Genomic DNA, 576716 nt, shown 5'->3' on the forward strand with positions numbered 1-576716 from the left:
CCGCGCCCCCAGACCTCTTCTAACGCAGCCGGCTGGCGTGTATTTGATAAGCCCGTTCCGCTGAGCGCTCTTGCATTTGCAGTCCTATCATCTGTGATTCGGCAACGTCTCTTGGTGACTCATCCTACAGGGAAACATAAGCCATAGTCACGTGCCTGGATAAACATACAGCCTACTTTGCTTCTTGAGTACTTATTAAGCAGCCATACTAATTCATGTCGTTACTTGAAAAAGAAAAAAAAGTACAGCTGGGCGTGGTGGTTCATGCCTTTAATCCCAACACTCAGGAGGCAGATGTAGGAGGATCACTGTGAGTTCAAGGCCACCCTGAGACTACATAGTGAATTCCAGGTCAGCCTATGCCAAAGTGAAACCCTACCTCAAAAACAAAACAAAACAAAACAAAAAAATCTTGTAAAACTCAAACCTCAATCTAACTACTATTGATATAAAAGCACATAGAAAAGCAATACAATCATACCTGAGTGTATCAGAGCTGAAAGGAGGCAAAAACCAAACAGAAGTAGAGTTGAGAGGCTGGAGAAATGGCTTAGCGGATAAGGCACTTGCCTGAGAAGCCTAAGGATACAGGTTCAATACCCAAATACCCACATAAGCCAGATGCACAAAAAAAGTGGCACGGGTGTCTGGAGTTCATTTGCAGTGGCTGGAGGCCCTGGCATGCCCATTCTTTTTCTATCTATGTCTGCCTCTGACTCTATCATTGTAAGATAGATGATAGATAGATAGATAGATAGATAGATAGATAGATAGATAGATAGATAGATAGATAGATAGATAGATAGATAGATAGATGATAGATAAAAAGATAGATAGGTAGATAGATAAAAAGATAGATAGATAGATAGATAGATAGATAGATAGATAGATAGATAGATAGATAGACAGACAGACATATTGGTAGATAGACAGATAGAATAGATAGATGACAGGTAGGTAGATAGATAGATAGATGAAAAGATAGATAGATAGATAGGTAGATAGATAGATAGATAGATAGATAGATAGATAGATAGATAGATAGATAGATAGATAGATAGATAGATAGATAGATAGATAGATGATAGATAGACAGATTGATAGATAGACAGATAGGATAGATAGATGATAGATAGATAGATAGATGATGGATGGATAGATAGATAGATAGATAGATAGATAGATAGATAGATAAAATATTTTTAGAAATGGAGTTGAGTAAGGCAGGTGTGCATGAAACCAAAGGTTGCTGGGACAGGTAAGTTGTTATTGTTGTTGCTTCTTCTGTCCTCTTCTTCTTCCTTTTCCTCCTTCTTTTGCACTGGGAATTTAACCCAAGGCCTTGCTCATTCTAGGCAGGTACTCTGCCACTAAGCTATAGCCCCAGTCCCCAATTTCTTTTTGAGAACAAACTAATTCTACAAAACTCATATGCTAATGTTTCCAGCAATATACCTATGCTCACATTTATTTGTGCTATATTTTTTTAAATGTTTTTATGTTTATTTATTTATTTGACAGAGAAAGGGATGGAGGCAGGAAGAGAGAGAGAGAGAGAGAGAATGGGCACGCCAGGGCCTCCAGCCACTGCAAACAAACTCCTGATGTGTGTGTCCCCTTGGGCATCTGGCTAATGTGGGTCTGGGGAATTGAACCAGGGTCCTTTGGCTTTGAAGGCAAATGCTTTAACTGCTAAGCCATCCCTCCAGCCCATATTTGTGTTTTCTAACATGACAATTTCCTTTTTTACAATACACTAAGTTTTTGGCACGATATGCATAAAAACTCCAAGTTGCTAGGCACGGTGGCACACACCTTTAATCCTAGCACTTGGGAGGCAGAGGTAGTATGATCACTGTAAGTTCAAAGTCAGCCTGAGACTGCATTGTGAATTCCAGGTCAGCCTGGGCTAGAGTGAGACCCTACCATGAAAAAACAAACAAACAAACAACAAAATATTCAAGTTAACTAATGACTATATAATCACCTCCATGGAAATTTCAACATCTACAGCAAGGGATTAATATGATCTGACGACAGTCTATAAGACCCAACTATAGCAAAACACAAAGTTCCCTTTGCATTGTGGAGGTTCCAACATCCCAACTTCCTGCCATTCACTGAATTTATAAACTGACCACAATAAATCACTGATTGGATTCTTGGTCATTCCAGTTCTGCCACAATGACAGGAATCAGGATAAGTAGGAAACTGATCAATAATCTAGTAAATAAGACAACTGGAAACTCCACTCCAAAATCACTTTCTTGTACACAGGCATTCATTAATGTTTCTGCTGTGCCGTGAGGTGAGGTCAGCTATATGCTTCTAGCTTTACTTAGTTACTCTGAAGGCCTTTAATTCTTTATTTAGAAGTGTGTGTGTGGTGTGTGTTTTCTTGTGTGTGAAAGAGGTCATGTTATATGCCATGGTACACATGTGGAGGTCAGAGGACAACCTCCAGTGTCATTCCTTACATTCCATATTATTATTATTATTTTTTAAAAAAACCACTTAACCTTAGCAGTAATTTTATTTTTATTTATTTATTATATACAGAGAGAGGAGAAAGAGAGAGAATGGGCACACAAGGGTTTGTGGCCACTGCAAACAAACTCCAAACGTATATACCACCTTTTGCATCCAGCTTACGTGGGACCTGGAGAACTGAACCTGGGTCCTCAGGCTTTGCAGGCATGCACCTTAATTGCTAAGCCATCTCTCCAGCTCCTATCTTATTTTTGAGGCAGAGTCTCTCTTGTTCATAGCTATGTTTGTCAGGGTCACTAACTCATGAGTTTCAGCATGCATCTTTATCTGCCCCCCATTTCCCTGAGAAAATGAACACTTGTCCTACATGGTAGCATTCACATGGGTTCTGGGGATCCAAACTTGGATTGTAAGGCTTGGGCAGCAAGTGCCTTGCCCAGTGAGCCATCTTCCCTGCCCTTGATGACTTTAATTCTCTGAAAGTTATGTACAATAGTTAATGTCGAATCTTGCCTTGTTCAAAAAATTTTAAAAGAAAGGTTTCTTGCTTGGAAATGTAATGAAAAATAGTGTTGTAGGTTTTTTGTTAGGGTGAATAGTATGTGTGGTGTGTGCATGCATGCATTGTATGCATGTGTGTTCAGGTGTGCACACTCAGAGAATGTATGTTCACATGTACTCGAGCAAGATGTCAGGTGTCCTCTTCTTTTCTTAAAAAAAAATTACTTATTTATAGAAAGATAGAGAGAGAGAACACAGGCTCACCAGGGACTCCAGCCACTGCAAAAGAACTCCAGATGCATGTACCACCTTGTGCTTCTGGCTTACATGGGTGTTGGGGAATTGAACCTGGGTCCTTAAGCTTTGCAAGCAAGCACCTTAACCACTAAGCCATCTCCCCAGCCCCAGGTGTCCTCTTCTACTGCTCTTCTGCCTTGTTTCCCTGAGATAGGGTCTGCCACTGAACCTGGAGCTCCAGGTTTCTGTGTTGAACTAGCTGACCAGGGAACCCCAGTGACCCTCCTGTCCCGACCTCCCTCATCACCAGGGTACAGCATGGGTGGCCACATCTGGCTTCTTATGAGTTGAACTCAGGTTCCATGCATGCGCAATAAGCACCCTTACCCTCTGCGTCACCTAACCCAAAAAGTATTTTTTGTTTATTTTTATTTATTTATTTGAGAGCAACAGACAGAGAGAGACAGGCAGATAGAGAGAAAGAGAGAGCAAGAGAGAGAGAATGGGGGTGCCAGGCACTGCAAACAAACTCCAGATGTGTGCGCCCCCTTGGGCATCTGGCTATTGTGGGTCCTGGGGAATTGAGCCTCGAACCGGGGCCCTTAGGTTTCACAGACAAGCACTTAACCGCTAAGCCATCTCTCCAGCCCCCAAAAAGTATTTTTTAAGGATAAAACTTGTAGTCTTTGAATTGGCTTTTCCAAGCAAGAACCTAGGACATAAACTTCTAAAGTTAACCCATGTCTCTTCCATAGGGAGTCAGTTTTGATGTTACTGTATTCATGTCCAAAGCACAGTCTGTCGGCTTCAATATGTCAGCCCAGCGCTCAGCAGGACTCTCAACCCCATGACAGCATCTCACTGCTTTGTCAGCTCCTCACGAGTGATCTAACTATTTTTAAGTCCTTTGCAGCACTCCCTGAGACCTAATTTTCAACACGAGTTGAACTAGAAATATTTTATGTGGCCAAATTAACAAATCCAAGCAAGTAAACCAGACAAAAGGAAAGCCATTTTGGTATACTTTGGTGTCATATAGATATAATTCTAAACACAATAACTGAATTTTATTGTCTTCTAATATCTGTCAACCATGCTTCCAAGAGGAAGAAAGTATAGTTTGGCAAAAGGAGGCAAATGATGAGTGAGGACAGATACCATTACTTTAAGTGGTGCTTCTCAGAGACCATCAGCCCTGCCCTAGCTCCCGTTACTACAACCAAGTCACTTATGGTCACATACACCAGAGAGCAAATGTTTCCTTGTGACACGAGCAAGTAACAACTGTCCAGTACATTAATCAACTGCCAAGGCTCCTTCCACAACCATGATCTAAGTCAGCAAAAGGAGATGAGCACTGGGCATAGACTCTATTATATATATATATTACTTAAACCTCATAAATAAATCATATGTAAATTTAATTACAAATATAGATCTAATCATAAATTTTAAGTGAAGGACTGAAAGAAGTCTACCCAGGAGTCCATGATATATATTTTTATATACACAGGAAGAATTTTCCATAAGTAGCATTATATTTCAGTCATTACAAATCACTCTTTGCAACTGGGCATAGCAGTACATGACTTTAATCCCAGCACTTGGGAGACAAAGATAGGAGGATCGCCATGAGTCCAAGGCCACTCTGAGAGTACATAGTGAATTCAGACCAGCCTGAGCTAGAGTGAGACACTACCTTGAAAACCCAAAAATATAAAATAAAATAAAGAAATAAGGAAAGAAACATTTTAAAAAGTCACTCTTGGGAGCCTGAGGAGATGGCTGCATGGTTAAAGTCACTTTCTTGCAAAGCCTGCTGGCCTAGGTTCATGTAACTCCAGGTACACAAAGTGGCACATTGATCTGGAGTTTGTGTGCAGTGATAAGAGGCCCTGGCATGCCCATTGTCTCTCAAAAATAAGATGGAAGGGGTTTGCGGGATGGCTTAGCAGTTAAGGCATTTGCCTGCAAAGCCTAAGGACCCCGGTTCTATTCCTCAGGACCCACATTAGCCAGATGCACAAGGGGGCACGCACATCTGGAGTTCATCTGCAGTGGCTGGAGGACCTGGCGTGCCCATCCTCTCTCTCTCTCTCTCTTTCTGTCACATAAATAAATAAAATCAAATAAATAAGACGAAAGAAGATGGATACTACCCTCTGACTTGCACATGCACCCCATAGTATATATGCTCATCCCACATCTACAAATACAAAAGAATCACTCTTACTCTCTTACTCTAAATTTTCTCAATGCCTAAGCCCTTACATAATTGTCTCCCTATGAGTAACTGTCCCCTTGATATTTGGTCACATATTATTTTTGTACCATAACCAATTGTTACTAGTCTGTGCATCATCTTCATTCATCAAGAGCAAGAGCTCTTATCTTTTTTCTCATCCTTCAAACCTGTCTTCAAATCCCTAGAGGTAGAGTCACCCAATGGTATTTTATAAACAAAAAAGATCAACAATGGAAACACATTTTAGTTGCTTTTACTTCTTTTGTAATCTCTGAAATATCAATGTTCATATTCTATACATGGTTTCCTAACCATTAATACCTTCACATTACTGGGTGACATCTAGAAGAAATGTATAAGAAAATTCCAATATTTTTAAAATAAGAAAAATTTATTTTATCATTTCACAATTGTCAATTTTTGTACCCCAAAGGTGTACTTAAGGAAGTGAAATTTACTTCCAGTTCTCAAGAGAATGTCTGCTTGAATGATTAAAGTCTGGATGTCATCCATTAATAAGATTTCATCCCCATTATTAAATTTTCTACTAGGAGTCTTGCTCCCATAGTGTGCTGATTATCTCGTGTGTGCATGCCCTCTTCCTCCCAAGATACTGGATTCTTCAAGGACAAAACTCACAAGACTGGCAGACTAAATGTCTGTCAATGATTTGCTTTCTCTTGGAAACCATCCTGGACTAAAATTTACCTAAACAGGATCAAGTCATACATCCTTTCTATGAAGACTGCCACACCTTCTCTTCCAAAAATAGGAAGGTCAAGCTTTGCTATGAGGGCCATCATAACAGCAAGTAAAATACTTCCATATCCCTCTAATTGTGTGAAACTAATGGGCAGCATACTCGACTATAAGGTGACATTTTGCAGAATTACAAAATGCCTAAATGCATCCATAAAGAATTCATTCTCTGTATAGAGAAATGTACTTTTATATAAATATATTGCACACAACATGGCTCTTTGTTTGTTTTCTTTTTCATGGAGGCAAAATTTAGAAAACATAAAAATTACCCTCAATCAATTCAAAGTTCAGAATTCAGTGCCATCATCACTTACTAATATACTTTCTATCTTTCTAGAGTTACCTGTCACGGGTATTTAAAAATATTTATTTATTTATTTGACAGAGAAAAAGGAGGAGAGAGAGAAGGAGAAAATGGGCATACCAGGGCCTCTGGCCACTGCAAACAAACTCCAGATGCGTGCGGCCCCCTGTGCATCTGGCTAATGTGAGTCCTGGGGAATCGAACCTGGGTCCTTTGGCTTTGCAGACAAATGGCCTAACTGCTAAGCCATTCCTCCAGCGTGGATATTTTATTTTACTTTATTTTTTGATATTTTATTTATTTATTTGAGAGAGAGAGAGAGAGAGAGAGAGAGGGAGAACAGTCATGACAGTGCCTCCAGCCACAGCAAATGAACTCCAGATGCAGGCACCATCTTGTGCATCTGGCTTACATGGGTCCCAAAGAATCGAACTGGGCTCTTTTGGCTTTGCAGGCAAATGCCTTAACTGCTAAGCATTCCTCCAGCCTGGATATTTTATTTATTTATTTATTTATTTATTTATTTATTTATTTATTTATTTATTTGAGAGAGAGGGAGAACAGTCATGACAGGGCCTCCAGCCACTGCAAATGAACTCCAGATGCAGGCGCCACCTTGTCATCTGGCTTACATGGGTCCTGAAGAATCGAACTGGGCTCTTTTGGCTTTGCAGGCAAATGCCTTAACTGCTAAGCCATCTCTCCAGTCCCAGCCTGGATATTTTAAATAAATGAAATCTCTCTTTCGTTCTCTCTGCTTGTAAACAAACAATAATGATAATAATAATAAATTAAAATTTTACATCCTTAGAGATGGCTCAGTGCTTAAAGGTGCTTGCTTGCAAAGACTAATGGCCGGGGTTTGATTCTCCAATATCTACATAAAACAAGATGCACAAAGTGACATATGCATCTGGTGTTTGTTTGCAGTGGCAGGAGGCCCTGGCACACTCATTCTCTCTCTCTCCTCTCTTGTCTCTTTCTCCTCTCTCCTTATAAGTAAAATAATAATAATATTTTTTTAATTTTTATTTATTTATTTGAGAGTGACAGAGAGAGAAAGAGGCAGGGAGGGAGAGAAAGAATGGGCACACCAGGACTTCCAGCCACTGCAAAGGATCTCCAGACGCGTGTGCCCCCTTGTGCATCTGGCTAACGTGGGTCCTGGGGAATTGACCCTCAAACTGGGGTCCTTAGGCTTCACAGGCAAGTGCTTAACATCTAAGCCATCTCTCCAGCCCAATAATATATTTTAAATAAATGAAATCATACAATATTAAAAAAATTCCTTCACACCTTAAGCACCCTCTAGTCATGAGGCATCATTGAATATCAGTGTTCCAAACAGACGTGGCTTTAATTTCATTAATTACTGTTCATTGTGTCAGGAGGTTTTGACATTTTCAGGAATGTGAATTATTTGAAGTCAGGGTTTTGTTTTGGGTTTTTTTTTCCTTCCCCTTTTTTAGCAATGAAGATAAATTCTTTTAAGCAGCATTTTCCAGAAGAGAAAGGGGAGGAGGAAGAGTCTAAAAGCATTATAAGAATCTAAGAGAATTCCTCTCTGCCTCTAGCTACTAAGTCTCCATTACCCCCAAATAGACAAACTGATCTGAGAAAGTCCAGGCCATACAGTGATAGTGTACAAACGGAAAGGACTTTGAACTAATAAAAGGGATACAAATGAATTGTCTTAAACATCAAGGATATTAATAATTGAGCTAAAGCACTTACTGGCCTATGTCCAAACAGGGTGGGGTCCTTATTACCTTCTTCTGGAACCCACAGTGGGATGAGCTGCAATGAACACCCTCGGTGGATGAATGGCTTCTGGTAGTCAGAACCAGAGACCTGCTTGTTCCCGGGTTTAATAAAATATGTGCCCAGTGAGCCCTCAAGATATGGGGGTTTGCAAGCCACTTCTGTGCTTTGCTCTGGAATCTCTCACTGGCCAATAGGCAAAGCTGGAAAGTACCCAGCTCTACTGTCCAGGACAGGGAAGCCAGGTTTCAGCACTGTGCAGATTTAGAAAGAAGGCAAAAGGGAAACTTTGACTAACTTCAGAGAGTTTTATTTATTTATTTATTTTTCACTGGAAAAAGTCTTGGATATCAGCCTTGGGAAAAATTTACGAAATGATGCCATGTTTTTGATCCTCTGTTTCTTTGGTATTCTCCCTGGCCTTGCTCAGAGGCAGTCCTTCCACGACTCTGGGCCCTCGTTTGCTGATTGGAAGTGGGTCCCCTTAATTTATTCCCAGGAAGTAATCTATCAACAACTGTGCTCTACTTGTCAATAGCCTGGCATATTTCTCCTAGGGAATCCTGCCTTCATCATGCAAGATTATGGAATCCTTTTCTGCCCTTCTCAACCAGCAGGAGCCAATCTGATAATGTGCTTCTCTCTGGAAGTCCTGTTCATGTGAATGTAACACTCCAGGAGTCAGACATATCACCTCACCTCAAGCAGAGATCAAATGAGTACTAGGAGAGTCTCCCCATTGACTTGCAAATGAACACAGTGTTGGAGGAACACTGAAACCGTTATGCCACATGCTACCTTGCTGTGGGTTTTTGTTGGTCTTTCTTATTTTTCTTTCTATACATCAGATTCAATTTTGCAAGACCCAACAAATATCCCCAAGGTATATCATGCTTCTATAGTTGACATTTTCCTGCTTACAAAGATGTTCTTTTGCCCTTAGAAAGCAGTCTAATAGAATTTCACTGCCATCTACAAACAGCTCTGCCAAGGGTATATTTTTAGTCTCTGCTAGTGAATTCAGTACACTTCCTGTAACAGAACCACCAAATTCTTAAAGAGATGAGGTGCACAGTTTGAGAAGTAATAGTAGTTTTCAACAAGATGCAAATTATGTAAATGCTTCTGCTACTATACATAGATAACATGAGGATCCATGACATATGAGTTCATAGAAAATTCCATTTGGAAAACAATTTCTATAATATAAATAGCACCATCTTCCCTAGAGCTATTAATGTAGCAATGGGCATAGACCTGAGGTTGCCTTTCCAAGCCACAGGAAGAGGTTCATTATACAGGCAGGTTATTTAGGAGGATGGTGTGTCTACGGTGGCACACACAGCAATTGTTGCTATTTCTACCAGCACTAGGGAGGCTATTTTAAAACCACAACTGGGGAAAGATAAAGGCATAAATGGCAATCACTGTGGCTGTTGCTTGTCATTTTAGATCTGTCTTTTGTCGGTTGCCACTAGCAACAAGAAAATTAAGCTAAAGGAATTTTAATCAAATCACCACTGCCTTGTACCTACTGATCATATATAGCCTGATGTGTTGCAAAGTGGATACATTCAATGGAAATCAAGAATCAGACATATGAGTTCTCTGGAACTTATAGAAATTGTAAAACAACCATCACCAGTCATGAGGATCTGATTGTTAGAACCATAAAAAATAACACCTACTTAGCTCATGAGCATGGCTCTGTTCTGTAAGCATGTGAAGTAGTGAGATTTCCTTTCCTGGAATTCATAAACATGGGCAGAAATGAAATTAAATATCTAGTCTTTGAACCAGAAAGTGATCTGAGCTCCAGCAATGCCAACTGTAATCCTGGTGGCTTTGATCATGTGAACACATGTCTCCCTGTAGCCCAGGCTGACCTAGAATTCACTATGTAGACTCAGGCTGGCCTGGAACTCACAGAAATCCTTCTACCTCTGCCTTCTGAGTGCTGGGATGAAAAGCATGCACTACCACTCCCAGCTTGGATGTTTTTGACCTTGTAAATAAAATCTTAATTAAAAAAAAATCTTAAATGTCAGGCACAGTGGCATATGCTAGTAATTTTCACATTTGGAGAAGTGGAAACAGAGGGATCTCCAGGGTTTTCTGGCCAGCTAGTCTCACCTATTTGGCAAGTCCCAAGCCAGTGAGAGACCCTGTGTCAAAATAAAGGTAGAGGCCCCTTAGGAGTTGTCATATAGACACACACACACGCACAGTCTTGGCAGCATGATCATGATATAACTGAAGCCTAATTGCACGTCTACTTTCCTGGGAAGTGGGCGCGTGTTTACATCTCATTATTCATTTTGTCCTCATGGGCCTGTGGATGTGACTGATTATCAATCTCCCCTCCACATGTCAGGAAACAGAACCTCCAAGGGACTAAGTAATTGGCCCAAAGTCGAAACACCACTGCATGGCAAGGCAGAGTGGAGGCTGATTTTGTAAAATTTTAAAGACTTTGCTCTCTTCATTCTACCACAGTGATTCTTTTAAAAAAAAAAAATGTAGAAAGTGGTTAATCATTGGGTTTCTGTCATTGTAGGATCCAAGAAGGCCTCCTACATGCCAGGCACTTTACTTCCATAATCTCTTCAGAAGCATGGCACACTGCAGCATGCTGTCGCCTTATAAAGCAGGAATTTAGAATATTGACATGTAAGCCCATTAGGGGATTTAATCAAGATTACAGAAATACTAGGTGCCACAGCTGGCATTTGAAACCAGATCTGCCTGACTCAAACACATGTTGTTTCTGCTCCCCCTTCCCAGCTCCTACACCACGGGAGCCTTCATAATGCTAAGATCTGTGGGGAAGTTTTTCTAACTGAATGTGGTTGGGTTTCACAAATTAACACTTAAACTAAGATGTAAAACATGTATACATCACAGTCTGCTGCATAACAAAGCTCTCCTGCATTTTCTGGGTTTTTTTTTTTTTTATTTTTTGCTTTAAAAACAAATCTCCCTTGGGGCTGGAGAGATGGCTTAGCGGTTAAGCGCTTGCCTGTGAAGCCTAAGGACCCCGGTTCGAGGCTTGATTCCCCAGGACCCACGTTAGCCAGATGTACAAGGGGGCACATGCATCTGGAGTTAGTCTGCACTTGCTGGAAACCCTGGCGTGCCCATTCTCTCTCTCTGTCTCTGCCTCTTTCTCTGTCTGTCACTCTCAGATAAATAAAAATAAACCAAAAAAAATTTAAAAACAAATCTCCCTATGACAATATTTTTACCTTTTATTTGCATAGAAAGGAAAAAAACCACAAAATCCAACAAAAAAATACTATGGTCAAATTGCATCAGATAAAACGTTACTCACATTTGTAACCTATCTAAAATTTTATTGCGTTCAAATGGAAAACAACACCAAAAACTTCATTGATCAAACTGTCATTTTGTATATATGAATTTATAATATATTTGTTTTCTAGCTTTACTAAGAGATAGATAACAAATAATTATCTATATTTAAAGGATGCAATCTGATGTTTTGTATTATGTATATTTTTAAACGGTTATCATAATCAAACTAGTTAAAATATTCATTACCTCATATAATTATCATTTTTCATGTGTATGATAACAATAAGGCTGAAGAAAATTTCGAGCATGAGGTATTATAGTCATTGTGCTACCGTCAGATCTCCAGAACTTATCCATTTGGCACAACTGAAACTTTGTACCTTCTGACCAGCATTCTACAAAATACCTGCTGTTCTCAAATTTCAACAGCATGCTAATCCAAAGGGAAAACAGATTGCTGGGCCTAGTGGTGCAGGCCTGTTATCCTACGTACTTGGGAAGCTGAGGCAAAGGGATGCAAGTTCAAGGCCTGCCTGGGCTGCAGAATGAGTTCAAGACCAGCCTAGGCAATAAAAATGCGAAAGGTGGGCAGGGGATATAGCTCAGTGGTAGGATACTTGCCTAGCCTGTGCAAGAGCCTGGGTTCTATCCCCGGAAAGAAAGAAGAGGGAGAGAGTGAGGGACGGAGGGTATTCGTTGTAGACAAGTTGCAGAAGCGAAGGCGTTATGGATGTCATGTACACGGATGTGAAGTATTTAGAGTTATATGATCTTTGTTTCTGGCACAGTATTCTTATTTTTTTTAACACGTTTTTATTTGAGAGGGAGAGAGTGAGAGAAAAAGGCATAAAGAAAGAGAATGGATGCACCAGAGCCTCCAACCACTACAAACAAACTCCAGAAGCATGCCTTGTGCATCTGGCTTATAGGGGTCCTGAGGATTCGAACCAGGGTCCTTTGGCTTTGGAGCCAAGTACCATCTCTCCAGCCCTCTGGCATAGAATTCTTAAAACCCTTGGACTTAGTTGGGTGATAAATGCTTTGTGTTTGTTTCATTAGGTTTTGTACGTTAAGATAACGCAAAGGGAGGAGGGGTCCTTTAAAATGGGAATTGGTCCCCAGAGGTCTAAGGAAACTGACTTTATATCTTACTGTGAAGTATATATAGTTATTGGGGCAATCCCACTTGCAAGTAGTGAGAGAAATGGGGGCAGCCTTGTAGGGCTGAGCTTTTTCACCCATGGGATCTTGTCCCTAATGACACAGATAATGTAATAATAGGTATTGCTTAGTTGGTATGAAGAATTAGACAGTTGGCATTAAAAAGACCACACAATAGGTGTGCTATTTTGATTATTTTCTATTCTGTGCTCCACTTGAACAATGTCTCCTGATCTCTTTCCAAGCTGTCTGATGCTATCTTGTGTTAAGTGAGCTCAAACCTCAAGCACACTCCATTCCTCTCCTCCAACATTTGGAAGTATGTTCAAGATTCAGTTCAGTGATATTTTTTTTTTTAATTCTTCAAAGAACTTCCTGGATTCCCATAGATGGACCTGATCATTTCCTCTTTTGTTCTCCTTGCTACATTTTAGACATCTTCTTTCCTCCTGGTAACCTCATTATTAAATTAGAGCCTGTCTCTTCCTCCCGCTTAATTCCCCCTTGATCTATCCCTCCTACACACTTCACATGGTGACCTGCTCTCCTAATATTCTGATGGATATTTTTCTTTGATGATCTTTTTTTGTTTGGTTGGGATTTTTTTGCTTTTTTGCTTTTTGAGGTAGGTTCTTATTCCAGCCCAGTCTGCCCTGGAACTCATAATCCCAGACTGGCCTTGAACTCACAGTGATCCTCCTACTTCTGCCTCCTGAGCACTAGGACTAAAGGCAAGAGTCCTGACTGATAATCTTTTTTTCTTAAAAAATATATTGTATCCATTTACTTATTTACAAGGGAGGAGAGAGAGAGAGACTGGGTATGCCAGGGCCATTTGCCACTGCAAATGAACTCCAGACACATGTACCATTCTGTGCAGCTGGCTTTACATGCATACTGGGAAATCAAACCCAGGCCCTCAGGCTTTGCAAGCTAGAGTTTTAAACCCTGAGCCACCTCTCCAGCCCTAATCTTTTTGTCAATCTCATGAAAAAAAAAATCCATTGAAAAGAAAATCAGTGCCAAGAGTAAAACTTTCTCTCTCCCTGAACTAGACAGATGTTAATAATTCTATTCTGAAAATTCATCTAACTGAACAGTTATGAGAGAATTCCTTTTGGAAATGACCCCTAACAACAGCACATTGGTGCCTTGTTGCTGTTACACTGAATTGAAATCCACATCACTGGAACTAATTCAATCAGCTAAAGGGCCTTTGAATTCCAGCAAAGACTCCAAGAGTTTCTGTTTACTAGATGTGTGGCCCTGAAGATACCTCTTCAGCAACATTACTGTTGTATCTACAAAATATGAATAGTGGTACTTAATTTGTACCTTTATTATACTTCATGTACTTACAGCACTTAGCAAATAAAATTTGCATCAAACAAGTAGAAGCCATTAATATGTCTGCTTCCAGAAGCGTCGTCATTACTAGGTGTTTTATTTATAGCATGCATCTAACCAAGGTCATTGGAAACTACTTAGGGTGTATTAAAGCTGAATTGTGAAATATCCCTGAAAATATTGCCCAAATTTAAATGCCTTTAAGATTTCATCTAGTATGCTGGTTCTTTGTTTAATCTAGAACTTTTAGATCAACATATGAAAATGGAGTTTCAGAGTAAGACAATTTCTGGGACCATATCTCCACAGTAAGTAAAGAAGTAAGTAAAAAAGGTGCTTCCCATATATTAGCTATCCCTCACAATAGTCATTTAAGGTAGGAGCTATTTCAAAAGAAGAAAGAAGAAAAGGCATGTGAGAATTTGCCCATGCTCATGAACAGAGTACAAGTCTAGATTTAAAGACCCATCTCTTGTTCTCTAGTCCTCCCCCTAGCTTGCCTGAATGCCAGTCCAGCAGGTGCATCTCTGAATGGCAAAGCTAACATAAATCAGAAGAGCAAGTACGTTGGTATCTGGAGTTCACATCATTTTGAAGATGGTACAAATAAAATGTTCTCGTAAACAGGAGACAGCCAACAGCAGCAGGCCTTCACACTCCTGAGACTGATTAACTTTTTGTCCAAATGCTTTGCAGGGCCTTTCCTGACGAGATGGGCCTGCTACTCTATACCAACAGAGAGAGGAGAGCCAGCCCCTGTCCACAGACCTCGCCCACACATGATGAATCATCCTCAGAATGAGGGGAGGGACAAGGTCTCTGCCTCATCATCACATTTCTTCCCATTTGGTTGCTTCTGTTTCATGGGTGAGAGACTTCAGGAATAAAGGGAACGGCACATTCTGACAGCCATCTCGGAGGTCACATTTTTAAATGCATTTGGGGACGAGAAGTTAGTGTTTTAACCTGAGGCCTTCTGAATGGAACTAAAACATTTCTTTCTCCATGAAATGACTTAGAAGTTTTTAAAGTGACCTGTGGTCTTTATTAAAAACCAGGACAAACAGCACTTCTACAAGTCATTCGGTAGCAGAGCTATGATCAGTGCAATAATATCATCATTGGTTTTGTGTTTGATCGGGAAAGTATGCTGGCTTCAGTCCGGAATTATTGGAGTATGTGTGTGCCTAGATGATATAAGATGGAGTCTTAGGGTGTAAGCTGTACTAAACCCTTCCTGAGATATTATTACCACCCTTCTTGAAGAAAATTACTAGAATAATCAATTCCAATTAGTTGGAGCTATTTGTAGAGCAACTAATTCTGACAGAATTCCTACATCTCAAGTAGATATGGTAGCACACACCTTTAATCCCAGCACCCAGCAGGCAGATGTAGAAGGATCGCTGTGAGTTCAAAGCCAGCCTGCAACTACACAGTGAATCCCAGGCCATCCTGGGATAAAGTGAGACCCTATCTTGAAAACCACCACCACAACACAAAATTTCCTACATCTCTAGATAAGTTCCTAAACAGCACAGAAAATCAGTGCGTGTATTGGTGTGTTCTTCTGTGCATATGATGTATATATACACATGTTTAGGCATGCACATGTGTACATATCTAGTAAGGATGTGAATGAGAAATAGAATCCAAACTTATTTAGATAGTAAATTTAGCTTTTTTTTCTAGTGTCTCACTGAACAAAAAAGAAAAAAAAATCAGTACAAAATTCACAGAATTTTTCAAAGAGTAAAATGTGCAGATTCAAAGTTTGATATTTTGGTCCTTCAAAAATTGAAAAGATCATATAGAAATTATATATAGATTATAATAGAAGGGGAAAAGAACTAATCACTTTAATGCACTGCCCTTGATAAAGACTGATATGGGTAGTGAGTAAGATATAAATCAATAGAATGCAATTATTTTCCATCATTTTAAGCTAGACTGAAATGGCACTTTCCTAGGTAAGACAAAAGAACATTAGCCTCTATTGCACATACACACACACCAAAACCAGCAAAAAAAATCACAGGAGGACAATGAGGTTAACCAGACCACCATCTACATTCTATGTTTTGTATACAGTTCAAATAGGCCTGACCAAGGGGGAAAGTGGGTCTGAAAGTTCAATGTTTTTCAAACTTGCATTCCTTCTACCTCAACCTACAAGAACTGAGATTACATGAATGTTATACCATACCCAGCTTAGAACCCTAATGTGTTTTCTTAGCTAAATTCCAGGGCTGTGTGGTACAGGGCTGTGTTGAGAGAATTCACCTAAATTATCTACCTACAAAGAACATATTTTCTGATGTATCTGAAGCTCTGTATGGGCTGACTATGGCCTGATGCAAGGACCTCATTCCTCATGATGTGCATTCCATTCTTTAGTTGTCTGTAAAAATGACTTATAATTAATTTCTTATAGGCTTCATTTGCTCTGCTAGCATTTACTGAGTAATTGGCTAGGCCAGACTTTGAAACAACCAGGAACAGAATGCAACACCTCACCTCAGATTTTCATCTAGAGAATGTGAAGACAGAACCCGAATAGTTAATTTTAGCCTTTTGTTGGGCTCTGTTCCTACCAAATGCCATCTTGTCAAAATTGGAGCTGGCAAAATTCAGAGGGGCCTCTGGAAGGATTTGCTTCTCACAATGATCCAGATTGTCTCATGTGAAAAACTGCCCTGACAAGGAATACTCTTTCTCCAGGAACTTAATTCAATTATTCAAAGACATTGTTACAAATATGGGATCCAACAAACTGTAGAGATTCCACAATTAGTCTCTCAGGATCTAATAAACCTCTTATTAGTATATGATATACCACGGGTTATATACCTCAGGTTTTCTTTTGTTGAGTATGGAGTCTCTTCATTTATAAATCTATCTCACTCATAAACCTATTTCTTTCTGGTATTTTTATTTTTTGGTAGTTTTGAAACAGGGTGTCATGTAGTCAAGGCTGGACTTCAACTCCTGATCCTCCTGCTTCTGCCTTCCAAGTGCTTAATAAGCTTATTTCTTAAAATTACTATAGAAAGTGAATGAAATAATACAAATAAAGTACCTGGCCTGATTTATACATGCTAGTCATTACTAATGTGGATCTGGTTTTATTTTAGTTCATTTAAAAAAATTTTTATTAGTTATGGACATACTCAGTATGTAAACAGCACATGTTGGTACTCTCCTTGCCCTCATCCCTGTCCTCCCCTCCAAAGGGACCCTCCTCATTGGGGATGCCAGCTATCCCCATGGGGATTAAAGGTCATACATTGTAGCCATCAGTTACAGGGAAGAGGCAATGTCTCTGTGCATAATGTCCCAACCTGTGGCTCTAACAATCTTTCTGCCCCCTCTTCTGTGAATTTCCCTGAGCCATGTTGGGTTCACTTTAGGTCTACTTCAGTGATGAGCTCTTAGGATCCTCTGTGTCTGGATCTCTGATTTGGTAGGCGTTGAGTGTTCTCTTTGTCTCTCTCCTTCACCCTTGTGCTGATATCAGGTTCACCAAGGAAGCTGCACTCTTGCTCATTTCCCCAATTACTCTATGATTTCAGCTGGGGCCCTGGTGAAATGTAATGGGATGATTCTCTCCTAAGGTCCTGCGTCCATCTGAAAAAGAGAAGCAGGCTTCCAGTTAAGATGGTGGTGTAGGTGCCACGCCAAAGCAGCCTAGCAGGGGAAAAGACCAAAAAAAAAAAACCAGCAAAACACACACTTTTACTAAAAAACGAGGTGTATAGGAAATTGGAATGGCAGTGGAGAAGTAGAAGAGATCCAGAGCATCCAGAGCCCATAAGGCCAGCAAAAGCAGCCCCAGCAGGGCCGCCAGACCGCGGCGGCGGCGTACCAGAAAGCCACCAGGATCAGCTTGAGCTGCAGGAAAAGCCAGGTGAGGGGAGCTTCTGCTCACACCGGAGCTCTCCGCAAACTCTAGAAATGTGAAGGGAGGGTGGCAGTGAACAACAGAGGAGCAGATCACAAGGTAGAAGAACACATGGAACAGTGAGAGAACTAGAACAGCATCAGCCTTCCCCTCCCCCACTGCCTATGCCCAGCTCCAGAGAACAGAGCAGCAGTCCTGGGACCCAGTCACACCAACTTGAGCCAACAGCAGGACCCAAGCAGGAGCAGAGTCCAGCAGCAACATCAGCGGATCTGGCACCAGCAACAGCGGCCCCAGCAGCTGCGGATCCAGCAGCAGCAGCTTCAGTAGAAACAGCAGCGGATCCACCAGTAGCAGCTTTAGCAGTGGCGGTGATAGATCCAGCAGCGGCAGCTTCAGGAGTAGCTGTAGCGATTCCAGCAACAGGAGTGCCGACCTGCAGGGTCACAGTTTCCAGGCTCAGTTTGCCCCGCAGGAAAAGCCAGTGCCAAGCTGCAGAAATCAGAACAGCGACCCAGCATCCCAGACAGCAACTTGACTGAGACCAAAATCATCCAAAAAGGTAACTGGGATTGCACCAGGGAAGGGTCTCACTTGGTCACAAGCTGACTTGGAACCCTTGACAGACCAGAAATCTTACCCTTTTTGTTGATAGAGGATCTGGTTGTTATAATACCTACTCTTACATCGATACTCAGTGCTGTTTTTGATTGAATGTGTACAGTGTTTAGTTAAATTCTAGAATCGACCTATATTTTTTTTATTCCACTCAGCCTACTTGAATACTCCCATAGCAGGCAAACTCAACCCCTAGGAACACCTTTGTAGATACTCTGAGAGTCTTAAGAGCCACACCTAACACCTTAAGCTCCTACCCTGAAGATATATAACATCAGATCAATTGATGCAGCTAAGAATACCCAGATAGCTAGAAAATCCAAGCATTAACTTAATCCAAGATGCAAAAATATATACATTATAACACAAGAAACACTAAAAAGCAAGACAATATAAATTCACCTAAAAGTATTGATGTACCAGAAATGACCTCTAGTGAGAACGAATTAGAGGAAATGCCTGAGAAAGATTTCAAAAGAATGATTATAAAGATGTTCAAAGAAGTCAAAGAACAAATCAAAGGAGTCAAAGAGGAAATCAAAGGAATCAAAGAAGACACAGGACACCAATTTAATGAAATAAAGAAGGCAATACAAGCCATAAATAAGGAAATAGAAATAATAAAGTAAAACCAGTCAGGATTATTAGCAATGAAGAACACAGTTAATGAAATAAAAAAACTCTTTAGAAAATCTCACCAGTGGAATGGATGAAGGAGAAGACAGAATATCTAATCTAGAAGACCAGGTGGCAGATCTAATACAGTCCAACAAAGAGAAAGACAAACTAATAGAAAAGTATGAATGGGAATTTCAAGATATTCGGACACTATGAAAAAATCAAACATAAGAATTCAGGGCAGGGCTGGAGAGATGGCTTAGCGGTTAAACGCTTGTCTGAGAAGCCTAAGGACCCCGGTTCAAGGCTCGGTTCCCCAGGTCCCATGTTAGCCAGATGCACAAGGGGGCGCACGCGTCTGGAGTTCGTTTGCAGAGGCTGGAAGCCCTGGCGCTCCCATTCTGTCTCTCTGCCTCTATCTGTCTTTCTCTCTGTGTCTGTCGCTCTCAAATAAATAAATAAATAAAGAAAGAAAGAAAGAAAGAAAGAAAGAATTCAGGGCATAGTAGAAGGAGAAGAATTTTACTCCAAAGGCATAGTAGGCATCCTCAACAAAATCATAGAAGAAAACTTCCCCCAAATTGGGAAAGAGGTGCCAATGCAGATAGAGGAAGCCTTTAGAACCACCGTCAGACAAAACCTGGAAAGAACCTCTCCTTGCCATATTAAAATCAAACTACCAACACACAAACCAAATAAAAAATATTGAAAGCAGTTAGAGAGAAAAATCAAGTTACCTACAAAGGCAAGACCATCAGGATTACAGCAGATTATTCACCACGAACTTTAAAAGTCAGAAGGGCTTGGAGTGATGTATTCCAAGTTCTGAAAGATAACAACTGAAAAAGAGAAGCAGATTCTCCAACAGAGATGAAGTCAGCACAGGCTAAATAGGATAACCATTGTTAGTTTAGAGAGAATGTAATAGGTGTAGGCTCTCCTGTAGCCCAAGATTGGTGGGAGCTTGATATTGGAGAGTGTACATGTTATTTGGATATTATTCTGACTTTTTTTTCCAGTTCCAGCTATGGGTTCCTTTCTACTGAGTAGATCTGTTAGCCAATCCATGAGCAGTTGGTTACCCACCATGGCTGTGTGCCACTATTGCACTTGGGTGAACATCACATTAGGTTGTTTGCATTTGAGTAGCTTAGACATAGAGTTGCCTAGAAAGATGTTTGCCATTTGCCCCCAGTAGCTCATGGAGTACCTTCTGGCACTAGGCAAGCTAACTGTTTGGGGACTGGTTCTCCTCCAGACTCCAGCCAGGTAACTCTATGTTCCATCTCGACATATATGGTGTTTTTGGCAGTAGTGACTTACCATTAACCTTTGGTGGGTAATCAAGTGCTCTGAGAGAAGTTGGTCTTCTTTTGGGAAACCTTTTGGGTCTCTATGATCAAGAGCTCATTGTGGATGTTAGCAACATCATGGTACTGGTAGTTATAGGCCAGCACCAATGGAAAAGGAGGAAGAAAAAGATAAAATATGAAAGAGAAAGAGAGAGAGAGAGAGAGAGAGACATAAACATGAGAAAATTAAGGTTAAGCTTCATCTCACCCTCTCTAGGGTCCTTTGATTCAGGTGCTCTTCCTAAGGTCCTGATGAGGGTTCAACCTTTTAGTCTGTCTTACATGACATAGGATTTTATGATACCAGTTCCATTTGCATCCAGTTTTGTACCCCCCTTACCCTCCCCTCCACCCCTACCCTCCCTATTGTCTGGTCCTTAAGATGTCTATTAGGTATGTTAGCATCCTGGGCTGATCCAGGTTAGGATCCACAGATGAGTAAGACCATGTGACAGTTGTCTTTCTGTGACTGGGTGAGTTTGCTGAGAATGGTCTGTTCCAAGTTCAACCATTTTTCTACAAAGTTCATTATGTCATTTTTTTCTAAGTGCTGAGTAGCATTCCATCATGTAGATATACCACATCTTGGTTATATGTGTATCTGTTTTTACACTGAGAGATTTAATGATAAATAGGTCTCTGTAGTAAACTGTAAACCAATCCAGAATGGTCTATGGTAAGGAGTCATTATTACTCCCTTTTGGGTTTTTTGTTTTTTGGGTTTTTTTTGGAGTTTTTATTGTTTTGTTGTTGTTGTTTTGAGGTAGGGTCTTGATGACCCAGAATAATTCACTATGTAATCTCAGGCTGTCCTCCAACTCACAACGATCCTCCAACCTCAGCTTCCAAAGTGCAGGGATTAAAGGTGTGCACCCCCGTGCCAGGATAATACTACCTTTTTAAAGAGAAATGCATTATAAGATTACACAGCTCAAAATTTGGCATTCAAATAATTACAAGGGACTGCTTTCCTATGATGGCATTTTAAAATTCACAGATTGACTCCTGGACCCTCAGTGGAAATTATCCTTAAGAAAGTGACCTTTTGACTGACACTGACGAGCAGGTAAGCACAGGGAAATGATACTTGCAAGTCCTGAAGGCGAGAAAGAGCACAGTGTGGTAGAAGCTAAGTGGTGTGGCTAATCAAGGTTTACCATTATACTACTTGTTCTGTTTTTATGACAAAATATCTAAGAAAAGCAAAACAAGGGGGGAAACATTTATTGTGCATCATAGGTCTTAGTCCAAGGTTGGTTGGTTTCCTAGCTCTTGGGCCTTTGATAAGGCAGAACATCATGACAGAAAGTATGTCTGTATCGATGGTGTTTGTACCTGTGCTAATGTAAATGTAAAAAAATTCCCATAGGCTCTCATGTTTGCAGTCTTAATACCTGGCTGCTGGTGTTGCTCAAGAAGGCTATGGGCCAGTTAGGAGATAAAGCCTTGCTGGAGGAAGAATGTCACTGGGGGTTGGGCCTCGAGTTTTATATCCTACTCCCCTCTCTATCTCTCTCTCTTTCCCATGCTGACGGGATTATGTCATCCCTGCTTTCTACTACCACCATGTTCTCCCTGGCTTGAAATTGTAAAGCAAAACTTAAACCCTTTCCTTTTGTAAGCTGCTTCTAGTCATGTGTCTTGTCCCAGCAATGAGAAAGTAACTGATACAACATTATGACCAAATACCTGATAGAAACAGTGTATGGGAGAAATGATTTATTTTGGCTCATGGTTTCTGAGGGACTTCAGTCCAGCATGGTGGAGAAGGCAGGGTAGAGTGGATCAATCTGTGAAGGCAGGAGAGTGAGGTGGAGCAGTTGTTCACACTGTGGCAGCTGACCAGCAAGTAGAGAGCCAAACTGGAATCTATAGTGAACTACTTCCAACAACCAGGCCTCACCTCCTAAAAGTTCCTGTCCCTTCAAAATAAACCTACAAATCAGGGATGTAGAATTAAAAATATAAACCTGTGAGGGACATTTCAGAATTAACAATAATACTATAATGGGATGGTCCTTGCTTCATGGTGGCCAGGAAGCAGACAGAGAAAGAGAGAGAGAAAAGAAGAGGCCAGAGACAAGACAGGATCCAAGTGACATACTTCATCCATCCAGTCTTGTCCTCCTAGTTCCTATCATTTCTCAATAATGCCATTGAAGTATGAATTCATCTACCAGTGAGGTAGAACTGACATGACTTAATAAGTTCCCAAAAGCTCACTTATTTACACTGCACTGGGAAACCAAGCCTTCAACACATACGCCTTTTGTTTGGGGATGTTTCATATAAAAACTATGAAAACCATACTTACAGAACATTTTCACATATGAATGTAAGTGATGAATCTACTCCTCTTTGGGGAAATCATTCTTAAATTGCATAGCTTTAGACTCTTAAATAATTTAGAAATCAAATTAAACTCTCCTTTTGAGATAGGCAGAGAAAATTCTGTAGTTAAATCAAAACGAAGAGGGAGACAAAGAGAGTAGCTGACAAATGGGCACTGACTACAGATCATATGACCTCATACACATGTGTGTGAAGAAAGAGCCAGAATTCGAATGTAGATCTACAACCCTCTAGAACCTAGGATCATTTTCACTATACTCCTGTAGGACTGTTATAGATTAACTCACATAAGAGATTATATCCATAATAGTATTGAAAGAATTCATTTTTGTGTTTATTTCTGCACTGTGCTATAAACCTTGGGGAGTCTCTTTTTCTTGTTGCAAGCACATCTTCTAGCAAAAAGATGAATCCAAGAAGATATAAAATGGATGGATGGATAGATGCATGTATGGATGCATGGCTATTTGAGAGGTGACTTGAAAGGATTTTTCTGAGGGTCCATCTAATTATCTTTTAAGAGAATTATGATACTATAAAATGTGTTTCCAAGTCTAATTACCTACATTCCACAAGGTGAAAAATCTACTGTAATTTTAAATAAAAGTGCAAAATTGAATGGCTCTGAATAAAATGATAAATAGCAAAGCCAGGAATAGAAGCCCTCATTACAAGACTTCTGTGCAGGTATAGTCAGTCCATGGCCAATTCCTTCACTTATTCTTAATATCTGCCTCTAAACAAATTTAGCATGCATATATGGAAAGTCTAATCCTTTGGCACTTTGATCAGAGTCATGTGTGGTTGGTCTTTTAAAGGCAGAATATAGGGGCTGGAGAGATGGCTTAGCAGTTAAGTGTTTACCTGTGAAGCCTAAGGACCCCTGTTTGAGGTTTGATTCTCCAGGACCCACATAACCCAGATGCACAAGGGGGCACATGCATCTGGAGTTTGTTTGCAGTGGCTGGAGGCCCTGGTACACCCATTCTCTCTCTATCTATCTACCTCTTTCTCTCTCTCTCTCAAATAAATAAAAATAAACAAAACAATTTAAAGGTAGAATATAAGTCCAATTCTAAAATTAACAACTTTCTAGTCAGCAAATCATTTTAGTCTCATCTTTAGAGGAAGAGAAAAGCCAGTGCTTTATGACAGAAAGAATCTTTAGCTGTTGTCTTCATACTCAAGTTCCAATGATGCTATCATATGTCAAATTAAATTGTGCTTATGAGGTAGAATGGAATAGAAAATATCTAATCACTGATACATACAGGCCACAGCTTCTCAAAACAGATACCATGGCACACTAGAAGAATGCCACAAAACATCAGAACAGACATCACTGCAAATAACCAGTCCAATGGACTCTTTAAGACATTAACATCAGCCATCCTCATAGGTCTTTTAGACATAAGGAACAGACATGTGTTGGGAGACCACAGAAAATCTTTTATGATGAAAGAAGACTATGAAACTCAGCCATAATGGTAGAATTTGATTTTAGAAAGAAGATAGCTTCTAGAATTAAACCACATCATCTGTGTCAATCTTTAACGAGACCCAGGAGTTCCTTAAAAATACAGAGCACAGATCCATTTTGTATATATGGGGCTGGATATTCTGAGTATGAGCCTAACAACAGCAGAACTAGTACAACAATTTTGATAAAACTGAACCCCTGGTTTGGACAGGGGTGCTAGGTTTAACAATGAGGAAAGTAGGCCATATTCTGACCTCAAGAAGAATAGCAAATGCTATCACCAGGGCCAGCCTCCAGTTTCATTTTTTCCTTTTCTTTCTTTTCTATCTGAATGAGTTAGAGTCAATCCTGGTTGAAGTCAGAGAGTAACTGATAGATAAAACACTGCTTTCTTCTGGTCACAATATCCATATTCATTTTATCTGATCTCAGTAGGTCATCAAGCAACTGATTGCTTACTTTCTGTCTCTGCAGATGTTGGCACAGGGTGGGGATGTTCTAAATATTTTAATGCAAAATGAAGGAGAATTATTTTCAGCAATCTGCTTAGTAGACTTTCCCTCTTTTGACTTCCTACCTCCACTCAGCACATGGAAGAGGCCATGACTGTTGCCAAATTGTAACCTTATCCTTTTCTATAGCCCATTCCTCAGTTTGTACTTCCTTTTCTCCCAGAAGTGGCCTTTCTCACTACCATCTCTTTCTGCAGAAAACACACTTTTCAGCTCTGGGAAGCCTTCTCTATTCCCCAAGATAGAACTAATCACCCCACATCTGTGATCCCTGGCAATGCCCCTGCTGTTAGAACAGTGCCTCTGTATGCCTTGAACTGCAGGTAACTGGTTCTCCAAATAAATCATCATGAGTTACCCAGGGTTAGAATAAATATATGTCATAAGCATAAAGATGACTATGTGAGTATTATATATTAAGATATTTATTTTGACCTAATAGTTCTACTTTTTCTTCCCATTTCAAAAGAAATTAAAACATTTTTGTGGAAACCTACGAACAAGATGGGCCCTTGGCACTGTGCCTGCTCTGCCTGAGGAGTAAGTTGGCCCCATAGGCATTGGCTTTCCTTTATACATTTTATCATTTATATAATGCACAGCATAAAGGAGCTTTTCTAGAGGAAGGCAATTGTTTCTAAGATCTGGTGATAAGACAAGGGTTATATAACTCAGCTTTAAGGGGGTTTAAAATGGGCTTATTTTTCCCAGTTGAATAATTTCAAATATGCTATGATTTTAAACAAAATTCAAAACACATTGATAATTTGCTACTTAAATAGAACCAAACTTTCATAGGCATTAACAGTCATCTGCTTTGCTGGACCATATTCCAAGTTGAGTTAACCTGAAATAAAATGACTCTATCTTGTATATTGCTTTACAATTTACAATGCACTTTCACATATATTATTAATATAATCTGCTCACTGAACCTGAAAAGTTGTTATCATTTAGCTTTCACTTTAGAGTCAAAAACAACAAGCCTTAGACAGATTACATGACTTACTCAAGGTCATATGGTTAGAAGTGCAGTCTGGGATTCATGCCCTGTGCTGCTCATTGAAGAACCTCATATTCTTTTTCACGACATCATTCTGCCCACAGAAGGAGAGCATCCATGTAAACACATGCCTAAAATGCTGAGTTCATTCTCTAAGTAGATTGATGCTCATTTAGAAAACCTAATCACATTTCTGGAGACATAATTTTGTTGTGGGTTTAGATCTAAAACATTTTTAATGAGGAGATGGCTGACAAAATTTATTTTCAATGGAAGTCAGAACTAACTGAATGAGAAGTTAAATTAATATTTTCTAAGGATCACAAACTTTGTTTAAAATTATGGTGACTATGTCAGAAATGTAAAGCTGTGCATATCTTTTAAATTTCGAGTTCTAAATCTTTGTTCTTTGAGTTGTTAGATCTCCTTCTTTCTTTCTCCTCCTAGCTTCTAAAGCCTACCCTCTCTGAACAAACAATCTAAAATAAATATACTGAGTGTTTTCTTTTATCAACTCTTTTGCTCCTGGAACAGCTAATTTCCTCACAAAAGAAACAAAGGGAAGGAAGGAAATGGCATTGAACAAGTCTGATCTTGAAAAAGACAAAATTCTGCAGTGTATGAAAAATAAATCATACATTATACAGAAAAAAATATGAAGGCTGATTAAAATTAGTCAGCAAGGCTCTTTACTCTTAAGAAAAAAACTGGGCAAAAAAGAGTGAGACTTCAGGAATTTCAAAAGAGCATGTGACACAATGCCAGACAGTGTGCAAATAGACTATGTCGGGCACAAACGTGATACTACTTTTCACTATGAGCTAGTCTGACCAAAAAAAATTATATTAAGCTAAATTTTTAAGGCCAGGAAGTAAGTAATTGGACAATTGAATTTGTACCTGTCACCTTAGTTCAACTTCATTTTGATTACTCATAGAAGAAGGGTTGGAGAATATTTATAAGGCTTTTTGGCATGTGTGTCTGAAATTTTAATATATCTATGTAATATTTAAAAGTTAAATTCATTTAGTATTGAAATGTCTTGTTTTTTACATCATTTATAACTTTATTTGACATACACATACAATTACAACCTTGTGTTTTCTAATATACATAGATGCACATTCCATATACAACTTTGATGTCTGCATCACAAAAGTCAAAGACATATTTCAAGTGTGGCCCCCTAAAGCTAGACTGGATTATGTGTAGCCAGCATCTAGACCAGAAATTCAGCAGTTGAAGCCATACTGCCTTACAACCTATCTCACCACACCAGTGAGGCACTTGGAGCAGTGTTTACACAAAATGTATGCCTTCTACCCATGTGATTGGTTGCTATAGCAGTGTGTTTCACTCGAAAAATCCAAGGGCAATATTTGCACCCCATCTTTTACTGTTTGGCATATGAAATGGCCCCAACATTAGATTGCAGAAGAAGCAATGATTGCAGATGGGGGTGTTAAGCATGCATGGACTTGGAGAGATGTTTAACAAGGATTTGTGGAAGGTGTAAAATGGGCCAGGTATGTGCTAACTACTAGAGCCATCTCCATGATGAAGATCTATGCCCAGGCTTCAAAGAGACCATCACTGCCACACTTCTGAAATCTAGCTCACTAATAGGCACATAATAGAAACCAAATAAATATGAATCTATGGAGGGCCTGCTTATTGCTGCAAAAAGGACAGGCGCAGAAGCTTCAAACCACAGGGCCAGGGTAAATAATAAAAGGATCAAGCTTGATTGGAATGTGAGAGTAATAAAAAGTGTGGCACCATTTAGTATGGAAAAATCTTCCTGCAGTGAAAGATTTCAGTGAATTTATCAGACAGGAAAAGAAATTAATGAAAATACCAGAAATTTGGAAATTTTATATTTACTTTCAAAGTGAAATTTTGTCAACCTAAGAGTATAAACATTTAAGACAAATTTTGTACTTTAATTATGACCCGCCATATACAAAATCATTGGTGTTTTAAAATTGCCATTTTCCAACCACCCAAATTTCTCTGATGAATAAGGATACATTATTCAAACACTGTTTCCACAGCATCTTCTTGAATAGTTTCTGAAATTAGTGTAACTTAGAGAAAGAATGGTGTGCTACATATACAGCAGTGGAAATTACCAAAACCAAAATTAAGAGTGTATCTTAAAAAAAGAAAGATATCTCATGCAGTTTCTGACTATCCCAGAACATTCTTCACTGAATTAAAAAAATTTTAATAACATTATAAGAAAACAGCAAGCGATAGTTTACATAAAGCATACTGAAAATGCTTTCTTTCATCTTCCCAGCAAACTTCCCATCCACTTGGTTTAATAGAGTTGGAATGAAAAATACAAGCAAGTCATGATTTTGACTTAGCTGTTGAAGTCTGCCAAGGTTGGGGAAGCAATTGTTGGCAAACCAGACAAAGTAAAGAATACAAAAATATATTTCAGATCCCCTTGACATTTTGGCTATGGGGGATTTTTAAATTGGAAAGCATGATAAATATTAAAGAGACAACTTATGTCTAGACTTTATGAGAAACAGCCATCTGAAAAAACATGTTAACGTGGTTCTTGCAAAGGTTTTTTTTTTTTTTTCATTTTTGTTGCTAAAATGTAGATGGCTATCAAACTACCAAAGATAGTTCATTGTCTCTGACATCAGTGATTTCTTTAAAAACCTGCAAATGTTCAAAACCTCGTAAAAGAAAGGCCCAGCTGGGCATGGCTGCACATACCTCTAATCCTAGAACTCAAGTAACAGAGGTAAGAGGATCACTGTGAGTTCGAGGCCAGCCTGGGACTATGGAGTAAATTACAGGTCAGCCTGGGCTACAGTGACACCCTACCTCAAAAAAAAAAAAAAAAAACAACACCATAAAGAAACAAACCAAAAATGTCCAGTCTTCCCAATATAACCTATTTGTGTTTTCTTATCCATTAAAATAATACAATAATAACAACCCTTCCCCCAAAGACAGAATAATAAATGCATTTCTTTCATTTTAAACTTTTTCATCTATAAGAAAGCTTCTGAATTACAAAAAGAGAATCTGGGGGCTGGCGAGATGGCTTAGCAGTTAAGCCACTTGCCTTCGAAGCCTGAGGTTTAATTCCCCAGTACCCACATAAGCCAGATGCACAATGTGGCTAGAGTTTGTTTACAATGGCTAGAGGCCCTGATGCACCCATTTTCTTTTCCTCTCTCTTTCTTAAATAAAACACTGAATTTGACCTTTCAAGGACATTGTTAAGAATGAATGTGAATGTCCACATCTTATTTGATAATATATAATTTTGTTTACAACTACTTAGCCACTACTTAGCTGAGGCTCATAATGTCACATGCAATTTACAGAATATTATATTACTGATAATGATTATTTGAATATAATACAGATTTTCTTTAAATATTTGGAACCTAGGCAGGCATGGTGTCGCACACCTTTAATTCCAGCACTCAGGAGGCAGAGGTAGGAGGATTGCCGTGAGTTTGAGGCTATCCTGGGACTACATAGTGAATTCCAGATCAGCCTGAGCTAGAATGAGACCCTACCTCGAAAACAAAACAAAACAAAAAAAATTGGAACTTATCCTAGTCTTGTGAAAGCTTCTGATAAATGAAAACATGTGTATTATATATGCCAGTGGTGTAATAGCTCAGCCAGACCTATCAGTGAGAAACTCTTAACAAATTTGATTCGATTCATTATAAATTATTTTTTAAAATGTAATGACAGCTATTAAAATATTGAAACTTCCTATACCTACCATGCCTTTTACAGTATGTGGATGCCAAGGTTCCCCCAGGGTTGCATTAATTTGCTTTACTCTGTTTAAGAAAAATAGATATCAACATATATCAATTCATTCTGGAAATACAGAGATGAATTTTATTAGGACCCAGAAGATCAAACCCTGGAGCATAGAACTTTCCAATGGAAGAAAAGCATCTGCTGTTCTCCAAAATCCTAAATGGGAGAACCGAGAGGACAATGTTCTAAAGGGGCCCAGCGACATGTAACCAACAGAAAATAACCTGCAGGAAGTGAACAAGAGGTCCAGGAAGTTTGAAAGGAGCATATAAAAATAGGATGGAAGTGATGTTGCAGTCAGGTTTGCATTGCTGGTAGACCAAGAGTAGCTTGTGGGAATAAAAGAGGTTTATTTTGGCTTACAGGCTCGAGAGAGAAGCTCCATGTTGGCAGGGGAAAATGATGCCATAATCAGAAGGTGGACATCACCCCCCGGCCAACATCAGGTAGACAATAACAACAGAAGAGTGTTCCAAACACTGGCAAGGGGACACTGTCTATAATACCCATAAGCCCACCCCCAACAATACACTGCCTCCAGGGGGAATTAATTCCCAAATCTCCATCAGCTGGGAGTCTAGAATTCAGAACACCTAAACTTATGGAGGACACCTGAATCAAACCACCATAGGTGGGTGTGGCTCAGAAGAGGGAACAAGATACAAGATGCATAATTGTCAAACCAAGGTAACTAGAAAAGACCTAAGTGAAAAATTTCTCTGTCTTAGGTATATATTGAACCCTCTATTTATGTTTTACTTGAACTTTCTAGCAAGAAAATAAATCTTTTTGCTGCTGTGGTAAGTTCGTATGCATAAGCCTAAAGATATACTGTTGTTAAATTATACCTAGAAAAGAATCATATGGCTCTACATAGCCAATATTGGTTCTTGGAAAATAAAATAAAATTTATAAACCTGTAATGTAATTCATTAAGACAGAAAAAGTCACAAATGATCAATTCAGGAATGAAAGTGGAAACATGATGCAAAGTGTAGAGTTATTAAAAATAATGAGATTATTAACAATATTTTGTTCATTTGAAAATTTAGATGGAATGGTCAAATCCTAGTGAAACATAGTATAACAAAACTGATTCAAGAAGAAGTAAAATAAAACTAGTCCTACATGTACCTATTGCAGTTGCCTTTGCATGGCTGGAACAAAACAATGCTACCATCTGAAAACCAACCAAAAGCAGCTGATGAAGAGGAAGGGCTTTTATTTTGGCTTATAGTCTTGAAAGGAAGCTTCATGATGACAGGGGAAAGCATGGCATGAGCAGAGATTGGACATCACTTATGCCACAGCAGGTGGAAAACAGCAGCAAGGAGGTGAGCTGAGCTCTGGCAAGGGGGAGCTGCCTATAATATCCCGAAGCACATCCCCAGCAACGCACTTCCTTCAGCAGAGCTCCACCTCCTAAACTGCCACGTGCTGGGAACCAGTCATTCCAAACACACAAGTTTAGGGGGACATCTGACTCAAACCACCACAGTACCAAATAAATGGCATATAAAACTAAAAATCCCCCCCCAAACAAAACATAAAATTACCTCCAATCCCAAATAAGCTCACTAGTATAGTTAAGAAAAAAAAAAAACACCATCAATCTTAACATCAACTGTTCCATCAAATATAACAGAGGACATTTTGCAACTCACCTATAGATCCATCATAGCTTCTATGTCAACATATGATAAGGACACTGTAAGAAAGAAAACCGTATGCCAGTGTCTCTAAAAAACAAAGATGTAAATGTCAGATCCAATATTAAAAAATATCAAGCAATATATAAAATGCATGCATCTTGGTGAAGTACATATTTGCTAGGATCCAAAGGTAGCTTTCTATTTGAAAGTCCAGTAGTATAATTTACTATATTTTTAAATAAAAAGACAGATAATACAATAATAGATGCAAGAGGGACATTAACATTTGTGATTTTTATAATTTTTTTAAAGCAAAAATAGGATACATTATAGCTTAAGGATGACCGCCCATTATTTGCTATTCCTTCAGTTGAAGGTAGAGTCTAGTTCTCTCCTTGAATCTGGGCTGGTCTTAAGGATGTTTTTGACCAGAAGAAGTTAGGAGTGACATTCTGGGACTCCAAGGATTAGTCATAAGAAGGCTTACTGCTTCTTGCAACACTTCCTTTGGGAGCCTTAAGCTGCCATCGGAAAACCACCTGCTCCAAGACTACCATGCTGAGGCACCATGGAGAACAGCCCCAGCTGAGCCAGTCTTCCAACAGGGCATACCCCACGCCTAAACACCTAAAAGTGACCTTTGTCAATATCACATGAACCAGAAGCTCTCCTGGGGTTACGTTTATTACCATTATCATTGGCAACTGGTAAAAAGTCAAGGACATCTTGCATTAATGGTAGAGGCTAACAAATATTACCAATTACTTTCTCATTAACTGAGGACCTAAAAGACCAGAAATGACTAAAAGTATACAGAACATCTTCCATGTGTGGCACACTGGAATAAGTGCTGGAAAGTGTTTTATATAAAGTCCCGAATGCTGTTTGTTTAGGCAAGCTAAGGCCAGAGGCAAACAACAGTAACAGGACATACACATTGTACTTATAACGAGAGGAAACACGTTTCCACAATTACTTTCATGGAAAGTATTCCAATTTAATAGCTGCAACAATGGAGTATAGCTTTTGTCCCATGGGTCCACTAATGATTGTTTTGGTGGTAATAATTCTTATTTCAGTGGAAGCTCAGATTAATGTTCCCTGTCTTCTGATAGATTGTAAGCATTCACCTATAAAAGCCATTCTAATTTTATACAAAAATGGGCAGTGGGCCAAATGTGGCCCACAAGCTAGTTGCCTAATTCCTCTACTGTCATATGAAAAGTCTGTAAATGGTATAGGTGGAAGCTCCTCTTCCATGACGGGGACACATAAAGTTAGTATTACTATTTGTTTAGTATTAGTATTTGTTTCATATAATATTGAAAGGGCAGGGCAAATCCACGAACATTTACTGGGAGCTTTCATGGGATGTCTGAGGCACACTGCTAAGGAAATGAGAAACTGGGGAACCTTTACCTTTCAAGTTCCCCTTTTCTTTTCCTTACATAGCTGGACTTCACTTACAATCCCATTTAGAGAGCTTCCTAGATCAGGGCCTGGGGAGATGTCTTAGTGGTTGGTGCTTGGTCAGTGAGTCTGCCAACTGGAGTTCAGATCCAAAGCACTCATGTAAAAAGCTGTGGCTGGCAGTGGCCCCCACGTCTGTGATCCCAACTGCCTGTAGCAACAGGAGACAGAGTCAAGAGAGTCTCAAAGCTCACAGGCTAGCTAGTCTTACCTTCCCAGTGACAAACGACCCAAGGACTCTTGTCTCAAACAAGGTGGAAGGAAAGAAAAATGCCTCAAGTTGTCCACATGCATACACATACACACACACATACACACACCAATAATAAAAATAAAGCTTTCTTCTCTGTTATAAAATCGTAGAGTTGGTTCTATTCCCCTAAAAATCTTGATCTTGAGACTCTGGGTGACTCAGGCCCTGTTTTCTCTATCTAAGTGTAGGTAGCTTTACTTTCAAAACCAATTTTTTTTCCAACCTCATTTAAGTGATGATTATGAAAATGGAAGAGGCAACATTGGGAGTGGGGGGGTACAGCAAGGACAGGTAATGGGCATATGGAAGAGTGATGGATCAACCAAAACTGGGTATGCTTAATAATGCCATAATTAAGCTGGGCGTAGTGGCGCACACCTTTAATCCCAGCACTCAGGAGGCAAGTGGTAGGAGGATCACCATGAGTTCGAGGCCACCCTTAGACTACAGTGAATTCCAGGTCAGCCTGAGCTAGAGTGAGACCTTACATTGAAAAACCAAAGAAATAAAATAAAATAAAAAGCCACAATTAAAATTTTAAAAAAGAAAACAAAATGCTTTGTATATAATTAAAAAAGAAACTCAGGCTGGAGAGTGAGCTTAGTGGTTAAGGAGCTTACCTGCAAAGCCAAAATACCCAGGTTTGATTCCCCAGGACCCACATAAGCCGGATGTACAAGGTGGCTCAAGCATCTGGAGTTCGTTTAGAGTGCAAGGACCCAGTGCACCCATTCTCTCTCTCTCTCTCTGTCTTTATTTTTCTCAAATAAATAAGTAAAAATAAAATATTTTTAAAAGAGTAAAAAACAATCAATAAAAGGGAATCCAGTCGCTTCCCCAGAAGTAGCATGTCTGTTCCCTAGAGAGAGCTGCATCTCATCTCTATGAGAAACTTCGCTGAGTCCAGGAAGTATGTTGATCAGAAGCACATTGCTGTGCTTGATCTAAGACAGCCAGTGACACTATCAGTGAAAACAGTTGTGTGGTGTAATTGTTTCCTATCTGTGATTAGCTATGAGGCTGTTGTTAAAACCCAACACACTGTATGTGGAAAACAATGTGATTGGAGGTGAATCAACATTCATAGCAAAATTCCAATAACTTCTGCTAAAATCTGTGCACTGCCATTAAGTACATTCACATGCTGCTAACAAATAAATGCTCTTCAGACAATTGTATTCAATTACCCCTCAATTGAAACAATACTGTGTTCGAAAACCAGCATTTTAAACGTTACTGGGTGTTTTCCTATTTTATTTTTGTGTAAAAACATTCATTTTCTACGTCTAATTTTGGAATTTGGGGACTTAATTATAATCAACTTTCCCTAGTAGCACAATTTGTCAGAAATGACAGGGGATAGCAAAAACACGTATAAGGCACATAATTAACAAATATTTGTGCAAGCAAATGGATGACCTAGAATTTCTTTATTATATTTTTTGTGCCTAGAACTTGAAAGGAATGCATCTCCATCATCAGACTCTTACATGGTGTCTCATTATGTATATTTTACATTATATTAGGTAATTCATCTCGTCTGCACATCTTATCTTTCCTGTGGGGGACTTTCTCAGCCCCTTGTCTACATATTGCATCTACAGCACAATGCCAGGCCAAAGTAGGTTGATAAATTTCCCAGGCTTATCTAATGAGTTTCCACCAACTTGAGCAGTTTTATCTTCACTGATAAGGAAATTAAAGGATTAGTGGGAATATTGCTTGTTTTATACCAGGATTATATATCTTACCCTCTCTTGATTGGTCCTTTTTTCTGGAATGTATTAATTAGGACCCTAAGGAATATAGTATATTTTGCTTACTACCATGTTAAATATACATCATGTTCTTTCTACTGCAATAGGTTCTAAGAGAATAAGGGTTTTTTTGTTTGGTTGGTTTTGGTTTTGGTTTTTGCTGTTGTTGTTGTTGTTGTTTGGTCTCAGCTAAGAGACAGTAAAACAGTGAGACAGTTTCCAGAAGCACAGCAAAGTTCATGGCAGCAAAATGTCACTTGAGAGGGTCAGGTTCACCCGAGACTCCTTAGCTGCTGGCTTTGTTTGCTGCCTGGGAATGGGACAGAGGAATCCTACCAAAGTTTCTCTTCAGGCAACTCCATGTGTATTTCCTCAAGGGTCATAAATGTGGTCCATTATTATGTGGAATTGTAGAATCAAACCTGTGCACTTAGACTTTGCAGACAAGTACCTTAACCACTAAGCAATCTCTCCAGCCCTAAAATATTTTTTTAAATTATAGAAAGAGCATAGATTTACCTATGTATATGCATTGTCAAATGCATTTTTAATGTTAATTTTTAAAATTTATTTGTTTAAGAGAGAGAATGGGCACACCAGGACCTCTACCCACTGCAAATGAATTCCAGTTGCATGCACCACTTATGCATCTGGCTTATGTGCATTCTGGAGAGTTGAACATGGGTCTTTAGGCTTCGTGGACAAGTGTCTTAACCACCACTAAGCCATCTCTCCAGCCCTTGAATGTTAATTTTTAAGCACAATACTAATGATTAAAGCTTAAAAGTACTACTGTGAATAGTATGCTCTTAAGAGAGCTTTAATATATAATTATGTTAGTTCTCATTGCTGCCACAACTATACCACAAATATACTGGCCAAAAAGAACTATTACAGTTCTGGAAATTAGAGATCAAAAACTGAGGGCTGGAAAGAGAGCTCAGTGGTTAAAGCACCTACCTGCAAAGCAAATGACCAGAGTTTGATTACTCAGTAACCACATAAGGCCAGATACCCAAAGTGACACATGCATTTGAGTTCCTTTGCAACAGCAGCTAGAAGCTATTCTCTCCCTCCCTCCCTCTCTCTCTCTCTCTCTCTCTCTCTCTCTCTCTCTCTCTCTCTCTGCTATGGTGTTCCATGCCTTTAATTCCCCTTTAATCCCAGCCCTCAGGAGGCCAAGGTAGGAGGATTCCTGTGAGTTCAGGGCCAAGCTGAGAGTAAAAATTGAATTCCAGGTCATCCTGGAAAAACAAAACAAAACAAAACCAAAAAACATAAAACAGGAAAAAGAAAAAAGAAAAGAAAAAGAAATCAAAACCAGAGACGTTAGTTGGGCTTGTGGCACAAGCCTTTAATCTCAGCTCTTAGGAGGCAGAAGTAGGAAGATCACTGTGAGTTCAAGGCCAGCCTAGGACTACAAAGTCAGCCTGAGCAAGAGTGAGACACTACCTCAAAAAAATAACAGCAGCAACACAAATCAAGGTGTTATTAAGCCATCCTTCTCCTAGCAGCTTTAGGGAAGAACATTTCCCTCCCTGTCAAGTAAAAGAGGCAATTTTCATTCTGCCATTTCTGGCCTCTTCTTCCATCTTCCAAGAACATCCATTCAACATCTCCTTTTTCTGACTTGTCCTACTGCCTCCCTCTACAAAGACCCTTGTGAGGACACTGGGCTCCCTTAATCACAAACTCGTGTGACTATGGGGGACATTTTGCTTTCAAACCACCAAAGACTCTCATCACATAATCTTAATGACTCCTGCCAATTCCCTTCCACTAAATAAGATCATGTATTAACGGGGTCCAGGGAGCTTGATATCTTTGAGAGACCCCATTCCTCAGTGGACTTACCGCCAGCTTGGGCAGGCTATGAGTTAGGAATGCTGAAACAGTAGAAAGTGAGCGACTAAGCAAGCCAGAGAACTGTGGAAAGAAGGAAGTGGTGAAGGGTCCTGTCCAAGGTCAGCATAGGGAAGAAAGCTGGGCTGCTGAGGGGCAGTGCTTACCAGGCATGTGGAGCTCAGGAGGGGTTCAAACATGTGCAAGTAAAAGTTGCTCCCACATTTTATCAAGCCCTCCCTCCACCACAGACAATTAATTTTTAACATGTAGTGGGATGGAGAGATGGAAAAATTTTAATTTCATTCAGTCCAGAGCTCTGGCAACCATTCCAGACCCATGCCCTAATAAGTACTTAAACTTTACAGATATGCTACATTAAGACACAATCTGATGTCGCTTAATCACCTTAATAGAGCTGCTGAGAAAATGACACCATTAAATCTCAGAGATCTGTATATCATGATTGAATCTATGAGTATAAAAGTTATTAACTTATTCAGATTATGACAAGTAGGCACACTAGGCAAGAATTTTATACAAATACAAAATAAATATCAATAAACAGAAAACTTTTAGTTTTAGAAATGAATGGTGACCTTTGTTTCATTGGGGCTTTTTTTTTTTGGCCAGAACTTTCCAAATCTAATGTATACCTTTTCTACTTAAATTTAACCTTACAAGCCAGGCATGGTGGTGCACACCTTTAATCCCAGCACTCGGGAGGCAGAGGTAGGAGGATTGCTGAGCGTTCAAGGCCACCCTGAGAATACATAATGAATTCTGGGTCAGCCTGAGCTAGAGTGAGACCCTACCTCAGAAAACCAAAAAAAAAAAAAAAAAAATTTAAACTTACAGCCACATGAAGTAAATATACTTTATGAAACCCTTTATATACCCATGCGCATTTACTTGTGATAGAGCTTTAAGAGTCTTCTTAAATGCAAAACTGAACCATATGCTTCTGACTCTGGGAATGCTAAACCCACTTAAACTTACCAAAAGCTTCACACACCCACACACCCAAACTTACACGCTTTCGTCATATTATGAAAACATTCAGAACATACAAAGGAATCTGAATAAATTTTAAACCCTTAAAATATAACATGTATACTAAACATCTCCAGAACGTTTTTTCAAACAGTTGCTATAATTTGTGGATCTCTCTGAGTAAACAGGACTCTCAGTGTACTGTATCACTGGGTAAACTAGCAAACTCTTCCTGCAGTTTTTGTTCTTGCTAGCCGTGCAACTTTAGGTAAGTCATGTAAGTTTTCAGACCCTCCGTTTCTACTGGAAAAATGAGAGTGTTAAATTCAAGATGGCATAGATTGTTTCCAATTTTCAGAGCCTATGACTTTTAAGTCTGAATTATTATTTACATAGTGAACCCTCATCATGAGAAGTCTCATACAAACATTACAATTTTTAGTCAAGACAAAATGCTAGGAAGGAAATAATCAGTGCTGCGATTCACATCTTGTCGCTACAGAACTGAGATGAAACAGCCAGAGACAACTTACATGAAAAGACAACATTGGAGTGAACCCATTAATTAAAAGGAAAGAGCACAGTTTCCTTCTATTCTAGTCCACCTTCCTACACACTCCTAGATACTGCCTGTGAGATCCTACTGTTGTGCGTTTTCTGCAAATTCAGTGTATTTTCCAGGAGGCATTGTTGAAATACTACTAAGGCAAGAAAACAGAAACAGAAGAGTCCCTGACCTCCTTTGCATAAGAATCACAGAACTCTGGAGAGATGGCTTAACAGTTAAAGCACTAGCCTGAGAAGCCTAAGTACCCACATTCAACTCTCTAGGTTCCAGGTAAGCCAGATGCATAATGTGACACAAACATGCAAGTTCACACATACACACAAGGTGGCGCACGTTTTACAGTGTCTTGAGGCCCTGATATGCCAATTCTCTTTCTTTCTCTCTCTCTCTCTCTCTCTCTCACACACACACACACACATAAAAACAAAAAGAAAAAGTTAAAAGAAATTAATTCACAGAAGTCTATACTGGTGTGATCTACTGACAATTCAAACAGTACACAAATAAGCTATTATATTTATATATTATTATTATTATTATTTTATTTTTGGTTTTTCCAGGTAGGGTTTCACTCTTACCCAGGCTGACCTGGAATTCACTATGTAGTCTCAGGGTGGCCTCGAACTCATGGCAATCTTCCTACCTCTGCCTCCTGAGTGCTGGGATTAAAGGCATGCGCCACCATGCCCAGTCAAATAAGCTATTTTAAATTCTACCACAGACCAAGGAAAGAATATTTATAAAGGCATCATAGGGTAGAGCCAGCAAAGGACTGTGAGCCACTGGCAGAAGCAGAGAAATCTTTTGTTCCAGCACACTCTTCTCTGTCATATTTTCTTATCAATACATGTGTAGCCATGAATGTTACCTCACTTGATTTGAGGGCTTCCCACCTGCAGTGATGACTCAAGTTCCCACTGGCTGTGTATAGAAAAAGCCAAGACATGTTTACAGAGAACAGATGGGTTCATCTGACTGTAGGCAGTTCTGTCTTCCCAGAATTACCAGCCTGTTCTAGCAGAAGGGTTTGGAAAATGAAATGAATGAAGCACTCACTCTGTTCAGTCAAAGCAAAAAAAAAAAAAAAGCCACCTTTTCCCCCTTTGCCTGATTAAGTAGAAACTGCATGGGATAGTCTTGTTGATGAAAAATGTCAGTAGATGAGTTTCTACAGTGATCTGGAATCAGTTGAGAAAAACTTTCATTGGATTTTGCATATGGTTGCTGTACTGAATTGTTAAGTGTTGGGCCAAAAATTTATATCTTTTATCACACACACACATACACACACACACACACACACACACACACACAAAACAAAAAAGTTTTGATCAGGATTACGACAAAAATATATCCAAACCCAAAATATCCCATGACCATGAGTCAATGCTTTATTATGAAAATATGTGGAGCCTAGCTATAGATGATTGGACTCTGTGTGAGTAGGAAAAAAACTCAGTACCAGGGCTGGAGAGACTGCTTAGTGGTTAAGCTCTTGCATGTGAAGCCTAAGAACCCCGGTTCAAGGCTCGATTCCCCAGGAGCCACGTTAGCCAGATGTACAAGGGGGCACACGTGTCTGGAGTGCGTTTTCAATGGCTGGAGGCTCTGGCACACCCATTCTCTCTTTCTCTCTATCTGCCTCTTTCTCTCTCTGTCTGTTGCTCTCAAATAAATAAATAATAACAAACAAAAAAAAATTAAAACAAGCTCAGTATCACAGGCTAGGAAGATAGGAGATAGAAAGTGAATAGAAAGGAAGGGAGGGAGTACTTAACAGGATGGTATTGTATATATGTAAGTAGAAAAATAGATTAATTGGGGTAAAAAGGCCTAAGTGAGGTCAGGGGAAGAGATTGAGTAAAGGAAAGATGGAGGGAAGCTAATCAAAATCTAAGAGGATATAAATAAATCATATGGAAACCTACTTTTTTGGACAATGGAATACACAGGAGTCATAGATTGCTACTAGAATATTTTCAGTGCCAGAGATGAGATACCTCCCAGTGAGTTGTTGGCTAGGGAGGTCCCTGATGCCCGCAAAACATTATAGGCCATTGCCGAGGCCCTTGGTTTCCCACCAGAAAGAGATGGTAAGACCCTATTGCTCAAGACTACACATACTTGGGCTGCAAGATCACTGAGAAATCCTGCTGGAACTGAGCTGAAAACCTCCTCCATGTAAGACCAGCTGACCGAAGCTGGAAAAACCCACACAGCATGTAGCTCAATGGGAGAGAGAAAAAACACCAGTGAATTCCACAGTGAACACTATAAGCCTTATATTTGTCCAGCTAGGCCAAATGAGCCAATGGGTACAATAGTGGCATGTCTGTTTGGGGGAAACCAATTGCCCTCTAATTTGACTGGAGGCCCACTCCATGGGAGGGAATACATCCCTAATACTGAAAACCTACAACAGAAGTAGCCATGAGCCCTAGGAGCATAATATCTGCTGTTGTCTGGCTAAATGTATGTACTATGCTCATCAAACTGCCCAGAAAGCACTTCTCTCAATATTCATACCCAAATATTAATGCTACTCTCACTTTTTCATTAGAGAACTTTCTCTTTTCAGGTGGTAGTGACCTTCCTTGGGATGACTCAGAAGGCATCATGGTGCTGAGAAGAAGTGACAGAGGAGTGCTCAGCACTGCAATATCTCTATCACACCTTCGAAGGCTCAGAGACCATTGCAGAAGAGGTGGCAGAAAGAATGTAAGAGCCAAAGGAAGGATAGAACTCCTTACAAAGTGCTCCTCCGGACACAAAATGGCCTGGATATCCATGACCTCACAGCACCTGATACTATCTACACAAGACCATCATAGTAGAAGGAAAAGATGATAACATCAAAATAAAAGAGAGACTGATTGAGAGGGGGTAGGGATATGATGGAGAGTGGAGTTTCAAAGGGGAAAGTGCAGGGAGGGAGGGAATTACCATGGGATATTGTTTACAATCATGGAAGCTGTTAATTATAAAAAATAAAAAACAATTTTTTAAGGTTAAAAAAAGAAAGGCTGGAGAGATGCCTTAGCGGTTAAGGCTTACCTGAGAAGCCTAAGGACCCAGGTTCAATTCTCCAGGTCCCATGTAAGCCAGATGTACATGGTGGCACTTGCATCTGGAGTTCGTTTTCAGCTTTATTACTCAGCACTTTAAGGCTTAACCCCCTGACAAGGCAGGTCCATTTACATTACCAGTGGATGGAGGTCCTCCTTTGGATCTATTGTGTCAATCACAGAAATGTCTAGAGAAGATAACCCCAAAGATCTTAGGGAGAGTATCCTGAGTTCTGGTAAGATGTCCAAGTTCTCTCAACACTTCCAGCTTTGCCAAAGCACAAGGTGTTAGACCTGGAAGACCAGGAAAACACCCTCATGTCAGGGAGCAGTCAAAGCAGACACTGGAAGCTCAAGATAGAGTGCTCCCGGCACCCCAGTGTGACGCTACTGTACACATACCTATGGGTGTCTAATGTTCCTACCAGTGACTCTTAGTCCTTTGGGAACATGAGCTATACACACTTACAACCTTTGTTCCTCCACATGGAGCATCTGAAAGTGACCTGAACAGCCTCAAGCCTAAAGTTTTGGGTAGGAAAAGTCTGTCTTGACTATGTGTCTACCTAATGGCAGATCAATAAGCTTTTATCAACTGAAACCAATGATACACACACACACACACACACTTGTGCTAGAGATAAACTAGGACAAGGTCACTGGACATCTGTGTAGAATAAGTAATAAAGCAATGTGGAGGTCAGTCCTGAAGTGGCCAGTGTTGGTGGTGGTAACATGATGTTGGTGGTATATACATGTGTTTTACTTCATTCTGGTTTTGTGTGTTTATGCATGTGTGTATATGGTATGACAGTTGAAGCAGACTCAACCCAGAAAAAGTAACAGGTTGAATTGGATATAATTTCTTTATTCCCAAACTGTTCTATAGGATACATAAGCAAATAAACAATTCCACTAAAACTCGTTAGCTATTCAGATCAAGGAAGGATATTGTCAGAATTTAACTGGATTTGCACTTGTAACCCGCTTATGGTTCAAAAAGCTACCAGTAAATCATTTCCGTTATCTCAAATGCAAAATGATCAAAGTCTCAAGTTGCAATTTACCAGTTCCTTCTACAGATAAGTTCTTAGGCAACAACATCCACAAATTGTCTGCTGCTAAAAGACTGAATTATATTTTCTTCCATGTGACACTAAATAGAAATCATCATGCAGACTCAAAATAAGACAGCTCTGGGAGGTAACGAGATTATCTTAATTGTATAAGCCAAATGCTTTTATATTGCATTATAGAAACAAAACAGCTGGCCTTTGCATGTGATAGGGCAGCAAGAAGCTCCTTCAAGATGTTGATGTAGGCTTGTAAAGTCAGAAAAGTTCTCCAATCTCACTGGAGTGGAAAAAAAGGGGAGGCCAGTATACTGATCATTTTTTCTACCATACCAATTCAACTTTCTTTGTGTTTGTTTCAGTTGTTTCCATAAAAGTTTTACATGGAGCATTCTCTATAATAAAGTCTTACAATGAAAAAAGATTCAAAGCAATGCTAATAAGCTTTAAAGCCTCAACTAGCCAAAGTTTATTGCCAACTAAGTACAGGAAAGCTTTTGTTGACATTTGACTTTCAGTCTTAGAAATACTATAAAAAAATATTCCATTTCCTCCTTTTTCACATACAATTTGCTTCTATTTTGGTAAACATCAGCTTTCCTCCCAGTTATGCTGCTAAAGGAAAGGTTCAATTTAAGAGAAAAAAAAAATTCATAGTACTTAAGCAGATGTTTATACATCTGTTTCTGAGTGAACAAATAAAGAAAGGCCCCTAATGAAATGAGTGTCCATTGCGCGGCATTTGTTTATCCTGTGTGGGGCAGTTGGTTACACAAATTGGAAGGAGAGCCCCAGGGCCCTGGAAGGAGCTCAGTGGTGAGACAACGGGTTCACAATGATGGCCTCAGGGCAGTGATGATACTGGCTTTAGAGCAGACTTCATGTGTGTTCAGACTCAAGTTTATATAAGCAAGTCTTAGTGAAAACAGGAACCAAGAGATTTGCCCAAGGGCTGTGCAGTCTGCAGGCAACAGCCGGCTTTCCAGCTGAGCGAAGGAAGGCATTCTGGCTTCCCTGGAAACAGCAAGACACTGCTTGCCAGTCCCCAGGGAGGAGGCTGATGTAATGGCGCCATCACCTTCAGGTCACCAAGCTGCAAACTATGGCCCACAGGGCCCTTGGGAGGGATGGCGCTGCCTTCACCAGCTCTCGTGTAAGTGAGTAAGTGTCCCCTGTAAGTGGGAAATCAGAATTCAGACTCCCACCTGCACAGGAACACAGGTCCCTTCCTCCGTCACTCATGTTCTTTCTAACCACTTGCAGTCTCCCAGATTGCCTTCCTGTCTCCAGTCCCTCATCTTTTTAATCTCTCCTTCAAGAGATATCTTTTCAAGGTTATATCATTTTTTGTTCAATACAAAAGTAAAACACATCTCTAATAATAAAAAAAAAAACATGTTAAATAGAAAACTGTCCAAATCACTCTTCAGTTGTTAATGTTTTGGCACCAGCAGCCCCTAGTTCCTGACCTCAGCTCCAGATGTAGCTAACATCAACAAATTGTCTTCTTCTGTTCATTCTGTTTTTGTTTGTTTGTTTGTTTTTGTTTTTGTTTTTGAGGTAGGGTCTCACTCTAGCCCAGGCTGGCCTGGAATTCACTCTGTAGTCTCAAGGTGGCCTTGAACTCATGGCACTCCTCCTACCTCTGCCTCCCAAGAGCTGGGATTAAAGGTGTGAGCCACCACACCCACCTTTTTTTTTTTAAAGATTTTATTTTCATTGATTCTGTTCATTCTATGCTCACAAGAACATATTGTTGCCTGGTGTTCACCCAACACACACACACACACACACACGAAAACAGAAGCAGGGAATGAGTATGGTTTTACAAAGTGGTTTTACAAAGTGCTTTTGTTTCATGTATAACAAATTGTTTTCCAAATCAGCACATATGAATCCGCTGCTTTCTTCTTAACTGGTTTATAATTTGCTTTTTCGCAAATATCCTGTAGTTTTGACTCTACCATTTTCCTACTGAAAGTTTGCCATCAGTTTTTGGATACTAAACAATACTGCCATGAACATCCATGGACGTGTATGCTTTATGTTTTATACAATTAAGCAGCCTTGGAATTTCTAGTGAAACTGGTGCGTCAATAGTCATGCATGTTTGGATATTGATGGAGAAGTTGAATTTTTATCTAATCAAGTTATGTCTATATTCACTCCAGTAAACACAGCATGAGAATAGCCACTTTGCCTCATCAAGACTGGAGGTTATTGTCTAGGATGTTTGAGATTAAGCTTCCCATTTAACCCCCAGCCAATGGAGAGTATGAGAGGTGGAGCCTGGCTAGAGGAGGCATTTCTGGAGTGGGCTTGAGTTTGAGGAGTGTAACCCACTGTGTGTTCAGAGGCCACTTGTGCTTGCTGTTCTCTCTGTGCTGCAGATGTGTGATGATGTGAGCCGGTGGCTTTTCTCCACCATGACGAGATGGCTGCTTAAAACTGTAAGCCTGAAATGTATCCTTTCCTCCCATGAGCTGTTTTTGGCTGGGTATTTTTCCAAGCAACAAGAAGCTAACTATTACATCAGCCTATTGAAATGCTGACAGTCAGGTTATTGCAATTGTTGAATTTTCACTTTTCTTTTTTTAAATTTTATTTATTTTTATTTATTTGAGAGACAGAGAGAGAGATTGAGAGAGAGAAAATGGGTGTGCCAGGGTCTCCAGCAACTGCAAATGAACTCCAGACACATGTGCCACCATGGGCATCTGGCTTATCCAGGTGCTGGGGAATTGAACCTGGTCCTCAGGCTTCATAAGCAAGTGCTTTAACTGCTAAGCCATCTCTCCAGCCCTTCATTTTTCCTTAAGCTTACTGAACATTATATCCTCTCATCCCTGAACTTCCAGTTTATAGTATTTATCAATGTTCTATTTGGTTGATTGTCATTTGCAGTTTTATTAGCAGATTCTTAATAAATGTTCTAGGTTTTACTCTATAGATTTTCTCTTAGTCTCTCACTTGTCTTTCAACATTATTTATTCCTTTTAAATGAAAGATATTTTTAATAGGTTGATATCTCCTATGATTTCTGGGTTTCCAATTGCACTGAGAAAAATCTTTTCTGATCTTAAAGTCATAAGGATATGTTTCATTTTGTAATGACTGATTTTTATTATTGATTGGATTAAGAAGCACCTAGGGTGTTTTTACCCTCTCCTGGCTTCTCTTGGGCAGGAGCTCTCTGTACTTTCTCTTCTTTCCAATGAAGTCTCTCTAAAAATTAGCACCTAGGGCATTAATAAGGCACACCTTTGGGTGCGTCTGTGAAGACTTTCCCAAACATTGAGGAGGAAAGCTCCATCCTGAATGTGGGTGGTACCATCCCAGGAGCTAGGGTCACAGACTAAATAAGAAAGGGAAAAGGTAAAGTCAGATGCCTGCAGCATTCATCCCTCTCTCTTTCCTGGTCCATCAAGATGTGAGCAAGCAGCAGCAGGCTCCTGTTGCCAAAACCCATTCCTGCTGCCATGTATTTCCCACCATGATGGACTAAATAATCAAATGGTGATCCAAAAAAAAAAAAAAAAATCCTTCCTCCCTTGACTTACTTTTGGTCAGGTATTTATTTGGCCATAGCAAAGAGAAAAGTCATCAATATGTATTTTTTCCAGCATTTTTTTAATGGGCACACCAGGGCCTCTAGCCACTGCAAACACACTCTAGATGCATGTGCCACCTTGTACATCTGGCTTACATGAGTACTGGGTAATCAAACCTGGGTCTTTAGGCTTTTCAGGGAAGTGCCTTAACCGCTAAGCCATCTTTCCAGCCCATCTTCTAGCATTTTTATAGTGTCAATGTTAAGAACTTTAATCAATTTAAAATTTATGTTTGGGCTAGAGAAATGGCTTAGCGGTTAAGGCACTGGCCTGCGAAGCCTAAGGACCCAGATTCAATTCCCCAGTACCTACATAAGCCAGATGCACAAGGGGGTGCATGTGTCTGGAGTTTATTTGCAGTGGTTAGAGGCTCTGGTGTGTCCATCGTCTCACTGTCTCTCCTCTCTCTCTCTCTCTCTCTCTCTCTCTCTCTCTCTCTCTCTCTCTCTCTCTCTCCTCACAAATAAATAAAGAAAAGAAAATTAGGCCCGGATTGGTGGCGCACGCCTTTAATCCTAGTATTCAGGAGGCAGAGGTATGAGGATCACCTTGAGTTCAAGGTCACCCTGAGATCACACATAGTGAATTCCAGGTCAGGCTGGGCTAGAGTGAGACCCTATCTCAAAAAATGAAGAAAAAAAACTAAAATTTAAAATTTATGTTGTATAAGGTGGATATAGAGATTAAAATTAGATTATTTATTGTCATAATATCATTTCAAATGATCCTTTTGACCATATTTCTGAAATTCCACAATTGACATTTAGAAAATCACCAAATTTGCTAATCTGTATGTTTAGTATAGACAACCTTTGTACACTTACTGCATATATACATATGCTTCAATATTCTTTTAAGCAAGGTGGCTATACCACCAATTTTATCCTAAAAGCAGTATAATATCTCAGCATAAAGGACATTCAATGATATAAGATTATGTGAAGGTAACTCTGATTTATTTGCAAATGGTACCACATACAACCATCCATAAGATGTTTTTAATTAGTTTTATTAAATATTGAAAAATATATAGTATAAATTAATGTAAAAAAAGCATCATAGGAAAATAATCCTTTTAACATTATTTCCCAGTGTGGTTGAAGAAATGTGTCTTGTAAAAGCAGACAATTTTCTGTCATTTCTTTAAACAGTGAAAATAAATTATTGCTATTACATTTTTTAGAACATGTCATGACATCGCTTCAATTAGGAAATCACTTATTTTTGCCCAGTAAGACTGAATAAGTGGCTTGTAGTGGCAGTCCATCTTGCAATTTCCAGGACTCTAGTCCAAGAGAAATATTTTTTCACAAATGGGTGTTCCCAAGAGACCTAATCTTTAAAATCTTCCTTCACAGAATCTGAACTTTTAAAAATCTTTCTTTCAACACAGAGGAAACAATTTTATACTAAGCCATATTCTAACTAATACCAGAGTATAGAAACAAACAACAAAAAACAAACCTAGACAAAGATAGCACAGAGGTTGTCATCAGTGAGGGTCATATAGATCCTAATAATCCTACCACTTCTTTTTTTTTTTTTTGGTTTTGGTTTTGGTTTTTCGAAGTAGGGTTTCACTCTAGCCCAAGCTGACCTAGAATTCACTATGTAGTCTCAGGGTGGCCTTGTCCTCACAGCGATCCTCCTACCTCTGCCTCCCGAGTGCTGGGATTAAAGGTGTGCGCCACCACGACCAGATCTCCTACCGCTTCTTAAAAACAAATGTTTCTTGCTCGCCTCTAATCCTAGCACTCAGGAGGCAGAGGTAGGAGGATTGCCATGAGTTCTAGGCCACCCTGAGACTCCATAGTGTATTCCAGGTCAGCCTGAGCTAGAGTGAGACCCTATCTTGAAAAACAAAACAAAACAAACAAACAAACAAAAATGTTTACTGCTGATGCAGGTCACGGATACTGGATACTCTAGAAAGAAAAGGGGTGTGAGGGCCCAGGGTCAAGGGTGAGCCTCTCTACCCGGTGACATCAAGATGCAGGGCAGACAGCTTCACAGAGAGAATGAATGGAAATGCATACAAACCCCTGAATTATTAATGTTCTTCACAAGGGGAAGCTAAATGACGAAATGTTTCCCAAATTAGCTTAACATGAAGATGTGGGCTTTGTCATCCATGAGGCTATCATTGTGAACTGCTGCCGATCTCGCGGGCAGAGGTCCGATACAACCGAATACAGTTTGGAAAGCGGTCCGCCACATCGTGCTGAATGAATAGATCGGCTGGCTTCAGGGAGCACCGCCTGCCCTCCCCCATCAGAAGACATGCGCAGATCAAGTGCTCCCACGGGGGCACTAGCATCTGCCTGCGCACCTGAGCGTCTGCTCCTTCAAACTGACAGAGACAATTAAGCCATGCGCAATTTCTGTCTGGGGTATGTAAATTTTCTTTGTCTTAGTCGGGAGCCAAGGTGACGTCATCATGATTAAAGCTGCGTTCTTGTGCTTTAAAACTTGCATAAGCTACTATGCTCCGGGCCCACGTGTGACGCAGGCCACACTAGAGGCTACAACTGCGCTTTGCCCATGGTTATGTCACTTTTATAACTCCTACGCATTTTTTTTTTTCCCATCCCTTGCAGAATTTGCCATAGTGCTATGCACTACATATGACACAATGTGCTTCAGGTTTATAAGCCAGTCTATGAAATGGACATCAGGTTTTTCTACATTTTTCTTTTTTTAAAAAAAAAAAATTTTTTTTTAATTTATTTGAGAGCGACAGACACAGAGAGAAAGACATAGAGGGAGAGAGAGAGAGAATGGGCACGCCAGGGCTTCCAGCCTCTGCAAACGAACTCCAGACGCGTGCGCCTCCTTTGCATCTGGCTAACGTGGGACCTGGGGAACCGAGCCTCGAACCGGGATCCTTAGGCTTCACAGGCAAGCGCTTAACCGCTAAGCCATCTCTCCAGCCCTCTACATTTTTCTTTTTGAGGTTGGTCTAGCCATATAGCGTTGGATAGCCTGGAACTCACTATGTAAAACAAGCAGAGGGCTGGAGAGATGGCATAGTGGTTAAGCGCTTGCCTGTGAAGCCTAAGGACCCCGGTTCGAGGCTCGGTTCCCCAGGTCCCACGTTAGCCAGATGCACAAGGGGGCGCACGCGTCTGGAGTTCGTTTGCAGTGGCTGGAAGCCCTGGCGCGCCCATTCTCTCTCTCTCCCTCTATCTGTCTTTCTCTCTGTGTCTGTCGCTCTCAATTAAATAAAATAAAAAAATAAAAATTAAAAAAAAAAAACAAGCAGAGATCTGCCTGTTTCTAATTCCTCAGTGATGGGATGGCAGGTAGGCATCACTTCGTTCAGGTCAGGAATTATTTTCCCATGAGCTAATTCATTTATGTACACATACCACTTTTTATATTTCATGTAATAAAAAAATACATAGAAAATGGAAAGGCAGATAGCACCTGTATGTCCTCTACAATAGCCCTTTACCAGCCCACGAAAGCTTAGACAGTTGAGCCAGAACGTGAACATAATCTTCTTTCAAAGTGTTTTGTGAAAGCACATTAGAAAAACTTGTTGCATAATCTTATTTCTGCTTACCATCGCAATCTTTTTTTTTTAAATTTTTTTAAAATTTTTTATTTATTTATTTGAGAGTGACAGACACAGAGAGAAAGACAGATAGAGGGAGAGAGAGAGAGAGAGAGAATGGGCACGCCAGGGCTTCCAGCCTCTGCAAACGAACTCCAGACACGTGCGCCCCCTTGTGCATCTGGCTAACATGGGATCTGGGGAACCGAGCCTCGAACCGGGGTCCTTAGGCTTCACAGGCAAGCGCTTAACCGCTAAGCCATCTCTCCAGCCCACCATCGCAATCTTATTTGCCAACACTCAATAACATGAGCCCACCGTTGCAGTCAGGTTCACATTGCTGGTAGAAATCACCCAACCAAAAGCAGCTTGAGGGGAAAAAAGAGATTTATATTGGTTTGCAGGCTGCAGGGGAAGTGTCACGATGGCAGGGGAACCAAAGGCATGAGCAGAGGGTGGACATCACCCCCAGCCAACATAAGGTGGACCATAGCAACAGGAGAGTGTGCCAAACACTGGCAAGAGGAAGCTGGCTATAACACCCATAAGCCTGCCCCCAACAATACACTCCCTGCAGGAGGTGTTAATTCCCAAATCTCCATTAGCTGGGAACCTAGCATTCAGAACACCTAAGTTTATGGGGACACCTGAATCAAGCCACCACACCCACCAAACAGATTTATCTCCCAAACAAGTCTCCTGCTTTCTTATCATATACCTGTTATTATCTATGCTATTTCTCCAACCCTGCCCTGTATCATATACCCTCATTACCAAAGCATTTCCCATCCATTAAGGCCAGTTCAATTCCATGTCTCTCCTGAGTGCTTTTCCATTCAGTCCAACTTGAAATTACTGCTCACTCCTCTGAACTCTCAGGGTGCTCCTTTAACCTGTATATCACTTGTGTGATTAATATTTTCCTATTTGTATAATTAACTCTTTGAGAAGGCAGAGATTGTACCTTACCACCTTTGAATCCCTGTTGTGCATTAAACTACTCAGGAAAGATTTATTGAACTGAACTTAAAGTTAGAGGCTTTGCCTTACAGTATGTATCTCTGTATCTCCCTGGCTCTAGTGCAGACCTTGAGTTTAGGCCATCCCAAAGGATACACAGCTAGCTTTGATAAGTAGAGTAAAAGTATTTGTTCATTTTCTTTCATATTTTTCAAAAAAGCACTATATTTATATAATTAGAAAACTTTACTTAAGGCAGGTGTGATGGTTGAATGCCTTTAATCTCAGCACTCAGGAAGCAGAGGTAAGAGGACCTCTGTGAGTTCTAGGCCACCTTGAGACTACATAGTGAATTCCAGGACAGCCTGACCTAGCGTGAGGCCCTGCCTCAAAACAAAACAAAACAAAACTTTATTTTTTATTTTTTATTTTTTTAATTTTTTTTTTTATTTATTTATTTGAGAGCGACAGACACAGAGAGAAAGACAGATAGAGGTAGAGAGAGAATGGGCGCGCCAGGGCTTCCAGCCTCTGCAAACGAACTCCAGACGTGTGCGCCCCCTTGTGCATCTGGCTAACGTGGGACCTGGGGAACCGAGCCTCGAACCGGGGTCCTTAGGCTTCACAGGCAAGCGCTTAACCACTAAGCCACCTCTCCAGCCCCAAAACTTTATTTGAAGTGGAATTAGACCAAAACTACAAATTACAAATTTCAGTCTCCCCAGTAGTCACTGCCATCTGAAAAGAGAAACTTCTCTAACCAAAAGGGAGAGAAGCACTAGTACATAAATACTTATAAAAATGTAAATAGTGGGCTGGAGAGATGGCTTAGCAGTTAAGGCACTTGCCTGCCAAGCCCAAGGACTCACGTTCAATTCTCCAGGTCCCACATAAGCCAGATGCACAAGATGACATATGTTGGACTACAGTAGCTGGAGGCCCTGGCATGCCAATTCCCTCTCTCTCTCTCTCTCTCTCTCTCTCTCTCTCATTATCTCACATGAAACAGAAAAGGCCAGCCTGTTGGGCATGTTTCAAAACAATTTTTTTTTAATTTTTATTTATTTATTTATTTGAGAGCGACAGACACAGAGAGAAAGACAGATAGAGGGAGAGAGAGAGAATGGGCGCGCCAGGGCTTCCAGCCTCTGCAAACGAACTCCAGACGTGTGCGTCCCCTTGTGCATCTGGCTAACGTGGGACCTGGGGAACCGAGCCTCGAACCGGGGTCCTTAGGCTTCACAGGCAAGCACTTAACCGCTAAGCCATCTCTCCAGCCCACAATTTTTTTTTAAATGTAAGTATCTGGAGGTCCATTTGTTGAGCATAGTATGTCCATGAAACTAAACAACAGAAGTAACTTCTCCCCTAGGACTTATGACCTTCCCAGCCATAGCCTTTTGACAAGGGGTTCAGTATCAGGCATTAGTCCCCTCCTGTGAAGTAGGTCTCAAGTCTAGTCTGAGAGCAGTTGGTTATCACCATAACAGACATGCCTCTGTTGCACTAGGGCATGCATCTTGCCTCTGTGGCCAGTTGTATGCTCGTAGGGTCCATTGCTGGTTAAGACTGCCAGTGACCTCCCCTCCCCTGTTCCCCAGCAGGCTACATATCATTTCATACTTATGACTGTTAGGCAGCAGGGAAAAGGCTTTCAGGTCAGTTCTAGCTTGATTTCTCAATGTTCCACAACCAAAATGTATGTCTTCAAGTACAGAGTCCAACCACCTAGTTATGGTGGGCAACTAATAGTCTTGGCAGTACCCTGCATCGTTTGTGGGATATCTCCCTAACCAACAACTCACTGGAAGATTTCTTAACCCTGGAACTGAAACCTATGGCTTCGGGCCACAGGATTTATACCCCACAGGGTACTTTTGTCAAATCTCTCTCTCTCTATCTCTCTCTCTCTCTCTCTCTCTCTTTTCAACAGATATGTATTAATTGGGATAACATAGATAATCCATAACCTTATTCATAATTTCTTTAGTTGTCACTAACTTTTCTCCCACTCTCCCTACTTCCATCCACCTCCAGAGACCCCATTTAGATCATTCCACTCCCAGTACAAAATATAGTATTTTAAATTAATTTAACCAAAATTGGTTGTGACTGTTTCACAATATAACACCTGAGGAAACTGAGGGACATCGATAATAACAATTTGATAACTCTGCTGTTTTTGTACCCTCCAATTAAAAATCTGGGATTCTCCAGATGCTTTCAAAAATATCCCCAGTTCTACCTTGGAGTGTCCAGAGGCAAAGCTATTTTGCTTCTACTACCTAAAAAGGAACACGCATGGTGACTTTTAGCTGCAGGAGGCAGCGCCTTTGACGCTGAATTCCCATAACGCTAAATGTAATGAACTCTCCAGAAACTTCAGTGTGCTAAAGTCATCTTGCATGCCACCCCTCTCTGTCTTCCAGTGCGGGGCTCCTTCCCGCACAGGTAGTGCTGAGGGAAGGACCAGGCCTGCTGGTTCCTCCCTAGGGGTTGAGGGGATGATGAGCGTCGGACGACTCAGAAACCTCTCCTGGCCACCGGAGACAAACCACACTGAGTCGGGAGTCTTTGCAATGCAGGAACAACTCGCTTTATTACTCTGAGCAGTTGCCTATATCATGTTGGGGACAAAGGCGGGGATTTTAGGGTGGGAGAAGAGGTAAGGGCCAATAGTAAACTTTAACTATTGAAATGGTAATTATAATTACCAAGAGGAAGTAGCAGGCCAGAAGCCCTTAGGCATCCTGCTGAGTCCTAGCTGGCCAGAGACAGGTCGCCAAACTGTAGCTAGGCTCAGGAAGTTCCACTAGGCCTCACGCCTGGGCCTTTCAGGGCCCAACATTCCAGAAAGAGAAACTGTGATTCTTTCTTCTTTGCATTATGCCCAGAGAGGAAAGTAGAGACGTGTAGTGTTCCCATGACTTCAGTGCTGTGTGTTACTCCCTGCCCAGCCCTCCCTCTCCCCCAAAACAGGGAGAATGTTTCTTCCTTCAGGGCTTTGAGTCTAACGACCAAAGTAGAAATGCTTGGCATTCCTATGTCTTCAAGAGAGATGAGAGTGTCTGTGGTCACGCTGTCTTCAACTCTTATTCCCTGTGAGGCCAGGGACAGCTAAGAAACTAGCACAGTGCCAAGCATAAAATCAGCATAAAAATCAATGTTGCCATTACAGCCTGGAACATCTGTTAGGGCAAGCTTTCTGGCCTGACTCTCTCTCTCAAAGCATGAGTTCTTTCCCAGGGGTCTTCATTTAGTCATGCAAATTGACCACTGGCATCCCAGTCTGCAGCCAGACAGACATGTTTAGATCTTGGCAGGAAATATAGCTTTGATTCCAATGGGAATCCCCTAGTATGCTCAAAAAAACAGATAGTGTGATAAAGTTGGTAGTCATCCTTAATTACAATTCTATACCCAGGGGACATAAAAGACTACACATAGGCTGATGGATAGAGTGGAGAGACAAAGGAAGGTTTTCACGATAGTCTAGAGAAGGATTTTGATATGAAGATGAAGAACTTGATGAATAGTGAAGAATAGACATTCCAAAAGTGAACACCAGCATAGATCGATAGATACTTGGACACTTTTAATGGATTCTCAGGCAATTCTATAAGGAAGGATACTATTACAAATCCATGATGCCAAAGTAGTTGGATGCTAATATGCAAAACATAATCCTTATATAATACACATATTAATTTTTAAATATCAAAATAATGAAATTAAATACAAAAATATTAACTCTTAGGGAATAAACACATAGAAATCATTTGTGACCTTGAGTTAGGCAAGGAGGTCTTTGCTATGCCACCAAAAGCAAAATCTCAAATTGATATATTGGTGTTATGGTTTGAATGTTTATGTCCTTTCACAGTTTAAATGCTGAAATTCTAACCTGGAAGGTGATGATATTAGAAGTGGGGGGCTTTGGTAGTGAAGTATGTCTTGAGGGCAGACCTCCCATGAGCAAGGACAGTTTCCTCATAAACTCACACCAGAGGGCTACTTGCCTCTTCTACCATGCAAGGAGATAGCAAGGAGGCACAATCTACCTCTAAAAGGTTCTCACCAGATACCACATCTGCTAGTGACTTAATCTTGTACTCTTCCGCCTCCGAAACTATAAGAAATTAATTTCTGCTCTTTATGAGCTACTGACTTACAGTATTTTGTTATAGCAGCCTATATTAGTCATGTAGTTCAAGTAAAGTAAGGGAATGGGGTTTTTTCAAATCTTAAAAATTCTCTTGAGACTACCCTTCTGGGCTGGGGAGATGGCTTAGCAGCTAAGGAACTTGCCTACAAACCTAAATGACTCAGGTTTGATTCCCCAGTACCCATGTAAAGCCAGATGTGAAAGATGATGCACACATCCGTAGTTCATTTGAAGTGGCTAGAGGCCCTGGTGTGCCTATTGCCGCTCTCTATCTGATTCTTTCTCTTTCTCTCTCTCTCTCTTAAATAAATAAATTTATTTTTTAATTGATAGCTTCCATAATTGTAAACAATATCCTATGGCAATTCCCTCCCTCCCCCAATCTCCCCCTTTGAAACTACACTCTCCATCATATCCCCTCCCCCTCTCAATCAGTCTTTCTTTTATTTTGATGTCATCATATTTTCCTCCTATTATGATGGTCTTGTGTAGGTAGTGTCAGGCACTGTGAGGTCATGGATATCCAAAGCATTATGTGTCTGGAGGAGCACATTGTAAGGAGTCCTACCCTTCCTTTGGTTCTTACATTCTTTCTTCCACATCTTCTGCAATGGATCCTGAGCCTTGGAAGGTGTGATAGAGATGTTTCACTGCTGAGCACTCCTCTGTCACTTCTTCTCAGCACCGTAATGCCTTCTGAGTCATCCCAAGGTCACTGCCATCTGAAGAGAAAGTTCTCTAACCAAAAGTGAGAGTAGCATTAATATATGGATATGAACATTAAGAGAAGGGCTTACTGGGCAGTTTGGTGAGGATAGTACATACATTTAGACAGACAGAAGCAGACATTAAACTCCTAGGGCTCATGACTACCCCTGTTGTAGGTTTTCAGTATCAGGGAAGTATTCCCTCCCATGGAGTAGGGCTCCAGTCAAATTAGAGGGCAGTTGGTTTCCCCCAAACAGACATGCTACTATTGCACCCATTGGCTCATTTGGCCTGGCTAGACAAATATAAGGCTTGCAGTATCCACTGTTGGGTATCTTCACTGGTGATTTCTCTCTCACACATTGAACTTTATGCAGCATTCCTTTTTCCAGCTTTCTGTCTTCTGGTCTACATGGAGGAGGTTTTCAGCTCAGCTCCAGCAGGGTTTCTCAGTGACCTTGCAGTCCAAGTATGTGGAGTCTTCAGCAGTAGGGTCTTACCATCTATTCCTTATGGGAAATCAAGGGCCTCATCAATGGTCTTTAATGTTTTGGGGGCATCAGGGACCTCCTGGTCAACAACTCACTGGAAATAAATTTAAAAAGACACTTTTAAGAGAGAAAAATAGAAGAAAGCCATGTAATTAGAGAAAATATAAAGAATATATTTATGTACATACATATGCATGTCTTACTAAATTGTATACTTTATATATGTGCAGTTTATTTCATGCTATCTACCATATACTTAGGAACACAAAACATTTCCCCCAGGCCATCAAATGACAAATATCATTTGAAATTTCAAATTTATCAATAAAAATCAATAATTATCAGGCTGGAGGGATGGCTTAGTGTTTAAGGTGCTTGCCTGCCAAACCTAAGGACTCACATTCGACTCTACAGTTCCACATAAGCCAGACACACAAGGTGACTCAAGTGCATAATGTCATGCATGCATACAAGATGGCACATGCATCTGGAGTTCAATAGCAGTGGCTAGAGTCCTTGGCACACCAATTCTCTCTGCTCTCTCTCTCTCTCTCGCATAAAAAAGACCAATCTGCTGGGCTTGCCTCAAAAAAAAAAATCAATAATTATCAACATTCATCTTAACTTTCTAATTTTAAACAGTCTGCAAAGCCTAAAATAAATTAAGATTTGTAATTACAAGATGCTAAATTACTAATAGCCTTATTTTTCAACTTAGTTCAATAGAAAAAAGGTTAAATTATCACTGTTTATAAAATAGTAAAATATAGCTGGGCATGGTGGTGCATGCCTTTAATCCCAGCACCTGGGAGGCAGAGGTAGGAGGATTGCCATGAGTTTGAGGTCACCCTGAGACTCTATAGTGACTTCCAGGTCAGCTTGGGCCAGAGTGAGACCCTACCTTGAAAAAAAAAAAAAAGTAAAATATTAAATTAGTACTTTTCAACATGAAAGCCTTATAACAATCTGTAAAAGAATATACAGGTTAACATCTAACAAACATGAAATTTGACATGGTCTAAAATCAGAAACTTTGTGAATGATGGCATAATATCACAAACAGAAAACACCTGGCTTCACATGGTAAGTCACAGGAAAAACTTAGCTGTACTAAAAATAACACATAAGCTTATCTTTAGGCTAGACATGTGTAGCAGACAGCTTCAGGTTCACTGAGATGAACTTTCAGACCAGACAGTTATGGAGGAAGGAATATTTATTGAAGCTCACAGATCCAGGAGAAGTTCTATAAATGGACTGTCTTCTCAGGTCCAAGCAGAGAGAGAGAAGCACAAGCCTAAAGCCAAAAGCCACAGCACACTTCAGAAACTCCTGCTAGGCACACTTTGCATATCTTTAGATTGAAATCTGAAACCCACCATCACACCTTAAGATCCACCCAGTGACACTGCCTCCAACCGGGTGGCTGCAGATGCAAATTACAAACAAATAAACAACTGAATATATTGGGGGGCATCTATTCAAACCACCACAGCATAGAAAGCATAGATGAAACATAAATGAATTTTATTTATAGGCTGGTTTAAGCCCCAAGATATCTCATAATGTATAATAAAACATTTAAAACTCCAGAATCTGGCCAGGCGTGGTGACACACGTCTTTAATTACAGCACTCGGGAGGCAGAGGTAGGAGGATCACCATGAGTTCAAGGCCACCCTGAGACTCTATAGTGAATTCCAGGTCAACTTGGGCTACAAGTGAGACCCTACCTCAAAAAACCAAAAAAATAAAAAATAAAATAAAATAAAACTCCAGAATCCAAAACACATCTCATCCCAAGCATAGGTGACCTGAAAAGGGATACTGGTATAGCAGATCACTCTGTGAACTTTTAGCTTCAATGTATAGAACACAATGCAGATCAGCAATCTGTACTAGCAACCCCAACCTTCCAAATGTATTAACAGGATATTGGCATTTGATAGGTCAAGAATTTTATTTGAATTAACAATAAATGATAGCACCTTAATTTCATCTGTGTATGTTGAATATAAAAAAGTTATTGGAAGGCTGGAGAGATGGCTTAGCAGTTAAGCGCTTGCCTTTGAAGCCTAAGGACCCCGTTCGAGGATCAATTCCCCAGGACTCATGTAAGCCAGATACACAAGGTGGCGCATGCATTTGGAGTTCGTTTGCAGTGGCTGGAGGCCCTGGTGTGCCCATTACTCACTCTCTCTCTCTCTCTCTCTCTCTCTCTCTCTCTCTCTCTCTCCCTCTCTGTCTGTCACTCTCAAATAAGTAAAAATAAACAAAAAAGTCATCGGGGCTGGAGCAATGGCTTAGCAGATAAGGTACTTGCCTGTGAAACCTAGGGACTGAGGTTTGATCCCTAGTACACCACGTAAGCCAGATGCACAAGGTGGCACATGCATCTGGAGTTCATTTTCAATGGCTGAAGGCCCATTATTTCCCTCTGTCTGCCTCTCTCTCTCTCTCTCAAATAAATAGAAATATTTTTTTAAGTTATTAAAAGACTAGGGATATAGTATTTTTTTAACATGCTTGCCCTAGCTGGTGGCAATATGTTCACAAGTTCATCTGTAATGACATAGAAAGTTTTAGGCCAGCCTGGGAAAAATAAGATCCTATCTCAAAAAAAAAAAATTAAAAGTCTTGAATAAAGTTTCTGCCCTGAGAACTCATAGTTTAACATTGCCTTCATGTCAACATACAGTGGTATTGTGTCATGAATGTAATTTAGCAGACATATTGGTAACTTATATTTACAATGTGGTAATGTCACAAATATGATTCAACAATATTTTTCTATAAGTCTATAATTACAGAAATAATTATTTTGAAATTTATAAGAATTATTGCTTTATAATTAAGGAAGAATACATTTTACTCTGAGACTATGATTTTCATTTGTGAATACCCTGTGAATTAGACATTTCAATCCGAAAGAGAGAAAGCCCAATGCATAGACAGAAGAAGCAAAGGAGGAAAGTTTGACAGTCACTGCAGTGACTTTTCTGAAATAACGGATACAAGATACTTATAAAAAAGGAGGTTTATATGCTTACAGTTTGGGGATTTGCAACCCAAATGGCACAGTGTAGGCTCTATGCCAAGCCCTTGGCTGCCTCACCTGCTGGAGCAAGCCATCACATCTCAAGTCTGGAAGGATCAAGAGGGTCAACAAGAAGCTCAGCTTGCTTCTTTTATAACGACCCCCTCTTGCAAGAACTTAGTGGTTCACATAACAACTAACATGGTGTTCCAGGAGTAATACCTAAGGACCCCCACCACTAGACCCCATCTCTTAAAGTTTTTACTACCTGACCCTGACACCCTGGAAAGCCAGCTAAACCTCTGAGGGGCCAAAATAAAACCATACCCAAACCACAGCAAAGCCCACACAACATTTGCAGTTGAATGTATTTTTGTCCAATGTAAAGACTGCTATTTCCACATATCTCTTCTTTTGACATCTGTGGAACACTTACAGGTTGACTCTCTAGAGACTTTTACAAACCCTATTGCTAGACTTTCTATGCAAATTCCAGAACCAAGATCATTTTCCTGTGCATTCATTTCTCAAACAATATTTTGTATTATTCACCTACATGTGTCCCAGCAAGTTTAAGTTTAAAAAGTTTAAGTTTAAATATGACCAGCAAGTTTAAGTTTAAAAAAAATAGTGGCTATAATACAAGGATAATGAGTGTACCTGGATAGACTCTTCCCTGTGATTATTTTTCGATCTTTCACAATGGCCCTCATTCCCATTAACATATCGTTATGTTTTCTGCACTTAACCAGGCTAGAGAAACTTGGCTTCAATCCTAAATACATTGGCTGTGTCAACATACTACCGAGACATGAAAATCTGGGTAAATTAAGCTGGATTCAGTAAATCTAAATTAGTCAAGTGTAAAATGTTGACCTATAAGCTAAATAGTCAGTAATAAATTTGTCTCCTATAAACACGAAACACAACTCTTTATTTATTGTGTTAGCTTGAGATAACTGCACATTATATCTCTGGCTGATATGCCCATGTTTAATTACAGGGTTCTGGGGAAAGACAATGAGGTATTTCCAATCACTCAACAGCTTCAAATTTTCCATAAAATAAGTGAAAATAAAGTACAATAGAAAAATTAGGGGTAGGGGGGTGAATGAGAACAAAGTATAATGACATATGTATATAAAGATGACATGATGAATTCAATTATTTTGCATGCTACCATAAAAAATTAAAAATTAGGAAAAATTATATTCTGAGTCTAATTCATGCAAGACAGGATATTATTTTGCAAACCAGGATTGGTTGGACAAGCAATTCAGGCTACAATGCTAGAGAAGTTTGTTTTACTTCTCTCTCACTCTTTTTAGTCAAGAGTGGTCACAGCAAACCCAATGATACTGTAGAAATGTAGAAATCAAGACCTGTATTATCCAGATCAAGTTGACAACAACTTAACCATCACAAGAAACAAAGTTAAACTGATACCAACTTATTGGGTTTACAGGTAATACATTCTCAGTATAAACAGCTTTCTACTTGTTATCCTATTCCCAACCTGCTAATACAGAGTGCACCTTGCTGTTTTATGAATTATTGCAATATCATTATAATGTAATGTGGTGGTTTGATTCAAGTGTCCCCATAAACAGGTATTCTGAATGCTAGTCTCCCCAGCTGATGACAATTGGAAATTAAAGCCTCCTGGAAGCGGTGTATTTTGGGGGGTTGGCTTATGGGTATTATAGCCGGTTTCCCCTTGCCAGTGTTTGGCACACTCTCCTGTTCCTGCTGTCCATCTTATGTTGGCCAGGGGGTGATGTCCACCCTGTGCTCATGCCATCATTTTCTCCTACCATCATGCAGCTTCCCCTCGAGTCTGTAAGCCAAAATAAACTCTTTTTTAAAAATTTCCCAAAAGCTGCTTTGGGTCTGGTGATTTCTTCCAGCAAGGTGAACCTAGCTGCAACACATAATGAAACAAATTTAATAATATTAAATGAATGAAAATAATCAAAATATAAGCCTCCTTTGGTAATTTCTGGAATATGCTTTCTAATATCAGCAAGAGAAATGAAAGTAAAATCTAATTTTCATGACTCTGATCTCTCTTTAGGCAGTCTACTTCTAAAAGTGAGATGAAATGTTCTAAACAGAAAGTGACCTATGCAGGGATTTTTTTTCTCCTCCAGTGTTCCCTGTCCCCCTAATTACATACTTGAATTGTACACATGGCATGTCTTTTGGGAATTTTCCAATAACTGTTCAATCTGTCCATTAGGATCTTTTCCTTGATATGTTAAGCTCATGCTCTCATTTTCTGTCTTTCCCTCTATTAGTACTAGTTAGGTCCTGTTGACTTGGGAAGAATAATGCTATTCCATCTTGGTGCCCCCTCTCAATCTGCAGACATAATGCCCAGCTTTGTTCACTGCACATTGAACATGTTAACAGTGTCCCAAATAGTTGTGTGAAATTATAATTGTCATTTCTCCCTTCTCTGAGAGTTCTTAAACTATTTGATCTTTTCAGAATAACAAATGTAAAATATGTCACAATATACAATATTATAACAAAATCCATATAGACTTCCATACCAATAGTTTTTAAAAATATTTGTATTGGGCTGGGGAGATGGTTTAGCTAAAGGATCCCAGTTCAACTGTCCAGGACCCACTAAGCCAGATGCACAAGGGGGCACATGCATCTGGAGTTCGTCTGTAGTGGCTAGAGGCCCTGGTGTGCCTCTATTCTCTGTCTCTCTCGGTCTCTCTCTCTCTGTCTCTCTCTCTCTCTGCCTCTTTCTCTCTCAAATAAAATATATATTTAAAATTTTATTTATTTATTTGCAAGCAGAGAGAGAGAGAGAAGAGGGAAGATAGACAGAGAGAACGGATGCTCCAGAGCCTGGAGCCACTGCAAACTAACTCGAGATACATGTGCCACTTTGTTCATCTGGCTTTACATGGGTACTGGGGAATCAAATCTGGGTCATTAAGCCTTGAAGGCAAGAGCCTTAACCACTTAGCCATCTCTCCAGCTTCAATGATTTTTTTTTTAATTTTAGAGAGAGAGAGAGAAAGAGAATTGGCATGGCAGGGCCTCAGCCACTGAAGTCGACCTGCAGACACTTCTGCCACCTAGTAGGCATGTGCGGCCTTACACTTACCTCACCTTTGTGTGTCTGGCTTGCATGGGATCTGGAGAGTCAAACATGGGTCCTTGGGCTTTGCAGGCAAGCACCTTAACCTCTAAGCCACCTCTCCAGCCCCTAAATTCAGTTTTATACTAATTATAAAAAGCCATTTTTGAAACAGGAGTCAATTGGTTCACTATTATGATTTAGAGTTTGAATGTTTCCAAAGGCCCATGGGTTTAAGGCATTGATACAAAAGTGGTATTGTTGGGTGGGGATTTAGAAGTAGGGACCTCCTTAGAGGTTCTGAGATCACTGAATACATAAACCCTAAGGGGACCATGGGCCCCAGCCTCTTATTTTTCATTTTTCTTTTTTTTTTCTTTAATGCTTTTTAGACACTTTTTTTTTTAATTTGAGAGAGAGAGAAAAAAGAGGGAGAAAGAAAGAGAGAAAATGGGTGTGCCAGTGCCTCCTGCTACTGCAAACAAACTCCAAAAGCATGTGCCACCTTGTGTATCTGGCTTACATGGGTTATGGGGAATCAGAATCAAGCCTAGGCTTCACAGGAAAGCACCATAACTGCTAAGCCATCTTTCCAGAACTTTCTCTCTTTTTCTTTTGGACATGGGGTTAGAATTTTCATGTACCATATGTTCCCTCTGCCATACCCACTGGTGACTCAGTATAATAGGTATCCTAGTCTGGAAGGGGGACCTCGAAAGCTGTGAACCAAAATATAACTTTTCTCTTTGTATAAGTAAAACATGAGGTGCTTTGTTGCAGTGATAAACTACTACTATAATTATAGGTTAGGTATCATAGGATATGAAGATTACTGCCAATTTTTAAGGTATGATAATGGTACTGTGGTTACATAATAAAATTTATGTAATACTTAGCGATGTATCCTGAGTTAGTTATGAGTGAAATTAAATGCTACCTGGTATTTATGGTGTTATTGGCTGTATTTGATTTTCTCTCTCTCAAAGAAAAAATTAAAATATTTCAAGAAGAGAAATTAAAGTACTTTAAGAAAAAGAAGAAATTAGAAATACTTCCTCCAAATAAGAAAGAATAAAACTAACAGCTGACATTTTATTATAATTTATGAGAGGAGATAAAGCTATTTCTATACCAGGGAGGGAGGAGACATCGAAGTGATGAGCGGGAGAAGATTTGCAAGATGGAAAGGTCTGGAGACTTGTTCCACCACGATGTGAGCACATGTAGTACTGCTAGCTTGTGCACCTTTCATCATCAAGATGGTAAAATTTTTTGTTGTGTGTTGCTGAAGTTTCCTTTTAAATTTTTTTTGTTCATTTTTATGTATTTATTTGATAGCGACAGACAGAGAGAGAAAGAGGCAGAGAGAGAGAGAGAGAATGGGCGCGCCAGGGCTTCCAGCCACTGCAAACGAACTCCAGACGCGTGAGCCCCCCTTGTGCATCTGGCTAATGTGGGTCCTGGGGAATTGAGCCTCGAACCGGGCTCCTTAGACTTCACAGGCAAGTGCTTAACCGCTAAGCCATCTCTCCAGCCCTGAAGTTTCCTTTTAAATGGAAGAAAGAACTAAAAATAAAGTGAAAGTGATAGTAAAATAGACAAGTATATAAAGGTGTATGCGTGTGCATGTTTTGTTGTAGAGTTTCTTTTTGTTTGTTTGTTTTGCGGCAGGGTTTCACTCTAGCCCAGGCTGGTCTGGGACTCAAGGCAATCCTTCCACCTCAGCATCTTCCTCCAGCCCTCCCCCACTCCCACCCCCACCCCAAGTGCTGGAACTAAAGGCATGTGTCACCACAGCCTGTCTAAAGTTGTTTTTGAAAAGGTGAAGAAGATTAAATAATTAAATAAGATGGCTCAGCAGTTAAGTGTGCTTAAAGGCCTGGAGGAGTTCAAATCTCCAGATCCCATGTAAAATAGCTTGGCATGTACATGAGCCTGAAACACCAGTCCTCAGGGGAGCAGAGACCCTAGAATCTGCAGAGTCCCACACGTGTTGAAATTAGTAAAAAGAGACTCCTCCCCAAAGCAAGAGCAGATGGAAGAACTACATTCCCCCGAAGTTCCACTCCGGCCTCACAAGGTAACAACTAGCAACTCCCCTCCACGGGCTAGTTAGTGTATCAGTGGTCTTGAGGGCATATATAGTCATACATACCACACCACACACACGCAAGCAAAAATGAAAAAAAAAAAAAAGAATTAAAAACCCAAAATGGGAGATTTCACAGCTGGGCATGTGGCACACACCTTTGATCCCAGCACTAGGGAGGCAGTTGTAGAAGGATTGCTGTAAGTTCAAGGCCACTCTGAGATATAGAGTGAATTCCAGGTCAGCCTGGGCCACAGCAAGACCCTACCTCAGAAAACAAAACAATAAAACCAGAATGGGGGAGGGAGGAGATTTCATTCTTAGCAAATCAGCATTCAGAGGAATATTAAAAATAGCTCTTCAAGCAGAAAGAAAACACAACCAAGTATAAATATAAAAATGCAAGGTAGAATTAAGAACAACAAAAAGAAGTTAAAACTGAAGAAAATAGCAATATTCTTAAAAGATGGGTGCTAACATATGCATATTTATAAGTTTAAGTGAATACTCTTATTTGTACATATGAAAATAAAGGGGAAAATATCAGGGCATCAAAGTGGCATAATATCTTGATACTGTTCAAAAAGCAATGAAAGGCCTTAGTTTTCAGATTCTTTTAAGCCAAGGATGTTTGTTATAATGTTGATCATAAGTATCAAAAAAACAGGTATAATCAAGTATTAATAGAACATATGTTATGACAAATGATACATAACTATTTTTAAAAGACAAGAAAGGGAAGAAATTTTAAGGCAGAATGACAAATTGGGAAATAAATGATAACTTTAACAAATATTTCTGAAATTTGGATGGAATTTCCTACTTAAAGAAAACTATTAGGGCTGGAGAGATGGCTTAGCAGTTAAGGTGCTTGCCTGGAAAACCTAAGGACCCAGGTTTGATTCCTCACTACCCACATAAAGCCAGATGCACAAAGTGATGTGAACATCTGGAGTTCATTTGTAGTGGCTGGAGGCCCTGGCATGCCCAGTTTCTTTCTCTCATTCTCTCTCTCTCTCTCTCTCTCTCTCTGCTTTCAAATAAATAAGTGAATAAATACCATCCTTAGAATTGAAAAAAATTAAAATTCAATACTGCTTATAAAAGACACACCTTAAACATCAGGGCACAGAAGTGTTAAAAACACTGGCAAAGCACACAATGCAGAAACAACTTATTCTAGCTATATTAACATCAGAAAAAAAAAGCATTACTAAACACAGAAACAATTTCATGTTAATATATTTTATATCAAAGATCAATCTACTAAGTGAATTTAGTGACTATTACAAGTTGGATACCTCTTGCAACACAGTTTAAACAAAAGTTGATAAAACTGAAGGATAAATGGTTCATTCCAATTAGTTTTAGAGATTCTAACATATTTATTTCAGTAAAGACTGAACAAAGAAAAACATAGGATTTAAATTTTATCATGATTGACGAGCCTCATTTAATTGCTGTCTATAAAACTGCAGAATAACTTTTCAAGTACACATAAGCCATTTGCCAAAATTGATGAAGTGCTGGATCATAAATCAGGTCTCAGTGAAGCTCAAAGCATTGAGATCATTAATCTTAGGAAGTTAGGCTAGAAATCAATAGTACAAATAACTAGGAAAAGCCCAAAATGTTTGAGTTAAAGCAGCACACTTACACATAATCCATTGATTGAAGAACCACTCCAATGTAGAAGTCCAGACTGCCCGGTGACATAAAATACAACATTTCAAAAAGTGTGAGACATAATTAAACATGGACTTAGAGTAAAACTTAAGAGTCTGAAATGCCAAGATGAGGGAAAAGAAAAGCTGCAGTTCAACGATTTTAGTATCCATCTCAGTCAATAAACCCTCACGTTGCCTCTTAGGAGTTGCTTTATTTTTAAACGGAAGCATATTTTTGCATATGTCTGTACGTGAGCGTGGAAGCCAGAGGACAATCCCAGGTGTGATTCCCAAGGGGCCGTCTTTTCGAGACAGGGTCTCATCATTGGCCTGGAGCTGGACAAGTAGGCCAGATTAGCTGGTCAGAGATCCCCATCTCTCCAGGCCTGGAATTCCACACACTCAATGCCAGCATGCTCAGCGAATTACACAAAGAGTTCTGGGGATCAAACTCAGGTCTTCATTCTTACAAGGCAGGCACGTTAGCACCTGAGCCTGAGCCATTTCCACAGCCAAAAAAGAAACTTTTTTTTTTTTTAAGCAAAAGAAGGTCCATGAGATCCAGTCTCAAGGTCTGCAAGTGGTGAATGGATCTCAGACTGAAGACATGTGCTTCAAAACCCAGTGGATTGTCACCCGCACTGCATTGTTTGACTCCTGTGCACACCATAGTCTCCCGGGAGGTTTTGTTTGCTGTTTCTGTTTGTTTTTTTTTTTTAATTTCTAAAATCAGATTATTCTTTTCATAATCATTCTGAAACAGAAAAGAATACCTGAACACTGGGTGGCTCAGGCTCACTCTTCCAAAAAACAGGCAGACACAAGCCTCTGACCCAACAGAACAAACCAGTTACTCTCATCTTACCACACCCAGACTCCAAGAAAGATCTGTGCAACATATGCATTATCACTTTGGCCTCAAAACAAGATATTGGCTAAGATGAAATTACATAGGCAATATCTTTTTCTGTTTGTTTGTTTTGTTTTTCAAGGTAGGGTTTCACTCTAGCCCAGGCGGACATGGAATTCACTATGTAGTCTCAGGGTGGCCTCAAACTCACAGTGATCCTTCTACCTCTGCCTCCCAAGTGCTGGGATTAAAGGCATGTGCCACCACACCTGCAGCAATACCTTTTTAAAAAAAGTTTCTGACCTCCTTTCACAGCATAATAAAATGCGATAAATCCAATAAGTTGCATATTTTAGATTATGGAACAGTAGGTAACTTAATACTGCAATCTACTTTTTTTTTTTCAATTGCTCTCCACTTTCTTTTTCTTTTTTTTTTTTAATTTTTATTAACATTTTTCATGATTATAAAATATATCCCATGGTAATTCCCTCCCTCCCCACCCCCACACTTTCCCATTTGAAATTCCATTCTCCATCATATTGCAATCTACTTTTTTAATTTTTTTGTTAATTTTTATTTATTTATTTGAGAATGGCAGACAAAGAGAGAAAGAGGCAGAGAGAGAGAGAGAGAAAGAACGGGCGTGCCAGGGCCTCCAGCCACTGCAAACGAACTCCAGACGCATATGCCACCTTGTGCATCTGGCCTACATGGGTCCTGGGGAATCGAGCCTCAAACCAGGGTCCTTAAGCTTCACAGGCAAGCACTTAACTGTTAAGCCATCTATCCAGCCCCTGCAGTCTACTTTATAAAAATATTTTATTTATTTATTTATTTATTTATTTATTTATTTATTTATTTATTTATTTGAGAGAGAGAAAGGCAGAGAGAGAGAGAGAACAGACACGCCAGGACCTTCAGCCACTGCAAATGAACTCCAGACACATGTACCACCTTGTTCATCTATCTGGCTTATGTGGGTCCTGGGGAATCAAACCTGGGTGCTTTGGCTTTGCAGGCAAGTGTCTTAACCCTAAGCCATCTCTCCAGCCCACAGCAGTCTACTTTAATAAACCCTACCACAATAAATGTTATTATTGTACCTAATTCATGAAACTAAACATTGGTTTGAGAAACAATGTTTTTATTATTCAGCAGTTAAGTTTAGGAATGGAGTGATCAATGTAACTGAAAGAAAAAAAATTCATAATGTTCTGATGAATTTTTGTTTAAAACAGTCTTTTATATGATGGAGAATGGAATTTCAAAGGAGAAAGTGGGGGGAGGGAATTAATATGGGATATTTTTTATAATCATGGAAAATGCTAATAAAAATTTTTTTAAAAGTAAAAAAAAAGCAGTCTTTTGGGTAAGTGTAAATTAGTAAAAGGTATTCAAATCAATCTCCCCCTATAAATTAAATTGAATTATCTGTGAGCATTAATTAGAAAGACTTATTCGAAAACATTTGATGAGCATATCATCAATATGATGGAACTCTCAACCACATTAAATATTCAATAGCTTTGAAATTTTTTTCTTTTGCAACACTGACATTGACCCATTTATATAGTTAGGCTAAATAAGAATAGAAAAAGTGCTCTGTGGAAGCACATATTCTCTTACAAAAGTTTGAAAACAATGCTCTTGAGAAATCAAGAGCCCAGTGTTTCCATTCACTATAAGCAATCAATTTGCGTAAACATAGCGCAGTAAAGAAATTTGATCTCACTGGGTCCCTAGGTTTCCAGGGGGAGGAGGTAGCCTTGATAAGGAAGAAAATCAGTCTCCCTCCAGCCAGGACAGAAAACTCAGAACACAAAACTAATCTCTCAAGCAAGTAGAACCCCCACCCCCACCCCAAGCACACAGGCACACACACACACACACACACACACACACACACACACACACACACTTATCAAACAACAACAACAGAAAAATGGAAACAAAAATTCTAGCCATGTCTTGTACATTCCCAACTCCTGAATCCATGTCCTGCTGCTCTGCAAAGTGAGCCTAGAGGAGGATATTCCCTCACAGACATGCGTAAAGGAATTCCCTGTGGAAGCCTGCAATAGACTGGAAGCAGGAAGGATGATGGGACGGAAGCTTGGAGCAGATATTTAATCCTAGAAACTGGCAATTGTCAAGCGGGGAGAGTATCTGTGCCCTTCTGCAATATGTGTGCACCAGACACCACCCTTTGTTGAAAGCTAATCAGCCCTTTGCAGACCTGTCTCCACCCTCATCCGTGTCCATATTCTCTCTCACCTCCCTGACTCATTGTAACTCTCAGGACAGGCATTCTGTGCACACCTACTGCTTTTACCATTTTTGAATTCTTTCTATCTGCATTCTGCTTGTATTTTTTTTCAAAGACCTTTCAGAATTTACCAAGACGTTTCTCTCTTGTCAAAGCCAAATTACCTTTCGAAGCAAATGCTAACTTACAAAAGCTTCCTTACTTGCATTTCAGCACCAGAGCCTTCTAAATCATGTGGCTAACATAGCATTCTGGTACTTTCCCTCTTTGAGCATTTGTAGCAACTCAAATATTCCCGGCAATGATCCATCACCATAGATAATAATATCTGTGTGGCACTTAAGAAAAAGGGACACTTTCATTTTCTGTAGCGACTTGAAAACGGAAAGATGCTAAATATAAATTCAGCTACAGAGCTATAAGAACTAACATATCCTCCAGAGAGGAAAAGCCCACAGCTTGTTATAAGGGCATGTTCCAGAATCTGCTATTGACTTGAACAGGTATGGGTCTACACCATCTGAAGGGAAGGGCTTAAGGAAAGAATCATTACAAGTTTCAAGGTATTTCATGCAAGCTTGTGATGTCATACCATAGGCCCCTGTGGGAGCAGGGCTAGAATCTCAGAGCAGATGTCCAGGTGAAAGAGTAATTTATACTCTCCTTCTACTGAAGAGAGAGCTTGCTCTGTGTTTCAAAGTACGAATACAGAAATTCTAATATGGGTAAGCTTGCCCAGGGAAGAGCCTAAAGATGATTAAGAGAACCACCCATAGGGAGGTGTGGGAGCACACACCTGTAATCCCAATACCTGGGAGACTGACACAAGAGGAAGCAGCTTTAAGGTCTGCCTACCACAGCTCATGGCCAAAGCTGGTCGGGAAATAGAAGACATGTTATAAGATGCTTAGATATGTGTGTGTATGCATATATTACTTACCTAAGATACATATAAGATGCTTCTTATGTTGCTCTAGCTAATAACTCTGTGAAGCTCTCTGAATTCTCTATCAAGTCACAAGATTTGAAAAAAATAAAAGTTTAGAATATTCTACAATTACTTGTGTAACTCCAATTCAACCTTTTTTTTTTTTAACACAGATCAGTGGTGATCACCACATCTATTTTTCACAATCTCTGCCTCTTACCACCACCTTGCATGATTTGCTATAGCTCTCCATGCTCACACTTATCGCCTCTTTTGATCATTCTCAGCATATCTAGTTTGCCTGTAAGACTAAATACTGTGGAGGTCAGAGGCTAGCCCTACCATAGAACTTCCAAGTAATATGGACAGGAAGAGAATGGGGGAAAAGAGGAAGGAAGTGAGGGAGGGAAGGAAGGAAAGAGAGGAAGCAGGAAAGAAATGAGGAAGGGAGAGCTGGCATGATCCTGACCACATACAAGAACATCTGGCCAGGCGTGGTGGCCCATGCCTTTAATCCTAGCACTCAGGAGGCAGAGGTAGGAGGATTGCCATGAGTTTGAGGCCACCCTGAGACTACATAGTAAATTCCATGTCAGCCTTGACTAGAGTGAGACCCTACCTCAAAAACCAACCCCCCTCCCCCCAAAATTAACTTCTGGCACTTCCCGGTTGAATGACTAGATTTACCTTTTATCTCTATTCTTGCTGATATTGTTCCTCAATTTGGATCTAAGCTTTGTCCAATCCATGTGTGATGTTTAGTTATTTACTTATTTTATTTTATTTTTTAAATAAAAAATATATTTGTATATGTATTGAAATTAATATATATATATATATATATATATATATATATATATATATATAGAGAGAGAGAGAGAGAGAGAGAGAGAGAGAGAGAGAGAAAGAAAGAAAGAAAGAAAGAAAGAAAGAAAGAAAGAAAGGCAGAAAGAGATTGACAATGGGCAATCCAGGGCCTCTAGCTGCTCCAAATGAACTCCAGATGCATGAACCACCTTGTGCATTTGGCTTTTGTAGGTCCTGGAGAACTGAACCTGGGTCCTTTGGTGTTGTAGACAAGTGCCTTAGCTGTTAAGCTATCTCTCCAACCCCTTATTATTTATTTATTTATTTGAGTGATTGAGAGAGAAAACACATTCACAGGTGCCCCAGGGCTTCTTGTATTTGCAAATGAACTCCAGACCCATATATGTTGTTGGGCATTTGGCTTTACATGGATACTGGCGAGTTGAATCTGGACTGTAAGGCTTTGCAAGCAAGTGCCTTGAATTGCTGAGGAAGTTTCCAAATGAGACTAATTAAGGGGAAGATACACCATAACTATGGGTGGCGCCATGGGCTGGAGTCCAGACTTGGGCTGAGTACTGGTATTCATCTGTGCTTCCTGATTGTGGATGCAATGTGACCAGCCATCACTTGTGCCTTACCCTGCCATGATAGACTGTATTCTCTGGAACTGCAAACCAAAACCAATCCCACTTGACCTCAAGCTGATTTTTAAAATATAATTTTTTATTGGGAACTTTAATATCTGAACATACTCTAAATTGGCTGTATTCCCATCAAGTTGTCCTCCCTCTCCTAACCCTATTTGGAGGGTCCTCCTCAGGGGGGCTATTGGTTGTCACTATAGAGTCATGAATGCACCAGTCATTTCCTATGGGGAGGATCATGCCTCACAGCATACCTTCCCATCCTGTGGCTCTTACATTCTTTCCATCCCCTCCTCCCACAGTATTCTTAAAGTCTTGGAGGGTGGATTATAAATCTACTTTAGTCTCTCAGCAGCCTCCTATTTCCTGCTTTGATAAGTTTTTTTTTTAAATTTTTAATAGTTTTGTACTCAGTGAATACAGTCAAATTGGTACCATTGTTAGCCTTCTCCCTGACCTCCTCCCTTTGCAGGGACCCTCCTTGTTGGGGAATATGGGCTGTGCATTGTCTAATTAGCCCTCAATTAGGAGTAGGAGGAAATGTTTCTGTGTATCATGACACAACGTGTGGCTCTGACATTCTTTCCGCCCCCTCTTCCGCAAATTTCCCTGACTCGCATTGGGTTCATTTTAGGTCTGCCTCAGTGATGAGGTCTTGGGAGTCTGTGTCTCTGGATATCTGATTTGGTAGGGTTTGATTTTTCTCTGTGTCAATCTCCTTTACCCTTGTGCTGGTTCTAGGTTCACCAAGAAAATAGCACTCTTGCTTGTTTTGCCAATTATTCTTAGTTTCAGCTGGGGCCCTTTTAAAGTATGATGGGGTAGTTCTGTCCTTAGGATCTGCGTCCCTCTGAGAAAGAGAAGCAGATTCTCTGATGGAAAGTAAAGTTAGCACCAGATAGATGGGATAACCATTACTTTTTTAGAGAGAATCTAATAGGTTTAGGCCCTCTTGTAACCCACAATTGGTGGTAGCTTTATAATGGGGAGCAGGCTCATTTTTGGATATGGTTCTGACTTGTTTTCTAGCTCCAGCTATGGGTTCCATTCCTCAGTGTCTACCGCCATCTCCCCAGAGAAGGTTCTCTGGCTGGAAGTGACACCAGGACTCATGTTTAATCTACCACTGTCTCCGTAATGTTTCCTGGGCCATGTGGCAGGTGTCATAGGGGTGATTCATCCAATGTCAGGCATTCATCTTTCTTTCCCTGTTATTTTGAAGGGTCTTCAGTCTCCCTGGTATTCACCACTGTCTGCAAGAAGCAGTTTCTGTAAGAGTGAGAGAAGCATTCATCAAATGGAATAAATATATACATTTAAAGGTTGTGGGTTTTTTTGATGGGCATGACCTCTCCAATTAATCAAAGAGCAGTGTAAGTGTCCCTCTTGGGTCTATGATCTTCTAAGCCATAAGCTTCTGACTTGGTTCTCAGCACCAAAATGAATCCCCTCCCCCACCCCCAGCCACTGAGCAGGCCTCATATCCAATCAGAGAGGAACTGATTATCCCCATAACTTGTATGTGCAGCAGTGCTTATATGCACGGATGCACAGGTAGGCACATTCTTCCTGGATGGTTGATTTTGTAGCTTGCAGGATCCATTGCTTGTTCCCACTGTTGATGACTTATGTCCCACACTAGTTCAAACAGCACTATGACAGCTAGCCAGCAGGGAGCTGGCTTCCATTTCAGTTCTAGCTTGATCACTAAGTGTCTTTTGATCACAACCTGTGGTATCTTCAGCAGTAAGGTCTTACCATCTAGTGGGTAACCAAGTGCTTTGGCAATGGCCTGAATTTTGGGGGTCTTCATGGTTTTCCCTACCCAACATCTCACCGTGGAAGGCTACTGAATTCTGGCACTGAGATTTATGAACAACAGCATATGATTTTTTCTCGGGCTCCAATAGGCTACTTCTGCCCAAACTATCTCACTTTCGCTCTACTTCTCTCTCTTTTCAAGAGAGTAATATCTTTCAAATAGCTAATGGAGAAATAGGTTATGTTACTAATTCATGCCACTTTTCATTTTGTGTACCCCTCCTCCTCTCCCTCCCTTCTCCTGCCTGCTCTAGACTCTTCCATACCCTGTACCGCGTTCGTCTTCCTCTTGCCTGTCTGCTACCCCTTGCTTTACCCCCTGTCCGCGTCTCTTTTCTCCAAGCTTCCTGACCGGTACTGCTGATGCACCTTAAACTGCTTCTTGTCAGGCATTTGGTCACAGCAAAGAAGGGAGGAATCCTACATGTCAGGTCATTGTTGTCTTCCAACCAAAGAAGCCAACACAAGTAGCCCCATTCTTGTACCAGTTGCATCATAGCCATCACCAGGCATTGTCCCACCCAACCCCGTGACAAGCTGGATAATCATTGAGAAGGTCACTAATAGCTCCCTCTCCTCTAGTTTACTCAGTTAAAATAGGCCAGTCACTCACTGGTGTGTAATTTTGTCAGGGATCTTTCCCACTCTGAGCTGCCAACTTGCTTGAGTAACTTCTGCCAGTATTCATTTCCCCTGTCTCTCTTGCTGTGAAACTAAACTTTTCTTTTGCTTTCTTTCTCAGGCTCATCAAGTGTCCCTCCCCACTGACAAACTGTCCTTGGAAACTAATGTAGTTCCAAATTCCCAATTCCACTTCATTCTGATTGCTTCTCTCCCACTCCTCACTAACTCTTCCCTTTGATTTTCATGCCTCCTTCTTGAACTTGGTGTAGGACAGCCAGTTCTGCCCTGAACTAAGAACTAGTGTTCTGCTTGAGTGTCTTAGTTTTTGCTTACAAGCACTCAGGTTTGCCTTTTTTAATTTCAATTTTAACTTTCAGAACTACGTGCTCTGCTACAGATAAGAATAATCAAACTGAAGCACAATGCATGACATTAAACGTTCCTGGGATAAACTGTACTTAAATGTTCTCCTTAAAGTCATTAAAGCTATTGTTTGGGGAAACCTGCCAATCACATCGATGGGGGAGTTGATCAACCATGTAGAAGGACATCGAAAATCAGGCAAAATGAACAGCCTTAAAGAGCCTCCAAGGTGCCTCTATAAACTCCCATGTGATCATAGCATAGCCTTAGCCTTTCACGGCATATCCGTTTTTATAAATCTATTTATGAGCACAAAGAGGCAGCTACCACTGCCTCTGACTTGCCAGCATGGACTGACCGCTGCTATTTTAACCACATTCCCCTTTAGAAAGAGCACAGCCAACACTGTCAAGATTCCTGAGGGATCCATAACTGTTTGTGGAATGACACATCCTTTGGAAATTTGTTGCTATTTAAACCACTGTTAACTTGTGGTTTTTGTTTGTTTGGTTGGTTGGTGGTTTTGGGGTTTTTTTTTTCCAGATTGAACCCTTAGGACCCGGAATTCCAGACCTTCCCCACCCCCACCTGCAATGGTAACTGGTGCCAGGAGTGAAAAGCTATCCTGGAGAACAGACTAGCTACTCAGACACCAAGAACCAGCACCCTCCGAACGGGAGTCTCAGGGTTCATCTGATGTTCCCATTAGGCCAAGAACATCACTTTCCTTTAAACCTTGTAAGTGTAAAAGGTGATGGCAGTGTCAGGACTCAGGACCAGATCAACTCCACCACTCGTCTAAAGGGCAGTTTTAGTGGAAAGTTCAATCTGTACAAGTAAAACAGAATTAAGGGTTACTTTCTGCTAACCTCGTTCTGGGAAATGAGCCATCCAACCACAGAGGGCCACCCATTCTCTCAGGACCTCTTTGAAAGTAGTGTGGTGGCTGATAATATCAGATCATCTTGGCCCGATAGTATCTCTCCCTTGCCTCAGGCTAGCACTGCTCTTTTCTTCATATTGTATCTAAGCCCTCCCAGGGCATCTAGCAATCAGCTCATACCAGGAGCCCTGAACCAAGACAAGCTTGATGACGCTCAAGATAAAGCCTGATGAAGGGGTGGGGGATGAAGGGCTGGAGAGATAGCTCAGCAGTTAGGGGCACTTCCTGTAGGAGCATGGGGGCTGAGGAGGCCTGAGAGACTTGTCATGTTCAACCATCAGAACCCACATACAAAGCTAAGGTTGGCCACACATATCCATAACCCTAGTCTTGTGGGGAGCAAAGACCAAGGAATCACCAGGGCTCTCAAAATAAATAAATAAATTAAATAAACATAAATAAATAAAATAAAGCAAAGGCAAGCTCTGGGGTCAGTAAGACCCTAGCTTGCTATACCCAGTTCTCGGCACCCCCAGTGACCACCAAAGAGAACCAAACATGTATACAAAGGCAAGGAGCTTTATTTCGGGCTTAAGCTGGGACTCTTGACTTCACCAATGCAGTGGATCCGTACAAGAGCCCTGAGTAGCAGGAGGACAGGGTTTTTATACGGATTTGAACAAAGAAATAGGGGGAAGTTACATGATTGGTTGGTTTAAACAGTAACTGTATTTGTACTCTTTTTGATTGGCTGGGGCAGAGAGGCAGAAGGGACAAGTCTTGGGCAAGTCTTGGGGCATGCCTGGACATGTCTAGGGGCTGATTCAGGTCCTCTGCCTAAGCGGGAATTTGAAACTTAGGCCTAGCTGGGGCAGCGCCTTGCTGAAGCCCTCCATTGCTTGCCAGTCTGGTTTCCGGGTCTTTCAAGTTCAAATAGGAACAGGAGGAAGGTTGATGGAGGACACCCTACATATCCCTTACAGCCACTGCAGATGAGGGCATTGGGTGGCATATGGACACATACAGCACATATAACACACGTACAGATACACACGCAAAAAAAAAAAAATCCCTGTGTGAAGAACTATTACAACAGAGATGTTACCAAGATGCACAAGGTATTAACTTGCTATAGCTTCTTGGCTACTTGTGGAGCACTTGAGAGACAGAGAACTTTAGGGTACACCCAGCACCCTGAGCTATGTGCTCATAGTGGATGATCCTCTCATCTCTGGATCCCACAGAACTTACAGGGAGCAGCCTACGTAGACTCTGCTCACACAATGACTTTGGGCTGAAAGAACCTGAATCGAGAACACTTCATTTATTATGAAAAACTGGGCTGGAAGAAAACCTACCCAAACTTTGTTTCAGAAGAAGAAATATGGGTTTTACTGAATAGACAGCACACTAATTTGCTCCAGAAGTTAATATCCAGAGGGAGGCACTTTAACTTTTGTTTACTCATCAGACATCTTTGAAAAATTGGTCCAAGGAAAGGAGCTGTGAAACTGAGAAATCCTTTTTTTTTTTTTTTGTCATCAACATGAAAGTTAGTGGCCACATGCATAAGTGGCAAAATTTATGGACATCTTAGAAAAACTAGTGATTAGCACACAGTACCAATCATGATACCAAATCTGTGAGTTCTGGGCTCATGAGGAGCCCTGTCTCAATTGACAAGTCAGCAAGCAACTGAGACACCTGTCACTGACCTCTGGCCTCCATACACATGTACACACACACACACACACACACACAAAGAGAGAGACAACATTTCCCAGACCAGTACCACCATGCAAAATTTTTGATCTCATATGTTTTAAATAAAGGGATGCTAGAGTTCTATAGAACCCAGAAAAACTCTGTGACACAATCCAGTCCAGATGTGAAATAGGAGAGCAAAGTCATTGAGATAGCTGAGTGTTTTGTTAAGGGTGCTGAATTATATGTTATTTGAAGTTTAATATATAGGCATTGAGGAAACAGCCCTTAGACATTCTTTTGGTTTATTTGGTATGTTTTCATGTAGTTATTTCAGTCAGAAACTTACTTAACAATTCTAGAAACGTTCTGTTTAGTAACAGGGTACTCTGAAGAAGTCTATAGGAAAGAATTACCTTTGCAAGCAACACACAACTTCAAATCTTAACAGCATTCACTGCTAAGGAAATCTCCTTGATGTTGTGTAAGAACCCCAAAACGAGGACCCCATGCTCTGCCCGGATATGGCGACACCCCAAATCACTCACGAGAAGCGGTCTTGATGTAAACTGTAAGAGGATTTTATTCCAAGCGCGCTGGGGCCCACAGTCATACACCGCACAGGGGTAGAGGACTGCAGAGCCCCGAATGCAGGAACGGGACAGTTTTTATAGGGTTTCTAACAAAGCCTGTGCATTAGACCAATCATTTTTTTAATATCAGGAGCCTGCGGGGTGCGAGCCAGTCAGTTTGTGCCACCCCATAGTTTCTAAGCCAATTAGTTTAATTTGTTCAAGCCCCTTGTGGACCAATCAGTCTCTTATGACCTTGGTGGTCAGTATTTGCGCAGGTCCTTGGGTGGGGGTAGCAGAGTGTGGTATCAGTCTCCTATGACCTTGGTGGTCTGAGGCAGGCTGCTACAGCTTATGGTGCAGGCTACTAAGGCTTACAGTGTGGGCTATTAAGGCTTATGGTGCAGGCTATTTACAGAAACCAAATAAGTGTTTTACTTTTTTACTCGTTTCCCATCCTTGAGGGCTATCTCATGCCATTTTTACCTAGCTTTATATGAGGAGCTGGCTCTGATATAATGAGGAGAGGGATTCTTTACTTGCTTTCAACAGAGAGTAAAGCCTGGAGTTTGAGGTATGCAGGGGCCCGCTTAAGCTCCCTTTGGAGAGTGATAGTATTTCTGGGCTTCTGAATTTTTGGGCCTTTCAGTTGAAGACTCCCTAGTTTGTATTTTTATTCTATTCTGTGTTCTTGCTTTTCCTCTTCTGTGAATTTCAGCTATAGAACTTAATCTTGCAGCATAGGTGAGCTGAGGTACCATGTCCATTCATGGATAACCCCCATATAGAAAAACTAATTTTTCAAGCTTTATTAGTGAAGCTGATTTTCCAAAGTTGGACCATCTTTACAACTGCCTTAGGCACTCTAATCAAATTTTTGTTCTATCATTAAGTGCTGAGGTAAATAAAAGGAGTTATACAGGGCTGGATAGATGGCTCAGTAGTTAAGATGCTTGCCTGCAAAATCTAATGACCAAGATTTGATTCTCCAATACCCACCTAAAGTCAGATGAACAAAATGGTGTATGTGTCTGGCATTTATTTTCAGTGACTACAGGCCCTGGCATACCCATCCTCTCTCTCTCTCTCTCTCTTTCTCTCTCTTTACCATGAAACATATAAAATATTTAAGAAATATTTTATTTTTTAATTTAAAATATATTATCTCCATAACACATTAGTGTTATTGTTAATGTTTTGCTTTAAGATCAAATTTCTTTCAAACTCTGATTTATGGAGTTAGCAAGGGCCAAGCATATAAAGAACCACTCAGTCTATTAGTCACTGTACATTTATATAGGCTTATAATAAACCCAATATCATAGTAGGTATTGGGGATACAGCAATGAGCAAGTGACATTTCCATGACAGCTCCATGGCTTCTGATTTAGGTGTTTTTATATCACAGCCTCCAAGATAGGAACCAAATCATTGCAGATGAATAAACGTAGATTTAGTGTACACGTTCCCTACCACAGAATGCCCCACTGCAAGTAGACACTATGCCAGGATTTAGCCAGTAGTTCAAATAAATAGTCTATAAATTATTAGCATAATTAGTCTGTGGCTAAGAACATAAAGTGAATTATACAGACATATGATCCCTTACCACTCATCTGGCCTTTTGTAAGCCAGTCTCCAAGCCAAGCATATGTGCTTTAATGAGTATAATAATCTGTAACCACAAAACTCAGGAGATTTGCTATCTATATGCTAAAATAGACAAAAAGGACTCTTTTCATCCAATGCAGTGAAAAAAAAAATACCCAAATAAAACAGTGGGTGGTAAGAGAAAACATAAAGGATTTATGTGGCTTTTAATTACAGCTCCCATTCCCCTCAGCCCCACTCCCACCAAATGGATATTATTATTATTTACACTTTTTTTCTTAAGATTTACAAGTTTCCAGGCACTTCAGTCACACATGAGAAATCTACCTGTTCAGTAAGGAATATATGTACGAGAAAACTAAGTGTATAAAAGTGAAAGTCAGGAGAGTGTGCCAAACACTGGCAAGGGGACACTGGCCATAATACCCATAAACTCATCCCCTACAATGCACTGCCTCCAAGAGCTGTTAATTTCCAATTGCCATCAGCTGGGGGGACTAGCCTTCAGAAGACCTAAATTTACGGGGAACACTTAATTAAACAAGGGCCAAGTGCATGCTCCTTCATTCTTTTAAAATAAATGCATTGTGTGTCTGCTGAATGCAGGATACTATGCTAAGCAGTGAGTAAAAAGAGAATATGAGATAGTCTTTTTTTTTTTTAATTTATTTCTTTTTTTATTTTTTTAAATTTTTTATTTATTTATTTGAGAGTGACAGACACAGAGAGAAAGACAGATAGAGGGAGAGAGAGAGAATGGGCGCACCAGGGCTTCCAGCCTCTGCAAACGAACTCCAGATGCGTGCGCCCCCTTGTGCATCTGGCTAACGTGGGATCTGGGGAACCGAGCCTCGAACCGGGGTCCTTAGGCTTCACAGGCAAGTGCTTAACCGCTAAGCCATCTCTCCAGCCCTGAGATAGTCTTTGACCACAGAAAATTTACCCAACTCACTAAGCAATAATAACAGAAAAAGAAAAAAAAAAAAGAATCTAGTGTGGATGATAAAGAAAGCTAGTAGGTATAGTGGAAATAACAATGGGAACCTTAGAATCAGACTCAACTAAGTTTCTCTCTTTTATTTATTTATTCATTTGACAGAGAAAGAGGAGGGCGGGGGAGGGGGCACCAGGGCCTGCAGCCACTGCCAAAGAACTCCAGACACATGAGCACCCTTGTGCATCTGGCTAACATGGGTCCTAGGGAATTGAACCTGCATCCTTTGGCTTTGCAGGCAAATATTTTAACCTCTAAGCCATCCCTCCAGCCCTCAATTAAGCTTCTTGTCATTTCAAACCATTACCTGAGCTGGGTGTGGTGGTGCAGGCCTTTGATTCCAGCACTTGGGAGGCTGAGGTAGGAGGATGGCTGTGAGTTGGAGGCCACCCTGAAACTGCATAGTGAATTCCAGGTCAGCCTGGGCCAGAGCAAGACCCTGCCTTGAAAAATAAACATAAATAAATTTAAAAATGAAATAAAATGATTACCTGGCCCAAACTATGTAGCTTCTCAGAGCTTCAAGTTCCTCCTCTGTTATGGTCTGAATGTTGAAGGCTGCCACAGGCTTGTATATTGAGTGCAAGGTGCCTAGCTGATGGCTTGTGTACTTGAGCGCAGGGTCCCTAGCTGATGGAGGGCAGAGCCATCACAGTGAGGAGAAAGGGAACTAATACTCCATCTACAAAATGGAAGTCAAATGTCTACTTTGTTCTATAGTTCTAAGAAGTATGAAAAATTTGTGGCTATGAAAACACTTTTTATCTTTTGGTTGTTTTTTTTTTTTCAAGGTCGAGTCTCGTGCTAGCCCAGGCTGACCTGTATCTTAGTCTGTAGTTCCAGGCTAGCCTCGAACTCAGTGATCCTTCTACCTCTGACTCCCAAGTGCTGGGATTAAAGGTATGTCCCACCATGGGCATCTTATATAAATGCTTTTAAAAACACATTACTATAGACATTTCAATAGAATTGACAGATGATCAAGGAACACTAACTCTGATAATTTTGTATTCTGATGAACCTCAAAAACTATAGTACTAATCTCTGTCCCAAAAGAAGCTGAGAGTTCAAGTAGAATTTGAGGAAGGGACTCTTTATAGTGGTGAGGATAGCATTAGGAGACCCCAGATGGTATATTGAGTTACCTAGGAGCCAAGAATTAAAAAACTTAATACCACACCCAGTAAAAGCTAGAGTCTCCATAAGTCACCCTCTCTACAAACAAATCTATCACAAAACTCAACCTATTTAAGAGCCTTTTGTCATCAAAGATAACCATTACCCTCACTCAATAATCAGCTCATTCATTTTTTTTCTTTTATATATTCTGCAAAAACAATGGCTGGCTATTGAACATAAATGTTTATATGCAGCTCATTGAAAAACAATAAATTAGAGGTTTATGGAAAGTATTCAGATGATCAAATAACCCAATATTTTCATATTGATATTACTACATATTATATTTATACTGATATTACTATTGAAAATATAGGCTAAAGCCAGCAAAATCTGGTAACATTTTTGTCATTCTGCTTCTTTTATATGTGACCTACTTGGTCACCAAACAGCCTGCAATTAAAATTCCTAGTTTTTTGAACTTGTGTATATATAATAAGGTATGCTTTAAAAACATTTTATTAACATGTATTTTTTTAATATTTTTTATTTACTCATTTATTTGTCAGAAAAAGAGATAGAGAATGGGCACACCATGGCCCTCCAGCCACTGCAAATGAACTACACAAAAGCTACAAAACATGTGTGCCCACTTATGCATCTGGCTAATGTGGGTCCTGGGGAATCAAACCTGGGTCCTTTGGCTTTGCAGGCAAGCCAAACAAAGTAAAAATAATTTCTTAAGGTTGAGATTTTGGTATACACTCAGCTCCATAAGACTTGTTGCCTATTGTCAAAGAACTTAGAAGTTAGAAGGAAGGGGCTGGGGAGATGGCTTAGCGGTTAAGCGCTTGCGTGTGAAGCCTGAGGACCCCGGTTCGAGGCTCGATTCCCCAGGTCCCACGTTAGCCAGATGCACAAGGGGGTGCACGCGTCTGGAGTTCGTTTGCAGAGGCTGGAAGCCCTGGTGCGCCCATTCTCTCTCTCTCCCTCTATCTGTCTTTCTCTCTGTGTCTGTCGCTCTCAAATAAATAAATATAAATAAATAAATAAATTTATATAAAGAAATTAGAAGGAAGGCTAAGATCTTTGTTTAAATAACCAAAAAAAAAAAAAGACAGCTGGACATGGTGGCACATGCCTTTAATTCCCAGCAATTGGGAGGCAGAGGTAGGAAGATCACTATGAGTTCAAGGCCAGCCTGGAACTACAGAGTGAGACTCAGGTTCAGCCTGGGCTAGAGTGAGACCCTGACTTGAACACACTCCCCAAAATTGCAGAGACAAAGTATCTTGAGATAATAAGGGGAAGACACCCAAACACACTCCATACTGTGATAGAACTGATTGACTTTATTAAGCCATTTCAAAAGTATCTAGAAAATTTCCCCTTGTTCATCCATTTGCCTTGTTTTCAGAAGTTTTATCATTATACCTTCTTGTTATGGTGACAGATTTCCTCATTAAGCCAAGAATGCAGTGACTCTACAAGAAATCTTTTAAATAATAGAAATTTTTTCTTATATTCTTCAAAAGTATACATTTTCTTTTTTTCTTATTTTTCCCCCCTTTTTTGTCAGCTTCCATACTTATAGATAATAAACCATAACTCCCTCTCCTCTCCCACTTTCCCCTTCACAAATATACACTCCATAATATTCCCTCCCTCTCTCCATTACTATCTTTTGTTTTGATGTCATCATCATTTCCTCCTGTTATGAGGGTCTTGTGAAGATAATACCAGGCACTGTGAGGTCATGGATTTCAAGGCCAATTTCTATCTGGTTGATTGCACTGTAAGCAGTCCTACTCTTCCTTAGGCTCTTACATTCTTTCCACCACCTCTTCCTCAATGGACCTTGAGCCTTGGAAGGTGTGGTAGAGATGTTTCGGTGCTGAACATTCTTCTGTCATTTCTTCATCACATCTTCTCAGCACCATGGTGCCTGTTGGGTCATCCCTGTGATCACTGACATCTGAAAAGAGAAGCTTCTCTAGCCAAAAGTGACAGTAGCATTAATATATGGGTATGAACATTAAGTAAAGTGCTTACAGGGCAGTTTGGTGAGCATAATATATGCACTTAGCCAGACAAGAGCAGGCATTATACTCCTAATGCTCATGACCTCCCCCACCACAGACTTGATTATATTTTCAGTATCAGGTGTGTATTCTGCCCAATAGAGTGTGTCTCCAGTCCAATTACAGAACAGTTGTTTTTCCCCATAATAGACATGCCACTATTGCACCCATTGTCTCATTTGGCCTGTCTGGCCAAACTTGAGGCTTGCAGTGTCCACTGTTTTCACCACTGATAGCTTCTGTCTCCAATAAGGCTGCATGTAGTGCAGCTTTTTCCAGCTTTCTGTCATCTGGTCTACTGGGAAAAAGTTTTGAGCTCAGTCCCAGTTTAATTTCTTGGTGACCTTGTAGCCCAGGCATGTGGAGTCTTCAGCAATAGGGTCTTATCATCTAGTCCTGGTGGAAAACTAAGAGCCTTGGCAATAGCCTGTAATGTTTTGGAGGCATCAGGGACCTTCCTGGCCAACAACTGATTGGATGGTATCCCATCACTGGCACTGAAGCTTTTCTAGTAATAATCTGTGGCTTCTGGGTGTGCCATTATCCAAAAAAGTAGGTTATCATGTGGCTTATTCACAATATCCTGAATTTTGATTACCCCCCACCACACACACACACTCCTTTTACTCAATATCTTCCCGTGACCTCATTTAGACCATTCCACTGGCAGTAATCTGTCCATCTAGTTACATATATACAGTACCATCCCCTTAAATCCATCCCCTCTGCCATTTCTTATAGTCCTTTTCTAGTTTACTGGCCTCTGCTACCCATTTTTACTCCAACTCATACAAGTCTGAACATTTGTAACTAGGATCCACATACAAGAGAAAAAATGTGACATTTGGCTTTTTGGGCCTGGGTTACCTCACTTAGTATAATCCTTTCCAGACCCATGCATTTCCCTGCAAATTTCATAATTTAATTTATTTTTACTGCTGAATAGAATCCCATTCTATAAATGTACCACATCTTTATTATCCATTCATCTATTGAAGGACATCTAGGCTGGTTCCATTTCTAGCTATTATGAACAGAGCAGCAATAAACATGGTTATGCAAGGAAGTGAGAAGAGTCATTAGGATATATGCCTAGGAGTGCTATGGCTGGATCATATGGTAAATCTATGTCTAGTTGTCTCAAGAACCTCCACACTGATTTCCATAATGGCTGTACCAGATTACACTCCCACCAATAGTGTAGAAAGGTTTCCCTCTTTCTGCATCCTCACCAGCATTTATTGTCATTTTTGTTTGTTTGTTTTTTGTTTTTTTGAGGTAAGGTCTCACTTTAGCCCAGGCTGACCTGGAATTCACTATGGAGTCTCAGGGTGGCCTTGAACTCACAGCAATCCTCCTACCTCTGCCTCCCGAGTGCTGGGATTAAAGGCGTGCGCTACCACGCCCGGCTCGTCATTTGTTTTCTTTTTTTTTTTTTAATTAATTTATTTATTTATTTGAGAGCAACAGACACAGAGAGAAAGATAGATAGAGGGAGAGAGAGAGAATGGGCGCGCCAGGGCTTCCAGCCTCTGCAAACGAACTCCAGACGCGTGCGCCCCCTTGTGCATCTGGCTAACGTGGGACCTGGGGAACTGAGCCTCGAACAGGGGTCCTTAGGCTTCATAGGCAAGCGCTTAATCACTAAGCCATCTCTCCAGCCCATCGTCATTTGTTTTCTTGATGGTAGCCATTCTGACAGGAGTGAGAAGGAATCTCAAAGTAGTTTTAATTTGCATTTCATTAATTTGCATTTCCCGGATGCCTAAGGATGTTTTTAGATGTATATATGGCATCTGTATTTTTCCCTTTGAGAACTTTCTATCTAGTTCCATAGCCCATTTTTTTAATGGGGTTGTTTGATTTCTTATTATTTTGTTTTTTGAGTTCTTTATATATTCTGGATATTACTTCTCTGTCAGATGTATAACTGGCAAAGATTTTCTTCCATTCTGTAGGCTGTCTTTTTGCTCTGTTCACAGTGACTTACTGTGTTTTTCAGCGCTAGTATTTCTGCCTGGTTTTTCTTCTGCATTTCTATTTCCTTATTCATGTCTTATAATGATCTCTTTATTTTATTAAGCTGGTTTTCTGTGTTCTCCTTCAGGAGTTTATTTTCTTCTTTAATTCCTTTGGTTTCTTTGAATTTAGATAAAATCATTTTTTAAAAGTCTTTGTCAGGCATTTCATCTGAAACAATCTCAATGGGGTCATTTCTGATGGATTTATAATTTTTGGTGGGATTGTATCATCTCAATTCTTTGTGTTTCTTCTATTATAATGTAGTGATTTTTTTTTTTTTCATCCTGAGTTGATTTGATGCTTGGGTTTTCTAATTATCTACAGTGTTCTTAGACGTGAAAATCCAACTTTATATATCTTCAGGGTAGGAGTTTAAGGTGCCAGTTGCAGCTCTTGTACTCCAATCCAACTGCAGAAGTAATCCTAGGTGTTGAGTTTGCCTGCTATTCAAGTATTCTAGTGGGCTGGGTGGAACAATTTACTGGCAGGTTCTAAAATTCAACAGAGCAATATATACATTCAATAAAAACCAGCACAGAATATGCAAGTATGGGGATTAAGACAAACAGATAACCTTATAAAGGCAAAATCCCTAAGGGAGTGTGCTCTTCCACACCCTTAAGCTTGTCAGCTGGGAGGTTGAGATTGCCTGCATTTGTGTTCTAACCAGCTGTGCTGGATGCCTTGCCACAGGGGCTGAATGAGTGCTCCAGTGGTTCTTGGTTCTAATAGTTGTTTGGGGGGTGGGAGAGTACAGGAAGCCCGAAGTTGTATGGAACTGCTCAGTGGGTCCCACCTGTATCCCCATCAGCAGCTCCTCAGCTCATCTCTGCTGTCTCCCCTTCAGGTTTCTTGACAATGCAAGGAGGCTGATAAGGTGGTGAGACCCCCTTGCTTGGTCTCTGCTCCTGCAGCTTGGCACTTGGCTGGGTGGGCACGCAGATCCATGCATATCAGGGCCACAAGTGCCACAGTGGGATTCTGGCTGTTTTCCTCAGTTCTGGTAGATATTGATCTCTCCTGCTTCTCCCTGTGGAAGATAATCACCTATACACCTTCACTGTTCTGAAGAAGAGGGTATTTTGCTATGGTTTTTGCTTAAATCCCGTGAAAGGCTGGTTTGGTGTGACTCCTATGCCACCATCTTACCCAGATGTCTGTACATTTTCCTATTAACAATTAGAAAATAATTGTAAAGAAAAACCCTAAAAATTATTGTAAAATTACACTGCTGTCAACTTAGCTAGTTCTGTCACTTTCAGAAGCATGAAGATCATGCATCTTAACATAAAATATCTGGTGAGTTACTGTCATTTCTGAGAATTCTTCTTTAAAAATCATAATAGCAGTGATATTTTAAAATAGTCTATTCTTCTAAAAAGCTGAAGTTATCTAAAGATGACATACTTTCACCATCTCTAATAATATAGTCATCTTGCTTACACAATACTCTATCAGTACTGGGAAAAAAAGAAAAACATGGAGCCAATGTAACTGTGATTTGTTATTCACACATTTAGTTCACACCCTCATTTACATAAAGGCTAAAACGGTCAAAAAGTTTCCTGAGCAAGTTTTATCTTCTATGCGAGCAGAGTCAATTAAGCTCCTAACACAATGCCATTGCTTCACAGCAGCTCATAAGATCATTGTGTAGTAAACATCTTTGTTGCATAAACAATGTTTAAAAAGCTAAGACATTTGGATTAGACCATTGAATGTCATAATTAATTTTTTTTTTTTTTTTTTTTTTTTTACTTTTCTTAAGTGGGAAGGTTGTTTGAGACAGGGTCTCATGTAGCTGAGACTGGCCTTAAACTATCTATCCTCTTGTTTCCATCTCCCAAGCTCTGGTATTACAGTTAGGGTGATCACCATGTCTGCTAAATGTCATACTTTAAGATTACATGGAGTTTCCTTAAAGTATCATCTCAGAAGTTAACATATTTGCTTTTCCTTAGACCTAAATACAATAACTTATGCTTTTGCTTTAGAGTCAGAATAACAAAACAAAATGCTAATTCCTATTGACAGCAGTACACAAAATGTTATATCCATCACCAGACACTTAGAACTCTAGCAGGACATACAAGAGTATAAAGAAGGCTAAGCTAGATGTGGTGGAGCATGCCTTTAATCCTGGCACTCAGGAGGCAGGGTGAGTTCAATTGAGGTCACTGTGAGTTCAAGGCCACCCTGAGATTACATAGTGAATTCCAGGCTAGCCTGAGCTAGAGTAAGAATCTATCTTGAAAAACCAAGAGAGAGAGAGAGAGAGAGAGAGAGAGCTTAATGGAGATAAGATCTGAAAAGGTATAAGCATGGCTAAGGAAAAATAGCTAACAAATTTTAGTGAGGTACCCCAAAGCTAAACTAATAGAGAATCATTACCAGTTCTAGATCTGAAGGTAAGGAGGGTATGTGTAGGCAGCTGCTGGAAACTAAAGAGTGTACCTGTAGATAAAGGACAAAGATTCTCAGGAAGACATGTGGGTAAAGTCCTGATGCCTTGCAGAGACTGGGCTTTGGGAATAAATATCCTAAATGTAGAAACAAAAGGGCCCAAAATAAAACATTAAATTCCTCACTCTCTTGAACTGCTTAGAGCTTGACTCAGTGACTTGAGTTGTCCCATACAAACAGAGCCTATTTCCTAATGGCCCCTGGTATATCACATTGAATGGCCAGTTCCAGTATATCACATTGAATGGCCAGTCTCAGGGAGGACAAGTGGTACCATAAAATTTACTGCCTCAAGGCGTTCATGAGCTGCCCTCTTAAAGTCTATTCAAATTCCAACCCACACATAAGGCCCAGGAGGCAAAGCCAGGTAAATTTTCTTGCTGCCATAATAGACCCTTAAAACCTATCAAGGGTATGATCCCTTCTCTGAGAATTCTCCTGCTATGTTTCTGTGTACAGTGTGTGCAGGCATACACACACATGTGTCATGACATGAATGTGGAGATCAGAAGACTTTGAGTTTCAGTTCTTGACTTTCACATGAGGCAAAGTCTCTCATGGTTCATTGCTGGGTTCATCAAGCTAGCTAGTCCATTAGCTTTGAAGAGATTCTCCCATCTCTGCTTCCCACCTCACTCTAGGCACACTGGGATTATAGATGCTTGCACTTCTGTGTCTGGGTTTACATGGGTTCTGGGGATGTGAACTCAGGAACTCACACTTGCACAGCAAGCACTTTATTCCATTCCCTGTGACTATTCTCTTTTTATTTATTTATTTTCAAGAAGAGAGAGAGAAAGAGAAAAAGAGAGAGAGAATGGGCATGCCAGTCCCTCTAGCCACTGCAAACAAACTCCAGACGCATGCGCTATTTTGTGTGTCTGGCTTTATGTGGGTACAGGGAGTCAAATATGAGTCCTTAGGCTTAGCAGATAAGCACCTTATCTGCTGAGTCATTTATCTAACCCTGTGTATTCTTTATTAAAACTTTTATGTCAGGGTTGGGGAGATGGCTCAGTGGTTAAAGGCACTTGCTTGTAAGCCAACCAGCCTAAGTTCAATTCCCCAGCACTGAGGTAAAGCTGAACTTAATGTGTGTATGATCCCAACTTGCCTGTAGCCACAGGCCGCTGAGCCAGCAGATTCCAGAAGCTCATGGGACAGCCAGACTGATGCACATGCAGTGGCAAAAGCAGCAAGGTTTTTTTTTTTTTTTTTCTCCAAAATAAGGCAGAAGAACAGAGTGTGGTGTCGCACGCCTTTAATCACAGCACTCGGGAGGCAGAGGTAGGAGGATTGCTGTGAGTTTGAGGCCACCCTGAGATGACATAGTGAATTCCAGGTCGGCCTGGGCTAGAGTGAGACCCTACCTCGAAAAACTAAATAAAATAAAATAAAAATAAATAAGGCAGAGGAAGAGGACAGACATCCCTAGGTTGGACTCTGTATGCACACACACACACACACACACACACACACACACACACACACACACACACACACAAAACCATACACATAATAATAACAAAACCTTTTATGTTAATTCAGCCTGGTTAATAATTTGTCTGGCCTGGGGCTCACTGCTCCTGGTATGAAACTTACCTGGTGTTTCTGTCACTGGGATTTCCTTCCAGCAGCTGGCTGAACTCCACTGGAGGCCAGGAGGCAAAGGGGTGAGCGGACACCTTCCGCAAAGGTAAGCCGGAGTAGCATGCAGAACACAGGGTGCATTCAAAGGTCTGTGGGGTAGATCCAACATACACCCAACTCTGCTACCACTCGAGCTTGACTAGCAGTTTATCTCCTTGCTGATCAAATGAGAGAAACAATCTGATTGCTTTCCATATTGCAGCATTATAGTAAGTGCTCATAGAAAACATGAAGAAATCTAAGACATGGACTCTACCCTTAAGCGTTTTGAATTAGTTGGAAGGTAACATAAATACAAACGGATGAGATAATATATTATGGAAGTTATGAACCAAATAGCAGGGACTGAAAATTTGACTTCATGCAAGACCATGTGTAAACTTCTCAGGCATTTTAAGGAAGGGTTTGTATATAAGTTGCAGTTTTCTGAATTTTTATAGATAATGTAGGAAGAGAAAAACGTCAGCACAAAACTTTTTCTTTGGAGTGACAGTAACCTAGCATCCTTTGAAACACTGTAGTTATAAGCTGAAAACCTATGCAGCCTATTTTGTGGGATGATTTGTTCTAAAAGTAAAAAAGAAGTTCTATGTTTTCATCACATGTACATTTCCCTAAGGAGCAAAGAGCCATAGTCACAATAGTAGCTGTTTTCAACACTGCAAGGCAGTCACATAAAAGCCAAACCCAGCATCCACCGGAGGAGGAAGCCTCACACTAGCGATGACTCCACGACCTCTTCACCATCAGAACTTAGACTTAGCTCTTCAAGACGTCACACAAGCATGTTACCGAATATTCCTCCCTTGCACTTTACCCTACAAAAGGAACTTACAAGGATTGCTTTACAACTTAACCTGGTTCGTAGAACTCCTTTGAAGAAACAATGTGAATCTCTCTTCTTTGACTACTTCATTCCAATATAAAAATTGCATAAACATATAACATACACACATTTACATGTTTCACTTCATTAAGATCTAAAGCATTAGTCAAAGAGCTCTTTCCATAGAGAATGACAGCCTCTAAAGGAAGAAACTGGCAATAATTATGGTACCTTCTGAGACAACTCTAAATTTGAACATATGAAAACTCTAATAAAATAGCAATGAAAATTAAAACCAGATTCCATTAACTATCTCACCTTTTGTTGAATAAAATCTATTATTCATCTGTCATTCATTTATCTTTTATAGATTTTTCTGAAGCAATAATTAAGATAGTAATTTTGTTGTTGCTGTTTTCTAAACATACCAGTGAGATCTAATGACATCATAGTCTCACAAATCACTATTGAGCCTGGCTGATTTTGAAAGCAAGAGCAGAGGCAGCTACAGAGATAGGGACAATAAGTAAATTTTTGTTAAAGGTAATTATGACAAAACTGGGGACAATATGTTTCGAACTTCAGAGAGCAAATAATCTACCTGGGATAAATAGCTACATAAAATGGGCATAAATTCGAAGAAGCCATATTTTTTCTTATAAATATATTTTTTCTTTTTTTTAAGTATTTTTATTCATTTATTTGAGAATGACAGACACAGAGAGAAAGACAGATAGAGGGAGAGAGAGAGAATGGGCGCGCCAGGGCTTCCAGCCTCTGCAAATGAACTCCAGACGCGTGCGCCCCCTTGTGCATCTGGCTAACGTGGGACCTGGGGAACCGAGCCTCGAACCGGGGTCCTTAGGCTTCACAGGCAAGCGCTTAACCACTAAGCCATCTCTCCATCCCAGAAGCCATATTTTTATTAGCAATTTTAATACATGAATTTACTGTGAATTTTATCATACTCCTGTCATATTATCTTCTTTTGTCCCTTTCTCCCAGCCCTATTCTACTGAACTCTCTCCTTTTCCCAAATAGTCCTTTTTCTGCTTTGATGTCTCATTCTTTTCATCCTCCTCCCTCCTCTAGGTCAAAATGATGATGGGCCGGGAATTGTGCAGGTTTTGTGGGGGTAACAACATCCCTGTGAGGTCATCAATGCATCTGCAGATGGCGGTGAATACTGGGGAGATCCCAGACTCATCAAGGGGATGAGAAGAAGAGAAGATGGTCCAGTGGCTGTCACTGGACAAGGCACCTCTATTACACCCGCCAAGGCACAGAGAACATTGTAGAGGCGATTATAGAAAGAATACTATGCATCTAACCACAGGCACCTCTGAGGAAGTCACAGGGCTTAGAGTGGACAGAGTGAAAAAGGGCCGTGGGGCGCCACTCCCAGGAGAGTTGAATGTGGAGGAGCACGGGGAGGAGTGGCTGGTTCTGTGCAGTAGTGCCAGGTCCGAGCTCACAAAGAAAAAGAAAATGGCCAAGCGAAGAAGAGTAATGGAACACCTTGGAAAGGAAAAAGCAGCTTAGGGACAAACACTTAAAAATATGGTTCACGGGCTGGAGAGATGGCCCATGCATGGAATTCGTTTGCAGTGGCTGGTGGCCCTGGAGTGCCCATTCTCATACTCTCTCTCTCTCTCCGCCCTTTTTTCTCTCAAATATAATAAAAAATATTTTTTTAAATGGTCCATTTGAGGAATGTTGGGGAGACTAATCTCTGTGGCTAATGAAAACCACTAAGTGGTGAACAGCATCTCTGGGAAGTAAAATTGGGTCAATCTGTAAAAATGTAAGAGGCCTGGTCAGCCATGCTAACTAGCAACAGGATGGTACCTATGCACTCAAATTTGGAGTCCAGCATTAGCAAATGTTAAAAATAAAATGATTCCGTTTTGATTTTCTTTTCTTTTTACACTGGTGAGTTTCATACCGTGGATTTCTTTGTCATGGGACCCTGAAAAATTAGACACAGAGTTTGTGAGCTACTGCTGGCTATGGGCAACAGGCTTTGGGCATTATGTCATTAAGAGGATAACTATTCCTCCTGCTTCCTTAGCACCTCTGTAGGTGAGGTGTGGTTTCTGGGCCAGGTGATGGACAGGTTTAGCTGGATTAACCCTTAGGGGAAGGGACCATCATCTTATGTTTTGGGTAGTTTAGAATATCATGTCCCCACTCAGGGCCAGAGGTAAAACTCAATTTTTTTCTTTTCCTCAACAAAATCTCTTCCTCAACAAAAATCTCTAATGTTTCCATCCTCCTTTCTTTCATATTGTAAATCCTATGCAGGAGCAATCCTGATGGTTCTTTTTTGTCCCCTAATTTTATTTTTCATACTTGCACATAATGTAATTTCATCATAATCCCCTCCCAATACTTTCTTTTGTCCCCTTCCTCTCCTTCCTTCCAATGAATTCCTTCTTCTTTTTAATTAATAAACTTGTTTATTTATATGAGATAAAAAGAGGGAAAGAGAGAGAGGGAGGGAGAATGGGTGCATCAGGACCTCAAACCACTGCAAATAAACTCCATACACATGCGCCACCATGTGCATCTGGCTTATGTGGGTCCTGGGGACTCAAACCTGAGTCCTTTGGCTTCTTAGGCAAATACCTTAGCTGCTAAGCCATCTCTCCAGCCTCCAGCCTCTTCTACTTTAAGGACTTTTTTTTCCTACCTTCCTCTATCCTCCATGTCAACATGTTGATGAGCTCAATATTGTGGAGGTCTTGTGAAGGTAATGACAGCTGTTGTGAGGTCATGAAGTAATGGACACAAACTAGAAGACAGTGTCCCGAATTATTCCTCTCTGTCCTCTGGTTCTTACATTCTTTCTGGCATCTGCAATATTTTCTGATCCTTGGAGGGAGTGATAAAGATGTGCCACCTAGCACTGAGCACTCAAGGACCACATCCTGTCAGCGTGTCGATAATAATAATAAGTCCCATCACTATGGCACGAGTGGGCACGTTTTGCCTAGCTAGTCGGTGGTGTCGTATTCAGGGTGGATCCATAATTGGGGATGCCGTTGATGACTCTTGTCTCCTAGGAGGCTGCATAGTACTGTCCAGCATTATAATCGCGAAGTAGGAGGGAGGACGCTTCCAGCTTTGATCCAGCTTGACTTTTCAGTGACTTCCCACTGACACTTGTGGTAATAGAATCTTACTGGTGTGCAACCAAGAGCCTTACCAATAATTGGTATTGTTTTTTTTGGGGGGGTACTCTGAGTTCTCTGTGATAGAAAACTACACATTGTGAGATAGCCCATCCTCATCACTGATGTTTTCCTATAACAATCCATGGCTTCTATAGTCAGCATTGTCTACTCCCTTAGGGAGTTTCTGCCAAACTTACTTTTTTCTTAATTACATTTTTAATTGTTTAATAAAGAAGTGAGATTCCTTGTAGATTTTTCATACTATCTTTACTTTTTGTTATTCCTTCTCCCATTCGTCTCTCCTCCATTCGTCTCTCCTGAACCCACTTTAACTTTTCCACGCCCGATAGAACTTCAAAATAGTTTTAATTTACATTTTCCTGAGAGCTAAAATATTGGGCATTTTTATTGGCCATATGTATTTCTTGTTTTGAACAGAGCCGAAAGTAGAGAACATTTGGTAGAAAACTCATTGATGGACTAGGGCAGGAGCTGAGGAGAACGGAGGTAGCAGAGAAAAGCCAATGCCTAAACTCACCAATTGTGGACCAGAGGCTGCCTGGACAACAAGGAAGGTGTGGGAGAATTGGTACCTGAGCCCATCAATGGCTAACCCACGTTAGCCTGTGGGTCGCCGGCAGGGTGCGGGAGAAACACCGGAACCTGAACTCACTGTGGCAAATTGGCAGGAGCAAGAGGGCAGGTTCTGGCTAAAAGCCAGGCGGGAACTCTTAACACCCCACCCTCAGGAGCAGGAGAGGGCACCATAGGAAGGGCTGACCCCTGAACTCATCAACGGTCAAACCACTAGATCATGGGAGGAACAGAGTCGGAGAAGGAAAAAGTCTTGACCTGAACTGCAGAAGCCTGGGAAACAGAGATGGTGTGGAGAAACGCCAGACCCAGCTTAGCTGTGACTCACACTGTGAACGTGGCAAACAGAGATTGCAGGAGGTGGGCAACGGAATCTCAGGAATGGCAGATGTGTGCAGGGGTGGCTGATGTTACCAAGAGGTTGGGTCTGTCCTTCTATGCCCTCCAAACCTAACATCTTCCTAGCTACCTACTAATATAACCTATAGAAACCAAACTCTTCTATTTTTTAAAGTTTTTTTTTTAATTATTTATTTATTGAGAGTGAGAGAGGCACTGCAAACAAACTCCAGATGCATGTGCCGCCTTGTGCATCTGGCTCATGTGGGTACTGGGGAATCGAACCTGGGTCCTTTGGCTTTGTAGGCAAGGGCCTTAACCACTAAGTCATCTCTCCAGCCCCCAAACTCTTCTTTTACTCAACTTTTTTTAAAAAAATTTATTTATTTACTTATTTATTTGTGTGTGACAGACAGAGCAAGAAAGAGGCAGAGAGGGAGAGAGAGAGAGAATGGGCGCGCCAGGGCCTCCAGCCACTGCAAACGAACTCCAGACACGTACACCCCCTCGTGCATCTGGCTAACGAGGGTCCTGAGGAATCAAGCCTTGAACTGGGGTCCTTAGGCTTCACAGGCAAGTGCTTAACCGCTGAGCCATCTCTCCAGCCCCCAAACTCTTCTTTTAAAGAAAACACATGCCATGTTTTTCTGGTGCCAAGAGTTGTTGTTATGTAAATTGCTGTTTATGCTTTTGTTAATTGTGGTTCTTAGTAAAAGAGGAGGAAGATTTTTCTTTAAAAATAGAAATTAAACCAATTTTAAAATACACAGTGACACTTACTAAAAGTGCAAAATGTTCCTTCCTATAATTATTACTTTTCAGTGACGCCCTTCCTTTTCTTCTATGTTGTCAGTATACAGTTTCCACAGTTTGCATGGTTTTGTTTTGTTTTGCTATTTGGTAATATTTTGTCTTCCAAGCAGTGACTATCTCATCACTGGTTAAAAATATGTCCCAAGCTGGGCGTGGTGGCACACACCTTTAATTCCAGCACTTGGGAGGCAGAGGTAGGAGGATAGCCATGAGTTCGAGGCCACCCTGAGACTAAATAGTGAATTCCAAGTCAGCCAGGGCTACAGTGAGACCCTACCTCGAAAAACAAACAAACAAAAAAGTGTCCCAAAAGCAAACACAAGCCCATGTGCCTGATAAATAAGTATTTAACACTTTTAGAAATTGCTCTCAAGCTGATATGTAAGGCTGAGATCAAAAACCAAACTCCTAGTATATTTGTTCGAGAGTTAATCTTATAGCCTAAGCTCAATGCTTAGTATAGACTTTGATGTTGGGAATTCCAAACCCCTCAAGCTGAAGCATTTCCCCTGCGTGCAATGATAACATCTCATTTCCGTGGCTGGTCTTCTGTCCCACTAGCAAAACCTGTAGAGAGAACTCTCACTGGTTCTCAGGCCCTTGATCCATAACCCATTTGTTGTCCCTCAAGAGTTTACTTCCTTTTCACCAATGTATGGAAGCACCTCTCCCTCCTCTCCTTATTCCACCTAACTAGACTGGGAAACACAAACTCATCAGGCACAGGGTGCGTTAATGTCACCAAAGTCAAAGTGCCACCCGTCTGTGTTTCACTTGGGAAAAATCTCCTCAGATCTTGAAGACATGCCATCCTCAGGCTGGGGGAATAGCTCAGTGGCAGACCTTCCCAACACATTAAAAACAAATAAATGGTAAAAAGCCAGCCTCACGACTACCAAAAATTAAGTGATCTCAGACCATTTCAGTGACCAGATGAAGTGCCTGCACTTTTCTCTGTTGGCAGGCAGTCGAAATCTCTCACGATCAGTGTTATCTCTTTTCCCTGACTCCCTTTCCTTTCCATGAAAACGTGTGCATGAGAGGCCATACTCCATGTACCATGTATTTCTATAACCATGAGGACAGAAGTCTCCTTCGGTATCAGTTGGACATTGGGATATCCACTGGAAACAGAGGCTGTGTATGGAATCTGTACCTGCTAGAACTGGGGCCATGATATTCTTGCTGGCCCCTCCACAAATGGAGTAGGAATATTTGTAAAGTTCTGTCCCACACCTAATAGGTCTTTTTAAACCATGAATGCCACTTCTAGCTAGAATGTTTCAGTATTGTTAAGTGCCAAGATAGTGCTATTGTTATGTTCATAAAGAAATGTTATCTTCCAACTCAGCTCTCAATCACTCTCTGTGATAGTTCAAGTGTATGGCCGCACAAACTGTGGTGTTTTATTAAAATTGAGCTTGCAACTTGAGCCTCTAGAAGGCAGGTCCCTGCTATATGGTGCATGTCACTGGGGGCAGCTCTTGGAGTCCAGCCACAAGATGTGTTTGGGAGGAAGATTTTGAGTCCAGCTTCGAGGTCTGTGGAGAGCAGTGTGGAGCTCTGGCTGTTCATGTTTGCTGGGTGTTGGTACACACTGGCTGTTTGATGTTTCTCTCTGCTATGCATCTTTGGGCGTAAGCCAACTTCTTTTGCCATTGGTGGTGCTTATCCTGGACTCTGTAAGCTTGAACTAAAACCTTTCCTCCTATAAGCTGCTCTGGTCAGGTGTTTGTCCAGCAGTGTAACACTCTCCATCTGGACTCTCTTTCTTTTCAATGGCAGTTACTCCAAGATTGCAGCCAATGTCCTAGATGACTGGTCACTGACTATATTACTCTAGACAAAAAGTAAAAACTAGAGAGGAAAGATTGCTTAGTGGTTAAAGTACTTGCCTACAAAGCCTAAGAACCTACGTTTGATTCCCCAGTACCCACATAAAGCCAGATGCACAAGGGGCACATGCATCTGGAGTTTGTTTGCAGTGGCTAGAGGTGTTAGCATGCCCATTCTCTCTATATATATCTGCCTCCCTCCCTCCCTCCCTCTCTCTCTCTGTCTTTCAAATAAATAAATAAATTATAAAAAGCTTTTAAAAATAAAAATGTATGGATTTTATGTCAATGACAATGTACAGTCATAATCACTATATAATTCCAGAAAACCTCATTCAATCAAAAAACAAATCTGTATTACAGAGTTAGCTGCTAGTCTCATCCTTTCTTTTTTCAACCTTTGGCAATCAATCACTAATCTTTCTGTTTCCATGGGTTTTCCTTTACTCAAAATCTAATATAAATGGGATTAAAAAAATTTGCCTTTTCTGCTTAACCTCTTTCATTTAGCATAATGTTAACATGGTTCATCCATACTGTCACATGAACCAGTTAGTATTTACTGCATTTTTATGGCAGAGGTTAGTATTTCATATTCCACTGTGTGGGTATACAACATTCATTCATTCACCTATCAATTCTTAGGCTTCAGGTTTGTTTCCACTTTCGAGCCATTATGAATAATTGCTCTCTGAAAATTTGTGTAGCACTCTTTTTGTAAATATGTGATTTTGATTCTCTTAGGCATATATTTAGTAACAGAATTTGTGGTACTTGTGGTACTTAACAAACTTTTTGAGGAATACAAAACTATTTTCAAATGGCTAGCTGAAATTTCTCAGCTGTCTGTCAAAATAAAGCAGAGATGTCAAGAATAGACAAAAGGACAGAAGGCCTGGTCACTATGGCAGCATGGAAGCTTAGTTCTCTGGTACCCACATAAAACCAGATGCACAAAGTGATACATGCATCCAGAGTTTGTTTGTAATGTCAAGAGGCCCTGGCATGCCTATTCACACTCACTCTCTCTCTCTCTCTCCTTACAAATAGATAAATTTTTTTTTTAATTTAGATTCTCACTGAGAATTGTGGTGCATGCACACAACATTAGCAGCAGTCAGGAGCTTGAGGCAGAAGAATCTCCAATTTGACGCCAACCTGTGATGCATAGTGAGAGACTTTGTATTAAAAAAATAGGGCCTGGAGGGATAGCTTAGCAGTTAAGGCATTTGCCTGCAAAGCCAAAGGACCCAGGTTTGATTCCCCATGACCCATGTAAGCCAGATGCACAAGGTAGTACATGTCTGGAGTTCGTTTGCAGTGGCTGGAGGTCCTGGCATGCCATCTTCTCTCTATATATCTCAACTAAATAAATAAAAATATTTTTTTAAAAAAATGGCCAAGGGTATAACTCAGGGATAGAGCTCTTGTCTGTCATGCTCAGGGCCCTGTGTTCAATTCCCAGAACCATGAAAATAAATAATAAATAAATAAGAATCTTGTAGCTTAATTTTAAAGTCATTTGGCAGGATCAACAGACACAAACTAATTTTATTTTATTTTATTTCTTCAAGGCCAGGGCTCATTCTAGTCCAGGCAGAACTTGAACTCACTCTGTAGCCCCAAACTGGCTTTGAACTCAAAGAGATTCTGCTATGTTAGCCTCCCAATACCTGGGATTTAAGATGTGTACCACCATGCCAAGCTCACAACTGAACTTTTATTTTTACAGCGTAAAAGAGAAAATATGGGAAGATCAAATAAGTGATTTGCTCTTCTGTCAGCATTTTTGTAAGTTTAATATAGAACTGGAACTAATGAGGCCACACTTATTACATCAGAGATCATAGAGATTAAGTCAACTTGACTGTTGTTTGATCACATATCCCTCATTAGGACACAGAGGATGTGCGTCGTCTCAGGGTAAAGGACATCTGGATCAATGTGGCTATTAAGGTCACATCCTCAGTACATTCAGTAAATATACCCCATTGTTTTACTGACTAAGAAATAAAATTCCATTTATTTCACGAAATTTGAGTTGGCACTTACTTTCTTGCTACTCAGTACTCAGTAGAGGAAAAGCAACATTTCCCTTCATTAGGTTCACAAAATGACTTCACGGAAAAGGCACCATATTGGACAAAGCTCTGCTGCCTGCTTACTTGCCCCCCCCCCGCTGACCTGCACCCCAAAACTCTGTGGGGTAATTAGACCTTTACTGATTTCTTTCATATTCTAAATTTGCTCCTGTTTTCATGATTTTCTTGACCTTTGGATTCCATAAGTGTACAAATGACAACCCTGTGAAAGTAATTATGCCACAGGCAGAACATTCATAAAGTTTTACATGGCAACTTCAAGGAAGTTCATTATAGACGGACATACATAATTGAATTTGGCATAAGAATGAGTAAAGGACTATTTATTTATGTGTCCCTAATAAAAACACATAGAAGGCTTAATAGGAACTGATATTCTTTAGAGGATGGAAAGGGTTTCTATATAAATACAAGAAAATAATTCTCCTTGCCACATGCTATACAGAAATTACAGCAGGAAAGATTGAAACTAGGCCTTCTAAGATTGTAACATTGCCACTGGATTTTAAGAGTCTGTTTACAAAAGTAGAATGACTATCTAGGGAGTTGTCTCAGTGGTTGAAAGTGTTTGCTGTGCAAGCTTGATGACGAGAGCTCAAATCCCCAGAACCCACAGGTAAAGTCAGACGAAAGCAGTCACGGGTCTGGAATCTCAACATATTTGCTATGGCAATGGGAGCCAGAGCCAGGGGAATCCTGAAGTTCATAGATCCAGCAAGTCTGGTGTTCACAGCAGCAAAATAACAAGAGATGCCCTGTGTCAAACAAGGTGGAAGGCAAGGACTGACACCCCAAGGTTATAATTTGGCCTCCACATAGGTGTATCAATCAATACATATGCATCACACACACACACACACACACACACACACACACACACACACACACACTGGGGGTGGGGGGAGAAAGAGAGAGAGAGAAAGAGAATGACATTGAAGACTCTTCATAGAGATGAAGTGATAAATAATGCACATTTCAGTTCTCTGAGAGTTATGATACACGAAGGAGCCTGAGCCAAATAGAACAAAAAGTACAAAATAAAGCAAAATGTACCTGACAAAGATGAAAGCAAACCCCTCAGTTCCTGCAAGTCATGCCAGAGCGTTGGCCATGACCAAATTGCAATTCAGATGTGCAACCCTTAGAGCCATGACTGATCCTCAAAGTGGAGTTGCACAATGATTGTCCATAAGAGTAACTCCCTACAGAATATTTTTTAAAAAGCTGTGGGCTGGAGGAATGGCTTAGCGGTTAAGGCATTTTGCCTGCAAAGCTAAAGGACCCAGGTTCGATTCCCCAGGACCCACATTAGCCACATGCATGCATCTGGAGTTTGTTTGCAGTGGTCGGAAGCCCTGGTGCTCCCATTCTCTCTTCCCGGCTCCCTCTCTCCCTCTTTCTCTGTCAAATAAATAAATATAAAATATTTTTTAAAAAGAAGCTGCCAGTTTGCAAGGTTGCATGATAATGCTATTTAACCCAACTGTTGACCAGAGTGGGACATTACTCCTTTGTTCATGTTTTCACTGAGGAAGTAATGAGAGGTTTCAAGTTAGCAAAACCTGAAGAAAATGGACAAAGAAGAAATGAAGAAAATAGGTGGAGGGAAAAAATAAATTTAAAAATTCCAATTTCAAAATATGCCTAGAAGACTTATAATCAAGAAATTTCTATGTCATGCTCATGTACTCATAACTGGTACTCAATAGCAAGACTATATCAAAAATACCATTAGGAAGTATTTTCAAATGATTCAAATAGCTATGGAAGTCATTTTTAAACTTGCTCTATGTTTGTGACATTTAGGCAGAAAATATATTCACATGCATTTCTAAAAAATTTACTGAAGGGCCGGAGAGATGGCTTAGCGGTTAAGCGCTTGCCTGTGAAGCCTAAGGATCCCGGTTCGAGGCTCGATTCCCCAGGACCCACGTTAGCCAGATGCACAAGGGAGTGCACACGTCTGGAGTTCGTTTGCAGTGGCTGGAGGCCCTGGCGTGCCCATTCTCTCCCTCTCTCTCTCCCTCCCTTCCTCTCTCTCTCTCTCTCTCTCTCTCTCTCTGTCTGTTGCTCTCAAATAAAGAAATAAAAATAAACAAAAAAAATTTACTGAAGTCAAATGTGCTTAGAACTGACATTGATTTAAATTACACACACTTAAACATCCTGATTCTCATTAATATGTGCTAGAAAAAAAAGACAAGATATACAGAAACATTTTTGTATAGTTTTTATTGTTCCTTTAACTTGACAGTACCACAAAAAAATAATAAAATAGCATCCATGCAGTCAAAATGTAAAAAGTTATTTTTACTAAAATATAAGCTGTCTTGTAGTCACTGAGTATTCATTATTGGGAAAATGATAAAACTGTCAAAGAAAAATTGAAAGACATGACCAAAACAATGTCTAGGAAAAGTAGAAAAGCCTAAATAATATGAAAGATATAAACACAGAATTATAGATAAAGCATTTTCCTATTATATTCACAAAACTTTTTTTTTCTTTTAGTTTTTTGAGGTAAGGTCTCACTCTAGCTCAGTCTGACCTGGAATTCACTATGTAGTCTCAAGGTGGCCTTGAACTCACAGCGATTCTCCTACCTCTGCCTCCCAAGTGCTAGGATTAAAGGTATGTGCCACCACACCAGGTTCACAAAACATTTTTAACTATAATGATTATCATTGCAAATAGCTAGTACAAAGAAAACAGTATACCTTTTTGAGAAACTACAAGCAATTCAGATCATAAGCATTTAAGAAAGATGGCTCACTCACAATGGGAAAGTATACTGTGAGGCATTCCCTCCCCCACCACCCCAGAGACTGGTGTAATCATGACTCCACAGTAATTACTGATGACCCCACTAAGGAGGGCCCTCATTGGAATAGGAACAAGGGAGAAGAGATAAAAGAGTATAACCTGGGGCTCGAGAGATGGCTTAGCAGTTAAGCACTTGCCTGTGAACCCTAAGGACCCAGGTTCATGGCTCGATTTCCCAGGACCCACGTTAGCCAGATGCACAAGGGGACACATGCATCTGGAGTTCATTTGCAGTAGCTGGAGGCCCTGGCATGCCCATTTTCTCTCTTTCTTTCCCTCTTTCTCTTTCTCTCTCTGTCTGTCACTCTCAAATAAATAAATAAATAAATAAATAAATAAATTTTTAAGAAGAGTATAACCTGAGGAATATGACCAATTTGCAATATGTTTGTATATTAAAGTTCTCAATATAAAAAAGTTTGCTCAGTGGGTAAGTGCACTTGCCATGCAAGCATGAGGACTTGAGTTCAGTCCCCAGTACCCACATAAGAAAACAAGCATGGCCTATGACCTAAGTCCTGGAGTGGCAGGAACAGGTTCAGTGAGAGACTGTGTCTCAAGGAAATGAGAAGGAAACAAAGTAGAAAGTCTATAGAAACAGACTCGGTTTTTGACTGTGACCTCTGCACACGTACTCATTGGGCATAAGCATTGCATACATGTGCATACACTGTACACATACCACACAGACACCAAAGACAAAAAATGAAAGCTTGTGATTATGACCGAGTACATAGCTAAGACAAGAAAAAAAAATAGGGGCTCAGTTATAGTTAGACAGAAGCAAGAAGTTTTAGTGTGCCATTGCAAAGCACAGTGACTTTAAGTATTGATGATGCTTACTGGATTTCAAAACAGATCTCATTGTACATTATCATATTTCTCATTTCCTCGCACTCCTTGTTGGTCTACTTGCCTCCTTCCAAGTGGCCCCTCCTCTGCTTTCATGATATATAGAGGTGAGTGTGTGTGTGTGTGTGTGTGTGTGTGTGTGTGTGTAGTTAGGTTTAGATTTTTCATGAAATAAAACTTATATTTTGTCTTTCTTCCCTGCCCCCATTGACATCTTTTGTTCTTACCCTTCCCTCTCAAGCTTTTCCTCTCCCTCCCAGTCCCCATCTAATTAACATCATACAAATCTATGCAAATATACATATATTTAAATCTAGATTTTACACGAGAGAAAACATGAGTCTGGCTTATTTTGCTTAACATGATGATCTGCAATTCCATTGTTCATCAAAAGACATGCCTTCCTCCTTCTTCAGGCTGAATAAAAATCCATTATGTACACATACCACTTTTCATCCATTCATTTATTGAGCACTGAGGCTGGGGTCAAATCTTGGTTAACATGAACAATGCAGCAATAAGCATGGCTGCGCAAGACTCTGTGATATGCTGGTTTAAATTCCTTTGAGTAAATACCCAGGACTAGTATAGCTTGATCATGTGGTAGATTTATTATTATTATTATTATTATTATTATTATTATTATTATTCATAGTTTTTGAGGAACCTCCATACTGGTTTCCATAGTGGTTATGCTGGTTTACATTCCCACCAGACAGATATGCAACCTTGCCAGAATTTGTTGTTGTTTAGTTTCTGAATGATAGTTATTCTGGTTAATGTAATATGGACTCTCAATACCATTTTAATTTGCATTTTCTTGGTGGCTCAGATTGTTGGAAATTTAAAAAAATATTTATGCTACATTTTAATTTCCACTTGTGAGAGCTATCAGTTCACTTGCCCATTTTTTCTTGGTTGGATGATTTGCCTTTTGGTGTTTAATTTTTGAGTTGTTTTATCATTTTTAGATTCTAGGTATTAATCCCTAGTTTGGTGTATAGTTGGCAGAGACCTCTACTTCTTCACTTTAATGACTGTCTCCTTGCATGCAATCCCATCTGTCAATTTGTGGAACCACTTCCTATGCAGAGTCCTTTTAAGAAAGTCATTTATGTCTGTTTCTTGAAGGATTTTCCATGGGTTTACCTCCAGTAGTTTTAGAATGTCAGGTCCTATGTCAGGTCTTAGATGCGTTGTGAATTAATATTTTGTATAAAAATAGTCATGAATCTAGTTTCCTTCTCATAAATGGATATTTTGCAGAAAGCTAGATTTTTCTCAAAATATGTTTTTGACATCTTTGTCAAAAATTCAGTGGCTGTAGTTGTATGGGTCTATTTCTGGATCCTGTATCACATTCCATTGGACAACACATCTCCTTTTATGCCAGACCATATTATTTTTGACACAATAGCTCCAAAATATATCTTACCAGAATACTATGTAAAGGTAGATCCTTTCAGAGATATTAAGCACAGTGTAACGTCAGAAGTGAACGTCTTTATGCCAGTCTTAACCTTCCTGTGGATACACACACACATTTGTCTCAGCCAGGATCAGTCCATGAAAGCATTCTTTGGGATACAATGCTCCCTTTATATAAAAAAGAAACGCATTTTGCAAAAGAAATGCAGCTTGCAGCTAGCACCACCCGAAGAACCTGTTCTGACACTGCTCTCAGTTATTTCACTGATGTAGTGAAGTTTGCTGGTAATACAGAAGTGAAACTGGGTTCTCTAGCCTGAGAATCAGTTAGGTTGGAATCAAGTATGCCTGTCAGTAGACTGAGATTTTAGGATTTTAGTTAATAAGATAAGAAGTTTAATTAATAAGGTCATAAGCTAATCAAGAAAAAAGAAGGAGTTCTAGTTAGTAAATAAGATTAATTGAGCAAAATGCTGAGTGGTTAAGGCAACGAGGCAAGAAAGGAAAACAGAACAAGAGGGAGACTGAAATGAGTCAATGTGTAGAATGCTGTTAAAGAGGAAATGATGAAAGGAAGTGGTTTATAGAGTAAGGGATCTGGTATGTTAACGTTAGATTTTTTGCTGTTGTTTTTGAGGGACGGTCTCACCCTTGCCCAGGCTGACCTGGAATTCATTCCATAGGCCAGGTTCAACTTGAACTCACAACAATCCTCCTACATCAGCCTCCTGAGTGGTAGGCATGCACCACCACTCCTGGCTTAGCTTTAGAGTTAAAAAAAATTTCCACTGACAGGAAAAATAGCCATTACCTTTTAAAAAAAAAAAAAAAAGCTAATACATTAGAAAAAAAGCTTTTAAAGTATGAGATAATTGTAATTTTCATGTGAGTCAGATTTCTACTGTGTACTGCATGCTGTCTGTCTTGTGGTTTGATTTTAAAGAGGGATAATAGAATATTGCTGTTACCATACTCTATTATGTGCTAGATTCTCTTATTCTCATTTAATGTTTACCAAAAAAAAAAAAAAAATCCTTGAAAATAAGGTACCCTCTCAATTTCAAGACTGAGCTCCTTAGGGCTTAGATAAGTATGGATACATATCACAGAACAAGTAAGGGGAAAAATAAGTTGGAATGTAGCTGTCTTTGGTTGCAATGTCATGCTGTTTACTGTCTCGAAAACAACCTTCATGCCCTGCTTTTGAGCTCTTGATAAACGTAAGATTAGATAAGTTGGCTACTAGTCTGAAAAATAAAACTTACTAGAAGGAGCTTTTAAAACCACTGGGATAAAGTGCTTACCTAGTATGCAACAGCTAACATGCATGAGGCCCTGGGTTCAAATCTAGGTAGGAGAAGACAAGTGGTTAGAAAACAAAAGAACAATCAGCTCCCAGAGATAAGGATCTCTCTCTCTCTCTCATACACACACACAGGTATACTCACATACATACTTTAACTATGTATTATTAAACACCAGCTAAAAAACAAAACAGAAAGTGACAAAAACATCAGAAAAACAGTATGTCTTCTGTTTTGCCTTTAAACTTGCTGATTTGTCTCTATGGTGGTAAGGGAGCTAGGCTGTGTGTACTTCCACCATTGGGATTTAAGATAGAATTCATCTTCTGTGAAGGCAGTATATGGCATGAGAACACCCTGACAGTAAGGCCTGCTCACTTAGCGTTTCTGTATCTAGCAGGCACTTCAACAGAATCATATTTGGAAGTCATGTTGGATTTTATGGAGGACAAAGCACATCGTCATATTACTTAAAGAGGTGAAAGAATGAAAGCAATTGAACCACCAATGGGGAAATCATTTAATAAATTATCTTACATATGTTGCTTATTATATAGTAGTTAAATTTGCTTTTCAGATAATTGTATAAAATAATTACATAATTTTGAGTGGAAAAATACATCAACACAGGCACACAGAATGATCTTGGAATATCTTTAGGAAAACGCACAAAAAAGAGAAGAAATATTAGATGAAAACAAATCAAAATATTAACAGATGTTATTTCTAAGGTATGGAATAACAGATGAGCTTTTTTAAAAAATTAATGAGCACATATAAATTTATAATAAAAAGATATGACCATAATTTTATTTATTTTTAAAAATATTCATTCATTTGAGAGAGAGAGAAAAAGAGAATGAGAGAGTGGGGGACAGATAGAGAAAGAAAGGCAAGGGCCTCCGGACACTGCGAACAAACTCCAAATGCATGTGCCACTTTGTGCATGTTGGTTTACCTGAGTCCTGGGGCTTTGCAAACAGCTCCTCAGCCCATAACCATAATTTCAAATGATAAGGTTTAGTCATCCTTTCTTGCTGTAGTGGTAATACCCCCTGTGAAAGGATATAATGTCGATGCTTGGATTCATTTATTTCTCAATTTGTTTGCATTTGGGGTGGGAGGGTCTAAATTTTAGGGACAAATAAATATCATCTTCCTTAAATACTGACTGGTCAACTAAACTGAAACAATGAGCCTAGTTTACCAGGCAGCTGGTTTTTAAAGAGTTAGAATTGTGCAGCATAAATATAAAATAGCATTGCTTTCCTCACCCAGTCATGCTCTGTTAACAAGCTGCTCAGTGGATTCCAGATTCTGGAAGGGTCTCTCTTCTCTGTCTCTTCCTTTTCCTTCCATCAGTTCAGACTGAACCTGTGGGTAAAGAGTGAAATGTCAAGAGGGACACAGTCTTCTCACTCACCTCCTATCCCCCTTTCTCTTCAAAGTACCAGTTTTACAGGGTTCAGGAGTAGGAAAGTGCTTTTAAGGGAAACTTCACAGGTCAGGGGATGTCCCTCCCTGCCCAAGTTTTCATATGTGAACTAGTCACCGTCTGTCCCACGCGTCCAAAATGCTGGCTTTCTCACCAGAGCACATGTGAGTTCTTTTGCAACCACTAAGGGCTTCCCACCTACACAGTTGCCCAAGCGGTGGGAAACCTGGCTCCGGTTCTTCCCTATTCCCGAGTTCTCATCCATCATCTGTGGGATACTCACATTCTCCAGCTATTGCAATCCTCTTTTCTGGAAGGTTGTAATCCTAAGTAGTACTCCATCCCACTCACTGGACCTACAGAAAATCCTTGTCTTGGGTTGGCGAGATGGCTTAGCAGTTAAGTGCTTGCCTGTGAAGCCTAAGAAGCCCGGTTCGAGGCTCGATTCCTCAGGACCCACGTTAGCCAGAAGCACAAGGGGTTGCACAGGTCTGGAGTTTGTTTGCAGTGGCTGGAGGCCCTGGCGCACCCATTCTTTCTCTCTCTATCTCTCTCTCCCTCTCTCTCCCTCCCTCCCTCTCTCTCTCTCTCTCTCTCTCTCTCTCTCTCTCTCTCTCTCTCTCTCTCTTTCTCCGTCACTTTCAAATAAATAAAAACAAACAACAACAAAAAGAAAATCCTTGTCTTATTGGAAGGACAATTGGCCTGTGTCCTTTGTCCTATTGCATTACAAGCCTCAGTACTTTACCCTCCTTATACCCATCCCCTTTAACATGACAGCATACTTTCATCAAACATGAAGTTTATTTCCTAATTCCTTGAATCTGGATTTGTCAAGGGATTTTGTTGTCTCAACATAGATCTATTTTCTTTAGTCAATGCTGTTTCTGGGTTGGGAGATTTCTTTGTCCAGTGGTTTATTAACAAATGTGGCACAAGTAGGTACTTGTAAATGATGATGAGATCTGGCTTGTATGCTCTTGCTCACTGCCATCACAACAGAAGGACAAGTTTGGTTTTTTGTTTTTTTTTTTAATTTATTTATTTGAGAGCGACAGACACAGAGAGAAAGACAGATAGAGGGAGAGAGAGAGAATGGGCACGCCAGGGCTTCCAGCCTCTGCAAACAAACTCCAGACGCGTGCGCCCCCTTGTGCATCTGGCTAACGTGGGACCTGGGGAACCGAGCCTCGAACCGGGGTCCTTAGGCTTCACAGGCAAGCGCTTAACTGCTAAGCCATCTCTCCAGCCCAGGAGGCCAAGTTTTTGTTGACCCACTCGTCCCAACATGAGAAGTGCCAAGACATTCCAGTTGAAGATACCTGTAGCAGACAGCTTCAGGTTCACTGAGATGAACTTCCAGACCAGGCCCAGTGATGGAGGAAGGGATGCTTATAGAAGCTTATAGATGCAGGGGAAGTTCCATAATGGCAGAAGAATCTGGCCTGCCTTCACAGGTCCAAACAGAGAGAGAGAAGTCAAAAGTAAGAAGTCAAAAGTAAAAGCACGAAGCACATGTCAGGAACTCCAGGAGGAGCTCAGGCACTTTAGATTAGATTTTGATTTAGGTTAGTTCTTTAGATTGGAATGTCAAATCCACCACCACACCTTAGGTCTGGATGGCCTATGACACCTCCTCCAACCAGGTGGCTGGAAATCCAAGAAGTTTTAATAAACTCTTGAATCTATTGGGGGACATTTATTTAAACTATCACAATACCCTAAGTGACAACCCTCAGAAAAATGAGTGACTTACTCTCAGATCATCTGAAACCCTCATTTTTGAGTGAAATACATGTTTGTTGTTGCCCCTGAAATTTCGCTGTTATTTGTTATGTTACATTATTGAGGCATAAGGCAATTTGTATGCCCAATCCAATGGAAATCATGCAAGTTGATTCACTGAATTTTTTTTTCTGTCCAGCTATCTTTCTGATTCCCAATTTTTATGCTCAGATAAGCACAGAGAAATACACAGCATCTGCTGTCTAAGAAGACTGCAGGAAGCTAGGAAGAGTCTGCAAGTTTACCTTAAGGAGTTAGCCTACCAGAGCTTGACAATTTTAAGACCAACTGTGTGTATACTCTTTGCTCTAGCACAAAATACCTGTCGTGTACTATCCAGCAAACATTCCTATCCCTCAATCTGAAAGTATATTAGTCCCTTTTCTTAACAAGCTTCCTTAACAAAACATTTTAGGCTAGGTATTCCATAAACAAATAAAGAATTTTATAAAGCTCATAGTTTTAAAGGCTGAAACTCTAAATAGCATGGTGCCAGTTCTGTCAAGCACCCCTCCCAGCCACCTGAAAAATCATGGTGGATGGCATCATGGTTGAAGTATACTTGGGAGAAATCCCATGAAAAGACAGGCAGCTAGAGAACAGGGAGGGGCAAGCTAGTTTGTGTTTAACATTTTCACAAGTGTTAACTGGGATTACACATGACTTAATTCCTTCCAAGACTGATGTCCCCAGTGACATCCAGCACCAGGTTTCCCTCTAAGATCTTACTGTTTCTTAACATCATCACACTAGTAACCAAGTTTCAAAAATATGAGTCCTTGGGGTACAAATCACATCCAAACCGTAATAGCAAGGATACACTATATCTCTTAACTTACAAGGATCTTTGCATAGAAAAAGGAGTGATCCACATCTCACTTACAAGATAATGAAATAATCCATACATGAAGAATTTTCTCCTAATACAGATAGGTACCTGCTAGGGAATGGAATGGCAGTCTCTTCTTCTAGTCAGTCTTTTTTTTTTTTTTTAAGAGACAGAATATAATGTAGTCCCATATGTTCTTAAACTCACTATTTCAGATCCTCCTCTGGCCTCTACTTCTCCAGCACTGGGATTACAGGCCTGTGCCACTACAATGAGATTATGCAATGTTAAAGATTTAACCCAGACTTTCCTGTATGCTAGGCAAGCACTCTACCAACTGAGATACATTCCAATCCTATTAGCAGGTAGGAGAGATTGCTTAGTGTTTAAGGCACCTGAATGCAAAACCAAAGGACCCATATTCAATTTCCCAGTGCCCATGTAAAGCCAGATGTACAAAGTCCAATATGTGTCTGGAATTTGTTTGCAGTGGCTACAAGCCCTGGCATGCCCATTCTCTCTCTCTCTCTCTCTAATAAATAAAATAAAATAAAAAAGAAACCAATACCCAACACCTATTAGCAATTTGTCGAAAATATTGTCTGGAGCTGGAGAGAGGGATTAGCAGTTAAAGTACTTGCCTACAAAGCCTAAAGAAATATATTCAACTTCTCAGATCCCACATAAGCCAGACACACAAGGTGATGCCATATTGTGATGTGAAATGCATTCAATCTGACTTCAATAGTGCCCCAACTCTTCAAAAATCCAAAATCTCCAAAGGTTTCTTCTTAAAGTAGTCTTTTAACTGTGAGCCCTATAAAATCAAAATACAAGTTATATCATATTTCCAACTCATAATGGCACAGAACAAATATTACCATTCAAAAAAGGGAGAATGTGGCACAGCAAAAAGATTGGACCAAAGAAAGATCAAAATCCAGCAGGGAAAACACCAAGTTCTGCAACTCCATGTCTGGTATCTAAGCCTCACAAGGAAGTTGTGTGAGCTCCAAAAGGCTTGTAGTTCTGTCTCTCCACCTCTCCTGCCCATCGTTTACACAGCCTCTCTTGTGGGCCAGCTCCACTCTGAGCCAACATTTTTCCTTGTTCAATGTCCCATGCTTCTCCTAGCTCCAACATACTGCATTCTCCAGTGCAACTTAGGGTTCATCTTCATCGCTCCTTACAGGGGCCTCTCAGAACCTCTTTCCAGGGATTCTGATTCTGCCATTCTAATTGCCTGGAGTCAGTGGCGGTCTGGAACCATGGTAAAATACTTCATGACTCCCTCAAACTTGCATTTTTCATGCCTCCAAAACTAGTACTACATGAACAATTTGGGCTGGTTCTGCTGCCAGTTCAGGATGAAGCTTGGCCTTGGACTGTTGTAATTGTAGCCTCCATATGCTGACTGTGGAAAACAGAACTTCCTTTAGCATTCTCCTTTCAGGCTTTTAAAAAATTTATTGATTTATTATTTTTTATCTGATTATTATTATTATTATTTATTATTAGTTTTTCGAGGTAGTGTCTCCTCTGGCCCAGGCTGACCTGGAATTCACTATGTAGTCTCAGGGTGGCCTCAAACTCACAGTGATCTTCCAACCTCTGCCTCCCAAGTGCTGGGATTAAAGGCATGCACCACTATGCCTGGCTTAAAATTTATTTTTATTTGAGAGAAAGAGACAAAGAAGCAGAAAAAAATATATACATATATATATAGAGAGAGAGAGCATGAGCAATCCAGGGCCTTAAGGTGCTGCAGTAGTTCCTGTATTATTGAGTGGCCCCCAGCCACTGCAAATGAACTCCAGGTGTATGTACTGCTTCGTGCATCTGGCTTACATGGGTGTCCTGGGGAATCAAACCTGGGTCCTTTGGCTTCACAGGCAAATCCCTTAACCACTAAGTCATCTCTCCAGCCCTTTTCAGGCTTTTCCCTCAAAATATTTGCAGCATTACCAGCTAGAGCTTTCAATGGTTTGGTCTTTCCATCAGGGTACCTTTTCTATTGTCATTAGGTTTCTCTTTAAAATGGTTAATTTCTATTACAGCCAGGTGAGCTTGCCTAGAATTTTACGTTTTCTCATATTTCTTCCCTTAAAAGCTTCATACTTTTAATGTTCTGCATTTTTCTCTATTTCATTGTAAACTGGGATAAAAAATGTCAACATAAGCCAGGCCACAGACTCAATGTTATTCTCGCTTAAAATTTCCTCCACCAGGGCTGGAGAGGTGGCTTAGCGGTTAAGCGCTTGCCTGTGAAGCCTAAGGACCCCGGCTCGAGGCTCGGTTCCCCAGGTCCCACATTAGCCAGATGCACAAGGGGGCGCACACATCTGGAGTTCGTTTGCAGAGGCTGGAAGCCCTGGCGCGCCCATTCTCTCTCTCTCCCTCTATCTGTCTTTCTCTCTGTGTCTGTCGCTCTCAAATAAATAAATAAAAAATTTAAAAAAAAATTTCCTCCACCAAAACAGTAGTCCATTATTTTTAAACTAAACCTCACTCAAGTTCTCAAGACATAGGCAGAGAACAGCTTCTTGCCCAGTTTTCAGTAGCATCTGTGTTCTCTTCTGAAATCTCATAAGCCGAGCCTCTATTGTTTATGTTTCTTCCAGCATTCTGGTCTTCCAAACTTCTAGCAGAATGACTCATGAAGCTCTGCTTTCAGCATCTTTCAACAATGTAGGACTTCTCTAGCAAATTTTGACACTTTTCCATATTCTCCTGACAAACCTGTTCCAAATGTCTCTGAATCACATGGTCAAGTTTATCACAGCAACAGTCCCACTTGTTGGTATCAATTTTCTTTATCAGCTACGTTCTCATTGCGGGTAACAAATACCTCACCAGAAGCACCTTATGAGAGGAAAGGGTTTATTTGGATTTGGTGTATTGCTTCAAGTTTTATAGTAGAGAAGACACAGTGATAGGAGTCAGTAGTGACCATCACATTGGCAGGCAGAAAGCAAGCAGAGGATGAACAATCAATGTGTTCAGGCTACAGAACTTCAAGGCCCTCCACAAGTGACCCACTTCCTTTGGCAAGGCTGTATGTGTTAAAGGTTTCATAATGTTCCCCAACTTTAGCAAGGCTCAAACCAAGTATCCAGGTACAGGAGTCTATAGCCACCATTTTACATTTAAACCACAATGTATGGTTATGGCAGATGTTACGTCATGACTCATGGAAGCTGAGCTACATGTTTGTGAGTAGTTCCTGTATTATTGAGCAATTTTTCTGTGAGTCAAAATTCATTTAAAAGAAGATAAGACACAAGAATTAATTTCCGTAGGAAGCTGAAATTTGGTAAAAACTCAAGACACAAATTCCTGTGTGTAGTATAAACGCACAGTACTAGAAGTTGGTCAGCCAGATGATATATAAACAAGTCTTGCAGCACTCTTAAAATTTCATTTTAGAGCCTACCACATTCCACATTATATGCAGGCTTAAGACAAAAGAGACTTATAACTGAATCTAGCAAATTGCAAATAATTATATTGTGAGTGGCATCCCAAAGTCAACAAGCAAGATACAGATATTTGTGATGCTACAGCCAACTAGTCCTTTAGCATAAATCCATGAAGGAATAACACTTAAAATATGTAAGAGAGTCTTTCATGCTTATGAGAAAACATGGGACTTATGGTGGCCATGGATATACATTACTCAGATCTCCCTTTAAGAGAAATGGATGCGGGCTGGAGCAATGGCTTAGCAGTTAAGGTGTTTGTCTGAAAGTGAAAGGACCCAGGTTCAATTCCCCAGGACCCACAATAACCATATGCACAAGGAGGCACATGCATCTGGAGTTTGTTTGCAGTGGCTGGAGCCCTGGCATACCTATTCTCTCTCTGTGTGTATCTCTCTCCATTTCTTTCTCCCTCTTTCCCTCTGTCAAATAAATAAATAAAAATATAAATATAAAATATTTTTTTAAAAGGGAGAAATGGATGCAAGGTGGAGAGTCAGCAGATAATTACAATACATATGGAGCCACTGCTGTGTTCATACCAAGGCCATATTCTCTAGGTGGGCTCCAAGCAAATGGCCACACACTGCAGAGGTCCTAGGACCTGACCACTCCTACTTAAAGCAGATCTACTCTGACAGGCATTCCCTACTTTAATCCTCTACTTGGACCTAGTTAAGATATTCACAGAGTTCAGTTTCAGTGAGAGACATATATCCAGTCTCTCCTTTTTCCTTCTCTCCTTTTGAGGATTTGGCAGTGTTCCTTATCTATGCTCAATCACTTTTCTTCTTCATAAGCACTTTCCCAAGCAATATCAATGGACAAACCCATCTTGTCATCTGCTTAATAGAGAATCCACATTCCACAGGAACACAACCAAAAAACTGCAAAATATGTGCACAGGCAAATCATGTTTTAAAAGGGTGGGGAGACTGGAGAGATGGCTTATCAGTTGAGCAAAGCCAAAGGACCTAGTTTCACTTCCCCAGTACCCACATAAGCCAGATGCACAAGGTGGCACATGTGTCTGGAGTTCATTTGTGAGAGCTGAATGGCCTGGTGCACCCATTCTATCTCTGTCTCTGTCTCTTTGCTTCTATTTCTCTCCTTCTAAAATAAAGTAAATAAAAATTTTAAAAGATGCTGTTGGGCTGGAGATGGTCCAGAAGTTAAGGAGTTTGCTTGCAAGGCCTAATGGCCCAGATTCAGTTCCCTAGTACCTATGTAAAATTAGATACACAGAGTGGTACATGCATCTGGAGTTTAGCTGCAGTGGTGGGAGGCCCTGATGATGTGGATGTTTCTCTCTCTCTTCCTCTCTCTGTCTGCCTCTCTCTACTCTTGCAAATAAAAAAAAATTTAAACAAAGATGCTGTAGTGAATTCATTTAGGTATCCCCCATAAATGCATGAGTTTTAAATGCTTGGTTCCCAGCTGACGGCAATTTTGGAGGTGGAGCCTTGCTGGAGGAGGTATGTTGGTGGTGGGCTTAGGGATGTGAGATCCAGCTCCCTCAGCTCCCTGTGTCAGAGTTCAGTTCACATGCCTACTGTTGTTTTCTACTTGCTGTGGCAGAGGTGATGCTCAGCCTCTGCTCGTGCCATGCTTTCCTCCTCCATCATGAAGCTTCCCCTCAAAACTATAAGCTAGAATAGAGTACATTCCTCTCATTAGCTGCTTTTGGTCAGATGTTTTGTTCCAGCAACAAGAATGTAACTGCAGCATATGCCATAACATATGTATGTAGGATACACATGAATAAATAAAATAGATTGCAGAAAAATATCTATAATACATGTAACTGAAGGCCTATTGGAAGAAAGGGAATTGAATAAGAATTCAGAACAGCCCCCATAAAAATAAGTATATTTATTTATAGACAAAAGATCATAAAAGTGAATAGTATTAGGAGTCCTGATGGACAATATTTTCTGAGATCTTTTTATGTACTATGAAAGCATCCTGTTATGAGTTCCTATGGGGCTGGAGAGATGGCTTAGTGGTTAAGGTGTTTGCCTGTGAAGCCTGAGGACCCCTGTTCAACTCTCCAGATCCCATGTTAGCCAGACACACAAAGGTGAGGTAAGCACAAGATCACACATGCCCACTAGGTGGCGGAAGCGTATGGCGTTCTGGCATTTGATTGCAATGGATGAGGCCCTGGCATGCCAATTCTCTTTCTGTCTGTCTCTCACTCTAAAAGTTTAAAAAAAAATTTTTTTTAAAGAATTATTATGAATTATGAATTAGCTATGAATTAGCTAATTAACAATCCTGTAAGGCAGGTACATCTTAGAGACAATAGCATTGAGTAACATGGAGATTAAGTAATATGCCTAAATTGCTTTGAAAGAATTCACTCAATTTCTGTTTAAATGGGTATGCACACACATTGTTTAGAGATTATTCTAAAAATCATTTTAAAATATAATGGAAAATGAAATACAACACTCAATCAGATTTTAATTTTGTGACATTGGACATATTTTAAAGCCTTTATGAACATAGTTTTATTTTCTAGAATATTAAAATGGTACTTTAATTATTTAGTTATGTTTTCTAAATTATGTTTAAAATTGTGGCTCTCTATTTTTCTTATATTTTTACTTATTTTCAAGCATAGAGACACACAGAGCAAGGTAGGGGAGAGAGACTGAGAGAGAGAGAGAGAATATATGCACCAGGGCCTCCAGTGTGCATTTCACTTTTTGTGGATACTCAAATCTGTTTTTGTTTTTGTTTTTTTTTTTTTTTTTTTTTTTTTTCTTGCAGGCAAGTGCTTTAATCACTGAATCATCTCTTTAGCGCCCCTGTAGCATTCTACATGTGATAATGACGTCAGGCTGTGAAGATGGCTCAGCAGGTCAGAGTGCTTGCCTTGCAAAACTGAGGGCTTGAGGGAATCCCGAGTTTGATTCTCCAGCATCCATGTAAATGGCTCAGTGTGGTCATGCGTGACTGTAACGTAGTCCTGTGGGGAGCTGAGGCCAGAGAATCCCTGGGGCTTGGTCAGGTAGTCTGACCAAAAATGGCAGATCTGGATTCAGCAAGAGAATCTGTCTCAAGGAAACACACAGATGTATGATATTGGAAGACACCCAACATTCTGTGGCTTCTTACACATAAGCACACAGTGTGCATGGATCCGCATACACACCACACCACACATTCACATACTATACCACAATACTACACACACACACATACACACACACACACACACACACACACAAATATTGTCAGATTGTCATAAAGAAAATAAAATGGATTTTAAGGGAGCCACGACATACTTTATAAAATACTAACTATGGGGCTGAAGAGATTGCTTAGTGGTTAAAGCACTTGCCTGCTACGCCTAAGGACCCAGGTTCAATTCACCAGTACCCACATAAGCCAGATGCACAAGGTGGTGCATGTGTCTGGAGTTTGTTTGCAGTAGCTAGAGGACCTGGTATGCCCACGCTTTCCCCCCACTCTCTCTGCCTCTCTATCTATCTCTCTTAAATAAATAAAAATAAATAAAATATTTTTTAAAATCCAAACACTGAAGGATGCAGTAAGGGCAAATGTGAGCTGAAATCCTATTTTTGCCAATTACTTTCCTTCCTCCTCAGTTATTATTCGTGCATTCATAAATATTTCTGAAGATCTGAAGTAGGCATGTATTTTCCAAGAGATGGTAGTAAGTAACAAAGTTTAAATGTCACCCCATTCTAAGTTTATTCTTTGAGGAAAGGAACAGTAACAATGAATCAGCTGGCTGAGGTTCATTAAGACCAATACTCTACCCATAATCACAGAGCAAAGATCCCACAGTGACGATTTCCACGGAGAATTGACTAGGAAAGGTGAGAATGCAGTGTTTTCATTGATCCTGCAAAATTCTGCTAAGCCTGTAGGTACTTTAATGATCTTTTCTCTCACACTGTCTGTCTTCAATCCAATTATTTCCCTTTATAAATGAAGGCTGTTTTCTTTCTGAATACTAGCTGGGCTGAAATGGACAAAGGAGACAGTACAATGACCCTATAAGTGCAATGACTTTATCAGTAATATTGCATTATAATACTATATGCCCACATCCATGTTATAAAGGGCACACTGCTTTTAGTAGTAGTACATGATGGCATTATTCTGTCATTGGTGATAGAATGCACTGGACCACTGCAGTGATGTTTGCAGTTCATAATCATATAGTCAACATGATTTGTGTAATCACAAAACATGACTCAAGGGCTGGAGAGATGGCTTAGCAGTTAAGCGCTTGCCTGTGAATCCTAAGGACCCCGGTTCGAGGCTCGGTTCCCCAGGTCCCACGTTAGCCAGATGCACAAGGGGGCACATGTGTCTGGAGTTCGTTTGCAGTGGCTGGAAGCCCTGGCTCGCCCATTCTCTCTCTCTCCCTCTATCTGTCTTTCTCTCTGTCTGTCACTCTCAAATAAATAAATAAATAATTAACAAAAAATATTAAAAAAAAATGACTCAAAATAAATTCAAATCCATAAAAGATGAAAATGTATACAGTAGATTTTTTTATATTTTTATTTATTTATTTGCAAGGAGTGAGAAAGAGAAAGAGAGAGAATGAGAATATGGGCATGTCAGGGCCTCCTGCTGCTACAAACAAGCTCCAGTAGCATATGCCACTTTGGGCATCTGGCTTTACATGGGTACTGGGGAATCAATCCCAGGCCAGCAGGCTTTGCAAGCAAGCGTCTTAACTACTGATCCATTTCTCCAGCCCCATAATAGAATTTTAGTGATATTAATTATTTGTTTTTATTTTTATTTTTTATTCATTTACTTTATCTGAGAAAGAGAGAGAGAAAGAGAGAGGGAGGGAGGAGAGAATGGTCATGCCAGGTCCTTCAACAGCTGCAAATGAACTCCAGACGCATGTGCCACCTTGTGCATCTGGTTTACATGGGTACTAGGGAACTGAACCTGGGTCCTTTGACTTTAAAGTCAAATGTCTTAACTACTAAGCCATCTTGCCATCCCTAATTTAGAGGATGTGATTTTTAGGGGGGTGGGTTGGACAAGATAGGAAGCTAATTCTTTTGTCTATTTTTTTTTTTTTTTTTGTCAGAGTAGAGAGAAAGTTTCAGGATTGCTAGAAAAGGAATTGAGAAACAAGCTATTGCACATGCAAACACATACAAGCACTGAATCAATACTTCTGAGTCAAAATTATTTTCCTTATATTCTACAAAAGTCCTTAGGACAGTGCAGTTTGATTCAGGTGTGCCCCAGAAACTTAGGTGTTCTGAATGCTAGGTTCCCAGCTGATGGAACTAATGCCTCCTGGAGGGAGTGTATTGTTGGGGGTGGGCTTATGAATGTTTTGCCAATTTCCCCATGCCAGTGTTTGGCACATTCTCCTGTTGCTTTTGTCCACCTTATGTTGGTTAGGGGGTGATGTCCACCCTCTGCTCATGCCATTGCTTTCCCCTGCCATCTTGGAGCTCCCCCTGTGAGCCTGTAAGCCAATATAAAACTCTTTTTTCCCACAAGCTGCTCCTGGTTGGGTGATTTCTACCAGCAATGTGAACCTGGCTGCAACTGTAAAGTGGTAAGAAGAAGTGGAGTTGCTGCTAGACACCTCACTGTGTGGCTTTGGCCTTTTGGAGCTGATTTTCAAGAGGAATGTGGAAGGATTTGAAACCTTGGTCTAAAAGATGTTTATCCTGTGCCATTATGGTTTTTTGGGGGTATGTTTTGGTATTATGGCTCAATTAAAAGGTCTTGGACTATAGGGATGTTTGGGCATCATTGGAATTGATAAAAACTATGGGGACTTTCAAAGTTGGGTGAATACATTGCATTTTACATCATGTATGGTTATCAGTTTATGGGGACCAGGGGCAGAATGTAGTGGCTTAATTCAGGTGTCCCCCATAAACATAGGTATTCTGAATGCTAGGTTACCAGCTGATGGATATTTGGGAATTAATGTCTCCTGGAAGGAGTGTATTGTTGGGGACAGGCTTATGGGTGTTATAGCTAGTGTCCCCTTGCCAATGTTTGGCACACTCTCCTGTTGCTATTGTCTACCTTATGTTGGCTGGGGGTGGGGGGCAGTGCTGTTTATCCTCTGCTCATGCTATTGTTTTTCCTGCCATCATGGAGCTTCCCCTCAAGCCTACAAGCCAAAATAAGCCTCTTTTTCTCACAAGCTTCTCTTGGTCAGGTGATTTCTACCAGCAATGCGAACCTGACTGCAACAGACAGGCAAATGTTCATTTTAGAATTCTTACATTGTTTTTAAATAAGAAAAAATGAAGAACTCAAAAATCTAAACAGTAAGAAGTCAAACACCCTACTCACAGAATGGGGCAAAGAGCTGAACAGGCAGTTCACAGAGGAAGAAATACAAATGGCAAACATACACTTAATAAAATGTTCATCATCCCTAATCATTAGAGAAATGCAAATTAAAACAACTATGAGATTCTACCTTACCCCAATAAGGATAGCAAACATCAAAAAATCAAATGAAAATAAATGCTGATGAGGATGTGGAGAAGTAGGAACACTCTTCCACTGTTGGTGAGAATGTAGGATGGTACAGCCACTTTGGAAAGCAATATGGAGACTCTGGAAAAAGATGACTATAGAGATACCAACAGACCCAGGTATTCCCTTACTGGGCATCTACCCTAAAACCTTCAAACCACAGGCCAGAGAGATTTGCTCAACCATGTTTGTAGTGGCTCAATTCATAATGGTGAAGAGCTGGAATCAACCCAGATGTCCATCACTAGAAGAATGGATAACTAAGATGTGGTATATCTACACAATGGAATTCTATACAGCAGTAAGAAAAAATGACACAATGAAATTTGAGGAAAAATGGTTGAACCTGGAATAGATCATTCTCAGTGAATTTACCCAATCATAGAAAAAAAAAAAAATCACCACATAGTCTCATCTACAGCACCTAACCGGAATCTACCCAAGATACCTTACATACTCAGCAAGCATCTCATGGACTAGACACTAGGATAGATGGGGAGGGAGGGGAGGGGATCAAAGGGGTGGGAAACACAAATCTAGACCCAAACAGCAATGGTATCTTAAAATTCTACTTCCTAAAAGGCAGACCAAATGGCTGAACCTTCACCAGGCCCTTACAGGGAACACCTGAACCACAAGACACTGGAGAGGGTATGATGAAGACTAACCTTAATCTTCTACATCTTCCCTCCCTCCCTCCCCCCCCTCTCTCTCTTCTCTCTAACTCTTGTATATTAGTTATCTTTTTTTTCTCCCTTTCTTAGTAGGCAGTGACCTGTAACTCCCAGTACCAGCATGTGGCTATCATCTACAATGAGCTTTTGATCAGAGAGACCTACAAGGTTTCCTAAAAGAAAGAAAGATTTCTGTCAGAGTACCTGATGATCCACCAAAGGTTAGTGGTAAGACCCTACTACTGAAGACACCTTACGTGGTTGACATGTAAAAGGGAATGGCATGGCTGGAAGCCAGGAGAGAGTCAGTCCCCAGGCAGTCAGTGCATCTAGTACCAGAAGGTGCTACATGGGTGACTGGGGGAAAATGACCAATATCTGTCCAAGCAACTCAAAGTCTAACCTACTTAGCAGCAAATAACCTGTTGTGATGCCCACACAAGTGCAATAGTGGCACACAGCCATGGTGGGGAACCAATTGCTCTTGATTTGGCTAACTAACCCCCTCAGTGGTATGGGACCCATAGCTGGAGCTGGGAAACAAGTCAGAACCATATCCAAACATAAGCCCACTCTCCATTATCAAGCCACCATCAGTCATGGGTTACAAGAGGGCCTAAATTCTCTATAAAAAAAGTAAGGGTTATCTCATTTGTCCTGGTGCTAACTTACTCTCCGTTGGAGAATCTGCTTATCTTTTTCAGATAGATGTAGATCCTAAGGAGAGAACCACCCCATCATACCTCACAAGTGCCCTGGTTGAAACTAAGAAAAATTGGTGAAGCAAGCAAGGGTGCTGTTTTCCTGATGAACCCAATACCAGCACAAGGGGGAAAGAGATCAACACAGAGAAAAATAACTCCTACCAAATCGGAGAGCCAGACCCCCAGAGGCACCCAACACCTCATCACTGAAGCAGACCAAAAATGAACCCAACATGGCTCAGGGAAATTTTGCGGAAGAAGGGGCAGAAAGAATGTCAGAGCCACATGTTGGGTCATGATATGCAGAGACATTTATCTTACCCATAACTGTGGGCTAACTCCACAATGCATGACCCATATACCTCAACAAGAAGGGGTCAAGGGGAGGAGGTAGGTCACAGATGAGCCTAATAATGGTACCAAACTGACTGTATTTGCTGAATACAAAACTAATTAATTAAAAAAAAGTTATTTTCTCTTAGGTAAAATTCCAAAGGTAAAATCAATTTTATTAGCTGAAGAAGAATCTGCTTGGAAATATACTATGTATTAAATTAAAATTTTAAATTATTTTGAAAAAAAAAGAAAGAAAGAAAGAATGAGCTGGGTTTGGTGGCACATGCCTTTAGTCCCAGAACTTGGCATGCAGAGGCAGGAGAATCACCATGAGTTTGAGGCCACTCTGAGACTACATAGTAAATTCTAGGCCAGCCTGAGCTAAAGTGAGACCCTACCTCAAAACAAAAACAAAAAAAGGAATATTAAAGACATTGTGGTGGTTTGAGTCAGGTGTCCCCCATAAACTTAGGTGTTCTGAATGCTAGGTTCCCAGCTGATGGATATTTGGGAATTACCGCCTCCTGGAGCGAGTGTATTGTTGGGGGCGGGCTTATGGGAATTAAAGCCAGTTTCCCCTTGCCAGTGTTTGGCACACCCTCCTGTTGCTGTGTCCCACCTTATGTTGGCCAGGGGGTGATGTCCACCCTCTGCTCATGCCATCATTTTCCCCTGCCATCGTGGAGCTTCCCCTCAAGCCTGTAAGCCAAAATAAATCTCATTTTCCCAGAAGCTGCTCTTGGTTGGGTGATTTCTAACAGCAATGTGAACCAGACTGCAACAGATATTAACTCAAAAATATTATGAAACAACGTGACAACCAATACTGATGGGTTGACTTCTAGAATTAACTTCCATCTAGTTTTTTAATATTTTTTGTTATAAAACTAAAATTTTTAACACATTGAGGAAAGACTACAACTTTTGTGGGAAGAGAAAAGATTGAAAAAGATGAGTGTGTAAAAAAATTATAATATGATATATCCTAGTTATTTTCCAAAATTTATTTACAAAAAATATTATTAATGACCCAAAACAGCTGATGAGAGGACCACTTTTATTTTGGCTTACTGTCTCAGTGGGAAGCTTCATGGTACAAGCAGAAACTAGACCATACTCCTGGCCACAGCAAGTTGAAGACAGCAGCAAAAGTGGGCTGACCTCTGGCAATGGAGAGCTGGCTATTAACAGCACTAAGCTCACCTCCAGCAGCACACCTTCCCCAGCACGGCTCCACCTCCCACATTGCCACTAGCTGGGAACCAAGCATTCAGAACACACGAGTTTATGGGCTCATCCAATTCAAACCACTAGAACTTCGATGTTGTATGTTTCAGGTGTCATAAATATTAATGATTAACTTAGTAACTATTTTCACTTTAATAGCAAGACCGGTTTTTCTCTCGCTGCTCTAAAAATAAATGAAGGCAACCTCATTTCTAAAAGGAAAACTGGAGAAAGACATAGTGCATGGCTTTGATGGGGATTTTTTTTTTCTCTGTGTTCAAATTTTCAGGATTTCCCACACCCATGTTTAGTTGTATAAAACATATAAAGACTGAGGCAAAACTGCACTCCTCTTGCCCTCCTTGAAGGAGCTTAGGAAGGAGAATAGGTAATTGTACCTGAACCTGTTGTGGTAACAGTAGCTAAGTAATTACACCTCGTACATCCTTTTCCATGATGTACTTCTCAGCAGCTCTTGATCCCTTACACCAGTGGTAACACACACAGAATTAGCTGCTGCTGGCTGAGTAGAAACTGCAGGCTGATTTACGGGACTGCTTTCACGTGAGACATTGCCTTTCCACTGTACTTCCAGACTGGAAGTGTATCCTCTGTCTATCAAAGCAAAAGAACATCTGTCCACTTGACCAGGAATGTGCAATCTACCTGGTAGAGAAGGGGAGTGCTAAGCATTTACCAAAGCAGGAGTGCAGCGTCTATCAAGCAGCCCAGGAACAAACACCTGTCTCCCAGACCAGGAGTCCAAAAGAACCAAAGGTCAACATCTATCTCCCAACAAGGAAGGTGGCTTTTGTCTACTAGTATAGCAGACAGCTTCATGTTCACTGAGATGAACTTTCAGACCAGACACAGTTATGGAGGAAGGGATATTTTTTGAAGCCTACAGATCCAGAGGAAGTTCCATAAATGGCAGAAGAAGCTGGAGGAGAGAGAGAAGTACAAGCCAAAAGCCAAAAAGCCACACAGCACAGCACACTTTAGCAACTCCAGCTAGGTACGCTTTGCATATCTATAGATTGAAATCTGAACCCCACCACCAAACCTTAAGATCCACCGAGTGACACTGCCTCCAGCCAGGTGGCTAAAGATGAAAACTACAAACAAATAAACAACTGAATACATTGGGGGCCATCTATTCTATTCAAATCACCACAACTAGAAACAGGGAAGCAATGTGTTTTAGAGACCATATGCCAGATGGCAAAGTTCTAAGACTCAAAAGAGCTATCTGGCCTGCATTATACCGTGAAATGCATGTGGAGTAAATATGTATTAAGTCACTGGGATTGGAGATAGAATGGTCAGAATTCTGCCAGGAAACAAGCTTTTCTAGATGGTTCAAATAACTTGACTTTATGAAGGAACTTCTTTCAGAGACATTGAAAGGAAGAAACCTAGGAGGCAGGAAGCTATCATCATGTCCAAGGCTATTGAAGCAAAGAGTAGAAACAGAGTTATCAGAGCCCTGGGATTGTCACACAGGAGAAGCTATCCCACAGGAGCCCTCGGAAGGAAAGGGCACAGCCACACCACAGGCCCCAAACAGGGGAAGAGCTGGAAAGAAATACCTTGACATGCCTCTTCTATCCTTCAGTCCCCAGAGAAAGAGCCTCATTAGCTAAGCCCAATCACCAGGCAGCCTCTAAGGAGCGCACCTAATGCAGTTGATAGGAGCCACCCTCCCAGGGAATAAGGCAGGTCAGCAAAAGGACAAGAGCAGGACTGGGAAGTATAACTAAGGCTCATCTGTTGTGGCAACTTGCTTTAATTATCTAATAAAAAAATCGTGGAGGTATTTCAATCCTCTTATTAATAAAAGAAGTTGTTTTTCTTTTCCTTTTTAAGTATTGACACTAAAGTCTTGGGCTGTGGAGATGGCTCAGTTTTGCCTTGAAAGCATAATTTTTTTTGTTGTTGTTTTTTTTTCGAGGTAGGGTCTCACTCTGGTCCACGCTGACCTGGAATTAACTCTGTAATCTCAGGGTGGCCTTGAACTCATGGCAATCCTCCTACCTCTGCCTCCCGAGTGCTGGAATTAAAGGTGTGCGCCACCACACCGGGCTACAAAAGCATAATTTTAAAAAATATTTTATTTTTATTTTTATTTATTTAATTGAAAGAGAGAAAGAGAGAGAGAGAATGAGCATGCCAAGGTCTTCAGCTGCTGCAAAGAAACTCTAGATTCATGTGCCACCTTGTCTATCTGGCTTATGTGGGTCCTGGGGAATTGAACCTGGGTCCTTTGACTTTGCAGGCAAGTGCCTTAACTACTAAGCCATCTCTCTGGCCCTTGAAAACATAAATTTGATTACCAGAACCTACATTTGAAAATGGAACCTACAAAAAAATGGGTCTAGTGACATGCTTATAATCCTGTGTTGGAAGGTGGAGACAGGAGAATCTGTGGGGTTCACCAGGCAGTTATTCTAGCCAAGTTGATGAGCTCTGGGCCAATGGTAGACCCTTCTTCAGAAAAATAAAAATAAAAATTTTCCAGAGGATGATACCCAAGATTGTCCTCTGACTTCCACATGCACACACATGTATATGAACATACATAAATATGCAAGCACACATACATGCACGTAAAAATAAAAATAAATCCAGAGTTTCATGAATGGTAGGCAAGTGCTCTACCAATGAGCTGCATCTCAACCCTAAGATAAGAGCTTTCAAAATATAACCCAATAACACAAAATTCCTCTTATTGATGTGAATAATTCAGTGGCTTTTAGTACCTCCACACAGTTGTACAATCATAACTTTAGAACATTTTTATAGCTTTACCCACTTACCTACCAATCAGCACTTAATGAAGTACTTATGAAGTACCCATGAAGTACTTAATGCCCATCCTTTTCTTCCCCACATGGAAACACATTGTGCCTGGCTTCTTTGCCTTAGAATGTTTTCAAGACTCATCTGTGATGTAGCACACATGCAGTATTTCATTCCTTCTTATTACCAAGTAATGTACTTTCAAAAGATCACAACCGAATAGGGTGCAGTGAGTTAACATCACTGGCTGAGGTATGTATGTATGTAAGTGGGGAAGTGGTTGTATTCGCCAAGGACCGTTTTCTCAAATTCTTTCCTAGCAAACAAACTAGAGGAGGTACACAACACTCCCCCTCTCCCACGGGGAAGCCTTTTATCTGAGCTTCTCCTCTCAATAATGTCATTTTCTCCCTAAATCTTAATCACACTATGATCTTCCCTTTTCCTTGCCTTCCCCATTATATTGCTCACTTTGCCTGGTAGCTTGAATGTGATAGTTTAAATGCATGATCCCCCTAGATTCAGCTGTTTTATTAAAACTGAGCTTAAAACTTCAGCCCTTAGCAGGCAGACCCCCGGGGGCAGATCTTGGAGTCCAGCCCTAAGGTGTGTTTGCAGGCGGACCTGAGTACAGCCCTACTAGGTGTGCTCAGAGAAGTCAGAGCTCTGGTAGTCTGTGCTGGCTGGTGGTGCGGGCTGTGTGGTGATGCCTTTCTGCTTGGATTTATGGAAACTAGTCAGCTCCTTCTACCATTTATGGTGTCCCCTTGGATTTTATAAGCCTGAAACAAACTCCTTCATCCCACAAGCTGTGTCCACTTGGATATTTGTCCCAAATACAAGACGCTGACTTCAACTTGTCATGAGCATCTGACCTCTTGAAGGGTCCTCTCTTCTCATTGTGACCACAATAGTTGAGGCTGTGGGTGGGTCATAGTGAACTATGGTAGCAAGTCCACCTGACTGTGGTTCTCAGCTATATTCTATCATAAGGGGAACAACAATGACAAGATGGATGGATAGGGAAGTGCAGTGATTTTCTCATTGTTAGGAAGGGAATTCAGGCATCTATGCCTTAGCTCCTTTTGTCTTCAACCAAGAAGTTATTAGGTGGCTTCAGGAAGCATGCACTCATAGGGAGGACTGCTCTACCAGTACTAAAGTGCATGGATGGACATACTTGCTAATCTAGTGGAGTTTCTTTTTTAAATTTTTTTATATTTTATTTATTTATTTGAGAGAGAGAGAGAGAGAGAGAAAGAGAGAAGGAGAGGATGGGCGCACCAGGGCCTCCAGCCACTGCAAACGAACTCCAGATGCATGCGCCTCCTTGTGCATCTGGCTTACATGGGTCCTGGAGAATTGAACCAGGATCCTCTCATCTGGCTTTGCAGGCAAATGCCTTAACCACTAAGCCATCTCTCCAATCCCCGCAGTGGAGTTTCATAACTTTTGCACTGGACACTATCCTCCCTGCTTAACTAATACTGTAATAAGTGATATTTTTGTCTGTATTTCCTATAAAATTCATCATAGTTTTCCTGGAACTTATGGAAGGACTATCATTAAATTAAAATTTTCTTATTTTTCAGTATTCAGATGTAAAAGAAACCGTGTTACATATTTTTTATTAATATAACAAAAACTGGAAAGCGGTCCCCAGTGGCACAAACCCCACCTCCACCTGAACTCAGTCTTCAAGACGTACAGTAGATCTCCCCAGCCTTAGGCCTGCAGCTGCTGGTGTCAGAAAGCTCTGCTATCATGTGTGCTTATCCCTTGGAACCTGGTGACCTATACATGACCTGCAGATCCCCGAGCTACAAGACCAGCATCATCTGCAGACGCCATAGGACCCAAGGGAAGTCTGCATTGCAGTCTGTGGCTTTAGACCACCATTGCTGTAGCTAAAAGCACCAGCATCACCCATGCACATCTTTTGGGACCTGAAGAAAGTCTTATCTGGGTCCCGTTGTGTCAAGGAAGTGGCTACTCAGTCACAGACTCCAGCAACAACCACAACCACTGCTAGGAAAGGTTCTCTTTACATTACATTGAGGTACAACCTCAAGTCCATGGTTACCAATATCACCAACTGCAGCATCACCTGCACTTATCCCTGGGGAATGTCTTCTTTCATCCTGTGCTTGGTACCATGAGCCCAGGCATCTCCTGGATAAGGTTCTGAACATGGCCGCCAATGCCACAGACTGGTGACACATGTGCTTGCCCACAGGATCTGGGGAGAATTCTTTCCATGTCCTGTACCACTGAGGCCACCACAGCTACCATTACAAGCTCTAGTACCACCAGGAATGGACTCTGTGGAACCCAAGAACAGACACACTTTTAAAATCTGGCATCCAGGGCTGGAGAGATGGTTTAGTGGTTAAGGCACTTGCCTGCAAAACCTAAGGACCCTGGTTTGATTTCTCAGTACCTGTGTAAGCCAGATACACAAGGTGGTGCATGCATCTGGAGTTCATTTGCAGTAGCTAGAGGCCCTGGTACACCCATTCTCTCCCTCCCTCTCTCTCAAATAATAAATAAATAAAATATTCAAAGAAAAGAAATCTTGCATCCAGTGGCTAGAGAGCCTGCTCACTGGTTAAATCACTTGCCTGCAAAGCCTAATAACCTGGATTCAATTCCCCTGTACCCATGTAAAGACAGATGCACAAAGTGGCGCATGTGTCTGGAGTTCATCTGCTAGAGGCCCCGGCACTCTGCCGCCCCAGCAACCACCTCCACCCCCTGCTTACAAATAAATAAATTTAAAAATGCCTAAAGCCCTGCATCCAGTGTAAAGCTTTACAACTAATTCCATGAACCGTAGCCGTCTCAACTCCATAGGTGCTTGTAGACCCTGCTCACACCAGAGCCAGCCCGTGAAATCGCACAAAAGCTGTAGTGCAAGGGAGCTTCTGACACAAAACAAAGAACCTACTCAGCTGACACTCTACATCCCATCTAATCAACAATTGTTTTTTTAAATTATTTATTAGCTGGGCGTGGTGGTGCACACTTTAATCCCAGCACTAGGGAGGTAGAGGTAGGAAGATCGCCATGAGTTCAAGGCTACCCTGAGACTCCATAGTAAATTCCAGGCCAGCCTGGGCTAGAGTGAAACCCACCTTGAAAACTAATATATATATATATGTTCTGGAAAGAGAGAATGGGCACATCAGGGCCTCTAGCCAGTGCACACAAACTCTAGACACATGTGCCATCTTGTGCATCTGGATTACGTGGGTACTGGGGACTCAAACCTGGGTGTTTGCGCTTTTTAGTCAAGTGCCTTAACTACTTAGCCATCTCTCTAGCCCCTCTACATACCATCTAAATGAAAAGTCTTTCCCTACCAAAGCTATTCCATAAAATTGGAAGGGTTACTATTGCGCCAAATTTGTACACATCACTGAAAGGGAAAAAGAAATCTGAAAGGGGCCAGGCGTGGTGGCACATGCCTTTAATCCTAGCACTGAGGAAACAGAGGTAGAAGGATCATCTAGAGTTCGAGGCCAGCCTGGGACTACATAGTGAATTCCAGGTCAACCTGGGCTAGAGTGAGGCACTATCTTAAAAAAGAAAAAAAAAAAAAAAAAAAGGAACCCCTACAAAAAAACATAGTAATTTTCCAGAATAAAATCATAATTTGAAGGAAATTCATATAACTCCTAAAATAAATTTAAAATAATGATTCTAAGGAATGCTATTGAGTTGCAAAAGGACTCACATATTTACATGCAAAGAAATTTTTAAATCCAGCATATTTATGAATGAGAAATTCCCCAAAGTGGTAGGAATCATTTTTCAAACATATTTTATTTATTTACTTACTTGAGAAAGAAAGAGAGAAAAAGACAGATATATATATAGAGAGAATGGGCACACCCTGGCCTCCAGCCACTATAAACAAGCTCCTGACACATGGGCCACCCTGTCTGTCTGGCATATGTAGGTACTGGGAAATTGAACGTGGGTCCTTAGGCTTGACACCACTGAGCCATCTCTCCAGCCTGGAATCATTTTTGTTCTTTTTAAAGAGCTGATCAGACATCTTAGAATAAAAATTTTCAGCCAATGGGCTGGAGAGATGGCTTAGCGGTTAAGCGCTTGCCTGTGAAGCCTAAGGACTCTGGTTCGAGGCTCGGTTCCCCAGGTCCCACGTTAGCCAGATGCACAAGGGGGCACACGCATCTGGAGTTCGTTTGCAGAGGCTGGAAGCCCTGGCGCGCCCATTCTCTCTCTCTCCCTCTACCTGTCTTTCTCTCTGTGTCTGTCGCTCTCAAATAAATAAATAAATAAATAAATAAATAAATAAATTTTTTCAGCCAATAAAATTAAAAAAGATTGAGAATTTCTCTCACAAGGTAAAATAAGCAGAAGGGATTTTGAACTTGGAAATAATCTATTGAATTAATTTAGCCATATCAAAACAAAATAAAAGTTAAAAATAGAAAAAGAATGAAGAAAGCCAATTGTCATATGTGACATGATTCAGTGAAAAGAATTGACATTGTGGGAATTATAAAAAGTGAATGAAAGGAAAAAGACACTGAAATTTTACTTCATGAAATGATGGCCATAAATTTCCCATACCACAAAAATACTTATAACCCTGAAACTATGAACCTGCCATGAGAAACATAGAAGAGACATTTCAAAATATTGGAACAGGAAATGATTTTTTTTAGATAATATCCCAAAGGCACAGGCAATGAAGATTTAAAAAAATGGACAATAGGATTGCACACAACTAAAAAAAAATTTCTCCACATTATAGGAATAATCAGAGTTAAGAGATAAGCTACCTGATGGGAGAAAATACTTGCCAGTTACTCATTTGACAAGAGATTAATATCCAGAATAAATAAGAAACTCACAAAACTGAGCACCAGAAAGACACCTCAAAATCAGTCATACACAGAGGTGACAGAAAGAATGTAACAGCCAAATGAAAGGGATGAGTGTTTTCAATACTAGTTTTCAGGCACAGAGTCTCCATGGTATTTATGACCTCACAGTGGCCAATGCTACCTGCAGAAGAACTGAATAATAGGAGGGAGAAAATGATGACATCAAAATAGAAGAGAGATCAGTTGGAAATAAGAGATCCAAAAGCTCGAGAGATGGCTCCGTAATTAAAGGCACTTGCTTGCAAAGCCTGACTGCCCAGGTTCAATTCCCCAGTTCCCTTACAAATCCAAATGCCCAGAGTGGTTCATGCATCTCAAATTCACTTACAGTGACAAGAGGCCCTAAGGGCTCCATTCTCTCTCTCTCTCTCTCTCTCTCTCTCTCTCTCTCTGCTTATAAATAGATAGATAGATAGATAGATAGATAGATAGATAGATAGATAGATAGATAGATAGATAAAGGATTTCACTCATTGGAGGGGGAATTTGCGAAGTGGAAAAGAGAAGGTAATGGGAGGGGATTACTATCATGGTATATTGTCTCTATATATGGAAATTGTCAATAAAAAGTTAAAAGGGGCAGGAGAAATTGCTTAGTGGTTAAGGCATTTGCTGGCAAAGCCAAAGGACCCAGGTTCGATTCCCTAGTACCCACATAAATCCAGATGCACAAGGTGGCACATGCATCTGGAGTTCATTTTCAGTGGCTAGAGGCCCTAGCATATCCATTTTATCTGCATCCCCAACCCGCCGTCAAATAAATAAATTAAATTAATATATTTTTTAAAAATTAAAATCATATAAATTCCTAACAGGTATATGAAAAAAGTTCAATGCCACTAATCATCAGGGAATTACAAATCATATTGATATATCTTGTCCAAATTACAATGGCTATGTATCAAGATGACAAAAAAATATGTTGAGAATATAACACTCAGCTAGCATGTGGAAGGCCCTGAATTTGAACCCTAGCACCAACATTTAAAAATGTTTTAGGGTTGGGGATTTAGCTCAGTGGATGAGTGCTTACCTAGCAAGCGCAAGGCCCTGGGTTCGGTCCTCAGCACCAAAAAAAAAAAAAAAGACAAAAAATGTTTTAAATGACTGGGTGTGGTGGCATATGCCTTTAATCTCAGGAGGCTAAAGTAGGAGGATCCCAGTGAGTTGGAGGCCAGCTAGAGACTACATAGAGTTCCAGGTCAGCCCGGGCTAGAGCATGACCCTACCTTGAAAAACAAAACAAAGCAAAGAAATTAAAAATTAAGGTAACACACACACACACAAATACTGATTAGGATGAGAAATAGAATTCACATACCACTGATGGGAATGTAAATTAGTGTACCTACTATAGAAAATAGTATGGTGATTCCTTAAGCTAAAAATAAAACTTCCCTATGATCCAGCAATCCTACTACTGGGCATATAGTCACAGAAAATGAAAACATTCTGACGTTATAATGAAGAGTTACTTGTATTCTCAGGTTTACTGCAGCGCTGTTTACAATAGCTAAGATAGGGAATCAACCTGGGTGCCTATTAGTGTATGGATGGGTAAGGAATATGTGGTGCATACATATGATGAAATATTACTCAACTATTAAAAGAACAAAGTCCTGTTCTTTGCTGCAATATGAATGGACCAATAGGTCATTAAGTGAACTATGACAGATGACACAGAAAGATAAATGCCAAATGTTCTTATTTGTGGAAACTAAGAAGCCTATCTTACAAAAATAATGGAGTGGAATAGTAGTTGTAATTGAGTAGATAGGGCAGAAAGAAAGGGAAATGGAAAGAAGTTAAATAAGGGCACCAAAAAGAAAAGAGGAATTAATTAGTTCTGATTTTGTATAGCACAGTATGGTAATGATTGGCTAAGACAATGTATGATGTACTTTTAAATGACTAGGTGAATAAACTGCTTCTAGGCATATAAAAATGACTAATATATAGACAGAATTATTTGTTGCCTAGATTTGATTATTGTTGTATGCATATATTGAATTATAATATACCTCATTTATTTATGTGAATGTTATGTTTTGCAAAAACAAAAAAAAAAAGAAACAAATTAAAAGTAAAATCAGGGCTGGAGAGATGGCTTAGCGGTTAAGCGCTCGCCTGTGAAGTCTATGGACCCCAGTTCGAGGCTCGGTTCCCCAGGTCCCACGTTGGCCAGATGCACAAGGGGGCACACACGTCTGGAGTTCATTTGCAGTGGCTGGAAGCCCTGGCATGCCCATTCTCTCTCTCTCTCCCTCTATCTGTCTCTCTCTCTGTGTCTGTCGCTCTCAAATTAAAAAAAAAAAAAAAAGTAAAATCAGTTGGGCTTGGTGGCACATGCCTTTATCTCAGCACTTAAGAAGCAGAGGTAGGAGAATCGCTGTGAGTTGGAGGCCACCCTGAGCCTACATAGTGAATTCCAAGTCAGCCTGGGCTAGAGTGAGACCCTACCTTGAAAAACAAAAAACAACAAGAAAAAAATCATAAATATTTAAACCACATGAAAATATTTGGCAATAGGAATAATAGCAAGTAGTTTTATCATGTTTACTGCACAAAAATACTTGTGAGGTCATTAGATAATGATGTTGGTCTGTGGGTACCCTGGGTATGTGAATTTCACCCAAGTTGGATCACTACCCATTCCAGGGTAGGATGTAATTAGTTCTCCAGCAAGTGGATGACTGGACTCTGGGGGATCATGTTAAGAGCTCAGTGCTGTTCTTTTGCTAGCAGACTGCATGTTTGGCCATCGCAGTGACTATCCCAACACTGTTGAGTGACAGCTGTTGCTGTAAGTTCCATGAATAGCTTCCATCTTCATCACCAAGCAGGGCCGCCAATTCTGCATCGCAGCTACTCCTACACCATCCACATGCCTTTTTAACTACGGTTGGGTGGGCAAGAACAGAGACTGGTGAAAACCAACTGGCAGAATCATCTTGTGTGGTTGTTTTTTCTTCTTTCTTTGCAGTGGGATGCTCTCTGATGAGCATTACCCTGTGAATCAAAGACATTCATACTTCATGGCCACTCCTATCCATTCGAATATCTCTTTCACAGATGTCCTTATGACCAATCTATTGGGAGGAGAGCCCTGAGCAAACAGGCAAACTATGTGTCATGACTCATGAATATTATGTAGTCTTCCCTCAGGTGCATTTCTTCATCTGAAAATTCATGATCATGTGCTCTACATGATTAGAACCACTGGGGAGGATTTTTCCTTGTCACCATCTATCAGAATCATAGTGCAATAGCAGCCCCATTTCATCTCGTACCCACTTACTCTGTCTGCTATGTTATCCATGAACCAAGCTCAGCCTCCTTCCTTCTTACCCGACAGTCCAAAGAACTGACTGGCATCATCACACGTTGGAGCTTCGTGATAGCACTAATAGTGAATTAATAGTGAACTAATGAATAACATGGGAGTCTGGTCAAATGTTCATGCTACTTACTCCCCTCTGGCCCTGCTCATACTCAATTCTGAGTATATCACGTCCGTTTTGTCATAGGTTGATACCGAGCCCACTGAATCCTATGCATTCATCCCACCTCTTGATGGAGAATTGTAAGCCTCTCATAAGTGGTCACTTGATGTGGTTTGAATCCCCCATAAACTCATGTACTTTTCAATACTTGGCCCCCAGCTGGTAGCAACTTCAGAAGTGGAGCCTTGCTGGAGGAGGTGTGTCACTGGTGGGGGTGGGCCTTGAGGTTTATTAGGCCCCAGGATGCCAGTGTTAGTTCAGCTCACTTTCTTGCTGCTGCTTTCACCTGCTGTGGCAGACGTGATGACCAGCCTCTGTTCTACCATCTTTTACTTGCCATCATGAAGATTTCCCTCTAGACTGTAAGCAAAAATAAACTCTTTATCAGCTGCTTTTGTTCAAGTGTTTTGTTTCAGCAACATGAAGGTTATTATAGCACTTGATTACTACATAGTGAGTTACTCTGTTTCTATCATAGCCCAAATAGTATATCAAGTGCCAGTGTTCCAAATAGTGTCTAGTTGTTCTCGTTGTAAAAATAAGCCTTGTTCTAGAACCTTTAGGCACTTATGCTTTCCATGTTAAAATAATGGTCCTCTACATTAGGCTGGAGAAATGGCTTAGTGGTTAAGCACTTGCCTGTGAAGCCTAAGGACCTCTGTTCGTAGCTGGATTCCCCAGGACCCATGTTAGCCAGATGCACAAGGGGGTGCACACATATGGAGTTTGTTTGCATTTCCTGGAGGCGCTGGCCTGCCCATTCTCTGTCTGTCTCTCTATCTACCTCTTTCTCTTTCTGTCTGTCACTCTCAAGTAAATAAATAAAATTGAACAAAAAATATCTTTAAAAAAATGTTCATTCCTAGGGCTGGAGAGAAGTTCAGCAGTTAATGCATTTGCCTGCAAAATCCTAACCACTTGCTTAGATTCCCTACTTTCATAAAGCCAAATGCATGAAGTGGTACATGCATATGGAGTTCATTTGCCATGGCTAGAGGCCCTGGCATGCCTAGTCTCTCTGTCTCTCTGTCTTCTCTCTCTTGCTCTCTGCTCGCAAATAAATAATTTTTTAATTAAAAAAATGTCCATTCCTTACACAGCATCTTTTCTGGCCATTGGTATATCTAATTTCCTGTTCTCTGACATATTGGATAGTCTAAGAGCTATGATTTTTCTGCCTCACAGCCTAGAGATGATACAGAGCCATGTTCTGTTTTGGGTATCACTTAAAGCTCACAATTATTCATCTACATCTTTCAGGAAATGTGTCAGAGTACCAGTCTCAAGTATATACCGTGCCTTCATGTGGTGGCCTGAATATAAAATGTCCTCCATAGCCTCATGAGTCTGAGATTAAGCCTCATTCATACTTAATCCTCAGATTGTGGAACTTTTGGCATGTGGAGCCTTTCTGTAGGAAGTGTGTTTCTGGGAGATGGCCTTGGAGTGTCATAGCCCAGCCACACAAAGCTACATTAAGTGAGCTTACACTATCTACTTCCTTCAGGCTGCTGTGGAGATGTGATGCCCAGCTGTCTACTCCTGCCATGGTTTCCCTGCCATGATAATGAAACTCCCCCACAAAACCATAAGCTGTAAGCCAAAATGAACTCTTTCCTTCCATACACTGATTATAGTCAGATATTTTGTCCTAGCAATGAGAAGGTAACTGCTACACTTCAGAACCCAAAGAAATCTATCAAATTTTTTCCACCCTTCTTTGCTGTAGGAAGCATAAGAGAGAGCTGATAGGCCTCAGATCACTGGACTCTAACTCTCAGTTCTTCACTTTCTTCAGTGCATTTGTGACACTCAGCAAGAGTGACATAGGACCAATGTCTTTATAATGAACAGTCTCTTTGAACCTTGAGCTATCTTGTATGGACAAGTACATTCTCACCTTCTGGGAACGTGTCCAGGTTAAACTCCAGCGAAAGTGTCAGTAATTGCACAATTGTCTCTCCCACATGTCAGGGCTTATGAACCCTCATCACTGACGGTTTATTAGTTTTCTACTGCTGTGTAACATTGGCACCACAAACTTCATTATCTTGCAGATTCTGCATATTGAGGAGTCGAGGCATAACTTGGCTCTGACCCCTTTAAGACTTGTCATCAAGATGTCATGTCAGCTGGGCCTGCAGTCTCTCCTAACAATCAACGGAACTGAGCAGCTTCCAAACTCTTAATGCCTTTTCAGAGTTTCATGCCTTGCATGCATCCGGATTGAGGGTCTTAGATCCTTGTTAGGTGTTGGGCAGAAGCTACTATAAGGTCTTTATCAAGTGGACATCTCCATAGGGTGGCTTGCAACATTGTAGCTTGCATCTTCAAAGCCAGCGGGGAACAGAGGGCCTTAGCACAACTCAATCGTGTAAGTATAACTATGCACATCCTGATATCTCTGCTATATTTTGTTGTTGAGAGAGATTTGTAGGTTCTATCCATGCAACATATGAAGTACTTAGAAAGGTCATAGATATTTGGATTTGAAAACCAAGGGGATTAACATAGACTGTCAACTACATATCCCTGGGTTCCTATTGCCCACCAGAATGATTGATAATCCAACTCCCCAATCCCATTTTAGAATGTTCCTTTCTCTCCTATTTGCTAAGTTTATTTTATTCTGTGAAATGTACCAGGGATTAAAACTAGGGCCTTGTGCTTGCCAGGTAAGTGCTTTACCATTGAGCTACCTACCCAATCCCAGAATCTGTTTAGCACAATTCTCTTGCAAGGAAACCAGGTCTCTTGTGAGGACTGTTTAGCACAACTCTCAAACCAACTGACCATAGTTGGTTTCCACAAAAAATGGACTCAGAGAAGGAGAAGATTTATAGTGGAGTGCTTTCAACAGTAGGAGCTATGGATGAGTGAGGAAAACTAAGAGGAATGGGGAAAAGACAGATGGATTGAGCAGTAATGCAACAGAGGCCTTAGCTAATTCCAGTTCCAGGAGTGGGGATGATTCTTCACACTCATCCTGAATCATCTCCAAGTGCCAGATCTTAGTTCACCACATTGACACAGAACTTTGGGTGAGACAGTTCTCTGAGATCAAGAGCAGTTTATTCAAGGGGCTTATCCATGAGCAGACAGAACTCAACATTCCTAGAAGCTGGGAAGTAAGTGTGTTGGATTGGGAAGTGGTGTCTGGGAGGTATACTGCAATAATAGCAATCAGAAGGATTTTTTTTCCTTTATCTTCATGCATAAGAATAATGTGGTAGTTTGAATGGATGTCCCTCCAATAGATTCAGAAATTTTATCCAAGTTGTAACTTGGATTTCCAGCTGCCTGGCTGGAGGAGATACCACTGTGGGCAGATCCTAGGGTCCAGCCCTAGGATATGTTTGTTGGTGGATCTGGAATTCTAGCCTCAGGTATGCAGAGAGCAGTCTGAGTTCTACCTGGGGTTCCAAGAGTGTGCTTGCCTGTGGTGTTACTGGTGGTTTTTCTCTGTGCATGGAACCATAACCTTCAAATAAACCCTTTCTCCTACAAACTGTGTCTGGTTTGAAGGGTCATCTCAGCACTGTGGCGCTGACTATGACAAATAAGTTTGAAAGGTTGTTCTATAGTTTTACATTGTCAAGATCAATGTGAGAAATGCACCTGATCCTTATTCGTCTCTTGTTTCATGGTTACGGGCATCAGCCCTCCTGTTCATCTTCAAGGAGAAAAGAAAGGGATAAAGAGAAAAATTAGTAACAATAGATTTTACCTCCTCTTGCTGGCCTGAATTGTGCCATAAAGGCAACAGTAGATGCAGGAAAGGCTCAGAATACACTTAAAGCATCTACAATGGAAATAGGTAAGGAAAAGGAAGATTGAAGATAGGTTGGGTAGCTGGGTGTGGTGGTTCATGGCTACAGTCCCAGTACTTGGGAAGCTGAGACATAGTTCTCTAGTTTGAGACTAGTTTGGGCTTTTTTTTTTTTTTCCTTTCTCAAAAGAAAGCATAATAGAATGGTTACAGGCAAGTCAACCTATACTATTTTCAAGCCAAGTTTCTGTTTGGGTGATTGAAGTCAGATCCACAAGTGTTAAAGACCAGATGAAAGATGATAACATGTCATTAATTGCCTGAAAAGCCAAGTCTGGTTTAATGTCTGGATGGAAGACTACTTGTATCATTCAGGGTTCAGTTAGGAAAACAGATAAGTGCCTGCTAGGTCATTAAGATCGAGAAGTGGATAGAAGAGCTAACTGTAGTGGTACTGAAGGAATGAAAAGGTCAAATCAGGGGCAGAGACATCTGAGGGATTACTGTCACAGAGAAGCCATTACAATCCCTAGGGCTGGAGAGACCTAGGCAAGAATGGTGGTTCTGCAGCAAGAAGTTACCTGGTTGGAGCTAGACACTGGAAAAGCTGTGCTGCAGAAGCTCAAAACACAAGGAAGATGAGAAGATTCTGCTTAAAACAGGAGAGAGAGAGAGAGAGAGAGAGAGAGAGAGAGAGAGAGAGGGATTTTCCTCTACCTACTTGCCAATCACACACTCCAGGCTTACCTAACTTGAACCTAGCTGGCAGGGGAGGCCTGGAAAGTGTAATTTGCAGAGGTCATTCAGCTTTACAAGCAGGAAGAAGGGAATGTAAAGGAATGAACTCAAAAGCGAACAACAAATTACTGGCACCGTTACACGGGCACATAGGTGTGTCTATAGGGAAGTATAGGAAGCTTTTTCTCTGCTTGCAGAATTAATTACTAATTCTGTTAGCAACATTTATCATCACATAGATAAAATCTTACCAAAACCAAAAATAATCTTTTATATACCACAAATTAATTTAGGAGAAGTATGAAATAGTTTCCAGAATTACATATTTAAAAACTTTTTTCAGTAGCTTCTGGCCTCGGTTGAAGATAAACCAAACACAGTATCAAAAAAGAGGAAAATAATCTTTAAGAGAATTATATAGAAAGAACTAGTAAATTAACTCTTCTTTAGCTTCAAAGTATAAATTTAAGAATACCTGCTGGGTATGGTGGCACACACCTTTAATCCCAGCACTCAGGAGTCAGAGGTGGGAGGATTGCTGCGAGTTCAAGGCCAGCCTGAGACTACATAGTGAATTCCAGGTCAGCCTGGGCTAGAGCAAGACCTTACCTTGAAAAACAAAAACAAAAACAGAAAAAGTACCCAAAACAGAATGGTAAACTAGCTTCAGCTAATATTTTGGTCTTAAATAGTTACAGATTAATTAAGAGAAAATGTGAACTATGAACAAGTGATAATTTTTTTTTGTTTCTCATTAAGCTTTTATTTTTACCTTGGTTTTACAATAAACAGAAAAGTTGATCATTAAAAAAATACCATAGCTGTCAATTTAAAATGAGATTCTTGTTTTAAAGCATTACCATTATACCCTATAATTGCAATCTTTTATATAGAAGAACTGTGTGCAAAGTGCTTTGCATATTATAAAAGATGACTTTGGAATAATATATAAATGATTATCCTTAGAATCAGTTATCTTTGACTACTTGTAATGAGTCACAATTGTTAACATTCTTAATTTTCACTTCATTTCTATAAAGAGAAAAAGCCATCATTGTCTGAAACCAAGTTTACATCTTGATGTTTAAAAATAACTATGATCCACAGATCTAAACTTTATTTCTACATATACTTCAGCTTATTTTTCTTCTAAATCAATGAAGGACATTTTTGTAAAGCAATTATTAATAGATCCTTTTAGGCATTTTAATAAGATGCAATACAAAAAATTTAAAAGTTACATTAATGAAAAGGAAGTTTGGGGAAAGCAAGCTGTATTCTAACTTCTTTATCAAAGAGCCACACTATGTACTAGGCACAGACTGAGGTTTTTTTTTTTTTCTCTTATTTAAAACCCTCCAAACACTAGATGCTAAACCCAACATATTTATATAGCAACAACGCTTAAAAATTACTTGACACACAAAGCTGGGCATGGAAGCACATGCTTGTGATCCCAGCAGTTTGGGAGGTGGAGGCAGGAGCTTCAGGAGTTCAAAGTCATCCTTAGCTACAGAGCAAGTTTGAGGCCATCAGGGGTACTCTGAGTCTCTGTCTCAAAAAAAAATTTTTTTTTGGTATAAAGCCTTTAAGTTAAATCTTTACAGCACAAAGAATATCTAAGTGAGCAACAGTTTGGGGAAGTGTACAATACAAATGATTTCCCAGGATCAAAATTAGTCTCTTCATCTAAAGGTGAGAAGTGGGATTGTGGGAGTTCAGATTCCATTCATTAGGCATGCTTTCATTACACCAATGGACACATGGTCTGTTAGCTCTCACATTCTGCCAGTACCCACAGTTAAGCTCTAACCATATATTATACCCCAAAGAAAAACAGGAGGCACCAGAAGGTTAAGAATTCAAACTGTTGTTTACCACTTGCAGAAAAGGATTTTCATGTTTTCCTTTTCAGCTTCACAAAAAGTCAACTTTGATTTTATGTTACAAAGCACCCTATGAAGCAGCCACTAGATCCACACTTGAGAAATGATTACCAAGGAATAAATACAAATGATGTAATTCTCAGAATTACATTGAAACCCACATTAGACCCGTTCTTTATCATCTCCATCAGCACATTTTGTGTGTTCCATGAATCTTCTGTGAGCACTAACCTAGAACATGAACTCTAGTTTTCTGGAATGATGCCTGAACACTGACTGAGTTGTGAGGACCCAACAATTGATAATTTTTGAATCTACGCATATGTCATAGTTAGAAGCAATTTGAGAAGAAATTATAATCTGTTTTGACTATCAGATATCAAAATGTCATCAGTTAAAATTTGAAAACCTCACTGAATTTATAAAAAGGAGCAATGGTTTTGCGAATTAACATCCAAAAGCAGGTATGTCAGGGAAATAAGTATCTTCAGATATATTCTTAGGCAAAGACAAAATACATCTGTATTTGTAGATAGGCTTCTTCGTTAAAACAAAACAAACTTTATCACAGCACCAACAACTTGTAGTAACTTTTACTTCTTGGAACACATATCAAATAAACAGTCATTATCATATACTCATATAATACTACTACTAAGTAGTATTGCCTACCAACAGTGTGCCCAGCAAGTAGTACATACATGTCACTTATTTTTAATCCTTAAAAATCTGTATGGGGGCTGGAGAAATGGCTCAGTGGTTAAGGGCTGGCTAGACAAACTTAAGAACCCAACTCTGATTCCCCAGTACCCACCTAACACCAGGGGTACAAGGTGGTACATGTGGCTGGAGTTCATTTGCAGTGGTTAGAGGCCCTGGTGTGCCCATTCTCTTTCTTTTTATCTGCCTCTTTCTCTAGCCCTCTCTCTCAAATAAAATAGTTTAACTGTATGAAATAGGTGTCATTATTATCCTCCTTATTGATAAATACCTTGAGAAGTTCAATGTCTTTATAAAACAAACAATAAACCAAAAATAACAATGCCTACTACAATCATATCAGAGCCATTTAGATATTTGATATATGGGTTTACCAACAACCTTACTAAACATATTTCAATAATACTTTGATATACATATTACTATTCTCTATAAAAATTCCAGTACTCTGTTAGTGTTTAAGAATATACAATCTGGGCTGGAGAGATGGCTTAGCGGTTAAGCGCTTGCCTGTGAAGCCTAAGGACCCCGGTTCCAGGCTCGGTTCCCTAGGACCCACGTTAGCCAGATGCACAAGGGGGCGCACGCGTCTGGAGTTCATTTGCAGAGGCTGGAAGCCCTGGCGTGCCCATTCTCTCTCTCTCCTTCTATCTGTCTTTCTCTCTGTGTCTGTTGCTCTCAAATAAATAACTAAAAAATTTAAAAAAAAAGAATATACAATCTAAGCTATTTAATTTTAGTAATAAAGATGAACCTAATATTTATTTATAACTATAGTGAAGTTTTTGTTTTTCTTTATTTTAAGACAAGTTCTCACTCTGTAGCCTAGGCTGGTCTGGTTCACTGTATAGTCCATGCTGCCATCAAACTCTTGACAATCTTTCTGCCTCAGCTTCCCAAGTGTTAGTATTACAGGCATGAGTCACCACACCTGGCTTTATAGTAAAGTTTTCAAAGTTGAAGTGACATGGGTTGATTAACTTCTTTCCTTAGAAGAGTTATGCTTTCTCAATTTCTTTTATTTCTAAACAGATTTTTATCTATTTGCAAGCAGGGGGTGGGGAGAGAATGGGCATGCCAGGACCTCTAGCCATTGCAAACAAACTCCAGATGCATGCGCCCCCATGTGAGCTAGCATACATGGGTACTGGAGAATTAAGCCTGGGTCCTTATGCTCCACAGGCAAGTGCCTTAACCACTAAGCCATCTCTCCAGGCCTGCTTTGTAAATTTCTTTATCAATCACAAAAGCTATTCCGTTGCAAATACATCACCCACAAATGTGATTTGCACCCATACATATTATGAAATTCACATACTTCAAGTAGTATTTTAAAAATAATTTTTCAAGAATCAAAATGTCCAAATATAATTCAGACCTCCTGGAACCTAAATTGGTTACTTGTAGAAATATTTGAACATATACTTTGAATCTTTTGAAACTAATACACAAAAGGAAAAGGCATTAATTATTCATGCTTACAGGCTAAGGCATAGGGGGTGGGGAATTACAGTTTGTTATTTATACTTAAAAGAAATTCAAGCCTAGGCTAGTGACTCTCACCTGTACTCCCAGCTACTCATGAGGCTGAAACAAGAGGATAGTTTGAGTCCAGGGGGTTGGGGGCCCGATTAGGCAACATCTTATTTCTTAAAAATAAACCAATAAAAATCAAAGATATCAAAATGTCATGCAGCATTTTTATCTTTAGTTTGGAGTTATCAATGTGCTATCTGAAATATATTTTAAGTTGTAATATCAAATTTGTTAGGAATACAGAGTCCTGTGACCCTTAAAATGTGGACGTCACTGAAGACTCTCTTCACTCTTGAACCTTGGGCCATTCCTCCCCTAAATGGTCCTCCCAAGATTGTTTGTTTTAAAACTTTTTATTTATTTCACACACGTGCCATGCATCTGTCTTCACGTGGCTACTCAGGATTCAAACCGTTTTGACCGTTTTTGCAAGCAAGTATCTCTAACAGCTGAACCATCTCCCCAGTCCCCCAAGCTCTTTTATTTTTTAAATTATTTATTTATTTATTTATTTATTTGAGAGCGACAGACAGAGAGAGGAAGAGACAGACACAGAGAGAGAATGGGCGGGCCAGGGCCTCCAGCCACTGCAAACAAACTCCAGACATGTGCGGGGGTCCTTAGGCTTCACAGGCGAGTGTTTAAACACTAAGCCATCTCTCCAGCCCCCAAGCTCTTTCTAAAATGCGTTTAGATGTCAATTTTGTTTTTAAATGCTCTTTTATGTTATTGTAGCCATGCAAGAAATGGACTTTTGACCCACGTTTTCTGTTTTCTTTTTTTCTGAGTGGGGATTTACTAAACTGTGGGCAACATATCAGTGGATACTTCACTAAAGACTGTTCCTCTCCCAGCAACTATTGTCAACAGCTTCTCTGGCAAGAGTGCTATCCCCACATTTTCAACAGTCTTGTTGTGAATGATAATATTGCTTTTACTTTTTATTTTATAAAAAAAAAAAAAACAAATTGCTTTTGAGATGTTTCATTCTGTAGCCTAGGCAGATCTCCTGCATCAGTCTCCCAAGTGCTGGGATTATAGGTTTAAGCCGCCATAAATGGCTAGTATATTGACCTTTTAAGTGAAGCACATTATTAACAACAATTTTTCACTTGTGTACAGATAATGGCCCCTGTTCTGTAATTTACAACACTAGTAAAGGTAGTAGCTACTTTTAATTTTGTTTTTTACTGCTTTTTCTTTTTATTAACTAGAAACTTTGTATGGCCACATTGTATGTTGGTACCATCCTCCCCTCCCACTCCACTGAAGGCTGTCTTTATTGGGATTGCTGGTATTCACCATCTAGGTTGTCTTTGAATATTCCTTCCCACACTGTTCTTCACATTTTTTTTTTTAAAAGTCTTTATTTATTTATTTATTTGACAGAGAAGGAGGGAGAGAAAGAGAGAAGAGAGAGAGAGAGAGAATGGAGGTGCCAGAGCCTCCAGCCACTGCAAAGGAACTCCAAATGCGTGGGTCCCCTTGTGCATCTGGCTAACGTGGGTCCTGGGTAATGGAACCTGGGTCCTTTGGTTTTGCAGGCAAACGCCTTAGCCGCTAATCCATCCCTCCACCCTTGTTCTTCACATTTTTTTAAAAAGATATAAAATAGAAAAAAAAAATACACTTATTTGAGAGAGAGAGAGAGAGAGACAGAGAGACAGAGACAGAGAGAGAATGGGTGTGCCAGGGCCTCCAGCCACTGCAAAAGAACTCCAGATGCGTGTGCTACTTCATGCATATGGTTTACGTGGGTCCTTTGGTTTTGCAGGCAAACGCTTAACCTCTAAGCCATCTCTCCAGCCCCCAAACAGAAAACAAAATTTAAAAAAGTTCAAACATAACAGTGGTCCCGATTTTCAATGCCAAGTGGAAAAGAATGGTTAAAAACCAAAGATCCCGAGTAGAAGACGTAGCTATGGTCTCATTACACGGATGACAGACCAGAGTCTTGAGAAATATGCACGCGAGCCAGAGATTGGGAAATAACTACGCCCTTAATAAAACGGGCCAAGGCAAGCTGTGTCCTGGTTGCTGGCTATTCTTTGAAGGTGACTGCGTCACGCGTGCACGAGGTCCGCCTGCCTCCCTCCCGCAGCCTCCTGCTGAGTGCACACCTCCAGCAGACCCCGCTAAGATGGCAGCGCCCAAAGCTGCCCTGGGGGGAGGGGGGGCTGCACCAGTAAAAGCTGGTCCCTCTCCATCCTTTCGTTCTGAGCTTCCTTCGGTGGCAAGAGAGCCTCCTGCACCGTAGAGCGCTCTCTGTCCGGGAGCAGTGAGGGCAGGGCACGCCGGCTTCCTTGTGCTACACACCCGTAGCGTGGCGTGCCCATCTGCAGTGTGGCGTGCCCATGTACAGCAGCAGCTGGCCCTGGGGACCACCCACCCTTTCGTCCTCTTCACCGAGAATAAGCAACCCCCCCACCACCCCCCGCCTTCTTGGAAGGAGCCCTGTTCCCCGTGCAATTCCCGCGGAGTCTTCCAGCTGCCTGGGCAGGGGCATGGCAAGCGCCGTGACACCCACAGAGGCGAGGCAGGAAGGGGAGGAGGAAGGGAGGAGGAGAAAGCCCTCCTGCCTTGGCTATCAATTTGGAGTAGAGCAGCAGCTGCCAACCGCAGCAGAAACGCCACCCTCACGCAGATGCTTAAGTGGGACGACTGGGACTCGGCGACACACCCCGCTTCTGAGAAAATGATGATCCAGTTGCCAGGTTTCGTGTGTAGCCAGGAGGCTCAGAAAGGGGCTTGTCCAGTCCTGTAAAGTACAAAAGGACTGAATGGAAATTAAGGAAGAGGTGGGAGGAACCCTGAGAGACCAAGGGCTGCCACCGGGGTCAGTGTCCTCTAGAAAGTCTCACTAGGCAATGGCTGCTGACATTCACTCATTAAACCAATGCCCACCCTGTTGGGGGCTAGGAATCTTCTAGGAACTGGGAATGCAATCTGTAGACGGACACTTCTGCTACCGGCGTGCGAGAGTCTAGTGCATATTGCTCAGTGTGTTTTACTATATGTGAAAAGACAGCCGATGTGGTAGACTTCCTAGCTGCTGTATGTCTTCCCTCAGCTTCTTGTATATTACTTCCACCATTCTTCAAAGAAGGAACAAACCTTACCCAGAGATACGACAGTATGAAGAAGTGGTCAGGATTCAAACCCAAGCTGTCTGATTTCAGATGCTCCTAAGCATCCCGCTGGCTCCTGCAACAGTAATGCACCCTTGCTCTGTCTACCTGTCAGGATCTAGATGCTTCTGCACACTGTCTTGGCTCTTTCACTCCAGATCAGTGGTGGGATAGGGGGCTTCCTGTCTAATACTGAGGTCTGTAACTGTTTTTACCTTGAAGCATCAGGTTACGAATTGAATTTAACAAATAAGGCATGCTTACGATGTGTAAAGTTCCAGCCTAGGGGTTGAGAAAGACACACCACCATCCAAGAAGTTCTAAGAGAATTTCTAAGATAATTAAGGAAACAAGATGAGCACAACATGTCCATAACGTCTACTAAAATAATGATCCTTGTGTCTGTCCTTGGTTTCTGTGTTTTTGTTATCACATATCTAAGCTATATGTTCATTAACTTAAATAACATGTATTAATTCAAATCTATCATTTAAGCTTCTAATAAAAGAAATATTATCAAAGTTCCATTATGTATTAAAATATTTTTTATTTATTTATGAGAGAGAGACAGAGAGAGGGAGGGAGGGAGGGAGGTTTTGGGCACACCAGGGTCTCTGTTCATTGCTGCTGTAAATGTACTCCAGGCTTCTGCACCAGTTTGTGCATCTGCCTTTACCTGGGTGCTTGGGAATTAAACCTGGGCCAGAAGGCTATGTAAGCAAGCCCCACTCTTTGTATTTTCAAACATGAAACAGGAATTTTTGTCATTCTTTTCTTTTTATTTATTTATTGAAAGAGAGAGACTGCAGGGGAGGAAGGAGGGAGGGAGGAAGGGAGATAATTGGTATGCCAGGGCCTTTAACCACTGCAAACAAACTCCACACTCATGCCACCAAATGCATTTGGCTTATGTGGATTCTAGGGAATTGAATCTGGGTCCTTAGGCTTTACAGGCAAATGCTTTAATCGCTAAACCATCTCTCCAGCCCCAAGGACTTTTTTTTTTTTTTTTTAAATTAAAGCTAAAACGAAAGAGGTTGAGATGTAAAAGCTAGTCAGTACATGAAGGGTAAGAGTCTGGAGTGATAGGACTCAAATGATTTTTTAGGACTATCAATAAGGTATAGTCTCAGATTGGGATTCAAAAAGTAGAAAAAAATAGGAATCTCTACATTGGGACATGTTTCTAGATCAGTTACTTACACAAGGTTAGAATATTTTGAACTAGCAACTATAGCAAAGTTTGGACTAGCAAATTTCACATTTTGCAGGAAATAGTGATAAGTTCATTGTTAGATCTGACCTAGATATTGTACAGTGTTAGTCATAACTATAATGTCAAGTTATATTAAATGTCAAGTTATATTTCTGCCTGGGCAGAAAAAAGAAGAAGACAAGTCATTGTGTAAGTACTATCATACTAACAGTCCACCCTTAAGGGAAATGTGTCAATATAGGAGTATTTAAAGAATATTTAGGAACAATATTGCATGGAGATTTGTCTCTGAATCAAATGGTGAGGACAAGAATTGGTGAACAGGGTCTGGAAAAAGGGCTTAGCAAGTTAAAGGCCCTTGGTTGCAAAGCCTCATGGCCTGGGTTCGATTTCCCAGGATCCAATTAAAGCCAGACACACAAAGTGGTGCATGCTTCTGGATTTCATTTGCAGTGGCAGGAAGCCCTGGCATGTCCACACTCCCTTTGTCTCAAATTAATAGATAAAATACAAATATTGAAAAAAAGAACTGAGCTGGAGAAATGGTTTAGTGGTTGAGGCGCTTGCCTGTGAAGCCAAAGAATGCAGGTTCAATTCCCTAGGACCCACATAAGCAAGCCAGGTGTACAAGGTGGCGCATGCCTCTGGAATTCCTTTGCAGTGGCTAGAGGCACGGTTGCACCCACTCCTCCTTCCCTCTCTAATAAATATATAAATAAAAAAAGAACTGACAAATACGTGGTTTGCGACTACGTCTGTTAATTATATTTTCACAGAAAAAAAGAATATTAACAGTGTGCCATTCTGTAGCCCAGTCTGGCCTGGAACTTACCATGTAGTACAGACTGGCCTTGAACTTGTGAATGATCAAACTGCCTCAGCCTCCCACACGCTGGGACTACAAGCATGAGCCACTCCACCAAGCAACCAAATTATTTTTTTTTTAAGAGACTCCAAACATAATAACAACGAAAGAAATCCGTTATAAAATTGCCAGAGGGAGGCTGGGAGAGATGGCTTAGCTGTTAAGGAGTTTGCCTGAAAAGCCTTACGACCCAGGCTCGATTCCCCAGAACCCAAGTAAGCCAGATGCACAAGGTGGCACATGTGTGTGGACTTCGTTTGCAGTGGCTGGAGCCCCAGGCGCGCCCATTCTCTCTCTGCCTCAAATAAAATAAATAATTTTATTTTCTCAAAAACTGCCAAAGGGACTTCTAACTTGGATAGGCTTCTCTGCCTTGAATTCTGACCTAAGCAGCCCCCTTGCCCATCCATGTTCACGTGGGCATCACGGGCTGGGGGGGGGGGGGCAAGAGGAGGGAGGATGTCAGATGCGCGCAGCGCCTGGGGTCCTCAGGCTCCGTCTGTGTTGGGGGTTCCTGTTCTGGCACCCCAAGGGACCTCCTTTTTACCTGAGGTGGAACGCTGGGGCAGCTGACAGCTTTTCCCAACACATTCCTTCCTCTTCCTCATGCTGCTAGTAAAACCCGGAGTCCTGGATTTCTTTCTTTTTTTTTTTTTTTTTCTTCCTCGCAGACTCGGCCCTACGCTGACTGGCCCTGGAAGGCCCGGGGGAGCGCTGTCAGCGCGGGCGGGCGGGCGGGGCGGGGCCGATTTGCAGCGACGACTGAGCATGCGCGAAGCGTGTGCGCATGCTCCGTGCGGCCCAGCCGCTTCCCATTGCTGGTAGAGCTCCGGCGGCGGCGGCGGCGGCAGCGGCAGCAGCAGCGGCAGCGGCGGTACCGCCTCCTCCTCACAGTCCCCGGGTGGCGGGGTTAGATGAGCGGCCCCGGCGGCGACGGCGAGGGCGGCGCGGGGGTGAGGAGGAGGAGACGGAGAAGGAGGAGGAGGAGGTCGCTGTCTTTGTAGTCACCCCGCCGCGAGAGCCCCAGAGGCCGCCGTCCTCGGCGCGGGGAGCGCACGCGCGCGCGCGGGGTGCGTGTGCGCGCGTGTGCGTGTCTGCCCGCCCGGCCGGCCGGCCCGCGGGGACGAGGCGGAGGATGATGATGTGCGCGGCGACTGCCTCCTCCTCCGCCGCCGCCGCCGCCGCCGCCTCGTCCTCGTCGGGGCCCGGCGGGGACGGATTCTTCGCAGCCGCCACCATCTCTTCCTCCCCGGCGCCGGGGGCGCTGTTCATGCCGGTTCCGGAGGGTTCGGTGGTGGCCGCCGCGGCACTGGGGCTGGGGCTGCCGGCCTCGGACTCCCGGGGTCACTATCAGCTGCTGCTGTCAGGTCGGGCCTTGGCCGATCGCTACCGGAGGATTTACACCGCGGCGCTCAGTGACAGGGACCAGGGAGGCAGCAGCGCTGGACACCCGGCCTCCAGGTGAGGGGCTCTCCCCGGTGCCCTTCTCCTTGCGCCACATGCCGCGTGTGCATTCGGTGTGCCTGTGCGCGTGCATCCGGGCGTGTGTGTGTGTGTGTGTGTGTGTGTGTGTGCGTGCGCGCGTACTTAGCTGCCGAGCTGTCTTGCAGCAAGCGCTTGATGGTGGTGCACATCCCGAGATTGCAAGAGGGTGTGGTGGCGACCGCAGATTCTGCACCGTGTGTGTGTGTGTGTGTGTGTGTGTGTGTGTGTGTGTGTAGCGGGTGACGCTAGAAAAGGTGGTGCTGGTTGGTCATGACACGTGTGTGTATTGTTGAGAAAGGAGGAGGCATGGGTGGAGGTTATAAGAGAATTTGCAGAGTGGTTGAAGGGGAAGTGGCATCCTTGGTGTCTCTGTGGCAATTGTTGTTTGCACGCCCCCTTCCCCATCACATTCCATCCTCTCCTCACTGTACTCCATAAAAGCAATCCAATCTGCCTTTCACTGAGGGCAGCCAGTGGGGTGGGTTAAAGACAGTGTCGTTTTTGTAGGATGAGTTGCAGGTATGTATGGTCAAGCTAGAGGATTTGTGCTAAGAGATTTATGCATAAAGGATACAGATGGAAATTTCTGTAGGTGTGAAACGTGTGTGGTAGAGATTTTGTATAGCTTTGATTTGCTTACAGGGCCTTTTGGCCTTTTAGAAATGTGCTTGCAGCTGCACGGGTGTTCTGATGTCCCATTCTGCCATTTCTGTTCATCTTCTGTTTCCTCTGTCACATACAGACGTGAGAGTAGAACGGGGTTTTGTAGGGGAAAAGGAAAAGTGAAGAACTTCACATTATGACAGGTCTGGGTAGTGTTGAGCTGCCACTGGTTAGGAAATGTGAGTTGCTTTTAGATCTCTCTCCAGTTAGGCTGGCTGTACCTTCAGCTTCCTTGATAGGCATGCCAAATCACTTTCATTTTCCTTTTCTTAAAATGTGGGTGCCTTCTTTGGTTAAAGGGCTCTTCTGTTGTTTTCTCTGCCATGCCTTTACATGCCACATACCCTCAAGAATGGTGATGGACTTGTTTCACCAGCTTTGACAATGATAATTGGGAGTTGCCTCCATCTCTTGTAGTTTCTGAAGACAGACAGCATAGTAGGATTTTTGTGAGACAAGTTAATGAGTTTTCAGTTTTTACTGAATCAGTGTGGCTTATTAAGCAATAACCACATGTCTGTTTTTCTGTTTTGAAAGGGGGTAGTCCAGTTTATCATCAATGTTTTTTTTTTTTTTTTTTTTGGCTTATCCATTTGGGGAGAGTTGTTAGAGATGGAGCTTTGTTCATACTTTTTGTAACTTTTTTTTTTTTTTGTGGGGAGGATAGGGTAAACCAGTCTTTTTGCCTATGGTTGTGCACTGAATTGGGCACATTAGTAGTTTAATCATGTGAAATATAAGTACACTTTGCTAATCAAAAATAAAAGGCCAGAATGGCATATGTGTGTTTCTTGCTAATGTTTTTGAAGGGAGCACAAAACCACATCAGAGTTTGCTCTGATAGTGAGGTATAATTTTGAATGGTATGTGTCAAAAGTTTTTGCACTGTGGGTGCATCTCACAAACTTTTTAAAGATTTAAGCTTTTTGTGTGTGTTGTTTCCACACCTGTGCAACAATTTCTGACTGGTGTATTCCTGCTTGACTTTCTACTTCAGTGTCACATATATGCCTTCTGTGTTAGAATTTTATTAAGGAGTATTTTACACAGTTAACATATATAGATTAAGTGCATACCTAAAATTTGTGACACTTAGTTTGATCCTTTTTAAAAAACTTTGTAACGCTTACTTTGATCCTTTTTTTTTTTTGCAAGCTATGAATGAAAAGTAAGGAAATGATTCAAAGCCTTCAAGCAACACTCAAAGAAATCAGCCATACCTTGTTTGATATTCCCTACTAGTGTTTGTTTTCAACATTCTTTTATTTTAAAGATTTATTTATTAGAGATAGACGGAGGGAGGGAGAGAGAGTGAGATTGTTTATTGCAATTCACATTTTCTTTGTTTTAGTTTAACTAAGAATTGGATTAAATTTTACTAAAAGATGATGAGGAAAGAAGATTTGGGTTGTGGGTTCTGAGCATTACTCATGAAGGGTATTGCCTTGGAGGAGATTACAGAATGGAATTGGATAGAGGGTGGTGTTCTAGTGAGCATCAAGTTTATAAGGGTATTAGAAAAAAGAGACAGTGAAGGAAACTGAGTAAGATTAGAGAATTAAGAGAACCATGAGGGGCTGGAGAGATGGCTTAGCGGTTAAGCGCTTGCCTGTGAAGCCTAAGGACCCTGGTTTGAGGCTCGACTCCCCAGGACCCACGTTAGCCAGATGCACAAGGGGGCACAGGCATCTGGAGTTCGTTTGCAGTGGCTGGAAACCCTGGCGTGCTCATTCTCCTCCCTCCCCCATCTTTCTCTCTGTGTCTGTCACTCTCAAATAAATAAACAAAGAAATTTAAAAGAATAATAAAAAAAAAGAGAACCGTGAGACAGTAGCACTATGAGTTTAGGAAGTAGTGATCTTTTTCAAAAATGTCAAGTGCTACTTCTAGGTTCTTGATAAACTTTAGAACAACTGGTTATAGTTGAGATGTGTAAAGGAGTGAATAGAAAGTTGGGGTAACCAGGGTGGATTTACAGGAAGGTTATTCAAGTGTGGGAGGGCAAGTGGAGTATCCAAATGTGGGAATATACGTGGACAGGAAGATAGTGAGGACTTGACAGGGGCATAGTTGATAAAAATAGGTCAGTGAAGGCAGGCTTATGACAGGGAGGTTAGCCATTGATAAAAGTTAGGAGTTGGTCTTCCTTTAATGTAGAAAAGGGGGGAGGTTAAGTATTTGTAAATATACAGTCTGAGAGTTCTGAATGTGATCAGTAACTATGAAGTACATATAACCAACTTCATGTGACTGAGCATTTGTAGTTAGGCCACTAATTTAGGTGATATGGTCAGGAAAGTTCTCTTGCGGACTTTGCATTTAAGCTGATAGGAAAGGAAGAGGAAGATGGAGAAGAGTATTTTAAGAAATTATAAAGGCCTTGTGATGGGAACAGCTTGTTGTGTTCAGGGAACAAAACATGATAAATGAACTATCAACCAGTGTTAATGAGTGAATTGTAGATTATGCTCAAGTCAAAGGGAGTATCTAGCACTTCCGTGGGATTCTAACAAAGTGGCTATGAGCTTGGGCTCTAACAGTAGACTGGTTTTAAATCCTGACTGTCACTTGTTGGTTGTGTAACCTTGAGTACATTATGTAACTGCCATGCCATAGTTTTCTTATACGTAGACCAGAGATGATAATGTGAGGTGTTTTTTTGTTGTTGTTATTGTTGTTGATTAAATGGACAAATATGTGTAAAGTGTCTGGCTCACTAAATGTGATTAAACACTAGGTTTGTGTCTTTACTGCAAGAACTTGGGGAGAAGTCTTGTCTTACTTCTCTTGTCTCAATGACTGTTGATTGTGGGAAATGTTGATTTTTTTTTTTCGGTGACTGAATTAACATGTTTTTCAATGAATGAAACTGGTCAAGATTGTGACACTCTCTTGGGGTAAGGGGTTGGCCTTGCAAGCCAGGAAAGGTCTGTGGAATTAGTTTTGTCTGTGAATGGAGGGGTAGCCTTGCACTTGGGAAGCAACACAGTTCGGTGGTGGAACGTTATAACTTGTAGACAACCTTAGTTCATATTCCAGGTTTACATTTTTTTAATGTGTTCAGTTGGACTTTTTGGTGGTTTTGTTTGTTTATTTTGCTGTGTAGAATTGTAAGGGATTAAGTAGCCAGTCCTATACTTGGAATCCTTTTGTCTTAGCCTCCAGAGTACCAGGTTCTGCCAAATCCAGCTATAATACTCTGTTCTGTGGTTTTTGAGAGAGGATTTCATATAGTCCAGGGTTGCCTCAAACTCCCTATGTAGCCCAAAATGGCCTCAAATAGGCAGCAGCCCTCCTGTGTCAGCCTTCCGAGTGTGAAATTTCAGTGTGTGCCACCACGCCCAGCTATCTGTTTCTGTACTTGTAACTTTTTAGGATTATCCCAAGGACACTTTGTCTGCACATGATAAGGGTCCTTTACTTGTTAGCTGCTGCTGTTAACTGTTATTAAAATCACATTTTAAATCCTAGTCAACCTATTATCATAAACTTTGCTGCCTAAAAGAGAAATGAGAAAACTTTTAATTGACTCCAGGTTAACATGTGACTAGAGGTCAAAGAAAAATGGAAAATGAAGGCTTCGGGTGACAGTGGTTGATTGTCCAATGATTAGGAGGTGAAGAGCACTCAGGACTTCTGGGTCTTACAGTGGCAGAAGAAGAGTATTAGTAGAAAATAGAGGAAATGATGGCAAAATGGGGATTTGCTTTTCTTCTGACAGCTACACCCACTTAGTTTCTTTGGCTGCTTTATTTCCTTGTTAGAAATGGCATTTGATGGGACTGGTGGGGACACTCCAATAATGCCAGCCCCAGGAAGGTAGAGGTAGGGAGATCAGAAGTTCAAGTCCAGCAAGTTCAGGGCCAATCTGAACTGTATGATAACCTGTCTCAGGACGGAACCTAAAAATGCACGTGGTTTTGACTATAAGAGATTAAGTAGTCAGTCCTGCAAATGTTCAGTGTGTTGCTTTCCATCAGAAGCTGCCAGTTTTTCTCACTGTCTAGTGCTGCAAAGTCTGATTACCTGGGTAACAATGGACCCACTAGAGCACTCTCCTATAATTCTCTGTTTTTCCTTTTGTAATGGGTAATGTCTTTGGCACAGTGCTTATCTTTCACTTGAAGGTTTTAGCATCTTTTGATAATCTTTGCTTGAATCAGTAATTCTGTAAAGGTTTCAGAATGGTGAATGCTTTCTCTTGCAGGTCTGTTATTCCTTCTTTCTTTATTTTTTAATATAATTTAAGCTTTTATTTATTTAATTTATTTATTTGAGAGATAGAGGCAGAAAGAGAGAGAGAATGGGTGCTCCAGGGCCTTCCGCCACTGCAGACAAACTCCAGATGCATGTGCCATCTTGTATATGTGGCTTATGTGGGTAGTGGGGACTTGAATCTGGGTCCTTTGGCTTTGCAGGCAAGTGCCTTAACCACTAAGCCACTCTCCAGCCCTCCTTCATTTATTAAGTGGCGCTCTTTGGTGTCCCTAGCCATCCATCCCCCGCCCCCCCCCCCCTTCAAGCACCTGCTACTCCAGCCTTTGGGAACATTGATAGTTAAGACAACTGATGGTAGCTGAGTTCTTCCCCCAGGCATGCTCTGAGGCAACAGAGCTGCCTCCCTCCAAGGCATGGCTCTTGTTCTGGACAGCCTGCATCCAGTGTTTGTTCTATGTAGGTATATAAGTGAGTGCATGGCGCTTTTGCCTTAAGGCAAGACACTTTTGAAGTCTCAGCCCAATTCCTGAGCCCCTGTACCCCACCGCCCCCAGGTACTGGCTGAGGCCTTCCCATGGCTGCATTGCAGCTCTGCTGCTACTTCTGCCATCCTCCTTCCTTCCCTTGCTCACAGCTGCTGATCCCAAGTCTCTCCACTGTAAGTTCAGTTGTGCATTGATACTTTTTCCTGGAGAACCCTGACCAGGACAGTGGTCTTAGGAAGCTGACTGCAGGGTGCACTGTGGAGCAGGGCCGTCTACTGCTGGGAAGGGGGATCCCATTGCAGTCAGTAGTGAAGAATGCTGCTGCTGGCCCTGAGCATGCACCACAGCAGTGTAACTGTTACAGCTGTCACCAGGGGCCATGTAGGATGCACTTCCTGCAGAAGGGAATGTGCTAGTGGCTGCAGTATCTTGAAAGGTTCACAAATGTTACTTATCGTAAGGACAGCATAATAAGCTGGCTGTTGGTGAGACATTGATGGAGTGGAGAGACAAAAGGAAAGGCTGAAGATAATTAGGGGCAAAAATGTAAAAGGAAAAACATCCTTGGTTTAATTAAAAAAAATTTTTTTTAATAAAGCAGCATGTAAGGGACATCTGCTTCAGGACATAGGAAGCTAAGAAATAAACTGAAGACTTAATTTTAGGTGTAGTAGAACTTCAGGTCAGGTTGAAGTCACATCACAGTCTGCCACACAGTTGTCAGTGTTGTGACTGGGAAGATGTGAAACCCAAACCACTAGAATAGGAACTCTGAAGTGATGCACTTATAAACCTTGGACTCAAAATTTTCCTGAGCTTGAACCAGATACCAGACCTACCAAGGCAGAAAGTGAGTGTAAATAGGACACACATGCACAGTGCTTCCTAACCTGTACCCAGCCAGATACTTCAGAGCACCACCTCAGACACGCAGGAATACGATGGGATGTTACAGAATTGAAACAGCAGTGTCGTTACAGACTACTAGCTTGAAATAGTGCATGGTTTTGCGATTAGCTCTTACTACATTTCTTTTGATGTTGTCCTATTTTTTTTAAATACTATTAGTCTTTGGGTGTCTATTGTGAAACAAACCAAGACTTTCTTGTGCTGAAATGTGGAACAGCAACGGAGAGTGTCCTGTTAACCTGACCCTATGTTTGAGAACTGTTACAGTACCCAAGTTGCAATGTCCTATGATTAAATACTTGTCATTATTTCAATATGGAGTAAGCATGTTCCTTCCTGCTTATGTATATTCTAATGATTACTAAGTTGTTAGGAAATAAATTCATACTAGTTATTTGGATCTAATTAGTACTATTGTTAAGGAATTATTTGGCCTGTCAAGCCAGGAAAAATTAGGATAGCTGTACTTGGGATCATAGAGGACTTAATGTTTGTCCATGCTGTTCTGGAAACTTCTGTCTGACAACAGCAGAGATCAACTATCCTTCAAGGAGATCAGTTTTTATGTCCTGGTAAATACCTGGGGTCCATTTAGGATGGATATGACACATGTTACAGGTATACTTTGCTTTCTAGCTTGCAGAGGCTAATTACCATGAGCTGATTTCTTCAGAAATACGCGATACCCCCTCCTTGAGATCATTTCAGACTAGAGATCTGCTTTATAGCGTAGGAGGATGTGTGGGCTGCATTTGTCTCATATGCTGTGTCAGCCAAAAGCTGCTGAGCTGAGAGTGTGGTACCAGTCTTTTGGTGGCAGTACTGATTCCCTGGAGCTTGGACCACTATACCTTGTAAGGTAGTGTTCTCAAGAACTCAGAAAAGTAGGAGTGGTTCTACTTAGCATCACTGTCATTGGTGTACCTGGGGATTTTATACATCCTATCTATGTGGACTAAACAGTACGATTTAAGATATACTGGTTTTCACAAGAGAACTATTTCTAAAAGAAGTTACTGCAAAAATCTTACTATATTTCAAGCTACAGCAACCACTGGGGCTCAAGGCTTCTCCCCCTCCCCCCGTTATTTATTCATTTATTTATTTCAGACATACTTAGTATGGATACAGCATGTGTTGGTATCATCTTTTCCCTCTTTTCTGCCCTTATTCTGCTGGGGACCCTCCTTAGCATATTCCCCATAGGTTTATGGGTTATGTGTTGTGGGAGCAGCAGTCAGTTATTGGGGGGAGGCAATGCCTCTAGGCATGATGTCCCAACCTGTGGCTCTTACAGTCTTTCTGCCCCCTCTTCTACAAAATTCTCTAAGCTCTGGTGGGTATATTTTAAGTCTGCTTCAGTGATGAGCTCTTAGGAGCCTTTGGATCTCTGCTTTGATAGGTGTGGAGTATCCTCAGAGTTTGTCTCCTTCACCATGTCACTGATTGTCAGGCTTACCATGGAAGCTGTCAAGGTTCCTTTTGTACAGGAAGAAGTCATTGGTTGGGGCTAATGGCTTTATCTCTAACAGTAGGTCTGTTAACACAACAGAGATGGGTATTTGGCACATAAGTGATCTGTTGGGTGCCCATCACATTTTAGTAGTACAGTTATCTTGATAAAACGAATCGGATAATAATTGCTTTTTCTTTATTTAACAACTGCAGAATATTTATTTCTTACTTGGTTTCTTTCATCAGAATTTTAGTGTTTTCCATATATTTCTTATGATTTATGCAAATGTATTTCATTTTTGGAGAGTGGTAATATAAATGTTATTTTTCTTAATTTCAGATACTGTTTGGTTGTTGGTATGTAAGAAAACAATTGACTTTGTATATTATATGGGTATTGGGGAGTTGAACCTGGGTCCTTTGGCTTTGCAGGCAAGTGCCTTAACCACTAAGCAATCTCTCTAGCCCCCTCACCTCCATGATTTCTGATAAGAAGTCTTTAATAGTTTTAAGTTGATTGCCCTCTATGCATTGGATTAATTAATTTTTATTTTTTATTAGTTATATGCAGTGTGCATATAGTCATGTCAGTACCATTGTTAGCCTCCTCTCTGTTCTCCTCCTTCCGCAGGGACCCTCCTCATTGGGGAATGTGGTCGTGCATTGTGGGGCTAGTCATCAGTTATGGGGAGGAGGCAATGTCTCTGTGCATAATGTCCCAACTTGTGGCTCTAACAATCTTTCTGCCCCTTTTTCCATGAATTTCTCTGAGCCATGTTGGGTTTGTTTTGGGTCTAGTTCAGTGATGAGGTCTTGCAGCCTCTGTGTCTCTAGATGTCAAGTTTTGTAGGAGTTTAGTGTTCTCTCTGTCTATCTCCTTCCCTGTTGTGCTGGTACCAGGTTCACCAAGAAAGAGGTACTCTTGTCCATTTCCCCAATTAACTGTGTGCCTGGTGAGGTGTGATGGGCTGATTCTTCTCAGGTTCTGTGTCCATCTGAAAAAGAGAAGCACATTCTCCAACAGAGTGAAGTCAGCACTGGATAAATGGGATAACCATTATTATTTTAGAGAGAACTTGATATGTGTAGGCCCTCTTGTAGCCCAGGATTTGTAGGTGAGCTTGATATTGGAGACGGTACTCGTTATTTGGATATGGTTCTGACTTGTCTCCCAGTTCTAGCTATGGGTTCCATTCCATGAGCAGATCCATTAGCCAGATCAAGAGCACTTGGTTACCCACCATGGCTGTGTGCCACTATTGCACTTGGGTGAGCATCACGTCAGGTTGTTTGCTGCTGAGTAGCTTAGACCACGAGTTGCTTGGACAGATGTTGGTCATTTTCTCCCAGTTGCTCATGTAGCACCTTCAGGCACTAGACGAGCTGACTATCTGGGGACTGGCTCTCTTTCAGATTCCTGCCAGGTCTCTCCATGTTCCATACCAACAGCATCTGATGTCTTCTGCCATTGGGTCTTACCACTAACCTTTGGTGGGTCATCAAGTACTCTGACAGAAATTTGTCTACTTTTTGGAAACCTTGCAGGTCTCTCTGATCAAGAGCTCATTGTGGATGTTAACCACATGCTGGTACTGGGAGTTATAGTCCAGCATCAAGGAAAAGAAGGAAGAAAAAGATAGGTAATATAAAAGAAAAAGAGAGAAGAGAGAGAAGGGGTAGTGGTGGAGAGAGAGACAGGAGAAGATTAAGGTTAGTTTTATCATACCCTCTCCAGGGGTGTTGGATTAATTTAATTTTTTAAACTTAGCTTGCAAAATGACAAGTCTTATTTTGGCATTTTCATACACACCTTGTTTGGTTGATCTCCTCTCCTGTCCTCTATCATCTCTCCATCTGTCTTTGCACTATTTTGTCTCCAGTAGTCCCTTTCCATTTTCTATCACATGTATTTTGTTGACCTTCACATCCCCCTTACTTGCAACTTTTTTAAAAACATTCTTCTGATACCCTTTCTGGTTTCTTGTCCTATACCCCCCTCACTCAACAAACTTAGAAACACACACATGTAACCATTAGACATTAGGACCTGTTAGGAGAACATGCAGTGTTTGTCTCTGTGAGCATGGGTTATATAAAACTTAGTATTATTTCCAAATCCATCCATTTTCCTACACATTTACGAATTTCAGTTTTCTTTGTAAATGAATAAGATTCTATTTTGTACATGTACTGCATTTTCATGAACTGTTCATCAGTTGCTGGACTCTAGGCTGATTCCTGGTTTTCTGTTGTGCATAAAGCAGCAATGAACATGGAAGTGCAAGTACCTCTGTGGTAGGATATAGAATCCTTTGGGTATGTGTCCAGAAGGGGTATAACTGGGTCATATAATAATTCTCTTTTTTGCTTTTTTTTTTTTTTTTTGAGAAATCTCCACACTGACTTCCATAATGGCTGCACCAGGTTACACTCCAACCATACATCATTGCCAACATTTGTTGTTGTTTGTTTTCTTGTTGATAGTACTCTGATAGAGTACAGTGGAATCTCAAAGCAATTTTAGTTGATTGATTTTTTTTTTTTTCTTTTGTGAAGTAGGTTCTTGCTCTAGCCCAAGCTGATCTGGAATCCACTGTATAGTCTTAGGCTGGTCTGGAACTCATGTTGATTGTCCTACCTCTGCCTCCCAAGTGCTGGGTTTAAAGGCAAGTGATTTTATTATTATTATTTTGTTTTACTTATTTATTTGAGAGAGAGAATATGAATAAATGGATAGATATATATATATATGTGCATAAATATATGTATATATATATATATACATATATATGTATATATATATATATATATGTATTTATTTATTTAGGAGAGTCAGAGAGAAAGAGGCAGAGAGAGAATGGGCCCATCAGGGCCTCTAGCCACTGCAAAGAAATTCCAGACACATGTGCTACCACCTTGTGATTCTGGATTTACATGGGTACTGGGGAATGGATCTTGGGTCCTTTGGCTTTGCAGGCAAGCACCTTAACCACTAAGTCATCTCTCCAGCCTAGCTTGGATAATTTTCAAGTTTAGACTTCTGATGTCTTATTTATTTATTTATTTATGAGACAGGGAGTCAGAAAGAGAGACAGTGGAGGAGGTAGAGAGAAAGAGGCAGATAGAGAGGATGGGTGCCCCAAGGCCTCTAGCCACTGTAATTGAACTCTAGACACATGTGCCACATTGTGCATCTGGCTTATGTGGATACTGGGGAATTGACCCGGGGTCCTTGGGCTTCACAGGCAAGCACATTAATTACTAAGCCATCTGTCTAGCCTGTGAAGCCTGGGGTTTCAATTATCTTACTGAGTCATTTAATGAATTTTTAAATTTGCATATTGTTCATTTTAATATTTTTACTTATTTGAAAGTAGAGAGGGGCAGACAGACAGAAAGAAAATGGGAGTTCCAGGGCCTTTGTCTGCTGCATATGAACTCCAGATGCAGGCACAACTGTGTATCTGGCTTTCTGTTGGTACTGGAATCGAACCCAGGTCTTTGGGCTTCACAGGCTGTCACCTTAACCACTGAACCAATCTAGCCCACAATTTAATTTTTAAAAATATATTTATTTATTGATTTCAGAGAGAGAAAGAGGCAGATAGAGAGAATGGGTGATCCAGGACCTCCAGCCATTGCAAATGAACTCCAGACGAATGTTGCATCTTTTGCATCTGGCTTTTACATGGGTCCTGGGGAATTGAACCTGGGTGCTTTGGCTTTGCAGGCAAGTGCCTTAACCATTAAGCCATCTCTCCAGCCCTCAATTTAATTTTTAATGGAACAATTCTCTTTACTGAAAACTTTTTCCCATGCATTTCAGTCCATCTGTTCTTCCTTCCTTCCTGTTTTTTCTTTCTCTCTTGCTCTCTCTCTTTTTTTTAAGTGCCTTCAGCCACTGTGAGCGAACTCTGCATGCATGCGCCCCCTTGTGCACATATGTGACATTGCATGCTTTCATCACTGTGTGTCTGACTTACATGGGACCTGGAGATTCAAACATGAGTTCTTAGGCTTCACAGGCAAGTGCCTTAACTGCTAAGCCATCTCTCTAGCCCTGTTTTCTTTTATTTTTTAAATTTTTTTTTGTTTATTTTTATTTACTTATTTCAAAGTGACAGACAGAGAAAGAGGTAGGTAGAGAGAGAGAGAGAATTGGCACGCGCCAGGGCCTCCAGCCACTGCAAACGAACTCCAGACGCATGTGCCCCCTTGTGCATCTGGCTAATGTGGGTCCTGGGGAATCGAGCCTCAAACTGGGGTCCTTAGGCTTCACAGGCAGATGCTTAACCACTAAGCCATCTCTCCAGCCCTGTTTTCTTTTCTTGATGGCACATATTTATAGTATGTGTATAATACTCCTTAAAGCCTTTTTTATGTAATTATAGTACCTACATAATCTGTTTTAAGGTTATCTCTTCTCTTGAAATTCATCATATTTTTCTTATTTTTTTTCCACATGAGAATTCTGGTTTGTATCTTGGACATTGCAGGTGCTATGCTTCATAATCTCTAGGGTTTATTGTCATTGCTGTGGAGTTGATTTCTGTTGCTTCATTTAGCAGACTGTCAGTTCATTTTGGTCTAGACAGGAAATTAATTCTTGCCTTCTGTATTAGTAGTTAAATCTGAATTCAGTTTTCATTACTTTGCTGCACTGGCATGGTTAGACTCTTACCTTTGTGACTCCAGAATAAGCCTTCATGCATTATGGACAGATTAGGGTGTTCCTTGTTTGTGTCTTTCTCCCTGTTAGGATTTCCTTCACATTCTCTAGCATATAGAAGTATATTTTGCTAATTCCTCTGGCTAGTTAGATAGGGCTTCTCTTAGATTTTTAAAAATCATTTATTTATTTGGCAGTGTGTGTGAGAGAGAGAATGGGTATGCCAGGGCCTCTAGCCACTGCATGCGAACTTCAGATGCATGCACCCCCTTGTGTATCTGGACCAATATGTGGGTCCTGGGGAATCGAGCTAGGGTCTTTAGGCTTCACAGACAAACACCTTAGCCATTAAGCCATTTTCCCAGACCTTCTCTTGGATTTTTATCTTGTGGCCTATTGCCCTGGAGTGCCTACTGAAGTAGTTGCTCCCTGGTCTACAGCGAAGTGATTGCTCCCCGTCTATAACAAAGCTGCTAAAAAAGGAGAAATACAAACAAGCTAGAAAATCCAGACTTCCGTGGGCCACTTTTCTAAGTTGTGATTCCTGTTCACAATCTGCTTTTTCTTTCTTTTCTCAGAGTCCTCCATTCCCTCAATTTCCCTCATAACCAATGTGTAAAAGAGCACAACTATATTCTGATTTAACTTTATATACAGAACTACCACTGCCCATGTATTAGATGTGGTTTTGTGGAAATACAAATGAGACTAGATATTTTAGTCTAGAGTAATAATGAATAAAGTTGGTTTAGCACTTACTAGAGATCTTTATTTCCACTGCAAATGTTTCTTTAAAGGTAGACCTGTTTAGGAAACTTGCTCCTTTCCTCTTATCATTTTCAGTGCTATAAGAGATCTGTTGGTTGTCTTTCTCTTATCTATTTCTGTTATTATCACTGTGTGTGTGTACATGTGTCCTTAGCTCTCATTGCCCTTGGGGTATTTCTCTGAAGCTTGTTATGAATAAATGACAGTTACTTCATGGTTTGTGTGCTCCGTACTCTCATCTTTCAGAAGTTTCTCTGTTTATCCTTCCCTCTTCAACATTCAGTCTCCCTGATTTTTTTTTTTTCTCTGCTGTTTTGGCCACTGCCAGCTTCTCTTTGCAGCCCTCCCCTCATGTGAAGACTTGTAAATAAGATAGAGAGACTAGACTGCAGGTATAAATAGGGTATGTTTGCATTTCCCCAAACCAACCTGAACTATTAAAATCCCTTTTCTTACTACTAATTAGCATGGGTTAAGTTAATAAAAGTTTTCTGCTTAGTGATTTGACTACCATTTCTCCCTCATTCAGTGATGCTCAAACATGGTGATGGTAGTATCCTTACATTAGTTGCACTAGCATATCTTCAGCTTATATGGTGTTTTGTAGATTGGCTGGTTTTTGAAAATTGGCTGTATCTAGAGATATTGATAATGCAGGTATAAGTCCTTTGAGGATTATATTACACTTTTAAGAAATACAATTGTTTTCTACAAATGAAAGTGTTTTACTTTTTACTTTTAAACTGTTAGGACTTTTTCTTTTGCTTATGTACTGATCTTCAATACAGTTAAGTAGAAGTGTGATAGTAAAAATCCTTGCATTTTCACATACTCGGTGAAAGAATTTCATTTTCCACCACCAAATAGAATTAAACATATCAGTAAGTACAGGTTTTTAAGTACCTTTTAAAAACCTTTAGCAGATTAAGTAAATTCTTATTTATTTATTTGAGAGAGAGGCAGAGTGAGGCAGAGAGAGAGAAACAGACATAGAGAATGGATGCACCACTGCAAACAAACTCCAGATGCATGCACCACCATGTGCATCTGGATAAGTGGGTTCTGGGAGTTGAACCTAGGATCTTAGGCTTTGCAGGCAAGCTATCTCTATAGCTCATTAGTTGTTTTTAATGACTGCTTTCCTAAGGAGTGTTCCATCATGAATGGTTTTGTGTTTTTCAAAATACATATATTTTTTTTTTGCTTTGTGGAAATAGTCATGTTTTGTTTTGTTTGTTATTCATTGAATTATACTGATTGAATTTTATATTTTATTTGTCACTTTTCACAGATGTTACTAGATACCCATGGTTTTTTTTTTTTTAGATAAATCTTTTATTTTTTTTCAGGTTTGTTGGTTTTTAAAGTCTTTATTTACTTGAGAGAGAGAAAAGAAAAAGAGCAAGTATGAGAGTGCCAGGGCCTCCCACTGCAAATGAACTCCAGCTACATGCACCACTTTGTGCGTCCGTTTACTTGCGTACTGGGGAACTGAACCCAGGCTAGAAGGCTTTGCAAGCAAGTGTCTTTAACCAGTGAGTAATCAATCTCCCCAACCCTTTATGCTTCTTTTTTAAAGGTCAGATCCTGCACTAGCCCAGGCTGACCTGTAGTTCACTCTGTAGTCTCAGCCTGGCCTCCAGCTCTTTGTCATCTTCCTAACTTGGCCTCCTGAGTGCTGGAATTAAAGGTGACATGCACCACTATGCTTGGTCCATTTATACTTTTTTTGAAAGATAATTCACATGCCATAAAGTTTATTCTTCAAACAACAACTTAAAGCAACTAAATGGTTTTTAGTATATTATAGGTTGTGCAACTAGAACATTTCTCTCACCCTGACAGAGACTTCGTGGCTGTTGACAATCACTCTCCAATCTCCTTTCTGACAACTGCAGAAAGCTAGCTACTAATCAAGTTCTTAGTTTTGTATAGCCTATGTAGACACATAAATGAATTATGCAATTTGTGATTTTTTGTGGTATTCATTTCTTTCACATTGCATAATTTTTGGCTACTTCCATCTCATATATCCTGAGTCAGTACTCATTTCTCTTAAGTGCCATTTTTTTTTGTCTATTCATCAGTGAACATTTAAATTTCTTACACATTTGGCTGCTAAGAATGGTTTGTTCTATGTTTGTTGAAAAGATATTATTGTAAAATTTTTATATTTAGGAATTTTCTTTTTGAATTTGTGTATTGGAGTTATGCTGATCTTATAAAATAAATTGGGACATGTTTTTTCTTTTTTAATTCCTGGAAGAGTTAACCTGATAATTTTCTTCTTTTTATAATCTCTGGAGGAATTAGCCTAAGATTATATTGTTTGCATGAATGTACCAGGGAATTCCTTGATCAGTGAAGCCATGTGTCTTAGAGTTTTCTTCGTGAGAAAACTTAGTTTTTAAATATATCCCTCTCTTCCTCCATCCTTCCTTTTACTCCTTTCCCATTCTTCTTTTATTCCTGGCCATAGGGTCTTGCTATATTATATAGCTCTGGCCAGCCCAGAACCTGGCCTCTAATTTGTGGCCACTTTCTTACTTCTGCCTCCTGAATGCTGTGTTATAGGTATGTACTTCTCTCCCTCCATCCCTTCAGAAAGAGTGCTACATTCTTTCTACAAATTTTGATGTCATTTCATTCTCATGTAACTGGAAGTATATATATTTTTGCTTGCCAAACTTCTGAGAATTTATTCTCTCTCTCTTTTTGTTTTGTTTTATTTTGTTTTTTGTTTTTCAAGGTAGGGTCTCACTAGCTCAGGCTGACCTGGAATTCACTATGTAATCTCAGGGTGGCCTCGAACTCACGGTGATCCTCCTACCTTTGCCTCGCGGGTGCTGGGTTCTGGTATTAAAGGCATGTACCACCCCACCTGGCTACCCTTTTTGTTGTTGATTTCTAGTTTAACTTTGGTGAATACATTACCTTTTGTACTTAGCTGTGTAAGGCAGGGGCATAGCAAGTTGAGGCCAGTTTGAACTATAGAATTATTTCCAGGCTATATAGTGAGATCCTAGATTGTATTCCAACAACAATAGAAAGGAATTAGTGACTCACTTAAATTGTTGAGGCTTGCTCTGTGCTCCAGCACATCACCATTTCTGATTGTGTTCTGTGTGCATTTGAAGAGAATGTGTGTTGTGCAGTTGCTAATGTGGTTTTCTGTGTATAGTAACTAAGTCAAGTTGATTAATCTTGTCTTCTTTTAAAATTTTCCTGTATCTGTTTTCATCATTTGTTTAGAAAGTTATGTTAAAATCTTCTCTTTTTGGTTGTAGACTTATATCATTTCCTTTAATTTCATTTCTGTCATTTTTGATTATATTATTCAAAATTATGTTATTAGATGCATTGTATTTTAGGATTGTTTTGCTGTTGAATTGACCTTCTTAGCATTATATGAAATGTTTGCTTATCCCTTACAATATAATAGCATTAATAGTTACTTTGTCCAATGTTGATTTAGTCACACCAACCAAACAGCCCAGAGAGTATCTTTAAGCTATCTTTTTCTTTTTGTTTCAACTTTAAATCTTCCCCTTTATTTAAAACTTTCATGCAGAAGTTATTAAAGAATGACTTTCCTTTAGTATTTTATATAATAAATGGTTTATTGACTGAACTTTACCATCTTTTATGGTCTAAAAGCATCTTTTATTTGTCTTCATTGAAGGATATATGTATTGTTTTTATATTTTTGAGGTAGGGTCTCACACTAGCCCAGGGTCTCACACTAGCTCATGCTGACCTGGAATTCCATATGTAGTTTCAGGCTGGCCTCACACTCACAGCGATCCTCCTACCTCTACCTTCCACGTTCTGGTATTAAAGGTGTGTACCACCATGCCTGGCACTGAAGGGTATTTTCAATGGGTACATAATTCTAGGTTCCTAGTCCTCCATCTTCCATGTTATAGTTACTATCTTTTTGTTGGCACAAAGCACCCAACCAAAAGTAGCTGATGAGAGGAAAGTTACTTATTTTGGTTTGCAATATCAAGGGGAAGCTCATGGTGGTAGGGGAAAACATGGCATGAACAGAGGCTAGATATTACCTCTGCCACAGCAGATGGAAAAAAGGAGCTGGAGAGTGAACTAAGATAACATTGGCAAGGCCAAGCTGGCTGTGATACTCATAAACCTGTCCCTGGCAGCACACCTCTTCCAGCAAAACTCCAGTTCCAAAATTTCAATCAGCTGGGAACCAAGCATCAAAAACACAAGAGTTTATGAAGGATACCTGATTCAAACCCCGACATTTCACCACTGGTGCCCATAAACTGATGACCATCTGTGACGTAACATGCAGTACATTCAGTTCAACTTTAAAAGTTCCATCAATCCCAACACTGTTTAAATATCCCCATAGTCCAAGGAATCTTAACTGTGAGCAGTAAGACCAAAAACACGGAATGTCCCAGAGTAAATATTTACACTGTAAAATATGGCACTGCAAGGAACGATTGAACCATTATAAGATCTAAAAGAGGGCAAGCATCAAATTGTGTAGCTGTAAGTCTGACACCTGTAACTAGTGATGAAGTCTCTGGGGTTCCAATTCTGCTCCTGCAGCTGAGCTGCTTACAGCCCAGAGAAAACTCCATTCTGAGCTTGCAGCTCTTCTTGGCAGCTGTTCTATAGTCCTGGCATGGGTTATTGTCTATATTGTCTCCAGTGCAACCCATGGTTCATCCTTATGGCTCCATCAGGCCTCCACATAGGAACTCTAGCAACCCTGCCTCACATCGCTCAGTAGCCATTTCTAGAAACTCATGGTGCACATCCAGTGACCCATTCTTTTCAGCATTTTTTTAAACTCCAGATGAGCCGTCAGTTTTGTTAATGGAGGGAAGAATAAAGCCAACTTGAAAAGCGGGGAAAAAAAAAACCCTTCTTCCTTCAGACCCCTTACTTTTAAGAGTCATCATTTTTCCTGCTGTCCCTCTGTTGAAAAGCTGGCCAAATTTCAATGGTGGCAATTTCTCAAACACCTAAAGCTAAAGTGGGCTGCTATCTCCTGCCTAAAAGTTTCTTTGTGCCATATGCTTCTGCTTACTTGTAAACTCAGCCCTGCACAAGTTCTCAGGACACAGACAGAATGCAGCTAGCCTCTCATACTTCTAACCCAGTCTGGACAAAGTTCTTTCTTCCCTTCTTAAGCTGACTTTGTACAGTCCATAGTTCTTTATGCATTTTGGTCTCTCAAACTCTGACCAGAATGGTCTATCATACTTTGCTTATAGTACTGCAAGGTGCTTTTTAGGCCAAAGTTTCAAGAGCTTCCACATTTTTGCAAATCAGTTCCAAAAGAACAAAAGCCACATAGTCAGGTTTCTAGAAACAACGACCCCATTTCAGTGGTACCAATTTTCTGTTGTAATTAACCTTCACATTGTTTGAACAAAACACCCAACCAAAACAGCTCATAGGAGTGTTTTTTTTTTCCCCCCCTTCAAGGTAGGACCTCTGTAGCCCAGGTTGATCTAGAATTCACTCTGTAGTCTCAGAGGTGACCTTGTACTCACAGTGAACCTCTTCCCTCTGCTTCCCAAGTGTTGGAGTTGAAGGTATATGCCACCACACTTGGCTCAGGAGTAAAGTTGTTAATCTGGTTTACAGTCTTAAGAGGAAGCTTCATTGTATTAGGTAAAAGCATGGCATGAGCAGAGGCTGGGCGTCACCTCCTTGCCACAGCAGTTACAAATCAGCAGGAGAGTAGCTAATCTCTAGCAAGGGAGAGCCGGCCATAAAACCCCAAACCCACCCCCATAAGCACACCTTTTCCAGCAAGGCCATCAACTATTTATAGGGGACATCTGATTGAAACTAACATAACCCTCTTTCACTGTCTATGGTAATATGATGATGAGCCCAGTATGGCTCAGGTACAGTCAGTGAGGTCATGAATGCAACAGCCATCTTGTGTCTTTAATACAATATTCCAAAGCACTCCGCTCCATCCTTTGGGACTGAAATTCTTTCTGCCACTTTTTGGCTACTTTTAAGGTTTTCTCTTTAACTTTTGTTTTAGCAATTTGACTATGGCATGTGTACATGTAGTTTGTTTTGTATGTTTCTGCTGAAAGTTCCCTGGGCTTCAGTAACTTTCATTTTGGAAAATTGCCAGTAACGATCTCTTTTTATATAGGCATATTGCTTTTTCCATTATTTTTCCTTTCTTTCTGGGATTCCAGTTATATGATTATTAGACTATTTAACTGTGTGACTCATGGTTCATACCCTTATTTACCTCATTTTTGTTTATCTGATCAAATTTGGATGTTTGTCTTTTGGGCTGTGGAAGTTCATGAAACCTATTTTTTTGTGTGTGTGTCTTAGTTTGCTATTAAAGCTTTCTGACAACTTCATAATTTCAGATACAATAACAAGTTCTTCCTCAGTTTTGCTTTTTGCAGTGTCAGTTATGTATGGTCAGTTGTGTTAAAAAATATCAAATGGGTATTTAATACAATAAAAAGAAAAATGGGAAAATTCCAGATAAAAATATTCACAATTTTTAAATTACATGCTGTTCTGAGTAGCACACAGTCTAGCTCCATTCTGCCTGGGATGTGAAGTATTCCTGTGTTATCGAGTATCCACATTGAGTATGTTCCCTGCTCATTGGAAACCTAGCTGTCTGGGTTAAGAGATTGATTATTATGCTGTCATAGTACTGGTGTTCCAGTAACACAGAGGGCTTCATGCTGCCCAGTTGTTCAGGCATCAACTGGGGTTATTGGAATGTATTTCCCATTGATAAGGGTGGGAACTACTCCACCGTTTGCTTCATGAGTGTCTACTTGTTTTCCTTTTTGCATAAGTTATGTTGAAAGTTGCATCATTTCATCTATTTTTATCCCTATATTCATTTTAAATTTGTAGTAATGTATGGCCTGTGAGCTAAGTTTAATATATGGATTATCTATGAATCTACCTAATTTTCTTTTTTTCTTCTTTATGCCACATTACTTTTCTGCTTTGGATGTCTCTTTGTTGTTTGTTTTCTAACCTCAAACGAAACTCTATGAAATAGTGTGTAAAAAAATTTTTTTTCTCTTTTGATGTTTGCTCTTTGCTGTGTTAGACAGCATGAGTTGTTATCTTAGTCTTATCACGAGTAATTAGATTCCTCATCTAAGAAACAGTAGGAAATTTGCTCTACTTTTAGCCTACTTTCCCTGTCCTTCTTGTAGTGCCCATATCTGAGAAGATATCTTGCTGGGAAAACTGACCATGTATCTGGGACTTGTCTAAATTCTAGTTGTAGTTCTGGATTGTGCAGTGTTGAAGGAGCAGCAATGACTTACTTTAGGGAAGTGGAAGCCAGTAGTTCTTTATAGACAGTTAATTTTCAGAGTGCTTGTTTGTATAAGCATAGTGCTATTTTGAATAATTTAATTTCTGTTGGACACATATATTTTTATTATGAATTCGTACATAATATTTAATGAAAATATACCCAAATGAAGGCTTCATAAACTTTTGAGATTTATGATGTTTTTGTCCAAGAAACTTTTTAAAAATTAAAAAAACTTTTTATTGACAACTTCCATAATTATAGACAATAACCCATGGTAATTCCCTCCCTCTCCCCACTTTCCCCTTTGAAACTCCACTCGCCATCATACCCTTTCCTCCTCCCACAATCAGTCTCTCTTATTTTGATCATCCTCTTTTCTTCCTATTATGATGGTCTTGTGTAGGTAGTGTCATGCACTGTGAGGTTATCCCGGTCATTTTGTCTCTGGAGGAGCATGTTGTAAGGAGTCCTACCCTTCCTTTGCCTCTTACATTCTTTCCACCACCTCTTCCACAATGGACTCTGAGCCTTGGAAGGAGTGATAGAGATATTGCAGTGCTGAGCACTCCTCTGTCACTTCATCTCAGCACTATGGTACCTCTACGTCACCTCAAGTTAATCACCATCTGAAAAGAGAAGCTTCTCTAACCAAAAGTGAAAGTAGCATTACTATGAGTATGAACATTAAGAGAAGTACTTACCGGGTAGTTTGGTGAGTATGGTATATACATTTAGCCAGACAGCAGCCGACATTGCACCTGTAGGGCTCATGACTATCCTGACATAGGTTTTCAGTATTAGGCATGTATTCCCTCCCATGGAGTGGGCCTCTAGTTCAATTAGAGAGCAGTTGATTTTACCCATAAAAGACATGCCACTATTGCACCCATTGGCTCATTTGGCCTGGTTGACCAAATTTAAGGCTTGCAGTGTCCACTGTTGAGTATCTTCACTGGTGATTTCTCTCCCATTGAGCGTAGCTTTTTCCAGCTTTCTGTCAGCTGGTCTACACAGAGGAGCTTTTCAGCTTAGCTCCAGCAGGATTTTTCAGTGACCTTGCAGCCCAAGTATGTGAAGTCTTCAACAATAGGGTCTTACCACGGTAGGAAACCAAGGGCCTCAGCAATGGCTATAATGTTTTGGGGGCATCAAAGACCTACCTAGCCAACAACTCATTGGTAGGTATCCCATCTCTGGCACTGTAAATTTTTCTAACAATCCATGGCTTCTGGGTGTTCTATTGTTCAAAAAAGTAGGTTTCCATATGACTTGTTCATACCCTGTTTGTCTAAGAAAATTTGTGTGTCCCCCAGGTACACAAATTTATAAGATAGATGTACAAAACAAAAACTTACTTGTTATAAATCAAAGAAATTTATTTTAAAACTATTGTTCAGAATACCCATGATTTTGGCATTTACTAAAGATGAAAATGCTAATGAAATGTGCTTATTTATTTTTACATGAAGAATGAAATCCTGACTGAATGTGATACTGCAGAATATAGAACATCTTCAGTACTCCTCAGAGTTGATCAACATTTTGATTTTATAATTGTTAGTTCTGAGAATCCTGCTCATAAATATTTAATATAAAATAGCAAAAATATTTTAGGTAATTTCAGAAATTATTGAAAATTCTAGCTTAATCCCAACTCAAAATTTATGAAATGATTTGTTTTTAAAATGAAACTGAAGTCAGCAACTCAAGTAGCAATTTTAAAAATTAAACAATACTATACAAATCCAAAATATACTAAGTTGATACCCATATGCTGAGAAATGATGGCAGATACTAAGTTTTCATTTTCTGTAATAAAAACATGTTTCTCTAAAAGCAAAAATTTTGTGTACATTAAAAATGCTGAATGTGATATAAAAGTGTAAAAGCTTAGCTGAGGTGTTTCACACTGTTCTTTGGTGTGTGGTGTGATTCATGTGAAGTTGTCAGGTGCAGAGTACTTGCGCTGTCTGTCCAGAAGCAAGGCTGCAGCGAAGTCACCTAATACAACACGGGCAAGTGCTGCCAGAAATGCCTCAGATTCAGCACACATTTGAGAAATGCCTCAAATCCATTGCACATTTGGTTTTGAACTAAGTTTTGGTTATTGTGCACTGAGAAACTTTTTAGTATTACCACTTTTTTTTTTTTTTTTTCAGCCCTCACATTCAGTTTGATGATCCATTGTTTTAAGATGCTGCTCCCTTGACCAAGGGTCAGTGAACAATAACTCGGGCACCAAACCTGATCTAATTCCTATTTTTGTGTGACCTGTAAGCCAAGACTAGTACATTTTTTAAATGCTTAAAAGGAAAAGAAGAATGCTGTGTGATACATGGAATTATATGAGGTATAAATTTCAGTACTAGGAAATAAAGTTTCAATGTAGTAGCCGCACTGGTTGTGTGCTGTGTATGGATGTGCTCATATACACTCGGCACAGAGACTCTATGGTCCAAGAAGAGTCCATTGTTGACTCTGCGCCCTTACAGAAAAATACAGCCTATTCTTCCTTTAGATTGTAGGCTTAACAATTTTTTTTTAAAGTTTTTGTTACTAAATAAAGGATTAAAAAATCTTTTAGTCCCAAATGTTATGTAAATTTGGGTTTATCAAAACCCTGGCATTTGTATTAGAAGAAACTTTAAAGAAATTGCCTCTCATGTACTTATTTGACAAAAAAGGAAGATTGGAGTGAGAGAGCTTTTATTTTAAATTGTGATTAAATTTTGTTTTCTTAGGAAACAATTCTAGTAATAATAAGCTATAGAGAAACTAATGACTTGTATTACTAAACAACTTGCAAATTTGGTTTGTTCCTTTTTAAAAAAGAAAAAATCTATTAGTTGCAAGCAAAATGAGAGAATGACAGACAGACAGAATGGGCATGCCAGGGTCTCTAGCCACTGCAAACAAACTCCAGATGCATGTGCCACTTGTGCATATGGCTTTGCATGGGTCCTGGGGACTCAAACCGGGGTTGTTAGGCTATGCAGGCAAGTGCCCTAACTGCTGAGCCATTTCTCCAGGCCTTGGTTTGTTGTTGTATAGCAGAAATAATTACTTTTCCTTAATGTAACTGTTAAATTTTCCTCATAATTTTAAGATAATACTTAAGCCACTTTAACAGCATTTTACCTTTTTTTTTTTTTTTTTTTTTTTTTTTCAAGGTAGAGTCTCACTCTAGCCCAGGCTGGCCTGGAATTCACTCTGTATTCTCATGGTGGCCTCAAAGTCATAGCAATTCTTCTGCCTCTGCCTCTGCCCCTATCTCCACAGTGCGGGGATTAAAGGCATGCACCACCACACCTGGCTACATTTTATGTTTTCTTATTTGCCCCTATTTCTTTTATATCTCAAGAGTATGTAGATTTTATATAGTTTCATGAGAAAACTAAGTCTTTTGAGGACCAATTGTAAACATTGTTCATTAAGGTTTTGTTAATTTAGGATCAGATATTCCAAGGTAAATCATTAATTTGTAAGACTGGTTTCTGGAGTTTTATCTACCCATTTTCAGATACCATAAAAAATCTATTTGTTCCCAAAATATTGCCAAAATATAATAGAACATTATATTACTAGCAAATAACATTTCATTTTAGATACATATTTTATTCATATAATTTCTCCCTAATTACTGGCTCTTTTGGATAGCCTCATCCTCTAAAGCCAAAGTAACAAAAGCACAGTAGAAGTTTTGGGAAATCTAATTGCTCACATAAGTATTCAAAAATCACTGGGTTCAGTTTGTTTAGAATTGCTGTGACCATGTTGCACTAAGCTCATATGAACAGATTGTGTATATGGGGGTATTTTCTTCATGTTTTGTATTCAACACCTGTACTCAGTCATACTTTGCCTTTACTTTTGTCATATACTGCCTGGGAAAGTGTCATCCACATATGTGGTTCTCATTACCTCCCTTGCATAAAGATTTGTATAAAATACACTCGTGGGTGTCTCCTTAGTGGACATTTCTGGCTTAGGTATCTTGTAAGTATCTGGTGTCTGTGACTATTGGTCCTCTGATAATTTTACCCTCTGAGTATAGCATGTAGATTATACCTTTGAATTTCGTTTGTTCTCTTTTCTCTCTCCTGGCCCGTTCTTTGTTCTCAAAATATTCTTGAACCCTGTATTTCAGGCACTTTTTCAGCACAAGGAAAATAGATCAAAGAGGGCTGGAGAAAGGCTCAGAGGTTAATGCACTTGCCTGCAATGCCTAACAACCTGGATTTGATTCTCCAGTACCCACATAAAGCCAGATGCACAGTGGTGCGTGCATCTGGAGTTGATTTGCAGGGCTGGAGACCCTGGTGTGCCCATTCTCTCTCTGTCTCTGTTCTATCTCACTCAGCTTACAAATAAATAAATAAAAACATTTTAAAATGTTAAAAAAAAGAAAATAGATCAGAGAATAAGACTGTATGTACATCCTCCGCATTGTTTTAGAGCTCATAAGTTGTGAGAGGAATAAAACATTGAAACATAATTTCATCCATAATTGTAATTATGAGTTATGAAATGAAAGTCATTTAAGCAAGGCATGAGTTGAGGTATTGTGCATTATGGAAACTTACCAGTAGGAATGAAGACGACTTTTCTGACCAAGTGTATAGGACTTCAGAAGTGAAAAATAGGCAATAGATTGTTTTGAGGGGGAGAGGGGATTTTAGGCAAGGGAGAAGCTTTCGTGAAGCTCTCTGTAGGTTCAGACAGTGTAGGAATGTCTGTGAGGCAGAGGAACACACATTGAAGAAAGAGAGGGTGGCTGTGGTCAGACATTGGAAGAGGATCTTTCATGTCAGTGTGTTTAGACTTTATCTTAGGAGAATTGAGACGATACTATGTTTTGAGTGGGAGAATTGCCCACTTAAATTAGTGTCTTAGAATGGTGACCTGAGTTCTTATGTGAAGAATGGATTGTAGGTGAACCGGGAATATGCAGAATTGAGTTAAGAAACTTTGGCAGTGGCAAGCAAGAACTAATGGTACTTATTAACATAGTAGCAGCGGTGGAATGCTGTGGGTAGAATCAAGAACTGTTATCAAATGTAATTGTCAAGATTTTGTGATTCTTTAAGTTGGAGGAGTGAAGCCTTAGGAAGTGTCAAAGATCACATTTTCATGTGCTGATAGTTCATGTCCACTTCATTTACATTTTAGTGTCTTGAAATGGAACCATAGTTCCTCTTTAGTAAGTTAACTTTTCAACCTTACTTCCCTGTTTTAGTGGCTAGCCTTCCTGCTTCCAAATGACCTAATTTTAAAACATTTTTCTTTCGTCACTGTTTCAACCAAAGTTGTTACCAATTCTTTAGGACTTGACCTCAACATCTAGGATCGTCATCAGGATTATCATTATCTCCTCCTTATTTTCCATTCCCTCAGCTTCTCTTCCCTCCCCTTTATGGGTTGGTTGATTGGTTATTTTTTTATTTATTACTTTCAGATAGGTCAATATGTAGCACAGGATAGTCTCAAAATTCTGATTCCCTTTCCTTGGCCTTCTGGGGCTATGAGTGCTAGGGTTACAGGCAGTGGACCCCATCATGCAGGCTCCTTTTTGTCTTTAATACAGCAGTGGCATTCTGTTGTTATATCATTAAACTGTGGTTCCCATTCAAGCCTCTGAGCTCTTCCAAAGCAAGAGTGGTTTTGTTAATTTTGCACCTTTACTACATAGCAGTATACTTCTCAGCATGGTAAACAGAAAAAATGTTGACATGAAATTAAAATAAAATATTTGCCTTGTCTCTTTTTTTTCTCAGACTGTCACTCTTATTCTTTTCTCTTTTTATTTCCTGGTCTCAAAGATATTAGGGGGCCTGGAGAGATAGCTCAGCGGTTAAGACCCTTGCTTCTGGAGCTTAACAACCCTGATTCTATTCTCTGGTACCCATTTAAAGCCAGATGCACATATAGGTGCATGCATTTGGAGTTTGTTTGCAGTGGATGGAAATCCTAGAATGCCTATTCTCTCTCTCTCTCTCTCTCTCTCTCTCCTTGCAAATAAATATTAAAATTACTAAAAAGTGTGAAAAGATAGAAAAAAACTGTCAGATAAGAAAAATTGAAAAGCAGAACAGGAGAAGAAAAATAATGAAAAGGGGACAGAACAGAAAAAAAGATATTAGGGGCTTTCTTTTTCTTAATATTAAATTCTAGGTGCTGAAAACTAGTTGCTGGATATGCCAAAGGTATGAATGTGAGGTGTTCAGTGTTCAGTGACTAGGGGAGGATTAATCACCTAGTGGGAAAATCAGGGATATGACTTGCACTTACTAGCCCCCCCCCTCCCCCAGGGAAAACGTTGTTTTCTTTTTTAAAACTTCTTTCATACCTTAGATGTTTGACTTAAGAAAGTTTATGTGGATTTCAGTTTTTCTTTTTTAAATTATTTATTTTTATTTTTTTATTGACAACTATACTTACAATAAACCATGATATTTCCCTCCCCTCCCCCACTTTCCCTTTCACAACTCTGCTCTCCGTCCTATCCTCCCCCTCTCTCTGTTAGTTTCTTTCATTTTGTTGTCATTGTCTTTTTCTCTTATTATGAGGGTCTTACAAAGGTGTTCCTAGTGCTTCTTGTTTTCCATTTACTCATTTGTTTTAACTGTTATTTGAGTATGGTGTATTTTTTTTTTTAATTTCCTCATGTTTTGCTTTCTCTTCAGTGTGAAGGATTTTCTGTAGAGATAGCTTAGTTGTCATAAATTCCTTTAGACTGTTTTTGTTGTGGAATGTCCTTATTTCTCCATCAATTTGGATAGATAGCTTTGCAGGATCAAATAATCTTGGTTGACAGTTGTTATCTTTCAGAACTTGGAATACATCATTCCAACCCCTTCTGGTTTTTAAAGTTTGTGTTGAGTGATCTGCTTTTCAGTATATTTTCTTTTGTCTGTGTGTTTAGTAGTTTAATTATAACATAGTGTGTAGAGGTTATTTCCAGGTTTTGTGTGTTTGGTGTTCTAAAAGCTTCCTGTATCTACATTGGCATTTTCCAAGTTTGGAGAAATTTTTCTTCCTATAATTTGGTTGAAAATGTCTGCTATGCCTTTGGAGTGAAATTCTTCTGGTATTGTACCTTTATTCTTATGTTTGATCTTTTCTTAGTGTCCTGGATATCTTGAAATTCCCATTCATACCTTCCTTTAGCTTGTCTTTCTCTTTGTTGGACTGTATTAGGTCTGCCACCTAGTCTTCTAGTTTAGAGATTTTGTTCTCTCCTTCATTCATTCTACTGGTAAGACTCTCCACAGAGTTTTTCACTTGACTGACTATGTTTTTTCACTGCTATAACTTCTGCCTGATTTTTCTTCAGTATTTCTATTTCCTTACTCATGTGTTATAATGATCTCCTTATTTCATTAAGTGGTTTCCTCTGTTTGTTTTTTCTTTTTTCAGAAATTTTTCTTCTTTAATTCCTTTGCTTTCTTTGAATATAAGAAAAATCATTTCTTTGAAATCTTTGTCAGGCATTTCATCTAAGACAGTCTCATTGGGGTTATTTCTGATGGATTTCTAATTTTTGATGGGGTTGTATTGTCTTGATTCTTTGTGTTTCTTTTTTTTTAAAGTTTATTTATTTATTTATTTTTAATTTTTATTAACATTTTCCATGATTATAAAATATATCCCATGGTAATTCCCTCCCTCCCCACCCCCACACTTTCCCGTTTGAAATTCCATTCTCCATTATAGTACCTCCCCATTACAATCATTGTAATTACATATATACAATATCAACCTATTAAGTATCCTCCTCCCTTCCTTTCTCCACCCTTTATGTCTCCTTTTCAACTTACTGGCCTCTGCTACTAAGTATTTTCATTCTCACGCAGAAGCCCAGTCATCTGTAGCTAGGATCCACATATGAGAGAGAACATGTGGCGCTTGGCTTTCTGGGCCTGGGTTACCTGACTTAGTATAATACTTTCCAGGTCCATCCATTTTTCTGCAAATTTCATAACTTCATTTTTCTTTACCGCTGAGTAGAACTCCATTGTATAAATGTACCACATCTTCATTATCCACTCATCTGTTGAGGGACATCTAGGCTGGTTCCATTTCCCAGCTATTATAAATTGAGCAGCAATAAACATGGTTGAGCATGTACTTCTAAGGAAATGAGATGAGTCCTTTGGATATATGCCTAGGAGCGCTATAGCTGGGTCATATGGTAGATCAATCTCTAGCTGCTTTAGGAACCTCCACACTGTTTTCCACAATGGCTGGACCAGATTGCATTCCCACCAGCAGTGCAGAAGGGTTCCTTTTTTTCCACATCCCCGCCAACATTTATGATCATTTGTTTTCATGATGGTGGCCAATCTGACAGGAGTGAGATGGAATCTCAATGTAGTTTTAATCTGCATTTCCCTGATGACTAGTGACGTAGAACATTTTTTTAGATGCTTATATGCCATTCGTATTTCTTCCTTTGAGAACTCTCTATTTAGCTCCATAGCCCATTTTTTGATTGGCTTGTTTGATTCCTTATTATTTAACTTTTTGAGTTCTTTGTATATCCTAGATATTAATCCTCTATCAGATATATAGCTGGCGAAGATTTTTTCCCATTCTGTAGGTTGCCTCTTTGCTTTTTTCACTGTGTCCTTTGCGGTGCAAAATCTTTGTAATTTCATTAGGTCCCAGTGGTTAATCTGTGGTTTTATTGCCTGAGCAATTGGGGTTGTATTCAGAAAGTCTTTGCCAAGACCAATATGTTGAAGGGTTTCCCCTACTTTTTCCTCTAGCAGTTTCAAAGTTTCCGGTCTGATGTTAAGGTCTTTAATCCATTTGGACTTAATTCTTGTGCATGGCGAGAGAGAAGAATCTATTTTCATCCTTCTGCAGATATTTATCCAGTTTTCAAAACACCATTTGCTGAAGAGGCTGTCTCTTCTCCAATGAGTATTTTGGGCATTTTTATCGAATATCAGGTGGCTATAGCTACTTGGGCTTACATCTGGGTCCTCTATTCTGTTCCACTGATCTACATGTCTGTTTTTGTGCCAGTACCATGCTGTTTTTGTTACTATGGCTCTGTAGTATAGGGTAAAATCAGGTATGGTGATACCACCAGCCTCTTTTTTGTTGCTCAGTATTATTTTAGATATTCGAGGTTTTTTGTGATTCCAAATGAATTTTTGGATTGTTTTTTCTATTTCCATGAAGAAAGCCTTTGGAATTTTGATAGGGATCGCATTAAATGTGTAGATTGCTTTAGGTAAGATTGCCATTTTCACGATATTGATTCTTCCAATCCAGGAACAAGCGATGTTTCTCCACTTTCTAGTGTCTTCTGCAATTTCTTGCTTGAGTGTTTTAAAGTTCTCATTGTATAGATTCTTTACTTCCTTGGTTAGGTTTATTCCAAGGTATTTTATTTTTTTGGATGCAATTGTGAACGGGAGTGATTCTCTGATTTCATCCTCTGTGTGTTTGTTGTTAGCATATATGAAGGCTACTGATTTCTGTGTATTTATTTTGTATCCTGCTACATTGCTGTAGGTTTTGATCAGCTCTAACAGCTTGCTAGTAGACTCTTTAGGGTCCTTTATGTATAGAATCATGTCATCTGCAAATAATGATAACTTGATTTCTTCCTTTCCAATTTGTATCCCTTTTATGTGTGTCTCTTGCCTTATTGCTATGGCTAAGACTTCCAAAACTATATTAAATAAAAGTGGGGAGAGTGGACACCCTTGTCTTGTTCCTGATTTTAGTGGAAAAGCTTCCAGTTTTTCCCCATTTAGTAATATGTTGGCTGTAGGCTTGTCATAAATAGCCTTTATTATATTGAGATATGTTCCTTCTATTCCCAGTCTCTGTAGGACTTTTATCATGAAGGGATGTTGGATTTTGTCAAATGCTTTCTATGCATCTAATGAGATGATCATGTGATTTTTGTCCTTCAACCCGTTTATATAATGTATTACATTTATAGATTTGTGTATGTTGAACCATCCCTGCATCTCTGGGATAAAGCCTACTTGGTCAGGGTGAATGATCTTTTTGATATACTCTTGTATTCTGTTTGCCAATATTTTGTTGAGAATTTTTGCATCTATGTTCATGAGGGAGATTGGTCTGTAATTTTCTTTTTTTGTTCTATCTTTGCCTGGTTTTGGTATCAGGGTGATGCTGGCCTCATAGAAGGAGTTTGGTAGAATTCCTTCTTTTTCTATTTCCTGGAAAAGCTTAAGAAGCAATGGTGTTAGCTCTTCCTTAAAAGTCAGGTAAAATTCAGCAGTGAATCCATCTGGGCCTGGGCTTTTTTTAGTTGGGAGATTATTGATAACTGTTCGGATCTCCATGTTTGTTATAGGTCTATTTAAGTGATTAATCTCATTTTGATTTAATTTAGGTAGGTCATATAGATCAAGGAAATCATCCATTTCTTTCAGATTTTCATACTTTGTGGAGTATATGCTTTTATAGTATGTCCCTATGATTTTTTGAATTTCTCTGGAATCTGTTGTGATGTTACCTTGTTCATCTCTGATTTTATTAATTTGTGTCTCTTCTCTCTTTCTTTTGGTCAGATTTGCTAAGGGTTTATCAATCTTGTTTATCCTTTCAAAGAACCAACTCTTTGTTTCATCAATTCTTTGGATTGTTCTTTTTGTTTCTATTTCATTAATTTCTGCCCTAATCTTTATTATTTCTTCCCGTCTACTGATTTTTGGTTTGCCTTGTTCTTCTTTTTCCAAGGCTTTAAGGCAAAGCATTAGGTCGTTTACTTGCGACCTTTCTAATTTCTTAATATAGGCACTTAAGGCTATAAATTTACCTCTTAGAACTGCCTTCATTGTGTCCCAGAGATTTTGGTATGTTGCGTTCTCATTATCATTTGACTCTATAAATTTTTGATTTCCTTTTTGATTTCTTCATTGACCCACTCATCATTTAGTGTTGTATTGTTTAGTTTCCATGATTTTGTGTATGCTCTATAGCCTTTCTTGCTACTGATTTGTAGTTTAATTCCATTGTGGTCAGATAGAATGCAAGGAATTATTTCAATTTTCCTGAATTTGTTAAGATTTGCTTTGTGTCCTAATATATGGTCTATTTTAGAGAATGTTCCATGTGCTGCTGAAAAGAATGTATATGCTGCAGCCTTTGGATGAAATGTCCTGTATATATCTGTTAGGTCCATTCCTTCTATGACCTCATTTAGTCCAGATGCCTCTCTGTTTATTCTTTCCCTGGATGACCTGTCAAATTGATGAGAGTGGGGTGTTAAAGTCACCCACCACCACTGTGTTTGGTGTTATCTGTGACCTTAGTTCTAATAGTGTTTGTTTGACGAATTTGGGAGCCCCCATGTTAGGTGCATATGTTTAGGATTGTAATGTCCTCCTGTTGTAGTGTGCCCTTAATCAATATAAAGTGACCTTCCTTATCTTTTTTGACTAACGTCGGACTAAAGTCCACCCTGTCTGATATTAGGATAGCAACCCCTGCTTGTTTTCTAGGCCCATTTGCTTGAAACACCGTCTTCCAACCTTTCACCCTAAGATAATGTCTATCCTTTGTAGAAAGGTGAGTTTCTTGGAGACAACAAATTGTAGGATCCTGCTTTTTAACCCAGTCTGCAAATCTATGTCTTTTCGTTGGGGCATTGAGACCGTTGATATTAAGAGATATTATTGAAAGGTGTGTATATATGTTTGCCATTTGTGTGTGTGTGTGTGTGTGTTACTTGTTCTACCTGTGCTCTCTTCTGTTAACTGGTATTTGAGTATAGCTTGTTTTTTCTAGGTTCCTTATATGTGTGCTTTTCCTTTTGTTCAGCATGGAGGATTCTATCAAGTATTTTCTGTAGAGCTGGTTTTGTCTTCAAATACTCCTTTAACCTGCGTTTGTCATGGAATGTCTTTATTTCTCCATCTATTTGAATGGATAACTTTGCAGGATAAAGTAACCTTGGTTGACAGTTGTTATCTTTCAGAACTTGGAATATATCACTCCAAGCCCTTCTGGCTTTAAAAGTTTGTGTTGAATAATCTGCTGTAATCCTGATGGGCTTGCTTTTGTAGGTAACTTGATTTTTCTCTCTAACTGCTTTCAATATTTTTTCTTTGGTGTGTGTGTTTGGAAGTTTGATTATAATATGGCGAGGAGAGGTTCTTTCTGGGTTTTGTCTGGCTGGGGTTCTAAAGGCTTCCTGTATCTGTATTTGCACCTTTTTCCCAATTTGGGGGAAATTTTCCTCTATGATTTTGTTGAAGATGCCTACTATGCCTCTGGAATGGAGTTCTTCTCCTTCTACTATGCCCTGAATTCTTATATTGGATCTTTTCATAGTGTCCCGAATATCTTGAAATTCCCACTCATACTTTTCTATAAGTTTGTCTTTCTCTTTGTTGGACTGCATTAGGTCTGCCACCTGGTCTTCTAGCTTAGATATTCTGTCCTTTCCCTCATCCATCCTACTGGTGAGATTTTCTACAGAGTTTTTTATTTCATTAACTGTGTTCTTCATTGCTAGTAATTCTGACTGGTTTTTCTTTATTATTTCTATTTCCCTATTTATGTCTTGTATTGCCTTCTTTATTTCATTAAATTGGTGTCCTGCCTCTTCTTTGATTCCTTTGATTTCCTCTTTGATTTCTTCTTTGATTGTTTTCATGTGTTCTTTGACCTCTTTGAACATATTTATAATTATTCTTTTGAACTCTTTCTCAGGCATTTCCTCTAACTCTTTCTCACTGGAGGACATTTCTGATGCATTAATACTTTTAGGTGGATTTATATCATCTTGCTTTTTAGTGTTTCTTGTGTTATAATGTATATATTTTTGCATCTTGGATTAAGTTAATGCTTGGATTTCCTAGCTAGCTGTGTATTCTTAGCTGTATCAATTGATTTGATGTAATATATTTTCAGGGTAGGACCTTAAGGTATTAGGTGTGGCTCTTAAGACTCTCAGAGTATCTACAAAGATGTTCTTAGGGGTTGAGTTTCCCTGCTATAGGAGTATTCAAGCAGGCTGAGTGGAATAAAATACAGGTAGATTCTAAAATTTAACTAAACACTGTACACATTCAATCAAAAACAGCCCCGAGTGTGTATGCAAGAGTAGTTATTATAATGACCAGATCTTCTATCAACAAAGAGGTTTAGATTTCTGGTCTGTTGAGGGATCCAAGTCAGCTTGTGACCAAGTGAGACCCTTCCCTGGTGCAATCCCAGTTACCTTGGGTGATTTTGGTCTCAGTCAAGTTGCTGCCTGGGTCGTCGGGCTGCTGTTCTGATTTCTGGAGCTGGGCACTTGCTTTTCCTACGGTGCAAACCGAGCCGCTGCCGCTGCCTCTGCTGCTGCCGTAGCTGCCACCACCGGAGCCACCACCGCTGCTGAAGCTGCCGCTGCCGTGTCCACCGCCGTTGCTCCCCCCGAAGCCGCTGCTGCGGGATCTGCCGCCGCTGCCGCTCCTGGGTCCGCTGCTGCTGGGGCTGCTGGTACTGGTGCTGGATCCGCTGAAGTTGCTGCCGAACTCTGCTCCTGCCTGGGTCCCGCTATCAGCCCAAGTTGGCGTGGCCGGGTCCCGGGCCGCTGCTGTGCTGCTGTGTTCGCTGGAGCTGGGCTCAGGAGGTGGGGGAGGGGAGGGAGCCGCGGCTGCTCTGGTTGTCTCGCTGCTCCACGTGTTCTTCTACCTCGTGGTCTGCTCCTCCGCTGCTCGCTGCCGCTCTCCCCTCACGTTTCCGAGTTGCGGAGAGCGCGGTGTGAGGGGAAAATCCCGCACCTGGCTTTTCCTGTGGCTCGAGCCGAGAGTCTGGCGGCTTTCTGCTGCGCCGCGGTTGCGGCGGTTGGCCGAGCTGCCGGAGCCGCTTTTCCCGCCTGTGCAGGCTCTGGATGCTCTATAACTCTTCTACTTCTCCGCTGCCGCCTCAATTTCCTATACACCTCACTTTTTAGTAAAAGTGTGTATTATGCTGAGTTTTTTTGGTCTTTTTCCCCCCTAGGCTGCTTTGGCGTGGTACCTACGCCGCCATCTTAACCGGAAGTCCTCTTTGTGTTTCTTGTATTACAATGTAGCGACTTTTGCATCCTGAGTTGATTTGATTCTTGGGTTTTTACTTATCTACAGTGTTCTTAGATGTAGAAATCCTACTTTATAAAGCTTCAGGATATGAGTTTAAGGTGCCAAGTGTAGCTCTCGTACCCCAATCTAACCACAGAACTAATCCTAGGTATTGAGTTTGCCTGCTATTCATGTATTGTAGTAGGTGGGGTAGAAAAATTTACTGGCAAATTCTAAACTTCAATTGAACAATATACACATTCAATAAAAACCAGCATACTTTTTAACCACAGCAAGTGTGTGGTTAAAACAAACAGGTATCCTTACGAAGCCAAAATCCCTACAGGTGTGTGTGGCTCTACACCCTTAATCCTGTCAGGTGGGAGGTTGAGAATTCTGTTTTGAATTGGGTTCCAGGTCAGCCTGGATCTGAATCAAGCCCTTTCCCCAATAATAACAGAAGAAAAAGACAAAGGCCCCATAAATCAAAAATCATCAAAGGCAACAATAGTCAACCTTTAAATACAGCTTAATTGAGAATGGTAAAGCCAATTCAGAATATGTAACCCATAATCTGTCTTTACATGGAAAAATTAGCACTTCCAGTACAGGCCTATGTACCTGCTTAAATGTCAGTGAGCCTCGTTACCTTTTGGGGTGGCTACCAATATCACCAATGCTGAGTGCCCACCTCCATCCCTCTGTGTTGTGCTGTGGATCAGGTGTGATCAGCTGTCCTGGATGCTCTGCCTCCTAGGGCTGAATGCATTCTTTGGAGGTTTGCGGTTCTGATGGTTGGTGAATGGCAGAGTGTAGGAAGCCTGGAGTTGTATGGGAACTGCTTAGCTGGTCCTGCCTGTGTCCAGCTGTCTCTCTTTCAGATTTCTTGACTTTGCATTGAGGCAGATGTGGTTGGAAAATCCCCTCATTTGGTCTCTGCTCCTGCAGCTTGGTGCCTGGTGGGCAGCGCCAGTTGGGTATGTGGATGAGGCCACAAGTGCCTCAGTGAGATTCTGGCCGTTTTCCTCCTTTCTGGTGGATCTTGGTCTCTCCTGCTTCTCTAATGTGGCTAATAAAAACCTATACACCTCCACTTTTCAGAAGTAAAGTGTATTTTGCTGTGGTTTTGCTTAAATCCCTCAGTAGGCTGATTTGGCATGGCTCCTATGCCACCATCTTATCGGGAAGCCCCCTCAATTTTTATATTTATTCATTGTTTTATATGTATATCCTAGGTCTATAATGTTGGGGTTTTTTTTTGTTTGTTTGTTTGTTTTGGTTTTTTGAGGTAGGTTCTCACTCTAGCCCAGGCTGACCTAGAATTCATTATGTAATCTCAGGGTAGCCTCGAACTCATGGCAATCCTCTTACCTCTGCCTCCCTAGTGCTGAGAATAAAGGTATTCGCCACCACACCCGGCTTTTTAATTCTTTTTTTTTTTATTTTTGGTATAATGCTATTTTAAGTAGCTATTTTATCTTAGCATTTTTATATCTATCATCATTTATATTTTTTTCCATTTAATTTTTAGGAATAAGAAAATTTTAAATAAGAAGAAATTGAAAAGAAAACAGAAGAGCAAATCAAAAGTGAAGACAAGAAGCAAGGTAAAGTTACTAGTGTCTCATAAGAAATACAGACATTTCTGCACAGAAATCGACTAAAAATGATTTTTAAAGCCATGAATATAATTAACAAGCCACTTTGTCCTGTGCTGTAAATTTTAGGAAAGCCTCTTATTGGTTCTGCTTTTAGTTTTGTCATTACTTGAGATGTTTTTTGACTATTCTGAAAGTTACTGTCTAGGTATTGAAAACTGCTTCTTATTTATCCTTTATCTGCTCATTTCTTTACAGGAACATATCCATCACTTTTCCCTTTCTCATTCTATTTGTGCTAGAAACCTTAAAATTGGCTCGTGCATTGGGTCGTGGGTTTGAGTCATTATACCCTTTCTTGATGATCAAGAGACTCTTGTTGTCCTGCTCTGAGCTTCTTTTGATGATTTGTAGCTGTGTTAAAGAAGAGGTAATGGAGAAAGGTTAGCTGGGAGACCTTAGAGATCAGGGTCTCTTATTCCTCCTAATGAGGAAGTCTTGTCCATAAAGTCTAGGTAGTATTTTCTCAAACATTTGCAGTGACCAGAGCCAAGTTTCTGGAATGGAACCTTGTCCATTGATTGTGTTTTCTCCTCCCGTACCTCTCTGTTGTTAGGTCTCCATCCAACTAGCCTGTTCCTTGCTTTAACTTTGTGGTTATATTGGCTCACTCAGACCATTACAATTTCTCTGTTGGAAAAATAAGATCTTAATTTACTCAGAGTTGCATAGTTTCTTTTGCTATGTAAAAGAATTGTATTTTCTGGTTCTGGAGTAAGGTATAGATACTTCGGAGGCCATTCTTTATTTTATCATATCCTTGTTATGTATTTATTGTATGTATCTGTTACAGTCAGGGTTACATTGCTGATAGAAATCACGCAACCAAGAGCTGCTTGTGGGAAAAAAAAAGAGGTTTATTTTGGCTTACAGGCTCAAGGGGAAGCTCCATGATGGCAGGGAAAAACGATGGCATGAGCAGAGGGTCGACATCCTCTCCTAGCCCACGTAAGGTGACAACAGGAACAGGAGACTGTGCCAAACACTAGCAAGAGGGAGCTGACTGTAACACCAATATGCCTGCCCCCAACAATACACTCCCTCCAGTAGGTGTTAATTCCCAAATCTCCATCAGCTGGGAACCTAGCATTCAGAATACCTAACTTTATGGGGACACCTGAATCAAATCACCACATTCTGCCCGTGGCCCCCATAAACTGTTAGCTATCTATAATGTAAAATGTAATGCATTCAGTCCAACTTTAAAAGTCCCCATAGTTTTTAATCAATCCTAATGATCAAACCCCATAATCCAAGATTTTTGATTGAGCCACAATACCAAAAAATCCCCCCAAAACGCATAATGGCACAGAATAACTATTCATACTGTAAAAGATAGCATTGGGCATAGCAAAGAAATATTCAGCCAATACAAGATTTAAAACAAACAGGGCAAACATCAAACTCTGTAGCTTCAAGTTCAACAACTCTAGTCAATGACAAATCTCCCAAGTCCAATGACTCTAACCAGCAACAAGTTTTTGGAGTTCCACTTCCACCCCTCCAGCTAGAATACTCACAGTCTTGGAAAACCTTCATTCAGGGCTGGCAGCTCTCCTTGGCAGCCATCTTGTGGTCCCGGCATCTCCACTGGGTCTCCACTGCAATTCACAGTTCATCCTCATGGCCCCATGGGGTCTCCATGGCAGACATCCAGCAAACCTGCTTCACATTGCCCATGGCCATTTCCAAAACACAAGACCATGTTGCAAACTCAATGTCCCTCTTTTTCCTGTATTTCTTGTACTCTGTAATACCAGGTAGGGTACCAGTTTGTTAATCCAGGAGGTAATAAAGCAGTCTTTGAAGAACAGGACTCTCCTTGAGCAATCAGGCCCCTTCAAAAGAGTCTACGTCTTCCTGTTGCCCCAGTGCAGGTCAGCTGGCCCAATCTCAAACATTGTAATCTCTCAATTGCAGCTGTACGGGCAGCAGTTCACCCAAAGATTTTTTTTTTTTTTCTGTGCATATTCCTCTGCTCACACCATTTCATTTCATGACAAAACAACCCTGCACAAATTCTCAGGACATGGGCATAACAGCATGCTTTTCATACAAACTGCCTCGAGCCCAGTCTAAGCAAAGCTCTTTCTCACACTCATTAGCCAAACCTCACAGTCCATAGTTCTTATTGCATTAAGGTCTTTCAACTCTGACCAGAATAGTCCATCAAGCTGTACTTATAGCACTGCAAGGCATCTTTTAGGCCAAGGTTTCAAATCCTTCCACATTCCTCTTGAAAAATCAGCTCCAAAAGGCCAAAACCACACAGTGAGGTGTCCAGCAGCAATCCTACTCCTTGGTACAACTTTACTGTTGCAGTCAGGTTCATATGGCTGGTAGAAATCAACCAACCAAGAGTAGCTTCTGGGAAAAGAGGTGAGGTATGATGGGCTGATTCTCTCCAAAGGTTCTGTGTCCGTCTGAAAAAGAGAAGCAGATTCTCCAACAGAGAGTGAATTCAGCACTGGATAAATGGTATAACCATTGTAAGTTTAGAGGGAATTTAATAGGTATAGGCCCTCTTGTAGCCTAGGATTGGTGGGAGCTTGATATTGGAGTGGGAACTCATTATTTGGATATGGTTCTGACTTGTTTTCTAGTTCCCGTTATGGGTTCTTTTCTGCTGAATGGACCAGTTAGCCAATTCAAGAGCAGTTGGTTACCCACCATGGCCGTGTGCCACTATAGCACTTGTGTGAGCATCGTGTCAGGTTGTTTGCTAGCATCTTAGACCACGAGTTGCTTGGACAGATGTTGGCCATTTCTTCCTAGTCATTCATGTAGTACCTCTGGCACTAGATGAGCTAACTGTCTGGGACTGTCTGTCTTCCAAATTCCTGCCAGGTCTTTCCATGTTTCATACCAACAGCATATGGTATCTTTGGCAGTAGGGATTTACCACTAACTTTTGGTGGGTAATCAAGTGCTCTGACAGAAGTCTGTCCTCTTTTGAGAAACCCTGTAGGTCTCTGATCAGCAGCTAATTGTGGATGTTAACTGCGTCCTGGTACTGGGAGTTACAGGCCAGCGCCAAGGGAAAAGAAGGATGAAAAAAATAGGTAATATAAAAGATGAAGAGAGAGAGAAAGCAAAGGTGGGGGGTAGGGAAGGAGGGAAGAAGGGAAGGAGGGAGGGAGAAACAGGAGAAAATTAAGGATACTCTTTATTGTACCCTGTCCAGATCCCTTTGATTAAGGTATTCACTCTAAGGACCAGATGAAGGTTCAACCTTTTAATCTGTCTTTCTGGATATAGGATTTTTATGGTACCAGTTCCATTTGCGTCTAGTTTTGTGTCCCCCACACCTTTGCCCACCCCTCTAGTCCCACTGACCCCCTTGTCTGGTTCTTGAGGTGCCTATTAGGTATGTCAGCATCTTGAGCTGATCCAGGTTAGGAGCCACAAATGAGTGAGACCATGCAATGATACAGAACAAGAATCAGAATAAAGGAAGTCCTCATGGCCTCTACAGAGTCAGAATGCAAGCTTCCTTGTTCTTCCTTGTCTGTACCCACAGGATGTACTTTTGCTTTGGCAGTGAACTTTAGGGAAACTTTAGGAGTATCTGCCCAGGTAATCTTAGAGACTGAGACTTTAAAAAAATATTTTATGCTGGGTGTGGTGGCACATGCCTTTAATCCCAGCACTTGGGAGGCAGAGGTAGGAGGATCACCGTGAGTTTGAGGCCAACCTGAGACTACATAGTGAAAAAAAAAATATTTTTATACTTATTTATTTGACAGAGAAAGAGAGAGAGAGCGAGAGGGAGAGAGAGAGAGAGAAAATGGATGCTCCAGGGCCTCCAGCTACTGCAAACAAATTCCAGATACATGCATCCCCTTGTGCATCTGGCTAGCATGGGTCCTGTCTGGGGAATTGAACCTGGGTCTTTTGGCTTTGAAGGCAAACGCCTTAACCACTAAGCCATCTCCTAGTCCCGACTGAGACATTTTGTGGGTGTGGTCACTTAGACCTACTCTGCACACATCCAGCCATTGTAAGTGAAATTTAAGTGTATGTCAGTCTTCACACTTGTATAAAGCAATCTGACAAGGAGTCATGGTCCATCCATTGCTCTAGATGTTTTATCACAAAAAAATCATTCATTAATATAAAAAAAAGAAGAAACAAACACAAATGCCTAAATTCTCAACCATTGTCCAACAGTCAGTCAATTCTTTTGGAAAAATGCAAGGAATAAGTGATTGTGTCTAGTGGTGTTGTGAATGTATGTATAGCTTTATTTTAAATTTCCTTTTCATTTTTAAAAAGTATTTTTATTTGTTTATTTGCAAGGAGAGAGAGATAGAAGAGAGAAAGAGAAATTGGGCATGCCAAGGCTTCTAGCCACAGCAAATCAACTCCAGACTCGTGTGACCTTTTGTGCATTTGGCTTTATTTGGGCACTGGGAAGTCGAACCCAGCAAGCGCCTTAGCTGCTAAACCATCTGCTTAGCCCATGTTTCATTTGTGTTAAAGTTTAAATTATTTATTTATTTACTTGAGAGAGAGAGAGGGAGGGAGAGAGGAAGGAAAAGAGGAAACGCGCAAGGGCCAGGGGGCAGATAGAATGGGCACGCCAGGGCCTCTAGCCTCTGCAAACAAACTCCAGATGCATGCTCCACCTTGTGCATCTGGCTTCCATAGGTCATGGGGAATTGAGCGGGTTCTTAACCTCTAAGGCATCTCTCCTGCCCCCATGCTTAGCTTTTTATGAAACTGAAAATTCTCTGCCAAGTGGTTGCTCATTTTATACTCCTATCAGCAATATATGATGAATCCAATTGCTTTGCATATTTTCAAACACATGGTATTAGTTTTTTTAGTTTTAGTCACTGGAATTGGTTGCCTGGAGCATTTGGCTGTGCAGTGATGACTACTGATGAGAGTGACTTTTTATGTGCCTTTGGCTGTTCATATTCACATAGTACAATGTCTGCTCAGATTTGGCCACCTCTTTTTATAACTGTCTTCTTCTTATTTAGTTTTCAGTGTTTCTCTATTTTAGGTAAAGACCCATTGTCAGATACCTGTACTTCAAAGATTTTATCCTGTTCTGTGGCTTTCTTTTTAATTTTCATGTATTACTTTAGAAGAGTGAGTTTTGTAGTGTGTTTCTTTATATGATTCATATATTTTGTCAAATGCTCTTTCTCTGTTGTTGTGCAATATCTTATTCTTTTACTCTATTAGTTTTGTTCTCATGGGGAGTGACACTGATTGTTTTCCAGTGTTGTATCAACACTGCTTCTGGGTTAAATGCCACTTGGTCATTATGTGTTCCTTTTTAATATGTTGTTAAACTTTGGGTTGCTAATAGTTGGATATTTTTAATGCTTCTTGAATGTCTGTCCACAAGTTACCTGGCTATTCAATACACTTCTTATTTTATTATGTATTCTCCTTATCATCCCCAATTTTTTTAAGCTATATACATTTGGTACTGAAGGTATCATTTTACTTATCTTAAACTACTTTTTTGTTACTTATGTTAGTTATGTAAGTCAATATAACATGTCTATACTTTTTATTTAAAATGGAAATTAATGATTAAAGAGAATGTGAAATTGAAATACTCTGTTTTGTATTTTAGTCTGAAAACTTGGACAATACAGTAATCATACCAGACATCAAACTACATAGCAATCCTTCTGCTTTCAATATTTACTGTAATGTACGGCATTGCGTTCTGGAATGGCAGAAAAAGGAAACATCATTGGCAGCTGCATCCAAGAATTCCGTACAGAGTGGAGAATCAGACAGTGATGAAGAGGAGGAGTCCAAAGAGCCCCCAATCAAGCTGCCAAAAGTAAACCACTGAATTCTGTTTTTATACATAATCAACAAGTTATGGCCATATATAATACATATTACTAAAATACCTTGCTTTTATTAAAATTGTTCATTAAAAATAACATGGTATTTGGATAAAAATAGGTTTGAATCCAGCCAGAAAGCCCTGTTGGACCTTGTAACTAGAACACCAACAAAGTCAGTAATTGTTGACACGGTGGGGAGTAGTACTTAGAAAGCACAGGCAGGGAGATCAGTGGCCTCTAGTCTTATTACCGGCCTGTTACAAGTGCACAAAGCAGAGTGGAAATGCGTCATGGAGGCAGAAAGCAGTTCCAGATGGAAGTAGAGCTCTGAGATGGTGGTCTGCCAGTGAAATGAGCACAAGACAAAGTGTATCTGCCACAAGCCATGAGCCAGAGAGCTAAGGGGTGGCCTTGCCCCATCAGGGAACAGTCCTTGGGTGCTGGTATAAATTATAATTTTTCTTGAGCTAGAAGTAGAAATCTTCCTAGCCAAGCAGCAGCAGAGACAGAAACATTTTCCTTTTCTGCCTAACCTTGTAATTGTCCTCTTACCTTCTGGGTCACCTGGCCTAGTTAAAGAAAAAAAAAAAATGACATGTTAAGCAATATAACACTCATATCATTCTGATATCACTCTCTGTTACCAGAAGCATACAAGCTAATTAGTATCACAATAGAACAAACTAGTATTAATGTACTTTACCTAAGTATTGGTATATTTCATAACTAAGCTTATATGTAAAATATATTTTTAATTACAGTAGGTGCAATTTGTATGTCTCCTTTTCTTTGTCCTTCTTTCCCTCCCTCCCTCCTCCCCTTCCTCCCTCCATTCTTTTTTTGACAGTACCAAGGTTCACCAAGGTCTTCATACATATAAGACAAGTTTTATAAGTGAGCTATGCCCTCAGCCCTATAGGTAGTATTTCTACCAAAAAAAAAAAAAAATGAGGAGAGAATAAAACATGTTTAAATTTTTACCTTTATGCAGTGCTTGTTGTTTATTATTTTTGTGTGTGATTGTGTGCATGCATACATGCTTATATGTGAGGGTGCACTTTGTGTGTGGGTATATGTACATATGTATGTGCTTGTGTGTGAAAGCTATAGGTCAACCTTAGGTACCTTTCCTGTGGTGCTGTCCAGGTATTTTGAGACAGGGTCTCACGGAGCCCAGAACTTAACCATGCAGGCTAGACTGGTTGGCCAGTGAGCCCCAGAGAAGTGTTTGTCTGCCTCCATAGCACTGGGATTACAAGCGCATGCTCATACCCTCAGCTGTTTTGTTTGTATCTGTAATGTAGGTTCTAAGGATTGGACTCAGGTCGTCATGCTTGCAAAGCAAATACTTTACTGACTGATCTATCTCACCAGTCAACCCTTTGACGTGATTTCTTCTTCATCATAAATGATTCATTTTCACTACTTTTTTTTGTTTTTGATTTTCCAAGGTAGGGTCTCACTCTAGCCCAGGCTGACCTGGAATTCACTATGGAGTCTCAGGGTAGCCTCGAACTCATGAAGATCCTCCTACCTCTGCCTCCCGAGTGCTGGGATTAAAGGTGTGTGCCACCATGCCCGGCTTCATTTTCACTACTTTTTAATTAAACTTATACCTTAATACTATGCCTTCAACACCTATTTATACTCCTGTCTCCACCAACACATATGTATATTAAGAAATTATATATACCTGTGTATACATATATAATTTTTTAAATGTTGTATCCATGAGATGTGATGTACCTTATAAATACCTCATGTTTTTGCTTGGAATCCTTACTTCACTTAGAATTAGGACAGATGTATCCATGTTTCTGGGATGATTTTCCTTGTATGTTTCATGGCCATTGTTTGTTCTTAATCACACTTTTGGATTCTTCACACCTTAATCTCAGCAAATAACTCATTTAAAAAAATATTTATTGATTATGAGAGAGAAAGAGACAGACAGTGAGAGAGGATGGGCACACCAGGGCCTCTAGCCACTGCATACAAACTCCAGACACATGTGGCCCCTTGTGCATCTAGCTTATGTGGGTCCTGAGGAATCTTACCCGGGCCCTTAGGCTTCACAGGCAAATACCATAAGCTCTAAGCCATTTTCCCCAGTCCAAGTAACCAATTTTTTTTATTGCATAGTATAAGGAAGGTTTTGTGAATTTCTTCACTGTCTTGTCAGCCATCTTAGGATGTTTATATCCTTCCCATTTGCTTCTCTTCAGTGTCGTAACTGTACCTTCTTTTGTAGCCTCTTCTTTTACTCTCAAGTGGACATGCTTATCTCTTTCCTATCAGTCCTTCTAGGTGTAATTTCTCATGCTGAACTAGGAGAAGTTGAAGGAAAAAAATTAGGATGTAAGCCCTGAGGACTTGTGTAATATACTTTTGGTAAGAGTAGTATTCTTTGTGGGGAAGGTTGCAGTGTACCATGCTTAAATGCAATGTGCAGTGGAGGTAGCAGAAGCTTAGAGAAAATTTTCATACAAGAATGCAGATGTGAATAATAAACGGTGGTCCAGATTAGATAATAATAAATTGTTAGGATAAATGAACAGTAAAAAAAGTACCAGACAATCTTATCATTTTTCAGCATGATTAACAGGCACTAAGGGGAATCTTTCAAAAAAAACTAAAAGAAACATGCTTAATACTCTGCTGAGTTTTCCACCATGTAGTTTGCCTGGAAACAGTACGTCATTTTTATGTAGAAAACTGCTTTGGTTGAAGCACTCACAGTTAAAATTACTAGCTATACGGACTTCATCATCTATAAACTGAGGTTGTTATCTACCTCATAGGACTGTAGTGAAGGTTAAATGAGTTAACAGATGTTGAGTGCTTGAAAGACATTTACCTGGTACATAGCAAGATCTCAGTAAGTGGTAGCTGTAATTACAAATGTCAGGCTCGGGCCAAGCAAAAGAACAGATAGCTGCACCTGAATATCAGTTCCTTACCAGTGTATCCTGTAATTTATAAGAAATGCTTTGTACAAAGAATTGGAGTGTCCAGAAGAATCAGTGTGATCATCTGATAAAAGAAATATGAAGTGAGAGGAAGAAGTAGTAAGGTACTGATGTGTAGTTACAAGCACGTTGTTGCAGTGATGGCAGTGTAGGGAGGAGTGAACATTTTTGGTGATTTTTTGCAGCCTTTTGCATCACATGCACAACAACTGACACAAAGGAAGGGAACTGGAGGTAATTGGAATTCAAAGGTGGATTTTCATTTTTCCCTCTTTGGGCCATCTCTTTCGTTTCCTCTGGATTGTTGCTGTCTTGCCTCTCCTGTGTGTGCCTTTCCTTTTTCCTTCTCTCCTAAGGTTTCTCTCTCCCCTGTGCCTTCACATGGTGAAGGCAGGGTATTTTTTTTTTTAAAGTTGAAATATCGCTGTATTGGTTTAATTGCCTCTATTTATTTTTATTCATTCATTTATTTTTCATTTTTATTGTTTATTTGCAAGGGGAGGGAGAGAGTATGTATGTCTTAGGGCCCTTTGCCACTGCAAATGAACTCGAGACATATGTACTACTTTGTGCATCTAGCTTTATGTGGATACTGGGGAGCTGAGCCCAGGCCATCAGGCTTTGTAAGCAAGCACCTTTAACCACTAAACCATTTCTCCACTCTACGTCCTCCTTTTAAAAGTTAGTTAAATTAGGGGCTGGAGAGATGGCTTAGCGGTTAAGCGCTTGCCTGTGAAGCCTAAGGACCCTGGTTTGAGGCTCCATTCCCCAGGACCCACATTAGCCAGATGCACAAGGGGGCACACGCATCTGGAGTTCGTTTGCAGTGGCTGGAGGCCCTGGCGCGCCCATTCTGTCTGTCTCTTTCTCTCTCTCTATGCCTTTCTCTCTCCATCTGTCGCTCTCAAATAAAAATAAACAAAATTAAAAAAAAAATAAAAGTTAGTTAAATTAGATTTTGATTTTCACATATTTTTCTTTTTGTTTTTTGTTAGTTTGTTTTATGAATCAATAATGATTGCTGATGAGGAAGAGCTTTCTTTCTCTCGCTGTACTACTTCTGTATTGTTTCTAATCACCTCATACTCTCTGTCAAGATTCAGATAAGCATTCCACATTTCATAACTACTTAATTTTCTAGTGTGACACATACTTCCCACCTTAACATACTTGAAACTGGTCTTGTCACATATTTTATTAAAAGATACTGGCTTACATACACATTTATTTAGTTCTTAACTAATTTTTTTTTTTTGAAGTTGAAGTCAGCATTGCATTAGACTCTGAGAATAAAAGATAACACATAGGTCTCCTCTCAAGAAAGCATCATCTAGTTGGGACAATAAACAGGTCAACAAATAACTGTTGTCTAGTGTCTTAAATATAAACATGGAATGTTAGGTACAGTGAGACCCATGTGGGTGAAGTAGGACCAGAGTTAGCCAGAGTGTAGTCATGAAGGGCTTCCTATGTCACATATAGATTCAGTTAGTGTCTTGTGAATAGAAAATGTTAGGAGTTTTGAGCAAAAGCATACAATCACTCTTGTACTTCAACAAAGTTACTTATGTGCAATAAGGCATCTCCTGTAAAGGCTGGTGGGATAAGGCAGAGGGACCAGTTAGGTATTTACTGCTTTTGTCTAAGAAATACTAATGAGGGCTGGACTTACTGTGGGTCCCCACCACAGCATGGATGGTATGCTTCCTCTCTCTCCTTATTTCTTTCATCACATGGATCACATGGATTTTCTGGTAGCTTCATTGTAAAGCAAGCAAATAAATTACAGTAAATTACAGAATACTGTATGCCCTGATTAAAATTACCTGATTACCATGTTGAGATTACTTTGTGCCTTGATTGTAAGAAAAGTTAAGAGAATAGTATTGATAAGGCTTGATTTATTAACTTCCACATAGTTGTGACAAAGCCTAAGGAAACAACGTAGAGAAGAAAGAGTTTATATTATCTCATGGTTTCAGAGGTTTCAGTTCATGGTTGCTTGGCCCCATGCATTTGGGAAGAGCAGCCTGTGGGAGTTTGTAAAGGACAGAGCTATTCACCCTATAGCAAATGTAGAAAGAGAGGGCAACAGGAAGAGGCTAGGGACAAGACACCTCCCAAAGCCCTTCTTCCAGTGACCTAATTCCCCTAGCTAGTCACCGCTTTGCAAAATGTCTTGTCGCTTCCCAATATATTTCCACAAGCTGGCAACCTAGGCTTTAACATAAACCCAAGGGTAACATTTCATATTCAAACCATAACATTTGGCAGTTAGTTGACTGTAGAAGGCTGAAAGATGTTGGAATGGGAATGTGTTCTCAGTGTGTCTGGTGGTAATACCGTGTATTGGAAAGGGAGGACTGGAGGTGGAGCAGGGCCCAGTAAGGATGATAAGGAAGCTTAACTCTAGCATCCTGGTTTTAAGGCAAATGTGTAGCATCCACTGTGTACTTTGTGAAGCTGATGTTCAAAGGTTAGACATCAGTTAGAAGTGTAGGTTTGAGAAGTATCTCTGTAGGTACAAAGTGAAACAGAGTTCTACAAGAATTGTGTGGGGGGGGGCGGGGGTAAGATCAAGAACATTGTTTTAGATCTGGGGAGATGGCTCAGTGGGTGTGTACAAGCACAAGGACCTGAGTTTGATCCATAGCACCCATATGAAAAGACATACAGGGACACACATGCCTGTAACAACCCCAGTGCTAATGTGGCAAACACAGGAGAATCCCTGGGATTCACTGGTCAGCCATTCTGACCAAAAATGGAAGCTCCAGCTTCAACAAGAGACAACATTCAGGAAATATGGTAGTAGAACAATATAGGACAGTGCTCTACTTTCTCCTCTGGCCTGCGTAGAGGACATCCACATTTATATCCACATGTACATGTGCACACACCACACATGCAGACCATTGTGTGAAAGAATAGATTGGCTTTGAAAAGTTGAAGAACACTGCAGGTGTGAAGAGAAGGGATGATGGTGGGTGTATTATGGGTAGGATTGAAGACCTTCACACTCCTGAGGCACAGAACGCTTCCTTTCCCTCCCTACTTCCTCTTTCCTGTTCCTGCCTTGCCCCCTCCTCCCTCCTCTCTCTTTGGATTTTATTTTTCATTATTTGGATGTAATATTGCTAGTATTTTGATTTATGGGAACATTTTTAAGAGGTAATTACTTCACCCTGTAGTGACATATAAGTCTACTTTGGAGATTTAAAAAAAAATCTATTCTGTAATTATTACAACTGAAATAAGACTTTTAATTAAAATAAGATATAATTTATAGTGGCAAACAGTTAAAAAGAGTTAAATGTTATTAAATCAGATGTGATATAATTAAACTTTTACATGCTTCCTGTTGGAATAATAAAGTAACCTTTGGAAATTTATGATTTGACAAGAGCAAAATAAAACCTTAAAAGATTTACTGTGTCATTTTTTTTTCTAGCATTGGCATCAGATTGGCTGCATTAGTCAGGGGGTTATTTATGCTCTGTGTTTCTTTATTTTGCAAGTATAATAGAGGGCCATAAGAGTTTATTTGTTTGAAAGCAATAGGAAAAGGCAAAATTAAGTAAATTTACAAAACAAATTATTTTTTGAAGAGATGTGCAAAGCCATTTGTTAGATAGGTAGTTACAGTTTATCATTGTATGTACTAAAGCCTAGTATATCTTATGTTAATCAATTTGAAGGTTATATATTATTTTTTGCTATTATAAAAAGTAGTATATAATCAATGTATGTAACTTGAAAATTGCAGAACATTTTATATGAAGAAGACAGAAATGAGAGGTAATTTCTGAAATCCCATTACCTTAAAATTTTTTCTACATATACATTAAGATATAGCTATTTCTATACAAATGAAATCATATAGTAGCTGAAATATTGTTTTTTTCTTAGTACTATTCAGGGAACAGTAAGTGTAATACATTTTCAATGATTAGGACAGGCAGTCTTTGAAGTACAAAATTCGACTTTAAAATTCATATTTTATTCTAAAAAGTTCATACTTTAAAAAATAAAGTGAAATACTATCTACTCAGCCAAATTGAAGCAGAAAATGACTTATTTAAGAGTGTGTTTGATACCTCTGCTCAATAATTCATAGCTAAATATTAATCTTTAATGATTGGAAAGCCCAAGGTTGATGTTTTTGTGTTGTCATATATTGATTACTTAGCACTGGTGGTTTTCTTATTTACTAAAAAAATAATGTCTTCAGTGCACCGCCTTAAAGGATAATTATTGAGAAGCCACAGCATCTAACCCAGACAGATGGAGAGTTTTCAGTTGTGATCATTGTGACTGAAGTTTTATGAGTAGATCCTATAGTACTCTGTTCCTAGACAGCCTGCCTGTGTCATGCTTTGTCATACCTTTACTTTTGCATCTTAAACTTAGCCAAAGACACCTCAGGAACCTATTCATTAAGCTGCCTTGCTATTGCTGGTAAGGTTCAGGAATTGCACTATAACATCAATAAACGTCTATCAATGATACCTAAAAATGTCAACTGGGAAGAATTTTTGACTTGTGTCAAGTCACGGTTGTTAGTGAAAGCCTGAAAACACAGCGGACTGTCTAGTCTCTCATTGCTTGAGAATAGATGCCCACATTGTATGCTTAAGAATTCTGTTTCCTCTAAGTAAAAAGCAGATATCTTAACCAGAAGGTTTTCATGTCTAGTCAATTCCAAGAAAATAAAATAAATATGGTGAAAATGTTAGCAATTAGAGTATTTAATCAATTGAAGTTCTATCCATAAACTTGTTTATTCTTACCTGTAATTAAGACTAGGATTTTATATAACTCTCTAAAGGTAGTCCTAGTAATTAATTTTGACTACTTGTTTGTATTTGTATTTCTTCGAACCTTACAAATGATAATCAGAACTGTAGTTCATTTGCTGCAACCAGTTTGTTGCTTTTGTGAAAAATTATTTCTGTAGGGTTTTTTGGTTTGTTTGTTTTGTTTTTCAAGGTAGGGTCTCACTCTGGCACAGGCTGACCTGGAATTCACTATGTAGTCTAAGGGTGTCCTCAAACACACAGCAATCCTCCTACCTCTGCCTCCTGAGTGCTGGGATCAAAGGTGTGTACCACCACACCCAGCTATTTCTGTACTTTTTAGCACACAAATGAGCACATAGTTAGACTAATAATAATTGGGTCCCCACCATGTGCCAGACACTGGGCTCAGCCTGGAAGATGTTCCTTTTCCAGATAGGGACACAGCTTAGCTAGGTAATGGAAACAAATAGTCAGCTACACTGCCATGTAACAGTTCCTTCATAGGAATACTGACTGGGTAAGGGTGACATGTGTGTTCATTTGCCTTCTTAGATTGTATAAACTCTTAGAGGACAGGGTTCATTACACCTTCCTATCCCCCCTAGAGAGTTGTACAGAGCAAGTACACAGGGTGTATTTGTGTACTGTGGATTATTACAGAATTTTCACCAAAAGAATATTCTTCATGATTTTGTCCAGTAGAATTAGTGACTTGAGACATTTCTCCTAATTAGTTTAGCTTTAAGTACTATTGTTACGTCTGCATATGCTTCACCTTAATTCATCTAGAAGGTAAATCTGCTTCTGAGAATGCTGGTATTGGTTCAGAAATGGACTTGCATTGTCTAATGTTTTTTCATTAGTCTTCCAAAGTCGTATCATTATACTATTTTATTATAATTTTCTTTCATAGTCTTTATCTATTTATCTTTTACTATGTAGAGTCTTGTTTTTTGTGGTTGCAAGTATAAATAATATAATTAAAGATAAAGTATCTGATGTTTTTGCTGAGCAGTCTTCAGTTCTTTTTATGATCATCTTATAGGATGAGGGACACCATTATAAAGAATAATATGGTGATTATACCATCATAGAAAGGGCTAAGATTATAGTTCCTCTAGAACTGTTTCTTCTTGCTTTGTGCAGTGTGTTGTCTTTATTTATTGTAATAACTAAATATTAACATTACTGTTAGCAAAAATTTTGTATTTGACTTGACTGCAACCAAATGAAGTTTGTCCGTTATTAGAGGTTATTTCTTCTGAGCGAGTAAAGCCTACTCTATAGCTTAGTGTTCTGTTTTCATAATACCTACTGTTTAATGGTCCATGGTACTTGTGATTTCATTGTACCAAAAGTGTTTGTTAAATAAATAATACCACCAGTTCTCAGCCTTCCATGGAGCTGTGGTTTTCAAAGTCTCAGGCACTGTGTTTCACATCTGTAAGCTTAGCCTTTGGGAGGCTGAAGTAGGAACATTGCTATAAATTTTAGGTCAGCCTGAGCTAGAATGAGATCATGCTTCAAGCCCCTCTTCTCTCCCAAAAATCTCTTCATATGATACTCTTTAAAAAAAATAGTGTTGTTTTTGCTCTGTCTTCTAAGTATTGTACTAGTATATTATTTATTGCTGCAATAACCTGAACCAACTAGGCTTGGGGGGTTATTAGCTGATATGTTATAAAGTATCAGATTTTTTTTTTCATCTTAAACAGATTATTGAGGTTGGACTTTGTGAAGTTTTTGAATTGATCAAGGAGACGCGGTTTTCTCATCCATCCCTCTGTCTGCGGAGCCTCCAAGCGTTGCTGAACGTGCTTCAGGGGCAGCAGCCAGAAGGCCTTCAGTCAGAGCCACCCGAGGTCCTAGGTAAGAGCTCATTCATGGAGCAAAGCACTTAACAGTGAACATCTCTTTATGACACAGCCTGAAAGGAACCTGCCTTTGACCAGTACTAAAAGAGCAGGGATTTAAATTCCCAGTTGTTTCCCCATGTTTTACCGGGGTTAGGATTTAGGAGTTATGGTTCATGGAGAGAGACATTTCTTGACTGTTGGGACAATAGGGCAAAAGCAAAACATAGATCCTTGAAACTGGACATAACTGCATATTCTAAAATCACCAATAACTTAGCATTCTTATTGCCCCCATGGTCAAAATAGCAAATATGTTCTCTACCTTTATTTGTTACTGTGGGTCATTTAAAAAGAAAAAGAGAATAAATGCCACAAACCCAAGACATACATTAGTTTCTAAAGAGGAAAAGCATTTGTTTTGTATTCATCATAAATAAAAAAGGTCTTTGTGTTATGGAGGAAGTTTATTTCTTGCAGCACGTAAAACTGTTGGCTCTCCCTAAAGTGTATTTAAATTTAACATTGTTTCATGATAGGAATGTAGGCTGAGCATGTAACATTATAAAATAGATGAAAACTTTGTCTTCAAGGATGGAAATACAGGTGGAAGCATAAGTTTTATTTGTCTTGTTGTTCTTCTCTGATGCTAGCCATGTCTGTCCAGACAGCCTAGAATTTTCTGGGTCCTTTTCTCAGTACAGAGAAATCTGGAGAAGTAGTAGTCTGGTTCTTGAACATTAGCAAGTATGGGAGTCTTTTGGGACCCAGCAGGAAGCACTTAGAAGCATGGAGGAATTCATTCAGTGGATTTGGGCCGGCCTCCAGGATGTGCGTTTGGGATCAGTGTCTGGGTGATGCTGATGCTGCAGGTCTGGGAATGCTGTCTGGGTTTGAGTTTGGTTCCTTTTTCCCTCCCCAGATGTTTGCCTTCTGCTCTGCTCTGCAGTGCTTCCATTTTCTATCTGTTGGCTTGTTTGTTTGTTTGTTTGTTTGTTTGTTTATTTATTTATTTATTTATTTATTTATTTATTTATTTATTGTTGGTTTGTTTGAGACAAGGTCTTGGAGTGTAGCCCAGGCTGGCTTTGTACTTGCAATTCCCCTGTTTTCTTGGCTTCACCAGTACTGAGATTTTATGTTTGTACCACCATTCCCTGACCACCTGTTTGGATGCTGAGAACCTAATTATAGGAACCTATCAGATCTTCCTTTTTTGGGACATACATAGGAATTTACTTTTGGGGTTTGACTTTTTTTCATTTTATTTTTGTTTTTGACAGAGAGAGAGAAAGAAAGAGAGAATTAGCCTGCAAGGGCCTCGGCCACTGCAATTGAACACTAGACACCTGTGCTACCTAGTGGACATGTGTAATCTTGTGCTTGTCTCAACTTTGTGTGTCTGGCTTATGTGGGATGTGGAGAGTCAAACTTGGAACCTTAGGCCTCTCAAACAAGCGCCTTAACTGCTAAGCCATCTCTCCAGCCTGACTTTTTAAAAAAATTTAATGGAAGAGGGGAATTCTGAGGGTTTTTAAAATCAGAACTGCCTGCAGAAAAATGGATAGATCGGGAAAGGATTATACTAAGTGAGGTAACCCAGGCCCAGAAAGCCAAGCGCCACATGTTCTCCCTCATATGTGGATCCTAGCTACAGATGATTGGGCTTCTGCGTGAGAAGGAAAATACTTAGTTGCAGAGGCCATTAAGTTAAAAAGGAGATATAAAGGGAAGAGAAAGGAAGGGAGGAGTGTACTTAATAGGTTGGTATTGTATATATGTAAGTAGAATGATTGAGATGGGGCGGTAATATGATGGAGAATGGAACTTCAAAGGGGAAAGTGCGGGGGGGGGTATTACCATGGGCTATTTTTTTAAATTTTTATTTATTTATTTGAGAGCAACAGACAGAGAGAGAAAGAGGGAGAGAGAGAAAGAGAGAGAATGGGCATGCTAGGGCTTCCAGCCACTGCAAACAAACTCCAGATGTGTGCTCCCCCTTGTGCATCTGGCTAACCTGGGTCCTAGGGAATCGAGCCTCGCTCGAGCCGAGGTCCTTAGGCTTCATAGGCAAGCGCTTAACCACTAAGCCATCTCTCCAGCCCTCCATGGGATATTTTTTATAATCATGGAAAATGTTAATAAAAATTGTGAAAAGATAAAAAATAAAATAAAACAACAACAACAAAATAATTAAAAAAAAAAGAAAAACAAAAAAACAGAACTGCCCCCAACTGCTCAGCTGCTGTTAGATAAAAGTTGTTATAGTTTAAGGATTAGGAACTTTGTGTGTTATTTTTGCAGAAATCTTACTAATATTGTGGTCTCCTACTCAACAACAATATTCAAATTTTGTTAATTTATTTTATAGGGATATTCTGGTTTTCTTAGTTTAGGTGCATTCATTACCAAATAAAGAAATACTATAAAATTCGCATATCCTATTTTTTTATTTTGACACTTTGCTAATCATTTTTCTCTTAGGTTCACTACCATCCTATGATCGCTTAGTATACTTCCTTTTGTATCCTTTCTTTACACAAATACTGTCTTGCCTTTATACTTTTTAAAATATTTTATTCATTTATTTGAGAGAGAGAGAGGGAGGGAGAGAGTGGGCATGCCAGGGCCTCTAGCCACTCCAAATGAACTCCAGAAACATGTGCCAATGGCTTACATGGGTACTGGAGAATTGAACCTGGGTCCGTAGGCTTCTCAGGCAAGTACCTTAACCACTAGGCCATCACTCCATCCCTCCTTTATACTTTTTTGTTGTTGTTGTTTTTGTTTGAGGTAAGGTCTCACTGTAGCCCAGGCTGATCTGGAATTCACTATGGAGTCTCAGGGTGGCCTCAAACTCACTGTGATCCTCCTACCTCTGCCTCCTGAGTGCTGGGATTAAAGGCGTGCACCACCACGCCCGGCTCCTTTATACTTTTTAAAATAGGTTTTATTCTCAATACTAGCTTTTGAAATTACAATGTACATTTTTACCTAATTGTCTTATATCCGAACTTTGATTTTATGCACCTGTTCATTATTACTTTTTTTGTTTGAGTTTCAAGGTTGGGTCTTGCTCTAGCCCTGGCTGACCTGGAATTCACTGTGTAGTCTCAGGCTGGCCTTGAACTCACAGCTATCCTCCTACCTGTACTTCCCGAGTGTTCAGATTAAAGGCGTGCACCACCATGCCTGGCTCCATTATTACTTTGTAGGTAGAAGCTTCAGATGCTTCTCTTATATTGTCTCTCTCCCACCTTTTTAAATACTTCCCTCCAGCATCTTCACTCTTTTGACTTGTTTTTCTCTGTAAAGGATTTTCCATCAGTTCATATTTCAGTTTTGTTTAGTTAGCTCAAAGAAGTAAATGGTAATTTGGTTCTTTAGTGCTAAACTTACATTGAGACTTTCCTGTACTTTTTTCTTTTGCTTTAATATATTCCATTATTTACCACTTCCCATCAGTTTAGTTAGGTTTCATGTCATTCATGAAAATATATGCATGCATAAATGATACTCTTAGGGTAATTTAATGACTACACTACACTACTATTTGGGAATTTTTTTTAATTTTTAGGTTACATAAAATTATTTTCTTACATCTTTTTTCTGCACAATTTAATGTTAGTTTATATGTTGCCAGGTATTAACTTATTATAGACCTTAAGGTCAGGTGATGGGACACATGTGTATAAATAGCATATAGGATAGTAGAGTTATGAAACTGATTAATAGGCTTCTGTGAGATGTGACATTTGTGATTTGAAGAATGAATAGCAAAGAATGATCCAGATTATAAGTATCCCAGGCAGAAAGGACAGAGTGCAAGAAAGCTCTGTAACAGGAAGGAGAATGAATAAAGAAAGATTCATAAGGCTACAGTGTGGCCAACTGAGGGACAAGAGGGAAGGCCTTGCAGTAGATGAGGAAGTAAGCCTGGACAGATGGAGTTTTACAGACACAATAAGATTAATTTTGTGCTAGGAAGAATGAAAAATCATTGTTTACCTCATTACTCACTTGCAAATATTTATCTTATGACACTTACTTTCTGAAATTATTAAATTGTTGACTCTTTCCTTCCACTTGAATCCAACATTTGAAGACAGAGATATGCTTTGTCTTATTTGCCAGCATACCTTATTTTGCAAGATAATTCAGCATATATTGGTGAATAACTAAAAGATAGAATAGCTGATGGATAATGATGAGAAAGAGGATGGTCAAAGAGGGAAGAAGACTAAAGAGTAGAGGAAAAGAATGATACTTGAAAGGAAAGCTAGAGGGAATGGTTGATGAGAAAAGATGCAATAGGTGAAAAGAAACCAGAAAGGAGAAGAGTCAGGAGGAATTAACAAGGAGGTGAGTAGACTTAAAGTACAAAACTGGAGTTTTGATTTGAAAATTCTCTGGCTACAGTTGGGAAAAGTGAATGGAAGGAGATAATTTATGGATCTTTTTTTGTAGTTCAGTTAGAAGATGTTCATAGCTGGGTGTGGTGGCACACATCTTTAATTCCAGCATTCAAAAGGCAGAGAGGTAGGAGGATTGCCATGGATTCAAGGCCACCCTGAGAGTACAGGGCAAATTCCAGGTCAGCCTGGGCTAGTGGGAAACCCTACCTTGAAAAATGAAAACTGAAAACAAAACAAAGAAAAATCATGGTAGTATATAGCACGGATTGTGAAGATGGCAATGAGCTAGGGAAGAAAAATTACTTAGGATGAAAATATTCAGGGCACAATTTGGGGTCAGTTGGGGAAAATGAGGGCTTGGTAGACAATTATGCCTAAGTTCTGTGAGTTACTAAGTAGCTCACAATGACCTTTCAGTTTTCAGAGAATTGTAATGCACTCATTCTCTTTCATCCATTCTCCTCTTGTGCGCCACTTCTTTCTCTTCATCTATCTAAGGTTTTCTATTATTTTGACTCTTTCTCACTCCCTCTGATTAATTACTCTAAGAATTTTCAGGTCCCCTTTATCCGTGCATGGAAGAAAGTACGCAGAGGTCTACTGATGGAGTTGTGAATGGAATTGTTCAGGGAATTTGGTTTAGAACAATCATATCTTCTTTTTCCATCTTTGCCATTTGAATGGCTTTACATTTCAGGGAAAAATCTTTTAACTTATCCACATTTCATTTTCGTTTCCCAGGGAAACATTCATCTTGTGACCTTAAAGGTTTTTCTAGGTTATGAGTAAATTTTAAAATTTCCTCTTATTATTTTGAGCTGTTTCATGTTAATGCTAACATTTAAACAAATTACTTATTTGAGAGAAAGAGAGAGAGAGAGAGAGGGAGAAAGAAAATGGGCATGCCAGGGTCTCTAGCCACTGCAAATGTACTCTAGAGGCGTGTATTACTTTATCTCACTGGCTTGCATGGGTACTGGGGAATCAAATCTGGGTCCTTAGGCTTCACAGTTGTTACAGTCCAGTTCACATTGCTGGTAGAAATCACCCAACCAAGAGCAGATTGTGGAGAAAATAATAATTTTTTAAAAAGGTTTATTTTGGCTTACAGGCTTGAGAGGGAAGCTTGATAGCATGGGGAAACGATGGCATGAGCAGAGGGTGGACATCACCCCCTGGCCAACATAAGATGGACCATAGCAACAGGAGAGTGTGCCAAACACTGGCAAGGGGAAACTGGCTTACAACACCCATAAGCCCATCCCCAACAATACTCCCTCCAGGAAGCATTAATTCCCAAATCTCCACCAGCTGGGAACTTAGCATTCAGAACACTTAAGTTTATGGGGGACACCTAAATCAAACCTCCAGGGTCTCTAGCCACTGCAGATGAACTCCAGATGCATGTGTCACCTTGTCTAACGGCTTGCATGGGTACTATGGAATCAAACCTGGGTCCTTAGGCTTCACAGGTAAATGACTTAACTGCTAAGCCATGTCTCCAGCCTGTTTTTTTTTAATTTTTAAAATTTTAAATCATTTTTATTTATTTATTTGAGAGTGACAGACAGAGAAAGAGGCAGATAGAAAGAAAGAGAGAGAATGGGTGCGCCAGGGCCTCCAGCCACTGCAAACCAACTCCAGACACGTGCGCCCCTTTGTGCATCTGGCTAACGTGGGTCCTGGGGAATTGAGCCTCAAACTGGGGTCCTTAGGCTTCACAGGCAAGCATTTAACCGCTAAGCTATCTCTCCAGTCCCAGCCTGTTGTTTTTTAAAAAATATTTTTTATTTACAAGAGAGAGAGATATAAAGGGGCAGGGAGAGTATGAGCACACCAGGATCTCTCATTGCTGTAAATGAATTCCTGATGCATGCATGAGATTGTGATCTGGCTTTACATGGTTAATGGAGAATTGAACTCCAGGCCAGCAGGCTTTGCATGCAAACACCTTTAACTTCTGAGCCATCTCTGCCCCTTTATCTCTCTCTCTTGTAAATAAAAAAAAATATGCTTTGTATGTCTGAGTATAATAGAATTCTGTTTTTTCCACAGAGTCTCTCTTCCAGCTCCTGTTAGAAATCACTGTTCGGAGTACTGGGATGAACGATAGCACGGGACAGTCCCTGACAGCACTTTCCTGTGCTTGCCTCTTTAGTCTGGTGGCTTCCTGGGGAGAAACGGGACGGACACTTCAGGCCATCTCTGCAATCCTAACAAACAATGGTAGCCATGCTTGCCAGACTATCCAGGTATTCCGTATTATAGCTTCTTAGAAATTTAGAAGACATCAAGTTGCACTTTTATTCAGTCTCTATCAGTAGAATATTATTTGAATAGTGTTCATTTGACTTGTCCAGTAAGGTCTAGTATAGGAATAAGCTGTAGATATGTTTAACTTTGTCTCAGTCAAGATAATAAGATGAGTTTTGGCAAAAATTCTAAATCTTTAAACCTGGTTATTGTGTTAACACCACAGCTTTCTCATGCTCTCTGCCCCTTCCTCTCTTCTGTTTTGCCCTGAATTTCAAGTAAGAAATTCCTTTATATTTTAAATGTTTCTCTTGAAAGATAACATGGTGTAGTTTATATTTATATTTGACCAGTGTGTTATATTTTTTGACTGACTTATTAGGTTTTTCATGAGCTGATTTTTTTCTAAGTTACTTCAGCTATACCTCTTGATTGGAGTCCCCTAGTCCCTTTTGCTGGAATTCCTCTATTGTAGTGCTTTTACAGTTCCATGTTTTAGGCTTGCTTTGACGGTGGTGTTCCAATGTAAAGATAAATAGTTAAGATATATAAGTACTTCCTAAATTGTAATAAAATTGCAGAAACATTCAACCATCACACATTAAAATGGAATGGGATACTGCCCACAAATGTAAGTCTTTGTTAGGATTGTATGTGATTAAGTTTTGCAGATGGAGGAGTGATACTAAGAGCTCATATCAGTAGTAGCCTCTCAGAGGACAAGAAGTGAGATCAAAGTTTATATGTTAAAATTAAGCCTTCCAATGGAAAGAACTATAGATGTTGGCCACATGGAGAGATGATGTTCTGTGTATCTCCATGCTAACTTATGTAGTTGACAAAAAAGTGGAGTATTTAATAAGGCCTAAAAGTTTAGTACAGTTAATAGTTTATAGAGAGCTGAAAAGTAACAGACACAGGCTTGAGTGCCTATCTGCCTGACTTACTAAAAAATATATTTTATTTATTTATCACGATGAAGAGCTTGTAGAAACAAACAGCTTCAATCATGACATGTCTTAAGATACTGAAATCATTTGCTATATATAGATACGGTTAAAATAATAACATAAAATATCTAAGCTATGGTTAAGGAATGAAAATACAAAGAGTAATAACCATTAAAAATTCAGTTGGGCCAGGCATGGTGGTACACTCCTTTAATCCCAGCACTTGGGAGGCAGAGATAGGAGGATCACTGTGTCTTTGAGGCCAGCCTGAGACTACATAGTGAATTTCAGGTTCACTTGTGCTAGAGCGAGATCCTACCTCCAAAAACAAAACAAAATTAATTGAACCTCTAGAAATAAAAAAAATCAAATAATTACAACTAGAAAATTACAAGACGGGTTCAACAATGGGTAATATAATACAAGACAGAAATAGTAAACTGAATGTAAAAGAGGAAGCACTTATATCTAGGGGGCATCACCAAGCAATGGATAAAATATAAAAAATAAAATAAGAATCAAATCATGGATACGGAATAAGAAAGCCTCATATATAAATGCATTTTGAGTTCCATAAGGTAATGGTGGGTTTTTGAAGACAGAACTTGAAGTAATAGCAAAGATTTTACAGAAATTGGTGAATGATAGGCACGCCTCAGATTTTAGAGAAGCCTGGTTTGCTTGAGATTTACTTCTAGATGAATTTTCATTGGGTACTTTTGTTTGTTTGCCAAGCATGATCACTGAATAATTTATTTTCTTAGAAATGATGCATTATGGAAACAACTGTTTTTACCTTGTCTGTGTTTGGACATTTAAAGTGTCTTTTCATTTCTTTCTTCTCTTTTGAATAGGTGCCAACAATACTAAATTCACTACAGAGAAGTGTACAGGCAGTTTTGGTAGGAAAAATTCAAATCCAGGACTGGTTTAGCAATGGCATTAAGAAAGCAGCCTTAATGCACAAGTGGCCATTAAAAGAAATATCTGTTGATGAAGATGACCAGTGTTTGCTTCAGAATGATGGATTTTTTCTTTATCTGTTATGCAAGGATGGATTGTACAAAATAGGCTCTGGATACAGTGGAACAGTTAGGGTAATGTGATTCCTTACAGTTCTTTTAAAAGCATTTTCATGTATTGATATGAGAGAGAGAGTTTGGGCATCTTGGGGTCTTCTGCCACTGCAAATGAACTCCAAACACATGTGCCATGTTTATCTGGCTTTCCATGGGTACTGGAGAATCAAACCCAGGATGGCAGACTTTGCAAGTAAGCATCTTAAACAGCTGAGCCATCTCTCTAGCCCTTCCTTACAATTCTTAATCATAGCAAAATAATAATTGTAGCTTGATAATTGAGCTTCATTTAGTTTCATTTTTATACTATTAATATTTATGTAAGCTTTTCTTTACAAGTTATAATTAAATGCATTTATTTGCATTATTTTTACTGATTACTAATTATTAATCTGTTCATAGATCAACTTTTGTTATTTTGCAGGGCCATATATATAATTCTACATCCCGTATCAGAAACAGGAAAGAGAACAAGTCTTGGTTAGGGTATGCTCAGGTAGGAGAATTTCTTATCAGCCAAGTTTTTTTACCTTTTAAAACATGTGGCTCATGCTTATTAAATAAATAAATACATACATACATATTACTCCTTTCATTTGAACAGAAATGGTTTATTGATGAAATGATAACATTTGTACAGAATGGTAGAAAACCTGTTGTTTCAAAATTTTAAAGTATTCCTTCAGTTTCAGATTTTTCCCTGCTTCTTAGTAGCTGTGTGTTTAGGGAACTTGGTTGATTTATTTGTCCTCTTACTTATGTTTTTTTTTTTAAATAAAATATACATTCTTTGGATCTCTTATTTCAACAAGGTTGGGGAGAAGACTCACAGGCCACCTCCATCATTAGCAAGGCTGAATTAGGAATGAATACATGACCTGAGGCCAAATTAGGGCTTCCTATTTTTCTTTTTGTCTTTTCTTTGTGTGTGTGTGTGTACACACAGGTGCGTGCACACCACAGGTTTGCCAGTGGAGGATGTCAGATGTCCTCCTCTGTCACTTCTACCCTATTTTCTTGAGACAATTTTGTGCTGAACCTGGAACTTGCTGTCTCTGGATTGGTGGAACAGTAAGCCCTGGTGTCTCCGCCTGCCTCAGTGGGATTGTAGGCATAAGTAGCACACCTGACTTTAATGTGGGTGATGTGCATCAAACTCACGTCCTTAAGCTTGTGCACAGTGCTCTTGCCCACTAGGCCATTTCCCAGCCTCAGGGCTCACCACCCACTATTCCATACTAAGTCTGGATCCATGCCGCCTAAAGAACACTGTTTGGCTAGCTGATTGGACAGTCACCTGCATGAGAAACGTAAAGGATTATAAAAGAAGGAAAATAAGCTAGGCTCTTGGTGCCTTCTGAGTGCTGTGGTCTTACCTGTGACCAACATAGCCAGATGGGTATCATACTTACTCTTAGTAGGTCAGTGGTTAGGTACAGTAAAGAAAAATTAGGAAAGATGAACAGAAATGGTCAGGAATATTTATTTCTTTAGTATTCCTGCCTGTGAAAAAAGGTTTAAGTTCCACTTTTAAAAGGATAAATATTTCTCCATACTTTCTGCTTCCTGAGCTAATGATGTCAGCATGAAGTGATAAAATATACCCTAAAATTTTTTTAAAACTAAAGAAATCATCATATGATGAACCGTTACATTATTTCAATTATTGGGGTTATTTTGAAAATAAAATTTAATATTAGCTCCAAAACCTCAACTTGGTTCAAAATATCTCAACAATTTTTACTGACATTTTACTAGGAAAATGTTATGGGGAATATATTACTGTAGGAGCATGGTCAGTGGTATTTCACTAGATGTAAAGTCACTACTCTTCATTATGAAATATCATCCTAAGTGTTCAGTTATATCTCATTAAATTTTTTTACTTTGCAAATGATACAGCCATTTTGAACAAAATTACTCTTTTGTTTCTATTTGGAATACTTTACATATGTATGTGAGATTTAATGTTTGGATTCCCAATAATGTACATTTCCTCTTTTGATTAAAGTATACTCATATTTTTATATTTTAATCTTTTAGACAACAATATTGATTTATTCTACATTAAAATTATAATATGGAACCATATATTTTATTTTTCTCTGAAGTTGTTATGGAAAACTATTTTAACACAGTAAAATTTTTATCATTCAGGGTTATTTATTATATCGAGATGTGAATAACCACAGTATGACAGCCATAAGAATAAGCCCTGAAACACTGGAACAAGATGGTACTGTAATGTTACCAGGTATGTTTTGACTAGTATTTTTCTTTTCATGTGGTTTTTTAAAAATGTGCATGATAGGTTATATGGACATAAAAAGGCTTAGAAAAAAATAGTGCTTACTTAGAAATGTTCAAATCTCAACATGCAGAGCATTTTATCATGTCATAAATGTAATCCACATGAGGACACTACACATCAGACACAAGATACAATGTGGTTTAATATTTGTTTTCATATTTTTACTCATCTATGTGGCCTAGTCTCCTTCCTTTACCCACCATGACTGTTTCAGATGCTCCGTTACTGAGGGTAATGTTCTTTTATTCTCTCACTACACCATACCTTTACCTCTCACATTACCTGGTACAGAGAACCTTCTGGTGTTTTATTGCTATGCCAGTGTATTTGGGATTTCCTCTTTTAAAGAACTTCCAATGATGACATTTAGGGTGGCCAAGAACTTTTAGAAATTCCATTATTTTTACTTTTAAATAATGCTTTGATTTAAAGACTTTTTGCACTGTTCATTTTGCCATTGTGCATACATGTGTACCCTCAAATCACTGCTGTCTCAGTTCTGAGGAAGTGGGTCTGAAGTTTTGTGAAAGTATTTTCCATTGTTAAGCCTTTAAGTTTGCTTTTACTATTGATGGTTTCTGAAGTTGCTTAGACTAAAATTTGTTCCTGCCTGTGATTTTATGGTAAGCACCAATATTACTTCTGGGTGCTTGACCACCTAAATAAAAAACAAGAGCTGCTCTGAAAGAACACATTGAGAAATTTAATTGCTCCTTGATTGCTTGTTAATTTAAAATTTTTCTTAAAACTTGACAAGACCACTATCTGAACTCTGCTAGCTCTGCATTTTTTGAAAGTAGTGTATGGGAGCCATCATAAAGCACATGAAATGTTTCTGGCCTGTGTCGTGATAGCAGCTCTGGGAAGCAGATGGTTAGCAGAATCATTTTGTAACTTCTCCTTTCACATGTATACAGCTTCTTTCTTTTTTTTTTATCATAAGTCTTAGTAATAATTTTAAGATTTTAAATGAATTTTTGTTAGCATAATATATTTATTGCACAATATAGTGGGTTTCATGATGACATTTTCATATATGTATATCTTGTGGTTTGTATTATTACCCTTGGCTTCCCTGTCTTGTCTTCCCTTCCCCTTCCCACTCCTCATACAAACACTCATATGCAGGTGTAAAACAGTCCTGTTCATTAGGTAAAACTCATATGAGCAGATATACCTAGTTACAAAACAAACTAATCAGTTGGGTGTGATGGCACACATATTTAATCCCAGCACTCTGGAGGCAGAGGTAGGAGGGTCACTGTGAGCCCAAGGCCACCCTGAGACCACATAGTGCATTCCACAATTCCAGGTCAGCCTGGCCTAGAGGGAAACCCTACCTTCAAAAAACAAAACAATACAAAACAAAACAAAAAAAAACCTGATCCTATGCCAAATACTGCTTTTTTTAAAAGATGTTTTGTTTGATATTCCGAATGTATTTCTAGATCTTTAGTCTTTTACAACATCACTATGATATTATAAAATGTTCCATTAATTAATACATCAAAATGGAACACTTTCATTTTCTTTGCTTTATCAGTTACTCTGTGCTGAACATCCTTACTGCTTTTTGTGTCAGTCATTTAGGGTAATATCATAGAACAAAAACTTTAAAGCAATAAATCTCATTCTACCAAACACATAACTGTTGTTCATAGAAACTAACTGAGAGGACTAGTGGAAAATAATCTGTGTAAATGACTTCTTAATATCCTCATTCAGTTTAAATCCCTCTGCATCATTTAACTTAAAAAATGCAACTTTTAACAATGCAAGTGTGGCTTTCTGTGTCTCATAAATCTGTGCTGTATTCATGGTGAAGAGCCAACCAAACATTGGGAGCATAGTCCCATGTTGTGTGTCTTCCGAGCTTGCAGATGTTGCTTGATGCATTCCTGAAGATACTGTTACAGTATAACACGATGGATAAAGAAAGGATCAAGAGAAAATCTTGACATCATGTGGCAGGAAGACTCAGCTCTCAAGCCTGAAGAAGCCTGTTGTAACTTGTTCCTTTCTTTGACCTGGACTACATTTTCTTCAAGAAACCCTTTTGCTGTCCCCATGAAGGGACAACTCTGCTCTGTGGCTTTCCCAAGAAGAACAGGAATAAGTTGTCAGATTTATAGGTAGTTGTGAGTACCATGTTTGTAAAAGACATGTCAGTAATTCATTTAGATTCATGTTTCAACTTGTCTTATAGTCAAGTATTCTAAAGTTATTTTGACCTAGTGTAGATGAACATAAACCATACACTTCCCCTAATAATTGTCATTTTATTATTTATGTGTCCTATGTCATTACTGTCCATGTCTGGTGACAGGCTGCCTCAGACCATGAGGCTGTGTGCTCCTCTTCTTGCGCCGCTTCAGTCCTCGCCCCTGCGTTTATCTGAAATTATAATGAGTTTTTCTTCTTTGCTTTTTAGTTTAAAATCTTACTGCTTAGAGCTTGAGAAGCATCTTTCTTGCGCCTCTTTGTATTCTGTACAGTGGACTAGGAACTCTTTCTTTCGATTTCTCCTCTCTTTGATTACCAAGTCTCTTGGGCTACCAGTGGGCCTTGTCTCCCAGTTTCTATTTCCAGTTTGTGATCACTGAATTCTCTATTTGGTAAGGGTATGCCTGTGTTTTGCATATTTATTATAAGGAAATATGCTAGTATGAAGCTCCTGGGCAAAGATATATAGTAATGTAGCTTATTTGGGTGGGCTTTATTACTATAGTCAAAAAAATAAAAATAAAAAACCCAGCAGAAGTTATGCTTTGTTGATTCAGGTGCATCTAGAAGTGATTTTTTTTTTTTTTTTGCATTGTGATTAATGGAGAGATTCATCCTAGTTCTCTACAGTTACTTTAGGAAGTGTGTGTGCTCTGATAATTGCTTGCTGAATATTTGCTTTTTGCGAAAGTATACAATTTATACATAGAAACTGGTTTTGCTTGTAGTTTTGTGTTATTCAGTAGCAATCACTAACACATGTCTCAGTGTCCTTCTGTAATACTGGTATCCCTTGTTATACAGTTGATCTCTGGTGTTACATTGATCAAAGTATACAGTGCACTGCTCTGCAGCTATATGTACAGTAGTGACAGAATGTGGTATGATAGCCAGTACATTTGACCATTTTGAAACAAAAAAATGAATATAGTTTTGTCTTCCCTTGGAGGACAAATGTTTAGAGAGGCTAAAGGCATTATAATACTTGAATATGCTAGGGATACACATTGACTTTCTCAGTTGGAAATGTGACACTTGTTTTGAATGTCACCTGTTTCATAAAGCAAGGGATATCTGTAGTTGGACACCATAGACTTCAAATACAGAAGCTTTAGGTCTATCTGTATTTCTCTGTGACACTAATGACTGTGATGTATGTCCAATGGTAATGTTACCTACCTTGCATGTGACTGTATTGAAATGATTATAACCAACATTGTAGTTCATCATGGTGCATGTTCAACTTCAGACTGTATCCAGTACTAATTCATTTTCAAATTAAGTAGGCTCTCAGATCTTGGTCATGCAAGGTTGATAAATGTAAGCACAAAGTATGATCAATACTACTAGTTGAATTATTTAGCTGTTACTAATTTGTTATTATTAAAAAGAAAACTCTTTAAGTCTACTGTTACTCTGTGGAAAGCTCTCATTCTGACTTCAGCAGAGGAGCACAGTCATATTGAGTTGCTTAATTATCTAGTAATATAATTACTATTTCACTTTCACAGATTGTCACACTGAAGGTCAAAATATTTTATTCACTGATGGAGAGTATATTAACCAGATTGCTGCTTCAAGAGATGTAAGTATTTTGAATCCCAGTAGTTGTAAATGAAACCTTTCTCTTAAGTTATGTGGTTTTCATCAAATGGGAAAGGAATGGTACATGCAGTGTAAAACTGGATTTATTGATTGATTGATTGATTGATTTTTATTGTAGGATGGCTTTGTTGTCAGAATATTTGCCACAAGCACTGAACCTGTCCTACAACAAGAATTACAACTTAAACTGGCCAGAAAGTGCTTGCATGCCTGTGGGATTTCACTATTTGATCTGGAAAAGGATTTGCACATTATAAGTAAGGCAGCTAAATAAACCTTTTCCCCATATTTTAATTACAGATCCTTTATTCCTTTAAAAACTATCATTGTGTTTTTCACTGAATTGAGTTTTAGGTTACATTTTAAATATTTTATTTTTATTTATTTATTTGACAGAGAAAGAGGGGGAGGTAGAGAGAGAATGGGCCACGCCAGGGCCTCCAGCCACTGCAGATAAATTCTGGCGTGTGTGCGCATCCTACTAACGTGGGTCCTGGGGAATCGAACCTGGATCCTTTGGCTTTGCAGGCAAACACCTTAACCACTAAGCCATCCCACCAGCCCTTAGGTTATATTTTAGTGCCAAATTTATATCTAGTATTGTAACAAAAAACTAGCGGAAGGTCATGTTAAGAAAGCAGTTAATGCTAATATTTTTCAATTATTGTTTTGAATAGAACAGAAGAAAATAAAGTAACATTCAGTTAGAATTGTAGATGGATGCTCCTGGATGTATTAGTTTATGTTCTTTTTTCAATAAATTTGAAAAGTTCTCATAAATGCTACGACAGCATGTATATCATTCTCTTATTAAAACCTTTAAGATTTTTTTGATCAGATTTTCAACATCTACATAGAATAACTGTATAGATTTTAAAATTAGTAATCAAGCTACAAAGCAGATCAGTAATCTTTTATCTGGATATAAAAATTCAGAGACAACAGCATGCTTTTCTTGGGCTTAATGTACATATAACTGCAGTGATGTATAAATAATAGGAATTTCTAGTTCCCATAAAGATTTCCAAGCTGCTCAAGGTTTATTAATGTAGTTCTTTAACTTAGAGAATTTTTTCAAGACCTACCTTTCTTGATTGTTATCCTATGAAATTTAATACATTACATAAGTATTTTCTACATCTTCCATAGGAAAATATATTGAATTGAGCTAAAGAAAATTCTATTTTAAAAGTTCATAAATTGAGGGTTTGTATGACTAAGCCAAATAAAAATGTGCTGTTGATAAAATTATTAGAATCTAAAATATGAATATATATTTATATCTATACATGTATGTGTATCCTATTTATATACATACTTATATGTATCCACATTCATTAAGAAGATCTCTTTCAGTCGAAAACATGGGTCAGAGTGTGTGAAATTCTTTGATCCAAATGTCTGTGGAACTAAGCTTTAGATTTGCTAATTTGGACACTGGTCAGTATAATTGTGAGGATCAAACAGGATAAAAGTTTATAAAGTCTATGATGCTTAATTCTTCATTTGTACACAATAATTCATTTTTCATTTTTACCTTGGTTTAAGGAATACTGTTTACATTGATGATTTAATTTTTTGCCATATATTTAAATTATTTCTTGGTAATTTGGAACATGTTAAGATTATAACTATCTTTCCCTTGGAGAAGTATACCTACTATTATATCTTAAATTTTAGCATGTGAATATCATTATTTGTGTTGTGAGGCAGGGTCTTCCTAGGTAGCTCAGCATAAACTGAAACATAGTCCTCCAGCCTCTGTTTCCCAGATGCTGGGACTGCCATCATGCACCATCATGTCAAGCTCATGCCTTTTGCATGCTGTTAATTGAATTTTCAAGTTACTTGAGAGTGTGCATGTTGGACTCAGAAACATTCATATCAGAAGTGCAGAAGCGTTCATGAGTGTGTTATATTGAAGGTACAGGATACGATGAAGAGTCAGCAGTCCTTGGTGCAGGACGAGAGTTTGCATTAATGAAAACAGCAAATGGAAAGGTAAGTTGCACTCTGCTGAAAATTAACTTTCCAAACTTGAAGAATGTATAATCAGTTACTTTTTATAATTACATGTTTAAATATAATTCCTTTTTAACATAGTAAAAGTTTGTTCATGTCAAAAGTAGTACTTTGAAATAGTAGTGATAGTTAAGACTAAAACTTAATATACTTTGTACAATGCTACAACTTTGAAACTACTTAATTTTAATTTTGGAACTTATTTTTTAAGTTAGTGTAGAGTTTTTTCTTTTTTTATGAGAAAGCAAGAGAAAGAGAGATTGAGAATTGATGCACTAGCGCCTCCAGCTGCTACAGTTGAATTCCAGAAGCACATGTGCACATGTGCGACCTTGTGCGCTTGCATTATCTTGTACGTCTGGCTTATATGGGATCTAGAGAGTCGAACATGGGTCCTTAGGCTTTGCCGGCAAGTGCCTTAACCACTCAGCCATCTTTCCAACCCCTGTAAGTTTTTATATTTTGTCAGTGTGAAAAATGAGTGGAGTATAAGTTAGAGGAAGTAGAAGCATAAAAAACTATTATAGGTTATAGAGATTAATTTATATGCATAACTTTTGATCCAGTAAATGTGAAGATAAAGGTAATGAAAGGTATTCTAAGAATATAAAATATTAATAAGATGCACTTAAATATGGCTTATTATAGCTGGAGCAAGTGAATTAAGAAATTTATGAATTTACTACTGCTGTGAGTTTGAATTTTGTTTATAAAAGCATGAATATGAAACATTGTACATACACAAAATACATATGATTAAAAGGGCTCAAATTTTGTGTCTCAATTTCTATCTTGTCTGGACATGAAATTTGAATAGTATTAAAAATAGCCTGGGTTCTTGGCATTATTGTGTTTCAATAAAGTACAGAAGCTTCTTGAAACGTGGTACACTACTCCAAAAGGTACTGTAATTCCTTTTTCTTTCTTAACATATAAGATCTATTACACTGGCAAATACCAGAGTCTTGGAATCAAACAAGGTGGTCCTTCAGCAGGAAAATGGGTTGAGTTACCGATTACAAAGTCTCCAAAGATAGTGCACTTCTCAGTTGGACATGACGGATCCCACGCCCTTTTAGTTGCAGAAGATGGGAGCATATTCTTTACAGGATCTGCTAGTAAAGGAGAGGATGGAGAGTCAAGTAAGTTGAATGATTAATGGGACAATTATTAAAGAGTAGTGTAAAGCTTGTCAATTTTAATAACACTAACCTTATTAAGTGAATTTAGGAGTTTATACTGAGGCATGTTCAGGAATTGATGGTGATTAAAGAAGTGTGATTGCTGATTTTGTTCTGGAGTTTTTATTCTTGATTTCACTTTGTGAATGCATGGTGATTCCTCTGATATTATGTACTTATTCTGTTATATCTGTTGATTTTACATTAATGTTATTTATTCTAGTAGATTACTATAGAAAATGCAAAACCCTTGAAGGAATATATATTTCATAATGAAGATGATAAAACTTGAAACCTTGTTTATGAGTGTTAGTTATGTATTATTGTTCTTAATCATCTTTATGATAAAATTACTGCACAACAATGAAAAGTTAGATAATTTTATTTTTTATATTCTATTTTCTCATTCAGACTTCTTCAAAGTGCAATTTTTCTTTATAGTTTTTAATATACTTTTTGTATGTTAAAAAGTATCATTTTACACAGATTAGATTTCATATAATGTAAAAATAAAACTTACCCTTGGGGCTGGAGAGATTGCTTAAAGGTTAAGGAACTTGCCAGCAAAGCCAAAGGACCTAGGTTCCCCACTACCCACGTGAATCCTGATGCACAAGGTGGTGCGTATGTCGAGTTTGTTTCCAGTGGCTAGGAGTCCCTGGCACTCCCATTCTCTCTCTCTGTATATACCTGCCTTTGCCTCTTTCTTTCCCCCTTTCCCTCTCAAATGAATAAACAAAATATTTTTTATTATATATATTGTTATTGATAACTTCTATACTTACAGACAACAAACCATGTCATTTCCTTCCCCTCCCCTCCCCCAGTTTCTCCTTCATAGCTCTGCTCTCTGTCATATCCCCTCCCTCTGTCCATTATTCTGTCTTTTAATTTGATGTCATCTTTTATTCCTATTATGAGGGTCTTGTGTGGGTAGTGCTAGGCACTGTGAGGTCTTGGATATCAAGTCCAAATTCTGTCTGGACAGTTGTATGTAAGGAGTGGTACCCTTCCTTTGGCTCCTACATTCTTTCCGCCACCTCTTCCGCAGTGGATCCTGAGCCTTGGAGGGTGTGTGATGTTTCAGTGCTGGACACTCCTTCGTCCCTTCTTCTCAGCACTATGTTGCCTTTTGGGCCATCCCAGTGGTCATTGCCATCTGAAAAGAGAAGCTTCTCTAACCAGAACTGAGAGTAGCATTAATATATGAGTATGAACATTAAGTGTAGTGATTTCAGGGTAATTTGGTGAGAGTAATATATGCATTTATACAGACGAGCAGGTTTTATGGCTCATGACCTCTTCTGCCGTAGGCTTTTGATTAGGTTTTCAGTACCAGGCACATATGCCTTCCCATAGAGTGGACAGTTGGTTTTCCCCAGAGCAGACATGGTACTATTGCACTCGTTCCAACATTTGACCTGACGAGACATTTGGCCTTTCTGGCCAAACTTGAGGTTTCCATTGTCTACTCTTTTCACTGCTGATGACTTCTGTCTCCCATAAGACTACATGCAGTGCAGCTTTTTCCAGCTTTCAGTTGGTGGGGCTACAGGAAGAAGGCTTTCTGTTCATCACCACCTTGATTTCTCAGTGACGTTGCTGCTCAGGCATGTGATGTCTTCAGCAATAGGGTCTTACCATCTCTTTCTCATGGGGAACCAAGGGCCTTGGCAGTAGCCTGTAATGTTTTGGAGGCAACATAGTCCTCCCTGGCCAATGACTCACTGGGAGGTATCCTATCCCAGGCACTGAAATTTTTCTAGTAACAATCTATGTCTTCTGGATGTGCCATTATTCAAAAAAGTAGATTTTCATGTATCTTATTCAAAATATCTTGAATTTTGATTGACCCCCCCCATCTTTCTTTTATACGATCTCTTCCCCTGACCTTGCTTAGGCCTTTCCCCTCCCTGTAATCTATTCTTCTTACATATTTACAATACCATCCTCTTAAGACCTTCCCTCTCCTCCCTCCTTTATAGCCTTTTTCTAGCTTATGGGCCTCTTCTACTGATTATTGGCTCCAGATCACACACAAGTCTATACATTTGTAGCTAGGATCCACATATAAGATAGAACATGTGACATTTGGCTTTCTGGTATAATCCTTTCCAGATCCATCCATTTCCCTGAAAATTTCATAATTTCATTTTAATTTATTGCTGAATAGAACTCCATTGTGTAGATGTACCACAACTTTATTATCCATTCATCTGTGGATGGACATCTAGGCTGGTTCCATTTCCTAGCTATTGTGAATAGAACAGCAGTAAACATGGTTGTGCAGTATCTCTAAGATAGTGAGAAAAAGTCATTAGGATATATGAGTAGGAATGCTATAGCTGGATCATATAGCAAATCTATTTTTAGTTGTCTCAAGAACCTCCACACTGATTTGCACAATGGCTCTACCAGATTACATTCTCATCTACAGTGCAGAAGGGTTCCCCTTTTACCACAACCTCACCAACATTTATTGTCATTTGTTTTCTTAATGGTAGCCATTCTGATGGGAGAGAGATGGGATCTTAAGGTAGTTTTAATTTGCATTTCCGTGATGGCTAAGGATGCAGAACGATTTTTTAGATGTTTATATGCCATCTGCAAAGATTTTTTCCCTTTCTGTAGGTTGTCTTTTTACTCTACTCACAGTATCCTTTGCTGTACAAAAGCTTTGTAATTTCATGAGATAACAGTAGTGGATTAGCGGTTTTATTTTCTGAGCAATTGGGAGTTATATTCAGAAAGTCATTACCTAAGCCAATATGATAAAGGACTTCCCCTTCCTTTTCCTCTAGCAATTTTAGAGTTTTAAGTCTGATATTAAGGTCCCTGATCCACTTGGATTTGATTCTTGTACATAGGGAAAGGCAAGGATCTATTTTCATCTTTCTACATATAGATACCCAGTTTTCTCAGCACTACTTGTTGAAAAGGCTGTCTTTTCTCCAATGAATATTTTTGGCATTTTTGTCAAAAATCAGATGGCTGTAGCTGCCTGGATTAACATCTGGGTTCTTTATTCTGTCCCATTGATCTATATGTCTGTCTTTGTGCCAATACAATGCTGTTTTTGTTACAATTGTATTATAGCTTAAAATTGGGTATGGCCTTATTTTTGTTGCTCAAAATTGTTTTGGCTATTTGAGGGCTTTTTTTTTTTTTTCCAAATGAAATTTTGGATTTTTTTTCTATTGTGAAGAATGCCATTGGAACTTTAATGTGGATTGCATTAAATTTATAGATTGCTTTTGGTAAGATTGACATTTTCACAATATTGATTTTTCCAATCCAAGAACATGGGGTATCTTTCCATTTCCTTGTGTCTTCTGCAAATTCTTGCTTGAGTGTTTTAAAGTTCTCACTGTAGAGATCCTTCACTTCCTTAGTTAAGTTTAAAAAAAGTTATCTAGAAAAGTACATACAGTAGCCAGAGTATATAACTATCTCTTAGAAACTTTATCACAGGGTTTTTTCTTGCTTGAGCCACCAGGTAAAGTAGTATTGTACACATTACATACTCATGGCATATGAAAATAACATGGTTATTCTGAAAGGCTTGCTAGAAATGAATTAATAAATGAACACCCTTTGATGTTTCCCGTTACCTTCTTATTTCAAGGACATAGATTTTACAGTAGTAGCTTCTTGAATCACCCACATTTAAGTTTATTTCTTCTTTTTCATAAATGTATCTCTGTTCCTTATAATCTCTCCTTGACCTCTATGGCTATTTAATAAATCTATATTGATTGAATGAGAAATTCATTTTAGTTTCCAGGATCTAGTATTAAGTACAGCCTGAGAAAAGAAAGTACATATTATAGAGAAATAGCGTGGATAGTGTAAAAGCCAGTCTAACCAGAGTTTGGTGGAAATAAATGCTTTCTATTGAGACTGCATTGTGATGACAGTGAAAGCCTAAACCTTGATTGGTCTGAGGAGATTGGCAAAGTTGACTCATTTTAATTGATATGTGGGTAAGCCCAGGCCTTTGTGGAAAGTGTATCATAGATATAAATAAGATGCTCTTTTCCTTTGTGCTTTATATATGAATTAGGATTTTTATGTATACATAGGTAACTTACATTAATTTTACTTGTTTTTCTTTAAGCTAAGAGCAGACGACAGTCAAAACCATATAAACCTAAAAAGATAATTAAAATGGAAGGAAAGATTGTGGTGTATACAGCCTGCAACAATGGAAGTAGTTCTGTTATTTCTAAAGATGGAGAACTGTACATGTTTGGAAAGGATGCTATTTATTCTGATAGTTCAAGTAAGTTTAAAAAGCACCTGAAAATCATTTCACTTTTATGCAAAAAAGATTCCAGCATGAACCATTAGTTTTACAAAGCTGTTTGTAGAAAACTATTATTTATTTGTAGCATGCTTTCTCTGTTCATTTCATTTTCTTCCAAACATGAAGCATTTGGGAAGAAGCTTTCTATTGTATCTTGTCACGAGGAGCTCTGACCTTAGTTTCACACAGATCTAGAGCTTGGTGAATGAAACTCTACCTTAGCTCTGACTTTCTCAGGAAGGCTTCTCCTAAGCACTCAAATACTGTATGACATGTCATTGCATGAGTGGTAGTGAATTTTAGGAAATATTTTCAAAACAGAGCTGATTTACAGTCATTGCACTGTTTCCTCTCCTAGGTCATTGGTGTGGGATCATTATCTCTTACTAACTGCTCTATTATATCCACAATGCTTGTGCATGGTCTGGCACATGGTAGGCTCTCAAGAATTGTCAAGTTACCAGATGACTGAGAATCTTAAAACTTAAGAAGTGGATATGAGAGATGGAAGTAGCTAAAACCTTGTTTATTTAAAAACTCTGATTTCGAGAACTCTTTGTGTTTGCATGCTAAATGTTCTTTCCATTAACTAAAAGTGAGTGTAATGAACAAGTCATTCCATTTGGATAGACTTTAAATGTGTTAGCTATATAATATCTTGGAATTTGTAGCCATAATAAATGAAGTTAATGACTAGAAGTTTAAAGGATAGTCCCAAGGATGGTAAATGACACACATGGAACTTTATAGCAAATAATGATTAACTTGATTCATGTGATATGGGAACTGGCTCAATGCATCACATTCATATTCTAGGTTGCTCAGTTAGCTACAACTGTCACAGTGAATCAGACCTTTGAGTTATCATACATGTAATTTTAAAATAATGTTCAGTATAACTGTTGCCTGCTAAAATGTTGATGGAAATTGATATATCTATTCAGTATTTGTTTTTGTGCTCTTACAGTATTTAAGGGTTTGGAGGTTGTTGCAGTTTGGTTCACATTGCTGGTAGAAATCACCCAACTAAGAGCAGCTTCTGGGAAAAAGAGATTTATTTTGGCTTACAGGTTCGAGGGGAAGCTCCACTATGGCAGGGGAAAACAATGGCATGAGCAGAGGGTGCACATCACCCTCTGGCCAACATAAGGTGGACCACAGCAACAGGAGGGTGTGCCAAACACTGGCATGGGGAAACTGGCTATAAGCCCACCCCCAATAATACACTCCCTCCAGGAGGCATTAATTCCCAAATATCCATCAGCTGGGAACCTAGCATTCACAACACCCAAGTTTATGGGGGACACCTGAATCAACCCACCACAGAGGTTGTGACAATGTTGTATAGCTATCTTTTTTTGAGGAGGTGAGGGAAAGTTGATCATGACAGACTTTGATGTAAATGCTGTTGAGTGGATAAAGACAGTCAGATAATTGCACCAAAATTTTAGTTGGCAAAAGTTTATTTAAGAACATTCTTGTTGTTTTCCCCTTAAAAGGGACTAATAGCACCTGCTTCCTATGGTTGTTTTGAAGACTATAGGAGATAATGCTTATGAAATGCTTTGCACCAGGCTTGGAGTATGCAAGAGTCCAGGATATACCAGTTCTTTTCCAGTGGTCTCTGGGTGTTTGTTTTGAGGTTCTTGGTGCTTTATTGGAAATAACTGAAGGAAAAAAAAAAAGAGCTCACAATTACTAAAGTAGCAATAAATTTTTTTAAGTGCAAAACAAGCAAGATGAAAGGCTTGAATACACTGCCAAGTGGGCATCGGGCCACTCAAGTGGACCCCAGTGATTGCCCAGGGCTTCATTTTAAGGAGTTCACAAAAAGAGAGCCAGTTGCTAGAGGTCTAGTTAAGGAGGTGCTCTGGTTGAATTTCAGATTTATATAATCTTTATTGTAAATATCCCTGCTCACGATGCATCTGATTTTAATCTTATATATGTTCTGTTATGCCTAGGCAAAAGATTGTAAGTAGGGGGTTTGCCTCATTCCACATGTACCCAAAACCAGCCCTGGCTGGCTGGCCTCCTGCAGTTTCTAGATCTCTCTAAGAATATATTGAATAGAAACTGTTTACAAACAGTAAACAGTAAGGGAGGAGAAACCTATTTCATTGTTTGGAATGAAGTACATGCAGGTGGGTACAAGTAGGGTTCCAGGTTGCTCAAGTAGATTTGAGAAGAAAGGGAGGAGTATGTCTACTGTCTAAGCATGCACCATCCCAGGGTTGCTGAATTGTTTTTCTGCACGTATGTGACTCGGCTGGTACTATTCATCAGAAGTTCTCCTGACACATGCATGCATGCATGCATACATTCATCATACATACAAATGATGCATATGTCTTCAAGGGTGCTACATACTGAAATTGGGAATTTTTAAAGTGTACTTAACAAAATGACCTAAACTAGTGTAAGGGAAAAGGGATGACAGCATTAAAGAAATTACATATCAAAATCAATTCTATAGTTTTCCCAGTTTGTTCATAAAATAAGTACCTTCATTTTAAAAAGTTTTTAATATATTCTAGAAAAATATTTAACAAGTGATAATATTTAGTTTTTACTATTAAAACTTCTTAAGGTTAAACATACGTGTATTAATTTAAACTTGATACAAAAAATAGTAAATAGAGAATATGAGTAGCACTTGGATGTGACAAATACAATGAAAATAGCATGTGAATAAGGGAGTGTAAGTAATGACAGGTGAGTTGTGTAAGAAATTATTGCAGATTGAAAATACTGTTTTAACAATCTCCCTCGTTTCTGTAAAAGTACTATCACTTCATTTCAGTGTTGCAGGTGCAAGCCAGTCCAGGCTTCTGGGCTCCTTGGTGCCTGTGTAGATGTTTGGGAGCCGCTGGCTCTTCAGGACTGTTCGCAGGAGTTGGCAGAGCAGGCAGGAGACACTCACTCGAGATAATGTAACAGTGTAGATTTGGTCCAAGTCTCAATGTCACTCGGTAAAATTCGTTGAAACTACATTAAAATTAAAAAAACAATTTGGTGATACTCTGTTGGTGTTTTGACTCCTCATTTTCCATTTAGGGAAATTGTTGTGCCCGACAAATTAATTTTTTTAAATTAAGTTTCTGTCTCTATTTTAGGTTTGGTGAGTGATTTGAAAGGCCACTTTGTAACTCAGGTAGCTATGGGCAAAGCTCACACTTGTGTTTTAATGAAAAATGGAGAAGTTTGGACATTTGGTGTGAATAATAAAGGGCAGTGTGGACGAGACACTGGTGCTATGAACCAAGGAGGGAAAGGTAGGCATTTAATCTTCGTATATTAAAATTTATAATATTTGTATTAGTCTTGGGGAGAAACATAGTGAAGAGCCTCACTTTTCAAAAATGAATGGATCTTTGATTTCTTACTTATAAATTAGGAAAAACCCTGTGTATCTTTGTTTATTAGTAAATTGTCTTCACCAGAAAAACCATATCTGCTTTAATGTTTTAGCTTTTTAGCCAATGATCTGCCTATTTAATGTTTTTAAGTTCTATATAAATAATGGGACGTCTTTGATTTAGCATTTGGTAGGCTAAATTCAGTACTCAAAGAGAACAAATTTTCCAAACTGTTTGATGTCTTTATACTCCATCTTCAAGTTTAGCTAAATTTGATAGCAGTCTGTCTGCTAAATATTACCTTTGTACCTAATAGCATGTGCTGCTGTAGCTTATTTAATGTGTCTTATTAGATCAGAATGGTTCTTCTGAGTCCTTTTCTGCATGTCAGGAAGGGGTGGAATTGTAAATACCCTTCTTGGGTGTCTTGTCCCAACACTCAGGCTGATGAAGGGAAATGGGGTTTTGTAGTTATTGTTATGCTTTTTTTAAATAATATGTCTAGATTCTTGCTCTCAAGTCTAACTGCCGACTGCTGCCCTTTACTTCACTTCTGGCCCTGTTTCCAATTTTTTATTGGCTGGAGAAAAACAAAACAGAATAGTATGTCCATATCACTAGACCTAGGTATCTGTTGTAGTGAAGCTCATTGTCATATTTTACTGCCTATATCAAAGGTGTGTAAATTTTAATTTTATGTTTTATATGCTAAATAGAAATGTAAAGAGTTAAAAGTGTAGTGTAGAGCCTATATTATTTATACTCCTCTTCTTTGCACATTGATTCCTGTTTGATAAAAAGGAATCTCTGGAACATATTTAGCATTCAACTAAAAAAAAAATAACCTTGAACAAATTATAACACAATTTAGACAGTTGCAGTTTTTCTGTAATAGATACCTTCTCATTGCTGGGGCATAATAGCAGACCATATGCAATTTATGGAAGGAAAGGTTTATTTCAAATTATAGTTTCCAGGGAAAGTTTCATCATGGCAGGAAAACTGGGAAGAACAGACAACTGTCACATCTTGTCACAGTAGCAGGAAGAACGTAGTGAGGTAATCTCTGAACACCCAGTGGGCTGAATTAATAAAGCTCAAGATCTGTACCAGTGGCACACCTCCTCCAATAGGCTTGCCTAGCCTCCCAAAGATTCCACTGCTTTCACTTAGTGCTGCTAGCTGTGGACCAGGCATTCAACACACACCAGCCTATAAGGGACAGTTTACATTCAGGCTACGACAAGGTAGTTGGGGAGGTAGTGACCAGTTCCCTGAAAAAAGTAGTAAGTACTTTCAGGAGAAATGACCTCTGAGTTGACCTCTTAAGGTTGAAAGGCTTTTCTCTGGTAGTTGAGGTAGGAGAAGCATCTTGTGAATAAGGAAGGGTGGAACAGAGGAAGCAAGATCGAGCAAGTCAAAGGACCCAAGATGTTTAAAAAGCAGAAGGAAGTTAAATTCAGGTGGAATGTGGTTTTTGTGAAGAAATGAGGTTAGACAAAATAAGGGTTCATGCTGCTGATCTCTGTCTCCTGTTTGGCTCAGAAATGTTGTTCTTCTCAAAGCCTTGGAAGGACGTTGGGGATTTGTGAATTGTGATTTCACACAATCAGATCTGTGTTAGAGCGCTGGTTGATGACAGTATGGTGAGTGCTGTCCAGTGCGGAGCTCGAGGCTTACCGTACAGTTGTCTCTCTCTGGTTTTGGAATGAACCTGCTGGTAGTGATGATGGAAAATAGGGTCTAAACAGAGAAGATTTAAAAGTATGATTGACAGTGAAGAGATGTGTTTGATAGTCCCCTCCCCTACCTCCTTTTGCCTTGCTTGTATAATCACTTGGATTAACAAGATTTCATATATTTTTAAAATTGGAAAATAACAGTTTCAATATGGAAACAATTCATACAAAATTATCAATCAATCTGCCAAATAGGTTTTGGTGTTGAAAATATGGCAACAGCAATGGATGAAGACTTGGAAGAAGAACTAGATGAGAAAGATGAGAAGTCTATGATGTGCCCTCCGGGCATGCATAAGTGGAAGCTGGAGCAGTGTATGGTGTGCACCGTTTGCGGAGACTGCACGGGCTATGGTGCCAGCTGTGTCAGCAGTGGGCGTCCAGACAGAGTCCCTGGAGGGTAAGACACAGACTCCCACTAAAGAACGCATGCAGAATCCACTTCCTTTCTCATATCCTCAGAGTAAGACCTCTTGTGTTCTTTCTCAAGTGCATAGTAGACATATTTATGAATTTTTTTCTTTTGCTAATTAGTGATCAAACTCAGGTTGAAACATAATAGGCAAGTGCTCTACTATTGAGCTACACACTAGGCCCTATACTAATAATCATTTTCTGTTACACGAATTTCAAATTTAGCATCATCTTAAGTTTTCTTTTCTTTTACTTGATTCATCAAAGCCATTATTTAAAAGTAAGGCTAAAATTATTTATAAGTCTGAGGTAGTAGCTTTATTTGTATTCTTTTTTCTGAGTCTATTTAATATCAAATATTTATTAATTTTTCTTGACCATAATTCTTTTCCAAGTAGAATTTTCAACTTATAAGATGCTTGGTTAGACATATGACATTTTATTTGTTTTTATTTTATTTATTTATTTATTTAACAGAAAATACTCTTCTATTCCTTCTCCTCTGTTTCTGTTTCCCTGGGGCCCTCCTCTCTGGGGTTATGGGACGGGGCCACTTTCCTTTTTATTAAATCATGTATTTGTAATTTAAAAGATTTTCAATAATCTAAATATGAAATTGCAGCAAACCTCTTATATTTATTTTGAGTGTATATATCCTACTACTAAGCCATCTCTTTTCAAGGTTCTGTATAGGTCAGTTTAATGCTGGCATGTGAATTTTATATGATAACAATACAGACTTCTTCCTAGACTGTTAGAAGAATTTCAAGTCCAACTTTTATTGGCAGTATAACACACAGTAGATGCCCTTTATATAATTAAGTTTCTGATAGTAGAGGAAATGTTCGAAGAGAAGCCTGAAGCGAGCAGAGGCACATCCGCATCACTAACCTGCCTATTTGGCAGATCTTCGGTAGTCAGGAGTTTCTTCCGCTGCCACCTGGGTTGCATATTTCTAGGTTTTTGCCTGGACACTTGTAAGTACAGAGATTATGCATGGCACGCCTCTTCTTTTAGGCTGTTGAAATACTGTTTATTGTTGTGTTTGTTCTGCTTTTTAAGATGTGATCTCCAGTTGCTCAAACTGGCCAAAAACTCCTGGGTCACTCGAATCCTCTTGCTTTTACCTTTGTATGTGGCTGCAATTACCGACTGAACCACTGTACCACCTGATTTACTTTTAAAATAAAGTTTCTGTACACTATTACATTATTGTAATATGTAAAAATCTTTTTATTCTAACAATTGATAATGTTTTACAGAACTTTTGTGCTTGACTCCATTTTCTATATATATATTTCAATGAACTTTCTTTTTTTAACTTTTTAAAAAAATTTTTGTTAACATTTTCCATGATTACAAAATATATCCCATGGTAATTCCCTCCCTCCCCACCCCCACACTTTCCCATTTGAATTTCCATTCTCCATCATATTACCTCCCCATTACAATCATTGTAATTACATATATACAATATCAACCTATTAAGTATCCTCCTCCCTTCCTTTCTCTTCCCTTTATGTCTCCTTTTCAACTTACTGGCCTCTGCCACCAAGTATTTTCATTCATTGAACTTTTATTGTAGCATCAGTTTTATTTGCATGCAGAGAGAGAGAAAATAAGAGAGACGGGGTAGAGGGGGAGAGAATGGGTGCATCAGATCAGGGCCTCCAGCCACTGCTGACGAACTCCAGATGCATGTGCAAAACTGTAACTGTGTTTATTAAAGCATAATTCCCTATTTTCCCTGTCTTACTCTCTCTTGACCATCATTCCTTCCTGTTAGTGATTGGGCAATACTCTATTGAGTGTACATGCCACATTTGCTTAACCTTTTATCAATTTAAAGATCGATTCCTCCCTCTCTCCCTCCCTCCCTCCCTCCCTCCCTCCCTCCCTCCCTCCCTCCCTCCCTCCCTCCCTCCCTTCTTCCTTCCTCCTCCCTCCCTTCCTTCCTTCCTTCCTTCCTTCCTTCCTTCCTTCCTTCCTTCCTTCCTTCCTTCCTTCCTTCCTTCCTTCCTTCCTTCCTTCCTTCCTTCCTTCCTTCTTTGTGTTTTTTATGAGGGGGGGGAGAGATGGAGAGAGAGAGAGAGAGAGAATTGGCATGCCAGGGCCTCCAGCCACTTGAATCAAACTCTAGATGTGAGTGCCACCTTATGCACATGTGCTACTTTGCTTTTGAGTCACCTTGTGTGTCTGGCTTATGTGGAACCTGCAGAGTTGAACATAGGTTCGCAGGCATCTTTCTATTCCTAAATACATACATACATATATTTGTATGAGAAAATGAACCAGAGCCTCTTGTAACTGCAAACAAACTCCAGATGCATGCACCACTTGGTGCATTTGGGTTTATGTAGGTACTGGGGAATTGAGCCCAGGCTGTCAGGCTTTGCAAGCAAGTGCCTTTAACTGCTGATCCATCTTTCCATTTTTTACATTAATTTTAGCTATTTTCAATTATGCTACTGGGAACTTTTGTGTGCATATATAACTAATACCCTACTGGGTATTAGTTATAAACCCAGAAATGGAGCTTTTAGGTTATGTGGGATAATAATACTTTTACTCTTTTGAGAAACTCTCATCCCATTTTTTTCACAATGACTGCCACTTCCAATATATTCCAGTTTTCCCATGTCCTCACTTGTACTGTTTTTTTGGACTGTTACTTTGGATCAGTAGCTACCTTGAGGTGTGTAATGTAATTCCTCCTGGCTTTGATTTGAATTTCCCTAATGAGTAAGCATTTTTTTTCGCTTGTTTCTTGGTCATTTGTGGCTCTTCTTTGGAGAACTGTTAGTTCATTTAAGACTTTTACTCATTTTTGAATTGGGTTGTTTATTTTTGTTGCTTTTGAGTTTTAAGATTTGTCAAATCCAGATATTAATCCCTTGTCACATTAATTAAATGAAACAAAGTGTGGTTTTGGTTGCATTTTAACTCTGTTGGTAACACCTTGTAATTCAAAATGAAGTTTCTGATTTTCCTAAAGTCTAGTTTGGTGCTATAATTGCTGCCTATGTCTTTGGTATCTCAGTGTCATGTCCAGGAAAGTATGCCTAAGTCATGAGTTGTTTTCTTCTGGGAATGTTTAGCTTTACGTCTTACATTTGGATCTTAGATCTATATTGAGTTAATATTTGTACTGTATGTTAGATAAAGATCCAGTTTCATCATGTTACATGTAATATAACTGCTCAGTGTTCCCAAAAGGTTTGTTGAAAAAAACTGTCATTTTCTCATTTAATGGACTTGACACTATTGTCAAAAAGTTATTTGAACATTTATGTGAGCATTTGTTTCTGGACTGCTTATTGCACTCCCTAGGCCAATGAGAGCTTCTTTTCACCAGCATCATATTTTAGATTTTGGTGGTTTTGTATATAAGTTTTCAAATTAGGAAGCAAGCTTATTTATCTTTATCAAGATTGTCTTTCTATTTAAGGTCAGTAGCAATTCTATATTAATTTTATAATACATTTTTCTGCTTCTATAAGAAGTATCATTGGAATTTTGATAAGAATTTGTAAATTGCTTTGGATGGTATTCACATCTTAAAAATAGTAAGTCTTGCCAGGCATGGTGGTGTACACCTTTAATCCCAGCACTTGGGAGGTAGAGGTGGGAGGATCGCTGTGAGTTCCAGGCCACCCAGAGACTACACAGTGAATTCCAGGTTAGCCTGGGTTAGAAGTAGACTCTACCTCAAAAAAAAAAATTGTCTTTTCATCCTTGAATTTAGGGTGTGTTTCCATTTTTTTTCCTGTCTTTAATTTCTTTCAATTGTTTGTGGTTTAATACTTTTTTTTTAAAAATTTAATTTATTAGTTTTCTTTTCAGCAAATACAGGCAGTTTGGTACCATTGTTTAGGCTCATCTATGATCTACCCCCTCCCATTGGATCCTCCTTGTTGATGTAAATGGGTTGTGCATTGTGGAGTTAGCCCACAGTTATTGGCATGGTAAATGTCAGCAAATCATGACCCAACATGTGACTCTGACATTCTTTCCGCCCCCTCTTCCGCAAAATTTCCCTGAGCCATGTTGGGTTCATTTTTGGTCTGCTTCAGTGCTGAGGTTTTGGGGGCCTCTGAGGCTCTGGCTCTCTGATTTGGTAGGAGTTGATTTTTCTCTGTGTTGGTCTCCTTCCCCTTTGTGCTGGTATCCGGTTCACAGGAAAACATCACCCTTGCTTGTTTCGCCAATTGTCCTTTCAGTTGGGCCCCCTTTGAGGTATGTTGGGGCAGCTCTCTCCTTAGGATCTGCATCTATCTGAAAAAGAGAAGCAGATTCTCCAACGGAGAGTAAGTTAGCACCCGGAAAATTGAGATAACACTTACTTTTTTGATAGACAGTATGGTAGGTTTAGGCCCTCTTTTACCCCGTGATTAATGGTAGCTTGATATTGGAGAGTGGGCTTGTGTTTGGGTATGGTTCTGACTTGTTTCCTAGCTCCAGCTATGGGTCTAGTACCACTGAGGGGATCAGTTAGCCAAATCAAGAGTAGTTGGTTTCCCACCATGGCTGTGTGCCACTATTGCACTTGTGTGGGCATCACATCAGGTTATTTGTTGCTAATTAGGTTAGACAATGAGTTGCTTGGACAGATATTGGTCATTTCCCCCAGTCGCCCATGTAGCACCTTCTGGCACTAAACACGCTGACTGTCTGGGGACTGACTCTCTCCTGGCTTCCATCCATGCCATTCCATTTTACGTGTCAGCTGCGTATGGAGTCTTCAGCAATAGGGTCTTACCACTGGCCTTTGGTGGGTCATCAAGTACTCTGACAGAAGTCTGTCATTGTTTGGGAAACCTTGTAGGTTTCTCTGATCAAAAGCTCATTATGGATGGTAGCCCCAAGCTGGAAGTGGGGGTTACAGGTCAGTGCCCAGTAAGAAATTGAGGAAAAACATAACTAATATACAAGAGATAGAGAGGAGAGAGATAGAGGGGAGTGGGGGAGAGGGAGGGAGGGAAGATGTAGAAGATTTAGGTTAGTCTTGATCCTACCCTCTCCAGTGTCTTGTGGTTCAGGTGTTTCCTGTAAGGGTCTAGTGAAGGTTCAGCCATTTGGTCTTTAATTTCTTTCAATTGTTTGTGGTTTAATACTTTACCTCTTCAGTTAGGTTTAATAATAAAAATTTTATTCTTTTTGATGCTGCTATAAATGGATTATTTAAATTTCCTTTACAAATTATTCATTGCCAGTGCTATACATTGCTGCCTCACTGAATTATTTATTAGTTCTATCATTTTTAGGAGCAATGTGTGCAATCTTTAGTTTCTCTAAATATGAAATCATATGTGAACAGGGGTAGTTGTACTTCCTTTCAAGTTTCTAAGCCTTTTATTTCTTTTTCTTGCCTAATTACTGTGGCTAGACATTTGTTATTATAAAGAATAGCATTATAGTAGGTGTCCTTGTCTTCATGATGTTAGAAGTTGTCAATATTTCTTCATCGATAATAATTTTATTGTGTCATTCTTATTTGGCTTTTACTGTATTCAGAAAGTTTCCTTCTTGGTACATTAGTTTCTAATATGATGTTTAACTCAGATTGTTAGTATTTAGTCGAGTATTAATATATCAGTATTATGATGGATGTTGCTCTTTATGGTGTTGTGTTTTGTTTACTCCTTCCAGTATCTTTGTCTGAGTTAGATATCAGAATAATTCTGTTCTCATAAATGAGTTAGGAAGTATTCTGACTTGCATATTTTTGAAAGTTTGAAAAGAATCAGTATTTTGAATGTTCTTTTTAAAATAATGTCCATGAAACTGGGGAGATAGCTCAGCAGCTATAGGCATGTGCTTGCAAAGCCTACCAGTCTGGGTTCAGTTCCCCTGAACCCATGTAACGCCAGATGCAAGAACTGGCGTACACAACTGCTATTAGTTTGCAGTGGCAAGAGACCAATGGCATGTGCATGCACACACACACACACACACACACACACACAGATAAAAATACACAAAAAAATGAGATGGCTTAGCAGTTAAGGTGCCTGCCTGTAAAGCCAATGGACTCAGGTTCTATTCTCCAATACCCACATAAGCCAGATGTACCAGGGGCACACACATCTGGAGTTCCTTGGCAGTGGCCATAGGCTCTGGCATGCTCATTCTCATCCTCTCTCTGTGTATCTTTCTTTCTTTAAAGAAATAAATAAATATTTTTTAAAAAATAAAAGCTGAGGTATGTCCGCGCTTCTCTCACGCAGCCCCGGGTGGGAGGGTTGTGCAGCCCACGGAAGGGAGGATGTGCTTCTCTCCCCAGTACTACCATCAAGTTCCACTTCCCAGGAACCTGCTGCTGCCACCTCAGGGGTCAGGCTTTCTTCCTTGGCTCCCTCTCTTCCTCCCCCTCCACCTCCTTCTGGTGTCCAGGCTGAGGGACGCCCTGGCTCATGACAGGCAGCTGGCTCCCTGCGACAGGTGCTGCCTTGTGTACAGTGCAGTGGTGGCTGCTGTGTGGTCCTCTTCCGTGGATGGTCCCCAGCCAAGGCCCTGGGGCAGGGGTGGCAGCTGCGGTGAGCCCTGAAGCCCCTGGGGGTAGGCTCTTAAAAGGGAGTGATGGCAGTCCAGCCTTACCTGGAGGGACAAAGGTGGCCAGCCCAGGAAGCCAGTTGATATCAACAGGTGGAAATGATTGCCAGCAGCTCAATGTCTTTTTTGTTCATACTGTGCCTACCTCCCCACCCCCAATACACACAGCTTAAGAGGCAAAGTGGCCAGGTTGTGGCAGGACACTAAATAAATAAATAAATAAATGCATTTCTTTTATGGCTGGCAAAGCATAAGGATGAGCTGAATTTACAGATTAAAGAAAATTAACTTGCATTCCATGGGGAAAATGCTCATGGACAAATCAGTGCAGCATATTATATTCTGTTCTTTACTTGTGTTAGTATGTGATCCCCCAAATTGTCAAATGCTTGTTTTTAAAAACTGGATGTTTCTCAGAATACCTACCCATGCCATTTAAATGGTCGCAAGATAAATTTTTTTTAATTTTTATTTTATTTATTTGAGAGTGACAAACACAGAGAGAAAGACAGATAGAGGGAGAGAGAGAGAATGGGCGCGCCAGGGCTTCCAGCCTCTGCAAACGAACTCCAGACGCGTGCGCCCCCTTGTGCATCTGGCTAACGTGGGACCTGGGGGACCGAGCCTCAAACCAGCGTCCTTAGGCTTCACAGGCAAGCGCTTAACCGCTAAGCCATCTCTCCAGCCCGCAAGATAAATTTTGTTCCTGTATAAAGCCAGGCAACCATGAGCTTGACAAGGCTGTTAAAAGTAAATAATGTTAGTGCTGTGGCTTCTATGTCTACAAAGCAGGTCGCCAACAAGCTAGTCCTTCACTGACCTTCTCACCAACTTCCAGGAATGTTGTCATCTTCCTTTTGTGACAAATACCTGCTGTGTGCTTTATAATTTATATGAAACTTACAAAGAAGAGGGAGGATCAGAAAATAAGAGATGATGGCATATCAAGAGTGGGGAGGGGCGATGTCATGTATGACCCTGGGAAACTGCCTTACCTTGTTAAAGGCTGCCAGCATCCTTCAGCATTCCCACAGACACCATAGCTGCTTCATTGTCAGCTGCCTGCCTCCAGCCAACAGAAAACTCATAGAAGTGTATTGTTCATAGTGGTAAAGACAATACCAGAATCCATTTGTATTTCTTGTAGAAATATACTAGTTACGTCCATTAGGAAGAACATAAGCACTTGTTTTTAGTTACTTACTTATTCACACCTTTTTAAAATTAATGTAATCTCAGAAATGTGGAAGAGAAGTTAAATGAATATTAAAAAAAGATTAGAAGAGTTTCAGGTAAGCCTTTTTCATTGTTTGTTTTAAATAGGATCTGTGGTTGTGGTTCTGGAGAGTCTGGCTGTGCAGTTTGTGGTTGTTGCAAGGCTTGTGCCAGAGAGCTGGATGGTCAGGAAGCAAGACAAAGAGGCATTCTTGATGCAGTGAAAGAAATGATACCTTTAGATCTCCTCTTAGGTAAGCTGATTTATTATTATTGAGTGCCTTGTCCACAACCCAACAATTCCAATACTTTAAGCAATTTCTATTAGACACGTATTAAAAATAAGATAATATTTAATATATGTAGTATTGCTATTTTGCTAACTGTCATGACAAGTGATGGAATTCTTTTTTCCTTGTTGGTTAAGAATTCTTATAATGAAATAATTTCTGTTTCAAATTATGTTTTTGTCAATTTTTACTTTCTTGGTTTTTATGTAGATTATATATATTATTTGCATATGCCATATAATAACATATGTTGTTTTATTATCTTGTCTACTTTCCTAGCTGTCCCAGTACCTGGTGTCAATATTGAAGAGCACCTTCAATTACGACAAGAAGAAAAACGGCAACGTGTAATCAGAAGACACAGGTTAGAAGAAGGAAGAGGTAAGATGTGGTTATAGAAAAGAAGTATAGTTTTGCCATGTGCAGAGAACACTGAAAAAAATTAATAAATTTGGAGCTTTGTCTTTACAGTTTTGTGCCATTGATCTTTCAGATGGCAATTTTCTTTGTATGTTTTAGATATCACTAGTATTCATTTATATTTCGGTGGTGTATTGTGATAATTTGCAGTGTTTTTAGATTACCTGGACTTAATTGATACAGGAATCCTCTTGGCTTGACTCTGAATAAGGTGCTTGCTCAGTGGAATTCTGACATAGAACTCAGGCATCAGAACGAATTTTCTCCATATTCCTCTTAGCACTCTACTGTAAGGAAAACTAAATGCCAATAATGTTGGCTACTTGTCCTTTCTTTTTCCCATCAGTGTTAATCCAGTTTCATAATTGTGAACAGTAGGTGGGGTAAGGTCATGTACAGTATGCAGGGGGACAGTCCTGTTTTATACTGTATAAGTATAATTTTCCATAGTGCCTTGCCACTTTCAATATTGTCTCAAATGCTAGCCTTCATCTTCATGTACAGACTAAGGTCATGGCTTCTGGCATTTGCCTTAGGGTTCCCTCCTGGCTCCTTTTATACCAGCTGTATATGATATTGGGAATTTAACTGCCCTGAACCTCATTTTCCTTGCCTATTTGTCTAAGAGTGTTAATGTGGATTGGTAATATGTGTAAAAATGCCTAGCATCAGCCAGCTGTGGTGGTGCACGCCTTTAATCCCAGCACTCGGGAGGCAGAGGTAGAAGGATTGCTGAGTTTGAGGCCACCCTGAGACTCCATAGTGAATTCCAGGCCAGCCTGAGCTAGAGTAAGACCCTATCTCGAAAAACAAAAACAACAACAAAAAAAGCAGAAACAAAAAAACCCTAGCATGTAATAAGCCATCAATAAGTATTATATGAGGATGCCAGTAGGCTGCTTAATAGTCTCTGTTTTAAGATTCATTCTTTTGTAGTCCTAACCTTACCATCATTGTTTTTGTTAATAACACTTTGATTCCTATTAAGGAAAATTCACAACAAATTCTCTAGAATGAAGCAGATTACATTTTGATACAAAAAAGTCTGTTTACTATTGTTACAAATTAGGATACAAAATTAAATGTGTTGTTGTCTACAATTCCAAACTGACTGTGTTAATGTTGCTACTAAGTTTTAAGTCTCTATATCCATTGTTTTCTTGATTTGACACATCATGAATGAAATAAACTCATACTCAATGCTACATAAGTCTTTTAAAAGTAAATTTTTATATGGAGCATTTATAAAATAAAAGTTTAAAAAAATCAATATAATTTTTCATGAAAAATAAAGCAGTAGAATTTTTATATAATTAAAAAAATATACATGATTTCCTTAGTTATTTGATATGATTTCATGCTACAGTACACATTGGTGTCTTTTTTCCTCCTAATAATATATCATAATTTTTTGATGTTTTATTGTATATATAGTAATGGATATAATGTAAGAATGTAAATCATAGATGTTCCTCAAACCTACCTTTTGATTCAGTTACTGGTATTACTTATGCCATTGTCATCTTCTAATCAAATTTTATTCACTTCTTATGTCACTGACTGAATTTTGTTTCATATATTTACTCTTTGTTATAAACATTTTTATATTTTGCTAGGGTATTTTTCTGTTTTCTCATCTCCCCCACAATGCTTAATAGGGGCCAGTTAATAGTAAATAGGATCTGCCATGTTTTACATAATAATTACATAGTATTTCATAATACACTGATTCCACATTTTAGTCAACTATTGTTTTTCAGTGGCCATTTTAGATTTTTATGAGGTATGCAATGATAAATGTTCTGAATTTACAGCTATGCGTAATGCTACTGTTATTTCTATGGTAGTGTTTCCCAGAAATAGAGTAGTACATATTATAAGTTTTAGCAGACATTTCACATTTTCTCAAAAACATTACAAGAATTGATGTTTTCCTTCAATACCAGTTGGATTAATCTTTTTAGTTCTTGCAAAAGAGTGATGGACAGTAGTTTTTACTGTTAATGTAATATTTTTATTTATTTATTTGCAAATAGAGAGAAAGAATGAGAACGTACATACCATGGCCTGGTGCCGCTGCAGACGAATTCCAGGCACATGTGCCATATTGTGTATCTGGATTTATATGGGTATTGGGGAATTGCACCCAGGCTGTCAGGCTTTGCAATGAAGTACCTTTTAAACCACTGAGTGATCTCCCCAGATCCTGTTTATTGTTAAATTCTACAAAACAGTTGTTTCTGCGTACATGGTTTCATGAGCTTTAATTTAGAGGCCAAATATTCTTCTGTGGAGTGATTATTCTCTTACTTGGGTTATTTTAACTTTTTGTTATAGTTAATAAGGTATAAAATTAATAAACAACTTGGGCTGGAGAGATGGCTTAGTGGTTAAGCGCTTGCCTGTGAAGCCTAAGGAGCCCGGTTCGAGGCTCGGTTCCCCAGGTCCCACGTTAGCCAGATGCACAAGGGGGCGCTCGCGTCTGGAGTTCGTTTGCAGAGGCTGGAAGCCCTGGCGCGCCCATTCTCTCTCTCTTCCTCTATCTGTCTTTCTCTCTGTGTCTGTCACTCTCAAATAAATAAATAAAAATAAATTAATAAACAACTTGAAGCTGAAATTTTTAAAATATTTTTAGGAATTTTCTTAAGATAACTGTTACATGATCAAGATACAGTCCTAGGTCAGAAAGATTTTTAAGTTCTTGGAATGTATCACCAATAGATTCCCGTAAGGCTTGTCTTATTTAATGCTGCCCAATATTCCACTCTTTTTCTTTGCCTATGCTGTGGATGGGCCCTGACTAGTCCCAGTTTCTACACGTGAAGAGTGAGAGCTGCTAGGTAAATTTAGGTAACTAAATGTCTGTCATTTCAAGCCCATTTCATCTACTATCTTTCCACTGATTTCAATAAGACAAATTGTGCTTATTCAGACTTCTTAATTCTTGAATAGAGTTTGAATAATTCACCTTTTATAACCCCTTTGCTGTATTCTTAGGTCAGGTTACTTCTCTTTGTGCCAGAGTTGTAGCATAAAGCCTTTTTCACCTGGTTTCCTCCAGTCGTGTCTCTTTTTGAGGTATTACTCGTTTTTTCTGGAATAATTTTTCTGCAGTGCAGTTCTGAGTAGTAGCACTTCTGTGTTTCAAATCAGAAGACACTTCATTGGGTCTGAAGACATAGCTCAGTGGGTAAAAGTGCTTGCTGCATAAGTGTGACAACCTGAAATCCAATATTCAGAGCCTATGTAAAGCTGGTCACAGTAGCACTTCTGCAATCTCAGCATACCTACAGCATGATACTAGATGGAGGCAGGGGCCAGCGAGCCTGACAAGTAGTGTGAATAAGAGGAGACCCTGCTTCAAACACAGTGGAAGGCAAAGATTGACATTCAAAGTTGTCCTCTGACTTACACCCCACAGCATGGCACATGTACACCTCTACTGCCACACATGAACACACGCACACACACGCGATGAAAGAAAAAGAAAGGGTTGCATATTATCCTTTGAATGAATTCTCATTCTTTTGTCTTCAGCCTTATTTCTCTTGTTTCTTTGTTCTCTTTTCACTTTTCCTCCCTTCCTCTTTAAAATAGTAGAAATAGAGACAGTTTATTAAGAAACAGAAGTTCATGGGTGTGGGAGGGACTGGGGAAATGTCTCAGTTGTTAGAAGTGCTTATTTATAAAGCCCAACAGCCTGGGTTCAATTTCCCCAGTACCCATAAGGCCAGATGCACAGAGTGGTGCATGTGTCTGGAGTTTGAGTGGCAAGAATCCCTGGAAAAGACATACACCCCCAAACCCCTCACCTTCCCCCTTTCTTATCTCTGAATCTTTGTAAGCCTTTTTTCTTTTTATAAGGTCTTTGTGTATGTGTTTTCTAGCACCCCTGAACTCCCTGCATTCCCACTCTTAGTTTTGCTGGCTACTCCTTTAATGCGCTTCCTTTTATACCAGCCTCATCATTTATTTGGTTGTGTGTTAACCCTCCCTCTCCCACTTAGATTGTGTGGGCTTGTGTTCCCAGTACCTAGCATGGTGCCCAAATTGGAAAGTTTTCATTGGCCAATTGCAAACAGTTCAATGTCTAGTATGAAATATTTTGATATCACAGAGGGATCTTTTGTTTGTTTGTTTTGTTTTTGTTGCAGGGTCTCAATATATATTATAAGCTGACCAGGAGCTCATGGTCCTCTCTAGTGTTGGGATTATAGATGTTTACAACATGCAGGCACAAAATTACCTGTTTATTGTACCTCCCCAAACTAATTTCAGACGAGTCTGTAACTTGTTTTCTATTTTGACAATAACATTTTAATGACAGTTACATCTTTATAGTTTTCTAAGTCTTCTTTCTGCCTTTTAACCAGAATGTTTTGCCTTCCTTCTCTCTATCTGGGTAAGCCCCACATTATTTAAAATTTCTTTGATTCAACCAAATTGAACAAACCACTTTTCTACCTTAATGATACATGACTTCCTTTATGGCATTTATCACAATTTACTGCAGTTTTTGTCTGATTTCTGTTTTCTCAGTAAATCCTGTGCCTCTATTACTGCATCTGTGATGCCTACTGTCTGCTACATAAAAGATAGCAGAACAAGTGTGGGAGGATAAATGAATGATTCGAGTATATATATAAGAAAAACTATTTTGGTTCATAGGATACAGTAGTATTTTAGATGTTTTTAGGCATGAGTGCCATGAACATTCTAGGTTTGTACATCAAAAGATCTTAAAACATTGAATTTAGTGAGAAACCAATAAATGAATATCATGGTTACATTTTTTTTGTAGATAAGTAATATCTCAGTTTGATTCATAAAATCAGAAATGGATTTTATATATAATATATTCTTTTGTTTTATTTTTGGTGTTTTTAGGTAGGGTCTTGCCCTAGCTCAGGCTGACCTGGAATTCACTGTGTAGTCTCAGGCTGGCCTTGAACTTACAACAGACCTCCTACCTCTGCATGTGCCTCCACACCCAGATGATAATTTATTATTTTTATTTAAATATTTACAATTCATTTCTGTAGTTGGAAATTAACTTTTTAGAGTAATGTATACTTTGTACTTTAGTAAATCAACTCAAAATAATGCATAGTGAGGAAATACAACATTTTGTTGTATGGGACATATAAACTTCTTTTGGAAATAGAGTTCAGTTTATATAAATTTTACTAGCATTAAGTTAACATGATTCTCTCTTGGATTTTTGTTGTATTGGTACTACTTGTCTTTCCTTAAATTTGTGTGTATGTGTGTGCAGTACTGGTAGTAGTATGTTGTGTGGCACATGCACATGTGTGTGCAGTTACATATACCCCGTGTACATGTGTGCAGAGGCCAGACAACATTGGTTGTCATCCCTCTATCACGCTCTGACACTGTTTCCTTGAGATTAATCTCACAGTGAACCTGGAGATGTGGTTTTTTAGTTAGTCTGGCTGACCAGTGAGCCCCCAAAATTCTTTTGTCTCAAATCCATCTCTCAGAAATAGAGTTACAAGAATGTGTGACCATGTCTAGCTTTTTATGTAGTTGCTGGGGATTGAACTTAGGTCCTCATGCTTCTGCAGCAAGAGATCATATCTGCGAACCATCCCCCCAGCCGTATTACCTGTGCTTTTATGTCTATGAGAGAACATTATATATGTCATCTGTTATCTGTCAAATTTATTATAGGATCATAGTTTCAATTTGTCTAATTTTTAGAAAAATGATCAAAATGAGGATCAGCAGAGAGTATGGAAAAAACCTTGCTTTATTTTAAATGTTTTGTGATTATGTGTTATCATAATTATCTTCAAATACTGGTGACTTAATTAACTCTCAAATGTAGAATGTTTAAAAATTTTGAAGATTTTGTTGAAGTTGCTAAAATTTGAGGAAATTATACTTCTGTTCTATAAATAAAAGGCTGAAAACTTCATGTATAAATCAAATTTGTTTCTTTTCAAGATAAATGTTCACAAAAAATAATAATTTTTACAGTTTACAAAAATTAATGTGACTTGGTTGTTTTGCTTAGGGACTGTATCAGTGACAGTAGCTAATGTATGGTGAGGTTACATGTATATGCTGATGCATAGTGATGCTTCAGAAAGACATGACTTGATGAATGATAGTTATTATCTCTAAAGTGTTAGCTATTCTTTTCCACCCATTAGTGTGCAGCTCAGCTCAGCTCTTTACCCTTGTCTGCATATGCATATGTACACACATACACGTGCACATATGTATAACGAATATTTGGGTTTTACTTTTTAGCATCTAGGTTTCAACTTCATTCACATCATGTAGAAAAGTCAGTAACATCTTTATCTTGATACAGACCTGAATACATCTGGAAGGTCTTGTTATTCATTTAAAAATTAGCTGGGTATAGGCATTTTGAAAGGAAACATCCTTGTCTTCAATGAATGCATGGTTTTTAAATTTTAATATGTGGTATTAAAATATGATAACTTATTGTAATGGAATTTTTTGATTATCTATTTGACAATAACTAAGTGTCCAATAATTTTGTCATCCTTAAAGATGGGATTTTTTACTTTATAAACTGTATATGTAGATGATGGTTGGGATAGAGCTTCGAGTAGAGGAATTGGGAAAAAGGTATAATGTCCAAAATAGTTAAATAATTTTCTCATGCATTTTAGCTTGAATTACTTTTGTTCATTATAGTGTTTTCATTTTGTGAGCTTCTCTATGCACATACGAAATGTTTCTCCTCAGGCCCCCTTGTATTTGCTGGTCCTATTTTTATGAACCACCGAGAACAGGCTCTAGCCAGACTCAGATCCCATCCAGCTCAGCTAAAGCATAAACGGGACAAGCACAAAGGTATTTGGTCTTCATTATCACTTAGGTGGGATGCTTTCCCAATCTCTTCCACTCATTTGAATTTTGTCTCTTGGAAAATGCACAAACTTGACTCTTCTGCTTTGCTTCTGTCATGGTACAGCCTGAGGAGAAAGGATGCTGCAAGCGCTGCTGTGTGTCGTGTCTGTCATGCTCCCCCCTCTTTTGTTTGTGTTAACTCTCTTAACAAAGGAGACATCTTATGGTATATCTTTCCCATGTATCTTCAAATCTCATAAAATAGAAAGAAGGTGGAAACAGTATCATTGCCTTCTTTTTTATCCTTTATCTCTTCTTTGGTGACTGTGATGAAGCATTTCAGTCCTTTTTTAATACTGTTTAGTATGGGTTAGCATTAACAAAAGGATTTAGCACGGTAAAGTGATAAGACTGCCACTACATATTTCTAAGTATACAAATACTTGATATGATGAGGGCCAAGTAGAGATAGATGCAAGCAAAGAGTGAGTCATGTAGATGTGCTGTATTTCTTAGGAAAGGTAAAAGTTACCAACTGTGTAATTTGTTAGGAAGCTGTTCTGCATTATCCTTTGGACTCAAAGTTCTATGTTAATTGAAAATAGTTTTAGGGCATTCATTTGTTTTAAACAACTGATTAATAAGTAATAATATCAGAAAAGACTTAATACAGAAAATTTTGCATTTATATATAAATTGTAATGATTTTTTGCATAATGAAAAAGGTCTCTTTAAAGCTTAAGGTGCTTGCCTTTGAAGCCTAAGAACCCAGGTAGGATTCCCCAGTGACCATGTAAGCCAGATGCGTAAGGTGGCACTCACATCTGTAGTTCATTTTCAGTGGCCAATTCCTAGTGTTCCTGTTTTCTCTATCTGCCTCTCTCTCCCTCTTCCTAATAAATAAGTAAAACAAAGTATTTAAAAATATATAACTTGGGGCTGGAGTGATGGCTTAGTGGTTAAGGTGCTTGCCTACAAAGCCTAAGGATCCATGTTCGATCTCTCTCCAGATCCCATGTAAGCCAGATGCACAAAGGTGAGGCACACACAAGGTTGCAAATGCCCACTAGGTGGTGCAAATGTCTGGAGTTCGATTGCAGTGGCTGAGGCCCTGGCATGCCAATTTGCTCTTGCTCTCTCTCACTCTAAAAAGATAAAACAATAAAAACAAAATTAAAAAAATTAAAAATTGTATATCTTGACTGCACAGGTTACCATATTACTTAAATTTTTTTCTTCAAGAAACTTGCAGTCTAATTTAAAAAGTTTCATATGCATTATAGTAAAATCAGTTTTATTATTTGCCCTTCTTAACCTGTCATTTCATTATTCAAAAGCAAAGACAAGCCAAAACAGACAAAACGTGTATTTTTAGGAAGAACACAAATAGCTCAAAACATAGTATATATGCAGTAGAAATAAAATTTACAGTTTACCGTTTAATGTAATTAGTATTGTTTCATTTCCTGAGTAACAGTGTCATAAATAGTTACATCTATAGAGAAGTATTTGGACTAAACTAATGCAAAAATAAAAATAAAATAAGGTAGAGTCAGAATCTCTAGTATCTTGTACCATTATTAGAAGAGATGTTCTCAGTCAGTTTTCCCTTCGAATATATGAAAGTACAATTTTTGTAAGACTTTACCTGAAATAAAATATTCTCATTTTATAAAATAGTTATAAATGAATTAGTAAATGAAGCTCTAGGTTTAATCATTCTTCTGTCCGCTTTTGCATATTAATGGGCTGTGGAAGCTCTAAACAACAGCTCATCTGACAGCCCTTTTGCTGCCATGCTGGTACTCTTTGTATAGTTTTAGCAGTCTCTTTAGAAGGATGTACTTTATAGTTTTAGAGCATAGTTTAGCTGTTCGTGTATATGTCCATTCATCTTATCTTACGTTTTTGTAGGATGAGACAGTTTCATCTTGTTACTTCCAAATTGAATATATAATGTTTACTTAATTGGTTTGTGCCCAATTTATGTGAACTATTCACCACTTCCTAATTCCTATCTGCCCAGTCATTCTTTATGTTCACTGCTTGAATATTCCTTTTCCTTTCTAGTCATTGCTTTTATATTTTTGTGTTAATTTTTTCCCTTTATTTATTTTTAAATTATTTGCCTTTTATTATATCACTGAGTTCTAAACTCTTATTGTTTAAAATTAAGTTTAATTATATTGTTGGTACAAATTGCAGGAGAACAGTGAGGATTTTCTACATTGTGGCCTTTAGATAAGAGCTGTGGATTTTACTGTTAACAAGTGATTTCAAAGAAGGTCAGAGAAGGCCAGGGAGTGGCAAGTGTTGACTAGAGGAAAACCAGAATAAATAAGGCTGAATCAATAAGTATAATTCCATATAACATGATGAGTAATTTTAAAATATGATCATAAACTATAGTTCAACAGGTGCTTGGACTAATTTTTGTTAGGAACATTTGAATCATTCCAGAAATAGTCTTGAAATCTATTTAGAGTGACTGATGTGTCATTCTGAAAGCATGCTGTAAACATCTGGGTTTATTTTATACCTCTTTTCTGTTTGGAAGTGGTATGGTAAAGTGAAAATACGGCTTTTGTAACTAGAACTTAGTTTTCAGTCTAAATTTTTCATCTACTCAAACTATATGGTTGCTCATAAGTTTACTAGTCTCTCTATGTAAAATGTATCAGTATAAAGATTAAGATGTAGCGCACATATATACACACATGCGTACATCTACACACATATATGTATAGCCTTCACATAAAAAGCTTCTGTGAATACTAATTCCATTATTTTACTAGAACTCTTTTGCTTCTCTTTTAGAATCTTTCCCATTTCATTAAATATGTAGTTATCTTATATTTGCCGAAGATTTATGAAGTCAGTGATTTGATGATAAAAATTTGAAAGAACCTATGTATAAATTTAAATTTTGTTGTACCATTTGTGACTTTGTACTGGTTACTTGGTTTAATCACTCAACTCCTTCTTGGTAAAATGGTACAATAATACCTATCATTGGATTTCCATATTGATCCAAGCAGGTAACAATGGAAAGGATTGAACATTTTTCATACATGATTTTTCTTATTCATAAGAATTTGTGGAGTATATACTGTTGTTGCTATTTTATGTCTGAGAAGCTAGGACAGAAGGTCCAGTGTTCAGTTATCATGCCACTTGGCACTGGCAGAGCCAGGACTCCAGTCCAAACCCTTTGGCTGCAGTGCAAACAATCTCTTATCCGCTGTGGTATTAGAATGTTTACACTATTTAGCACAGATCAAGTGCTTACTTTGTATCAGGTGCAACCGTTTTTACTGGTTTGGTTTATTGATTTTGTTCAAAGTGTCTACTGTGTTCTGTGTGACTAATATTACCTGAAAAAGGACAGCTTAATTTAAGAATAGAGTCCTTTAGATACCTAGTTTTTTTCCTTCTGTATGCATATACAAATATGTATACATAAGGTATATATATTATTTTAGATACATATCTGGCAAAATATCTTAGCTGTTTTGATTTTATTACTATATTAGTACATAGGAGTATACATTAGGGAAATATAGATATACTTAAAGGGCCATTATGAAGATTGAGACCAGACTTTTTTGTTTCTACAAACTGAGATTACTTTTTCTTTGTGGTTCATTAATAATCTTCTGAATAATTAGCTTGAATAGAATTAATCTTGCTGAATTATGCTGGCTCTTGATTTGCATTAAATTATTGGCTGCTTAAGTACTTTTTCTTTATTTTACAAACTTTTATAAATATCCAAATTATTGGGATTTAGAGACTTTTTTACACCATGTGTTTGTTTATACACTTAATACATTTTTTAATTCTGTCAGTGCTGAAGAACTGCTTGCTTACTTTTCACATGTATTACGTTTTCACAATATATAATAATTGAGGTGCAGCTTTATATAGATCTGGAGTATTTAGATCAACTCTTTAAAAGTATTTTTAGTAGGAAGTCTACCTCTACATATTGGCTACTGTTCTTTTTGCTATTATGAGTTATTCAGTACATATTAGGCTTTTAAAAATTCCCTTTCTCTGATGCTGTGTCTGTGTTGTGGGGTTTGTATCTGTGATTAATCTCCAAGTCAATGGAGTGGACAAAACACTGATTCAAAGGTAAAATTTTCTAACCTAGATATCATTATATTTATATAAAATGGGAAGGTATTTGAAATATCTTAATCTAGAAATTTTAATATGTGAACATATCTTGTTTTTTATATTAAGCCACACTTAGTTTTAATGATATTTTTACCAATTGAGAGAAAGTTGTAAAATATCTTTACATCTGATATTGTATTTAAATAGTTTCTGGAAAACAGGTATTGCTTTTTGTGTACACCCTTGCTTGGATTTAGACACTCAGCTGCCTGTCCAAGATGAAAAGGCTTAAAACCAAGCATGTATTTCCTCTACAATGAAAGTAAATGTTGATATTTGTCTAGTTAGGTTTTTTTTTTCTTGGTCTAATTAGCAAACCCACGTTAGAAAATTTAGCAGAAGAGGAATCATTCTTTGGCCTATTATAGTAAAACCACTCACTAATTCAGAATTTATGATACTTCAGATGTAGTCATTGTGATCTTTTTTAAGTAAAAATTTCAAAATAATTTCTTCCTCTGAATTTTCAGGGTCAAACTTTTAAGGGGAAACCTGTCTAAAAACACTAGCTTTTCAAACCAAGGGCTCAAGAAATGAAGGATTCCTTCAGCGTGCTTTCAGCCTCTGGGTCCAGCAGTTAATTCTTGTATGTTAAAGGACATTCATGTTTATGGTACATTTTAATGTAACATTGGCCTATTTTGAAGTCTAATGTAGGTGAACAAATTTCATTTATTGTAGCACTTAATCTGTAATCTGTACTGCTTGAAAATAACAAAACTGAACTTTTACTTAAATCTTCTATAATTAATACTTTTTCAGTAAGTTACATAGGCCTACCCATTCTTTTATTCCGAATTAGTGCGGTTTTACTGTCCTTGTATATAAAGAGCCTAAAGCTTTTTGAAATGATAGTCATTTACATATGGAACAGGAAGCCATAATTTAGGTCAAGTTTTATTATGTAGATATTACTGATAATTAAATAAAGAGAAATAGATGGAATGGAAATTAAATGACTATGTTATTCCATTTAATATTCTAAAATGGGCAATCAAATACAGAATTAAAAGTGGTTCTATAGATTCAAAAGTATATCTGTATGTTATTATACTTGTTTAGACTTAATACACCACAGGAGAATGGTTCATATTAGTTGGTACTTGAAATTCCTGCCATTTTCATTTATTCTGTGTCCAAAGAATTTGGATTTTGATGATATAAAGGTAATGTTTTGTGCTATGGTGTATAGCATTTGACTCAAAAAAAGCAAATTGTCTGTCTTACAACTTCCAGAATTCAAGTTTTTATACTCTGGAATGTGGGTGTTATGGTTAGAATGCCAGAAATTCAAAATCGAATGCAGAAAGCAGTGATGAAAAGACACAATGTGAGCTTAGACAAAGAAATTATAAACAGGAAGAAAGAGAAATGAAAGCACAAAGATGTGTATAGATGTACCATTTGTGGGCAAGAAGAAGGTCACAAAACAGAATAGTTGTGGTGTAAGGTAGAACAGGAGACATGATTGAGAATTGGCCGTTATACTACAATATATTTTAAAGTTCAGTTGAGTTCTATCATGGTTGATGGACAGTGTAGCCTTTCTGAGATCTGTTTGAAACATATGTCACTTGTGAGTCTACTAGGAATTTTTTTATGCTAAGCACTAACAGTATCACTAAGTAAAAATAATTGTTAAATGACTTTGCATGTAAACATTTTTATGTAAACTAAATTTTCACATATAAGATTTAAATTTTGCATTTAAAACTTGATTTCCATAACTTAATTGTCCATTTTCATTACACAGCTGATTAGCTTCATAGGTTTTATCCATCTCTAGATAGTCTTCCTTTTTATTGATTCAGTGACATGCAAACAGAAGTAAGTGCACTGTTGAGCTGCGCAGATTTACTTCTCTGCAGGTAGCTTCTTGATCTTTCCCTCTAACAACAGATTCTTCCTGCTTGTTCTTTTTAACATTTTCTCTTTTCTTCCATAGTAAACATTTTGAAGATTTTAACTTGAAAATGAGTAATGGCATAATTATAAATTATACCATTTGCAGATGGAAGTGGAGATAGAGGAGAAAAGGATGCAAGCAAAATCACAACATATCCTCCGGGTTCTGTGCGATTTGACTGTGAGCTCCGAGCAATACAAGTCAGCTGTGGATTTCACCATTCAGGTAGCAGCCCAGACAATAGGGCACAACTGCCATTTTTACAATTGCAGTTTGTTTTTATAGCTATACTAGGTAACTTGTTCAGTTTTGATGAGCCTAGCTATGCGCCAGAGTGCAATATCTCTTGAATCTGTAAGAGCTTCATCTTTTAAACACCGTGGTATGATGAAACAAGAACTATACTTGTCCATCTGTCTGCTGATGGACTTACTTTGTGATTCAAGAAAGTTCCTAAAAATAAAATAATTCCAGAAATCTCTTTCAACATTGAATTGCTGTGATTTTTATACAATGGTCTCATATATTGTTAATGTTTACTGAGAAATATGTATCATCAATTTTACTATCTTAAAATATATGAAATAATTAAATTCTTAGTAAAATATTGACAATCAATTTAAATAGCTTATACTATTCAAACTTTTATAAAAGTTGAAATTTGAGGCAATATTCTTTCATATTTGATACAGCTTTGACAGACATTAAGTCCTCATTGATGTACATCGCTGTGGAGAACAGTCAATTCATCTGTTGTCTATAAACAGGTTATTTATTAAGGAACAGTATTTTATATATACTTAGCCATTATAAAGATTTTGCAACTAACCTGAACAAATGTTTTATTAAATATTAATGTACTCAGTAGTATTTATGAATGTTTAAAAGTATGTATTATGAAAAGCATGCAATTTTATGAGTTATAGAATATTTTTCCAGAAATTGAAATTACATTGATTTCTCATTCATTGTAGATTTTTCTAGGATTCTACTACCTATTTTTAATAACTATAAATTTTAGATAGTGAAAAAACATTGATTTCTCATTCAATATAGATTTTTCTAGGATTTTACTAACTATTTTTAATAACTATAAATTTTAGATAGTGAAAAATAATACTGTTTCAGTATAGTTATGTTGGAATTGTGAAATGTATATAATGAAAATACAAAATTCTGTGTTTTGATTTCAGTGGTTTTGATGGAAAATGGAGATGTATATACATTTGGATATGGGCAGCATGGGCAGTTAGGACATGGAGATGTCAATTCCAGGTACTGGCCGAATTTTCTTTTGGATTGTCTTAAATACTAGACTAGTTTTCATACACCCCCACCCTTCTTTTTTTTTTCTTTTTGTCTTTACATACTTATTTGTAGAATTTTATGCATATATAAAATCTCTCATATAAATCATATATTAACTATGTATACTTGTAGAACTTTATAAATAACTCTTCAGTCTAACGCTCTCCCAACTGAGCTATTTCGGCTGATAAATAACTCTTAATATATATACAGAACTAAAATACTATGATGCTGCTTAGTAAATTATGATGCATGAATTATTTGGTTTCTGTCTTGTGATCAGGTGCTTCTGTGGATAATATTGTAGCTTAAGAAAAGTCAGTGTACATCTTCTGAAGTTTAAATATGAGTGATTGTGACTGTCACAAAAATACCACTATATTATCACAATTCTGTTTTAAAGCTACACAAAACAATAGAGAAGACAGTGAATATCTCCAAAGTGTATTTTTCAAAAATCTTCAGTGTGTCTTGGTTATAACTCAGGAGCACAGTTCACTCATTGGAAGGCACTGGTTTAATCCTCAGCTTTGCACATAAGCACACAAAATGAACAAAAATAAAACTCACAGAAAGTTTATTTATTTTCCCTGGTAGTATTGTTTTGAAATATTTGTTTAATAATAATGCAATGTCATTGAAACTTGAATAATTTTGAAATGGAAACTGTTGGTCTGATGGACTATTTTGTCTCTTCTGAGTAGTGAATAATTGTTAGAGACCACTAGTAGTCATTTCCCAATAGCTGTTCATCATTATTTCAGTTGGTGGAAGAGTTTCAGTTGGTGACATAGCCATGCAGCTAGAGACTTGCTTTTCTCAGCCTTTACAGCAGCAGGGTGTGACTGTGAAGCAAGGTGATATGTACACCTTGGGAATTGTGTTGTTGAAAGGAGGGGGCATGCTTTCCTACTGTCCTCCTCTCTTCACAGTGTACTAGTTGAAAGCATGCTTGCTAGAAGAACTGGACATGTCGTAAGAACTCATCAGTGGAAAGCTATATATTGAGAACGATGATGGTACAAGTTTTTGGTCCCTGCACCATAAATTGCCATCAAAGGGGCATCTGTACTTCCTCATTTATATTCATTTGAAGAAAGAAGATCTCTTCTCCTTTCCACTAAAATCCAGTTTTCCTTGTTTTGCCTTGAACTCACCACATTGCTGTGCCATTTTTATGATAGAGGCTAGTGAAGTATATGTAAGACAGGCAGCTCTTAAGACTGTTTCTCGTGAAGACTGTGGCAGGGAAGAAAAAGGTTTTTTGTTGGTTTTCTCATTACCATTATTGTTACTGTCTTTGGCTGGTGATTATTTTTGAGTCATAACTGGAAAAGAGGCATTGTTGTTACATATGGTGGAGCTCAGTCATATGTGCAGTGGACAAGGGCACTGCCTCACACAGAATCGTGGTAGACAACTAAATATTCCAGTCTTAACTACATGGAAAAGGAAATAGTGCAAGCTCCAACTATACTAAAATTCCATCCTTCACATTATTTTTGTCTTACTGTGAACTGTGTGCAGCTGATACCCTGCCACGCCACATTTGGCTTCAATGCCCATTGAAAGGAAGGTTTTCAAATGAAGAGACTTTGTAAAGATGTTGCCTATTGTTCTTGAGTCTACCAGGGGGTGCTGTGAGTTCTTGCAAAATCACAGCATTATGATCAGGATTTGGAATAGCTGAAGTTTGTCATTTCTTGAAATATGCTAACTTTCAATGTTGAAACAAAGTATTATTTTTAAAAAATATATACATTCTGGGCTGGAGAGATGGCTTAACAGTTAAGGTGTTTGCCTGCAGAGCCAAAGGACCCAGGTTCAATTCCCCAGGACCCATGTTAGCCAGATGCTCAAGGGGGCACATGCATCTGGAGTTCGTTCACAGTGGCCTAAAGCACTGACATGCCCATTCTCTCTCTACCTCTTTCTCTCTCTCTCCCCACCCCCACTTAAAATAAATAAATAAATAAGAGGAACAGCCAAGAAAAGCTCTTGTGAGATCTTCAGCTGCTTAGATTTGTTATTTTCGGACCAAAAAGTTTCACTCCTGCGTTAATTATAATTAAAAGACTAGTGCTGGACAGATCACTTAGCAGTTAAGGTACATGCCTGTGAAGCCTAAGGCCTAGATTTGATTCTCCAGGTCCTACATAAGCCAGATGCACATGGTGGCATGTGCATCTGGAGTTCGTTTGCAATGGCTGGAGGCCCTGGCATACCCACTCTCTCTCTCTCTGACTCTGTCTCTCTCTGACTCTCCCTTTCTCTGAATAAAAAATAAAAAATCTTTTTTAAAAAGTTAAAAGACTGTACACGTGGTTAGGGCAGAGCTGAATGGGGTGAGAGTGTAGTTTGCCTGCATACCATTCCCAGTGGATTACCATTTCAAGACTGCTTCTGCCTTAAACACAATACTTATCCTGTCAGTCTAAATTTGTGTGTTACTTGCATGGTAAAGGCCTTTGCTCTATTATTAATTTGGAAAGGAGTTTATCGCTTAATTTGGAAGAATAATTTCAGAAGAAACAAAGCACACATTAATTACCACAAAACAATAGAGAAGACCACTATCTCCAAATTGTATTGCATATATCTAGATATAATGATCCTACTGCCTCAAGCTTCTCAAGTGCTGGAAATTTAGGCATGTTCCAACATAACTAGCCACTATAGCTACTTTAATTTAAAAAAAAATTATGGGATGGAGTGGTGGCTTAGCAGTTAAGCGCTTGCTTGTGAATCCTAAGGACCCTGGTTTGAAGCTCAGTTCCCCAGGATCCAGATGCACAAGGGGGCGCATGCATCTGGAGTTCTTTTGCAGTAACTGGAGGCCCTGGCACACCCATTCTCTCCCTCCCTCCCTCCCTCCCTCCCTCCTTCCCTCTCCCTCTCTCTCTCTCTCTCTCTCTCTCCCTATTTCTCTCTGTGTCACTCTCAACTAAATAAATAAAAAAATGAACAAAAAATTTTATTAGAGAGACAGAATGGGCACTCCAGGACCTCTAGCCACTGAAAACGAACTCCAGATATATGCAACACCTTGTGCATCTGGCTTATGTGGGTACTGGGGAATAGAATCTGGTTCCTTAGGTTTTGTGGACAAGTGCCTTAACCTCTGTGCCAACTCTCCTGCACTATTTAAAATTTTTAAAAAATTATTTATGTAGCTGCTATTTAAAGTCAAATATCAAATAGATTTCATACACCATTTCAAGATATGGGTCAATCCTTCTATGGTTTATTTTGTTGTTCACTATGCTTCAGAATTTCTGAGTTCCAAATTATTTTACCATTTTGTCATAAATGAAGACCTTTACTGTGAGGAAGAAAGTGTAACTTTTTGAATTGAATAATATGCCTAAATTTCAATTTTTTCCTTTTCTCCTGTCCTTATACACTAATATGCTACATTATCACTCTGTTTACATATAGACAACTTTCATATCTTTGATTAACCACTTCCTATTACTTACATTAAGCAGTTTTTGTATACTGTAGTTTTCAGATCCAGTCACATGGATATACAATCACTATATCTAACCAGCACACTTGCACATATATATAATTTTTTATTGTTTTTCCTTTGCATTCTAAATAGTTTAATAAGTAGACTCAGTTGACATAGAAACAGTTCAAAGACCTGAATTTGGAGATGAGTAACCAACCAACTTTTGGGGAAATCTTTTAAGTTCTTTAGATCTACCTGTAGATGTTTTTAAAGATATTTTATTTTTATTTATTTATGATAGAGAAAGAAGGAGAGAGAGAGAGAATGAGAGTAGATATGCCAGGGCCTCCAGGCACTGCAAACAAACTCCAGATGGGTACGCCCCCTTGTGCATCTTGCTAACATGGGTCCTGGGGAATTGAACCTGGGTCCTTTGGCTTTGCAGTCAAATGCTTTAACCGCTAAGCCAGCCCTTCAGTCCTCTACCTGTAGATTTATTTTGATAATCAGTAACAGCATTTTATGTGAAAGTATTCTTTAACCTGCATACAAGGAAAGTATTTTGCATTCTCCCTTCAATCTGTTTGGCTTGAACTTGGATGTGTCCATGAAGACTTTGGTTCACCATGCAGCCCTCTGGAGTGACAGTTGTTTGTTTGCCAAAGCTCTCTGCCATAGTATTGAGGCATGCATACCCTTTTCATTGCTCTTCCCACCCATATTCCTCCATCTTCAGGGAGGGGGTGCTGCCACTTTTTTGAGGAATGGCCATTATGTTCTACTTTCCTTTTATTGTTTGCTTCCCTGTTAGTTTATGAGTCACTTTTCCTCATTGATAATTTTGTGTGACTCACAATGTTGTTGTTTTTTAAACATTGGGTCTTATAACTGCTATATCATGCTAATGGTCTCATTTAGTTTTCTTATCTTGACACTCTTACAGTATTGAATTTTATTTCTACCTTCATGGAAATCCTTCTCAATAACCCCAAACTAGATTTGCACAGTTCCTTTCTGAATCCTTAAGTTTAAACATCTGTAATGCAATGACAGTTTCTTCTTGGCTTATGACCTTACTTTATTTGATGTAATCAATACTGTAGTCTCCCATCCAAGTATTAAGTACTAGCCAAGCCTAATCCTACCTAATCAGACCAGATGGGGCACATTCAAGGTGGTTTGGCCATAGGCACAATATTATATTCCCTACAGCCTTCTAGTTGTGTTTTTTTTTTTTATTTTTTAAAATCCTTTTTACTTTATTCCTTCTCAAATTATAGGTTCTTTTAAAAAATTTTTTTGGCCGGGTGTGGGGACGCACGCCTATAATCCCAGCACTCGGGAGGCAGAGGTAGGAGGATTGCCATGAGTTCAAGGCCACCCTGAGATGACAGAGTTAATTCCAGTTCAGCCTGGACCAGAGTGAGACCCTACCTCGAAAAACCAAAAAAAAAAAAAAAAAAAATTTTTTTTGTTCATTTTTATTTACTTATTTGAGAATGACAGAGAGAGAAAGAGGCAGAGAGAGAGAGAGAATGGGTGCGCCAGGGCCTCCAGCCGCTACAAAGGAACTCCAGACGCATGTACCCTCTTGTGCATCTGGCTAACGTGGGTCCTGGGAACTGAGCCTCGAACCAGGCTCCTTAGGCTTCACAGGCAAGTGCTTAACCACTAATCCGTTTCTCCAGCCCAAATTATAGGTTCTTTAATCTCTTCACTTCTGCTCTTGCCAGTATCCTGCATGAATCAGGTTGTATATTTTCAGTAGCTCTACTTTCAGACATCTGGAAAGAAATAAATCACCATACCTGTATAATTTCACATAATTCCCAGATTCACTCAGTTCCTTCACCATGGGCAATTATCCTACTGTTTTGTAGTTTTGAACTGTATGTCTTAGAATCTGTTGAAACATGATGAAAGATATTGGCTCTCTTTAGAGGAAAAAATATGGATAATTTTTATAATGTCCATAGAGCTAATGATCTGAATGTTTTCTTGAAAACTTGGGGGTCTGCAGTTATTCTGAAGCTCAGTCATGGCCTTCTTAGAAATCTTTGGCTTTAGCTTGAAAACCAGTTCTGGGGCTAGAGGGAAGGCTCAGTATTTAAGGCTCTTCCCTGCAAAGCCTAATGACCCATGTTTGATTCATAGGTACCCGCATAAAGCGTAGGTACCCGCATAAAGCCAGATGCACAAAGTAGTAGATGCATCTGGAGTTCCTTTGCAGTGGCTAGAGGCACTGGCATGCCTGTCTTCTTATATTTTCTCTTCCCTCTCTGCAAATAAATGATTTTTTTAATTTTTACTTTTTTTTCCTGATCTAGATGTTTATCTGTACCTGTCACCAACAACTGAATAGATGATGTAATCTAGAATGTCTTTGTTCAACATTCGTTCTCTCAGCACAGCATCTGCCTATTAACAATCACAATAATCACAACAGAAATTAAAAAGTATTAGAGGGCTGGAGAGATGGTTTAGCTTGCCTGTGAAGCCTAAGGACTCAGGTTTGATTCTCCAGGTCCCACATAAGCCAGATGTACATGGTGGCACATGCGTCTAGAGTTCGTTTGCAGTGGCTAGAAGCCCTGGTGTGTTCATCCTCTCTTTATCTATCTGCCTCTTTCTCTGTCTGTCTGTTGCTCTCAAATAAATAAATAAAAATAAACAAAGAAAATTAGAGAGGAACTTTTTCAGCCCACCAAACTCATATTGTACCTGTATCATTTCCACACTCTCTTACTTTTGCCACAGCAAGAGAGAGGTGTGCTTTCTTTTACCCCAGAATCTTCTGCTTTTTCTTTTGGGGTCAGTATTTCCCTTAGGGCTATAGTTCTTTTTCTATTCTTCTGACCTCCTTAGCTCTTGATTTTTATTGGTGCCTTTAAACTTCCTTAAGTCTCTGTATTCTGAATAACAGCCTCTTCTTCAACTTCGTTTTTTTGTTTTGTTTTGTTTTGTTTTGTTTTTGTTGTTGTTGTTTTTTTTTCTTCCTGAGATAGAGTCTCACTGTAGCTCAGGCTGACCTGGAATTCACTGTGTAGTCTCAGGGTGGTCTCTAACTCAGGGCGATTCTCACACCTCTGCCACCCGAGTGCTGGGATTAAAGATGTGCACCACCACACCCGGCTTCATTTTTGCTTTTCACTGTTGGGTTTCCTTTCTTTTTCTCTTTACTGCAAGATTACCTTAAGGAGTTTTGCCTGTTCTACAACCTTACCTATAACACCATGTCTGCTACAATGTGGTGCCTGCTGCTACCATATACACCTTTCTGCTGCTAAATGGAGTGGCTGCACCCGTCCCATTAGAGCATTTGCCTTGTGCCTCACTTTTCCATCTCAAAGCCTTCTTTTTAGATAACTCTCCTAATGCCACATTTTCCAGGAATTTTTTTCTTCACTGGTATTTCCTGGTTGTCTTCTCCTCTCCATACCAAAAATGTTAGAAAAGACTCTTGAAGACTAGCACTCTTTTCTCTCTTTAGTAATCTGCCTAGATCATAGAGCCTATTCTTCATGGTAATAAGTGAATGATTCTACCATCCACCTCACTGCATAAAGTACAAAACTTCCTTGCCCAACATTTGGTCATTTCCCAAGGCTAGCTAGTTCTGTGCTTTAAGTAGCTATTAAACCCTTATATTTCACAGTGTTGCTAGTGCACTAGTTCATCATAAGTTACCCACATTTAAATATTTCCAGTTGTTCTCTTTCCCCTTTCCTTTTTATTCTTTTGTTGCACTCTGATTTTTTAAAACATACATTTTAGAATCTAGAATATTGTAATTGCAGTGTTTCAAATACAAAGCTATCCTTTGGTATGTGTTCTGTTTATATAGCGGTTATCATACTAATACATGTAAGAGTTACTAAAATAATTAAAAGATAATTAATAAGAGTAGGAAAGGACAGTAGGGTGCTATTTATTATAACAGTTTCCATTTAAGTGTTTTCTCTATGCCAGACACTATCCAAACACTTCTTTATTGTATCTAGGAGCCATGTGGGATAGATAGTTTCTTATTATTCTTCAAGTTATAGAATAGAAAATCAAAACACAGTTAAGTCAGAGTGACTTGTTCAGAGTTGTGGTCTCACTGCCATGAATGGAGTAGGAGTCAGTCCGGGACCATCTACCTCTGTGGCTATAAGCTACTGCTGTTATGCCTCTTAGTCTGCATGTTCTGCATCCTCTCCTGCTTTGTTAACATAAGAATGTAGCATAGTCATAAAAGTTAGCAAAAAAAGACTGTAAAATTAATTATTTCATCTAGTTTTTGGACTGAGTTTCTCTTAAGGCATCACATGGCTTTTATTTTGTCCAACAAATGTGTAACTGATCCCTAAAATGACATTTAGTGTACAAGGTTAGCATATTTTTTCCTTTTAATATAAAGGAATCACCGGTATTTATGTGTCTTTTTGATATCTTCCTCAGCATTAGTGCCTGTATCATTTTCATCCTTGTTTACCTAGCACAGGGTTAGGCATGTAAATAAGTGATAACTGAATGTTTCTCACAGTGCCTTTTACCTTTTCTATTCCCTATTTTACCGTTGATTCATTGTTTTATATTCCAGTTTAATCTTGTAAAAAATTGAACTTTTTTTTTTTATACCTAGGGGATGTCCCACTCTTGTTCAAGCCTTGCCAGGCCCTAGTACACAAGTCACTGCCGGCAGCAACCACACGGCAGTCCTTTTACTGGATGGACAGGTCTTCACATTTGGAAGTTTTTCTGTAAGGAATGTTTTAACCATTAATAATACTGTGTTGTGCCATTGTCTTGTACTTTGTCTACATTAGCTACTTTCTCTGGTTCCAGTGAAATTCTTGTGTTATGATAATTGCATGTGCTTATTTCTTGACTCTACCCTAAACGCATGAAACATGAATGACAGTCTTTCAAATAATCTCTACTTCAGCATTAGAATTAATAGAATTTTAATACCTGTGTTAGAATTGGGCATGTTTATTCCAGATCAAAACCCTTTGAGCATTTAATGGAGCTAATTCTGTTATATTCTCATCTAATTTGTAAACAATAATTCTTCTTCATAACTATTTCTATAATGGAACTTTCTCAAAACTTAGTTTTTATTTAATATCATCCTTTACTTTTTTCTTTCCCTGTTTCTTTCTCTCTTTCTCTTTACCAAAGCTTGAAAGGTGTGAAAATGCTCTGAGAGTTTTGTGTAGTTTGGCACAGTGAATGTCAAGGAAAATCCCCCTAAGACCACACTAATAAACCTTCTGCTATCTCTGATATGGGTAACTGCTCAAATGTTTACAACTCTTACGAAGCATAACTGTGAACTTTAAAACTATGTTTTATTTGGAAACAGTTTTAGAAACTTAAATAATACCCGTGTCTAGAGAGTGACCATATATACGTTTAACCAGATTCACTGTTGCTAGTAGCATGTTGTACACATTCTCTTAACTCTGCACATATGCAAACCACTTTCCCTCTGAGTCTTTTAAGAATAAATTGCGGCTGGAGAGATGGCTTAGCAGTCAAGCACTTGCCTGTGAAGCCTGAGGATCCTGGTTCGAGGCTCTATTCCCCAGGACCCATGTTAGCCAGATGCACAAGGGGGCGCACGCATCTGGAGTTCATTTGCAGTGGCTGGAAGCCCTGGTGTGCCCATTTTCTCTCTCTCTGCCTCTTTCTTTCTATCTGTTGCTCTCAAATAAATAAATAAAAATAAACCAAATAGTAAAAAAAAAAGTTGTCACCACCTTAAAAAAAAGAATAAATTGTATCCACTCTAGACATTTACTCATGAATCCCTTAGTTCATGCATTGTAGTTGGCTTAGTAATTGTTTTTTGGAGTCTCTGCCCTCTCCTTCTAGGTTCAGGCACTGTCTTTGCTGTGGCATCTCTTTAATATTTATCAGCTCCTCAGCATGCCTTGGGTACTATAACATTGACATTTTTGAAAAATATGGCATGTTTAAGCAATTAGGTTCTTTAATTTTGTGTCTCTGATATGGTACAAAAATAATGAACTCAGAAAAGTACATCCCCTTCCATTTCTTTGGCGTCCCTGATTTTCCATATCCTTCCCTGAATGTTTGTAGATACTGAACACATTGTACTCCAGTTACCCTTCTTGTGATTCATCTCTAGAGAGAAGTAGATGTGCACACGTGGATACATGTGCCACTTCCACCCAGTATAGACACGTGGATAAGTTTATGTATGTGCATATGCGTGCATGCCTACATATTGTAGGTGTATTGTACATAGTCATTGCCCCATCCTAACTTTTCAGAAGATAGTATCCTATTTATGCATGCGTACTTTCCTGTTTTCATGTAATGTACCTCTTAGGAATTTCTCCATGTCACTTCATACAGATCTTCCTTATCCTTTTGATCTCTGTGCAATTCTCTATTGTGTGTATATATTGCATCTTATTCAGTCAGTTTCTTAGACTTAGACATTTCAGTACTTTTCAACACTTTGCAGTGATAGTGCATATCTTCAGGGATCTGTTTTGAGGTAAATTCCATGAAGTGTGAATGCTGGGTCAAAGGTCAATATCTGGGTAGGTTTGTCAGTTTTCACAATCTCCCTATATTTTGCATTCAAAAATAAGAGTGCCACTCTCCCCACATCATTGCTAAGAGAGGAGTGTGCTGTCATACCTTTTAATTTGTACCAATTTGACAGATAAAAAGGATACTGCTCACTTTAAAACCCTTTTCCTGTAGCTGTTGCTTTGAACTGTCAAATCCTGGCCCATTTGAAAATCTGGCATTAAGAGTGGGAGTTGGTCTCTTGGAGGGTCTTGTCCTGTCTGCTCTGTTTTGCTTTGCCTCACTCGACACTCAATATCCACAGGCCTGTGGGGAGTGGCTTTCTGCCTCTCGTTATACTTGTTGACAGACTATGAGTTCTGCTGCTTCCTAGAACTGCTGAGGGTTTGAGTTGTGTGTGGGTTTATTTTCTCAGTGTGTTGGCCTTGTATCTGTTGGTGGGGAATGTGTCACAATATGAAGTCAGTTCATCATTGTTCTCTACATTCAAAAATTCTAGTTGCAGACTTCTTTGAAATTCGTGTGCTAGCCTTTCTCCACCCCTGTGGGACAGTTTAGGCATCTTACAGTTTAGCTGCTTTTCTTCACATTAGTTGGATGGTACAAAGGGAATGCTTATTTATTTCAGTTAGTCAAGATATCTTCTTTTTTCTCCCAAAGTGGAATTTATCCTTAAATATTATTTTTCTTTGTCTAAAAACACACACTGAAAAGAGGTACCAATAAACATGAACTATTAGGTTACTTCTATCTGTCATGTGCTTGTCACTTTCCATCCCTTTGCTTTCTGCTGAGGACTGGAGCTATATAGTTGCTTTTGCAATCAGTTTGTCATTTTCTAGCTGGGATATTGAAGGAATTTTAAAAAATAATAGAAAATTGATAGTTGAAATAGTTGAATGAGAAATGAACAAGAATGTTTTCAGTACTCTATGTACCTTTGATCATAAGGTTGTTCTTGTTGTTTTGTTTTTGCTGCACTTAGTTGCTCATTCTCATTGGTGACATAGCTTTAAGGATCCCGGTAGCCTTGATAGAGGTTTCTGGAGGGGCAGTAATATGGGGAAGAGAGCTCCTGAGTAAATTGCCTGATCTAGCTTTTAACATTCTTTTATTACACACACTGGCTTAATTATGAGAAAATTTCTATTTTGTTTTTAAAATTTTTTTGGTTTGTACAAGCCAGGGTCTTACTAGCCCATGCTGACCTAGAGCTTACTTTGTAGTCCCAGTAAGTAAAGTTCTTCCCAAACCAGCAACTATAGATACCCAAAAAGCCATAATTTTTTATTTTATTAATTTACTTACTTGAGGGGGGATGGGTATAGCCAGGGCCTCTAGCTACTGCAAATGAACTCCAGACACATGCACCACCTTGTGCATCAGGCTTACATAGGTACTGCAGAATTGAACCTGGGTCCTTAGACTTCACAGGCAAGCACCGTAACTACTAAGCCATCTCTTCAGCCCATAAAGCCATGATTTTTATGTGAGTTAACATACATTTAAATCATCACACCTTGGGCTGGAGAAATAGCTTAGTGGTTAAGCATTTGCCTGTGAAGCCTAAGGACCCCGGTTTGAGGCTCGATTCCCCAGGACCCACGTTAGCCAGATGCACAAGGGGGCATACACATCTGGAGTTCGCTTGCAGTGGCTGGAAGCCCTGGCACACCCTCTCTCTCTCTCTCCACCTCTTTCTCTCTCTGCCTCTTTTTCTCCCTGTCATTCTCAAATAAATAAATAAAAATGAACAAAAAAATCACACCTTATCATAAATTTTTCCTCTTTGTCTTAAAACATGAATGAGTCCAGTGTGCGGATGCTTACCTTTAATCTCAGCACTGGGGAGGCAGAGTTAGAAGGATTCGTGTGAATTCAAGGCTAGCCTGGGGTGTGAATTCCAAGTCAGCCTGGACTACAGTGAGAAGACCCTACCTTGGAAAAACAAACCAACAATATATATATATAAATTAGATAATTTACTAATACTTTATGTAAGAGTTGCAGCAAACATTTTGTACTAGAATTCAGTTTGTTTTTTGTTTTTGTTTTGACTGCTACCCAGTATATGAGTTTAAAGATTGCTTCTTTTATAATGTCAACTTAAAAAATCATGGTGAATTTTCTTTCTTTTCTTTTTTTTTTGTCCAGATAGTCTCACTCTAACCCAGGCTGAACTGGATTTCACTATGTAGTCTCAGGGTGTCCTTGAACTCACAGCAATCCTCCTACCTCTGCCTCCCAAGTGTTGGGATTAAAGGCGTGTGCCACCATGCCCGGCTTCAAGGTAATTTTTAAATGAAACATTTGTAATATAATCTTTAAGCATTATTTACTTTAATACTGTAGTTTTTTAAATTTTACTTATTTATTTGAGAGAAAGAAAAGAGACAGCAAGAAAGAATGGTCATTTGAGGACCTCCAGCTGCTATAAACAAATTCCAGACACATGTGTCACCTTGTGCGTATGGCTTATGTGGGTCTTAAGGAGTCAAACCTGGGTTCTTTGGCTTTGTAGGCAAGTGCATTAACCACTAATCTATTTCTGCAGTCCAATAGTATTCTTTTAAATGTAGGTCAATTAAAAATAGTTTGGGCCGGGCGTGGTGACACATGCCTTTAATCCCAGCACTTGGGAGGCAGAAGTAGGATAATTGCTGTGAGTTCGAGGCTACCCTGAAACTCCATAGTGAATTCCAGGTCAGCCTGGGCTAGAGTAAGACCCTACCTCAAGAAACCAGAAAAAAATTTCTGTATATTTTTTGCATTAAAAGAAATTATTGGGGTGGAGAGATGGATTAGCAGTTAAGGCACTGGCCTGTGAAACCTAATGACTCAGATTCATTACTATGTAAGCCAGATACACAAGGTGGCACATACATCTGGAGTTCATTTGTCGTGGCTGGATGCCCTGGAGCACCCATTATGTCTGCCTGTTCTTCTCCCTCCCCCACCTCTACTAAATAAAAGAAAACAAAATTTCAAACTTAATTTTTTTTTTTTTTTTGCTTTGCTAGAGACTGCCCAGGAATAATAGAAGTTATCATATCATGGGACTATAAAGTGAGTTCCAGGCCAGTCTGGGCAAGAGTGAGACCATATCTGGGAAAAAAAAAAAAAAGAACATTTAGCCAGGTACAGTGGTGTACGCCTTTAATCCCAGCACTTGAAAGGCAGAGGTAGGAGGATCACCATGAGTTCAAGATCAGTCTGGAACAAGAGAGTGAGTTCCAGGTAGGCTGGACTAGAGTAAGATCCTACCTCAAAAAAAAAGAAAGAAAAGAAAAGAAAGTACTAAAACGATATAAGAATAAGATTACATGTAGCTATTTTATCTATTTTTCTTAGCATTATAAAACTTATTATTATTTATCCAACAATATTTTCAGTTTTATTTATTTAAATTTTCAGAAAGGACAGCTTGGCCGACCCATTTTGGATGTACCATATTGGAATGCAAAGCCAGCCTCCATGCCCAATATTGGATCAAAATATGGAAGAAAAGCCACTTGGATAGGTGCAAGTGGGGACCAGACTTTCTTACGAATTGATGAAGCACTCATTAATTCTCATGTGCTTGCTACCTCGGAAATTTTTGCTAGCAAACACATAATAGGTAAATGGTTTGTCTTTAACTATAGGCATACAGTCTAATAGATTTTTCTATGCTTATGTGCTGGAAAAAGTAAGATCTCTAAACTAGAATATTCTTAAGATAGTGATAGAAATGTGAGTTAGATTAGAGAAATATTTGGTTTAAGTAAATAATTGAAATTGATTTTTGTGAGAGGTTATAATGATCAAACTTTAAAATTGCATTAAAGAGGTATAGCATAAGGAGTAGGAACATTCATTATGGATCTAGACAGCCTGATTTTTATATTTTTATCTTTTTGTTTTTCAGGGTAGGGTTTCACTCTAGCCCAGGCTGACCTGAAATTCCCTATGTAGTCTTGGGGTGTGCGCCACCACACCCAGATGGTTTTTGTTTTTGTTTTTGGGGTTTTGTTTGTTTTTCAAAATAGGGTGTTTCTTTAGCACAGGCTGACCTGGAATTCACTGTGGAGTCTCAGGGTGGCCTGGAACACATGGTGGTCCTGCCACCTTTGCCTCCTGAGTGCCAGGATTAAAGGTGTGTGCCACCACACCCGGCACGGCTGTTTAATTCCTAATTCTTCCACTTAAAAAGATCTTTTACTTAAATCGTTTAAGTATATTTGAGTTTTTTCATGTGTGAAATGGTGATACTACTACTTTCCTTTTGGGCTTGGGGAAATAAGGAAAAGTAAAAAATATGTGAAATGATAGGCAAATGTTTTTCCATTAGGTTTGGTACCTGCTTCTATATCAGAACCTCCTCCATTCAAATGTCTTCTGATAAATAAAGTGGACGGGAGTTGTAAAACTTTCAATGACTCTGAACAAGAGGATCTGCAAGGATTTGGTGTGTGTCTTGATCCTGTGTATGATGTAATTTGGAGGTATGCATATGAATTCATAAAATAAAATGGTGTCAGCAAAACAAATATAAAATTTAACAGTATGGAATTTGTTTCTGAATGCACTCAGTATGTAACGTGAAATCATTCCAACAGGAAAAACTTACACTAGATTCAGTTCATTATATCAAGCTAGTTGGACCTTGTCCTTTTCACATGTGGTGAAAGCAGTGAATGGAATAGATGATCCTATGTGCTTCCCAGTCCTTTATCTTGTTCTCCAGTGTTCTGGAAGCAGCAGTGAAGACAATCTCCTCCTCTGTTTTTGTAAAAAAGCTGGAGAGTTATTTTCCTTTATGTTTGGATAAAAGTTTGTTCCTGTTATCTTGACTTGGCAGCTCTGAGTTCTTGGTTTTCCTCCGTGAGGCCCATGGTTGTCCAGGGTCACGGAGTCACAGAGCCATGCCAGCTCATCTCAACTGAGCTTCTTGTCCACATCTGCTTCCCTTGCTAATTCTTCAGGAGCTACTTCTGAATAATTAATAACCTGTGTATGTAAGAAGCAGATTAACTGTTAAGGAAGCCAATTTTATTTTCCAGTCTAAATTTACACAAATTATACATTTGTGTTTTTTTTACACTAAAGAGAAGCACATGTAGGATAAAGCATAACCATCCTTTTGATCTTTTCCTTTCCCCATAATAATACTACTTTCTGTATTGATCAAAAGTGTTATGGTTTACATTATTTGACATACTTTTAAATGCATGTATTTAATTCTGTGTAAGAGTGTAATTATTTAAAAAACTAAAATTTTCCTCAGTAGTAATTTAGAGATATTTTCTAGTTATTAAAGAACTACTTGGTTATTTAAACTGTATAGATTTCTTTAGATAGGATAAATTACATATACTTAACTGCTTGCCCATTAGTGGACATTTTAGATTGCTTTTTAGTCATGACTTTACCTGTGATGCCCCACAGAACACATACGAACATAGTCACTCAGAGTTTTAGATAGTGTTTCAAAAAGTAGGTTGCTGAGTAGGCTCTTTAGGGCTGGAGAAATGACTTAGTGGTGAGACACTTGCCTGTAGAGCCAAAGGACCCAGGTTCAAATACCTGAGACCGAAATAAGCCATATGCATTAGGTGGCACATGTGTCTTGAGTTCGTTTGCAGTGACTGTAGACCCTAACACACCTTTTCTTCTCCCCCCACATAAATGAATAAAATAAAATACTTAAAAAGTGGCCTCTTCAATAATGCGTGGTGGCACACGCCTTGAATCTCAGCACTTGGGAGGGAGAGGTAGGAGGATTGCCATGAGTTTGAGGCCTCCATGAGACTACAAAGTGAATTCCAGATCCATTTCCCCAAACTGTCAGCAGCAGTAAGCAGTACTATTATTGTTTTCTATATTTACCATTTTGATTACTCTATTTTTAATTTATATAATTTATTTGAGAGAGAGAGAGAGAGAATGGGTGCACCAGGGCCTCCAGCCACTGCAAATGAACTCCAGACACATGTGCCACCTTGTGCGTTTGGTTTACATGGGTTCTGGGGAATTGAATCTGGGTCCTTTGGCTTTTCAGGCAAGCATATTAACCACTAAGCCATCTCTCCAGCCCCTTGATTACCTTATTTAATAGATCTCTGTTGACTGTTGAACGTATGCTTTTAGGCTTGGAGACTTGGTTAGGTTTTTGAACAAAAAGCACACACACACAAGGACAGTTTCCTGGTTTCACTTCCCTCTGTTTTTTCCTCCCTCCTCCTATCTTTCTTCTGTCTTACTTTTGTTTCCTCCCCCTGCCTTCCTTCTTCAATTCATACTGAGATCAGTTAGAGTAAACTCCGCCATTGAACTGAAAGATACAGCAAAGAGCATTAGTCATAATGACACAGAGACACAAGAATATGAAAATATGAAAGCTTAGACATTTGAGGACATTTAATGAGAAATTTAATAGGCATTCAGTAAGAAACAGATAAAAGATCATAATGTACATAGGTAGGCAGTATTGTAATGGTAATGCCTGGGAATTTTCCAACCAAAAAATTTAGATGCTTGGATATTAGAAATTAATTACATGTTTCTACTATCTACAAACAAATGATATTACATTGATGCTATAGAACACTAAGATCAAAACATGATCTTTAGAGCAACCAGAAAGAAAATAATTATTATTTGCCAAGGAAAAATGTTACTAATAATATTGTATTATTAATAATGAAAATATTACTAAAATTATTAATATTACTAAGACTTTTCAAAAGTAAAATGCAATATTACTGTTACTAATTTCAGAATTTCTATCATAAAATTTGTATTGTGTAAAGTTCTATTTTCAGTTTTTTTTATTCTTTAAAAAAAACTTGAGTCTATGTTTTTTTTAATTTTTTTTAACACTTTTTTTTTCAAATTTATTTATTTGAGAGCGACAGACACAGAGAGAAGGACAGATAGAGGGAGAGAGAGAGAATGGGCGCGCCAGGGCTTCCAGCCTCTGCAAACGAACTCTAGACGCATGCGCCCCCTTGTGCATCTGGCTAACGTGGGACCTGGGGAACCGAGCCTTGAACCGGGCTCCTTAGGCTTCACAGGCAAGCGCTTAACCGCTAAGCCATCTCTCCAGCCCAAGCCTATGTTTTTAATTAACTTATTTATTTGCAAGCAGAGAGGGAGATAGAGATTGGGCATGCCAGGGCCTCCAGCCACTGTGAAGGAACTCAAGATGCATGTGCTGCCTTGTGCATCTGGCTTACATGGGTCCTAGGGAATTGAACCTAGGTCCTTTGCCTTTGCAGGCAAACACTTGAACATTTTAACATTTAACACATTAAGCCATCTCTCCAGCCCTTGTTTTATTTTATTTTATTTTATTTTTGGTTTTCCAATATAGGTTTTCACTCTAGCTCAGGCTGTCCTGGAATTAGTCTCAGGGTGGCCTCGAACTCATGGTGTTCCTTCTACCTCTGCCTCACAAGCACTGGGATTAAAGGCATGCGTCACCACATCTGGCATTTAAATGCTTTCTAAAAAATATTTTTTTTTATTTGTGAGAAAGAGTGAGAGAGAACGGGTGCTCCAGGGCCTCTAGCTACTGCAAACGAACTCTAGATGCATGTGCCACCATAGGCACCTGGCTTACATGGTTCTGGGGAATTGAACATGGGTCATTAGGCTTCTCAGGCTAGTATCTTAACCACTATGCCATTTCTCCAGCTCTCAAATGCATTTTTAAATTTTATTTATTTATTTACTTATTAGAGAGAGAAAAAAATGGGTGCACCAAGATCTCTAACCATTACAAATGAACTCCAGGTGCATGCACTACCTTGTGCATCTGGCTTACCTGGGTCCTAGGGAATTGAAACTGGGCCCTTTGACTTTGCAGGCAAGTGCCCTAATTGCTAAACCATCTCTTCAGGCCTCTTAAATGGTTTTGTAAAGAGTTTGCATTTTTAAAATTTATTTATGTTGTAAGAAGAGATAGAGAATGGGTGCACCTGAGCTTCTAGCCACTGCAAACAAACTCCAAATACACATGTTACTTTGTGCATCTGTCTTTATTTGGGCATTGCAGAACTAAATCCAGGTTGGTAGGCTTTGCAGACAAGCACCTTAACTGCTTAGCCATCTATCCAGCCCCTTATATGGTTTTAAAAATAAGTATGGATAATAAATGTAACAAAATTTGCCATTAACTTATATGTAGACATTCTGTGTTGTCAAATATATTCACATTATTATGCAGAGATTGCTAGTACTTCTTTATCTTGCTAAATGGAAACTTAACAGCTATCCATTTACCCTTCCCCTAACCTCTAAAGACCAGGAAATGGAGATAGCGTTTAGATTTTTTTTTTTTTAATGAACGAGATAAGTTCTCTTAGGAGAACTTTGTGACTTGACTTTCTTATATTTTTGTTGGTGTTTTACTATTTACTAGAAAAAGCATATCCACTCAGAGTCATCTGTATCCATTTTACTTGTTTATTTTTAAGAATAGCAGTCCATAACCTTTGCTCATTTTTCTATCGGTTTGATGGTTTCTTATTGTTAAGGGTTCTTACACAATATGGGTATCATTGTTTTATATCACATGTATGTTTCATATGTTTTCATTCAATTATCCTTTGTCTTTATGAACTTTAATGGGTATTTTGTTGAAAAAAATCTTTGTGTTTATATATGTGTGCATCAAATTTTAAGTTTATAAGTGCTATATTTTTCACAAAGTATTATAATTTGCAGTACTATTGTTTAGGTCAAAAATATTTTTATTTATTTATTTATTTACTTGCAAGCAGAAAGAGAGAAGAGAGAAGAGAAGAGAGAGACAGACAGAGAATGGGCATGCCAGGGCCTGTAGCCACTGTAAACAAACTACAGATGCATGCGCCCCTTCTGCATCTGGCTTAGGTGGGTCCTGGGGAATCGAACCTGGGTCCTTTGGCTTCACAGGCAAATGCCTTATGTTTAGGTTATTTTTAACTATTTTATTTTATTTTATTTTTTTGAGGTTCGGTCTTACTCTGGCCCAGGCTGACCTGGAATTACCTATATAGTCTCAGGGTGGCCTTGAACTCATGGCAATCTTCCTGCCTCTACCTCTCAAGTGCTGGGATTAAAGGTGTGTGCCACCATGCCCAGCTTCTAGGTTATGTTTTTACTTATAGAGATTCTTTTAGTTACATATTTAGTTTAGATATGGAAAATAAGGAGCAACATATTTCTTGATTAAGCTAACTATGTCATTTATTATTGTGTTATTAATTATAATTTATAATTTTTGGAAATAAGTAACATGTGAGGTGCTATAATTATTACCTTTCTTGAAAGGTTTCGACCAAATACCAGAGAACTGTGGTGTTACAATGCTGTGGTTGCTGATGCTAGACTTCCCTCTGCAGCAGACATGCAGTCCAGATGTAGTATTCTGAGTCCTGAACTTGCCCTACCAACAGGATCTAGGGCTCTTACAACCCGATCTCATGCAGCCTTGCACATTCTAGGTAGGTTGCTATTTAATACACAGCTAATTTGCCTTAATGTATGCTGTGTTAAAGTGAGTTTTTTGTAGAATATTTAAATTTGTCTGTCATTCTGTCATGTTTGTTAAACATGATAGCATGTACATGCAAAACAGATTTTTTAAAAATATATTTTATTTACTTATGAGAGAGAAAATGGGCATTCCAGGGCTTCCAGCCACAGGAAATGAATTCCAGATGCATGCACCCTCTTGTGCATCTGGCTTCCATGGGTCCTAGAGAGTTGAACGGGGATCCCTTGGCTTTGCAGGCAAAGGCCTTAACCTCTAAGCCATCTCTCCAGCCCTATTTTTAAATATATTTTATTTAAAACAAATTTAATTACCTAAGAAACTTATCCTCCATGAAATGATATATGAGACCCCCCTCTGTCCACACCATGAAAGAGCAATTGATCTATGCCTAAATATAAAGGGCTCCTGAATATAACTTGATTAATAGGAAGCTATGTAACATTCGTGTTCAGCTTGCTTACATAAATTTTTAGAGATATGGATTGAATAATTTAAATCTGTAGCTATAATGTTTAATTTCTTTGCATTATTTTAAATAAATTTTATAAAAAGGTTTTCTGTTTTTTCTTTTCTAATAAAGTTTTCTGCAGTACAACTTCATTCCCATTTGAGATATAGTGCTTTTAAGTACACATATATACATACATTTGCTGGAGTTTTCATACCAACCCACATAGCTACATATTGTAATCCTTTTAAAATCAATTCTTACAATACTCATTAATTCAACTGTAAAATCATATTCCTGAGCATAATTAGTTGGTCATGTAATTCCATGATTCTTTTTTCCTCAATATCACTGGTAATCATTGTAATAGTCATCCAGAGCTAACATTAAAGTTATTTCAGACCAGTATATCTACCTCAGAAAACACTGTTAGAATCAAACTAATTCAGAAAATTCCATAAAAGGAAGTTTAGTGTTTTGGAGATTTAGTTTGTGAAAAATGCTATCATATAGCATGTGGCTAAATATGACTATCAGTGCTAGGGAGAATTTTGACTGTTTGTCCATGAAATATTTAAAGTTTAGAATACATTTATTGTACACATTCAGAATTTACTTACTCATTTTAATTTATCCTGTGTAGTAGTTAATATCAACAGTAATATAGGAAATCTTAATTCCAAAGATTTGAATTTTACTTTTTTTGCTGTTTTAGGTTGTCTTGATACCTTGGCTGCTATGCAAGACTTAAAAATGGGCATTGCTTGTACAGAGGAGGAAACGCAAGCAGTAATGAAAGTTTATTCCAAGGAGGATTATAGTGTAGTGAACAGATTTGAAAGTATGTATGTTTGGACTTAGGAAATACTGCTTTTTAACTGAAATATATGCATATTTCAAAACACATTACTCTTCATATCTTCCAGGTCATGGAGGTGGCTGGGGTTATTCTGCCCATTCAGTTGAGGCCATACGTTTCAGTGCTGACACAGATATTTTACTTGGGGGTCTTGGTCTGTTTGGAGGAAGAGGAGAATATACTGCTAAAATCAAGGTAAAGTTCATTCACACTGGTGCTCTCTTGTGTTCGAAGATGTTTGTTTTGATTTAGTTTATTATATTAGCATTACTTCCTTTTTTCTTTTGCATTTTATCCATTTGTGGTTGCTAATGCCTCCTTTAGAGCTAGAGGAACATTGCTAAAATTTTTCTTTTACAAAATTATGAAATCAGAGACTCATTAGAAAAAATTACAGGGCATGGTGGCACATGCCTTTAATCCCAACACTCTGGAGGCAGAGGTGAGGTCAAGGCCAGCCTGAGACTACTTAGGGAATTCCAGATCAGCCTGGACTAGAGCAAGACCCTACTCAAAAGACCCCCCCCAAAAAAAGTCAGTATAGGAGTGGAGAGATGGCTTAGCAGTTAAGCGTTTGCCTGTGTAGCCTAAAGACCCCAGTTCATTCCCCAGGACCCACATAAGCCAGATGCACAAGGTGGCAATATTCCTCTAGCTCTAAAGGAGCTCTCATCACTTCCTACATGCCTTACTTCCTCATCACTTCTGGACCTCACTCTCTGGTGAGACGGTCCAAACCTGGAAATCCTGATCACTGCATCAAACTTACATTTTACAACCCTCTTTTCTTTCTGTTTGCATTGTTTACTTCTGTATTTCCAGTCCTACAACTATTACAAATAAACAGTATGTGTTCAAAAATATTTGATGAATACCAACAGAGAAGCCAAATAGGGGTCAAATCATTAAGAAGCTGTGCATAACGCTACACAAAAAAAAGGCAAACAGTGAAGAATTTCATGCTAAAGTCTTCTGATTAGATTCTCATTTTTAAGAGTACTAAGAGGACTGAGCATGTAACTCAGTGTAATAATACTTGCTTAGTGTGTGTGAGACCCTGAATTCAGTCAAGATTACCACCACAAAGAAAAAAAAGAAAAAGATCCCTAAGGGCCACTAAATAAAAGGAAAATACCCTGAATTTTTTGGATCTTGTATTAAAAGGAGAGAAGGGAGCTACAACTCTGTAGTTGTTACTGAAACACTCCAATAAAAACTAGGAAATAGAGTTGAACTGACAATCTTTGGTGCCAAAAATAGAGTAGATATAGTAACAGCAGAGAAATATCGACAAACTGTTATCATAAGTTTTCTTTTGGGATGAGGAATTAAACGAATCTGCCATCTTTCAGAGCAAGGAAAAATTGCATTATTTTGAAACAAAAAAGATCCAGCATTCAGTGACTATTAAGAATTAGATCTGAGCAGGGCATGGTGGTGCACGCCTTTAACCCCTGCACTTGGGAGGCAGAGGTAGGAGGATTGCCATGAGTTCAAGGCCACCCTAAGATGACAGATCTAATTCCATGTCAGCCTGGACCAGAGTGAGACCCTACCTCGAAAAGCCAAAAAAAAAAAAAAAAAAAAAAAAAGAATTAGACCTGGGGTTAGAGAAATGGCTTAGCATTCATGGCACTTGCCTGCGAAGCCTAAGGACCCATGTTTGATATCTCTCTGGATCCCATGTAAACCATACACACAAAGGTACACAAGTACAAGGTCACACTAGATGGCATACACATCTGGAGTTCAGTTTCAGTGGCTGAGGTCCTGGCATGCCAGTTCTAACTCACTTTCTCTCTCTCTCTCAAAAAAAAAAAAAAAAAAAAAAAAGGATTTAGATCTGGCCTGGAGACAGATTTCCAAGCCACAGCTTATAATTGAACATTTTAGACTTCCAGTATAGTGCTCACTCAGTAAAGTTAAATGCATAGTGATATTTTATCTGTTTTTAAAATATTTTTTATATTTTTATTTATTTATTTGAGGGGAGAGAGAGAGAAAGAGGCAGATAGAGAGTGGCTTTGCCAGGGCCTGTAGCTACCACATAAAATCCAGACACATTCACCACCTTGGGCATCTGTGTACTAGAGAATTGAACCTGGATCCTTAAGCTTCGCAAGCAAGATCCTTAACTGCTAAACTGTCTCTCTAGCCCTTTTATCTGTTTTTGTTGTACTTCACCTGCTATAATTCTGTGGGAAAAAATATATTTTTACATTATGTTAATTAGTCTACTTTAAAAAAGGACATCCTTCCTAATTCATTCTTCCTTACCTGGACTGTGCCTTCCTTTTATTTTTTAATTATTATTATTATTATTATTATTATTATTATTATTATTATTTGTTTTTTTGAGGTAGGGTTTCACTCTACTCCAGGCTGACCTGTAGTTCACTATGTAGTCTCAGGGTGGCCTTGAACTCACTGTGATCCTCCTACCTCTGCCTCCTGAGTGCTGGGACTAAAGGTGTGTGCCACCACGCCCGGCCATCTCTGCCTTCCTTGTTCTGTATTTTATATTTCATGTTCTTCATCATTCCTTTTTTCATGCTCTATTTACTTTGAACTATCTTGTTTTTTTATTTTATTTTTTTTATTTTTGGAGAGCTTTTTTTGACTTCTCTCTTTCTCCATAGCTAATATTTTTGAAGCCTTTTTTGGTTAGGTATTTTTCTTAAATGTTATATATGCCATTTCATTTAGTTTTCATGGTAACTGTGAGTTAGCCACCATCAGTATCCATCTTGTTTTACAGATGAGGAAATAAGATGCCAGGTTCTTACTGCTATTAAGTATAGCACAAGAAATTTTGATAAAATCTTTTCTTTGAGTTTTATAATCTCCTTTGTGTATTTGCAATTCCTGCTTTATTACATCAAGTACAAGATTTCTAGTTTAAAAAAATTCTAGTTTGGAGCTGTATATATAACATTTAATATGATAGATAAGTTAGGAAAGCCAAAATTAATACAGCCATCAACCATTATATATTCTCTGTGTTGAATGTATGTTTATATATTTCACTTAATTATTCACATTTTTAAAGAATAGATATTCTCAATACTTCGGTGTTGAACAGTGCATGAATTAGAAACACGTAATTCAAGACGTGCACAACTGAATGATTGAAGAAAATGATTTTCCTTTTTCTCTAGCTGTTTGAATTGGGTCCTGATGGAGGAGATCATGAAACTGATGGAGACCTTCTTGCAGAGACTGATGTCTTGGCTTATGACTGTGCTGCGAGGTAAATGTTTTGCTCTTTGCATACTGAAAATCAAAGTCATTGTAAATGAATAAATAGAAGTCAACAAGGGTGCTGCCCACCGTACAGCATAGGCACTGAGCAGTACATGTGCTTTGGGGTCTACCAAGATGCTGTGCTTAACAACATGTTAGGGAGGCAGTACTGGTTTTTTTAAAAATACTTTTGTGCATGTGCACATGTGTGGCTGCACCAGGGCCACTTGCCACTACAAACAAGCTTTACAAGGTATGCACCACTTTTTACATCTAGTTGTACGTGGGCATGTGGGATTGAAGTCCAGCCGGCAGGCTTTGTAAGTTAAGAGCTTTTAACCACTGAGTCATCTCTCAGCCCCAGTTATTCTAGCTTTGCTGAAGGCTCTTGGGACTTACTATGATCAGTGCATTGGTGAAAGTTCATTGGTAAAAAAAATGAAAATTTTATGAGACCTTCTGCCTCAATACTGCTATGACAAATTAGTGTTTTGTACCAGAGAATGATGGGAAACATAAACCACACTTCTAATAATAATAATAATACACTCTACTTCCTGACAGTAATTATGTTGAGAAAAATCTAATAGGCTGCGTAAACGACATTTGGTGGTTAAAAAAAAAGTATATTTTCTGAAATAAAGTTGATAGTTAAGCACTGATTTTGCTTTTACCAGAAACATGTTTTTGGGAACCTAAGAGTAAATATAACAAAAATCTTTACTATTTCATTACTTTAAGCATTAACCTATGTCATGAGATTTTTTTTCTTAGTAACTTTCAATGTCATATACAAGATAACCAAGCCTTAATATACCATTGCTATTTATAGCTTTTGAGCAGAGGATTTTTGAGTCAGAAATACAAAGTATGATTTCATGTGTAGATTTTCTTCATTAACCTACAACTTGCCCTAGACATTTAAAGGTAGCATTGTGTCCTTTTTTTTTTTTTTTTTTTTGACATTCACCCTCCTCTATCATTAACAGAGTCAACAGAGGTTGACTTTGGGTGTCAAAAGCATTCCATCTTATTTTTTGAGACAGGGCCTCCCCCTGGACCTGGAGCTCATTCATTGGGCTAGATTAGTTAGCCAGCTAATCCTTGAGATCCTTCCTGTCTCTTCCTCCCAGTGCTAGAATTACATGCATGCACTGCCTTTGCTCAGCTTTTACATAGATACTGAAGAGCCAAGCTAAGGTCTTCATGCTTTATGTGACAAGCACTTTAGTGACAGAGCTATCTCTTTAGCCAGAGTACTCCTGTTTTCATAAAAATGTCTTTATTCAATTAGTAAACATTTTTTTTTTTAGTAGTTACTGTGTGATAGAACCAGCTCTAAACAATTTTTATGAACCAGTTTAATTCACAGAACAATTCAGTGAACTAGATGTTATTTTCACCCATTTTCCAAGGGAGGGAAAGGATTTACAAATGGTTGTAGAAACTCACCTAAACTCTCCAAACTACCAGCAGGTCACAAAGGCAGGACTTCACTTCATGACACTTGTCTCTAGAACTGTTTTCCTAAGGTGCTACCTCTCAAAACACATTGAATACCAATAACTCCACTGAGGAGAGCCCTCAGTGAAAATAGTGGGTTGAGGGGATATGAGTATGACTTTTTAATAACATATAATTATTTGACAGGTAGGGGGTAGAGAGAGAGAATTGGATTCACCAGGGCATTTGGACACTGCAGACAAACTCTATACACATACACTACTTTGTGCATCTAGCCTACATGGGTACTGGAGAATCAAACCTGGGTCCTTAGGCTTTGCAGGCAAGCACCATAACCAGTGAGCCATCTTTCTAGCCCTCAATATAACCTTTAAAAAAAATGAGTTTAGTTTAAAATTTGGTTGTATTTTAATTGTGTTCTTTTTGTGTAATTATTATATCACTTTATTCATGCAATCTTTTTTTCTATAATTTCTTCATATATTTTAAAAGAAAAAAAAAGGTAAAGGAAGGTTATTAACTATGGTCTTTCTCACACTTAAACTGTGTCATTTTGCATGAGTTACTTCAGCAGTGACCCAGCATACTCCATAGGTAATCTAATCCAGCTCCTTCTCACTGGTAGGTATAATCTTTGAAGGAAGGAAAATACATAAATAGATTAATAAAATGGCATATGTAACAATTTCATGGAAATAAATGATGCTTTGAACTTCTACAACACATTGTAATAAAAGTATTGACTTAATACAAGGAAACACTTTAGCTGAGTAAAAACTTTAAAACTTCAAATTTTCATTTTATGAAGAATTTTAGGGCTGGAGAGATGGCTTAGCGGGTAAGCACTTGCCTGTGAAGCCTAAGGACCCCGGTTCGAGGCTCGATTCCCCAGGACCCACGTTAGCCAGATGCATAAGGGGGCACATGCATCTGGAGTTCGTTTGCAGTGGTTGGAAGCCCTGGTGCGCCCATTCTCTCTCTTTCTCTCTCTCTCTCTCTCTTTCTCACTCTTTCTCTGTCTGTCACTCTCAAATAAATAAATAATAAACAAAAAATTTAAAAAAAAGAATTTTAATGTTTTTGTTATAGTGAATATAAGTGTATTTTTCTACATGTATAAATATATTTACAATGATAACTATAATAAATGTATGTGACAGGCAAAGGAAAAGGCATTATCTTTGACTCACTGATTTCTCTCAGGGAAAAGTATGCAATGATGTTTGATGAACCAGTTCTCCTTCAAGCCGGGTGGTGGTATGTAGCATGGGCTCGAGTGTCAGGACCCAGCAGTGACTGTGGCTCTCATGGACAAGCTTCCATTACCACTGATGATGGGTAAGCAGCATGCTTTTCTTATGGAACTGTTACTTTTGTTCTGAATGAAAACTCAGTAGACTTTAATATAATTCCTAAAAGTTAAATTTCTGTAACCTTATGTGCCATATAATCAAATCTGCCAAGCTAAGATTTAGACAGCAGGGAGAAGAGACTATTGTTCTTGTCAGATGACGTTAGAATGTATTTCTGTGTATAATTTAGAAGATTTATTGCAAATTAGAAATTACATAGAGGAATGGGACAAGGATAGTGAGAAATTTTGAACCACAAAAAGTTCCTTATCTATCTATACACAATTAAGTTTAATAGTGCATATGCAAACAGGTTATAAATTGAAAAGTTTCTGGATACAATATGGTATTAATAAAATGTAGAGAAAAATTTACCATTTAAAATGTGTCATATACACATGTATGCACAGAGAGAAAATCTGTGTTGTTTTCCACTTATAAACATTTTCAAATGCATTATCTCGTTTGATGGCCCCAGTAACTTTTGAAGCAACTATTAGCCCCATGTCTCTTCTCAGGGGAATAGAGAAACAAAGTAGTGAGATGATTTGTTTATAATCATATTGTTATCACATGCATAAACTACATATGGTCCTGGAGTCTGTTGTTGCCCAGCCTAATTTAAACATTTTTATTCTCATTCATATGCTTAAAAGGACTATCATTTGTAAGGCAGAATAAGTTTATTTTTGTTACTATTGAGCACAAACAATTGAAATGTTTACAAGTTACATAATAGTATGTTTCAAATTAATTCACCTTATATCAGCTGATCAAGAGACTCATTTATGAGGTGAATTCTGTATTGCTGATTATTCAAGAAAAATGAAATCAGCCAGGCATGGTGGTACATACCTTTAATCTCAGCACTCAGGAGGGAGGCAGAGGTAGGATCACCGTTAGTTGGAGGTCACCCTGAGACTACATAGTGAATTCCAGGTCAACCTAGACTAGAGTGAAACTCTATCTCAAAAGAAAAATAAGAAAAGAAAAATTAAATCGATCATTGCATGTATCTGAACTGCATTCACCCTGGGCTGTGTGGCTCCCAAATAGCATTCAGCAAACTTGAAATACAGCATTTTAAAGCTAAAGAGTCTTCTATGCCTAGTCAAGTAGGTTTTTAGACTTTGCAAGTATAAATTTCTGTTAAAAGTTTGATTACTGTGGTGAAAGCTGAGCTGAAGTATTGAACAGGAGCAAGAGAGCTCCTCGCCTAGAAATTACCCAACGTGTTCAATTCTTCAGTGTCACTCATTATCCATTCAGAGTTAAGGCCAAGAAATTATAGTTAGGCTTTTGTGGCATTTTCCTTAAAATATGAATAATTTTCATTACTATGAGTTTTGAAAACAATTGTTAAATTCCTTATTCTTTTCATGAATCTTAGAGCTTGCCATTATTTATATCATGTTATTGTTTTCTCTTTTTAGAGTTGTTTTCCAGTTTAAGAGTTCAAAGAAATCAAATAATGGTACAGATGTTAATGCTGGTCAGATACCTCAACTGTTATACAGGTATTAAACATTTATAATCAGTTAATATAATTTATTCTTTTACTATACTGAGTATATTCATTATAAAATAGGTAGCATAATAGAGAAATTAAACATTAAGCAAATTATTCTAGTAGAAATAGAGGTAATTACACAAGCATTTATATAAGATAGCATTTAATATATTTTATTTCTATTTTTGCTTGTGTATAATGTGCTGTGCCTATGGTATGGTATGGTGTAGTGTATGCATATGTATGTGCCCTAGCAGACTCCCCATGGATTTGCCTGTGGGGTTGGGGTGCTTGCCTGTGGAGTTTGTTGTAGAATGTCAGGTGATCCTCTCCTTTACTCTCCCACCCTTTCTTACTTGAGCTAGAGTCTCCTACTGATAACCCCTGCGTGCTATTTTTCATAAGCCCCTTGTTTCTGCTCTTCTTTGTGGGACTGGGATTGTAGGCCCATGTATGCCCAGCTGTTTATATGGAATCTAGAGATTCAAAGTCAGTCAGTTTCATGCTACCTCAGGTTCTCTTTCTTGAACAGGAAGTACACCTAACTGCTGAGCCATCTCCATAGCCCTATGTCTACTTTTTTTTACATTACAGAAATGTATTAAGAACAAATATTTCTTGTCATGAAATGCTTCTTTATAATACCAAAATTTCTTCAGTTTTACTAAAATTCAGCTAGAATATAGCTAAATGTTTTTAATTTTAAGCAGATTAGAACTATTTTTAACTTTATAGTATATATACATACATATATATATATATGTATATATATATAATTTGGAATATGTTTTGTTGACATGTTTTATACATCTATATAATGTATTTTGATCATAATTTCCATTACCCTCCCCATCTATTTTCTCCTCAACCAATACTTCTTCCCAGTTAGTCCCCCTTCTACTTTGGGGTGTGTGTGTGTGTGTGTGTGTGTGTGTAGGTGGGTATAACCCTCTGATTTAATAAATTATTGTTGTTTATGGTACTGGCAGTTGAACCCCAGCCCTCATACATACTAGGCATTATACAACCACTCAACGATATCCCTAACTTTTTAAAATATATTTTTATTTATTTATTGAGAGAGAGAATGGGCACACTAGGGCCTCTAGCCACTACAAACAAACTCCAGGTGCAAGTGCCACCATGTGCATCTGGCTTAACATGGGTTCCAGGGAATAGAACCTGGGTCCTTAAGTTGCATAGGCAAGTACCTTAACCACTAAGCAATCTCCCCATCCCCATCCCCAACTTTTAATATACTTTTAAACATTTTCTACATTACACTTAATTTTGCACTTTCATAATGACTCAAATTATATATATTATGACAATAGTAATAATTTAATCACCTATATTTAACACATTGATTTTCTAAACAGTTTCAGGATGGTATAATCAAACAAAATTTGTCTTAAAGAAATTAAATTAAAATGGGAAATGTGAGAATACAAGATGTAGAACTTATCAATTTATTAGCATGTGTGTGTGTGGTGCTGGAATCAAACCTAGGACCTCAGACACACTACATGTGCACTCTACCATTAAGCTATAGTTCCAGCTCTGTAGTCTCATATTGCTAATTCACCTTATGAGGTAGAATAAATTTGAAAATCCCTTACCATTAATAAATTTATATCTTAAATTGAAAGATCAACTTGTTCATACTGTATTAATTACATTATTAACATTAAGAATTTTTTTTTAATTTAATTTATTAGTTTTCTTTTCAGTAAATACAGGCAGTTTGGTACCATTATTTAGGCTCATCTGTGATCTACCCCCTCCCATTGGACCCTCCTTGTTATTGAAAATGGGTCGTGCATTGTAGAGTTAGCCCCCAGTTATTAGTATGATAAATGTCTCTGCAAATCATGACCCAACATGTGAGTCTGACATTCTTTCCGCCCCCTCTTCCGCAAGATTTCCCTGAGCCATGTTGGGTTCATTTTTGGTCTGCTTCAGTGCTGAGGTGTTGGGGGCCTCTGAGGCTCTGGTTCTCTGATTTGGTAGGAGTTGATTTTTCTCTGCATTGATCTCCTTCCCCTTTGTGCTGGTATCCAGTTCACAGGAAAACATCACCCTTGCTTATTTCGCCAGTTGTCCTTAGTTTCAGTTGGGCCCCTTCTGAGGTATGTTGGGGCAGCTCTCTTCTTAGGATCTGCATCTATCTGGAAAAGAGAAGCAAATTCTCCAACGGAGAGTAAGTTAGCACCCAGAAAATTGAGATAACACTTACTTTTTTGATAGACAGTTTGATAGGTGTAGGCCCTCTTATACCCCGTGATTGATGGTAGCTTGATATTGGAGAGTGGGCTTGTGTTTGGGTATGGTTCTGACTTGTTTCCCAGCTCCAGCTAAGGGTCTAGTACCACTGAGGGGATCAGTTAGCCAAATCAAGAGCAATTGATTCCTCACCATGGCTGTGTACCACTATTGCACTTGTGTGGGTATCACATCTGGTTAATTGTTGCTACTTAGGTTAAACAATGTGTTGCTTGGACAGATCTTGGTCACTTCCCCCAGTCGCCTATGTAGCGCCTTCTGGCACTAGACACGCTGACTGTCTGGGGACTGACTCTCTCCTGGCTTCCAGCCATGTCATTCCATTTTACTTGTCAGCTGCGTATGGAGTCTTCAGCAATAGGGTCTTACCACTGGCCTTTGGTGGGTCATCAATTACTCTGACAGAAGTCTGTCATTGTTTTGGGAAACCTTGTAGGTTTCTCTGATCAAAAGCTCATTGTGGATTGTAGGCCCAAGCTGGAAGTGGGGGTTGCAGGTCAGTGTCCACTAAGAAATTGAGGAAAAAGATAACTAATATACAAAAGTTTGAGAGGGGAGAGGGGGAGAGGGAGGGAAAGAAGATGTAGGAGATTTAGGTCAGTCTTGATCCTACCCTCTCCAGTGTCTTGTGGTTCAGGTGTTTCCTGTAAGGGACTAGTGAAGGTTCAGTCATTTGGTCTGTCTTTTAGGAAGTAGAATTTTATGGTACCATTGCCGTTTGGGTCCGGATTACTGTTTTAAGAATTTTAATCAGTTCACAGTAATTCAGACATGTATGGAAGCATGCCAATGTATTTGTTTACTTACTTCTAGATTACAATATTAGAATAAAGAATTCAAATTAATAAAACCTCATTAAAAACTACATTTTGGGGCTGAAGAGATGGCTTAGCAGTTAAGTGCTTGCCTGTAAAGCCTAAGGACCCAGGATTTGAGGCTCAATTTCCCAGAACCCACGTTACCCAGATGCCCTGGCACACCCATTCTCTCTCTCTTTCTGCCTCTCTCTCTTTCTGTCTGTCGCTCTCAAATAAATAAAACTAAAAAAATCATTTTGGGACTGGAGGGATGGCTTAGTGGTTAAGACATTTGCCTGCAAAGGCAAAGGACCCTGTTTCAATTCTCCAGGACCCACATAAGCCAGATGCACAAGGTGGCACATGTGTCTGGAGTTCGTTTGTAGTGGCTGGAGGCCCTTGTGCGCCCATATTCTCCCTCCCTCTCTCTCTCTCTTTCTCTGTCTGACTCTCAATTTAATTAAAAAAAAAAAAACAAACTACATTTTTGGAGCCAGATAGCTCCATTGTTTAGGTGCTTGCCTACAAACCCTAATGACCTGGGTTCGATTCCCCAGTACCAATGTAAGGCCAGATACACAGTATTGCATGCATCTGCAGTTCCTTTGCAGTGGCTGCAGGCCCTGGTGCCCCCATTCTTTCTCTGTCTCTCTCTCTCTCTCCCTGCTTGCAAATAAATAAATAAAAATATTTTAAAAAACAAATAAAAATTAAAATATATTGTTCTATAAAGTAGAACTCAAAAAGTAGATAAAAGTAGTTATCTTTCATATTTTTCTTTCAACTGACCACTAAAATAACTTGAATGTGCAAATTTTATTTTACCCTTGAAGGGATTTTTGGTTTTAATGTTATCCATTATATCCATTGTTTCTAATAAGTAGCTCTTTGAACATAACAAAGTCCATTGAACTTCTTCTAAATCTTGGCTAAGTAACTGTAGTCCTAGAGAACATAGCTTTGTTAGGTTCTTTTGTGGAGATTATAATGTTCCCCAGTAAGAGGAGACAGCCTCTATCAAACGTTCTTTAAAAATGAGGCTTAAAAAAAGTACACACAATAATATTTTGTTAATGTTAGAAAATGTCTCAAGGAATCCTGTATTGGCATTTTTTTCTGGCAAAATATTCAATTAAAATTGTCTTTGCTATTGTAAAATGTGTATTTTTAAAAGAACCTCTGCCTTAGTGTTGGAACTAACATACATTGCATCTGTAGACTTCCCACCAGTGATGGCAGTGCTTCCAAAGGCAAGCAGCAGACCAGTGAGCCCGTGCATATTTTAAAGAGGTCTTTTGCAAGAACTGTCTCTGTGGTAAGCCATCTTGATGTTCTTTTCCTTTTAGTGCTAGGTTTCACTGGTCACATTCATGGTCACTGGTCACATCTCATCACAACTCCTTAAACTCAGATTTGTTTTTGTTTTTGTATTTTTATCCTAGCCAGAGATAGTATGTGTGTTACATACTAGGAAAGTGACAGTGGGAAACTTCCCATGATTTCACATGTATAGCAGAGTTGGCCTTAGACTTCAGATGAAATAGCTGGTGCTTTTCTTTTAAATTTTTTTTTGTTTTTATTTTTATTTATTTGAGAGCAATAGACAGAGAGAGAAAGAGGCAGACAGAGAATGGGTGCATCAGGGCCTCCAGCCACTGCAAACGAACTCCAGATGCATGCACCACCTTGTGCATCTAGCTTACATGGATCCTGAGGAATTGAGCATCGAACCAGGGTCCTTAGGCTCCACAGGCAAGTGCTTAACCACTACACCATCTCTAGCTGGTGCTTTTTTTTTAATAGGCCACATCCACTGGTAAAAGATGAACTTGGTATCTTATGATTCAGAAAAGATATTTGACTATTTCAGTAATCTGTTGTATTTATGTACAAATTAAAGTAAGTTATTTAATAATCATTTTTTTAGTTCAATTCAAAAATTCTAAATTTTGATATTATTATCAGTAGCTGACTGGGATTTGGTGAGGATAAAGGAAGCAAAATATACCACTTGAAAATTCTGTAATATGTAACATCTGTTCAACATAAGCATGAGAAACCTCCAGACCCACTAGATCTGAAAAAAAGTGTATCTCTAAGCCCATAGTTAGGAAATTTAAAAATCTAAATAGTGGGCTGGAGAGATGGCTTAGCGGTTAAGCGCTTGCCTGTGAAGCCTAAGGACCCCGGTTCGAGGCTCAGTTCCCCAGGTCCCACGTTAGCCAGATGCACAAGGGGGCGCATGCGTCTGTAGTTCGTTTGCAGAGGCTAGAAGCCCTGGCGTGCCCATTCTCTCTCTCCCTCTATCTGTCTTTCTCTCTGTGTCTGTCGCTCTCAAATAAATAAATAAGTAAAAATTAAAAAAAATCTAAATAGCAATTTTTAAATTATCTTTAAGTGCATTTATTTTGTCTTCTATTAATTTATCAAAATTTGGCTCTACTTTTTATTATAATTTTAATATGTAGACATAATTTAATTGCTTTACCACATCTATTTTTCTTTTCAAATAAACATTTAATTATGAGTAGTTAGTATTTTTCATTGGTTATATGATAACCTAGATAGGCTGCTTGAAAAGCAACAAATACTGTTTTTATAAATTTCTACCTACTTTATCTTTTGGTCAAAATTCAACGATAATTTTTTTTTTAATTTTTATTTATTTATTTATTTGAGAGTGACAGACACAGAGAGGACAGATAGAGGGAGAGAGAGAATGGGCGCGCCAGGGCTTCCAGCCTCTGCAAACGAACTCCAGACGCGTGCGCCCCCTTGTGCATCTGGCTAACGTGGGACCTGGGGAACTGAGCCTCGAACCGGGGTCCTTAGGCTTCACAAGCAAGCGTTTAACCGCTAAGCCATCTCTCCAGCCCTCAACGATAATTTTTAAAACTATTTTCATTTAATATTTTATTAATTTTAGAGAGTAAGAAAGGTTAAGTTAGAGAGAGATAGTATGGGCACACTGCAGATTCCTGCAGACACATACATTACTTTTTGCATTTGGCTTCATATAGGTACTGTGGATTCAAACCCAGGCAGTCAGGCTTTGCATAAAAGCACATTTAACCATTAAGCCTTGCCCCAGTCCTCAAAGATTCTTTTAGTGGTAAGGCACAAAATGAAGTATGAGTATTATTGCATTTACCAAAACTCAGTCCAAAATTCTAGTAGTTTGATGTTGCATGCCATCATTTTCCTGTTGAATTCAAGCTGTGGTAGCACTGGAACTAATTGTCTATTTTCCTCTTTGGGGTTAGGAGTGTTTTGAGTCATTGCTGAGCATTCTTCACTGGAGTTGGACTACCTTAGTCTTAGGAGTTGAAGAACTTCGAGGACTAAAAGGATTCCAGTTCACAGCAACACTTCTAGACTTAGAGAGACTGCGCTTTGTGGGGACCTGTTGTCTGAGGTTATTGCGTGTCTATACGTGTGAGATTTACCCAGTATCAGGTATGGTAATTTTTAAAATGATTTTGAGAATAAAACGGTTGCAACATTGATATGGTTTATATAAAAATAGCCATAGGTTCAATTAAGATGCTAGGATACCTTTGCTGCTAAAATGGGATGGATTCTAGGATGTCTTTAAGGTATGACTAAAATGCGATTCTAGGATTTATTTAAGGTACTGCTAGAATGAGATTCTAGGATGTTTTTAAGGTACCCACATAAGCCAGATGCACAAAGTGGTACATATGTCTAGAGTTCGTTTGTGGTGGCTAGAGGCCCTGGCATGCCCATTCTCTCTCTGTCTGCCCCTCCCTCTCTCCTCTCAAATAAATAAATAATTTTGAAGTATATTTAACCTTTAAGTTGTTTCACATGTAGGTTATCAGCATTTGAGTCTATATGGTAAATGACTGTTTTACCTTGTTTTCACATCTTTAGTGCTTAATGAACTATTTTCTTTTTTTCAAAGCTACAGGAAAAGCAGTTGTTGAAGAAACCAGCAAACTCGCAGAGTGTATTGGCAAAACCAGAACTTTACTAAGAAAAATTTTATCAGAAGGAGTTGACCACTGCATGGTGAAGTTGGATAATGACCCTCAAGGATACCTTAGCCAGCCCTTGAGCCTCCTAGAGGCTGTCCTTCAGGAGTGTCATAACACATTCACAGCCTGCTTCCACTCTTTCTACCCAACTCCTGCCTTGCAGTGGGCTTGCCTCTGTGATCTGCTGAATTGTTTGGATCAGGTAATGGAAGTTTATAACACATTGCTAGAAAATCTAATATACTGCTTAATATACTTCAAGAAAATTGAACTTGCTACTCTCTCTAACTTTTTGAAAGGTAAGTTGGGAAGTTAGTCTGGTATTCATATTATGTAATTGAAAATTTGCTTTGTTCTGTTTATCCTCTTTTTATTATAAAATTGGTAGTTTTTTTTTTTTAAGGTAACTGCTTATTTTTTCTTTCAGTTTATATGTGAGATGAGAGAGTGTTACAGTTATCTTTCTGTGGCTCAGACAAAAACCCAAACAAAAGCAGTATGTGGAGGAAAAAGTTTATTTATTTCAGGCTTATTTCTCAAGGAAAAGTTTCATCATGACTGGACTTTAAAAGCATGGCTTGGGCTATAATACCCCAAGGTCTACCTCAAGAGAGACACCTCCTCCAGGAAAGTTTCACCTCCCAAATTGCCACCAGCAGGAGATTGAGTATGAGGCTGTGGAGGACATTTCTTATCAGACCAGTTCAGAGAGATGGAGTGCAAAACATGGAGCGTGTGAGAACAAGGACAGCACCAGATGGCCCTGGTTGTCCATTTCTACAGGAACAGGAAAGAGGAGTAAGGGAAAGAATCTGATACCATCGTTTATGAGTTGCCAGACAGCTGGAGCAAATATTTAGCTGAAATATATGGAAGAAAGAGACAAGTTCACATTAATGCTTGGAGACTTCTGTCACTCCTCTTTGAATAAGTAATGAAAGAATTACACAAAAAAGATCCAGAATAGAAACAATTTGAGCAAAGATCTAACTGACAGGAATAAACTAGAATGTGTGATGACAGATTGCATATTCTTTTCAAATATACAGGGAATTAAAAAAATAAAAACCTTAAAGAATTTAAGTTTAGGTTATAAGAAAAAAAAAATAAGACAACAATAAGATACATTGAGAAAAGCACCATGTAATCAGAAAATAAATGATACTTTTAAGTAACCAGTGGTTCAGTGAAAAAATAATAAATAAATTTTAAAATATTTCTACTTGGGCTGGAGACATGGCTTAGTGGCTAAGTCACTTGCCTGTGAAGCCTAAGGATCCAGGTTCAATTCCCCAAAACCCACATAAGCCAGATGCACAAAGTGGTACATATGTCTAGAGTTCGTTTGTGGTGGCTAGAGGCCCTGGCATGCCCATTCTCTCTCTGTCTGCCCCTCCCTCTCTCCTCTCAAATAAATAAATAAGTTCATAAATAAATAAACTAGTTTTAAGAATAAAATATTTCTACTTTAGAGATAAAAATTCTAGTATCAGTTTGTAAGATGTAGCTAAAATGTTATGCAATGTCCTTACATGTTTATATTTGCAAAAGAGAAGAAACATTTATACATACTGTTTATAGTTCCACCTGATAAACCAGAAGGAAAAGCAAGTCAAATGAAAGAAAATAATTTATACCAGAAAACAGTGAGCTAGACAACAAAGAAAACTAAAGCTAGACATGGGTTCTTTGAAAAAGAAATTAGTAAGCTCAAGAATGAGTAAGCAACTCCATGTTAAATAAGAAAGAGCATAATAATGATGGAGCAGAACCCCTGACATTGATGCCGCAGGCGAGCACTTGGGGCACAAACATAGGCATACTCCACACATATATCACCACCCACACACACCACCCTACCATATTTACCACAAGTAAAAAAAGATACCTAAGAAAAATCTGGAGCAAACTTTCTAATTAATAGTGAAATATTGAGTGTTCCTTGATTTGGAAGCAAAGTAATTGTTTTCTCTATTTGTATTTAATATTGTAATGGAAATTGTAGACCCAAGACTCTCCCCTGGCATCACTTTACCCTCTACCCCTACCACGCCCTAATTCATAATCATCAGGGCACCCTAGACAATAAGTTGATTTGCTAGAGCAAGAACATTGTCAGGACTACTGGGTAAACAAGTGACCACAGCAGTCTCCCCTTGCTACTCAAAAGCAGTCATTGTTGCAATGATTCCATATATGTGTGGACTTGCTTTCACACTTGACTTGTAACCAGTGTTCGTAGAACACATGATTGTGATGAATTAGGATTCCCTACATTGATATTTATTGTTTTGTTTCAAAATTATATAACTGTGCTATTGAGATTTTGGGATAAATTGTGTAATATGCTAACAATGTAATTGACAAAAATATCTTTGGTACTTATTGGAAGTAGCTTTTGGTAGATTCTAATGGAGACCTTTTTGCCATCTCACATTGAAAAATAGTATTAGAGGGGCTGGAGAGATAGCTCAGCAGTTAAGTTGCTTTCCTTTGTAAAGCCAGTTGCATAAAGTGGCACATGCATCTGTTTGCAGGGGCTACAGACACTGGTGTGCCCATTTTCTCTCTCTCAAATAAATAAATATTTTTTTATTAAAAAAAGATAAATAGCTAGGTGTGGTCATGCACACCTTTAATCCCAGCACTCGGGAAGCAGAGATAGGGGATTGCCATGAGTTCGAGGCCACCCTGAGACTCCATAGTATATTCCAGGTTTGCCTCAAAAAACAAAAAAAAAAAAAAAAAAAGAGAACTTGTGACTATTAAAATCTAGAAACCTAAAGTTATATTTGCTATAGGAATGGAAATAGGTTTTTCTTGTCTGCAGTTTTGTCCTCCATCTACTGTACAGTAACTCATATAATGGTTTTTTAAAGTATTGATGTGATGTTACAACAAAATAATTTAAATGATTGATAGGTACTTTTGATATGAGTTAGAAAGCTTTCTGTGGATCACACAACTTTGATTATATTGATGCTTATTTCTTTGGGGGACGTTTTCTAAAAGGATATCCAGGAGGCAAACTTTAAGACTTCAAGCAGCCGACTCCTTGCAGCTGTCATGTCAGCCCTGTGTCATACTTCTGTTAAGCTGACCTCAATTTTCCCAATTGCATATGATGGAGAGGTGTTACTGCGATCAATCGTCAAACAAGTCAGCACAGAGAATGATTCAACACTAGCGCATCGTTTTCCACTATTAGTCGGACATATGGAAAAGCTCAGCCAGGTGGGTCTCTTCTGAATTTTTCAATGGAACAGTAAATCTATAGGTGAAAGAATAATTAGGTTGGTCCCTGTTCTTCTGTATTGGCAATTTAATAAATATCTCTTTTATAATAAAGACCAAATTTAAGTTGTTGTTTTTACTTATAATGCAGCAACATAATGTTTTATTTTGAAAAATCACCTATACAGTGAATACCTTTTTTATATTTTATTTTTCCCTGTCATTTGAAAGTAAGTTGTTTGCTGATACCATAAGTAGTATTTTATGTTCTGGAGTAATATTTTAAGTTTCTAACATGAAACCAAGAAAAAATGAAAAACTTTTAAATCATCTATAAAGAACACTATAACCCAGGAAACATTATTTGGTAACTACTACTGGTTTATTGGAAAGTTCTATAGAGGGAAAATAATTGAAAGATACCCAGGAAGGAAATATTGACTATCCATGATGCTGGCAAATCTGTGAAATAAAGTGAAAGGGAGATCAGTCTCTGGCCCTGAGATTGCTCTTCCCACATGCTTGGGACTTTCCCTCATTTTTTCCTTTATAAATGTATTTTTACTTCCAAACCAAAGTGGGAATTGGAGAGATGGCTCAGTGATTAAGGTGCTTACCTGCAAAGCCTAACAACCTGGATCAATTGCCATATATCTATATAAAGCCAGATGCACAGTAGCACGTGTATCTGGAGTTGTTTGCAGCCATGGCACATCCATTCTCTCTATATCTCTGACTCTCTTCTCTCTCTCGCTCTCTCTTGCTTTCAAATAAATAAGTAAAAAATTTTTAAGTGAAGTAGAAAATAGAGTAGTTTTTATCCTAATTTTTATGCAGTAACAATTTTATGTTAATAAAAATTATGAAGAAATATTTAATATGTAGAAATAAGATATGCTTGTATAGCAGAGTTTGCAGTTAATATAATACCTTTTATGAGTCATAGTAGAAATTTAAAAAAATAAATATAAGAACCAACATGCTATATCAGCCCTACTGCCAACTAAGTGAATGAAAGTAATATTGAGATACTAGTTTTTATAAAATCAGGAAAAATTAAGTTCTTTCTTTTATAAAGTCTTAGTCTGATAAGATTACAAAGAGACATACTAAACTTACAAATCACTCATGGAAGTCTAAATTAGTCCAAATTGTCCCCCCCCCCTTTTTTTTTAGCTTTTTGGTAAGTATTAATTGTATACTTATTATTTACTGGAGTTTTAATTAGGTACTAGCTGAGCCACAAGTGAAAAAATACAGCCTTTTGAGTTGTAAACTAGTAGTTAATGTTAAATGATAAGTTGTCAGTTTACTCTTGTGTGTTGAGTGATTTCACACCAACCAAGTAGATAATTAGAATATTTAAGCTGTATGTGTTTAATTAAAACAAAAGTTTAGAGACCTTAATTAGATCCTTAAATGTTCATTATTAAATGAAATGTCTGAACTGGATATGTGTAGCAGACAGTTTCAAGCACAGACCAGGCACAGTTATGGAAGAGATTTATTGAACAGGACTCCAGTAACACATACAAAAAAAGGCTCCAAGAATGAAAAAAATGGGACTACATGAAATAAAAGTTTCTGCATAGCAAAACAGCCATTAATGAATAGACAACTTAAAGAATGACCAAAATTATTTGCCACCTATACATCTGACTCAGGGCTAGTAACCAAAATTTAAAAGAACTGCAAAACTTAAACAACAATATATATATATCTGGCTACCACCAAGCGGGCTAATCAACAGAGAGTTTACAAAAGAAGCAACACATTAACCTAGTAAGTTCTTTTAAAAGTATCCCATTCCTAGCTGTTAGAGCAAAGCAAAACAACCTTAAGAATACTATTGTGCCCCGTTCAGAATAGCTGTCATCAAGGAAGCAGTGGGTGCTGCGAATAGAGGAACCCTCATCCCCTGCTGGTGGGAGTGCTAACTTCCACCACCATTGTGGAACTCAAAATGGTGATCAGTCAGACACTCAGAAATGGAATTCCCATACAACCCAGCTATAGAACTGGAAATATTCCCTAAGGACTCTACACTCTACTACAAATACTTGCATATCCATGTTTATTGTGTCTATATTTACAAATAAGTATTAGAATCAATGTAGATGTAAATAGATGGATGATGACCATGTGGAACATATACACAATGGAATTCTATGCAACAGTATTGAAAAACAAAATTTTCAGGAAAATGGATGGACTGGGAAAGAATCATATTAAGTGATGTGATCCAAACTCAGGAAGACCAAAGCCACATGTTCTGACTGATATATGTGTCTTAGCTTGTAATGTGGGCATATTGGGGGCAAGTGTTGACCATATATATATATATATATATATATATATATATATATATATATATATATGTATATGTATATGTATATGTATATGTATATGTATATATGTGTGTGTGTGTGTGTGTGTGTATATATATATATATATATATATGTATGTATGTATGTATCTTTTTTTTTTTGAGTTAGTGTCTCACTCTAGCTCAGGCTGACCTATGGAGTCTCAGGGTGGCCTCAAACTCACAGCGATCCTCCTACCTCTGCCTCCTGAGAGCTGGGATTAAAGGCGTGCACCACCATGCCCAGCATAAAGTATTGTTTTAATTGGAACTAGATCCAGAATTTTTTCATTCCTTAGTCTATAGTAGAACTGAAAGACCAATTGTTTACTGTAGCCTCCTCTTAAAACTGAATGCATTTGACTTTCTATTTGCAATGAGTTAAAGAACATAAGAGCATAATAAAGGAGGCAGTGAATTTGTATATTGCCTACCAGCTAAATTAACAATCTTTTCAATATTTTTCTGGGAAATATTTTTCCTTTGGGTTTTAAAGAAATTTAATTTATCCTATAATTTTCCAGTAAAATTCCAGGGGTTGAAATTTTATCTGTTTTCATAAACTAAATATACAAGTAATTATAAAACTGTCTATGGATTACATAAATGCTTAAAAGAATTGATTTTCATAGACTACTGAGAGTTGGCTTTACTTCTATGTTTTCTAGAAATTATCTTACATTGAAACATCCTATAATGCAAAAATGGTTTTAAATGGTTTGAATAGTTTCCTATATGCTATTCAGTGTTATAACTGGGAAATTAAATAAGAAAATACATGAAAATAATACAAAGCTAATAAAAATATACAAGTGTAGGGCTACTATTTATGAGTCAAAGAAATAATTCAGGTCTGGATTTAGAGGGTGTCATATAGAAAGACTAATTCTGTAACAGAAGTATTAGAACAGTAACCTTGGCACTTCCTCTTCTCATGTATCATAGAGTGAAGAGAATATCTCAGGGATGACCAGCTTCCGTGAAGTTCTGGAAAAAATGTTGGTTATTGTTGTGCTTCCGGTCAGGAATAGCCTGAGGAGAGAGAATGAGCTCTTCTCCTCCCACCTGGTCTCTAACACCTGTGGACTACTGGCCAGCATCGTCAGTGAACTGACAGCATCGGCACTAGGATCCGAGGTAAGGAGTTCTGTTTTAAGACTAGGTAAGGAAGCACTATTTTAGGCATGGTGACAGGAGGACTGCCAGTCTGCGCTATGTAGCAAGACCCGGTCTCAAGCAATAAATGAAAAAACAATGAAAAGTTACACATATTCAAATTTTCCACACTATTTCTTTATTCATACATTTTGGCTTTTTAGAAAGTAATTTCCATGAGTGAGGAGTACATTTTCTCTTAAAAAATATTTTTCTGTTTTTCCATTCTGTGTACCGCTAATCTGCTCCTGTCTGATTCCTCTCCCTTATTAGTTTACCCTACATGTCACAGTGTTACAAAGCATATCTTTTCCTCTTAGACTAGTTTCTCATTTTATATCTTTCAGAACTCCACCAACATGTACCAATAAAAATGAAAGTGGTTCCCATTGCTAGATTATAAGCATTGTTAAAAAGTCATAGGGAGAATAGACATGTTGTGTGGAAAAAGCAGAGAGCTACAAATCTTTGCTCTGTCCAGACAGTTAACCTGAGACAACTACATATGGAAAATTAAAATGAGTATTTTCTTTTTATCTCACCTGTATCATAGTCTTTTGTAAACACTTTATCATTCTAATCATTTTCTGTGTACAGTCTCTGGTGATTGCAAGTACACTTACCTTGTTATGTACCCATTGTCACAAAGTTATAGATGTATCAGTTGTCTCCTTACTTCTTTTTGTAACTAACCTGAAAGTTTTGATTGAATTTGATGTATCTGTTATTCATTTACTTTTCCCAAAAAGCAGATTGCAACTTGGTTTTAAAAATTGAGGCTTACTGTGAAATATGTTATATCATTCAAATGAATGTTACCAACATGTAGACAATAACCTGGCTGGTGGTCACATTGCTTGCCAACGAATTTCTTCTCTATTTTATTGGTATAATTCCAAGTCCTTGTTTTTGTGTAACTTTTTTTCTTTGTTGTTTTTTTTTATTTATTTTAGACCTTACTGTGAATGAATCCATGTGATCTACCCTTACTACTCGTTCATAGTGACAGTTTAGTCTGTAGAACTCTGAAATGATAACATGATCTTGAGAAAAGGTTAATATCTTACCATTGGAAGGGTTTTCTACATTTCTTAGCTTTGGCCAAGGACTAAAAACATGCTACCTTTGGCAAAAAAATGCTCTGTCTTTTTTTATGTATATATACATTCAGTCCATCTACAATGCATTTTCCTCTTAAAGTGTAGAAGCTGCAGGAAAGCCTGTGACAGATAACCCCCCTCCAAATATTGCTGGAGAGTTAACTTTGCTTAAGGAAAACAAATACTTAAATTTCAGGGTACTATAATATTCAACCTTGTTTGATCCCAAAGGTCCTGGCATTAGATGTTCATGTTCCTTTCTTTCTGAGAGCACTTTGTAAATATTACTAGTATTATAAATTTCAGCTATGTCTTTCTTAAAATTCCAGACTATCTCCAACTTATATTACAAGCAGGTCTTATTTAAAAGAAATTTCAAATCAGGTAAACTTAAAGAGATTCTAGGATATAAGGACAAGTGCAGGGCTCCCAATGTTCTGCTTCAGCAAGCGTATCCCACTACTATCAAGCACATAAGTTGCTGCATGGGCACATACATGCACCCCCCCCCCTCTCTCTCTCACGCGCACACACACACATACACACCCTCACACATATAAACAAGCAAAAAAAAAAAAACCCTATTATATGTTAATATTATTCAAACTTGGAAAATCAAGTTTTCTTCAAGTAAAATCTTAATTGGAAACAAGATAACTTGGGTGTAGATGATGTGGATGAATCTGTCTTTTTATACTCCTAGAGCTCTGTGGAGAAGAGTTTGAAAAATACTGATCCATAAAATGTAGACTAAATTTTTGGCATCCCTTTCCCAAGTAACCATTCCTTCATATGCCTATAATGACAAACATTTATAAATCTGAAATAAGTGAAATATATGATGAAATGAAGAAAGTACTGTTAAAGTAACATTGGTTTTTGGCTTTTGAATGATAAAGTTTGGTTTTATTCATGGGTTATCTTAATATAGTTTACTTTTGGTAAAGTTTAATTCACTTACTAAGTGAAAGTAATTTTATTAGACTTCATAGAAACCTTTGGATTGTTTCCTTGCAGGTGTTATTAGTAATATTCAGGTAAAAAAAAAAAAAGTACTGAGGTAATTGTGTGTGCTGTTCACAGGTTGATGGACTTAATTCTCTTCACTCTGTAAAAGCCAGTGCAAACCGATTCACAAAAACGAGCCAGGGAAGAAGTTGGAACACTGGGAATGGATCCCCTGATGCAATCTGTTTTTCAGTAGACAAACCTGGAATAGTTGTGGTTGGTTTCTCTGTCTATGGAGGAGGAGGGATACATGAATATGAATTAGAGGTGTTGGTTGATGATGTAAGTATCACCCATTGAGCATTGTCCTGTGGTCTGTGTTTATGTGTCAGACTTACGGTTTTCATAGTATAATTTGACTAGACCTTACAGAGTTCAGAAGATCACACTCACATTGACATCATTAAACCAAGAGAGTTACTTTACCTGATTATTTAACTGCTATTTTAGTTCACTACCTTTTTTTTTTTTTTTTTGCACTGTCAGAAAGGGAGATATTTTAAATGAAATTGAAAACTAGCAAATACATAGCTAAGTTTCTGATTACAAGTGTTTGCTTGTTTTGTTCTTCTGTGGTCATGTTTAATGATGCAAGAACAGTGTTTAAGTAGATATAGAATTTTGTCAGTGGTTAAACAGTTTTCTTGGAGAGAGGATGGAGGATTGTTGCCGTGTGGTTCACATTGCTGTTAGAAATCACACAACCAACAGCAGCTTGTGGGACAAAAGGTTTATTTTGACTTACAGACTCAGAGAGAAGCTTCATGATAGCCAAGGAAAACAATGGCATGAGCAGAGGGTGTACATCACCCCCTGGCCAACATCAGGTGGACAACAGCAACAGGAGAACATGCCACATACTGGTGTGGGGAAACTGGCTATAACACCCATAAGCCCACCCCCAACAATACACTGCTTCCAGGAGGTGTTAATTCCCAAATCTCCATCAGCTGGGAGCCTAGCATGCTGAACATCTAAGTTTATGGGGTCACCTGAATCAAACCAATACATTCTGCCCCTGGACTCGATAAACTAATAGCCACATAGGATATAAAATGTGATGTATACATCCAACTTTAAAAGTTCCCATAGTTTTTACTCAATCCCAATGATATTCAAACATTGGTACAATCTGAGATCTTTTAACTGAACCATAATAACAAAAACAAAAGACAAATAAAAAGCCATAATGGCAGAGAATAAACATTCACACTGCAAAAGATGGCATTGGGCATAGCAAAGAAATATTCAACCAGTACAAAATGTAAACAGGGTAAATATCAAACTCTTAGCTCCAAGTCCAACAACTCTAGGCAGTGACAAGTTTCCAAGTCTGATAATTCTAATCAGCAACAAGTCTCTGTAGTAATTCCACCCCTCCAGCTAGGCTACTCACAATACCGGAAGACTTCATCTGGGGCTGGCAATGCTCCTTAGCAGCCTTTTTGTGGTCCTGGCATCTCCACTGAGTCTCCACTGCAACCTACAATTCATCCTCACAGCTCCATCGGATCTCCATTCAGGCAGTCCTGCTTCACACTGCTGATGGACATTTTCAAAACACAAGAACGTATTGCAAATTCAATGACCCTGTCTTTATTGCATTTCTATACTGCATAATAACATGTGGGGGTACCCATATTTTAATCCAAGGGAGAAATAAAGCAGACTTTGAAGAATAGGATATTCTTTTAGCATTCAAGCCCCTTCAAAGAACTGCATTGCAGATCACCGAGAGTTTGAGGCCACTCTGAGACTACATAGTTAATTCCAGGTCAGCCTGGACCAGAGTGAGACCCTACCTCTAAACTAAATAATTAAATAAATAAATAAATAAATAACTGTGTTCTTTCTATTGTCCCAGTACAGGCCTGCTGGCCCAATGTCAATGGTTGTAATCTCTCATATAATTGCAACTGAATTGGCAGCAGTTTTGGCCCAAAGATTTCAATTTCTTTTCTGTGCCATATCCCTCTGTTCATACCAGTCCATTTCTGTGCAAAGCAACCTGGCACATGTGCTCAGGACACAGGCATAACAGCAAGTCTCTTACAAAAACTGCTTTTCACCCAGTCTAGGCAAAGTTCTTCCTCACCCTCACAAACCAAACCTCATAGTCCATAGTTTTTATTGCATTCAGTTCTTTCTTATCTGACCAGAATAGTCTATGATATTTAAAGAACTGCAAGGCATCTCTTAGGCCAAGGTTTCAAATTTTTCCACGTTCTTTCCTCAAAAATCAGCTCCAAATGGCCAAAAGCTACTCATTCAGGTACCTAGGAGCAATGACCCCATTCTCTGTATCAACTTCATTGTTGTAGTCATGATCACATTGCTGGCAGAAATCACATGACCAACAGCAGCTTGTGGAAAAAAAAGAGATTTATTTTGGCTTACAGACATAGGGGAAGCTCCATGATGGTAGGAGAAAATGTTGGCATGAGCCGAGGTTGGACATCAGCTCCTGCCAACATCAGGTGACAACAGCAACAGGAGAGTGTGCCACACACTGGCAAGGGGACACTGACTGTAATACCCATAAGCCCACCCCAACAGTATAATCCTTGCAGGCGTTAATTTGCAAATCTCCATCAGCTGGGAACCTAGCATTCAGAGCATCTTAAGTTTATGGGGCCCCCTGAATCAAATTCTTATTAAAGGCAGTGTTTATTATTTGGATTAGCTATGTTTTTCTGTATTCTTTAAATTATTTTAAATGTCTTAGATTTTACAAGGTTTCATTAATATGAGACAGTATGAAAATTATTTCCTAATGACAATCTGTTTAATGTTTTGAGCAACTAATTTGAATTAATTCTACACTCCATTAGGCTCTATAAGCAGTCTTCCCATGAAGTTAGAATACTGTTAGCCCTAAGGTGAAAACAGTCCATTTATGTTACATTTTAAGAAATAATATAAAAGTGAATTAAGTAGTAAAGCCATCCTTCAGTATGTTGAAGGAAATACTAATGACTTTTTTATTAATAAATTTTTATTTATTTATTTATTATTCACATCTATGTGTATAATATCTTTTCATATCCAAGGAAATAAACTACATAAGGTTTGTAATTAGTTTTAAATCAGAATTGTTCTGACAATACCATTAAGAGTTTGTTGGATGTTGTCTTTGTTAGAGTGAACATGCAGGAGATTCAACTCATTCCCACAGATGGACATCTCTAGAGCTAGTCAAAGGAACATACACAACAGATGATTCACCCAGTGACATAGCGGAAATCAGACTTGACAAAGTTGTTCCTTTAAAGGTAATTGCATCCATATGTGTCTTTTGTTATTAATAAGTAGTTGAAATTGTGGAAAGTATTGCATGAATTCCCAGTGCTATTCATTATGTGCTGCTTCAAATATTAATGCCCTTACTCACTATTGGGATAATATTCCTGATATTAAACTGTGTTATACTTCATTTTTGTGTATAATCTTTTCAGTCCTAGTATAGCATGAAGAATTGTTAGGTTTTAAAGTCACACTGACTTATCTTAAGGAACCTACTCTCCCACATCAGATTTATGATACTGGAATGTCATCATTGTACATTATAAACCTGATCTTTAGGTGGGAAGGAATAGTGTCTGCATTATGATGATGTGCAGATTAAATTAAACAATAAATGTAGCGTACCTGCTTCTATGATATTGTAGTTATTTTCTCATTGCTGGGACAAAGCATTCCCCCCCCAAAAAAAAACCAGCCCAACCTTAAAAGACCCCATAGTTTTTGTTTGTTTGTTTTTAACAATCAAACGCTGTTTAAACATCCCCAAAGTCCAGTCTCTTAACTATGAGCCTGTAAAACCAAAAACACATACTGGCACATAATAAACATTCATATTGCAAAAGGTATCATTGAAAGAAAAGATTGAATCAATGCAAGATCTGTAACAAACAGGGCAAATTGAATTCTATGGCTCCAAGTCCAACATCTGTAACCAATGATGTTTCTTGGCTTTGAATTTCTACCCTTCTAGGTTGGCTTCTGATAGCCTAGCAAAAACTTGATTCAGAGAAAGTAGCTCTCCTTAGCAGCCATTGTCCAATCCTAGTATCTCAAAATTTCTGGGGTGAGGGCTGGAGAGATGGCTTAACAGTTAAGGCTCTTGCCAATGGACCCAGGTTCAATTCCCAAGGACCCACATAAGCTAGTGAACAGGTTGGTACATATGTCTTGAGTTTGTTTGCAGCAGCTGGATGGAGATCCTGGTATGCCCATTCTCTATCTCAGCCTCTGTCCATCTCCATCTTTCTCTCTCTCTCAAGTAAATAATTTTTTTTTTTTTAATTCTTGGATGAGCCAGGCGTGGTGGTGTGTGCCTTTAATTCCGGCACTCTGTAGGCAGCAGTAGGAGGATTGCTGTGAACCCGAGGCTACCCAGTGAATTCCAGGTCAGCCTGGGCTAGAAAGGATGTTACCTTGAAAAAAAAAAAAAATCATGGGGTTTCCACTGCAATCCATAGTTCATTATCCTGGTTCCACTGGTCCACTTTGTAGGGATTCCAACAGCCCTGCCTCACATTGCCCAGTGACCATTTCCAAAACACAGTGTTGCAAATCCAATGACCCTTTCTTTCCAGGTTTGTTCTACTCCCTCAGTACCAGTTGGGCTGTGAAATTTGTTAATCTAAGGGGCAATACAATACAGACAACTTGAAAGCAGCAAAATGTCTTCAGTATTCTTTCTTCATACTCCTTGCTTTCAAAAAAGTCTGCTGTCTTCCTTCTGTTCCAGTTAAGAACCACTGGCCCAATCTCAGTGGTGGTAATCTCTCAAATAATTGCAGCTGAAACCAGCAGCTGTCTCTTGCCCAACTTTCATTTCTGTACCTTATCTGCTCATACTAGTCCAATCCTTATAAGTTCAGTCCTGCTCTAGTTCTCATGTGAGAGAAAGCCTCTCATACAAACTGTGTCTCTCCAGGCCAGTCTGGACAAAGCTCTTCCCCCTCATAAGCCAAGTTGCACATTCCATAGTTCTGTATGCCTTTATGTCTTTCAACTCTGACCAGAATGGTCCATCAAGCTCTACTTATAGCACTGCAAGGCATCTTTTAGGTCCAAGGTTTCAGAACCTTCCATATTTTTCCTACAAATCCATTGCAAAAGCTAAAAGTCACACAATCAGATTTCTAGCAGCAGCCACCCACTCTACTGGTACCAAATTTCTGTTGTTTTTTCTTATTATTTGGATAGAGCATACACTTAAAAACAACTGACAGGAGGAAAGTTTTTTGTTGTTTGTTTGTTTTGCTTTGCTTACAGTCTTGAGGAGAAGATTCTGGATGGCTGGGGAAAGCATGGCATGAGCAGAGGTTGAACATCACCCCTGCAACAGCAGGTGGAAAACAGCAGCACGAGAGTGAGCCAAGTTCTGGCAAGGGGTAGCTGGCTATACCATCCTTAAGCCTGACCCCAATAATACAACTTCTCCAGCAAGCTACTACCTCCCAAATTGTCACCAGTTGGGTACCAAGCAGTCAGATCACATGAATTTATGGGAGATATCTGAAACCATACAACACACATGCCTAGTACAGTATTTATTCTAAGTAGTAGATATTATTCTTCAACTTTACTTGTCATATATTACCAAAAATGCTTTAAAAAACAATTGGGCTGGGGAAAGGGCTCACAGTTAAAGCTGTTTGCTTATAGAGCCTGCGAACCTGGCTCAATTCCTCAGCACCAATATACAGCCAGACCCAAAGTGACACAAGCCTCTGGCATTTCCTTGAAGCAACAAGAGGCCCTGCTGCACTCATATATACAATACACATGCAAATAAATGCATACATAGTTAAAGGAATAATAAGACACCCTGACACACTCATATGCACATACACATGCAAGTAACTACATCCATACATAGGCAAATAAATAACAAGATACCCTGCAGCACTCGTACACACATACACATGCAGATGCATATATACATACATAACAAGACACCTTCCATACTCACACACACACGCATGCAAATAAATACATATATACACAGGTAAATAGCAGGACACCTTGCTGCACTCATGCGCCCATACACATACCAATAAATACATACCTAGGTAAATAAATAAATTAGTCGAAATGGTCTGAAGGGTTCTTTTTAACTATTAAGAATATTACTTTATATAACTTAATTTTTAAAGTATTCATTCAAATAAATTTTATTATATTAAAACAATTAGTAATGTTGAACCAGAAATAATTCAGTGCTGTTATAGTATTAAAAAACTTCCATTTCAGAGCAGAAGTTAAGATAAAGTTAGTCTTGTTAGAGACTTGGTCATTTATGGTTCTAATTTCAAAACATTTTTCATGAGGTTTGTATCCTGGAGCATGAAACCTGCATGTCTGTGTCTGTATTGCATCATGTTCTGGATATCTTCTTAGAGAGATTTTTTTCTTCCTGTGACTTTCTGCCTGTTTCTCCCAAACTAAAATGGAATAGATTCACAAGTCTTATTGTTTTCACACTTAATTTTAAATTAATCATAGAAAAAAAATACTAGTTTATATTCTTAAAATAGTTTATTTGAGGGCTGGAGAGATGTCTGAGTGCCTAAGGATTGGGTTCGATGTCCTAATACCCACATAAAGTTAGATGTACAAGAGGGGTTCATGCATCTGGAGCTCCTTTGCAGTGGCTAGAGTTCCTGGCCTGCCCATTCTCTCCCTATATCTGCCTCTTTCTCTTACTTTCTCTCAAATAAATAAATAAATGAAGCATTTTTTAAAAATAATGTATTTTAGCTAATATTATAGCAGGATAATCAGAAGAATTAGCTGTACATTCTGGTGTGCAAATATAAGGTCCATGACTTAGTACCTGTGTTACTTTGGACCTCAGATTCCTCACCCATGTAATAGTGTACTTTTCTGGTAACATTTTAAAGATTGGTTAAGTTAACTCAGATAAAGTATTCAGGATAGATTATTACTCAAAAAGTCATTCAGTAAGTGCTAGCTATTTGAGTTACTAAAAACTCATGTAGTGGTCTATAAAGATGGAAAATATTCAATATATGTGCATAGTTTACTGGCAGAGTTCTTTTTATATACTGCTGTACATTTTGAGTAAATATAAAGATATTTTCTATCTTTACCATGAAGGAAAATATTAAGTATGCTGTGCGCTTGAGGAACTATGGAAGCCGTACAGCGAATGGAGATGGAGGGATGACTACAGTGCAGTGTCCTGATGGCGTGACCTTTACCTTCAGCACGTGCAGCTTGAGCAGTAATGGCACAAACCAAACCCGAGGACAGATTCCACAGATACTGTACTACCGGTGGGTGTGTCTAGAGGTCAGAGTGATACTTGTTCTTGATCTAGCATAAGGTTTACTGCTATGGAAAACATGCTAAATGATCACTGTAGTTAAATGATGTGGTTTGTCTTCTGAGCACATACTTGTGCTAATTTGTAGAAAGAATCCTCATTTTAAAGTAGAAATTCATTGTTTACTGTAAAGATGAGCACTTCAGTTTTTCTTCTTTTTAAAAATATCATTGAAGGTTTTACACTGGGCATATATGCTTTTTTTTCTTTTAGTTTCAGACTTGATTGTAAAGGGTGAAAATGAGAATGAGGCAAGAGGAAGAGATAGAGAGTGAGAGAAGAGACCAGGTGGATGTATGTACCTGGGAAGGAGCTGAAGAGAATGAGAGAGATGGGAGAAAGAGGAAGATAGGAAAAGAAAGAGGGGGACCCACCATGAAATAGGAATGCCAAAGAACACACATGTGTTTTTAATGTCACTTCATGGTTCCTAGACTACCAGTTAAAATGCAAATGTAATTCATTCATTTCTGTTTATAATTAACTAAAATGAGTGATTAGACTGACTCAGCCTGTTACTGATGTTGAGTTGGTGCTGGATCTAGCCTATAGAATATTCTGTTATTAAAAATCTTTTCCCAGCACTTGGAAGGCAGAGGTAGGAGGATCGCCGTGAGTTCAAGGCCACCTTGAGACTCCATAGTGAATTCCAGGTCAGCCTGGGCTAGAGTGAGACCCTACCTCAAAATCCCCCCCCACAAAATCTTTTATCTGCCTAGGTATCTCATGGGCCTCTATAATATAACATTTTTAATATTATTATTATTAACAACATATTTTGTATGGATACATTATGTGTTGCTACCCTCTTTTTCCATGTCCCTGTCTCCATTCCTCTGTGGTCCCTCCTCAGTGGGGTTTCAGATAATGTAATCAAAAACTATTTAGTAGGTAAACGATAATCTTTGAGCTAAAAAATCTTTCAAGTATACATTTCTCCCTGGATTTGAGTTTTTTGTGATGTACTTATTTGGACTCTTAAGCACCATTGACCACATTTAACCTCAGCCTAACTTTAATTCAAATCACTACTGTTTCATACAACTTGCAGAGGCTTTTTGCATCCTCACTTTTCTTCATAAGTACTCTGAAATACTGCTTAAATAGTCAGAGTAGAAAATAATTCTCTAAATTTTCTGCTTTCTTCCTCTACATGTAATAGAAGAAGCAGGCAGTAAACATCTGTGTAGCACATTTACTGCTGAGATATTGTGTGTGTGTGTGTGTGTGTGTGTGTGTGTGTGTGTGTGTGTGTATGTGTGTGTCTTTTTACCACATTCACCAAATAAATTCTGTTCAGTAAACACTATAGTAAGTAAATAGCACATTATTCTCATTCTCAGTCAGATTCAAAGCTGTAACATTTACAATAGGAAATTATAGAATCATTAACAGCATATGCTATATCAGCTTTTATGTATGTTTATATTTGCCTGCAAGTTATAAATACCCTTACCTTTAAAAATATAGTTAAAAACAGATTAGTCTCAAATTGGAGTGATAGCTTAGTGGTTAAGGCACTTGCCTTTGAAGCCTAAGGACTCATGTTCAACTCTCCAGGTCTCACGTAAGCCAGGTGCACAAGTTCACACATGCACACAAGGTGGTATACACATCTGGAATTTAATTGTTGCGGCTGGAGGCCCTGGCATTCTAATTCTCTGTCTCTCTCATTAAAAAACAAACAACAACAACAAAAAAAACATGAGAGCCATGTGTGGTGGCGCATGCCTTTAATCCCAGCGCTCAGTAGGCAGAGGTGGGAGGATCACTGCGAGTTTGAGGCCAGCCTGAGACTCCATAGTGAATTGCAGGTTAGCCTGAACTAGAGTGAGACCCTACCTAAAAAAAACAACAAAAAAAAAAAAGAGAAAAAAAAAAAAAGATTGGTCTCAGCTTTAAACACTGTTTTATTCATGGCTCCAAAATTCACCTCTGTAGCCTGTATATCCTCTTAAATCTAGACTGAATAATCAAGCCCCTCTTCAGCATCTTTGTTTGGATGATAGCAGTGGAGATGACACTGGTTAATTCGTACTGAGCACTTACATTGAGTGTCAGGCTGCTCTTCGATGCTTACCTGTGGTTGCCTTGGCTAGTCATGAGGTAGGCACTTTTACTGTCCCTACTTCACAAAGGAAGGAACTGAGGCACTGAGTGATTAAACATCTTGCCCAAATCACATTTGTAGTAAATTATGGTACCAGAATTTTTCTTTTTTTAAATATTTTATTTTTATTTGCAAGCAGAGGGACAGAGAGAGAAAGAGAAAGAGTGTGTGTGTGTGAGAGAGAGAGAGAGAATGGGTGCACCAGGGTTCTTGCCACTGCAAATAAACTCCAGACACATGTTCTGCTTTGTGCATCTATCTTTACATGGGTACAGGTGAATCAAACCTGTGCTTTCTGGCTTTATAAGTAAGTGCCTTTAACCACTGAACCATTTCTCCAGTCCAGTAAGTAGGAAAGTGGATTCCAAGTGACACATTGTTGAATCATCATACTACATATCCTCTTGAAGGAGGCTTTTTTTTAAGTTGTCTGATAGATATCTTAGAATATCAATAGTACCCACTTTTTACCCATAGTTATAGCCAGAATGCTGGTCATTGTATCTCTTTTCCTCTATCTAGTTCAACAAGTTCTGGCAGCTGTACTTTCTGAATGTTCTAAGTCTAACCTTTTTTCCCTCTATATTCTAACTAGGTCCAACCCTGCTCAGTTTTTATGGGCAGATGAGATTGGGTGTATGGTATGGCTCTATACCTAATTCTGGCCTTTTCTGTCATTTTCATGATCCACAGTCCCATTCAAGCCACCATTCCTTCTACCTGAAAACTGGAGAGTTTCTAAAGGAGTCTCCCTCCCTTCTCCCATGATCAGTTATCCTAGTGCAGCCAGAATGATGTGATGAAAAGTTAAATCACAACCAAGGTTGCCCCTGCTCAAAGCACAGGGCCTTCTCTTCTCATTCCTGTATGAAATGTGAAGTTATCACTTTGGCCTCTAAAACCCACAAGACTTGATTACTGTTTTACACTTCCTTTCAGTCTTTCTTTCACTGTAGCAATAGTTCTTTTTATTCTGTTCCTTGAGTTCAGTACTCTGTTCCCTTTCTTCTCACTCTTTCCCTCAGAGCTTTCATGGCTCCTTTTGTTGGTTTTTAAACACAGTTCAGGCCAGGTGTGGTGGCATACATCTTTAATCCCAGCACTTGGGAGGCAGAAGTGGGAGGATTGCAGTTAGTTCAAGGGCAGTCTGAGATTACATAGTAAATTCCAGGTCAGACGGGGCTAGAATGAGATCCTACTTTGAAAAACAAAACAAAAACAAATAGAAAACCCCACAAACCAGACTGTAAATCTCAATTCAACAAAAGAAAATTTGACCTCATTTCAAATAGTACTATTTTTAAAAAATACTTTTATTTATTTATTTGCAGAGAGAGAGAGGGGGAAAAATATGGGCATGTCAGCACCTCCTGCACTACACATAAATTCCAGATGCACCCGTGTTCTACTTTGTCCATCTGGCTTTACATGGCCACTAGGGAATCAGCCCCAAGCAGTCAGGCTTGTAAGCAAGCACTTTAACCACTGAGCCATCTCCCCAGGCTCCCAAAATAGCACTCTTTATTTTCTTATTTTCTTTGAGAGCCTTTATCATTTCCTGAACTGGCATATTCCACATTTATTATCTTAACTGTAACTGTTCTTACCCCAAGTTTGTGAAACTCTGATCTGAATGTAATTATCATGTTCTGTTACCTATGCAACCTACTCTCATGTTTACTCATGTCACAGGAGTGAATTTGATGGAGACTTACAATCCCAACTTCTGAGTAAAGCCAATGAAGAAGATAAAAACTGTAGCAGAGCTCTCTCTGTGGTAAGCACTGTTGTTCGAGCAGCTAAGGACCTGTTGCACAGAGCTCTTGCTGTGGATGGTAAGACTGTCCTATTTCCTTCTTAATAGTCGTAACTAGATGCTATAATTCTTCACTGTGCACAGAGGTACAGAAGAGGAATGGAAGTGTCAACTAATTACTGATTTATATATACATTGACTTTGGATCACTCCTTTTCTCCATACTCTGATGTAAATTTTTTACACTGATCAAAAGTATTTACCAGATACTCTGATTTTCTTACCTAATCCAGTAAGAGAAGAATTCTGTCTAAACTGAGTCTTTGCTCTGTTACATTTTAGTACTCAAAGCTTTTTCTTCTGTGCATCTCGTTTTCATTAAGTATCCACCATCCACCCAACGATAACAATAGCCCTACCATCTCTTCAGATTTCACTTGTCTGAATTAACTTCTGTGAGTGCTTCCACTGGAAACTCATCACTTACTATTCTCCTCTTTCTCTGTTTTCCCAGTACCTAGTCCATGGGCCACAGTAAAACTCATGTCCTCTTTTCCACAGATAGTTAATAAACTGATAACCTCACTACCTCTTTCTCCCACATCCATCTAGTCATGTAGGTATCCTCTATACTGGCAGGAGTTATCAGTGTAAAATATTCACTGTTAGTCGCACTCCTTATTATTGATTCCTAAACATACCTGCCTATCAGAATTACCTAGGATGCTTGCTAAAAATAAGGAATATTTGGTGTGCCCCAGGGATTTAGACTAGATTAAGGAATTATTCTCTGAATAAATGTACATCTTGTTCTGATGCAACAGATCTAGTAACTATGGTTTGGAAGAATTATTGTCTTATGACAGAAATGTCTGTAGAAGCTAGACTTAGCTCATCTTCCCAGCATCATGATCTTGGATAAATGACTAAAATGTCCATTAGTAATATTCTTTCCTTGGGAAAATAGAAAGCAATGTAGCTCAATAATGTCAAATATTTTTAGAATGCTTTATATGTGTAGAACAATGATCTTCAAGGCATCCAGTGAGGAAATACTACCAGTATCCTATTTTGCAGATTAAATGATTTGGCTAGTGTCACTCATACAGCCATGTTTCAAATCATGGCTGTTTACCCTAGGCTCGATTCCTGGCTCTAACATTTTATAAGTATACTTAAGACACATTGCATATTTGGTGTGTGATCCCTGTGTACCTTAGTTTCCCCTTACAAAATGTGGAGATAACAAAAGTCAGTCATGAGCATTAATTGAGATAACTCATATAAGTAGAGCCCTTAAAATAAGTAGTATCAGGTCCTTTAGTTATAATTTTCTTGAGATAACCAGGGCATACATTAGTATAGGGTGGATAAGAATACATCAGAGTACCCTCTAACTATAGTTTTAACGCCTTTTTTAGCTGATGACATTCCAGAACTGCTTAGTTCTTCCAGTCTGTTTTCCATGCTGCTTCCCCTTATTATAGCCTACATTGGACCAGTAGCTGCTGCTGTTCCCAAGGTGTGTAACATAATTTTATAACTTATCTCTTACAGTATGTATCAGTTTTTAGAAGTTGTATCTTTCCTATAAAGATACTCCTATCTTAGAAGTTCCAGGTATACAGGTAACAGGGAGAGATAAAACACATGAACTAATCGAAATCTCTGTTGAACATCTCTGTTCATAGTATTGTTTACTGAATTCATATGCTTACATATCAGTGTGGTTTTACATTTGAAGACTTTGGGAAAGGGAAATATATTTTATAAATATGACATATAAGGAAAGAATAAGTTAAATGAGTTTTGTTTGAAAGCATGATGCCAAATCCTTTTTAAATAACAATAGCAATGGGAAATGATAGGAATTTTTATAGTAGTGAAATATCTTAAGATATGGTAGAAATAATCATAAACTATTGATTGATCAGCATAATTCTGTATAGAGAAAACAATATTTACTGTGGGCCGCAGAACAGCAAAAGTGTTGTAAAATGCATTTTATTTTGATATAACATCCAAGGTCAACTTTCTGTCCATTTAAAACACATTTTTCTAATTATAAAAAAAAAAACCTTGTAGAAACTCTGGATATAAATTGGTAAATTGATAAGGGTTGCCAGTGATTATAGTATATGGTAGTTGATCAGTTATTTTCTCCTTTAAGCATTTGTATTATTTCTGTCTGCTAGGTTGCTGTGGAAGTCTTTGGCCTTGTCCAACAGTTGCTTCCCTCAGTTGCCATTTTGAATCAGAAGTATGCACCCCCTGCCTTCAACCCCAATCAGTCCACAGATAGCACCACAGGAAACCAGCCTGAGCAAGGGCTCTCGGCATGTACCACTTCGAATCACTATGCGGTCATTGAGAGTGAGCACCCATATAAGCCTGCCTGTGTGATGCATTACAAGGTCGGTGCCCATTCTGAGTGAGAGGTTAATTTAAAATTGGGTATGAGATTTGCTAATGATATCTGAAATCTCTGCCTGTTGCTATAATTACTTTCTTGTTGCTGGGATAAAGCACTCAACCAAAAGCAGCTGAGAGAGGAAAGTTTTTTTTGTTTGTTTGTTTTTAGCCTACAGTCTAGAGGGTAAATAAATGTTATGATGGCCGGGAAATATGGTAGAGCAGAGGTGGTGGCACACGCCTTTAATCCCAGCACGTGGGAGACAGAGGTAGGAGGATCACTGTGAGTTCAAGGCCACCCTGAGACTACATAGTGAATTCCAGGCCATACTGAGTTAGAGCAGGACTCTGCCTTGAAAAACCAAAAGAAAAAAAAAAAAGTTGTGGGAGGAAATACTTCAATCTCCTATAATGTATCAGCATCCCCTGCTCTTAATGACACTGGGAATATTAAAATTAAGGTTATTTAATTATTGGTTTTATGCTAAGGGTAGATGTAATGCCCTTTAAATATCTCAAGTACAATTTCAAATTACTTTTTAAAATGTAAATTAAAATTACTTAATTTTGAAGTAATTTGTATACTGCTTGTATTCTGATTCATGTTTTTCATTTTATTTAAAGTTGTTAGGGATAAGTTTAAATTTGGAGTTTGTTTTTTATTTATGATTTATTTATTTTATTTATTTATATTATTTTATAATTTTGTTTATAATTACATATTCCAAAATCAAATTATACAGCAAATTTAGCTTGCATCTTTGTACCTTCATTCTGTTCCCTTCTTTTTCTGCATTGTAATGTGCTTTTGTTTTATCATTTTGTTCAAGTATGTGCATGTGCATTCATGTTCTTTTGCCTATTGCCAGGTGACATTCCCAGAATGTGTTAGGTGGATGACAGTCGAATTTGACCCTCAGTGTGGTACTGCACAGTCAGAAGATGTCCTTCGTTTGTTGATTCCTGTCAGAACTTTTCAGAATTCAGGATATGGACCAAAATTGGCATCTGTTCATGAAAATCTTAATTCATGGATAGAATTAAAGAAATTTTCCGGATCCTCTGGTTGGCCTTCTATGGTATTAGTGTTGCCAGGTGAGTGTTTTCTGTTGAATAGAATGAAATGGGTACATGTGTACATTCAGCATGCAGTAGTGAAGAGTGTTTATTTGTAAATTATTAAAGAAGGATATATCTGGATTACAGTTGAGGAGTACATAAGAAGTGATGGTTACAGGGCATGATCTGAATTTTGGAGGAGAAATTGTTTTGAGGATTTTATTTGGTGAAAAACTGTTAATACTGAGGAGTAGCTTTTTGGGTAGTTGGGGCCAAAGTATGGAAAAAATAGAATACATATTGGATCATTTATTTTCCCAGTTAGTATTAAATTTTGAGAATTTTCAAATCTAAGAACCCAACTCACTAAGAAGAGAAAATGTGTATATTTGGGCCGGGCATGGTGGCTCACACCTTTAATTCCAGCAGAGGTAGGAGGATCACCGTGAGTTCAAGGCCACCCTGAGACTACATAGTGAATTCCAGGTCAGCTTAGGGTAGAGTGAGACCCTACCTCAAACCGCCCCCCCAAAAAGAAAAGACAATATGTGTAGTTGTGTGAGTGTGTATGAGAGAGAAAGAATAAGTATATGGACTTATTTCTAAAATTCACGTCTTCTTTTAAAGGGTAGTTGTTTTGAAAACTCTTATCTCTACAGTGTCTTTTTTATTATTATTAATTAGTTTTGTACTCAGTGAATATAGTCAAGTTGGTACCATTGTTAGCCTCCTCCATGTCCTAACCCTTCCCCTTGGCCCCTCGTTGTTGAGGTATATGGGTCTTGCATTCTGGAGTTAGCCCACAGTTACAGGTAGGAGAAAATGTCTCTGCATATCATGACCCAATGTGTGGCTCTGACATTCTTTCCACCCCCTCTTCCTCAAAATTTCCCTAAGCCATGTTGGGTTCATTTGGGGTCTGCTTCAGTGATGAGGTGTTGGGAGCCTCTGTGTCTCTGGATATCTAATTTGGTAGGAGTTGATTTTTCTCTGTCTATCTCTTTCACCTTTGTGCTGGTTCCAGGTTCACCAAGAAAATAGCACCCTTGCTTGTTTCGCCAATTATTCTTAGTTTCAGCTGGGGCCCTTTTGGGGTATGATGGGGTGGTTCTCTCCTTAGGATCTGCATCTGTCTGAAAAAGAGAAGCAGATTCTCCAATGGAGAGTAAAGTTAGCACCAGATAAATGGGATAACTCTTATTTTTTTTTAATAGAGAATTTAATAGGTGTAGGCCCTGTTGTAGCCCATGATTGGTGGTAGCTTGATAGTGGAGAGCAGGCTCATGTTTGGATATGGTTCCAACATGCTTCCCAGCTCCAGCTATGGGGTCCCATTCCACTGAGCGGATCAGTTAGCCAAATCAAGAGCAGTTGGTTTCCCACCATGGCTGTGCACCACTATTGCACTTGTGTGAGCATCACAACAGGTTATTTGCTGTTAAGTAGGTGAGACCATGAGTTTTTTGGACAGATATTGGTCATCACAAATCTAGACCCAAATGGCAATGGTACCATAAAATTCTACATCCTAAAAGGCAGACCAAATGGTTGAACCTTCACCAGGCCCTTAGAGGGAACACCTGAGTCACAAGGCACTGAAGAAGATATCATGAAGTGTCTTTTGTTTTTTAACAAATCTATCATGGTTACTTTTTTTATCCTTTAAATTAATTTCCTTAAAAAATTCAGACCCTTGGGCTGGAGAGATGGCTTAGCAGTTAAGCACTTGCCTGTGAAACCTAAGGACCCCGGTTCAAGGCTCTATTCTCCAGGACCCATGTTAGCCAGATGCACAAGGGGGCACACGCGTCTGGAGTTCGTTTGCAGTGGCCAGAGGCCCTGGCGTGCCCATTCTGTCTCTCTCTCTGCCTCTTTCTCTCTCTGTCCATCACTTTCAAATAAATAAAAATAAACAAAAAAAATTAAAAAAAACATTCAGACCCTTCTTTGACTGTGACCTTGATTTGATTGATGGATTGGTTCGTTGGTTGATCACTAAAGATCAGAAGAAAAACAAATGCCAATGTAGATTATCTAATTTGAAACAGAAAAGACTAGGTCACCTCAGTAATTGACATCGATAAATGCATATATATAACTTAAAAATAGGATATTTGATTAAGGAGGGGAATTTGATTATAATGAAAAATAAGAACCATTTACTAGGGATGATTCTTTTGTTGTTAGTATTAATTTTAGCATGGTTTGCTCAAGTAAACAGAGAACTTTCCCTAAAAAAGACTTATTTGGTGTTTTGTATCTGAATTTTTAATAGATTTTTTAAGAAACTAGAATTATTTTTTCTATACCTATCTTACCATTAAGCATCTCATATTTATATATAATATATATGTAATATATATATAATATATATGTAATATATATATAATATACACATACACATATATATATAATATGAATATATATATAAGAGTATATATGTTTGGTTCTTTGAGGTAGGGTCTCACTCTAGGTCAGGCTAACCTGGAATTCACGATGTAATCTCAGGGAGGCCTCAAACTCATAGTAATTCTCCTACCCCTGCTTCCTGAGTGCTGGGATTAAAGGTTATGCCACCATGCCCAGCTAAAAATATTTTATTTATGTACAAGCAGAGAGATACATACAGAGAGATGAAGGAGAGTATGAATGCATCAGGGCCTCTGCCACTTGGGCAAACAAACTCCCCACACATGAGCCACTTTGTGTATTTGGCTTATATAGGTACTAGGGAACCAAGCCCAAGTCACCTAGGCTTTGCAGGCAAGTGTCTTAACTGCTGAGCCATCTCTCCAGCTCCCTGTTTTGTTTTTTTAAATATATATATATTTTTTTATGTGGGAGAGAGAATGGGCATGTCAGGGCCTCTTGCTCTTGCAAACAAACTTCAGATATATATGTCACTGTAGTATCTGGCTTTATATGGGCACTGGGTATTGAAACCTGGCTGTTAGGTTTTGCAAGCAAGCACCTTTAATGAGTTAGCCAACTCCCTAGCCATTATTAGTATCAGATTTTTATAGTTACATGTTGATATGATACACATTGATAAAATGATTATTAAACCAGATGTGGTGGTACATATCTTTAATCCCAGCACTCCGGAGGCAGGGGTAGGAGGATCACTAATTGGAGGTCAGTCTGGAACTACAGAGTTCCACGTCAGCCCCTAGACTACAGTGAGACCCTACTTTGAAGAAATAAACAACCTAAAAATAAAAATAATATTTTAATTATTCTTTCAGATTTTTACCTTAATGCTGTGTGTGTGTGTGTTTATGTATGTATATATAATTTGTTTTGTTTACAGGAAATGAGGCCCTTTTTTCATTAGAAACTGCTTCAGATTATGTTAAAGATGACAAAGCTTCCTTTTATGGCTTTAAGTGTTTTGCAATTGGTTATGAATTTAGTCCTGGACCTGATGAGGTAAGAATAAATTATCTTTTCATTCTGTTAAGGAAAATTGTGCATTTAAAGGCTCCTATTGACATACATTGCCTTGTTACTCATACTTAAGTTGTTAATTCCTTTTAATATTGGGTTTATAATTTAAAATACTTTGTTGTTATCTGTGTGCAGCAATCATTTGCTACTTTTAATACATGAATAAAATTCATGTTATATACAACATGAGCAAGTATAAAAGCATAATTGTGAAATATAACTATGTCATCCCTGAACCTGCTCAAATGGCTATATCTTCCTGAGTATATTGAACTTGAGATTTTATAAAGGGACTGACTTCATAGATTTAATTTTTTTAAATCATACACTAAAATAAAACCATGACCATATGCTTTCTAAATATGAAATATTGTTTTGGTAATAAATCTGTAAACCTAAATTTTCTGGCCAGCATATGGTATAACTTTAAATCTCTTTCACTCTCAAGAATTTTCTGATGCATGCTTCTTTCTAGTTTCAAAGATGATCTATTCAAACATTTTTTAAAGTAAATTTTATATAATTCTATAGGGAGTTATTCAGTTGGAAAAAGAATTAGCCAATCTTGGTGGGGTTTGTGCAGCAGCTTTGATGAAAAAGGACCTAGCACTTCCTATTGGTAAGTCTGCTTAAATGCTAGATATTGCTGATGATTCAGAAGGAATTTTGAGATAAAATACGTTTATTACAGAATATAAGAAAATAGGTTTTAAAGATGAATTATATATGCTCATGAGCAATAACTGTTTACTATACCAATGGTCTTTTTGTTTAAATGGAGACTGAAGAGTACCCTAAAACTTTTTGTATTTACTCAAACCCATGCATGTGCCTATCACCCGTATGCCAAACATTAGGCTAAACCCTGGGTATTCATTATTGAATTAAAAGTTTGAGCCATATCTAGATATCCTAAGGTAAATATTACATAGACAATTGATTGTCTGAAGATAAAGGGACAAGACAATTAAAACACCATTTCTACATAGATGTTATTTTACAATAGCCCAGGATTATAACTAGAACTGGACCATTTCAAAGGCAAGCAGCACCAGAAGAAGAGTGATGAGGTGAGCAGCAGTAAGGAGGAGAACGACTGGGATGCAGGCATTCATGGCACTTTTGTATGCTGCTGTGACGTTAACTGTAGTCTATGGATGCATTTAATTAATTATGTACCTAATAAATTAGAAAATGCAAGAAGATAATGCCTGTCAAATAGACTGAGAGAGAGTGGAAAGTGAGGAGGAGAGGCCAGGTTGAATATAGATAGCTCTCTAGATGCATTTTCATGTAGTGAAGAGGCAGTGACAGAATGTACTTCAATACAGAGCAAATTTATGTCATGTAAAAATTATAATCAAGAGGGTAACAGTGTAAACTTTAGAAATGCTTAATAATCTAATTCTATTATGTTTATACAGTGTTTACCATTGTATTTTCACAGTATTTTGGATTAAAAGATACTATTATATTCTTCTAATTATTACCCTATAAGTCTATATTTCCTCTGGTGACAGTCTTCTCATTCCATCCTTTATTTATTTCTACTTTTTCTGGTTCTTTTTCTTTCTTACTTCCCCCTCTCAGTTGGCCCCTTTGTGTTCTCCATCACCTTGACCCTTCTTAGTAGTAGTATATTTGTGTGACAGCATTCTGTTCTGTCATCCTCTGTTTATGTGATGAAAATTGTCAGTGCTTCCTTTGGTGGAACTTTGGTAATAGATATTAAAAGTTTACATGTTTATATCTTTTGCAATATGTTTTAATATATGCACAGCTGTTTAAAAATATATGTTGAATAAAGGATTTTGATATAGTAGTGATATGGATTGCAAAACCCAGCAACAACCAAAGTGTCCTTTGAGGCCTTGTTAGACAAGCAGTTACATATCCATACACTGGGAATCTATATGACCTGACAAATGATATTAAATGAGAAAAGCAAGTTACAGAATAAGGCACTGTTTAATGTATTACATTATTTATGTACAAGTGAATGCATGTTTACTTGTGTGTATGTTGACCTTTATACAGAGTTAGGACTTGCATGTGGTTTCTAGAGGTATAATACATAAGAAACTACTGAATGAATTGGGAGAGATGTGTTAATTGAAAAGAGGTTGAATTATTTTTCTACATTTTAAATTTTATTTGAATATTTTCCCAGAACTTCATTAACACTTTATAACTTAAACTGTCAAAGAAAAAGTCATTGTCTAAAATGGTTTGTTTCAATATGAAGAAGCAAGCAAATACCTAAGGGATGAAGTCATTACCTTATGTTCTTATCTGAGTCATTGAACATACTGTATATTTTAAAGTGTAAAATATTGGTATTTATACAGAATGATAAACCTTTTGACTCTATAGTAGCAAAATTATGAAAGAAAAATGTAATGAATGCAAATACAAGAAAAGTTATTAATATATTTCATTGAAACGTTTCACTTGCATAATAGGTAATGAATTGGAGGAAGATCTTGAAATTCTTGAAGAGGCTGCATTGCAGGTATTGTCCCAAACTTTGTTCACTAGTCTAAAGGCAGTATTTTCATAACATCAACCTTATTTGTCACAAATGCAAGGTTTAGTTTTTAAGTGCCTCATTCTATTCACCTGAAGGGATAGAGTCACAAAGCTCAGCTAGATGTCTGCTGGGTTCTGATTCTGGAGCTAGATTTTTTTAAAAAAAGTCCTGTGGTAGGAAGAAGAGCAAGATTGCAAGGGACATACTTCAGAGCTGTGGATATTTCAGTTGTTCCTTGAAAGAATCTTTAAAAATACTAGCCAGGCATGGTGGCATACACCTTTAATCCCAGCCCTCGGGAGGCAGAGGTAGGAGGATCACCTTGAGTTGCAGGCCACCCTGAGACTACATAGTGAATTCCAGGTCAGCCTGAGCTAGAATGAAACCCCTACCTCATAAAAAAACATATATACATATTATTTATTTTGGGCTGGGAATGGTAGTGCACGCCTTTAATCCCAGCATTCAGGGGGCAAAGGTAGGAGGATTGCTGTGATTCAAGGCCATCCTGAGAATACGTAGTGAGTTCCAGGTCAGCCTGGGCTAGTGTGAAACCCTACCTAAAAAAAAAAAAAAAAATTATTTATTGTATTTGAGAGAGAGATGTAGAAAGAGAAATTGAGAATGGGTGCTCCAGGGCTTCCTGCCACTGCAGATAAATTCCAGATGTATGCACCACAGTGTGCATCTGCCTTTACTTGGGTACTGGGTCATTGAACCCATATCCTAAGGCTTTGCAAGCAAGTACTTCAGTCACTCAAGCACCTATCTAGCCCAATTTAAAGAAGTTTATCTTGCCACTAGCAGAAGGAAAAAGGCATTTCACAATCAAACCTAGAAGTATATGGTTATATTATAAATGCAAATAAATATATATTAACATTATATATTCGTGTATACAGCTGGCAAGTTCAGACTATTATAGACCTATATTTCATAGTGTTGTAGAGCCAACTTGCTGTAAGAAATTGGAGCCATCAATTTGTTGCTGCTTTTTGTTTATGTAGACATTAGTTAAGTACCTTTGACATTGGAATGGAAATGCATGAATATTGTATTTCAGTTAAAGTTCTGATTTGGATTTGTCATGACAATATATAATCTTTTATTACTTAAGATTACTAATAGTCTGCTACATTCTTCTCTTAGCTTGAAAAATCTGAATTTAGCTAGCTAGCAGTAACTAATAGGATGGGAGGAGCATCAGGCTCTGTAACCAGCAAATAATAATATCTACTTTGAATGCAGTAATTCAATATCAGTCTAAGGGCTTGGGTTTTACATTGAGTTCCTGAAGGGAGTTGTTTCATTTTAAGTTGTCACGCATTACTTTAAATGTTGCACTTATCTTCACCTTATTTAATTGCCGAAGATTCTCTCTACTGTAAAGAAAATTGAAGCACTGAGTACATAGATAACTACCCAAGATCACAGAGTTGGAATTCAACCTCTGGCATTTTGCTGACAAAGTCCATGATTTTGACCACTTTGCTCCAATCATAGATAGCCATGGTATTTTCACCATTATAAAAAAAAAAAAAAAAAAAAAAAAAAAAAAACTTAGAGGGCTGGAGAGATGGCTTAGAGGTTTAGGCACTTGCCTGCAAAGCCAAATGACCTCGATTTCTTTCCCCAGCACCCATGTAAGCCAGGTGCACTCGGTGGCACATGCATCTGGAATTCATTTGCAGTGGCTGGAAGCCCTGTCACACCCATTCTTTCTCTCCCCACCTCTTTTCCTCTCTCAAATAAATAAATAAAAATATTTTTTAAAATACCTTTGGGATTTTACAAACATACCAACTTGTGTGTATGCGTGTGTTTGTTTGTGTGTATGTTCAATATTCTTTGGTCTTCAGAATACAAAAATAATAAACATTTCATAAACATTATGTCAGACAGTATTCACATTTGGTGTAGCCTCATACATTATCATCATTTCAAAGATTTAGGCTAGTTAAAAAGAAATCATTATTAGCTACTATTCAAGGAAAACTATTGTCATAAATTTACTATCATTTTAGTATATAGTTGTTGTGACATAACAGATATAAATGCCTTGTATTTGTCAAACAGTGTAGCAAATGTTTTATGAATGTTTTTTAACTTAAAACTTTATAGTGAACAAGTAAAAGAGGTATTATTTGATCACCAATCAGAACATTTTGCTGATTCAGGGATGGTAGGTTGTTAGTTCACAAACTTAACAGCAATATAATTATCTCAGAGCTAGGATTTGCACTCAAATCTGTTTGGCCCTTAAGAGGATATTTTTGTGGTTTTGCATGGCTTATTGAATTCATAAGGTACTATTGTATATTTATAGCCTTGGAAAGTATAACATTTTTTAGGAAAGGTTCAATTTTTTTCCTGGAGTTTTAGCATCTTGAGCAGTTTTTCAAAAACAAGGTTTGGGCAGGAGAGGTGGCTTAGTGGTTAAGGCACTTGCTTGTAAAGCCAAAGGACCCAGGTGCAACTCCCCATGACTCACTTCAGTCAGATGCACAAGGGGGCACATGTGTCTAAAGTTTGTTTGCAGTGACTTGGAGGCCCTGGTGCATCCATTCTCTCTCTTTATTTCTACCTGCCTCTCTCTCTGAAATAAATACATAAGGTTTGCCTAACAGATAAGTAAAAACTAAGATTTCCTTTAATAAGATTCTGTATAGACATAGTCTTCCAGCCACTTTGATTCCAGTAGAGAGCTACCCAAGATAGCAGGCTTGAATTACCAGTGCTCATAGCCAAGAAGGTACACTCAAAAATCAGATTTCCACTGCTGACAAAGGAGAGCATAGGAGGAAGCATACCATTTCATCTAATATGAAAATCTCTGATAGGTGGATGGTTTTTAAGGAGAACAAAAAGATGAACTATTATTTGTGTTTCCCTCCTAGGATTTATACTTTATGGGCTAAAGAAAAGGAAAAGGAACACTGATGCATGGGAGAAAATAATTTCACTAAGGCATACCAAAAAGATATGCATGGGTAGATATATGTGTGTGTGTGTGTGTGTGTGTGTGTGTGTGTGTGTGTGTGTGTGTGCGCGCGCGCGCGCGCGCGCATGAATGATATAAAAAAGAGGCATAGGCAGGAAGTCAACCTGGACAACATAGTAAACTGAGTAAGTGATTAAGTGAAATACATAAATTCACCTTTTTTTAAACCCAACAGGTGTGCAAAACACACTCTGGTATTCTTGGAAAGGGATTGGCTCTTTCCCACTCACCAACTATATTAGAGGCACTTGAAGGAAACTTACCACTTCAAATCCAAAGCAACGAGCAGTCCTTTCTGGATGACTTCATTGCTTGTGTCCCAGGATCAAGTGGGGGAAGACTGGCAAGGTACCTTTAATACTGCCATTGCCTGCTTATAAGGGCACGCTTGTAGGAGAAGTGAAACAAGAAAGGCCCATTGTGCTGGTAATGCTGCCTCCAGTAATTTGGCTGATGATATTGACAGTTGCTAAGTAATTCTAGTTTGTTCCATTTGCTATTTTAGAATGGAAATGAAAATATGCTAGCTTGTGTTATTTTACTAATGAAAAATAAAAATTTGGGCTGGAGAGATGGCTTAGCGGTTAAGCGCTTGCCTGTGAAGCCTAAGGACCCCGGTTCGAGGCTCGGTTCCCCAGGTCCCACGTTAGCCAGATGCACAAGGGGGCACACGTGTCTGGAGTTCGTTTGCAGAGGCTGGAAGCCCTGGCGTGCCCATTCTCTCTCTCTCTCCCTCTATCTGTCGTTCTCTCTGTGTCTGTTGCTCTCAAATAAATAAGTAAATTAAATTAAAAAAAATTAAACTTACTGATTTTAATTTTAGACTTTTAGAGTTTGCTGCTTAGTATTTAAAGTTGAGTAGAATAATAGATCTTAACTGCTAGGTTTGTAGTTACCTGTATAGTGTATGATAGAATTTCTTATGACTCGTCTCATAGGACAACTTGAATGTGAGTTGTGGAATGAATTCAGGAATTGATATCACAAACATTTACAGGGAAGCACTAAGGGAGAAGCTGTATAAGGAAAGGACAGACTTATGTAGCTGTCCTGCTTTTGTACCGCAGCTGTTCTTCTCAAGGCTCTCAGATTGATGAGGAAAGCGAGGCTCTCTTAGCAAGAACGGAAGGCCTTACGGCTTCAAATTAGCCATAACCTGAATTTATTTTAGGGGTATTATAAGGTGAAATATCCAGTTTTCTGAATTTAAAATTGTTTTGTATTGTACATAAACATCAAAAGTTTCAGGGGTTTTTGTTTTAATGAATTTTTCAGTAACTGTTTCCAAGGAAACACTTGTGATTATCACTGAGTCATGAGTAAAGATATTGATTTACTATTTTGTTCAATACAAGTTTTGAATATTTGGCTTTATTCTATGTTACATTGAAAAAGCTGGTGAATATTTGCTTTTGTTTTGTATTATTTTCCACTACATGTAGATGGCTGCAGCCAGATTCCTATGCTGATCCTCAGAAAACATCACTGATCTTAAATAAGGATGATATTCGGTGTGGGTGGCCTACGATAATAACTGTTCAGACAAAAGACCAGTATGGAGACGTGGTACATGTTCCCAATATGAAGGTAATCCTGTCTGAATTAAGTTATGAGATGTCTGTACATTGATGCTATAAGTGGTAAGAGTTTAGGGAAGACAAGAGCTCAGAGCCCACTTGCTCTTTCTTCTTTGTCTATAATGGAAGACAATGAAAAGTTGTTTAAATGATTGGTTTATATTAATCTCTAGTGTCCAAGTCATATACTAAATGCTACAAAGATCTCAAAGGAAGTATAAGAAAGTGTCTGTATAGAGTTACTAGGCAAAAGAATAGACCTTAGTAGATTGGAATTCAGCTAGCAAGTGAAAGAACACAGTTTTAATTATTGTGTATGTATATTAAGAGACCCAAGTAAATTCTTTATTTGATATTACTGAAATCATATTCTTAAAAGAATATTGATACTTATGAAATGAATTAGAAAAATACGGCTTTGGGTTATAAAAGGATGAGGAAGGGGTCTGGAGAAATGGCTTAGCAATTAAGTGTGCTTCCTGGGCAAGCAAAAATGCTTGAGAGGCCCACACAAAACATCTGGATATGGCCACATACTTGTGACCCCCCCCATCCCACGGCTGCAGGAAAGCAGAGACCTGAGAATCTTGGAGTCCCCCAAGCACAGATAAAGCAATTTGGTTCTCTGGATATTATGCTTTTATCTCCTACCCCCTCCCCCCACCACTGAGGCAAAAGTATTGGGCTCATCAAGGGCAATATACCATACATACACACACACACACACACACACACACACACACACACACTCCTCACATTACACACACATGAGCAAAAATTTAAGGATGTAGTTGTATGCCATATTGATTCTTTATATATACAGCTTATATGAGGCATGAGCTAATAAGGCTATTCATATCATAATGCATATAATACATTTCTTAGTGATATCTATTGATAACAAATATCTCATTTGAACTATTTAAACCATATTTTGTATTTCTGAAAAAGTAGATTTTGAATGAAAATTTGCATAGACATTCCCTAACTTTTTTCCCTCCAAAGTTGAATTATAAGATGATTTGGCTTTTTGGTGCTTAGAGTATCTTAAAATAAATTATCCCTTTTTGCACAGAGTGGCTAAATTTTCTTTAATATTATCATGATAAAATCATTAATGTAGCATGAGTAAGAAAAATGCCAGTGTAAGCTCTTTGAGTCAGGAAAAAGTGGGTAAAAACACAATTGTTCAGACCAGGTAAGGTCAAATAATTAAAGTGTATAGAAAACCATTTAACCAACCTGTCTTTCCAGTGTCTTTTAAATTTTCACTGACTCACAATTAAAACTAGTATCACTAGGATGGAGAAATGACTTAGATGTTCATGCACTTGCCTGCAAAGCCTGACAACCTGAGTTTGATTCCTCAGTACCAATGTAAAGCCAGATACACAAAGTGGCCCATGTATCTAGAGTCCACTTGCAGTGGCTTGAGGCCCTGTCTTCTGTCTCTCTGCTTAAAAATAAATAAGTAATGAATTAATATTATGACCTGAGCAAATGATGAAATACTATAGTCAAATGTATACATATATTACACAGTACACACATACAGACACTTTGATATGTTCTCATCTTTTTTATTGTTGTTGTTTATTTTATTTATTTATTTGAGAGTGACAGAAAAAAGCAGAGAGAGAGAGAATGGGCGTGCCAGGGCTTCCAGCCACTGCAAACCAACTGCAGACATGCGCCCCCTTGTGCATCTGGCTAACATAGGTCCTGGGGAATTGAACCTTGAACCCAGGTCCTTAGGCTTCACAGGCAGCACTTAACCACTAAGCCATCTCTCAGCCCTCATCTTTATTTACTTATTTATTTATTTTTATGTGACAGGGTCTTCTTAGGTTACCCAGGCTGACTGGCACTGAACTTGTGACCCTGTTCTGTTGCCCTAGCCTCCCAAATGTGTATTATACATCTGTACCATCATCCCTGCCTCTTCTCTTCTACTTTTTAAAACCCCCACCAACAGTTTTCCACTCGAAATTACTCTACAAAACATGAACACTTCAAAAATTATAAAATAAAATGCTAAACATAGTGACTTAAGTTTATAATCTTAGTAATTGGGAGGCTGAGGCAAAAGGAGCACCATGAGTTCTAGGCCAGCCTGGACTACTTAGCAAGTGTCAGTCCAACCAGGAACTTATCCCAAGTGAAGCAATAATAAGAGGAAAAAAAAAAAGTTGAATGGAGAATACAGTGATCCTAAGAATGTGAAAAATAAATAGCTAGATCACTCTACCTAAGGGCAGAATTTTGATCAGTATAGTAGACAGTACTATATTGAGAGGCTTTGCATATTATGCATTTCTCACTTGAGGGTCTGCAGTTATTAAATCCAGTTTCTATGTTCCTTAAGTGACAGCACTATAATACTGTTTTCCAGGTTAATAGAGCGTTCAACTTATTTTTAATATTCACATTTGTGCTTATAGTATTTCTTCAGCTATGTTTTCTTTCTTGTTCATTCGTTCTTTTCACTTTGATCTGATATGTGGGTTGTTTTATGTTGTGTATTGTCTGAAGGGAATGGTCAAGCAGACCAGTGGCAACCAAACTGACATTGAGTTTAAAATTAGAAGTTGGTTCTTTGAATGTGTCAACAATAATTATGTAATAATATTTGCTTTTTATAATACCATTATTAGGTGGAAGTGAAAGCTGTACCTGTATCTCAGAAAAAAACATCTTTACAGCAAGAGCAAGTAAAGAAATCTCAAAGGATTCCCAGCAGTCCTTCAGTCACAGCAGCGTCTCCTAATACCGACATGACCTTTGGCGGGCTGGCATCACCAAAGCTGGATGTTTCATATGAACCCATGATTGTGAAGGAGGCTCGATATATTGCCATAACAATGATGAAGGTGACTTATTTCTGTGATGATGAGTCTAGACAGATTTTAAACTTGTAACATATTTTTTAAGATGATAACTTTTTAAAGTTCCTTAATCCAGAAGGGTTTTTCATTGGAGAAATTTAAATTGCTTTTTACATATATGTATGTGTGTGCTATATTGGTATGTAGTGCACATGCACGTGTATATGAATAGTATGTGTGTGTGCATATGTGTATGTGTGTATGCATATGCATGTGTAGGCCAGAAGTCGACAACAGGTATATTCCTTAACAGCTCTCCACCCTATTTCTTGAGCCCAGGTCTCTGGCTGAGCCTAGAACTCTGCTATCTGGCTAAGCAGTGAACCTCAGGAATTCCTTCTCTTCGCCTCCCCAGTGCTGTGATTACAAGTGCACATCACCATGCCTAGTACTTCATGTGGGTGCTAGAGATCTGAACTCAGGTCCCCATGCTTGTGTGGCAAGCACCTTACCCACCTAGTGGTCTCCAGCCCCAAATTTAAATTTTTAATTTCCCCAAAAGATATTATGAGTGGTCTTTAGGATATCTAGAATTTATTTTTGTAAACAGTCTTGCCATTTTCCTTTTATTCTTATATGGAGAAACAGTTACTTCAGCACCATTATTGGTTGTTTTATCATTCTACTAACTGAGAATGTTTATAATCATGTTTTGATTGTTCCTATTCTCTTTCTTAAAGGTATATGAAAATTACTCCTTTGAAGAACTGCGTTTTGCGTCACCAACCCCTAAAAGGTAAGGATAATTATTTCAAAGCATAGCTAAATATGTGTTGTGAAGTATTTGAACTAAAATCATCCTGAATTCCATAGTACATGCAACATAGATAAACAAGTTGTGGGATGTTCATATAAGGAAATACTGTTTGGCCATGAAAAATGATGAAACGTTGATACATAGTATCCATGTATAAATTCTGGGATAAACCTTGAAAACATTATAATTTAAAGAGGACAGACATGGAGGGCCTTGCTTTATATAATATCATTGTATGAGGTATCAACAATAGGTAAATCCATGGGAAAATAAAGTAGAATAACTCATTGACAGAATCTAAGGGAGGAAACAGATTTCCTTCTGAGTTGATGAAAATGTTCTAGAACTAAATAGTAGTATTAATTGGACACCTAAGCGACTACTCAGAAAACCATGGAATTGTATATCTTAAACAAAGGAACTTTGTGCTTTATGGCATGTCAATTATATCTTGTTTTTAAAAATTGCTAATAACTTTTCTCATAAGCAAATAGTTTTGAGTTATATTTTATTTGTAGTTATTATTTTTTCTGTTTGAGTTTATTTTGTTTTATTTTTGAAACATGGTGTTGTCATATAGCCCAGGTTGATCTTGAACTCATGATCCCCTGCTACAGCCTCTCAAAACAAGTACTTGGACAAAATAGTTGCATACTTTTGAGAGATTACTTTCATAGGTTTTATCAAAGGTTTGAAATTGAATCTGGGCAACGTTTGTTGCAAATCACAAAACCTTACTAGAAAATGAAGTTTGCTTTGACTTTATTCTGGCTTATATAGAAATCAGTTAAAATGTACAATCTAGGAAGTTTTATGTCAAATTTACAAAGTATTGAAAATGTGTCTTTGGGAATAAGAAAGTAGCATTTTGTTTTTGGTGTAATTGCAGACCCTCCAGTATAGTAGAAGCATTTAGCATTACTAAATAAAAGTAGCCAGTATAAATGTATAGCATGATGAGTAACAACAAGTCACCCAGTGTGATGGACACACCTGTATAGCACTCGGGAAGGTGAAGCAGTAGGATCGCATAGATAGTTACAGGAGTTCAGGTGACTTGTCCTGGGTTCTGGACAGACCACACCATAATAGCACTATCTCCTCCAGCCTCAGATTCATGGAAAGTCCACAGGTAGCCTAGGCTACATAGTAAGACCCTGTCTCAAAAAACAAAGAGAGAAAGGGTAAAATAGAGACAAAGTAGAAAGGAGGAAGAGAGGGATGAAGGGAGAGAAAATAAAGGAAGGGAAACATTTGCTAACAAATAGATATTCATATTTGTTAGGCATCTTACACCTAATTGAAATAGTATCTTGTCTAAGCAGATTAGTATATTCATTAACAATCATTGACCAGTTGTAATGTGGATGGTATTATTAGAAATCATAGGTACACTTTCAAAGAGACATAGTGCTGATTTTCATAGTACTTAAATTACTATGGAGAAACAAACTATAAACAAAATAGTAATAATATGTAGAGTTATTTAGTAAAGTCATGTTAGAAATGAGACAGATTTCCAAAGTAGTTTGGATTGGAAGTGGTTATTTGAGGAACATTAGTGAACTGGATAGAAGATTTGGAGAAGTTCATTCTAGGCTTGATGTCCTTGAGAAACAGAGCCATGGTAGGTCTGGAGAGGAGTGAGCCAGAGGAAAACCCACCAGAGATGAGGTCTGAGAGCTAGACGAGGTTGGTTTTATGTGAGGTAAACTTTTCTGAACAAAGTCATTGACTTAAGCTTTGTACTGACGTATGTGGAGTATTAGAGTGCAGCTTTGCTCATTGGCTCCTTTCTATCTACAGCTGCCCTTAAACTACAGGGTTATAATTAGTAGTTGTGACAAAGGTTTTTGGCCTAATAGACAAAACCATTGATAAATAAAGTATTTCTGGCCCTGATTGTCATAATTTTTAGGAGGCTCATGAAGTCCTAGGCTTTAGCAGATTTTCTGCACTGCATTGTTTTGTGAATTATGTGGGTGAGTGAGAAATACGGTTTTTCCTTAGATATATTGAAGTTGAGAATTCAAATTGCCTCTTGAGTATTTAAGTAGAGATATAACTGGAAATAGTTTGAACCTCTTGGTTAATTTGGAAGTCACTTATATAGAAATGCTCCTTAACACTAAGAGAGACAAATGATCAACTGCAAAGATGCCTTGGGAAAATGAATCCTGTGCCCAAATCTTGGGGAATTTAATAAATTAAAGGGCAATCAGATTAGGAAGAGCAAACCAAACAATAAAACAGAATAGGGGCCAGGAAGGTGGCTCAGTGGTTAAAGATGATTGTGCAAAGAATGCCCAGTAAAATAAAAGCAAAACCAGAAGAAAGCCATAGAAAGAAGCTGACAAACTTTCAAGAAAGTAAGACTTGCCAATTATCAAGTGCTACTGAAAGATTGCTGAGGAGAATTGGCCAGTATATTTGAGGATGCAATGATCATTGATAACCCTACATCAAAAATTACTGTGAATTTGGGGGTAAAAGACTTATTGGAGTTAGTTGAGAAGTGAAATAGAATGAAAAGTATGGAAAGAATGAGTGGGCAGTTCATTAGATAAGTTTTGGTGCAAAAGAGAGAAGAAATATAAGACCTCATTGGAGGGAATTATACTATTAGAGATGACTATAATATTAAGGGTTAAGATAGCACATGCTAGCCGGGCGTGGTGGTGTACGCCTTTAATCCCAGCACATGAGGGAGGCAGAGGTAGGAGGATCTCTGAGAGTTCAAGGCCACCCTGAGACTACATAGTGAATTCCAGGTCAGCCTGAGCCAGTGTGAGACCCTACCTCAAAAACAGCAAGCAAACAAACAAACAAACAAACAAAAGATAGCACATGCTAAAGTTTGTGTGCTACTGGAAATGGTCCAGTAAAGTGGGAGAAGTGAGAAGTGATATATGTATGAGACAGTGATGTGAGCAAGAACTGAAGTGTTGAGGGACTCAGATTCACAGCTGAAATGGAAAATGGTTCTGGATAAAACCTCACCCTGTCACTGTAATAAGAAAGAAGGTAGAGAAGAGTAGGCTTAGCAGTCTGGTTATAACATGGAGGCTATGTCTGCTTGTTTCTATTTCTTCAATGAAGAAAAAAGAAGAAAGTATGATCCTCTGAGAGTTAGAAGAAGTGGCGGTGTTCTGTGGTGAAAGAGAACCGAAATTCAGTTGTTACAAAGTAGAAAAGTACCCTATGACAGGAACAGGAGTACCAGACAGTAGTATAATACAAACTAATCATATATTTGGTGAAATATAATTATCTTAGCTGCTTAATCAAAAATAGATTTTCCAATATTCATCTATTTCTTCCCAGGCCCAGTGAAAATATGCTGATCCGTGTCAACAATGATGGGACTTACTGTGCCAACTGGACTCCAGGGGCTATCGGACTCTATACTATTCATGTGACTATTGATGGCATTGAAATAGGTATATGTGATTTGAAGTAATGTATCTGCAAAGAAGTAGAATCAAAATCATCCTTCTGTTGTAGTTTTGCCCCCTGTGTTATACACAAGGATAGGTTTCACAACTTCATTTTGGCTTCATTATGTCCTTAGTAATGAATATTTAGTACATTGTTAATTCTTAGTGTCTGCTCATGCCTTATAAGTATCATGAGTTCTTCCTTCCATTTCTCAATGTGCCACTCATTGTGATGTCCCCCTTACTGTCTCTAGTACCCTGTGCATGCCCCCCACCTTTCCTCTCTTCCAACTAGGATTAGAGACCATATTACTCATCTCCGTGACCTCCCTGCTAGGCCTGGCATAGAGGGTCTGCTCAAATTCCTTTGTCTCCCATTAAATTTGAAAATATGTTGCTTACATTTTAAGTGGTAATTCTTTTCCTTATTTATAAAATATGTGTAATAGGATAACATGACACGATCCCTTCATAATACATCTCAAGAAATGAAATGTCTCTGATCATGTATTTAGAAAACCGCAAATATACTCTCAGATTAAACATTTATGAAGTGTACATTAACATTTTAAGGATTTTGATAGATTCCGTCTTTAGGAATCTTGCTTTTAATTAAACCTTATTATGAGACATAGCAGGTAGACATCCTGGTAGTCATCCAGGTGATCAGTTCTATATCCAAGGATTTAATCAATTACTGACCAAAAATTAAAAAACAAACAAACAAAAGACATGCGTCTTGGCTGGAGAGATGATACAGAAGTTAAGGTGCTTTCCCACAAAGCCTAATGGCCCAGGATCGATTCCCCAGTACCCACATAAAGCCAGATGCACAAGGTGGTGCATGCATCTGGAGTTTGTTTGCAGTGGCTAGAAGCCCTGACATGCCCATTCTCTTTCTCTCTCTCTCTCTCTCTCTCTCTCTCTCTCTCTCTCTCAAATAACTTTTTTTAAAGTGGTTCTGTAGTAAACAAGCATAGACTATTTCTCTTGCCATGGTTCCCTTAAAAATACTAGTGTATTTACTACTATTAGTTAGTAGAGACGATTTAAAGTACATAAGAAGTTGCAAGTAGATAAAATGCAAACACTGTGCTGTTTTATATAAGAAATTGCTCCTAGAACCAGACCCCCTCATTAACCAAGGGGTTCTGTAATATTGATTAACATTCCGCCATAATATACTAGGACAAAATGTTAAGTTTTAAATGCATTATTATTGTAGTAGATATACAGAGATTCTTTACATTTTGATAGAGTATGTAATTATACAATCAATAAATGAAATTACATCACAGACTTTTTTTTTTTTTATATCTTTTTCCAAAGTAGGGTCTCACTCTAGCCCAGGCTGACCTGGAATTCACTATGGAGCCTCAGGCTGGCCTCAAACTCACGTCAATCCTCCTACCTCTGCCTCCCTAGTGCTGGGATTAAAGGTGTGTGCCACCACACCCGGCCTATATCACAGACTTTTATTTGCCGCCTTGTCATAATCATAGAACCTTTAGATAAGCAAATTTTTATTTGATTCTGACCAAAAACTGTTTGAGGTAAGACAGTTTTCTAAAGGATTGAAAATTATGATTATTGCTGAGATAAAACAGCCAAACAAAGGTCATTTGAAATATACATAGTGGCAGACAAGACGTACAATTACAGCAGGAATCTAAAAGCGCTGGTAGCCAAGTGTGACTTTTGGAATATTTAATCATCCAGTCATAAAGGGAACAGAATTGGTGTGTCTTTTGGATCTAAGCTAAAGGAAGGATATAAGTATGTGTTTACTTAGGATTAACTTTATCCCTCTTCTTCATACTAACTTGACTTTCAACTGCACGACACTTACCCATAGACAAGGGCAGATAATCATTAGATTGAAGGTAATAAAAATAGCAGATATTTATTGAACATTTAATACATGCATGTGGTTCTGCATATACTTTATGTTTGCGATATCATTTCCTTCTCTTAAGGGCTCAGGGAAGCAGTACTGTGATCATTCCCATCTCAGGCATGGAAACAGTAAGGCAAGGAGTTAACATCTTTAATGACAGATTGCAAGATCTTCCTCCTCTTTTTTTTTTAATTGGTCTAATATCATAATTCTCTGACTTTTCTTACAGATGCTGGCCTGGAAGTAAAAGTAAAAGACCCACCAAAAGGAATGATTCCTCCAGGGACTCAGCTTGTCAAACCAAAGGCTGAACCTCAGCCAAATAAGGTCAGGATAGAATGAAGTCAGAACTTGAATTGAAGAAAGATGTTTACATTTTTGCATTTGCACTTAAAAATGGCCATCAATCATCCAATAATTTTTCTAGATTAATTTTGGTATTTGGGTTCTAAATATTCCTGAATCAATTGAGAGGATTTTTTTTTAATATTTTTTGTTCATTTTTTATTTATTTATTTGAGAGTGACAGACAGAGAGAGAGAGACAGATAGAGGGAGAGAGAGAGAATGGGCGAGCCAGGGCTTCCAGCCACTGCAAACGAACTCCAGACGCGTGCGCCCCCTTGTGCATCTGGCTAACGTGGGACCTGGGGAACCGAGCCTCGAACCGGGGTCCTTAGGCTTCACAGGCAAGCACTTAACCACTAAGCCATCTCTCCAGCCCTTGAGAGGATATTTTATAGGCATTTTAGTCATTTCAAGTTATGCATCCTATACTTTTGGGGTTCTTTTTGTGAGTATGTATTAATTTATAGGTGTGTACTTTCTCTTGTTCAAAGTTAGTAATTCACTTTAAAGTCTGTTGAAATTAAATGAAAAAATATTCAAGATAAAATATTGTGTTCCATTAAAATAAAAATCAATTTCCCAACATCTGAACATTAATTACAGGGATATTAGTAGTCTTATTTTTTTAAACAGGTTAGGCCATTGCTTATGTATTTATTTATTTATTTGAGAGAGAGAGGTAGATAGAGAATGGGCACACCAGGTACTCTAGCCACTGCAAAAGAACTCCAGAGGCATGCACCACATGGTGCATCTGGCTTACATGGGTACTGGGGAATCGAACCGGGATCCCTAAGCTTCTCAGGCAAGCACATTAACTACTAAACCATTTCTCCAGCCCTAAACTTCTTATTAAAAAGAAAACAATGAAAATAAACTTTTTCATGCCTTTTTATAGACTACCTTATATCTTTTTGTCATATCTTCAAATTTTAGAAAGAAAGAAACTATAGGTATTTTTTTCTTTTCTCCAGTATACTTTAATATTTAGAAAAAATTTGAAGCCAGGTGTTGTGGTGCACTCCTTTAATCCCAACACTCAGGAGGCAGAGATAGCAGGATCACCATGAGTTCAAGGTCACCCTGAGACTACATAGTATATCCCAGGTCAGCCTGAGCTAGAGTGAAACTGTACCTCAAAAAACCAAACAAATAAAAATTTTGTTTTTAAGATTGTTATAAATATAAATAGTTATTTGCAGAGGGAGACCAGCTAGAAATGATTTTAGAAGGTTTCTTAGAACTGTGGTGCTTTCAGATCTGTTTGGTTTTGTTACTTATTCCTTATGAGATTTGTTACGTATGTTTTCATTTTCTTTGCCATTCTCAGGTTCGAAAATTTGTTGCCAAGGACAGTGCTGGCCTCCGTATCAGGAGTCATCCTTCCCTTCAGAGTGAGCAGATAGGCATAGTTAAAGTCAATGGAACTATCACATTCATTGATGAGGTAATATATAAAGAAACTTGGTAATGTACTTTGAACATAAATTCTTTGTATTGTTTACCCAGTAATAATAACTATAATTATTACCATGTTTTAAAATTACTAGGTTTTAAGCAGTTTGGGAAATGTTTTGAAAATTACTTAACAGGATTTCTTCATGGAGTTTCAGATATTTCTTTTCCTTCAGCAATAAATCTTGAAAAAAAATGTACTTTGCATATCAAGAAAATTCAGTTAAACATGATAATCAGATCCTATAGAAATAGTTATTGAAATTGGGCATATTTGCTTTAAAGAAATTCTTTAAATGTATTTATTTATTTTGTGCTTTAACTTTGGACAGCTCATAGTGTATTTTTATAGTAATAACCAAATAGTTTTTGATTATTAAACTTAAATTTAGGGGAAGGAATACTTGTATTCTTTTGAGAAACATCTAGTTTTACTGTTTAAGCCATTTATATTAAGTGTGATTTCTCTGTACTGTTAAGTCCTAACAGAAATTGTTAGCTACATTCTCATCCTGTGAATTACCATATTGCTTATATTGCTTTGGCATTATTCCTTGCTGCATTTTTGCTTAGAGATTCTATCAAAATTACTTTCTCCCAAACCTAGATACTTAATTACCATTCCCACCATTATTTGTCTGCTTTGTCAGTTTTAACCCTCACCGACCCCATGGGAGTTACAGGAGGACAAGGCTTGTGTTTGCTTGTTTCTTCCTTCAGATCCACAATGATGATGGCGTGTGGCTGAGACTGAATGACGAGACAATAAAGAAGTACGTGCCCAACATGAATGGTCACACTGAAGCCTGGTGCCTGTCTTTTAATCAGCATCTTGGCAAGAGCCTTCTGGTCCCTGTTGATGTAAGTAAAAGCTGGCTTCAGAAAGCGTCATGATTTCACTTGGTCTTCATTGTAGGGCTTTATTTAATTAAGGCTTTTCAGATCTGACATAGCCCACATCTAAGTCACTTTTTAAGTGCTGTGTGATGAGTGGAATTTGGCAAATTTAAAGCCCTTAAATGCTTATTTTGATAAGTCACCAGCAGGAGGTAGTAAATTGAAACAATGGAATGAGAGCAGCTACAATTTTTCTTTTCTCATTTGTACTACTATTTAGAATGCATTCCAAACTAAAATTTAAGAATCACTATGCAGTTAGAAACATAGGTAAATGTTTGTAATGTTGATATTTTGAAGTTAAGTCTCTGTTTTGTCTAAGTCTAAACTTTTTCTGTCTTGCCTTATGTTAATAGAAAATTGGATTTTTAGATTTACATATCTATATAACATTCTATTGATACTAAATCCTACTCTGAGGAAATTTTTTTGGTTTCCGTGATATTGCATTAGTGGCTAGAGCCTATATTTACTGAGTCACTATATAATGAAATGTGGTAGTAACCACATCTCTTTTTAAATTTAACAACCAGGTATCATTTTCTTTCTTTTATTCTCTATGTATGCCTTATGCTCTGCTAATACATAGCACTGCTAAAATTAAAAACCACAAAAACAACCTTTAACTAGTTAACAGTTGACTTTCTTTAAAATTCAGGTATAAAGTTAGCTTATTATATCATACCATTTCCTATGTTGTATTTGTTTTTCTCCTTGCTAGTTAAGAATAATATTCTATAAAACAGTAGATATATAAGATGATGCTTTGGGAAAGAAAAGATTAGGACTTTATATTCTTTTATATATGTTTTATAATAGCTCAGCACAGATATATATACTGATAGGTGTAACAGCAAAAATATTTGATCTGGGTCTGGTGGCACAGGCCTACAATTACAGCTGCTCAAGAGCCAAAGCAGGAGTATTACAAGTTTAAACATGATTAAGCTCCAGAGCTAGTTCAAGGCCAGCCTGGGCAATTCAGGGAGACCTGTCTCAAAATAAAAAGTTTATAAAATGGCTTGTGGTTGGTTACCTCAGTAGTAGAGCACTTGCCTAGCAGCCATGAGGCCTGTGGTTCAGTCCCTAGACTCTTACAAAGAAAAGAAGCAACACTGGAAATGTTGGCCTAGTGTTTACTGAACTTAGGTTCAACAGACAAATCTGCAATCACAATATTAAATTTTAAATCAGATCTTGAATTTACCTTAGACTTGTAAGTATAGTTTAAGATCAGAATTTCGACCCTCTGAAAAAGTGATAAAAATGATTCATTAGGGCTAGAGTTAAAGCACTTGCCTGTGAAGCCTTAGGACCCAGGTTTGATTCCCCAGTACCCACGTAAGCCAGATGTACAGGGCAGTACATGTGTCTGGAGTTTGTTTGTAGAAGCCCTGGCAGGCCCTCCCCTTTCTCTCTCCCTTCTCCCTTCCTCCCTTTCTTTCATAAGTAAGTGAATAAATAAATACAAACTTTTTTTAAAAAAGGATTCATTATAATAGTTGGTAAAATGTCTTAAGTAGCTAGAAACCATTTTCTATTACTATAACCATATATTCTTCTGAATTATGAAATGTAGGGATATTCATTTTGCCTCCTGGGGACACTTTGGACAAAGAAGTAGACCTGTTCCCATTTTTTTCTTTTTCTTTTGTTTGAGACAGGGTCTCATATATCTCAGGCTAGTCACAAAATCACTATGTAGCCAGAAATAACCGTGAACTTCTGATCATCCTGCCTTCACCTCCTGAGTGCTCAGAGAAGCAAGTTAGATACCTAAAAATGTCCATGCATTTACACAAATCACTTTCTATTTAGGCTAAATAGTGTTCATCTTTAAAAAAAAAAAAAAAGAGGCAAGTAGTGGGAATAAAGAAGGGGGGGGAAGGAAAACAGAAAACAAAATTTGTTTGGAAAACACCTGATGAAACCTAATTCATTCATTGTATTCTAATAAAAATAATTTTTAAAAAATGTATGCTGAGGGCTGGAGGTTAAGGTGCTTGCCTGCAAAGCCAAAGGATTGAAGTTCAGTTCCTCAGTGCCAATGAAAGCCAGAAGCACAGGGTGGCACATGCATCTGGAATTCATTTGCAGCAGCTAGAAGCCCTGCCATGCCCATATTCTCTCACTCGCTCTCTATCTCTATCTATTTATCTATCTCTATCTTTCTTTCCCTCTTTCTTGTTCCTTCTCAAATAAGTAAATAAAATATTTTAAAATATGATGATGTTTCTAAATTAGGAACATTAAATATTTGGGCATTAGATGTAAAGGGAAAATGTCATCTTGTGGTGTCACCAAGGATAATTGGTACAATTAGTAAATGTTTCTTCTGTTTGATGGACATTCTTTTGAAACGCCTGATACTTTGCTTAGCAGTACATTGTTACCATACTTTAGGTTTCCTGGTTTTACTTTGCTAATACTTTGCACATATGTTCAAAGCCTGCTTTTAATCTTAATGTCATTAAGTTTTTGCTTAATACAGCAATAGGAAAATTTATCCTTGGATTATTGTACGATGTTTCATTTTATTCTTTACTGTTTCAGTTTCTTAATCAGATTGAAAATAAGAGACAAATTAAAACTAGATTAGTTTATATATATGCTATATTTAATTTTCCCATGCTATAGAGTTTTGCTTTAAAATTGAAAACTCTGCTCTGTGGTTTTCTGTGATTGAAGGGTATTTGATATATGTAGTCATATATTTTCACTATGATAATTATTCATTTATTTAGTGTCTTCTGACATGAGAAACTTATCACCTTAGAATTTTAATTTATTGCCTGTTAATTTAGTTAGATTTTTGATTTCTTTAATTTTGTAATTATCCTTATGTGAGTTTTTGCCTTTAAAATAGTATTTATAAATAAAATGATTTAAACTATTAAACATGTCTCTGTGTGGTAACATAATAATCTATAAAATTATACAATATGAAAGCCAACTCATATGATGTAATAATAAAAATAAAGACCTCAGAGAAATTAATAGTTTCATGAACGTTCAAATCATTAGGCTAAAACATGCCTAAATTTTCCAAAGAAAACTAAGTATTTTTTTTTTATTTCACGTTTCTATTTTGATGAATTTTTGGTACTTGATAAAACTGATTGTAAACTAATATTGCCTAAGAATTTTCTACAGCTATAAGAACTAGAGTAAAAGTATAAAATTTCTATTCATATATAATTAACAGGCAAAATTGATTTTATTGGTAACATTATTACCATAGCTAGTAGTTATGTCAGTTTTGAGTTTAGCTTTCTATTATTGATTCATCAGCCACTTAAATATACACATTGAAATTAAAGATAGGTATAATTTAGTCACCACATTACTTTTTCAGTGCTAAATTCATATGCATTATTTTAATAGTTGCTTTTAATATTCAAATAATGTATGAAAAAATAGAAGCCACTAAGAAAACAAGAGAATCTTAGTGATGTTTTAAGTCAAAGCTCTGCATTATTTTTTGTGTGTGTGTGTGTGAGGGAGCACAACTGTGAACAAACCCTGCAGAAATTGTTGCCTGTGTTGATGAGCCTGTCAGGAAATTGTTTTCCTCCAGAGGAACATCTCAGTACAGTTGGCAAAGTTTCCACTTTACATAAAACCTACCCATTTTTACTTATTGATTTTTAATTTCTTATTTCTATTTATTTATTTATTTATTTATTTATTTATTTATTTATTTATTAGAGGGAGAGACAGAGACAGACAGACAATGGGTATGCCAGGGCATCCAGCTGCTGCAAACAAACTTCAGATGCATGTGCCACTTTGTGCTTACATACATCCTGGGGAATCAAACCTGGGTCCTTTAACTTTGCAGGCAGGTACCTTAACCACTAAGCCATCCCTCCAGGCGACCTACCCGTTTTTAAATTATAGGGTAGTGGCATTGGTTTTAGTTTTATTTGGCATTACTGGGAATTTAGCGTTTTATGTGTTTCATATTTTGCAGTTCATAAATACATGTATTTACCTGGATATATATATATATGTATACATATCTATATACTATACATATGCATATATATATGTTTGTGTTTATGTATATGTATTTATATATTCATTCATCCATATGTAAAGAAAATAAAGAGCTACTGAGGAGGAATATATTCTCATTGTCTAAAAGGAGCTATAAATTCATATAGATGAATATGAGTGTTAGGGTTTCTTTCACTAAAGTCTAGGTTATGATATTTTTCACTAACATTTGAATGTTCCTCTCCTTTGGGTCACACAAAGAATCATTCATCACCATATTTACATTAGTGATCAAATGTTCAATTGCTCACTGAAAAAACTTTAATTTCAGGTGATATAAATATAGATTGTTGGCATATACTTATGTAAAATATGTATCATGTAAACTGTCATAAAGATGTTCTATGAAAATATTTTTTCTAGAATTGTGCTGCTGAGAACTGACTGTTCTTTAACAATATTTGGGGGCTTGAACATAGAGATCTTGAATGTTTTATATTTCCTAAACTTTGAATAGACTTATAAGAATAGGCTTGTCTTTTGAGGAAATACTCAGAATTTGTCATTCTTTATGCTGTTCTCAACAAATATGCTAATAACTTTTAGAAACATTTCTAAATGGGGAAAAATTTCAAAAATGATATTTTTGTTGGGTTTAACTTTTCACTGTTTAATTTTTTATATTGTGAAAGTGTTTGTTAGCATGCCATTATCACTTACAATAATAGTTTCATTTTCTATGCAGTCTCCATTGTTCACAAATTCTTTATTAAACAGAAGACTGTTTCCTCTCAAAAAATAAATCTGCCATGTACTAGAAAGTATACATCCACCTTTCAAGAGTTTTCAGTTTTCCTTCATGTATTGACTGTCGTAAGCTTTATAACAATGTCTGGCTCTGGATGCTAGCAAATGGCATGACACACTATATCCATGGAGAGCTTTTGACTAAAACTTGTTCAGAACTTCTTGGGAGTGTGGTTTAGTACAATACTATTTCCATGTTGGTGCTAGGCTACAGAAAGTAAACTGTGAACGCATCTTCTGCAGATGAAATTCTGTTCCTTTTCTTTGTTGATATTTTTCTTTCTTAAACTTTGTCGCTCAGAATATCTTTAATGCTAGCCAAGGAGTCAGGGATTTGGACGTATTTTCATGGACTTCCAAACCTTTTTTCCCCCAGGTGAGTTAACTGTAAGGAACAGTCATATGTTATCCAGGTATTTCAGCATGTTCAGCAAATTTTATATTCTATATTTTCAGCTTTGGCTTAGGATGCATAAAATAAAATTATCTTACATAAACTAATCTATACAAAGTACTGAAATTGAGATTTTTCTCCTTTGTTTTTACCAAAGAGTGAGTTGAGATGCAATGAAACTTGTCCATGACTCCACAGGTGAGAGTTTTCTGACTAGCTTCCATCGCCGTGTCAGCTCACGCCCCATTCAGAGCCAAGTGAGCGGCAGTGGTGCAGCTTGTGCCTGCTCTGTGTTCTGTTGCTATTCGCCCGTGCCCATCAGTAGTCACGGGAATGGAAGAAGACAGTGGCAATGACATTGACGGTCACCAGTTTCTACGCTGGGGTCATGTCTCCCATTTCTGTCATTAAACAGTAGGGACACTTTGGAATTGCTTGAAAATTACATACACAGTTCTAAGATTATCTGTGTTCCAGTTGCTTTGTTACTGCTCAGTACAAACTAAACTTTCTGTATTTGACAAAGATTAACTCTTTTTTTCAGTTTATCTTATAAACCTTCATTGATATTGAATACAATATTGACTGTCTTAATAAAAAAAAGCTCTCATATTGGGTTTCAGTGAAATGATTATAAGTTTTACCAACATTTACCTTCCAGTGTTATCCTGAAGTTACAATTACTGTTATGGCTAATTAAATTATATAGAAATATCTTCAACTAACACTGAAATTGCCTTTCTTCTAAGTCATGTGTAGTTTGGGTTACTTTTAATATCATCATGTATTTTTAAAAATCACTAAACAAGACTAAAACCTGCCTCTCCCAACTCTGCAGTGGTACATTGTGTTCCTGCAATGGATCCTTCACAAAGAGGAGTGAGATGTCCACTAGATCTTGTGACTATACTAGTACTATTCACAAAAAGGAATATGATACTGACTATGCCTTTTGACTATACTGGCACTGTTCACAAGAAATGTGAGATGCTCACCTAGTCTTGTGGCTATACAAACATTATTCAAAGTCCACATCACACACCTTATTTTTACTGTTCTCTTTATATTCACATAGTTGTGTACTTACATGTAAATACCTGTTATAAGTTTATTTTTACTTATAAGTCTAGTATATTTTCTGAGTCATTACAATTCTTACTCTTATAAATTTCCAATATATAAATAAAGAATATTGAGTACATGCAGTATGATAACTATAATGTACATAAGTGGCTGTCTATAGGGTATATTTGAGAAGAGATTTTTATTTATTACCACCGTGAGATTTATACAATATTTTGTAAGCCTGTAATCCTAGCACTTGGGAGGCTGAGACAGGAATACCATTAGTTGATGGCCAAAATATGGTACATAGCAACACCTTGTAAAGCTGGACACACTTAGCGCACGTGTCTGTTATTCCATCATACCCACAGCAATGGGAGGAAGAGCCAGGAGATTCTATAGCTCACAGGCCTGCTAGTCTGGCCTTCTCAGCAGCAGGAGAGAGAGAAAGAGGAAGAGGAGGAGACAAAGAAGGGAGTCCCTATCCCAAGGTTAGAAGGCCAGGACCTACATCTCAAGGTTGTCCTCTGATCTTCATACATTCATTCCTATTTATATATACACAGGGAGACACAAAAAAGTATATATGTAAGACAACTAGTCATGGAGTTTAAATTTTGTTTGACCAACTATATATTAAGTTAACAACGTATATAAAAATTTTTTGATATACATAAGTTTAAACATAAACTTAGTTTTAATATTCTGTTATATATCTGAACATGTGTTTTCTAATATGAAAGTACTTGTAGGAATAAACTGTTCTATAAAAATGTTACCTTGTAATGTTAGGTTATTTATATTTATAACAAAATATTTTAAGGTAGTTTAGTATGAGTATTTTATTATGGTTATCTTTTTTTAATATAATTTATAAATGTTGTACTACCATATTGTAAAATGCCATTTTAAATTTGTTTTAAAGTTATGGTAATAATAAGCAGAGGTGGTAGTTCAGTGGCACAGTACTCACTTAACATACTCAGGGCTATGGGTTCAATCCCCAGCACCCTCCGTGTAAAACTTTGATTTACATTTAGTTGGGATAAAGACAAAATAAGTCTAGATTAATATTTCCTTATTGTAGGAAATGGAAACAGTTTATTATGGCATTGAAATCCAACAGAGAATATAGATCAGGCTCTTTGCATTTAGAAGTGAGTTTTTAATATATAAATTCAAGTACATTTCACTTATATCAAAATGCACCTTTAATGCTAATCTCTCCTCTCTAGTAAAACAATCTTTTTTTTTCTGTTAAAAACATTATTGTGTTACTTAGTAATACGGATCTAGCTAATACAAAAAGATATTTTCATTTTTAGTATATTAAAACTTTGAAGGCTAAACTTTTGTGTGCATTTTATTTTCATTCATAACAATCAAATTTTGAGATGTGCTATATTTTACCTATATTTTCTGTCATTATTATCTCCATTTATAAATGTATTCAGAATCATCATATATATTTATTTTCTCTATTTACAAATAATTGCTACAAAGTGGAAACAAACATCGAGACATTTTGCCCTCACCAATATGCAATAATAATTCAAAGTATTCGTTTGAAGTTTACAGAATGCTTCTCCTTTTACATATTACACTAAAGAATAAAAGAAAAACAATCATTGACAGTAGTACTGGATTCATTTGCTCTCCTGCTTATTTTTTCTCTTCATATTTATTTTAATAGGATCCAATGTTTTAAAAAACTGAAAGATTCTTTAGTAGTGGTATTCATATTTCAGCTGTATATTCTCTGTTTTAATTGCCAATATGAAAACAATAGAAGGATTTTCAAAGTGATAGTAGATTATTTTTGTTTATTTTTCTTTTCCTATTCAAATTTTCAGGAGCCTAAAACTAATGCTGATGACTTTTTCAAAGACATAAACTCCTGCTGTCCACAGGAAGCAACAATGCAAGAACAAGACATGCCATTCTTAAGAGGAGGGCCAGGCATGTACAAGGTAGTGAAGACAGGACCTTCAGGTCACAACATCAGAAGCTGCCCTAACCTTAGAGGTATCCCAATTGGAATGTTAGTTCTGGGAAACAAAGTCAAAGCAGTGGGAGAGGTATGGATTCTTGTAGCTTCATGACTTTTATGATGTTCGTTTAATGTAATTTAACCAAGCAGTGCTCTTTTCCAGAGATTGCTGTTTTCATCCTGGGCTCTTAACTGTTCATATTCTTGATCTTTACTTGTATTAGAAATGTTAACATGGTTTTTTGCTTTTTTTTCAAAAAAAAAGACTTATTCTTATAATTACCTGGTAAAGTCAATATTTCTATTGTTTATATTATTTTAACAAGTAATTTGGACTCTATGAATAATTGTTCAGTATTTGCATATATTTTTATTAATATATATACATATACTACTTGGGATTTATCAGCACTTCACTATTTTATGTAAATCAGTATGGAAATGTGATCATATACAAGGTTTTACTTCTTTGTTCCCATTCACAGGTCTCCCTAAAGTCCTGAGCAAATAACATTATTATTTATGTCACTGTGGCATTTGCCTCAGCTGATAAGCTTCAATGAAGATGTAGTGTGTCATGCTATTTTTCAGGGTCAGGGTCATTTTCAAATTACATTGTGGGTATTGTCAATCAAAACAATAATGAATATGCTGTTAAAATATTTTAGATGAGACATGTGTTTTAGGTAGGTAACACAAAATCACTTAGGGATGATCTCTGTACTTTAAAAATATTTTAACTAAAGGCTTAAGTACTTTTTAATTAATTTTCATCTTAACCTCAAGCTGTGGTCTTAATTTCAGAAATGAAAATCACAGTAGAAATGTGTGGAAATGATTACACTGCTCAAAAACACTTAAGATTTTTGCTGGTTTTCAGCTCAGAGGCCTGAAAGCATCAAGCCAATCAATCATGCCTTTTGTTATGTACCAGGTGACCAATTCTGAAGGTACGTGGGTGCAGCTGGATAAGAACAGCATGGTAGAGTTCTGTGAGAGTGATGAAGGAGAGGCATGGTCCTTAGCTAGAGACAGAGGCGGAAACCAGTACCTCCGGCATGAAGATGGCAAGTTGGCTTCAATTTGTGATTTATTTTGATTAACCTTTGAAATACATAAGTTTCATGTTTATTGCATTATTTTTATCCTAAAGAGGCTTTTGTGTGTGAGTTTCTAATAGAAAAACTAAAGGTGTAAAGACCTTGCAATTGTCTATTTGGTTTGTAAAATATGTGATCTATGAAAGAAGAAAATTACAAGAAAATTTAAAACAGAGATATCTGTCTATATTTAAAAAAAAAAAAAAAGGCTGGGTGTGGTGGCGCACCCCTTTAATCCCAACACTCAGGAGGCTGAGGTAGGAGGATCATGAATTCCAGACCACCCTGAAACTACATAGTGAATTCCAGGTCAGCTTGAGCTAGAGTGAAACCCTACCTCAAAACAAAACAAAACAAAACAAAACAAAACAAAACAAAAAAATGCTTCTTACTTACGCTAGCATGAATTTGTATGCCTTATTCTGTGCAAGTCCAAGACTGGATTTTTCCCCTTCTGTCCTGAGTTGGAAGTTCATTTCAAACCCTTAGTGCACTAGTACTTGTGACGGTGGGTGACATTTCATCTCAGGAGACGACGTCACATTTGTGGATGTTTACTGTTTTGCTATTAGACTTTAGCTTTCAGCTTTATTTTTCAAATTGATCTCACTAAGATTTCCCTTCCCCCCTTTTGTTTATTCTTCTAGTGGCAAAACTTTATTTTTCAAAGTTTGACAGTGTCATCACTTGATGAAGCTTTAATGTATCCTCACAATGCCAAGAATGTCCTGTATTCCCAAAGAACTGTAGTTACTGTTAGAAAAAAAACCCAGTTATACTAAAGCTAATTTCTGATTTTTAAAAAAATTCTTGGCATTTTATTTTTATTTTTTAATTTTTTTATTTTTTAAATTTTTATTAGCATTTTCCATGATTATAAAAAAAAATCCCATGTTAATTCCCTCCCCCCCACACTTTCTCCTTTGAAATTCCATTCTCCATCATATTACCTCCCCATCACAATCATTGTACTTACATATATACAATATCAACCTATTAAGTACCCTCCTCCCTTCCTTTCTCTTCCCTTTATGTCTCCTTTTTAACTTACTGGCCTCTGCTACTAAGTATTTTCATTCTCAAGCAGAAGCCCAGTCATCTGTAGCTAGGATCCACATATGAGAAAGAACATGTGGTGCTTGGCTTTCTGGGCCTAGGTTACCTCACTTAGTATAATCCTTTCCAGGTGCATCCATTTTTCTGCAAATTTCGTAACTTCATTTTTCTTTACCGCTGAGTAGAACTCCATTGTATAAATGTGCGACATCTTCATTATCCACTCATCATTTGAGGGACATCTAGGCTGGTTCCATTTCCCAGCTATTATGAATTTGAGCTCTGATTTTTTTTTTATACCTAGATTGTATCTTGTGAACAGACATAAGGGCTTTTTATCTTTTTTTTCATTCCTACTTTTTTTTTTCATTCCTAGTTTTTAAACAATTCTGATACATACTAACTAGTATTGATTACAAAGTTTAAAGAAATGCAAGTAGAGTTACAGCTATCAGAGCTAAGATATCAAAGTAAGTAGATAAATAAGCATCAGACTTTCCTATCAATCAAATCCAAAGTTTACAGGATAAGATTGATAAGTAAGACAAATAATTCTAATTTAAAATATGTTACAAGTGAAAATTATTCCTAAACTGGACACTTAGAACTTTTGAAGACTTTTTTTTCTATTTGAGTAAACATACACAAAATTATTTTGACATTCAGTTTTGTTTTATAAAATTCTCCTTATATAAATCAGATTTACTCATCTATCAAGGCCACCCTGAGATGACAGAGTTAATTCCAGGTCAGCCTTGACCAGAGTGAGACCTTACCTTGAAAAACCAAAAAAAAAAAAAAAAAAAAATTACTCATCTAGAAATATTAGTATATATTCAGTAGTATAGCCTGCATAAGTAAAATGACTATTAAGAACATATGTCCAGTTTCTAAAATTTACTCTGTTTTGATGAATAAAAACAGATTTGTCATGTGCTCTGAAGCATGAAGCTGAGATGATTGGGTTCTAGACTTAGATCATATCTGTAAGGTTATTTAAATCAAGCCATTATAAACTCTTTCTTACAATTTTAGTTGAATGATTAAGGAGTAAGAAATTAATGTTAGAGCTGTGACTTTTATTGTAGAACAAGTTCTTCTGGATCAGAATTCTCAAACGCCTCCTCCAAGCCCTTTCTCCATGCAAGCTTTTAACAAAGGGGCAAGCTGCAGTGCGCAGGGATTTGACTATGGCCTTGGCAATAGTAAAGGTAGGCATTCCCGTCTTCCCTACTCTGATGTCAATAAGCTGCTGTTACCTTTTTCCTGTTTACCTGCAAGTTCTTACTAACTTAAAAATTTATTATACTAAGGACCCAACCTGGTGAAAAGATGCTCTTCTTTACAATAGTGTTTTATGCCAGTTTCAGCTGCAGGTTATGGGACTAATTGCTTATATTCTGTTTTTAAGGTACTTATTATAATGTATATCCTAAAGACACTGAATCATGACACCTGTATTAGGAGAGTACTGTAAATGAACAATGGTCCATTTAAGATCAGAATATTCCCCTTAAGTAATGTTACACATGAACTTCATTAAATATATATGGTTCAAAACTCTCTAACCTAGTTATCTTAGTTAATTTAGAATTATATGAAATGTCACATAATGAAACCAAAAAACTATAAAAAGAAAAAGACTGGCCATTTAAGATGTATACAGCATTAATTGAAGAGACCAGCATTATGGAGAGTCTAAATAATTCTTTTGGGAAGTATATATGTGTCTATATGATCTTAAACTTGCCATTAGGGTTAAATTCACATGATCTTGTTTTTCATTCTGTACCCATTCTAGACTTTTGAACAGGTGCCATATTGTCAGATGGTAACTACAGTTCAGTGATTGATAGGAGGGAAAAGGTAGCCCACCTAGAAGTTAGCCCACTTAAAATTTTTTTAAAGACTTCTGCTTTTCTTTTTTTTAATCTTTCTAAAAATATTTTTATTTATTTATTTATTTGACAGAGAAAGAGGGGGAAAGAGAGAGAATGGGTGTGCCAGGGCCTCCAGCCACTGCACATAAACTCCAGATGCATGTGCCCCTTGTGTATCTAGCTAACATGGGTCCTGGGGAATTGAACCTGGCTCCTTTTGGCTTTATAGGAAAATGCCTTAACTGCTAAGCCATCCCTCCAGCCCTGACTTAAAATTTTACCTAAGAAAGTTGTAGTGGCTTATTCCTATAATTCTAGAATCATATGATTGATCCTGTAATCTGAGCAAAAGGAGGCAGAAGGACCACAAGTTTCAGGCCAGCCTGGGCTACATAGCGAGCTTGAGGCTAGCCTGAGCTATATAGTGAGACGTTATTTCATAAAACATACTTTTCATTTTATATAAACTAATTCACTGGGCTTGATTTCAGGGGCCAAATACAGTAAGAGCCTACCTGGCTTGCAGAACAATTGAAGAAATGATACAGTTAAAAATATATATATATATATCATCAGTAATTGAATTCATAAAGCTACTAGGACATCTTCATGACATTCCACAAGCTTTATTATTTTTTTTTTAAGTTTTTTTTTTTTTTTAAGGTAGGTTCTCACTCTGGCACATATTGACCTGGATCTCACTCTGTAGTCCTAGGCTAGCCTTGAACTCATAGCAATCCTCCTACCTCTTTGCTGGAATTAAAGGCATGTACCACCACACCTGGAAAACTTTCTTTTTGACTATCTTGGTTTCGCTTCTTGAATAAACATAAGTTTTACCTGCTCACTCACTTCTGGTAGCTCTGACTTCCATTAACTTAAGCTAACTCTGCACACAAAGAAAATGCTTGTTTGATGGTGCTTTCTTCATTTTCCTTTTTCTCTACTATTATCATCTCTTAAATTAAGATCACAGTGTTTACATACGGCCATTATACTTTTGTAACAATCTGTTCTAAATCCATGTTTTATTCAAATGTGTGCTTTCACTCAGGGTCCCAGCCATTGTATTATCCCTGGAAATTAGCCTTAAATATAATTCTTTAAACACAAACAATGATGAGAATTGTTATTAAATAGAAATAAAAATATTTTATATGGTATTATAAATATTGTTCAAAGCAGTCTTAAGTATTTTTGATATTCAGATTGAGCTAAGAAACTTAAGTTTTAAAAAATATCATAACCACTTTTTATTATCTTTAGCAGTTCTCATTATCATTTACTCTTAATAATGTCCAACATGAAGAAATTAGCTTGTAAATGTGTTTTAACAATATTTTATAAAAAAATTCATGCTCTCTAAAATTTTGTAATCTATAATATTTATTTACTTACTTAAAAATAAGTACATATGTGTACATAGTTCTTTCAATAAATTTCTTTGCCTTTTTTGGTGTTTTAGTTGAAAATTTCACCCACAAATCTACTATGTGTGGAAATATGGCTGGAAAGATACTGTTCCAGTTTCTGACCAGCTAGTCTGGCATGGACCTTTTTGCCTTTTAGTGTCATCTAAAAACTACTTGGGGTGTGTTCTTACAGATGAGGCATTACCTGTTTTTATCATTTCTAATTTTAAAATGTTTTTGTTCCTAAGTCTTCATACTTACTTGCAAGGAAAAATGTCTTGAGAATTCACATTGAAGGCATTATTCAAATTAGGTAACTCATACTTACTTCTGTCCTACAGGAGTTTCAGATTATCATATTCTCTACACAAGCCAAAAAAAAAAAAAAAACAAATCATGCTTTTACTAAAGTAGAATTTCTTTGAGAGTAGTGATTTAAAAAATAAGAAATTTATTTATAAAGATGATGCAGATATATTGCAGAGCTAATAATATATAATTTTCCCTACCAACGTGATATTTTAAATTAATGTTCTGATTACTTATTTTTTTACATAAAATCTGCAAATGAGGCAGGATGGCATTGGTCATTGTTGAGTGTCACGGACAAAACATCATTTACCATACTTCAGTCTTCATATGTACATACAGCTACACAATATTGAAGGAACTTGTCATACATTCTTCACAGATTCTTTATTATCCCATAAATAATGGGAAATGCAATGGAATTTATGGTCATTTATTTTCGAGGTAGACTACTGTTTAAGATTAGTGGAGTGCATCCATTGAAAACATCAAAGCTAAGCATCATGTAAATTTTGGTCCCTAACTTGAGTATAGCATTCATTTCCCTCCTTTTTGAATCAGCATGATTTTATTTAGTGCTTAATTTACCTTAATGTCAAGAAGCACCATTTGCTTTGCCATTTTGGATGTTATGAGTAACAAGTTGTAGTTTTGACTGTTTTGCCTACTGCAGGTGACCAACTGAGTGCCATATTGAATTCCATTCAGTCACGGCCCAATGTCCCAGCTCCTTCCATCTTTGATCAAGCTGCAAAACCTCCCTCTTCCCTAGTCCACAGCCCATTTGTGTTCGGACAGCCCCTTTCCTTCCAGCAGCCTCAGCTTCAGAGTAAGTCTGTCAGCCTTACTTGCCTCATCAAGCATTTCTGAAGCTTTTCTCCTGAGTTATTGCACAGTTTAATTAATAAACAGCTCACTTAACTGCTTTTATTTAATTAGGATGTTATCCCTCCCATATTTTGAAGTATTTAAGTGATTCAGAATAAGATATTCTGCAGCTAAGACATTTTTTAATCAGATGTTTTAAATTAAGTATAGTTATTAAAAAGACTTATTCTTTCTATTCTCATTCTAGTATAAGCAAATGCATACTATGAAACATGTTAAGACATGTTATTTCAAGTTTTTTTAATATGTATGACTATGGTAAGCATTAGTTATAACTGTCATTGCTTTACTATGAATTTTTGTTATATGAGGTGTGCCCTTAAAGAATAAACTTATTTTCACTATGCCAGTACTTGTTGGCCAGGTTTGTTCCTAAGTGAAGTAGATCTCCATTCATTGCATAGCAATTTGTATTTACAGACTTTCTCAAGCTGTCCTTTCCTCTTTTACTTTATTTTTTTTTCCTAGTACATTGCAGTGATAACTTGAATACAATTCATCCGTCTATGATTTCTCTAGCTTTTAATGCCTAACAGCAACTCACATTGGTTTGGAAAATAACCAGTTGCACTTAGCTTAGTGCCTTTTTTCTCAGTATTCCTTGAATCTACCATATAAACATCTTATAGCTCTTTGCAGGAAGACAACAATGTGCTGTTGTTGGCATTCAACTTCTCTTCTCTATATAAATACACTCAATGAAATACTTTATGAAAGCCTCACTTTATGAGTCTGGTTTGTTGTTTTATTTTGTGTGTGTGATGCTGGATAAAACTCAGAATGTTGCATGTGCTAGGCAAATATCCTACCAATTCATGGCCCCTAAACCTCAGTTTATAGGACCATTATTTGGATTTAAATACATGACCTATCTTTATGTACAGTATATTCACATTTAGGCACTAAGTTATTTTTCTGTGAAAAGACTGGTAACTGTTGTTGGGGTTACTTAAGAAAATACTAGTTGATTTTAGATGCCAAATAATGTTATTCATTGTTGCATTGTTAACTAAGTGAGGAAAATTGTATAAAATGCAGTAGTAAGTATTTTTCTAGGTTTGTATTGTATAGTGGCATGCTTAATATTATAAGAGTTTGCACATTAAAGTTTTATCAGTTTCTCGTACTATCAACTTCTAACTTACTGCCGTGACTATTCATATTACAGTATTCACTTGAATCTCTTAAGCATTTATGTAGAAAAAAATAATCATGATTTCATTAACTTAAATGTCAAGTTGGTAGGGGAAAAGTATGCTAAAGCTTTTACTCCACTTGATGCTGTTTAGCAGAGTATCATTTGTATGTGTGTATGTGTATGTGTTGTGTACATGTATGGGTGCTTATTTGTATACATGTGGATCCACGTGTGTGCTCATGCATGTGGTGGCCAGAAGTTCACACTGGGTGTCTTCTTTGATTGGTCTCCACTTTATTTACTGAGGCATGGACTCTCACTTGAACCCAAAGCTTGCTGATTCAGATAATCTAGCGAGCCAGTTTGCCCTAGCAATCCCATCTCTGCCTCCAGAGTGCTGGGATTATGGGTGGGCTACCACAACCACTGGATATTTATGTGAGTTGTAGGGATCCAGACTCTGTTCCTCACATTTGCTTGCCAAGGTGTTTATCTATTGAGCTATCTCCCAGCCCCACATTTTATCATTTTCTACCTTTAATCCCATATTGTTCATGTTTTCCATAAACAGATAATTCTAGGGAAGGGAAACTCATTACTAGGAAGGGATTACAGTTTAAAAACCAGATCTGTTAAGAAAACAAATCTAGGAACTCCTTTAGGCAAGAGATAATTAGAGAAGTCAGGCCCTCTTCTGACCTCTAGAAAAGTGAAGACTGCCCAAGGACATTCCCTGATTTTACTTGCTGGTGCCCAGTCCCCCTAAACCACCTCAATTCCCCCCTCGGAAGAAGCAGCTCAACTGCCATTAGTGAGTTAGGGCAGTGACTGATCTAGCTTCATTGAGCTGAGTTGGGTTACCTGTTGTGGAAGTTGGGAAATTTCTCCAGTGGGTCTATCTAAGGGACCCTGAAAGCACATTGTTGGAGTGTAGGAAGACAGTCCTGGATGAAAATGTTATAGAGAAAGAAGAAAAGCAAGGTATTAGGGAGAAGTGGGTATTGAGTACCTTGGAATTCTTCAGGGTTCCCATTCTTGTAGACTTTCAGGCCTTGGAAGGTGATCAAGGGGACCCAGATATATGGACTTTGATTTTCTTAGGATCATCTGAGTGTGAGCTGACTAAGCAAGAGGAGGAAATAAAGTTAAAATAGCAGCTAGAGTACTCAAGGTCTAAGATTAACAAGAGGTACTATTACCAGAAATGATAGGTATACGTACCACTTTCACCATCAAGATCCAGAAATTCATTTCTAAAGCTGTTCAGCAAATGGCATGGTGATATCTGGTATGGTCTATACCTCTTATGGATTATACAAAGCAGGTGAGACCTTGTCAGAATTGTCCACAATACATAACCTTGATAATGGCACAAATTTCATTCTGAGTAAGTGTTTTACTTCCTGGCTATACTTTTCTTTCTGTGTGCTTAAGACAAAGTAGGCAGCCAGTATTTAACTCTCCATATATTGTATTCTTAAGGTCAGTTGTGACCCTTTTGGAGAGACTTATTGTGGCTCAGCATTTGTGCCATCTTCCAGGAGGAGCCAGGGCTGTGCTTTCCACATGGCTTCCCTTGAAAGTACTGAGGATCTTCCCCTCTGTTCCCTCTCTTCTTGCAGATTGCACATCATTTGGAGTCCCCAACCTTTGGGTCTCCATAATCGCTCTGATCAAGAGAGTGGGCAACTTAGCAAAGTTGAAGGGCATGATGGGAGTGCTCATGTTCTCTCGGTCCAGTCCGTGAGGCCCGAGATCAGAGTCTAAAGCGTTGGCTGTCTTTTAGCTCCGAGTCTGCAGTTGCCTTTGGCTTCTACATAAGCTTATGAAGCATGCAAAGAAAAGACAGTCACATGGTGCAGCCATGGGTCTCCAAATGCAGGTGAACTTGTAACAGCCCCTGAGATAATCCCTGCCAATAAATTTAACCTGGAAATGAAAACAACCAAAGCAGAATAAAGCCAATGTAGCATTTTTTAAAAATTATTGTTTGGGAAGACTGTATAGAATTAAAGAGTTCTTTCTTGTATCTTAAGAAATAAATACATGTGTATAAAATAGACAAGCAGTTCTACATTAAATTTTGAACACTAACATAGTACATTTTTATGCACTATCAAGTTCTTTCAAATTTCTGCTAGGATTATATCTAGTAGCTTTACTAAGGCTAAAAGTTGCAGTGTCAAGACTAAGACCTAGACTACATGAAAAGCAAAATTACATGCTAAGATTATCTGGGTCTGTTATCTGTAATCACAACACCAGGCCTTGTAGCATCCCAACTGAATATTCCTTGAAAAACATCCTATCAATATTATTTCCTCTTCACTGAGTATTGGTGATAGTGATACATGCAGTGTGATTCAACACCTCCCTTCTGAGGATACTCATTAGCATAATCACTTGGATCATTTTGTCCTTTGTAATGTCATGTTTTCAGTTCTTTTAGCATTGCCTAGCAGTAACTTTATCAAATCATTCAGTTTCACAGCTTGACAATAGCCCATAATAGGAAATAAGAAAACTGAATGTTAAAGTGAATTTAATGCTTAAAATTATCCTTTATCATCAGTGCTGAGCCTGATTTATACTTCATATATTTGTGATGCTGTTGAACTTTAACATTTGTGGGATTTTCTGCAGGAATCTGTGAAGACTCAATTCTGTAATTATAGCCGTCTGGTGTATTATTGGTTTCTGTCATGAAATTTTATATTGCTTAACTATTGGCTAGACTTTCAACAGTAGTTCCCAGAACCAGTAATTTCTAATTTATGGTCTCAGCAATACTGTTAGGGTCCATATATTCATAGCAAAACTTTTTTTATGTGTTAAAATAGAAATGTTTTCCTTTTTTAAATATGAATTAAGGCTGGAGAGATGGCTCAGCAGTTAAGGTGCTTGCCTACAAAGCCTAATAACCCGAGTTTAGTTCCCCAGTACCCGTGTAAAGCCAGATGCACAAAGTGGCACATGCGTCTGCAGTTTGTTTGCAGTGGCTGGAGACCCTGGTGTTCCCATTCTCTCTCTATCTGTGTGTATGTCTGTCTCTTTCTCTCTGCTTGCAAATAAATAAATCAAAATTTTAAATAGGAATTAAATTGTTTTATTGTCCTAGTAACCATATAATAATTTGTGATGTATAATAATTGTGGCAAAAAAATCCAATGAAGTAGCCTAGGTAATTTTATAATCAGAGTTTAAAACAAAGAACATGAAAAAATAGAAAAAATAGTGACATCAAACAATGACATTATTTCTAAAGGGCAATTTTATATTAAACAAATAACATGGATTTTACCGGGTACTAGAGAAAAGTCCCAAAAACTTAATGCTATGAATATGAGCTAAATACATAGTTGGCTTTCAGGGCCTATTGCTCATCAAGACTGTTGATGACTTTTCTTCCCCAGTAGTCTGCATAACCGTTTGTAGCACACTAGCAGAGAAGAGGTTTTCAGCTTTAATTGGTTGTTTCGTCTGTAAAGCTGAAATTTTTTAAAGGCATGATTATTTAATCCAGATGAAGGAGTTTTTTAAAGGAGGTTAACCTTTTCACACACAGAATCTATCAGTGTGTCTCTTACAGATTGCTTCCATTTTTAAGTTGAAATATATAATTTTTTAAGTTAACAAGTATAATTTTATACTTCAGGAACAAGCTTTTTTTGTTTGATTTTTGTTTTGTTTTTCAAGGTGGGGTCTCATTCTAGCCCAGGCTGACCTGGAATTCACTATGTAGTGTCAGGGTAGTCTTGAACTCACAGTGGTTCTCATACCTCTGCCTCCAGAGTGCTGAGTGCCACCACACCCGGCAGGAACAAGCTTTATAAAAAGTAAATGTATAGAACAAGGGTTGTTTGTAGTAACAGTTTCATTTCTTTAGTCATTTAACAATATTTTTTTTTAGAGTCTACTTCACAAAATGTTTGTTCTTATTCACTCTGAATGATATGTAGGAATCCAGCCTAAGTTTGTAAAATTTGGAAAATGCTTCAAGACCATTTCCATGAGTCTATCCTTAAATTTCTTTCTTCTTATCTTTTTTTATTTATTTGGGGGGGGAGGCAGATAGAGAGAACAGGCACACCAGGGCTTAGGCATGGCAAAAGAACTCCATATGCATGTGCCACCTTGTGCCATCTGGCTTATGGGTCCTGGGGAATCAAACATGGGTTCTTGGGCTTTTCAGGCAAGTGCCTTAACTGCTAAGCTATCTCTCTAGCCCTGTCCTTATTTCCTAACATCTTATCTTCCAAGTGTCCTTGTAACTTGTTCAAGCTTACTTCCATGAGTGCTTTCAGTTAAGATGGCATCCTTTGCATTTCCTTTCCCCTGTCTTCCTGCTAAACCTGGTACCCAAAGATTTTAGCAGGCAAGCCAGGAAGGAGTCTGCAGCCTGACACTGAGAAGCTGCCACCTTTCCAGCTGGTCTCTTCTTTTGTCTGTCATGGTAGGAATTGAATCCATAGCCTTCAGCACACTAGGCAGGCATTCTACCACTATGCCATATTCTAGTCTGCAGTTCATCTCTTAGAAAAATACATCACCCTCTTACTGATATTTTCAACAATGGCTGTAAACTACGTACTGTATAAGATTTAAGTAGTATAGTTATTCCTTTGAAGTACCTTACTCCTTTTGAATTTTATAGTGTTATATAAAGAGAATTTTCAAAAATACTTTAAATGTAGTTTTTAACTTAGTTTATGATGATTTTACTACACAGTCTCTCTATCTACTCCTGTTCTCTCTTGATCCCACTGCATTTGTGACCTTTCTTTCTGATTCATAGAAATTGCTCTGATCTGTTTTTGGCTTTTGTTTTGACAAATTCCATTATCAGTTCTAAGGTGTTCAATTTTCAGTTTTTGACATCTCTTTCTTTGAACTCTTCCTAGAAAGATGTTGATTTGCCTGTTGAATATTTCCTGTTTCATTGCTCAATTCTAATATTCATTCTGTATCCTTATCTAAATTTGTTTTTGCATGTGTGTGTGTTGTGTGCACGTGTATGTATATGTGGAGGCCAGCAGTCAACATGTGTCTTAAGTCACTCTCCACTTTATATTTTGAAATGGAGTCTCTCATTGAACCAAGGACTCACTGATGCTGCTAGACTGCCTGGCCAGCAAGCCCCATAGATCCTCCTGTTTCTTCTTCCTTAGGGCTGGAGTTATAGGTGTACACCACAGTGCCCAACTTTTCCATGGGTGCTGTGGTATGTACGGAGATATCTTCACGCTTGCATGGCAAGAACTTTACCAACTGAATCATTTCCACAGCTCTTTATCTCTTCCTTATTCCCAGAATGTCCAGAGCTTTGCACTGCCCCTAGGCCTAAGTCCTGAAGTGGCCTTATCCATTCATGGATATTACCCAATATCTTCGTGCTTGTGACTGCCAAGTGTGTTAGCACCCAGCATTGTTTACATATGTCTTCATCCTGCCTCTTGTTTTCACCCAGATGTGTCCTAAGAGCAGGGACTTGGGCTTGACTTTTTTAATCACTGTATCTCCAGTGCCAAGAACAATCCCTGACAGGTGGAATGTTTTTAAATTAGTAAATTATGTATCTGTAATATAGGCCATAAGAATGAATCCATCAAAAATAGTACTTTTCCTATTCTAACAGAATTGCATAGAGTCTCTTATTTCAGTAATGTTAATAAATTTGTCTCATTGAACTCATTTATTAATTTTACTTAAAGACAGAGTTGGGTTTTTGTAAATTCCAATATTTTTAAACTTTTTTTTTACAAGACTGTGCTTTCAAGTGTCTATTAATTACTTAATATAAAGTATTCATTTTCTGCATGGAAATCATTAACATGTCTAACATTCCAGTGAGATATAAGTTTTTTGTTTTGTTTTGTTTTGTTTTTGCTTTGTTTGTGCTGTGAGACTTTTTACCAACAAAATTTATTATTTGAGATATATGATATATAATGCAAACTCTAAATACTAGAGTTGGCCTTAAGTGAAATAGATAAACATAGATGTCATCTTAGAGCCTTTCTGAGTTACATATTGGAAAATCAAAATAAATGGTCTAATCAGAAAACTAGGATGATAAGTTATAAGTAATATTTCTTTTTTCTTCTCCATTATTTATATGTAGATAAGAATTTATCTATAAATCTTTACTTATAAGTAAGTACTAAATCAAAGAAGAAAACTGAGCTAAAGTAGGATTGCACAAATTTGATTTATCACATCTATAAGACTTAGTGAGTGTAAAGTTAATACATGTAGACATACTAATACATATAATTATCCAAATTAGTTAATTGGACCTTATTTGAGCTTTAATTTTATATGAACTTGCTGAAAATTTGAGCAGAATGTAAACTATCTTAAATAATAGTTGTAGTTGCATACCATTTAAAATGCTTTGTTTTTGCTTGTGTTCTCTGCTAAGTTTTGTTCCATTGAATCTGTGCTGCTTCTTTGCTGATGTTTTCCACTGTAGACTCTCCATCTCGCAGCCCTGCTTCTCGTGAGCGCATTTACAAAACTTTTGGTGTAGCTGGGCCTACCTCTGCTCTCTCATCTCTGTCTCACAAACTGAAGGGTGGGTATGCGAGCATCCATGCACAGGCCATCCTTAATGAATGGTGGAAGGGTCAGGAAAGCTTCTGTTCATCTCAGCCATGTTCATCCCATTCCATTGTTTTAATTCAAGCTTATCATTTTATTTAGAACTTTACGTGTTTGATGTACTTTATAATATACCTATGCATATTACAGTATAAATTATACTAATTGTTAAATGTATTTATTATATCTGTAGGTTAAAATATTATTCTTGTTTACTTTTTAAGTTTTATAAGATTTTAAAAAGCAGAGTAGGTATGTAGAATGAAATTTTGGGCCTAATTTGAGGTTTTAAAAAATCATTATTATCAGAATAAAATGGTGTACATAAGTCAAGAAGTACATGGTGATCTGTATAAATATAGTATCATATTTAAGAATTTAATTTTAAACACATTTATTGTATGTAATATAAAAATCATTTTAACACTTTAATTTGAGAAATATTTTGAAGTTTAAAAGTTAACACACATATACACAAACTACCCATGTCTGCTCTGACATGAATGTTACCTATAGCATTTTCTTAGTGACATCGCTTTAACATTTTAAATTTACACATGACAAATAATGGATATTAACATATTTTTAGAAAATTTAACAATATAACTTTGGTCCTTTAAAATACTAAAGGCAACTACACAATTTCCTTAGGATAGTACTTAATTAAAAGTTTTAGATCTTGTACTTTAAAATAGTTTTTATATAAGTAATGTAACCCTGGCTAACATAATTACTAATTTTTTTAATGAGTAAAAGGTTTTACATTTCTCCTTTATACTATTGAGAGTGATGCTATTATAAATAAATTTGAAATATAAAGTACAATAAATATGATTACACAACCAGATCTTCATATGATCTAGTATATAGTATACTGTTTCATGTCACCTTATATATGCTACACATTATGACATATCGTATTATATTATAATATGTATGATATATGCTAACATGATATCATGTAACCTGATTGTGAGAGGTATTAAAAGATCATGCAGGTGATATAATGAATTAGTCCTTGTTATTTATCATTTTTAGTAACATTAAATTTGTTGGACTATATAAAATTTTTATCCTGCCTTTTCTTCAGGATCCTTTGAGTCTAGAAAATGTTTATCTATTAAGTATACATAGTATAATCACCAAAGCAGAGCATGTTGCTTTATGGTAATAACCCCACTACAAGAGAGGCTAAGGGAGGATCAGTGCTATTTTGACTTCACTCTGGGGTTATCAAATAAGTTCCAGGTCAGCCTTGGGTAGAGTAAGACCCTGCCTCCAACAAGGAATATGTATGTAAGATTATGAAACTAAATTAAGTAATGAGTGTTGAAATATTATCTGTGGTCTAAAAATATTATTATTTGAGAGCTATGACAGTTTTTAGTAAAATTTAATAATGCTACAGAACAGTTGACAGCTACATAAAGAAAATAAACAAAAAGCATACAGGCTTACTTCATTTAACATTGCTTTTTAAAAATATACAAAACATGCTTTGATAAGATGTTTTCAGAAGGGTGAATTATAATTTAAAGGTGCATCTTAGCACAAAATGCTCTGCCATTACTTAGGCACCTTGATCCCAGTGGATTTGTAATTGTCATCACTCACAAATTGTAGGAAAATATTCACCTTTGCTAAAGTCATAAAAATAGAGCATACACATACACTTTCTATGACATGAATTGTTACTCTGTAAAGGATAAAATACCAGTTGAATAGGTCTAAAGTATTAGTAAATGTTTCAGTGAGTTCATAGTTACAATGGAAATAAAGCTGCTTTTATAAAATTGGAACACTTTCTTGCCATAGGGTTGGCATTGTTTGGGTCATCTTTTTAAATATGAAAATCGGTTTTTTCCAAGTATCTTAAATTTAAGCTTACTTCAGTCTAAGAGCTTAAGTTGTTCTGATGGATACCAGAAGCCTTTAGAGCATCCTGGCCTGGGTCAAAAATGAAATCTATTGATTAATTTTAATTTCTTCTAAAGAAAAAACATTGTTACAAGTGTCTGTATTTTCTAACCCTGTCCATATAGCACACATAGGACATGTGATGTTCCCAGTATTTGACAGATTCTATTGCTCAGTCAACCCCAGAGATAAATTCATTGTGAGGAAATCCCAACATTGTGAGCTCATATACTCCTAGCATTAAATGTACACCAGTATTTATTTATCATTCCATACAACAGGCATGCAGATCAGCTCTAAAGACACAACTGAAGCGACCAGTATATAAATTTTGTCAAGAATCACTTTCATTGCCAGGCATGGTGGCGCACGCCTTTAATCCCAGCACTTGGGAGGCAGAGGTAGGAGGATCTCCGTGAGTTCAATGCCACCCTGAGACTACATAGTGAATTCCAGGTCAGCCTGAGCAAGAGTGAGACCCTACCTCAAAAAAACAAAACAAAACAAAAAATCCTTTTCATTAACTTGAGAACCCTAAGACCCTGAGATTAAACTATCCTTTTTCTTTATAAATTAGAAAACTCAGTTAAAATTGACTTTTTTTGGAAAGAGAAAACCAAGTATGAGATGTGCTACTTTCTTGTCTTGATTCCTTGTTATATTTATTATAGTTTTTAGAACAAATGTGATGATAAAGTGATAAAAAATGTTTCCATATGGTGGTGCACACCTTTAGTCCCAGCACTTGCAGAGGGAGAAGGATCGCCAAGAGTTTGAGGCCACCCTGAGATGACATAGTGAATTCCAGTTCAATCTGAGTGAGAGAGAGACCCTACCTTGGAAAACCAAAAAAATAAAGAAAGAAAGAAAAATGTTTCCATCTCTTAAATTAATAACAAAAAATCTTAACATGCCATACAACATACTTAAAATTAGTGGCCCGGACTAAACTGATGTTCACGTTTACAAAATATAACTGATGTATTTATAAAATTTGTTTTATTCTGTTACTAGGTCAGTAAAATGAAATGAGCAGCAGTTTCTTCTACTGCTTTTGAACTATTTGAGAATACATATTTATGAAAATTATATCTGGGTTTCTGTGTTCTCAGATAGCATAAATGCTTGGAAATTTTCATGATTTTGTGTAGTAGTTTCCCCCAAGTTTATTCTAATCTCAGAATATTTATAAAATGAGGGCTAGAGAGATGGCTTAATGGTTAAGGTACCTGCCTGCAAAGCCTAAAGACCCAGATTTGATTTTCAGGACCCACATAAGCCAGATGCATATAGTGGCACGTGCATCTGGAGTTCATTTGTAATGGCTTAGAAGCCCTGGTGTGTCCATTCTCTCTGCCAAATAAGTAGATAAAAAATATTTATAAAATGAGCACATAAGGCTTAATCTCTAACCTAGCAACTTAATAAAAATAAATTAATTAATTAATAAAATAAAAATGACATGTATGAGAAAGGAAATTCATGATAGAGTGAAAAAAGTGTTGCAAGAAGGTAAAGGTCATGTTTATAATTACTATTTTGATTAATCTACAGGGTGTGTGATGCATGCCTTTAATCCTAGCACTCTGGAGGCAGAGGATCACAATGAGTTCAAGGCCATCCTGATAATGCATAGTGAATTCCAGGTCAGCCTTAGCTAGAGTGAAAACCTACCTTGAAAATCCAACAACAGAGAAAAAAAAAAAAGAAAGAAACAAAACTGTTTGCTAAGCATTGTCATGTTGCAATTAAAATAAATGTTCAGTTCATCACTGCACTCTACACAGGCTGTTTAACTACAGGCTTCTCAACTCATACTTACACAATGACTCTCATTACCATTACCTTTTTGTTTTAGAAGTGATAATTGTCAAAGGTAAATTCTCCAAGAATCTGAACATTTGGGAATAATAAAATAAAACAAAATGAAATTATATCATAAAAGACTAACATAAAAACTTGCTTACAAGACCTCACAGAAGAAAACAAATTATACCAAACTACTACCCTGACCTATGGATAAGAAATGTGTGACTACATGCACACATAAGCAAATAAAACATTTTCCTTCATTACCCAAATTTGTTCCTAATCAGTTTTCCGATAGCAAGAGAAAGAACATGTTGAATTAATAACCAGGTATTCCTAGAAACATCTAGATACATTTAATAAGGTTTACAGGTTTTCTGTTTCTCATATCATGTGAATCACATGTCAGGTTGCTTTCCTAAAGATAGTTAATGACTTGTACTAGGAGCACAGCCTGGCTGTAATGTATAAAAGAAAGCATAAAATTGGAGGAAGTTGCAAAATACACAGGACTAAAGGTCAGCACGTGGGACCTAAGTAGAATCATCTAGGGTTTTGTCCCAGGAGAGACTATGTTTCTTCATGTTGTTTGCTAGAGTGTCTCATGAGTGCACAATTCAGATGTGTAGTACTCATTCCAAGATCTTGTTCTTCCTTTTGTCCACCAGGCGTATACGTTTCAGTGCTAACTACCCAAGTTACTAAAGTTTTAGAATGTAACCTGTTTTTAATTAATAAAATGCCTGAATTACAATGCAGTTAACTAATAGCACTCATGTTATTTTAAGTCATTCTAATCCAGGGGTTGACATGGTACCCCCTAAATAGCTCCTTCTTAGTCTAATTGTATTTATTAGTACAATTAAACATAATAAATGTATAAATCCAATCTCATTATTGAATAATAAATACCATTCTTAAGAATGTTAGGTTTCACTCTCCTGAAAATTCCGTTTAATTCATATGAAAAATATGTATAGTTTCATAATTCAGTAATCAAAAAATGTTATTTTTTTCTCTCTTTGGTCCTTCACTGAATTTAGATTCTAATTTGTTATACTAGGGCTGAAGTTTATCACTAATAAACATAGTGGTGCATACTTTATTCACTCTGCTTTGTATCTATAACATTTGTAGTAGTGAAAGTTGTGTAATATAGACAGAATTTTATGAGAAATATTTCCCCTTTGTCTTTCATATTTTTATATGACAATCTAAATTTTGTAGCTGTTTTTTTTAATTTTAATGATTAGTGGCTAAATTATCAGTAAGGTAACAATTTACTAACAAGTATCACTATGAAATGAACTATACAGGTGATCGAGGAAATATCTCAACATCTTCTAGACCAGTCTCTACATCAGGAAAATCAGAACTGGCTTCTAAGCACAGCAGATCACTAAAACCTGATGGGCGTATGAGCCGGACAACTACTGACCAGAAGAAGCCTAGGGGAACAGAAGGTTTATCTGCTAGTGAATCCCTCATGTTGAAATCTGATGCTGCAAAGCTGAGGTCAGATTCCCATAGTAGGTCATTGTCCCCCAACCATAACACCTTGCAGACAATGAAGTCTGATGGGAGGATGTCTTCTAGCTTCAGAGCTGAATCCCCAGGACCAGGTTCTAGGTCATCATCTCCTAAGCCAAAGACTCTCCCAGCTAACAGGTCTAGCCCATCTGGTGCTAGTTCTCCACGCTCCTCCTCACCACAAGATAAAAATCTACCTCAGAAAAGTACAGCTCCTGTTAAAACAAAACTTGATCCTCCTCGGGAACGTTCCAAATCAGACTCATACACACTCGATCCAGATACCCTCCGTAAGAAGAAAATGCCCCTCACAGAACCATTAAGGGGGCGATCCACATCACCTAAACCAAAACCAGTACCAAAGGATTCTAAAGACTCCCCTGGGTCTGAAAATCGAGCCCCCTCTCCCCATGTGGTACAAGAAAACCTGCACAGTGAGGTGGTTGAAGTGTGTACTTCAAGTACTTTGAAAACAAATAGTGTAACAGATAGCACTTGTGATGAAAGCAGCGAATTTAAGAGTGTGGATGAGACTTCAAACAAAGTACATTTCAGCATAGGAAAGGCACCTCTGAAAGATGAACAAGACATGCGAGCATCTCCCAAAATAAGTCGAAAGTGTGCTAATAGACACACCCGACCCAAAAAAGAAAAATCTAGTTTTCTTTTCAAAGGAGATGGATCCAAACCTTTAGAGCCAGCCAAGCAAGCCATGTCTCCCTCTGTGGCTGAATGTGCCAGAGCTGTGTTTGCCTCATTTCTGTGGCATGAGGGCATAGTGCATGATGCGATGGCTTGTTCTTCTTTCCTGAAATTTAATCCTGAACTTTCCAAAGAACATGCTCCTATAAGGAGTAGTTTGAACAGCCAACAGCCCTCAGAGGAAAAGGAAATAAAGTTAAAAAATAGGCATTCTCTGGAAATATCATCTGCTCTGAATATGTTTAATATTTCGCCACATGGGCCAGACATTTCTAAGATGGGCAGCATCAACAAAAATAAGGTATTGTCTATGCTCAAGGAGCCTCCACTGCACGAAAAATGTGAGGATGGAAAAAGCGAAGCCACTTTTGAAATGTCCATGCATCACACGATGAAGTCTAAGTCTCCTCTTCCCTTGACGCTACAACATTTAGTGGCTTTTTGGGAAGATATTTCTTTGGCTACAATCAAAGCCGCTTCGCAGAATATGATTTTTCCAAGTCCTGGTTCCTGTGCAGTACTTAAAAAGAAAGAGTGTGAGAAAGAGAATAAGAAAGCTAAAAAGGAAAAAAAGAAAAAAGATAAGACAGAAGTTAGACCAAGGGGCAATTTGTTTGGTGAAATGGCCCAGCTGGCAGTAGGAGGGCCAGAGAAAGATACCATCTGTGAGCTGTGTGGAGAGTCCCATCCATACCCAGTGACCTATCACATGAGACAAGCTCATCCAGGTACGTTATGCTGTGAAGTACGTGCGTCAACTTCATTTGTTACTGAGCTGGATCATTTACCTTGAACTGTTGTACAAATCATATCAAAGCAGGGAAAACTACTGGCCAGAACTTCCTGTAGCAGGTTCTTTTGAAAAATAGGTAGAAGAAATTTAATAGTGCAGTGATCAGGCAGTTCAGTATTGTTTCATTTTAATGTAGTTCATTTGGAAATATTGTGTTATTTAAATATGTTATTTATTTATTTATTTGCAAGCAAAGAGAGAAAGAGAGAAGGGGTATACCAGGTCTTCTTGCCACTGCAAATGAACCCCAGATACACATGCCACTCTGTGTATCTGGCTTTATGTGGGTACTAGAGAATTGAACCAGGCCTTTAGACTTTACAAGGAAGTGCTTAAACCACTGCCCCTCCCATGTGTTTTTCAGTATCTATGTGCTACTAAAAGTATGGCACTAAAGTCTTGTGTGGTGGAAATAATGGCATGTCCAAACACACAGGGCTGGTCTAGATCTCAATACCAGATCTCCTCTATGTCAGTGTTCCCTATTCAGAATTGCAAACTAAGTGAATTTATTCATGAGGGGTCATTTTCCTGTGGAAGTACTGCCAATTATTTTATTGGAAGACTGACTGTTGGGAAAATATTTCTGTAAACTAAATTCTAATCTAAATTCTAATCACTAAATTACCCAATATAGGTATGCTTATTTTTCTCATACTGTGTATGGTTTCCAATGTCTCATTCTTCTGGAGCATTTCCTACCAAGCATACTATGTTTCTGGGATTAATAGCACAACAAAAACTTGATTCCTACTCAGTACATGTTTAGTTTTAAAAGGTAAATCTGCCAGGCATGGTGGCATACACACCTTTAATCCCAGCACTTGGGAGGCAGAGATAGGAGGATAACCATGAGTTCAAGGCCACCCCAAGATGACATAGTGAATAGTGAATTCTAGGCCAGCTTGGACAGAGTGAGACCCTACCTCAGAAAAACAAGCAAACAAAAAAAAATCTGTCATTGGTAGATAAGTGATAAGGATGAAACTGTTAAAAATTTTAAATATGCATGTCTTGTTATTGTTTCAAGGTTGTGGTCGATATGCTGGTGGACAAGGTTACAATAGCATTGGACATTTCTGTGGAGGATGGGCTGGTAACTGTGGTGATGGTGGCATCGGAGGAAGCACTTGGTACCTAGTATGCGATCGCTGTAGAGAAAAATACCTCCGTGAAAAGCAGGCTGCTGCAAGGGAGAAGGTACTTTGATTCCATTGAAGCTATACTATTAACAGTAGGATATACTCTATAAGAATCTCTTTATAATCATATCATTATCATATCATTATATCAGATATTCCCTATAGTTGACATTAAAAATCAGTTTCATAACAAGAACAAAATACAAATTCAATATTTGTTAGGTTACCTTTATAATAAGAAATAAACCATGTTGGGTACATACTATGTATTAACAATGTTTCTCATATGATTATTATTAATTCTCTGTTCCTGTACACATAATGCATAAATGTCATTCTTCTTTTTGGGATCCTTTGTTTCTCTACTCTTTCTCCCCTCTCTTCCTTAATACCTAATTATATGCTAGGACTCAGAGAAACTCAAGATCATTCCCACTGGTGACATACCAAGCCAAAGAATTCACTCTCCTACACATTTAAGTTTAACTAGTTTTTAAACTTCCCCAAGGCAAGAAAGGTAATACATTCAATTTAAAATAGTTCCAGTCAGTTCAGAAGTATGAAGTAATTGCAGTGCTGATAATCACCATCACTGTTTTAAAATATTTCTACAAGTGTTCATTGAATTTTATTAAAAACTCACCATAGTTAGCTTAAGAAATTAAAAACCAGTTTAGGTGAACCAGAGTTGATTGGGCTTACAGAGCAGTTGCGTACAGGAGCACTGGAAACCCCAAGGCCGCCACATCCCTAAGAAGTCTGATCCCATGCAGGATGATGACCGCACATCTGCTGAGCTCTCTACATCGAGTTTTTTCTCTCCCACCCCCTCCCTCATGCTCTTCCCTCAGTTCTTGGAGTGAGGACTGACTTACAGGAGCATGGGTGACTCAAAAGCAAATGCATCACCAGAAGGCCGTCCCAGCAGAGGTGATGTCTCGTGGAAGCTGCACCACGTGCGCTCCCTGCACAACCTGCAGCTAGCTTGTCCAGTGGGAGAGTCGGCCCCGTACTACATGCCTTGCAGGCAGCTCAGTCTTGAGAGTCTCTTGCTTCCCTTTATATGTAGCCTTAGGGAGGGGTCTGGACAACTTTTTCCCAGAGGTGTGGACTTCCTGAGTTGCCTAGCTTTCTTCCTCCCCCTAGGAGAGAATGTCTCAACTTCTAATTAACCTTGGTCAAAGTCTGCCTTTGATCATTCGTATGACCTTGAGGAGTGGTCATGTGACCTTTTAAGTTTTAGGTCTCTTAGACTTGACTTCCTAAATCCCCAGAGCCTCCTTCCTCTCTTTGAAAGGAAGTATTTCAGCTTGGAGGAATCTGTTACATGAGTGTAGTGTGGTGTGAATGATGAACATGCTGTTGCAGTGCTCCATGTCAGCCTGTGGCAGGGGATGCTTGTGTATGACGGGGACATGTGCCTGAGGTGGCCAGAGCAGAATGTTGGGTGACTCACTTAATTGCTCTTTTACCATCCCCTTCCTGATAGTGGAGTTTGCTGCCTTTTGTGAGCCTGGAAGATTCCCTGCTCTCTGGGGTTACAGGCACACATGGGCACACCCAGCCGGCTGTTTATGTTGGATCTGGAAATTCAAACTTGGGCAATTTCAAGCCTTCTCAGGCCTTCATGCTGGTGCAACAGGAAGCTCACTTGATCACTGAGCCATCCCCAACCCAAGAAATTATTTTTTAACATAAGCATGGAACAATTATTTCTTGGCCAGGTCAAACAATCTAGAAGAAAGCCAATGCAAGTAAAGACTCCTCGTGCCTTGCCCACCATGGAAGCACACCAGGTGATCAAATCCAATGCCCTATTTCTGCTGTCCCTGAGCAGTGCAGCAGAGCCAAGTATCCTGTGCTATCATCCTACAAAGCCATTCCAGTCTCAGCTGCCTAGTGTGAAAGAAGGCATTTCTGAAGACCTTCCCGTGAAAATGCCCTGCCTCTACCTACAGACGTTAGCTAGGTAAGAAAACTTGGTTCTTTTTTCATTGCCTTTGGATCCATATCAAGCATTAGAAGGTTTGCCCTGAATACTCACATTGTTTTAGATAATATCTATATACAGTAAAGAAATTTCCAATTTATTTTCTCTGTTGCCTTGGCTGACATGGCAGGGAGGGGCATGTATTTTATTCTAGTGGGTATTTCATGGTTTTGTCAATATGTATTAAGGTTGTTAATACAAACTGTCTTTCACTAGTGTTTTCAGTTTGTTTTTTTCTTATTCTCTAATTGGCTGGATTTCGTCTGCTAATAGTGGGAGATGATGAAAAGAAACTGATATTTCCTATGCAAATCTTTCTTTTAGTTATTTTTCTGTTTACATTTAAAGAAATGCTAGCTGGAGACCATTTTTGTACTGGGCCTCCAAAACACCAAAATGAATGTGATAAAATCCTGGCTTCCATAACTCACGCTGTAGGAAGACATTTGTGTCATTGAAGCCTTATATTGTGTTGTGTTAATAGTAGAGCATGAAAGCTGGAGAATACTTTAGCTCCCTGAACAAATCAACGAATGCTTCCCAGAGGGCCTGGCTCTTTAATAGAGTCCCAAAATAGATAAATATCCCTCAGGAAGGTCATGAGAGAAGCATTTTCTGACAGAGTCCACACAAACGAAATATCATTACACAGGGGAGGAATCATAGGCTTGGTTAAAACATTAGCAACTGAGGGGCAAGTCAAATGCTTCAAGAGGTGACTCAGCTAATGTGGGGCTCTATAATGAATGCTGACTGGACATTAGCTTATGGGCAAAGGAAGGGAAGAATCCCGAGCTGAAGCATATACCTGGTTTGCAATGAGAAGGTCAAGTTAAGAAATGTGGAAACACAGAGATTGGACAGAGGAGGGGCTTCACTGAAGATGGAGAGCAGCGTGGTAACAGTGCTTCTGTACCCCATACTGAACGCGGATGATGTGACTGAACTCTCTCACATTATATGCTGACACTCCAAAACAATTTTTCATACTCTAAATTTGGATTTTTTTCATCAGCTGATAAATGAAGATTTCTAGATTTGCCTGCTGTCATAGCTTGCCAGTCAATCATTCTATTTTGGAAAGTGCTATCTTTGTGATTTTTAAAAATGTTTTGCTTATTATTGAAACAGAGCAAATAAAACAGTGAAAATGTGAAATACATGTGTGACATGTGAAACAAGGTAGAAATCATTAGGCATGCCAAATCTTTTGACATTTAAGTTTCAGTGACACTATTCATAGTACTTGCACTTAAGTTATCAGACGTTTGTTCCAATTTGAAAAAGAATGAATCAAATTGTAAAGCATGTGAAAAACCCAAAGTACTATTGGCTTTCTGACGAACAGACACTCTCCAAGCCACAGAACATAACACATTTCTAATATTTGTCTGATATTTGGTTTCAATATGTTCCCACCCAAAAAGTGACTACCTGTATTTCAACATTCCATGTAAGAAATGAGAGTAGCCTTTATCATGGCAGTCATGATAGGGAATGAGAAGAAAGCATAGGCGTGACAGGAAGCCTGGAACCTACCATAGGACTGAGTGACCACTGGTGGTTGAGAGCAAAGCGTGCTCCAACATGGATATTCTGGTCTAAGCACCTGTATAGTAATGGGAGCACTCACTAGTCACTGGAAGATGGAAAAGTTCTTGAAAGAAAAGAAAATGAGTTCATCTTTAGATTTGAAATGCATCTTACACTTGGAATGTCTGGTGTACAGTCATCAGACTTTTATTTCCCCTGCCTAGATCTGTGGTTAGTATAGTACTTCATCTTAGAGTATAAATTTGCAAGTGCCACTGTGCCTTATACCGAGGAAACTGAAATCAGAGGAGCTGCATTGCCACTTACTCTTAAGTTCTTGGATTTGATTTAATACAGGCATCATCATGAAAACTTTGTGGGCTATCAAGACGACAATCTGTTCCAGGATGAAATGAGATACCTGCGTTCAACATCTGTCCCTGCCCCATATATATCAGTAACTCCTGATGCAAGTCCTAATGTATTTGAAGAGCCAGAGAGCAATATGAAGTCTATGCCACCAAGGTATTTTAGTTCTCTCCTCTCTGTTGAATTACCAGTGTTTGGTGGAAGAAAAAAAAAACTAGAAAAGAATGCCTTACAGTTCTTTAATACAACATTGAGTCAGTTGTGCTAACTATGGGAGCAGAATAAAAAGTTTATATATATGAATAAAGCTTTTGATGGAAAAGGCGACTACTTAGAGAAAAAAGATCAACTAATGATATAATAAAATATTGCATTATATATCATTTGGTACTACATTTAGTCAAGGAGGGAAAATTGGCTTTGAGACATTTAATGGGAGAAGTGATACAGAGAATAATATTAAGCGTCTTGGATCAGTGCTTACAATGTCTTCTCCACAGCTAGGTGTGTGGAACTGGAGTATACTGGCAACTGTTAGAAAATATATAAATAAAAGAAATATTTTGTAAGAGAAATTAATGTGACTTGGTGAATTAGATAAATGAGAAAGGTAAGTTTAAGATGACATCAAGATTTCAGGCCTGAGTAACTGAATTTAAAGTTACTGAAAAGGAATATCTTCAGCCAGGCGTGGTGGCACATGCCAGCACTCCAGAGGCAGAGGTAGGAGGATCACCGAGAGTTCGAGGCCACCCTGAACTGACATAGTGAAATCCAGGTCAGCCTAAGTTAAAGTGAGACCCTACCTCGGGGGGAAAAAAAAAGATCCTTACTGAAAGAAGAAAACATGCTAGTTAAGGTATACCACTGTGCTAATACTACATAGTTACACTAAACTAAAATAATAGATACTCTAATAAGCATAAAATAGAACTCACATGTCCAAATAAGTATTCTCCCATTAAAGAATGTTTGCAGTTTTTCCTTTCATCTTTATAGAGTGAACTTACTTAAATTACGTCACCAGAGCTTTTGGAACTGCTCTTGATTTGTAGCCGTTTTTATATTTAAAGGTGTTACAAGTGTCTCTGAAGAAAGAAGATACACCTTTTAAGAAGAGCTAGGAACCATTTCCAGATTAGTCTAATGAGTATAATTCACTGGGCACTTATTTTTGCCTTCTAGCATTAATGTCCACATGAAATTTCTGGTTCAAGATAGCGAAGTGAAGCTGAGCAGAGAATTTTCCATTGCAAATACCCAGTGATTTTTTCTTTAAAAAAATATTCATGTACTCCAGCTCAGACAATTTGTCATAAATTTCTAAGTGTTGGCCATGGAAAGAAACAGAATATACATTCCAGCAGAGACAGGGCAGGGAAGACTCTTCTAGTGGATAAGCCCAGTGTCTGTCATCTCCATATTCCCAACAGAAGTGGGAAATCTGGGTAATGTACCTTTTCACAGTTATATGCTGATAAGGCTGTAGGGAAGGCTACCATAAAGGCTGCCTTCAGAAGATTAAATAAAACCTTAGCTACCTCTGGGAGAGGAATAAAACAGTTGTCAAGTATGGTTGGGAAAGAAAGTGCAGCGAAGTACACAATGTATAATCAGAGCAAGCTGGAGAACTAAGCAGAGCTGCCTATTTAAGCATTAGTAAAATAAAAAAAAAAAAAAGTAGTATGTCAGATGAAAAAAAACACCAGTCTGGAAAAAAACTAACCTTAAGGAAAAGAAGGCAGTTCCTGTCAGTACACCATGATAGTAAGAAACTTGGTAATCACATAAATGTAGTAAACAGAAGTTTGAATGGAGTAGAAGATACAATATGGAGCTAATCTGGCAGATTAAAGGCTGAACCAATATGTTATAAATCTAAGCAATCAAAGATGTTCCGAACAGTAGCATCAATTGTTGATATAATGATTTGAGATAATCACAATAAGAAAAAAAATCCCAAAATAAAGCAGTAGTGAATTAGACTAGAAAACTTTTACAAGAAATATCCTAAGTTACTGAAACTCAGAAAAACTAAACAGCAGCAAAACAGAATTTTTCAAGTCTCTGAGCAAAGAAAAAAAATATCTTGCAGAAGGAAAGTCATCCAGAATTTGGGCTTGTATTATACCTGGACTTTAGTGAAAAAAGAAAACAGTGTTTCCAAAGCTTCAAAAGACAGAGATGATTGATCACCTTACAAGCTTTTCTGATATAAGACACAGTGGTCATATATTTGAATCAGCACACTCCAATTAAAAACAACTTGTGGGAGGGCTGGAGAGATGGCTTAGCGGGCAAGCGATTTCCTGTGAAGCCTAAGGACCCTGGTTCGAGACCCGATTCCCCAGGACCCACGTTAGCCAGATGCACAAGGGGCGCACGCATCTAGAGTTCGTTTGCAGTGACTAGAGGCCCTGGGGCACCCATTCTCTCCGTGTCTCTTTCTCCTTCTGTCGCTCACAAATAATAAATAAACAAACAAAATTAAAAAACAACTTGGGGACTGGAGAGATAGCTTAGTGATTAAGACGTTTGCCTGTGAAGCCTAAGGACTCAGGTTCAATTTCCGAGTCCCCATGTAAGTCAGATGCATAGGGTGACCCCTGTGTCTGGAGTTGTCTTTGCAGTGTCTCGAGGCCCTGGCACGCTCATTTTCTTTCTGTCTACCTCTTTCTCTCTCTTTCAAATAAATTAATTAAATATTTTTTAATAAAACAACAGGTGGCTCAGCAGTTAAGGCACTTTCCTACAAAGCCTAATGACTTCAGTTCAGTTCCCCAGTGCCCACATAAATCCCAATGCAAAAGGTAGTGTGTTCATATGGAGCTACTTTACAGTGGCTAGAGGCCCTTGGGCATCCATTCTGTCTGTCTCTGTTCTTCTCTCTCCCTCTTTCTGCTTGAAAATAAATAAATTCAAAAAAAAGAAGAAGCTTGGAATCATTAGTACATATGTGACCATATTAAATTTTTAAGAATATTATTCTAGCTGGGTGTGGTCGTACACGCCTTTAATCCCAGCATTTGGGAGGCAGAGGTAGGAAGATTGCTGTGAGTTCGAGCTTACACTAGACTCCTTAGTGAATTCCAGGTCAGCCTGAGCTAGAGTGAAACCTTATCTTAAAAAAAAAAAAAAAAAAAGGATACTCTTCTACTAGAAGACTCATGATTAATTATAGATTAATCAAATCCATCAAATAATAAATGGCAAGCATATTTAAAGACTACTAAAGTCATTATCATCACACAGTGATTTGGGGAATGTAGCAACTTTGAGCTATTCTTGGAAAAAAAAAAACTTAAACAATTCAAGCCTTTGTGAAAGATAATGAATTATGGATACTAAATCAGTGGTCCTCAACTGGGAGTAATTTTTGCCTCTAACTGATATCTGGTAATGTTACAAAAAGAATTTTTTGTACCATAGCTGAGCTAGTTCAACTGGCATCCTAGTGGGTAGAGAGCCTGGCTGCCAAGCAGCAAGACAATTGTCATAGGGGAGCCTGTGATCTTGGATTGCCAAATCTGAGAAAAATCATCATCTTTGCTTCCTAATTCCGTTCACACTTACCCTTGTGTTGCTTAAATGGTTTTCACATGCATTATCATTTTTGTTTTGTTTTGTTTTTTTGAGGTAGGGTCTCACCCTAGCTCAGGTTGACCTGGAATTCACTCTGTAGTCTCAGGGTGGCCTCAAACTCATGGCAATCCTCCTACCTCTGCCTCCCAAGCGCTGGGATTAAAGGCATGCGCCACCATGTCCAGCTGCATGCATTATCATTTTTATGAAAACAAACCATCTCTTTAAAATTGTGAAATGAAAAAGATGATTAGAAAATAGCTCATAAAAACGGAACAAAGCCAGATATGGTAGCATATGTCCATAATCACAGCACTTAGGAGGTGGAGGTCAAAGGACAGGAGTTCAAGGTCATCTTCAACCTTAAAATCTCAACATGAATTCAAAAAAGCCTGAGTTACCCATGTCAAAAAAAGAAAGGGAGGGAGGAGATAGGGGATGGGAAATAAGAGAATGTGCCAGAACAGGTAATAACATTACATGTAAAATGAATTAGTGAATATAGCAAAACAATCATTTTGGACCCAAAATATCCATGCTTTCCCAACACATTGAAAGCATTTATTTGCACAGCATTTATACTCAGACAAATATGTACATAAGCTTAGAGAAGTAGCAGATAGAACCCATGCAGGGAGTTAGCCTCTCTGAGAAAGTACAACAACTTTACTGAGGGATAAAGGTTTCACACCTGCGTTGAAAACCTCTAAAACCCTTGAAGTGAGAGGACAGAAAAAAACAAAAAAAAAAAGAAAAAAACCATGAAAAGAGTAGCTTGAAGATATGTGTCGGTAAAATCAGAACAGTAAATTAATTATCTTTTCTATAAAATGTCTCAATAAAGGAAGATATCCAAACATCTTAATCTTCTTTTTTTTCTTTTTTTGAGGTAGGGTCTCACTGTAGCCCAGGCTGACCTGGAATTCACTCTGTAGCCTCAGGGTGGCCTCGAACTCACAGCTATCCTCCTAACCTCTAACTCCTAAGTGCTGGGATTAAAGGCATACACCATTATACCTGGCTTCAATAATCTTCTGATGTTACCATAATGAATAGAAAAGCTATTCGTTTATTTAACGCTGAGTAAAAAATGGATTCTATAGAATGTAAGTATAATGGTAATACTGAAAGAAAGTTTGTTACCTCTAATCACACTTGGATATAGCCTTGATCTAAAAAGGGCTTTCAACAGTACTTCCAAAGAATAAAATACCTAATGACACTCAAGTACCCAAAGAAAAATGAACAGTTTCACTTTGTTTTTTAATTAGGGCTTTGCATCTAGGTGTCTATTTTCTTTCAGTTTGGTGCACTGAGGGTTATGTCTGCCTGAGTGTCTTTGCACTGGAATTCCATCCAAGTGGTTTTTATTATGACAGCTTAGAACATTTAGTGCCATTTTTATTTTCCACTTAAAATACAGAAGATTTAAGAAATCCAGAAGTTTTAAGATACAGTTCTCAGAGTCAAAATACCACTTTACTTGAAATGGTTAGATGATTACTTAAAGAGAAACCGTCAAGCTAACAACTTAGAATTTTCAACACTTGCTTCACTACTACATCAGCTGTGCTCCATCCCATTTCTCTAAGTTGTTATGTGTGTTCTTGTCCTGTCTGCAGTTTGGAAACTAGTCCTATAACTGACACTGACTTGGCCAAGAGAACTGTCTTCCAGAGGTCTTACTCAGTTGTTGCTTCTGAGTATGATAAGCAGCACTCCATTCTACCCGCACGAGTCAAAGCCATCCCTAGAAGAAGAGTTAACAGTGGAGATACTGGTAAGTGGACAGAGAAAAAGCAAGATGGAGTGATCCGCCTGCTGAAATGAAAAAGGAAAAGTATTTTCTTCATAGATAATGTTTCAAATCTAATACCCAAAGGGAAAGCAATGGGTGGATCTTCAGTTTGTGATAGACAGTACTTGTACATGACTTGTATACAAGCTGACTAGAGATACCCAGTGTATATTCAAGAATAAGGAAAGACCTAAGCCATCACTTCTTTTTTTTAATTTCTTTTTTTAACAACTTCCATGATTATAAAAAATACCCTATGGTAATACCCTTCCTCCCCTGCAAACCATCACTTCTTATGCAATATAATGAGAAATCTTCTGGGCCAAAGGAAAAGAAGGCTTTCAGAGACAGAGAAGAATAGTGCTTTTGAAGACATTTTTCTACAACAGATATAACAGAAGCATTAAGTTCAATAAACATTTCCTAAAAATATACTTGTTAGAAACTAAAACCTCCACTAGAATGTATCCTTTCTGGAAAGAGCTAAGCAGGGGGAGTGTAATTTCTTTTTTTCACACTATGACTAGCATTCCTACATCATCAGGGTCTCAGGCATCAGTGGATAGAAACTGTCATAATGGACAGTGAGCTTTGGAAAGAAAAGGGGCAACTGCAGCCAGCCTTCAGGGTAAGAAAATATGATTCAGCTACCTTATAAATTTATTATACCATTTTTTGTCTAACCTGCTGGGATTATTCAGTGAATGTGTTTTGAGAATTCAAGAAAATAATAAGCTGACCTTTATGCTCTTTCTTGTTAAACCAGCTGTTGCCACCATTGTCCCTTCCCCTAAGCTTTAGGAACCAGCAAGTCCAGAAGCTTACTCATTCCCAGAAGCTTGTGGCTAACAGCTACAATTAGTGCAAATAGACACAACACTTAGGAGATAGACATGAGTAACTCATCACTTCCTAGCCTTAGCTAAGATCAAGTGTGAAGATAGGGATAATTTGTTTTGTTTTGTTTTTTGAGGTAGGGTCTCACTCTAGCCCAGGCTGACCTGGAATTCACTATGTAGTCTCAGGGTGGCCTCAAACTCATGGTAATCCTCCTACCTCTGCCTCCCGAGTGCTGGGATTAAAGGTGTGCACCACCACGCCTGGCTTAAGATCAGGATACTTTTGAATGGGTTGAAAAACATTCTATAATCTTGACCTCTTGATATTAATGTGTATATTTTTGTTTTTTTCTGGGTTTTTTTTTTTTGTTTTGGGTTTTTTTGTTTTGTTTTCTTTCTTGAGACAAGTCTTGCTGTGTTGCCCAGGCTTGCCTCAAATTTGTAGTCCTCCTGCCTCATCTCCCTCATGGCTCAGATTATAAGAGCATATCACAGCATCAGTTTATATTAATGTGAAGATCACCAGGAAGAATATTGTTGAACACTTTATAACAATTTGTAGTTTCCGTGAACAAATATTTTGGCACTCTTGTTGAGATAGCTTTGCTATTAATCAGTCTCTTAGAAAGTGATAGATATGAGATGTAGATTTCATTTAAGTAAAATATGAATCACTTAGCTTTTGGAATGTTTTAGAAAGTGTGAACTTTAGATTCAGGCTTCACTTCAAAACCCCCTGTCTAACATAATACTTATGTGAGTCCTAGGAAAGTAGGATACTTATATTTTTCGGAACTTTGATCTCCTCCTCACTACAAGTTGAAATTGTCAAGAATCGTGTCATGTGCTGAGAAGATTTTGTAGGATTTCTTAAATATATTAATCATTTATGAAAATTATTAATTTCTTTTTTATTTGATAGAAGTCGGGTCTTCCCTCTTGAGACATCCATCACCTGAGCTTTCCCGGCTAATCTCAGCCCACAGCTCACTTTCCAAAGGAGAAAGAAATTTCCAGTGGCCAGTTTTAGCTTTTGTTATACAACATCATGATCTGGAGGGTCTTGAAATAGCCATGAAACAGGCCTTGAGGAAATCTGCCTGCCGGGTGTTTGCTATGGAGGTATGACTGCATTTGTAGAGTTGCAATTTAGTGTATTGTGCAAATACATAATGATCCTATTAAATAATGTCACATTTTTACTAACTTGCATCAAACTCAGCTGGGAACATCAAATTCAAACTGGGAGATCCCTCAGTCTATAAAGTACTTGCTGTTCAAGGAACCAGAGTTCAGGTTCTCAGGTTAACCCAGATGCTGTAGGAGGCATCTGCAATGCAAGCTCCCTATACTGAAAAGAGAGACAGAGAGAGGTGAATCTGCCAGAAGCTCACAGGTCAGCTACTCTGGTGGACAGAGCACTGAACAGTGAGAGACCCTACTTCAAATGAGGTAGAAGACAATGACTGACACCCAAAAGTTGTCCTCTGACCTCCATATGCATGGTATGGCACTCACACTCACGTATGCAAATACATACCCCAAAATAAATTACATCAAATTTTAACAGTGTCTTTTAAGACATTAACGTATTAAAAATACCAAGATTCACATCAGAATTAAATTCTAAAGTTTATTAGTAAATTAATTTAGAATTTCATAGTAAATACACTAAAATAACTTTACTTCTATATGACTTGCTTACTTGAATCCTGAGATTATTTTTTTTTAATTTTATTTATTTATTTATTTATTTATTTTGGTTTTTCAAGGTAGGGTCTCACTCTGGCTCAGGCTGACCTGGAATTCACTATGTAGTCTCAGGGTAGCCTCGAACTCTCAGCGATCCTCCTACTTCTGCCTCCCGAATGCTGGGATTAAAGGTGTGCGCCACCACACATAGCTCGAGATTATCTTTTTTTTAAAGCCCTTTGGTTTCACAGTATTACAGTAGAATAAAATGAAATAATCATGCAAAGTAGATGAATATAAATGAGTTATAACAGCTTATTCAGACCTCCATTTTCTGGAGAGATAGGATTGCTATATATCACAGGCCTATCTGTATGCAGTGTAAGCATATACCATGAGTGTGAAAAGAAATATCTTTTCATTGATGGGACTGATCCAAGGTCTTTAAGTAATTGGTAGCTTATGTAGAACTTAGCTAACATTTCTATGTTTTACATGCAGGTTGGGAATAAATGCACTTGTGTAAAGTAATTTAAAGGATTTTGATTGTATTTCATAAATATTATTTTGCTGTTCTGTTTTTTGTTTGTTTGTTTGTTTTTGTTGTTGAGGTAGGGTCTCACTCTGGTCCAGGCTGATCTAGAATTCACTATGTAGTCTCAGGCTGTCCTTGAACTCACAGCAATCCTCCTACCTCCGCCTCCTGAGTGCTGGGATTAAAGGTGTGCACCGCCATGCCCAGTTCTTTTTTTTTTTTTTAATTAAATCCAAATTTATTGGATATTTCAAATTTAGTCTGTATTCAGTGACACGAAGGTCAGTGGTATCTTTCCTTAAAACATAAAGTCCAAGAAGGTGTTCCATTTCTGAATAAAAAAGACTTATATGTTAAACTCATGTATTTTCTTTTTGTCTTGGACTTGTTGACCATTGTTTATTCAGGCATTCAACTGGCTTCTGTGTAATGTCATCCAAACCACTTCTCTCCATGATATTCTGTGGCATTTTGTGGCATCACTGACTCCTGCTCCGGCAGAACCAGAGGAAGAGGAAGATGAAGAAAATAAAACAAATAAAGAAAATGTAGAACAAGTGAGAGTTCTGTTGTTTATTTTATGTAGAAACAAAGTAGCATACTTTCAGATAGTATAATAATTTACATGAACTCATTCACAAATTATTTGACCCCCCTCCCCCCAAAAAAGAATAACACTTCTTTTCTATGGGCAAAGTATTGATTACACTTAGTGAAAGTTTCCTGTCTAGCAAAGATGGTAACAGTCATATCTGATTTGCTCACTACCACCACTATCTTTAAGCAGTCAAACAGAAGATAAGTGTGTGTGTGTGTGTGTGTGTGTGTGTGTGTGTGTGTGTACAGATATATGATTGTAATATGACAGCACGACTCTACATAGAGGATCAAGAGCAGTGAGATTCATGTTCTAGCCTGCATGCAAGAAGGGCCGTGTCTAAAGTCAAGAGCAAGACTGAAATAACTCCACCAAGCTGAATGCCAGACTTGCCAGACTCTAGGATGGCTGCTATCTCCTTGACAGAGCCAGACACAACATTCTTTAGTAAAAGATCTTGTAAAGTAGAACTTCTGTGATACTCTTACTTCAGTAGACACGCAGTGAGAGAAACAAAAACATGTCCAGTTTTACTCAGCTTATTCAGTATAGTTCAGAAGGGCTGATGTGCATACATTAGCAATAAGGTAGAGAAAGAAGGGTGGTCATAGTTTCTGTGTAGTAGCGACCTCTTGGAAATGTTTAGCAAAATCTGCATATACTCATATTTAAAGTGATGTAGTCATTTCTTCTTTTGAGTTTCTCCTATAATGTATAAATGTATGAAATGGCAAATACCCATGTTCTTCAATGAAAAGAAAGATAATTCTTTTTAAGTTGCATGGGTGGACCTAGAAATTTCCAGTCAAAATCTAAACAAGACTTTTTTATGATTTTTTTATTTTGTTAAAATTTTTATTGACAACTTCCATAATTATAGACAATAAACCATGTTACTTACCCCCCACACTTTCCCCTTTGCAGCTCCACTATCCATCAACCCCTTACCCCCTCAATCAGTCTCTCTCTTATTTTGATGTCATCATCTTTTCCTCCTGTTACAGTGATCCTGTATCGGTAGTGTCAGGCACTGTGATGTCATGAATATCCAGGCCATTTTGTGTCTGGAGGAGCCTGTTGTAAGGGGTCCTACCCTTCCTTTGGCTCTTACATTCTTTCCACCACCTCTTCCACAATGGACCTCTGAGCCTTGGAAGGTGTGATAGAGATATTTCAGTGCTAAGCACTCCTCTTTTTAATAATAATTCTTACAGACAAGTTTAAAATACAGACATACTATAAGTTGGTAGTGTTCCTATCATGTTATCCTCTTAGAAGGAAGATAAGATTTTCTTATTAAATGGTATTTTTTTTTCTAAATGATCACAATTTTGTCAAATTTCTGAGTAAGAAAATGCCAGCACTAATAAAACAAGAAAAAAAGAAATGAGCCAGGGAGATGACCCAAGCATGAAGACCTGTGTCTTCAGTGTACTTTAACTATATGTAAATTCTTTTTAAAAGAAAGTTCCTTCCAGCAGGCAAAGCAATAAACTTGTCTTCAATTTCTGTTTTAGGAGAAAGATACACGAGTGTGCGAACATCCGCTCTCAGATATAGTGATTGCAGGTGAAGCCGCTCACCCTTTGCCACATACATTTCACCGCTTGCTTCAGACCATCTCTGATCTGATGATGTCTCTGCCCAGCGGTAGCTCATTGCAGCAAATGGCCCTTAGGTAATTTTGCACCAATGTATCCAAGGTTGTGGTGAAGAAATGATTTTGTGGAATATGCAAAAGAATAAATGCTTGGACATTCTCTTTTAATGTTGTGATACAAATTATAGACATGGTGCCACCCCAACTCCCTGACCTGATTTAAAATGCTTTTCTTTTATCACAGAACTCTTGGCCCCTTGAAAAATGTAGATAAGATGTCTTGGTTCCTGTGTGACTGCTGTGGCAGTCTGCCCCACTTTGCTCTTTCCTACCTCATAGCATTTCAATGTCAAAACAAAGAGGGAAAATGAAGTCTCAGAAAACAAACAAAATTTGAAGGAAAAACAACTAAAGAAATATGGATCCCAATTTCACATAGTCAGTCTTAAAACTACCCAAAGGAACATCACATCATTTTAACTTGGAGTTGAGAATTTATTATTACTTCAGCATTATGAACCTTACTGTTAGATCTCTAATGTGGAATGCAAATAAAAATAAGTCCTCTGTTAATTTATATAACACATGATTTATAGGATAGTTGTACTTCCTACGTCCCAAATGTTACACCAGTAGAAAGGAGTTTTTTGTTGACTTCATAAGATTTTTTGAAGCACAAGATACAATACTCCTTAAGGGATTATTATGGAATTATCACACAGATAAATTTGAGAAGCTATTGTACAACATTTATTACCTTTTTTTTGCTTCAGTAATCTTGGTCTTCATAGCTTTTTTATTTTCTATATTATAAGTCAGTGGATTTTTCTTACAAAGTGTGTTTGTTTGTTTGTTTTAGTACTGCTTTTTCAAAGTTACCTTTGACCAGGTGCAGTGGCATACACCTTTAATACCAGCACACTTGGGAGGCAGTGGTAGCAGGATCTCTGTGAGCTCAGGGCCAGCCTGGCTCTACATAGTGAATTCCACCTCACTCTGGTAGAGTGAGATCCTACCTTGAAAGGGAAAAAAAAAAAAAAAAGTTAACCTTTATTTCTAAAAAGAAAAGAGAGAATTCATACCAATGGTTTTATTCCTTAAAAAAATGTTAATGTCTAATATTTTACTAGAGCATTAGGATTTCTTATTTTATTTTATTTTTATTTATTTATTTGACAGAGAGAAATGCAGAAATAGGCAGGGGGGGAGAGAGAGAGAATGGGTGCACCAGGACCTCCAGCCACTGCAAACGAACTCCAGATGCATGCACCCCTTGTGCATCTGGCTTACATGGGTCCTGGGGAGTCGAACCTGGATCCTTTGGCTTTGCAGGCAAGCACTTTAACCGCCAAGCCATCTCTCCAGCCCCTAGAATTTCTTTTAAAGTATATTTTATTTTATTTATATTTATTTGAGAGTGAGTATTGGGAAGAAGCAGATACATAGAAAGAGAATGGGCATGCCACAGCCTCTAGCCACTGCAAACAAACTTCAGACACATGCACCACCTTGTGCTTCTGGCTTACATGGGTCCTAGGGGATTGAACCTGGGTCCTTGGGCTTTGCAGCAAAGTGCCTTAGACACTAAGCCATCTCTTTCGCCCTAAGGGCATTAGAATTTCTTGAGATATTTGCTACAGAGTAGAGTAGCTGCCCTAGGAGTTCCCTTGGATATTTCTGGGAAATAATATGTTATGATTTGCTTATATATTCCCTTTATAGATGCTGGAGTCTTAAATTCAAGCAATCTGATCATCAGTTCCTTCATCAAAGCAATGTCTTTCATCACATTAACAATATTTTGTCAAAATCAGATGATGGAGATAGTGAAGAGAGTTTCAGTATCAGTATACAGTCTGGCTTTGAAGCTATGAGTCAGGTCAGTCACAATAATTGTTTATGCTTATAGTTCTAAAAGTTAATCAAAGCATTAAGAAAAATTGTAAGTTACCTATAAATAATATGCTTCTGTATGATATGATTTATTTATCAAATGTCTGTTTCCTTATCATGAATTGATTTTGTAATATTTGAATGCCTGCATTTTTTCCTCTTAGGAGTTATGCATAGTTATGTGCTTAAAGGACCTAACCAGCATTGTTGACATAAAAACTTCAAGTCGACCTGCCATGATTGGGAGTCTGACAGATGGCTCCACAGAAACCTTTTGGGAATCAGGAGATGAAGACAAAAACAAAACTAAGAACATCACTATCAACTGTGTGAAAGGAATCAATGCCCGTTATGTATCTGTTCATGTGGATAATTCTCGGGACCTTGGGGTAAGAAAGGGAACTGAATTTGTTCATTAGTTCTTTTTAGACCATTCCTAATCGTTTCTCATTTCTGAGTTTTTAAAAGAGGCTTAGGGCCAGACAGATGACTTAGTGGTTAAGGTGCTTGCCTGCAAAGCCAGAGGACCAAGATTTGATTCCCCAGGGCCCACATAAGCCAGATGCACAAAAGAGGATTATCTTTTGGGTCCAATCAAATAGCATTTTTCTATTTCTCAAATATAGCTCAAACCCAAGACCATATTAATATGATTGGAAACTGGAATATAAATTCTAAAAGTAGGTCTGATTACAAATATACCATAGCTACTACTAAATAAAAATATCTATTCTTTTCTACTTATAAGCAGTTCTGTTGGCCTGGAAATATTCCCCTTAAAACTGCTTATCATCTGTTCTCAAGTTCTCTTAAGTCTTAGGAAAGAAATCCTCTGGGTATTTCCTTTACAAAAATTACTTTTGCTGGGCATGGTGGTGCACTCCTTTAATCCCAGTGGGAGACAGAGGTGGGAGGGTCTCTGAGTTTAAGGCCAGCCTGAGACTACATAGTGAATTCCAGGTCAGCCTGGGCTGGACTGAGACCCTATATAAAAAGAAAAACTCTTTTCTCCGTTATTTCTTTTTCTTATATTACTTTTATGGTGCGTAATCTTCTTGGACCTATATTACAGTCAGCTGCAGGTTTCTACTTCTCACCCTCAAGCCTCCTAGAAGAGGGGAATTCCTGAACTAACTTAAATAATTCTGATTTATAATCTTCCTGGCCCTGTCTGCCTAACCTACTTCAACTGAATAAGCACTCTTTCATAAAAGGCACTGAACAAAGCAAGAGTCCGACCTACCTGAGTCAAGAGAAATAGCCTCTACTGACAACCTGTTCCTTTTTACCCTCAGTCTTAAAAAAGGATACTTCCTGGAATTTTTTGCCTCAAATGTGGCTTGCTAGTGGACGTAATTTTCAATGCATTCCCTTTGCTGAGCTGCACTCATGCATTTGCATATTTTCTATCCTGGAAGAATGATAATGGTGGAGTTTTGTCTCAGATAACCTGAATGTAGGCCAACCACATCCGTCCTCACTGCAGACCTGAATGCCTTTTCACCCATACATAGCAAGCCTCCAGCTGCTGTGCCTCAAAGGATGTTCATTTAGTTCTTCCTGGCAGTGCATGAGAAAGGGGCTCTACAGGGCGGTGGTGGCTCACTGGTGGCCTGCGATAGGGGTATATGAATTCTAGGCCAGCCTGGGCTAGAGTGAAACCCTGCCTCAAAACTGAAAAAGAAAAAGGAAAGTAGACCTAACTAACATATCATGAACTTTATTTTCTCTTTAGAACTAGAAGTGTTAATGTAGCCGGGCGTGGTGGCATACGCCTTTAATCCTAGCACTTGGGAGGCAGAGGTAGGAGGATTGCCAAGAGTAAACGAACCAAAATCTAGAGATGTTAGTTGCTTAACGCACTAAAGGTAGGCTGGTAACTTTGCCCTTTACTACTGTAAATGTAGCATGTCTGGAAGTGTGACTGTAGCAGTGGTGTCCAAACAAGTCTTTAAAGTTATGTGAATGCAAAAGTTACAACAGAAGCCGGGTGTGGTGGCGTACGCCTTTAATCCCAGTACTCAGGAGGCAGCGGTAAGAGGATCCTTCTGAGTTCAAGGCCACCCTGAGACTACATAGTGAGTTCCAGGTCAGCCTGGGCTAGAGTGACACCCGACATCATAAAAAAAAAAAAAAAAAAAAACAAGAAGAAGAAGAAGAAGTGTTAATGTGTACAACTACTTTAGCTTGTAAGAAAATCAAATTTAATAAGTCAAAACACTTCTGGCTAGAATGCACTGTTTGGTACAATTATCTTTGACTCCTCATACATTTTACAACATGACATATTCTCCCTCAACACAATGATTGCAATCATACTGTCATTTTTGTCTTTAGTAAAAGGAGATAATCATAACATAAAATCCTTGGTAAGCTGTCATCTTCTTTCCTTTCAAGAGACATCTGTGCTATGAATATTCTCCTTGATCCTGTACATCTCAATGTCTTCCTAACTTTCCACCAACGTGTCTTATCCATAGCATTTGTTGATTTGAGTTACACTGGCCTATAGCATTCACAGAATGCAGTTCTACAAGAAATTAATGTTACAAGGAATTAATGTTAAGCTGCTTTTTATGTACTTTTCATAAAATATACTCAACTCACAAAGCTTTGGCTCTCTTGCCAACATGACTGATTTCCAGTACTTAGATATAGCACTTATACTGATGAATATTGATTTTTCTATGTGAGTGTTACCTTCCCTTGATTGGCTAGCATCTTGAGTGGACAGGGCACTTTGTCATATATCCTTCTCCAAGGCTATAGGGCAGTCACTGTGATACTTGTAAGTATCTTTATCTTAAGTAGCAATATTCCTTTCTTTTGCTCTAAGAGCAATGAGAATGTAGCAAATTAAACCACTATATGAAGATAAAATTTGAATGTTTAGAAGAGTATCAAAGAAATACTGAAACCTGACAAAGATTTGTAAGAATAAGACAACTGGAATTATAGAAACTTGGGTTGGATGGGTGGTGTGAGGCTAGTTAGGATGGTAGGTTAAGATATCCTTACAATCTCCAAGCAGGAATATGGCATAACGATTTTGAATTGTCTGTTACAGAATAAAGTTACCTCAATGACCTTCTTAACTGGCAAAGCAGTAGAAGATTTATGCAGAATTAAGCAGGTAATTTCAAATTCTGTCATTAGATATTTTGCTCCGTAGAAAGTATTTCTTCTCAGCCTCCATTGTTCAGTTTTAGTTTTAGCATCTCATCAGCAGTCATCTATTTAAGAAGCAATAAATTAACAACTAGTCTGTGTGGGGGAGTAGTAATAACCATTCCTAGGCAACTCATGACTGTTTCCTTACCCATTCTTCAGTCATGAACCTGCAGTGTGGTAGTGTGCCCAGTCTGCAACCCCCATTTCTCTGAAAAGAGTCAGGTACCTTCTAGTTCATTACAGATCTGATTCAAGGTCAACATCTTAATTTACCTACATCTTAGGCTAAAATTGATATTTTCTATCTTTAAAATATGTCCAGATTGCAAGTCAGTTTACAAAGTAACTCCAGAAATAAATGTAACTGAAACTTGCCTAAGCTGTTCTTCTAGGATTACTCTATCTTGATTGGTTTTTCTACCACATATATATATATATATATATATATATATATATATATATATATATATATATATATATATACACACACACACATATACATACACACACACACACACACACACATATATAAATCTTTTGTTTTCTCAAATCAGATTGAGATTTTGAGGTGAAACATATAATCATTAAAAAAAAAAAAAACAATTTAGTTAGGGAGATACTTGTCCTTAATACCTGTTTTAGAAAATTTGCATTATTGGGGTTGAAGAGATGGCTTATTGGTTTAGGTGCTTGCCTGTGAAGACTAAGGACCCTGGTTCAATTCTCCAGTACCCATGTGTTGCAGTCAGGTTCGCATTACTGGTAGAAATCACCCAACCAAGAGCAGCTGGTGGGAAAAAGAGGTTTATTTTTGCTTATAGGCTTGAGGGGAAGCTCCACGATTGCAGGGAAAATGATAGCATGAGCAGAAGCTGGACATCACCCCCTGCCTAACATCAGATGGGCAATTGCAACAGTAGAGTGTGTCAGACACTGGCATGGGGACACTGGCTGTAACACCCATAAGCCCGCCCAACGATACACTGCCTCCAGGAGGAGTTAATTCCCAAATCTCCATCAGCTGGGAACCTAGCATTCCGAACACCTAAACTTATGGGGGACACCTGAATCAAACCACCACACCATGTAAGCCAGGTGCACAAGCAGCTGGAGTTTGTCTGCAGTGGCTAGAGGCCCTGCCACACCCATTTTCTCTCCATATTTACCTCTTTCTCTCTCTCAAATAAATAAATGAAAATAAAATATTGTTATAAAAAGAAAAAAAGGGGCTGGATAGATGGATTAGTGGTTAAGGCACATGACTGGGAAGCCTAAGGATCCAGATTTGATTCTCCAAGTCCCACATAAGCCAGATGCACATAGTGGCACCTGTGTCTGCAGTTTGTTTGCAATGGCTAGAAGCCCTGGCATGCCCTTTCTCTCCTTCTCTCTCCCTCTGTCTTTCTCCCCCCCCCTCTCTCTCTGTGTGTGTGTGTGTGTCTAATAAATAAATATTTAAAAAGGAAAAGGAAAATTGATGTTATCAATTTAAATGTCTACATAAATCATCTAGACAACCCAAGATCACTTCCTGGTTATCAAGTACAATGAGAATGATTTTAATTTCATTTAATGGATTAATGTTAAAACCCATTTCACAGTATGTCCATGTTTAGTCCGTGAAAAAAAATATATATGTTACATACTTCATAACTTGTCTTCAAAAATAAAAATATAGGGCTTGCTTAGTGGTTAGGGTTCTTGCCTCTCTCTCTCTCTCCTTCTCTCTCACTCGCTCACTCTTGCTCTCTTGCATTTAAAAAAAAAAAAAAAGGCCAGTCTATTGGGCGTACCTCAAAAAATAAAATAAGATAAAGAAATGCAGATTTACAGGATATACACCAGTGGTACAGTTTTTACCTAGCAAGCAGGGCCTGGGTTTAATACCCAGTATCATCACATAAACCTGGCATGGTGGTGCATGCCTGTAAACCTAGCACTTAGGAGGTAGATGCACAAGGATTAGTTTAGTGCCAGCTTGGACTACATGAGATGTTGTCTCAAAACAACGTTTTACAAAAGGTGAGAAAGCTATCTTTTAGTGGCACTTTAATGTAAGAATGCCAGAAGCAGGGCCTCATTGTGTTTCTAAGGACCAGGTAGGCGAAATAAGGGTGTGTCTTATTGGTAATGATTTCACTCATATAACTTGCACTGGGAAGCCATAGGTAGTTTGGCCTGTGTTTTGCTGTTGTTGTTTGGTTGGTTTTGTTTTGTTTTATTTGCTTATTTGTTTTGGTTTTTCAAGATAGGGTCTTGCTCTAGCCATGCTAACCTGGAATTCATTATGTAGTCTCAGGGTGGTCTCAAACTCACAGCTATCCTCCTGCCTCTGCCTCTAGAGTGCTGGGATTAAAGGTGTGTGCCACCATACCCAGCTGGGGCCTGGGTTTTAGCTCTCAAATCATTCATTTTCATATATATATATTATTCATATATATGGGAAACAGAAAATGAATACACACACACACACACACACACACACTTTTTATTTAAGAGAGAGGAAAAAAGAGGCAGAGAGAATGTGTGCTGCAGGTCTTCCAGCCTCTGCAAAGTCCCAAATGTGCACCACCTTGCACATTTGGCTTTTGTGGGTTCTGGGGAATCAAACCGGGGTCCTTAGGCTTCACAGGCAAGCACCTTAATCACAGAGCCATCTCTCTAAGCCCTTCAAATCATTCATTTTCTGAGAGTCCCTCAACTGTGTTAACTTCACTTTCTTCTTTATTATACCTCCTATAAGTAATACTAGTTGACCTCACCAGGTTTAGATAAGGTAAAATAACCTAACATCTTGACTCTGTGCAGTTAGTTTGTTCTTTTAGCTTGTTGGAGCTAAGTCCAGGACTGTGACAAAGTGATTCAGTGCTATCATGCTCCTGTCCTTTTTCTACTCAACCAGATCGATTTGGATTCCAGGCATATTGGCTGGGTAACAAGTGAACTTCCAGGAGGGGACAATCACATCATCAAAATTGAATTAAAGGGCCCAGAAAATACACTAAGAGTTCGACAAGTGAAAGTCCTGGGCTGGAAAGAGGGCGAAAGCACAAAAATTGCCGGCCAGGTTTCAGCCAGTGTGGCCCAGCAGAGGAACTGTGAGGCTGAGACTCTCCGAGTATTCAGACTTATTACATCTCAGGTGGGTGTCCTTGCAGGAAAAATTGCCATCGCATATTTTGAAGGTATAACAAGATATTTTATAAAACTTGTTAAAGATTTCTAGCTCTAAATGTAACTTATTTATACTTCTGTTAGCCCTTCATTTATAGATGAAGTTATAGTCATTTAGAAGAGGAAGGATTATGTAAATAAATGTCTTATAAAATCTGAAGAATCAGAGCTGAACATGATGACTCACCACTTGGGAAACTGAGGCAGGGGGATTGCTGTGAATTTCAGGCCAGCGTAGGCCTGCAAAGGGATGTGAAAGTCCTGCAGAGTGAAGTCATTGTTCCTCTAGGTTTCACTATCTTACGTACCTCCCTTCTTTGCCAGGTATTTGGAAAGCTCATCTCTGGAGATGCTGAGCCTACGCCAGAGCAAGAGGAAAAGGCACTTTTGTCATCACCTGAAGGAGAGGAAAAAGTATACAATGTATTTATTTGTAGTCTAAAAATGTCTTTCTCTTTTTCATCTTCTTACTTTTGGTCAGAGAATGAATCCATGTGTTTTATATATGTTTTGTTTTATGTTTTAATGGGTATACCACAGCAGTTTATAAGCAATTTATGGCATAATACACATGCATGCAGTACATTCCTATTGAAATAACTACTCTTTATAATGCTTTTGAAATTTCTTCTGAAGCACTTTCTTGACTACTTTTTCTCACCCTCCCGTTGCTACACTGATGAAACCTGTAGTCTGGCATGCTGAGGGAAGTGACAGGATGCTCTGTCTTGTTCTGGACCTCAAAAGAAAGCACTTAACCTTTTACCATGTCAGCATGATGCTATCTGAAAGATGTTTTTCTAAATGCTGTTAATCAAATTAAGGATGTTTCTTTCTGTTCCTAGTTTACTCTATGTTTTTCATTTTTTATTTTAGCTGCTACCCAGTAGAATAATTGTTGTTACATATTTAATACACGATACTAGCTTATAGGTAGTTTGTTCTTCTTTAATGAAAAGACTGAACTAGAGGAAGACAGCTATATAGTAGTGTTTCTTTTGTACATGATATAAATGTTTTCAAATTGACCCTAAAGATAGATTGCACTATGAATATACCAAAAATGATTGAAATTATACCTCAAAGAGGTGAAATAATATGGTATATAAACTATATCATTTTTTTAAAAAATATTTATTTATTTGACAGAGAAAGAAGGAGAAAGAGAGAGAATGGGCACACCAGGGCCTCCAGCCACTGCAAACAAACTCCAGATGCATGCACCCCCTTGTGCATCTGGCTAATGTGGGTCCTGGGGAATCAAACCTGGGTCCTTTGGCTTTGCAGGCAAATGCTTTAACCACTAAGCCATCCCTCCAGCCCATAAACTATATCTTGATAAAACTATGTTTAGAAATCAAAAATTAATAAGGAAAGAAGTATACAAAACTAGGATGAAAAGAACTGTCTAAAGAGATTACTGCATAATCTAGCTAGTCCACTTTTAAAATACTCATACAAATTCACATTATTTATTAGGTACAAGGCTGTTTTGGTGAGTGAGATTTGATATCAACAAATTTTTTTCATCTAAGTTGCTGAATATATCAGCATAAGTTATACATAATATACTTTTATATATGTAAATCTTTTTAATATCTGTAAAATCTGAAATGATACCTCTTATTTCTTACATTGTTAATGAGTGTCATTCTATTTTTCATAGATAGTATAGTGAAAAATGCAGTTCAGTTTTTTAAGGAAGTACCTTTGAGTTTTATTTTTCCTCTGTGTTACAGTTTTTGTCTCCATCTTCATTTCTTCCCATCTATTTTCTTTGGGTTTGATTGGTTCCTCTTTCTGATTTATGAAGGAACAAAATTAGATCATAGAGTTGAAACCTTTTTTTTTCCAAATTGTGTTCATCATATAATCATTTTGGTCAGTGATTTCTCAAACTTTATTCCTTGTCATAGTGTTATGGTTCAGCTTAAAATAAATTCATCTTAACTATATCTGCATATTATTTCTCAAGGTACTTTCAAATGTCAGTGTACAGATTTTCATTAAATAACCTGATGCTTTTTAAAAATTTTTATATGTAAAGGCAACATCAGATGCTGACCTGAAGGAACATATGGTTGGAATCATATTCAGCAGGAGTAAACTCACTAACCTACAAAAACAGGTCAGTTAATAGTTACTGAGTTGTATTTGTCCACTTTTGTATGGTTTTTTAGGCTATAAAATATCCTCCAAAACTATGAAGGCTTTCTTTTTTCTTTGTCTGGGTGTACTGTGTGTGCATGCATGTGGAGCCAGAGGGAGATGTTTAGTGTCTTCCTCAGCCACCCTCCATTTTCAGTCTTTGAGACAAGGTTTCTCACTGAACCTAAGGTCTAACCCAGAAATTCCCTGTGTCCACCCTCCCTACCCCCACTCCCAGTGCTGGGATTACAGATGTGTACCAAGACAACTCAGCATTTTACATGGGTTCCAGGGGTAGAACTCAGCTCTTCATGTCTGCTTGGCAAGCATTTCACCCACTGAGCCTTCTCTCCAGCCCTTAAGGTTTATTTTTTAATGCTACCTTTTCTGTCACTCCTGTGGAATGTGTCTCACATTCTCTGAAAAATATTACTCTTACGTTTACTGTGTTTTCCCCCTCTTTTTTGGGGGGCGGTGAGGGTGAGGAAGAAGTCTACTGAGCAGTTAATAGTGCTAACTACACCAATATTAGCATTTTAAAATACAAATGGTAAAGGATTGTACTAGATTGTTCTTACAAGTGATGCTATCAGAAAAGAAGTACTTCAAAAGTCACACACAAAGATACATACCTGTAATCTCAGCTGCCTGGGAGGTAGAAATGGGAAGACCTTGAGTTTAAGGCTTAGACATAGAGAGACTCCAATGTAAAAAAAAAAAAAAATACTCGAAATATTGATTTTTTAAAAATATTTTTTGTTCATTTTTATTTATTTATTTGAGAGTGACAGAGAAAAGAGAGAGGGAGAGAGAGAGACAGAGAGAGAATGGGCGCCCCAGGGCTTCCAGCTACTGCAAACGAACTCCAGACACATGTGCCCCCTTGTGCATCTGGCTAACATGGGTCCTGGGGAATCGAGCCTTGAACTGGGGTCCTTAGGCTTCACATGCAAGCGCTTAACCGCTAAGCCATCTCTCCAGCCCGAAATATTGATTTTTTAAACTCTCCCTATTTTAACTTTCCATAACATTAAATATTGTTAAAATAAGTAGCATGAATTTGTGTTTTATCTTTTTGTATCACTAATTTAGATGCTAATCAAATATAAAAATGAAAAATTCTATGAATTGATAATCCCCACTGATAGTGAAGTACCTTATGAATAGAAATGTTAACTTTTTTAAAATATATATATACTTTTTATTGACAACTTCTATACTTAAAGACAACATACCATTCCCTCCCTTCCCTCACTTTCCCCTTCTTAACTCTGCTCTCTATCATATCCCTTCCCTCTCTCCATTAGTCTCTCTTTTAATTTGATGTCATCATCTTTTTCTTCTATTATGAGGGTCTTTTGTAGCTATTGCTAGGCACTGTGGGAAATGTTAAATTTTTTTAAGTACTTAAACCACATGGTAATTGGCTTTTGCTTGCTATGCTAGCACACCAAGACATGGCCATGGTTAACTTACATATTCGATGTGTTCCTACCTATTAGGTAACTCAAGTACTACTGAAGTTTTTTGTTTGTTTGTTTTTATAGTTTCCCCTGGTTTACTTCATTGTTTCTAGGGTGAGCTAAGAAAATGATATAATGGAGTATTGAATCAAGCAATAGCATGTATTGTTACTGTCTTTTTGCTTTTTTGGTAATGGTAGTAAATAAGACTCACAAATGTATTTTAATATTTTCCATTTTGCCTTCACATAGGTGTGTGCTCACATTGTCCAAGCTATTCGCATGGAAGCCACAAGAGTGCGTGAAGAATGGGAACATGCCATATCCAGCAAGGAAAATGCCAATTCTCAGCCCAGTGACGAAGATGCATCCTCTGACGCTTACTGCTTTGAGCTTCTCTCCATGGTGTTAGCCTTGAGTGGCTCCAATGTCGGCCGGCAGTATCTGGCTCAGCAGCTAACTCTGCTTCAGGATCTCTTTTCCCTGCTTCACACAGCTTCTCCCAGGGTCCAGAGACAGGTAACCCTTCATGCCACCTACCTGTGCTATTTTAGTACTTAAAATTTGTTCACAATCACAAGGCAAAGATGATCGATTGTCTAAGGGCTTTCAGTATGGCTTTCTCGTTTTGTAATTTCGTGTTTTGTCTGAGGCTGTATTGTAACTCTGTGTTCTCTGTCATTGGCTCTTGGTAATGAGGATAGGCAAAGCAAACTGTTCCATTCACTGTTGTTATAAAGAATATGCTGGCTGTTCATTAACTTTCCACCACAAAACATACAGCATCATTTAATACAGACGAAAAATAAAAAGCATATTTTTTTCTTGCTGTCCTGGGCTGGTAACTACCATTCTGGAAATTTTTAAATGTTCAAGTTATATTCTTTCCTTTCAAAATTAAAATAGATGGTTTATGAAACTATAGGATAGGAGCTTGGCATGTTTTAAAACAATGAGAAGTTGAAAGCATCTGTAAATGGATTCTTTCATTTTCCTTTCCAGGTGACCTCCTTACTAAGGCGAGTTTTACCTGAAGTAACTCCCAGTCGCCTGGCCAGTATTATTGGTGTGAAGTCTCTTCCCCCAGCAGACATCAGTGATATCATTCACTCAACAGAGAAGGGAGATTGGAATAAGCTGGGTATCTTGGACATGTTTCTGGGCTGCATTGCCAAAGCACTCACTGTACAACTCAAAGCCAAAGGAACTACCATTACAGGAACTGCGGGTACCGCTGTGGGCAAAGGTGTTACAACAGTTACCCTGCCAATGATTTTCAACTCCAGGTTGGCCATTGCCTATGTTTTAATACCAAATAATAAAATATTAACTCAAATTCCATTTATTGGTATATTCACCAGATTATATTCATAAATAATTGGCTTATATTTTATAAAAGGAATGTCATATATAATAAAAGTATCATTTGCAATTAGTGAAAAATAGATTTACACATAATGAAAATAATTATAGATCCCTACCTCATCCTATAGAAAAATAAGTTTCAGGTTTGTATTAATATATTTTTACCACAATAAAAATAAATAAATAAGGGCTGGAGAGATGGCTTAGCAGTTAAGGCATTTGCCTGCAATGCCAAAGGACCCAGGTTTGATTCCCTAGGACTCATGTTAGCCAGATGCACAAGGGGGTACATGCATCTGCAGTTCGTTTGCAGTGGCTAGAGGCCCTGGCATGCCCATTCTCTTTCTCTCTCTCTTTTTCTCTCTCTCTCCCTTACTTTCTCTGTCAAATAAATAAAAATAAAATGTAAAAGTTGATTTAAAAAAATATAAACATGCAAACGGAATAAACTTCAGATCATTTAAAGCTTCCTGTATATAGTTCCTTTTAAAACTTTACTTGTAGAAATTACAGAGGAATGTTTTTCTAGTCTTCAGTTTGGGAAATTTTTCCTAAACGAAACACAAAACCCAAAATATATATAGAAAAAGATTCACAGATAATGCATGAACATGAAAATAATTAAAAGATATACTGTTAAAATGCTTCTAAGTACAAATGACTAACTTTGGAGCTGGGGAGATGGCTCCATGGGAAAAGTTCTTGCTATGAAAGTGTGAAGGTCTGAGCTACCACCCATGTAAAAACCATGACAGCATGAGGATCTGAGTTCAAATCCCAGAACCAGTGTAAAAACCATGACAGCGTGAGGATCTGAGTTCAAATCCCAGAACCAGTGTAAAAACCATGACAGCGTGAGGATCTGAGTTCACATCCTAGCACCCATGTAAAAACCATGACAGCGTGAGGATCTGAGTTCAAATCCCAGCACCTGTGTAAAAACCATGACAGCGTGAGGATCTGAGTTCACATCCCAGCACCCATGTAAAACCATGACAGCATGAGGATCTGAGTTCAAATCCCAGCACCAGTGTAAAAACCGTGACAGCGTGAGGATCTGAGTTCAAATCCCAGCACCAGTGTAAAAACCATGACAGCGTGAGGATCTGAGTTCAAATCCCAGCACCAGTGTAAAAACCATGACAGCGTGAGGATCTGAGTTCAAATCCCAGCACCCATGTAAAAACCATGACAGCGTGAGGATCTGAGTTCACATCCCAGCACCAGTGTAAAAACCGTGACAGCGTGAGGATCTGAGTTCACATCCCAGCACCCATGTAAAAACCGTGACAGCGTGAGGATCTAAGTTCAAATCCCAGCACCAGTGTAAAAACCGTGACAGCATGAGGATCTGAGTTCACATCCCAGCACCCATGTAAAACCATGACAGCGTGAGGATCTGAGTTCAAATCCCAGCACCAGTGTAAAAACCATGACAGCGTGAGGATCTAAGTTCACATCCCAGCACCCATGTAAAACCATGACAGCATGAGGATCTGAGTTCACATCCCAGCACCCATGTAAAAACCATGACAGCGTGAGGATCTGAGTTCACATCCCAGCACCCATGTAAAAACCATGACAGCGTGAGGATCTGAGTTCAAATCCCAGCACCAGCGTAAAAACCATGACAACGTGAGGATCTGAGTTCACATCCTAGCACCCATGTAAAACCGTGACAGCGTGAGGATCTGAGTGCAAATCCCAGCACCCGTGTTAAAACCATGAGAGCGTGAGGATCTGAGTTCAAATTCCGGCACCCGTGTTAAAACCGTGACAGCGTGAGGATCTGAGTTCAAATTCCGGCACCCGTGTTAAAACCATGAGAGCGTGAGGATCTGAGTTCAAATCCCAGCACCCGTGTTAAAATCATGACAGCGTGAGGATCTGAGTTCAAATCCCAGCACCCGTGTTAAAATCATGACAGCGTGAGGATCTGAGTTCAAATGTCAGCACCATGTAAAAACTGTAACAGCATGAGAATCTGAGTTCAAATCCGAGCATCCGTGTAAAAACCAGACATGCTGCTTTGTGCTTATAATCGCTCTGCTGGAGTGCTGGGGAAGCAGAGACAAAGAAGGTCCCTAGTACTGTCTAGCTGATAGTCTAGCTTAATCTATGCGTTCTAGGTTCAATGACTTCTCTCTGAACAAGTAGCAATTATGGAAGACACCCAAAGTTCACGTCTGGCTTATACACACATGTACACGCTCCTGTACTCCCACACTAGCACACATATATACACATGCACAAATAGCAAAAATAAATAAAATGAAAAATACCTGAATCTATATTCTAGACAATGACTTATTAGCCATAATATTAGAATAATACTTATGAAAAAGCAAATAATTGATAGATATCAAGAATAGTTCACAGACTAAAACATTAACAATGTCAAACAACTACAAAATATCTGATGTTTAGGAACATTATGAAAAATTGAGCATTTTCATCTACTGTAAATTTTTGCAGCATTTTGGGATAACAGTTTCCTAATATCTCGGTATATTTTAAATATGCATAGCCTTTGGCCCACCAATTCCACTTCTAAAACTTTAATATATGTGTACAAAGGTAAATATGAACAGTTCTACTGTGTTGCATATAAGAGTAGAAAATGAGAGACATCTCAGTAATGTAAGCTGCAGAGCCAGCCAATGACAATGAGCCATGATACTGATGTGTAAGTCAGTGAGTGCATAGCTTCCTTCATGTGCATAACCTTCCTAGGCAAGAGGGATGTCAGCTCAGCTAAGCAATAGTGGGCTTGATGATATTGCCTTACATTCTGGCACCAATTCTCTTGTTATCTCCTTGTGCATGGGAAAGTCTGTGCTCCATGGACTGGACTTTGATTACTAGTATTCTAGAGATAAGGTGTAAACAGAATATGAAAGAGAACAGAAACCAGAGGAGCCACTCTTTTGAGATTGAAGAAATTAATTTGGGGTAATATTTTAACTTTCTTTTAAATTGTTTGATTGGATGGTACACTTGTAAACCCAACACTCAGGAGAATAAGGCTAGACAACTGCAAGTTGAAGGCCACCCTAGGCTACATAGCAAGACCTTGTCTCAAAAAAAGAAAAATGAGCCAGGCATGGTGGCACACACCTTGATAATCCCAACACTCGGGAGGCAGAGGTAAGAGGATCACCATGAGTTCGAGGCCACCCTGGGGCTGCATAGTGAATTCCAGGTCAGCCTGGACTACAGTGAGACCCTACTTCAAAAGAAAGAAGAAAAAAAGAAAGAAAGGAAAGAAAGAAAGAGAGAGAGAGAGAGGAAGAAAGAAAGGAATTGTAACTGATTTAGTGAAACAAAATGCTATTGTGCTGAAGTAAGATTTTTTTTCATTTATAACAACAACTACCAAATGGTATGCTGATTGATGAATGCTGATTTTTTTGTTTCTTTGTAGTTACCTCCGACGAGGTGAAAGTCACTGGTGGATGAAGGGCTCCACTCCAACTCAGATCTCAGAGATCATCATTAAACTTATCAAGGATATGGCTGCAGTAAGTACAGATGTGAGAGCAGAGGTATCAAGCAGGAGCCTGGTTAACACAACAAACAGCTGGTTTTGCTGTACTGATAGAAGTACATTCTACTGTATTGCTTTACTTAGAGATGATGTTTAATATGCTAACCATTTTGGCCATGGTCTTGTCAATGAATAGTAAATTTGTCAGTAAAGAATATTCATTTTAAACATCCAACTAATTTACTTGAGAACTGTTAAATAAGTTTTCCAGGACTTTAAAACATAATAAAATATTGTCTTCCTGACCTGTGAAACAGCCTGTGTCCAAAAACCAAAAGAAATTTTTTAAAAGTCCCTAAAACTGAAAGTTTCTCATCTTTGTCAACCCTCTCAGTTTATAAAGCTTCCATGATTCTTTGCTGAGGTTCTGAATGGTGATGGCCTTAGGTTCGGGGAGCAGGGGAGAATCTAGGATGTGGTGGGTGGAGATTGCTTCACGGAATTCCTGCAGTGTCAGTTTCTTATCATTGCACTGCATTGCTAGGAGGCAGTCTGAGAAGGACAGCCATGGTGGAATGCAGGTCCCCAAGAAGTACAGGAAGAGGGCATCTTAGATGAGGAGGAACTGAGCTGCTCCTAAGCAAACTGATACATGTGGCTATAAGAAGTGGGAGGGTATTTGGGACTTGAAGTCCTATCACTGTATCCAACTTTCTGTGAGTGCTTATTGGATGAAAATGATTAAGAAGAATGTTATAAACACCTGAGTTCTATAAGAGCTAAGTGTTAAGGTTTGTTAAAAGTCAGTGTAGGGGGCTGGAGAGGTGGCTTAGCAGTTAAGGGATTTGCCTGTGAAGCCTAAGGATCCAAGTTCAATTTCCCAGTACCCACGTAAGCCAAACACACAAAGTGGCACATGCATCTGGACTTTGTTTACAGTGGCTACAGGCCCTAGGGTGCCCATTCTGTGTCTGTCAGTCTTCCCCACCCCTTTTTCTTGCTGTCTCTCTCTAATAAAATATATATATTTTTTAAAAAGTCAGTGTAACTATGCACAAAGCCCTGGGGGTGACTCCCAAGATTAAAAAGAAAACCATCATAGCAAATGAACATGATTGTAGATTGAACCTGCTGATGTTCTTAGTTCTAGGAATGCCTTCTAAAGCAATTCACTTAGGTGTATGTGTTCATGCCAAATAAAAAAGGTTTTATAAGCACAGTTTCTCAGATACAAATACCTTAGTATCTTTGTTTTTATCCAAATGTAAAAGGGAACCTGGAGAGGTGGCTCAGCAGTTAACAGTGCTTGCTTGCCAAGTCTGGCAGCATGGGCTCGATTCCCAAATAGCCATATAAAACCAAATTTAAGAGGAAATGCCTTTGAACTTTTTATAAAAAGGACACTAAGACAGTAACTTTTTATTTCCTTTTAAATCATCAAAATAGTAATTAGAAATTTTTCCTAAGATAGTGGAAGAATCTAAAATTACATGGTCATAGTAAAAATAATCTTTCCTATTTGTAAGATGTTATTTTAGAGAAAAGAATCAACTGTAATAAATCTTTAGTCATTATAAAATAAAATGGAACTTATTTTAGTTCTCAGAAGTCTGAAAAAAAAAAAGAGAATTATTTCCTCAGGGCAAATAAATCGAGTTCTGTTGACTTACTAAAATATTCTGCCCTACTCAATAGGGTCATCTGTCAGAGGCTTGGTCCCGAGTGACAAAAAATGCCATTGCAGAAACCATAATTGCCTTGACAAAGATGGAAGAAGAGTTTAGGTCTCCAGTGAGGTGTATTGCAACAACCAGAGTAAGTCTTTGTCTTCTGACTGTTGGCCTCTATCACCATGAAATATTCTTTCTTAGTAGTAGGTTGGAACACATTGTGATGATCAGGTCAACTTGATCCATATTTTAATTAAATAATGTACTTATTGGAAAATACAAATAGCTTTTATGACTTTTATGACAAAATGCTAGTTAATCCTGCTCACTGTTACTTATTCTGTACCATTTGTTTTTGATATTATTGAGGAAGCTAAGGATATGTACTGATTAGAAAAGATTAAATTACATTGTGTGTGTAAATATTATCTTTTCCATGTCCTATTTACCGTAGCTTACTTAGTGAGTTGAGTTAGCATCATGCTATGACAGACTGATGATCCTTCGAAGGCAAACCTCCTTTCTCCTCCTTTGCCTGTGGCCTGGTTGTTTCTAATGAGAAATTCTGCAGCTTACCCCACTGAGTCTGTATGTCATATTTTTTAAAAGCAAAGTGTGCATGTCAATATTAAGCAGTTAGAATCATTAAGGAGGTGGCATTTCATTCTTCAGGTGGGATACTTGGGGTAAGTTTTAACCTACCAGATGTGGTGTACTATTTTGTTCCAGACGAGATTGGAGATTTTGTAGAAGCAAGTCACTGTGACTACATTAGAAAGAAGTGAAAACTAAGAAAAATGCTTGTTTTAGTTCTCAGAAGCCTGAAAAGGAAGAGAATTATTTCCTTAGGGCAAAGAAATCTGGCAGTGAAATGTGACACCTGAAGAAAGAGGTTTTGGCAATACTCCTTTTCTGCCCCTCATAAATTCTTTCATTCTGTACTCCCTTTTTCCCTGCATACTTTTTCTATCTCCTCATCCCAATTTTCCCATCTCTTGCTCTCCATCTCCAGTGATATTCACACATACTCCTTAGAGTTGAACCAGCTCAGTAAATTTTGACCTTTCATTAGTGAATGGATCTGCCATTCTGTATAAGTTTACCCTGTTAAACTATTTTTGAAGATAATGTTCTAAACTTTATCATTTATTTATGACAAAGTATACCATGTGTAGTGGTAGACCCTTTGAGGAAGTAAGAATAATTTAATATAAATCCAACTATTCAAGGGACTCTGTGAAACAAAATAGGTGTTGTACCAACTCCTTGGAAATTCAGTACCTCAAGCTGATGACATTAGATAGGAAAGTATACAATAGGCAAATAAATATTAATATGTAATAATAGTAATATTAATATAAAAATTCACTTATTCCAATAAATGAATTGATTTACCTAGTATATTGCTAAAAGACAACTTCATGTCAGATAGAAAACAGGGTGGTCATCTACCTGTCCCACGGATGCCTACTGTATGATACATGGTAGTGAGTGACCTTGTGTGCCAGGTACTATATCTTTCTAAATATCTGCATATTCTCTAATTCACCCAGCATTTGTTGTGCTATTTACATATGTCAGACAGTCAGCTTTTATAGATCTCTCCCAGATGTTTGGTGGTAAAGCAGCCTTTGTTTTCCACAGCTCTGGCTTGCTCTGGCCTCCCTGTGTGTACTGGACCAGGACCATGTAGACCGCCTCTCCTCAGGGAGATGGATGGGAAAGGATGGACAACAAAAACAAATGGTAAGGTCACAGTTGTTCTCCCACAATTTTCTTTTATTCAATGACAAGTTATTTTCGTCTCACAAATCTGTTTCACTTACTAGACACTTTAGAAGGTTTCATTTAATTGTATAAAGAGCTTTCTCCTTCTCTGACTCATGTTTGCATATCAAATATGTAGCCAAATTCTGTATCTAGATTTTATAGTAAAGTACAGTTATTATTTTGACAAAGAGAATGTAAAGCAGTAAGAGAATCAATGTGACGTACCCTCTTCACAGATCCAAGATTCACAGATTCAAATAGGCTCAGTAGGTTCATTGGAATGTAAGATATCATATAGTTCCTTTCAATATTTCCATATTAGTGGTCAATTTTTTTAATTAACTCTTTACTCCTTTAGCATATAGAATATTGGGCTGTAAATTCAGAAAATATGAAATCACTGAACCAAGTATAATGCTCATATCATTAATCATTGAACCTACATCAGTCGATCTATTGCTGAATCGTTTTGAAAGATTTTCAGTTTAGTATAATTACTGTAATTCTTTCTAATATCCAGGTTCTAAAATTCATAATAAACTTTAAAACCAGTCTGTTAATATCATAAGCCCACTAGTTACATTCAGTTTGAGGCTTTCTTGTCAGTCTGATGTACCATGTGGCACTGTCTTATTCCAGCCTATGTGCGATAACCATGATGATGGTGAAACCGCAGCTATCATCTTATGCAACATCTGCGGAAATCTGTGTACTGACTGTGACAGATTCCTTCATCTTCATCGGCGAACTAAGACTCATCAAAGACAGGTGAGGGTTCCTGCCTTCATATCCAGGCCAGGGGCTACAGCATGAAGTACATTAAGAGAAGTCTGAACAAAATAATGTGGGAAAGAATGGAGGAGAAAATGGACTTTGGAGTTAATGACCATTATTAAGTTCCCACTGTCTCACTTATCTGCTGTAAACTGAACAGATTGCTTAACTTTTCCATGTCTTAAGTTCCACAATTATACAAGAAGAGCTGTTATGAAGATTAAAGAGAACATTTGGAACATTTTACAGTGCTATATAAAGAACTGGTTATTATTTAATAACCAAATTTATACTTCTGCACAGCAGTATCAACCCATATATTTTTCTTTTGTCTCAATGAAACAATAGGTGTTCAAAGAAGAAGAAGAAGCTATAAAGGTTGACCTTCATGAAGGTTGCGGTAGAACCAAATTGTTTTGGTTGATGGCATTGGCTGATTCCAAAACAATGAAGGCAATGGTAGAATTCCGAGAACACACAGGTAAGAAGATTAAAGACTGAGTCATACCATAAGAAAGAGTGAAGCTGAATCATGCCTACAAAATTCTGACCAAACTAGATACTATTGCTCTAATGTAAATGATTCTGAGTGATATTCTCAAGCTTAATGGTAGCATTTGACTACTGTCTAAATTATGTTTACTTGATATATTTTTGAACTTGATTTGCCACTCTGTGACCTTATGCCATTTAACCCTTCTGGATTCCAATTTTCTCACTTGTAAAGTGAGGCAGTTTACTACTTGCATTGTAATATGTGTTCAGCCCACACAAATGAGTGGAAAATAGTTGTGAAACAGTATTGCTGATGAACTTCTGCTGTGTGTGATCACTAAGATGTTTGTTACTGGTCAGACTTCATGTGATATTTTCAGGGGATTTTATTGACATAGTACTTCTCATGATTTTCTGAATGTTATCCTTCCGTTGATTATAATAATTAGCAAATATTAATAGGCATTACTTTAAAAAGCCAATTATGTCAGGGTATGGTGGTGCATGCCTTTAATCCCAGCACTCAGGAGGCTAGGGTTGAAGGATTACTGTGAGTTTGATGTCAGCCTCTGACTAATTCCAGGTCAGTCTAGGCTAGAACAAGACCCTATCTCAAAAAACTTTAAAAATGTATATTATATGTATCTAGGAAGCATTTCTCTCTAAAACAGTTTTGATTTAACTTTGTTTTAAAAGCTGGTTTGTCTTTCTTCTGTATTGCATTAATATGGGATGTTGAACCATCCTTGTAATTGATGATATAAACTTTTTTTTGAAAAATATTCTTCTGTAATGATTTCTGAATTTAATCTTTTGGTATTAAAATTAGAATCAATTAGAATTTGTGTGACTGGGTTTAAAAGTGAGCTTAGTTTGCTATTCTCAAGTCTTGTCCTTCTTCCTCTTGTTCTACTCTTATTTTGTGGATTTGGTTCCATATTTAACGTCCTTTACAAATTGCACAGCTCCTGGGATAGAGATTTCTGTTTCTCAGAGGCCATAGAGTCTGTTCTATGTCATATAATTTTGTATAACAAAATTAATCAAAATTTGCCTTTTATTCTGGATACTTTGACTTAATTCCTTAATTAACATGTTTGTCTGATGTTAATACATTTTGAGTGAAGGATTTGCTATATCTGCTTGATCTGCTAGTTTGACTACATGTCTTGACTATTACTAAAAAAAAAAAATAGTATAAACCAGTTAAGTTTATTTGGACTTAGATAACTCTTTTAGTTTCTTATCCACTTTTTAGATTATTTACTTTATAATTAGGACATCATGCAGCCCTTGGTAACTAACACAAATCTCATTGGGCTTTATCAAAAGTTACTGTGTTTCAATATACAAAATCCATGCACTTAAGAAAGACTTTTTCTTCTGCTTGAACCTAGGCAAACCCACCACAAGCAGCTCCGAAGCATGCCGCTTCTGTGGGTCCAGGAGTGGAACAGAGCTGTCCGCTGTTGGCAGTGTTTGTTCTGATGCCGACTGTCAGGTGGGTGAACAATTAAAACCAGGCTCTCCCCTGGGAGAAAGAGCACCTATTCCCACAGAATACCTGGTCTCATTTAAGTAGTAAGAGCCGTGGCTGTGCCTCAGCCCAGTTTCCCTTTGTCAAGTGAGAAATGCTTTATCACAGCTGGGCAAGGATCAGGTAAAGTGTGCAAACCCAGTGTGAGTCAGGCTGTTTCTTATCTCTGTGATGTGGGTATTACATTTCTAGTTTTGGGTTAGAAGCAGTTAAGATAGCTGACCTCAGTTTCATTATCTTTATTCATTTATTTGCCTGAAGTAAATTTCTAGTATATGAGACTTTCTGAGTCAAACATGTATATGCCTATGTCAAGCAACCCAGTTAGGATGAGGTGCTTGGGGTTCCCTTTGTGTTTGGCCCTTGTTTTGTCAAGGGCGCTGATGATTGGGAGATTCTACATCAGAAAGATGCTTCATGATAATGCATGACAACAGACAGATTCAAATTAAAATTCACTGTTCATCAGTGAAGCATTTCATCTTTGTGCAATGAAATTTTTAAACTTAAATTAAAAGAAAAACAAGCACTGATAATTCTATGGGAGAGTAGTTTGAGCAAAACACTATAACAAGTACAGTTACCTGGACACTGAGTATCCTTGTAATTCATCTTTCCTAGGAATATGCTAAGATAGCCTGTAGTAAGACACATCCTTGTGGCCATCCTTGTGGAGGTGTTAAAAATGAAGAACACTGTTTACCGTGCCTGCATGGCTGTGATAAAAATGCCACTGCGCTCAAACAAGACGCCGACGACATGTGCATGGTCTGCTTCACTGAAGCGCTCTCCGCAGCTCCGGCCATTCAGGTTGCCTCAGCTTTTAAACGTGTCTCCATCCTAACATGGGGAAACAGATGTCACTGAGCAAAAATAGTGTCCTATGAACACATGTTAATATATCGAGAAGCAAATTCTATTACTTCATGTTCTTTTTCTCGTTCTGTGTGCCCAGCTTTTAATTTGTGTTTTTTGTAAACCTACATATAAAATTTTAGGAAATGTTTAGATTATCAAGTAGCTAGTCTCTTCTTAATTTTAAAATGCAGAATATTTTGTAGGCTGTAAGTGATCTATATAAAGAGCAATACATGCACAGTATATAACAGAAGTTGCTACTATATTTGATAAACTAGATTTTTAACTTTTGACATTTATTTATATGTATTATCAGTCCTTGTAATTGAATGTAGGATAATATTCTCCAAAAACTTATTCTTTTAAATTGGTAGTTTATATTTCTTTCTATCAGATAACTAATGGTATAAGTTCTTATTTCTCTGTATCCTGGCTTGCATTATATAGGTTGTTTTTATATAGGTACCATTAATACATGAATAGCAAAAGTAGAAGAAATTAAAAGCCTAGTTAATAATGTCTCATGAATAAAAAGAAGTGCTAAAATTGCATTATACTAAATTGCTTGATTTTTCTCTTGCCTGCTATAGTAGATGCCTATGGTGAATAGTCTCCAAGCTGCGCCAGTGTTTGCCAGGACTGCATGTGCTCATGATCTTCTGGTTTCTCTCTTTAAGCTGGATTGCAGCCACGTGTTCCACTTGCAGTGCTGTCGGCGCGTTTTGGAGAACAGATGGCTTGGTCCAAGGATAACCTTTGGATTTATATCTTGTCCCATTTGCAAGGTGTGGAAAAAATCTGAAATTGCCTTTTTTATTTCTTTACATCTTTATTTTTATCTCTCTTAAGTAAAGTCACCAGCAGCTATTGCCATCCTTCCATGTCTGGTCTTCATGATCAGCTCCCCTTGGTTTTTGCCTGCTCATCGAGTGGTACCTGAAATTAGTATAGTCTATCTAGATGCTGCAGTACATTTGGAAAACAGCTAAAATAGTCAGCCATGGTAGATCATGCCTTTAATCTCAGCACTATGAAGGATGAGACAGAAAGATTGCTGTGGTTTCAAGGACAGCTTGGGCCACAGAGTGAGTTCTGGTCAGTCTACACTTGATTGAGACCTGCCTCAGTTATTGTTGGGTTAGAGGTCTAGCTCAGTGCTTCAGTGTTTGCCAGTTATTAGACAAAAGATATTGTCAATTAAAAGTTGGCTAAATTGAATTATATATACAGCACAAAAATTCATTTAGGGTTGGAGAGGTGGCTTAGCGGTCAAGGCATTTATTTGCCTGTGAAGCCTAAGGACCCAGTTTTGACTCCCCATTTCCCAAGCAAGCCAGATACACAAGGGGGCACATGCATCAAGAGTTTATTTGCACTATCTAGAGGCCCTGGCATGCCCATTTTTTTTTCTATCTCCCCATCCCCCTTTCCCTCTTCCTCTCAATTAAATATTTTTAAATTCATTTAAACATCATTATTAATGATGTGTCACTATTGTCAGACCCCCTAAAAGAAACACATGGCATGACCAGGAGTGACTACCCAAGAGAAAAAGGACCCTGTGATGCTTGTAGGTCTTGAGACCTGCTATTTAAGATTGTAATCTTGACCTGCAATGACACTGGATTCTTACAATAAGGGGGAAATTCTTGACATTTTGACACACTTTGACAGTTAGGAAGCAAAGAAAGGAGCTGTTTTGAAAAGCTAATAATGATTTATAAATTATCTTTGTTGGGCTAAGGACATGGTTCATTTGCTAAAGTGCTTACCTCACAAGCAAGAGGACCCATGTTCAATCCCCAGGACCCACATAAAAATGCTAGACATGTACTCCAGTGCTAGGGAAGTGGAGACGGAAGGATCCCCATGGCTTCCTGATCCACCAGTCTAGCCTAATTGGTAAGCAGCAGGCCAGTCAGACACTCTGTCCCAAAAGGAGGTAGATGAATGGTGTTCCTGAGGATGGCTTTCACATTCATGTGTGCACACAAAGCACACACACACACACACTTTTGTTAAGGAATGTAACAATGTCCTCCCTATCAGTTATTCCTTTTTATCCAGTTACATGCTCCCTGTTTTGTTTTTCTGCCTCAGGCTGAACTGGAATTCACTCTGTAGGCCAGACTGGCTTCAAACTCATGGTAATTTCCCTCTGCCTCCCAAAGGCTGGGATCCAGATGTGAGACACCATGCCTTACTTTCTTTCTGGTTTTGTCTTCCTATTTACAGGCTGATAGAAAGGCTTAGCATAGGCCTTGCTTATTTAGACTAACGTATAATCAAAAGTATGACAGGATTTTGTTCTTGCTTCTCATATGGTACCACAGAAAAGTCAGATTAAGAACCTGGACATAGGTACATTATGATGGCATAGAAAACACTTAATGTGCTCAACTCTGTCACCTGACATTCTGCCTCTTTACGAAGGAGCCAGAACACACATGTGGCATCTCACACAGAGCATGTCTGTCACATGTGTGGCACCAAGGTGACCTTTGCTCCCAGAATTGCTCATACGGAAGATGATATGTTTCAGACTCAGCAAATATGAAGCCAAAAAATGGAAATTTTGTACACTAGGTTACATGTCTCTTATTTTTTTTTCTGCTTTTGGCCAAACAGATTTGTGAGGACTTTGCAATTTTTTTATATTTTATGTTTTATTTATGAGAGAGAGGGAAAGATTTTTCATTTATTTATGAGAGAGAGAGAGAATGGGTGCTCCAGGGCCTCTAGTCACTGCAGATGAACTCTAGACATATGCGCCACGACATAGTCTGGCTTGCTTGGGTTCTGGGGAATCAAACCTGGGTCCTTAGGCTTTGCAGACAAGCATCTTAACTGGTAAGCCATCTCTCCAGCCCATTTGCAATTATTTTTAAATAATGATTTTTAGAGAATGTATTTTTTGACTGGTTATCTCCTAGTGCCATGCTTGGCATTTCAGTGTACACTAATGTCTGTTGAACTCATTAACAAGTATATCTTGTAAAGAATATTCTTTTATTTCAGAACAAAATTAATCACATTGTATTAAAAGACCTGCTTGATCCAATAAAAGAACTGTATGAGGATGTCAGAAGAAAAGCCTTAATGAGACTGGAATACGAAGGTCTGCATAAGAGTGAAGCTATCACAACTCCTGGTGTGAGGTTTTATAATGACCCAGCTGGCTATGCCATGAACAGATACGCATATTACGTTTGCTACAAATGCAGAAAGGTATGCTACAAGTTAGACTAAGCAGTCTAAAAACTGGGGATTGTCTATGTCATTAAAAAGTTTCTTCGAATTACATGATGACTTCTAAGTATTATTGAATCCTAAGCTTAAGTTAAAAATGAGAAAGTTGGGCTGGAGAGATGGCTTAGCGATTAATCGCTTGCCTGTGAAAGGACCCCGGTTCTGTTCAAGGCTTGATTCCCCAGGACCCACGTTAGCAAGATGCACAAGGGGGCTCACGCGTCTGGAGTCCATTTGCAATGGCTGGAGGCCCTGGTGCACCCATTTTCCCTCTCTGTCTGTCACTCTCAAATAAATAAACAACAAAAAAAATTTTTTTAAATGAGAAAGTTGCCAGATATGGTGTTGCATGCCTTTAATCTCAGCACATGGGATGCAGAGGTAGGAGGATCGCCATGAGTTCAAGGTTGGCCTGAGCTAGAGTGAAACCTCGCCTTGAAAAACCAAAAAAAAAAAAAAAAAAGAAAAGAAAATTTAGTACAGTGTTTCATATTGAGCTCATTTCTTTACTTTTTTTCCCTAAATAAACCTTTTCTGAAACTTTCAGTATTTTGTACAAAGGATACTTCCCATCAATAATAAGCACCTATCTGCCCAGTGCAGTTGGTTGTTGTATAAACTTCTCTCCAACACTGTTCCCACCTCGTGTTTTCCCAGTTATACCTCCTTATTTTTGGTGACCTCTGGTACATCTCTTTCCTTGCCTGCCACTTACACTGTTAAGTCCTTCTGAATTTTTTGAGATCTAGTTAAAAATATCCAAGGTTCTCTTACAAGAAATTTTAATTTCTCACTGGCAGTTTATCTCATCCTTGACTCCCCAAGTCTATAATCTGCAGTAAATCTTTCTGAAAATCTCTGGGTCCTTATTTTCTATTATGTATCGAGCAACTCTCATTATTTTCTTCAGTAATTATTTTAGATTTCTTAATGCAGAGCTCCTATACTCCCATTCCTTGTTCCCTTACACTTCCACCAGATTAATGTTTCTAGATCTCAAATATAATTGGTTGTTCCCTGTATAATCTTACAGTCCTGTCTGCCTCCCCAGGCTCATCTCCAAGATAATACCATGTGTACCGTGTGCTTTACATACCCTTCCCCAAACTCAGCCATGTTTGTTTACCGACACTGATGCCTCCAACCTCATTCATAGTCTTCATGGGCCATCCTCTTCCTCCTGCTGCACAGTTTACTCTCACTGCCCTCCCTGCCTTTGTACATACACACTCCTATGTGTGGCCACATCTACTGTACCTCACTTTAGGATTAACTCCAGTTGATTTCTCTGTGTTGTGTGTATGAACCCATACTTCCTACCAGTACCTCTGCAACAGAAGTGTGTTACTTTTTCGTACATCTATGGTAGGCCTGGTCTGGCCTGCATCATGTTTATTGGCTCAGAGTTCTCTCTGCCCCATTTGACAAGCTCGTGAAGATGAAGAATATGTATGTGCTTGTTTTATTTCTATGTCTTCAGTACTTGCCACTAGTAAATACTAAGTTAACTAGAAAATGAATAACTGAGTGAATGAATGACCAAACTAAAGGCATATAGTCCTGCAATGCAGTAAAAGGAAAATAAAGACAATGAGAAGAAGGCTAAATAGATGGTAGCAGACAGGCAGACAAATATACCTTCATTCACCCAACACAAGACCCAAGAGTGTACATTTGTAAAAACCTGTATTGTTACAAATAATGAAATATTATTTGTGTGTGCTTACTGTGCCCAATACCATGCCTGGGGTAACATCAGATGTTTTAGGAAGCCAAGCAAAATAAAGGTTACAGAAAACTAAGACATCTGGAACAAACAAGTAGGCCCAGGATAAATTGAAATACTTATAGTACCAAGTTTAGCTAGGAGAGGATGGTTTTTAATCTCTCCATCAATGGAGTTTGTCTTTGGAACTGCTTTTTCAGCTCAGATAATTGATTTATATTTACCCAGCTTGTATATTGCCAATTTTGACTTAGCTTTTTCATTATGGATGTGATGTGTATGCAAATTGTCCCAATTTCTTGACCTCATTTATTCTGTGCCCAGAAAAATATAAATCAGTCATCCATTGTGATAATTTCTTCATGTGTCTATATTGGGCACAATTTAAGGCTCTGAATATAATGTAGTTTCTTGAACAGTAGAGTATATAAGATTACTTCATTTGCCTTTCTTTGTAAAAATTATGCGATCCATTTTCATTAAGCTTGGAATTAATAATTTGTACTAATCATATACATTGCACATATTTAAGTAATAAAAGTATAAATATGTTGTTGATATTTAAAAATAACAGTAATTACTCTAACTTTGCCCTATAAAAAACATCAAGAATAAGCATTAGTAATTAGCAATTATTAAGTAATGCTTATTCTTAATGTTTGCTTGGAATGTGACACATTTTTGTCATCATTTTCCTTTGAAGCATAATGTGTGAATTACCTTCTGATAGCATGTGTCCATTCCAGAATTGAAGTAGCTTCATTTCTTACTGTCATTCACCCCATAACGAGCAGTAAGGGTACATGTCCACTTGGTATTGTGAGAGAGTGGCTGACAGATGACAGTAGTCTTGAACTTTCCTGGTCCTCCTTTTACTGTACCTATCCTGTATCGCCAGGTCTTCATCTAAATGTGGTCTCTCCATAGGCATATTTTGGTGGTGAAGCTCGCTGTGATGCTGAGGCGGGACAAGGGGATGATTACGACCCCCGAGAGCTCATCTGCGGAGCCTGTTCGGATGTATCCAGGGCTCAGGTGAACAGAAAAACACACTTTTCCAAAAGTCAAAGTTGTCTTTTTAAAATAATAGTATGACCATGTACCCAGGATTTTCCCTCAATTTTTTTTCTGATATTTGTTAGCACTGTAAAGTCCTCCAAATTGTTTCATATGTTTTATTTCTTTTGGATGATATTTCCATCTTAAAGTTTTTCTTCCATGTAATTATTACTATAGGTAAAGGAATAAAGTTACTTATGTCATTTTCTTAAACCTGCAGTCAAATGTTTAGGTTTTCTCACTTTTAATAAAATCATCACAGTGCATCTATGAGATTGGGAGATGTATAAAATACTGTTAATTTGCAACCCATCAGGCTAGTAAACATTCACAAGGAAATTAAGTAGTTTGGTAAGTCAGGTACATCATACAAGTAAAACTTGAAGCTTTGACCAGATCTTTATTTATTAATTTTTAACCTATATATCATTGGTCTTTTGGTCATCTTTCAGAGCTTCAAATACTCTCAAAATATTAATTACTGAGCTCTACATGTGACTACTTTAAATAGAGTTGAAATCGTTTTCCTCTGATCATGTGCCTTTCTCTTCTTGTGCTGTAGATGTGCCCCAAACATGGAACTGACTTTTTGGAATATAAATGTCGCTACTGCTGTTCAGTGGCTGTCTTTTTCTGCTTTGGAACAACACATTTCTGTAATGCTTGTCATGACGATTTTCAAAGAATGACTAGCATTCCTAAGGAAGAACTCCCACACTGTCCTGCGGGTATGCTTTCGAAATTTTAAATTCATAATTATGACCTGTACAGTATGCATTTTATTTAAAGGATATTTGAGAACTCTTGCTTCTGATGGTAGGAAACCAACTCATGCTAGCCTAAAGTACAGAAAAAATAAATTGCTTCACCATTATCAGTTTACAACCTTTTGAAGGAAGTGGAAAGTTTAGGCCATCATCATGAGTTAGGAACAAGTCTAGCATAAACTAGTAAAGTGGTTGCTACTGAGCACAGAAGTGCCACGTGAGGGTTGTTATTCTAAATTAGTTACAGAAGCTGTGGGAAAGGACATTGTGATTTATTTTGTAAATTGGGAGATTGAATATAGGACCTTACACAGACTACAGAAGTTCTGCACCACTGACTGCCACCCTTTGTGTTTTGTAGTTTTGAGACAAGGTCTCAGTAAGTTGCCTAGGTAAGCGGTAACTCACTCTAGCCCAGGCAGACCTTGAACCTGTGGTCCTCATATTTAGCCTCCCAAATGGCTGGGATTACAAGCCTCCACAACAGGCCCAGCTTGTAAGTTGTTCCTTAAGAAAACTAAGAGCGTCATATGAAGTTGACAGGTGACTTGGTCTGAGTGCCGAATTGGCAGCATAGTGAGCACCGGAAAGCAAAGGGCTTAGAAAGAGCCACTGTGAATATGGGGAGAGGCCTGACTGAGGGGTCTAGTAAGGCGAAGGAGCGTGAAACCCAAGAGCCTGAAAAACTTGAAAGATATCTGGAGGCTCAGAGTCACTTATGAAAATGACCATGTATGGAGATACAGATGTACCTGAGAGGAGAATTTTACATGAGCTGTGCCTGTAAATAGTAAAAATCAAGAACACAACAGATCTATCTGCACCTTTGTGAAAGCTCAGAAGCACGCCTCCCTCCCACAGCTGGCCAGAGAGTGCAAGTAGGCCCTGTGCCGGAGCGCCCGGCAGCAGTGTCGGGTCGGGGCTGTGCTGCTCACACGAGGAAGATGAAAGTCTCTAACTACTGCTGGTACCCAGTAGGGGAATGGCTAATACCACGCACTGTGAAGCATAAAAAAGAAAGAATGGAGTTTTGTCTTTTTGTTTGTTTTTGTTTTATTATTATTATTATTATTATTATCATCATCATTATTATTATATCTCTGAGAGAGAGGCAGACAGAGAGAGGGAATGGACGTGTCAGGGCCTTTCAGTCGCTGTGAACAAACTCCAGATGGTATGCCTACTTGCTTGCATCACTTTCGCGTCTGACTATACGCAGGACCTGGAGATTTGAAAAAGCGTTCTTACACTTCGCAGGCAAGCACCGTAACTGCTAAGCCATCTCTCCAGCCCTGTGTTTTTGTTTTTTAATGATAGCACTAGATCTCTAGGATCATAGTATAAATGAAAAAAATCAAAGTACAAATTAGTATATAAACTACACGACCTTTTTTTTTTTTTTTTGGTTTTTCAAGGTAGGGTCTCAACTCTGGCCCAGGCTGACCTGGAATTAACTATGTAGTCTCAGGGTGGCCTCGAACTCAAGGCATTCCTCCTACCTCTGCCTCCCAAGTGATGGGATTAAAGGTGTACACTACCATGCCCAGCTACACTGCCTTTTAGAAGAAAGGGGATAATGAGACTATATTCTTATTCACTATATTTGCATAAAGAAACATTAGAAAATACACAATAAAATATAAAAAGAATATGAGGGTAAGATAATGATAGGGATGGGAGGGCCAGGAGGTGATTTCTAATTACAAAAAATTCCTTAAAATTTTAAAGTTATGTGGCATATATTGCCATTTTTCCTGTATCAAATAAAAACTTTTATACTGATCCCTCTTAAAAAAAAAATTCAACCACTAAGTAGTGGCAGACTTTTAAAGAAGCAAATTTGGAATGTTGTGAGTGGTAGGCGGATTAGAGACAGGACATGATTCGGAGGCGTAGTGGGCTAAGGTCAACAAATGAAGGGGTCAGACAGCCGGCATTCCTGAAGATGGTCTGAGCTCCAGGGGAAAAGAATATTCAGTGAAAGTTGTAGGTCATGGTCTAGAAGTAAATGGGAAATGGAGAAAGTCTATCTTGCTTCTTGGCCTTATGCCCTGGGAGGAGCTGAGGAAGTTTCAAGACAAGCAATGTCATCAGGGAAAAAACAAATTTTGCTAATGAAAGAAAGTTTCTTCTCCTAAAACAATACCGGAAATGAGGAAGCTAGAAAGAACACAGTGCTGGAATGGTGACTGAGAGAGGGGGTCAGAGGACGACAAGGTGTCTATGTGCATGAATGTCAATGAATCAGACAAAGAGGACCTTGTCCTTTAAATGGTTATGAATCACAGGAGTGAGCCAGCAGAAGAGTTAGGGAGTAGGCAGAAGGAAGGAACTAAATAGTATTCATCCTGGGCATTTTTTCATGAACATTTTCTTATTTAGATTTTGTAACCTCCAAGGCAGAGAGAGTATTATCTCCTTCACAAATGGAAATTGAGGCCTGGAGAAATTGGGACACTGGCCTTGGCTGATCCATTTACAGTGAGATCTGTTCATTAGCGAACTGGAGCAGAACTGTTCTGAAGGCTAGGATGCCTGGTGTCAAAGTATTGACAGACAAGAGTCTGGTGAAGGCCCACTGTGGTTCATAGAGCTTTCCTGCTGTGTCCTCCCATGGGGAAGGTACAAGGGCCTTTCAGGTCGAGTTTTTATTTACAAGGACATCAGTCCACTCTCACGACCTAGTCTCTCCCTAAAGCCCCACCCCCTAACCCATTTCAGTTCATGAATGTTAGGGCCATGAGAATATTCAAGCTGTTACATAATCTGTCCATTTCTATAGTTTATGCTGACCATCTTGGTGCCAGGATGCTTAATCTTCACACCATATTGTCGTGACTATCTTATAGATGAGCAGTCTGAGAATCACAAAAATTAGATTAATTTTGCTTCCATTATTTATCCATTTTGTTGATAACGTTTAGATTTCTGTGATCATTAGAGAATTAAAAAGTTAAAGGGCTGGAAAGATGGATTGGTCAGTAACATGCTTGCCACCTGGGTAGAGAGAGAATGGGCCTCTTGCCACTGCAAGTAACTGCAGACACATGCTCCACTTTGTGCATTTGGCTCTATGTGGGTCCTGGGGAGTTGAACCCAGGCTATCAGGCTTTGCATCCAGGGGCCTTTACCTGCTGAGCCATCTCTGCAGCCCCTAACATGACTAATTTATACTTAAATTTGCTTTTACTTATAGGAAAATGTCATATAAAAGCTGTTTTCCCATGCAGAATATTATTCTACTAAATTGAATTGAGGGATTTTTGCTCATTGGTCTTCTTTAAAATAAGTTATTACTAGAAAAGGACCCATAGCTCCATTGCTATCTAGACAGGATGCTAGATATCTGTTATGTTGATGTTTGCATGGAGAACATTTTTGCTTTTGAAATAAAAAATTATTTAAATTTATGTATCCATAGTCATGTTATTTCTTTGAGCTACTTATCGGTGATTTTATTTAAATGAAGTTTATGCATTTGTTTTAAGGTAATATTCCTTTGCCTTCTTCAAAATGTGCACAGGTCCCAAAGGCAAACAGTTAGAAGGAACTGAATGTCCGCTCCATGTTGTTCATCCACCCACCGGGGAGGAGTTTGCTCTGGGGTGTGGAGTGTGCAGAAATGCTCACACTTTTTAGAACACTCAGATCCTTTGTCTACAGAGGGAAAAGTTGCCTTCATCCAGTAAAAGGATGCAGTAAAGTTTCAACTCTGCTCAGGATACAAATGGGACCATTTGTACATCCATGAAAATGAAGCATCCACGGTGCGGGATGATGCCAAGTACCAGGCGCACCGCCCTGGCTGTGGAATGCCTCCCCATTGTTTTGGTTTATCTTCTTATGAACCAAAACATCACACTTGTGAGGTGTTTGCATGTGGCCGTTACCTTCACTGGCCTGTGAAGCATTGGACATTTATAGATAACTGATATAAAAGAATCACCATACTCATGGACTAAGAATGATGCTGGCTTTCAAGCAAAAAAAGAAAAATAATCATTGTTTATTGTATACTGCCTTTTTGTAATCCTGTACAATTGCATCACGGGTGGGGATAGAAAGGAATATTCTGGTTTATTTCCTAGACTGTTATTTAAAAAAAAATTGTGTTAGGATGGCATATAAATGTAATAAGCATCACATTGTATATAAAGATATCAATGTTTGTCCTGTATAAGAATTACTAAATTACAAATGCAATTTCATTTAAACTTCTAGGTTAAGTTTGAGCCTGAAATTTTAATGAAGTGCAATACTGAGTGTGCCTCATTATCTTGCAGATGTAAACATGTTGGAATGTACATGTCAATAAAGCCACTGTACATTTTTATACAGTGATAAAGCCTAACATTTGTGTGAGGTGATTTTTTTATTTGTGAACAGAAAGAGTGAATATGGACACAGCAAGGCCTGTTGCCACTGCACATGCATGCGCCACTTCGTGCATCTGGCTTTACATGAGTACTAAGGAATCAAACCCAGCCCAGCAGGCTTTGCAAACAAGTGCCTGTAACCACTAAGCCGTCTCCCCAACCCCAATATAAAGTGTTTTTTTAAGAAACAATTTTAAACAGCTTTTAAAGTCTAAAAACCCAATCAAGGTTATTTGGTAATAAATTTACTGGGGACAGAGCCATAATGTTCATTACTGTGGGAAAATAAGAGTAGTGATGAAGTACATTAAACACTAGGTTGAAAATTATGAAAATATATATCCGTAAATACATTTGTCATAAACATACATGCCAAAGACAAGAAAGCCTTCCAGTTGTAGTAAACCTGCTTATTTCTTCTTAACCAAAATCCTTTTGAACTTTTGTAAACTAATGACCTAGGCCTTACTGTCTATAGACTACAGTGTGCTTAGGTAGAGCTTTCCTGTAGTTGTTGTTTGGCTTGTTTTCACTTTTTTCCACTTGAATCATAAAATTACCAAATTGTTGATCTATAATCCATCATCCTAAACCAGATTATAAGTCACTGACTAACTCAATAATATTTTTGTTAAGCAGTTATGAAAAGTTTAAACCAATCTTTGCATTAAAGGGACTTAAAATATATATTTAAAAAAAACTGCACTCAGAACAGATGAGTTGTACAGTGTGTTGCGGACCTGTGTCCTCAGTCCTGGGAAGGATTACCGGCGTGTTTGGGGCCTGTTCTGGGGTGGGTGAGGAAGTGCTTACTTCAGGCATGTTTGGAATCCCATTTGGAGAGGTCCGAACAACTTCTCCAAGGTTGGAGATGACACGTCAGACTGGAATACGTAAACTACCAACACTGTGGCTGCAGCCCTAGGACCACTCTTGGGCTGACTGCACAGCAAGGACCAGCTGTGGGGCAAGCCAGGCATGTACTTTGTATGAACACATCATGTGTTGGTACCATCATTTCCCTCCTCCCTGCCCCCTTCCACTAAGAGCCCTCCTTAATGGGGTTGCTTATATTCCCCATGGGGTTATGGGCTATAAATTGTGACAGCAGCATTCAGCCATTGAGGAGGGGAGGAATGCCTCTGGATATGGTTCTTAGACTCCGGCACCTCTTCCACAAAATTACCTGAGTTCATGGTGGGTGTTTTAAGATTACTTCAGTGAAAAGCTCTTAGGAGCTTCTGGATTTCTGCTTTGAGTATCCTCAGTGTCTGTCTCCTTCACCCTGGCACAGGTTGTGAGTCTTACCATGGAAACAGCACTCTTGCTCATCTCACCAATCCCTCTGTGGTTTCACCTGGGCCTTGGATGAACGGCAAGGGATGGTTTATCTCCTCAGGTCTCCCTACCTTCTAAAAAGTAAGACAGATTCTCCAACAGAGAATGACTTTAGCAAGAGATACACTTCATGAATTACCACCATGCTTGACTTCAAATTATACTACAAAGCCATAGAAATAAAAATAGCAGGGTACTGGCACAAAAACAGACCTATAGATCAGTGTAACAGAATAGAAGATCCAGGCTTTAGTTCAAGTAACTACAGCTACCTGATCTTTAACAAAGGAACCAACATTGTACATTAGAGAAACAACAGCATCTTCAAATGGTGCTAGAGAAATTGGATATGCACATGAAGAAAAATGAAACTAAACCCACTACTTCCACCATGCATAAAAAACAACTCCATATGGATTAAGGACTGAATATAATATAAGAACTGAAACTCTAAAACAAATGCGGTAACATAGGATGAACTTTCCAAGATATAGGAGTGGGGAAAGACTTCCTGAATAGAACCCCAGTAGCTCAGGAAGTTAAACACTCAACCAGTGGGATCTCATGAAGCTCAAAATTTGTACGTACAAGCATACCATAAACAGCCAACAGACAACTCACAGAATGGGAAAAAATCTTCATCAGCTATACTTCCAACTGAGGCCATTAAGACTGGGTCAGCTGACCTGCACTGGGACAACAGGAAGAATGCAGACTCTTTTGAAGGGGCCTGAATGCTGAAAGAGGGTCCTGCTCTTCAAAATAGACTTAATCCCCCCATACATTAACAATTTGGTAGCCCACCTGGTACTATGGAATATGTCAGATACAGGAAAGAGAGGGTCATTGAATTTACAACACAGCTTTGTATTTTGGGAATGGCCATGGGCAATGTGAAGCAGGCTTGTGGGGTTACCTGCCTAAAGACCCAGTGGAGCCATGGGGATGAACCATGGGTTGCAGTGGAGACCCAATAGAGATGCCAGGACTATAGGATGGCTGCCAAGGAGAGCTGCTGGCACCAGATGTATACCTGGGGCTATGAGCACCTGAGCTGGAGGTGAGGAATTGGAGCTCCAGAGATTCATATCTGGTTAGAATTATTGGACTTGGGAGAATTGTCACTGGTCAGAGTTGTAGGACATAGTGCTATAAAGTTTGATGTTTGCCTGTTGTTGGTTTTTTTTTTTTTTTTAATCTGGTATTGGTTGAATATTTCCTTGCTATGCCCAGTGCCATCTTTTGCAATGTGAATATTCTGTACCTTTTTTTGGTGGTGGGGGGGGATTATGGCTCAGTTAAAAGACCTTGGACTATGGGAATGTTTGAACATCAGTAGGGTTGATAAAAACTATAGGGACTTTTTAAAATTAGACAGAATGCATTGTATTTTTACAACATGTATGGTTATTATTTTATGGGGGCCAGGTGTAGAGTGTGGTGGTTTGATTTAGGTGTTCCCCATAAACATTTGTTCTGAATGCTAGATCTCCAGCTGGTGGCAGTTAGGGAATACTGTAGGCAATGTATTGTTGAGTATGGGCTTATGGATGTTATAGCCAGCTTCCCTTGCCAGTATTTGGCTCACTCTCCTGCTGCTATTGTCTACATGATATTGGCCAGCAGGTAATGTCCACCCTCTGCTCATGCCATCTTTTGCCCTGCCATCATGGAGTTTTCTCTGAGTCTTTAAGCTAAAATAAACCCTTTCCTTCTATAAATTGCTCTTGGTCAATTGTTTTCTGCAAGCAACATGAAGCTGACTGCAACAATTCCTGTATTTCATTCTTTAAAAAAAATCGGGGGGGGGGGGAGCTGGAGAGATGGTTTTGCATTTAAGGAGGTTGCCTGCAAAGCCTGAGGACCCAGATTCGCTCCCCAATCACACATAAGCCAGATGCACAAGGTGATGCATGAGCACAAGATGGCACATGTGTCTGGTGGCTAGAGGCCCTGGTGCACCAATTCTTACCCCCCCCCCGTGTTTCACTCTCTCTTACTCTCTAATAAATAAAAAATGAAAATATGTATTTATTTGCAAGAAGAAGCACACACACACACACACACACAGAGTGAATGGGTACACCAAGGTCTGTAGACACTACAAACGAACTCCAGATGTATGTGCCACTTTGTGCATCTGGCTTCCTGTGAGTACTGGGGAATCAAACTGGGGTTGTTGGGCTTTGCAGGCAAGCCCTTAATCACTGAGCCATTTCTCCATCCCCCATAATTTATTTGTATACTTTATCCCCACATAAAGAACAGGAGCTATAATCCCAGGTAGCTACAAAAATGCTTACTTGAAAAAAGACAGCCTTTTAGCCAGGCATAGTGGCACACACCTTTAATCCCAGCACTTGGGAGGCAGAGGTAGGAGGATTGCCATGAGTTCGAGGCCACCCTGAGACTCCATAATGAATTCCAGTTCAGCCTGGGATAGAGTGAGACACTACCTTGAAAAGTTAAAAAAAAAAAAAAAAAGCCTTTTAAACAAATGGTGCTAGGAAAACTGAATATTGAAGAATGAAACTAGATCCTTATCTTCCTCCATGCTCAAGATTGAACTCCAAATTAATCAAAGACCTCAACATAAAAGGGGAAAGCAGGGGGAGGGAGGGTATTACCTGAGGATATTTTTTATAATCATGGAAAATGTTAATAAAAATTGAGAAAAAAAAAAGAAAAATAATCTAAGACTCTGAAACCACTGAGGTAAAAGTAAAGGAAACACTTCAAGAAATGGGCATTAGCTGGGCGCACGTCTTTAATCTCAGCACACAGGAGGCAAAGGTAGGAGGATTGCCATGAGTTCAAGGCCACCCTGAAACTACATAGTGAATTCCAGGTCAGGCTGGACTAGCGTGAGACCCTACCCTGTAAAAACAAAAGCAAACAAAAAAAAGGTTGGAAACAATTTCTAAACAGGACTTCACCCAGGAAATAAGGCCAATAATCAACAAATGAGAGTTCATGAAATTTAAAAGCTTTTGTAAACAAAATAAACTGTTAATTGAGCAAAGAAGCAGTCTACATAACGACTCTACCTCAAAAAAAAAAAAAAATCAAATAACAACAAATGATGGGTAAAGTATGGAGAAAGAACTTTATCCTCTGTTAGTGAGAGTGTAAATTTTTGCAGCCAGCATGAAAATCAGTGTGGTGGTTTCTATAAAAGCTAAAAATAGATACCAATCCAGTTTCCACCCCTTTATTCCTCCAATAAGAATGGAAAGCATTGCCGGGCGTGGTGGCGCATGCCTTTAATCCCAGTACTTGGGAGAAAGAGGTAGGAGGATTGCTGTGAGTTTGAGGCCACCCTGAGACTACAGAGTGAATTCCAGGTCAGCCTGGGATACAGTGAGACCCTACCTCGGAAAACCAAAAAACAGAAGAAGAAGAAGAATGGAAAGTATTAAGAAACCCAGTGGGGGCTGGAGAAATGGCTTAGCAGTTAAGGCACTTGCCTGCAAGGTCAAAGGACCATGATTTGATTCCCCAGGACCCATGTAAGCGAGATGCACAAGGTGGCACATGTATCTGGAGTTCATTTGCAGTGGCTGGAGGTCCTGGTACACCCATTCTTTCATTCTTTCTGTCTCTAGCTCTCAAATAAATAAAAATAAAATATTTTTTAAAAAAGAAAGAAACCCAGTGTTGCAGTCAGGTTTGCATTGCTGGCAGCAAACACCTGACCAAGAACAGGTTGTGGAGAAACAAAAAGGTTTATTTTGGCTTACAAACTTGGGAAGCTCCATGATGGCAGGGGAAAATGATAGCATGAGCAGAGGGTGGGTACCACCTCCGGGCCAACATCAGATAGACAACAGAGGGAGAGTGTGCCAAATACTGGCAAGGGGAAACTGGCTGTAATACCCACATGCCCACCCCCAACAATACACTGCCTCCAGGAGGCGTTAATTCCCAAATCTCCATCAGCTGGGAACCGAGCATTCAGAACCTAAGTTCATGGGGGACAAGTGAATCAAACCACAACACCCAGCTATATCACTTTTTGGTTTATGCCCTAAGGACTCTACACTCTACTACAGAGATATTTTCTCATCCATGTTTAGTCAGAGCTCCCTAGAGGAATGAACCAATAAATGAATATGTATTATAAAAAGATTAGATTACAGGTTATGAGTTGAGCAGTCCAACAATGGCTGTCTCTAGGCTAGAGAGTTGGGGAACCCAGTAGCTGCTCAGTCCATGAGGCTGAATGACTCAGCAGTCCCAGGCTGGCACTGAAGGGATTACTGGAGAGCTGCTGGTCTTCATTCTGCATTGGAAGACTGATGAAGCTTGGTTCCTATATCCACAAAGGATCAGCAACAAGGTAGCCTCACTCACCAGTGAGTGTACAGGCAGCCAGGCAAAGGTCCTGTGTTCTTTTGGAGTTTCCTGTATATAGTCAACCACTGGAAGGGCTGTCCACTCTGAGGGAAGACTTCTTCTTTCCATTAATCCTTCCTGGAAATGCTCTCCAGGCCTACCCAAGTAGTGAGTCTCTTACTTGATTCCTAATCTGATCAAGTTGACATCAAACTTAACAAGTCCACCCCTTACCAACTGGACACCAAACCACATCTTCTGTCATGCTTAGTTTCCAAATAAACATAATAACAAGATCATAAACCTACCTAACATGATATAACTATCCCACATACAAATAGAAACATGATTCTGCCCCCACCCCCCAAAAAATACATAGCAAAGCCCCTTGAGGAATGTTCTAGGTCTTTAATATCCAGTAATTTAAACATAGGTTTAATAACCCTTAAGTGCTGCTTTTATCTCAGTCGATATCTATTACATAATAGAGAAATAGAGGAAGGAAAAACAAAAACATTTCAGTATTTGTGTACATATATACCAATGCTCATAACAAAAAAGGACAGAAACACTCATGGCAATTACAATCCTGATTTCTGTAACAAGACATGTGGCCTTAGCTGGTATATGTAACTACCTTTTCTACTACCCATTCTGTATTGCCTGTACCCTCAGCAAGCACCTAAGAGGTTGTGGTTCTTTACTTAGATAGGAGACTCACAAATTCATTTCTGAAGGGTCTTGCCACTTACCCCCCTGCTTTGATTGAGTTGTTGGAGTTTCCCATTGACCTTGATCACAGGGTAAGATGCGCCATATATATTTTTTAACTTTAGAGCAAGAGAGAGATAATGGATGTGCCAGGGCCTCAGCCACTGCAATCAAACTCCAGATGCTTGTGCCACCTAGTGGGCATATGCAACCTTGTGCTTGCCTCATCTTTTGCACATCTGGCTTACATAGGATCTGGAGACTTGAACATGGTCCTTAGGCTTCACAGGCAAGTGTCTTCACCACTAAACCATCTCTCCAGCCCAAGAGGCACTATAAAAGATCTTCTGCATTCCAGACATTTGCTTCCTTACTTCCCTTGTGGAGAAGCAGTTCAGTTTCTCTAGTAGTCTGGAACAGTCTCCGCTGTGAGCACTGTCCATTCTTTCTTAGCCTGTTGACTCAAGGGTATCAGGAGCTCAAAGTGGCCAGGGAGCAGTCTCAGCAGTTCAGTGGAATGTTTTATGCATCTCCTGACAGAAGCACCCTCCCCTCTGGAATCAAAACTTTTAGGCCAGCAGAGAATAAGACTGCTGAAATAGAAAGCAAGAATGTTGCTAGTGAGTGCCTAAGGGTGATGGTGAGTGGCACCATTCCCATTTCCACCCCTTCATTGGTCAGAATGGCAATTATTAAGGAAACAAATAACAAGTGATGGTAAGGGTGTAGTCATTGAGAGTTGCAGTCAGGTTCACATTGCTGGTAGAAATCACCCATCCAAGAGCAGCTTGTGGGAAAAAGAGGGGAAAGCTCCATCATGGCAGGGAAAACGATGGCATGAGGAAAGGGTGGCCATCACCCACTGGCCAACATAAAGTGGGCAATAACAACAGGAGAGTGTGCCAAACACTGGCAAGATCTTTTAACTGAGCCATAATACCAAAAAAATCCCCTCCCAAAATCCATAATGGCACAGAATAAACATTCACACTGCAAAAGATGGCATTGGGCATAGCAAAGAAATATCCAGTCAATACATGATTTAAACAGGACAAATACCAAACTCTGGAGCTCTAAGCCCAACAACTATATTTAGTGACAAATCTCCCAGTTCAATAACTCTAACCACCAACAAGTCTCTGGACTTCCAATTCCATGCCCCCCCCCCACACACTTCAGGTAGGCTACTCACAGTCCTAGAAAACTTCATCAGAGCCAGCAGCTTTTCTTAACAGCCATCTTGTGGTCCAGGCATCTCCACTGGGTCTCTACTGCAATTCATGGTTCATCCTCATGACTCCATGAGGTCTCCATGAGGGCATCCAACAAACCTGCTTCACACTGCCCATGCCAAGACACAAGACTGTGTTGCAAACTCAATAATCCTCTTTTCAGCATTTCTTATACACCACAATACCAGACATGGTGCCAATTTGTTAATCCGGGGGGGGGGGGTAAAGCAGACTTTGAAGAACAGAACATTTCTTGAGCACTCAGACCCCTTCAAAAGAGTCTACATTCTTCCTGTTGCCCCAGTGCAGATCAGCTGGCCCACTCTCAAAGGTTGTAATCTCCCAATTTCAGCTGAACAGGCAACAGTTCACCCAAAGATTTCATTTTTTCTGTGCCATATCCCTCTGCTCATTCAAGTTCAGTTCTATGCAAAGCAACCCTGCACAACTTCTCAGGACATGGGCATAACAGCAAGCTTCTCACACAAACTGCCTTTAGCCCAGTCCAAGCAAAGCTCTTTCTCACCCACATAAGCCAAACCTCACAGTCCATAGTTCTTACTGCATTCAGATCTTACAACTCTGACCAAAATAGTCCATCAAGCTGTGCTTACAGCACTTCAAGCCATCTCTTAGGCCAAGGCTTCAAATCCCTCCACATTCCTCTTGAAAATCAGCTCCAAAAGGCCAGAGCCACACAGTCAGGTGTCTAGCAGCAATCCCACTCCTCAGTAACACTTTACTGTTGCAGTCAGGTTCGCAATGCTGGTAGAAATCCCCCAAACAAGAGCAGCTTGTGGGGAAAAGGTTTATTTTGACTTATAGGCTCGAGGGGAAGCTCCACGATGGCAGTGAAAACTATGGCATGAGGAGAGGATGGACATCACCCCCTGGCCAACATAAGGTGGACAATAACAACAGGAGAGTGTGCCAAACACTGGCATGGGAAAATTGGCTATAACACCTATAAGCCCGCCCCAACAATACACTCCCTCCAAGAGGCGTTAATTCCCAAATCTCCATCAGCTGGGAACCTAGCATTCAGAATACCTAAGTTTATGGGGGACACCTGAATCAAACCACCACAGTGAGGCACTCCATCCAGTGTTGGTTAGAGTATAAACTGATGCAGCCACTAGAGAAATCACTGTGTAAGTGTCTCAAAATACTAAGAGGATAAATACCACATGGTTCAGCTGTACCACTTCTGGGCATATACCTTAAAGACTACGTTCATGCACAGACATGTGCTCCTGCTTATTGCTGCTCTACTCACAGCTAGGAAACAGAATCAGCCTAGATATCTATGGTAGTTTAAATGTGAATGTGCATCTCCCATAGCTTCATGGATTTTTGATTTAAGGGTCAGCTTCCTTCTTCATTCTCTAGAAGCCTGTTGGAAGAGGTGTCACTGGTGACCAGATCTTGTAGTCCAGCCCTAAGGTGTGTTCAGAGCCAGTTCCAGCTCTGGCTATTCGTGTTTGCTGGCAGTTCAGGTGGGCTGACTTTTCAGAGAGGGAGTGTGGTGGTTTGATTCAGGTGTCCCCCATAAACTTAGGTGTTCTGAATGTTAGGTTCCCAGCTGTTGGAGATTTGTGGATTAACGCCTTTTGGAGGCAGTGTATTGTTGGCTTATGGGTGTTATAGCCAGTGTCTCCTTGCCAGTCTTTGGCACACTCTCCTGTTCCTGTTGTCCACCTGGTGTTGGCCAGGAGGTGATGTCCATCCTCTGTTCAGGCCATCATTTTCCCTGCCATGATGGAGCTTCCCCCTTGAATCTGTAAGCCAAAATAAACCCCTTTTTTTCCCCACAAGCTGCTCTTGGTCGGGTTATTTCTGCCAGCAATGTGAACCTGACTGCAATGGGGAGGATGCTAGAACTGCTCAGAGGGAGGAGTGAGGTTGCTGAGGCAGGGCACCCTGGGAAAGGTTTGGCTCTATTCCATTCTGAAGAAAGACACAAGTCAAGGAACTTTCTACAGGGATTTAGTGAGCTCTTCACTTCCCCTAAATATTCATTATTTTTATTGTCATATTCCTGGTAGTATTTTGCAGAAAAACTCTTAAACAAAGGCCAAGGTCTAAAACAAGTCAATGTACCTGTGAGGCAGAAGACCTTGCAACAACAGAGATATGAATGCTATCATTGGGTAAAGATTAAATACTCTGAGCTCTGCTTATGTCAAGAAGTAAAATGTTAAATAGATTAAAACAAAAAATGCCAGAAACAAAGGAGATAAATAGGTATGATTTCATGTGTATCCAGTTCTACAAACGAGCAAAACCAAATGTATTGATGACCGACCACAGAGTAGTGATTACCCTTGAGGGGACTTAAGTGGGAGCAAGCAGTGGAGTCTGGAATATTTTATATCTCCATCTGAACAGTGCTTACTCATAGCACAAAAAAATCATCCCACTGTTCACTTAACCTTTGCGCACTTCTCTGCTTATAACTTAAACCTCAGTAAAGAGGGAACAAGCAAATAAAAGGGGATGACTCAGTAAACCATGGTTATACATCAGCTTGAATGCCAGGTGTATGAGTTATCCTTTGACCCTGTAAAGAGGGAAGCACTAAATACCTTTGAGAGGACAAAGTCCAGTCAGCATGTCATGAAGATGAGCAAGGAGACCTGACCAGCTCAACCCATCAGCTACATCAGTCACTGCCTTCTCTTAGTTGTTGAAGTGGGAACAAATGACTTGGTATCTGATGACAAATGCAGTTAGTTTCAACTTAAAGACGTTGATTTAACAGAAAAGCGTATAACACAAGAATGCCGAGTGTGGTGACTTGAATGTAAATTGTTCCCCACAGCCTCATGTGTTTGTGGTCAAGCTTCATACTTGATCCCCAGGTGGAGGATTTGGGAGGTAGTTTTGAAGGAGTTGTGTCACTGGGGATGAGCCTCAAGGTTTATAAAAATAACCCCACTGGGTGTCCAGAGCTCAGCTGATTTCTGCTGCATCCTCACAGCTGTTGTGACAAGATCTGATGCTCTGCTATTCTTGCCATGCTTGTCCCAAAATGATGAAACTTCCTCTAAAAACCACATAAACCAAAGTAAACCTTTTCCTTCCATAAGCTGCTTCTGGTCAGGTGTTTTGTCCCAGTAATGAGAAGGTCACTGCTACAGTGAGCTTGATTACTCGTCTATAAAATGAAAATGGTGGTAGTAATAATACCCACCTATGATGAAAACTAAATGAGCTAACCTATGTAAGCAAAAAAGTCAGTGGCAGGCATGGTAACACCCAGTAACTATTAGCTGCAGCATTGTTAATACTACTGGCGCTAACTTCCTAAGGACAGAGGTGACTGTTGCAATGCAATGTTCCCAGAAGGAAGAGCTGTGCAGGTTTCTCTCTTGTGGGCCGAAGGAATAGAACATTTGACCTGAAGGCTCTAATATCAAATGCTCAAATGTTCTTCTTTCTAGAATTTTGGCTTTGTCCAGTGGGGAGAGGAGAAGCAATGACCTATGCAAATGCTAAGACACGTTTGACTCTTGCCTAGGCTTGGTATTCCTTATACAGCACAGCATGCTACCTACGAATGGTTCTCTTTTAGCTTTGCAGATTGCAGAGTCCATATTGCTACCATCTCTCCCCACTTCCACTCTAGGATGTTTCCTATCCATTCATCATTTTAATATAGCACCCCTGACAGATCCATCCACATAGCCCTTATCTCAATAATAATGCTTGCACCTGCTGTGTGGTTATTTCCACTAAACCCTTGGCTGTGTTGAGGTGTTGGGTGTCCATATGCACCTGCTTCACTTACTCTAATGGAGATATACTGCTTCAGGTGGAGTATGTTTTCCAGGAGAGCATTTTTACAGAACACTCTAATAGACCCCAATGACAGTATCTTCTACATTTACATCATATTTCTTTATTTCCTACTCTCTGCTTCCTTGAAAATATTTAGGAATTAAACATTATGCACATTTCCAGTCTTTGTATTCCAACTGCCCCTTCCATCTGCCTGATAGATTTGATTCTTTGAGACAAAATATGGCTTCTAATTGCTGCAGTTTATAGTCCTTGGTTCTTTTCTCACCCACTGCTTGTAACTGTGAGATGTTATTCCTCCTTTTTACAATATCCAAGGCCTATATCTATGCATGCAGTGTCACCCTGAGATTGGACCTGTTTTTGAACCCTTTATAATCTGGGCCTCTGCAATGAAATCTTTTCTTCAGTGCCAGGCCAATGTGGAAACACTCTTTCCAGTCACAGGGAACATATTTCTTCTTTTTCAAGGAACTCAGCATAGCAGTTAACTTCTCATTTCTGGGACTAAACTCCCTAACATAAGCAATTTATGGAAGAAAGAGTTTCTTTCAGCTTGCAACAACAAGGGGGACTTTTTTGCTGGTGGTGAAAGCATGGCGAGAGCAGACAGCCGGGCGTCCTACCTCGTCATCAAGAAGCAAATGAGGATGCAGCAAGAGGGAACTGAGCTCTGAGCACCCATGAGGCTGGACAAAGAAACTGAAGGCCCACCCCTGACATGCCTCCTCCAAAGCTCCACCTCTTAAAGACTCCACTAGTTGGGGATCAAACATGAGGCTTAATGACACACACTTGAGGCTACGGAAGACATTTTTACATTCAAATCACATTTGACCCTGTCCCCAACAGCCTCATGGCCATCTCATGATGCAAAATGCATTCGTCCCAACTTCAGAAGTCCTCATAAGCTTTGCTAGCCTTAACACTGTTCAAGAGTCTAAGGTCTCACCCGAAACTCAAGGCAATCTCACCACTGTTGAGTTCTATAAAGTCAAAACACAAGTTACATACTTCATGTGTATTCCCATTCCAAGAAGGAAGAATGGGAGGCATAGGAAGGAAAGTCAGGACCAGTGCAAGACTGAAAATGAGCAGGACAAACATCAAATCCTGCAGCTTATGTCCCCCACCTGGGACTTGTGATGAAATCCTTTGGGCTCCAAGGGACATGGTCAACTCCATCCCTCTAGCTGTGCTGCTTGCGGCCTTGGCAGAACCTACCTTGAGCCAGTAGCTCTCTTTTTGACAGTGAGGCATGGTCGGGGGAAGCGTATCACCGGGGACATACAGCTGAGAGCTTTACCTGGCCCCTGGTCCCTCCTGTCTGTCTGCTTCCTGTCCACTTGTTCACCTCATGAAGAAGGTATTTTACCACTCCACTCCTACCACCATGATGTTCTGACCAAGCAGCCACAGGCTGAACTCTCTGAAACTGTGAGTCGAAATAAACCTTTCTTCTCTTTAAGTTGTTTATGGCAGGCAATTTGTTACACCAACGAGAAGATCAGATCATATATAATGGTGTTGAAGGAATTATAGTTAAGCTCTTGAAAGCACAGGCTCTACACCCACATCTGCAGATGTATGTAACCAATCACTGATCACAAGTCTTTAAAAATAATGCACCTGTAGTAAAGAAATACAGACATGTTGTCACTCTTTTGTTGTTGTTTTTAAAATTTATTTATTTATATGAGAAAGACAGAAAGAGGCGATGGGTGGGGGGAGGGAGGGAGAATGGGTTTGCCAGGGCTTCCAGCTACTGCAGATAAACTCCAGACACATGCATCACTTTGTGCATATGGCTTATGTGGGTACTGGGGAATGGAACCTGGGGTCAGTAGGTTTTGCAGGAAAGTGCTTAACCACTAAGCCATCTCTCCAGCTCCTGTTGTTGTTTTTTTGAGGTAGGATCTTGATCTAGCTCAGGCTGACCTGGAATTCACTATTCTCAGGCTGGCCTCAAACTCACAGCAATCCTCTTACCTCAGCCACCATTCATGGCTATTTTTAGTGTATTGATAAAGTGACTCTGGCCTTGAACTTGCTGAGTAGCCCAGGCTGGCCTAGAACTCACAATGCCCTTGCCTCAGCCTCCTGAGCACTGGCAAGCACCCCCACGCCTGGCTGCAAAGTGCAACCTTTTTGGGCATGGCTTCAGACCTCAGTTCTCTGTTAGAAGACAAAGAAGGGAGGGTTCCTGGGAATCACTGCTTTCCAATCCCATGCAAGGGAGAGGGTTCAAGGACATTTTGGAATAGAAAGTTATGTTTTCTTTTTTGTTGAGGAAAAGGAAAGAGTGGTGTGTAACTAATGGTATGACTATGCAAATATGGACATTGCAAAATTTAAGAAAAACCAGTGTCCCCAAATCTGGTTTCCTTTTTAATTAAGTTAATTAACTAGATATCAGTTATAAAGACGTCTTGATTTACCAAACGTTTCACCACAGGTTTCCTTTTAATTATCCATCTATTTCTTTACCCATTACTGTAGTGCTTCAAGCAAACTTTTGGCAATTTCAGAAATGATTTCATAAAGTAAATGTGGGTTAAATAAGTATAATAATAATTGACGCCAGAATGGAAATGCAAATGTCTTAAACATAAACCCTCATTGTCGGGTGCTGGTGGAATGGCTTACTGGTTGAGGCACTTGCCTGCGAAGCCTGAGGACCCAGGTTCGATTCCCAAGTACCCACATAAACCAGCTGCACAAAAGTGGGTCAAGCATCTGGAGTTCGTCTGCAGTGGCTGGAGACTCTGGTGCACCCATTCTCTCTTCTTTCTCTCCCTCCCTCTCTCTCTCTGCTCTCTCAAATAAATGAACAAATAAAATATTTTTAAAAACCTCGTTGCAATCCTAACATTAACTCTCACCATGCTGGTTTATTTCCTTCCAGTTTTCCAAACAATCCTATATGTATGCAAAATGTGTACATACAGGAGGTTTATAGCCCGAGGAACCCAACCAGTTTGCAGAAGACGGAAGGCGTGGTCACTCGACCGGCGCCCCTTTCCCCAGGAGGTGTGTCACTGACAGCAGGTGTTTACCGTCTGCCAGGTGGAACCAGCTGTTCCTCCTTTCCCGGGTCGCCGCGGCCCATCCCAACTTTCCAGTTTCGATCTCACTTAATCACTTGGGCGTCTGGTCGGCTCCAGAGCCCGCCCACGCACCGCCCCAAACACAAGATCCACCAGCGGCCAGAAGGCCCCGGGGCGTTCGGGAGGCCGCGAGTCTGGCCCCGCCCCGTAGCGCGCTCCCGCCCCGACCACGCCCCTAGGCCACACCCCCGCGGCCGCGCGCGCGCCCTCCCTCCCTTCCCCGGGCGGTGACGCGCCGGAGCCAGCGCGCGGCCGCGAGCGCCATTTTGGAGTGGGGAATCTGGGCCGCAGCGCGTAAGACCTACGGCGCTGGTGGCCGTCCGTCGTCGAGGTCCCGAGCTCCGTCGAGGACGCAGATTGCGCCGGACCGAGGAGAAGAGCCGCTGCCGGGGGAGAAGAGAGCGGGGCGGCCCAGCCGGAAAGCCGCCAAGGTGGAGCCGCGTCGGCGCTCGCCGAGGGACCAGCGTGTCGGATGCGGGCGGAGCGCGGGGGGCCGCGGCGGCGGGAACGCGAAGCGGGGGCCCCGGGGGGGCTCATGTGAGAGCCGCGGCCGCCGCCGGCCCCGGAGCGCGGGGTGGTGTGTGGGGGAAGCCGCCCCCGGCTGCAGGTACGGCGGGGAGGGGGCCGCTCGGAAACCCCCCCACGACAGGAGGGGGAGGGCAGGGGAGCGGGGGCGCGCACTGGCCGGGGGCGCGCGCGCACTGGGAGGCGTTGCCCCGCGGCGGCGGCTTCTCGACTTGTCAACAAGGCGTGGTGCGTGCGCCGGGGACGGCCACCGCGGAGCTGCCTCGGCCCACGGACGACGGGGCGCTTGGGAGATCCAACCCACGGGCTGGGGTCCCGCCGCGTGGCCGAGGGGAGAAACTTGGTCAACTCAGCGGGCGGGCGCGGGCGTGCGTGCGCGCGCGTGCGTGGGAGCAGCCCTGGGTCAGGGAGGGGCCTGCAATCCCCAGCTAAGAGGTGAGCAGAGTTTTTTTTTTTAATCGCTACCAGTGTCTGATGCAGTGGCCCCGATCTTTGAATTGCACTTGTTTTTTGTTTTGTTTTTTCCTTAGACGACCAAGAATGCTAGTGTTGGTTTATGCCGATCCACTTAGACAAATGCCAGTCATTCCCAGTTATCTGTGTGTGTGTGTGTTGACTAGACTGGTTTTTCTCGCTTTTTGCTGCTGTTTTTGCTTTGTTTTTGGGGGGTAGGATCTCGCTGTAGCCCAGGCTGACCTGGAATTCACTATGTAGTCTCAGGGTCGCCTCGAACTCTCGGTGATCCTCCTACCTCTGCCTCCCGAGTGCTGGGATTAAGGACGTGTGTCCACATACCCGGTTTGAACTGGTTTTTCTCCGTTGTGCTTTCCTACCAGTCGGAGAGTTAAGCTCTTTCCTATTGTTTTATTCCTGCATTTCAGCCAATGATTGCATGTTAATTGACCTTTTAGAGCAAAGCGTTACTAATTGCCCTATTAGGGCCAAGCATAAAAGGAAAGGGAAGGAAATAGTTGCCAAACAGAACTCATCTTTCTTCTTTTTTCTGCTTCCCCCCCCCCCAAAGTAGGGTCTCTTACTTGGAATTCACTATGTAGGGTCAGGTGGCCTCGAACTCACAGCCGTCCTCCTACCATTCCCTCCCCAGTGCTGGGAATAAAGGCGTGCGCCATTACTACAGGCTCAAACAGGACTTTCAGAACTTAGTACAAATGGTGATTTAAAATCGTTATGCATCCTGTGTACATGATAGCCTGACAATAAATATTCTCTTCTGTTTCTTTAGTTGATAATCCAGGGACTCCTGAAAGAGTTAACAGAAATGTTAAATTGGCTTCCCTGATTCTTGGGGCTGCTCAGACTAGGATGTAGGCTTTCTTCCCTAGTTTGCTTTTTGGCCCTTCTGATGCTGTTAGAACCAAAAGCTCTCCACCATGGTACTGTTCTGTTCTTTGGGCCCTGAACACTGCAGCAGTTATACCACTCGAACGTGGGTTTCCAGTTTTGACAAAATCTCATTGCTGTTTATTGTCCAGCTTTGCCATTCCATGTTCTGCCTGTATTTTCCTTTTGGCTAAATTTAGATAAGAGGTATAAAGTCCCTTAATGTTATTTACTTGTATACTAGTAGCAGCTCTGAATAGAATATGTAACTCTCCCTAGCAGAGCTTCATGTGTAAATACAACTAATAGGATATTTTTATACTTAGACCCTGCTGAACTAAGGAATGGTATTGAAATAGACTTCATTTACAACAGGAATGCAGTGTTAGAATTAGCAAGCATTACCTAAAATTATTGTGACTAACGCTGCCATGTTTATCTTTACATTTTAAAGAAAAATGAACCATTCCACTTTTAAGTTAAATAGTTCTGGTTTTCGAAAAATTTTCCAGAAGTGGTCGATTGGTATAAGATTATGGTCTAGAAATTATGAAGGCTGCTTCATTGTTACTTGGATTTTTATATTTTAGAATTCTTGAATATTTTTAGGTAATGTGAAATTTATAAGCTCTAGGTAATAATTTTTTTGTTCATTGACCCAAATTGTAAATGCTAAAATTAAAGTGAACCTCCAGCATAGATTGAAATAGGAAAATAGGTCATAATAATAGCGTTATTTCAAACTCTAGTGGGACATTATTAAAGTTTTGTATATTTACCATAGAGTATTCTGCTTTTGCTCTGAATATATTTTAATTTTTTGTTTATTTATTAGAGATAGAGATAGGGAAAGAGAGAGAGAGAGAATATGAATAGGGGTGCCAGGGGCTCTGGCCACTTCAAATGAACTCCAGACACAGGCACTATCCTTGTACATCTGGCTTACATGAACCTGGATCCTTTGGCTTTGTAGGCAAGTGCCTTCACAGCTAAGCCATCCCTCCAGCCCTTTGAATATAATTTTTAAAAAAAAAATCTATTCTTATATTTACACACATAAGCTTTGGTCTTTCATAAGCCACAGTCTTGGTGTCACGTCTGCTCTGTCGTTCTGTTTCTTTCCTTCTCCCTCTGCTCACTAGTGTGCTGTTTTTGTTAGCAAAGTTAGAAATGGGAGTAGTGAAGAATAGGCAGCTGATTGTTCATGTCATGAAGGACAGTATGCTCTGACATCCTGTCCCACTCTCGAGGCCTTGCCCTCCCAAGCTCTGCTAGCTTCTAGCTTGGGATAGTCTGTAGGGACACACTGTATTGTAACCATGCTTATGCATGTTCATCCCACAGGAGAATCAGAAATTCTTGCAATTCTTGGTTGGTAAGAAGTTGGAGCCACAAGCCATCCTTTTGAAAAGCTATGGTCCAAGCCTAGTTTCAGACTAATACCTCGCCAGAGCTGCTTTCTAGAAACAAAGTATTGTAGGTCCTAAACTAAATAGGAGTACCAGTTAGTCTGAGTTAATTTTCATCTCACTGTAGAAACAGAAGGTCCACTGGGGGAAACAATTCCCCTGTAGCCCCACTCTCCATTGCTAGCCCCTGTCAGAGGCTCATAGGCTAGTGGGTCTTCTTCCAGTGTGGTTGGTCTTACTTGAAAATGAAAATTGGGACATTCTGATGTTCTGGGTGGTAATCTCTCTCTTTGCTGTGTGTGTCGTGTAATGCCTGTCATACTGGATTGCTTTCCAAACCAAAGTGCAACAGTTAGTTCTCTGAAAAGCCCTAATATTTCATCCCTCTCAAAAATTTTGTGTCTTACTATTCGCATTTTTTTTAAGCAAACAGAAGTATAACCAGCCTTATACTTCACTCAAAGCCATACAACCAGTGAGAGGTAAAGCCCAGCACTCAGGCAGCTTGACTCCAGAGATCATAGTGCTGTGCCACCAAGACTGCCTTCAAAGCAGCAGCAAATGAAGAATACAGAGAGAAGGGCAGGGGAGATAGTGCAGCTGGTAAAGTGCTTGCCGTGTCAGCATGAGGGCTTGAGTTCAATCCCCAGAAACCACACAAAAATGTCTGGGTATGATGACACGGGCTTGAAATCTCTGAATCCCTGAGGCTCACTGGCTAGCCATGTATGTAGTCTGCTTAGTGAACTCTAGGTCAGTAAAAAGACCCTGACTGAAAAGGCAGTGGCATTTCTGAGGAATGACATTCAGAGCTGTCCTCCAGCCTCCACACACACACATATGCACACGTGTATACACATACGTAGACAAAACATGAAATAAACATGTAGATGTTGTTCAGAAGCAACACAGGGAAACATAGTTGTAGTAAATAATGTGTTGGCAAAAGAAAGCACATCCCAAGTAAAACAGTGCATAATGGAGTTGTTTCTCCACTCCCTGACCCCCATCCCGCATATTAACCCAGACCAAGAGTGAGGAAGACCATTGCTTTATCACTGGACTACACACCCTCAGCCCTGTTTGCTTACTTGGCACAGAGTTTGGAAACATCTAGCACTAGCGGATGCCACAGGGTATTTAGAGCCAATCTGGTGGCTGTGTATTTCATTTCCTCTGTAGAGGTGCTTGGGCAATGTAGTTATCATTAGATGGTTTTAAAAACATTTTATTTAATATATCAACATACTTTAAGTTGATCATGTTCCCATCCTGTTATCTTCTCTCTTCCTCTTTCTCTTTTTTTTAGTGGTGGTGTTTTGGTTTTTGGAGGTAAGATTTTACTGTAGTCCAGGCTGACCTGGAATTCACTATGTAGTCTCAGGGTGGCCTTAAATTCCTGCGATCCTCCTATCTCTGCCTCCCAAGTGCTGGGATTAAAGGTGTTATGCCCAGTTTTCTTCTGTCTCCTGTCCTGCCTCCATAATCTCTCAGATGGCATCTAAGAAGCCTTCAGTACCTCTACAGTTTCCTTTCAGATGCACTTTAAGTTGCTGACTACCACTTTTTTTTAGAGACACTGGGAAAGAATTGGTATACCAGGGCCTTAGCCACGGAAATCGAACTCCAGATGCTCCTACCATGTAGTGGGCATGTGTGACCTTGCGCTTGCCTCACCTTTGTGCATCTGACTTGTGTGATCTGGAGAGTTGAACATGAGTCCGTAGGTGTCACAGGCAAGCGCCTAAACTGTTTGTTGCTCCATCTCTCCAGCCTGACTTCCACTCTTGATTGAGAAATTGTTGGTTTAGTTTAAATCATAAACAGCATGGTATAAATGTATTTAAAAACACTTGCCAGAATAGAACTTACAGAACTTATTGAACTTACAACCATAATTGGTCTTCATTGGCATTTTACATTGTATTTTTATATAGCTGAATAGCAGCACAGGGTCTTTGTGAATGTTTCTTTTTAAATACACAAACACAAATACACTTCTCAATGTTATAAAAATGAATTTTGATCTTACTTGTATTCAAAAGTAAAGTCAAATGAATTAATAAGAAATGTTTTCTAAACAGGATGAAGCGAGGAGGCGATAGTGACCATGATTCACCTGAAGAAGGTACTGCAGAGAAATCAAAGAGACCTAGGACTGCGCATGAATGTCCTCCTGCTTGTGACTGGGGTAATCTCCTGCAGGACATCATCCTCCAAGTATTTAAATATTTGCCTCTTCTTGACCGGGCTCATGCATCACAAGTTTGCCGCAACTGGAACCAGGTATTTCACATGCCTGACTTGTGGCGGTGTTTTGAATTTGAACTGAATCAGCCAGCTACATCTTACTTGAAAGCTACACACCCAGAGCTGATCAAACAGATCATTAAAAGGCATTCAAACCATCTACAATATGTCAGCTTCAAGGTAATGTTTTAAATCCTTCCGTCCGAAAATAGTGGCCTTAGTGTCCTAGCCAGCAGTTCTTCTTGTGTCTTTCAGTATTTGCCTTTTAAGGGAAAGTAATTGAATTACTACATACCTTAGAAGCTGTCACAAAGATTGTTAAGTACTTGATGGGGCTAAATTACTCCATTATAATTATTAGTAACTTTTTAAAAGAGCAAAGGTACTAAATAAGCATAAGTCACTAACCGATGCCATAAGTTAACTTTAAATTATTGGAAACAAGTTTGAGGAAAGCAAAATATATAATAAAATAATAAAAGTTGGGGTATAATTATTGAGCCGAACTTAGTTGTTTATCTTGAGTGGGAGGTTGTTAACTTACTTTGGTAGATTTTTGTTTGTTTGTTTGTTTTTCAAGGTAGGGTCTCACTCTAGCCCAGGCTGACCTGGAATTCACTATTGAATCTCAGGGTGGCCTTGAACTCATGGCGATCCTCCTACCTCTGCCTCCCGAGTGCTGGGATTAAAGGCGTGCGCCACCACACCTGGCTTATTTTGGTAAATTTTTCACACGAGAACGTCAGATCTAAAGTGGCATGGACACCTGGTTTAAAAGGTTTAATTGCATATGTTAGAGGAAAATAGAATTATTACTTCTTTGTAGTGCTGCAAGAGACATAGAGGAAGTCCTCATATGCAGTGGTGGGAGACGTGAAGACAGGTGGCTTTTTGAGCTATCCAGAATACCCTAAGAATCACTGGTTAGCGTATGTGTATAAAAGACTTGTCAAGCTGGATTTTGACATTGAGTAGAGAGATAGGAATATTTGCTAAGTCTTTTAATACCAATTTTTTTAAGCAAACAAGTGATCATTAATTATTGTTTGGAAGCAACTGTTCCAGACATGGTGGCACTCACCTTCACTCCAGGACTTAGGCAGAAAAATTGACATTTTTGAGGCCAGACTGGGCCACACAGCAACACCCTGTCTCAAATAGACAAAAACAAAAAATACAAAGTACAGCACACAGATGCCTGATTCACCTGGGTGTGCTAGTTGTACATACACGAGAATGCCCTCTTCATCTGTGTGTACTAGTTGGGCATAAACATGAATGCCTGGTTCACCTGTATGACTAGTTGCTAAACAGCCAAGTTACCCAGATAAAGCAGTGGTTCTTCACTTAGAGATCTATATCATAACATGACAGCTCATCGTTTATACAAGATTGGAAGAGAGAGACTTTATAATGGGAATAGTTAGATTGTGGGCTTCTTCCCAGAAGGATGCACAAAAGCACTAGGTCACTAGGGTAGGTCTATCAATTGTAGCCAAAAATTAAAATAGGATGCCTACTGAGGCCAGCCTTGGCTACATAGTGAATTCAAGGCTAGTCAGGTTTACATAAGAAGACCCTATTCCTAGAAGAAATGGGGGGGGGGGACCTAAATATAGGATGTCTAATTAAGTTTGAGTTTCAAAGAATTTATTGATAGTTTTTTAGAGGAGACCTATCCCAGACAATGTTGGGATATAATAAAAGTCCTAAATTTTGTTTGTTTGAAATTCAGATTTAACTGAATGTCTTGTATGTTGCTTGAACACATAAGTGGGGGCATAATGGGCAAACAAATCTAGGATCTGTTCATCCCCTTCCCCCAGGGCAGAAGCTGGAGTGCTTTCCCTGTGCTCTTAACCCTCTTTAAGCTGCCTCACGGGTTCTCATGCCAGTTTCTACAAAAAGCGTAATATTGAAGTTACTTCCATACAGTACAGGGGCTGAGCCATTTATTTCTTTTACAATCTTGATGCATTTCAAATACAACCTTTTATAATCCACATAAAAGCATTTGTGCTATACATTCAACATTTTTGTTAGGGGCTTCTTTTCCTAAGGAAGGAATTTCAAATTTACACATTAGAAAATAGGTACTTCACAAGGATTCTTTTTGTGTTGGTGGTGTTTTTGTTTCTCAAGGTAGGGTCTCACTGTAGCTCAGGCTGACCTGGAATTCACTATGTAGTCTCAGGGTGGCCTCAAACTCACAAAGATGCTCCTACCTCTGCCTCCCGAGGGCTGGGATTCAAGGCATATGCCTCCGCGCCCAGTAGGATTCTTCTTTGCGTCAACATTGACGACAGGCTTGTCACCAGTTATTAGCTTAGAATAACTGTTTCTTAAACTTCATATGTAACATGATTACATAGAAGGCATGTAAAGATAAACATTGCTGGTCCTGATTCAAGTAAGAATTTGCATGTCTTAAGTTCTCAGTTGATTTTCATGCTGCCAGTCCAGGATCCATATTTTCAGAATCATTACAGAATCACTAATCTGAAGAGACAACCAGAGAATACTCATAATAGATAGGAAATTTTAATGTGATTTAGTACATTAATTTAACACCACCTTTTTTTTTTTTTTTTTTTTTTTTTTTTTTTTTTTTTTTTTTTTTGGTTTTTCGAGGTAGGGTCTTCACTCTAGCCCAGGCTGACCTGGAATTCACTGTGTATTCTCAGGATGGCCTTGAACTCACAGTGATCCTCCTACTTCTGCCTCCCTAGTGCTGGGATTAAAGGCGTGCGCCACCGTGCCGGGCAACACCAGCTTTTAAGAACATTTTTGGAATAAAGTAATGCACACAAATCTGGAAATAAAGTTAATGGTATTTTAACTTTTTTAGCCCAGGGAAAACTAATGTCTAACTCCCCTCCCCAAGTAGGATATGTTTGGTCCTATTATCCCCTTCGCTCAGAAATGTCTAGGCAGAAAAATATGACAGCAGTAGCCTTTTTGGTTCAGATTTTTATCATTGATAAATTAGGTACCCTTATTTTTATATTCATCTTTCCATTAAAAATGTTGATGAAGGTTGTAGTTTGAGCATTCTGAATGTATAGTAGTTTCTGGTGTCTTAGAATGTGTACATGTATTATTTGAGTTACCAAGTGAAACTATTTTTCAAAGATTATGACTAGGTTCTATTCACTAGTTTTTACAGTTGGTTTGGAATAAAACAGCTTGATCTTTTTCAGCTTTCAATAATGAAAGCTGTCTTGAAAATCAGATTGAAATAGAGGCAAGTGGATGATTGAAAAACTACCCACCCTTTAAATTATAACTCAGTGAATTCATGACTTTCTTGCTTTTATAAATTATGCTGTGTGCAGAAAGGTCTTTGTGCATGGGTAAGAAGTGTTTTCTTTCCTAAGGTGGACAGCAGCAAAGAATCTGCCGAAGCAGCTTGTGACATACTATCGCAGCTCGTGAACTGCTCCTTAAAAACACTTGGACTTATTTCAACTGCTCGGCCAAGCTTTATGGACTTACCAAAGGTATCTACTGGTTTTGTCTCATCAGCTGTTCTACTGAGATGTGTAGTAAAAGCCTAAACATTGCTGGTGTCAACAGAAAGAATAGAACAAAAGTTGTATATGTAATGGAAAACCAACTAAGAAATAGTCCTTTTAAAAACTACTTTGTTCTTCCTTTGTAAGGTTGACAAGCAAATGAATTTATAGACTACCTAGGAAGTGCTAAAATAAACTAAGTAAATGAAATAAAAAACAAGCATATCAGAAAAAGAGAAGCATAGCTCCTCCTTTCTGAGCTTTTTGAACAGATTGGTGAAATCAGAATCAAAAGTAGAGTGTGCCAGGATTGTGAGTCAGTGTAGCCTGTGAGTGTCCTGTGAAGACCAGCTTTTGAGCTGTTAGAATTAGTGTGGCTTGGATTAGTTTACAGATCTTATTCAAAGAAGCCATTTGTTTTTGTAAAGATTTAATTTAGTATATATGTTCTGACATAGTCCTGTGCATAATTATAGTCTTTACATCATAACTATTCTTTTAAAATAGAAAATTAAGCTGGGTGTGGTGGTGCCATCTTTAATCCCAGCACTTGGGAGTGGGAGTCAGCGGTAGGAAGATCACCATGAGTTCAAGGACAGCTTGAGACTATATAGTGAATTCTAGGTCAGCCTGAGCTAGAGTGAAGCCCTACCTTGAAAAACCAAAATAAATGAATGAATGAATAAATAAAATAGAAAAACAAAAGGGGTGCATTTTAAGAAAGGCAACTGATACAGTTCTCCTGTGTGTTAGCTAATGTTCGGTAGGCTAATGTCTATCAGTGTGTGTGTGTCTGAGGCTCATATCCATAGCCTAGTGCACCACAAGATAAAATAGGGGCATTTTTTTTAAATACACTTCATAGTTTACTTGGGTGATTCAGGAAGGAATATTACTAAGTTGAGCACTACAACTTAGGTGGTTGTTTTAATTACATAGCAATACTAAATGAACATTGGGATTTCAAAGACTAAGTTTTTGTATATTGGCATTTATCACTGGATATGTCGGTATTAATTGCAGAATTATTGATGTACCTAGAACTGGTTCTTCTTTATTAAATGGGAGTTGGATGCTTATAGTGTAGATAAAAATAAGGCAGTCTTGGGCATTACTGATGAGGAATGTGATTGGATAAGGTGTGGTTGAGTTTGAAGTGAAAATATTATGTTGTCAACACTTAAGCTATTTCAGTAGTTAAGCAGTTACTTAGTCACAGTAAGAAAAAAGTAAATTAAGGAAACTGACCAAGAAGGAAGTTATCTTCTACTTTCTTATCTGATGGTCTGGCTTCAACTCTCCCTGCTGTGGAGAATTTACATAGGCACATGAATGATGAGGTTGAATATGTAGGTAGAAGTTTTGGAGCATATATTGACCTTTCCTTCTCAAATTCTTTGGTTAGATTCTGTTCAATACACACTTGGATGTGTATGAGTAATTGAAGGGTTGTCTTTAATGTAGGCATGAATAATAAAGCGTCTTGAAAATATTTTAGGTAACATTTTTGAGGGAATTTTAAGTTTGGAAATTTTGAGGGGCTCAGTGGGAAAGAGTGGTTGCTGTGTAAGCATGAGTTTGGATTTCTGGTACCCACATAAAAAGCCAGGCATAGCTGAACACACCTGTAACCCCAGCACTGAGAGGGGGCAGAGACAGGAGGATTGCTATAGACCCAATGTCCTTCCCTAGCTTCAGTGTTTGGGCACACACATCTACATAAATACACATATTGTGCATGTGCACACACTAAAAATTATGGATTTTATGATTTTAGTTGTTTAAAAATTAGTTTTTACAAGCTTCCATGTTCCAAAAGTGAATCATAGTTTTGATGTGATTGGCTGATTAAAAGCATTATTCATATATGTATGTTTGTGTGAGTACACCAGGGCCTCTTGCCACTGCAAACAATGCCAGATACTTGTACCATTTTGGGGGAGGGGGAATTGAACTTGTCCCCACAGGCTTTGCAGGCAAGCACCTTTAACAAACTCTGAGCCATCTTCCCAGCCCCTATTGACTAATTTTTAGTGGTTGTGCTGTCTTAGCTGGTTATTACTGGTGGGGCTATTCATAGCTTGGGTTCTGGATTCCTCTTTTCCTAGCAGCGGTTACTGGGATTTAGAGACATTCTGCAGCTTGAAATTAAGTTTTCTTCCATGGGTTCACAGGCTCTTCTCAGGTGGAACTCAGTTTCCCTATTTTACTATACTTCATGAACGAGTGTCGACATGCTACCTACCTCTTCAGCAGGTTTAAGATTCATGTCAGATTCAGATGAAGCATACCTGTTATTGTATGGAAACCTTTACATTGTCTTTCTTAAAAGTTGAAACATTTTAATCTTTTTTGCCTTTCAGTCTCACTTTATCTCTGCCCTGACAGTTGTGTTTGTAAACTCCAAATCCCTGTCCTCGCTTAAGATAGATGACACCCCAGTAGATGATCCATCCCTCAAAGTGCTAGTGGCCAACAACAGCGACACGCTCAAGCTGTTAAAAATGAGCAGCTGCCCTCATGTCTCTCCAGCAGGTATGTTGTGCTTTCCTCATTTTATTTGACAGTGATGTTTTCCATATACTAGAAAAAGAAAGAATTGTTTAGTTGTATTTCTATTGCTGGACAAAATACCTGACAGAAACAACTTAAGGAAGGAAGGGTTGGTTCATTTCAGCTTGGAGTTGAAGGTAATATACTTCCTTAGGGCAGAGAAGGCATGGTGTCAGGAGTGGGAAGCAGCTGGTCAGTCACATTGTATCCACAGTCCAGAAGTAGAGAGAGATGGAGTGGACCACTTACGAAACATGAAGGACCACCCCCAGCAACCTTCTAACTCCATCAAGGCTCTACCTCCGGAAGATTTCACAACTAACACACTGTCACTAGCTGGGAACCAAATGTTCAAACATACACCACTGTGGGGAACGTTTCACATTCAGATCACATGGGACAAAATGTGTGCTTGGGGGCTTCTTGAGGTAAGAGAATTTTTGAAACTGGTTGAACAAACAAGTTCTTCTGGTTTGGGGTCAGAACAGCCACACAGTTGCTTCTCTTGTCACTTTGTAGAGGCAGAAGAGTTGTATTAACTATGATTGCTTTACATTTTGCATGATAATACTTTTTCATAAACTGAATTTGGGAAATAGCATTGTAAAGGGTCTATCCAACTACTCCTAGTAAGTATTATTACATTACCAAGTTTGAGATTATTTAAGTTACAAATGATTTGTACTGAAAAGTCTACACATGACGTCGGGCATGATTTGCTGTTTTGTTCCTGACACCTCCCAATCTTGACATCATGCCAGTCTTCAGCTGTGTTAGCAAACTTGTTTTTTTTTTTTTTTTTACTTTACTCTTTTGCCATAATTAGGATGTAGCATTCCATCAAAGAAATGACTCCTTGAATGGCAATCACTTGTTCTCTTAAGTCAGCCACAGGGAGGTCATAGCAACAGGAAAGGCTAGGTCTGCCATGGAATTTTCTTGTCTCTGTACCTCTGGTTTATCATTGTAAGTGTTATAAAACAAGAGTTAGGAGTAGTTATTTCCTCCGTGACCCTGATCACATTGTACTGTCCACTGCATAGACTTGCTACGGGAGTAAGGGCCACACTGCTTCACAGCTTACAAGCTCCTCTGTATCTTGACCTTCACCTGTCTCTTCTTTGTTGTTCACTACATTCATGTGCAGCTTTTATGGGAGCCCATTGAGCTATAATTCTTTGTGGTTCGTATACTGCCGTATGTTGTACAATATATATATTTTTTAATTATTACCTTACTCATGTAGCCAGTGTATCTACCTTTTAAAACGTAGCTCCCATGTTACCTGTTTTGACCATCCCCCGTGTGTTTCTGTAGTGCTCTGAATGTAACAGCTTCTACCCCAGTATGAGAATAAGAACCTTTGGGTCTAAGGTTTCTTGGAGAAACTGTACGCTTGTTACTCTTAATCCTGGTATATCCTATGTCCATTTATTTTATCAAATATTTATATCAGTACTAATCGTACAGTATAAGTTGGCATTGTGCTGTCTAACGGCTTTTGAACTAGTTCATTAAGGAAAAGACCATTTGAAATACTTGTTAATTGAAAAATATAACTAGACATGATTTTAAAGTCTTAATATATTTGTATATATCCTGGGCTGTCTTCTATTCTGCATTTCACTGAACATTTTTATCAAGCTTTTCCATTTTTTTAAGGTTTTTTAAAAATTTTTATTTATTTATTTGAGGGGTGGGGGAGACAGAGAGAATGAATGCCAGGGCCACTAGCCACTGCACATGAACTCTAAGACACGTGCGCCATCTTGTATCTGGCTTTACGTGGGTACTGGGGAATCAAACCTGGGTCCTCTGGCTTTGCAGGTAAGCACCTTAACTGTTAAGCCATCTCTCCAGCTTAAGCTTTTCCATTTCTGTTGTAATTGTCTGTAATGGAACCTAGGTACCAGTTGACACTTGTGGACATTGCTTCTGTGATTGCTCTCCTGTTTAGGCTGTTTCCTTTGAAACTTTTTTTTCTTTACTTTGGTGTTTCACTTAGTTCTGTCAGGACAGGTCACTTTTGTTGCACAGTCAACTTGAGTCATTGTCACTATCTTATGCTTGCTCTGTGCATCAATATCCTCTACGTGCTAAACTGCTGGTGGACTAGTGCTCTAGAGTGTCTCACTAGTACTTCAGGATAAAGAACTTCTCTTCTCCCCTTTACTCTCAGTAAATGGCACCAAACTTACGCTTGCCAGGGACCTCACAATACTCCTTGATTCCTCTAAGCCATGCTTTTCCTACATCTCTTAGGTCACTGAGGTTTGGCCACCAAAATAAGCTTTGAATCTCTGTATTTCTCCCTCCACTGACTGACCCCACTGTCTGCTTTCCTCGTTCACAGATCACTCCTCCGAGTGGTTCTGTGTTGCACCCCAGGACTGTTTTTGCAGTGGAAGTGAGTGTTTCCCTCTGCTTCAGAACTCTGTTGTGTTTTAGATATAATCTGGACTTAACCAGCTTGTGAGGTCTGTGTTGTTTGGTCCTACTTGGTGTCACACTTTGATACTCTCCTATTTACTTACTGTGTTGTGAGTTCCTTGTTCTTATCATGTTTGTGTTCTCTTCCTGGTCTGGGTGAGCACACAGGAAACAACTGTGTTCTTTTTCCTCTTCTCTCCCTTTGCCCTCCCTTCATCCTCATTGTTTAGGTTTCATTCTTTTACTTGGAGGACTCTGATCCCTTCTTGGGATCCCCCAGAGCACTTCCTGTTTGATAGTGGCTGCATCCTGGTAGAAGGATGACACATTCCTGTTGTAGCTTTGCTGTCCCAGTTCTGGTGCTTGACATATAAGACACTTAATTATGAATGGAACTGTGAAGGTTTACTTAGTGTTTTACCATGTTGATAAATTAATTTGCATTTTGTAGCTCTTTTGATTGCACACTTGTTTCTACTTGTGCTTTGATCTTAAAATAACTATTTGGCACAATTTTTTTTTTTTTTTTGAGGTAGGGTCTCACTCGAGCTCAGGCTGATGTGGAATTGTAGTCTTGGGGTGGTCTTGAACTCTCAGCGATACTACTACCTATGCCTCCCCAGTGTTGGGATTAAAGGCATGTGCCACCATGCTCTGCTTTCTGTACAATTTTTAAATGGAAGTAAAGGGTGAGAATCTCTTTATGCTTTTACTATGCTTTTTGCACAATGGCTTTTATGAATTTATTCACATTACCAATGATATTCCAGCCACAGTAATTTTATTGAAAATACCATATAATGCAAAATTTTTTCCTATAAAGGGTACAATTTATTGTCTTTTAGTGTGTTGACAGAGAAATACATAACACCATTATGAATTTCAGAACATTTTCATTATCTCCAAAAGAAACCACATACTACTTAGCTATCACCCCCTGCAGTAGTTTAAATGGATGTCCCCCAGTAGATTGAGGAGTTTTATTCAAGCTTGTAACTTGGGTGGATCCTAGGGTCCAACCCTTAAGGTGTGGGGCCCAGTTTGGACTTCCAGTCTGAAGTTAGAGCAGCTGGAGCTGTGCCTGGGTTCCTGGAGTGTGCTTGCTTATGGTGCTGCTGGTGGGTTTTCTGTCTACGTGGGCTGCTTCTGCCATTATGGAACTTCCCCTGGATCTGTAAGCTTCAGTAAACTCCCTTCTTTCCACAACTTTTGCCTGGTTTGGAAGTTCATCCCGGGAATGTGAGCTGACTGCAGCACCCCTACAACCTCCATCCCAACCAGTCCAAGGCAGCCACTATTTCTCTGTCGCTTGCATGTGCTAAATAGTGACATAAATAAAATCATATAATCCGTGGGGGGGTGCTCATGTAGCAGGTTTTTAGGATTTGGTAAGCGTGTCTTGCACTCATGCAGTGGGATATCTTTTTACTGCCGAGTGGTACTCCTGTGTGGATACAGCACATTTATCTGTTGATCAGTTGGTGGATATTTGGGTTGTTTATACCTTTTGATTATAGTAGTAATGCTTGCATGAATGTTCATATACCAGCTTTTGTGTGGACATAGTACTTAATTTCTCTTTGTACCTAGTAATGAGTGCAGGATGATGCAGTGTCTACCCATTTGTGGAATTATCAGGTTTTCCAAAGCCACTGCACCATTGTAATTCCTTTTTGCATCCTAACATCTGCTATTCATTCATTGTTTGAATTTATGTCCATTTTGGTGGGTACAAACTACTGTCACTGGTTTTGAGATAGGAGGTCTCACTGTTGCCCAGGCTGGCCTCAAGCTCATGGTAGATCTTCTGCATTGGCTTCCTGTGAGCCATCCACCCAAGCCAAATTTCATCTTTACAATTTTCTGTGTGTGTTTTCTTTATAGTAAACATTTTGATAGTGCAGAGAAAAGAAGCCCCTTTTTTGGTAGCCTGTATATTGAGAAAGTGGGGGTGTGTGAAGAATAGCAGCAGACCAGAGAAGTGCCCAGGCTCCCTCCTCATTCCTGTGGGGTCATCACTACTCTGGTGATGCAGCCTAGACTGCCTTAGCAGAGTGGAGTGCATGAACCTAAGGCACTTAGCCTCCTTTATTCTACTGGTGCACCTGTCAGGCAGACAGTTACAGAGGATGAAGCCTCGTGCCTGTGATCACCCTCAACCTTGGTGGCCAGTTGTTAAGTAGCTTTTTGAGCTATGACATGTGGACAGCAAAGTGGATATGCGCTGTCATCAAGCACGTTGCGTGCACATAGCTTGCCAAATTTCTAAGAAAACATACAAAGCTAGATAAATGAGTCAAAGATATCCATCCCATTCACAAATACTCACAAATCCAGAAAACTAGGGTTTATTTCTACTGTGAAGTAGGGTCAACTAGCTGGCACCAGTTAACAGGAACTGAATTCTCAAACACCTTAGCACTACTGGGTGTACTTGTAGCAGCTTATCTTCCTGAAAGGGAAATTAACTACATTGAGCATATGTCTTCTCGAATTCTCAAATCCTTCTTGATCTTTAGGACATATGGACTGGTTTGTTGAGGATCATTTTAGAGAACATTCAGTAATAGAATCTTCCCCCAGATAATGTGTTAGAGGATCTGCAAGTGAATAAGCCGTTTCCTGAACCGAGAGAACATAGTCTGTGACATGGGGAAGGACCACTGCCCCGCTCCTCAGGTTGCAGCTGCAGCTGAGTTTTTTCATACAGTGGTACCTGCGCATGTGGATGATGTCTCATCCTGTGAAGAAAGTCTGAGACTGCAGATGTGAATTTTAAAGAACAAGAATGGAGTTCCAGAAAATGATTGGGTGAAGCTGTTAAAATATGCACATAGGAATTGGGTGTGGTGGCGCATACCTTTAATCCCAGCACTTGGGAGGCAGAGGTAGGAGGATCGCCAAGAGCTCAAGGCCAGCCTGAGACTCCATAGTGAATTCCAGGTCCATCTGAACTAGTGTGAGATCCTACCTCAAAAAACCAAAAAAAAAAAAAAAAAAAAAAAGTGTGCACATAGCACAGAGTACAACTCGCACCTCAAGCAGTATTGAATATACATTAATGTGATTGCTGAGTGAACATCACCAAACACTCCACCATGATGGATTTTAGCTTGCGCCTTAAAGGAGTATGTGGCCAAAGAGCAGAAAAGAAATTTACCCATTTGAGACACAGTTCCTAGTATAATTAAAGATTCAGGCAAATGTATAAAACTGCAAAATGCTTACCATGAAAAGGCAAAGCTAGTGCTACTGTGGGTATGCATGTTGTGAATTGCTGTAGTCAGCGGGCCCAGCACCACAGTCTATTTCAGAGAACTAAGATTGCTGTGTGGCAGGTCTGCAGTTTTTGAGTGGCACGAAGTCAGTATTGACTTGAAGAGTATGGATTGGGTACAGTTAACAAAGATGAAATTATTCCTCATACAAACAGTCTAGACAATGAGATAGTGTTGTACTTGGTCTTAGAGGCCGTTGATATATTTCATGAACAGCATGGTTGATAGATATTCAGGGCTATTGAACTGTCATGTTTGAGAAGATGCAGGGAAGTTGAGCTGTGTCTTACTGTTTCGCAAGGATTATGGTTGGTCATGATGGTTAGAGATGAGTGCATCCATGAGTTTTGCTGACTTTAGCTGCTGAGCCACACTATTGCTGTGTACTTGGGGAGCTGCTCTCAAGAAGTATCAGAGTAATTACCAATTTGTTATTTTATAAGACTCAACATTACAACAGCATGTCCCACACCTGGCAACTTCCCAGTGGGAGATTAAGCAAAACACCCTGTGTGGTCTACTAATGACCCAAACTATAATTGCTTCATATTGTGCTCCAGTCTGTAAACTTTGCTAAGGAAAAGCTATTGAGTTGTTTCCTCAGTAAATACTTACTTGGTTTGGAAAAAGGGGGTAAGCTTATTAAGTACTATTAGTTAAATTCTAATTATTTGATGGAATTCTTTGTAAATAATTGTATTTAGTTTCATATATCTTATTCCTTTATGTTAGGATTAGACTTTGAAATAATGTCTGATCTTTGTCGAAGTTGAGCATGTAATTTGTTTTAAGCTGTAGGTTCAGTGTTAGCACTAGTTAAAACAAAATAGGGCAACTGGCACTGGGGAAGTTGAGGCAAGAGAATTATGAATTCAAGGCCACCTTCCTCTAGGCTACATAGTGGAGTTCCAGGCCTGTAACAAAACAACAAATGAAAAATGACACTAGAGGCTGGAGAGATGACTCAGCCACCAGTAAAAACACTTCCTGCATGAGCATGAGAACCTGAGACCACCTAAGCTTGGTACCCCAGTACCTGCATAAATAGCTGGTCATGGCCACGCCTATAACCCAAAGAATGGCTCTTGAAAATAAGACTGGAATCAGTGAAAGAATCTTTTTAAGGAAACACATATATATAAGTGAGGAAGGGGACACCTGACATTCTTCTGTGGCCTCCATGCTCATGGGGACGCTCGTGCACACAAGTGCTTCTACCACAAACGCTACACTCAGGCACCTAAAAATGACACTGTATATACATTACTAGATCAAGTCTTAAATCATATATTTATTTTTTCAAATATTTACTTATTGGAGATAGAAAGGCAGATAGAGAATGGACACAAGAGGGCTTTTAGCCAGTGAAAACTCCAGACACATGTGACACCTTGTACATTTAGCCTTGAGTGTATACTGGGGAATCAAACTTGGTTAGGTTTTGCAGACAAGCACCTTAACCACTGAGCCACCTCTCCTGCCCATATTTTTACCTTTTTATTTCTTGGTTTTTCAAGGTAAAGGTCTTACTCTAGCCCAGGCTGACCTGTAATTCACTTGGTAGTCTCAGGGTAGCCTTGAACTCAATGTGCTCCTCCTACCTCTGCCTCCCAAGTGCTGGGATTAAAGGCATGTGCCACGATGCCCAGCTACTTTTTTGTTTTTCAGGGGAGAGAGAAAAAGAAAATGGGTACTCCAAGGCCTCCAGCTGCTGCAAATGAACTCCAGATGCATGTGCCACTTGGTGCATCTGGCTTTATGTGGGTACTGGGAGATAGAACGGGGGTCGCTAGGGTATGCATGCCAGTGCCTTAACCTCTGAGCCATCTCTCCAGCCCCTTATGTCATATTCTTAAAATGATAATTACAGTTTTTTGTGACTTGATAAATAAGCTTCATTAGGATACAGAAGTCATTTCATATCATAAGCAAAATGAGTGATTATGTGTGGCTTGTCTTCTACTAATACAGTGTCACAACTGAAATTTAAACTGTAGATTGGTGAATAGGAGAATGTAGTAATATTTTGTGGGATAGACACTTGATTATTATTTTTTTTCAAGGTAGGGTCTCACGTTAGCCCAGGGTGGCCTTGAACTTACAGCAATCCTTCTACTTCAGCCTTCCAAGTGCTGGGATTAAAGGGGGGCACAGCCACACCCAGCTCTGATTCAATTTTTTAAACAGCTAATTTTTTACAAAAACTTTTAAATAATTGGGTTTTTGGTTTGTTTTTCTCCTAAGGTATCCTTTGTGTGGCTGATCAGTGTCATGGCTTACGAGAGCTGGCCCTGAATTACCACCTACTAAGTGATGAGTTGCTCCTGGCTCTGTCTTCTGAAAAACACGTTCGATTAGAACATTTGCGCATTGACGTCGTCAGTGAGAACCCTGGACAGACACACTTCCATACTATTCAGAAAAGCAGCTGGGATGCTTTCATCAAACATTCACCTAAAGTGAACTTAGTAATGTACTTTTTTTTATATGAAGAGGAATTTGACCCATTCTTTCGTTATGAAATACCTGCTACTCATCTTTACTTTGGGAGATCCGTAAGCAAAGATGTGCTTGGCCGTGTGGGAATGACTTGCCCTAGACTGGTTGAGCTGGTAGTGTGTGCTAATGGATTGCGGCCCCTTGATGAAGAGTTAATTCGCATTGCAGAGCGTTGCAAAAATTTGTCAGCTATTGGACTTGGGGAATGTGAAGTCTCATGCAGTGCCTTTGTTGAATTTGTGAAGATGTGTGGTGGCCGACTATCTCAGTTATCCATTATGGAAGAGGTACTAATTCCTGACCAAAAGTATAGTCTGGAGCAGATTCACTGGGAAGTGTCCAAGCATCTTGGCAGAGTATGGTTTCCGGACATGATGCCCACTTGGTAAGGACTGCTTAGCAGTGATGAAAACATGGCACCTTAACTTCAAACAAATGTATTATAATAAATGTTTATTTGCTGTAGTTCTGATATAACTCTGTTTCTGTGGCACACAAAATTTGGTATCTTCAGTGAGTTTAGAGGAACGCTTATTGGAAGACCTATGATTCAATTTTTATTTGAAAAATTCCATTTCATTTCTTTTTAAACCTCATAGCAATCAAATCTGAAAATTTAAAGAAAAAAGGTGGTTACATATTTGAAAATAATGACCAATTCTAAACAGTCAGAAAGAAACAACCTATATATTCTAATATCCAAAATAAGTACTGATAGGTTTTCTGAAATGTTTTGTTCTCTATGCATTTTTTTAAAAATGTAAACTTGACATTTTAGGGTCTTCAGTTATAAATACACCTGTTATAAGGTGTTTAATATAGCTCAGGAAAGTGAGCATTTGTGAGAAAAATGTATGATATATTGTATCTAATGACAAAGATAGGTTGAATATTTTCAAATGTTATGAAGCTGTTTAAAAAAATAAAGACATATATAACTAATTGGAGCATTTAAATACTGATGTCACACAGTGGTTCTTATAGGAGGATAATATAATACATGGAGCCAAGATCAAATTCAAAGACTACAAACGGAATAGAAGGGAGGCAATATTTAGCTTTGTATAAACTTAGGTTTCCTTTATAATATGCTAATCCATGTAAGTTCTTCTCTGTGATCCATCTATGTATGTGGCACTTGAGACATTGTATGTAAAATAAGGAATGCTGTAACAATTTTCCCCGGTTTTGTTGATCTTTGTTTACTTTTTAACTAATAATTGAAATGAAAATCTTACCTTCTTAAAGCCTAATTGAATAATTAAGAGCAGAACTTTATAAATAATGAATTGCTTCCATGAAAGAATATTAGTCTCCAGTGAATTTTAGTGATGCCTCATTTTTTCATTTTAGAATTACAGTCCCATAAGTAGAATTTGAAGTACCACTGTGTACAGTTCAACAGAAACACTAAATTTAAGAGGATATTTATATATAAAGTTCATAGTCATATTTTTGAGTAAGTCTTGCTCAACGAACTGGAACATTTTCATAGAAAAATACCTGCAGTTTTGTGATTAATTTGACTAAAATTGATATTTTATATTATTTAAGTTAGGTAGAATTTTATATTACTTTCATATGAATAATAAATTAAGGTAAGTCCATGAATTGTAGTCTATAAACACTATTAAGTTTTTGGCTATATTTAGGGTTTTTTAAAAAGATACAAGAACTGTAGATTCTGGGTACTAGTCCTGATAGATCTTATTATCCTAAGGGAAATTAGAAGTAATTTACCCCCATGGAATATATAAACACTTTAAGTTGGCTCTTTTGAGTAGTGAGGTGGCTATTCAAAAGTATCTTGGTAGTTAGGGAAGTTAACAGCCTTTAAATAAATGGCCTTCCTAAGAATAAAATAAAACATGGCTTTCTGTGCAAAGTATGCTTTCAGAAGATAGTATTCTACCCTTTAGCCACATAAAATGAGAAAAAAGGCTGACCTGAATTCAGATTAAAAGCAGTTAGAATATTTTCCTTCTTGCTAAGTAGTAAGAGCTTTGATTCACAAAAAATACTTGTATTCGTTGTTGAGGATTTTCCTTCATTTGTGAGCAACGTTGGAAATGGATTTGACAGTAATCAGTTCTGCTAACCAAAGCTTTATTTAAAAATTTACTTTTGTACAAAATGAATTATATAATGCTTGAATACCTTAAAGTCACTTTATAACAAGATGCGTAGCACTTAATTTGTTTATACTGTAAAGTATATGTTAAATGCTTTTATCAACTTGAGAATAAAGATAGTTACTAATGCTGTTGTATTTTTATAACTTGTAAAAACTTAAACCAACTTTCTTGACTTTAAACTTAAAATTGTGTGGGTTTCATTTCAAATCCAAATTTGATGGATATGTAGTTTAAGCACTGTCAGACTAGCTGTTTTCAAGGTATAAAGATATAGGAACATGGAATCTGTTCTTATGCTCTGATGACTATGGAATTTACCATAAAATACAAATTTTTAAAAAAAATTGGGGGGGGGAAAGACCAGAAAATTGTGAAAAATAAGGAATACATTCTTTCTTCAGAATGAGCACATATAAAAATGCTCAGTCTTAAAAGGTCCCATTTTTGGCTTATTTACAAATAGTGTCTTCCTTTAAAATACATACAGGGAAAAGGATTTGGATAAATCATACTAAAAAAAATTACAGGACACCAGGCCAAATTCTGCTAAAATTGAGAGAAATTGTTGATGTCCAAAATTTCAAGACCAACCCAAACAAACCCCGAGAGGGTTAGGATGTGGAGAATGGTCACATGGAAACATCACTTGACCTTCTACCTTGTTACTTTTGTTTCAAAGCCTGCTCAGGGCTAGCCACATGATGTTGTTCCCCCCACCACCACCACCCATGTTTAATCATGCAGTGTCACGAGAGAGGTCGCCTCCATCCAGAGAATACCTTGGGAAAACCATTTCTTCAGAGGAGCTGGGGATTCCTCTGGGAGTAGCATTTTACAATCTGGGAAACACTGTTGAAATCAAGGCACATTTAAGTATTTACTTGAATGAAGAGAAAGAGAATGAGGCATGGCAGGGCCTCTCGCCAACTCTTGATGCATGTGCCACTTTGTGCACCGGCCTTGATGGGGTACTGGGGAATTGAGCCCAGGTCATTAGGCTTTGCATGCAAGCCTTAACCACTGAGCAACCTTTCCCCCCTTTAAAAATATTTTATTTGCATTAAGAGAGACATTTTCTAATAAATGGTTACTTCAATTTAAAGTCGGATTTTATTCCTTTCTCTATATAAGCAAAGCTCCGAGGATCTTTGGTGAAGAATCAAAAATAACAACTTCTTAATCCATAGGCCAAGCCAAAGTTTTCCTTTTTGAATTCACAGACCCTTGTTTTCTTAGTATTCGTCAGGATATGTGAGAGTTGAATAAGGTGGCATTAGGAATACAACAGGAGAGAGAATCATGTGCTTATTCCCGTACAGGTTCAGGGCTTATCGGCCTCAGCAGCCTCAGATCTTGGCAAGAGGTGCTAAATTACAATGACTTTTGACATCTTTGAGCAGTGACGCTGGTTAAATTGCCCATTGTGTAAGGTTTCTATAGGCTGGCTGGCATGACGTGAATTCTGGCTGGATTCCCTGCAGCCTAAGCTTGAAGGCGTCTCGCTCTTTTTTTCCCTCCAAACCTTTGTGCTTCTTGATCATGTGTGGGCTCTAGGATCACCAATGCTGCCATGTCTCCCTGGGGGACTGATCTGCTGGGCTTCTCCATTCCCACTCCACTGGAGCTGCCTTGGACTTCTCCAAGTTCACTTCCTACTGGAGTTCTCCAGGAACCGCTGGAAAACTTACTTCTGGCCAGAGCCATCAGAGGGTGTCCTTTGGGTCAGGGTAGGTCATGATCCTGAGAAAGTTGTGAAAGTCTCTTGGGAAGATAAATAAAAGCAAGAAGCCACTCGGGCATTGCAGGTGAATGTGAGGAAGTGCTGGAGACAAGCTGTGAGCCACTGCTGTTTGGAACGGGGAATAGTTTAACATTTCTCTTTAAGTGAGAATTTTAAAATTTGACAGAATTTAAAAGATGTCAGCTGGGTGTGGTGGTGCGGGCCTACAATCTCAGCTACTAAGATGAAGGCAGAAGGATTATTAAATTCCAGTAGCATGGGCTACAAAGTAAGTGAAAGGCCAACATGGGCAACTTAAGACCCGTCTTGACGTCAGAGGACACTGAGTAGAGCTCTCTGTGGCACTGTTTGCCTGGTGTGCCAGACAACCTAGGTTCAAGTCTTAATACCATAAAAAAATATATACACAGTCTCTCTCTCCCCCCACTTAAAGGAACTGCAACTCCAGATAATTTAATAAATGCCACCAGAGCACACTATGAAACTGTATAAAAATTTGTTGGTTTGTGATATCTCTTATTTTTTCTTCTGGTTTTAAAAGAAGCCAGTATTAATTGAGGTGTCGAGTAGTGATAACAGTTATTTTCATCTTTTGCCTGTTTTCTTTCTGGGACAATATTTACATGACACTGTATAGTTACCTGACTGTGCCAGGTGAGTGGTAGCACGTATTCATTCTCAAGCCCTAATACTCCAATAGTTTCTCTCAGAAAAGACTTTATACATCTATAACTTAAACAGCAATATAAGAAATCATATTTAAGGGAGGCGGGTGACTCATAGGGCAACTTTTAATTGGCAGATTGGGCTGGCCCTTCCTGAGTGAATCTCTTGAACCCACCAGCCAATCAGATCCCTCCCTCATACACCTGAGTCTGATGAGGCACTCATAATTGGATGTTTGAAAATGGCCTGAGCTACATGCATGACCTTGTTCTTGCTCCTCTGACACTCTTGTAAACTCCTGTACCCTTCTTGGCTCTTTCCCCTTGTGAGGGGATCATCTCCATGGTCTTCCTTCCGCCTTCCCAGCCAGGCTTTTTTTTTTTTTTTTTTTTTTTTCTTCGAGGTAGGGCCTCACTCTGGCTCAGGCTGACCTGGAATTAACTATGTAGTTTCAGGGTGGCCTTGAACTCATGGCAGTCCTCCTACCTCTGCCTTCTGAGTACTGGGATTAAAGGCGTGCGCCACCATGCCCAGCTCCAGCCAGGCTTTTTTGTCAAGGTGCTTCCCTGCTTGTCTTTCCCAGGTGGGTGAGCCCCTTCCCCAGGGGCTTCTTCCCAGGAGACATGAGGGACTTCCCCCCAGCCATCTCTATTTCCCAGCCAGGCTGGCAAAGAGGGAGAATTTCTTTTGGCATGTATGTTTCTGCTTTGCTTTCCCTCCTAAAGTAAATCTTACAGTTCTTAACTTCCCTTCTCTGGGCCTGCGTTTTCCAATCTTTTATAACTTGGACAAGGACCAAAGTTGGGTTTACTGGCCTGGGGGTCTCCAATTTTATGGACATTCAGTTCCTCCCAGGACTCCACTCCCGCATCACAAGTACACCTCTGGAGTTTATTTTTTGTTTTTTTTGTTTGAAGTGTTCTTGGGAAACAACATAATGTGAGTTCTAGGCCCTCTGCAATAGCCAGCTGAATCTGTATAGTACTTTCACTGAATTTCACTTACTAATGTTCTCAAGAACAGTGAAATATCTACAATGCTGAACATAATTGTTAGGATCTTGTTGAGTTCCAAGTGAAGTGTCCTCTCGTTTTTTGCTACAAACCAAGTTCTAGGACCTGCACTTGATATAAACTTGGCAAAAAGTCCTCCACTTGTGTAACTCAATGGGGTAGAAGCTGGTGTTACCTGTATGTAGCCACTACAGGGTAGTAATAAGACCCAGTTTTGTTGTGACTGGATCTGAAGATGTTAATGCTCTGCAAAATATGAGTAGTCAGGCTGAAGGGGAAGGTAGAGGGAGACGTTCCCCTTGTGTATGAAACTGTAGAGCGTGCTTCTCTAGCTATCTGTGCTCACTGGGGTTTGTTCGCACGTGTGTGTGTGTGTGTGTGTGTGTGTGTGTGTGTGTGTGTGTGTGATGTGGCATACTGCACGTGTGCCCTTATGGCACCTCATGTGCTCACCTGCAGTGACCAGAGTGGAACCGGGTGTCTCAATGACTCTTCTGCCTGGTCTTCCTTTTGAGCTAGAGTCTCTCTTTTTACTGTTTGCAGGGCATGTGGGACTCCATAGGTTCTTGGGTCGCTGCTCTTCTGCGGGACTGGGGCTTACGGGATCGGTGACCACATTCAGCTGTTTATATGGGATCTGCAGATTTGAACTCGGGCATTTTCAGTCCCCTTCCGGCCTTCATACATGCACAGAAAGTACAGGCACCCTGAGCAAGCTCTCTAGCCTCTCACTGGGGTTGACCTTTTGGTCAAAACAAAAAAAATGAAGTCCTAGACAAATGAAATAATAGCAAACACACGAAGTCCAAGCCCCAGCTTTTTCTTTTAATTAGAACAGAAATAAAATGGTAGACAGACTGGAGACCATGACTTGAGTAGCACTGAAAAACAGCACAGTAAAAACGTTTAGCATAACCTGAGTTCAAACTCTGATTCCATTATTAGTAGTGGGTGGCTTTGGAAAGCTCACTTAACCTGGCTAAGCCCCAGTTTTCTCATTTGGATCATTAAAAACCAATGATTAGACTTCTCATGAGAGCTCAATGACAATGTGCTAACCTCTCAGAAGGCACTCAAATGTTAGATGAAACAGAATGATTGGCACATTTACATATTAAATAGATTTTCTCTGATCTCCACTCCATCATTGTACGCAGCGTTTTCCATGAATAGGAAACAAAAAAGGGCTCACTTGATCTTAAAATACAGGACCTTGAGAGCTTCTTTGATGGCTCTATTGATGTAAGCACAGTGGCTTGAAGGTGCTTGGTAATAAAAATGCATCCACTTCCTGGGCAGTAAGTCTTCCATCCACTGTAATACCTTCGGGGGAGGCAGGGCGTAGAAATGTTTGCTTGTCCAGCCATGCCCACAGCGACACTTCTACGCTCGCCCCAGATACGAACTCTTGAAGCTTTGCACTAGCAGCACAAAGTCAGTGATAACCAAACCCAGAGAAGGTTGGCCTGTAAACCTACATTAAGGAAAATCAAGGGTAACACCTTGTTCTTTATAATAGTCCTGAGACGTTAATGTGCATTCAGTGTGTCTTAAGCAAAACACGCATGACCTCAATCTTCACAATCCTGGCAGCAAGTCATTTTAGAGTAAAGAAACCAAAAGCTAGAGATGTTTGTGGCGTAATGCACTAAAGCTAGGCTGGGAACTTTGCTCTTTACTACTGTAAATGTAGTATGTCTGGAAGCGTGACAATAGCAGTGGTATCCAAACAAGCCTTTTAAAGTTATGTGAATGCAAAAGTTGCGCACGCCTTTAATCCCAGCACTCTGGAGGTAGAGGTAGGAGGATCGCTGTGAGTTCAAGACCACCCTAGACTACATAGTGAATTCCAGGTCAGCGTGGGCTATAGCGAGACCCTACCTCAAAAAGCCAAAACAAAAAAACAAAAAAAAAAAAAACCAAAAAAGTTACACTAGCTGTAAAGTCAGTTAACCTGGGAGCCCTTAAATGAAAAAGTGTAGCCACTCTGTCAGACAAAGCAGCTCCAGGAAAAGGTCTCTGTTGGAACCAAAGCTGACATTTCTGAGATCAGCCCAAATCCTCCATAGTCACCAGGGCTTGCAAAATTGGACTCAAAAGCACTTCGGGTCTTCACTTTGGCCAGTACAGTCATGGTTTCAGCTTCTCTCCAGAAGTCCCGACATGTTAATGCAGCTACTTGACCACGGGGCATGAGGAAAGGCAGAGAGAGACACAAGTGTGAGAGCATCCTGACACACAGGTGCTGGTGGCGGGGAGTGGTAATTGAAAGAAAGGTTTTAAGAACCAGGGCGTGTCTTATGTCTGGCAGGTAAAGGGATTTCTTCGTATGTTATTTTAATAAATGGGAATCTCATAGGTAGAAACCAATATTCAAAATTATAAAACAGGTAGAACTGCCTGTGCATAATCACCGAGTCAAAAATCTGCAAGAGACTCCATAGGAATTGTTTAGTTGACAAATGTGGTTTGAAAGGAGAATAAAATTTTTTTATGGCTAAAGCAAGAGTCTTGTTTCCTTTTGGTCCAAAAATAGATGTTTCATTTCCCAGGTAAGTAGGTTCTCCACTAAAAAGAAATATTCTTGTATAGTTGGTTTCTGTCCTCTTGAATTCTGCTCCAAATTCAGCCAACTTCTCATAGGTCCTTAACACAAATTTTGAACAGTCGTAGGACTCAAACCATGTCTCCACTCCTTTTCCTGGGCCAGCTTGGACAGTCCATGTCTCGTAATAAATCCCTGTCTCGTTGTCCTGTTTCACCCATTGTGCCATTTTGTTAAATGTGTTTCCTAGTTAAACAACAAAAAAGAAAAAAAAAAAACAGGAACAAAAATAAACCACTTTGGTGAACATCAAAGCTAATCACATTAATTTTTTTTTATTTTTTAAGTTTTTATTGTATATTCCAATTTCACACCAAACCCAAAAACAGTTTATCATATATGTTCTATGGGAACTCTTATTTTATTTTTTTTGATTTTTATATAAAATGTTCTGCCCTGATTCACACCATGGACACACATGAATAACAGATTATATTTCCAACCCTGTATCTTACAATAGGAATCCAAGCTAGCTGCCTTCTTCTGTTCTTCAAGGCCTTGCTGAATTATGAATATTAGATTAGACAAAATAGCTGTATAAAGAGAAGTCTTACTAATTTGTCATTTAAGCTGTAGTCAAAAGTGAAATTATAAATTATGTAGAAATTCTCTCTTTACCCTACTTGGCAAATTTCAGAACCAGAGTAAAAGGGCAGCGAAGAAGGAGCGGTGCTGGGGGCGGGGTACATGGCGACCTAATAGCTGATCTTTTCTGCCAAATGTCTTGGATGCACACAGTAGGAACAGTTGCTTGAGGAGCAGCCAGTATTTCTTATACAACAAGAAGCTCCCTGTCCCCCTGAACACTTCCCTGAATCTGCTCTTCTCTTTTCTCCTTGTATTGTGGGTGCTGGGTTGCTACTAATGGACTCTCTCGACCGCCCCTGCCCCACACACAATTTCTTTCAATGAATCAATCACACCAAAAGTCATTTTGGCCAACTTCATTCATTACACAGACTCCCGGATGGCTAACCGTCTCTACCACCATTTTTGTGTCACATCAGAAGAATCTTTCCAAATATTTACAAATTCTGTTACTCTGCACACAGGGATGGCCAAGAGAGGTAGGCCTCCACATTGTACTTTCTTACTATGTTAACCTTTCTTTGGTTACTCACACTTGAGCACACCCAATGAATGCTTCATATCTGGATGCCTTTACTAGTTTTAGGAAAATAAAACTGTGCAGTGATTAAAGCCTGTTTCCCTAGCCTTGAGGGCACTGTTCTTAGGTGAAACTTTGAGAAGCCACCACTGAATGCTGTACCATCAAAAAGAGGTCACCAGGCAGTATTGATCACAAGATGTAGATGTTAATATGCTAAGAACCCACATACTCAAACTATTTTACAGAAAATAGCTTGTTTATATGATTAATTTATGCGAGAAGGACAAACCTTAGATGAGGTGGCACGTGGACAAAGGAGAGAGACAAAGGAGAGATGTAAACTGGCTTGGGGTGAAAGAGAGAAGGTACTTATTTTATTGTTATAGGTGACCTTTCATATTCTCAGGATATTTGGGGCACATAGATTAGAAAAAAGGAGGAAAAATAGAAATTAAGATAAGCATTTTCAATTACAAGACTCTAGATTACATTTAAAGGACTACAATTATACACTTGTCTCTGCTACACCCAGCTCTGTGATCTTGACAGGTCAGTCATGTTGCCTGGCTGAGGCTCCATGTCTTTGTAAAGACAAGGGCTGTCTTTATCCCTCCCACTCACTTATGAGCTGACACACCTTTCACATAATCAGCTATTGACAGAAGTTCTGCTGAACTCGGTCATTAACCAACCACACACATGGAAAATCCCAACTGCATCAACAACTTTCCAAAACAAAAGAACAGAAAATGTCAGAGGTGAAATACTTAAGTTACTTAAGAGGGCTTCAAATATATTAGATCATACATATGTTGGAAGGCAGTATACCAAAGCTGTTGGAGTCCCAGTTACCTAACTGCATAAGTAACATCTCTGTGTCCACTTTCCCCATCTATACAAGGGTGAAAATAACTATGACTCTCAGGAGTTTGTTGTGAGGATACATGTATGTGATATAAGTATAGCACTCAGAATAAGGCTAGGCCCAGATTAGCCTAGCTGCTATTATTATTATTGTTGCTGTTATTTACTTTGATTTTTTGACGTAGGGACTCATGGTAGCCCCGACTGACCTGGAATTTACTATATAGTCTCAGGCTGGCCTTGAACTCACAGTGATCCTCCTACCTCTGCCTCCCATGTGCTGGGATTAAAAGTGTACACCACCATGCCTGGCATAACGTAGTTATATTTTTTAACATAAAAATATCATCATCATTAAAGAGTTTTTTCAGTTACAGTTAACAGGTCTCTTAATTAGGTTATTTTACATATTCTCCTTTTGTAGTTTATTTAGATCCCACTTTGATTGTACCAGGTATTTGTGTTAATTCATTTTTACCGCGGACAAAGCAGGACAAAAGAGACTCGTCCACTAGGTGATGCTCTTCTGAGGACCAGGTGGTCCAGAAGTGCATCCTACAAACGACATCTACAAAGCACAAGACTAAAATGCTGCCATGGAAGTGATTTATTTGCACATTAATGTGATCATCAAATACTGCCTTATTTTTACAACTTACCAGATATGGTCGCTATTGGAACCAATGTCCCATTTTCCTTCCAGTGGATATCATCAATTCCTTCAAAAAAGCAGGCAGCTCCTTGGTTACACCAGAAAGGGGCATCCATCTCAGGCCGAAGGTGGGGAAATGTACAGTTGCCAAGCTGGAAAAGCTCATACCATTCCATCGTGTAGTTCTTGCCAGTTAGTGTACTCCTGAACCCGATGGCATCATGCATAATTTTCTGTATAGAGATAATACACGTGTGAACAGATCTGTGGAGCAACCAGGGGTCCAGGTCACCTAGGGGAGAAAGTGTGGCATTCCACAAGCGCATACCTGCGCCTCTGGGTTACACCGAGTCTCCTCAACCTCCAGGCACCCATCACTATGGTTTCGGTCATTGGGCTTCACCTCAGCAGTAATGTGTGTGGGGTGAAGATGCATGTCCCAGGAAAGATCTCTACCTATGCGGCGGTTTAAATGTAAACTGCGCCGACTGACATGCTAAGCTAGGAAAGAGCCCACTGTGGGGCTTGCAGATCCTGAAAGACATTTGCCTGCTCAGCCTTTCATCCTCTGGAAGCTGGGTACAGGAGTCGGGTTCAGATTCATAATTAGCAAAAGGGATTAAAGTAAACGCAATCACAACTTTATTTGGTTATTTTGTTTATTTATTTGAGGCAGGATTTTACCATTTAGGCCAGACTGAGTTTGAACTGGCAATCCTCCTGCCTCAGCCTTCTCAGTTCTGGGATTAGTATGCACTACCATGGAGCTTGATGGTAACTATTTCTGACTAATAATTTTAAATGTGCTAAGAAGTCTATCAATAAATATCATGTAGAATCAACATAATAACTAAATTACTTAAGCAAGTTTCAAGATCAAGATGCATTCTTACCAAGTTCCCCAGAAGGTCTCCATATTTAAATTCCCAAACGGGGGCTTGCAGTCTTAACACTTCAATGACATCCTTGTCCTTCATAAGTGGGATGGGTGAGCCAGCGGGACAGAAGGTATACTTAGCTTGACAATAAGGATCCGGCTCTGGACGGAAGGAAAAACGTCTAGTAAGGAAGAAAACCACGAACTTAGATTCTAAAGGGAATTTGGCTCTTTCCCACACATTTGAGATTCCAATTTTCATTTTAGGCACAGTAATGTTTTTTACAGAAAACACTTAAAGCTCAGATTATAGTGAATAAATAGGAACGTACATTTTATTTGTTTTCCTATGAACACACTTTCAATAATGTTTTATAAAATAAATCCTACAAGATTTTGTATTTACTTAAAAATTCACATTTATCCATCTAATATTTCCCCAGGATCGAACGTGTGCAGGACTAGGCTGGGAAGGAAGGAAACAAACTTTCTTGTTCACAAGCTGTGGGAAGGAGCTGGGAAGACATTAAACAAGTCAGAAGGAGCACCAGGGTCAACACTAAACTCAGGAGAGAGCAGTCACTTAACTGGTGAGGACAAGTGGGGCTGGGGAGGCAAAAACAAAAGAGACCTAGCCTAGCCGGGAAGTTCTTGAGGGCATGTCTCAGCTCCTCAGCAGCTGCAGCAGGCCAGGCCAGCGCTCAGCTTCATGGAAACAGTGGAGGGGAGAGGTGGGACTAGTCTTCTAGTGGGAACCTTGAGCCCCTGACTGAACTTAAGAGGACTTTAAGACCTGTTAGGACTCACTATTCCAGAAAGTAATCCTTATCTTATGAATGAGAAGAAGAGGAAGAGAGAATGGGGCGGGGGGGGGGGGCAAATTCAGGCTAAAATTAGTCAGGAGGGGAGTCCAATAATGCTCACAGGAAAAACCCCAGAAAGGAGAAGGGGCCACAGCAAATGGACCATAGTGAGGCCATGGCTAGATTCAGCTCCACACACTACCTGGTCACCTTCAATACCCTGCACAAGCTAAAAGGAAGAACCAGAAGACACCTAGGTCCTCCCCCAAAGAGTCCTATGATCCTAAAGGGTCCATCCAGATGTACTTTCTGACAATCCTGACGCACAAACAAAAACGAATTTAGGTGCTAATCTGCTGGTTTAAGCAAACATATAATTATATGTAGGTTTCATTTACCCACAACATCATCTATTTGTTAAAGTTAATTTAAAAAGCATAATATAAATACAAACTTCATAAAAGTAAATTATATTCAACTAATGGGGACATATACTAAATTGTTGCAACTTTTAAGGAAATGTAAGTTATAATCATCCCTTGTGTTAAACCAGATAGTTGTGGATTTATAATTTCTTCCTTTCTGTATTTCATACTCAATTTTCATTTTCTTTTTCTTCTTTGGCTTCTTGAGGTAGGGTCTCATGTTAGCCCAGGCTGACTTGGAACAATGTAGTCTCACAGTAGACTCGAACTCACAGTGATCCACCTACCTCTGCCTCCCAAGTGATGAGATTAAAGGCATTTGCCACCATGCCCATCTTTTTCTTTAAAAGAATTTTTTTTTTGATTTTTAATTGAGAGAGAGAGAGAGAGAGAAAGAGGTAGATACAGAATGGGTATGCCATGGCCTTCAGCGACCGTAAACAAACTCCCGACACATGTGCCCCCTTGTGCAGCTGGCTTACATGGGGCCTGGGGAATTGAACCTGGATCCTTTGGCTTCATAGGCAAATGCCTTAACTGCTAAGTCATCTCTCCAGCCCTGAATTTTCATTTCTTATGAACATTTCATTAACAGTTTCAAGAAAACTAGCTCCACTCCTACACCTGGTTTTTTCATATACATCAAGAGAACACATCCCATGAACAGTATTTGTGAATATTTAGGTTTGACAACAGCTGGTATTTCAGGAGTAGAGCTGATCCTGCCAAAAGCCCTTTGAGTGCGACTGCTATTCCTAGTTTCTGACTCAACAAGACATGTGAGCAGTACAGAGTGCCTTTCCCAGTATCACACAGTAGATGAGCTGGTCCAGCCAGATGCAATCTGCAGGTGGCAGAACCCAGAACTTGCTCCCTACCATGATGTCACCCCACATCCCAACTTAATTTTGTGTGATTATCAAGCTCATTCACAACAGGGCAATCTTTGCACAAGCTAAGCCTGAGGACACAGAAGGCTATGCACCTTGGGTGGAGTGTCTTGAAGGCAGGACCTCACAGCTTCTCCAGAGGTGTCCTGATGAAATGATCATGAACCAAACACCCCCTGAATGTGATCTGAACTGATAAGCATGAGGCAAGCAACTCGTGGTGTATGAGGACATACACAGCCAATCTACTCGTGATTTGTCACACGTTGGTAACTGCAAACATTCTTTCAATTCAACTCTAGCTCCCCAGTTTTCTACTGATGTACCCTAAATAAAGGCTGTGAATAAAGATGAGGTCTCTCTCCGGGGAATCCCTGAACCTCCTTTAAGTCATATTTTGTGTGTCTCTGTTCATTTTGCCTTTATCCAAACACCTCTGGCAGGCGTTAATAATATTGTCCTGCAACAAGGCTGTACATTCGCCCTGCCCAGGGTGCCTATTAGGATTTCTTTCCATTGTTCAGCCATCTCAGGCTGTCAATACAGCGCTAAGTCAAAGGCTCCAAACCGCTCCAAAGGTACTGCATTTAGAATCAATGTCCAAATTGCAGGGTGATGAAAGTGATGGAGGTGATGGTCCCCGAGTTGAGGGAGGAGACTAACCAGATTTGGAATTTTGAGTACTAAAATTACGAAGCCCAGGACAGGGCTAGAGAGTTGGCTTAGTGGTTAAGGCATGAAGTCTAAGAACCGAGGTTCGATTCTCCAGGTCCCACAGCCAGGTGCACAAGGTAGCACATGTGTCTGGAATTTGTTTGCAGTGTTTGAGGGCCCTGATGCACCTATTATTTGTGTCTCTAATAAATAAATAAAGATAAAATTTTTAAAAATTAAAAAAAAAAGAAGTCCATTACAGACCTGGGCAAGCTGGCCCCCCTGTGAATTTTGTCAAGTGTTATGCAGCCACAAGTAATGATACAGTATGAAGTGGGTGACAAACCAATGTTTAAAAAGCGGTTTTCGGGCTGGAGAAATGGCTTAGCGGTTAAGGAGCATGCCTGCGAAGCCTAAGGTCCCAGGTTCGATTCTCCAGATGTACATGGTGGCGCATGCATCTGGAGTTCATGCGCAGTGGCTACAGCCCCTGGCATGCCCATTCTCTCTGTCTCTCCTGTCTATCTCTAATAAATAAAAATAAAATCTTTAAAACGTGGTTTTTTTTTCAAACTATGCCCGGAGAGTTACTGTCATCTCAAAGTCACAAGATAAAAAGAGTAGTGTCACCCCCGTGATCAGGCCCAGTAAGGCGCCAGGGGGAGCCAGGCTTGTTAGCTCGCAACTTGGTCCCCAAACTGCTCGGGAGTGTCGCCGCGCGGCTGGGGGACCCGAACCCCTCCAACACAGACACGCACCCCAACTCTTCCCCAGGTGCGCGCGCAGAGCTCGCGCCCGCGCCATCGCCCCCCCCCCGCCTCGCCGGCCGTGCGCGCGCCCGGGTCCCGCCGCGCTCACTCACTTGTAGGGCACGGGCCAGCGGCGCCGGGAGCGGTCGCCCGAGGCCGGGTGCCAGCCCAGCGTCGTCGTCAGCCACAGCACTGCCAGCACCCAGCGCCGGGACATGGCCCCCGGCTCTGAGCTCCCCGCCGGCGCCATCCGGCGGCTCCGCGAGCTTCCGGGGGCGTCTGCGGAGTTCCCGCCAGCCGAGCGTGCGCGCCGCCGCGGGCGTCCCCTCCGACGTCACGTCGGGCCCAGCGCGCCTCCCTCCGCGGCGGACGGACGCGCGGTCCGTGAGCGCCGGGGCCGCCTGCGGGGGGCGCGTGACGCTCGGCGCCCAGCACCCGGGCTGAAGGCCCGCTTCCTGATTGGCCTACCCGGAAGAAGGAGCTTCATCCGGGCCTGGGACTCCTGTGCCTGATCCGCTCCTGAAATGTACAGTGCGTAAACGTCACCTCCTCTGAGGCCCCCTTTTCGTCCACCGTACTACTGCCGCCGCCACCACCACCAAAACTAAACAAACGAAAACTCTTGCTTCTGGATTTCTTTGGGTTAACCAGCACCGAGCTTTTGACCTGGTCAACGAGCATTGGAATGAATGGAAATCATTTACTTGGGGGTAGTGGGTGCAGTAAGGCTTCAAGAAAGACTAATGACAGTAGGGAGAAATGACTTGTCCTCACCCGTTCTAGCCAGCGCAGTGATCAGCACTAACAATAATGCCATAGTGTGCAGTCCGTACTTTATGGGAAAAGAGAGTTAAATATATATATATATATATATATATATATACATATATATATATATATATATATATACACACACACATACATACATACATATATATATATATATATATATATATATATATATATATATATATATATATAATTTTTATTTGAGGAAAAGGGAGAGAGAGAAAGAGCGGGCGTGCTAGGGCCTCAGGTCGCTGCAAACTCCAGAGGCATGTGCCACCTTGTGCATCTGGCTTACGTGGGTACTGGAGAATAGAACCTGGGTCCTTTGGCTTTGTAGGCAAGTGTCTTAACCGCTGAGCCACCTCTCCAGCACGAGAGTTTTTTTTTTTTTTTTTTTTTTTAACTTTTGTTTTGTTGTGGTTTTTGAGGTAGGGTCTCACTGTTACCCAGGGTAACCTGTAAATTACTATGTAGTCTCAGGCTGGCCTCAAACTTACAGAGATACCTCTGCTTCTGAGTGCTGAGATTAAAGACTTGTGCTACCACTCCCTGCTTTTTAAAACTTTTTACTGACAGCTTCCATAAGTATAGACAACAAAACCATAATAATTTCCTCCCCACCCTTATTATCCTCCTCTCAAATCCACCCTTCATTGAATCCCTTCTTCATTCCAATTAGTCTCTCTTCTATGCTGATGTCATCATCTTTTCCTACCATTACCAAGGTCTTGTGTAGATAGTGTCAGGCATCAAGGTTATGTATATCAAGACCATTTTGTGTCTGGAAGAGTGCATTGTAAACAGTCCTGCACTTCCTTTGGCTTTTACATTCTTTCTGCCACCTTTTCCGTAATGGATCCCTGAGCCTTGAGGGTGTGATAGAGATGTTTCCACTGTTACTTCTCAGCACTGTGGTGACTTTTGAGTCACCCCAGTGGTCACCACCATCTGAAGAGAAGCTTCTCTTAAACAAAAGTGAGAGTAGGGCTGGAGAGATGGCTTAGCATTTAAGGCACTTGCCTGAAAAGCTGAAGGACCCAGGTTCAATTCCCCAGGACCCACATAAAGCCAGATGCACGAGGTAGTGCATATATCTGGAGTTCATTTGCATTGGCTGGAGGCCCCAGTGCACCCATCCGCCCTCTCTAATAAATAGAAATATAACAAAAATAAGTGAGAGTAGCATTAATATGTGGGTATAAACATTAAGAAAAGTGCTTAGAGGACAGCTTGGTGGGCATAATGTATGTGTTCAGCCAGCCAGCAGCAGGCATTACTCCCCTAGGGCTCAGGAACACCTCCATCATAGGCTTTTGACTAGATTTCCAGTACCAAGAATGTATTTCCTCCCATAGAGTGGGGCTTTATTCCCATTAGAGAGCAGCTGGTTTCCCCATAACAGACATGCTACTATTGCACCAGTTGGCACATTTGACCTGCCTGGCCAAGGATTGCATCCTTCTCACTCCTAAAAGGCTGCATGCAGCTTAGCTCTGGGAAAGATGATTCTTAATGACTTTCTCATCTTTAAGCCCTTACCAAGAAAACAGTGCCAAGAATGCATCTGGCCTGCCCTGTGCATGCACACACATGCTTGTAAGTAGTACACTGAAGGCCCTGTCACATAGTGTCTACTCATTCAACAGAACAGCCAGCACAGGTCCTTAGACCAGGCCAAGTCTTTCATGGCCCCCCCACACACATGAAGTAGAACATTCATAAGCACATTAGAATAAACAAGGTGGATCCTGGGGTCAGAGGTGAACACTTTACCCCAATTTGGGTGTAACTTAGGGACAGGGGTGTCACTGCCAGTCCTCCTGAGGGTGCATGGGAATTGGTCTTCTCCTAAACACATATGATTTACATGTATGTGCACACATGATGGACCAGGCTGGGGAGTTGAGATGTTCAGCAGGGCCCAATTTTAAAGCCACTGGTCTAAAACTTTACGTCATGCTCCTAGTTCTCCAAAAACCATCACCCCACCCAAACTGACCCAAGCAGGCCTGGCTGAAAACGACTTGCCCAAAATAAGAGGGGAAAGCACCATAACTATGAAAGTGGTAATGCAGTCCATGATTTGATGAGCACCTGAGGGATTCTGTGTAGGTCACTCTGAGTATGGATTAAAAGCCACTCAAGAGACGCTGTCCTCTGGTGTCATACAGATGACAAAAGCATACACCAGGGTGCTCCCTGGAAGCAGCTCAGCTCTTGCCACAGCTACCAGTTGTCATTGGTCAGTGGGGAGTAACTCATCCTTGGGTCTGCAGCATCCCCTCTGTTCACAGAGCTCTCATGGGGAGAAAGGGTTTCCCCATGTGGGTCCAAACAGCCTTTTAGGAACGCCTACCTGCCCTGATGCGATGTGAGATGGCACGCCAGAGGGATGGTGTGGCATCGCCCTGAGAAAATGAAAAGGTGGCGTTATTACAGGATTTTGCAGAAGGGAGAAGTAGAGGCAAAATTTAAAGAGAAGTCTTTAGGCAGATACAAAGCAACTGTGTGCCAGGAATAAGGTCTAGATTACAAAGTGGACACAGGGTCCTGCTTCCTTGTAAAGTCTAAAGTTAAAACAGAGAAGAAGTTAACGTCCAGAAACTCTCATCAGAAGCTCTGCTGATTCTCTGAGATTTTCCAGGCAAAGGTGGGATGTTTCATTCCTGCTGATTTATACAAATGGGAACATCTCTATAATTTTACATTAGTATTATTATTATTTTTTTGTTTTTCGAGGTAGGGTCTCACTCGAGCCTAGGCTGACCTGGAATTCACTATGCAGACTCAGGGTGGCCTCAAACTTATGGTGATCTTCCTACCTATGCCTCATCTCTCTAATGTTTGAGGACACAATTTCTATAAATAAGAAGGCAGGATGTTATACTACTTTACAATCTACTGAAATTTGAGAGAAATACTGTTTTCTGATCATTCTAAGGCTGGTTTTAGGTGTCTTTTATTCCAGGATTGTGAATAGCTGGACAGACTTAAAACTCAAGCTAAGTTGTACTTTCTCACATATAATTCCATGGGCATTATAAATTATTGTTCTGAGAAGGGTCTTCAAGTTGTGAAAGGGTGTCATGGAATACAGAACCTTTGTCCTCAACACATTTATTTTCCTATCCCTATTCTAATGCAAGAAGCAAGGAAATCTTTATGTTAACCAGAATAAAAAATAAAAATAATCTTTCCAGAAGTTTATGAGGCTTAGATGTAATTAATTGTTTTATATTAGTTTTATGCCCCCCAAATTATACTAGCTATATATAGGCCCTATTTTCAGAATTTTACCAATAATTTAGTTTTCCTGTAGCATAATTTATTATACACAAAAGATAAGTTGAAAAGGATAATCTAAGTGTAATTTTAGTGAAGTTAGTTAGAATTGCAATATTTATATAACTAAGGGATTAAAAAGGGAAGAACACATATTTAAGATATAATATAAAACCTTAAACCTAAGTCAAGTAATTTTGCATATATAATCTTTGACCACTTACATTGAGTCCTTATTTATTGTACTTATTTATTGAATGTATTTACTTTAATTTTGAAGTTTATCAACATTCTCAATAAAATCAGCTTCAGAACAAAAATATCACTTTTTTCATTGTCCAATAAAATGTGTTCAATAAGATGTTCATGGTAGAACATCTGTAATCCCAGTACTGAGCAGGCTGATGCAAGAAGATCTCACATTTGATGTGAGTATTGTCTACACAGCAAGACCTTATCTCAGACAAACAAAACACCACAGTGCTGAGAAGAAATGACAGAGGAGTGCTCAGCACTGCAATATCCCTATCATCACATGGCTCAGGGTCCATTGCAGAAGTGGTGGCGGAAAGAATGTAAGAGCCAAAGGAAGAGTCCTTACAACATGTTCCTCCAGAGACTAAATGGCCTGGATATCCATGACCTCACAGTGCCTGACACTACCTACACAAGACCATCATAATAGGAAGAAAAGATCATGATATCAAAACAAAAGAGACACTGAGAGGGGGAGGGGCTATGATGGAGAGTGGAGTTTCAAAGGGGAAAGTTGGGGGAGGGAGGGAATTACCATGGGATAGTGTTTACAATCATGGAAGTTGTTAATTATGAAAAATAAAAAATTAATTTAATTTAAAAAAACCACAAAGCACCAAAAACAAATAGAATAAAATGTGTTAGAATCCTTTGTTTAGAACTGAATTTCTACATTAGGTTTCGACGGACTAAAACAAAATGGAATCACCTGTGCTAAGCACTGAGTAAACAAAATGAAATTTTAAAGAAATGAGAAAATCCCCCCAAATAGGAGATTCACAGTGACCAATCAAAAAGAGCCCAGTCCAGGTGAGCCATTGTAATAAAGAAGTGTCTAGTGATGCTTAATCTTTATTTGCAACTTGACTTGATTTAGAATCACCATGGAAACAGCCCTCTCAGTGTAAGAGTGTTTCTAGAAAGGATAAACAGGAGGGGAAAATGTGCTCTGAATGGGGACAGCTCTGTTCCACACATGAGGGTCCTGGACCAAATGAAAAGGACAAAGTGAATTCAACATCAATGTTTTTCTCTGCTTTCTGACTGGATGCAGTGTGACCAGCTGGCTCATGCTTCTTCCCTCATGCTTTTCCACCATGAGATGGTACCACCAAACTGTGAGCCAAAAATAAACTCTTCTCTCCTTGAATTGCTTTTGCCAGGCATTTTGTCATAGTAACAGAAAAGTACCTAATACATCCCTTTCCTTGAACCCTTACAAAGTGACCTGATGTTTGTAAATTTTTGTATTCCTGTGTCCTTGATCATACTTAAGATACCTTATAAAAGCCAATCTCAGTGGGGTGGGGGGGGGGGAGAGGGAGTAGAAATTGCTCAGAGGTGTTAGAGGAAGGAATGGTAGATGGATGTTTAACCAAAACTAAAGATTATATGAATAAGCAAGCCATATGAAAACCTACTGTTATAGTTACCTTCTTGTTGCTGGCACAGATCACCTGACCACAATCAGCTTATAGGAGGAAGTGGTTTATTTTGGCTTAAAGTCTCAAGGGGCTACTACATGATGGCAGGGGAAAGCATGGAATGAGCAGAGGCTGGACATCACCTCCTGGCCAATATCAAGTGACCAACAGTAGCAGAAGGGTGTGCCAAACACTGGCAAGAAGAAGCTGGCTCTAACATCCATAAGCTTGTCCCTAACAACGCACCTTCTCCAGGAGGTTTTGGTTCCCAAACTTCCACCAGCAGGGGACCCTGTGATCTGTACAACTAGCCAGGCAGGCTACATAAGCCCACTGGGGAATTAGTGGTGTGACTCTTATGGGGTAAGCAACTGTTCTCTGATTAGATTCGAGATAGATCTCACAGGAGGGAATTCATGCCTGGTACTGAAAATCTAGTCAAAAGCCTATGGCTTGCAAGGCCATAGGCCCTAGTGGGAAAAGCTACCAATGTTGTTTGGCTATGTTGAGTCTTTCAAATTACCCTCTCTAAGTGCTTACGTCTGTACCTGTGTAGTAGAGTGTATGTTGTGATCAGAGAAACTTCTTCTCTCAGTTGGCAGTCACTACTAGGGAGACTGAAAACTGACCTCTGTGCCCAACAGAGTCCTCCGTTTTGGATAGGATACTGCCCAAGTCATGAATTCCTTGCAAACACCAATTTGGTAAACCAAATTTGCATATGTGTGCTTATGTATATTTTGGGGGGAGGAGGGTATGTACTAATAAACTTAGCTTAAAAATAGAATTCCAGGTCTGGAGACATGTTTTAGCAGTTAAGGCACTTCCCTGTGAAGCTTAGGACTGAGGTTTGATTCCCCAGTACTTATGTAAGCCAGATAAACAAGAACACTCATGCATCTGGAATTGATTTTCAGTGGCCAGAAGTCCTGGCATGCCATTCACTCTGTCTTTTTCTCTCTCAAATAAATAAATAAAATATATTTAAAAAATAGAATTCCAGTACACATATTGTTGTTGGGAGCCAATGTTCAATAAGCGCTCTACCTGAGCTATACTCTGCAACTTTGCTTTTCCCAACCACTTACTTCAAGGAACAAAAGAGGTGGCTGAAAGCATGCAGTGGTGGATCCGAAGTGCACCAGTCTTGGCACAGACGACGACATTTGCGATGCTTAATCCTCCAACTAGCCACTTCCTGGTTTCAGACCACGGAATGTAGGCCCAGGGACACTATGCGAATTTCTCCACGTCACACAAAGCAGATGGAGTCAGATCCTCAATGCTCAGACCTAGATTATTCTCCTTCCAGAACTTACTGTTTTTATTCTCCTTGAGCTTAATGATGCCGATGGATCCAAATGTCTTTTCATGCACATGCCCCTAGTTGTCACGCATGTCATGTGTACCTCTTTTTCCCTGTCTGGGCATGGGCCACCGCCAGTATTCAGCCCTGTAAATGTCCTGCCAGGTCAAGGCCTAGAAGCCTTCTCCCACGAGCCCGTGACTATCAGTAAAGGTAGACTTCTCCTCGAACTCCATTTCTGCCCCCCAAAAATGGGGCTAATAATTTAACGATCCAGTAGTGGAAGTGGAGAAATACTTCCTGGAGACTGCAGATTACATCACTTAATAACAAAAGAACCAAATTCCTTAAATATCTGGCAATACAGAAGAAACTTGCAGCATCCTACCAAAAAACAAAAACAAAACCAGCATCATTTCTTTTCTGTGATTGCATAATAAAGCAAGGTTACTACAGGAACCCTGGGCTAGAAACATGCTGCATTTGTGATACACAAAGTATGAAAAGTGGGGCTGGAGAGATGGCTCAGTGGTTAAGGCACTTGCCAAGAGAGCCTAACGATCTGGGTTCGATTCCCCAGTACCCATGTAAAGCCAAATGCAGAAAGTGGCTAGAGGCCCTGTTGTGTCCATCCTCATTCTAGCTCTCCCCCCCCATTCCAAATAAATAAATAAATAATAAATAGAAAAGCAATTGCATCCTAGCTTGGTTTCATCTCCTTTAGACACAGCTCAGCCTCCATCAGGTCACAACCTCTCCGTTTTGAATCCGAAGGCAATGTCTTCCAGTTCTGATGCAGATGAACGAACAGGATGGTCCCTATTCAGTATTATCCGTTAAAAATGCAGGTTCAACCTCCAGCTTTGCAGCTTAAACATTTGTTCTGTAAAATGTTTTAAAACTTGAAAATTAAAACATGATTGTGGCTCACTAGTGACATCCTGTTGAAATAAGTTACTTGAAAGTTACTATCATAGTAGTCCTGCCAAGGATAAAAATCTATTTTTTTCTTGCTCCAAAATTTAATATACTGAAAGTAGTTTATGGCTCCCTGGTGCGCGCTCTCTGCCGAAGAGAAAAGGACAGACTGGACCTGTGCAGGCAGGTTCACCTTCCTCTGGCTTTCCTCCTGCAATCCTTGACATCAATGCTCCTCCCAGGGCTCTGCGCCCGAGCTGCCACAAGGGGGCGCGCGCCTCCCCTCTCTATTGCCAAGGGTGCTGCAACAGCCCTTGCGCCAGCCAGCCTCTTCCGGATGGGTTCAGTGGTTTGTAGAACAGCCAAGGGCGGGTCATGGTCAGCTCTGTGCTGGTACATCTTTGGTGACCCCACTATGACCAGATAGCCGGGAACTGCAGGAGGCAGCGCAGTGCCTTCTGCAGGTCCTCGTATCCCCCCACCTCTCGCAGTTCCTTCGCCCACTCCGTTTGAGAATTGAAACCTACCCACAAAGTGGGCAGGGGCTGGAGAGATTGCTCAGTGCTTAAGGCACTTGCCTGCCAAGCGTAAGGACGCAGGTTCGATTCCCCAGTATCCGCATAGAGCCAGATGCACAAGGTGGCGCATGCATTCGGAGTTCCTTTGCAGTGGCTGGAGGCTCAGGCACGCCCATTCTCTCTGTCTCCTCTCCATCTCTCCCTGTGTTTGCAAATTGTATATATGTATATATATATATATATATATATATATATATATATATATATATATATATATATATATATATATATATATTCAAGTTGGCAGCACTGGTATCCACAGACATCAAAACTGAAAATGGGGCTGGAGAGATGACTTAGCAGTTAAGGCGCTTGTCTGTGAAGCCAAAGGACCCAAGTTCATTCCCCAGAACCCGCATTAAGCATTAGCCAGATGCACATTGTGGCACATGCATCTGGGCTTCCTTTGCAGCAGCTGTGGCATGCCCATTTTCTCTTTATAGCTGCCTCTCCTTCTCTATCTCTCTCTTAAAAAAAAAGAAAGAAAAGAAAAGAAAAAAGGAAGGAAGGAAGGAAGAAAGAAAGAAAAAGAAATAAAGGAAGAAAGAAAAGAAAACCCTAGCTGGGTGTGGTGGCGCATGACTTTAATCCCAGCACTTGGGAGGCTGAGGTAGGAGTATTGCTGTGAGTTCGAGGCTAGCTTGAGACTACTTCCAGGTCAGCTTAGGCAAGACCCTACCTCAGAAAAAGAAAGAAATAAAAAACTCTGAAAATAGGACAGAAGCCAGCCCAGCCCACCTTTCAGTTGCAGCAGCCTATGACGCACTTCACCAACTGACTCCTCTTGGCTGATAACATTTTTTTTTTATTTTTATTTTTTGGTGTGAAATAACTTTCACATACATTTTACCATCTTAATCACTTTTAGTTTACAATTCAGTGATGTTAAGTACATTCAGTTTTTCGCCAGCATTAAGCATCTCCAGAACTTTTCCATCACCCAAAATGAATCTGCATTCATTTAGCACAACTGATGCCCCCTCTCCTGTCATCCCCAGTGACATCGGTTCAACTTGCTGTCTCTGTGAGCTTGTCTATGCAAGGCAATTCATAAGTGGGATCATACAGTACATTTTCTTTTGGGGTGGCCTTTCACTGAGGCTGTGGCCTCAAGGTTGGCTTTAGCATGTGTACAGATCTCCTTGCTCCATAAGGTTGAATGGTATTTCTTTATATGTGGATCCCATGTGGACAAGGCATCTTCACCATTAGGTTGTTGTGAATAATGCCACAGGACGCATGGGTGCATGAATGACTATCTATGCGAGCCTCTGCTGTTTTTTTTCTTTTTTCTTTTTTTTTTTTTTTTTTTGGTTTTTAGCCCAGGCTGACCTGGAATTCACTATGTAGTCTCAGGGTGGCCTTGAACTCATGGCTATACCTCTGCCTCCTGAGTGCTGGAATTAAAAGTGTGTGCCACCATGCCTGGCTTGCTTGCCTGCCTGTCTGCCTGCCTATCTGCCTGCTTGCCTGCATGCCTGCTTGCTTGCTTGCTTTCTCTCTTTCTTTCCTTCTTTCTTTCTTTCTTTCTTTCTTTCTTTCTTTCTTTCTTTCTTTCTTTCTCTCTCTCTTTCTTTCTTTCTCTCGCTCTTTCCTTTCTTTCTTTCTTTCCTTCTTTCTTTCTCTCTCTCTTTCTTTCTCTCTCTCTCTTTCCTTTCTATCTTTCTTCCTTCTTTCCTTCCTTCCTTCCTTCCTCTCTCTCTCTCTCTCTCTCTCTCTTTCTTTCTTTCTTTCTTGATACTGATTTATTTGCAAGCAGAGAGAGATGGAGAGAAGAGAGACAGAGAATGGGCATGCCAGGTCCCCAGCCGCTGCAAATTCCTGACACATGCACCATGTTTTGCATCTGGCTTTATGTGGGTACTGGGAATTGAACCCTGGTTGTTAGGCTTTCTAGGCAAAAGCCTTAACCACTTGACCAACTCTCCATCCTTATCCTCTTTATCTTCTTACTGTTTAATTTTTTTTTATTTATCTGCAAGCAGAGAGGGAGGGGCACACCAGGGCCTTCAGCCACTGCAAACAAACTCCAGATACATGCACCTCTTTGTGCATCTGGCTTTACATGGGTACTGGAGAATCAAGCCCAGGTCATTTGGCTTTGCAGGCAAGCACCTTAGCCACTGAGCCATCTCTCCAGCTTCCTTGCCTCTGCTTTTAACTCTGCTGTGCTCATGCTCAGGATTGCGGGGTAACTGTGTATCAAGCCTTTTGAGAAACCTCTAGGCAGCTGCACCATTCTTTGTAAATAACTCACTCCTTGGTGTTTTCATTTGCTAGATTTGAATTCTATTTGATTTGTTGACAATTTCATGCATATATGTAATGTGCTTTTTAAATTTTTTTGGTTTAGGGCTGGAGAGATGGCTTAGCGGTTAGGCACTTGCCTGTGAAGCCTAAGGACCCCGGTTCGAGGCTCGGTTCCCCAGGAACCACGTTAGCCAGATGCACAAGGGGGCGCACACGTCTGGAGTTCGTTTGCAGAGGCTGGAAGCCCTGGCGCGCCCATTCTCTCTCTCTCTCTCCCTCTATCTGTCTTTCTCTCTGTGTCTGTCGCTCTCAAATAAATAAATAAATAATTAAAAAAATTTATAAAAAAATTCTTTTTGGTTTATTTTCATTTATTTATTTGAGAGCAACAGAGAGAGAGAGAGAGAGAGAGAAAGAGAATGGGTGCACTAGGGCCTCCAGCCACTGAAAACGAATTCCAGATGCATGCACCACCTTGTGCATCTGGCTTACATGGGTCCTGGGGAATTGAGCCTCAAACCGGGGTCCTTAGACTTCACAGAAAAGTGCTTAACCACTAAGCCACCTCTCCAGCCCTGTAATGTGCTTTTATTATGATCCTTTTTCATTACTTTCTCTTATCCATCTCACCCCTTTCCCATACAGCCCCTTCTTCCCAACCAGTCCTTCTCTTTGATGGCTTTTTTCTCGTGTGTGTGTGTGTGTGTGTGTGTGTGTGTGTGTGTGTGTGTGTCTCCATTCTAATGAGTTTAATTAGGATTGCCTGCTTGACCATGGGTGAGGGGGTTATTTACCATGGCACATGCAACTGACTTACCAGTGGTGTAGCCACTGAGGAGTGTCTCCCTTCCCCAGCAACCATTAACTGACAATAACATCTTAGGGAGCAATGGGGGAATCTCATGCCACTCTCCCCCATCCATAATAGAATGTTGACGGGTCCAACATTGTGTGGGTCTTGTGCAAGAAAGGACAGTTGCTGTGAGGTCAGGAATGCACCAGGACTTGAAATCTCCATTCCGTTTTCGGGTTGAGTTTCCCCCAGAGTGGGGGGAAAATGGCTTCTTCCAGGTCATTAGCTATTAGTGACAAAGTCAGTCCTACATGCCAGGCCCTTGTCTCTAAAACTGAGGAAAGGAGATGTCCTGCGAGGGCTGTTACAGTTAATGTGGCTGTTAGTCATTCACCTGTTCCATGGTCAGTGACTTTCTAGCCGTTAAAGGACAAGAGCCTGCATGCCCTGCTCCCCGCGCTAAGGTACAGCGGGAGCACGTGGGCTTATGTGCCCTTGATTAAATGCCGCGGAGCTTGCTAAAGCTTCCCAGGAGCCTGCAAGTGCTAAGGACGTGGTTGATTCCTTGGGCAGGTGGATTCGATTAGCTCCACAAACAACTGAAGGCCAATCTGTTTACTGGGTATTAGTTTAAAATAGAATTCCCGGTTTCTTTGCATCTGTTTTTCTTGCCATTCAAAATGTTTTATCTTCCCAATAATAGAATATATATGAGCTGAGAATTTCAGGTAGAGATAGGAGCAGTTACTCAATTTTATAAAGCTGAAAATATGGTGGAAAGAGGATGCTTAAAATATTAGAATATACTCTATCAAGTTACAAAGATTAGTAACAGGAGGCTGGGTCTCGTGATCTTGTTTTTTAGCCCTAATGTCAACCTCTTAGACAGCCAAACATGCTTGTGTATATTAAGGTAGGTTGACCTACAATTTTTACTATTACTATTGTTGACAACTTCCATAATTATAGACAACAGACCATGATAATTCTCCTTCACAACTCCACTCTCCATCATACTCCTTCCCCTTCTCAATCAGTCTCTTTTTTATTTTGATGTCATCATCTTTTCCTCCTATTTTGGTGGTCTTGTGTAGGTAGTGCCAGTAACTGTGAGGTCATGGATATCCAGACCATTTTGTGTCTGGAAGAGTGCATTGTAAGCAGTCCTACCCTTTCTTTGGCCCTTACATTCTTTCTGCCACCTCTTCCACAATGGACTCTGAGCCTTGGAAGGTGTGATAAAGATGTATCAACGCTGAACTCTCCTCTGTTACTTCTTTTCAGCACTATGGTGCTTTTCGAGTCATCCCAGAGGTCACTGCCATCTGAAAAGAGAAGCTTCTCTAACCAAAAGTGAGAGTAGCATTAATATATGGGCATGAACATCAAGAAAAGTGCTTACCAGGTAGTTTGATGAGCATAATATATACATTTAGCCAGACACTGGAAGACATTATATCTCTAGGGCTCATGACGTCCCCCATCATAGGTTTTCAGTATCAGGCATTTATTCCCTCCTGTGTAGTCAGCCTCTAGTTCAATTAGAGAGCAGTTGGTTTCTCCCATAACAGACATGCCCCTATTACACCCATTGGCTCCTTTGGCCTGGTTGGCCAAACTGAAGGCTTGCAGTGTCCACTGTGGCTTATCTCCACTGCTGACTTATCTCTCCCCCATGGCCTGCATATTTTGAGTTACAGTAGAATATAGGTATGACTCAAAGTCTCCCTGTAATGATTTCAATATGGTTTCTGCATTAAATTCACTTCTTAGAGACCTGACACCCATAATAATATTAACTGGTGGATCCTTTAAGATGCAATTAAGTAGTGGGGGCTCCTGAAGAAATTAGTGTATTTCTCTTGAGTGTGGGCTAGGTTTCTTGAGAGTGGATTGGTACAAGAAGAGTGCCTTCCTCAGCTTGTCTCTTGCCCTGTGATCTCTCTTCCTCGTGTCTCCACCTTGCATGGAGCAGCACATGGCCATCACCAGAAGGCAAACAGATGCAAGTGTCATGCTCTTGGCCTTCCACAACCATAAATGAAAATAAACCTCTTTTTTTTTTTTTTTTCCCACAAGCTGCTCTTGGTTGGGTGATTTCTACCAGCAATGTGAACCTGGCTGTAACATAGGTCCTTTGTAGGTAGCATCAACCACTGTGAGGTCATGAATGTCACAGCCACTTGTTTCTGGAAGGCAGTATTGCAAAGCACTCCTCTCCTTCCTTTGGCTCTTACATTCTTTCTGCCACCTCTTCCCCAATGTTCTCTGAGCCTCGGAGAATATGATAGAGATGTCTCAGTGCTGAACACTCCACTGTCATTTCTTCTTGCCACTTTGGTGAGTTTTCAGTCATCCCATTGATCACTGCTATCTGATAAGAGAAGCCTCTCTATCCAACAGTGAGAATAGCATTAATACATTGGCATGAACATAAGGATGTCAAGGACAGTTTTCAGCCCTGGATTGGTGATGACCACCGCTGAGCCCTCCAGCATTGTGAACTGAGCAGCTGCTGGGCTCTGTGTCTCCACCCTGCAGATGGCCACCGTGAGGCCACCTAGTCCCCAGTGTATAAGAAAATCTCATAAATCCTTTTATAAAATATTTGCACCCTATTGATCCCATTCTTCTAGAAAATATGGCTAGTCACAAATTATCCAAACCAAGAGTGGGTTGTCGTATTAGTGACTCTCTTTTGCCGCTGTGATCAAGTTTCTGAAAGAAACGACACAAGGTGGTGTTATTTGGTCCACTTTTAGAGGGCATGGTCCACGTGGTAGGGAAGGCATGGCGTCTGGGGTGGCAAGCGGCATGACTTCTTGTTATACGGCACTGTCCAGGAAACAGAGAGGCAGAAGTGGGGGTGTTTCAAGGTCCACCCTAGCAGCCTACATAAGGGAGCTAGACCCCGTGTACCAAAGGTTCCTGTGATAGTTAAGGTGTTGTCAACTTGATCTGTTTAGTAATCCACAGGCTGCTTCTAGGAAGGATCAACTAAAGGAGGAGGTCTTTCTCCCAGGGTGAGCCCTTCCCCCAGAGTGGGCGGCCCCGCTCAGAGAGGGACTTGATATAAGGAAGCTCTGGGTAGAAGAGTTCCCTTTTTTCCTTCCTTCCTTCCACTTGGCTGCCGGAGGTGCTCCCTACCTTCTAGCGTGGATTGAAGACCAGTGTGGACTAAAGACCAACATCAACTGAAGACCCACGTGGATCAAAACCCAGCGGCTCCTCAGGAAGCCTCCAGGCTTTCCGGCTCCTCAGGAGGCCTCCAGGTTTTCCGGCACCATCTGCAGTGCCGGTCGGGACTGAGCAGCTACCAGGTTCGGTGATTCTCAGGCCTGCAACTGCTATTGGACTACTGTAAGCTAATCCAATAAATTCCCTTTATAAAATAATTCATTCTAGTAATTCTGTTCCTCTAGAGAACCCTGACTAATACAGTTCCAAAACACCAAAACCCAATGTTATGCTCAGTTCTTGGCGCTCTCAGTGACCACCAAGGAGAACCAAACACGCATGCAAAGGCAAAGAGCTTTATTTTGGGCTTAAGCTCCGACTCTTGACTTCACCAGCACAGTGGATCCTTGCGAGAGCCCCAGGTAGCAGGAGGGCAGGGTTTTTATAGGGATTTGAACAAAGAAGTATGGGGGCGGTTACATGATTGGTTGGTTTAAATAGTAACTGTACTTGTATTCTTTTGACTAGCTGGGGCAGAGAGGCAGAGGGGACAAGTCTTGGGCATGCCTGGACATGCCTAGGGCCTGACTCAGGTCCTCTGCCTAAGCAGGAATTTGAAACTTAGGCCTATCAGGGGCAGTGCCTTACTGAAGCCTGTAGTAAAGCCAGTCTGGTTTCTGGGTCTTTCACCCAAAATAGTACCACCTGCTGGGGACCAAGGGTGCAAACAAATGGGCCTGTGGGATATACTTCAAGTTCAAACCAGACAAACTGCTTATGGAAATTTATACCTATTTACCTAAGTGACCTGCTTACTGCTAGTTTACCTGCATTGTGTTCCAGATACAAATAAATACTGTATAATAAATACCATCAAACTAGGTAGCTTAACAAACCATTTATTCATTTTCTTGGTTTCTGTAAGATCTGGAGTTTGGACCAGGCCGGGTATCTGCCATGGTATCTGGTGAGTAAGTTAGGCTGGTCTGAGGTCCGGCTCTGCAGCCACCGGCTATTCCATATGGGGATCTTGGGCTTCCTGTACTCTGTAGATCTAGGTTGGGAACTTTACATGAGAGTTGGCAAGCCTCAGAACACCCTATCTTCTAATAAGTGTTAGTAGATCGATGAGGGTATATTAACATGCTAATGAGTTTATTTGAGCAGACATTGATTTATGAATTGGGAAGCAATAGCATGTGAGCCACTCAGGGTCCCCTGAAGGAGTACAAGAGCATTCTTGGAAGCAGGTTGAAGACATTTGATTGATTAAAGTGAAAGTTGCTGAATAGAAATTAGTGAGTGGCCTCTGACTGGTTCTCTTTCAGTTAAAAAAAAATTAAAAATATTTTATTTATTTACGAGAGAGAGAGAGAGAGATGAAGAGGCAGAGAGAGAGGGAGAGAAAGAGAGGGAGAGAAAGAATGGGTGTGCCAGGAACTTTGGCCACTGCAAATGAATTCCAGAGGCATGCACCACCTTGTGCATTTGGCTTATGTGGGCTTACTGGAGAATAGGACCTAGGTTCTTAGGCTTTGCAGGCAAGCACCTTAACCTCGGAGCCAACTCTCCAGCCCCATTTCATTTTTGTAGGTTACATCCATTCATTTGGTGGTTTGTTTTCTTGCATTGGGACCCAAGGTGTATCCCTCCGAGGCTAATGACCCTCTATTTTAGTTTTTGTGCATATGTTTTATGATATGCATGCATGCGTGTTCATATGTGGTTGGGAAATGTATGTGTTCTGGTGTGCATGCACATACGTATCCACTGCAGCTGTCTCACTCAATTGCTCTCCACCTTATTCTTTGACACAGGGTCTCTTGCTGAACCTAGAACTCACCAGTTTGGCTAGACTAATTGGTAAGCCCCAGGCCTTCACTGTCTCTCTGCCACAGTGCTGGGATTGCAGGCATGCACCACCTCATCCAGCATCGATGTGGGTTCTGAGGATCTGAACTCAGGCCTTTACGCTTGCACAGCAAGTGCCTTACCCACAGCGCCATCTCTCAGACCACAATTGATTATTTTTCTTGTTTATTTTTATTTATTTATTTGAAAGTGACAGAGAGAAAAGGAGGCAGAGAGAGAGAGAGAGAGAGAGAGAGAGAGAGAGAGAGAGAAAGAATGGGCACATCAGGGCCTCCAGCCACTGCAAACGAACTCCAGACATGAGCGCCCCCTTGTGCATCTGGATAACATGGGTCTTGGGGAATCGAGCCTCGAACCGGGGTCCTTAGGCTTCACAGGCAAGCGCTTAACCGCTAAGCCATCTCTCCAGCCCATGATTGATTATTTTAATACAAAATACCCAGGTTTTCTTCTTACAAGCCAGGAAGGCCCTCAGCATCACTTCAGCTGCACTGGGTGGATCAAATTCAGAGTGGAGTCCAGGGAGCCCGGAAACAAAGGGGCATAGCATAAGCCACCATTGTTAGAGTGTTGCTGCACATGATGAATAAAATCCAAGTTTAAATCTCAACAAAACCCTAGAGAGGAGGGAAGGGACTCCCTCTGAATTATTGGTCTTTTGAGAATTTGACTCTTTTTCCAATGCCAATAGGATTGCTCTGAAATCCTTTGTAAAGGCTGTTGGTTCTGAGGCCCAAGGTTAAAATAAGTGCTTTCACATCAGGTACAGTGTTACTTGTAAATCTCAAAAATTACTGTTGTTTTAAATTTCTTTTATTCTAGCATATAAAGATAGTTTTTTGCTTTTAGAAGATATGACTATCTTAAGTGATTTTCAAGGTTTTGCTTTGTGCCACTGCAATAAATTAGCTTGTGTTAATGCAAAGTAGTTATTATTTTTATTACCATTAGGTTAAAAAATAAGTCTTTTTATGTGCAACCCATTTACTACAAGGATCACATTGAAGATTCACAAAATTCTTTTTTTTTTTGGAAAAGGTAAACTTTTAATAACTGCTTTTATCACCAGGTTACTCATGCAGTTACAAAGTAGTTAGAAATTTCTGAAAGAGTATTATTGTTATTTTAAAAAAGTGCTCATTCTTACATGAATAATATAGAGTACTTCACTGGGACACTACTGTTCAAAAGGCCCTGGCTAATTTGCTTCCCAAACAAAACAGTCAACCCCAGGCAGCTGAGGGAAGAACACAAAACTTCTGAAAGATCAGGACATAGCCAGGTTGAGGCTGGGCCACGGGCAGTGCTCAGAGCCCTCCAGACTCTCAACAGGGAGCCCAAGTATTGCTTTTTGGGGGGACACTCAAATTATGGTTCAATTACTCAATACAACAGATCTTCAGAAAGGAAGAGCAAATAAGTCACATAATAAAAAAAGGTTTACTGTACTCTTTGGCTCATGTCATAATTGTAGTTAACAAATTCCCCAAGTCTCCTTCATTTTGAGGTATGAAGAGTTCTTCATAGGACGTTTTATTCTTGCAGGACAACAATTCATTGACTGATAAGCTATAAATGGTAGTTTACATGGTATAAAAATACTAGCTTTTTTCATTTATTATGTTTACAGGCACTCACTGCTTGAGTCAAAGTTAGGCTTGTTAAGTGATTAAAGGCAATTTTATTACAGCAGCATGTACTTATGTTACTCTGGAAGAATAAAGTGTGTAAGAGACAGCTTGCTTTTATTTGCAACTTATAAAACTGAGTTATTTTGATGTAAAATACTAGTAGCTCACTTGAGGATCCTGCTACCTTCACACCTACTTCTTACACATGTCAAAAAAGATTCACAACACTCCTAATGGTATATCTTATTTATTTATTTGAGAGCAACAGACAGAGAGAGAAAGAGGCAGATAGAGAGAGAAAGGGCACACCAGGGCCTCCAGCAAACAAACTGCAAACAAACTCCAGATGCATGCGCCCCTTGTGCATCTGGCTAATGTGGGTCCTGGGGAATGGAGCCTCGAACCAGGGTCCTTTGGCTTCACAGGCAAGTGCTTAACCGCTAAGCCATCTCTCCAGCCCAATGGTCTATTTTTTTTTTTTTAAGATGCAAAGTACTTTATTTTTAAACGTCTAAAATTTGAAAACAAGATAGCTCAGGTTAAATAATAGTTTTCCAAAGCCGAATGTGCATGTGTGGAGCTCAAATTTTCTGGCTGAAATACAAAAAAAAAAAAAAAAACCAAAAAACATTTGCTAACACCCCTAGGTGGGCATCTACTGTTCTGATGATCTGTGAGTAGATGAACTGATCAAATTCATCTGGTAACATCCCTTGTTTTCCTTGGTAAGGGTTTTAAAAACTTAAGATATTGTTCTGCTCTTACATAGCTTCATTCCAAACGTCTCCTTGGGAGGCATCCACCATGTACAGGAAGCCGTCTTCATCCTTCTCACTCTCATACTGTAGGAAAAAACCCCCACAGGGGGTCCCCACGCTCTGCCCGGATAAGGCGACACCCCAAATCACTCACTCACGAGAAGCGGTCTTGATGCAAACTGCAAGAGGATTTTATTCCAAGCGCGCTGGGGCCCACAGTCGTACACCGCACAGGGGTAGAGGACTGCAGAGCCCCGAATGCAGGAATGGGGTAGTTTTTATAGGGTTTCTAACAAAGCCTGTGCCTTAGACCAATCATTTTCTAATATTAGGAGCCCCGCAGGGTGTTAGCCAGTCAGTTGGTGCCACCCCATAGTTTCTAAGCCAATTAGTTTATGACCTTGGTGGTCAGCGTTTGCGCAGGTCCTTGGGTGGGAGTAGCAGAGTGTGGTATCAGTCTCCTGTGACCTTGGAGGTCAGCACTTGTGCAATTTCTTAGGTGGGGGTAACAGAGTATGGTATCAGCCTCCTATGACCTTGGTGGTCTGAGGCAGGCTGCTACAGCCTATGGTGCGAGTTACTAAGGCTTACAGTGTAGGCTACTAAGGCTTACAGTGTGGGCTACTAAGGCTTACGGTGTGGGCTATTAAGGCTTATGGTGCAGGCTATTTACAGAAACCAAATAAGTGGTTCACTTCATTACTCATTTCCCATCCTTGAGGGCTATCTCATGCCCTTTTACCTAGTTTTATATTAGGAGCGGGCTCTGATACAATGAGAAGAGGGATTCTTTACTTGCTTCTGACAGAGAGTAAAGCCTGGAGTTTGAGGTATGCAGGGGGCCCGCTTAAGCTCCCTTTGGAGCGTGATAGTATTTCTGAGCTTCTGAATTCTTGGGCCTTTCAATACACCTCAGAGATGGGTGTGGACACGCTCACCATGCTGTGCCCGTTCACCGGGAGGAAGAAGGCTTGGTTAGCACTGAGCTGTAGGCGCCTTCTAATTACCTTGATGAGCTCGCTCATGTTGACGTGGTCAGGTACAAGGAACTTGGTTTTATCCAGGACCGGCAGCTGCTTCTCACCCTTGTATCGTTCTCTGATTACCGGGATCTTGGTGGGATGCTGCTCTCGGATAAGCCGGACATCTTCTACTCTCTGTTCGAAGGTACGGCGCTGCTTGAAGGTCTTTTCCGACGGCGTGGTGCGGCAGTCCCCGGCTCGGCGACAGCTGCTGCGGCTCCGGCGAAGGCTACTGCCCTTGGGTCTCCTCAGCCCGCAGCCCGGTCAGGTGACCGACGTCGCGTCACAGGGGGCGTGGCCACGGCGGGCCCGGGCCGCCGCCATGATGGGCGTGGCGGAACCCGCGAGGCCACCCCTATGGTCTATTTTTTCATGTTCATCACCAACTTTTCCTAACAGGATTTCTGCCCAGTTTCAACACTTATATGTTATATGGACTTTTAAAAATACATGGAATGAATTACCGACTCTAGAAGACAGTAAAGAAGTTGTACTTTGTAGTCTTATTATGTTACTGTTTTTTTTTTCCTTTATTTTGTTTTGCAGAGAGAGAGGGGAGGGGAGGGGAAGGGGAGGGGAAGAGGAAGGGAAGGGGAAGGTGAAGGAAGGGAAAGGAAGGGAAAGGAAAGGAAAGGAAAGGAAAGGAAAGGAAAGGAAAGGAAAGGAAAGGGGCACCAGGGCCTCTTGCCACTGCAAATGAACTCCAGATGCATGAACCACTTTGTGCATCTGTTGCAGTCAGGTTTGCATTATTGGCAGAAATCACCCAACCAAGAGCAGCTTGAGGGGAAAAAAAGAGGTTTAATTTGGCTTACAGGCTTGATGGGGAAGCTCCATGATGGCACAGAAAACAATGGCATGAGAACAGGGTGGACATTACCCCCCTGGCCAACATCAGGTGGACAACAGGAACAGGAGAATGTGCCAAATGTAGGGACCCCTCCTAATGGAGGAATTCCAAACCTCGGGAATCCAGCGAGACCCCAAAGACTGACACAGACGCTTCTCGATGCAAAGCAGCAAGAGGTGTTTATTGAAGTTCCGGTGCACCGGGGCTCAACACAGGGTCCTCACGCAGGAGGGGTGAAGAGCCCAGAATAGCAACTTTGCAGGGTTTATATAGGGAAAAACCACAAAGTTGGGGAGGGGGTCGTGTTCAAGGGACTTTCCACATAGAGTGGAGTCCATCTGGTGTTGCTTGCCGAGGCCAGAAGTTGCTTGCCTAGGCTGAAAGTGACCACAGGCAAGACAGTGGCTTCCTGAGTTCCAGTAAACTGAGACAGGATTCAGGAACTAGGCAGTTGAGCAAGGTTTAAGAATAGCAACAAGTCAGTTAGATTGTCAGGGCGGGGGGCTACCCAGAGACTGTCATCTTAAAATGGTTGTTCTTTAGTCAATTTGTGGCAAGCAAGCAAGCACCTTACAAAAGCTAAGAGGGCAGGTTAGCATGGCAATGAGGCTTTTAATTCCTTGACCTTACACCAAACACTGGCAAGGGGTAGCTGGCTGTAACACCCATAAGCTCATCCCCAACAATATACTGCCTCCAAGAGGTGTTAGTTCCCAAATCTTCCATCAGCTGGGAACCTAGTATTCAGAACACCTAAGTTTATGGGGGACACCCGAATCAGAACACCACAGCATCTATTTACATGGGTGCACTGGGGAATTGAATCCTGGCTGTCAGGCTTTAGACAAAAGTCCCTTAACTGCCGGGTCATTTCTCCAGGCCTTATGTTACTACTCTTCTGTACTGTAATTGTTATTATTGTAGTTGTACATATTACTTGGCACAGCATGATGGTCCAATATCTGATGTGTCATGACCAAATCCTATCCCTTCAGTCCTTGCTTGAGCATTCTGTCCAGGTTTCTCTCTTCAGCAGCCTTAATTAGCCCCAGTCCTTCTGTCTTTGCAGGTGGGGTTGGAGTGTCCACAGAAGACATGGATGGGAAGAGCTGCACTCAACAGTCCTGGGAAGGACTCTTCACTCCTTCCTAGGAGCCAGGCCCTTTTTGTTGCTGCTGTGGCTGGATTTCCCCTGGCCTGGCAACTAAGTCCTTCTGGCTTGTGAAGCTGCAGTGGTCAGGATGGTCATGTGGAGGCGCAGAGGATGGAAGGCTTCCTGCCAGGTAAGCAGTTTTCTATGCCCACCAATGTAAATATGACTGCTCTGCAGAGGGCTTGCCAAATTGACTTTGATTAGGGAGCTAGAATATTTGTTAGTTGGCTTTAGGATGGAGGTGAGACGAAGGACTATTAGTTTAGGATGATAAGACTGGATGGCTTTGAGTCTGTGGAAGATATATTCCTTCAGAATACATTGGCTTACTCCGTAAGAGAATGACTCAAAATAGCATTGATTTTTCATTGTGTCATTCAGATGTATGGATCAAATGGTATCTGCTTGAATCCCTTCTAACTGATCCTAGTAAACTTGGCCTTTGTTTCTCCTGTGAACTAGGGATGTGAACGAAGCCCAGGATTGGAACCGATTTCCTTTGTTTTGAAGCTTCTGTTCTGCACAGAGCAGGGCTGAGAAGCCAGGGAGAGTTCATCATCATAACCCTTTCCACAATCGCTGTGTTAGGTGCCTAAGAAACCCTTTCTCCCACTCAGCTTGTTCTCTCTGTATACATTTGTTGTGCATAACAGTCACTGAAGTACAGGGTCCATCTCATGAGAGAACTCAACCAGATGCTTCCCACAAAATGGTACCTACGTGTGCATTTGTGGCAAGGTCCCTCGGCATAATATTCTTGGTGGGATGAGATATGTGATGGGGATGTTTTGCAGCATGTTTATTTTTAAATATTTATTTATTAGAGAGAGAGAGGTAGAGACAGAGAGAGCGCACACCAGGCCCTCTTGCCACTGCAAACAAACTCCTCCAGATAAATATGCCACTTTGTGCATCTAACTTTTTATGGACACTTAAGACTTGAACCTGGATAAGCAGGGTTTGCAAACAAGCATCTCCAACCACTGAACCATCTCCCCAGCCCTATAGCATGTTTAAAATGTGGTACCTTAGTGGTACTAGGAGAAATTGTTCAAATAAAAACATTTTAGCTCTAACCTATTGAACTTCATACTCTTATCACTTGATAGGTACTTCAAATGTGATCTTGATTATAAATGATTAGCTATTATTAAATTATTCAGTACGCATGATAAAATCATCAGGATATTTCGGATTTGATTTTTCAGCTTTTAAGTGAGAAGGAACATTGTCATGCCATGTTTCAAGCAGATAGGTCTTGGGCTATTTCAGACATTTCCCTGAACCACCAGGCTGGCTTTTTCCTAATACACCAACTGTAATTGGATAGTCAACTGTTTGGTGGTTGTTGTTTGTTTGTTAGTTTGTTTTGTTTTTCAAGGTAGGGTCTTGCTGTGTAGCCCAGGCCAACCTGGAATTCACTATGTTGTCTCATGCTGGCTTCAAACTCACAGGGACACTCCTACCTCTGCGTCCTGAGTACTGTGATTAAAGGTGTGAGCCACCATGACCCTCACCATCTTGTTTTTGAAAATCACGACACCAAAAAGCAAGAAGAACAGAAGTGAGATGGTGGTTGTGATAGTTACTTTCATATTGCTACGAACAGATACCTGACAAGAAGAGATTTAAGGAAGAAAAGGGTTTCATTCTAGATTATAGTTTTTTAAATTTTATTTATTTATTTATTGGAGAGAGAGAGAGAGAGAGAGAGAGAATTGGTGCACCAGGGCCTCCAGCCACTGCAAACAAATTCCAGACACATGTGCCATTTTGTGCATCTGGCTTCCGTTGGGTACTGGGGAATTAAACCTGGGTCCTTGGGCTTCGCAGGCAAGCACCATAACTGCTAAACCATCTCTCTGGCCCTATGTTCAGTCATGGCAGGAAGAACAAGACATGCTGACTCCTCACATTGTAGTCAGAGTCAGGAAACAAGGAGGATAAACAGGAAGTGCGTCCTGAGTATAAACTGTGAAGGCCTGTCCTTCCCAGTGAACCAGTTCCTCCAGCAAGGCTCCATCCCCTAAAGGTTCTACCTTCCTAAATAGCACCACTGGCTGGGCACTAAGTGTTCAGACACATGAGCCTATGGGAGCATTCAAATCATAACAGTATTGTTAGAGATGGCTTAGTGGTTAAGGTGCTTGCCTGTGAATCCTAATGACCCAGGTTTGATTCCCCAGTACCCATGTAATCCAGATGCACAAGGTGGCACATGTGTCCAGAGTTTATTTGCAGTAGCTAGAGGCCCTGCTGCACCCATTCTCTCTCTCTTTCTCTCTCGCTCTACTGCTTCTTTCTTGATCTCTCAAAAACAAAAATAAATAAAACATTACAAAAATAAAGTAGACAGCTAAACTAATTTTATTTTGTGTTCTTTATGGTTCTGATAAAGTCATGATATATATATATATATATATATATATATAAACTTATTATTTATTTATTTATTTGCAAGGAGAGAGAGAGAGAATGGGCACTCCAGAGCCTCTTGCCACTGCAAATAAACTCCAGATGTATGTGCCACTTTGTGCATCTGGCTTTATTGGGTACTGGGGAATTAAGCCCTGCCTATCAGGCTTTGCAAACAAGTACCTTAACTGCTGAGCCATGTATTTAAAAAGCCATGTATTATAAAGTTGCTTAGATGTGCTTAACATCAATATACCGCTGTGTGCCCAATATGTAGTGGGCACTGAGTAGGTGCTTGTAAAACATGCACCTGCTTTGAAAATCTGTTGAATTATTACTTTCCTTGACTTATTTCAATGCTATTATTTTTTTAAAATTTATTTTTATGTAGGGTTGCAGAGAAGCAATTTTCAAGTGTCAAAAAATAAAAAGAATCCCACTAACTGAACAGTTTCAGGAGGGTTTCTGTTGGTGGGAAGGGACTGCACACACATGCACACAGCTGCCACACTTGTACACTCACTAGGAGGAAATGTAGTGAACCTTTGCTCCTTATTTGGGTCCCTTCTATCCTTGCTCTGTTAGAATTACAGGGAAGCTACATTTCTAAGGTGTCACAGGTCTTTTATAGCCACAGTTTCTATCACAGCCTGGGAATTACTTTCCATTAAGGGAAAGCTTTACTCTGCAGTCTCCTAGGTCCTGAACTCCACTTAGCCCTCCAGGGCTACTTGTCCTCCTGGGACAGGGACACAGAAAATAGATTTCTCAGCTCAGGTACAAAGGACTTTTCTTGTTCTGTTTCTTGTTTTTCTTACAGCCTCTGTGATTGTTAATCTCAGCTGTCAACAGCTGGCCGTGGGGGCATGAAAGATTCAAGACTGAGGGGTTGTGGAGTCTTGTGTCATGGCTGCACAGAGCCACTGAAAGCAGATAATGTGTGGCAGGATCAGAATCCCTGTAGGAAGATCCTGAGAGGCCATGATGTAAAGCTATGAGGGTGAAGAATAAATTGCAGTGGAGACCCCATGATGTTGGAGATGCCAGCAACCAGAGGATGTTTTCTGAGGGAAGCTGTATGAGCAAAGTGGATCTATCCAAGAGAGAGACTTTGAGCACTCAAGGCAGCAGAGCTGCAGGACTGGGACTATCCAAGCCCTTGAGAGCCTGGGTGATGGAACGTATCCCCTGAAAATGTCAGCCAGAATCAACTGTTTCCTTCCTTAAGCTGTTTCTAGTCAGGTATTTTACTCACAGCAATGAGCAAAATAACTGATTCAGCTTCTTTCCCCACACTAGCAAGCTCATGAGAATGGGATGTTAGGCTTGTTTGGGACATTGTTCTACCATGTACATCCTTTGGAATGTATTAAACCCTCAATATGATGAATGACAATGCATCATTTTCCCATCATCGCTAACGAGGTGCCCCTATATAAACTACCACAGACCTGATGGTGATACCTAGGCCTATCACTGGGTACCTGATTGTGACCACCTCCTTATTTATGTGTATCTGTTTATCTACTTACTTAAAATTTATTTATTTGGAAGCAGAGAGAGAGAAAGAGATTAAAATGGGTACACCAGGGCCTCCAGTGTCTGCAAACAAACTCCAGATGCATGTGCCACTTTGTGCATCTTGCTTTCCATGGTACTGAGGAATTGAACTTGGGTAATTAGGCTTTGCAGGCAAGTGCCTTAACCACTAAGCCATCTCTCCAGCCCCTATTTATTCATTTTTTTTCCCTATTGATATTTATTTATTTATTTTTACAAACATACTTTGCATGGACACATCATGTGTTGGTACCATCTTTTCCCTCTTCCCTGCCCCCATTCTGCTGGTGGCCCTCCTCTGTGGGTTGCTGGTATTGGTTTTTATTTAAAAAAAATTTTTTTTGAAATAGGATCTCATGTAGCACAGGCTGGCATTGAATGTTTTAAATTCCTGATTTTCTTGTCTTTACCTTCCTTGTGCTGGGATTGTGGTACATACCATAATACCCAGCTCATGACCTCTTTTTTTTTTTTTTTTAATGTAGTCTCAGTCTGGCCTCAAACTCATGGCAATCCTCCAACCTCTGCCTCCTAACTTCTGGGATTAAAAGTATGTGTGACCATATCCAGCTAACCTCTTTTTTATTTTATTTTTTTAAGATCAAGCTTTCCAAGCCTGTAATTCTAACACCCAGAAGCCTGAGGCAGGAGGTTCCAGGCTGTTCTGGGCTCGAGGGAGACACTGTTTCAAACATTGTCTATATAATTTATAAAATTCCTTTGTTTTGTGTTTTGGTGTTCATTTGTCAGTGCATGTGGGTGCATGTTTACGTGTGTGATAGGCTATGTATTTGGAGGTCAGAAGACAGCTTTCGAGTAACACTCTCACTTTCCACCTGTTTGAGGCATGGTCTGTCATTCTTGCTTACTGGCTAGCAGGTCTGTGAGCTTCTGGGAAATTCCGTCTCTGCCTCCCTTCTTGCTGTTGGCACACAGGCATTACAGAACCCCACCACAGCTTCTCACAGTTATGCGGGGGCCTGGCGATTCAAACTCAGGAAGGTGGGCTTGGGAAACAAGTGCTTCACCCACTCCCCAGTCCCTGAAACTTGCTTATGAACACACACACTCACACTTGAGCAGCTGGGTTACAATCCCTACAGCTCTTTGGTATGTACTAACTCTAGACCTCCTGTGGCTGTCAGAGTTAGTTAATATTGAGACCACACACACGGCTTGCAGATCAACCGCGTTATGGCGGTTTGAAGAAATCCAATTTGTCTGTAACATTTTTCATCCCACCAAAGCCTCACAAGTAGCAAGTGATGTTTCAGAATGGAAATGTGTGTGCAGGAGGGAACAAAGATGATGGCCCCGGCTGCCGTTTCCCTTCCCCAGGGCCACTTTAAATGGCCAGCCCTTGGCATTCTACCCACTCCTGGACGATAGGCCGTGTGATTTATGCTGGACACCTTTTTTCTTCCTTGAGTTTGGAATTCTGGCTGCTGCTAGGCAGAGGATATCTACAGAGGCAGCTACTAATAAAATTCTGGAGCAAGCAGTCTCCTCTAAGGTAGAAATGTCACCGCACATTACAGGAGTCACTGCAAAGGCACATGCTTGGCATGTCTTCTCAGAGGAGGGAGGAGCTTGGGAATCTGTGGTTGATTTCCAGGGCTTTCTCTCTTGCTGGCTGCCACGTTTCCTTTCACCATAATAAGCCCGAGCCATGAGGACTTCCACGAGCTTATTCCTATGCGTGACTTTTCCTGGAGAGATGAGCAAACATCTGTTCACCACAGACAGGTACGCACAAAGGACAGAAGAAAGAAACAAATTCCACCCAAGTCTAGCTTTGTGAACCACTGGGTTTACTGGGGTTACTTACAGGAGTGTGGGTGACTCTGGCAGCTGTACCTCTAGAAAGCTCACCCCCACATGGGTGACAGCTCATGAAATCTGCATCCTTGGAGCTTATACACAATTTAAAAAACAAGTACTTTGAAAGCATTTTACTTATTTATTTATTTATGTGAGAGAGAAACAGATAGAGAGATGGGTGCACCAGGACCTCTAGCTATTGCAAACAAACTCCAGATGCATATGCTACTTTGTGCATCTGGCTTTACGTGGGTACTGGGGAATCGAACCCTGGCACTTAGGCTTTGCAGGAAAGCACCTCAACCACTGAGCCATCCCTCCAACTCCCAGACAAGCACTTGTAACTGCTAAGCCACCTCTAGCCCTACCTGTACAATTTGTAGGTGGCTCTCCCCCCAGCAATTGTTTAATGCTTATATACCCCCCTGATTCCTATGAGCTACCCTCCCCCCTCTGAGTGAAGAGCTCTACAATAGAATGACCTCGGTGTGGTGGGTGTGATCTTGGGGATATCCAATACCTGTATAATAGCCAAAACTAGGGCTCTCTTGCAGTCAGGTTCACATTGCTGGTAGAAATCACCCAACCAAGAGCAGCTTGTGAGAAAAAGAGGTTTATTTTGGCTTACAGGCTCAAGGGGAAGCTCCACAATGGCAAGGGAAAACGATGGCATGAGCAGAGGGTGGACATCACCCCTTGGCCCACATAAGGTAGACAATAGGAACAGGAGAGTGTGCCAAACACTGGCAAGGGGGAACTGGCCATTGACACCCATAAGCCCACCCCCAACAATACACTGCCTCTAGGTGGTGTTAATTACCAAATCTCCATTAGCTGGGAACCTAGCATTCAGAACACCTAAGTTTACGGGGGATACCTGAATTAAACCACTGCAGGCTCCTAAGGGCTGACACAGGTGTCCCTGGTGGGCAGGCTAGCTCTGGGCACTGGATGTGAACGCAGGGAGGGAAGTGGGAAGAAGCTCTGACTGTGAGCCGAGCCTCTGTCCCATTCTCAGGTGGGCTTCTCCCCAGTAGGTTAGCCTGGTTCCTAGTGGAGAGAACAGAAGGACCACAACACTGATGCGGTGTGAGCATCCTTCTTGGTGGCTCTTCCCAAGGAAATGGAGGGGGAACACCAGAATTTTCCACACTGCCTGTCCTTCAGAGTTCCCTAGGCTCACATCTTGCACTTCCTCAGGGTGCCACAGCTGCCAAATAGCACCTCGCCAGACTTGTGGAAGGAACAGAAGGGGGCTCGGCTTGAACTCTCCCATTTGTTCAAAAAGGCCCTAGCTTTGGACACTCACAGGAAAGCCTCATCTTTCAGAGGGGAATGTGGCAGCCAGTGCCTGCCATGTTCTCCATTTGGATTTTGGCATGTGGTTGGTGTGATGGGTGGGTGGTACCTGTCAGTGGAGAGGAGTCTTACGTGCTCTCTACAGATCTGAATGACCCCTGCAGAGTTTTTTTTTTTTTTTCTGCCTTCATTTAACTCAGTGGGCACAGCAGCCCATATCAAGGTCACACTGATGTTGTTTTCGACCCAGGAGAGTTGGACTTTCCCACCCTGTTTGTCCGAGACATTGGTCAGGGGTTGTTAGTTTTCCATTCACATCCCTCTCATCTTTTCACTTTTTTTTGAATCCTCTGTGTGTGTGTGTGTGTGTGTTTACCTTTAACTGCATCCAGGTGTGTCATGTATAAAGTACAAGAGTTTGCTTTATCTTATATGTGTTGAGATAGTATCTCACTTTGTAGTTCAGGCCAGGTGGCTCCCCAGATATTCCTATTCTAGAACTATCTAAACATATATGTAAATAGGAACTGATCACAAATAATGGTTGCTACGGGGTGGAGAAACTCCTTAGCAATTCGTTGTTAGGAGCGAGGTGCATGTGCAGCTGGATGCAGACAGGGTCCCAGGTTGTCAACAGGTTGAGAGGGACATTGTTCATGAAAAGAGTGTGTTTGCTGTTCGAGCCAAGTACCTGTGTTCCTGAACTATTTCTCTATGCTTGACTGTCCCATTCTGATGAAACCGAAAACAGGAATAATAAAATTAATACATACATGAATATATTTATTTGAAGGGAGGAGGGAGGATGGGAGAGAAAGAGAATGGGCACACCAGAGCCCCCTGCCACTGCAGAGGAACTCTAAATGCATGTGCCACTTTGTGCATCTGGCTTTACATGGGTACTGAGGAATTGAACCTGGGCTGTCAGACTTTGCATGCAAGTGCCTACAACCATCAAGCAATCTTTCTCTAGCCCCATAATAAAAATGTTTGAAATTGATACAATGGACTTGAGCAACACTTGAAACCTTTGATTTTCAAGATATACCATTTTAAAAATGAAATGGCAAGGCACACTATGGGAGAAAATATTTACAAAACATGTATTTGCTAAAGGACTTACAGCCAGATTATTAATGGCGTTTTACAACTAAACAATGTTCAGATCATCCAGTTAAATGAAAATTTAGTCACTATGGAAATAAATGCATATTAAAACCACAGTAAGATATCATTATTTATCATTATATATAGAACAGCTAAAATGACAGTTTGTGAGGATGAGGAGAAATTGTAACATTCAACCTACTGATGGTGGATATAGAATATAGAAATATTTTCCAAAAGAATTTTTTAAAAAAATTATTTTTGTTTATTTATTTGAGAATAACAGACAGAGAGAAAGATGCAGAAAGAGAGAGAATGGGCCCACCAGGGCCTCCGGCCACTGTAGATGAACTCCAAACATGTGTGTCCCCTTGTGCATCTGGCTAACGTGGGTCCTGGGGAATAGAGCCTTGAACCAGTGTCCTTAGGCTTCACAGGCAAGCACTTAACCGCTAAGCCATCTCTCCAGCTCCAAAAGAGTTTTTAATAAAGTCAAATTTACATTTATCAAATGGCCCACCATCCCCATTCCTAGTTATCTACCTAAGATATATGCCCACACAGATTGTATATGGATATTCATAGAAACAGTGTTCAAACTCGGAATAACCCTGTTATTGAATAATGAAGGAGTAAACAAAATGTGACATATTCATGCAATAGAATGTTACCTAGCAATGAAAAGGAGTAAAGTGGCTATATCCACGTGGAAGACTCTCCAAACCATCTGGCTAAGTGAAGCAGCCAGGCACACGTGACTGCCTGCCTGCCTGCCATATGATTGCATCTATATGAAATGTCTGGAAGAGACAAAACTATGGTCAAAAGGGCCATTGTTTGCTAAAGGTTGGAGGTGGAAATGGGGATTGATTTCAAATAGATGTGAAGGAATTTTAGGGGGTAATGTTCTAAAGCTAGATTGTGGTAGTGTTTGCACAAACTTATTAACATTTCTTTTAAAAATATTTTATTTTAATTAATTAATTTATGTGATGGAGAAATATGGTGAGAGAGTGAGAGAATGGGCACGCCAGGGCCTCTAAGCCACTGCAAACGAACTGCAGACTTAGGAATCAAACCTAGGTCCTTTGGTTTTGGCGGCAAGAGCCTTGGCCACCAAGCCATCTTTATAGCCCTCAATTTTTATGCTAATAGGCAATATATTTTAAGACCATGGGTTCTACAGTCAAACTAATTTTTACCCCCACCCCCCGACTCTTGAATTTTTTTATCTCCTTTTTTGATTGGCACACCAGGGCCTCCAACCATTGCCAATGAACTCCAGATGAATGCACCACCTTGTGCATCTGGCTTATAGGGGTACTGGGGAAATCGAACCTGGGTCCTTAGGCTTTGCAGGCAAGCACCTTAACCAGCTAAGCCATCTCTCCAGTCCCCTCCTTTGAATTTTTCCCTTACAGTAGAGGCGCTGATTCAGAAAGTAGCAAGAGGCAGGATTAGAACCTCTGATCCCACCCCCTCAAACTAGCCATTGCAGAGGGGAGGGCTGGACAACAACGCCACATGGGCACCATGGCACAGATCGTTTGGCAGCGAGCTGCGGCAAGCTCACCTAAGAACACCTCCTCAAAGTCAGTAAGGACTTCTCTGGAAACATCCTAAGCAAATCCCACGTTGTCTAGGTCTTTGCGCTTATACTTCATTCTCTGGACTATTATCTCGAGAGTTCTTGGAGTAGTCCCGTTCCACATGCAGGGCAAGATTCCTTCCAAAGACCCCCAGGAGCCCGAGTTCTGCCCTTTTTGTTGCTGGGCAGACAGATCCTTGTTTCATGCAGCAAATGTTGAAATCGCCCTCCGGGGGCCAAATCGTTCAGATGTTAGTAAGCTCCAGGAAGGGCTGCATGCCGGGGAGTGTGGAGGCCTGCTCGCGAGCAGAGGGTCCTTTCAGAAGGGAGGCCAGCACTGAGCAGTCTTCTAGCTCCTCCAGCTGGTCTACGACCTCGATCAGGCTCTCCAGGGCGTCCGCGGACAGCGTCCCCGCCGCGTTGGCCCGGAACTTGCGGCGCAGGTGGCCCTGGCTCAGCGGCCTCCTCCAGTGGCCGTAGAAGGTGTCGGCGCGCTCCGTGAGGCTGGCCCCGTCCTCCAGGGTGACGCAGACCTCGCAGTAGAGCTCGTCGAAGCTCGGCCGGTTGTCGGCGGGATGCTCGAGCTGCACCTTGTCCAGCATCGCCCGCATCCGCGGCTGGCCGAGCTGGCGCTCGCCGAAGGAGCGCACGGCCACGTCGCCGTCCAGCAGCGCGGCGCAGGCCACGTACTGGAAGGAGTGGCGGGCCTCGTGCTCGGAGCCCGGGAAGGGCCTGTCCACGTAGGGCACGCGGGGTACCCTGAGCACCACCCTGCGGATGCGCTCGGCGGGCAGCGGGGCTCCGTCCTCGGGCACCAGGCGCCGTCTCACCGCCGCGCACGCCTCGGCCACCCAGTGGGTAGCCAGATGCGCCGGGAAGCTCTTGAAGGACACGTCCTGCTGGTCCAGCAGCCATGCGTGGGCGTCCAGGGGCGGGAGGACTTCGGGGGTATAGTTGGCATAGAAGGCACCAAATCCCGACTTCAGGTCCAAGATCTGCTCGCTTCCTCGGAGACCCAGCATCGCCAGGAACGCGGCCTCCATCCCGTGCCTGGCCGCGTTGCCCACGTGCAGGGGTTTGGTCTGGGTGGCAGCGTTCGCTATCGGTGCCCCCGCGTGAGAGACGGCGATGGCCAGGGCCTCTCGGCACTGTGCTGAGCTGAGCCCCAAAAACTTGGAAGCCGCAGCAGCACTGCCCAGTGTTCCCACCACGGAAGGGGGATGGAACCTAAAAACAAAAGAAATGCAAAGAAAAACAAAACAACAACAAGAAACAAAAACAGGATTGGAGGGTTGCAAGTCGAACCACCAGGGGGCAGTTCTGCCCAGTAACCGAAAGCATCAATAGAGAAGTGGTACAGCCTCCATGTCTTTTACTGGCTGTGTGATCTTAGCTAAACTTCTCCGTGTATCTCTCCTCCCACCCCCCCGTTACATAAATAGTATTATTGGGTTGGAGAGATACCTTAGCAGTTAAGGAGACTGCCTGCAGAGCCAAAGAACCCAAGTTCGATTCCCCAGGGCCCATGTAAACCAGATGCACAAAGTGGTGCATGTGTCTGGAGTTTGTTTGCAGCGGTGGAGACCCTGGTGTGTCCATTCCCATTTTCTCTCTCTCCCTCCCTCCTCTCTCTCTCTCTCTCTCTGTCAAATAAATAAATAAAATTTTAAAATATTTAAAAAATAAATAGTATCATTATCATCATTAATAACAATAATAATAAATAGAGTCTACCTCGTAGGGCTTGGGGGCTTTGAATAAATTCACAATTTTTACAATGGTGGCCAGCACACATCAAATTCTTTTTTTTTTTTTTTTTTGATATTTCGAGGTAGAGTCTCACTCCAGGCCAGGCTGATCTGGAATTCACTATGGAGTCTCCGGGTGGCCTCAAACTCACAGCGATCCTCCTACCTCTGCCTCCCAGTGCTGGGATTAAAGGGGTGAGCCACCACGCCCGACTACACATTAAATTCTTTACAAATGGTACGATTACGTTCATTGCCAGCCAGACAACGTTGTTCATGGCTAAAATGCCTGTACGAATTGAGAGCATTGGAGAGACTTTAAAAGATTCATCACCCAATAATGCCAATGTGTTTCCCTCTTAGCAGGCTGGATCAAGTGGCAACAGAAATATTTGAATGAGCCACATGATAATACTCAACATTTGACCAACATTTGACTTCTGGGATGAACAGTTACGGTTAGTGGATTTTGTTTATCCTCCCTAGTCTGAAGGACCCAGTCAATATAGAAATACCTATAGTATCCCTACATGCTAAAATGACATGAATCATCACCTTGGGGTAACAGACCCAATTAATCTCATAGCCTTGGTTGCTTGATTGGCTCTCCAAACCTCAAGACAGATTTCATTAACATTTCTGAAGTCGCATCTTTTCGTGTGGACACAGGATTCAGAATGTGGCGGGAACTGGAGTATCTGACGGCTGTAATGTTAGCATCTTTAGCCTGAGCCAGCCTCTGAGCCCGAAAGCTCTACACACATAACCACTGACACATGAACGGCTGCTTCTCCATGGAGCCAAGGCTCTCCATACCTCTTTGGTATATCATTGGCTTCCGTGGAGAAATGCAGCAATCGCCCTTGCACTTCAATACCAACGTTGAATGCCAGCAACAGGTCAAGGCCGGAAAACTTTGGGCTCCGAGGTAGTGCTTCTGATAAAGCTGTGAGGACAGGAAGGACGGTTCCGGAAGGGTGGGTGGCAGGGTGCCACGTGTCATCAAAATCCATGGAGTGGATCTGAGGGAATACATACCAACAAAAACGGTCAGAAGTGTCCTCAAGTGCATTGGCTTTTGGACCAGCAAGGAGGAAATTTACCAGTAACCTTGTTTGCTGTGAGATTTATTTTGACCCGATTCTCTGAAATTACATCCTGAAAGCTGGCTGTGACTGCGGGGAGTCCTTTCTGCTTTGGTTAGGAGAGGGTAGGGCCTTGGATAGCTGCTCTCCCCCGCCCCCTAGCCTTTCTGGGTCCTTCCTCACATCCCCTCCAAGGTTCCTGAGTCTTGTTCAGGGAGCAGAAGCCTCCTTCACAAAGCTGCCCTTTCCTCTCCACTTCACCCTTTACGCAAGTCACACTAAAAGCTTAATACCACTTATCTGTCAGGCCACATATTTTGTGTCTAGTATGGAGCAATTTTAAACTTTTAGAGAAATTGCAAGAGCAGCAAAGAACCCTCAATATGCATTAACTATTAGGTTATATTTTAGAGTATTTTTTTTTTTACTACAAGGTTTTATTCCTCTTCATCTCAGCCATTTGTTTTCCCATATATTAAATAATTAGTGATAACCAGAAGTTCACTTAACAATGGACTTTAGGCCTATTTGATGTGTTCTGCACGTTCTTTTACTGTTTTTTTTAAATATGCTATTTATTTATTTATTTGAGAGCAACAGACACAGAGAGAAAGACAGATAGAGGGAGAGAGAGAGAATGGGCGCGCCAGGGCTTCCAGCCTCTGCAAACGAACTCCAGACGCGTGCGCCCCCTTGTGCATCTGGCTAACGTGGGACCTGGGGAACCGAGCCTCGAACCGGGGTCCTTAGGCTTCACAGGCAAACGCTTAACCGCTAAGCCATCTCTCCAGCCCCGTTCTTTTACTGTTTGCTGAACACTTACTTCTGAATCTATTGGGTTTGACTTTCAGCATTGTGATCTACTAGCTCCCCCAAAACAAAAATATCTCAAGATCCCAACATGTCTATGTCCAAAATATAACTTGATACTTCCCTTGACATACATAAAGCATGTGAAATCATCTTTCAGGTGAGAAATACTGAGTTTAAATAGAGGCATCAGAAGGCCAATGTTTCTTTCATTCTTTTTTTTTTTTTATTTTTTTCAAGGCAGGGTCTCACTCTAGCCCAAGCTGACCTGGAACTCACTCTGTAGTCCCAGGCTGGTCTTGAACTCAAAGCAATCCTACTATCTCAGCTTCCTGAGTGCTAAGATTAAAGGTGTGCACCACCATGTCCAGCCATTATTTCTTTTTTAATAAGTAATCTCTCTTTTTTTGGTTGCTATTTTTTTGAGGTAGGGTCTCACTTGAGCCCAGGCTGACCTGGAATTCACCATGTAGTCTTAGGGTAGCTTCAAGCTCACAGCAATCCTCCTACCTCTGCCTCCCAAGTACTGGGATTAAAGGCGTGCGCCACCACGCCCCGTCAAGTTGTCTCTTGATCGAATGAAAAGGTCATTACCTGATAGAAACTTACTCACAAAAGAAAGAATCATGTTTGAATATTATGGTCTATATTTTTTTGTAGCGTACACTCAAGGTTTAGACTTGGACTACCTTTACAGCTGTTTTATCTGGAACCTTCCATTTCCTTTCCTTTCAATGTGTTTGAAAAGCATTAGTTCATTGTAGAATCATGAAAACTGACATTTCTATGGAGGGGGAAAGGACAGGCACTTCATTTCTCTAAACTTCAGTGAATATAGATGAAGCATGCAAGTTGGGTAATTTCTAAATAGTTCCTGGCTCTGAACTTGTTATGAAGGCTTACAAGTTGAAAAGATCCTTACCGCCACACCATTAACAAAAGCAGCATATGTGGGTGGGAGCCTGAAGTCTGGCTGACCCCAGACAGTGCTGGATGTATTGGAACTGTAGATCTGCAACAGAAGAAAACCAACTAGTGACACAATATCCCGAGTTAGCATTTCAAGAGTCAGTTATCTTGGGAGGTGGTCATTATCTTAGTTCTCCTTTCAGCCCTTGTGGTGGCAGCCTTGGGGACCCTGCCTTGCAGAGGGACACTTAGCCTTGCCCTTGGAATAGAGAGGGGATGGAGTTCCTTAGTCTCAGGTCCTCGAGTCTCTACTTGACATGGGGGTAAATACTGAAATTGGCAGACTTGCTGTCTACAGCAAGCTCAGAGTGCTTGACCAGCCTTTTCTCCACAGAATCTTATAGACTTTGTCTGAATAAGTGGTCTGTGGAGGGCATTTTTGCTTTCAAGACTTTTGGGTTGCAATGTGCTTTCAGTCATAATCATAACAAACCATGTTATATTCCCAGTGAATTGTCTTAAGCCTGATTTAGTGAAGGAGATAGCTGAAATTTTAACATGAAACAGAGAATCGCAAAACTATACAGAATAATGCTGTGTATATCAAGTATTACCTATAAAATTAAGTATAGGGCTGGAGAGATGGCTCAGTGTTTAAGGCGCTTGCCTATAAAGCCTAAGGACCCATATTCAACTCTCCAGGTCCCACGTAAGCCAGACGCACAACGTGACACATGCATGAGGTCGCACATGTGCACCAGGGTGGCACACACATCTTGTGTTTGGCTGCGTTGGCTGGAGGCCCTGGTGTACCAATTCTCTCGCTCATTAAAAAAATTACAAAATAAATAAGTATAGAGTGAAGATAGCATAGGCACAGACTTCTGGGTCTGCAGTGGGGGAGGTGTGTGCTTGCAATTGTTTTATCATTTAAGTAAAATGAGCTTCTTACTTTACAGTATTGGCTGGCCTTGTGAAACACTTCTGTGCTGGTTCCAAGGCAGCCAACCCCCAGAGTATCCAGAATCATCCTCTTGCTCCTCTGAATGACGCGATCCGTAAGGTGACCCACGGTCAAGCCATGGATCATGTTGGCAAAGCTTTCTGTGACGGCCTTCAAAGAGAACAGGGTTAGAACACAGCACAGCCCACACTGCATCCAAACACGGCTGTGTTAAGAGACGTGAGGTGAAGAGCTTTGCGTTCCTATGGGAAACCCAGTGTATCAAATTTAATTTCAGTTCTTTTTTTTCTTTGTGCTTTTAATATAGGGTCTCACTCTAGCCCAGGAAGACTTAGAACTCATTCTTGTAGTCCCAGACTGGCCTTGAGCTCACAGCATTCTTCCTATCTCTGCCTCCCAAGTGCTGGGATTAAAGGTGTGGTTTCAATTCTTTACAATTTATTTAAAATATTTTATTTATTTATATGAGAGAGGGAGATGGGAAGAATGGACACACCAGGGCCTGCAGCCACTACAAACAAACTTCGATTGCATGTGCCACCTTGTGCATCTGTCTTATTTGGGTACTGGTGAATCAAACCTGAGTCCTTAGGCTTTGAAGGCAAGCACCTTAACTGCTTAAGTCCACCTGAGTTACACTTTCTCTAGACCTGGAGTCTTGGGAAGCCTACCATTTTCATTCAGCCTCTGGATGATGTTTATGTTTGTCTTAATATTAACTTTTTTTTTTTTTTGAGGCAAGCCCAGCAGACTGGCCCTTATTTTGTATGAGAGATAGAGAGAAAGAGAGAGAGAGACAGGGCACTCCAGGGTCTCCAGCCACTGTAATCAAACTCCAGACACATGAGCCACCTTGGGTGCTTGCATCCCCTTGTGTGTCTGGCTTATGTGGGACCCGGAGAGTTGGACATGGATCCCTAAGCTTATGGCTAAGCCATCTCTCCAGCCCTTAATATTAATTTTTTAAATATTTTTTTGTTTTACTTATTTATTTGAGAGTGACAGATACAGAGAGAAAGAGGCAGAGAGAGAGAGAGAGAGAGAGAGAGAGAGAGAATGGGGCACGCCAGCGCCTCCAGCCACTGCAAGCAAACTCCAAACGCGTGTGCCCCCTTGTGCATCTGGCTTACGTGAGTCCTGGGGAATCGAGCCTTGAACTGGGGTCCTTCAGTTTCACAGGCAAACACTTAACCGCTAAGCCATCCCTCCATTCCAATATTAATTTTAATATCACAGAATTAATGTATTGTCAAATACAAAGGTAGAAATGACCATAATATTCAGTTTTAACACTCAGAAATAGGGATCCATGAGTATGCCATTTTTGTTTCTATGCAGATATATACACAAATGTGTCTTTCCACATATTCAGCTTTTCTTATGAACATGTTTACCAAATACATGTACCCAGTTTGTAGCTTTATTGGTGGGCATTTGAATTACACGTTTTGTTATACGTAGTTCTACGTAGAATGACTTTGCAGCTTTTCTTTTTGCAATGTTGGAGCTGAAGCCTGGGACTCTGTGCATATTAAGCAAGTGCTCTACTGTGGAACTGCACCCTTGGCCCTCTAAGTGATTCACAATGCTTGCAGGCTGTTATAGCTAATATGCCACTACTCGCTAGTGTGGCCTTTGGGCACTGAAAATGGGGCTGGTACAAATTGAGAAATGAGTAAAATAAGGGGCTGGGGAGATGGATCAGCAGATATCAATACAAGCAGTGTAAGCATGAGGACCTGAGTTTGATGCCCAGTACTCATATAAAAAGACAGACATGGCCGTGCATGCCTGCGACCTTGGCACTGGGGAGGACAGGAGATAGGGGGATTGCAGGTGCTCACTGGTCAGCTGGTCTAGCAGAAAAAGGGTGGGAGAGAGGGGAGTTCCAAGTTGAGAGACTCGGTCTCAAAAACTAAGGCAGAAAATCAATGGATGAGGAGACCTAACATCCTTCTCTGGTCTCCACATGATGCGGTGTGCATCTCCACATACCCATACGTAAGCCACACCCTCTCCTCCAAGCCCAACCCCACACCACAATACGATATACACATACATGTCCAAAAAAGAGGGAACATTGAATTTTGAAGATTGAGCAAGAAGAAAAGAAGCTAACACATCTCTGTAATTCTAAGATATACATCACATGCTCAATGGATGTTGAGTATATTGATATGAATATTTAAATGTTATGAGAACATTTAGGATATACTGGCCAAATAAAATATGAGTTTAATGAGTTTATTCTAGCCTTGTATGTGTCTGGGTTTGTGTGGGTACTGGAAAATTAAGCCTGGGCAGGCAGGCTTTGCACAAAAAAAGAAGCTTTAACCACTGAGCCATCACCTTGGCTCTCTTCTAGCCTTTGAAAGCATGACCTCATGTACTGTATGATGACTGCTCTTTCTTTCATTCTTTCCTTCCTTCCTCCCTCCCTCCTTCCCTCCTTTCTTTCTTTCTTTCTTTTTTATTAGTTATGTACACAGTGTATATACAGCCATGTAGGTACCATTGTAAGCCTCCTCCCTGTCCTCCCCCTTCTGCAGGGACTCTCCCCCACATTGGGGAATGTGCTCATTGGTGGAGGCAGCCCAGAGATGCTGATACTGATCTTGCTCTGCAAACAAAGGGTCCAGCAGGTGAGGTGCAGGGGATGGGGTAAAATGCTGTGACGAACATAGAAATTAAAGCACAATATGGAGACATTTAATAGATAAGTCTTAGGACCTCATGATCTCACTGTGTAAAAGCCCTCTAGAATACATCATAGTGGTTCACCTTCTTCCCGGCAGTATAGAAGAGAGAATCATGTGTCTTATTTACCAAATAGTGACGAGAATTAACATGCAGCTAGTTGCCCAGAGGCTATGAGAAAAGTCAAAGTGCCATTTTTGGAGTGGACCAGGTAGCCCTTAGAAGGAGACTGAGGAGATCAAAGAAGAAGAATTGAGCTGGGAAAGCAATTGAAGTAAGCCACATAAAATGTCACAATACCTTAAGCATCATGTTGTTGTAGAAGGGGACTTGGCTCCCAGGTGAACTGGAGCAGTGATTGCTGGCTGGGCGACTGGCTGGCTTTATGTACATCATTTCCCTCAAGTCCAGTCCTTTCACTTTTGTTTTCACCTTGGAATTTCCACCATTTCAACATCTCCCAACTGACATCACTCCAGCTTCCTCTGTGATGAACTCTTACATTCACCAGTAGGTGTGGAATTAGTGAGGCCAGGAAGTACATACAGTCCCCATGATCATTTGACTCCCAAAAGCCACCAGAAAGAAAGTGACCAAGGTGAAACTAGTATTGCCCCTCCTGCCTCCAGGCCACATGGCAGAAGAATATGCCCTCTGTTGAGTAGGTTTTCTATCTCTGAAAGTTTATCTTACGGCAATAAGCATGGATGCATGGAAAATTTAAACACCCACCCATACAAACAAAACTGAACCTTACTTGTGCCTATACCGCTCTTTCCATCTTTGCATATCTTTGGGTTCTGGTCCTCTTACTTGCCTCCTCTTCTCTGCTGTCACCGGAGCTGGCTACTGTATAGCCTGTCAAAGGTCACTTCCCTTGGGCTGCGCAGTCCTGGCCAGGCATATTTTGTGCTTACAGTAGTTACAGAAGCCAGGTTGATTATAACTTAAGCGTGTTCTGGATGTGGTGGTAGAATTCATCTTTGGGAAAACCACATTTTAATTTTACAGGAAATGTTTATAGACCTTGTGGCTTTATTTTGACACTAATTTTTAAAAATATTATTATTTATGTATTTGAGAGAAAGAAGGAGAGAGAGTGAGAAAGAGAGGAAGAGAATGGGTGCTCCAGGGACTGTAGCCATTGCAAACGAATTCCAGATGCATGCATAACCTTGTGCATCTGGCTTATGTTGGTACTGGGGAATTGAACCTGGGTCCTTAGGATTTGTAGGCAAATGCCTTAACTGCTAAGCAATCTCTCCAGCCCCCCCCCCACTCAATCCTATTTAATTAATCAATTTATTTATTTATTTATTTATTTTTTTGAGATAGGGTCTCACTCTAGCCCAGGCAGACCTGAATTTCACTAAGTAACTGCAAGGTGGCCTTGAATTCACTGCAATCCTCCTACTTCTGCCTCTTGAGTGCTGGGGTAAAAGTCATGCACCACCAGGCCTGGCATCAATCCAATTTTAGAGGAAGAGTCTGGGGACAAAGAGGAGCTGAATGGCTATATATAAAAATACCAAAGACTACATTTCTTCTTGCAGTTTTTTAAAGAATTTATTTGAGAGAGTGGTGGGGGAATGGCCTCCAGCCACAGCAAATGAACTCCAGATGCATGTGCCACCTTGTGCATCTGTCTTACATGGCTCCTGGGGAATTGAACAGAGGTCCTTTGGCTTTGCAGGCAAACACCTTAACTGCTAAGCCATCTCTCCAGCCCCAAAGGCTACATTTCTTATGGGCAAGTAGTGTCTTTGGGAGATGGAGGTGAGTAGTTTTGCTTCTCTTGGATAGAGCCTGTAAAGAAAGGAAGTTTGGATTCTGGAGACAGGGCCAGGGATTAGGAGGATAGAACCAGCCTGGTAGGTTGGTTGCTGGTAGGCTATTTTGGGTTGAATGTGAAATATCCCCCATAGATTTTTTTGAATACTTAGTCAAGTGCTGTTTTGGGAGACACTGGAACCTTTCACAGAAGTAGACCATGTGGGGCCGGGCTTGTGGACCATAGCCCATCTCTCTTCAGATGTAACTCTCCTTGACCTTGCCAGGATGAGCAGAGGCTCTGGCCTATCTCCTCCTGCCAGGTACTCTGCCAGGCCTTCTCTGCTCTGATGGACTGAAACCAGGAGCCCAAATCAACCTTTTCTCCTTAAATTGCTTTTGCCAAAAATGTAGTCCATGGTGATGAGAAATACATAGGCTGTAGGCCATGAACCAGAAGGAAGTCCTATGTAGAAGACCAGAAGCAGCTAGATTCTAAGGAGCAGTGTGACCAGTATCTAATTTTAATTTTCTTTTCAGCACAATAATTCCCTGATGTTATTCTTGTATCCTTACACTTTGTTACACATTACACCCTGGTATTATCCATGCTTTGGGAAATAAGGCCCCCAATATATTCAGTTCTTTATTGTTTGTAGTTTGCATCTGCTGGCTACCTGGCTGGAGGCAATGTCACTGCACTTAAGGTGTGGTGGTGGGTTTCAGATTTCAATCTAAAGATATGCAAAGTGTACCTAGCTGGAGTTCCTGAAATGTATTGTGTGGCTTTTGGCTTTTGGCTTTTACTTCTCTCTCTCTGCTTGGACCTGTGAAGGCAGGTCGGCTTCTTCTGCCATTATGGAACTTCCCCTGGATCTGTAGGCTTCAATAAATATCCCTTCCTCCATAATTGTGCCTGGTATTGAAGTTCATCTCAGCGAACCTGAATCTGTCTGCTACAATAATATACTATACATTTCAAAAGGCTCGAAGGAAGATTTGAAGTTTCTACTGTAAAGAAACAATAAATGTATGAAGTGCTAGATATGTTTAATTTGATTCAAATATTACACATGTATAAATATGTCAAAACATCATCACCCTGTGAATATGTGCAATTTTATGTTTTTATACACTAGTTACAAACAAATTTAATCAGAAAATTACCAATGATTGATAATGCCATTCGTTACCTTTTGTTTCTAGCTATAAGTGGCAGCCAAAGCTATTACTTTCCTGTGAAAATCTCTTTGGTCACTGAACCCTGGAAGAAGGAGGGCTGTGAGCTTCCCCAGGGAGAGGCCCACGCAAGGTGGGACCAAAGCTTCCCACTAACAGCCAGTGTGGGCACTGGTCTGTCCCCTAGATCGCAGATAACAGCTGGCTGGCTGCTCTCCTGTGAACCTCATGGGAGATCTCCATCCAGATCCACAGCTAACCAGGTCCAGGATTCCCTTAGAAACTGTTGTGAAAACACATTTTGAGACAATCTCAGACTGTAATAATCAGGGTTCTTCAGAAAAACAGAACTAACTGTGGTGTGTATGTCTGTGCATGTGTGTGTGTGTGTGTGTGTGTGTGTGTAAAGAGAGGGAGAGACAGACAGAGAGATATTATCAGAGAGACATTATCCTCCATAGGATACTTGGCCATGTGCGGAGATACCTTGATTGTCACCAAATGGTAGCAGCTAGTCAGTAGGGTGCAGCAGCTATATTGATAAATATCCTGCACAGTACAGAATAGCCTCCAACAACACAGAATTAACTGTATTAACACTGAGAAACCCCTGCCCAAGTGTAGAAGTTACTCCCGGAAGCCCTTGCCTGAAGTTTAGGTTAGGTGATCCACTTGACCCACAGGGCATAGGGTCTCTTCTCTGAATCCTTTCTTAAGTCTATATGCAAAAGACACAGCTTTCACCTCAGAGGGGATAAGAGATAATTTATTCTGGAACCAAATATGAGTGACCATGGCCCAGGCACAAAGATTTAGTGTTTCCCAAATTCCATATTCCAACGTGTTAACAATGCCATGTAAGTTTTATAGTTACGGAACAAAAGAAAGTCATAAGGCAAGGCACTTTTCAAATGCATCGGCTGATGAGCAGGCAGGCAGATTACAGATAAGCGGGGGAAATCTCCACCATGGGCCTCAGATGCTGTCGGATAACATTCTTAGCCCTTGGGTTGGTGGGAGCTGATGGTCTGTCAGTACGTTCCACAAAGTTTGTACCTGATCAACTGATAGCCATGTGGATGTTGGGTTAGACACAGAGGTGGGCAATAAATGGCTATTGGGGGGGGGGTGCGGTCTAAAGAGAGCTCAACGTAATTAGGCTTTGGTCTTGAAAATTCCATCTGTGAACACAGGAGCTTTATCAGTCTGTTCAGCCTCGCTAGGGGTCGGTACAGCAGACACAGTGCTTTTCTGAGAACTTTAGTTCACAATAGGTAAGTTTTTTTTAAGCAGGGAAATGATCTACCTCCTTATTTTTAAGTTTTTTGTTTTTTACTTTTATTTATTTATGAGAGAGAGAGAATGAATGGGTGCACCAGGGCCTCCAGCCACTGCAAACAAACTCCAGAAGTATGTGCCAGCCATGTGCATCTGGCTTACATGGGATCTGGGGAGTCAAACCTGAGTCCTTAGGCTTTGCAGGCAAGTGCCTTAACCACTAAGACATCTCTCTAGCCCTGGCCCACACTTCTGCTTGACATATCTCAGTGTCTCACACAGGACATCATAAACAAAAGATGCTCAGTGTATACCTGTTGCATGAATCACTGAAAACATGATGCTGTCAAGAAGTCAGTTATACTATCATTAACACAATATAAAATATCTGTTACTGGTGATTTTTTTTAGGTGTTTCTAGGTTCTTGGTGTCTTAGTCAGAGAACTGAAGGAAAGTGCACACAAATACTTCTGCAGGAAGACACTTTATTAAGAGTATAGCTATGCAGTTAAGGCATTTGCCTACAAAGCCTAAGGACTTAGGTTCAATTCCCCAGGACCCATGTTAGCCAGATGCACAAGGGGACACATGCATATGGAGTTCGTTTGCAGTGGCTGGAGGGCCTGGTGCGCACATTCTCTCTCTCTCCCTCTCTTTCTCTGTCAAATAAATAAATAAATAATATTTTTTTTTAAGAAAAGAGTACAGTTATAGTAAAGGGTTGAATCATTGCCAAAGGAGCAGCAGGCCCTTTGAGTAGAGTTGAATAGAGAGTGCTCAAGGTCTCCAGGAAGCGGTCTGGTGTTTCTCTTCAGAGGACTTACAGGGGAGAAAGGATTGATTGCTTAACTACAGTTTGGGTTGTTCTCTGGTTTGATTGACAGGTTTGGATTATGTAATTGTAGTAGTCAACCTCATGTTTCTGGCCTGAAGTTCCAAACCAGGCATAGTTTATGGCAGGAAAGGAATTTATTTGAAGCTCACAGATGCAGGGGAAGTTCCATAATGGCCAGAAGAAGCTGGCTCGCTTTCACTGGTCCAAGAAGAGAGAGAAAAAGCCACAAGCCACCATGGGCACCACAAGCAAGCACACTTCAGGAACTCCAGGCAAAACTCAAGCACTTGGCATATCTTTAGACTGGAATTCCGAATCCACCTCCACACCTTAGGGCTGGACCCTAGGACCCACCCTCAGTGACACCTCCTCCAGCCAGGCAGCTGGAGATACAAGTCACAAGCTCTCAATAAACTTCTGAATCAATTGGGGGACATCCATTCAAACCACCACAATAATGCTTTCTTTACTGTATATGTTTCCCCATGATGCATCTGATTTTAATCATATGTATGCTCAGTTATACATAGCAGACATAACTGGTGTTTTCTCTCTGAAAGTTCACTTAGGGGACACAGTTTGCCTTACTGGGAATGCATCCCAAACCAATTCAGACTGGATGCCACCCTGCTGTTTCTATTCCCCCATCTACCTCAGAGTATATTTCAATGGGTACTAATCATAAAGTATGGTTGTTAAGAAGAGGAGAAAACTAATCTGTTGTGGGGGGTGAGGTGTATGTGCAGCTCAGTACAGGTGGGGTTCCAGATTCCCAAAGGTTGCTAGGAGCATTGTTTAGGAGAAGGGTGTGTTCACTGCTCGAGCCACATGGAGACCAGGGTGGTCAAACTATTCCTTATGCTTTCCGGCCTCACATCTTCATTCCCAACAAAAATGTGTCAGGAAGAGATATTTCTCAATGGCCATGGCTGTCATCTCATTCTGGAATGCTGGTCTGATAAGAAGATACAATAAACAAAAGCAATGAACCAGGGCTGGAGAGATAGCTTAGTGGTTAAGGTGCTTGCCTGCAAAGCCAAAGGACTCAGCTTCAATTCCCCAGGACTCACATAAGCAAGATGCACAAGGTGGTGCAAGCATCTGGAGTTCATTTGCAGTGGCTGTATGCCCTGGAGAGCCCATTCTCTTTCAGCCTTCTCTCTTCCTCTCTCTGTCTCTTTTTCTCTCTTTCAAATAAAAAATAAATACAAATTTAAATAAAGCAACAAGCCAGTCTTTCTTTGCATAGTAACAACAGCCCTGTGCTTCATAAAGAATTACTTGTGGAAGAATGTAGAATTGGAGGAATAAGGCAAGAATCTTTGAAACAATATTCCTGGAATGTGAGAATGAAAATTGTTTCTAAAACAGAAAAACATCAGAACAGCTGACTTGGGGTGTTCACTTTTCAGTTTTGTTTTCCCTGCCTTGCCTTTCCTGGACCACTGTTGAGCAAAATCTGAGGAGGTAATCTCAGGGCTGCAATTATTTCACTTTGTTAAAAGCTGACATTTCATGAGATACAAGAGAGGTGGCATATTCAAAAAATGGATTCATTCTAAATAAACATATAGTCTGGGATGAAACTTTTATGCATATTTAGCAAGCAGAATAAGATCAAGGTACTTTCTGTTCTTTGGAAGCTAAACTTAAATACAGCGTACCGCTGGGCTGAGAGGATTGCTCAGTGGTTAAGGACACTTTCTTACAAAGCCTGCTGGCTCATGTTCAATTTCCCAGTATCCACATAAAGCCAAATGCATAAAGTGGTGGGCGCATGCATTTTCTGTTTGTTTACAGTGACTCACTTCCTCTCTCTTTCTCTCTCACAAATGAAAAATACTTAAAAAAATAAATACAGTGTATCTCAAAAGGAATCATGTGAGCAATTCCATAGGAAAGGTCTGTATCCACCCTTGTGTGTGTGGGCACACTCGTGTTTGTGTGCACATTCGTGTGTACGTGCGTGTTCATGTATGTGTGTGTGCACGTTCACATGTGTGCATTCATGTGCGTGTGCGTGTGCATGTGTGTGCACGATGTGTCTGTGTGTGCACATCCACGTGTGTGTGTGTGTGCATGTCCGTGTGTGGGGGTTGCATATGTACCGTGGCACACGTGTGGAGGTCAGAGGACAACTTTTAGGTCAGTCCTCTCCTTCCCTCCTCAGAGGGTAGGGTTGCTTCCTTTGGGTTTCCACTCTGCTGGTTTTCTTTGCTGCACTTTTCATGAGCTTCTGAGAAACTCTCCTGCCTCCGCCTGCCATCTCAGGGTCAGCATGCTGGGGTTACAGAGGCCTGCCACAACCTCTGTTTTTATTTATTTATTTATTTATTTATTTTTTGCACAGTGTCTGGGAAATGAACTTGACGACTCTGGCTTCAGCAGTGAGGTCTTTACCCACTGAGCCATCTCCCCAGCCCACGTCCATCCTTTGGACATTCCTAGACCACACCTGAAACTCTACTGAAACATCAAGTCTTTCTTAATCTCAGGGACTTTCCTGTTCTGTTGGTTCAGTATCCTCTTTCATTCTCCTTCTGAATGAGTATTCGGTAGACAGAGTGGCTACGCATTTGTTCCATGCCTCCCTGACTCGAGTCTCAGCATTTGCAGGCTTTCTACTTTTCTGTCCAGTGTTCTGACAGGTCTTTATGACTTAGTCTTCTAACCCCTAACTCATCCTCCCCTCGTGCACACTCTGCTCTTCAGCCGTTTAAACAAGCTTCCTGTTGTAACAGAATGTTAGCTTTCCATCACTGTAATTAAGCATCTGAGCTCATGCATTTATAAAGATTAAAGGTTGCTTTGGCTCACAGTTTTAGAAGCCCCACCCTATGCTTTTTCTATGCTTTTCTGTCTTGTGCCTTTGGGCCTTTGGCTAGGAAACATACCATGGTGGGAATGCGTCACAGCGCAAAACTGCTTTCATGTAGGGAGCGCAACTGCATATGAGCAAAGAAGAAGAGGGGGCTGGGCTCCCACAATCCCTTTCAAACATGCTATCGCACCCAGTGACCCAAGGGCTTCTTATTAGGGCTCATCTCTTGAAACCCCACCACAGTTCAACAGTGTCTCACTGGGGAGTAAGTTGTTGACACATGGGCCATTTGGAGACTCTCAAGATCCAAACTGTAACAAGTAGTCATGTTTTCGTTTGAAGAACTCTTTCTTTTTCTCTGCTAAATATTATATTTTGGTGGTTTCTTATTTTGTGACTGCCATAGCTTCTGAATATCTTTGAAAAAATTGCTCTAAAAATGGAATAAAAGTTCTCCTAGGAGTCTTCCCAATGCTTCTTCATCTTGTTATCTCTCTTTCATGCTGTTAGTATGACTCATGTCAAGTCATTCTGTGTTGTTCTTCCATAGGCTGCACCCTGTGTGTTGGATCCATCACTGGGGTTGGGATAAGACCCTTGATCTTAGGTTGTGGAAGATATATCACTGTCCCAACACCCTACAATGAACACCCTGCAATAGCCTGGCACTTTGTGAAACTAAATCAGAGAAGGGTTCTACAAAGAATAATATTTGACATTCCAATGGTTGTTGTTACCTATTTAAGAACTGTATAGTATTAGACCCATCAACATGCTTTTATGGACATGGAGGAAGGCAAAAAGAAAAAAAAAAGATGGGCTGGAGAGATGGCTTAGCGGTTAAGCGCTTGCCTGTGAAGCCTAAGGACCCCGGTTTGAGGCTCGGTTCCCCAGGTCCCACGTTAGCCAGATGCACAAGGGGGCGCACGCGTCTGGAGTTCGTTTGCAGAGGCTGGAGGCCCTGGCGCGCCCATTCTCTCTCTCTCCCTCTATCTGTCTTTCTCTCTGTGTCTGTTGCTCTCAAATAAATAAATAATTAATTTAAAAAAAAGAAAAAAAGAAATCAAAATAGAAGAGGGAATTGTTGGAAAGATGAGGGGGCTGGAGGAAGGGACAAATGAGGGTGGCAGGAGGGGATTATGTATTTTTTAAAAGATTTTATTTTATTTATTAGAGACAGACAGAGGGAGAGAGAGAGAGAATGGGCACACCAGGGCCTCTAGCCACTGCAAACAAACTCCAGATACATGTGCTACCTTGTTGTGCATCTGGCTTACGTGGGACCTGGAGAATCAAACCTGGGTCCTTAGGCTTTGCAGGAATGTGCCTTAATCACTAAGCCATTTCTTCAGCCCAATTATGTATTTTTTAAATATTTTTTTTTGTTTAGAAGTAAGTAAAAAAATAAAAGAAAAAAAGGCATAGCATTTCTTTGGAAATAGCAGAGCATTGCAATGGGACTACATCTGTCATAGTAAATTGAATATTCATAAGGGTGTGGACTAAGACATTTTTCAAGGTAAAATGAACTATAGTATATAACTTATTAAGGAATTATTCTTGGTGACAATGATCAATGATAAGGTGGCATCAGCCCAAGATTAAACACACAGTTGTTGGCAGATAGCCTTGCGCAAATATTTTGTTTGTAAGGTATGGTGAGTGGACTTTGTGTAGGCTGTGGTTCTGACTAGTTTCTCTGAATAGTTGTTTTCAGGCATAAATGCATGAATAAATAAATGCATGACTCTATTTATTTAGGTCTGAGCTTTACAAAAGTGACTCTATCTTCATTCTGACAGCTAATACAAGCTCATGAGGCCTCCTGGTCAACCTGAAGGATGTCCTTAGAGTCAGATAAAGTAAGAAGTGCTGGTCAAGGTATGAGAATTGCCAGGCTGCTGCATTAGTGATGCTTTCCTTTTCCATTGATAACGTTAAAATAGCTGCAGGTCATAGAACTTCAGAGAAAGCTTCAGGTTTACACCTTCATCTCATGACCTTGACTTTAGTAACTTTTTTTAAAAAATTGGTTTTTGAGGTAGGGTCTTGCTATAGCCCAGGCTGACTTGGAATTTACTATGGAGTTTCAAGATGGCCTCGAGCTCACAGTGATCCTACCTCAGCCTCCTGAGTGAGTGCTGGGATTAAAGAAACGCACCGTCACACCCAGCTGATTTTAGTAACTTTTTAACTACCATGAATAACCTTTCTCTCATTGACCTTTTAGCCTTTATGAAAATGTGATGCTAACTTACAGCACCAATCAATCATTCTTTGATTTTACATTTTACATCTCAAACATGTCAACTTCATTTTGTCAATGGGTGGGTGAGCTCTGAACCCTTCACGTTTATTACATAATAAAACGCAGTGTCTGAGCGCCACAGGGGATGACAGCAGATATACAATGTTCCCTATTGTCACGTTTCAATGACAGAAATTTCTGCCATCTGAAATGAAACTCAGAGGGCCTAAACAGGCGGGCTATGCACTTGTTTGATGCTGTTTTAGTGTTTCCTCAGAAATTTGAAGAGTGGATGAATGTGATCTTGTGTGATGTTTCAGAGACTTGATATTCTCCATCTGATTAACTTGAGTGCTGCTTTCCTGAATTCCCAGTCTGCTTTCCTACCTCTGTCTATGCTCCTTGATAGTCACAAAGAACACTTGCAAACTAGTTTGCAAGGACTTTCAAATTCTCTGATTGTGGTTTTATTCCTTGAATTGGTATTATACTTTTTTGGTTTCACCAACTGAATGCAAAAAATCATCATTTTTTAAATTTTGGATATCCATGACCTCACAGTGCATGACACTACCTACACAAGACCATCATAATAGGAGGAAAAGATCATGACATCAAGATAAAAGTGAGACTGATTGAGAGGGGGAGGGAATATGATGGAGAATGGAGCTTATTTATTTATTTATTTCTGAGGTAGAGTCTTGCTCTAGGGCAGGCTGACCTGAAATTCACTATGTACTCTCAGGGTGGCCTTGAACTCCTAACAAGCCTCCTACCTCTGCCTCTGAGTGCTAGGATTAAAGATGTATAGCACCATGCCTGGCTAAGTTATCTGTTTTTAAAACATATTTTAAAACTTTATTTATTTATCTATTTGCAAACAGACAGAGACAGGATTGAGAGAGAGAGAGAGAGAGAGAGGGAGAGAGAGAATGGGCACATGGGCACACCAGGGCCGCTAGCCACTGCAAACAAACTCCAGACACATGTACCATTTTGTGCATCTGGCTTTATGTGGGTACCAGGGAATCGAACCTGGGTTGTTAGGCTTTGCAGGCAAGAGCTTAACTGCTAAGCCATTTCTCTAGCCCCTCAAAAATTATGTTGATGTATGGTGGTTTGAATGTAAACAGTCCTCCATAGTCTCAATCATTTGTGATTAAGCTTCCTACTTACTCCCCAACTGATGCAGCCTTTGGGAGGTAGAGTCTTGCTGGAGGAGGAATGTTTCAGGGGGAATACCCGTGATGCCTCTTGCCTTCCAGCAAGTGTTTTCTGAGAGTCCAAAGATTCCTCAGATTTTCATGAGCATATGCATCTCCCTCCTCTGGATGTTTCTTGGTGAAGCAAACCTGATAGAGAAGTGCTGTGAGGAAGGGCCCACAGGAAATAGAATTTTTATTAATGCTTTTAGTTGCTATTGCAAATTAATGAAATTTAAAACTGACATTTCACACATATATGTCATTATACTTTTCTTATTTTTTAATTGTGTGTGTGTGTGTGTGTGTGTGTGTGTGTGTGTGAATGGAGATGCGTGTGCACAGTACACAAGTGGCTGAGGACAACCTTGAGTGTCTGTCTTTGACTTCTACCTTGTTTTTTAAATATTTATTTATTTACTTATTTATTTATTTATTTATGAGAAAGAGAGAGAGAGAATGGGTACACCAGGGCCTCTATCCACTGCAAATAAACTCCATACGCAGGTCCTGGGGAATCGAATGGAGGTCCTTAAGCTTTGTAGGCAAGCGCTTTAACTGCTGAGCCATCTGTCCAGCCCCTCTACCTTCCTTTGAAGCAACATCTCTCATATTTTCTGTTTCCATCAGCATAGCTTGTCCAGGAACTTCAGGATTCTCCCATCTCCAGGTCTTTTCTTGTTATAAATGACAGCTGGTGTCACCAGTGGATCTCTCTCTCTCTCTTTGTTTAGGTTCTTGGCATCTTATTCAAAGCAGTGAAGAAAGATGCACATGGTCATAGAGCATAAAGCATAAAACTTTATCAAGAGAAAAGTGATAGCAAGGGTTTGAGAATCACTGGCAAATGGGCATGGTGGTGGAGGGTCACTAGAGTGGCCCTGTTATTGTCTGGGGCATGTTTTGATAGAATTTTTAGGGGAGCATGAACCAGTTGCAAGGGCGTAGTTTGGGTGGTACTTTGGACTGACTGACAGGTTTAGGATGTATATTTTCCCTACTGTTGGTGTTCCTTCCCATGATGCATTTGGTTTTAGTGATGTATAGGCCAAGTTATACACAGGCATAAGATGGCGAAAGTTCCCAAAAGTTCACATCAAGGACACAGTTCTCCTTCCTGGTCATTGTGGGATGGATGGTCCCCTGCTATTCTTATCCTGGGTCTAAGAACATAATTAAATAGGCACTGATCAAAAATAATGGTTGCCAAGTGGAGGAGGAAGGTAGTTCCTTGTTTGGAATGAAGCGTACACACAGCTTGGTGCAGGTAGGGTCCCAGGTTGCCAACAGGCTGCTCGGTGCATTGTTTAGGAAAAGGGTGTGTGTCCTGCTCAAACCAAGCAGTGTTCCATGCGGCTGAACCACTTCCCTATGCTTGCCTGCCTCCCTGGGATCACAGTCACCAGAGCTGTGCATTTGCATCCAGCTTTGGGTAGGTGCTGGGACCCATACGCAGATCTCCAGGCTTGAGCAGCAAACGCTACCCACGGAGCCATATCCCCAGATCTATTTTATTTTATTTTAATTTTTATTTTATTTTATTTTATTTTATTTTATTTTATCTTATTTTATTTTATTTTTGTTTTTTGAGGTAGGGTCTTACTCTGGTCCAGGCTGACCTGGAATTCATTATGTAGTCTCAGGGCGGCCTCAAACTCACGGTGATCCTCCTACTTATGCCTCCTGAGTGCTGGGATTCAAGGCATGCGCCACAAAACCTGGCTCTCTCATTTAGTTTTTTTTTTTTTTTTAATTTATTTATTTGAGAGTGACAGACACAGAGAGAAAGACAGATAGAGGGAGAGAGAGAGAATGGGCGCGCCAGGGCTTCCCGCCTCTGCAAACGAACTCCAGACACGTGCGCCCCCTTGTGCATCTGGCTGTGGGACCTGGGGAACCGAGCCTCCAACCGGGGTCCTTAGGCTTCACAGGCAAGCGCTTAACCACTAAGCCATCTCTCCAGCCCTCTCATTTAGTTTTTTGATAAAGAGCTTTGTGCATCTCCGGCTGGAGAGATGGCTTAGTGGTTAAGGTGCTTGCCTACAAAGCCAAAGGACCCAAGTTTGATTCCCCAGGGCCATGTAAACCAAATGCACAAGGGGGTGCCTGCATGTGGAGTTTGTTTGCAGTGATTGGAGGCCCTGGCATGCCCAGTCTCTCTCTCTCTCTCTCTACCTCTCTCCCCCCTCTCAAATAAATAAATACAAATAAAATTTAAAAATGTCATATCGCCTTTCCTCTTCTCTTCCTCTCTCCCCTTCCCCTCTCGTGTGGTGTGTGTGATGGTGGAGCTTCCAGAGTGAGGTATCAGGGAAGCTGGGCATGGCCCTCTCTAATACATGAAACATTGTACTACAAACCTGGTATGGTTAATTTTGTGTTTTAGTTTAGTAAGCTGTAGTAACAAGTTGTTTGATCAAACATTCTAGTTGTAGCTTTAAAGGTGTGTCTGTGTTATTTTTTTAAGCTTTTTTTTGTTGTTCCATAACTCCCTCCCCTCCCCCACTACTCCCTTCTGAAACCCACTCTCCATCCTATCCCCTCCTCCCTTAGTTAGTTTCTCTTATGATATCAACACTTTGAGTTTTAGTACAGCAGATGGTCCTGCACAAGGGACCTCATACAATCAGTTGAAGGGAGAAAAGACTAAGGCTCTGTCCCTAGGAACAAGACAATCTGCTTCCCAGACTGCTTTTGGAATCAGGAACGAAACATCACTTTTTCCCCACGTCTCCTGCCTATTGGCTTGCCTGAAGATTTCAGACTCACAGCCTCCAAAATTGTGTGAGCCATTTCCTTGAACTAAACTCCCCTCTTTACACACATATATGTGTACCCACACGTGCACAGGTTCTGGCTTTTTGGGAGAAGGTAGTGTGAATTCCTTTAGGTTCAGCAGATTCCATATCCTTTTGTCAGCGTGTTGGAGGGCAGGGGTAGGAGGCATGGCTCTCCACTGTCAGCAGAAGCAGCCTGAGGAGTTCCCCTAGTCTTTTAAGGACCTTGACTTGGGTCAGACCTGGATTTGTGGAGAGATATATAAAGTCTTAGCGTACAGCCCTTGTGATAGATGGCATTATCACTGAGGGAGTGGACCTGAAGCCAGAGCTCAGATGTCTACATGGGAAGCCAGCGGGCACTTGGGACTCTACTAGAATTGTGTTAATCCTTTTTTTTCTAAAAATATTTTATTTTTATTTATTTGGGTGGGGGGGAGGAGAAAGGGAGAGAATGGGCACGCCAGGGCTTCCAGCCACTGAAAACAAGCTCCAGATGCATGTGCCACCTGTGCCTCTGGCTTAAATAGTCCTGGAGAATTGAACCTTGCTCTTTTTTTTTTTTAATTTTTTATTTATTTATTTGAGAGCGACAGACACACAGAGAAAGGCAGATAGAGGGAGAGAGAGAGAATGGGCGCGCCAGGGCTTCCAGCCTCTGCAAACGAACTCCAGACGCGTGCGCCCCCTTGTGCATCTGGCTAACGTGGGTCCTGGGGAACCGAGCCTCGAACCGGGGTCCTTAGGCTTCACAGGCAAGCGCTTAACCGCTAAGCCATCTCTCCAGCCCGTGTTAATCCTTTTTTAAGGGTGTGCTTCTAATGTCCTAATGCTCTCCCACTGGGCTCCACTTTTAAAATTAATTAACTAATATTTGAACCGAGATTGTGGTATGTTTCTTCCCTGCTTCCATCTTCTTGGGGGCTCTTCTTGGTCAGGCTATTGGTGTTTCCCGTGGGGTCACTAGGGCCTCTGTCTCTGTGGGTTTTCACCTGCTGTTGCAGTCAGGTTCACATTGCTGGCAGAAATCACCCGACCAAGAGCAGCTTTTGGGGGGGAAAGTGGGATTTATTTTGGATGACAGACTTGAGGGGAAGCTCCATGATGGCAGGGGGAAACGATGGCATGAACAGAGGGTGGACATCACCCCCTAGCCAACATCAGGTGGACAACAGGATAGGAGTGTGTGGCAAACACTGGCAAGAGGAAACTGGCTATAATACCCATAAGCTGGCCCCCAACAATACACTCCCTCCAGGAGACATTAATTCCCAAATCTCCATCAGCTGGAGACATGGCATTCAGAACACCTAAGTTTATGGGGGACACCTGAGTCAAACCACACTCTTCTTCCAGAACAGTCCCTGACCCTGCGCCGATGTGTTATCAGTTAGTGTTGACTTCAAGTGTTGGTCTCTCTGTAATTTCTGTAGCTGTTTCATGAGGGGTTTTGGCTCCCCGTGTTCGTTGCTGTTTTCCTGACTGTGGGTGTCAGGCTAGTATCGGGAGCTGGTGCATGCCTTTAATCCCAGCACTAGGGAGGCAGAGGTAGGAGGATCACCTTGAGTTCGAGGCCACCCTGAGACTACATAGTGAAGTCCATGTCAGCCTGGACTACAGTGAGACCCTACCTCGAAAAACCAAAAACAAACAAACAAAAAAAAACCCCAAAACCCCAAAACAAACAAGCAAACAAACCAGATTCTCTGACCAAGGGTAAGAGCAGCTTTGATTAAAGGGGGTATGCCCAGCAGCTTGAGAGACATTCTGATGAGGCTACCCACTCAGCTTGTACAGGGGACACTGAGGGCTTCTCTCTGGGAATTGGGATTTTCCTTAACATGGGGTGCTGACTTGGTTCCCAATATGACTTATGAGTTTTCTTTCATGAGCAGGCTTCATGCCCATCTTTTATTTATTTTATTTTTATTTTCTTGGGCTCCCTCTTTTAAAGGTTCCATCTCCTCTTAATGTCACCATACTGGGGACCAAGCTTCTACCACATGAACCTTTGGGGAACACAGACCACAGCAGTAGATATATCAGGGGTTTAGTGTGAGAATTGTATCACATGACTATGGAAGCTGAGAAGTTCCCTGACCTGTCATTGCAAGCTGGAAAACCAGGGGAGGCGGTGATGTCAGTTTGAGTCACCTTTGTTAACTATGTTTTCTTGGTTCTCTTTTGAAATTTCTGCACTGATCATCTCAGGTGTTGCAATATTTGAACACATGACCATACATTCTTATGAGGCTACCAATTCAGGGCACTTCCTTTTTTTTTTTTTATAAAACAAACTTTTGTTTTACAACCTCCGTGTGTATAGACAATATACCTTGATCATAATCCCCTCCCACCACCCTGCCTTTCCCTCTCTCTAATCCCCCCTTTCACTGAATCCCTAATCTCTCTTCCTCTATTTTGATGTTATCATTTTCCCCCTCTTATTATGCAGGTATTGCGTAGGCAGCATCAGCTACCGTGACGTCATGAATGCCACAGCCACTTTGTGCCTGGAAGACAGTATTGCAAGACATTTCTCCCCTTCCTTTGGCTCTTACATTCTTTTTGCTCCCTTTCCTGCAATGGTCCTTGAGCCTTGGAGGGTGTGATAGAGATGTCTCATTTAGTGTTGAACAGATCACTGTTATTTCTTTTCAACATTTTGGTGAGTTTTGAGTCTTTTCAGTGGTCACTGCCATCTGAAAAAAGAAGATCGTTTAACCAAAACTGACAGTAGCAGTAACATATGGGTATTAGCATAAGTATTTAGAGGGTGTAATATATCCATTTAACCAGACAGCAGTCATTTCCCACCTAGGGCTCATGACCTCCCCAGCCATAGGCTTTTTTTTGTTGTTTTTTGTTTTTTGTGGGGGGTGGGGTGAGTTGAAAGTAGGATCTCACTCTAGCTCAGGCTTACCTGGAACTCTCTCTGTCATTCCTGGCTGGTCTTGAACTCACAGCAGTCCTCTTACTTCTGCCTCCTGAGTATTTGGATTAAAGGTACGCAGTAGCATGCCCGGCAGCCACACGCTTTTGATTAGGTTTTCAGTACCAGGCATGAATTCCCTCCCATGGAGCAGCCCTCACATCCAAAAAAGAGAGCAGTTGGTTTCCTCCATAACAGACATGCCATCACTGCACCAGCTGGTACATTTGGCTTAGCTATTCAGCTACAAAGCTTTCATAGTCCACTGCTGGTTAAAACTAGTGATGATTTTTCTCTCCAATGGGCTACAGAGCTCCTTCCAGCATCCTGACAGGCAGTGAACGAGGAGGAGGCTTCCAGCTTGGCTTCCACTTGATTTCACAGCAACCTGCAGCCCAAGCATAGGGTATCTTCAGCAGTAGAGTCTTACTATCTAGCTCTGATGGCAACCAAGAGCCTTGGCAAGAGCCTTTATTGTTTTGGGCATATTCAGGGTCTCCTTAACCAACAACTTCCTGGAAGTTCTATCTCATCCCTGGCACTGAAATTTTCTGATAATTATCTATGGCTTCTAGCACAACATTATCCACCAAGCGGGATACTTCTGCCTCTACTCTCTCTTTTTTTTAAACATTCATATTATTTAGCTAGTGAAGAAATAGCTTTTCATATGGCTTACTTATAACATCTTTAACTTCTATTAACTCTCCTCTCACCTCCTCCTCTTTTTCCTCCCCTCCTTAGACCATTTCACCCCTACTATTCTGTCCCTCTAGTGACATCTTCCCTCTAGCCCTTTGCTCTCGTGCCTTCCTCATGGGCCCTTTCTGGCTTCCTGGCCTCTACTACTGACTTTTACTCCAACTCCTATAGAAATCTAAATGTTTGAAGCTAGGGTCCACATAGGAGAGAGAACATATGGCATTTGACTTTGTGTATCTAGATTACCTCATTAGTCGAATCTTTTCCAGATCTGTCCATTTCCCTGCAAATTTTGTCATTTCATTTTTCTCTATAGCTGAATAAAACTCCATGGTGTAAATGTACCACCCCTTCATTACCCATTCATCAGTTGATGGGCATCTAGGCTGGTTCCATTTCCTAGCTACTGTAAATAGAGCAGCAATGAACACGGAGGAGCAAGTATCTCTATAGTAATGTATAGAGGCCTTAGGGTATATGCCAAGGAGTGCTGTAGCTGGATAATATGGTAAATCTAGTTTTAGCTGTCTCAAGAACATCCACACTGATTTCCACATGGCTGTACCAGTTTACATTCCTACCAGCAAGGGATGACTGTTCCTCTTTCCCCACACCCTCAACCACCAGCAAGGGATGACTGTTCCTCTTTCCCCACACCCTCAACCAGCATTTATTTCATTTATTTTCTTTTTTTTTTGTTTTCTTTTTTCTTTTTTTGGTTTTTCGAGGTAGGGTTTCACTCTGGTCCAGGCTGACCTGGAACTAACTCTGTCATCTCAGGGTGGCCTTGAACTCATGGCAATCCTCCTACCTCTGCCTCCCGAGTGCTGGGATTAAAGGCATGCGCCACCACGCCTGGCTCATTTGTTTTCTTGATGATAGCCATTCTGACAGGATTGATATGGAATCTCACAGAAGTTTTAATTTACATTTCACTGATGGCTCAGGATGTAGACCATATTTTTTGATGTTTATTGGATATTTGTTTTCCTTCTTTTGAGAACTCTCTATTCAGTTCTACAGCCCATTTTTTTTTTAAATTGGCTTGTTTGATTTCTTGCTAGTTTTTGAGTTTTTTTTTTTTTTTTTTTTTTTTTTGTGTATCCTGAATATTAATCCTCTGGCAGATGTATAGCTGGCAAAGATTTTCTTCCATTCTGTAGGTTGCCTCTTTGCTCTGTTCACAGTGTCCTTTGTTGTACAAAAGCTTTTGTAATTTTATGAGGTCCCAGTGGTTGATTACTCCCTGAACCACTGGGATTCTGTTCAGAAGGTCCTTGCCTATACCTACATGTTGAAGTTTTTCTCCTTCTTTTTCCTGTAGTGTGTTCAGAGTTTCAGGTCTGATGTTAAGGTCTTTGCTCCATTTGGAGTAGATTCTTATGCATGGAAAGAGATAACAATCTATTTTCATGGGGCTGTAGAGATGGCTTAGTGGTTAAGGCGCTTGCCTGTGAAGCCCAAGGACTCAGGTTTGATTCCCCAGTACCCATGTAAGCCAGATGCACAAAGTGGCACATGCATCTGGAGTTCATTTGCAGTGGCTAGAGACCCTGGCACACCCATTCTGTCTTTCCATCAGCCTCTTTCTTTCTCCCTCTCTCTCAAATAAATAAATAAATAAAATAAGAAAAATAAACATTAAAAATGATTATATTTTCAACATTCTACATGTAAATATCCAATTAACTCAGCACTCAGGGTATTTTTTTAAATAAAAGACTAAATTTGAGTAATATGGAAGCTTATTTGTCATGCTTCCAGATACGTTCACCAGTCATGCCTTCCTGAGACCATGGCATCATTTTTGGAAGTCTCTGGTTTCATCTGCTCTTTATTAGGTTCATATGAACAGAACTAAATCATCACGTGTATATTTTGTTAGTCTAAACTTGAGAGATCATCTGGTGCTCCAGTCCTAGAATGTCCATTTTGTTCCAATGTGTGATATCAAGGATTAAGGCCAGGAGGAGTACAAGGTGTGACCTGGTCTACAATCCAAACTTTGAGGGAAACAATGAGCAAGATGCTGGAATGAATAGACCCAGGAAGAGCTCTGCTCTGTAACTCCTATCAGTTTGCCCTTGCGCTTTGGTGCCCCATGTGCATTTGGACACCAGGAATGCCCTGCTTGATGACAATTCATCCAAGGTGACTGGCACGGCCTGCCTTTCCAGAGATGGCTCATCACTGTGGGCAGCTATGCTAGCGCCCACTTCCTGTGGTGATCTTGGCCATGGTGTGACGGTTCCAGTTGTCTCAGATCCAAGAGAGCCCTGGCCTCTTTGTAATGGGAAGCAGCACAATCCGTAGTCCATTGAGTAGAAGTGCTAATTGCTAAGGGCATTTGTTCTTTTCTTTTTAAAAGTATTTTTATTTATTTATTTGACACAGAAAGAGAGAAAAATGAAAAAAGACTGAGTATAGATGTGCCAGGACCTCCTGCCACGGCAAACAAACTCCAGATGCATGTACCACCTTGTGCATCTGGCTTAGCATGGATCCTGGGGAATGAAACCCAGGCTTGGAGATTTTGCAAGCAAGTGCTTTTAGCCACTGACTCATCTCAGCTCTTTTTCTGAAAAAAATACACACACACACACACACACACACACACACACACACACACACATACACAGAGAGAGACAGAGCCTGGCGTGGTGGTACACAGCACTTGGGAGGCAGGGGTAGGAGGATCTCTGTAAATTCAAGGCCACCCTGAGTTCATAGTGAATTGGGTTGGAGCCAAACCCTACCTCAAAAAAAAGTTATTTACTTGTTTCCAAGTGTGCATTCACATGTGTGCACTCTTGCTGCTGCCAGTGAGCGCCTGGCCAGTTTTACATGGATGGCAGAGGAGCTGAAATCAGGTAGCAGAACAAGTGCCTTTAACCACTGAACAGTCTCCCCAGTGCTAGGGAGGTGGATCTCTAGGGCTTGCTGGCTACTTTGCCTAGCCTAGTGGGCGAGTTCTAGGTGCAGCGAGACACCCTGCCTCAAAGCATATGCTGGAGAGTTGATTGAGGAAGATAACTGAAGTTGACCTCTGGCCTCCACATGCACATGTGTGCCCACATACATATGAATATATATATATATATATATATATATATATATAATATATGTATATATACATATACATACATATAATATAATATAATATAATATAATATAATATAATATATATTATATAATATATATTATATATACATCTATACACATATACATATATTATATCTATAAAATATATATTATATTATATTATATATATTATACATTATGTTTTATATTATATTATATATACATTTATTATAATAATATGTATTATATACTATATAATATGTAATGTAATATATATTGTATATTATGTATTATATATACATATATACATATAATATATATAAAAATATATAATATAATATATATTATATATACATATATATTATAGATAAATACATTTTTATACATATATATTATATATACATAGGTATATAATATTTTACATATGTATATATATTATTTAATATATATATATATGTTATATATATATATATATATATATATATATATATATATATATATGTATATATATACACACACACACACACCCACCACAGCACATACACATGTAACCTCCCCAATCCAAATTTCTCCCAATGCGATTGGTTTGCGCAATCAAAGCTGAGAAGCACTGCTGTGGCCTGGTGGCTGTGAGAGCATACATGCGTTTATTTTCTGTGGCTTTGTGACAGGATATCATCACCAACAAGGTTCACCCTCAAGCACCTCCCAATTTATGATTTTTGTGTTGGGCCCCTTTCATGGCTAACCTGGGCCACATGTTAGCACATGGGCTGTATTTGGACACCTCTGGTATTGGTCACCTCACTCTTGGTCTCATTTAGGCCTTTCAAAGTCAAATAAAGCAAAACCCTGTTGCACAGCAGTTTCTAACTGGCATTCAGCCATGTTCTAGTCACAAAGGACACCCAATCACACCCCACCAGGGCCCCAGCTGAAGCCATAGAGGAATTAGGGAAATGAGCAAGAGCAAGGCTTTCTTGGTGAACCTGGACCAGCACAAGGGTGAAGGAGATAGACACAGAGAACACTCAACTCCTACCAAACCTGAGATCCAGAGACACAGAGACTCCCAAGACCTCATCATTGAAGCAGACCAAAAAAGAACCCAACATGGCTCAGGAAAATTCACATAAGTGGGGGCTGAAAGATTGTTAGAGCCACAAGTTGGGACATTATGCACAGAGCCATTGCCTCTTACTCATAACTGATGGCTACCCCCACAATGCACGACCCACATTCCCCAAAAAGGAGGGTCCCTGCAGAGAGGGGAGGACAAGTAGGAGGCTAAGGATGATACCAACATGGCTGTATACCCACTGTGTACATAACTAATAAAAATATCTTAAAAATTAAATTAAATGGATAAGTTAGGACAAATATGTCATGCTTCACTTTCAATGTCTCAGCAATATGTCCTTAGAGCAAGGGGGAGGGCAGTGCCTTCAAATGAATAGTGGTCGTGCACCTGCTCAGTGCAGCCTGGTGCAGGGGAAACAAAAGGATGCTCAAAGGCAATTTTAGCTCCTCTTCTATCAGTAAACAGTGGATTGGCATAAAATAAGCACACTGTAAGGACTAGAGTTTGAGTACTTTGGAAATTAGTTAGCAAGTAAAGCTATTAGTAGAGGATGGTAAGAAGTGGGAATAAACAGAGGCTATTTTCATTGTTCTTTTATGTTTTGGACAAAAGAAGGGCAGACAAGATGAAATACATCATTTCATTAAAAAATATTTTTATTGGCTGGGCATGGTGGCATATGCTTTTAATCCCAGCACTTGGGAGGCAGAGGTAGGAGGGTCACAATGAGTTCAAGGCCACCCTGAGACTACATAGTGAATTCCATCCAGGTCAGCCTAAGATAGAATGAGACCCTACCTTGACAACACACACACACACACACACACACACACACACACACACACACACACATATATATACAGTTTATTTATTTATTTGAGATAGAGAGAGAGAGAATGAATACACCAGGGCTTACAGCCACTGCAAACGACCTTCATACGCAAGCACTTCTCTGTGCATCCAGTTTACGTGGGTCCTGGGGAATTGAACCTGGATCTGTTGGCTTTGCAGGCAAATGCCTTAACCAATAAGCCATTTCTTCAATCCTCATTTGTATTTTTTTTAAGTTAAAAAGAGCCAAGGGAGATAGAACAGTTGGTAAAGTGATTGTAGCGCAAGCTTGAAGATCTGAGTTCAGTCTCCAGGACCCACATAAAAATACCAGATGTGGTGGTGCGTGCTTGTAATTCCAGTGTTGGGGAGGCAGAGACAAGAGGATCCCTGGGGTTCACTGGCTGGCAAGTCTAGCCTAACTGGTGAGCTCCAATAATAGGCCCTATCTCAAACATAATAAGTACATGCAGATATGCACCTGTATACACACATACACAGAGAGAAAGAGAGACAAAGATAAATATATTGAGAATATTATTATTTCTCCTAAGTCCTAATAAAGATTTTTGGATTTTTTTTTTTTGCAAGTCAAAAATGATGGTCAGATTCATGTCCAAACACAGGGAGAGAAAATAGTTTGTTTCTGTCAACAGATTTTGACAAGAAAAGCACACAACATCAGCAGAGCTGTTACCTCAAATGAAAAGTATTAAAAGTGGAAGAGTGCAATGCATTTCTGATACATGGACTCTAAATGCTGGGGAAAAAGTTGAATCTTAATAAAAAAAAAAATACTATTTTGAGTGCTTACAGGAACTAAGTGTTTATTTACTTTCTATGCAATCCATTGAGTCTTGCCCAAACCTGATGATTCTATGCTTGCATTTATAGAAAAGGAAACTTCCATATTTAAACATATGTATTTCAATTACAGATACACTGAATGATCTAACTCTTTTCTGTGGTGTTTTGAGGTAGGGTCTCATTCTGGTCCAGGCTGATCTGGAATTAACTATGTGGTCATAGAGTGGCCTTGAACTCTCGGTGATCCTCCTACCTCTGCCTCCCATTAAAGGCATATGTTACCATGCCTGGCTAACTCTTGTAGAAATAATTATCAGTTTATTTTTGCCTGAGTGTTGCTAGTAGGAGGCCTGCAAAACTAACAGATCCAGGTTCAATTCCCCAGGACCCACGTAAGCTGGATGCACAGGTTGGTGCTTGCGTATGGAGGAGAAAAAAAAAAAAATCTTCACTGAGTGACTTAATTTGCCTTTTATTAGGATAAAGGATGCTCCTTGTGACCACTCTCTTCGTTGGCACAGGGCTGAGGCAATGCAGTGCTAAACTCAGGGGAGTTCCAGGACAGGAAAACAGGGGCCTTGGATTTCGGGTGGTGCAGCAGTGGGGGCAAGGCTGTAAAAGCAGGTCCCTGGAGCTCATCTGTGGTTTTAGCTAACAAGTAGCTGTTAGGATTGAAGAGAGCTGAAAGCACAGAAGTTCCTCGAGGTTTTACTGGATTAATGGAAACTGAAGTGACCATCACTAGAACAGGCTTTTTCATTTTATTTTTTTCTTAGTAACACAGAAGACTTAGTGTGAGATGGTACGCCAGGTAAGAGTCTCAGGGGGATCCTGGGATCCAACATTTTGATTTGCCCCATCAGACATAGGGAGAGTTTCAATCACTACACTACAGATGTGTCAAAAGTTCCATGCCCTTTGACCTTTTAAACTGGCACCTGAGGGAGACGTCAACTTAAACACGATATCAGAACCATCCCTTAGTAAATTCATTAGGAAAAAGCAGCGGACTGCAATGGGAATGCACATGCCCCAGCACACTTTGGGAGTATTCAAAAGGGTTGAGGCAAGAGGAAGTTCTTAAGCAAAGAGGAAAAACTTCATGCAGATTGCTTGAATACAAAGTCGAAAGGTCTTTTGGAGACTGGAGAGAGGTGTTATCAGTGCACCTGTGGAACGTGTTCTGCAATGCACATCTTATGTGAATAGTTATTGTTGTAAAAATGGTAAACCTTGTCACACAGGAACATATATACATACAAGCTGTGTGCCATATGTTGTGTGTTTGTGTTTAGAACAAGAAAGAATTTCCTACGAGGCTTCTAAAAGCTTTGTGATAGTGCTTACCATACACAGGCAGGAGTGAGTTCTTCTCCATACTTTCCTGGCTCTAATTTTGCCTGGTTCTGACAATCAGGATTTCATTTCGGTACCAGCAGTTTTTCTCAGAGCCTGCATTGCCTGCAGTACGTAAATGACCCAGCTGGAAGTCTGAGTTCTGAGTCTGCCTTGAGAGAACTAGAATATCATAGCCTGTCCAATGAGCATCCTTCAACTTTCTGGCTTGGTTAATATGGGGCTTCTTGCAAGAAGTGTGAAATAGAGTCATAGAATCATGTTAGGGCAGATTACACTTAGCAATTCTATTTCTTTCATTTTTTTAAACCTTTTTTTTTTTGCATCCCCATGTTTATTAGAGTATTATTCACAGTAATCAAAACATGTAAACAACTTGAGTGTCAGTCAATGGATGAATAGATTTATTTCAATTTATTTATTTATTTTTAATTAAGTAGAAACTTTGTATGGACACATCATGAGTCAGTACCATCATTTCCATCGTCTCTGACCCCTATTCTGCTGAGGACACCCCTCAATATGATTGCTTCTGTTCACCATTGCGCTGTGGATTATGCGATGTGAGAGCAGCAGTCGGTCATTTTGTGTGGAGGACAAAACCTCTGGATATTCCCTCCACCTTGCAGCTCTTATCATCATCCCACTCCCTCTACTGCAAAATTCCCTGAGCCATGGCAGATGTGTTTTAAGTCTATTTTAGCGTTAGCTCTCAGCATCTTCTGGATTTCTGCTTTGGTAAGTCTTGAGTACCCCCAGTGTCTGTCTCTATGACCCTGGCACTGGCTCTCAGGCTCCCCATTGAAACAGCACTCTAGCTCATCTGCCAAGTCCACTCTGGTTTCACCTGGGCTCTAGTTGATGTGTGAAGGGTGGTTTATCTCCTTGGTTCTAACAGCCTTCAGCACAGGGGAAGGGGGAGTCAGGGAACCAGGAGCCCTGATCTACTTACCCCCTTTGTGGACATGGTCCCAGCAGACCCATTCTTTTTGTGTATTTTGAGATAGGGTTTTGCTATGTAATCTAGCATGGTTTGGAATTCACTATTTTCCTGGCAAGCCTAAGTGTGCCTTTTGCCTTTGGCTGAAGTTCCCGTGGATATGGATTCATCTTGTGTTTGTATCTCCCAATTTCTGTGGGGTCTTCTGTTTCCACAAAGCCCTGCAGACCTTGGCGGGGAGCTCTAATGCTGGCATTGAGCTGGAAAGCTCTTCACCAGAATGACCCTGACCTCCCGGGTCTCTGGCTTCCTGCTGCAGTTTTCATTTCATTTTCATGATGCCTGCAATTTTCTTAGAATCTTCCAAGTTCAGGCATGCATTTAAGAAGACATTTCTTATATATTTCCCCTAGGATTTTCAGGTTGTTCAGATGACCTGACTTTCCTTATCGTGGAAGATGGAGCCACTCAGGTAGGTTTCTTAGCAGTCACCTGAGACTTCCAGGGGCTGTTCTGCTGGTTTGGGGGAAGTTAATGCATTTCTCTCTGGACTTTTCTGAGTGTGTGTGGGGGGGGGGTAAGGATATCAAGATGATAACATGTATTCTACCTAAGTATAGCTAAATTGGTACCATTGACATTTTGAAATGTCTTTTTTCTAAAGAAGGTTTGAGGATCAAAGTTTAAAGACAGAAAAAATAAAGAGCACCCAATTCATTTAAGAAAATATAATTCATAAGTCCAACTGACTTAGTGTTCAGGCGTGTTTTATAGCTCCATTACTGTTCAGCAAACATTTAGTTCCCTCTTGGCATGTGTCTCTGTGGGAGTGGTATATGCCCCTTTCCTGCCATGTGGCCAGACATTGGCTGGAGAAGCAGACTTAGTAGCTTAGTAGCTGCTTTTCTCTTTACCATGACAATCTGCCAGTGGGTATAAAGAACAGACTCAAAAGTAACTTCTAGAATAGATATATAGAGTGAATAAAAAAAGTTTGTTTTCTGGAGCTATGGACGTTTTCAAGTTCTCTGTTGCTATAGCACACAGGGTCTGTTTTGGCTGACAAAGTTGCCATTATCTTTAAGCATGGTGCTGGGCACTAAAGACAGACTGGTGAGCTAGTTAGATGGGGTTTTGCTCCTTGGGAGACTTTTATTTCAAAGCGGGTGACAAAAAATAACCAAGAAGGCTGGAGCGATGGCTCGGCAGTTAAGGCACTTGCCTGAAAAGCCTAAGGACCTGGGTTTGATTCCCCAGTACCCACAGAGCCAGATGCACAAGGTAGTGCATACTCTTGGAGTTTGTTTGCAATGGCTTGAGGCCCTGGTACACCCATTGTCTTTTTCAAATACAAAAATATTAAAAATAAATAAATAAAGTATAATTATTATGAGCTGGAGAGATAGCTTAGTGGTTAACACAACTGCCCACAAAGCTAAAGGACTTAGGTTTGATTCCCCAGGACTCGAGTAAGTCAGATGCACAAAGCGGTTCACACAAGTGGAGTTTACTTGGAGTGGCTGGAGGCCCTGGTGCACCCATTATTTATCTACCCCACCCTCCGCTTCTCTCTCAAATCATTAAAAAATTTTAAAGAAAATCTAGAGGCTTGGGAGAAGGCTCAGAAGTTAAATGTGCTTTCTTGCGAAGCCTGCCAACCTGGGTTCAATTTCTTAGCACCTACATGAGGCTGGAATCACAGAGTAGTTCATGCTTCCAGAATTTGTTTGCAGTGGCAAGAGGCCCTGTTGTACCGTCTCTTTTCTGCTAGCAAATCAATCAATTAAAAGAAAAATAAAAACAAATTAAGTATCAAAATGAAATAGGTAATTGTTTTGTAAGAAACCAATTTTTAGTAAAGTGAAAATGCTGTTTGTGAGTCCTAGGTTTAAAACTCAGGGCCTTGTATATGCTAGGCAAGTGCTCTACCACTGAACTTCCTCTCTAACCCTAAGATACATTTCTTTAAAATGATATCTTACTGATTTCTAGAAAAGCATGTGGCTATTTATAAAACTGGGCACAGTGCACACTTTAGACCAGACACGTGACTGAAGCAGTGAAAACAATGCCTTGACACAGACATCTTGCTACAGGAAGGCATGATTATTCTTGAGTTTTCTAGAGAACAAGCAAAAGGGGAAATAACTGGGTTATGTAATCCTTAATGTTTAGTGTAGGATAAAGACAAATTCTTAAGAAATTTTCTTTGTCTGCATCAGGAAGCAATTGGTCAACCTGGGCCTTCCTATCGGGGCCATTCCCTAGTTTTGCAAAGAGTAGCTTTGTGACTCTGAAAAGTTGCCACCAAGGCAGCTGTTTAAAGTATATTCTTTGAACAAACCACCTATGAAAGTTGGAGAGAACAAAAATCTTAATTAACAGAGTACATTTTTACAGGGAGCTCAGGTAATAAGCCAGAGAAATGGCTTTCTGCTGCCCACCCAATTATCAGGTGCAGTAATTGGAATAGGGGCCAGGGATAGTGCATTGACACATGGAACTCTTTTTTTTTTTCCAAGAAAATTTATTTGCTTATGGGGGTAGGAAGAGAGACAGAGACATACAGAGGGAGAGAGAGAGGGGGGGGGGGGAGGAGGAGAGGAGAGGAGAGGAGAGGAGAGGAGAAAGGATGGGCACGCCTGGTCCTCTAGCCACTGCAAACAAATTCCAGATGCATGTGCCAGTTTGTGCATCTGGCTTTAGATGGGTGCTGTGGAATTGAACCCCAGTCATTAGGCCTGGAAGGCAAGCACCTTAACTGCTGTTAACACGCCAAGGTCATACGATCCTTTGGCAATAGTTGGATTTAATTGATTTATGGTTGGTTTTAACTGTGATCTGAAGATATAATCTATAATAATGTATAATTATATGCTGTTTCACCACAAAGAAACTCATCATTTTTTTCCCCTAGAAGGTGGCAGAATTGTCAACATCATTGAAGTATAAGAGGCTAATTTTTATCTTCTTGTCATATTGTGGGGTGAGACTGGGTTCTGGGTAGGGTTAGAACTCTACAAACCAGGGGCTCTCAAGTCTCAAGTTCTTATCTGTTACTAACAAAGAACTGAAAAACGCAGACACAAAGAAACATAAATTGTGAAAGATTTTTTTTTTAAGAGAGAGTAAAAGTAGGAGAGAAGAAAACCAGAAAGGTTCTCAAGTTCAGAGGGGTCTCCCTACTCCTTGTTGGGAGGAGGTCCCGATAAGAAAAAGACTAGGAAAACCATGTGACAACCTGGACCAGGTCTTTTTATAAATTAGGCACCCAGTGCAGATGAGTCTCAGTGCCAAGTTCAAATGAATATGAGGGACCTTGATTGGTTGGTGGGCCCAAGAAGAGTATAGTCTTAGAAAGAGCCCACCAAGAGTAGGGTAATAAGCCAGGGAGAAGTCAGGAAGGAGTCAGCTGCTCTTTCTAGCCCCCTTGGATCAGACTGGAGTTCCAGTCTCCTCAGGTCAGGGTATCATGTCAGTGTTTTTAGGCCAGTCTTTTTAGCTGTCTCTCTGCAAAAGAAACCTACCTTGCTCATAATCCATATGAGTATGTCAGACGTAGAGGCTCCTGTAGGTCTTAGTGACACTTTATTCCAAAAGAAGCTTTGAGCTTCCTCAAATAGTTTAGTGTTTCAGAATTTAGCATTGTCAGACATGGAAGAGATAAGTGGGATCTTATTTTTGGGGGGAGTGGGGGGAGGTCAGGGGTCATAGAGATTGAATCCAGGAATTTAGGGTCTCATGTACCTTGCCCAACACATTGGATGTGAACATCACAGTTGGTCACTTCAGCCAAGTGAGAGCTGAATGGACTCTGTCTAGCCCATTGGATGGAGAGCCAGGGGACACTTGGATTATCTCAGCACTGGTTAGTGGGAGGGCAAGCTGCAGAGTTACCAGTCTTCCTTCTGGGGAAGCTCTGTCTCAGGACAATTCATAGCATGAGCACAGTGAACACATGAACCCGCATGGCTCTAGCAAGACTTGTGGCATAGTGTCTCACACTTTGTGTGGCAGGCACACATCTCCACCTATGAACTCAGGAGGGATCTAACAAGTGTTTTCTTTTTTTTTTTTTTTTTTTTTGGTAAGCTTGGTACAACTAAATGTATCATCTTGTCAATGTCCATTAAGCTCAATTTCAGTTGGCTCTGAATCTCCTCATCCTTTGCCTTTCTGTACATTGTTTGGAATAGCAAAACACTTACATTATCTCAAGGTATTGGCTAGGAAACATCAGACATAAGGTCTCTGGTTGTCATATTCTGTGCAGTATGGTTTGGGTGGCTGTGCCTCTTTGGTGTCTGTATTTGCCATATAGTTCTCTTACCAATGAGCTGCTCCTTGGATTTTGTTCTGTTTAAGTTATTTCCACCTTCCTGGGTGCATGGGGAGGCCCTGGACCTTACTCTGCCTCACTAGATTTAGGAAAACCCTGAGGATGTTTGAGGCCTGGTATTTGCACAGACGTCTTTCCCCCACTGTTTAGGTGTGAAGGCCAGGGTAACTGTGGCTTATTCTGAACTGTTCACAGTGTCAATGGACTAGAGGGAACTCTGGCCCGCATACCTCCTTAGTCTCTGTGGCAGTTTGAATAGATAGCCCCAAATATATTCAGTGTTTTGTTAGTTTGTAGTTTGCACCTGCAGCCACCTGGCAGGAGGCAGTGTCACTGGGCGGATCTTAAGGTGTGGTGGTGGGTTTGAGATTTCAATTTAAGATATGCAAAGTGTGCCTAGCTGGGGTTCCTAAAGTGTGCTGCGCTGTGTGGCTTTTGACTTTTAGGCCTGTGCTCCTCTCTGTGTGTTTGGTCCTGTGAAGGTAGGCCAGCATCTTCTACCATTATGGAACTTCCCCTGCATCTGTGAGCTTCAATAAATCCCTTCCTCCATCACTGTGCCTGGTCTGGAAGTTTATCTCAGTGAACCAGAAGTTGTTGGCAACAGTCTCACTCATGAATTGACCCAGTGGAGGACTATGGGGGACAGTTTGTTAGAATCCAAGAGAGAAAATTTGCCCTGAGAGATAGGGTGGGCAGGCTTGTGAGGGAACAACCACAATCAGCTTTCCAGATGACAAAGTCGTGGGGGGGGGGCACTGTTCGGAAATAAGAGCATAAGAGCAGGCAGGGTAGACGGGTGAGCAGTAGCAAGTAGCAGATCTTAGAAATGGGGTCTTTGGGATTTATAAGGACATAGCTCAGTAAGGGGATAGTTACTTTTTCCATTTTCTTTTCTTTTTTTTTCAATTTATTTATTTATTTGAGCAACTGAGAGAAAGAAGCAGATACACACACACACACACACACACACACACACACACACACACAGAGAGAGAGAGAGAGAGAGAGAGAGAGAGAGAGAGAGAGAGAGAGGAAGAAAGAATGGGTGCACCAGGACCTCCAGCCACTGCAAACTCCAGACGCATGTGCCACCTTGTGCATCTGGCTTATGTGGGTCCTGGGGAATTGAACGGAGGTCCTTTGGCTTTGCAGGCAATCACCTTAACTGCTAAGCCATCTCTCCAGCCCCTCTTTCCATTTTCTTGTCACATCATGCGAGTTATTTTTCCTTCTACCTTTTGGCATAATAATGATTTCTTAATGACATTTTCATATGTGTGTATTATAGTCCTTTTCTTTTTTGAGACATCCACTCATTACTTTCTTTTGTCCCTCCTCCTCCTCCTGATGGCCTCCTTTCTTTTCAGCATAGTCTCCCTTCTGCTTTGATTAGCTCAGTTTTTTTTTGGTTGTAAAATAGTATGTTTTATTTTGTCAGAGAATGTTTCTGATACAGCCTGGTTATAGAAAGCACTTTCTTTTTTACATCAACATGTGTCTTGCATCTAGAAAACAAAAGTCAGGCCCGCTCATTTTGGACATGCTGTTATTGACATGGTCCAAATGGGGCCCAGGAATCAGATGGCCGTGGAGGCCCTTTTTCCTGCACATAGCTCCATCTTATAAACACATACCCCCAAACTCACTTGAGTTTTCTATGATTAATCATTTCTCACTAGTGGTAGGGAAAGAATTCTGCTGGACTTTAAAGATACGTCCATACTTCAGCTCTCTTCCTCCTGTTTCTTTTTTTCTAATTTCAATTTTAATTTATTTATTTTAAAGCAGAGAGAGATAGAGAGGAGACAGACACAGAGAGAATGGGCATGCAAGGGCCTCTACCACTGCAAACAAACTCTAGATGCATCTGCTCCTTTGTGCATCTGGCTTACATGGGTACTGGGGAATCGAACCTGGGTCCTCTAGCTTTGCAGGCAAGCACCTTAACCATTAAGCCATCTCTCCAGTCTCCTCCTTTTTCTTTTTACTGGCATAATCCTTATGTAGTTCAGGGACGGACGTGGACTTGACCTTGATCAAGAAGGCATACAAATTATGGCATATATTTGAAGCCTGTAGCAGACAGATTCAGGTTCACTGAGATGAACTTCCAGACCAGGTACAGTTATGGAGGAAGGATATTCATTGAAGCCTACAGATCCATAAGTTTTGGGAGCTATGAACCAAACCTTGGCCATGTTAACAGAGACTGCCATATAGCAAGTTAAGTTTCTACATCCTCACCTAATACTCAACTACCAGAAACAAAGACTGCCATATAGCAAGTTAAGTTTCTACTTCCTCATCTAATATTCAACTACCAGAAACAATGGGATCATACACCAGGCTAAACACTCCCCCATCCTGCTGGTAGCTGATGAAGAAACAAAGGCATTGCGGTTTAACCAATAACTCTGTGATCTTTGCCCTAACTACGTCCCCTTCCCCCTACAACTCCTTGCCTTGACCATGTCCCCTTCCCCCTACAACTCCTTTCCCTGACCATGTCCCCTTTCCCCTACAACTCCTTCCCCTGACTATGTCCCCTTCCCCCTACAACCCTATATAAACCTACATGTAAGAATAAACTCTTGAGGCTTTGACAAACACATAGCATGGTCTTTTTCTTGTGTCTGTTTGCCTTTTTTCACCCAGGTTAGCTTCTCCTCGAGTCCTTGTTCAACGCCCCACTGGCCGGGACACATAGTGGCAGAAGAAGCTGGTCTGCCCTCACAGGACCAAGCAGAGGGAGAGACTGAAGCACAAGCCAAAAGCCACACAGCACAGCACACTTCAGGAACTCCAGATAGGCACACTTTGCATATGTTTAGATTGAAATCTAAAACCCACCACCACACCTTAAGATCCATCCAGTGACATTGCCTCCAGCCAGGTGGCTACAGATGCAAACTACAAACAATAAAAAACTGAATATATTGGGGACCATCTATTTAAACCACCACAAAGCCTTTGGCATATGTTGCAAAGACTTTGAGACTAAAATGGTGGGAATTTGAGTCTTGAGTTCTTTGCTGTTTTGCTGTGATGGCCTCTGTGAAGAGAGGCAGATGTCAGGACACCACAGCTACCTCCCGAATGGGGAAGGTTCGTGTGCAATAGGAAGTATGAAAGTTCACAGCTACTCTAGCAATACGGTGTTCTCCAATCTCCCTGTGATAGACACAGGCCTGTGTTAAAACTGCAGTAAGCTGGACTGGTAGCTACTTTAACAGCCATCTTCATGGCACAGTGCTTCTTGGATCCTTTTTGGAGATATGAAAACTACATACCTTTGCTTGAGAAAATGCTCTTGCACACAAATTTGGGCATATGTTTCAGAAGGGCAATGGATTTCAGTAAAAGTCTTTGTGATGGACTGTTTTCTAGTGTACAGATAGGCTTCCGAATGGTTTATGCAACCCTCAACCACATTTTATAGACAAACAAGGTGGTTAAGGAGAGGAGGTGACTTCCTGACCAGATGACAAGTTATACTCGTATCTTCTTCCAGAGCCTTGGATGAAAGTTGTAAATATTTACTCAACTGTACAGATGACATCAAGCTGAAACAGATATCTGTATTGGGCATGGTAGCACACACCTGTGATCCCAGCACTTTGAGGTGGAGATAGGAGGGTCAGGAGTTCAAGACCATCTACATAGCAAGTTCAAGGCCAACTTAGGCTAGATGAGAGATGGTGTCAAACAAACAATAACAAAAAGAACAACAATAGCAACCAAATAAGGAAATAAACAATAATAATAAACCCAAACAGCTGAGATGGTCGATCAGATCCAAAAGTGCTACACTGAATATTCTCAACAGGCTGAAGAGTTACTCAGAAAGAAAAAACAAAAAACAACGCGATGAGTAATAAACATTTAGCAGTGTGCTTTTGGAGCTGTCTTACCAGGAATTAGTGTGCAAACACCCTTGGAGTGTCATTTGGCCACAAGGCGGAAGGGTGACAGTGCTCCTTAACTTATTACTGTAATTTCCTTGACATAAATGCCACAATTTCCAAATCCCTCACAGTCTGCTTGCTCATTTCTAGGCAAGTTAGTATGTTAATGTCCCCACACAGTGCAAATCAGTGCAGTGCTCAGAGAGCTGATGGTCTGAGCTACAAACTCCAGCGACTGAGCCTTGCAATTGCAATTGCTCTGTTCACTGGCTTCAGAATTGGCTCTTCTGATGACTACTTGGTCTTTCAGGACTACTGTGCAAACCACCCAGTTGATGGCATTCTCTGTGAAAGCCTGATCTGATCAATGAAGTGTTGGGGTTAGTTTGTCAAATATTTTTTTAAAGACCTTTAATATCTTTTTTTTTATTTGTTTTTTTTCTAAGACCTTTAATACCTTTTATGTTTATGTTTTTATTTATTTATGAGAGAGACAGAAAGACAGACAGAGAGAGAGAGAGAGAGAGAGAGAGAGAGAGAGAGAGAGAGAGAGAGAGAGGATGAGCATGCCAGGGCCTCTAGCCACTACAACTGAACTTCAGATGCATGTGCCACGTTGTGAATCTGTCTTACGTGCATCCTGGGGATTCAAACCTGGTTCCTTTGGCTTTGCAGGTATCTGTCCAGCCCTTGTCAAGTTTTCAAAATCTGAAAATACAGCTGTTTTAAATAACTTCCTGAGTTATTATGGTTTCAACTAGCGAAGGCAGCTCTTTTGTCTGGATGTTCCATAAGGTAGCATTAGGAGCAGGTCATGAAAATTTTCAGGGAAAGTCTTAAAAAATTTTTTTTTTTTGAGGTAGGGTCTCACACTAGTCCAGGCTGACCTGGAATTCACTCTGTCGTCTCAGGGTGGCCTTGAACTCACAGCGACCCTCCTACCTCTGCCTCCTGAGTGCTGGGATTAAAGGTGTGCACCACCACACCCGGCTTAAAAATTTTTTTGTATTGGAAAATTTTATACAGGTACACAATGTATTTTGTTCATAAACCCCTGCAATTATCTTTCTAAAATATTTTTATTTACTTGTTTACAAGCAGAGATACACAGGCAGAGAGACAGAGAGAAACAGAGGAGAGAGAGAGAGAGAGAGAGAGAGAGAGAGAGAGAGAGAGAGAGAGAGAGAGAATGGGCACTCCAGGGCCTCTAGCCACTGCAAATGAACTCTGGATGCATGCACGGCTTTGTGAGTCTGGCTTTACGAGGATCCTGGGGAATCAAACTGAGGTTGTTAGGCTTTGCAGGGAAACACCTTAACTGCTGAGCCATCTCTCTAGCCCGTTGTTATCTTCTTTTGTCACATCCCCACCTCTTCCACTGAATCCTTTCTTTTTAACTAGACATTTTTTTCCTATTTTGATATATTGTTAAAAATATATATATGTATTTTTTGGTTTTCCAAGATAGGTCTCACTCTAACTCAGGCTGACCTGGAATTCACTATGTAGTCTCAGGGTGGCCTTGAACTTTCTGTGATCCTCCTACCTCTGCTTCCTGAGTGCTGGGATTAAAGGCGTGCACCACCACACCCAGCTTTTTAAAATATTTTTTGAGGCAAGCCCAAGAGACGGGTCTCCATATATATATATATATATATATATATATATATATATATATACATACACATGAGAGAGGGGGGGGGAGAATTGGAGCACCATGTTCTCCAGCCACTGCAATCAAACTCTAGATGTGTGTGCCCCTTTGGGCACATGTGTGTCCTTCTGTGCTTGTATCACTTTGTGTGTGTGGCTTACATGGGACCTGTAGAGTGAAACATGGATCCTTACTTTCACAGGCAAGCATCTTAACTGCTAAGCCATCTCTCCAGCCCTAGAAAACAAAATTTTTATGTGTGTGTGTATAATGTGTTGTGTGTGTGTGTGTGTGTGTGTGTGCGCGCGCGTGTGGTGGCGTGTGTATGCACGTGTATGTACCCTGGCAGTTCTCCACATGCTTGCCTGCGTGGTGGGGCACTCGCCTGAGGAGGCCTGAGCATCTAGGTGTCCCTATCCATCACTCTCCACCCCTTCTTATTTTGAGCTGAAGTCTCTTATTGATACTGGAGCTTGCTGTTTTTCATGGGTTCTGGTTATTCGCTGGGCTCTGCTTCTGTTTGTGCGACTAAGGTTCCATGTGCATGTGGCCACACCCGGCTGTGTATCCAGGATCTGGAGATTTGAACTCTGGCACGTTCAGGTCCTGTCAGGCGCTCACGCTTGCACAGGAAGGGCACTTCCCTGCCGAGTCCTGTCTCCAGGCCCTGGCGTCTTTTGTTGTTGTTGCTATGTTTCTTCATCGTCCTTGACAAAAGGTTCATGGGCCCAGGAGTGTGCAGGTAAGGATAATAGCTACAGCCTGTCTGGAAGATAGCTTTCCAAAGCACTCCTCCCCATCCTTTGGCTCTTACCCTCTTTCCAACCACCCCAAAAGTTTTCCTCTGTGTTCCCTGAGCCTTGGAGGGGGCGATGCAGATGTCTCACTTAGCACTGAACACTCATCGGCCACTTATCCTCAGCGCGGTGACAAGTTCCGAGTCTTCCTCGGTCCTCATTGCCATCTTCAGAAAGGAGCTTCTCTGACCATTGGCGAGAGCAGCACTGATCTACAGGCTCAGAGATGAATACTTAGAGAACAACCTGGTGGGCACAGCAAATGCATTCAGTGAAACAATAGGAGGAGGCTTTTGACTGAAGACTAAACGTGAAAGACTGCTAACGAGAAAACAAGTTGAGGGCCAGCTGCTTGTCTTAAAAGAGTCAGAGCAGAAGTTGCCTTTCTTACATGAAAGAGGACATTTGACCGGATCACTTTCAAAGTTTTCTGCTTTGGGATGGTATGATCACATGGAATGATAAAAATCGACTTGTATGACTTCAGAGAAAAATTAAAAAAAAAAAATCAAAACTGTGACTTAGTAGGAAAAGGCTCTGGTCAATTACTATAACAACAACTTCTCTAACCGCACAGGGTTGAGACAACTACTTCTTGCGTGCTTATTATGGGTTATTTGCTATAGTTAGGCATTGGAGATACAAAAAATAAGGAAGTTGGGCTGGGGAGATGGCTCAGCGGTTAAGCACTTGCCTGTGGACCCCGGTTGGAGGCTCCATTCCCCAGGACCCATGTTAGCCATATGCATAAGGGGGCGCAGGCGTCTGGAGTTCATTTGCTGTGGCTGGAGGCCCTCGTGTGCCCATTCTCTCTCTATCTGCCTCTTTCTCTTTCTGTCTCTCACCCTCAAATAAATAAATACAAATAAATAAAAATTATTTCAAAAAGTAAGGGGGCTGGAGAGATGGCTTAGTGGTTAAGCGCTTGCCTGTGAAGCCTAAGGACCTCATTTCAAGGCCCAATTCCCCAGGACCCATGTAAGCCAGATGCACAAGGTAGCAATGCATCTGGAGTTCATTTACAATGGCTGGAGGCTATGGTGCATCCATTCTCTATCTATCTGCCTCTTTCTCACTCTGTCTGTCACTCTCAAATAAAAAAAATAAAGAAGTTGAAAGCACTAAATGAGAAAAAAAATATAGCAATAGTAAGAAATAGATGTTTATTAACAATGAAGTGGATGCTTATGTAGAACACAATATGTGTCAGGTACAGTAGTTTAAATACTTTCTATTTCATTATCACAATAACCCAATGAGATAGGTGCTGTCAATGTGTCCATTTTACACAATGAGGAAACTGAGACAGAGTAAAAAAAAATCATTTATTCTTGGATGGAAAGATGGTTCAGTGGTTAAGGATGCTTGCTTAGGGCTGGAGAGCTGGCCTAGCAGTTTAGGAGCTTTCTGGTAAAGCCAAAGGGCCCAGGTTTGATTCCCAGTGCCCACATAAAGCCAGATGCACAAGGTAGCACATGTGTCAAGTTCATTTGCTGTGGTTAGAGGCCCCGGTGTGCCCATTTTATCTCCCCCTTTTTATCTGCTTCTCTTCCTCTCTCTCTCAAATAAATAAATTTTAAAAAGTTAAGGTGCTTGCTTCCATAGCCTTATTGACCTGGGTTGATTTCCCATTACCCCTGTAAAGCCAGATGCACACAGTGACACATGCATCTGGACACAGGCCTGCAGGAGGCTCTGGCCTTCTATACCCACCCTCTATGTCTGGCTTTTTCTGTCTCTCACTAATAAATAAGTAAAATATTAAAAGTATGCTTATTTATTTATTTATTAGAGAGAGAGAGAGAGAGAGAGAGAGAGAGAGAGAGGGAAAGAAAGACAGACAGAGACAGAGAGGCAGACAGAATGGGCATGCCAGGGCCTCCAGCCACAGCAAACAAATTCCAGATGCATGTGCCCCCTTGTGCATCTGGCTTATGTGGGTCCTGGGAAATTGAACCTGGGTCCTTTGGCTTTGCAGGCAAGTGCTTTAACCACTAAGCCATCTCTCAAGCCCAAAATAAAATATCTTTTAAAAAATCATTTATCCTATCACTCTTAGTAACTGCTGGACAGTCTTGGAAGCAGTGTCATTTCAGATCCCATGCCATTGATCCCAGACCTTCTCCTCCTCCTGCTTCAGAAGTCCTCCTTCCTTCACAGCCCATCACACTGGCTTTCCTGATTCCCTTGGGCCTCCTCCTCAGACAGCCCCTGTCACCTTTGCATTCTCCACATGGCCATTTCCCATTGTTTCTATATCCCTAATATTTTCCATTTCAATTTTTTTTTTTTCCAAGGTAGGGTTTCACTCTAGCCCAGGCTGACCTGGAATTCACTATGGAGTCTCAGGGTGACCTCAAACTCACAGCAATCCTCCTACCTCTGCCTCCCGAGTGCTGGGATTAAAGGCGTGCGCCACCACGCCTGGCTTTTTTTTTTTTTTTTTTTTAAGAAACAGGAGGGGTTGATTCTAGGGACCATGCATGCTAGCAAACACTCTACCAATTGAGCTGCATCCCTGGGGGAGGGAGGTGGGGACAGGGGCACAAATATTATGCTATTTGTATAAAACTTTTAAAGGCTTCCTATCCTTTACAGAAGTCTTCCTCAACCATGTGGTTCATGGGGAAAGTGCCACCGAGTCCCCTGAACACCTGAGAAGATGAAAAATTCCTGGCTCTTAGTCAGAGTCACCTCTGAGGTCACAGTCTACAGATAGGTGTTTGCACTTTTCTCCCAGGGTGCTTCTTGACTGGATGTGAGTTAAGCACCCTGAAGTGATGCAGGAATTCTCATTTCTGTTCCTCTCTTCAGACTTCTTACGTCTTCCAACTCGAATCACTTTTTTTGCAGTGCTGGGACTTGGACCTGGGATGTTAAGACTGCCAGCCAAGCCTCTACCGCTAAGCTCCATCGCAGCCTTTGCTCTTGTGTTTCCTACCCAGCCTCATGCATGTCTAGCTCACTTGGCGACTTTGCCACTGTCGCCTCCTGCCCAGGGTGTTATTTGTTGACTGTCTGTCCATCGCCCATCTCAGGCCTCCCCTTTCTTCTGTAAGGCATCTTGGCTCCTTCTGTCCTTAGACTCCGTCAATTTGTGCCTCTTAGAAACTTCCCCAATTCTCCCTTTGCCCAACTTTGTCAGTCTTTATCACACTGCCCTGTAATCTTTTTTTTAAAAATTTTATTTATTTATTATTTATTTATTATTTATTTATTTTATTTATTTGAGAGCGACAGACACAGAGAGAAAGACAGATAGAGGGAGAAAGAGAGAATGGGCGCGCCAGGGCTTCCAGCCTCTGCAAACGAACTCCAGACGCGTGCGCCCCCTTGTGCATCTGGCTAACGTGGGACCTGGGGAACCGAGCCTCGAACCGGGGTCCTTAGGCTTCACAGGCAAGCGCTTAACCGCTAAGCCATCTCTCCAGCCCTGCCCTGTAATCTTGTTGCCATATCTCCCTTCTAGCTTGTTGGCTTGTTTACACGGACCCTATGCATCCATCAAGGTGAGGGAATATAACCGGTAGCTGCCTCGTAATATACAGAGTGCTAGATTACCAAGGAACCACTGACGGGGATTTCCAGTCTTCAAAGACCCGTCTCAGGAGACATGCCATTTTGTAGAAGTCTTTAATAAGAGAAAAGAATGAGGAACATTTGGTGCAGCAGTGGGGGAGGGGTGAGGGATGGGGGGATGGGAAGGGAATGGGCACTGCAGGCAGTAGGAGCGTCCCACAAGAGGGGAGAAGGTTGGCATGAAGGGACCCAGGGTGACCTGGGTGAGCTGAGAGGGAGCTGCAGCTGGATTGGGGAGTCTTCCACAGCGTGAGAAAAGTACAAGCCCTGGCTGAGAACCCAGGGGGAACAGCGCCACCTACCGCGCTGAATGGGAAGAAGAGTGAACATCACTGACTTGTCACCACACTGGAAGGTTTAGGTTCACACCTCTTGTAGAATTAGAGGCTCAGTGACATTTGGAAAAGGTTCAACTAGTGAAAGTAAGAATTCGTTTGCAACTCACTCTCGCCACCAGGAGTTTGTGAAAGGGTCCTGTCCTTATCAAATGAAAAACAAACAAACAACAAACACCAAGAAGATGGGGAGAGACAAAGCACACACCTGGAGAAAATATTTGCAAGTCATAATCTCATAAAAGTCAGTATCTAAAATAAATAAGGCTCCCAGACGCCTCAATATCAAGAAAACAAATATGCTATTAAATTAGACAAAGGACTTGAACAAACTTTCCTCCAAAAAATATGCAAATGGCCAAAAGATTCATGGAAGAATAATGAATGTTTCTAGTGGTTAGAGAAGTGAAGATTAAAACCACAATGTGTGGTTGAAGAGATGGCTTAGTGGTTAAGGCACTCACCTGCGAAGCCAAAGGACCCAGGTTCGAGTCCCCAGGACCCATGTAAACCAGATACACAAGGCGACACATACATCTGGAGTTCATTTGCAGTGGCTAGAGGCGTTGGCATGCTCATTCTCTCTCTATACTTGCATCTTTCTCTCTCTGAAATAAATAAATAAAATATTAAAAATATCCACAATGAGATGTCTCCTCACACCTCTTAGATTGTCGGCAAACGTTGAAAGAATAAATGAGGATCTGGAGAAAAGAGAACTGCGTGTACTTTGATGACATAGAAAATCAATTCAGTCATTTTTGAAAACAGTATGAAGGTTCCTCCAAAAACTAAAATCAGATTACCATGGCACCCTGCATTCCTACTTTTGGGTTTATGCTCGAAAGGATTTGAAGTCAGTATGTCAGAGACATGTCTACACTCTCGTGTTTATTGCAATAGCATTTGTAATAGCCAAGATAGGTAAAGAGCTTGTTTAACAACTGACAAATAAAGAAAATGTGTGCGTATCAAAGAGGAAATTATTTAGCTTACAATAAATGGAATGCTGTGTTGGTGATCACATGGGTGGATCTGGAGATTATGGTAAGTCAAACAAACCAGACGTGGGCAGATGAATACTGCGTGATCTCACTTACGTATGGAGTCTAAAGTGTTGAGTTCAGAGAAGAGGATTGTGCGCATGCTGAGAAAGTAGGGCTGGTAGGAAAAGAAGAAGGCCTTGCCCAATGGGTACTTTCAGGTTCCCAAAGTAGATTCTGGTGTTCTACTGCATAGCATGATGTGGTAGTTTGTATTTATGTCCCCCAGTAGCCTCAGGATTTTTTTTTTTTTAGGTTTTACAAGATAGGGTTTTGCTCTATCCCAGGCTGACCTGGAATTCACTTTGTCATCTCAGTGTGGCCTCGAACTCACGGGCGATTCTCCTACCTCTGCCTCCCAAGTGCTGGGATTAAAGGCATGCACCACCATGCTCAGCTAGCCTCAGGATATTTAAAAAAATATCTTTATTTATTTATTTGGCAGAGAAAGAGGGAGAGAGAGAGAGAGAGGGAGAGAGAGAGAGAGAGGAAGGAAGAATGGGCACACCAGGGCCTCCAGCCACTGCAAATGAACTCCAGACACGTGCACCCCCTTGTGCATCTGGCTGACGTGGGTCCTGGGGAATCGAACCTGAGTCCTTTGGCTTGGCAGGCAAACACCTTAACTGCTAAGCCATCCCTCCAGCCCATAGCCTCAGGAATTTTACTAAAGCTTGTAACTTGGATTTCTAGCCACCTGGCAGGAGCAGATGTCATTATGGGCAGACCCTGGGGTCCAGCCCTAAGATGTTACTGTGGGCGGATCTGAATTCCAGCCTGAGGTATGCAGAGTGAGTGGGATCCCTGTGGTTTGGTGCTTGCTTGTGGTGCAGTTGGTGGTTTTTCTCTCTGCCTGAATTTGGTAAGGGGATGGGAGCAGCTCCTTCTGCCATTATAGAACTTCCCCGGCATATATAAGCCTGAAAGAAATGCCATTCCTTCCATAAACTGTGTTTGATTTGGAGGTTCATCCCAGCAGCATGGAGCTGACTATTGTAAGATTCAGGAGTGACCAAGAGCACAGAGACCACTCTGAGGCAAAGATGGAAGCTCTTATTTGGGGGAAAACATGAGCTGCCAGGACTGACTCTCAAGAGCAGAGCAGTCAACTTTGAGATTACAGATAGTGCGCTATACAGAGCTCTTCAGCTGGGGGAAGGCAAGGAAGGGAAGGAACTCCTTTGTTCTTTACATTAGCCGTAGGGTATGAGACCAGAAGTGACCAGGTGGGAGATAAGGAGGTAGGAACCTTAGACCTGGGGTGTTGTTAGGCAAGAAAGGGATAATGGCTGGGCAGTTCCTTGAGGAATGTGGATGATCCACTTCCTTGTGTCTGTCACCATCCTGCTGCCTTTGGTGACTTCGGTTTGTCCTGACCTAACAAGTGGTGACTATAATTCATACTAATGTATCATATTTTTTTTAATTTTTAATTTATTTATTTGATAGAGAGAGAGAGAGAGAGAGAGAGAGGAAGAGGCAGAGAGAGGAAGAGAGAAGGGGTGCACCAGGGCCTCCATCCACTGCAAACAAAGTCCGGACACATGTGCCCCCTTGTACATCTGGCTTACGTGGGTTCTGGGGAATTGAGCTGGGTTCCTTAGGCTTTGCAGGCAAACACCTTAACCGCTAAATCATTTCCCCAACCCATATATTTTGAAGTAGTGCAAAAATAGAGCATTTAAATGCTCTTATCACAAAGAAGTGATACATATTCCCGGTGATATGCTAATTAACCTGATTTGATCATTATATAATGCATAAGCCATCATTTTGCCTCATCAATACAGTTGTCAATTATTATATGATTTCCTTCCCTCCTTCTAAGACATTCATCCCGAAGGTATACACACATTTGAGGTTTAAATACTCCTACTAGCTTCATTTACTATCAGACTTTTTATTTCTACATAACAATGATACGCTTAGAATGATAGCACCAATATCGGTGGAGTTAATTGGAATCGAGGTTCTTAATATTTATTTTGTCAGTAATTCTCTGACAAAGCTGCCACAGCTGTGTAGTAATTGGCAAAGGTTCGAGCACTTGTGGTGCTCGGGAAGCAGCGGTGTGTAGAGGGGAGGTATTGCTTTTAATCTGCTCATTAAAGCTTACATTTCTCATAGGATACTAAGCGGAGATATGGAGGAGTGAAATGGGCAAGTGGAGCCCGACTTCCTTTGGTGGAGATCAAGGAGCTGGCCGTACATCTGGATGTGCAATAGAAGTCGTTCTTGTACTTTCTTTATCGCAGTTCATAAATGCTTGCAACGTCTAACCCCTAACCTCCTTTGTATTGAGGTTGGGGCCATGTGACCAGGTTTGGCCAACAGACTGGCAGCAGAAGCGTCACTTTGAGGTCAAGACAGATGTGGCCCCTCCTTCCCTGTCTCAGTGCTGTGGGGGCAGATGCTCCAGAGGTGAGGTTGTGCAGGGGAGAGGAGGGGCTTGCTGACCTTTTATTTATTTAGTTTTTATTTTATTGATTTATTTATTTGAGAGTGACAGAGAGAGGAAGAGGCAGATTGATAGAGTGAGAATGAGCGCACCCGGGCCTCCAGCCACTTCAAACGAACTCCAGAAGCATGTGCCACCTTGTGCATCTGGCTTACATGGGTCCTGGGGAATCAAGCCTCGAACCAGGGTCCTTAGGCTTCACAGGCAAGCGCTTAACTGCTAAGCCATCTCTCCAGCCCTGCTGACCTTTTTATTGAATGAGAGCAAGAAAGCAACCTGTTTTCAGTGGCTTATGTGTCAGTGTTGGCTTTATCCTGAAGGATGACTCTTAAAACTGACTTTTATAACTGAGAGCATCTGATTCCACCCAAAGCACAGAAATCTTTTTTTAAAATATTTTTATTTTTATTTATTTATTTGAGAGTTACAGAGAGAGAAAGAGGGAGAGAGAGAGAGAGAAAGATGAATGGAGAATGGGTGTACCAGGGCCTCCAGCCACTGCAAACGAACTCCAGAAGTGTGCGCCCCCTTGTGCATCTGGCTAACGTGGGTCCTGGGGAATCGAGCCTCAAACTGGAGTCCTTCGGCTTCACAGGCAAGCACTTAACCACTAAGCCATCTCTCCAGCTCCCTAGAAATCTTAATCTTATCTGTTTCAGCTGAGCTTTGTCACATTGGCGATGTCTCATCTACTCTTCCTTTAACTTCTGAACTATTCATGGTCACTGTGTGACAGGAATGGGAACTTGTGGGAACCTGGGCTGACATCTGCCCACGAGTAAACTTTTTAGATCTTGGGTTCTGTCACTCATTCAGACATGCCCTCCTGAGGTGTTGGCACCTGTCTGAACTTGTTACAAAGGACACATTGCTGTCTGAATCTCTTGTCGTTACCGCTAGACCATTCAAACCCTCCTACTCTGCATTCTTTTTGGGGATCCTGGGGATAGTGTGTGGAACTGGATATCCCATCTGTCCTTACTTCTGAGAGTTCCAGTCCACTCTTCCAGGTGTTGGCACCTCAAAAGGACTCCCTAGAAAGCCAGTCACAGGGCTTCCTCTTCTGTCCAATACTAGACAAATATGTGCACCTCTGTCTCTTCCTTCAGAGATGGAGGGTGAGGTGGATGCAATAGCCCTGCTTCCAGTGGATAATTATTTTATTTATAATTCTGTGATAGATAAGAAACTTTGTGAAGATGGGATAGGAAGAAATAGAAAAATATGGGCTCTCCATCCAAAATGTCTTCCTGTAAATCTTAAAATTTTTTTTTTGTTTATTTGTTTTCATTTATTTGAAAGTGACAGACAGAGAAAGAGGCAGATAGAGAGATAGAGAATGGGCGCTCCCGGGCCTCCAGCCACTGCAAACGAACTCCAGACGCGTGCGCCCCCTTGTGTATCTGGCTAACGTAGGACCTGGGGAATCGAGCCTTGAACCTGGGTCCTTAGGCTTCCTAGGCAAATGCTTAACTGCTAAGCCATCTCTTTAGCCCCCTGTAAATCTTTTGAATTCACTTGTAGACAGGTACAACAATGTTATGAAGTTGAGAACCTGATAAATTTGTGATTAATCCTCATTTTACCCATGGGGTTGGATTCCATGGTTGGATAAAATTCAGGAGAACCTGGGTCAGTCAGAACTGGGTAGGAACATCTCTTACTTGAGTGACTATTGGAAACAGGTGGTAAGGTGTGATGTTGAGCAGTGCTCTTTGAACTTGGGAGATAGAATCACATGGGACGCTTATTAAAACACAGACTATGGGCCCCATGCACAAAACTTTTGATCTGTAAGTCTGAGACAGGGATTGGTAATTTGCACTTAGGGTTTATAGGCTTAACACATCAAAATAAAAAATGACCAATTATATTTGAAATTCAGGTTAAGATTATTTTTTTAAGAATAAGTATGCCCCAAATATTTCGTGGGAAATAGTTGTAATTTTTCAAATCATAAAACTCATGTATCACTCTATCTGAAGTTTAGATTTAACTGAATATCCTGTATTTTATCTGGCAATACTACTTGCCTGGCCAACAAATTCCCTGATAATGGGGATGCTGCTGGTCTAAGTACTGGCATTTGAACCATAGTTACTCATAAGTGTAGAGCTGTGGGTCACAGCCACATTGAGCCAGCAAAAAGGATGGGAGGATGATGTGTTGAAGTTATCTTCTCATGGCTGGAACAAAACACCCAACCAGAAGTAGCTTATGGGAGGAAAGGGTTACAGTTTTGAGGGAAGCTTTCACGGTGGCGTGGCAGAACAGACCTTGGGCATCGTATCTTGCCACAGGAGTCAGGAAGTAGCAGCAAGAGTGAGCTTGGACTATAACACTCCAAGGCTGCCCCAAGCAACACACCTTCCAAAACTTCTCAAAGTAGTTTTATTTTATTTTATTTATATATATTTTTTATTAAGAACATATTTTGTGTGGATACATCATGTGTTGGTACCACCTTTAACCTCCTTTCTGCCCCCATTCCACTGGGGCCCTTCCTCAGTGGGGTTGCTGGTTATGCATTGTGGGCGTGGCAGTCAGTTATTGGGGGGAGGCAATGTCTCTGGGCATGATGTCTCAACCTGTGGCTTGATAATCTTTCCACCCTCTCTTCTGCATAAAATTCCCTGAGTCATGGTGGGTTATTTTAAGTCCACTTCAGTGATGAGCTCTTACAAGCCTCTGGATCTCTGCTTTGGTAGGTGTTAAGTATCCTCAGGGTCTGTCTCCTTCACCCTGGTGCTGGTTGTCAGACTCACCATGGAAGTGGCTCTCTCGCTCATCTCTCCTGTTCCTCTGTGGTTTCACCTGGACCTTGCCTGAAGTTCAAGGGGTGGTTTATCTCCTCGGGATTCACTACTTTATTAAAAACAAAAAAGAAAAACAGCTGGGCGTGGTGGCACATGCCTTTAATCCCAGCACTCGGGAGGCAGAGGTAGGAGGATCGCCATGAGTTCTAGGCCACCATGAGACTACAGAGTGAATTCCAGGTCAGCCTGAGCAAGAGTGAGATCCTACATTGAAAAAAAAAAATTCCCAAAAAACCAAAGAAAATAAAAATAATAAAAAAAAGAAAAACAGATTCTCTAGTTGAGAGTGAAGTCAGCCTAGGTTCAATTGGATAAGTGTTAGTCATTTGGGAGAGTTTGATGGATATAGCCCATCATTTAGCCAAAGACTAATGGGAGCTTAACACTGGAGAGCATAATCTTTGTCCCCAGAGGATTCAGACCTGTTTCCTAGTTCCAGATATGAGTTCCTTTCCACTGAGTGGATCTCTTAGCTATTCAAAAAGCCATCGGTTACCACCAAGGCTCTGTGTCCCCACTCTGCTGGTGTGTGCTTCTTGTCAGGCTGGTTCCTTCTATGTGGCTTAGACCCCTGCTTGCTTATGCCATCGCTGGCCACCTCCCAGTGCTACACAGGCTGTCGGGGGCCTGGCTCTCTTCAGGATTTCAGCCAGGTCTCTCCGTGTTCTATGTCAGCAGCATATGGTGTCTTCAGCAATAGGGTCTTACCTCAAAGTTGTTTTCTTTGAAGCCAAATGTCATAGGGGAATTTGTGTGAATAAATCACCCTGAGGATTTTCTAGACAACCTGTCTCCCCAACTGTGGGGAAAACCTGAGGTTTGGAGTTCATACTTATATTTCCATACTCCTCCTCCCTTATCTTTTCTCCCTTTGCATTTGGCTAAAGTGCCACTCCATGCGCTGTGTTAGATGATGCATGCAGCATGTGGGTGTGTGGACATTACACAGCACGCCTACATACATACCCCTACATGCCTAAACTAGGGTCGCATGTATCACTGCGTATGTGGCATGCCATTGGTGAGATGTCATTTCATGGTCTGTCACAGTCTGAGTATTAGCATGTTGGATGTCTAAATTTAAAATGGAGCCACTGGGTTATTATTTAATAAATATCATTTGTTAGAATATATTATTCAAGGTGTGGTGGCACATGCCTTTAATCCCAGCACTTGGGAGGCAGAGGTAGGATGATCACTGTGAGTTCGAGGTCATCCTGAGACTACATAGTGAATTCCAGGTCAGCCTGGACTAGAGTAAGACCAAACCTTGAAAAAAAAGAAAGAATATGTTATTTACATTATATCACTAACTAAATAACTAAATGGCAACATTTAGTAAGTTACATTCATTAATGTTAATAAATTATGCTTACTAAAAGTATTTTAATAAGCGCTATTAAACTGATGTCAATGTGATTAGTGACTACTGATGTTTCCTCACACAGTGAGATCATCGAGTATTGGATCTTAAGGTGTTCACATGTGTTGACTAAGTGTTCCTGGATTTTTCTCTCCTGGGAGCACATGAGGCCAACGAATGCTGCAATTCTTTCCCCGCTAGGCACTAATGAAGGGGTTCCAGCAAGTAGTTTCTGTTCCTTATCCACCCTCTTGCCTCCTGCTTCCAACTCACCCAGAAGAGTATAAGAAAAAAGACTTAAAAAAAAATTACAAGGCGGGGTGTGGTGGTGCACTCCTTTAATCCCAGCACTCGGGAGGCAGAGGTAGGAGGATTGCCCTGAGTTCGAGGCCACCCTGAGACTACACAGTGAATTCCAGGTCAACCTGGGGCAGAGTGAGACCCTACCTCGAAAAACCAAATAAATAAATAAATAAATAAATAAAGATTTAAAAAAAAAAGATTTAAAAAAAAATTACAGACTGGTCACTGTTATTTCCCTCACTCTGCCCTCTGCTGGATACCTCTGGGAAGCGGGCAGCTTACTGCAGACCTTGTAGGAGTTGGGTCAATGCTGCCTGGGAGGGGATATGTTCATACATGACATACATGACAAAACCATTCATTATCAGGTTTAAGAAGGTGTGTATTTAACTACCCTAGCAACTCTGTTAGGATCAAGGTTCAAATTTGTGTAATTTTGAGAGGATGAGGGTGCAGTGATTGGCCTGGGACGTGTGTGCGCGCGCGCATACACACACACACACACACACACACACACACACACACACACACACGTGGAATAAAGAAGAATTCTGCAGAATAAAACACAATAGCCGCAGGTATAATTTGAATTTCACAGTTTTCTCTCTGCTCAGCAGAGCTTCGGGGACAGATGATGCATAGGGTCGCACCCCTGCTGAGGGCGTCGAGTTTCAGTTTAAGCGATATTTCATTTGGGAATTGAAATATGCATTAGAGGTCATTCATAATGCTACATCTTCTCTCTCACATGTGGATCTCAGCTTCAAAATTTACATTTGTGTGTAAGTTGAGATAAGAGTTAGTAGAGGCCAGGAAGCTAGAAAGGGGAAAGGGAGGGGAAGAGACAGGAGGGCTTCTTGGGTGCAGACAGCAGGTATGGAGCAGAGAATAATGGGGATAGAAAGGTTCAAGTGGGGGGTCAAGGGAGGGGGATGGTGAGGGGAGGATCAATGAAAACTAAAGACAGTATGAAAAAGCCAAACGGAAACCTACCTCTTCACTAAGTAATTTAAAAATGTAATTAAAAGAAGAGTTTGGGCAGAGGTACCCCATGGGCTAGATAATGCTACTATCAGAAGCCACAAATGGTTACAGAAAAATCCCAGTACCGGTGTGTGTCGGGGGAAGTTGTTGGTCATGGAGGCTCCTGAGGCTCCCAAAACAATACAGGCTATTGCCAATGCTCTTGGTTGCCCACCAGAATTAGACAGTAAATTCCTATTGCAAAAGATACCAAATGCTTCGGTTAGTTGCAAGCCATTGAGAAATCAATCTGGAATTGAGCTAGAACCCTCCTTTCTGCTGGGTTGTTATCATAGTTCTGGAAAGAGCTATGCAGCCTGCTGGGGGAGAAAGGCCATCAACATTCCTCAAACAGCAGTGACCCTACAAGCTGGACAACTGACCAGCCAGGCAGGATGTGCCCAGTGGTGCAACAGTGGCATGGCTTTTATGGGAATAGCCCACTGCTCTCTGATTGGATTTGAGGGCAGCACACAGGAAGGAAATCATGCCTTGTACTGCAAACCCAATCGGAAGTCTACAGCTGGGAAGGTCACAGGTCCTCAGGGCTAAGCTACTACTGTCTGGCTAAACAGATATGCTGCGCCTATCAAATTGCTCTCTAAATATTAATGCTCATAGGTTAGTGCTGTTCTCACCTTTGGTTAGAGAAGCTTCTCTCTGCAGATGGTGATGACCAATGGGGAGACTAAGAACTTGTCAAAGTACTGACAATAAGTGACATTTGAGTGCTCAGCACTGAATGAGACCTCTATATCACCCTTCCCCCACCCCAGGCTCAGGTGACACTGAGGAAGAAGGAGGTAGAAAGAATGTAAGAGCAAAAGGATGTCAATGAGGACTTTGGAATACTGTCTTCTGGACACAAAGTGGTTACTGCGTTCCTGAGCTTACAGTCACTGTTGTAACCTGCATAATATTTTACCCATCAAAATTGTTATGCCCAGTTCAATGTTATGCCCAGTTCCTTCAATCAATTCATCTCATCCCCTTATTAACCACCTTTCTTATAAGGCTATTATAAAAAACGACACCAAATTAATTAATCCTATTACTCACTAACAAGTGAGTAGTCTAAAGACAATTTTATGTCATTAATACCAATACGACACTAAACTAAGGCAAATATTGTTGCTATCTTGAGGCAGGCTGGCCTAGAAGTCAGGTCAGTTGCTTCCTCCTTTTAAGTACATTACAATTTTTTTTTTGTTTTAAATACCTGACAAATTATAAGTTACCACTTTAGAGAGAATTCTGTTGTTTTTAATAATCCTCTATGAAAGCTGAAGTTGACCTAGAACATAAATTAGTAATTATGTTTATGATAACAAAAGTAACAAAGTTGACACTTTTTTTTTTTTTACTTAAAACTTCCATTCTTATAGGCTGTAGTTAAATTTTTTTTTTTTTTTCCTCTCTTGCTGCTTTTTGGTGCGCTGATGTGGCTTGGCGGGGCTTGTATATACCTTAGATAAGCCCTGTCTTACTCCTGGCACTCCCCAGGGATCCGGTCTAGTACACATGGAGGTAATGGCCAAGAAGACTGCCAGGCACCATTGTCTGTCTTCCACTTGACTCTGACCCATGATGCTTTGGAGTGCTTGCAAAGCTGGCTTGTAGTTTTGCTGCTTAAAGAAAGTGAGGGGAAATTTTCTTCCTGAGCTTTTTATTTCCTAGCCAGATAAGCTATATGGGTCCACATGGATGCCCAGAAATCCAGAAATGACCTGGACGACTTTTTCCTAAAATGAGCCTGCCTCCCTCCGGGAGAGCTAATTCTCTTAACTTTCAGAGAGCTCTTATTCCATGGATCTGAGATATATATCTATATACATATTTTGGCAGGAGGCAATGTTACCCATGACAGAGAAAGATTATAAATGCCAAGACCAGAAGGCAACGTTCCCGAGGGCACATGGGGGATTCCCCAAAGATCTGGGCATGAGCCTGTCCACAAGTTTAAGAGGCTAGTGACCTGCCCTACAGGCTTTTAAGAGGTCGATGTGTTACCGGGTTTGTGTGTGTGTGTGTGTGTGTGTGTCAGAGAGAAATAGGTTTTTGCCAACACCCAATGGGCTGTCGGGGTCCAGGCAGAGGATGGCTGGCCTTCAGTCAATACTGAAGAGTGGCCTTGGCCAAGAGACATCAGTTGCCAGTTTGTCGTGTCTGGTCCTGTGCAATGGTGTGAATCGAAAAAAAAGGAGGAAAAAGAGAAACCTGACAGCCCTCAAAAACATGGAGGCAAGTCCGCATGGGCTGATGTCTCCCAGTCCCTCTGGGAGACCACTCACCCACCCGGTCCATCTCATAAGGTCCCTGTTCAGGCACCAGCTGCGGGTTTTTGGATTTTTGCTCAGGGGCCGCTGCGGTTCACCCTGAAGGCATCCAGGCAACTGGGGGGGGGGGGAAGGGTGAGCATGTGGAGAGAGAAAAACACTCCCGTGGGAAAGTGAGCAGCTCTCTCCTTACCCGCTGCTGTGTTGAAATCCCAGTCTGCTCTTGTCAAAGGGAAAAAGGTATCAGTGATAGCCTGATTATTGATGGGATTTCCCATCAGTGCCCGAAACCAATTTCCAGGCTTCAGTCTGGCTTCTCTGTTTCCTCTGTAGTAAAGAGAACCTGTAGCAATTGTTGACAACCATCCCAAGTTGATTACTATCTTGGTCTGGGGCCCCCATAACCTGGAGGGGGAATGCTGTGACTCCAAGGGGCCCTACTTTTAACGTCCTGAAAGTGATCTGTCAGTAAAGAAAGTGGGGTAGTCTGCATCTGTCCATCCGTCCAAGCACACAAATAGTAATTCCAACAAAGAAAAGGAAAAAGAGATAGCAAAAGAGCTCAGCTAACCAGCAACTACAAAACTGAGACAACAGTCTCTCCCGTTGTCTCTACAGACAGGGGAATGAAATCCCCTGAGTGGGCCTGGGGCATCCAGGACCCGTCTGAACAAAGCGGCCAGCTATTACAAAACCGAATGTGACCACGGCATCTTGCCATTCCATGGTAGTGACCCAGGGGGATGAAATCCCCTCCAGACAGGCCTGGGACACCCAGGTCCTGCCTTCTGAACAGAGTGGCCTCCAGGGGTGCGTCCATCCCAACCACAATTTTCTAATGAACAGAAGAACGAAGGACAAGTTTTCAGGAAGACAAAACACAGAAGCCCAACAGTGAAGCACACTGCCAGCTGGCAACCTGAGCTCCACGTGTTGGTGGTCCTCAGGGGTCTCTGAGGAGATCCTGCAGAGCCCCCAAATGTTATGCCCAGTTCTCAGCACCCCCAGTGACCACCAAGGAGAACCAAACATGTATGCAAGGGCAAGGAGTTTTAATTCGGGCTTAAGCTAGGTCTCTTGACTTCACCAAGGCAGTGGATCCTTACAAGAGCCCTGAGCAGTGTGAGGGTGGGGTTTTTATAGGGATTTGAACATAGAAGAAGGGGATGGGTACATGATTGGTTGATTTAAACAATAACTGCACTTCTACTCTTCTGATTGGCTTAGGATTTTGGTGGGCAAAGTTGGTGGGTGGGAGCTAGGTAACTAAGCAACAAGCAGCAATAACATTTGTATGTATTTCAATTGGCCAAGACAGGGAAGTAGGAGGGATAAATCTCTTAATTGGCTGGGGCAGGGAGGTAGGGACAGTCTTCAGCAAGTCTCAGATGTCCTGGGCAGGGGCAGGGCAGCTGCCCCTTTGTTTGTCTGTCTAAGCTGAATTTATAATTCAGGCCTCACCAGGGCAGCACTCCACTGAAGCCTGTCATGGCATCGTTCAGTTTCTGGGTCCTTCAAAAATTCCATCATGTATGATAGATAAGGGTAAAAAAGTTCTAAAAAGCAAAACTCGTACTGTTAAATACATAATTGTTAAGTCTATGTTCATCTAAAAAGTACTTTACTGGGCTGGAGAGATGGCTCAGTGGTTAAGGCATTTGCCTGCAAAGCCAAAGGACTTTACTTCAATCCTCTAGGTCCCATGTAAGCTGCATGCACAAGGTGGCACATTTGTCTGGACTTTGTTTGCAGTGGCTGGAGGCCCTGGTGTGCCTGTTCTCTCCCTCTCTCTCTGTCTCTCTTTCAAATAAATAAATAAAAATATTTTAAAAAGTACTTTACTAAAATACAAGGCAGCTACTTACATCTGCAGCTCTTACCAAATATACTTCATATACCTGTGAAATATTTAGGAAATTCAGGTTAGTTTTTTGAATTCTAAAAGTATGTTGGGCTTCTATACTTTTTTTTTTAAATTTAGAAATAGCCAAGTATATAAAATTGACTCCAATTTAGTAATTGACATTATAAGCATCAATGTTAGGAGTAAAAATACCAGTGTTTAAAATGTGCTTAAACTTTTTTTTTTTTTTTTCAAGGTAGGGTCTTGTTCTAGCCCAGGCTGACCTGGAAATTCACTATGTAGTTTCAGGGTGGCCTTGAATTCACTGTGATCCTCCTGCCACTGCGTCCTGAGTGTTGGGACTAAAAGAGTGCACCACAGTGTCAGGCATGCTTAAACTTTTATATATATAATATATTTTTAACTTGAAAGATAGAGAGAGGCAGATAGAGTGAATGGGTGCTCCAGAGCCTCTAGCCACTGCAAATGAACTCCAGATGCATGCACCACCTTGTGTATCAGGCTTTACATGGGTACTGGGGAATCAAACCTGGGGCTTTAGGCTTCACAGGCAAGCACCTTAAATATTAAGCCACCTCTGCAGCTCTAAACTTTTTTATTGACAATTTTTATACATGAACATAATTCAACTTGGCCATAATCCCCTCCCATTACTTTCTTTTGTCTCCAGTCCCTATCCACGAAGTCTCTTGCAATACGTTCCTCTTCTGATTTGGTGTCTTTCCCCCCCCCTCCATTACTAATATTGAAATGTTGATGGGCTCAATATTGTGCAGGTCTTGCAGAAGTAGACAGAATCTGTGAGGCCACGAAGCAACAGCCACTTCATGTTGGGAAGATAGTATCCCAAAATGTTGCCCCACATCCTATGGCTCTTGCATTCTTTCCTCCCCATAAATGTGTTTTAATAAATGTTGGAAGACTACAGGGAAGCTCCCTGGAGGGTGCAGTTAAGTTATTTGACCACCAGGTGACACTGTTCCTCTATACGTGTGACTATTGTCGCAACAGCTAAGTCCATGCAGAACCCGCATTCCTTTATCTCAGGGCTTCTATTTAAACTCAAGATATGACTTTATCTTGCTTATTTAGTCATTCCTGTCGCCACACAACCTTTTGAAAGTGCCTGGCCAAGCACTCAATACTTTATAGAAAGGAAATTTATATGTGTCTTTTACCATCCCATGTTTCAGCAAACCAAGAATGATCAATCAATAATCCTAGTTGTTTCTTATTGATCCAAGGAAACCAAAGGCTTAGCCTCTCACTAGAAAGATAGTTAACACGCCCATGATTTTTCCTTGAAAAGGTGGCCTGTTGTAATAGCGAAGCAGTTTCATAGGTGAGGTCATGAAAACACAAAAATCTAATTCATTTTGTCCTCTCACTGAAAGGTGTTATTTGGGATGTGATGTCCCTCTATGAAGGAGACATTGTATAACATCTGTTCAAAGTCCCATGCTAAAGGGTTGAGATAGCTTGGAAACCAGCTGAGAGCAAAGAGCCCTGTTTACCTGGCCTGGAGTCATCCCTGCTCCCCTCTGCTTATGAATACAGAATAAACATTTCTGAGATGAAGAGGACAGAAACTCATACCTATGCCCCCTGCATTCTTTTGGAACCATACTTACACATTTTGCCAAGTAATCTGATTTTGAATCCATCGATTTTAAATGTTGAATTTTTAAAATGTTCTCTCCCCAGTGGATTAGAAGATACGAGACTGGAAATAAATAAAAGTTTAATAAATTGTGATTTTAAAAAATGGAAACCAGCCAACGGAGCAAGTCAGTAAACTTTTATCGAGCAAGATCGTATATTTCAGATACAAAATGATATCAACGAAATGACCTCTGTCTTATGGGGACCTAGTTTAGGGTAAGTAGCATTTGAATGTGGTTTGCATTCATAATCTCTCTTTTTTTCTTTTTAAGAGAGAGATGGGGGGGAGGGAGAGAGAGAGAGAATTGGCATGCCAGGCCCTCAGCCCTGCAATCAACCCCAGATGCTTGCGCCACCTAGGGGGCATGTGTGACCTTGTGAGTACTCCACCTTTGTGCATGTGGCTCACGTGATTAGTTTTCCAAGAGTTCCTGTGCTGAAGGCTTGGTCTCCCAGTTGGTACTCTCAGAGTTGGGGGACCTGTAGCTGGTGGGGCATAATGAGAAGTCACTGGGTTATTAGGGACATTGACGTGGAAGGGAGTAGGACAGCTATCGTGGGAACCCTAAGTTCTAAAAGGAGTGATTATAAAGCATGACCCTCCCACACTTTATGATGTTCTTTGCATGTAGCCCTTTCTTCCCTGTTTCTCTGGCAAATTGCTAAACAGCTAATGGGTCTTTAACAGAGCCCAGAGATAATGGGGTTGAATGTCTTTCCTTCCCCCAGAGTCTCTTTATAACTACTCAGCCCAGAGTGTTTTGTTACAGCAACAGAGAATAATACATGGGTGTGGTGAGGGGGGAGCTGATCAGAGAAAATGCACACAGCTGGAGCACCGGGTGTGTCGACAGGGACACGTATATAGACTTTGGATGATTTTTTGCTGTTGTTATTGCTTTTCAAGGTAGGATCTTGCTCTAGTCCAGGATGACCTGGAATCCACCATGTCATCTCAGGCTGACCTCGAACACACATTGATCCTTCTACTTACCTGTTGCAGTCAGGTTCACATTACTGGCAGAAAAACACCCTGCCAAGAGCAGCTTGCGGGAGGCAGGGGAGGGGGAAGGCTTATTTTGGCTTATAGACTTGAGGGGAATCTCCACGATGGCAGGGGAAAACGATGACATGAGCAGAGGGTGGACATTACTTTGCCAACATCAGGTGGAAAACAGCAACAGGGGCGTGTGCCAAACACTTCAAAACTGGCTGTAACACTCATAAGCCCGCCCCCAACAATACACTTCTTCCAGGATGTGTTAATTCCCAAACCTCCATCAGCTGGGAACCTAGCATTCAGAACACCTAAATTTATGGGGGACACCTGCATCAAACCACCACATTCTACTTCCAGACTGTTGGGATTAAAGGCATGCACCACCATGCCCGCGTTTTGGCTGACAGTCTTAGGTTACCCAGTGCCACATAGTCTTAGGTTACCCAGTGCCACATTTCTTCATGGGCATCAGCTTTGCGATTCTAATTGTGTCACAAGGAAAGCAGGATTTAAGTCAACTCTTGGTTTTTATTTGTTTTTTTTTTTTTTTAATTTTTATTTTATTTTTTATTTGAGAGCGACAGACACAGAGAGAAAGACAGATAGAGGGAGAGAGAGAGAATGGGCGCGCCAGGGCCTCCAGCCTCTGCAAACGAACTCCAGACGCATGCGCCCCCTTGTGCATCTGGCTAACGTGGGACCTGGGGAACCGAGCCTCGAACCGGGGTCCTTAAGCTTCACAGGCAAGCGCTTAACCGCTAAGCCAGCTCTCCAGCCCAACTCTTGGTTTTTGTGTTACGTCTATTTATCAAGTCTTGTCTCCCACTCACTGCCCATTCTGATAATACAAAAAACTCTGTTTTCTCTTCTACCTTTTGGAGGTAGGAAGTTCGTCTTTAGGTTGACAAAAATAGACAAAAATAATGTCATGACCACACCTAGCAATTGGGCTTCTTTCATGCAAGCAAGGCTACAAGGTACCAACAAAAGTTACTTTTGAAGGTCGAAAGAGAATTTTAGTGAAGGCAGTATTGATTAATCCAGGAAAGCTGAAAAGGCTCCGCTCTGATGGTGGGCACGAAGCTGCGGGAGGCAGGCCTGTATTGTTAATAAAGGAGGCTAAAGGGGGACTGAAATAGACTGAAGAGGCTAGAGGCGAGAAAGGATCCTTCCATTATCCCTTCCTGGTTGGAAACCCCGCAGCATGCCCTATTGGCTCCCTGAACTCCTCCTTTGAGGAGAAAAGAATACTGAAGAATAATCCGATGGCTGTAAGTTCTGTTTTGAGAAAGTTCCACTCTGCCCTCTTTTCCCTCTCTGCAGAGCTTGGATGCATTCCATCATTTTAATTACTCCCTTGTCTATCCCCTTGGCTCCCTCCCTGGGCGAATCCAGCTCTTAGCTTCACCTGAGCACCTGAAAATAGCTGGAAGCAAAAACAAGTGCCTTTTGATGTTCCTGAATGGGATGGAAGGCGTTACCATTGCCCAGCCCTGCCGATGGCACAGAGAGGGAGGTCTGCCCACTCCTCTGGATGGGGCATCGGAAGGCTTGGTGGGAACATTTAAAGTCCTAGCACGTTAATATATATTTAGCCTTTCATAAGTGCTCTGATGAAGCATTCAGGGGTAATTATTTGATCAGCTGGAACTGCTGTCTAACTAGAGGGAAAAATAATATTGTTAGATAAAAACTAGGCAGGGCTTATTTGAAATGAATAACATAAAGTGGGCAATTATGCCACTATTTTAAGGGCACATGCACTCATGAGTTTGTATTATTTGATTTTTTTTTTTTTTCTGGACAAACTCTGACATGGAGGAAATTTTAACTGAGGCAAGGTTATTTTGGTTTTCATCGGACAGACAGTTTTTCTTCATTCAACCAATAATTGTTGACTACATAAGACAAATACCTTTATCTCTTGTAAAATGTGTTTAGCATCTGTCGCCTCTGCTGAGCATAGGGTTTCTGTCTGCCTTAGATACATGCGCAACACAGAACCTATGCTTGATCTCAGCCAAATAACCTAGAAGCAACAACACATTGCTTTCCACATGAGAGGCGTTCAACCTTTGGTCTTATATGAAACTGAGAAGGATGCAGTTATTAAGCTTTTGGATGATGGCAATACAACAGGTGTTAACAATTCTTTCGATAAACAAAAGCTTCTAATTTCCAACATTTATGGACACACAGTGATTGTCTTCCTGGCTCAAGGGCAAATGATCAGAGAACTGAGGAAAATCTGACTCCTTTAATTTTCTCACTTAATAGATTTTATTTCCTAGAGCATGTTTAAACTTACAGAAAAGACTGACTACAAAGTAGAGAGTTTTCATATATGATCCTTATATCTCTTCCATTAATATCTTGCATTGGTGTGGTACATTCGTTGCAACTGACGAGCTAATATGAATACATTATTGTTATCTGAAGTCTACCTTTTATTAGGATTCATTTCTATGGGCTTTGCCAAATGCATAATGACTGCTTCAATTTTTATCCAGCATAAGAACCAATTTAATATTTTAGTAGAATGAACAGGTGAGAAGCCAATATAATTTTTAAGAAATCAATTTGTGTAATAAAATGACTTAAATTATGTGGATTGGTGCTATTTTATTTAATAGGATTTTTACTTTCACTGAAACATTTTACCTATAAATTTAGATTTATTAGTAAATGCCCACTTGTTCTACTCCAGTTGAATTTACTGAAATAAATGAATAAAGCAAATTATAAAACTCTATGTGGAGATGTTTGCTAATAATAAGTGTGTTGCCTTATCAAGACTTGACAGCAAGTAAAAATTACATCCATTTTTATTCCAGTCTGATAATTGATTGGCAATGGAGCACCCGAGGCATGCTTGATCTACTCTGTGTGTGTATGTATGTGTGGCATGTGTAGGCATGTATATGTGCTTATATGCATGTTGGTGTACATGTTTGTGTGGGTGCACAGGCATGTGTGTGAACATGTGAGCGTGTGGAGACCAGAGGTTGACTTCCAGTATTTTATGAGTTGCTTTTCACCTGGGGTCTCTCCAAGAACCCAGAGCTCGACGATTTGGCCAGACAATGAGCTCTAGTGATCTCCCTGTCTCTGCTTCCTATAATAGGCACTGGGATTTTAGGCACACACCAGCTGTTATGTAGGAGCTGAGGATGGGAATTCACATCCTCATCTTTGATCAGCAAGCACTTTCCCAGCTGAGCCATCTCTCTAGCCCCTTCCTTGATCTATCTTTCACAAAGTCTTGGAATATAGGGAGTTTATGAAATGCATTCACTTTTTTTGTTGTTGTTGTTTGTTGAGGTAGGGTCTCACTCCAGGCCAGGCTGACCTGGAATTCACTATGGAGTCTCAGGGTGGCCTCAAACTCATGGTAATCTTCCTACCTCTGTCTCCTGAGTGCTGGGATTAAAGGCGTGTGCCACCATGCCTGGCTTGCATTCACTTTTGACAGTGAGCCCAAGTTCTCTAACATTAGAGCTGTCAAAGCCAGTTTGGGTTCCTTAAAAATGGGGGAGATGAGGGAAAATTATTATTGCACAAGTGTTTGGCAAGGATAATTGCTATCCTAAATGTAGACTCTCAACACCAATGAATTGCTTCCCTGCCATCTGTCTTAGGTGGCTCTGTAGCTCAGCCCTGTGGCAGTGATGACAAGTTAGCTCTTAGGACTTTCTTCTAGGCAAGTGGCTCTGGTTTTTCAGAAGGTTTTTCTTAAGCTAACCCTGACCCCCCATGTATGTTATGGTATATGTGATGTATGTGATATGTGGTATATGCATGTGTGTATGCAGACGTGTACAGCCCACACACATGCAGGCAGGGGTCTGAGGAGAACATCAGACCTTTTTCTATAACTCAGCCATTTCCTTGAGAATGAGGTCTTGTCCTCAACTGGAAGCTGTCATTGGTCAGTGAGCTTCTGTGATTCTCTGGTCTCTGCCTTGCTCCTTTCCCCACCATACTGGGGTTATAGGAGGCCACATCTAGCTCTTTATATGGGTTTTAGGAAGTCAGATTTGGCCGTTTCTGGAGTGAGAGGCCTTCATACTTAAGCAGAAGAGCTCTTGAACACTGGACCATCTCCTCAGCCCTGGGCTTTTCTTTCATATACCTTTTATGCGTATGCCCTACTGTTGTCCTTTGGTTTTGGGAAGAAAACATAGTGGTGCTATGGTCTGAATGTTTGTGCCTATTCCGCATTCCTATGTTGACACCGAATCCCCAACATGGTAATATTTTAGACTTGGGTTTTGGGGGAGGTGAGGCGATGAAGTCCTCATGAATGAGACTAGAATTGTAGAAAAGAAGTCAGAGGGAGGGAGCTTGCTTGCCTCTTCCAACATGTGAGGATGAAGAGAGAACATGCTACCTATGAACCTGAAATTACAAAATCTGCTGGGGACTTGATCTTGGAACCCCAGCCTTGAGAACTGTTAAGATATCAACTTAGGTTTTTGTTTATCAGCCACCCAGCTTATGGCTTTTTATCCCCCCAGGCTTTTTGAGGTAGGGTTTCACTCTAGCCCAGGCTGACCTGGAATTCATTATGGAGTCTCAGGGTGGCCTTAAACTCACAGCGATCCTCCTACCTCTGCCACCCCAGTGCTGGAATTAAAGGCGTGTGCTACCATGCCTGGCTGGCTTTATATTTTATTTATTTATTTTGTTACAGCAGCCTGGAATGATGAAGATTCCATACTGCCTTAACAGCGCCCACTTCTCGGCCATTCTCCTAGACAAGGATAATATGCACTTGAAGCTGCACGGTCTTTTGGGTCCTTCACAATTCCTTTAATGATGTTCTTGCCTTTTAAACTAACTAAGGTTGTGATGCCTAGAATCAAAGGTATGCAAATGTCAGGTAGAGTATTACTGCTCATTATTATGCTTCTAGAATTGCATGCACCACTTTTAGGTGTCAAAATGAGAGGTTTAGGAACTGGGAGACAGCTCAGTGGATAAGAGTGCTTGCTGCTTAAGTATGAAGACTTGAGACTGTGGAGTTCAATTCCCCTAGAACTCATGTAAACAAATGTGGGCTCAGGTGCCCGTGTCTATAACCCCAGTCTGCAGTGGGGGGCAGTGGCGGGTGGGGACTGGACAGTCTCTGGTGCTCACTGACTGCTGCAGTCAGGTTTGCACTGTTGGTCGAAATCACCCAACCAAGAGCAGATTATGGGGAAAAAGAGGTTTATTTTGGTTTACAGATTCGAGGGGAAGCTCCATGATGGCAGGGAAATTGATGGCATGAGCAGAACCTGGACATCCCCCCCGGCCAACAAACGATGGACAACAGGAACAGGAGAGTGTGCCAAACATTGGCAAGGGGACACTGGCTATAACACCCATAAGCCTGTTCCCAACAATACACTGCCAGCTTTAATTTCCAATTGTCATCAGCTGGGGAGACTAGCATTTAGAATACCTACGTTTATGAGGGACACCTGTATCAAACCTCCACACTGACCTAATCATGACAGCTCCAGATTGAGGGAGAGACCTGGTTTCAAGAAAGTACACAGGTTAGCCAGAAGTCCTCCTCTGGCTGTGGTATGTATGACCATGTGCATGATATGTACATCTGCCCACATGTAACATACACCACATATAACAAACCACATCACACTCTATACACATACAGGCAGGCATGCCAAAAAAATAAATTGACAGATTTGACTTGAATAATTTCCAAAGTCCTTACCAACTATAAAAGCATTGTGAGTTGTCGTAGTAGTAGTAGTAATGTGTGTGTGTGTGTGTGTGTGTGTGTGTGTGTGTGCATGTGCAAGAGGTACAGACATCCCACAGCACTGCTTTTATGAACTTGCAGTTGACGCAGAGTTTCAGGTCACTGTTCACAAGAGCTGTGGCTAAGCTGACTCCAGATCAGCTATATCACTTCACACATCTTATTCCTTTATGGCTAAAGCCTATGTGGCTTTTGATTATCACTTTTGTATGTATTAAATTAACTAGTCCAGAGGCTTGAGAGATGGTTCAACAGTTAAGGTGCTTGCATACAAATCCTAATGACCTGGGTTTGATTCCCCAGTACCCATGTAAAGCCAGATGCACAAAGTAGTGCATGTGTCTGAAGTTTGTTTTACAGTGGCCGGAGGCCCTGGCACACCCCTTCTCTCTGTCTGTCTCTCTTCTCTCTATCGGTCTCTGCTTGCAAATAAATTAATAAATAAAAATTAGTTAGCCCATCAAGACCTATGTCATCTATACAAATTTTATTTCTGTGATTTCTACACATAGATTTAATTCATGATAAAAGTTTAGTTGAAAAGGACTAAAATAATGTGGATTCCTGGGTTCTTGCTCTGTAGGCCAGCTGAGGACCCCCCGAAGGCACTCAGGCAACCTTGGTGGGTGAGTGTGCAAACGTAAAGACTTTTGGGAGGCATTTCAAGGTGATCAGCTCTCTCGGTTTATTGTCAGGGAAATGGGTTTATAAGCATCTGAGGGTGGGGGGAGGGTTCTAAGGGGATGGGACGTACAAGGTTCCTATGGGAACATTCATTCTAGCATGTAGGCAATGGCAGCAGCAGGGGAGAGGGAGGGGGTCAGGTGATCTAGGGTCTCAGGGGGATGGACTGTGGGAAGGTACTGGCTGATAAGGAGTCTCCTAGGCAACTGGCCTAAGGTCACAGGGCTATGGGCAGAGCCTAAGTTCAGGTTTGCTGGGCTTGGAGAGGGAGTTGTCTCCTGTAGCCTCGGGGTCCTTAGCCATGCCTAGCATATCAGACCCCTCTCCTGAAGGCTCTAGCCTGTGCCTGGCAGTGCCCAACAAAATAAAATCTTGCTTCTAGCCCTTTGTTTCAGTTTGACATTGCTCAATTCCTCAACAATTTTTGAAAATTTCTGTTTTCAGCAAAAATATATCCATCTAATTAATATTACTATATAACCTATGTTACTCTTGTCCAAAAGATGCCATGGATAGGCACACTATATATATACGCTGTCTACTGTATTAACAGACTATGAGATTAACAATGCTAAACAAAGTATATTGGTTGAAATGACTTGCTTGAGGTACAACTCTCTCTCTCTCTCTTTACACACACACACACACACACACACACACACAATTTATGGTTTGTTCTGTTTCCTGGATCATCTTGCCTCACAGGGAGGGAGCTTCCCTCCCTATGATATTCACATGTGACATGAGGAACCCTCAACACCCTCTGACACTACCACTCTCTTGTAATGAGCCTTGACCCTGTGGAAACATCCATGACGTTCAGCAAAATCAGGCCCTGTGGTGGTTTAATATGAATGTATGTCCTCCACAGACTTAGGTCTTTAATTAAGTTTGCAACTTGGGGTTCTAGCTGCCTGCCTGAAAGAGGTATCACTGGGGATAGATCCTGGGATCCAGCCCAAAGGTTGTTTGGGGGCAGATCTGATTCCACCCCAAAGATGTGGAGAGCAGTGTGCACTGTGGCAGTGTCTTGCTGATTTTTGGTGTTTGCTGGCTGGTGGTGGCTTCTCTCTCTCTGGATTTATGAATAGGAGCCAGTTTCTTTCACCATTGACGGAACTTCCCCTGGATCTGTAAGCCTGGACTGAATGCGTTCCTCCCGTAAGTCTGTGTTTGGTTGGATGTTCATCCCAGCTTTGTGGAACTGTCTACTACAGGCACACAGCACATCCACCACAAATATATGAAGGTGCTGAGGGCACATGAAGAGGGACTAATGTTCTCCTGCACTGTATGTACCTTTTCCAGGAAACTATGCTGCACCCATAACACACTCATTTCCTTTGCAGTGTGCACATGTATTCCTACTTCTGAGGAGCCATTCAGCCTGGATGCTATGGGGAAACACCACAGAGACTGGCAAGGGTGCTCCTGCCTTCTTTCAGCTCCTCTGTCCATCATTTCTTGGCCAACGCTCCTGGATTGGTCAGAGAGGAAGTGATCGTCTTTGGGCTATCCGGAGTCCTGGTGCATCCACCATGTGCCAGGCACTATGGAATGAAGTTATTTTAACAACTCATTTCATCTCTCAAGAAGCTGATGAGGCAGGTGTTTTTGCTCCAATTTAGCATAAAAATGTGAAGTTTAGAATATTTAAACAATATTGCAATAGTCTGGGTTTTAAATACAGCCAGAGGAATAATACAGGGTCGCTGAATTCCAAAGCACACTCTTTTTCTATCTATATTTTACTATAGGAAAAACAAACATGTATTTTGTTCAAGAATAAGGCATATTAAATATTATAAATTTTAAGTTTAGCCTGCTTTGTGGTTATTTCCTTGCTGTGAAATATTATGGCATGTTTCTGTAATAACTGGAAAGCAACTTGGGGAAGGTTTTTTTCCACCCATAATTATATCAAACAAATGATCGTACAATTACATAAAATGTTAACCATTATAGTCTCGCCAGTGGCTTGGCTTCTTGTCCAAACCTCACAGTGAAATATGCAGACTTTCTGGAACCACATATTAAAATTGCTGCAGCAGAATCAGCCCTTCTTCCTTCTAAGTAACCTAAACTGAATCCTATTCAGCAAGTCAGAGAACTCCAGGGAGGAGATCTTTAAAAGCCAATGTCGAAAGGTGGCTACCTGATAATCATCACCTTGGCTTCACACTCACCGAAATGGCCTTTGTTCTAATGTATTTTCAGGACTGTGGGTCTGTCTTGCAGTGAGGGGCCCTGTTTTAGAGCTTTATAAAAAGCCATCGACTCCACAGTCAGCAATAGCACAAGGTTCCTGTGTAAAATGCCTTTGAAGGAAAGGTCCAAACAGATGCAATTCCAGCAGTGTATCTCAAGTAAGTGTACGGTTTCCAAGGTGACTATTTTGAATGGCAAACACCCTTTGGGGCCTTAAATTATGGATTGGAAGCGGCAGCTGAGGAGTGCACAAAGCACTAGACATGATCTCCAACTGGAGATCAAATTAAGTGAAATAAGACAGACTCAGAAAAAATAACATCACATATTTTCTCTCCTATGTGAATCCTAGCTTGTCTTTTGCCCATACATACATATGGCATGAAATCAGAAAAGAGAAGAAAGGAGGCTGTGGGGAGTAGGGAAGTTGGGAGGTGATGGGGGCAAATATGATCAAAGCATGTAACATACTTGAAAGCAGCTGTCTTTATGAAACCCAACACTTCATACAATGACTACATACTAATTACTAAAAAAAAATTTAAAGGAAAAGATAGATGGAGTCAGGGAGGTTCCCATGTACCACGTTACTGCACCTCAGCTCTTTACATCCTGGGGCTTCCTGAGAGGCGCCTTAAGTCACTAACCACTTTAAGTGCTTCCCTCCCCACACCATCGTGATACTTCAGTGATGGTAAGAAAGCCACGAAGCCAGGCGCAGTGGCGCACGTCTTTAATCCCAGCACTTGGGAGGCAGAGGTAGGAGGATCGCTGTGAGTACGAGGTTACCCTGAGGTTACATAGTGAGTTCCAGGTCAGCCTGGACTACAGTGAGACCCTATCTTGAAAAAAAAAAAAAAAAAGCCATGAAGACAGTAAAACACCTGAATGCGGTATCTCACCATAATTATCTCCAGGTTCCATGTCATAACTAGAGTCCAAGATTTCTAGGTCTTATGATGGATCAGGGGTGTTAATCATTACCTCTGGGAGCTGTGCAGATGGCTAATGACATCAGAATAAAACCAAACACATGTGCTAAGCCAAGCGCTTTGCAATCCATAGTGGTGCTTTCTAGAGCTGCAAATAGAATCATGGTTCACTGTGTGTGCAGGACACAGAGTCGGACAACAGGGGCTGGAGAGATGGCTTAGTAGTTAAGGCACTTGCCTGCGAAGCCCAAGGACCCATGTTGGACTCTCCCATGCAAGTCAGACGCAAGGTGATGCAAGTGCTCAAGGTTGCACATGTGCACTAGGTGGCGCCTGCATCTGGAGTTTGATTACAATGGCTGGAGGTCCTGGCATGCCAATTCTCAATCTCTCTCATAAAAAAAAAAAAAGGCCAGTATGTTGGGCTTGTCTCAAAAAAGAAAAACCAAAAAGTCAAACAACAAAAACAAAAAACAAATAAAATAAAGAACAAAAAGGAATAGGACAGGGTATGTCTGTTCTACCTGTGTCTCCAGAGTTTCTGACTGAGCCAGTATTGTGCCAAGAGTAGACAACAAAAGGAACCAATGAGAGAAGAGGACCTAACTCTTTTCAAACCCCACTCTCTTCCATAGTGGCTGGCTCCATTGAGTTTCTGGAAACTACTACTATAGGGCACAAACACAGGCTTTTGATAAAATATCACTGTTACATCCAGTCCAGATAAACAACTGCATTATTTTGGCCAACTTATCTTTTTCTTTGCCTTGTAAAGAAGTAAAATAACAGAAACTATTGCTTAATAAATATGGTGGTATGGTGGTTTGATTCAGGTGTCCCCTGTAAACTCATGTGTTCTGCATGCATGATCCCCAGCTGACGGCAATTTGGCAATTTGAACCTTGTAGGAGGTAGACTTATGGGTATTATAGCCAGCTTCCCCTTGCCAGTGTTTGGCACACTCTCCTGCTGCTGTTGTCCACCTGATGTTGGCCAAGAGGTGATGTCCACACCTACATACATATAAGCCAACAACAGGAATACTATCACAATGTTGGGATATCCTTTATTTGCTAGTAACTTGGCAATGGTTGTTGTTTTCATATTTTCTCTCTATTTGAATGTTAGATATTGGTGTATCTTTTCCCAAATCCTTATTAAGGTCACTTTTCTTTCTTAATTTACTTAATATTATTTAATGAGTCACTTCAGCCAATTCCTTTCTCCTCTGAAGGCACACAGTCAATGATTTTTAAAGCCTGTGTAGCAGAAAAAATTTGCACATGGTGGAAGGATGATGAACGTGCTCAGTATTTGCTCTGGACAGTTTCTGGTTCTGTCTCTCCTCCCCTTCCCCCCACAGTGTCCACTTCAATGTTTCTGCCATTCATTTATTCATTCAGTATTTCCTGAGCGGACTCGTAGGGCACTGTGATAAGTGGTAGGAAATACTAATCCTGACACGTGAATGGTGTTTTACAGCTGACAGATCATTTTCACATATATTAAATTCAGTCAGTCTTCAGAGGCACTCTCTTCATCTCGCTCCAGTTACCCTTCCCTTTCAGCTTTCTTCCTTTCCTCACGTCGTCGTCAGTGTGTGGAGCATTTGCGAAGTGCTTTGGTGGGGTAAGGTGGAGAAAGTCGGCTGGGTGAGTAGTTAACTAGGTAGGAATGAGCTGAGAATTTAGGTCAGACAGGCTTCCAGTAACTTACACTTGAGGATCAATGGGCCAAGTTCTTGGAGGATATATTGTCTCATACTTAGGAAAGTACCAAGAGTTACTTGAAAAGGAACAACGACCTTCACTGTGTTCATCACTGGAAAATGGGTTGAGACTAAACCAGGGCTGGTGGTTTCTCATGTTTTAGCAGACCCCCTTCCAATGAGTCATATTTAGTAGCTTGGACATGCTGAAGAGCTCTCACTAGCTTCCCCTCATTCACACCTAAGACCATATATCCACGTATCACAGCATCGCAATCTCAATTCCATTTCATCTTCAAGTTTAGGATAGCAACCAATGACCAGGAAACAGATCCCATTAAGCCTTTAGTCTCCATTGACAGCTTCATTCATGATTGTCCCTGGCGCGCAGCCCACCATTGATAAGCAAACACCAAGGGTCTTTCGTAGAAAAGGTGGGTGAGCATGCCATGCACCGAGCTGGAGGAGAAGGAAGGCAGTGCGTTGCTTGGGTGCAAGCACACAACGCCTCTCACCCTCCAGCTTGCACCCCGTGACCACTTTAGTGGTACTTCACGGGACTCCATGCACAGACCCATGTAGGTGGAGACTGTGAGACAACCTACCCTCGCTCTCAAGGCAGGACCCTTTGATGTGATTGAGCTCTCTCTGGAATGCTCTTTTGGGATGTACCATGGCTGTTGCTAGCTCATCATTCAGCTAAATGCCACTTTCATGAACTATTCTTCTCTAGACGCTCTATAAAAAGTGGTATTGCCACACTTATCCCTTTATAACATTTCCCGATTTTATTTTCTATGTGGTATTTATCACTACCAGAAGAGGGTGTGTGTGTATCTGTTATAAAACTATAGGCTTTAAAAGCAAGCGATTTTGTTTTACACACTTCCTTGAATATAGTAGTAGACTCTCAGCAAATAGTGGTGGAATAAATGAATGAGCAACGGATGTTTACCAAATGACCATAAAGTGCCAGCTCTGTTCTAGGCATTGGGGATGCAACAAGCAGACAAAACTCCCTGAACTCTTTGGAGACTACATTCTAATAAAGGAAAAGAGATTTTCAACAAATAAGGCCAGGAAGGAGAAGCTGCTGGAATTGAGCTGTAGTACATTAAATAGGATGATTAAGGGGGTCTGGGCTGGAGAGATGGCTTAGTGGTCAAGGCATTTGCCTGCAAAGCCAAAGGACCCAGGTTCCTGTCCCCAGAACCCAAGTAAAGTCAGATACATAAGGTGGCACATGCATCTGAGGTTCATTTGCAGTGGCTGAAGGCCATGGTGCACCCATTCTCTCTCTCTTTCTCTCATGAATATATAAAATTAAATAAAAAAAATCAAAAATACTTAAGAGGGCTGGAGAGATGGCTTAGCGGTTGAGCGCTTGCCTGTGAAGCCTAAGGACCCCGGTTTGAGGCTTGATTCTCCAGGACCCACGTTAGCCAGATGCATAAGGGGGCACACACGTCTGGAGTTCGTTTGCAGTGGCCAGAGGCCTTGGCGTGCCCATTCTGTCTCTCTCTCTCTATCTGCCTCTTTCTCTCTCTCTGTCCGTCGCTTTCAAATAAATAAAAATAAACAAAAAGAAACTTAAAAAAATACTTAAGGAATGGGTCCTGAAGCAGATGAGAAAGGAAGAGAAAGGAAGGTGTATGTAGAATGACCAGTTCAGGCAAATGGACAAAGAAGGGCCAAAATCCAGAGAAGACAGGGCCGGGAGTTTACGGCTAAAACCAGCAAGCTTCTTGGAGCATAACAAGAGATGGGCCAGGGAAGTATGAGTGGGACAGCCCCAAACATGGAGTCTTGCAGGCCATTGGGAAGAACGCTGGTCTTTGCTCTTGTGTAAGATGGGAAAACACATAGGACCCTGAGAAGAGTAATCCATCAGATATATATCGGGACTCCTCTTTTTTTTCTGTTGATAAAAAAAATGATGGGGACAAGAGTGGAGACAGTTAGGAGACCAATGCAATCATCCAAGCAAGAGGTAACAGTGGCATGATCCAGAAAGGGGGCAGGGAGATGGAGAAACCTATACCGAAGGATCTGTTGAAAGAATGAACAAAGTAAAACACATGTCAAATGGACACAAATCAAGTTTTCTTGGGTTTATAGGAAAGAGACATTTTTGACAGACCTGTAACAAATAGCACAAGCGCCTAGAAACTCAGCAGTGGAATTCAGAACTCTTGTGTTATCTATTGTTCATCCCAAAGAACAGTACACTAAGAGTGGTGAGATATACTCGATATCAAAAAATCTGTAGTCGGGCTGGAGAGATGGCGTAGCGGTTAAGTGTTTGCCTTTGAAGCCTAAGGACCCCGGTTCGAGGCTCGGTTCCCCAGGACCCACGTTAGCCAGATGCACAAGGGGGCGCACGCGTCTGGAGTTTGTTTGCAGTGGCTGGAAGCCCTGGCGCGCCCATTCTCTCCCTCTACCTGTCTTTCTCTCTGTGTCTGTCGCTCTCAAATAAATAAATAAAATTTAAAAAAAATTAAAAAAAAATCTGTAGCTGCAATTAAGCATGCTGGTCTAGGACTTCATCTTATTTCTCCATACTGCTAAACATTTCGAACATAACGATGGCACCCCGAGAAGACTAGGAAGTTTACTGGACAGTCACACAAAGGGAAAACCGTCATTACCAAAAGCAAAGATCTAATGTGCTGAGGAGACTGTCAGGGACTAAAGGGGCTGGCTTACAAAGCCTTCTACCCCTGGTTGATTCCTCCCATAAAACCAGATGCACAATGTGGCACACGCATCCAGAGTTCCTTTACAGTGGCAAGAGGCCCTGGCATGTTCATTTTTTTCTCTTTTTCATAAATAAATTTTTAAATTTATTCATTTTCAAGAAGAGAGTTGGCAGAGCGGGGGGGGGGGGGGGGGGGGGGAATGGGCATACCAGAGCCACCAGTGACTACAAACAAATTCCAGATGCATGTGACACTTTGTGCATCTGGCTTTATGTGCATACTGTAGAACTGAACCCGGGTCGTTAGGCTTTGTAGGCAAATGCCTTAACCACTAAGCCATCTCTCCAGCCCAATACATTTTTATAAAAGAACAAAAGTCTTGCCTGATTGACAGCCTGTCCTTTAACCTGATCTGATAACTGCTTGCATCCAACTCTGTCTCCTGGATTACTCTGAGAGAGCCTTGCAGATCCTCCAGTCTTGCATGCTTCACAGCCTGACGTCAGGAAAGTAGCAGGAACCTAACAAGCATTTACTGGCCTGAAGGTTTCTCAGTATCCTCCTCTTCAGTCATTTACCCAATGAGTGAATTACTGAGCTATTTACCAAAGTCAGAGATCAAGCTGTCATTAACAAACTCAAATTTTAATTTAAGTGCTTATTTATTTGAGAGAGAAAAGGAGAGGGGAAAGAGAAAGGGGGAAGGGGGAGGGAGAAAGGAAGGGAGAGAGAGAGAGAGAGAGAGAGAGAGAGAGAGAGAGAGAGAGGGAGGGAGAGAAAGAAAGAAAGAAAGAAAGAAAGAGAATATATAAACATAGACACATTAGGATCTCTTGCCACTGCAAGCTAACTCCAGATGTCCGCACCACTTTGTGCATCTGGCTTTACATGGGTACTGGGAAATCCAACCTGGACACCTTTAACCGCTGAATCATCTCTCCAGCCCAATAACTATGAACTTTTATAATGTTCTTGAGTGCAAAGACAGCGTGTGCAGAGAACAATCTGGATTTGTTCTGGAGGCAGGGAAGGTTGCCCAGCCAAGGGGTAGTGGGACGGGTTGCAATCTGCAGGGCGAATATTCCTGGAGCAGGAGGCACTATAAACCAGATGGGATCTGGAGGGCCTTTAAGTCTACAAATACTTTGCCCAGAGATTGAAGGCACCAAAGAGAAGGGTGGAAGGAAGGTGGAGAATTGAACAGCGCCCCGATCTCTTGGGTAACCGCGCAGGGACTGAGAGATCGGTTCAAAAATTGCATTAGACTGGCGTTTTCTGGCGCGATTCACCCATAGCTGAAAGGAACTCACTGCTTCATATCCTTTCCATCAATCTGGCCCCGAAGGGAGGCGCCAGATGGACAGGGTGGCGTCGTGGTCTCCCTCGTGGGGCCATGTTCCAAACCACACCTTCTGCCACTCCCTCCCCCCCCCCCCCGTCCCTCCCGTAGCCATTTCGGCTCACTGCATATTATTTTGAGGTTTCCTGACCAATGAGTTTGCCTCTGAACCCAGAAAGTAAACAAACTATCAGAGAACGTCTTAGGGCAGGATCCCGAGCTTAGCGTGGGGGTTTCTCGGGATTTTTTTTTCCAGGCTATACTACAGTCATTTTAATAACCTACGGCTGCTCCGGGGCTGGGGCGACCCCTGTGTCCCTCCAAAGGTTTTCATCCCTCTCGGGTACTTGCAGCCACAGAACTGTCCTCGGCAGCGCCACCGCTGCAGAGTAGGATGCGTCCAAGTTCTGGAGACCTCTGGGCCGGAGGCGGCCACGCATGATCACTGTGCAATCTGGGTTGGGGACGCCAGAAAGTTTCGGTCCTCCTCCCCGACTCCGTGTGTGTGTGTGTGTGTGTGTGTGTGTGTGTAGGGGTGGGTGCGGGGTTCGGGGGGGGGTAACGGTTAGCCCAGAAGGGGATAAAAACAATCTAGAACTGAGGTTTCCAGAAGCCGGCTAGGTCCCAGCTCGGGCCGTTGCAGGAGAGTGAAAAAGAGCTGGGACGGGAGTTTGGGACGGGAGGGTGGCCCTCGGGTCGTCCCCGGAGCGCGGAAGGTGGGGTGGAGAGCGGCAGCCCCTCGCCGCGTCAGCGTTTAAGATGCAGATACCTCGCGCGCTCCGCGTCCCCGTCCCCGCCCCGTCCCCGCCCCCGCCCGCCCGCGTCGGGAGGGAGCGAGGCCCCGCCGCTCCGCCGCCGCCCACGCCTCCTGCGCGCCCCGGCGCCCGGGCGGGCGGCTCTACTTAAGCGGCGCGCGGGCCGCGACCCGCCACTCGCCTGGAGCGCGCGGGCGAGGCGGGCGCAGCGCAGCGCAGCGCCGCGGGGCTCTCGGGGGCGCACGGTGCGCGCTTGCTCCGGAGGCGGCGAAGGAACCGGAGGCGGCGGCAGCGGCTGCAGCTTCCGAGCGACGCTCCGCTCCCCACACCCCCCCAACAACCCCGGCCCACTTGCCCCCGGTTCCCCGCCAGCCTCTGAGCCATGGCTCTGGCGGACAGCAGCCGAGGATTACCCAACGGGGGCGGCGGCGGGGGCGGCAGCGGCTCCTCGTCGTCTTCGGCCGAGCCTGCGCTCTTCCCAGACATCGTGGAACTGAACGTGGGGGGCCAGGTGTACGTGACCCGGCGCTGCACGGTGGTGTCGGTGCCGGACTCGCTGCTCTGGCGTATGTTCACGCAACAGCAGCCGCAGGAGCTGGCCCGGGACAGCAAAGGTCGTTTCTTCCTGGACCGGGACGGCTTCCTCTTCCGTTACATCCTGGATTACCTGCGGGACTTGCAGCTCGTGCTGCCCGACTACTTCCCCGAGCGCAGCCGGCTGCAGCGCGAGGCCGAGTACTTCGAGCTGCCCGAGCTCGTGCGCCGCCTCGGGGCACCCCAGCAACCGGGACCCGGGCCGCCGCCGGCGCACTCTCGCCGCGGGGTGCACAAGGAAGGCTCGCTGGGCGACGAGCTGCTGCCGCTCGGTTACGCGGCGGAACCCGAGCCGCAGGAGGGCGCCTCGGCCGGTGCGCCTTCGCCCACGTTGGAACCGGCGAGCCGCAGCCCGTCCGGGGGCGCGGCGGGTCCGCTGCTCACGCCGTCGCAGTCGTTGGACGGCAGCCGGAGATCGGGCTACATCACCATCGGCTACCGCGGCTCCTACACCATCGGTCGGGACGCCCAGGCCGACGCCAAGTTCCGGAGGGTGGCGCGCATCACCGTGTGCGGAAAGACGTCCCTGGCCAAGGAGGTGTTTGGAGACACCCTGAACGAAAGCCGGGATCCCGACCGGCCTCCCGAACGCTACACCTCGCGCTATTACCTCAAGTTCAACTTCCTGGAGCAGGCCTTCGACAAGCTGTCCGAGTCGGGCTTCCACATGGTGGCGTGCAGCTCCACGGGCACCTGCGCCTTTGCCAGCAGTACCGACCAGAGCGAGGACAAGATCTGGACCAGCTACACCGAGTACGTCTTCTGCAGGGAGTGAGCTCCCTAGACCCCCCCCTCGCCACTCCTGAGCCCTCATCATCCCCTTCTCCATACTGGGGGGGGGGGACACACATGATGATACTTCCCCTCCTTCTCGTCCCCTGGTGCCTCCCCATCCTCCCCGCGTAGCTCGGCCAGACCCGGCACCCCACCCCCTACCCCACTTCAGAATCTGCAGCCACAAATCCTATGGGCTCCTTCGTCTTCTTTGGACCCCGCTCACGAGTGCTCACTGCCCTCCACCTAAGCTTCCTTTAACTGCAGCCCTCAAACCACCCCTCTCTCAGATGGTACCTGAGTGGGGAATCTAGTGGGTGTGTGTGGGGGGGTCAGTGTGGGCATAGAGTCGCCAAGAACCCGGGGATGATTGACTTTGTTGGGAGCCTGATTGGACTGCGTCTCAAGCGTACAAGATTCTCTGAAATCCTTTCAAGCCTTTCTGACTGCTTGGCGGTTTCAGAGATAGAGTGTTGTCTGGAGATCGTAGTGTTTGTTTTAAAAGGCCACGACAGACTTCTTGATCCTCATTAGGAAGGTCGAGTTGTGGAAGACTGGAAGCCCGTGCTCCTGGAATTAAGACCCTTGGAGGAGGCGGTTCAGTGACTGTAAATAAAAGTTTTGGAAAGTTACAGGTAGAAGATTAGAGTGCTGGCCACAGCGAAGGATCCTCTCTCTTCCACACCGTAGGTCTGTGGCCTAAACTTGTTAGAAAGTGACCCTCCAGCCGCAGGAGGCGCCCTCTCTCCTGGGCTCTTTGCCAGAGCTCTTGGTTCCCTTGGTTGAAAAGGCAAGCCCTTAGCAGGGTAGAAGAAAGCACCGCTGAGGGTCAGGGCTGCCTAGGCACCCCCCAATCCCTGTGGGAGGTCACGTGAATGGTGTCCAAGGGGGTCTGGGTAGTAGGACCTTCCTTACATACAGCTCTAGGGCTGGGATGTGGTGGGTTGGGGAGGGAGGAAAGAGGGGAGGAAGGGTGGGAAGGGAGGAGCAGACATAGTCGTTATTTCAAAGCTGGAAGT

At 39.9% G+C, this 576716-nt stretch overlaps 5 protein-coding genes and 1 pseudogene across 9 annotated transcripts in view; 3 read left to right on the forward strand and 3 right to left on the reverse strand.

The window, feature by feature from the left end:
* Positions 1-148531: 148531 nt before the first annotated feature.
* On the forward strand, positions 148532-412378 carry Mycbp2 (MYC binding protein 2). Of its 2 annotated transcripts, XM_045144931.1 has the most exons (85): positions 148532-148857; positions 184934-185009; positions 190657-190872; positions 200366-200519; positions 206974-207170; positions 208976-209218; positions 209625-209696; positions 211358-211454; positions 215246-215319; positions 215458-215596; positions 217264-217340; positions 218299-218503; positions 222660-222824; positions 225965-226123; positions 228142-228346; positions 236236-236381; positions 236697-236798; positions 243582-243689; positions 249880-249999; positions 250968-251049; positions 259164-259281; positions 264503-264707; positions 265419-265572; positions 270386-270558; positions 271775-271900; positions 271986-272113; positions 275077-275168; positions 277829-277963; positions 279411-279494; positions 283786-283882; positions 285831-286023; positions 286493-286767; positions 289578-289799; positions 293110-293301; positions 295503-295709; positions 298568-298699; positions 302559-302737; positions 306590-306732; positions 308075-308175; positions 308849-309067; positions 309935-310160; positions 313435-313553; positions 314103-314190; positions 316034-316083; positions 319278-319450; positions 320545-320689; positions 323334-323549; positions 324245-324300; positions 327646-327761; positions 329885-329982; positions 331333-331449; positions 332178-332318; positions 337462-337536; positions 340473-340697; positions 341544-341676; positions 343854-343976; positions 347040-347195; positions 360035-361678; positions 362774-362943; positions 364610-364854; positions 366766-366933; positions 371982-372139; positions 373919-374118; positions 375631-375780; positions 377339-377499; positions 379144-379300; positions 379479-379703; positions 382382-382447; positions 385388-385627; positions 385984-386073; positions 387707-387787; positions 389523-389789; positions 390273-390556; positions 394060-394156; positions 395818-395937; positions 397437-397538; positions 398202-398330; positions 398685-398817; positions 400229-400332; positions 400990-401178; positions 401904-402011; positions 404245-404454; positions 407129-407236; positions 407823-407988; positions 411551-412378. In XM_045144931.1, exons 1-85 carry the CDS (start codon positions 148532-148534, stop codon positions 411664-411666), a joined length of 14283 nt encoding a protein of 4760 aa, XP_045000866.1. In that variant the 3' UTR covers positions 411667-412378. The 2 variants fall into 2 exon arrangements, with proteins under 2 accessions (XP_045000866.1, XP_004651091.2); XM_004651034.2 differs by lacking the exons at positions 337462-337536; positions 347040-347195 and having other exon boundaries at positions 385984-386082.
* A 14809-nt stretch (positions 412379-427187) lies between these two features.
* On the forward strand, positions 427188-448986 carry Fbxl3 (F-box and leucine rich repeat protein 3). 3 transcript variants are annotated; one of them, XM_045145493.1, is made up of 5 exons: positions 427188-427358; positions 432287-432632; positions 435830-435952; positions 438331-438502; positions 446473-448986. In XM_045145493.1, the coding sequence occupies exons 2-5, from the start codon at positions 432288-432290 to the stop codon at positions 447114-447116; spliced, it is 1284 nt and encodes a 427-aa protein (XP_045001428.1). In that variant the 5' UTR covers positions 427188-427358; position 432287; the 3' UTR covers positions 447117-448986. The 3 variants fall into 3 exon arrangements, with proteins under 3 accessions (XP_045001428.1, XP_004651088.1, XP_045001429.1); XM_004651031.3 differs by lacking the exon at positions 427188-427358 and adding an exon at positions 427426-427534; XM_045145494.1 differs by lacking the exon at positions 427188-427358 and adding an exon at positions 427768-427887.
* A 5196-nt stretch (positions 448987-454182) lies between these two features.
* Positions 454183-462146, reverse strand: Cln5 (CLN5 intracellular trafficking protein). Of its 2 annotated transcripts, none has more exons than XM_045146419.1 (4): positions 462026-462146; positions 458408-458573; positions 457522-457747; positions 454183-455073 (listed from the first exon to the last, which is right to left on the reverse strand). In XM_045146419.1, exons 1-4 carry the CDS (start codon positions 462127-462129, stop codon positions 454562-454564), a joined length of 1008 nt encoding a protein of 335 aa, XP_045002354.1. In that variant the 5' UTR covers positions 462130-462146; the 3' UTR covers positions 454183-454561. The 2 variants fall into 2 exon arrangements, with proteins under 2 accessions (XP_045002354.1, XP_045002355.1); XM_045146420.1 differs by having other exon boundaries at positions 454184-455073; positions 458408-458553; positions 462026-462130.
* A 13775-nt stretch (positions 462147-475921) lies between these two features.
* On the reverse strand, positions 475922-493966 carry LOC101595037 (annotated as a pseudogene).
* A 39-nt stretch (positions 493967-494005) lies between these two features.
* Acod1 (aconitate decarboxylase 1) lies at positions 494006-502366 on the reverse strand. The gene is made up of 6 exons (XM_004650780.3): positions 502274-502366; positions 501775-501945; positions 499265-499426; positions 498326-498415; positions 496325-496530; positions 494006-494987 (listed from the first exon to the last, which is right to left on the reverse strand). Exons 1-6 carry the CDS (start codon positions 502364-502366, stop codon positions 494006-494008), a joined length of 1704 nt encoding a protein of 567 aa, XP_004650837.3.
* A 72204-nt stretch (positions 502367-574570) lies between these two features.
* Positions 574571-576716, forward strand: part of Kctd12 (potassium channel tetramerization domain containing 12) — a 6289-nt gene continuing 4143 nt past the window's right edge. The window contains exon 1 of the mRNA XM_045145188.1: positions 574571-576716. This exon is cut by the window's right edge and continues 4143 nt beyond it. Coding sequence (XP_045001123.1) covers positions 574712-575698 — 987 coding nt within the window. The 5' untranslated portion in view covers positions 574571-574711 and the 3' untranslated portion in view covers positions 575699-576716.

Source organism: Jaculus jaculus, chromosome 3 (genome assembly GCF_020740685.1).
Source record: "Jaculus jaculus isolate mJacJac1 chromosome 3, mJacJac1.mat.Y.cur, whole genome shotgun sequence".
Classification (NCBI taxonomy): domain Eukaryota; kingdom Metazoa; phylum Chordata; class Mammalia; order Rodentia; family Dipodidae; genus Jaculus; species Jaculus jaculus.

Bases quoted from the DNA above. Each gene is read 5' to 3' on its own strand.
- Acod1 (XM_004650780.3), bottom strand. From the start codon at position 502,366: ATGTACATAAAGCCAGCCAGTCGCCCAGCCAGCAATCACTGCTCCAGT. The intron at 501,946-502,273 runs GTATTGTGACAT...TGTTCGTCACAG, and splicing joins ACAACAACATGATGCTTAAG to CATTTTACCCCATCCCCTGC. The intron at 499,427-501,774 runs GTATATACACTG...TTCTCTTTGAAG, and splicing joins ACAATGGTACCTACATGGCT to GCCGTCACAGAAAGCTTTGC.
- Fbxl3 (XM_045145493.1), top strand. From the start codon at position 432,288: ATGAAGCGAGGAGGCGATAGTGACCATGATTCACCTGAAGAAGGTACT. The intron at 432,633-435,829 runs GTAATGTTTTAA...TTCTTTCCTAAG, and splicing joins TACAATATGTCAGCTTCAAG to GTGGACAGCAGCAAAGAATC. The intron at 438,503-446,472 runs GTATGTTGTGCT...TTTTCTCCTAAG, and splicing joins CCCTCATGTCTCTCCAGCAG to GTATCCTTTGTGTGGCTGAT.
- Mycbp2 (XM_045144931.1), top strand. From the start codon at position 148,532: ATGATGATGTGCGCGGCGACTGCCTCCTCCTCCGCCGCCGCCGCCGCC. The intron at 228,347-236,235 runs GTAAGACACAGA...TGTTTTAAATAG, and splicing joins CCAGACAGAGTCCCTGGAGG to GATCTGTGGTTGTGGTTCTG. The intron at 407,237-407,822 runs GTGAACAGAAAA...CTTGTGCTGTAG, and splicing joins CGGATGTATCCAGGGCTCAG to ATGTGCCCCAAACATGGAAC.
- Cln5 (XM_045146419.1), bottom strand. From the start codon at position 462,129: ATGTCCCGGCGCTGGGTGCTGGCAGTGCTGTGGCTGACGACGACGCTG. The intron at 458,574-462,025 runs GTGAGTGAGCGC...CTTCCTTACTAG, and splicing joins CGCTGGCCCGTGCCCTACAA to ACGTTTTTCCTTCCGTCCAG. The intron at 455,074-457,521 runs GTAAGTTGTAAA...TTGTTTAACTAG, and splicing joins TCCAATAGCGACCATATCTG to GAAACACATTTAACAAAATG.